Source organism: Caretta caretta, chromosome 3, assembly GCF_965140235.1.
Source record: "Caretta caretta isolate rCarCar2 chromosome 3, rCarCar1.hap1, whole genome shotgun sequence".
Lineage (NCBI taxonomy): Eukaryota > Metazoa > Chordata > Testudines > Cheloniidae > Caretta > Caretta caretta.
Window position 1 is genome coordinate 160,498,151 of NC_134208.1, and position 444,827 is coordinate 160,942,977.

The following is a 444,827-nucleotide window of genomic DNA, read 5'->3' on the forward strand; positions in this document are numbered from 1 at the left end:
CGTGCACTGTCCACTACAGGGCTCCAAAATAGATCTTCAGACAACTCGACAGTCAGAGGCACTTACAAAAGGCCTTTATGAATGAGCAGATGTATTAAACCTGCACTTAAATTTGGATGTGGACCTTCCACTGGTATAGGCCTGAGCAGAGACCTGTTAAGCCAGGCTGTCTTTTCTGTAGAGTGCAAGGTGCTGTGCTACAAGATCAGTTCCATATAAAAATTGAATCTAACAAGATCTAATAACTGTTTGTTCCTTTCATACCACACAATCAAATTGCTACAAAAACTGTCAGTTTTTAAAATATTTTATGTTAAAAATACAGCAAAAATATTTCTTATTCAAAGACGAAAAAATATACTGCATGACGACACCAGTCCAGGTATGTTCGAAAGTGTCTCTGGCTCCACAACTGTTCACTGGAGTGAGTCGGATGGTTCAGAATTTGGCAACTAACCAGTTCCTTTTCAACTTCAGTCATTTATCAAAGCCAAGATCATACTGTGGCAAGACAAAAGAGGAAATCAGTGTATTACTGAAGCATATGCAAATCTCTGAGCACCTCATGGTTGGATGCATCTCATTTGCTTAAGCAGAACAGAGATCACATCTTCACCTTTATTATGAAGGCAAGATTTGCAGAGATTGTAAATCCCAGCATGCAATGATCCATCTTGAAATAAGCAGGTGGCTATGTCACAGAACTCATCGAGTTGTAGCTTGGCCAACCCTATGGTAAGGTTTGCATGAGACATGTCTATTAAAACAAATTTAGTCCCCAAGTAGCTCCCTTACTGGATAGATATTAACTATCACTTTTTTTATTCTCCGTGTTAAATCCACTTAACACCCTGCATGCTGCTTCCAAAAGATTTTACACTAAGATACTTTGCCCAGATTTCCAAGATATGTAAGGGTTAAAAAATATACATTTACATATGTACATGGAACAAAGCTTAAAAAAAAAAAGACATGCCCTGTAGTTACTCACAATCCTTCTCACTGTGCACAGGACAGCATAATTTAAAAAGGATGCTCGAGGAGTTTAGGCCTCAAATTTATGTTTTGAAAAGTTTTATAGAAAATTTGAGATTAAATGAAATGTTTCAATGAGAGGAAAAATAGGCTTCATTATAACCAGATATGAGAGAGAAACTGTTATTAGACAGATATGAAACTACCCAGTGCAGTTGCAGCCAAGATAAAGTGATAAGCCCAGAGTAGACATGCTAGATATGACTAAAATTAAGTCAGATTTTTAAATTTTGTTTAAAAAAAAAAAATCTAAAGTTCTATCAATAACAGGTAAGTGAAACACCGTCCCATTGGCCCCCATTCTGCCATTTACTTTCCTTTAAATTTGAACTACAAATCAAATTAATTTGTACCCTTTGCTGCTCACTTATGATGGATTAAGTCAGCTACAGAGTTTGTGCGCATTTGTTTTCAAAAGAGCTTTCCCACCCCCTACATTAGAAGTAGGGAGTCTTGAATCCCTTCTTCCCTGCATAATCTAGAATGTGACATCACAGTTAGAAGCTGGTGCATGAAGGACCGATTCCCTCAAACTAAATCATCCTAGTTTAGAAGTTAGTCAGGCCCACTCAAATTTCTGAACAAGGAAACAAATCAAACTGATTAAGATAAATATTTTGAGAGTGCATGTTCAACCTGGAACTGACTGCCACAAGGTATTACTTGGGCAAAGAGCTTAAATAGGCTGCAGAAGGAGGATAGATATGCAGTTACAGCGGCAGAATAAAGAGGATATGAAATAGGGGTATGACAATTCCTTTGTTCCTATGCTGCACAAAATTTAAGACTAACCTGTAAAGGTACATGAAGAAACAAAGCAGGTGAAAGCCTAGCTTAATCATGGCTTCCTTCATGTGCGATTTCAATTGTCCCCGATTATGGATCTCTGTGGGGTCAAACACCCCCATGTTCCCACTTGGCACCATAATGAACCTGAAAGGTTTAAAAACAAAATAATTTTAGTCTCAGTATTTAAACAAGTCTTAGTGAAACATCTGAAGAAGGAAAACAAAGACTGCTCCCCATTTTAAGAGTCATTTTCTAATTCGGTACAAAGCAGCTGTTCTCATAAATTTCAGGATATTGGATATCACCTAATCTTTGCATCCACAAATGAGTTGGACAATAGGTGGCCATGGGAAAGCTATAAATATACCTACATTCACATATTAAAGTTTCAGTGGTAATAACTGATTCCATACGAGTTCTCTTACTGCTTGTGTTACCAAGATTTATGGAGAAAGTGCCCAACGAAAGTGAGGAGGTGTGTTAATGTGAAGAGGCTTAAACCTAAACACACTAGTGATTTTGCTAGGATTCTGGGCAGAATTAGCATCTTCCACTGCCAGATACAACTAGTCAGAGGAAATGTGTTCTCCTGGTTAAGGCACTATTAATGGGCTGTACAAAATCTGGGTTCTAGTCCCACATCTGTCACAAACATCCTGTGTGACCATGGGCAATACACAGTCTCTCCATACTTCAGTTCCCCATCTGTAAAATGAGGATGATACATCCCTTCTTCTCAGAGGTGTGTGATGAACATGTTTACTAATATATGGAGGGCTCTGATTCTGTAGTGCCATAGAAATGAAGAAAACACCTTTTGTAACAGACCAAATCAGAGAGCAGGCAGGAATGAGAAGAAGTGCTGTTGACCTCATTTTTATTATGAGATGAGAAATTCTAAGTTTTGTATTCCTTTGTTACATAACCTAAAACTCAGATAATCATAATTTAATCCATTCTCTCTGAGGAAAAGGGTAGCAGTATTCCAGAGGTGAAGCAAGTGAGAACAATGCTGGAGCAAGGACCGTTACACTCCTACTTGATTCTGACAAGGTGCCATTTGATATTTTGGACCAAATTTTCCCCTTGGATGTTTTTCGGTGCAAGTGAGTAATAAGCATTTGAGGCCAGAATTTGGTGCTTTGCTGTATATAATGATAAAGTCCCACCTATGCAAAGTGCAACATGTAATGGATGACATCTGACCAGCTATGCCAGAATGTTCAAAGACAAAGTCACCTATATTTGTCCAAAATGGTTGAAGGGGAATATACTAAACAAAGCACTGATTTTATTTTATATTTCTGCAATTCTCCTGCAGCAGCTGGGTTCATGCTACCACTCAGAACTTGAGACAGAAGTCCTGGCCTCCCACTTCCTAGGCAGGCAGAATCTGAAGCATCTGTGTGTTTGCTGGAGCAGCTATTCCATTTGTTTAAAAGTGATAAAGCCATTAAAAAGGTTATTCAGTGTCTAGTAAAAACTAGAAATTCCCCAAGGTTGATTTAAACAGCTAGGCTGGGGAACAGGAAAGTCAGTTGATAAGAAATAGAGAAATTCAAATATTTTTAGTTTGGGGTCTGAGACAGACATTGGGTGGCCCCAGGATAAAGAACAAACAAAATCAGAGACTCAGCATAGTTACCAAAAAGCAAAAAAATTCAACCCTGAATAAAGCCACTAAAATAAATTTCAGCATCATATGAATATCAAACAAGTATTTTCACCTGACATTACATTTTACTTGACTGTGTTTCCATTACAAGACCAGTCTGAATATGTCCAAGACTGCAGCCCTTACCTCAAATGACCCAGATTAATATCCAGTTTGGATAGCCCCTCAGCCCTACCTTCCTAGAAGTAACAGAAAGACTAGTTGGGCATATCCTTATTAAACTCCTGCTCTGAGCCCTCTTTTCCTGATCTCAGAAGTGTAAATCCAAAACAACCTTTGGTTGCCTCTGCATACAAGAGAAACTTGGCTTCCCTACCATGGTACCGAGAAGCTTTCCCCCTTTACCTTACCAAACATAGGGGAAAAGATATTGCCAGCAAAGAGAGAGACTATTCATAGCACTAATAAGCCATGCAACTCCAGAGTAAATTCAACCAGAATACAGCCAGGACAAAAGAAAGAAATCCACTCCATATTATTTCTCTGATTCACTTCATCTGTGATCAAAGTGCCATAAGGCAGATTAGGACACAGAAAATGCAGGTCTCATTAGAAACAATTGGAAATGAAAGAATTTCATGTTTGAACGCAAGTTTATTCTTGTTTAAATTTTTTAAAAAATAAATGTTGGCTAATTGTTTCTTTATTTTTACAAGTAATCCCTAACATTAAAGTAAGTGAAAAGCTGGAGACGAAAGTTACTTTCCAGTTTACTTTGTGGTGCCTCAATTAAATAAAGCAAAGAACATGAACTTCGTGCTCGTATGAAACATATCCTGGTAGTGCCTCTTCCATGGGGAACATATTGCATCATTTTCTTAAACTGCTTAGCAGATGAATGCCACACTTCTTTACCTGCTTTGCCTTTGAGGTAAACGTGTGAACTGCTGCCCTCACTGGAGGGTTTGGGACACACAAAACAGGAAGAGATGCAATTTTAAATTAAAGCTGGTAGAATTTTGAGTTATTTATTGTTATTTGGAGTCAGTTTCTAAAAAAAAAAATTGCAGTAATTAGGTGACATATTAAGAGCACTAAATAAATAAATAAAATAAATAAATATAGCAAAGAAGTTGCCAATACTATTCCTAGAAATACATGTCAGTGCTTCACAACCTCCAGTCGTGACATGGAGCTGCCATCTTAGGGGCACAGGCTTGTATTAGATTTTCCTACAGGGCATAAAGCCTTGAGGCAAAGGAGGGCTGAGAGACTTCAGATCCTATTAGAATTCACTAGAAATGAAAGCATTTCAGTGCTGCGTTAAAGTAAGTTTCTTAATTCTTGTTTAAGTTTTAAAGGGTTGCCTACTAAAAACAAAAATCACAATTTTTTTAAACCTATTGTTACAACCAACATCTAAGATGCCTATAACAGAATAAGTATTTTCACCATTTTTCAATTGCTTTACTTTACCTCTGAAAGACCTTTGCATATAGACATGCTCCGAGTTTCCTAGCTTGTTTGTGTGGGGTCTTTCACACAGCACCAGAGAAGAAAAACATGCTACTACCACCACGATTGGTAGGGTTACTTGGGCAGCTGTGGCGCTTACTACTACTTATATTTCACTTTTTTTGAAAGTGGTTAGATTTCAAGTTAACTGTGTCCCTTTAAGTTGAAAAACTGGGTACTGAAAGCAGAGTGTTAATACAGAAGCCCAAAATGGTGCGTCATTTGAGACTGCTGTAAAAAGTATCACTGCTATCCTGCAAAAAGTAGAGGAACTGAAAGTTAAGTGACCAGATATCTTACATATCCCAGACCCTGAACAAGGAGATCAGGTAGGATTTCTAAATAGCTGACCACCTGGAATCTTGGGAATCTCCCCCCTTTGTTGCCTCAAGCAACTCTGTTCCTGTAAAGCTGTCTCACATTCAGCCTCATTAAGCAGTATAGGCCTGCATCTGACCCCACTGGGGCACACTGGAATAACCCTATTCATGTCAGATCATCTCTGACTCTATGAAACTTTCACTGAAATTAATGGGACTACTTGTGGAGTGAGATGCTACTCAATATAAATATCAGAATTTGGCTCACTGAACTCCGTGACAAACTTCCATGCTATTTGTGTGGTAATCCTAACATACAGGATTTCAAGGGGAATTAAAAAAACAAAAACACAACATGACCCTAACTTTGTCCACACGAACATTCACCCTGGCGACCAGCCTCTTAACAGAGCACAGTTTTGCTAAGATCATAAGGAAGCTAAGAAGACTTCTTCAGTTGTTTGTTTTGTACTCTACACAGCTCTGGGTGAAACGGATAGTCTGGCACCACTCAAAACTCCTGCAGGTGCAGTAATTTTGTTGTAGGTCAGAACTTGGTTTCTGAAATGTCATTAGCTCAGAAAGAAGATTCTGAGTAATCTTTCTGACGATAGCAGTTTAGAGTTCATGCTCATAAATGGATTATGATTTAATATTTAATCCTAGTTTCACAAATGGAAACTCCCACAACTCTTCCTAAATGTATTCTGACAGACCCATGCATTTTTTGTTGTTCATCTCAATACAATATTTCCTGTACAGACAGATAGTGGTGGGGACCATATCTGGATTCTATCCCTACCCATACCACACACTTTCCGTGTGACATCAGCCAAGTCATTTATTTCTCTGCACCTCCATTTGCTAACCTGTAAAATGGTTCAGTTACATACTGACAGCGTTGTTGGGTATATTTATTAGTGTTTGTAAAGGATGCCAAGATTCTCAGACGGAAGGTGATATTAAAAACGCAGTTTGTAATTCTGACCTGCAGGGGAAGGAGAAGTGCAGAACTGAATTGTTACATTAAATTTGTCATACCAGCAGTAAATTAAAATTGAAAAAAATAAACCTGGATATTTGTGTTCAGAAGGTCTATTACTTCTGGGTGACTGACATCTAATATTTAAACTTAATTGGACTATTCAAAATGGCCTTTGAGAATTGTTTCTTTTATTAAAGATGGGGAGGGCAGGCATTGTGTTGCTCTCTCTAACCTGCACTTGCCAACAAGGAGCAACATTGACAGGCTACTTTAAATTTTCTTCCAGAGGCTGGGACACTACAATACCTTTGAGTTATTCAAAGGGGAATTAAGTAGGAGGGATTTTCAAAACCCCGAGGAACGCCCCTAGAAAGTCTTGCAAGAAAAAGTACAGCCTTGCTGCAGAAAGAGTCTAACCCAAATTAGTCAGTTACCAAGGTAAACAGTCTTTTTGAGCAATATCACTTAGTTTATGGAGCATCTTTCATGCATTTATACCACAAGACACTTCACAGCCAAACGCAGTCTACATAATAGATACAAGGGAGGTACTGTATACAAGTTAGAGACTCATGCTACTCAAATGCTATGGGCTGACTGGCACTTTTCTTTGAGCCAAGGGCAATAACAAATTTGTATGTCTTGTTTAAAAACAACTCAAGCATAATTATTCTGACTTATCTTTCATGACAGTATGGAATTGCTTCTCTGAGTTAAACATTATACAACTAAATGATAAGCATTTGGTCTTCTGGCCACATGCACTTCATCTTACAGGTAGCTTCTGGAGGAAGGTTAATGGTGGTTTGCAAGGATCTTGCTCATGTTCTTCATTAATATGGTGACATTAGCGTACACTTTCTCTGTGCAGCAACCGAACAAGTGAGAGAAACAGGTCCCTGTCCTAAGGAGTTCCCAGTTCAAAAATGCAGCAATACTAGTACACACCACACAAAATGGAGAGAGGGCTTTATGCTATAGGTGTGGGGTGTTTTTTTTTTTTTTTTAAACACACACACATTTAAGACAGGTAGATGGAGCTTGATACACAAAATGGCAGGCTGTTCAAGGCACAATGGACAGCACAGATGGCACAAAATCGAGAGTGGACAATGGAGGTGAAAGAAGCAATGAACAGGAAGTTTGGACAGAGGCAGAGAGAAGGGAAGAGTCATAGCCAAGTGTAGCACCTAGGGCCTCATCTATGCACAATCTTTGAATTGTTATAAACAATATTGGTGCAGAAATTAATAGTTAAAGCAATACAGCCTCCTTGCATGGACACTGATATACCCTAACGGTGCCAATATCAGTGTTGCTTATTCCTGTAAATTTTATACCAGTACAACAACATCCACGACAGAGGTTGTATCACTATACCCACATAGTTGCAGCAGTACAAGAACCGTCTTTACACCATCTCTTGGTGAGATTTTAAAGTGAGGGGTGAAACCTGAAAGAGGGGAATCTAACAAGCACATGGGCATGGGACACAGGACCAGAGCAATGAGAGGAAACATCTTGGCACCAGAGCTTTCAGTATTTCACTCCATTAACATGCTACTATTTTCAAAGGCTCAAGCCATTATATCCTTGAAAACCTGAGGCTGACTCACAGTAGCAAGGTACTTTGTCATTATAAATTTTACAACAAAACAACAGACTGAAGAATCTCAAATTCTCAAACTTTGTTGAATTTTCACCTAAAAGCGCTAGAGAGGCCAATTTTCTAAACTTTTGGGCTAAATGGGAAATTTTAAAAAGGTCAGATTTGTGAACAGTTTCAAAAGCGCCTACAGTGAATTAAACAACTCAAGGATATAAATGAAATATCCAGTCACGATGTACTGGGACAACATAGTTTATCTTCAAACTCGAGTCTGAAAGTAGTGAAATTTCAAGAGAACACGAAAATAAAATCCTGTGCACTTACCTATATATATTCCAGGTTGCTACCGGTAAATTAAGGAGGAAGATGAACCAGTGCAATGAAATAAGCATTAATACAGTGACAATAGTATGGCCAATCAATTCTGGGAGCACCCACTGCAAAAAAGGAAATATGACAGAAGTTTAAACATTTACATAGAGTGCGCCCCCTAAAGGAACCAACCCTTAGTGTAATTATGTCAAAACCTCTATGTGTACACATAGTGGATAAAAACTGATAAAAAAAATTAAAATCGGATTTCATTTTTAGAATTAAAGGGGGTTTTAAAATTAAATTTGCAATGATGACAAACTATGTAAAGGCTTAAATTTACTTTTTTTTTTTATTTAGCATATGGTTTTAATTGATTATATTAGGCAGTCAATGTTTGCTGCCAAAGTTTTAAAGAAAATCAAAGTACTGAACTGGTGGAAGTCCCTGGTTAAGCACCTGGAAGCAAAGTTTGTTGGAAGTGCTACACCAGCTTCTTCTGCAGGTGCAGAGAATGTTTTCTTCATTTCAGTTTACTCAACTAGTGACTACTTCATTCAAAGTTGAGAAACCACTTGGAAGTGAAAAAGCAGGAAAGCTTATTTTCCTCTTCCAATATATGAATAAAAAATAGGTGCAAGATGACATCTACTAGTTCTAAAATCTTGAGGCACATGGTGACCAGAAACAATCACTTCAATTCACTAACTACAGATAACATTTCCTTTGGTAAGTAAATCAGTTAGTTTAAGATGCAAAACGTGTTCTGATAAACTTTTTTCTTATGTTTCCAGCACATGTAAGATAAAGTTATTAGTTTTATTTAACTAAAATGCTGTTTTTGAGCATTTTTAGTTAATTCCAATTTCCATCCATATAAATCACACACACAAAATCTAGTGAATAAGAAATGCATCATTCCCCATTTTCTATTATGAAAAATAAAAATTAAGAATCTGATAATATACATATGTTAAGCTGTATAATTGTTTAAACATATGTATATAGACAATAGTGTAGCCTCCTGGTTAGCAAAAAGAAGTTCCAATTTAGGGTAAAAAGGATATACTTAGTTGGAAATCAACATGTTTGAGTGGTTACTAATCAATGAGAATCAACCTTACTTTAGGAAAGAAAAACTTACAAATGCAAAACATAATTAAAATCTTGATTTTAAATAATTGATTTCCTGCAGGCAGATTTAAATCATGATTAAAATATTTAACTTGAAGTAATTTAAATCAAAATCTACCCTGTTTGTCTAAAGAAAGAGTTCTGGAAACATTTCCCCACTGTATTAGAGATCTATGTATATACCGCCTTTTATCCAGATACCATGGTGATAAGCCAGAGAAAGAACCTACATAGCACTCAACTATATGAATCGCTTCAGCTCCACTGAAATGCATCACATTCTGGGGTGAAACACAATAGCTGTTTGCACACAGCTACACTACACAACAATTTAAGGCAGAAAAAGAAGAATATTAAATTCTAGATCAACTGCAAGGAGCGTGGGATTTAGGTAGGTAGAATGTAATGAAATCTGGACAGGACATGAGTCACAAACCCACTTTTTTGGGAAAAGTGCCACAGAAGGTTGAACAGTCAGGTTCTTCATTTTATCAGTTTCATTAGAAGTATTTACTCAGCAAAATGATTCCCTACACTTGAGGATTTGCTTATTTGTCCATACAAGTCAATTCACCAAAAGTGTAACCTTCACCTATTTAACTCTTGGGGGGGGGGGGGGGGGAGAAAGAGTAACTGAGTAGGAAAAGAGACACATTCAACTGATCTGAAATAGGTTTATCTAAATCGGTAACTGTGTTAGATTTTTTCCCATCATTTGATATTTGAAAAATGTTTTACTATGAAATAACTTTTTAAAGTTCTCAGATTCTCTACTCAGAGTCCAGTAAACAAACAAAAAACAAACCAAAAACCACACACATGAATGCACAAACAGTGACACATATTTAATATCAATCACTAGTTATCACTTTGGATAATGGACATCTGAACAAGTAAAATGTACACAATGTGAACAAAATGTAGCGTGTGTCCACAGAGGTGGGGACCATCTCAAAACCCAGAAAACTGACAAATCAATCCTTTTATTTATTTTTTTCCTTCATGCTGCCCTGGTTACAGTGCAATTAGCCCACTCCTTGGTGTTTGTTCAATTTGATACAGTCTCTGAAAAAATATCTTGATTTGCGGAGAACAACAGTACCCCCAGGGCTCAGAAAATAGGCAGCAAATCTATCAACAATGTAAAACCAACCAAAGCAAGAAAAGTGACCCACCTCAACAAGTGTAGATCAGTGTCTCAGACCTGAGCTACATGGAAAAATGGTACCAATGGCTTAGAACTTGATTTAGTTAAGTTGGAGCAACCCTCTTCAGTGGACACACTTGTGTGTAAAAGGGCCTTATACGGATTTATCTCAAGTTGGGAATCTTCATCAGGAGGATTTAATTTAAATCTTTTGTGATCTGTAAATGTTGATTTCACTTAACATACAGAAATGGGGGGGGGTGGAGGGGGAATCCATTGACAGCAATAAGTACATGCAGCCTTTACCACACCTAGCAACCACAGGGATTTGGTATCCTGGGTTTTGCTATATGACCAGGCAGAGGCCCCCTATAGTCACCAACCAGAAGAGCAGGAGGCCATCTCTAGGCAGGAGCCATTCAGCAGCAGGGTGGCCTCCCGTACAGTCAAGTACTCATCCACCTCACTGTGGTCCCTCCAAGGGGTCTCTGCTCCGTACAGCAAACGCAGCTTCCCCTGCCCTAGAACCCACAGGGATCTGGCATTCTGGGCTGCACACCTGTGCAGGGAGCCCCCTGCAGCTCTGCTGTCATCAGCCCCGTGGCTGTGTAGAGAGTATGCTGGAGCCTCACTGTGAAACTGAAAATTTAAAAATGATAAAAACTAATAAAGGCTAAAAATAATCAATATTATCTGTTGAAATTCAAAAATTCCTGAATTCTGCCAAACCTAATCTTATGCCACTCAAACCAAAATAAGTATGTCCACACAAGAGGAACATACCAATTTAACTACGTCAGTTTCTAAGCAGATTTAGTTAAAATGCTACAATTTCTCAGGTAGACAAGGCCTGAGAACTGCTCTGGTCAAAAAAGGCCAAGAATTATAGCCAGATTTCTGATAAAGTAACTAAAAAGCATTAGAAAGATCACAAAACCATGTCACAATTGGTCTGCCTCATCCCCAGGGATAGAGGCAGAGAATCTAGAGATTCTAAGCAAAGTGCTGCCTAAGCTGCACGTATACGGCCAATTTATTAGTCTGCCTCAAAAGCACCAGGGACAGGGGGAATGCCTCACAGTTCACACTGTTGGACATAGGAGAAAGGTTCATTCTAGGAGTTGAGGTGAGAGAAAGGCGTGGGAAAAGAAAAAGCAACACCCATCACCATTCTGAGATTCACAGCACCCCCTATTGTTTCCAATGGTAGGACACAGGATCTACTGAGTTTTATCAAATTAAATGCAACATAAGATTTCTTACTTTATTTAGTTTTGAACAGCAAGATCTTGCATTAATATAGTCACATTCCAAATCTGATAGTGTTATTATCTGAAGTCCAAGATAAGGAACATCTTTTGTCATACAGTAATTCAAAGCTATATTTTAACTCTCACAGTAATTAGGTACATCGTTACTATAGGACAGAGGAGTTAAGGCCTTAACTGGGACACTCTTTTCTGTTACAGCAAAACTGTCACAGTTACATTTGAGGTAAATTACATTTATTGTCCTATTTTATTCTCTTTACTGTATCACATGTGTGAGGAAAAGATGTGGAACACAGTGGATTCAGCACACAAGTGATCTCACAATGCTTTTTACTAATGACTGTCGGCCAAGTGCTTCAACACACTGAACACAAATTAGGGAACTCCAGAGCTTGCTTATTTCTCAACGCAGTTTCCATTCCTGGGCCTTGTCCTACGACACTTATTTATACAAATGGTCCCTCTGACATCAATTGAATTTAGCCCCTTACTAGCCCCGGCCCCCCCCTGCCCCATTGGACCCCTCCCGAAATCCCTGCCCCGGCCCTGCCTCTTCCCCGAGTGCGCCGCATTCCTCCTCTTCCCCCCTCCCTGCCAGTGCTTGCTGTGCGAAACAGCTGTTTTGCAGCACAAGCGCTGGGAGGGACAGGGGAGAAGCAGGATGCGGCAGCGCACTCAGGGGAAGAGGCGGAGGCGAGCTGGGGTGGGGAGCTACTGGTGGGTGCAGAACACCCACCAATTTTTCTCCGTGGGTGCTCCAGCCCCAAGCACTCACAGAGTTGGCACCTATGCTTATAACTGAAAACAAATACAGTATTTCTTAACTCACTGAGAATACTACCATCAGACAGGGGTATTGAGAGTTATAATTAGTTCACATTTATGAGTGCTTTGAGATCCCCAATGCAAAGTGCTAGAAAAATGCAAACTAATGTTTATTTTATAAATAGTGCCCAGATGCTCTGGTGATGGATACTTTGAAGTGTATAATCATGACATTACTCCACAAGAAAAACAAGAGGTGCTTTTAATATCAGAACTATTATTTAAAGATAATCTGTGAAGGAAGAAAAATGTGCACTTTTTTGTTCTTTTACATACAAAGTCACCTGAAAGGTTTAAAAACATTAGTTCTGCTATTTTTAAAAAAAATTAGCAGCAATGTCAGGTTTCTCTATGTTCGGCTGGAGAACAAGTGAGATGCTATCACAAGAAACTGATTCCAGAAGAGAGAAGGGATTTTTAGTCAGAAAAATTCTCATTGAAAAAAGATTTACCCCCACTTCTCCCCAAATGAGGTATGAAAGTTCATACTCAAGCTCTCCAGCAAAAACAAGACACTTGATATTCCTGATGTTTTTAAAGGCTTTCCGGTTTTGATTTACCTTAGAAACAAAACCCTTCAGGCCATCGTTTGTGTGTCATGATGAAACAAGAAGAGAGATTTTAATGAAGACCCAGTGCCCTTTGCATCCTAACAATGCCATAAAACGATAAACAAGATCGATTAGAGAAACCTTGTGTAAGGAGAATTACAAAGGTAGTTCAACCAGGAACTAGTGGCATACTAACACAAAGAACACATTTCCAACAGAATAAGACATCCACAGAATCCAGAGAACATTGGATTACAAAGGTTTCTCAAACTTTTAGAGGTTTTTGAGATTTAAAAAAACACTTTAGCGCACCTCTCCTCCCCCAAATCCAATTATCAGGATAACAAGAACTATATGGAAGCAGCACAGTGTGCTTTTCCTTATGTGGACTATGAGTGTAAGCAGCATATTGCAATTAATTGAAATTCTGTATTTAGAGGATTGGATACTGCATGCTTTCATTACTGAACCATGTTTTTGCACATTCTTCTGTGTTATAGAAATGTGTAACAGCTTATTCCTCTGCTGCCTTTTTGAGTCCTAGCAACATTCTCCAACTTCCTTTTTACCCGAGCAGTTTCAGAAGAAACTAATGGCTGACAAAAATTCACAAGTATTTTGAATGCTCATGTATCTAGGGAGATAATTCTGTGGAGAGCAGAGTTCAGTTCAACACCCAGGTAGGTGATTTGTACATTTAGTCATAGCAACAATCAGAATCTTCTGCACCTTCATGGATTATTGTTAGATAGCTATGCGAGATGTGCTGTATCATGATGAAATTGGAACAGAACCCAAATCTGTGTATGACAGAGGAACATCCATGTTTATTGTACAAATTATTTTTTAAAATCCTTAACTAATTGTTCTTCATCCTCCAATTAAAGTAGAGAGCCAACAGTGAGAGACAAATGTGCGATTTAAAAGATCCTATGTAAATTACTAGCAAATCATTCCCCAAAACACAGAGAAATTCACAAGGATGACTATCACATTATTCATCCAAACAACAGAATAACTAGATCAGAGAAACAACTTCGGCCCCAAATGAGATTTTGCAAAAACAGGATTTGACAAACCCCAACATCTACAGATGTTGCTTTCCTGACTGTTAAAACAACATTTCAATGAAATCAGGCCTTTAGGCTTAAACATGTCCCCGCAGAATTAGGAGCTACTCACCTTCCAACCCCCATCCCCCGGGTATCATGCCACCCCGGGAGTGTCCCAACCCGGGATACCCCAGCCCTCCTACTCCCCCCACCACCCCGGGGGAGGGGTAGCACCCCTTATCCCTCACCAAGCCCCCCCCTTCCTGGAGTTACCGCCCCGGTGCCGCCCCACGCCGCGAGCAGCCCCGGCTCTGCTCGACACGCCGCCCCCTCCCCGGCCCCTTCGCCCAGAGGATACGAAATACACGGAGAGGAAGATCAGAGCGCAGCAATCAATAAGCGAGAAGACGAATACGACGGACTCCATGCCGCTGCCGCCGCCCTGCCTCCGGGCCACCGTATACTGCCGTTTCCGGCTCCCTTCCTCCTACCCCGCCCACCGTCTCCAGCTATAGTGTCCGCCCCCTCGGGAGCTCACCCCGCGGCATGCTGGGAAGTGTAGTCTTCACTTCCCTCCTTCGGCCTGCAAAGGCTGCCCAGGGCGGTGAGGTGGTGGTCTGCTGGGAAGGGAGGCTTGGAGCCATCCTTTGGGAAGAGGCTGGGAAAATCCCACACCTGACATATACTAAAAACAAGGAGGCGTCCTTGTGGCACCTTAGAGACTAACAAATTTATTTGGGCATAAGCTTTCGTGGGCTATAACCCACTTCATCAGATGCATGGACTGAATCTATACAGTACGCAAGTATAAATATACAGCACATGGAAAGATGGGAGTTGCCTTACCAAGTGGGAGGTCAGTGCTAACGAGACCAATTCAATCAGGGTGGTTGTGGCCCATTCCCAACAGTTGATAAGAAGGGGTGACTATCAACAGAGGGAAAATTACTTTTTGTAGTGACCCAGCCACTGCCAGTCTTTATTCAAGCCTAATTTGATGGTGTCAAGTTTGCAAATTAATTCCAGTTCTGCAGTTTCTCACTGAAGTCTGTTTTTGAAGCTTTTTTTTGTTGAAGAATAGTCACTTTTAAGTCTGTTATTGAGTGTCCCAGGAGATTGAAGTGTTCTCCGACTGGTTTTTGAATGTTACAATTCTTGATGTCTGATTTGTGTCTATTTATTCTTTTGCATAGAGACTGTCCAGTTTGGCTAATGTACATGACAGAGGGGCATTTTTGGCACATGATGGCATATATCACATTGGTAGATGTGCAGGTGAACGAGCGCCTGATAGTGTGGCTGATGTGGTTAGGTCCTGTGATGGCGTCCCTTGAATAGACATGCGGACAGAGTTCACACCAGGATTTGTTGCAGGGTTTCATTCTGTGTTAGTGTTTCTGTTGTGTGGTGTGTAGTTGCTGGTGTGTATTTGCTTCAGGTTGAGGGGCTGTCTGTAAGCGAGGACTGGCCTGTCTCCCAAGGTCTGTGAGAGTGTCACGCACTATAGGGTATTGCTGGAAGGGGCTGGGATACTGTGCTGATGAGGATGGGATAGGAACCTTACACAGAATAGAATCCCAGTAGCACATCTCCCCTAGACTCCCACCCAGGAATCCTGGACCCCAGTCCAAACCCACCCACTTCCTTCTCCCAGGAGAAAGCACAGAATCCTAATAGCTGCCACAGCTGGGCAAATGGGGTGGAGGGAGGTTAGCATAGGATTTAAAATAATAACTTTTACATTTAATGCTCGTGACATTAATAAAACAAAACCCATGAAAGTTAGGGCATTCCTAAAGTTAAGGTTCTTATTGCATTACTAACTGGGCTATGTGTGCACATCTTGTTATTTCAATAACATAATTAACAAGAGAAACAGAAATGTATAATACTACCTGCAGTATGTGCAAGGCGGACAAGACAACATTGTGTTAAAGTTCCAGGAGGAGGGGGGAAAGGATTGGAAACGTCCAACTTGCATCCTAGACTTGTAAAACTTAGTGTTGTGTTGATGCCTAAACTTTGCATTTAATTTACTTGGCTTAATCATAAGGCTCCTAGGCACTGTGATAACACCAATAATAAATAATAACCTGCCACTGACAGACTGATTCTGGCATGGCTTTAACTGAAACGCTGTTCTTTGTTGGGTCCTCAGTGTGAGCACAATACAACCAACTTGTTGTGCCTGACTTTAAAAAGACATAGCTGATGTCCACGGCTGAATGGGATCTACAAAACAAGGCAAGTTTTATGCCTGCAGCTTCAGTAATGGTGAAGTGAGCGGCCAATGGCTGGACAGGGCTTTCCTACGCTGAAGCGAAACGATATAAATGCAAAATGCCTGAAGGAATTTGGCTTGGCTCAGACCACAGGCAGGAATCTTCAGCCCCAAAGGCAGAATGGTGAGAAAGCCCCAGGCAGCCGAGGGTCTTGGGACGGGGGCGCCTGCTATGCAGGAAACGCACCGTAGGGGATCCCTAGCGCAGAACAGGTCTTGTTTGTAATACCAGGAGTGCCAATAAAGTTGCGGTATTTTGACTGGGGCCTTCGGTCGGTGGTTTAGGTGGCTAGACGGGTGCCTGCATAGAATTCGAGAGTGGCTCTCTGGGTTGATCTCGTCCTGGGGGCGCGTCCGCAGGGTTTAGGCGGCGCCCGGCCCGGGCAGCCTCGGTTCGCTTGGCGAGAGCTGTCGGAGGCGCTGGGCCATGCGGGGCCGCGCGGGGAGTTTTGCGGACCCTCGCCTGAAGCAGCGAATCAAGCAGGTGCGGATTCCCTCCCCCCGCTTGGTCCTGCCGGTCCCCAGCCCCGGGAAGCCAAGTCACGCGCCCCCCCCCTCCCCGCGCGGCTCCCTCGCGCGCCCCTCCAGGGCGGTTGAGGGGTTGCCTTGAACGCAAAGCAGGGGCAGCCCGCCGCCGCTCCGCGCGACAGACCCGGCTCTCCGCGGGCCCTAGGTCTGGGGGCGGGGAGCGGCTGTGTCATTTGTCGGGGCCAATCCCAGCGCCACGCGCCGTGTGTGTCTGTAAAACACGCTGGGCGCGGTCCTTGGGCTCCATGCAAGTTGTCACCTTGTTCCTGGGGCTACACCAGCTGGGCACCCCCCCGTCAAAGAGAGCTGCGATCGCACAGTAATGGGTGCCTTTAGAAAACCCGAGACAGCTAGGCAGCTATTGATTTGAGGGAGGGGAAGCAGTGGTTTCACTCAAGTCCTTTGGAGTTGGAGGTGGTGATCCATGTGGGGGTGTGATTATTGTGAAAATAGGTCAGACTAAAAGTCGCGAATAAAAGCTGGTGTAATGCTATAGCATTTGAGTCACATACTTTCTGTGGCACCCCCCCCCCCCCCCCAAGCGCCTTGCAAAGATGAATTTATCTTCACAACACCCCTATTAGGTGTTAAATTATGATCTGCAACTTACAGACTGGGAACTGAGACACACAGAAATGAGGTTGCACAGAAAGTTTAGTAGAGGCAGAAATAGAACCCATGATTTCCATTTCCAAGTTCAGTGCCTTGGCTGCAGGACCATCTTTCCTTTATTGCAGTTGCAGTGATACTCAGACCTAGCTTCAGCAGCCAAATTAGCTATCATTACTGAAAAGAGCCACAGAAGTGTGAATGTATTGTTTCATTTACTATAGTACTAATATTTAAACAATATGAGGGGGGACATATTTAGTTTTTAGTTTCACAGGAAGTAAGTTAATAACTTAGTGCAAGTTTACAACTTAATTGGTTTGTAAGATAGTAAAAGCATCCTGATTGCTTAATGACTTAAACTGTGCTTCCTAATGTGTGTCCTGCAGCTCTTTGCAGCACATATGTGTGATTTAATTATTAACCAATCTGAGTATCACTGTTCTGTTGGTTGAAGTCTATGGAGTTGCCCCAATTAATGACAATAGTTAGTTTGGCCTCCAAATATAATGTACTACTTTTCCCAGTAAATGTGGCCAGTTGGCTGTGTAAATAGTTAATAACAGGTTTCAGAGTAGCAGCCGTGTTAGTCTGTATCTTTAAAAAGAACAGGAGTACTTATTGCACCTTAGAGACTAACAAATTTATTAGAACATAAGCTTTCGTGGGCTACAGCCCACTTCATCGGATGCATAGAATCCACAAAAGCTTATGCTCTAATAAATTTGTTAGTTTCTAAGGTGCCACAAGTACTCCTGTTTTTTTAAAATAGTTAATAGTTTCCTGTCAAATTATTTAGCAATCTGATAACTTTGTGCAAAACAAATTCAAACTGTTTAGATTTTTCAGTATAAATTTTCTCTTTTATGATAACTTGTGAAGGTCAATAACTTCAGCAAAAAGATTTTTTTCATTTCTATAAACTCTGCATTTCAGTACCTAAGCAGTAATAAATGTGGCCGATATGTGGACATTGGAATTTTAGCAGCTGATTTACAGAAAACTTACAGGTGAGCAAAAAACTTAATCCTTGCATTCTGTTTTTTTTTTAAATAAACAATAGAAATAGTAATATGTATTTGCATATCTGTTTGTAAAAATGTAAATGTATTTCTCATGACAGTTCTGAATTACCCTTATTATAAACTGGGATTGAAAGTTGCTTAGTACATCACTGATCAAGGAAGAAGTACAATCAAAATAAATTGTTTTCACTGCAAGATTCTGTTTGGCTGACATATCTAGTAACTTACTTATATTGCAGTAGCACAGAGAATTATAGAAATGTAGGGCACAAGAGACCTTGAGTGGTCCTCTAGTCCATCTTGTACTGAGGCAGGTCCAAGTATACCTAGATCATCCCTGACAGTTGCTTGTCTAACCTGTTCTTAAAATACTCCATTGACAGGATTCCATAACATCCCTTGGTAACCTATTCCAGTACTTAACTATCCTTATAGTTAGAAATATCTTTCTTATATCTACTCTAAATCTCCCTTGCTGCAGATTAAACAGATTGTCTTGTCCTGATACCTTCAGTGGCCATGGAGAACAATTTATCACCATCTTCTTTAAAACAGCCCTTAATATATTTGAAGGATGAGGGAGTACCTGATAAGTTGTCTTTTCTTGAACGTATATGTGCCCATTTTTTTAACCTTTCCTCATAGGTTATGTTTTCTAGACCTATCATCACTTTTATTGCTTTCCTCTGGACTCTCTTCAATCTTTATGAAAGTATGGTGCCCATAACCGAACACAGTATTCAACTTGAGGCCTCACCAGTGCCTAGTAGAGCAGAACAATTACTTCCAGTGGCTTATGTACAACTAGGGTGACCAGACGTCCCGATATTATCAGGACAATCCTGATATTAGGGGCTTTGTCTTATGTGGGACCCTATTATCCCCCACCTCTCCATCCCGATTATTCACACTTGCTATTTTGTACCTGTGTACAACACTCCTGTTAATACACTCCAAAAGGATATTTGCCTTTTTTGCAATTGCACCATATTGTTGGCACGTATCAGCCACAGACTACGAGCCATTGTGCCAGGTGCTGTACGAACACATAACAGATAGTTCTTGCACTAAAAAGCTGACCATTGAAGATTGACAAGAGACAACAAGTCGAGATAGACAGGGAGCACAAGGAAACAATGAGACGGTACTGATATTAATCTATCATTTGCCTAACTTTTCTAAGTTTTTCTTTTTTTTTTATGCATCACAGCAAAAAGAATTTTAAGGCAGAATTTGAAGGAGGGCAAGGAGGATGCTTTGTCCGTGTTTGTAGCCTCTTTATTGGGAGGATGTTTAATTTATGGTCTGTTAGTGGAAGGGAACTCAGCCATTTGATCATGAAGTTGGGAGAGCACATTCATTGCTAATGATGAAAGGGGCTGAATTTTTCATTATCATGCCTAAAAGGAAAAATAATACTATGGCTGAACGACCCATCCTTGTCCAGTCCCTAGCTCTGTATGTGTGATTTAAAACAAACAAGCCTATTATGAATGAAAATCCTCTTGGCTGTCTCTTCTTTTATATTGCCACTCACTGCTCTACATATCCAGCTGATGATGCTGGTCATAATATCCACTAAATGTCCTTCTGAAGGCTACTAGCTAGAGACCACTGTGATTCACTTTGTACCTTTTATACCAGAAATCGAGTTTAGTATGATGCCATTTGAGTTACACCTAATCTTTTTTAAAAGCCTGGAATAGCTCGAACCAAAGTCACTCTTCCACATAACTGGTTCCAGGGTATACTTGTGTAAAAGATGGTGGATTGTGTCACTTTAGAAACTTGTATCTACATTGAGAATGACATTACATGAAAGAAGGCCTCAGTGAGATCCTAACCTATACAATTGTTTTTCAGTGCAGAATATGGACGAAGAAAAAGAAATGCCTTTCGAATTCAGGTTGAGAAAGGTAAGTCTGTTAATATCATGACTGAAATACGAAGAAGCTGTAAGAAGCTCTCTGAATTACTGACTACGCTGTTGTTGAGCACTTGCTGCCATCTACATTGTTCTGGGTTTTTTTCAGTGTTTGGTATAATCAGTAATGAGAGAGAATTTGAAGATTTAACAGCTTTAGAGAATGAACATGTGGCAAAAAGAGCAAGACACAGACGAGAAGAGAATGAGTAAGTGGAAAAACTTGTTGCCTTAAGACTACTGTAACAACGATGTCAGTATTTAACATTTTAACGGTGCTTTGTATCTTTAAAAAACTTTATATTACTATGAAGGCCCTGATCCTGCAAGCAGTTCCACACAGGCGGGCCCTTGTACCCTCCTAAGCCTGGTCTTTGCTGGGAAAAAAAATAAAAAGGGCCAGGGGGAGTTCTTAACTCAAGGTACATTCTAATGAACTGGGCCCATAGACTTGAACTCAACCTGCTAACTCACATAAAAACTAAAACTACCTTTTCACCCGGATTAACTCAAGTTAATTAATTTAAGAACACTTTGTGTGTGTGCGGGGGGGAGGGGGGTGAAGACAAGGCTACAGACCCCCAAATCAAAGGGATCCTCGTGGGTAGAAGGATTCACCTTCCTCCTGGATAGGGCAGTTTATAGGATTGGGGCCTGTCTGTTAAATCCTTACTAGTCCTCTTTGTCACACAGGTGTTATCACTATTTTAGACATTGGAAAACTGAGATGGAGAGTTTCAGTGAATTTTCCAAGGGCACACAACCAGTTAGTGTTAGAGGTGAGATTAGAATTTGGATTTCCTGGCTCCCAATCCTGTGCACAGTCCGTTAGAACATTTTGCCTCCTTAAATGTGGTAGAGACTACTTTGTATTAAGTACTGGAAAATATGCCTCCCTTTTTATTAGTGCTAAAATATTTTCTCTCTCTCAGTTAGAGTGACAGTAATAGCCATTTGTATCAGTGTTTTTAAGACAGGGTATGTTGAATTCAGTACAAAATACCCAGATCTTCTGAATTTCAGTAATCAAACCACTTTTAAAACAAGAGTCTGTTGGCTTTTTATTAAACCTACTAAATATTAACGTTTTCCTGTGCAAGCAGATATCTGTAATGACAGTCCAGAGGACAAGCATTGGCAGGGAGAGATACAATGACTGCTGTTCTGCCATTTTAATTTCTAGGGTTAACAGCACAGGGATAATCTGGGTTCATTCAGGTCTGGACTCATCAAGGGGAGGCAGCCTAGAGTATAGCTTTTGGACAAATTCAATCAAGTGTTTGCGTATGGCTAAAGAAGTCAGAGAAACTTTTTAATTTTATAGTAATTTTTAAATTTATAGTAACCATATAATCTGTATGTGTATTGCTGTTCTTGAATGAATGGATTGACGCTGGCATTAGCTGTTCTGAGTGTGATCATGTACCTTCTAGAGGCTACAGCCTGCTTAAGCCTTATTACTGCCACACAAACATGAATATTTCATGTCTTCTCTCAGTTGCTGTAAATATGTACTGAGGTGTGTTACTGAAGTTTTAAAGTATTTTTTTAATGAAGACAAATTCAGCAGTTAATTTGTTACCTATTAGTCAAAAGAAGGCTAATAATAGAGAATATATTTTTATTTGTTAAAATTACAAAAACCCCTCTCCTCCTTGTCCCCTTGAGGTATTCTGCTCATGATTCCAACCTTTTTATCTTTGGTTTGAATTCTAGCCCCAGAATTTTACAATAAATACAGCTTTAGTTCCTCAAAGACCTCCAGCCACACAAACTGAGTGAGCTGTTCCAGCAGGCTTTGAAGTCTGATTTCAGGACTACCAGAATCGCTGCATCTACTATAGAGAGCCCAGCTGGTGGTGGAAGCACTGAGGGAAGGTTTTCCCCCTTCCACAACCAGACTTAGATGGGGGAGAGGGCCATCAGAAGAGTTTTTCTATCTCTATCCTCTGTCCCACACACAGTAGTATTCTAGTCCTAGCACGGAGAACCTAGCATCTTCCTAGGGGAAAAATATTTCTGCTATTAGTTGTGCAGATGTCTCATTGTGCTGTTATGGTATGTTGAACACATAATTTCTGCCTCCTTACTTTTGTGCTAAAGGGATGTGGAAAGCTACACAGACGACTCGGATGATGATGATTACTCAGAACATCTAGTAAGTCCATATTTCACTCTGTAAGGTATAATGCAATTGAAATGAACACAGCAGTGCACATATGAAATATATCTGTGCTCTTTACTTAAAATATACAAGAGTTTTGAAACAGAGCTGTGTGTATACCATCTGGTAAAGGCCCAAACTTTGGTTTAGAATTCATATAATTCTTTATGGTGAGACTTGTTTTTAAAAAATATAGGTTCCAGTGCTAGTGGTGTTTTTAAAAGTCAGCATCCTAGAAGTTGTACCAGCCACAGTATCTCTGACCAGCTATGCCCCCTCCATTCTGGCTGGCCATGCTGCTTCTTGGTTGCCAAACTGCTAATGGCTTGGCTGATGCCCTCATTCTGACAAATCTCAGGTGGCTTGTCAGAATGAGCACGTCAACCAGCAATCCCCAACTGGAGACCTTGTAGAGTCAAAAAGATTATTTCCTGAGGAAGAATGAGGCAGGACTGTGGCGAGGGGCCGTTTTTGAAAAAGGGGAACATAGCAAAGGCGGGGGGAGAGGGCAGAGTAGAGACTCTAGAATCGCACTACGACTGTTTGCTTCCTAAGGGAGATATCTGCAAGCAATTGTTTTTGTTTTTAATTTTCTTTTAAATACATAAACTTTGCAGTCCACAAATCACTTGAACAGCTCTCTGCTGACCTTATACCGGAAAGGAGATCCTGATTCTCTTCTGGCAACTCCGAAGAATGAGCCAACAGAAACCAGTACCCCTGCACAAGTGACAGTACCCAGAACAAGTGCTCTTCCATCTGGCACCCCACTTGATACTAGGATCTCTGAAAGTGGATGGTTTATTGATAAAACCCCAGGTAGAAAAGAAGACAACTTCTCAATTGACCTGTGTGAGGAAGAAGAGGAAAGGAAACAGATTTCTGAGGTAGTTTCTCTTTTAAATATGATACCACTTAATGAGGCATATACGCTGGGGCTTAGTACATTTCTTACCTTATGCGACAATACTTTGAACTACAGTATGAAGAACAGACTTGTTCTTCCTCATGCCCCCAAGATGCACATTGTATACAAAAACAAGTTTGAGCCTTTAATGGGCAATGCAAACCTGTCTTTTAAAATACACCTACAGTGTTTCAATAGAGAGGTTGCTGCATTGGTGGATGAAGCAGTGTGTGGATTTTAACTTTTGTGAAGTGTTCTGTATATATAAGATGTTACGATGGAAGACTGGCTTAGTTGCTTGGTGCCATCTTTTTTCAATAAGTATTGTAGCTGCCAAAAATGTTCTGGTGCAAACAACACTAGATTATATGTTCTTATGCAAGACAAATTTGTACTGTATCAAACTCTTTTTTTTTTTTTTAAGACGCCTTCTTTATGTTTGAGATACTCAAGATTAAAAGACTGGGGAAAAAAATTAGTCAAAAATAGTTTCAGGAACCACACATGACCAAGTTACCCTGCCCATTTTTGTGGTTTTACAATCACATTTTCTTAATTTTTTTTTTTAATGGCTTCTCCTGTTGCTGTGTGAAAGTCCCACACAAACAGGGGAAACTGACAGACAGGGGAAACAGTGCAAAATGCTGTCCAGAACCATAAGCCACTGGGTGTTTCCCTTGCTGAGGCAGAGAGGTAAGTTTTGCTGGAGCTTACCCTGTGCAACAGCTCCTTGCCACACCCTTCTGTCCACCTCACCAGCAAACTCCTTGAGGTTCTGCCAGGTAGGTAGCATTCAGTGAACCCCAGTTCCTGAGTTCCCCAGAGACATCTCTTTGTAGTATCCAGCCCCTATCACTGGACAGTCACAGAAATTACCAAGTTCGCTGCCTCCAAAGAGACAGGGAACACGCCAGCCTGTTAGTCTAGCTGACTTTAATACACAGCACTGATATGGGTTATAGTAAAACTAAGCATAAGTTTATTGATAAGGAACATAGATTTAAGTGATACTGAGAGAGAGAAAAAGACAGGTCTGGTTACAAATAAAAAACCCCAACCTTCTTTTTAGTGACCAAACTTAACTTTAGCAAACTGCAGTCATTGCTTAAACAGCTTTCTCACTTACATCAAGCTATCAGTGTCTCCAGCCCCTCAGGTAGGTGGATCCACTATTCACAGAATCAGAGGATGCTGATCCTTTTTCCCTATTCTTCCCTTTTATAGTACAGAATACTTTTTAAATGAATCCCTTGAAAAGTAAACCCAGACAAAGCTCCTCTCCCCTGCTGCTAATTCTTTGGGGTACAGGCACTAAGTCCCTTCATCCTCTGATCAATTTGTTTTCTCAGTTGGCTCAATCACTTTGTTTAACTCAGATGCAAATGTACTTTAATTGTCCTTTGTTTGTAATCAACTGTTTTTCTATCAGCCTGTTAGCTTGAACCATGCAGACAGGGAAATCTACATTCCTTTGTTGAAATCCGCATGCCTCCAAAACTTATTTGAAGAGCATATTTCTAGCACATATGCATAACTCTTTATATACAGTCCTTCCATACATCTCTCAATATTCACGACAGCGTTACTAGATATTATATAATACCTGACAAGCCACTGTTTGGCTAAATATTATGACACGTGTGTTGAGTAGGCCCTTTGTCAGTTGCCATAAAGAGGCCCTTAGGTCCACAATGTACAAAGTAAACAAGCTGAAAAGAAATAAATTTCTTTGATGTCTTTCTTTCAGTTATAGTAATTTTAGGTGTTCTTTAACAAAAGTCAGCAAAATGCTTTCAGGCAGAAATGTGATTACATTGACCCTTTAAGGCAATGTGTTCTCAGTATATTTAAAAATATCCTTATGGTGACACTGCGACCCCAGAGCCAGTTTTTAAGAATGGAAAGTGTTCAAAAATAGAACCAGGGGATTTTCTTCTTGGGAATATACAGGAGTTTTGGGATTAAGAGACACCCAGGACCTCTTTGTCAGTGGATAAAAGGCATGTTGTGGAGTTGATGTTTTTCTTCTCTAGTGGACAAGGCATATCGTCCTATTCACTCACCACTGTGCTGGCTGATTTACATAACGCTGATGGTGGATGTGGAAGGTTGTCATTTTAGCCCTAGTAGCAGTGTTTACCCCTACAAGGGGAGATGGCGTAGCAGGGGGATCATTGTGGAATAAAATGTCCACCAAATTGTGTTGAAAACAAAACACATAGTTAACAAGACGCTCAATCTCATCTGTCCATTCTCTCATTTGTATTTTTTTTGCATATACAGCGATATTTGCACAATATTCACTATAATATTGGTGGTGATTAGTATGTGTATTACCACAGCACCTAGAAGCCCTACTTATGAACCAGGATCCCACTGTGCAAAGTGCTGTACAAACATAGTGTGTTACTGGTAATTAACATTGTTTCTAATGGAGGTGGTTTATTTTTATATATATGTATATAAACACCACACACACAGCTATATTAAGAGACAGTGGTTGTTACTTTACAGTAATTATGCAATTCAGGGCTTGTCTGCATGAGAAAACTGTCCAGAATAGCTACTGCAGAATAAACTATACTGGAATATCTATTTCAGAATAGTAACCCACATGGATGCCCTTATTCAAGAAGAAGGGTGTCCACACAGAGAGTTATATTGGAATCACTATTGTGCTTTAAATTTGCAGCCTACCTTATTCCGGAATAAAGTTCCTGTGTAGATGAGTCCTAATTTAAATCAGATTTTTATTCTTAGATCTTTTCCTAGCTTATGTATACACATTTTTTTCTGGAACTTTCGTGCCAAAAAAAGAAAAGACAGATCACTGTAAACAATCCTTAGTAAAAACCAAGTCATAAAATGATTTAGATACGGAAAGGATTGATCATACCTTGTCTCTTACCAGTCTCATAATATCTATGCATAAAACACCATATGTGTCTTCAGATTTTGTTTGTTCTGCTCTTTCAAGTGTCTGTAGAAAAGCTCAGTCACTTATGTACTAAATATTTGAAGACTCAGTCATATTCTGTGTTTTTATGCTCTAGAAATCAAAAGACCTTTCTTTTTTGGAGAGTGAAGGAAAGAAGACAAAGAGCAAGAGACGAAAAAGAAGGAAAGAGGAATCTCAAGATGTAGATGAAGAAATAGAATCTGTTTTGCGTAAGCAGAAAGGTGAAAGCTACTATTTCTGAAGTGACTTTTCGGGTATGTTGGTTGTTGGCAGCTGTAGCATTTGGAATCAGAGATATGCTGCACTTCTGAAATGTTGACTTTTCGGCTGGAGCCTTTCAGGAAGACGTTCATCCTTCATGTTGTGCTAGAAAATAGTCCAGTCGTGTGACTGTTGCATAAGAAATAATTTGTTCTATATAATCTTTTATCCAAGTGTTCAGATCGGTGTCTGTCTTGTTGGGGTTTGCAGCCACTGGCTTCTGCTGTGTCCAAATTCTAATGACTTCATTTATTCCCTTCCTTTTTCTTCCTGCAGTTAAAACTAAAGGACTAGAGCTGCAGTTCCCTTTAGTGAAATTTGACGATGTGGGAGGCAGTGATGAAACTCTGAAGGTTAGTTTTAATTAAACCGTTGCTAGGTTACTTACGGGGTAAAGAACCTAGTGAATAAAACTACATATATACAAAATGAGGGAACCGGAGCCGAAGCAGGACTGATTTGCATAGCAAATCATTGGCAATGATTGATTGAGGGCAGCAAGACTAGCTATAGATCTTAACCCAAACTTACCTCCCTAATATCAGTCACTGAAGTAAGTGAGACAGAAGTTATCCTTCTATGCATTTTAGTGTTTACATTATTTTCTTCTATCTACTCTATTTTTATCTTCTTTCTAACAGGAAGTGTGCAAGATGCTGATACACGTGCGTCACCCTGAAGTATACAATCACTTAGGTGTGGTCCCACCTCGAGGATTTCTTTTACATGGACCACCAGGGTGTGGAAAGACATTACTAGCACAGGCAATTGCTGGGGTGAGACTGCCCTAATATGTGCTTTCCCTTCCTCCTGTCTGCTCTTTTAATCAGACTTAAGATAGAGAGAGGGCAGATGGACTAGAACGTTCTCCTCTTTGCTTTTATCTCTCTTGCCTCTTCCCATCTTGTCTCAAAATAAACATCCATTAGAACTTAAATAACAGAAATGCAATCTGAATCAGGATTATTCCTTGATAGATCCTCATGCAGGGGAAAATATTTTATTAAAAGCTCAGTTTCTTCTTGAAAGCACTCAAAGGAATGGACTTTCAACAAGCCATATATTACATTACAGTTTGATCTGTTTACAGTAGAAAAGTATTCAGCCTGGATATTTTAAAAAAGGAGGTGAAATCTGTTTTGGGATGTGACATGGCTGACTCCATGGGGAGGTAATCCTATGACCTTAAACTTGGAAGTTACCATACAACAACTGTTGGGCCTTTGTCAGATAAGGTGATGGTCTGTCCTCCTCAAACAGCCACCTCTACAAGTGGCATCCTTATAGCTCAGGGATGGGCAAACTTTTTGGTCCATCTGGGTATGGAAATTGTATAGCGGGCCATGAATGCTCGTGAAATTGGGAGTTAGGGTGGGGATGAGGGCTCTGGCTGGGGGTGCGGGCTCTGGGCTGGGTCCAGAAATGAGGAGTTCAGGGTGCGGGAGGGAGCTCTGGGCTGGGGCAGGAGGCTGAGGTACGGGGGGAGGGGGGGACTCCAGCTGGGGGGGGCAGGCTCTGGGCTGGGGATGAGGGGTTTCAGGTGCAGGAGGGTGCTCCGGGCTGAGACCGAGGGGTTCGGAGGGTGGGAGGGAGGATCAGGCCTGGGGCAGGGGGTTGGGGCTTGGGAGGCTGTCAGGTGCAGGCTCCCAGCGGCGCTTACCTCAAGCAGCTCCCGGAAGCAGCGGCATGTCCCCCCTCAGGCACCTGCGCATAGGTGTGGTCAGGCAGCTTGGGGCGTGCTGCCCTGTCTGCAGGCGCTGCCCCTGCAGCTCCCATTGGCCGCAGTTCCCAGCCAATGGGAGTTGCGCTTGGGGCAGGGGCAGTGTGCGGAGCCCCCTGGCTGCCTCTATGGGTAAAGGCCATGCCACTGTTTCTGGGAGCCATGCGGAGCCACAGCATGCACGGAGCAGAGCAAGCTGCCAACCCCACTCCCTCGCGGGAGCTCAAGGGCCAGATTAAAAGATCTGATGGGCTGGACACGGCCCGCGGGCAGTACTTTTCCCACCCCTGTTATAGTTGGTGTCATCAGAGAGGTCAGGGATTGTTACTGCATTTTATTACTGAGGATAAACTACTTTCTACTTGTAGAGGGTACCTGCAATTCAGGGTAGAGACAGCTTATGGCATTATGGAGCAGTTGCACTATCACTGTCTTTGTGCCTGTTCTGGGGGTAAATGGAGGACTTTTATTGCCAGGCTTGTCAATACAGTATCTCTTTTTTGTGTTTTATTGCTGTATTCACTTAAATGGCCGTAGGTTATATAGTTTGGAAATTATACATAAATTATGAGCTATTGGAGCACAGCTTTTTTCAAAATGAAAACTTGCAGGCTTTTATTGTGTAAAGTTGATAGACTCTTTTGGAATTAAATCTTGGGTATTTTTAGCCTACACAAACATGTACTTCACTGCAGGCTGGGGTGTAAATCTACCACATGCTTGTCTGCCGTGCACTAAGTGTTGGTGTGGACCCTGCAGATGCACGCTATCTGTTGTTTGTTTGTGTGCTTTGATGTACTCCCATTTCAAAGCACACTAAGGAACTTTGAATTTAGTGCTCAGCAAGCTAGTGTAGGGTAGATTACTCTCAAGTTTGCCATGAACTAAATGTTCATGTTGACAAGCCCTCTGTTAGTTTGTCACTGAAATTCCTCATAGTCTATACACTGATGTCTGATCTAAGTGTTTTGTAATCAGTGGCAATGCTATTAAGCTGTTAAAGTGGGAGCAGGAGACGTGGATTCTGTTCCCAGCTCTGTTCATTTGGTTAAGTGCCTCCGATCATTTAGATATAGGGGTGTGGCATGGGGTTTCTAAAGCACTTCAAAAACTTCTCTTGAAAGGCTCCTTAAAAGTGTAAGGTATTATGATAACATAAATTGTATAAATACTGGTTTTAGGGGACCTAGTCAAAGAAAATCCTGCTAAGAGGAAATATTTTTGAAGTTTAGAGATTTCATAACCATGTTCTTTACATTTATTTTAGGAACTTGGACTGCCGATGCTCAAAGTAGCCGCTACTGAAATTGTATCAGGAGTCTCTGGGGAGTCTGAACAGAAGCTGAGAGAGTTGTTTGAACAAGCTGTGGTGAGGCCAGGGAGCTGAGCAAATAAATTGCTTGATCCTTTCTCTTCATAAAACCTTTTAATGGTCCTTTTCTGCTGCTGCAATTTGAAATGAAGATTGAATTATTTGTATTACTGTAGAACCTAGGATCCTCAGTCATGGATTGGGACACCATTGTACTAAGTTCTGTACAAACCCAGAACAAAAAGACCGTTCCTGCCCCAAAGAGCCTTCAATGCAAATATAAATTATAATACAATTATTAATGTATAGTCACTGTGTCAGGCAATTCACTACATAAAATACTTGGCTTTTGTATATACTGGAGTAATTACTACTCTGTGTTACTTAAGAAGTTGACCTCTTCATTAGATCTGTGAATTTGGATACATTAGTGATATTAGTATGAAATAGGGAATTGCAGGCAAAGATCTAGGAATCTAAGAAAAATGTTAGGATTAAATCTTCCCATATCTGCACAGTCTTAAATAAACAAGAGCACTGCTGGATTACTGGCTGAAATCCAGCCCAGGTTGGTGATGACCAAACACTGATGTGAGAGTGTCTTGCTCTATGTCTCGTTCTCCATGAGAAGCAAAGAAAAGCAGAAGGGGTTGAGGATACGCTACTTATTAAAAATCACTTTTAAGTAAATCTCTGTATAATTCCCTAGAGAGTCCTCCATATCTGCCTTTTGAGAATACTTGCTTTTCCATTTCCATTCCCCACCATCCCCACTATTTTGAGGCCTCAAAACATATTTACCAATCTTCTTCATGGGATTCAGAGGAAGCAAGGATAGTGGAGTCATGATAGTTTGTCCCAACATGAACCCGAGCTGTTGTTTTGAATTAAAAAAGCCATTATTACAAACAATAAGGAAACAAGAACCAAAATCATGGTATGAAATGGATAATGTGGAGTGGCTTTTTTTTTAATTAAAATATTCTTTGCTTTTAAAATGGTCTGGCCCTTAGCTATCAAAATTAACTTTTTCAGTTGAATTTATTGTATGAAGCATGTTTCAACTTAAAAAAAAAAATTGGTTTGTTTTTTTTAGCTTAGCCATTTACATTTATTATCTTAAATTGCTTTTTCAGTGACTCTTGGGTCTCATGAACAAAATACTTTTTTATTCTAGCATGTGCCATATGCCTGGTACTATAATCCCTGTATAGCAAAATTATGCTCTTTCTGTACCAAAAGTGCTGATAAACTCAGAGAAATAATGCTCGAGCAGCTAGGTGGCGCACATGCTACACTGGCTTGACAGCTTTGGGGTGTGCTTTTAAACTGCCTTTCTAGATGGGAGGTAATGGCAGACCTGAATGGAGAAGCCTCTCTGTGATTGCCTGTAGCATACTTTTTTTAGGATTAGTTACTGTTTAAATACACTGGTGAATCAAAGTACCAAGTAAGTGCTACTTTTTATTAGCTTTGTCCTTTTATGAACATGGAGTTCATTAAATGAAATGGTATGGAAATCTATAATGATTTTATGTGCTCCCTGCTTTCGCTCCTAAAACATGATCCTATTCTTCTAGTAATCTGACTTGGCAAATAGTTTCCATTATTGCCCATGCCTGCCCCTTGTCCGTTGCATGGTATTAGCGCTCCAGGTTCTACAGCATGAGTGACTTCTTGCCAAACAAAAATTTAAATGCCTCAGCTTCTGTCTTGGGCTTGAATATTTTCAAATCAACAAACAATCACGACAATGCGGTGTCTGTAGAAGACATAAAGCAACATAAAATATATTTTTTAAAAATCTCATGCTTTAGTTTCCTGAAGATCTCAGCCCTATGCACAGTTCCATAATGTATTTGGCTTCTCTAAGAGAATAAAGAGAGCAGTGTTTGGGAGCAGGGGTGCTGGGGTTTGAGAAGGGGTAGTTGTTCAGAATACATAACAGCACTTGCAGTAATATCTTTTAAGCTTTGAAATGGGAGAAGCACTTTTCTTAAATTATTACTTCTTATATGCTATGTGTATCGAGAGTGATTACCCTGGTGTTCTTGTTCCTAGTCCAATGCTCCATGCATCCTTTTCATAGACGAGATTGATGCAATCACCCCAAAAAGAGAAGTCGCCTCAAAAGACATGGAGCGGAGAATTGTCGCCCAGCTTCTAACCTGTATGGATGGTCAGTTTCAGCAATGAAATTAACATACTTTATTTTTTAAATTAACCTCCCCCCTCTTTTGAAGTCCAATTTTGATTTTCTTTTAATTTGTTTAAAATTAGAGTTAAATTGAGCTCTGAACAGTTGTGGTAGTTGAAGATCCCAAAGTATTTTTGCAGAAGTGGGGGATATTAAGACCAATTCCCTGGTTAAAATCCTTTCCATATAACTTATTTCTGCCTTATTAGATTTCCCCTCGTGATCCAGTGTGGCACTCTTTGCTTTTTCTGGATATCGTGGTATTAACTTCCTGTCCTGTGTTGCAGTGTCATTATGTGCCATTAACAGTTGCCGCATTTCATCCTAAATGCGGCTTCTTTTGAGTGTGAAGAGAAGATATTCCTGAAGGTTGTTATTTACAGATCCATTTATACAGCACTCTGGAAACCCTTTCAGCGCTGTGTAAACATGTGTTGGAAAAGTGATATATAAATGTTTCAAATGCCTGAGGTTGTATAAAGCACAAACTATGTTGCTAGTGGAAATAAAGATAAATGCCTGCCTAGAAATTTTCATGGTTAAAAGAGAAGCAGCTTCAGGATGTTTAGCATAACAGTAAATGGTTTCCCAACTATGATCAAGAGTAAATATGTTCTTGCAGCATGTGTTTAAGAAGAGTAGCATTAACAGTGATGTTCCAATAGGAAGATATAGCTCTTTTCTGAGTACTTGTTTATTGCCTTCCATCCTCAGACCTGAATAATCTGGCTGCCACTGCTCAGGTCCTAGTCATTGGAGCTACTAACAGACCAGACTCGTTAGACCCAGCATTGAGGCGCGCTGGAAGATTTGATCGAGAAATTTGTCTAGGGATTCCTGATGAAGCAGCTAGAGAGAGGTATATCTTAGTAGGCCAAGGCTTCTGATTAGTAAAACTGTTGCAAATTAGTGGGCAGTTAAGGACAAATATATAGCACGCATAACCACATGCACCCAATCAGCCTGCATGGGTAAGTGGAGAAGGGGTAACAGTGTGTATATCTCTATGCTACCTGTCCAATCCAGGGCTGTTCCGTGTGGATGCATGTATAAATCTCCTCTTAACATTGCATTAACAAGTGTTCTGGGCAACTTTAAGAAGAGAATAGACCCTGGAGTTGGCAATATGTATTTTGCTGTTGAGTATTCTGTCATTGAATCTCCTTATTCACCTGTCATGGCTACAGGGCACAACTGCACCTTAGATTCTTTTTAGTACCTCTAGAGTAGACTCCAGAGGTGACAGGCTTGACTTCTTGCACCAAACTCTGAGTGGAACCACGTGGCTCAACTATACTTAGAGTGGATCTCTAGGCTGCAGTTGCCCTGTTTCCTAATCATGTTACTGCAATAGGCCCAACTGCATTTGGCACCTATAAACCCTTTCTTTCTGGGGACTTGTGACCCGTGGGTTGATTAAAACAGTTCAGAAACAGTGTCTTCAAAACCAAGATTATTTATTAATTCCCCAAGGGTACAAAGTCTGTAAAGAAAAGAGTAAAAACAATGAAAAGCCTGCCCTTGTGTCTTGCTTACAAATGTTGGTAAGGAAAGAGTAAACTGAGCTAATCCTCGTCTCTTGTTAGGAAAAACAAACTGGTCCGCTTGCAGTGTGCTCTTTCTGTGTCCCCTTGCCAGCCTGTCAGCTTTTGCTGACCCTCTGCACAGTCTCTGGCCACTTAACCAACACTTTTCTACATGTGAGGTCCTGTAATAGTTTGTTCGTTTTGATCTCTTTTCTCAGCTGTGGCAAAACAGCTATGTTACCAGGGTTGAGGCAGAGGAGTTGCATCTTCGCTGCTATAAATCTGGCTATTGTGTTTAGGTATTTGGGATGCTCCTCATCTAGGCCATTTATTTTATCTTTCCTTTTACAATCCCTTTTGACTCGATGGTAAATAACCCGTCCTAACTAAACACACAGAGGTATGAACCATGTTCTTTTTTAAAAAAAAAAAAAAAAAAAAAAGGTAGATATTATGTAGTTTGTCTTATCAGCATTTTGATATTTCACAACTTGTGCCATTTCAAGGAGCAGGAATGGTGAATGTGAGTAGAATCTTCAGTAATCTTCCTCCCATGTGAGAGAGATTGTTTAGACAAGAAAATCTTGATCATTGTTTTGAACAGTTGAAGTTGGGAGTCTAACAGCATTCCTCCATATTGTTGTTTTCTGCAGTTCCTGCAGATGTGGGCCCACAGGAACTACCAATCTTGCTGCATTTTTTTAAAGAATGGAAAAAAAATCAATCTTCTTTATAGGAGCATGACAACAGTGTAACAGAATAAAGGAAAAAGTTACAGGCATTGTTAGTGTTTCATTTAACATACAGTGAATCCATAAGATAGAGGGAATGTTTCCGACTGTTACTAAGTGGCTAGTGCTGTTTGTTTAATCTCAGTTATTTGAAGATGTGTACACATCAGTTGTGCATGAAGGTTTTGTTTGCTCATACACATCTTTGTGCAAATATGAACTCGATTTGCATGCACATATTAGGCAGCTTTCATGCCCGCTTCTAATCATACACTTATAAAAAATGTAACCTTTACTGTCAAGGAATATGCTTTTATTATCTTAAATGAAGGAATGATAGTGCTTAGATCACAGGCTGAGCCAGTCACTGTTACCTCTATACCTTGAGTCACTTCCTCCCCTTGAACTGTTGTCAAACGAGCCAAAAAACTGGAAGAAAATAAGTCGATGCCACTAAAAATAAATCAAAACTAAAGATACTTAGTTTTGTCTGTTAGGTGGGTAAAGAAAAACATATTGAACTTTTTAAGGTAATAGTCATTTAATAAATTGTTCCATTCAAAGTTTTAGCACAGTGCTAGCAGCTTGGATCAGTGACGTCCAGTCAAATGGCAGGTTTTTTTTAAATTTAAAAGGACACTTAAGTGGTGGATTTCATTTCTCTGGTTTGTGATGCCTTTTAATATTTCCCTACTGAAATAAAACTTTGCTGTTTGTAAAAACTAGGTTAGCTCCTCTCTCCCAGATTTCTGTATTGCTGGAAGATAATATGCCTCTGTAAGGTTTGCATCTTTATTTGTCTTATCAGCATTCTTTGCAGTCATCAGGTGGAACGATTGTTGGGCCTTGGGGAGGAAATCCTTTAAGCTCTGACATGGAGAATGCTCTAGAAGAGAGGAAAAGTATCCCTGTTCTAATAAAAAATATTTTAATGTAAAGGGAAGAACATAATTGATGACATGATTTAAGTGGAATCATCTTGGATTAGCGAGTAAATTGTATTGCTTGGTAGAATTTACAAGCATCAGCTAGAGCAACATTCTAGAAATTCCTTACTATTGCTCTATGCCTCTATCTGCTGTATCTTTTCTCTTGAACACTTTTATTCTCATTAGCTATATAGAAGTGCTTCAACCTGCTCCATACTTAGATTGTGCCTTTTTAAGGCTGGACCTTAAACTAGATCTGCCTGCTCATGTTCTGCAAACAAAAACGGGGTTCTTGTAAAGAATGCAGCAGGTACAATGTAAACAGATGTTGTCATATGCAGGAATGTGAACCAAGTAAACACTTGAGTGGGTGGTAACCCATTTGAGTTTTGGTGGAACCCAGTTGGGATGTCATGTGACAGTTTAAATTCAATGTTGGTTTGTTACGTTTGTTTTTTTTATTAACTCAAACAAAACCTGTAGCTGATTATAATATATGTTCAGCAAAACTCCTAACCTTTAAATGAGCATCACCTAGCTGATACTGTAGGTTTCTTTTAGTGTGAGTGTCAGGAGAAAACATATAGCTTAATTTTGTGTCTCTCAGCATTAAGCGACTCTCCAGTTAAGTGTGAATTATTTGGCTCTTGCACCATTAGGATCTGCACAAGTGAACTGAGATGACTTAAATCTCTGAGCAGTGATGTTTGCTTTCATATCGGAGGGAAAATAGTTGCAACTTCTATTTTTTTTTCTCTTACACAGAATTCTACAGACTTTGTGTCGAAAACTTAGGCTCCCTGAATCTTTTGATTTTCATTATTTAGCCCATATGACTCCAGGCTATGTAGGTGCTGATTTGATGGCACTTTGTCGTGAAGCAGCTATGTGTACAGTAAACAGGGTCCTGATAAAGTTGGAGGAGCAGAAATGGAAAGGTGTACGGGCTGGAGAAGCAATGACTGAGCAAAGCTTGGAGACTGGAACAGAAGCACTGGTGGAAAAGGATATTAAACATCCAGAGCTTCCTGTTAAGGTATTAATCCATTGTTACACTCATTTCACAATGCCTTAAAGACTAACCAGTTTGTTTGTGAGCTTCCCATTCAGTCTCACTAAACATTTCTGATCACAGCAATATTCAGTTCTAAATTAATGGAATTTTTTATGGTTATGTAGCATTCTTCATCCATCTGGTTTATAATGTACTTTTCCTAAATGACAGTACAAACTGTATGGGTATTATGACACCAAAACGTTTTATAACTTTTTTGCTGCACCTTGGTGCTAAAACTATGGGTCTGGTTCTCCTAAGCTGATATCACTCATTGGTGTTCAATCTCCTCTGCTGTATGGCACCATTGCCTATTTTGGGGAAGCAACATTTTAAAAAGGGTAAAAGTTGGATCTACAATACGGCTTAATGCAGAAAAAGTCATTTGTGCATGTGTAGCAGGACTGGGGCTCTGTTTCAAGCCAGAGTGTTTGCAGGCAGTGTGATATCAGAATATTTGGATGTCTCAAGATGAAACAGTGTGGCCATTGAATGTGAGCAGCACCCATCTGCTGTAAATTTAAGTACTGCCCTTGGAAGCTTCCTGAAAATGTGTTGTGCACATTAGTTGTTCTCTGCCTGCATTCTGCAAGAACTGCTTCTGGTTTAAGAGCTGATATTTCAGGGTACTCTAAACTATACATGCATACTTGGATTCTGCTTATATAAATATTGTCCAGGAAAGTAGTTCTAATTTAAGTAGAGGGAAGATGAAAGACTCTAATAAGCAGCTGCATTAGGGTAATGTAATCATGACTCATGCTCCTCACCTGTTTCCAGAACACTAGGAGTGAGTGATTTTGTTGTTGTTGTTTGTTGCTAAGGCAAATAGCTGCAACTCTCATGTCAGCATGATCAAAGAGGTTCCTGATTATTGGGGAAACACTCAGGGATCTGTATACTAAGGACTGGTAAGATCAATTTTGATGACAGTATCCTAGGACCACATTAGACAGTCAACAGTAACATATGCTTATTATAAAAATAAACACAAAAAAAATCTTTTTCTACAGCAATTCATCCAATCTACAAAAACCAAGCATTCACACCTGTTGAGTTTCACCCCTCAAAGTGATGTAGTTGGGATTTTTTGGGGGGGCGGCAGGTGGGAAAGGGTCTGAAGGAAATGTTGGACACTAGAAAAATGTTAGTCACATGGCCATTTTTGAAACAGTCAAGCAAACCTCACCCGACATTTCCCCCCCACGAACTGCTGTGGGAAAATCAAGCAACCAAAAGACAGAATTTTGTAGACCTTTTGAACCTCTACTGAAATGGAAATCCTGGAGCTACCATCCCACCTTAATATTACCGTACCATGTTAGGACCAGAGGAAGAGTTAATGGTGCAAGGTGGAGTTATTTGGTCAAGGAATTCTCTGATAAAAGCCTCTCAGTAAGGAGCTGATTTCAATAATCAATGCTTTAAACTCCAAATGCTAGGGAGATTGTTCCCGCCGAAGACCTGCATAGTATTCACCCTCTCCCTTCAGAGTCTGTCTGGACCACAGTTTGCCAGATGGGGCAGTGTTAAGCAATGCAAGGTGCTCTCTGTCATTCACTGCCACCGTACCCAGAGCCTGAAGATCAAACACCGATCTGGTCAGCTTCGGGGAACAAGAGAGGGTGACTGGAAATTGCATATAGCAATTGCACAGCATTAACCACAGAACCTAAAAATAGATGCAGTGATGCAGAGAAATGTGCTGAAAGCTTGTTATAAATGAGCATCGACTTTTAAGGGCTACATACAACTGAATGTAAATGCATGGCTGAAATTCCCAGTGCTGCTACGCAGAACCAGTAATTTGTTCTCTGTTATGAGCAATGACCTTTTTAAATAGAATTAATGAATTTTGACAGATTTGTTGGCAGTCCCAACAGAAGAGGTCAAGAACTGCATGTGCAGCGTGGAAAGAACTCTCTCCAGAGCAGTGTGGGAGAAAGTTTGTGTTACCACTGCCCATGTTAGACTTGTGTGTGTATATATACACACACACACACCTCTACCCTGATATAACGCGGTCCTCGGGAGCCAAAAAATCTTACCGCATTATAGGTGAAACCGCATCATATCGAACTTGCTTTGACCTTGAGCATTTCCATTATTAATAGTCAGCAAATCATTTTTGTTAGAACTAACACGGTGTATGCAGTATCCCCCCCGCTCCTTGTCCCCTCCTTGTCTGCTGAGTACACCCTCCAGAGACCTCCCACCCCTAACCACCCCTCCTAAGACCCCACCCCATCTAAGCACCCCCTGCTCCTTGTCCCCTGACCGCCCCCTCCAGAGACGCCCAACCCCCCTCTCCTCTGACCACCCCCCGAGACCCTCTGCCCCTTATCCAACCCCTCGGCCCCCATCCCAGCACCTTTAACACGCCACTCAGAGCAGCGTGTCGGAGCCAGACACGCTGACTCATGGATCCCCAGAGCAAGCAGCCCCACCCCCCAGAGCGCTGCTTTACTGCATTATATCCGAATTCGTGTTTATATCGGGTTGTGTTATATTGGGGTAGAGGTGTGTGTGTGTGTGTGTGTGTGTGTGTATATATATATATATATATGTATATATATACACACACACAAACATACATATAAAATGATTTAAACTCCAGGGTAGTCCGCCTGTTACCTTTCTCCAGTGTTAAATTCACATGCACTGTGTCTTGAATGTTACCACATTGGACTCTTGACAGGCTTTGGCTGTAGGGAAGACCCTGAGAAAAATGGTATTTGTTCTTAAAATCTTGTCCTTTGTTTCTTCTTCCCACCGCCCTCTCCCTCAGGATGAATTGCAGAGGCTGCTAGAGTTGCTAAAGGAGCAAAATCCCCTGCTTGAGGAGCAGCTGCAGAAGCTCTGCATTGAAATGAATGATTTCATTGTTGCACTGTCTTCGGTGCAGCCCTCTGCCAAGAGAGAAGGCTTTGTCACCGTCCCTGATGTGACATGGGCGGATGTTGGAGCCCTGGAGGACATTCGGGAGGAGCTCACTATGGCAATACTGGTAGGCATGAATGCTGTTTAAAGTCCTGTTAGGGAGTGCCAGGTTAAGATATCTAGCCGGAGTCAAACTTACATAATGTTTTCTTTGGGCGTATACACAGGGTCTTATGTGTACCACAGCAAACTGGTCCTAAATTTTATGACAAGGTCCCAGGATTCTGCAGCACGCTGGTGCAGCAAACTGGAAATTGTACTGCACTTTCATTTAAAATTATAGCATTCAGAGAGATGTCTAACTAATATAAAAATGAATCGCAATAACAATCAAACAGGCTCTGTTTTTTTTCTGAGATTTAATTTATTTTACACTGTCCTCACACTTGTTGAGTTTTTGGTGTGTTGTGAATTTTTGAAGTGATGGATAACTGCATGTGAAGTATCATGGAAGTTTTGGCAGCTGTGTTGGGGTAACTGGGGATTTGGTACCTAGAGGAATGAGAGGCCGTTTGGTGTTTTGGGATAAGCATATCAGCTGGATGCTTCTGCTATGAAAGTACCAGCCATGAAATAGTCATCTTAGCATATGTGCAACTTGCCTCAGGAGGCACGTGACCAGGATTCATGACCGAATTTGGTCTGCTGGTTTCTGACAGGGAGTGCGACGTGAACGCTGATCCATGTCCCCCAGTGAAATAGTTGATGATGATAATGATGATATTTAACTATGAAACAAAAAGGTGGCAACACCTGATTGAGGTGAATAAAGGAGATTGCACTTCTCTGAGCTATCATTTTAAAATATCTGTAAACTCAAGAGGATACTTGCATTGATTTACACACACACTTTACATTTTCAAATTTTATCTTCACAAAATGGGCTAGGAAAATATTTTACTTTTAAAGGAAAGCCTACATTCTAGAGCATAGTTCTGTGGCAAGGGATAGATTCTACTGCCAATTCCATAGCCACGGTACATGGTGCCCTCTACATGTACCTAGAATGTATTAGTGCATAATTTTGTCCATGGTTCTGTATGTCTTTATTAAGATCCTGATAGCCAATTTTGTAAGGCTTTGTTTCTAGTGTTGTATCTGATGTTTACTGCTGGTAAAATATTCACAATTTTATGAATGAACATATACAACTAACTTTCTCTGGTTGATCTAATTGGTCTTGGTTAATGATGAAACATTTATGGGGACATTTATTTTATGGTTTTGAACTGTTAGAGTGAATTTAGGTCTAAGACTTTTCTGACAATTTGCTAAACTTTATTTTCTAACTTGTAAAATAATTGTGCATGCATTTCTCACTGCAATTTCCTCTTCCTCAACAGGCCTTTACATAAACTGGGTATTCATGGTGGGCTTAAGTAATAGGTTTTTAATAAAACTGTTTAGAGTCAATGTCTGCACCTAAATTATGCACAACATAGTCATTTGCTTCCACAAGCCAGTACCTACTCACCTATTTTTCAGCTCCAAATATGCCCATATTTTTGCTTGTTCAGTTTCGGTGCAGAGTTATGCACCTTTTTGCTTTGGCTTTAGTTTGCAGTTAGATGAAAATTGAGTAATTTCTGTCACTGATAACTGTTTGGGTTTTTTTTATAGGCACCTGTGCGGAATCCAGAGCAATTCAAAGCTCTTGGCCTGACAACTCCAGCTGGTGTTCTACTTGCAGGGCCTCCTGGGTGTGGCAAAACACTTCTGGCAAAGGTAGGAGTTTAGTAATTCACACCGTGCATATGACTACTGGAAGGTGGGAGAGAACCAAAATTAGACCAGAGTCCTAGAAAAGAAGTAGATCTTTTTGTAAGAATGACCAGTTGGCTTCTAACAGAAAATAACTGGGTCCAGGCCATTGTCAAGGTTCCTTCCCCACTCTGAACTCTAGGGTACAGATGTGGGGACCTGCATGAAAATCCCCTAAGCTTATTTTTTACCAGCTTAGGTTAAAACTTCCCCAAGGTACAAACTGTTTTACCTTTTGCCCATAGACGCTTGGTGGTGGCAGCAATAAAGTCCAACAAACATATAACTGGGAAAGAGCCCGCTTGGAAACGTCTTTCCCCCCCCAAAATCCTCCCCAAACCCTACACCCCCTTTCCTGGGGAAGGCTTGATTAAAAATCCTCACCAATTTGCATAGATGAACACAGACCCAAACCCTTGGATCTTAAGAACAATGAAAAAGCAATCAGGTTCTTAAAAGAAGAATTTTAATTGAAGAAAAAGTAAAAGAATCACCTCTGTAAAATCAGGATGGTAAATACCTTACAGGGTAATCAGATTCAAAACATAGAGAATCCCTCTAGGCAAAACCTAAAGTTACAAAAAGACATAAAAACAGGAATATACATTCCATTCAGCACAACTTATTTTATCAGCCATTTAAACAAAACAGAATCTAACGTGTATATATAGCTAGATTACTTACTAAGTTCTAAGACTCCATTCTTGTTCTGTCCCTGGCAAAAGCATCACACAGACAGAGAGAACCTTTGTTTCTCTCCTCCCCCCCCCCACCTCCCCTCCAGCTTTGAAAGTATCTTGTCTCCTCATTGGTCATTTTGGTCAGGTGCCAGCAAGATTATCCTAGCTTCTTAACCCTTTACAGGTGAAAGGGTTTTTCCTCTGGCCTGGAGGGATTTTAAAGGTGTTTACCCTTCCCTTTATATTTATGACGGCCATATAATAGGAGTTGAGCTTCTGCACTTACCCCATCAGGAGTTGGAGTACAAGATTTTCTTTGGAAGTTATTCAGTTTCTTAGTAAAATAATTACGGTTTAACTTGAATGGGGCAAAAACAAGGCAAAGAATTAAATTATAAAAATAAAATAGTAAATAGAGGAAAGAAAATGGTTCATTTATAAGGTGCTCATCACTGTGGAATTTTCCACTGTGGGGGGTGTGATCAGACCTGGTTGGCTGTGCTCTTTTTTTTCTTTACCTTATTCCTTCTATTGCAAATGCTCTTGCGTTCCTGTTGGAGCATTACATTTCTTATGGCCTTCCTCCCTCTCCAGCACCCAAAATTTTCTGACCAGTTGTTGTCTTTGAACATCGAGCACTGTTTATGGGCTGAAATTTTTGTGTAGCTCTCATCAGTCAATGAGAACTGTGCAGGCAATGTCTTAAAAATAGAGCTGGGCACAATTTTTCTGACAAAGGTTTTTTGCCAAAAAAAACCTACATTGGAGTTGGCTGAAATATTTTGTGAACTTATAATGAATTTCCTAAAGTGTTTCAGCCCCACCAAAAGATCTGAAAAGGTTGAAATAACTTTCTTTTTGAATTTTACTTTAGTTTTATGTTTAAAAAAGGCTAAAAACCTCAGAAACAAAATGTTTTATTTGACCCAAAAATGATTTTTTTTTCTTTTTCATTTCTCCCCCCAAAAAAAAAATAAAAACCCTTTTGTTTTGGATGAACCCAAAACTTCGTGTTTGTTTTTAGGGAGTGGGTAAAGGGATAGTATATCTCCTAATGAGCTTTGTATATTTTGACAAAGTCTTGACAGGTGATCTCCTTTTCCTTGATGGTCTTCGTAGTTCAGTGGACAGGATAAAAAATAATATCCCAGCTCAGTGTCAGCATCTGGAATCTTGCCAAACCAGTCAAGGAGAGAAAATGAATCGCATTTTTATTTTTACTATGATGATTCCCCAGAGACTTCAGAAAGTCTACTGAGGATAAAGAGTGGGAGCTGAATTATATCTGTCTTGATCTTTTTGTTAGGCTGTAGCAAATGAGTCTGGACTGAACTTCATCTCTGTGAAAGGTCCTGAACTGTTAAATATGGTAAGTTTTTTGCTCATGGCACCTTGGCCTCTGCTGTTCATTGAATTATTGGCTAAAGCCTGGGACAAGTGAGAATCCTAACCGTTACATAGATGATAGTTTGCACAACAAAAATTGCATTGTATAACCTTCCTCGTTCTTCTAGCCCTTATGGCAGGCAGGTTGCTCTCTAGAGCAGTGGTCTCCAACTGTTTTACGCACAAGATCGCTTTTTGAATTTAAGTGCAATCCAGGACCTACCCCGCCCTGCTCACTCCATCTCCTCTTCCTCTGTCACTCGCTCTCCCCCACCCTCACTCACTTTCACTGGGAGGGGGTGCGGGCTCCGGGCTGGGGTGAAGGGGTTTGGAGTGTGGGAAGGGGCTTTGGGATGAGCCTGGGGCAGGGGGTTGGGGTGCAGGAGAGGGTGTGAGTTGCAAGCTCTGGGAGGAAATTTGAGTGCAGGAGGGGGCTCCGGACTGGGGCAGTTTGGGTACAGGAGGGGGTATAGAGTGCTGGCTCTGGGAGGGGGCTCAGGGATGGGGCAAGGGCTCGGGGTGCTGGCTCAGGCCTGGGGGTTGGGATGTGGGAGAAGTGCGGGCTCCTTCCGGGCGGCACTTACCTCGGGTGGCTCCCTGTCAGTGATGCAGCGAGACTAAGACATGCTGTCTGCCTGCCCCGGCCCCACACTGCTCCTGGAAGCAGCCAGCCCTCCCCTGGGCGCGGGGGGGAAAAGGGAGGCATATGGCTCCAAGCACTGCCCCTCCCTACGGGCATCATCCCCGCAGTTCCCATTGGCCATAGTTCCCTGTTCCCAGCCAATGGGAGCTGCAGGGGTGGTGCTTGCAGGCAGGAGCAGCATGTGGAGACCCCTGCCCCTCCACCCCAGGAGCCCTGCCTTAACCCCACTGCGCCGCTGGACTTTTAGTGGCTGGAGATCACAATCGACTTGTCAGAGGCTCCAGGATCGATCAGTCGATCGCAATCTACTGGTTGGTGACCACTGCTCTAGAAAGAGGAAAGAAGAATTTTAGGTGGCTTAGATCTGTCCCAGTTCAAACAACCTCTCATGGTAAAGAAAATGAGGCCGTGGGGGGCCTGGTGAAGTAGCCAGTTACTTGCATCTTTGCCAGTATGTAAGAAAGACTAAGGACAAATTTTCATTCTTAATGGGAGCTGTAGGTCCTCAGCATATCTACAAATCAGGCCACCTACCTAAGCAAACTAACTACTAAACTAACTTGAGGCAATCAAGCTTGAAAATGTTATCAAAACTCATTCCCAATCTACTTTTAATAGAGGTTTAAACGTCAGAAAAGATGTCAATGTTCAAGATATGTTGCTTAAATGTCACTGCTTTTTATGATCAACGATTAACACTAGTTTGAAGCTTCAGTCTCTCATATTTCTGAGCACTGGGCTTAAACACTTACAGTAATTAAATTTTAATATGTGCTACAGTTGATTCAAAGTGAGAAGTGTGTTGAGCACAATGGCTTCAGCCTTAGTTTTTCAAAGCAGAGTTGGAGGAGTGTAACACTTAACTGCTTATCGGTAGTGGGTGAAGTAAAACTAGAAACAGTGGATTTGATTGATTGTCCTGGGCTTCCTAAAGTCTGCTGAAAGAGATCCCCTTAGGCAGGGAAAGAGAAATCCACCATAGTGGGGATCCCTGTCTCCTTAAGTGCAAAGAGAAACTGTTTGACTCCTAAACTCTGAGAGTTTTGAAGATAAATGAGTGCCAAGTGTAACAATGGTAAATGAACATGTTTGGAAAAATGAAACATTCCTATTCAGAATTTGAACAAATTTTTTTACAAGTAATGACTGACTGTTTTTGAGTGAACCTCTCACTTCTATTTCAATTGTTCCTTTTTATATTCATACATACAATATGAACTTCAGATGATGCAAATCTGTGGATGACTGTGATAACTAAAATGATGTGACCGGCTGAACATCCATGAAGGTTCTAGTGAAGAATTTAACTATTAATTCTTAGTCAAAACACCACAGATATAATTTTTTTTTAAAAAGGGGGGGATTCTTGCCTGTTTGGCACTGAAGCTGTGTTGCATGTAACATTTTATCAAATGTGAGCATGTGTAACTGAGAGACATCACAAAGATAAACAGTTCAGATGTAAATTTGTCCCCAATTAAAAAAAATGATGTGGCAGACTTAAATGGAGTGAACTGGCAACCCTCAAATTATGGGTTAAATTGGGGTTGTCAGGCAACATGTAGATGTCTCACATAATTTCATTGAGCTTTGTCTTGCTTATTTCAGTATGTTGGCGAAAGTGAGCGTGCTGTACGTCAGGTATTCCAGCGGGCCAGAAATTCAGCCCCTTGCGTTATATTCTTTGATGAAGTTGACGCTTTGTGCCCTCGGAGATCAGACCGTGAGGTGAGTCTGAAAACACCTCCACAAGTAACTTCACTCGGTTTTGGGTTTCAGAGTAGGGAGTGTGTTGTGTAAACTTTCAAATACTGTCTCATTGGCCCCTTCCTCAGAGACCATTCAGTAGAGATGCCACATAAATCTGCTGTCTCCCAGAAACAATAATTCAATTTCAGGGTTGCCCCATAGATTTAAGCCAAAGATAAAAATGCAAGCACCAAATATAGAATTGGGTATGATACCTACTCCTGCTGATCTCTGTGCTCATAGGTATATGCAAATCGCTCTTGGATTATGGAAAATTCCTCCAGTTGAGATATGTTAGTTTGGAAGTCACAATATCTCTTGACAGGTTTCAGAGTAACAGCCGTGTTAGTCTCTATTCGCAAAAAGAAAAGGAGTACTTGTGGCACCTTAGAGACTAACCAATTTATTTGAGCATGAGCTTTCGTGAGCTACAGCTCACTTCATCGGATGCATACCGTGGAAACTGCAGCAGACTTTATATACACACAGAGAATATGAAACAATACCTCCTCCCACCCCACTGTCCTGCTGGTAATAGCTTATCTAAAGTGATCATCAAGTTGGGCCATTTCCAGCACAAATCCAGGTTTTCTCACCCTCCACCCCCCCACACACAAATTCACTCTCCTGTTGGTAATAGCCCATCCAAAGTGACAACTCTCTACACAATGTGCATGATAATCAAGTTGGGCCATTTCCTGCACAAATCCAGGTTCTCTCACCCCCTCACCCCCCTCCAAAAAACACACACACAAACTCACTCTCCTGCTGGTAATAGCTCATCCAAAGTGACCACTCTTGATAATGCGCTGGAGGGGTTTTAGTTGGGGGCTGAAGGTGACGCTTCCTCAGCTCTCGTCCCCTAAAGCCCCTACTCTACTTGCGCTATATTGATGACATCTTCATCATCTGGACCCATGGAAAAGAAGCCCTTGAGGAATTCCACCATGATTTCAACAACTTCCATCCCACCATCAACCTCAGCCTGGTCCAGTCCACACAAGAGATCCACTTCCTGGACACTACAGTGCTAATAAACAATGGTCACATAAACACCACCCTATACCGGAAACCTACTGACCGCTATTCCTACCTACATGCCTCCAGCTTTCACCCTGACCACACCACACGATCCATCGTCTACAGCCAAGCTCTGCGATACAACCGCATTTGCTCCAACCCCTCAGACAGAGACAAACACCTACAAGATCTCTGTCAAGCTTTCTTACAACTACAATACCCACCTGCGGAAGTAAAGAAACAGATTGATAGAGCCAGAAGAGTTCCCAGAAGTCACCTACTACAGGACAGGCCTAACAAAGAAAATAACAGAACGCCACTAGCCGTCACCTTCAGCCCCCAACTAAAACCCCTCCAACGCATTATTAAGGATCTACAACCTATCCTAAAGGATGACCCAACACTCTCACAAGTCTTGGGAGACAGGCCAGTCCTTGCCTACAGACAGCCCCGCAACCTGAAGCAAATACTCACCAACAACCACATACCACACAACAGAACCACTAACCCAGGAACTTATCCTTGCAACAAAGCCCGTTGCCAACTGTGCCCACATATCTATTCAGGGGACACCATCACAGGGCCTAATAACATCAGCCACACTATCAGAGGCTCGTTCACCTGCGCATCCACCAATGTGATATATGCCATCATGTGCCAGCAATGCCCCGCTGCCATTTACATTGGTCAAACCGGACAGTCTCTACGTAAAAGAATAAATGGACACAAATCAGATGTCAAGAATTATAACATTCATAAACCAGTCAGAGAACACTTCAATCTCTCTGGTCACGCAATCACAGACATGAAGGTCGCTATCTTAAAACAAAAAAACTTCAAATCCAGACTCCAGTGAGAAACTGCTGAATTGGAATTCATTTGAAATTGGATACTATTAATTTAGGCTTAAATAGAGACTGGGAGTGGCTAAGTCATTATGCAAGGTAGCCTATTTCCCCTTGTTTTTTCCTACCCCCCCTCCCCCAGACGTTCTGGTTTAACTTGGATTTAAACTTGGAGAGTTTGGATGAGCTATTGCCAGCAGGAGAGTGAGTTTGTGTGTGTGTGTCCCTGGGGGAAAAAAAAAGGGGGAGGGGGTGAGAGAGCCTGAATTTGTGCTGGACATGGCCCACCTTGATTATCATGCACATTGTAGGGAGAGTGGTCACTTTGGATGAGCTATTACCAGCAGGATAGTGAGTTTGTGTGTGTGTTTTTTTTGGAGGGGGGTGAGAGGGTGAGAGAACCTGGATTTGTGCTGGAAATGGCCCAACTTGATGATCACTTTAGATAAGCTATTACCAGCAGGACAGTGGGGTGGGAGGAGGTATTGTTTCATATTCTCTATGTGTATATAAAGTCTGCTGCAGTTTCCACGGTATGCATCTGATGAAGTGAGCTGTAGCTCACGAAAGCTCATGCTCAAATAAATTGGTTAGTCTCTAAGGTGCCACAAGTACTCCTTTTCTTTTTACAATATCTCTTGTCACTGGAAAGCCATAATGGAAAATAGTTTGCAGTTTAGTGTCGTAACTGCAAAATCGGGCCAAATCCTGAACCCTGTTTGCAGTAATGATGGGAACAGAAGCTCCTTTTTGTCATGTATGCTGAGTCTGTGCTGGCCCAACCAATAAAGGAATTGTTTTATGGCAGGAGCAGAGTGGTATATATATGGCCTTCATAGCTGCTTCACCAGAGGAACCCATCTATCTTGATTGCCTTGTGGAAGAGAAACTTGAGCATTGTCCACATGTGGAATTAGCTCCTATTTAAGTCATCAGTGTAGCTGCACCAGCACAAATTCCCATGCATACAAGGAAAGCAGCAATTTGCATTGGTGGAGTTGATGCCTGCTTGAAATCAGAGTTCCACCAGTGCAAATCGCAGCTTTCCTCATATAAGCTAGGGATTTGGGCTACAGCAGCTACACCAATGGCTGAAATTAGGCTAATTTTAAGTGTAGAGCACAACTTTGTTTGGATGAGTACAGACATGTTGCTATGTAGATGTTCAAAGATGGAGCCCATTTGAAGTTTTCTACAGCTACCTGGAGCTTTCATGCCCTCTGTGTAGCCATGGAGTCACTGTGTCTGTGCATTGTCATCGGTGGGTTGGGCAGAGTGCAACTCCTTCCTATGGGTAGGAAGGAGGGAGTTAGAGCAGCTTGCCTCTAAGTACCCTGTTCCTACCCCATCTTCAGAAAGTGCAGAGATTTATATTGTTGCAAAGCACAGCTAGGCTGACGAATCCCTGCCAGGCCTGTGCTGTGAACTCTATTGGACTTGGATTTGGGGCCCAAATCAATATAAACGCTATGGGCCTGGTTCATTTTGTTACTCCAGTTTTTACATTGGTGTAGCTTCAGTGAAATTACATCAGCATAAAACTGGAGTAATGCAGTAGTGAATCAGACCCTAGTTATGTATAGTTCCTCAACATAATTTTAAGAACTCCCTGTCCTACGGTTATCGAGCTCAAGGAAACTGGTGCTGTTTTGCCTACTATGCTCCAGTATCAGAGCTATAATTCTTGTGGTGCATAGTTAGGATTCCTATCATCTTAGGTGTTTCCATTTGCTTTTTATAATAATGTGTGTGTTTCTACCATTGATTGGATTATCTGTCAAATCTGGACAGGTTGATGGTTTTGTATATTTAATTTCTGAATAAAATTATAAATCTTAAAACAACCAACTAGACATCTGCAGAATCACCAAACAACCTCCTCTTGTAATTGAGCCCTTGTTCCCTACCCCCCATACCTCTCCACCTATTCTTCCTTGTCATGTCTACTTACATTTGTGTGCTAATAGAGGCATATTTCTAGCCATTGCTCTTAGCCTAACTTTCATGAAAAGCAAAGTTCAATAGGATTCCACTTTTTTAAGAGAGGCTTATAAGTCTACTTCTGCAAATAGAATCCCTGTCCAAGATCTTGTAATTTTAAAGCATGTGTTGAGTAGTATACAATAGAGTTTAGAACAGTAGTAGCTATAATGGGGATGTTAGTACAGTAGGACCTCAGAGTTATGAACACCTCGGGAATGGAGGTTGTTGATAACTGTGAACAAAACGTTATGGTGATTCTCTCAAAAGTTTACTACTGAACATTGACTTAATACAGCTTTGAAACTTTACTATACAGAAGAAAAATGCTGCTTTCTTATTTTTTTAGTAGTTTGTTTAACACAGTACTGTACTATGTTTGCTGCCTTTTTTGGGAGGGTGTCACTGCTGCTGTCCGATTGTGTATGTGTCATTCCAAATGAGATGTGTGGTTGACTAGTCAGTTTGTAACTCGGGTGTTCCTAACTCTGAGGTTCTACTGTATTTAATTATGAGTTGAGTTGAGCTGGTCAAAATGTATTTGGTTTAGAAGTTTAATTGGGCAGGGCTCTCAAAGCCTATGTATATGTGGTTTTTATTGTCTATACTTAAGCAAGACAAACAGAATGGCGGGTGGTTCAAGCGGCGAGTGCTTCACAGGATAGCATAGTCCTAATTTTTTTTTATTTAATGAGGAAGAGGCGGCTTGTCACCTCTTACATAGGAGATGTGTGCCAGGTGCAAAGGTGGCGTGACACATGAAATTGGGTTGGTGGTGAGCAAAGGAGATGAGGGAAGTGGTCAGGAATGAATCTTGATCAAAGTGCTGCGAGAGAAGCATAATCTTGGAGTGGTATTTTGGAAGACTAATAAGTACTTTTTTCTGTATTTAAATGATTCACTTGCTTGCTTTCTTAATTTTGCTGGAACCACATTATTGTTTTCAGGCAGGTGCCAGTGTCCGTGTGGTAAACCAGTTGCTAACAGAGATGGATGGTCTGGAAAATCGTCAGCAGGTTTTCATTATGGCTGCTACCAACAGGCCAGGTGAGAAACAAAAAACAAACAAACATGCTTGCTTTTTTTGCCACAAAGGGACTCTCGGGTTTAAAAGAATATATTTTAAAAACAAGTCCTTTTTATTTGTGTTTCTAACACCACCTTAACTTACTGCAACTGAAACTACTTTCACTATTTCACTCTTCACCATTTATGTTTACTACTTATGTTTCTCTCTGCTTGAACGATGAAGAGTCATTTTCTGGTTCTCATTTACTAACAAAATGATGCAAGGTTTGGGTTGCAAACACTGCAGGAGATGTGAACTCAAACACTATTTCATAGAGAAGTCAAGAAAACATTTCTACATGAAGGTTGTTTTAAAACCTTAATTTATATAATCTTCTTTAAGGCTTAATTGACTGTGACACTTAAAGCAGGTGTGTTGTCTTGCTTGTATTTTTTGTTTGCATTCTTTAATATTCAGATGAGGTCAGGTGACTTTCAACTAACCTTTTTGTGTACATAAAAGCACAGTGGTTGTTCAGAGTAAGACCCTGGCATAGATAAAGTTTCATGCAGATAGAGGTCTATTCCAAGTTGTCACAAATAACAGGATGTGAAATGAAGTTAACTTGTTCAGATATAAAGCTGTCTCAGTTGGTTCCTGAATCAGAGCTTATTGAGGTCAATGGAAAAATTGCCATTGACTTCAGTGGGCTTTGAATTAGGTCCTTGGAATTTAGAAAATAAGATTAGAAATAGTGCACACAGTGCATGCTCCTTTCTGCTTATATTATTTACAACTCATCATCTGTGTAGTTTAGGTTTATGGCTTTGTATATATTATACCAGATTTTCCATATATCATCTCCTCGCTCCACTCCAGAACCTTCCTTCTCTCCCCTCTTCACCCCTCCCCTCCGCCCGAAAAAAAAAATTATTCTCAAGAACCCTAGCATGCTCTATTTTTTCAGTTGCCTTCCTCTCATCCTGGACATGTTTCTGTTTCTGACCACTCTGTCCCCATTGTTTGTTGACTCCTGAAATCTTGGGGTATGTCTACATGGCAAGCAGAAACCTATGGTAGCAAGTCTCAGAGCTCAGGTCTACAGATTTGGGCTCGTGCTGCAGTGTTTAAAAATAGCTGCGTAGACGTTTGAGTTGAACCCTCAGGCTCTGAAGCCTAGTGCCCTAGGCTCAGCTCAAGCCCAAACATTGACACAGCTATTTTTAGTACCACAGTGCAAGCTCGAATCTGTAGACCCGAGCTCTGAGACTTGCTGCCATGGGTTTCTTCTTGCTGTGTAGATGTACCCTGGGTGATTTTCATATATGCTAGCAACAGCTTCTCCACTTAATACACACAAAACTGTCTTTTTTTTTGTTTCAACATGACACTTCTTAAAACTCACTCATTACATTATTTGTATAATAGAATCGCTTATCGACCAAACTGAGGCCAGGGTCTCATTCTGCTAGGGATTGTACAATCAGAGTAAGAGGCATTCCTTGTCCTGAAGAATTTTCAGTCTCAATGGACAAGGCAAAGAGTGGGTACAAAGAGAGAGAACTTAGAATGAACAATATGAAGGTCTGCAAATGCTGTGTGTGTTCTGCAGTTCTTTCGGTGTTTGTGGTTTTTAATTTGAGTGGGGTTTTGTTACGAAGGAATTAGATAAATAGAGACAAAGGAAGGGAGAGGGAACATTGAAGAGATGGGGATAAGGTACCTGGGGAGAAGGTGACCAGGCAAGGCATAATGAGTAAAGCTGAAGTAAAGAGACAGGGAGGGTGGGAAATGGAGTGAAATCCAGTCAAGGTAGTTCGAAAGAATGTCCAGAATAAAACCTGAAAAAAGCAGTCTGGTCTCATCGGTGCCCTAGGATCCCTTCTGCAACTGCTTGTCTCTGCTCCTTCCAGCTGAGTTTCTGGTATCTCTTCTCTGAACTCATGGCTGGGTGGAGGGATGGGGCAGCACAGGCCCTGGTGTATCCCCAAAGGGAGGCTCTCCCATGCATGATTCTGGGTCTGAGAGTGCTTGAAGGAGGGGTAATTCCAGAGGGGTCTCACAGCCATACAAAAAGGGGTCGGGGCAGCTATCTCTTGAAACTACATGTCTGCTCCAGTTACAGTTGTAATCCCCACTTGGCACTATGTTTTATTATGCTGTTGAAAACTTTTGAGCAAGTACTTCTTATTAGACAATGGGGGCATTCCACCACACCATCACACCTTATATCTATCAATCGAACTTCCTGTAACTGTCAAAGCACACTTTAAATTTTCGGTTTTTTGTCTGGTAAATTGTCAAATGTCCAGACTTAAAGAACAGGCATATCATCTGCCTGTGCCCCTACAATGTTAATCCCGCCAAACAGAGAACCTCTTACTTGGTATAGGTTCAGTTCAGTACCACATACCTTTAGCACTAGATAAATAATATTGGAAATCTGTTGTTTGAAATGAAATATGCAATCTGGATCCAAAAGGGCTTTCTCACTCACTATGAACAGTCTCCCTCCGAATGTGAATTGTGGGGTGAAGGTATTTTGGCAGTGTACATGCTGCTGTTCTGAAGAGCACAAGTTTGCATTTCTTCCTGCTGAAGAGTACAAATACTTCTACAGTTCTGCTTTAATGGCTTCTTTCAGGTCATATTCATGTTCCCCATAGGGTTGGCTGCCTTCACTACTCCTTTGTCTAACTGAAGTGATTTATCAGCTGTTACCTGCATGCAGTGCATCCACTGGGCACCAAGGCAGGTTCCGTACTTGGAATCTGCTCCTGGAAACAATCAGTACTTCCTGAGTATAGCTAATGAACTCCAAGCAAAGGCTATTAGAAAAGTGCACTCTATGACTGGTACATTATTTGCAGTTACAAAAGGGAACTTATGACTTGGGGGCACATAGTAACTTTTTTTCCCTAGCACCATCTCTCTAGGAGACTGTTTAAATTACATAGAGGCTGTTACCTCATTGTGCCCATTGACGACAATGGGAGATCTTGAGCACTGGATCAGGCCTTTAATTCCCTTACAATGCATACATAGAGCACTGAATAAAGAATGCTGCAGGATGTAATTTCACAGTGTAAAACACTCAGTTTATGTATGATCACTTAAAGATAATGACCAGCTAATATTTTGGATGCAGAAAGAAACACATGCATGAAGATGTTAGACTTCTTGGATGTGTTACAGCTGGGAAAAAAATAGGATTAATAGATGAAGACATCTTGGCAGAATTTACAGATCTATTCTTGTATGTACAGAACCTTGAAATGAGCTTTCTGTGCCCAAAGCAAGTATTTAATAATGAGTTTTTAGGAAAATTGAGACCTCTAGCTCATCAGGCTTCATGGATGAATGTATTACATGGCATAAAACCCATTTATTTAAAGTGTATTTGGTGAAAAGATCTGGAATTCATGTGAGAAATGAACCAAACAAAGAAAATGAGCTATCATAGTTACTTAGGATGTGATCCTTAAACTGATGCAGTTCAAAATGTTTAATAGATTATTCTGACTCTTGTGGAATTGAGAGAAGCTCTGTTGGAATTGCTCAGAGAAAAACAGACAACTGTGAATACACAATTTGAAGTTGTTCAAGAATCCAAAAATTCTAGCTTACTATCCTAATGGTAGAAAGATCACACAATTTTTTTTCTGGTCTCTTCAGTTCTATGTATCATGGCAGACTATCACGCCTCCAGTATAGTTATGGACAAATGGTTGCTACTTAGGCCTTGTGCACATACAGTTTGTTCTGCTTTAACTATTCTGGTATAGTTAAAGCAGTGCAACACCTTCTCCCCTCATGTGGATGCAGTTTGCTGGTATAAAGGTTCTTTATCTTGGTATAGTTCCTCCCATATGCAAAAGGGAATAAGCTATGCAGATACAGATTACCTTTATACTCGTATAAATGCAACCACACTAGGGATTGTACCAGTATAACTATTGTTTGGGGGGAAAATGACACCCCTAACTGAAATAGTTATACTGGTACAAAATCTGTGTGTAGAGCAGGCCTTAGTTTAATAGTATCAGTATTGCCCAGACATAAAAGTAAGACTGTAACTTCCTTTAATACTGTAGAGCTGTTGGTAATGGAGACAAATACTGAACTTTTGTAAAAACTTTTAAAATATAAAGCCCTTAGGAACTATCTGATTCCTACTTTACGTAGAGAGAAGGATTTATTCTTCACCAGTCCTGTGAAATCTGTAATGATGATGGCGTCACATGCTAAGGGTTCTGAAACAGGACTTCCAACTTCCCCTTAAATACAGGATGTTTCTGAAGTTCTTGTTGCACATACCAAATGACCTTGATGAACTCTCGTAAATCTTTCTCATTACTGCCATAATAGCAGAGATTCGATACCCTAAACTTAATTGTATCTCTTTCCTTTTGTATGTGGAACCAAATTCAAACTGTCTAGTTAACCTAAAGAGAATTAAGCCTTAGCGCTCCCAGAATTTCAAGAAATTCAGAGAATGCAAAAGAGGCAGAGTGCTATCTCAGGTAAAGGTCTTTAAAGCTCAGATGGGGGTCAAATAATTATACTGTGTTTTCACTCCACTACCTTCCCAGAATCTGGGATCAAAGACGTCGGTCATGTCTGTTCTACAAAGTTTGGTTGACAAAAGGTACAGCCCCTGAAGTTTGTGTATTGCTCTGGCGCATGTATACTTGGCTGCTTGTGTCAGCACGGCACATACTCAGAGTGCTTGCGTTTAATGTAAAGTGTGGCACACCCTGGGTAGGTTCCTCACTGTGCCCCGCACTACCATTCAGTGCAATCTCTTTTGGGACATTTTTGCAATGCTTTGTGGCACAGTAGCAAGTGGCCCAGGGATTTGTGGGTGATAAGGTCAAGTTCCCACCATGCCACTTTCTACATCCCATCATACTTTTCACATCCCCGAATTTTTGCTCCATTTTTAAAAAAAAACTTTCTCATAGTCCACACGGCACTTGTCGGTATCCACCATCTCTCTGACAGAAGCATGGAGCCTGCAGACCTCAGCACAATTCTCTTGTCTGTTGCTAATACAGGATGCACAATTCTCTAGTATTTGTGCAGCTTGAGGGTGTATTGCTGCAGTTGGGGTTGTGGTGAGCATGATGCAGAGGTGTTTGAGCACAACTGGATGCTGATGGACACTAAACAAAATGCTAGGTTGCTGATGGCGTTCACAAAGCAGCTCCACGTGGTAAAGTGCCATTTCTGGACCCAATAAATGAGCACTGATTGGTGGTTTGGATAATAATGCAGGTTTGGAACAGCAAGCAGTGGCTGCAGAACATTCGGATGCAAAAGGCCACATTTCTGGGGCTGGGTGCCAAGTTGCCTCAGCCCTCTGGTGCAGGGACACCAAAATGAGCAGCGTTGAAAGTGGAGAAGCAATTGGCAATCGCGCTCTGGAAATTTGCAACACTAAATTGCTGTCAGTCACTGGGCAATCATTTTGGAGTTGGAAAATCTACATTGTGACCCAAGTGTGTAAGGCCGTAAAATGTCTCCTGCTACACAGGACTGTGATTCTCAGTCATTACTGTTACTCTTCTTGGAGGTACCCAGGGTTGTGAGGCACTTCGCTACCACCTGCCCTTAGCATGAGGAAGCCTTGTGCTTGTCATGCGTCAGCCCCCTGACTCCACCGGCCTCGGGCAACACAAGCATCCTTCTCCTCCACCCCCCCCACCCCCACCAGCCTCCACTGTTCCTCTACATGTTAGCAATTGGATGCTCCAATCTCTGAGCATAGCCCTAGAGTATCCTTCTCCTATTCCACTGGACACTTAAAGATTTGAGAAGTAGCAAGTCAGAATATTGGAAACAAATGGTAACATGTAAAATAAAATCATAACACTCATTCTAAAGCCTAGATCATTACCAAGATACTCTCCTGTCTACTGAAGTTTAGCTCACCCAAAATCTTTGCAGCATTTTCCAGACAAAACATTCTGACAGTTTGTCTCTTCGGTAAAAGATCTCAGGCATCTCTTGGTACCCTTAGATACATCAGGACAGTTCTTTGTTCTTTTTCATAAACAGGACACCCTTGTTTTTGTTTTGTTTTTGTTCTTCCCCATGATCTCCCTCTCTTGTTGACCTTGCAGTCTTTTAATTAGCATCTTGCGCCATATGCAGATAGTCTTATGTTTTGTGACCAGACAGGGAGATAAGTGTGTGCAACTTCCTGCTTGAAAGGAACCTGCTTAATACATCGCTGCTTGGTTACCTGCCTTAAGTTCAAGACTTTGAGAACATAGTTTCCAGAATAGGTACATAACTCCTTACATGTTATTCATATACACATTTTGAAATGATTGACGATCAGTGGGCTACTGGCTTTTGGTAGAGACTTTACATGTCACCCTTTGGTAAACTATTGTACATATGCTTGATCCAGGGGACTCTGTAAAACTCTGTGCATCTCCTGTGCCCTCTTCCATTTGGTCACATGCTGTCTACTAAACTTTGTGGTGTAGCCCAGGCCTTAGTTTACAAGAACGTCAAGAATCATTGCTATAAGTAGGGTTTGAATTGTTCCAAAATTCTTTAGAAACCATTGTGGATTTTGGTCTGCAATAATTAGTAACCCGTCTCATTCTATTGAGTATATTAAATTTATCCACAAACCTTGTTGACTCTTGTCCTAGCTCTTTAGGTAGCTCTGTCACGTAGTTATGTTCTCTGTTGTGTAAGTGCATTTTGTAATTTGCGTGGCGTGAGATACTTATGGAAAAGGGTTGGATGTTATCCAAAATGATTAAACAAATGCTGAGCACCACCTTAGGGGGTGTGTTTGAACATTGAGTAAATTTTTCTTTCCCCATTACAGAAGTGTAATCATTCAGGTTCTCAGGATCATTGAAGGGCCAGTGACTGAAAAAAGGGGTAAGAGGAAGTATAGGCTAGTAGTTAAAGCAAGTGGGTGGGCGTTAGAGCTGAGTGTTTTACTAGACTTTGTCACTAACTTATTGTGTATCCTTGGACAAGTCACTTAACCTCTCTGTGCTTAACCTCCTGTTTTGTAAAATGGGAATCATACACACCATATAGGGGACTTGTGAGGCTTAATTTAATATTTGTAAAGCACTTTGAGATCTTCAGATGGAAAGTAGAATAAAAGTGCATAATGTGGACTGTTTGATACCATTGCACTGAAAGCAATTCTTAGCTATTAGAACGACTTCTTGTCATCTGTTCTTAATGTGACATAACTTTCCCCATAACACACACACGTAGCAGCTGGAAAGTGTATTTGTGCCAGAAGAGGCTAATGTTGTTGACAGCACTGTGCTTAGAAGAATAACGGGAAAAAATGCAGGACTGGGCACCAATCTTGGCTAACCCTTCTCTTGCCTGATGAAGAATCTACAGCACATCACTCTTCAGTCTGTGTCCTTCCACCATTATACCTGCAGTAGCTAACACCACTAGAGGTATGTCTGTGTGCCATGGCTGTGGATGTACTTCCTGTCCTTTTTCCTGACTGTGATAGCCAGCTACAGTAATACCTGACTATGATGTCATCCAATAAATTTCCTTAGTCTGTGATTTTAAAGAAACCAGGGTTCTTCAGCAATAGGGATAAATTGCCTGTGCCGCCTTACCCATCACATCTACATCTAGCAGCAGATTTCTCCAACTCCTCAGTTCACAAGAGGTGAATTTATGGCCATTAACCACTTGGGGACATCTGAATGCACAGTCTGTGTATTAAAATGGATGCATGACTGCTGTATCTTGGAGAAACGCTGGTTTGTTGATGGTATTGCTAGAAGAAAAAGGTGGTCAGCACATCTTTGACCTGTTTATTTCCTTTTATATCACAGTTTTCTCTCAGAGGTGAAGGGTATTTAAGACACCGAATGTAACTGTAACCTTTGCACAAAACAGAGTACAGTTCTAAATCCAGGATTATTAGTAGTAATAGTAAATTATGGTAGCATGCAAATGCCTCAGTCTCCTTTGGGGCTCCACTGTGATAAGCACTGTACAAACACAGAAAAGAGAGTCTGCCCCCTGAAGAGCTTATATCCTGCTGGATTCCCTTCTTTATTGCATCTCTTTAGGCTGGTATGAACCTGTCTTGCACCTTTCATAATTTTTCACACCTCTGAATTTTTGTTAGTGCATATATGAACTATAAGTGTATTAGGATCTTTGTCTGGATTAATTGATCTTTTCCAGGCTTTTTAATATTAGGTTTTCTTAATTGTAACATTAGTATGTAGTTTGTAATAGCTGTGTTTCCTTGCATCCTTTCTCAACCTTCCTACCTGCCTGCAAAGAAATTTATATTTTTAATAAATACCTTTAGACTTTAATAATCTTGTATGCAAAGTGGCCCCCATTACTTGGGTGTTTGAGCACCTAACAGTCTGTATTGTATTTATCCTCAAACACTTCTGTTAGGTATGGCAGTGCTATTATCCTCATTGTACAGCTGGGAAATGAAGGCAAAGAGAGAGGCTAAGTGACTTGGCTGTGGTCACACAGGAAGTGTGTGGTGGAGCTGAGTCTATCCCAAACCTGAGACTAGAGTCCTAACTATTGGACCATCTTTCCACTCTTACTACAATAGGATTTTAGTATTTATGGGCTGCTGCTGTGATTGAAGACTACATATATGCTGGTGGTGCTTAAAAGCTCCCATAGATTCCAGCAGTACTTAAAAACAGTGAATGGGCTCTTGCGAACATTTGACTTCATGAAGGATTCCAGTTTCTCTCATCTCAGTGTTCGTTTCTCTCCCAAGACCAAACAAAATCTGGAGTCCCTTGTCTGCACTGCCTCTCAGGAGACCAAGGTCATGTGCTGCTTTGCAGCTCCATCTCATATTTTGATATGTTCAAAGAACATATCCTCTCCTCTGTTACCTTCCAGAAAAGTAAGATCCTATAGCAATGCAAATGAACAATAAAAAGGAGGATTGTTTATAAGAAAGTGTTTTCACCTGCATAGCTATACTTTGCCAAGATGAACATTGATTTTTAATTTACCTTTTATATTACTTTAAACATTTTTGGCTATAGTTGATTTGGCGAAAATTTTTGCCTTACCCCCAAGAGAACAAGCTGAAAATATTTTTTCCTTTTGTGAATTAATGTGGAACTCCCTTGTTCAGCTATGTCAGCACCCTCCAACCATTCAGTCTCTCTTTCTGTTTTTTTTAACCTGATTGGTATTAGGTACCACTGAAATGGTATCTTAAAGACACAATTCTCGTATTGCATCTAATTTCAGGATTATATTTTGTCTTCCCCTCCGCAGACATAATTGACCCAGCTATCCTACGCCCTGGCAGACTGGATAAAACACTCTATGTGGGTTTGCCACTACCAGTGGATCGACTTGCTATTTTAAAGACCATTACCAAAGTGAGTATTTGGAAAGAGATCTATACTATGAGAGGTCATTCTTTTTCAAGTGACTGGTCGTGTGTATTGCACAGTAGGTGTGCATGCTCGCCACATACATTGGTGCTGGAAGTTTTTCCCCTAGCAGTACCCGAATGGGGAGCACGACTGCGCCCCCTGGAGTGGCGCCTCCATGGCGCAGTATAAGGGGAGCCGCATGCTCCCCCCACTTTCAGTTTCTTCTTGCCGCCAGAGAAGGTGCGTCGGAACTGCTGTGCTCCAGCTTAGCTGTAGCTCGTCCCCAGAACTTTTCCGTTCGCTTAGTGCTAGTACCTCTTGTTAGTAGGTTCTTTCAGTCAGTTCAGTTACCCCATGCCCAGGTACTCTAGCTATGCCCCAGGCCCTGGGCTTCAAGTCGTGTGACACTTGCAGGCGTTCTATGCCAAGAAGTGACCCGCACACGGATTGCCTGTGCTCTTTGGGTGAGACTCACATCAGCGACCGCTGTAAGATTTGTAGATCTTTTAAACCCTGAACAAAAAGGGAAAGAGACATTAGACTCCGGGCCATTCTCATGGAGTCAGCGCTAAGCCCAGCTCCGGCGCGCTGTGCCTATTCGGCTCCGGGCACAGCAACTTCGGTACATGGTGACCCTTCGGTGCCTTCCACTAGCTGGCACCGCTCCCAATCTATGGGAAAGAAGAAGCCGAGGAAAGGCCCATCGTCGCAGTGGCATCGAGACAAAGTAGGGGTAGAGGCTAGACCCATGTCGGGCAGCCCTCGTTCCCCTCCAGCCCCTAGGCCTCCGACTCATGTTGAGTGGAGTAGCCCGGCCGCGTCAGGTCAGGCCTCTCCGGATGTCTGGATGCCTTTGATGCTGGAGGCCTTGCAAGCGGCTCGAGACATCATGATCATGCCGGTTCCGGGAGTGCCACCAGTGTCAGGCCCTCGCTCCAGAGCCAAACCGCTGCTGGGCTCCCTGCAGTTGCCCTAGCTTGGCACAGGTCTCAGTCAGGAGACCGCTCCCAACCCTGCTCGCTGCCCAGCAATCGTTCGGGACACAGTCCTCGTGCATCGCCGTTGACGCCAACTAGACTGTCTGTCTGGGTGCCATCCAAATGGGGCTTCCGGCACAGCTCCACACCATGGAGCCATTACCGACGTGACCGAGAAAGGCGTTGCAGACAGTCACTGAGTTGTCGGGGCTACCGCAGTCAGTCACAGCACGGGTGCCGTCACCACTCCCGGTCAGACTCCTGCTCTCGCTCCCCACCGAGACACTGCCACTGCAGCTAAAGGCGTAAATCGCCAGCACCACGGCCGTCAAAGGTCTGAGCGTCAGAGCAGATCGCGGAGCAGCAGCTCTGAGCGGTACCACGCCTCTGCGTTGGGGTCGCAGTCCCGTGGACGCTGTCACTCCAGGCACTGCCGTTCCTCCTGCGATAGCACCGGGTCACTTGTCAGCCCGACTTCCGCTCGCAGCCGCCCCTCCTTGGGTCAGCCTAGTCAAGCCAGCCAGCTGGTGCCACCAGTGCCGCAGCAAGGCAGTGGCACGGGACTCCGTGGCAAGGGCAGTGGTACCAGTGGGCACCATGACCTTCGATGCAGCCCCAGGTGGGGGCTCGCTCAGTAACTGGAGCTTCAGAGGTGCCATCGGCCTTGCTCTCTAGGGCCCTGGGAGCTAAATCGGTGGGACATATGTCCTCGGCGCCACGCCCGGAGTCCGACCAAGGGGTGGACCCTCCAGTGCCGGCAGACACTCAGAGCTCCATGCCAACCTCCTCCCCAGCTCTGGATGACACAGTTGCAGCCCCTCTGCCCCGCAAGAGGACTTCAGAGCACACCAGGAGCTCCTGAGAAAGGGTAGCATCGAGCCTTAACCTCCAAGCAGAGGAGATGGAGGGGCCCTCAGACTTCCATTTTAATGTCCTGTCCTCCCCGGTGCAGGGCAGGGTGACTCTGCCCCTCCAAGAGGTGGTGGCATACATTTCGAATGCCCTGTGGCAAACGCCAGCTTCCCTGGCTCCCATTTCAAAGAAGGCAGAGTGCAAATATTTTGTACCCGCCAAAGAGCATGAATACCTTTACACCCACCCGGCGCCCAACTCCCTGGTGATCAAATCTGTCAACCACAGAGAGAGACAGAGCCAACCAGCTCCCACGCCCAAAAATAAAGATTCAAAGAGACTGGACTCTTTTGGTAGGAAGCTGTATTCATCTTCAAGCTTCCTGCTGCGGGTGGCTAACCACCAAGCTCTCCTGAGCAGATACGAATTTAACTTGTGGGGCTCACTGCCAAAATTCGAGGTCTCCCTCCCAGAGCGAGACAAGAAAGAATTAAAGGTGCTGCTGGAGGAGGGTGTGGCTGCCGCCAAAGCTGCCCTACAGGCGGCGTCGGATGCGGCGGACATGGCTGCTCAATCCATGGCCTCGGCGGTATCCATGAGGAGGGCATCATGGCTCCTGCTGTCCGGGCTATCCACGGAGTCCCAGTCAATTATGCAGGATCTCCCGTTTGATGGCAAGGCCCTGTTCGCAGAACAAATGGACGCCAGGCTGCATGGCATGAAAGATTCCCGCACGATCTTGCAGACCTGGGCCTTTATGTACTGCTGGCCAAAGCCAAGTTCAAGCCACAGCAGGCCGCTGCCCGGGCTTCTCAGCCTAGATATGAGCCCGCCTATAACAGGTCTAAGGACCGGAAGGGGCACCCTCAACAGTGGTCGCATCCTACCCCACAACCTGGGCGCCGGGGGTACCCAGGCAACTCCCAAGGGGACTCCCCATTCAATAAAGCTTCCCTTCCGCAATCGCTTATGTACTTTCCTCTCCTCTCTGAATGGTCGCAACTAACCTCAGACCAGTGGGTCTTCAACACCATCTCTCGGGGCTACACGCTGCAGCTTGTCTCACCCCCGCCCAACCACCCCCCATTCCTCACTGGTCTGGGGACCCATCACATGTGGACCTGTTAGAGCAGGAGGTGGGCCGACTCCTCAGTCTGGGAGCTGTGGAAATGGTGCCCGGGGAGTTCAAGGGCAAGGGGTTTTACTCCCATTATTTGCTTATCCCCAAGGCAAAAGGGGGTCTCAGGCCTATCCTGGATCTGTGGGACCAGAACCAGTTCATGGTCGAACTCAAGTTCCGCATGGTCTCCCTGGCCTCTATCGTACCCTCCCTGGACCCTGGCGATTGGTACGTGGCCCTGGGCCTGCAGGAGGCATATTTCCATATTCATATATTCGAGGGGCACAGATGCTTCCTCCGGTTCCTAGTGGGGCAGAACCACTATCAGTTCATGGTCCTTCCGTTTGGCCTATCCACTGCCCCCAGGGTGTTCACGAAGTGTATGTTGGTGATGGCGGCCTACCTCAGGCGCTGGGGGGTCCAGATCTTCCCCTACCTGGACGACTGGCTGGTCAAGAGCAGCTCCTGGTCGCAGGTGCGGGACTACGTGGCGCTCCTTCTGTCCACGTTTGCCAACCTGGGTCTGTTGGTAAACAAGGCCAAGTCAACATTCGTTCCAGTCCAGCGCATAGAGTTCATTGGGGCGCTCCTGGACGCCTCTACTGCCACGGCCTCCCTCCTGCCGGGCAGGTTCGAGACCCTGAAAGGGCTAATCGCCTCGGTCTCGAAATTCCCCATGACAGAGGCCAGGGTGTGTGTACAGCTCCTGGGTCACATGTTGGCGTGCGCGTATGTAGTACACCATGCCAGACTCCGAATGAGGCCCCTCCAACTTTGGTTGGCCTCACAGTTCTCCCAGGCCCAGGACAGTATGGACAAAGTGCTCACCATGCCCGACCCGGTGATCACCTCCCTACGGTAGTGGTCCTCCCCGAGCAACAGGCTCCAAGTGGTCCCCTTTCAGAACTTGGCCCCGTCACTGGAGCTAGTGTCCGATGCATCAGACCTGGGTTGCGGGGCCCATATGGAGACAGTTCAAACCCAAGGACTGTGGTCGACCACGGAGTTGTCCATCCACATAAACGTCAGGGAGCTCAGGGTGGTACGCCTGGCATGTGTGGCTTTCCGCTCACACTTACAGGGCAAGATAATCAGGGTCCTCACGGACAACACGGCCTCCGTGTTTTACATCAACAGGCAAGGCGGGACCCAGTCCTTGGCCCTCTGCCAAGAAGCCCTTAGGCTGTGGGACTTCTGTATAGCCCATGACATCTCCTGAGGGCCTTCCACCTGCCGGGAGCCCGCAACATATGGGCCGATCATTTGAGCAGGGATTTCTCCTCCCAGCACGAGTGGTCTCTCCACTCAGAGGTGGCTCACCAGACCTTCCGAGTGTGAGGAATTCCCCAGGTGGACCTGTTCACAACGAGGCAGAACAATCGTTGCACCCGGTTCTGCTCCAGAGGGGGTTTGGGACGGGGTGCTATCTCAGATGCCTTCCTCCTGCCGTGGTCAGGCCAGCTTCTCTATGCCTTCCCTCTGTTTCCCCTCATCAGCAAGGTCCTAGAGAAAGTGAAGTTAGACAAGTCATGGGTCATTTTAATCACCCCGGCTTGGCCCCAGCAGCATTGGTACGGGACCCTCATGAGCCTAGTGGTGGCCCTGCTGCAGCCATTGCCTCTTCGCCCGGATTTGCTCTCCCAGAACCGAGGCCCTCTCTTCCACCCAAACTTAGAGGTTCTGCACCTCACAGCATGCCTGCTCAATGGCTAGGCGGGGAGGAGCGGACGTGTTTGGAAGGGGTCCAACGCGTCCTCCTGGAAAGTCGGTGGCTGTCTACAAGCTAAGCCTACTTGGCAAAGTGGTCCAGGTTCTCCAGGTGGGCTGTTGAGCAGGGTGTTTCCCTGACGGCCGCCCCGATTCAGCTTATCCTGGATTACCTCCTCCACCTTAGGACCCAGGGCCTGGCACCCTGCTTGGTCAGGGCGCACCTGGCGGCCATATTGGACTTCCATCCGCCTGTGCAAGGTCATCCGGTGTTCTCCTATGCTTTGACCAGATGGTTCCTCAAGGGATTGGACCGTCTTTTCCCATATGCTAGGTTCCCTGTCCCACAGTGGGATCTGAACTTGGTGTTGTCCCATCTCATGGGACCCCCCTTCGAGCCTCTGGCCACGTGCTCCTGGTCTCATCTTTCATGGAAAGTGGCCTTCCTGGTTGCCATCACGTCTGTCAGGCGGGTATCAGAGCTCAGGGCTCTGACCTCTGGACCCCCGTACACGGTTTTTCACAAGGATAAGGTCTCCGCCTTTCACATGGGCCAGGGCATCTTCCTGCCTGTCCTCTGTCCCAAGCCTCACGCATCCAATGTGGAACACCTCCTCCACACGCTCGATGTGCGTAGGGCACTGGCTTTCTACCTGGAATGGACTAAGCCGTACAGGAAGTGTTCACAACTGTTTATTGCTTTGGCTGAGCACATGAAGGGGTGGTTGATCTCCACCCAGCGCCTCTCTCACTGGATCACCTCGTGCATCCGCACCTGTTGTGATCTGGCAGGAGTTCCCCCACCACTGATTGTGAAGGCACACTCGACGCAAGCACAGGCCTCATCAGCTGCCTTCATGGCCCACGTCCCAATTCAGGACATCTGTAGGGCCACTGCCTGGTCCTCTGTTCACACGTTCACCTCACACTATGCGATTGTCTCCCAAACCAGGGACGATGCCGGGTTCGGTAGGGCTGGGAATCTGTGAACTCCTACCCATCTCCAACAGATATAGCTTGGAATCGTCTACTGTGGAATACACATGAGCAATCACTCGAAGAAGAGAGAGTTACCTTTTTCCGTAACTGGTGTTCTTCGAGATGTGTTGCTCATGTCTATTCCACATCCCGCCTTCCTTCCCCTCTGTCGGAGTTGTCCAGCAAGAAGGAACCGAGGGTGGGGGGAGCACACAGCTCCCCTTATACCGCGCCATGGAGGTGCCACTCCAGGGGGCGCAGCGGTGCTCCCCCTTCGGGTACTGGTAGGGGAAAAACTTCCGGCACCGGTGCGCGTGGCAAGCACGCACACCTACTGTGGAATAGACATGAGCAACACATCTTGAAGAACACCAGTTACGGAAAAAGGTAACTGTCTTTTTTTTAAGTTGTGTGGAATAATACTATACAAACTACAATCACAGAAGAATTGCAGGGCCCAGTTTGACAAAACATTAAAATAACTGGTAATAAAGAGTAATTAGAAGAAGCACCCAACTTTTTTTTTTAACATAGTGATTAAGGTTGATATGGACCAACAATAATAGGTGATCAAAAATTGCCTTGAGAATTAAACTGAAAATGCTAGTTCCCATGTTATGTTCACAATTAGGACAAATTAATGGGATTCTTTCCTTCATAAGAATGTGCATACAATGCTTTTGTATATCTGTTGGGTCTGCTATCTTTGTCACACCAAGGTGTTTGATGGTGGATTTATAAAACTTTAGACACAAATTCCAGCTATAGACCTTATTCAGCAGTAGTTATTTATGTGTATTTATGTGATTCCCATTGGGATCAATAGGAGACTTGGGTTTGCTAGGGCTGCAGGAAGAGGTAGATGTAAAAAAAAGATTTTTTTTAAATTGTGGATTCCATCTGTGGGTAATGGCTTACTCTGCCCAGCATGAGCTCTGGATTCTGTTCCTGCTGCAGTGTGTTTCTCTCTCTTAGGTAAAGAGTACAGCATAACAATACTGTCTCAGTAATAAGATATGAAGAGTGTTTTGAATTATTCAGAAGCACCTCTTCCTTTTACTAAGGGACTAGTGTGTTGGTGGCTCTGAAAGAGTCCCGTCAAATTTCCTTGAATTGAAAAATTGGCTGAGGCTTGTATCTAAAAAAGGGATGGGACTTTAAAGACTCCACGAATGATGTGGAGGAAACCGTGAAAGAGGATTTAAAAAAAAAAACAAAACACAAAAACTCCCTTGAAATTGTAGGCAGCGTTATGGTTGAATGTATGTGGGCTATTAATAAATCTCATAATGGAAGGCAAAATGTGGAGAGAGATTGGAACATGTCTGCTTCTGTCATGACTCATGCAAGAGTCTGACTCCCACTAGGACTCTGACTTGCTTCAGATATATTTCTCACACGTTGTTCTTGTATAATAGCATTGTGGAAATAAGCCTCTCTCCATTTACTCAGCCTACCTGAAACAACCTAGTTACCTTGTCAGTTATTGGCTCTGAAGCCATAGAGGGGACTGTTCTTTGGGGTGGTTTTTTTTGTTTTTTTAACGAGTCAGTTTTGAGGACACATTATGGGGGATGGGGTTGTAATTTTAACAATTTCTTTTTAAAGGTGACCTGTTAAGTATCTCCTAAAAATTGGGCTTGTGCCATTTTTTGTTGTTGTTTTGTGGTATACAAAGAAGACCCCAAAAGCTTTTTGGAGGAAGAAAATGTTTTATTGTGGTTGGGCTTTACCTCCTCCCTTCTTGCCCTCCCCACCCAATTCAGCTGGAGAATTTATGGGGATCTTGGAGAAGTCTTGAGCTACTCTAATTCTTTAAATGATGGAAGAAAGGAATATTTTTTAAAGATTCAACACTCCCAAGTGTGTGTTAGGCATTGGAATTGAATATGTTTCGGTAGATACAAGTTTTAAACAGTCTGACTAAAAGTTCCTTCCCTGAGAGCCCCAGCCCTGCCGCGTGGCGCTGAATTATAATTTTCAGGAAGTCATGGAGGTGTTGTAAAATCACAGCATCCGTGACTGACTCGTAGCCTAAATCATTGCACTAGTTTTCCAGTCACCATAAAGTCTTTAAAACTAGATAAAGACCTGTATTTCTAACGTAAAGAAACAACAACACACCTCTCCAGGTAAAGCTGATAGTATGTAGGAAGGTTATGGGAGACATACCCTTTCAGGCCTTTTTTTTGCATCTTAAACAAAAAAGGACACAAGCCTTTTGCAGATTATATTTAAAGTACCTGCGTGATCAAACTACTTTTTTATATGCATGTGTTCAAACTTGTTATACCCAAATACAAGACACATTCAGGATAGAGGTATGTGTCTTTGAGTGGGTGGCTCTCACCCATCCCTTTTCTGGGGTGGGGGGTGGGGTTGTGTTTCACTTCTAGAGCTCTAAGAAGCCCCTTGCTGTCTTCTCCCACACACAGTACACACCTTCCATCTAAACACTTTTACCCACCAGCTGAAGAGTTTGCCTGAAGCAATTGGGAGGAGGAGTTCTGAAGTGATGCAAAATGTTCCAGCCCTTCTGCCATTTGGAGGACTGAATGCAACATCTTGTTATCAAGCGCAACTCCTGCCAATCCAGGAAGCGGGATGCTAGGATACAGCTGTGGGGTTCTAATGCAAAGTTGATGCTTATTGGAATTGGAGATTGGAGACTGCTTGGAAATTTCTACTAATTCTCCATACCAAAACCTATTGAAAATGAGAAGATGATTTTGAAAAGCTAATCCTCAAGTTCAACCATAGGTTCAGACCTCACCATGGTCAACTCTGCCCTTCAGTCTTCCAAAGTAACTAACTTGAGGGCCATGCAGTTCACTGTAAAGATCCCATAGTACTTGTCATGTGAATGGAAGCTTGTCCCCAGCGTCTCTGTTCAAAACTTCTCCTTCCCTGTACTATTCTGCATGTAGAATAGGTCAGTAGCTCTCAATCTTTCCAGTCTACTGTACCCCTTTCAGGAGTCTGATTTGTGTTGCGTACCCCCAAGTTTCACCTCACTTAAAAAGTACTTGCTTATAAAATCAGACATAAAAATACAAAAGTGTCACAGCACGCTATTACTGAAACATTGCTTACTTCCTTATTTTTACCATATAATTATAAAATAAATCAATTGGAATACAAATATTGTACTTACATTTCAGTGTATAGTATATAGAGCAGTATAAACAAGTCATTGTCTGTATGAAATTTTAGTTTTTACTGACTTCGCTAGTGCTTTTTAAATAGCCTGTTGTAAAACTAGGCAAATATCTAGATGAGTTGATGTCACCCCCTGGAAGACCTCTGTGCACCCCCAGGGGTACATGTACCCCTGGTTGAGAACCACTGGCATAGGTAGCTGCATTACAGTGGTGATATTGGGTGTAGATGGGATTCTTCAGATGAAAGGTCAAGTATAAATGTAACCACTTCTGAAAATTGAATTGTCCAAAATTTGCCTGCTGAGAAAAACATCATAATATGAAAAAGTAAGGCTGTTCCAATTATGACTCTCCTGTACTGTAAGACCACTGGGGTTTTTCTTCTTTAAATGTTCAGCTGCTGGTTATATTGCATAAAGATGGACCTTCTGAGAGAGAGAGACTTCACAGAAAACAATTGGTTTACAAGCAAATATAAAATATCTATTGAGTAATCTCACTCCTAGGTTGTAGTGTTCCAGGCTGAATTATGTAGCCATGGAGAGTGGAAAATATTACATGTTAAAATAGGGGATAAGATGTTTTTTCAGCACATTGCAAAGAATTCAGCCATACATTCTGGATACATAAACCTGGAAAGTGTGGATACATGGACCCTTGTTTGAGCACTGACATTGTACTCAACACTGAATAAAACATAAGACAGGTGTCATCACTATTGAGTTTACAATCTAGTTTAGATGCACATGGCACAATGGGTAATAGTACAAATTCAAGCTGGTACAGAAATCTTGCCATAAATCCAGTGTCTGTTCAGTCTGTGATTTTTAGCATCTAGCAGAGTTACGAACTTAAGCTCCGAGGCTCATCTTTTGAAAGCGTTATGCAGGTGTTCAGAACAGAGACACTGGACTTATGGCTTGTTACAACAATCTGAAACCCACTAACTGCCTCTTCTTGTCTTAGGACTGCAGAGCTGTTAACAGGCTACTCTACCTTGAATGGTTCCTTAGAATATGTGCTACTTATGCTAAACAATCTGTTCCACCTTTCGTTTAGCTGTGACACTGGAAATACCTTTCCCAGGCCTGAAGAACCTAGGGGTGACAGTGGACGAGTATAAGTCAACAGTGTGCCCTTGTTGCCAAGAAGGCCAATGGCATTTTGGGATGTATAAGTAGGGGCATAGCCAGCAGATCGAGGGACGTGATCGTTCCCCTCTATTCGACATTGGTGAGGCCTCATCTGGAGTACTGTGTCCAGTTTTGGGCCCCACACTACAAGAAGGATGTGGAAAAATTGGAGAGAGTCCAGCGGAGGGCAACAAAAATGATTAGGGGTCTGGAACACATGACTTATGAGGAGAGGCTGAGGGAACTGGGATTGTTTAGTCTGCAGAAGAATGAGGGGGGATTTGATAGCTGCTTTCAGCTACCTGAGAGGTGGTTCCAAAGAGGATGGTTCTAGACTATTCTCAGTGGTAGAAGATGACAGGACAAGGAGTAATGGTCTCAAGTTGCAGTGGGGTAGGTTTAGGTTAGATATTAGGAAAAACTTTTTCACTAGGAGGGTGGTGAAACACTGGAATGCATTGCCTAGGGAGGTGGTGGAATCTCCTTCCTTAGAAGTTTTTAAGGTCAGGCTTGACAAAGCCCTGGCTGGGATGATTTAATTGGGGATTGGTCCTGCTTTGAGCAGGGGGTTGGACTAGATGACCTCCTGAGGTCCCTTCCAACCCTGATATTCTATGATTCTATGATAAGAAGAGCTCTCTGTGGCTCAAAAGCTTGTCTCTCTCACCAACAGAAAATGGTCCAATAAAAGATATTACCTCACCGACCTTGTCTCTCTAATATCCTGGGACCAACATGGCTACAACTATGCTGCATATGTTTCTCCATTATTTGATTTCAGTCTATTTCTTCCCCAGAAAAATTTCTCTTAAATAAAGCTGGAAAACATTTGGCTAACCAACATTGTTGACCTTACACCGTGCTTTAAGAATATCTGTATAAAGGAGGAGAGGAAGTAGAGACATAGTTCTGTAACACTTTATATCTGGGTGGGCAAACTTTTTGGCCTGAGGGCCACATCTGGGTATGGAAATTGTATGGCGGGCCATGCATGCTCACAAAATTGGGGGTTGGAGTGGGGGGGCGGGGTCAGGGTTCTGGCTGGGGGGGCGGGCTCTGGGGTGGGGTTGGGGATGGGGTGTGGGGGGGGCTCTGGGCTGGGGCAGGTGGTTGGGAGGGATGAGGGCTCTGAGAAATGAGTTCAGGGTATGGGAGGGGGCTCCGCTGGGGCAGGGGGTTGGGGCCCATGCTGTGGGGTGGGGCTGGGTATGAGGAGTTTGGGGTGCAGGAGGGTGCTCCAGGCTGGGATTTAGTGGTTCGGAAGATAGGAGGGGGATCAGGGCTGGGGCTGGAGGTCGGGGCGCAGGAGGAGGTCGAGTGCAGGCTCTGGGTGACGCTTACCTCAAATAGCTCCTGGTAGCAGCAGCTTGTCCTCCCTCCAGCTCCTAAGTGGAGGCACGGCCAGGTGGCTCTGCACACTGCCCTGTCTGCAGGCGCTGCCCCTGCAGCTCCCATTGGCTGTGGTTACCAGCCAATGGGAGCTGTGGGGGTGCCGCTTGGGGCAGGGGCAGTGTGTAGAGCCCCCTGGCTGCCCCTACGCATAGGTGCTGGAGGAGACACATGCTGCTGCTGCTTCTGGGAGCTACGCAGAGCCACAGCATGCATGGAGTGGGGCAAGCCCCTGACCCCACTCCCTACTGGGAGCTCAAGGGCTGGATTAAAATGTCTGACTGGCCAGACGCAGCCCGTGGGCTGTAGTTTGCTCACCCCTGCTTTACATTAATCCAAGACCAAAGGGAACAACTGTGATTATCTCTGACTTCCTGCTTAATTTCCTTGAATTCCTGTTTGAAATACAGCACATATGGGGGGGGCAGGGAATCTTTATTTAAGTATTTCCAGTGATGATGAATCCAGTACAACCCTTGGTAAATTGTTTCAGTGATTAATTACCCTTACTATTAAAAATTTGCAGCTTATTTTCAGTCTGAATTTGTCTAGCTTCAACTTTCAGCCTGTGTATCTTGTTATATACTTTTGTTTGCTAGGTTGAAGAGCACTCCAATTATCAAATTTCTGTGGCCCACGTTCTTGTAGACTGTGATCAAGTTACCCCTTAACCTTCTCTGTGATCAGATAAATAGATTGAGCTCCTTGAGTTTTTCCCTATAAATCATGTTTTCCCATCCTGTATTCCTGTAGCTTTTCTCTGAATCCTCTCCAGTTTTTCAACATTCTTCTTGAATTGTGAACAGCATAATTGGACAGTCCTCCTCCTCTCTGTAAGGGTAATGCTGAACTTGACTCATCGAGCATCAGCACTGGAATTCAGCATCGTTTTCTGAATCAATTCAGTGTCAAATGGTTCTGCAGACCTTCATTCTTGTCCATTTCTGAGGTGTACTAATCCCCCGCTAATCAGGAAATTGTACAGCCTGACCACATGATCTTTGTGTGATAGTCACTTTGGAGGTTTCTTATTTCTAAAAAAATACCATTTCTTTTCTTCTCCCATCACTCCCAACTCCTTAGGATGGTACCCGACCCCCTTTGGATGTTGATGTAAACCTTGAAGAAATTGCTTATGATCGGCGTTGTGATTGCTATACGTGAGTGTCTTCTATTTTTAATTCTAATGCATGCAGTGAGAAATGTTTTACTCATGTTAATGTGTTTTACATTATTATTAACAGGAACGTTGGACTTGCTGACTCTCAGGGTTCAAACGCCTTTCCCTCTATTTCTGTCACTTACACTTGAAGTTTTTCCAGGGATTTTCTAAGACGTTGTAGATGGTACAGGTTTCCTCTTCCTACACAATAGTCTGGTGGTAGTGTATTGGTGGCCTAACTGTTGCCAGGGTGTGGTGGTGGTTTTTTGTAGACATCATGGGAAAGGAGAGTTTTAAGGAGAGTGTTGAAGGATAATGAGGTGGCTTTGCAGATATTTATGGGAAGCTCCATCGAAGCATGAGGGGCAACATTGGAGAGCACGCAACGGTGCTTATTTGAAAATTTAACAGTTGGGCAAAGAAAGCTGGCATCACAGTCTCAAGTGAATGAGAGATGATAGGTAGAGCGGGGATAGTTTGTTAAAGGCCTTGAAAGTGAAGACAAGCAGTTTATGTCGGATGCAATAGAGAAGGGGGAGTCAATGGAAGGATGTGTGGAGAGGAGTGATGTGGTCAAAGTGACAAAAGATAGAAAAGTCATCTCTGCAGCAGCATTGTGAATGGATATCCGAGTGGCAAGACTGCATTTGTCAAAGCCAGAGGAAAAGGATATTGCAGTATTCAAGATGTGAGATGAGATCCTGGATGAAAGCTCAGGGCTGAGAAACTTATCAGATCCTTTCTAGCAGTGAAGCTAACTCTATGAGATGGATGTGTATTTATAAATAAAAGATGAGGGTGCTGGGTGCTCCTGTTACAACTTGGCCCAGTCTACCCCTCTGGATGTGCTGCTGTAAATCAATTCCAATCCCCGGCCCATGTACTTCTAAGCCCCCTTGTTCTGGGTCCTGACTGATCACTGTTCTTAGCTCTGGGTCTCTCAGGCACACTCCCTAGTGCAGACTTCGTGTCTGACACCTTTCTTGCACAGTGGAACCCAGCAATCCAGGTGCCTGAGCCTGCAGAACTGGTGCCACAGCCTTCTGAGCCCACGTTGCTTAGACATGTTCTCCACTAGAGCCCACCTGGCTGTGGGAGCTCGGGAATCTAATGAAACCCTTCTGGGACACTATGGCATTAAAGCAAGGAACACAGGCTCAGCAAGGGAGTTGTTTAATTATTTAAGTAAGTCCAGCTGCAGATGAATGGTTTTTGTTTTTAAAGGGAGGTGGTTGTTATGGAAAAATTGATGTACCAATTTCCTACCCAACAAAAGAGTTTCTTTACCACAGATACTTTTACTCTTGAAAGCACTTGAGAGTTACGGATCTTTGGAAAATAACACAGCCCTCCTGCTCTGATCTCGCCCCCCTCCTCCCCCTATTAGTCTGAGGGCTGGTTAGTGGCCCTAGGCCAGGCAGCCCGTCCTAGCTTCCATCTTCTTAGTCTGGTCCACTTGCATGTGGTGGTGTCCCCCACCATAGCATGAGGACACTGTGTCCAGGACAGACTGACCTTGTCAGGATTAGAATGGTTTTCAACCCCATGTGCGTGTCTTAATCCAATCTGGAAGTTGCATTGCCAAGTGAAAGTCACAATGATTATTATGATCACAAAATGGAGGTCACAAAACAACACGTGTTTCCCAGTTAGACCCAGACATAACCCCAGTCTATAATAGCCCCCACAAGCAAGGTTCTTTGACAATACTTTAAATGAGCACAGGCTCCCACTTTTCCCGGTCCCAGCTGTTGGTAAGGAGGTGGGGGCGTGATCAGAAAAAAGTGCTTGGTAATTCCAGTGGGGTTAAAAGATATAACACAAGGCAGCTGGTGGCCTGCCAGGCTCAGCTGGTGGAAAATGAAATAAAGGAGAGGAGGTGAAGCCTGGGGAGAGAGCAAAGTGAAAAGTACAAGCCCATGTCAAGGCTGATTCCCCACTCTGGCACTTCGAGTGCAGAAGGTGGGGGCCCGCAAGGATTTTTAAAATTAATACTGGCTACTCCAGGCTGGTAGTAAACTCCCAAGGTCACAGCTTCTCTCTGACCTTGGATGGGTAGATGCTGCCGCCACCCAAGTGCAAAAAGAAACCCCCCTTTTGAGAACCCAGGAAGGAAAACATGGGAATTTCTTCCTGTAGTGTACCCTCAAGCCCTTAACCCCTCTTCCTGAGAAGAACTGAGGAAAAAAAACAAAGGAAATCAGCTGTTGCCACCAGCCAATTAAATAACGTATGCACAAACCTCTTAGGGACACAAAAATCCAATCCTGTTCTTAAAAAAGGTAAATTTTATTAAACCCCAAAAGAAGGGAAACACATCTGGAACTTAGGCTTTTTGCTAGATCTTAAAAGAAACAATTACAAAAATTAAGCATCAAGATAGCTCTCTTGAGGTTCAGCATAAAGGTTACAAGCAAAACAAAGCAATCTGGGGTTAGCACAGAGGAGTTCACAAGCCTTACAAAATAAAAGAAATAAACCTAATAGCGTCTTCCTAAACATTTCTGATCTACTTACATATCTGGGTTTCCAAAGCAATTTCTAGGTATACTTCTGATGATTTTCATACCTGGCCTTCAGCTTCTCACAGCATAACTGCTGCCCTGTTCCCCTCTTTCCTGGAGAACATCAACAGTTGCATGGGGATAGGGAATGTCCAGGTGCCAATCCATTGTGAGATGCAACTCTGACTTAAAAAAAGCTAGGAACGGCTGCTGTACTTGGTTCTTGTCTACAAAATAAATTCAGAGCCAAAGTTAATGTCTGAAATGCCTACTCTGGATGCATTAGGTGGTTCTCAAGAGTGCACATTTCAGTGAAGAATCAATAAGCCAGCTGTTCCCTCCTCTTGTCTCTGTGTCAGGTTTATTCAGGATCAAATGCACTGTAGTTTATAATCTTCCAAGTGATATAGGATCCTCTGAGTGAATCTAACTCAACTATTGTTTTTTGTGAAGCATATATAACCTTTGTACCAAATTTTCTATTTTCTGCATTCCCAACCCCAAGGTGTGTAAATTACTGAGAGAAGTAGATCTTTAAACTCACCTTGATCACCACTTGATTTCAGATGCTTTTTATAACCAACAATTTTTTTTTAAACAAATACACTTTTTATACTTTCTCTGCATCTTTTGCATTCTCCTGGCTGTATGTATGTCATCACAAATAGAGATGATGGATAGAAATGTATCCTAAAATGATCCATTCTATTTGTATCTGTCTCTAGGGGGGCAGATCTTTCTGCTCTAGTGCGTGAAGCTTCAGTTTGTGCCTTGAGACAGGAAATGGCCCTACAGAATGGGAAGAGCAAGAAAGGTAAGACAAGCATATAAAGTCTAAATGGAACAGTGGGAAGACGATTAAGTGGTGAAAGTAGTTAAACTAGTTAAAAGTCATAAACATAATCTGCTTGAACTCTTGGAGGATACTGGGCCAACCAAACCTGGTGGGAAGGTTTCTGTTGAGAAAAGATATAAACATAACCCTTAGGAGGCATTGCTTTTAAGAGATTGTGGTGAATACAATAGGTGTACGAGTATGGATTTCCAGTAAAGATGCTGAAGTTAAATTTATTAGAAACTGGGCTTTTGCTTAAAAACTTGAGTAGTATTAGAAATTCAAATTTGGGCATGGAGTTGCAGGCCTAATTTTCAAATATTTATTGTAATCAATCTGACTAAGGTACTTTGTGAAATTGTCTGGTCCCTTGCATGAAGGATTATCCATTTTGATAGAGCAGATGTGGTGCTTGCACATGTAAATTGCACACATGTAATTGTGAATACTTGGGCCAGAAATTGTTTGGTCTTGGGAGAAGATGAGTCTCTTTTTTGGGCTTGGGAAAATATTTTTGATTACTATGCTTTTCCCAGGGAATGGATATGTGTTTTAACCTTCCTCTGTGCAAAACCCAATTCTGACATGCTGTGTGCTCTCAAATAAAACTGACATGAGGAGCAGAACACCTTTCATCTCTCATTGGTTCTGGCCAAATAAAAGTTTTTAAATTTTTCAGAATACTAATAGAAGAGCTGTCACTAAAATTAGGGACACCATCAATTGGAATACTGGTCTTTTTCAACAGTGAGTTAAGTTGTTCCAAGTACTGCATCTGCCCATAAGTCCCTCTACCAATTTTTGTAGTTTTAAAATCACATTTTCCTGTTTTTAAAAAAATGTTGTTGTTTTTTTCCTCCCCTCTTGCTGTGCAATCCCCCACAAACAGGGAAAACTAATTGGACTGAACAGGGAAACTGAAATTCATTCTATATAAAGTGCTGTGAAATGCACAACGTAAAAATGGAGGGTTTTTCCTCTAATTTCTTTGTTATAGTTACCTTGGGTATTACTTGTAATAGCAATAGGGTCATAAAAATTCAAGTGGAATTCTGGTGCCTCAGAGCCTTTGGCTTGCTTCCTGCACTATGCAAGTCTAGTTGTTTAGTATATAGTCTGGGATTGTGTGAAATGCATTTTTAAGCCTTTTTAGAAGATCTTAATCCAAAGACCTAAAATAATTTGTAATTTCTGGTGTTCTTAGGGGCAGGTAGAATACATTTTAGAGGATAACTTCACATTTGGAATGAAAAAATCCCTGTGCGGTCACTATCTGACAACCATTCTGTGGTTTCAGTGGCTATGAATTGTGACATTTTTCTAATCTAATTTCTGTCTAGCCCCACTCACCTTCTGTCATACTAAGTTAATAGAACTGCATGTTAGTATTTCTCTTAAAGATTGTGCTCGAAGGGGATTTTATATATGAGAATACTGAGGTTTTACACTGTTAACACATGGTTAATTGTATGTTAACATACTGTATTGTAGGAAGCACTTCTGCATTATGAACTACATGGCGGCTTTTAAAAAATGTATGGCCTGCCAAAGAGTTTTAGGGGATTTTTTGACCCTTTGCTACCTTAAAGTTGCCCATCCCTGCCTCGGTCTTATATAGAACTCTTCATCAGTAGATCTCAAAGTACTTTAAAAAGGGAGGTGTAAAGTACTTCCACACACATCCCCTTTGAGCCCCCTGCACAGGAGCCTAATAGAGATCCAGTCTTTGCACCAGGGAGTATGACTGCTTGAGGCTAGCTCCCGTTGCCCTCTTCAGAAGGAAAGCGGAATAATGGCCCACGTACCTTCTGCACTGGTCAGCAAAGCAGGCCTCCCCTGAGAAGGAGCGCATGCTATGTCCTGTAAAAGGGTGTAGCAGCAGCTGTGGTTCCAGATGTATTGGGGCTGCAAAGGTTGTGCACCCATGCTGGAATGCTGAGCCTTAAAGGCAAATCCAGCCTTTATTTGATTTCATTTCAAGATCTAATTGAAAATGCATTTGTCCTGTCTACCTGTTTTGGGTTGGGGGAAATCGTTTGGTGTGGGGCGCAGGGGGAGAGAGATCTGTCCCCAGGGTGTTCTCTGTCCTTCATCAACCTGTATGCTGTGAAAGAGAATAAGGTAACACTTATTCTTTAGCATTTCTTAAATATTTCTCTTGCTCTGTTAAAATAAATAAATAAATAAATAAAAATAAAATAATCACCTATGTGGCTAGCGATAAGCAATGGAGAAGAAATTTCTCTCCTGCTGGCATATCATCTTGACATTTCTTAATGTATCACTGGAGACAGAAAGTAACTTCAACAATAAAATAAATCTATATACATAATTATTCAGTTTAAATGGGCTTTTGTCTGATTGCATCATGATAATCTCAGTGACAATAAATCAGGTCTCTTTGCTCCCCTGTCTTTCAAAGTGAAATCTTGGCAAGGACAATAATTCTCCAGTGTCTATCAGATCAAGGATGGTATATTTCCCATGGAGTTTGCATGCAAGATTAGATAATTGTTTGAATGTGGGTCAGATACCATAGTGATGAGTAGTATAAAAATGTAGTAGGGTCTATTGGGACCTTCAACTGCTTAATGATGATAGTGGGAAAACAGATACTTTTTTTAAAAGTTAAAAACAAAATTAAACTGTCCTGGTTTACCTTTTTTGTTCTTGAGTTCTAAAGACAATCTCGGATTAGTCATTACTAAACTCCTTAAGCCCCTCCCCAAGTGACTTAAGATAAACCCAAAAAGGGCCTCGTTAGGGGGCTTATTCCTTCACCCACTTACTTCCCTGGTCCTTCTCGCATGAACAGAGAGCAACAATACCCGAAGTCCAAAGGTGCAAACAATTTGATGTTTATTGGGGTGAGCTTCCAGCAAGCATGATTCCAGTTTCCTTCCTTAGTATCCTCCTTCGCAGCTCTGACACAACAGAGCCTTACACCTGTGTCCCTGTTCCCATTCCTACCCTTAGCCAAACATGATTCCAACTTCCTTACTCCCATTCCCTGATCCCATTTCCCCCTTTAGCAAAACATGATTCCAATTTTCTTACCCCCATTCCCTGCTCCCATTTCCCTCACCCTCCCACTTCCTCATTGACTACAGATTATATAGTAAAACTTGAGTTCTGCTTAGCTATACCTTAACCAATCCTAACATATTGTAACATGATTATGTAACCAATTATATCCCATCACCTTAATTAGTTTACACCCAGCAATATTAATTATTCAGCAGATAGGAACAATCACAGAACCAGAGAGATTATACAGACAAACAATAGCAAAGTGGGAACTATAATGACAAGACAATACAGAAGTGAGGATTTCACATCCCAGCTATTGATAAGTGAGTTCTTGCCAGACAGGATGCTATCAAACTAAGTTTCCTTTTACATTTTCTAGGCACTTCCCTTTCTCTGGAGGAGATAGGAATACAATCCTGTCCTGATAGTGCCTAACAGCCCAATAGCACCTTATTTCAATCTGACTAGTTTGGAAATGTGAGGATGTGACTGTTCACTTCCCAGCTTACGGCTGCCTCTGCTGCTTAGCCAAAACCTTAGCCTAAGAACAGGGCCTCAGACTGTCACAGTAAGAGAAGGCCCTTACACCAGCAGACAGTGATTTTGATTCTTTCTTTTATACCTCTATAATTAGCCAAGTGATAAGAATACACCTAAATTCTTAGAGTATAGGCCTTTATAGACAGGCCTGAATATCTATATCCTAACAGGCCTCTTATACTGAAATAAGAATGTCTGCATGGGAGGGCTTGTACCAGTATAACTATATAAGTTTAAATTCATGCCTTTGCATATAGCATGGGTTGGCAACCTGTGGCACGTGTGCCAAAGGCGGCACATGAGCTGATTTTTAGTGGCTCAGCCTGCTGCCAGTCTGGGGTCCCGGCTGCCAGCCCCACTCAGGCCCCGGATGGAACCCCGGCCCGGCAGCTGGCTGAGCGGGCTCGGTGACTGGGACCCCGGCTGGCAGGGGCCAGCGGCCGGAACCCCACACTGGCAGTGGGCTGAGCCCATTACTGGTCTGGGGTTCCGTCTGGGGTTCCAGCCGCCGGCGCCTGTAAATGTAAAATGTATTACTGGCATGCAAAACCTTAAATTACAGTAAATAAATGAAGACTTGGCACACCACTTCTCAAAGGTTGCTGACCCCTGGCTTAGATCATTGTAACTTTCCTTAGATTCTAAAATCATCAGGGTGAAGAAAGTCTTTTACTATGTTTTTGTACAGCACAGTTGGGCCACTGTCCTAACTGGTGTGTCTAGCTAGTATTGTACTCTATTACCATTTTTATGGTAATACCAATAATCAGCCACACTATCAGAGGCTCGTTCACCTGCACATCCACCAATGTGATATATGCCATCATGTGCCAGCAATGCCCCTCTGCCATGTACATCGGTCAAACTGGACAGTCTCTACGTAAAAGAATAAATGGACACAAATCAGATGTCAAGAATTATAACATTCATAAACCAGTCGGAGAACACTTCAATCTCTCTGGTCACGCAATCACAGACATGAAGGTCGCTATCTTAAAACAAAAAAACTTCAAATCCAGACTCCAGCGAGAAACTGCTGAATTGGAATTCATTTGCAAATTGGATACTATTAATTTAGGCTTAAATAGAGACTGGGAGTGGCTAAGTCATTATGCAAGGTAGCCTGTTTCTTCTTGTTTTTTCCTCCCCCCCCCCCCCCCCCCAGATGTTCTGGTTTAACTTGGATTTAAACTTGGAGAGTGGTCAGTTTAGATGAGCTATTACCAGCAGGAGAGTGAGTTTGTGTGTGTATGGGGGTGGGGGGGATGTGAGAAAACCTTGATCTATGCAGGAAATAGCCCGACTTGATTATGCAAAGAGTTGTCACTTTGGATGGGCTAGCACCAGCAGGAGAGTGAATTTGTGTGGGGAGTGGAGGGTGAGAAAACCTGGATTTGTGCTGGAAATGGCCCACCTGTTGATCACTTTAGATAAGCTATTACCAGCAGGACAGTGGGGTGGGAGGAGGTATTGTTTCATATTCTCTGTGTGTATATAAAGTCTGCTGCAGTTTCCACGGTAAACATCTGATGAAGTGAGCTGTAGCTCACGAAAGCTCATGCTCAAATAAATTCGTTAGTCTCTAAGGTGCCACAAGTACTCCTTTTCTTTTTGCAAATACAGACTAACACGGCTGTTCCTCTGAAACCTACCATTTTTATTATTTGCATTAAAGTATTCTCTCTTGTTTTCCCAGGTTTGGATTTAGGCCTCTCTTTATGTCTGACTGTAGACAAGGGCATGTATCAAACAGTGCATCTGCCATCTGTCTGCTAGATGTAGGTAGTCATTTTTGCTGGACCTCAGGTTTACTCAAGTGTTTCTCTGATCCAGGAATTGTACAGGAGGCCAGGCTGTTGTTATAGGTTCAGTGCCTCTTCCAAGCTTTACTAGTTAGAGAAAGCATTCAGATCAAACTTGGAGCTCTGGCAGACTATTGAGCACATACAGATAACTGAGGTGTTATCTAATGTGTGGCCTACCATCTCCAGGTCACAGGTATGACTCCATTCTGGGTCAATTAGGGACCAAAAGTCATTGCTGTCCAAGTGCTATTTTGGTGGCTTTTATTAAATGAATCTGATTTTTATTGCCCTTCTTAGCAGACAAGTGTCCACATTGTGGAGGGACCACCATGATGATTGGCCCCTTTGGGAGTCTCTGCATAAAGACCATGAATTAAATGGGCCATGGAAACAGGAATACTCTCCTCTCCCTCAGATGCTTTGTCTACATTAGGGGATTTTAAAAATCCCACTATTGCTATAATGTGGTGCAGTTAGTAAGTGAAAAATTTTGTTGGTTTTTTTAATTAATGTAGATGAGGCCCTAGAGGTGATTTCTCCAGTTCAAAGTAAAAATACTAGTTTCTAGTGTTGTAAAACCTTAGTTGACCACCTTTTAAGATATTAATCTGATGATCTGTATTTCTAGCATTTTACTTATTTTTTAAAGCTATTATAGGTGCCTATCAAATGCTCCTGCTGCTGTCATTAAGATAGATACTGAAACCCATTGAAAGGGAATTCTGGTCTATTGAACTGTTGAAAACGCTGAAGTAAACATTTGGGTCACAACAGCACAGTAAATTGGAGATGTTTATACTATTGCTTGTTGGACTTGTGGACCTGGCATGGCTTAGAATTAATTTAGCGTGAAATGCTTACAGATCTCTCGATAATTCAGTGTGTTCCCCATGACACACTCTGAGTCAGTCACAGGGAGTTTCCAGATGTTTGTCTGTGTGGTATAAAAGAGGGGATGAGGTGGAGGAATGCTGAGCTAGATTTTACTTTACCTTTCTGGAAGAGAAATCATCGTTACCTGAGCCCCATCTGTGTGGAATCTTGCTCTAGTGGTGGCTATAGTTTTAACCAACATTTTTACTGACTTACATTAAATAAACCCACAGTGGTTAACTATGTTCATGAGAAGTCCTGGATTGACAGGACTAGATGTTCAAGTCCTCTGTTTTACCAAAAAAAACCAAAAACAAACAAAAGTACAGCATGAAAAGTGGTGGTGCAGGATAGTGAAGCTGAAAGTGTCTTAATGAAATACATATAAAGCAATCACCAAAGTTTTTTTAAAAACACACATTCTGCTACATTCAGCACGTCTGATGTGAAGCTTACCTATGTGCATGATAGATAGTTGTACTAAATCTATGTACTGATTTGATCCTGTTGTCTATTAAATCCACATATATTATGTTTCCTAGTGAGAGCTGAACAATGCACACTTCTTTTCCATTCGTTTGGAATGAAATTCAGTTTCCCAATAGACCTGTTATTTCAAAGGCTGTGTTCAAGACTCATTAAGTCTAATTATTTATTCCTGTAATTTCTGGATGGAAGTGCTGGAAAAAGAAACAGCCTGATATGCATACAGATTATGCAAGTTTGGGTGGGTGATGACATAGGTAAGCGGTTGCCTGGGTGCTGGAGAGTGCCAAACAATGTCAATATGGTGCTGGGATGAGCTGAACTGCCTGGGGGTTGTGTAGAATACTTGGAATGTTGTTGAAAGTTTTTTTTTCCTAAATGTAAAAAAAAAAAAAACCCCAATGTGTGTATAATATGTAATCTGATGAGAGCGTAGGACTGAAAATGAGGAGCCCTTACTTCTGAAGCTAGCCCTGTCATAGATTTTTCTCTTTGATCTTTAGCAAGTCGGGGCATGTCCACACTATGGAAGCTATAGTGGCACAGCTAAGGCACTGCAGCGGTGCTTCTATAGCATAGACGCTTGCTACAGCAACGGAAGGGTTTTGTCCCTCAGTGCAGTTAATCCATCCTCTCAAAAGGCTGTAGCTCAGTTGAAGAAAGAATTCTTCCAGCAACGTAGTGGTGTATATACTGGGACTTAGATCAGCTTAACTATGTGTCTCAAGGTATGAAGTTTTCACACCCAGGAGTCAAGTAGCTAGGATGACTTAAGTTTTAGCTTGTTTCAGAGTAACAGCCGTGTTAGTCTGTCTTTGCAAAAAGAAAAGGAGTACTTGTGGCACCTTAGAGACTAACCAATTTATTTGAGCATGAGCTTTCGTGAGCTACAGCTCACTTCATCGGATGTAGACCAGAGCTTGCTTGTTGTTTGTTTTCGGAAGTGTTGAGCACCTTGAATTCTAGCTAAATTTGATGGGAGCTACAGTTACTTTGAAAATCAAGCCCTTAATCTGTAGTTGCGAACAGTGATACCTAAAACAACCCTGTGAGGTAAGTAAGTATTATCTCCATTTTGCTGATGGTGTAACTGATGGAAGGGACTTGCTCAAGATCAGAGTCTGTATTAGACATGATATTGAAATTCAGGAGTTCATAAAGTCTGTGGCTCAGACCTCAGCCAGTTACGCAGAATAGACCAAGCAGTTAGTCAAATGCAAAGACTTGAGATATTGTCACTAATGGCAGTCTGGAAGTTATTTGGAAAGCAGTATGTGGGTGTGTGTTTTATATACTGAATTGGGGGTAAATCATAGTCATTAAGTCCATTGTATGGTGTTCTTTTTAAGGAGAAATCAAGATTAGCCGAAAATACTTTGAAGAAGCATTTAAGAAAGTGAAATCATCTATATCAAGAAAGGTAAGAGAAGCTATAAAATTGTGGGTCAGTGAATATTGTTTAACATCACACAAAGCCAGTTGAGGATAGGAAGTGAAGAATGCTATAGTCACTAGAAACTGGTGAGAAGAACTGAAGTCAGAATATATTTACTGTGTTTTGAATCTGTTCAGGACATCTGGGTTAACACTCTAAAAGATCCCATGGCAGTTTTCATAAATGAACTCAAGCATTTTAAGTTCTCTGTTTTAAGTCTCATCCAGAAAGATTATTGCTCTTCCAGCACCACAGTGATGAGAGAGTTCAGTACTGGCTTAGGGAAGTATACCTCCTTAACATCATTTTCTGCAGCATCCTGGATTTTTCAAGGAAGTTTCCAATCCAAGAACTGACTCTAAAGATACTGTTAAGCTTGTGAGATCTGATGAGATCACAGACCACAGTCTTGTGGTTGCATTATGTTTTGCTTCCACCATGCATGCACCTACTGAATGGAGGGGGGGAAAAAAAAAAAAAAAAGCTCAGTACAGCGTAATATGTAAAGATAACATCTTTGTCTTGAGATAAGACGCTGTAATAAGAAAAAGCAATTGCTTTTTTTCTTCTTCCTGATTATCAGCCTTTTCATGCTTTTATAAGTCAACATCTAATTTGATCATATGTTTAGAAGGTCAAATCATGAACCATTCTCTTTTTGACGCATGGCAGGTAAATTTGTTGAGTATTTACTATCGTTACTTCTCAACATTCATTTCATGCAGTGTGACCAGAGGATAATTATTTGGAATTTAGATAGTGCCTTTATTGCTTTAGGGCCCCTCTCATGGAAAGGTTCCACATGTCTGCTGGCTTGGAAAGATTCCATGTGTTTGCTGGCTTTATGGACTTAAGTCATGAAGCATTGAAATCACTTTCATTACACTATGATTGTGAGCTAAAAATAAATTAGCCCGTTCTTCTACTGTCTTCAAACTCTAAATGTGCTAGGTGTAAAATGATTAGATAAATGTTCTTAATACCCTCATGGTAACTAATATCCCTTTACTGGTGGATATTATCTCAAAGAAAAAATGTCATTATTTTCAGCTATGAATTTCAGTAGTCGGTATATGTATTAACCTGTGAAACTCCTTGATGCAGGATAATATGGAAGTAAATGGCTTGAGTAAGACTTTAAAAGATTGGTACTTGTAAGAATAAGACCAGTAACTGCAGTTACCCTGCCTAGGCTAAAATGACATCTGTTCTGAATCCTCATGCTTTTGAGGCAGGGGAGTTGCATGGCAGGCTTGTGCAGGGTAGATTTACAACCCAGCTTGCTACAAACTAAGTGTTCATGTAAACCACCCTTATTTCATTAGAGCTGGTTAGGAATTTTTTGACTAAACATTTTTTGTGCTGGAAAATACTGAGTCATCAAAACCAAGACATTTCACAAGAATGAATCAGCTTTGATGAAACTTTCATCCTGGACCTAAGAAACCTTCCCATAAAGTTTCTGGTTCCAGAGAGACACCTGCCCCAGAATAGCCAATAGCCTATTGGTTAGGGCACTCACTTGGAATGTGGGAGACCCAGGTTCCAAGTCCCTTCTCAGATTCTCTCTGTCTCTCCTATTGGTGCTGTTTTACTTTGTGTAAATAATTAAATATTCATTAAGCTGGGACTTGGATCTCTCACATCCCACGTAAGTTCCCTAACCAACTGGCTGTTGGCTATTCTGGGGAGAGGGACTGGAATCAATCTGTCGCTCTGTTGCGCACGCTCATTTTTTGTGAAAAAAAATTTGAAAGGGTCCTCGGTTTCGTCCTAATGCAGAATGGGAACATCTCTCTAAACAGTGTTCAGCGAATGGCAGAACTGACGTTGTGCTTAGCCTCTGGATGCACCTGGCATATCTGTACTGATTTAAAGTCATTATTTTAGACTGCAAATAGTACTTTCACTGGAGATTTAACAGATTATTAACCCTTGTACACAGTACTCTTTATCCCAGGGTTTTTAAATGTGGGAGCGAAGTTTACTCTTCTCCATTCCCTCTACTTTTGCATCACTTCCTGCTCCAGCACTCTTTCCTTCCTCAGCTCAGTAAATGAGGCTGCTCTCCTCAGCCCAGCTTCAAGCTGCTCTCTCTCTGCCAGTTCCTGCCCAGCCTGTTTTACTATGTTTCTGGCCAAAGAGGATTCAGGACCAGTCTGGATCTGTGAGCAGAAGGCAGTGGAGGAGATGGGATCAGTTTGGTCTCGCTCACTATACTTGCCCCTCCTTCCAGCAAGGTGGATTAAAAAAAAATCCCTTTTTTAAAAATAAAAAATGGATTTTTTTTGTTGAAATTGATTTTTTTTTAGCTGAATAGATTTTACCTTTTACAAAAACGTATTTAAAATTAAATTTGAAATTATGATAACCTATGTTAAGACCTAACTTTACTATAGTGCATTAAAATCATTTAAATTAAATAAAAAATAATATTCAAGCAATAACTATTTGTTGCTGAATTTTAAAGAAAGTCAGACCACTGTACTGATGGAAGTCACTGGCTAAGTACCGGGAACTAGAGTTTGTTGAAAGGCTAAACCAACTTTTGATAGTGGTAGATTCTTCTACATGTGCAGAAGAGAGTATTTTCTTCATTTCAGTTTATCCCACTAATTCAGTTCAATGACTACCTCATTGAAAGTTAAGAAACTGATTGAGAGTAGAAAAAACAGGGAAAGCTTGTTTTCCACTTTAAATCTATTAGGTGGGAGAGGATGGGGTCTAAAATTGTGAAGACAATGGTGACCAGAAACAATCACTTCAATTCACTAACTACACATAATTATTAGGTTTCAGAGGAACAGCCGTGTTAGTCTGTATTCGCAAAAAGAAAAGGAGTACTTGTGGCACCTTAGAGACTAACCAATTTATTTGAGCATGAGCTTTCGTGAGCTACAGCTCACTTCACGAAAGCTCATGCTCAAATAAATTGGTTAGTCTCTAAGGTGCCACAAGTACTCCTTTTCTTTTTACATAATTATTATTTATTTATATTACCATAACACCTAGGAGGCCTAGTCATTGCTTCCTTTTTATAATAATCAATTCACATTAAATCCAAAACATGTTTTGATAGACGTGCTTTTTGTTTGTATTCAGCGCAGTTAAAGTAGTTCCATTTAACTAATAAAACCACAATTTTACAGTTCTATTTGAATTTTTAATTGAATTCCAATTTTTATCCAAGTAGGATTTGACAAAAATCAGGGTAAAAAAATTAATCAAGTAAATCAGAAATGCATAATTCACCACTTTCTAACAATAAAAATGTGAAAATTAAGAATCTGAATAAATGTGTGTTAAGCTATATAATTGCTCGAATGAATGTATGCAAATATAGTGTATCCTGGTTACCAAAAAATTACCAACTCTAGTATCAAGTCTATTTTTTAGTTTCAAATGAACATATTTTAATGGTTACCAACCAGGGAGAATCAACCTTTTTTAGAAAATAACTCAACTGAGAAGTACAAATTTAAAACCAGATTAAAATTTATTATTTAAATCAAGGTTTCCTGCTTGTTGATTTAAATCTCTTTGATTAAAATCACCGTACCCTGCCTTCCAGTAGAACATTCCCAAGAAAGCCAACTTTTACCCCCCCCAAAATGCATTATGACTTTCTACGTTCCATTTGGAAAGCTTTGCTAGATCTGAGCTGTTTCTCCTGCTCCTAATGGAACAATAGCGACACTAACCACTGCTTAATTATGGTTTAGACTTCCACCTTTAAATCATACTAGTTGAAAATAAAATATTTTCTATATATACTAAGGGGATAAACTTCAAATAGCTGAATTAGGCTGAAGGTCACTTTGTAAATCAGAAAACCCTCTTTAACATGGCACGATGGTAGTAGGAGTCCCATTCTTGCAGCAGAAAACTGGGAAATTTATTGGAAATGGTCATGCTAATTTTAAAAAAAAAGTTCTCTGTTTCTAGCCTGGGTGTGTAGAATTCTTATCTTATAGCTTTGTTCCTTCCTGAAGTTCACTTGGGCTGTTAGCTAATAAATCCTCTGAACAGAGTATCAGTGTGAATGCTCCCTTTCCTTTTAGTGTGCGGGATGGGCCAGCACAAGAGATTCAGGCAAGAAGAAATTCTCTGCTGTGCTTTCTGTTGCCTTTATCTAAACACTTTCTATGCTGCACAAGCTCTGAGAAGTGCTCTCCAAAGGCAAGAATTCAAGTGGTTGGAGAAGTACATATTTGACGAAGCAGCATGTAGGACAATTGCCTATTTGTTACACTGGTAAAGACTGGAATGGGATTGTTTTGGCTAGTTGCTGTGCAACCACAGATAATGTGAAGTGATGCTGTAGTAGAGTTACATAATGCAATAAAACAACTGCTGAATTGTTCACATTTTAGGGCACCTGTTCTCTGGTGGTGAGGGTGTTTTGGAGTGCAAAAGTGCATTTTGAACCTTATTCTTTACCCCATTCCAACTGCTGCTCCCACTCAGCCAGATAAGTTTGATCTGGCAAATAATATAGACATTAGCTGCATCACCCCATCCTGCACCATCTTGTGGAAGAAGATCAGGAATAGGAGCAGTCTATATGAGAGAGTATAACAGTTTAGCTAATTAAACTGTAATTTAAATCAGATTTCGTTAAACCAGGGCAAAACCCTGTCTGTGTGCATGGTCTTTGTCATTTCCGTTTAGGATTGGGAATAGGCATATACTAAACCAAAATAAATTGCTCTTAAACCAGAATAAGACCCTATCTGCACAGGGCTTTGCATGTTTAAATAAATTGGTTCAAAATCACACCTTAAATTTAAATCAGTGCAGTTCTGTGCATAGACAAGGTCTCAGACAAGCATGGCAGTGTCTTATACTTCTTATACAAGAACTCTGCTAACAGAGTCTTCTGTTAATAATTACAGATTGTTGGTGACTTGTCTTAAGTGAATCCCATAAAAGAGATCCTCTTTAGCCTCCAGTTGGATTTTCTTTTGTAAATATTTTAGCCAAATATTAGCCACTAGGCACAGAGATAATTTCTGTTTAGTTTTCCTAGTGGAAAATGTGTGTAAAGTCACCTTTAAACATTGCATGCATTCTTGCTGTGCTGAAGTATCTTTTCTTTTTCCCCACCTAACTTGTCATTGTTAGGATCAAGCAATGTATGAAGAGCTGCGTCAGTCGCTGAGCAAATGATAAAGTTGGCCAACTCCTGAAAGAGACCGTCATTCTGCTTTGTTGAAGAGGCTCATAATGGTAGCATCTGATCTCTTAGAATTGTATCTCCTCAAACACAGCTGGAACAGAAGTTTGACCATGGTTTCATTTGACTTTTTACTAAGTGCTGCATCTGCAGATATCTGCCATGTTTTAATTACCACTCTGACAATGGTTAAGTTGGGATTGTTAAACAGAGTAAAATGTAAGATGGAGACTTTCTAGTTCTGCTTTTCACCAACCCTCTGATTTTAAAACTACACTTTTAGGCATAGAAGAACAATTTCTAAAATTCAGTGCTCTGTTAACCCATGAACTATTTAACAGGCAGAGAAGGTATAATGAACATCCCTTCAAAACGTTAGACTTTTCAAACAATTCATTTTCAGTTGTACATGAAAAGTGCACCTTCTCAGAAGATGAGCTCTGTTATTCAGAGCATTGCATTCTGTGAGGAGAGAACTAGGTAAGTGGGCTGAGAAGATGTTGAGCCATATGCTATTGGATCATTTTTAACCCCCCCCTTCCCAAATTTGGGTCTGATCTGTTTTGATGGGTGTGTGCCATCATAACTGAGAACCCTTGAGAACCTCCCTTTCATCTTATTAAAAGGAACTCCTCGGACTGAAAGATGGTTAATTTTAAAGGTTCATGCAAAGGATTAAGAAATGGAAGTCTGCAGCCCGCTGCTATAGTGTGTGGGAGGAGGGCTCCACCTTAAAAGAGCAATAATTTTACTGTCTCAAATGCTCTAACAAGCTGGGTTCATGTACCTCTTAACAAGGAGAGGAGAAATTGTGACATCAGTAATAGAAGCAAAAAGTGGAAGATACTATGCCTTATCGTTACTATCTCTGTTAATGATTTTGAATCACTCTTAATTTAGCATATTCTGACACATCTTCTGAAGTAGAATTTTCTCATTGTTACAATATGGGCCAAGCAAGATGTCTCGGCTGAAATTATCTGAATAGTTTTCTCAAAAATATGTATCGTTTAAAGAACTTTCCCATATGTGTTTACAGTATGTTTCTAAGAGGATCTTAGCTTATTAAAGCAAATTTTTTAGAAAGCCAACTTATCAAACTGCTCTTTGGTCTTTTCATATTCCTTAGCTTGCACATTACATCAGCATAGTCAGTTTCATTTTTCCTTATAATCAGGTTGGGTTCTTGGTGCTGCAATGTTTGGTTTTTAAACACTCCAGGGAGATAAGAGTTGTGTTTTATAAGCCTTTCTTTTCCAGGCTGAGCTAAACTATTTGCTGTGCTCCTGCAGTGAAGCTGTAATCCAGAAAGCTGACTGCTTTCTGTAGAAACAGTGGCTCATAACTTCCCTTCCTATAGGATCAAGCTGAAACAAGTATAAGAGGGAGCATTAATTTGAGTAGCTAATATGATGGGGCTTGTCTTCACAGAGACGCTCAGGAAAGTTAAGATGAATTAACTAAAAGTGCGAAGCTAATACAGATGTGGGCTTGTCTACACAACATGTTGCTGTGCAGCAAGCCAGGATGTCGAATGCCAGGGCCATACTCCAGGACTTTCACTGCGGTGTAGCAGTGTCCACATGGGCTGTTACAAGTAGTGCAGCAAGTGGTGCACAGTAGAGGTGCAGTCCAGTTTGCTGCACAGTAACTTGCCATGTACGCATGGGCTAAATTAAGGGAGGATTAAGCTACAACCAGCTATGCCCACTTTACTTCTGAAGGAGTGTGTCCACTCAGGTTTAATGCACTTTAATTTCCGCACATTAACATTGTTTGCAGTGTTGTAGCCAAGTTGGTCCCAGGATATTAGAGAGACAAGACGGGTGAGGTAATATCTTTTATGGGACCAACTTCTGTTGGTGAAAGAGACAAACTTTTGAGCTACACAGTGTTCCTCCTCAGGTCTGATTTAAAAAAAATATATATATATTACCTCACCCATTTTGTGTGTCTAATATCCTGGTCTCGCTCATTAACTTCTCAGCTTTAGTTGATTCATCAGAACTTTCCTGGGTGTCCTCTTGTAGACAAGCCCCTACATTCTAAGGGATTACCGAAAACTAAAAGGTTATTGATTTTTACATAACTAAAGGATATAAATTTACACCGTGTAGAGGTTAAGCACAGGAGTTTATTAAGTACAGTGCTGACGGAGTGTTACCTTGCTTATTAGGCTTAGAGACACTGTTAGTTAATTGATTACAATGGAATATATGGATTTTCCATGGGCGGGGGAAAGTGACTGGGTAGGCAGTTCCACAACCCCGGATAGGTCTAGCAGCAAGACATGATAGCACAGTAGCCAATGGTCAAAGGTTACATAGTGTCTCCGCCCATGGTCTTAAGTTAATAAATTAACATTTAATTAGTACTTTAATAAATGTATTAGTATAAAATACATTTGTTGAATTTTGATTTGGGGTTTATAGGAATGAAGTAGCTCCTTTGATTGTTTAAAAATACATATCTAGGGGTAAAAGCAAAGAAACAGTGAAAGAATATGGCAATAAAGATTGTTTTTTAAGTTCATTTGTGTTTTAAGGCAGGTACCGGTCCCTGGGAAAGGGAGGTGGGAGGAGGCCATATTTTAGCAAAAGCAAGGTTCTCTTTGGTTATTTTGATTTCTTTTAGCTATTGCTAGGCTTTTGACCTTTTGACCAAACTCTGGACTTTGGGCCTGTACACAAATCCATATACCAGGTTATTACATCAGCAATGGATTTTAACCCTTCAATAACAAAATTGCTCTCTTCTATTTTCTGAAAAATCCCCTTTTTAAAAGGGAGACATTTTGCTCAGAAGGAGAAATATTTAAAGCAAACATCTTTCCAATTGTTGTCCTTGAGCAATGTCACTCTTTAAAAATGCTCTCCTCCTCCCTTTGCCTGAGCAGTTATCGCTGCTAAATCAGATGCATGGTAAGGGAAATACGTGACTGGCTCACATAGTAAATATAAATGCTTTTCTGATCATTAATTACTTGCCAAAACACTGAAACCTAGAACAGTAAATATTTCCAGACGAGAAGCTGTAAAACTGTTGATTAATAGACCTGTCATAAGCTTTTCCCCTACACAATTGATAGCACATTATGGATGCTCTGTTTCCCCAACCACCTCAGGAAGAGCAGAAGGAGAGGGGGTTAGCTATAAGGAAACAGTGACTCTGAATTTGGCAGATGTGTTCCTTTCTGATTGAAAGTCAGAATGCCCATTAGCTCCAAGTTATCTGTGCAGGAAGCAGTATTCGTTCTGTGTCAGTGTAACCTTGCAGGAAACAGGAGCAAAACAGGCAGCTCTGAAGCATCTGGTTACAGTATTATGAGAAAGAGTTGATTGCTTGAGACCAGCAGTTGCTGAGTATTGCTTGCAAAGAAAGTGCATGCCAGTGTTGGCTGTGAAAGTATTAATGCCACTACCCACTTCACTTTGAGAGAATGCAAAACAACTGTGCCAGTGACTTTACTTTCCTTCATTTCTGCAATAAACAATGAATTTATATAGTATATACTATATATATAGTATACTATATAAATCAATTAAAAGTAACCAAACCATTTTTTTTAAATTGTCCATCTGTCACTCCCAATTTCCTATTTATTGCTGGAGCTAAGGATTAAAGATAAAAATGCAATTGTCACGCTATCACTGAGTTGAATTTATTATTCTAAACGTAGTGTTTATAGTCCTCCTTTCCAGGGCTTACTGTATATGGATATTTTATCCTACACATTGGGAACTAATCTCCAAAATGAAGAACTAACATACATTCAACTAGTAATACCATTTTTGTGGCATAAGTGAACCACCAGATGTTTATATCTACTCTAAATTGTCGCTTCCTAAATGTGAACTAACCCACCAGACTTGGTTTGTTTATAGGTGTGGAATTATAATTTTAGATATTCTGACTTGAAAAGTCATGACTCTACTTGTGCTGAGTTTAATCAATGATAGTTATGTTTCTGGAGCTACATGTTGCTGTATCCCTCTCTTGTGAAATCTACACTGACACACACATTCTACCTAGGCTGTGGCCAACATAAGTGGCAAATCACAACATGCATTGATCTCAGGACTGGGAAAGCCAGTTATATAAGCTAGATCAGTCACTCAACTCCCATGTGCTTGGCAGGGGTAAAATAAATCATGCACACTCCCGCTTGGATCTAGAGTAATTTTAATTTTACTAGGGCTTGAAATGTTTACATGGCACTCGATACCATGGAGTCCAGATCTTCTCGCTAAAGCAAAAATTAGCTAAGCCATCTACCTCATATGTCCTTACCTCTTTTTGCCATTTAAAATACTCAGATGAACAGCTTTGTCTTTTCCACTTGAAATAACTTTTGGAATATTTTCTTCTTGGGCATGGTGCACTGCGAAGGGAAAACCTACTGCCAAATTTGAATCTAACTCATATTAGACTTTAGAGCAGTGGTTACCAACCGGTCCATCACGATCGACTGGTTGATCCTAGAAGATCTCCCGGTCGATCGCAATCTCTGGTGGCACAGTGTGGCTGCTGCTAAGGCACACTCCCTACTCCGGCCCCGCTCCGCTCCCGGAAGCAGCCAGCGTGGCCCTGGGGGTGGGGCGGCAGGGGTCTCCCTCTGTGCACTCCTCCTGCCTGCAAGCACTGCCCCCGCAGCTCCCATGGGCCAGGAGAGCTCTGGGGGTGGTGCTTGAAGAGAGGGGTAGCGCGCGGAGCCACATGCCCACTGCCCCTCCCCCAGGGGCTACAAGGGCGCATTGGCCCCTTCCAGAAGCAGTGTGGGGCCAGGGTAGACAGAGGCCTGCCTTTACCTCGCTGCACCTGCCGCTGACTGGGAGCCAACAAAGGTAAATGCTGCCCAGCAGGAAGCTGCACCCCAAACTCCCTCCTGCACCCCAAGCCCCAGCCCAGACCCCCTCTCAGAGCCAGCACCCCATATCCCCTCCTGCACCCAAACACACGGCCCCAGCCCAGAGCCAGCACCCTGTACCCTCTCCTGCACCCAGTGTCAGGTTTACAATGGCTCCATGCTCAGAAGGGGCCCCAGCCTGCTCCGTCTGCGCTGTGTCCCGAGACCACGCTGGCTCCTCCCCGCCCACCACTTGCTCCGAGGGCTCCTCTCTGCCCCCTGGCCGCACTGGCAGTCTCTACTTCCCACCACCTGTGGGGCCCTGCCTGTCTCCCCGGAGCTGAGCTGCCTGGGGCTGGTGCAGAAACCTGGCCAGTCTCAGCCAGGTGCGGGGGGAAGACAGTGTGGAGGGCTTGGCTGGGCCCCTCCAGGCAAGTACGTCTTGAGGGACCCCGGTCGGGACAGGTCCTGGCTGGCTGATTGTGCCACTCCTGAAGGGCTGGCACGATTGCTGGTCCTGGGAGCAGCCCTGGCTGTGCTGCTGGCTCAGCCCAGCAGACAGTCACCTCCCAGCAGGGCCGGTGAGTGCGGATGGGAGGCAGGGCTTGGGGGAGTGGGTCTGGGGGGAGCCGGGGCGAGGGGGGGGTGTGCTGGGCTATGAAAGGGCGGAGAGGATCTGTGTGTGTTGGGGCACTAGCGAGTGGGGGTTCTGTGGGGGGTGCTGGGCAGTTGTGGTGGGGCTGTGGGCGGGGTGGTGTGCAGGGCGCTGTGCATTTGTGGGTGGGTCTGTGGCGGTGCTAGGAATAGTGGGTCTGGGAGGCCTCTGGCCATAGGGAGTCAGAGGGGTGTTGGGGGGGGGCCTGTGTGGAGTGGCATGGGCCCACCCCCAAAGGGAAGGGGTATGCTGGCAGCACAGGGCCGGGCAGGCCACTGTGCGTCTGGCAACTGCTGGTGTGTAAATAGTGCCCTTGCATCGGATGGAGCAGGGCCACCCCTGCCATGCCATGCCCCATTGCCTCTGGCTGGCCCCTTGATCCGGGGCCTGACCTCCCCGCACCATGCTCCATTGCTTCCACGGAGCCCACAAAAGGTTAATCCGGCCCTGCCTGCACCCCAACACTCTGCCCCAACCCGAGGGAACAGGGGTCTCTCTCTGTATGCTGCTCCTGCCTGCAAGCACCGCCCCTGCAGCTCCCATTGGCCAGAGGGGGCAGTGCGCAGAGCCATGTGCCCCCCCCCAGGGGCCACTGAAGCGCGTTGGCCCCTTCCATGGGCGGTGTGGGGCCGGGGTAGGCAGGGAGCGTGCCTTAGCTTCGCTGCGCCCACCGCTGACTGGGAGCTGCCAGAGGTAAGTGATGTCTGGCGGTAGGCTGCACCCCAGCCCTGAGCCCCCTCCCAGAGCCAGCACCACATACCCCCTCCTGCACACCAACCCCCTTCCCCAGCAGGGGAATCTCACCCCCCTCCTGCACCCCAAGACTCTGCCCCATCCTGGAACGCCCTCCTGCACCCCAAGCCCCACCCTGAGCCCCCTCCCAGAGCCAGCAACCCAACCCCCCTCCTGAACCCCAAGCCCCAGCCCTGAGCCCCCTCCCAGAGCCAGCGCCCTGCCCCCCCCCTGCAACCCAACACTCTGCCCCAGCCCGGCGCCCCCTCCTGGAGCCTGCACCCTGACCCCCCCCTCCTGCACCCCAACACTGCCCCAGCCTGGAGCCCCCTCCCAGAGCCAGCACCCCATACCCTCTTCTGCACCCTAAATTGCCTCCTGCACCCCTGCCCCAGCCCTGACCCCCCTCCTGCACCCCAACACTCTGCCCCAGCCCAGAGCCCCCTCCCACACTGCGAATCCCTTGGCCCCAGCCCAGAGCCTGCACCCCATCCTGAAACCCAACCCCCTACCCCAGTGAAAGTGAGTGCCTTTTTCAGGTCCCCCAGAAATGTAAGCTGAAGCTAAAAGTATCAAGAGTAACAATAATTTGATTAGGTTGATACCAAAAGGCCATACAGCAGTACCATAGACTCCATACCACAGGCAGCTTAAAACTGACTCTTGGGTGGTATTGAAGTACAGTATGGGTATTTTGTTCTCTGGGAGTATCAGAGGACCTACGACAGGCTTTGAGCCACTTTTATTTAAAGTGGAAAGAGGAGATTTGTTCCTTTCTTTTACTGGGGCCCTGGAACGGTGACCCACGTCTTTTGCTCCTTAGAGGAGCAGTGCTGCATCGTACCCCTTTCAGCTGCAGAGGAAGACTCTGCAGCAGGAGCAGTTCTAGCTGTTTTGCTGACTAGCATGGAAAACTTTTTTGGAGCTCCCACTCCAGCAACTGCAAAGCAAAAACAACCAGTATGCATCAGACCACCCTGCTCACCCACCCCTAGAACTGGCCCTGCTTAACAGGAGCAGCCAAGAAATGTTTTGATGAGGATTCATAGAACTAGAAGGGATCTCAAGAGATCATCTAGTCCAGTCCCCTGCACTCAAAGCAGGACTAAGTATTATATAGACCATCCCTGACAGGTGTTTGTCTAACCTGCTCTTAAAAATCTCCAGTGATGGAGATTCCACAACCTCCCTAGGCAATTAATTCCAGTGCTTAACCACTCTGACCGTTAGGAAGTTTTTCCTAATGTCCAACCTAAACCTCCCTTGCTGCAATTTAAGCCAATTGTTTCTTTCCTATCCTCAGAGGTTAAGAAGAATAATCCCCCCCCCTTCTTCTTGTAACAACCTTTTACATACTTGAAAACTATTATCATGTCCCCTCAGTTCTCTCTTCTCCAGACTAAACAAACACAATTTTTTTCAATCTTCCCTCATAGGTTGTGTTTTCTAGACCTTTAATCATTTTTGTTGCTCTTCTCTGGACTTTCTCCGATTTGTCCACATCTTTCCAGAAATGTGGCACTCAGAACTGAAGACAATACTCCAGTTGAGGGCTAATCAGCACAAAGTACAGCGGAAGAATTACTTCTCATGTCTTGCTTACAACACTCCTGCTAAAACATCCCATAATGATGTTTGCTTTTTTTTCAACAGCATTACACTGTTGACTCATATTTAGCTTGTGATCCACTATGACCCCAGATCCCTTTCCGTGGTGCTCCTTCCTACGCAGTCATTTCCCATTCTGTATGCGTGCAATTGATTATTCCTTCCTAAGTGGAGTACTTTGCATTTGTCCTTTCTGAATTTCATCCTATTTACTTCAGATCATTTCTCCAGTTTCTCCAGATCGTTTTGAATTTTACAAAATTCACTTGCAACCCCTCCCAGCTTGGTATCGTCATACTATATTGCTATTCCCAGAAGACTGTGGCGGGCGCCAGACACCCCGCCGCCGAACTGCTGCCACCGAAAAGCAGCAGCAGCAAGAAGTGTCGCTGCCGAAATGCCGCCGAGAAACGGCAACGCTTCTCAGTAGCATTTTGGCAGCGGGGTGTCGTGCGGGCGCACAAAAATGCTCCAGCGGATGCCATGGCGCCCGTGGGCACCGCATTGGGGACCCCTGCTCTATGCCATTATCTAAATCATTGATGAAGTTATTGAACAGAACCAGACCCAGAACCGATACCTCTGGGAACCCACTCGTTATGCCCTTCCAGCATGACTGTGAACCACTGATAACTACTCTCTGGGAACGATTTTCCAACCAGTTATGCATCCACCTTATAGTAGCTCCATCTAGATTGTATTTCCCTAGTTTATGAGGTCATGCGAGAGAGTATCAAAAGCCTTACTAAAGTCAAGATATACCAATCTACCACTTCCCCCCTATCCACAAGGCTTGTTACTCTATCAAAGAAAGCTATCAGGTTGGTTTGACACAATTTGTTCTTGACAAATCCATGCTGGCTGTTGTTTATCACCTTATTATCTTCTAGGTGTTTGCAAATTGATTGCTTAATTATTTGCTCCATTATCTTTCAGGGTACAGAAGTTAAGCTGACTGGTCTGTAATTTCCTGGGTTGTCCTTATTTCCTTTTTATAGATGGGCACTATATTTGCTCTTTTCCAGTCTTCTGGAATGTCTCCCGTCTTCCATGACTTTTCAAAGATAATGGCTAATGGTTCAGATATCTCCTCAGTCAGCTCCTTGAGTATTCTAGGATGCATTTCATCAGGCCCTGGTAATCTGAAGACATCTAACTTGTCTAAGTAATTTTGGACTTGTTCTTTTCCTATTTTAGCCTCTGATCCTACCTCATTTTCACTGGCATTCACTATGTTAGACGTCCTGTTGCAACCAACCTTCTTGGTGAAAATAAAAAAAAAGAAGAAAAGGAGTACTTGTGGCACCTTAGAGACTAACCAATTTATTTGAGCATGAGCTTTCGTGAGCTACAGCTCACTTCATCGGATGCATACCGTGGAAACTGCATAAGGCATTATATACACACAGAGACCATGAAACAATACCTCCTCCCACCCCATTGTCCTGCTGGTAATAGCTTATCTAAAGTGATCATCAAGTTGGGCCATTTCCAGCACAAATCCAGGTTTTCTCACCCTCCGCCCCCTCACACACAAACTCACTCTCCTGCTGGTAATAACCCATCCAAAGTGACCACTCTCTTCACAATGTGTATGATAATCAAGGTGGGCCATTTCCTGCACAAATCCAGGTTCTCTCACCCCCTCAACCCCTCCAAAAACCACACACACAAACTCACTCTCCTGCTGGTAATAGCTTATCCAAAGTGACCACTCTCCCTACAATGTGCATGGTAATCAAGGTGGGCCATTTCCAGCACAAATCCAGGCTTTCTCACCCCCCTCCCCCCCGGGAACACACACACACACAAACTCACTCTCCTGCTGGCAATAGCTCATCCAAACTCACCCTCCAAGTTTAAATCCAAGTTTAACCAGAAAATCTGGGGGGGGGGGGGAAGGGTAGGAAAAAACAAGAGGAAATAGGCTACCTTGCATAATGACTTAGCCACTCCCAGTCTCTATTTAAGCTTAAATTAATAGTATCCAATTTGCAAATGAATTCCAATTCAGCAGTTTCTCGCTGGAGTCTGGATTTGAAGTTTTTTTGTTGTAAGATAGCAACCTTCATGTCTGTGATTGAGTGACCAGAGAGATTGAAGTGTTCTCCGACTGGTTTATGAATGTTATAATTCTTGACATCTGATTTGTGTCCATTTATTCTTTTATGTAGAGACTGTCCAGTTTGACCAATGTAAATGGCAGCGGGGCATTGCTGGCACATGATGGCATATATCACATTGGTGGATGTGCAGGTGAACGAGCCTCTGATAGTGTGGCTGATGTTATTAGGCCCTGTGATGGTGTCCACTGAATAGATATGTGGGCACAGTTGGCAACGGGCTTTGTTGCAAGGACAGGTTCCTGGGTTAGTGGTTCTGTTGTGTGGTATGTGGTTGTTGGTGAGTATTTGCTTCAGGTTGCGGGGCTGTCTGTAGGCAAGGACTGGCCTGTCTCCCAAGATTTGTGAGAGTGTTGGGTCATCCTTCAGGACAGGTTGTAGATCCTTAATAATGCGTTGGAGGGGTTTTAGTTGGGGGCTGAAGGTGACGGCTAGTGGCATTCTATTATTTTCTTTGTTAGGCCTGTCCTGTAGTAGGTGACTTCTGGGAACACTTCTGGCTCTATCAATCTGTTTCTTCACTTCCGCAGGTGGGTATTGTAGTTGTAAGAAAGCTTGACAGAGATCTTGTAGGTGTTTGTCTCTGTCTGAGGGGTTGGAGCAAATGCGGTTGTATTGCAGAGCTTGGCTGTAGACGATGGATCGTGTGGTGTGGTCAGGGTGAAAGCTGGAGGCATGTAGGTAGGAATAGCGGTCAGTAGGTTTCCGGTATAGAGTGGTGTTTATGTGACCATTGTTTATTAGCACTGTAGTGTCCAGGAAGTGGATCTCTTGTGTGGACTGGACCAGGCTGAGGTTGATGGTGGGATGGAAATTGTTGAAATCATCGTGGAATTCCTCAAGGGCTTCTTTTCCATGGGTCCAGATGACGAAGATGTCATCAATATAGCACAAGTAGAGTAGGGGCTTTAGGGGACGAGAGCTGAGGAAGTGTTGTTCTAAATCAGCCATAAAAATGTTGGCATACTGTGGGGCCATGCGGGTACCCATAGCAGTGCCGCTGATCTGAAGGTATACATTGTCCCCAAATGTAAAATAGTTATGGGTAAGGACAAAGTCACAAAGTTCAGCCACCAGGTTAGCCGTGACATTATCGGGGATAGTGTTCTTGACGGCTTGTAGTCCATCTTTGTGTGGAATGTTGGTGTAGAGGGCTTCTACATCCATAGTGGCCAGGATGGTGTTATCAGGAAGATCACCGATGGATTGAAGTTTCCTCAGGAAGTCAGTGGTGTCTCGAAGGTAGCTGGGAGTGCTGGTAGCGTAGGGCCTGAGGAGGGAGTCTACATAGCCAGACAATCCTGCTGTCAGGGTGCCAATGCCTGAGATGATGGGGCGCCCAGGATTTCCAGGTTTATGGATCTTGACTTCAAATCCAGACTCCAGCGAGAAACTGCTGAATTGGAATTCATTTGCAAATTGGATACTATTAATTTAGGATTAAATAGAGACTGGGAGTGGCTAAGTCATTATGCAAGGTAGCCTATTTCTCCTTGTTTTTTCCTACCCCCCCCCCGACGTTCTGGTTAAACTTGGATTTAAACTTGGAGAGTGGTCAGTTTGGATGAGCTATTGCCAGCAGGAGAGTGAGTTTGTGTGTGTATGGGGGTGGGGGGGTGAGAAAACCTGGATTTGTGCTGGAAATGGCCCACCTTGATGATCACTTTAGATAAGCTATTACCAGCAGGACAGTGGGGTGGGAGGAGGTATTGTTTCATGGTCTCTGTGTGTATATAATGTCTTCTGCAGTTTCCACGGTATGCATCCGATGAAGTGAGCTGTAGCTCACGAAAGCTCATGCTCAAATAAATTGGTTAGTCTAAGGTGCCACAAGTACTCCTTTTCTTTTTGCCAATACAGATTAACACGGCTGGTACTGAAACCTGTCAAAAAAAAGAAGTCATTAAGACCTCTGCCATTTCCACATTTTCTGTTATTGTCTTTCCCCCCCTCATTGAGTAATGGGCCTACTCTGTCCTTGGTCTTCCTCTTGCTTCTAATTTATTTGTAGACTGTTTTCTTGTTTCCTTTTATGTTCCTAGCTAGTTTGATCTCATTTTGTGCCTTGGCTTTTCTAATTTTCTCCAGACATACTTGTGTTGTTTGTTTATATTCATCCTTTGTAATTTGACCAAGTTTCCACTTTTTGTAGGACTCTTTTTTGAGTTTTAGATCATTGAAGATCTCCTGGTTTAGCCAGAGTGGTCTCTTGCCATACTTCCTATATTTCCTGTGCAGTGGGATAGTTTGCTCTTGTGCCCTGAAGTTTATCAAAGAACCAGTACTTGCTGGGCCATTTTTAGAGGACTGCTTGAAGCCAGAAAGGTCTTGTTTGCCCAGGTCTGAGTAAGGTCTCACTGATTTATCGTAAAGAAAAAGTTTTAAGAGCTTTCCTCACTAAAGTTTGTTTAGAAAACAAACAATATTGCTCAGTGACATGCCCTTTATCAACACACAACAAACATTTTGAATACCCATTACTGAGGGGGTTAAACTACCTTAATATGATGAACAATTGTTACATTTGGGTGATTTTTGGTCACCCAGAAAGCTCAACACCTGCTAAACAAATAACTGGAAAAGAGTTCACCTGAACTGAAACTAACTAAGAGGATGGAGATCATATATATATATATATATATATATATATATATATATATATATAAAGGACCACAGGTTCTGAACACAGGGTTACTTCTCTTTGTTCCATTTCTTAGCCATGGGTGGGGAAAAATAGAACTGAGTTGGTTGGCCTTGCTCTACCCTTTATGCCCTCAGTAGGAGGTGAACAAGGACACTCAAGGCAAAGGTATGGTCCCACTGGATAGTGCTGGCCAAAAGATTCTGATCTTGAGTGCATGAGGTATATGCACATGCAGAGTGGAAGACATGTAGATAAGCACTTGGAGAAGGAAAAAGTAGTGGATGCAAGGCAGTATTTTGCATTTGCAGAGGGCCCCATCTTGCTAGAGCCTTTTACCTTTATTTTAGCAGTGATATAATTTGTAATTGGGGGCTGGAAGCTGACAGCCAAACATCAGATAGTTTCTACATAAAAGTAGGGCATCTGGGTTGAGAGCAACGGTCAAAGTGCTCTGACATTTTAAAAGTCTATGCAGAGAAATTCAAGTCCTCAATTGTTTTGGCCTTACATGTATATAGGAACCTGCATGAGGCTAGTCAGTGCATGTGGGCTAACTCCCCTCAGTACCTTCTCTACTACAGAGTCATTGACAAGAATTCTGACGTAGTGGGGAGGAGGGGGGTTATGGAGAACCCATAGGGGAGACATCTCGAAGAACAATTGTTACTGCACAAGGTGAGTAACGTCTTCTTCGAGTAGTGTCCTATGGGTGCTCCACTGTAGGTGACTCCTGAGCAGTACCCCCTCTGGAGGGCCGGGACTTCTGGGTCAGGTCAGTTACAGATGACTGTGCCATGGGGCCGAAGATGGCATCGGAGGCGGAGTCTGTAGTGATTGCATAGTGTTTTGTGAAAGCGTGGACTGATGCACAGCACGCCACTCTAGAGCTCTACGATAGGGATATTCTTAAAGAAGGTGACTGGTAAGATTGACCTTGTGGAGTGCGTATGAATAGCATGTGGAGGGGGTCACACTGCGAACTTGGTAGCAATGTTCGATACAGTTCGAGATCCACTTGGACAGTCTTTGGGCTGATATTGTTGAGACCTTGGAGCTTTACGCCATGGAGAGGAAAAGCTTAGGGGACTTCCTAAAGGCCTTTGTCCTGTCCAGGTAGAAGGCCAGGGTTCTCCTGACATCTTAAGTATGTAGTATAGCATCCCTATCGTCTGGATGAGGCTGGGGGTAGAAGTTTGGAAGGTGAATCGACTTGACTAGTGTGAAACAGGGAGCTTATCTAAGGGCACATCTTCACTAGCAACATTAAAGTGCTACACGTGGCTGTGTAGTCATGGCACCAGCGCTGGGAGACAGCTCTCCCAGTGGTATAAAAAAACCCACCAGGTTAGCAAACAGGTAGCCATGGGTTCAAAGGGGTGGGCCTCGTCAGTCCTTTCAGTACAAGGATCAGGTCCCATGTGGGGGTAGGAAGTTGAGATTGATGGAAGAGGTTTACTATACCCTTGAGGAACCTTTTTGTAGTTGGGTGCAACAGCACTGAGTAACCCTCTTCAGGTTGGTGAAAGGCTGTAATAGCCACTAGGTAGATCCTCAGAGAGCTTAGAGGAAGTCTGAACCATTTTGGGTTAGAGCATAGTCTAGGACAGTGGTCCCCAAACTGTGACGTGCACCCCCTCCCCACGGGAGGAATGCCTGGAGGGGCACAGTAGGGCCTGGGCCAGCAACACCCCCCCTCCCAGACCTACTCTGCCCCTAGTCCCACCCTAGCTATGGCCCTGACCCAGCTGCCGGCCCCTTCTCCAGTGGGTGCAGACATATTCCATTACTGGTAAGGGGGTGCATGAGTAAAAGTTTGGGCATGACTGGTCTAGGATGTGTGGAAGAGTCATGGATGCTGGGGAGATTTGTTGGGATGTGCACCAATTCTGAAATCTTAGACCATTTCTGCAGGTATGTATGTTGTGTCAAGGACTTTCTACTGTGTGATAGATCCTCTTGTACCTTTCTTGAACAGGAGCTTTCTAGGTCTTGGAACCAAGCAGGAGCTATGCCTTGAGGCAGAAAATCCCCAGGTGAGATGTAGGGTACGTCCTTCGTTCTGCTGAGCTGTCACTGATGGTACCGACACAGGCTTGCATACCCGGAGCAGCTTTTTAGAGGAGTGCTTACTCCTGTCTGTTAGTGCTGAGTCAGTGCCTGTGCCCATCGGGTCGATGGGCCTGCCAGCAATACCTGTTGCTGGTGGTCTCTGGGAGCCATGGGTGCCAGACTGAGATGGCCTTGGTGTCAGTGATATTGAGCAAGATGGTGATAACTTATGACTATCTCGGTGCTCCCTATGGCAGCTTCCTGCTTAGATCATTTGTGAAAAGGGTTTGTAGTCTGCTTTTTTGACCCAAAGCCCTTAAAATGCAGAAGGTTGTAGGGAGGACTCGCATAGACCAGCCAACTAGGGTCAGAGAGCTGCCTTGATGAAGATAATCTTCTGGCAGAGCTCTGTCTTTGCGGGATCCTGGCCCGAGTTGTTGGCAAAGACCACACTTTTGTTGTATGTGGCTGTCCCCGAGGCAACAAGTGGACTGAGTGTACTTATCTGTGATGAGGATAGCCTCTTTACAGGCATACCGTCTTGGGGAAAAGGTGGGAAGAAAAATGAAGTCATTCCTTTTTTTTAAAGGATAAAATAAAAAAATGGGGGGGAACCCCTAGAACTATAACTAGGAGACTAACTATAGGTATGTAGATTAAAACAATAGTCTTAATGAACTGCTAATGGCTCCATCTTTAGCCAAGGGCAGTTGAGAAGGAACTGAGATGCATTAGCCCACATGTGCGGACTAGCCTCGTGGTGCAGCACGAGGAGAGACAGCATATTTGTGGTCCCAACAGATACTGCTCCTAAAGTCCTCTGATGAGCAGCACAGGGATGCAAGCACACCTACAGTGGAGTGAGTAGGCATAGGGACACTACTCAAAGCAGCAGAGGATAGGTTTTATCAAGTAGTAGGAAGGTTTTAATGAAGATGGTCCATCCCCCATTCAGGCACTGGAGAGCCTTCTCAGCACAGAAGAGTTTAGATAATGTCCCTCACAAACACACCCTGAAAACTTGCTAAAAAAGTAACAGCAACCAGGAAGACATTGAACAATACATTAGCTAATAATTTTACTTAAAAAAATCATTTTAACATTTTATCTGACAATTTCACTGCCCAAACACACAAATGTTAGTCTTCCAGATGCCCATCTGCTTCCAAAAGTTAATTAAAAGCAAGCTGATCCTTTACTTTTCAAGCTGCTTCATATTTCTGCCCTTTATAAAAGTTTTTGGGGAGGTTAAGCTAGATTTAAGGTTTAGATATAAAACATTACATTTGAATCCAACGAAAGTTAGTTTACTAGCAAGGCATCCAGCACAAAAGTCACTTTTCCAGTGTTATCCAAAAGCATTTATTTATAGGTTTACCTTTAAGTACTGAACTTAGCTGACTATACTGCTGTAAAGAAAGCATAGTTAGGAAAAAAAAGTGATTGCAGTTATATGGTACACTAAGCCAGCTATTTTGTCATAGGCCCCCAATAAGTTAATTTGTTGTAAGTACCTAAACTTTTGTAGGGAGGCTGTAAATTTAAGCCACTAATATTTATGAATTAACCAAATTCAGACAGGCCTAAATTTTTAAAAGTGACTCAAGTTGGGCACCCATAATCACAAGGTCACTATTCAAAAAATAAGCATCTACTCCTATAGCAATCAGACCCTTTTAAAGTGGCTTGAGAAGGGCAAAAGAATGGAAACACAGGCCAAAATGGTTTTTCAGCCTCTGTTGTAAAGACCACCACTTAATGGAGGCAATTGATGACAGACATGCAAGTTTGGGACTGCTGTTTTGGGTCAGATTTTTAAAGGTGCAACTAGGCACTTTTGAAAAAGCCCTCTTGGTGCCTTTAGAAATCTGGCCCTATAAACAATCACTCTAAAATGGCAGAAGGGGCATCAGCATAATTTTCTGTTTTTATATCAATTATTCTTCACAGAACATATCTAAGGTATCTGCATTTTTTTTAAAGAGAGATGGCAGTGAAAAGGAGAGAGGCAGGATTAGAAGATGCAGAAATTTACAGAGCCCACTTCCTGTTCTCCAGACATATTTCTAAGTAGATACTAACCTACAATATATGGGAAAGGTTTTTGTATTAATGCAGTTTAGTTTTTAATTCTTTATTTTATCATCATTAAATGTGCACAAATGAGGGATAGCTCAGTGGTTTGTGCATTGACCTGCTAAACCCAGGGTTGTGAGTTCAATCCTTGAGGGGGTCATGTAGGGATCAGGGCAAAAATTGAGGATTGGTCCTGCTTTGAGCAGGGGGTTGGACTAGATGACCTCCTGAGGTCCCTTACAACCTTGATATTCTATGAAAAACTGGTTACAATAGCTATATTTCCCTGTTCAGGAGGCACCTAGTCATCTGTATACCTCAGGTGATATTTTTCCTAATTATCTGAAGTAATTACATTTTCTAGATGGAATAAGTATGTCATAAAATCTGTCAATTATAAGGGCAGCCCTAAGGGTGGGATCTATGAAGAGACTCAGGCATTGCAATGCAGAGCATCAGAGCAGCTAATGTCAGATGCCTGAACAATCTCAGGAACACCAATTGCCAAAGCTGAATTAGGCCTGCAGGCTGCCTACCCAATGAATGGGGAAGAGAGGCATCTTAGAATAGGATCCACAGAAACAAGTACACTAGGCAGGGAGCACCTACACTAACCAATGGGAAATGCTAATGACATAAGGATCCCTCTTTGGAAGGGGTAGGGTTAAGTCCAGGCTACCTGATTTTAGCAATCCACGACTGGGTCCCAGCTAGCTAGAGGCAGCTTGGGAATTTAATTTTTTTTTTTATGGTAAGTGGGGGCAGCACCATCATTGGCAGTGTCTCTACTTGTGAGGTAACTCCCTTTTCTTCATGTGTCAGTATAATGCCTGCATCTGTAATTTTCACTCCACACATTTGATGAAGTGGGTTCTAGCCCACAAAAGCTTCTGCCCAAACAAATCTGTTAGTCTTTAAGATGCCACGGGCCTTCCTGTTGTTTTTGTGGATACAGACTAACCCAGCTACCCCCTGGTACTCAGCCTCCTGAATTAGTTTTCAATACTAGTGGTAGTACAGTTGTCATTACTGATAAAACCTGGATCTGCCACTGCTTTAGTTCAGCAGTGAATGAGCCAACAAGGCAGATTCACTCACTGACTAACTGCGGTTTAGATGGTTATTTTCTCCCCTACTGCCCACCCCCAAGAAGTTGAGACAGAAATAAGTTGAAATCACATTTAATGAAACAAGACTTAAGTTAATGTTAGCTTAGAATTAAGCTTATCAAGTATGAACTTTAATACCATAATTGACTAAGTTATGAGCATGGAATGGGCAGCATAGGACAAGCTAGAAGTGTAAATATTTTGAAGTATCTTTTATAGGTCTAGACAAGCCAGAAACAGGTGTTTGAGTACAAGATTTGTTAGCAGCTGTGAAATACATATTCTAAAACAAACTTATACTATTTTACACATAGATTGAGCATATTAAATCATGTGTTTTGTATATTAGTTACACTAATGACTGTTAGAATGTTTAGGCTAATGTCTAATTAGAATGGTAGTCTAATTAGTCTGAAGAGGTCTGTTTTAGGATACACTAATGCATTCTTGTAGATGTCTGAAATTTAATAATTCAGGATACAAATAAGCTTCTTTAGCAAGAATTCCTTGTACCAGCTACTTGAAAATATCCCAGATCTTGCTTTGCAGAGTCTTTTGGTTGGCAGAAGTTTAATCCTGTTTCACATCACCCTTTAATTTCCTTTTCATGCGTGAGTAAGGGCTGATTGAGTCATCCATCACAAAGTCATAAAGCACTTTTATCCAGGAGTTATATTGTGGAAGATGATCATAGTATTCAGCTGCTATTTTCTTCACCTAAGAGGAAAAAATTAAGGTTTATTCATATTTAAGCTCAAGACTTCTTCCCCTCCAGTGTTTCTGCCAGTATTTCTAGAAGCAGAAGAGAGTCTTCGAACAACTGGGAGTGCTAAGAAATTTACTTTTAGCAGCATTAGCTGATTATAAATTTAGACCTTATAGGTTGTCAGTTTCAAATTTAAAATGAAATGGATTTTTAATAAACCTGTGGGGGTTTTTTTAGTAAATTGTATTCACCCAATGTAGAGCTATCAAAGTTTTAACACGCATTGTTGGGAGAAGGCAAAGCTGTTTTAATGCCCAAGCCAGCTGCTTGCTTAATATCTGATTACAGGCAAAGCCTTTTTAGGTACTCCTAAACTAACAGAGGTGGGATCTACATGGGATATTCAGCCCATCATGGTTCTTTCTTTGTCCAGAGTGTTACTCTTCCCCCTCCCCCCAAAGAAGTGCCACTGGTCTGCTTTTGTTCATCTGAATGAGGCTACGGCTACACTACAGAGCTTACAGTGGCACAGCTGCACCACTGCTAGTACAGACAGTAAGCAGATGGGAGAGAGAGGTCTCCCATCAACTTAATCACTCCAGCTCCCACGAGCAGCAGTAGCATCAGCAGGAGACAGTGCTGTCCACACTGGTGTTAGGTTGGTGTAACTTAAGTCATTCAGGAAGGTGGTAGCGTGTGAACTAGAATTGAGTGGTGTAACACTTGGTATATAAAAAACAAACGTTCACGCAACAGTGGTCCAAGGAGTTTATACACAGAAGGGGCTTAAAAGCAAGGGGACCAAAGTATTGAAGCCGACTGGGTTCTGAATTGGAAACAATCAAGCAGTTGGCACAGAGCTGAAATGGGGATGTGGGTAGGGAAGAGAGGAGAGAAAAAGCCTGAAAATTTGGGTCTGAGATTGAGACAACTGGTCTGGCATGAGCATTTGAAGCCCCTGATTATAATCAGTCAGGGCAGATATAGTGGTGCAGTAACAGCTGATGAACTACTCTGAAATGGAAGACTAATAGTCAGGGCAACCTGTGACACTTATTGACCAAGTACCTTTTCCCGGTACTTATCAATACAGTACAGCAAGCAGCCTAGGAACTTCAGATGCATCTGAGACTATCAGTGCTTTCTGGGCACTGAATTTAGAACGTTGATACACAGATCTTCTAACTAGTCTTCTCAGAGTAGAAATCCATTAAGATGCCATCATTAATGATTCCACAGGGAGAGGCAGAATAAATATTCCCAGTTCAAAACCTGCAGAAAGGTCAGTTGTTCCCCCACAGTGTGGTTTGCATTAAGTATTCCAAAGGGCATTAATGTTATGCAACTTTACTACTTGCTATTTTTTGAACTGCAACAACCTTTAGGAATGTTAAATTCTGAAGAAATTATGTGACATGATTGAAGACAGACTTATGTATAATGGTTACTTGAAGGATTTCTCAGATTCCATTGTAGGACATAGGAATAGGAATTAAAGGAATAGGCATAGGAATTAAGACATAGGAATTAAGTCTTAAAATTGCTAAACAGCTGCATCTCCACATGTGGAGGTAGTAATGTTGACAAAAAACCAATACTGTCTCCATTGCAGCTTCATCAGAGGAAACTATACCAGTTGGGAACTAGTGAAAAAACTCAGTTGAGATGTGGCCAGAGTACTGCATTTGTGGCAGTACAGGTGCAGTTAAATTGGCATGCAGATATAAAAAAAGCTTTACTTAATGTTTGTGGTAGGATGATCCATCAAGAATTTCAGAACTCCCCCAATGTTAGTCTGAGGGTAAACATTTAGTTTTTGCTTGTTAACATGAAGCTGTTAATCAGTTTGCTAAAAATAGTCAAGAGAAGCATCCCTATGTAAGCAGAAGGGATCAGGCTAGCTATGCAAGCTTTTATTTAAGAGAAATGCTCAAACTAAAATGCAGTCTTTTTTTAAAGAATGTAGTTTCACTGTTTCCTCCCATTTTTGTTTTATAGTGAGTGTTTTTCTACTGCTGTGTGGGAAAGAGAAACCAAAAGGTGAGAAACTGAATTATTACAAAAAACCAAGTATGCAAGGTGCTATCAAGTACTACCCAGTAAATAGAAAAACAGATTGCAAGGCTGGATGGGGGGGGGGGGGGGGGAAGGACAATTAGAAGTAACACTTAAGATTGCTATAACAGAATTATTTCACATAATGTAGTTTTAAGTCTCTAGTGGATACTTAAGGTACTGCTACTTTAAGTGTCCTACTTCAACCAAAAATTTAACTAAAACAGGGGCAGGCAAACTACAGCCCAGATCAGGCCTGCTAGCTGTTTTAATCCAGCCCTCAAGCTCCCACTGGGGAGCGGGGTCTCAGGCTTGCCCCCCTCCAGCCAGGGAGCAGGGTCGGTGGCTTTGTGCAGCTCCTGGAAGCAGTGGCATGGCCCCCCCCTCTGGCTCCTATTCATAAGGGTAGCCAGGGGGCTCTGCTCTGCACACTGCCCTACCCCTGCAGCTCCCATTGTCTGGGAACTGTGGCCAATGGGAGCTGCAGGGGCAGTGCCAGCAGACAGGGCAAGGCACAAAGCTCTGAATCCTAGGTGGAGATGTGGCCAGGCAAAAGGGAAATGTGCCCCAACCCCCTGCCCTAATCCCCCCTCCTGCTCTCTGAACCCCTCAGTCCCAGCCCAGAGCCCCTTCCTGTACCCCCTGCTGGAGCCCTCACCCCCCCCTTCCCCAGCCCAGAGCCCCCTCCTGCACCCTGAACTCCTCATTTCTGGCCCAGGCCCAGAGCCAGCAATCCCCGCCCCTCAACCGCAATTTTGTGAGCATTCATGGTCCGCCAGACAATTTCTATACCCAGATGTGGCCCTCGGGCCAAAAAGTTTGCCAACCCCTAAACTAAAACAAGCACTGAAGTAAGCTTCAGTTTACCATTAGCTTTATATATTCTTGAAAGTGTACTTACCAATGGAAGGTTCTTGCCAGGAATATTGGGAAAGTCATGGTGTTCATTGTGGTAGCCAACATTAAAAGTGAGCAAATTAAGTGGCCCATAATAGGAGTAAGTCTCATGTCCCTTTAAGAACATATAATGTTCAGCTATGAAGTGTCCTGAAATTGGGTGCAATCCCAGTCCAAGTATTGATCCTGCAAGCATGTAGAAGGCTGATTTAATTCCCAAGTAGTAGTATATTACAACATCAAAAGAGAGCTGAGCCAACAAGTTGATGATTTCCAATCGAGAAATTGGTTTGGGATTAATGCAGAGAGGTCGAATAGCATAGAAAAAGGGCTGAAGAACAATCCATATGAACTTCCTAAAACGAGTACAGAAAAACCAGCCTTCAAAGTCAGTAGGAATGTCCACATCAATTCCATCACCTCCTAGATAGCGATGATGATCCATGTGGTATCTCTTGAAAGATATAGAGTATGGGAGGCCAAGAGGGAGATTGGCAAATATTCCAAACCACCGATTCCACATAGCTCTGCAGTTGCCAAAGGCACTATTGTGAGAGATCTCATGAATAGCCAGAGTCATTGAGTGACTGATGCAGCTGCCAAAAACGTACGCCCAGAACATAACCCATTTCCAGTCCAAGTCTTTAACTAGATAAAATGCAATCAACTGCCCAAGAACCATCAGTACAACCACCCAGATCAAGTTGTAGTCTGGCTTCATTAAAGCTTTTATTTCTGGATGTTTAGCTGTTATGGGGAGAAGATAAACAGTTACATGCAAAGAAAAATGTCACAAGTACTCTTTAGTAGAGCCAAAGTTCTCTCAGCCACACAAACAGCTTACTAGTACACCTCTCTTCCCCCCCAAAATGGATTCCATTCATTAAGGAATAAGTCCACTCAACTCAAATCTTCCTACATTTTTGGAAATTCAATTACATTAGTAGTTTGCATGTACATGTTGGGAATTGTTTAAATGCTGTAGGCATGTGTATCCCTGAAATATTGAGCAAGATCAAAGAGTGCTGCTGTAGTTTAGTGGTACTTGGTGTTATTTTCATCTAAAAACCCAAAGCCTCTTAATACTTAGCATGCAATTCCACTGTTTGTTACAGAGTTAAAAGTAATCCTACACCTGAGGCACATATTACACCCTTTTTAGGGATGAGAAAATTAAAGATAAGCAACTTCAGACTCAACTTGGGCAGACATGTAAAGATTCCTATTTATGAACTGTCATTTTTACTTCAGTAATTAAGCTTCTGAAAGTACTGTTAGTTGCATTAATATGCCTTTAAGACCAAGAGTGTACAAGCAGCATTTGTTACACAACCCACCAAAGATTTATAGTCCTTGCTAGAGTTGTATACATCACAGCTGCCAGATAATTATATTTCAGGCTCTATACCAGCTTTTACCATAGGTACAGCCAGGGAAGATGGCTTGGGAAGCTGTAGCAAAACAAGGCAGACAACCCAAATTGCAAAAGGCCCTAACCTTAAGTGGTCATGGACAAGGAGACAGCATGGTCGAAAACTTGATACAACTTCCTGAGGCTTAGTATTACCTTCCCAGAACAGACAACCTCAGCTAATAAAACTGCTCTTCCTCCACATCCCACTCTTGGGATGACTTGGTTGTGCAGAGGTGCAAGCTACACTTAAATTTAGGCAAATCTGGACCACTGTCATTATAAAGCTAGTCGCAAACTAGTCAGAGTACTGACTATTTTGTACACTTCAGGGTGTTAATGCTCACTTTAGGGTTTAAAAAGTAACCTCTGCATTTGGTATAGTAGTGTTTCCCAGCCTCAAGAAAATGAAATTAAAGTGAAACCAATCCCCACCCATCAGTTAGAGGCAGAACCACCATAATTTATATGTAGTGTTTCTTTTTAGCAATTTGAGTTCTATGTAGATGGCCAAAAAAATCACACACACTAACAAGTAATGTTTCTGTAATATTCCCTAGTGCACTTTAATGTAGCACTGCTTCAACGACCACTACATTCACACAGGAAGGAACCTTTAATGCACACCAGCAGGGTCCGCATGGACAAACTAATGCACAGCACACTAGTGCACTTTAGAAATCACACCCCAGTTGTCTGCATTACTGCTATGTAGACAAGCACTCGGATACAAGGGCTCATTGCCAGTGTTAACTGAAAAAACACCCCAATTTAAAAAAAAGGGAAGTGTTCATCCGGTCACAACTGATCAGAAGTCCTATTTAAGTCTCCTGTGGACTTCTCCCTAAGTAGTTCTTCATGTCCGCCCCTCTACTTCAGGGGTGGGGCAAGGTCTGCTTTTTGCAAACACCGTAGTGTAGTCACCATTTCCCTTCCCACCACCCTACAAGCACTGTCAGTTTCGTATATAACTGACCACATCCATCACTGTACTACACAGCCCAACAGTACACATCATGAAAATGCGGCCTGCTTCACGATTTCCATCTCAAACAGTTGTTCTGCCAGCAAGATCAAAATACAAAACTCTTCTTAGAGCTTTTCCTCCTCCTCTCCTTCAGGTGTGTATAAGTGTACCATTTCCCAGGCCATCAGTTTTAAGAAATATTCCGGAGACGTTACCGGAAGCCAACCCACCCGTCCTCCCTCCAGCTCGTTACCTAGAAAGAGGCTAACGACCGCACCGAGTGCACTTGAGAGGGGCATGACAATTTGAGGAGTGTCTGACCACAGGACAATCCCCTCCCCCAAATCAGCTGAGCGGAAGACAGCCCAAAGTGACTCCGAGGGCGAGGAGCCTCCCCGTGCGCGTGCAGAGCCGCTGGCCAGGAGGGCGGATCTGCAGGGTTGACTCCGGCCTCTGGACAGTCCAGAAACGCCTCATTCCGGGGCTCTGCTCGCGGGCCGCCGAGCGAGGCGTCTCGCCCCCCCTCTCAGCAGGGCTGGGGGGGAGAGAGAAGTCCTGGCGGTAACCGCGCTGCCCGCCCCCACCCCAGGCCGGCCGGAGGGAGGAGCGGTGTCTAGCGGTCACGGATGGGGTGGGCCCTTCGAGGCGCCTGAAGAGCTCGGCCTCCGAGCCTGGCTCAAGGGGCCGACCCGTTTGTCACCCGCCTGCCCCCCTTCCTCGGCAGCCATTTTACCAGGCTCGCCACCCCCGAAACGGGCCCTCTCGGCGCTGGGGACACCCACGAGGCCTCCACACACGCCACCTGCCCTCGACTGGGCCGCTCCGTCCCGCAGGCAGCACCCCTCCCGTGCGCGCAGGGCGACAAGCGGGTCCGGCTGCCAGCGGATACGGCGAGCCTGGAGGCGACCGGCTCCCTGTGGGGAGGCATCAGGCCCTTCCCCCCCGCCGCCGAAACGGGTAGAGCCCAGGGCACCTCCGGCTCTGACAGCGAGCCGGCTGCGGGGAGACGCGCCGCCAGCAGGACGCCCCGGCGCTGAGGGGAAGCTGCCTGGGCCCCTCGCTCACCTAGGATCGCTTTGCGGCGATCGGCGTGGGGCTGGTCCGTATAAACCCACTCGAAGTCCTCCCGAGCTACCGCGTTCCCCATCGCTGCCGCGCCGCGCCGCGCCCGCCCGGACGCCTCCTTGGCTGACTCGACTGGCACGCGGACGGAGCTTGGCGGCGGCGCCGCTCCCCCTTTATATAGCGAGAAGGTGTCTCGCCGGCTACGCCCCCACTGCTGCTGATTGGCCGGGGGCTGATGGCCTCACCCCCACCCCTAGCTCAACCCGTTTTTACTGACCCCCCCCCCTTTGTGCTCTACGAATATTTACAAAGATTTTAAAGGATTAAATAACGGTGTTTGCAGATAATATTCGGGGCCCCACGGGGCGGGGCAAGAAGTGACGTAGGCGGCGGCGGGAGCCTAGTGAAGGAGGACCGTTAGGTAGTTGGCGGGGGCGGGGGTGGCCGCGCGCGAGCGTTGCCCGCCCCGGGGGAGGCCGGGTCTGTCAGCATGTCACCCTCCTCGGGTAGGGGGCGGGGGGCAGAGGGGAGCCCCCGCATCGCCCCTCCCCCAGACACCGCTCCCTCGTGCCGCCCCCCCAATACTACGTCCTAGCCTCCCCCGGCTGCTGGCTGCTTCCCTATCCACCGCCTTGCCAAGCCCCGCTTCTGCGGGCCCGGCGTGTCCTCCTCGCCGCGTGTCTGGGGTGGGAAATAATGGGGGTCATACAGAGCCGCGGGCGCGGGGGCTGCAGAGAGTCCCTGAAACAGAGGATGGCCATGGGGCAGGGGAGGTTGGAGGGATGCAAGAAGCCCCCCCAGTGTGTGCGAAACGCTTGGCCTGCGTCAGCAGCAAAGCACCCGCCTATCCTGGCCGGTCAGGGGCTGATTTCCCAGCCTCTGAAATGGTGCTAACACGCTTTGCGGGGCTGGGGGATCCATATGTGCACACACGATGCTGTGCAGGCATGACGTGTTGCTGTGATACTCATGTATATCTGTGTGCACGGCCGGTTAGCTTGAGGTGTATGACACCAAGGTTGCCTCTAACCAAACTCTCCCTGCAGGGAAAGCGCTGGCTCCAGGTAAGTGGTGCTTTAAGGGCTTTGGCTTCACAGACCCAAAGGTGATGTTTTTTACAGCCAGATAAGGAAGGCGTGATAGTTATCGCACTGTAAAATCCTAAGTGGTGACAGAGGCCCTTGTATTTTACCCTGAGGAACCTAGGCGAGGTCAACACTAGATCCCAGCCAGGGGTTGACCTCACCTAGTTCACCTGGCAATAAAGTGAGAGTGCCCTGTCTCCTCTGTGTTTTTACAATGGGATAGGTTAAGGCGCATGACCTATCACAAGATAAAAACACGTTTCTGTCAGTCACAGTTGAGGTAGCTGACCTATCAAGTGGCATGGGCTGAAGCTCAAGTAAGACTGATGCTGGAGCTAGAGATGCAGTCCGGACTCCACTACAAATACAAACACCCTGGGCTGCTGGTACAATCACTCTGTGCAGCTTGAGTGGGTTTCTTTTGGTGTGTAGTGGTTTAGTGGTTTTTTTGTTGTTGGTTTTGTTTTTGGTTGGGTTTTTTTTTTGTTTGTTTTTTTCATAATGTCAAGTGTTTTCACTCAAGCTAGGCTAACTCAACAGGAGTTAACTCTGCTGTGGATATTATTAATCTTGTCTTGTCTTTGGAAGGTGTATGTCTCTATTTGAGGCTTGCTTTCACTACTGTGTTAGCTCCGGAGTTGGTTGAGGTAACACACCTGAGTTATATCTCGACTTCACACTGCAGTGAAGACAAGCCTTGAGTCTTGGAGGACTGAGAGTGGTGTACATAGTACAGATACTGTGCAGTAGCAGGGAAAGTGATCTGCTTCTAAAGAATGCAAATCTAGTTCTCTGGCAGAATATTGTCCACAAATGGAGAGGATGGGCAGCAACTAGGAAGCTAAGTCAGGTGATGCAAAGATTCTGAAGTCTGTTGTGAACCTAAGCACATTGTCTTGGAACAATATGTGCCCATTGTGTTTGTACTTTGACTCAAAATGAATGAATATACTTTGTACTCAAAATGAAAATAATCAAAATCATTCTTTTTAAACATACAGAGAACTGATTATCATACGATGAGGTGTAATGCCCTACCTGCAAAGTTCCTATACTATGATGGATCCATCAAAGTTCAGAAGGAGCCAGTCAAGGTAGGTTTTTATTATCATTAATATTTATACTATGGTAGTGACCAAAGGCCTACTTGGGATTGGGGGCACCACTTGGTGCTGTAGAAACAGAAAAGAGACAATCCCTGCTTTGCAAGGTTTTCAGTCTAAAAACATACACAGACAAAGGATAGGACATGTGGAGACAACATAGGAACAAATGAATCTGGTGAAGTACAGGCATAGCTTTGTTAGCTATGTGAATTTTTTTTAAGTGAAGTACTGGTAGTGAGGAAGAGAATAGGACAAGGAAAGTGGGAAAGGAGAACAGTCACAGCTTGTCACCTGCCTCGATATGAAAGCTGGATTTTGTAAACATCATAGCAGAGGCAAGTCTTACAGAAGGATTTAAAGTAGAGCTGTTGATTAGTCACAGTTAACTCACGCGATTAACTCCAAAAAATTAATTGCAATTAATTGCAGTTTTAATCGCATTGTTAAACAATAGAATACCAATTGAAATACATTAACTATTTTGGATGTTTTTCTACATTTTCATATATATTGTATTCTGTGTTGTAATTGAAAATCAAAGTGTATATTATTTTTTATTACAAATATTTGCACTGTAAAATGATAAACAAAAGAAATAGTATTTTTCAATTCACCTCATACAAGTACTGTAGTGCAATTTCTTTACTGTGAAAGTGCAATTTACAAATGTAGGGGTTTTTTTGTTTCATAGCTACGTGCAAAACCAAAACAATGTAAAACTTCAGAGCCTGCAAGTCTACTCAGTCCTACTTCTTGTTCAGCCAGTCGCTAAGACAAACAAGTTTGTTTACATTTACAGGAGATAATGCTGCTCTCTTCTTATTTACAGTGTCACCAGAAAGTGAGAACAGGCATTTGCATGACACTTTTGTAGCTAGTATTACAAGGTATTTACGTGCCAGATATGCTAAACATTTGTATGTCCCTTCATATGTCAGCCACCATTCCAGAGGACATGCTTCCATGCCGATGACACTTGTTAAAAAAATAATGCGTTAATTACATTTGTGACTGAACTCCTTGGGGGGAGAATTGTATGTCCCCTGCTCTGTTTTACCCACATTCTGCCATATAGTTTATGTTATAACAGTTTCGGATGATGACCTGGCATATGTTGTTCATTTTAAGAATACTTTCACTGCAGATTTCACAAAACACAAAGAAGGTACCAATGTGAGATTTCTAAAGATAGCTACAGCACTCGACCCAGGGTTTAAGAATCTGAAGTGCCTTCCAAAATCTGAGAGGGACAAGGTGTGGAGCATGCTTTCAGAAGTCTTAGAAGAGCAACACTCCAATGCAGAAACTACAGATCCTGAAACACCAAAAAAGAAAATCAACCTTCTGCTGGTGGGATCTGACTCAGATAATGAAAATGAACATCCGCTGGTCTGCACTGCTTTGGATTGTTATTGAACAGAACCCATCATCAGCATGGACACATGTCTCCTAGAATGGTGGTTGAAGCATGAAGGGACATATGAATCTTTAGTGCATCTGGCACGTAAATATCTTGCGATGCTGGCTACATCAGTCCCATGCTCTTTTGAAAATGAGGCCCTGCGTGAAGTGCATGCAATCTTGTAAAACAGCAGTTTGAAATAAGGGCAGCAGTGAGGATTTTCTTTTCCCTTTCAAAAATGAATGCTGCAAGAAAAAAAGAAGAAAAGAAAAAGAAAAGTGGACAGTGAGTGTCAGATTTTCAACAAAGAATGGAATGCAAAATATTTTTTTACAAACATGAACTCGAAGGCTGTATGCCTGATTTGTCAGGCGAGCATCGCAGTGTTCAAGGAGCATCGCAGTGTTCAAGTTTGAATTGCCATTTTTCAACAAAACATCCTAATAATGGCAGCAATTTAACAACTGAGCAATGGGCAAGAAAAGCAGAGAAACTTGCCACGAACTTAAAAGCTCAGCTAAATATTTGTGCAACAGGGTACAGTTCAGGAAGCCATCTCAAAGGCAAGTTATGTTCTGGCGTTTGAAATCACTAAACAAAATAAGCCTTTTGCTGAAAGAATGCATGGTTGATGTTGCTGGCATGCTATGACTGGACTACCAAAACAAATTTGAGAACATTAGTTTGTCACAGACAATTGTTACTCGCTGTGTAGAAGTGATTGATGAATATTTGGCTTCTGAGTTGAACAAGAAAGCCCAGGGCTTTACGTTGTTTTCGTTAGCTCTCAATGACAGCACTGACATTAAGGACACAGCACAATTATTGATTTTTTTGTCAGAAGAATTGATGACAAATTTGAAATCACAGAGGAATTTTTATCAATGGAATCAATGAAAGGCACAACTAAGGGATCGGATTTATATGAGAGGGTGTCTGGCTGCCTTGAACATCTGAAGCTCCCCTGGAGTAAACTGACAAACGTAACCACAGATGGATCGCCAAATTTAATTGGGAAAAACGTAGGACTTTTAAAAAGAATTCAGGACAAAGTAAAAGAAGATGACCCTGATAAAGAGGTGATTTTTCTGCATTGTATTATATACATCAGGAGGGCCTCTGCAAAAATGTCCTGGACATCGATCATGTTGTTCACACAATAGTGAAAATAGTGAATTACATAAGAGCGAGGGGACTTAATCATTGGCAATTCATTTCCCTTCTTGAAGACACTGATGCCGAACACCAGGACTTACTTTATCATACAAAGAAAAGGAGTACTTGTGGCACCTTAGAGACTAACCAGTTTATCATACAAATGTCCACTGGCTCAGCCTAGGAAAGGAATTGCAGCAATTTGGGAGTTCAGAGATGAAAGTCGCATTTTTCTGGAGATGCAGGGGAAAGAAAATGATTTCCCTGAATTAAAGAATTCAAACTGGGTGTGCGACCTTGCTTTTGGTGGGGATCTCTTGGCACATTTAAATGAACTTAATGTGAAACGGCAAGGAAAGAATGTGTTTGTACATGAATTGTATTCTAGTGTGACAGTTTTCAAAGTCAAGTTAGTCTTGTTTTCAAAACAAATTAAGGACAAAGTGTTCGCTCACTTTCCAACACTGAAATACTTGGAAGTTTCGCCGGAGCAGACAGAAAAGTACAGCAAAATATTGAGTGACTTGCACGGAGAATTTTCTTGTTGATTCTCTGACTTTGAGAAGATAGAGAAGATGCTGGAGCTGGTATCATGCCCACTGTCATTTGACTACGAGGGACCAACGCAAGAATTACAGGTGGAGCTCATTGATCTCCAATGCAATTTCAACTTGAAGGAAAAGAACAATTGAGAAAAACTGTATGAGTTTTATGTCCCCTTGAGTGAAACAAAGTTCCCAAATATCTGCAAGGTGTCACAGAAAATCCTTGTTTTGTTCGGCTGTGTGTGCAAACAAACATTTTCCCTGCTGAATTACAACAAATCTGCTTTGCATTATATTCAGCAGTAATGCAAGAAACCTACAGGCCTGTATCCTGTAAAAGACATTAGCTTTAGCAAGTTAGCATAAGGCTTGAGGCCTATGAACCTTGAACAAATAAGCTTTGCATAGATAAACGGCCCAACGGAAAACCCAAAGTATTTGGGGAGCTGAAAATAGAGTTTAAGGGGAAGTTCTGACCACAGGTACATGAGTCAACCACAGAAGTGTCCTGGCAAAGAACTGACGTACATAACAGGTACATGAAATACGTCTAAGTCTAGCCTGCTTGCTCGCCTATATATCTTTTCTTATAAGTTTCTTATTTTCTTATGGGTTTGATTATTTGTTTTATTATTATAGCTTTACATTAGAGTATATTTTGGCTGTAACACAAGGGACCTGCAGGCCACATCCTATATGTTGAGCTAAGACAAAGTTAGCATACATAAGTTTAGGACCTTTCACCTACATCAGTGGTTCTCAAACTTTTGTACTGGTGACCCCTTTCACATAGCAAGCCTCTGAGTGTGACCCCCCTTATAAATTAAAAACACTTTTAAATATATTTAACACCATTATAAATGCTGTAGGCAAAACGGGGTTTGGGGGAGGGAGGCTGACAGCTTGCGACCCCCCATGTAATAACCTCGTGACACCCTGAGGGGTCCTGACCCCCAGTTTGAGAGCCCCTGACCTAGATAGATGGTGATAAGCTAAAGCATAAGGTCCATGTATGGCTGTGACCTTTAACATAGAGGATGCATTAAAGCAGGTTGGCATAAGGGCTTTCCTAAGGTCATACCCTTTTAAACTAAACAGGTACATCACAATTTGGAACTTGGAAAGAACCAAAATAGCCAGTTAGGACAGAAATAACAAATGTGATACCTAATCACAAAAGGGCCATGGTATCAAATTGATGCATGTGATAATAAGTTGAGATCACTGATATACTAAGCTATAGAAAAAAGACACTCCAACGTTAGTAAGGTGAGGAAATACAAATAAGGAAGGGGAAAATCCCTTACAACAATGCATCAAACATAGCGGCATCAACGTAACATATTATAAAAGTGGCATCCCAGCCTAGGGGCAGAAGAGAGAGAAAGATGTAGTCCTTGGGAGGTGCCAGAATGATGGCCCCTGGTGATGATGGGGAAGGTGATGTGATACTTATAAGAAGCACACAGGATCTTTTATAAGAGAGAAGGCAAATATGCCGTATTCATTGAGAATACAAAAGTTAGCATATGCTTTTCAGTCACACACACGTACACATCATGCAAACAGTCCTGCCAGTTGATGTTTTTATAGTTACCAGTCTGTTGTAGCTCGAGTCAATCTAATGGCCAGTTAGATTGAACACGAGTGAGGAGCTGGGCTCTGTCAATCGCGATCCGATGCTCCGAGGTTTTGGCAGGACTGAACCCAGAGTTTCATGGCAAAACACTCCAGCTTTATACTTGTAAATTCCCATTTGAGTCCATCAATTTTGCAATGTCATCCTGTAATCATTAGTCCTTAAGTGGTAGTAATCTTGGGGTTTTCCACTGTTATCATTTGATGAAAAGAAGAGGAATACTTGTGGCACTTTAGAGACTAACAAATTTATTTGAGCATCCAATGAAGTGAGCTGTAGCGAAAGCTTATGCTCAAATAAACTTGTTAGTCCCTAAGGTGCCACAATTACTCCTTTTCTTTTTGCGAATACAGACTAACACAGCTGCTACTCTGAAACCTATCATTTGATGGTTATTGTCAGACTTCCCATCATTATCTCCTATTTGTTGCCTTGCCTTCCGGGGCGGTTGCTTCACCTCTGAGGCCATCAATGCTGCTAACATGTTTAGCATCGGATACAATGGATGTTTTCTGATTGTCTCCTGGTGTTTCCAAGTCTCTCACTTTTCTTGACGATCTGGACATTTGTGATGGGTTTCACACCTTATCTTTTCCTGATGCATGCATTCCTCATTCACACAAACAATCTCTCACAGAGAAGACAGCAGTATTTTATACAGTAGAATACATTGTAAATTAAACTTCACTTAAATCTTGTGGTCAAAACAGTTTACATTTTTCAGAGTAGCAGCCGTGTTAGTCTGTATCGGCAAAAAGAAAAGGAGTACTTGTGGCACCTTAGAGACTTTAGAGAATTTATTTGAGCATAAACTTTCGTGAGCTACAGCTCACTTCATCGGATGCATGCAGTGGAAAATACAGTAGGGAGATTTTATATACACAGAGAACATGAAACAATGGGTGTTACCATACACACTGTAAGGAGAGTGATCAGGTAAGGTGAGCTATTACTAGCTATTATCAGGAGAGAAAAAAAAACCTTTTGTAGTGATAATCAAGGTGGGCCATTTCCAGCAGTTTACATTGTGGCTCAGGCCTTTAACATTCGTTTAATCTAATTAACACAGACACAATACAAGATCCTGTCTTTTACTCAAAAAGAAAAGGAGTACTTGTGGCACCTTAGAGACTAACCAATTTATTTGAGCATAAGCTTTCGTGAGCTACAGCTCACTTCATCGGATGCATACTGTGGAAAGTGTAGAAGATCTTTTATACACACAAAGCATGAAAAAATACCTCCCCCCACCCCACTCTCCTGCTGGCAATAGCTTATCTAAAGTGATCACTCTCCTTACAATGTGTATGATAATCAAGTTGGGCTAACACGGCTGTTACTCTGAAACCTGTCTTTTACTCACTAAACCTTAAACCAAAGAAATGACTAGAGGGAAGTTTATAATGCATATAGGAAACAAGATCCCAGTCTCATTCCTTTCTGTTATTCAGAAAGGGTGGCTGGCAGAATTAATTCAAAGTTTACATCAATTTTTATAGTACAGTTATAAAATCCTGTCCCTACAGTGATGATGATGAGAAAGATGATGGCTAACATTTCAGGTTGTTCTACAGGAGATGGTATGAGTATATGGATGTGCAGATGTACATTCTGTAGTATCTCTATCTATTTTACTAAGTTGGGGTGTTTGTGACTGTGTTAAATGTATTAAACTATATTTGTAAATATAAAAGAGTTCCTATAGTGTGAGTCTTGTAACTGTACACATCAGGGTTCCCAACTATATAATAATTTGAATAATACTGGCCTTGATCTTGGGGCAAGAACCTGGCAACCCTAAAAGTGATAACTGGGGATTCTTAAGTAATCAATATAATTAATACATAAGCTAAAGGTCAGGCAAAAAGATGCACATCTCTCTCCCTCCTAACCAGGGTTTTTCCAGGCTGCGCGTTTCCCTGCCTATGCTGTGATATCAACAGCAAGCTAGACTGCCTCTCTCTAAAAATCCCCAGGAAAACCCGTCAGTACGGTTTGTCCCATCAATACTGTCTGTCCCAAAAGTCCATTGTTGTCTCCCCCAGTCTGAAGTTCATAACATTTCCTACAGTTTACAATAATACATAAACTTTGTAGTCAATACAGAGGATTCCAAAGTTACTTAAACTTAATTCAATAAAGTTTGTAAAGATATTGGCAGAAAATTGTCATATCTGTCACAATTCAGATCCCCTCTTTGTAGCACACACACAGTGTGAAAACCCCTAGTTGTGATCTTTCACTTCTTTACAAGACCTTGTTAGGGATCTTAAATAGCACAAAGAACCTTGATAGGGCATTCTCCATAGGTGGACTTCACTCTTCCTGTAGACAGAAAGCAACATTACTCTCTCCTTGTATCCGATGAAGTGGGCTGTAGCCCACAAAAGCTTATGCTCAAATAAATTTGTTAGTCTGTAAGGTGCCACAAGTACTCCTGTTCTCTCTCCTTTCTGGGGTTTAAAAAATAAAAATCTGATCATTTGTCCAGGCCTCATGCATAGAAAAGTTTACTGATCCTGCAAGCGTTTGTATTGTTCTTTCCCAAGAATTTTTTTGTCCAGGCACCTCAATATCTGTGCTACTGTTAACTACGTAAAAACTCCTTAATTTCACAAATGTAATGTTAATATTTGAGCCTGTCATAAATATAAAGGGAAGGGTAACCACCTTTCTGATTACCATGCTATAAAATCCCTCCTGGCCAGAGGCAAAATCCTTTTACCTGTAAAGGGTTAAGAAGCTCAGGTAACCTGGCACCTGACCCAAAATGACCAATGAGGGGACAAGATACTTTCAAATCTGGAGGGGGGGAAAAGGCTTTTGTCTGTCTGTGCGATACCTTTGCCGGGAACAGATCAAGGATGCAAGCCCTCCAACTCCTGTAAAGTTAGTAAGTAATCTAGCTAGAAAATGCATTAGGTTTTCTTTGTTTTGGCTTGTAAAATTTGCTGTGCTGGAGGAAATGTTTATTTGTTTTTGTCCTGTTTTTGTGTCTTTTTGTACCTTAAGGTTTTGCCTAGAGGGATTCTCTATGTTTTGAATCCGACTGTCTGTAAGATTAACTTCCATTCTGATCTTACAGAGTTGTTCTCTTATCTTTTTTTTGTTCTTCTAATAAAGTTCTGTTTTTTAAGAATCTGATTGGGTTTTTTTGGGTCTTAAAAATCCAAGGCTGGTCTGTGCTCATCTTGTTTATTCTCAAGCCTCCCCAGGAAAGGGAGTGTAAGGGCTTGGGGGGATATTTTGGGGAAATAGGAACTCCAAGTGGTCCTTTCCCTGATTGTTTGTTAAATCACTTGGTGGTGGCAGCATTTACCTAATCCGAGGGCAAAGACTTTGTGCCTTGGGGAATTTTTAATCTAAGCTGGTAGAAATAAGTTTAGGGGGTCTTTCATGCGGGTCCCCACATCTGTACCCTAGAGTTCAGAGTGGGGAAGGAACCCTGACATGGCCTAATCTGTAATTCCTTCTCCCAACATCTGAAAGACTGTTAGAGGTCCAGGCTGCCAGCACAAGCCTTTTCTGATTTCACATTCAAGAGAAGCGCCTACGACCTAATGAAGTTAAGTGGAGAAGCTCTTAGACTTCATTATTTTTAAATATGATATTCTTCCTTCCCTAACTCCAGAGGGCTGATGTAGTTCTTCCTGAATGTGGAAAAAGGAAATGATTGTGTTTTTTGGTGGAATGAGTTTTGTATGGCTAACTTTTAATAACATTTTAACTAAAAAGTTAGATGACACCCATATTTTAAAATAATTTTTTTCTGATTATTGTTCTGTTTCCCTCCACCCACACTTCCATTACTGTATTATTTGCTAGCCATCCTACTGTACACATGAAATCCTAGAGCTATAGATTAATGTTTTATACTTCTTAAAAACTGGGAGTTACACACATTCAAGTGTTATGCAATATTGGTTCTACCTGTAATGTTTCTCAACATAGTGGCCACTCCAGTCAAGTCAGAATTGAAATTGGGAAATGATTATTTTATCCTCAGGTATATGTCTTTATTCTTGTTATATTCTTCCCATTAATTTCCATTTAAGAATTAATGTAGTCAGTTACTGCTGCAAAACCTTTTTCTCATGTTTCCTGTTTCAGTCTAAGGAAATGACTAATTAAAAACACAGTTATAACTTGATGTGTGCATAACTTGTCTTGATGAGAGCACAGTCTCTGGTACTATGACATTAGAACTGATGCAGAAATTATATTCAGGAGAACAGTGTAATAGTAGTGGCATAAAGACAGCTATAATATTTTTGAGGAACTATAAACTGGGTAATATGTAACCCTATCTTTAAGTCCATAAGAAATAGGGGTGGAAATTCTCTGCTGCAGTGTAGAGCTTACAGCACAAGAGTGGGAGTTGCATGATATACGTTAAATTGGAGGTTCTGCCACTGACTTTCTGGGGGACTTGGCAAGTCACTCCTTGCAGTGTTTCAGTTTCCCTGTAATGTAAAACTTCACATAGATGTTGTAATAGCTTAAGTAATATGCATATCGAAATTTGATATGTTCAGATGGAAGGCAGTATAAAAATGTGAACTATTACTCTATTTGCGTCATTGTAATGTAATACAATACATATTCAGGTACGGATTTTTAACACAAATCTGGACACTGTACAAACTTCCACAAAATTAATCCAGAATGGCCAAGAAATTATTACTCCAAACCAACAAACAAAATAAGTAAAAGATAAACCAAAACATGAGAGATGTTAGGGGAGAGGGAGAGAAAAGAAGGAAAATTTGTCAAAAATTATCTGACTCAAATGGAAAGAACCTGCGTCTAGTCTTGCAGCCAATCATCAGGAGTCTAGCAGACATATCTAAGGAGAGATTTCCACAAATGAGATTCCCAGATGAAAAAAGGCACTACCCCTGCTCTGATCCAGTTGAATGTGGGGATAAAGAGCATGAACAACTGTACAAATTGCTACTATCTTGGAACTACATAGGGGAAAAGATGATCACTGAAGTATGGTCATAGAGCATTGTTTGCAAGTACAAAAATTAGAAAACATATCGCCAAATGTTTTCCTAGTCCAAGACGTTTGGTCTGCTCCTCTTTTCCTACGAATATCAAAAGCAGCTCAGATTGTCCTTGGCGTTCAGCCATGCACCTTTCATCCTCACTCCAGAGGAGCTGCTTTCAAAGTTGCATTGAAGCACTAAATTATTAATAGTTTAAACATAAATGTAAAAATAATTCATTATTCAATCATAGTGACAGGGACCCTGGACCCTGAAGAGACCCTAAAAGGCATCTCAGGTGGAGCAAACTGCATGGGAGGCCATTCATAAAGCTTTAACACATTTTCCATTTTGTTTTCTGACTTCTCCTCCAGTCTGAGACTTTTGGAACATAATGAACAATAAGGAGAAAGATATAGGGAAGAAGAGATAAATAGGATAGAAGGACACGATTTCCCCAAATAACATAGCTAAACTATTTAGGAATCACCACTTGGGACATTTTCCTGCCAAAAGGTGGCTTCTGCAGAAGAATGAAAACCAGCCTATAGTGTTTTTCATAATGGGATAGATGGATGATCTTGGTGGCAGCTTTACAGATTTTCTGTGGTGGTTTGCTGCATTGTTGTCTCACGATATCATTGTGGAGAATGTTGAATAGATTCTGATCCCTTCTGGGACCAGCTTATCCTCAGCTGTGTACTTTTCAGTAATGCTGAGCCTAAGCCACCTGCCACTTGTAGAAGATTTAGAAGTTTTCAGGCTCAGACTTTTTGTTTTAATTTAGCACAGTAATCAGCTGAGAACTGGGCCCCATCGTGCTAGGACTGTCCAAATATAGAATAAGAGACAGATCCTGCCCCAAAGCATCAGAGGGGAAGTGGGTTTTTTTTTACCCATGAAAGCTTATGCCTAAATAAATCTGTTAGTCTTTAAGGTGCCACTGGACTCCTCGATGTTCCTGCCCCAAAGACAAAAAGCAGAAAAAAAGATATATAACACACAAGCAGTGAACAATATAGTGACTATAAATGTCATGGTAGGTCCACATTTATTTTCTTTTGTTATTTAAATCCTTTCTATGGGATTATATTAGCAGGGGCTTAGTTAGCAGAAAAGATGAAGGAAGAGAGTGGGCAGGAGAGGTTGACAAAATCAGCCAGTAAGCACAGGTGATGCAATGTTCAGAGTTAAAACTGGAGAAAACAGGCCAATGACATGATCAGTGGTCATCAGTCCTGTCTGAATGGGTTTTATGTACAGTAACTCCTCACTTAACGTTGTCCCGGTTAACGATGTTTGGTCCCTGACATATTAGAGAATATACTCCTTTAGAGTCCTGCAATGTTCCCTTATAATGTTGTTTGGCTCCCCCCGTTCTGCCTGCCCAGCACTCCTGCCAGGGAGTGGGGTGGGGGAGCGGGGGCTTGCCCTGTTCCACCTGCCTGGCATTCCATCTGGGGAGCAGGCAAGCCCCCGCTTCCCCATCCCACTCCCTGGCTGGAACGCACAGTGGGCAGAGCAGGGGCAAGCCCCTGCACCCCAACCCTGCTCAACCAACCCTGTCTCAACCAACCTTCACAATCATCATTGGTGAGTACAGTATTAAATTGTTTAAAATTATTTAAAACTTGTACTGTACATGTATACAATGTCTTTTGTCTGGCAAATAGAATTTCCCTGGAACCTAACCCCGGCCCATTTACATTAATTCTTATGGTGAAATTGGATTTGCTTAACATCATTTTTCTTAAAGTTGCATTTTTCAAGAACATAACTAGGATGTTAAGTGAGGAGTTACTGTAGTTGTTTTCCTGGGTTCAGTTTGTGGCTGGTTCTTCCCTGTAGTTTCTTTCCCAAAAGTCATATGGCTGGAGAAAAAGAGGACACCATATGGGTCCTAGTGCCCTGGGAAGGGCTGGTGTCCCCTGAACAGTGCTGAGTTTAGGGAGTGCTAGGGTGCAGGGTGAAATTGAACTGAAAGAAGATGTTTTCCTGAGCTGGCTGGTATATTTTAATTGCAGGTCTCACACGGTAAACCCTGTTATGAACAGAAGCCTTAGAGAGGAAAGAGTACTCACCTCCCTTGATTGGTGAAAAGGGAAAAGCGCTGTCATAGAGATCTTCATTTGCATAAGATAGCTACCCACAACTCCTTTCGTGACACTTGGGGAGTCACCATAACTATATACAAACTTGGATTTTGGGGAACAGGGGTAGTGGTCTCCCAGACTGAAGAGGTCCTTTACAAGTACTTAAGGTTTTGTTCATAAATCTGGAGTATTTTGACTTCCTTTCTATGGGAAGAGATGGTGGTGATTGAGGATTTAGTAGTGAGAGAAGACAGCAATAGAGCTGAGTAGTTTTCAGTGAAGTTCTATCTGCCCAGCCCCCTAAAGATGAACCACTCAGCTAGGTTAGGTGATGGTTCCTCCATGCAAGCATCTCTCTTGGGGCTAGAGACAAATCTGCATAAAGACACTTGGACTGGTGCTGCTCACTGATCCAAAGTATGAGTGGGGTTTTATGGGTGGGTGAGGTGGTGCATTCTTAGCACTATTACCTGTGGGATGTTTTCATCAATGGGGGGGAAGGGAGGGCTATTTTATTTTTTATTTGCATATATATTTTGCTGCTGTGTTTTTCCCAAATGTGATTGTGTACCCTTTCTCCAGTGGTTTTCAAACTATTTAGGCTACATACCCCTTTCCAAATTATGTAGTCTACTGTATACTCCTGTTGTCAAAAGTTTGAAGGCTTTATAGTTTTGAAAATGCAGTAAAACTTTCTAGTTACAAGACATGGTATCAAAGAGCTCATATCTATCATTGAGCTTATAATTAGATTTTACAAATCCTAATAGTAGAAACATTTTCCTGACATTAAATTTTAAAAACTATTTTTTAAAATATTCCTATGTAGTGTTGATTGTGAACCCAAATACAAACATTCTTTGTCTCTTTGCAAACTGAAGGTATGTTCCTTATCCTGGGGCTTTATCTGAGAGGCAGTTTGGAAAATACTATTTCCCAAGGTATTGTATTCATGATTAACACAATCAGATAGCTTGAGCATAGAAGATATTTGCATCCCTTGATCCCTGATGCACATAGTGCTATTAAACATTTCAATGTTGTAGTAAAAAGAAAAGGAGTACTTGTGGCACCTTAGAGACTAACCAATGTATTAATTTATAAGGTGCCACAAGTCCTCCTTTTCTTTTTGCAAATACAGACTAACACGGCTGTTACTCTGAATGTTGTAGTAGTCACGTTGGTCCCAGGATGCGAGAGAGGTGAGGTAATATCTTTTATTGGACCAGCTTCCCTTGGTGGAAGGGACAAGTTTTTGAGCACCTCAGAGGTCTTCCTCAGCTCTAGAGAAGGTAACCATCTGTAGCTCGAAAGCTTGTCAATATTATCTCCCCTACCTTCTCTCTCTCTCGTATCCTGGGACCAACATGGCTATAAAAACATTGTTATTAAAAGCTTTCATGTTTCAAGGTCACAAGGCAAATAAATGGAAAAACAGTCAGTATCATCTTTATAAAGCAAGCACTAAGGCAGAGTTGCTTGAAAAATTCTAGCAGCCCCACTGACTTATGTGTATGAATCAGCAAAGGTAGTGTGGCTGTTGTCCTAGCTGGCTTTCTTCTTCTGAGTAAATTCTTTATTAGCTGAAGTTGTTACATTCTCCCCTCTCCAAAGGATCATTTTCCAGCATAGACACTTAATCCCAGTATGCTTCCTAGAGCAAATCTACTTTCACTATACGCTTTACAAAAGTGATTCTTTAGAGGTCTTCAAATGCAAATGAAGCTCTGAAGCAATGAACACAAAAGCCTGGTAAGGGCTTATTTAAAACCACGACTGCATATTATCAGTAAGGTAAAATGGTGGTTCCCTTCTCACTTGAAAATTTATCCTATCAACTTTGGCATCCTAGCTCAAATGTTGATTTTGGAAAAAGCTGGTGAGCCTATTTCAGCAGAAAGAGGAGAAATTTGCCTCTCAATAGTTATTGGAGAGGTGATGAGTTCTCTCTGCTTTAAGTCAGAATGTCACCTATTTCAGAATTTTCCAGTCAATCCTCTCATAGTGGTAGAGAATATTGTCTTCAGAATTTATATATTAAGAACCACAATTTCTCCAAACTGGAAGTGCCAGATGGATGTATTTTAAGGTCAGGCTTATTAACAAGTCCAGATCTAGTGAAGAAATACACATCACAAAATGAAAAGGAGTACTTGTGGCACCTTAGAGACTAACCAATTTATTTGAGCATGAGCTTTTGTGAGCTACAGCTCACTTCATCGGATGCATACCGTGGAAAGTATAGAAGATCTTTCTATACACACAAAGCATGAAAAAATGGGTGTTTACCACTACAAAAGGTTTTCTCTCCCCCCACCCCACTCTCCTGCTGGTAATAGCTTATCTAATGTGCTCACTCGCCTTACAATGTGTATGATAATCAAGGTGGGCCATTTCCAGCACAAATCCAGGTTTTCTCTCCCCCCCCACACAAACCCACTCTCCTGTTGGTAATAGCTTATCTAATGTGATCACTCTCCTTACAATGTGTATGATAATCAAGGTGGGCTATTTCCAGCACAAATCCAGGGTTTAACAAGAACGTCTGGGGGGGGGGGGGTGTAGGAAAAAACAAGGAGAAATAGGTTACCTTGCATAATGACTTAGCCACTCCCAGTCTCTATTCAAGCCTAAGTTAATTGTATCCAATTTGCAAATGAATTCCAATTCAACAGTCTCTCGCTGGAGTCTGGTTTTGAAGTTTTTTTTGTTGTAATATCGCAACTTTCATGTCTGTAATCGCGTGACCAGAGACATTGAAGTGTTCTCCGACTGGTTTATGAATGTTATAATTCTTGACATCTGATTTGTGTCCATTTATTCTTTTACGTAGACTGTCCAGTTTGACCAATGTACATGGCAGAGGGGCATTGCTGGCACATGATGGCATATATCACATTGGTGGATGTGCAGGTGAACGAGCCTCTGATAGTGTGGCTGATGTTATTAGGCCCTGTGATGGTGTCCCCTGAATAGATATGTGGGCACAGTTGGCAACGGGCTTTGTTGCAAGGATAAGTTCCTGGGTTAGTGGTTCTGTTGTGTGGTATGTGGTTGCTGGTGAGTATTTGCTTCAGGTTGCGGGGCTGTCTGTAGGCAAGGACTGGCCTGTCTCCCAAGATTTGTGAGAGTGTTGGGTCATCCTTTAGGATAGGTTGTAGATCCTTAATAATGCGTTGGAGGGGTTTTAGTTGGGGGCTGAAGGTGATGGCTAGTGGCATTCTGTTATTTTCTTTGTTAGGCCTGTCCTGTAGTAGGTGACTTCTGGGAACTCTTCTGGCTCTATCAATCTGTTTCTTCACTTCCGCAGGTGGGCATTGTAGTTGTAAGAATGCTTGATAGAGATCTTGTAGGTGTTTGTCTCTGTCTGATGGGTTGGAGCAAATGCGGTTGTATCGCAGAGCTTGGCTGTAGACAGTGGATCGTGTGGTGTGGTCAGGGTGAAAGCTGGAGGCATGTAGATAGGAATAGCAGTCAGTAGGTTTCCGGTATAGGGTGGTGTTTATGTGACCATCGCAAATGGAATTCATTTGCAAATTGGATACAATTAACTTAGGCTTGAATAGAGACTGGGAGTGGCTAAGTCATTATGCAAGGTAACCTATTTCCCCTTGTTTTTTCCTACCTCCCCCACCCCCAGCCGTTCTTGTTAAACCCTGGATTTGTGCTGGAAATAGCCCACCTTGATTATCATACACATTGTAAGGAGAGTGATCACTTTAGATAAGCTATTACCAACAGGAGAGTGGGTTTGTGGGGGGGGGGGGGGGGGGGGGGAGGGGAGAAAACCTGGATTTGTGCCAGAATTGGCCCAACTTGATTATCATACACATTGTAAGGAGAGTGATCACTTTAGATAAGCTATTACCAGCAGGAGAGTGGGGTGGGGGGAGAGAAAACCTTTTGTAGAGGTAAACACCCATTTTTTCATGCTTTGTGTGTATAAAAAGATCTTCTATACTTTCCACAGTATGCATCCGATGAAGTGAGCTGTAGCTCACGAAAGCTTATGCTCAAATAAATTGGTTTGTCTCTAAGGTGCCACAACTACTCCTTTTGTTTTTGCGAATACAGACTAACATGGCTGTTACTCTGAAACACATCACAAAATGTATACCTTATTAGTATGAGACGCAAGGGAATATTGGTATATAGAGAGATCTCATAAAGAGATTATACTAGTTTAACTAGGAATAAAACCAGTCAGCACCAAATTAAGCCACATTGACATTAGTTGTAAATACATTTAAGTGTCCACACAGGCATTTGCACCAGTTTAAATTATTTTAACTGATTTTTTACTTAAATCAGTCCAAATTATATGTGTGTGTGTAGAGACCAGCCCATATTGACTCATGCTGAAGAGACATTCCTTTGAATTAAATAATACTTATCTATTCAATGTGTGTGCTTATCCAGATGGTTAAGATTGCTGTTTTATCAGAGCAAACTCCACTGCACTGATACTTTAGTCCTGGTGACAACATTCCTTTCATTTGAACCTACCTATCTACCCAACTACAAGTGTGTTCAGTTGATCCCGTACTTATCCAAATATATTGTTGCTCAAGCACTATGGATAATTAGGATTCTGCAGCAGCTAGATAATGCAAAAGTTTGAAAAGATGGTGTTAATGTCTTTAAATTTATTTTACATGGTATCTAACGTGATGATTTGTTTGAGAATTACATGTAAATTTAAGACTAATGTTTCAGTGGAGTACAACCATCACTCAAACAATATTGATGTTTTACAGTATTTTTATATCTTTAAAAATACGAATCTTACAGAATCTGGATATGAACTGCTAAGGAATGCAGCTTGTTCCTCACTGCTATGTAATCCTTCGCCACTCGTCCACATTTAACTTTGATACCTAAAACTTGCAGAATTGAAAAAATGAAGAAATTACATTTAAAATAAAAAGTTAAAGTGAAGGAATGAACAGGGCTATTCTAGTGTTAGGTGATAAAGAAGAATTCCAGATAGATTAAGAAATAATATCCATAAAAAGGTCAAAACATTACTAGAGATTATAAAATGTCATTTCTTATTCAAGGAATTCATGTGTAACAACCTAGTAATATTTTGACCTTTGCGTATGCTTTTGCAAAGTTAAATTTGGGTATGCTGTGTGAGGCTAGGTCTACACTTGGAGCAGTTTGCTAGTGACAGCTGTACCAGTATACTAAAGCAATACAAGAGTGAATAGATCTTATACCAGCAAAATCGTGCTTTTGCTAGTATAGCTTACTCCAGTTCCGCCTGAGCGGAATAAGCAATACAGGTAAAAGTGTAGTAGTTGGTATAAATTGCATCTACACTAGGAGCTTTTGCCACCACAACTATGTCAGTCAGTGATCATACCTAATCAGGCCCCTGATCTACATACCTATTGCAACAAAATTTTTAATATATACCTAGCATGGGTTAGGTGGGGTGATGTTAGCCGACGGCCAAGGATGTTTGGTGAGGTGCCAGCTATGCCCGTTTATACCATCCGTGACTTTAACCGCTAGGACGCACGGTCCCTTCGCGGCGGGCAGCCCAGGCTAGGCTGACGGATGCCCCAAGGTCCTAACCACCCGTGACGTTAACTGCTAGAGCTCAGAGCTCCTTCGCAGCGGGCAGTCAATACTGACTGACAGGTGCCCCAATGGCAGCACTAAGAGCCTCTCCACACCCGTGACTTTAACTGCTAGAGCTCAGAGCTCCTTCGCAGCGGGCAGCCAGGATTGACTGACAGGTGCCCCAAGAGTTTGCCCCGTGGAGGCGGCACAACTCAACGCTAGGCTCTTAGTACTCTCACCTAATGGCCAGGCTTTAGAGCCAAAACGGCTGAGGTTCTTTAATTGTGTTGGCTGCTTTACAGTAAACCAGAGAAAACAAGTCAGGCTTATGTACAAATGGTTACCAAAATTTATTAAGCTAGATTCTAATCATGTGGTTACAAAATTGCTAGTGCCTACTTATTTAAATGTAGAGATGTTACACACACAAACAAGTTACAAAACTGAAGCCACAATCCCAAAGAAAGAAAACAAAGGGTATGTCTACACTACGGAATAAGGTCGAATTTATAGAAGTCGTTTTTTTAGAAATCGGTTTCATATATTCGAGTGTGTGTGTCCCCACAGAAAATGCTCTAAGTGCATTAAGTGCATTAACTCGGCGGAGCGCTTCCACAGTACCGAGGCTAGAGTCGACTTCCGGAGCGTTGCACTGTGGGTAGCTATCCCACAGTTCCCGCAGTCTCCGCTGCCCATTGGAATTCTGGGTTGAGATCCCAATGCCTGATGGGGCTAAAACATTGTCGCGGGTGGTTCTGGGTACATATCGTCAGGCCCCCGTTCCCTCCCTCCCTCCGTGAAAGCAAGGGCAGACAATCATTTCGCGCCTTTTTTCCTGAGTTACCTGTGCAGACGCCATACCACTGCAAGCATGGAGCCCGCTCAGGTAACCGTCACCCTATGTCTCCTGGATGCTGGCAGACGCGGTACGGCATTGCTACACAGTAGCAGCAACCCCTTGCCTTGTGGCAGCAGACGGTACAGTACGACTGGTAGCCGTCATCGTCATGTCCGAGGTGCTCCTGGCCACGTCGGCTGGGGGCGCCTGGGCAGACATGGGTGCAGGGACTAAATTTGGAGTGACTTGACCAGGTCATTCTCTTTAGTCCTGCAGTCAGTCCTATTGAACTGTCTTATGGTGAGCGGGCAGGCGATACGGACTGCTAGCAGTCGTACTGTACCATCTTCTGCCAGGCAGGCAAGAGATGAGGATTGCTAGCAGTCGTATTGTACCATCTTCTGCCAGGCAGGCAAGAGATGAAGATGGCTAGCAGTCGTACTGTACCATCTTCTGCCAAGCAGCCATGAGATGTGGATGGCATGCAGTCCTTCTGCACCGTCGGCTGCCAGCCAAAGATGTAAAAGATAGATGGAGTGGGTCAGAACAAGAAATAGACCAGATTTGTTTTGTACTCATTTGCCTCCTCCCCTGTCTAGGGGACTCATTCCTCTAGATCACACTGCAGTCACTCACAGAGAAGGTGCAGCGAGGTAAATCTAGCCATGTATCAATCAGAGGCCAGGCTAACCTCCTTGTTCCAATAAGAACGATAACTTAGGTGCACCATTTCTTATTGGAACTCTCCGTGCAGTCCTGCCTGAAATACTCCTTGATGTACAGGCACCCCCTTTGTTGATTTTAGCTCCCTGAAGCCAACCCTGTAAGCCGTGTCATCAGTCGCCCCTCCCTCCGTCAGAGCAACGGCAGACAATCGTTCCGCGCCTTTTTTCTGTGCGGACGCCATACCAAGGCAAGCATGGAGGCCGCTCAGCTCACTTTGGCAATTAGGAGCACATTAAACACCACACGCATTATCCAGCAGTATATGCAGCACCAGAACCTGGCAAAGCGATACCGGGCGAGGAGGCGACGTCAGCGCGGTCACGTGAGTGATCAGGACATGGACACAGATTTCTCTGAAAACATGGGCCCTGCCAATGCATGCATCATGGTGCTAATGGGGCAGGTTCATGCTGTGGAACGCCGATTCTGGGCTCAGGAAACAAGCACAGACTGGTGGGACCGCATAGTGTTGCAGGTCTGGGACGATTCCCAGTGGCTGCGAAACTTTCGCATGCGTAAGGGCACTTTCATGGAACTTTGTGACTTGCTTTCCCCTGCCCTGAAGCGCATGAATACCAAGATGAGAGCAGCCCTCACAGTTGAGAAGCGAGTGGCGATAGCCTTGTGGAAGCTTGCAACGCCAGACAGCTACCGGTCAGTTGGGAATCAATTTGGAGTGGGCAAATCTACTGTGGGGGCTGCTGTGATGCAAGTAGCCCACGCAATCAAAGATCTGCTGATATCAAGGGTAGTGACCCTGGGAAATGTGCAGGTCATAGTGGATGGCTTTGCTGCAATGGGATTCCCTAACTGTGGAGGGGCTATAGACGGAACCCATATCCCTAGCTTGGCACCGGAGCACCAAGCCGCCGAGTACATAAACCGCAAGGGGTACTTTTTGATAGTGCTGCAAGCTCTGGTGGATCACAAGGGACGTTTCACCAACATCAACGTGGGATGGCCGGGAAAGGTGCATGATGCTCGCATCTTCAGGAACTCTGGTCTGTTTCAAAAGCTGCAGGAAGGGACTTTATTTCCAGACCAGAAAATAACTGTTGGGGATGTTGAAATGCTTATATGTATCCTTGGGGACCCAGCCTACCCCTTAATGCCATGGCTCATGAAGCCGTACACAGGCAGCCTGGACAGTAGTCAGGAGCTGTTCAACTACAGGCTGAGCAAGTGCAGAATGGTGGTAGAATGTGCATTTGGACGTTTAAAGGCGCGCTGGCGCAGTTTACTGACTCGCTTAGACCTCCACGAAACCAATATTCCCACTGTTATTACTGCTTGCTGTGTGCTCCACAATATCTGTGAGAGTAAGGGGGAGACGTTTATGGCGGGGTGGGAGGTTGAGGCAAATCGCCTGGCTGCTGGTTACGCGCAGCCAGACACCAGGGCGGTTAGAAGAACACAGGAGGGCGCGGTACGCATCAGAGAAGCTTTGAAAACCAGTTTCATGACTGGCCAGGCTACGGTGTGAAAGTTCTGTTTGTTTCTCCTTGATGAAACCCCCCGCCCCTTGGTTCACTCTACTTCCCTGTAAGCTAACCACCCGCCCCTCCTCCCTTCAATCACCGCTTGCAGAGGCAATAAAGTCATTGTTGCTTCACATTCATGCATTCTTTATTCATTCATCACACAAATAGGGGGATGACTACCAAGGTAGCCCAGGAGGGGTGGTGGAGGAGGGAAGGAAAATGCCACACAGCACTTTAAGCACAGCACTTTAAAAGTTTACAACTTTAAAATTTATTGAATGACAGCCTTCTTTTTTTTGGGCAATCCTCTGTGATGGAGTGGCTGGTTGGCCGGAGGCCCCCCCACCGCGTTCTTGGGCATCTGGGTGTGGAGGCTATGGAACTTGGGGAGGAGGGCGGTTGGTTACAGAGGGGCAGCAGTGGCAGTCTGTGCTCCAGCTGCCTTTGCTGCAGCTCAACCATACACTGGAGCATACTGGAGCATCCTGCAGCAGCCTCAGCATTGAATCCTGCCTCCTCTCATCACGCTGCCGCCACATTTGAGCTTCAGCCCTGTCTTCAGCCCGCCACTTACTCTCTTCAGCCCGCCACCTCTCCTCCCCGGTCATTTTGTGCTTTCCTGCACTCTGACATTATTTGCCTCCACGCATTCGTCTGTGCTCTGTCAGTGTGGGAGGACAGCATGAGCTCGGAGAACATTTCATCGCGAGTGCGTTTTTTTTTCTTTCTAAGCTTCACTAGCCTCTGGGAAGGAGAAGATCCTGTGATCATTGAAACACATGCAGCTGGTGGAGAAAAAAAAAGGGACAGCGGTATTTAAAAAGACACATTTTATAAAACAGTGGCTACACTCTTTCAGGGTAAACCTTGCTGTTAACATTACATACATAGCACATGTGCTTTCGTTACAAGGTCGCATTTTGCCTCCTCCCACCGCGTGACTACCCCCTCAACCTTCCCCCCTCCCTGTGGCTAACAGCGGGGAACATTTCTGTTTAGCCACAGGCAAACAGCCCAGCAGGAATGGGGTCCTCTGAGTGTCCCCTGAAGAAAAGCACTCTATTTCAACCAGGTGACCATGAATGATATCTCACTCTCCTGAGGATAACACAGAGAGATAAAGAACGGATGTTGTTTGAATGCCAGCAAACATACACTGCAATGCTTTGTTCTACAATGATTCCCGAGTACGTGTTACTGGCCTGGAGTGGTAAAGTGTCCTACCATGAAGGACGCAATAAGGCTGCCCTCCCCAGAAACCTTTTGCAAAGGCTTTAGGACTACATCTAGGAGAACCGCAAATGCCAGGGCAAAGTAATCCTTTCACATGCTTGCTTTTAAACCATGTATAGTATTTTAAAAGGTACACTCACCGGAGGTCCCTTCTCCGCCTGCTGGGTCCAGGAGGCAGCCTTGGGTGGGTTCGGGGGGTACTGGCTCCAGGTCTAGGGTGAGAAACAGTTCCTGGCTGTCGGGAAAACCGGTTTCTCCGCTTGCTTGCTGTGAGCTATCTACAACCTCCTCCTCCTCCTCCTCATCTTCGTCCCCAAAACCTGCTTCCGTATTGCCTCCATCTCCATTGAAGGAGTCAAACAACACGGCTGGGGTAGTGGTGGCTGAACCCCCTAAAATGGCATGCAGCTCATCATAGAAGCGGCATGTTTGGGGCTCTGACCCAGAGCGGCCGTTCGCCTCTCTGGTTTTCTGGTAGGCTTGCCGTAGCTCCTTAAGTTTCACACGGCACTGCTTCGGGTCCCTGTTATGGCCTCTGTCCTTCATGCCCTGGGAGATTTTCAGAAAGGTTTTGGCATTTCGAAAACTGGAACGGAGTTCTGATAGCACGGATTCCTCTCCCCAAACAGCGATCAGATCCCGTACCTCCCGTTCGGTCCATGCTGGAGCTCTTTTGCAATTCTGGGACTCCATCATGGTCACCTGCAGCTTGCCACGCTGGCCAAACAGGAAATGAGATTCAAAAGTTCGTGGTTCTTTTCCTGTCTACCTGGCCAGTGCATCTGAGTTGAGAGTGCTGTCCAGAGCGGTCATAATGGAGCACTCTGGGATAGCTCCCGGAGGCCAATACCATCGAATTGTGTCCACAGTACCCCAAATTCGAGCTGGCAACGTCGATTTAAGCGCTAATCCACTTGTCAGGGGTGGAGTAAGGAAATCGATTTTAAGAGCCCTTTAAGTCGAAATAAAGGGCTTCATTGTGTGGACGGGTGCAGGTTTACATCGATTTAACGCTGCTAAATTCGACCTAAAGTCCTAGTGTAGACCAGGGCAAAGTATAGAGCTCTATTTCAAAATATGTGTACACTGAAGATAGGAGATCAGGTGTGGGTGCTTCTTACCCTCCTTGCATCTCTCGATTCCAGCAGTGCCAAGCCAGGATCGGTCACTCAATTCCGCGGAAAGACAAATAAGGGACAAGGCTTAGGGACCCTCTTAGCTGCAAAAGCCTTGGGAGGCTGTCACTTATCTGACCAGCAGATAGATAGTGAAAAGCACTCAAAAATCATGGTGCTGTAGGTCCCCTACTTATACCTCTGTACTCCTTTATTCTCTTTCTCCTTTCTTATGCCAAATTGAGGCTGGTCTGTCTGGGTGACGCCAGCTTTCGCAAGAGTAGTTTACACTTGCAAGGGAGAGAAACAATAAGTGTCGACTACTGGACATTTCTTTTATCAGGGTAAATATTTTCCCACCTAGGATGTTGGTGTGTGTGCATCACGCTATTTAGTAGGGGCTAAGAGCCATGTCTGTCACAGGGCCTCTGCCTGCTGTGAGCTTAATCTTTGTATCTGTTCCCAGAGGCACATTGTAGCAGCACACCTGTGCTTTTCACAGCTTCAAAGGCTGTGCTGGAATATATGTTAAGTGCCCTGTGCTTCCAGCAATGCTGGTCTGAGGGTGGAGGGGGGGGGGGGGGGGGCTGGCTGGCTGGCTACAGGTGAACTAGTGGTTTGGTATTAGGTGGCAGTGGAGAATAGGCTGCATCCTTTAGTAGTTATTTCATGTCAGTTTAACGTTTCTTTTAAAAAAAAAAAAAGGTGTAAGATCTGTATATAAAAAACCCCCCCAACAACAGCTGTTTCATGGCATCAGCTAGACTCCATTAAAACATTAGCTCTTGAGTTTGAAAATTTTATTTTTTTTAAAATGCATATCAGATTAAATGAGGTTGGTAGATCAGGTTTGTAGGACAGGAACTTCATTATCAGGTCTTTTATGATGTATCTTAATAGCAAGGCTTCCCACCTGAAGACTTGAGCAAGTCTGTAGATGTTGGGTGGCAGCTTTTACCCACATTGAAACAGAGTGCTTGATTTCATAGATAGAAAATTGTATGGGTGTAAAATTTTAATATTGATCAGGCTCTCTACATTTCCTTGTCTTTCTCCCAATTTTCTAGTCCACTCTTCCATGCCCCCTGCACCACTCATCTCTTCACGCAACATGCCCTGCTGTTACCTGTTCCTCCATCTTTCCTCCCTCCCTCAGGTAACACAAGTGAGTCAGTAACAGATCAATTTATATTTATAACCTTGTTCTGTTCATGCACTCTGCATGAATTTCTGGCTCCAGTTCTAGCCATAACTAACAGGAAAAAAAACCCCAATATGATCCATCTTTTCCCTTTAAAGTTCATTCTGCTGTGCACTGCCATTCTTCACCTCGGCTGACAAACAGGGACTCTCTTCATGACGGCCCTGAAAACCCAGTAAGAAATGGTTAAATTTCCATCAGGAGGAAAATACAAATAGCTCATCACTTTTGTCTTTTTTTGTTTTTAAACAGTAACGTTTGTTTCCTGGCTCCTACTAGCTTCCAGAAGGCCAGGCAAGTGTTTGCTAGGTCTTTGCTCTTCAGGGCTTCCTTGATCAGCATGCCACTGCTCATTACAACTCTGCTTTAGTTAACCACTTTCTCAGTACATGGAGTTCCAACGTGTTTGGTTGTATCTCTTTGGAAAACTACGATGAACTCTTTCCCCACCTCCCTATAAAAAGTAATAAAAGGCACTATTCCACAGACCTAATCATAACAAATATGGAGTGTGTACACCATACCATTTTGAAGAGACAAGTCAAAACAAACTACTTTCAAAAGTGAATTTCAGGCACATTTGACACAATGTAACTTTAGAACTCCTCTGATTTTTATGAAACTTCCCCAGACACACACTAGTCTGCAATAAGGTGCATCATGCAGTTTCTGGAAGAGTGGTGTCTTTTGGGGAAAGTTATGGTGTGTGTTAAACTGAGTAATTACAAAATTTGTAATTTTCAAATAGGAAACTTGCTTCAACTTTAAAAAGCACCTACCTTCTCTTCATAAAGTCACTATATCTATAGTTCTAAAAAAGCTACTCCATGAAAATCTGAGGACTACACTGCCTTCAGTTTCCTTCTACTCTGAACAGGTGATTGTAACCCTATTAGAATTCTTTGAGAGTGTCAACAAGCATGTGGCGGAGAAGGGTGATCCACTTGATATAGTGTACTTGGATTTTCCAGAAAGCATTTGACAAGGTCTCTCACCAAAGGCTCTTAAGGAAACAGTCATAGGATCAGAGGGAAGGTGCTTTCATGGATCAGTAACTGGTTTAAAGATAGGAAACAAAGGGTAGGAATAAATGGTCCGTTTTCACAATGGAGTGAGGTGAACAGCAGGGTCCCTCAAGCATCCCTACTGGGACATGTGCTGGTCACTCTTTTTCCAGTTATTATTGAATATGTTGAAAAGTGAAGTGGCAAACTTTACAGATAACTACCCTGAATAATTTTGTTAAGTCCAAAGCTGACTGCAAAGAGATCCAGGGGATGTCACAAAACTGGTGACTGGGCAACAAAATAAAGTTCGGCATTGACAAGTGATTAGTAATTCACACTGGAAAAAATGATCTCAACTACACGTATATAATGATGGGTTTTAAATTAGCTATTACCATTCAAAAAGGCTCTTGAAGTCACCATGAATAGTTCTCTGAAAACTTCAGTTCAATATGCAGCAGCAGTTAAAGATGCTAACAGAATGGTATAAACTATTAAGAAAGGGATAGAAAATGAGAGAAAATATCATAATGCCACTATATAAATCCTGGTATGTCCCCCACCTTGAATACTGTGTCTAGTTCTAGTCACCCCATCTCAAAAAGGATATAGAGGAACCCGAAAAGGTTCAGAGAACGGCAACAAAGCTAGAGACTACAAAAATGCAGCTGGTTAGCTTAGAAAAGAGGTGAGGAAGGGGGAATATGACAGAGGTCTAATGAATCGTGAATGATGTGGAAAAAGTGAATAGAGAAGTGGTATTTACCCTTTCCCACAATACCAAAACCAGGGGTTACCTGATGAAATTAATAGGCAGCAGGCTTCATACAAACAAGAGGAATACTTTTTCACACAACCACAGTTAACCTGAGGAACTCATTGCCCTGGGATGTTGTGATAGCCAAAAGTATAACTCTATTAAAAATAGAACAAGATAAATTCATGGAGGATAGGTCCATCAAAGGCTATTCGCCAGGATGGTCAAGGATGCAACCCCATGCTCAGAGCTACCCTAAACCTCTGCCTACCAGAAACCAGGAGGGGAAGAAAGAGGTGAATCACACTATCTGCTCTATTCTTTGCATTCCTCCTAAAGTTCTGGTCGTGGCCACTGTCAGAGACAGAATAATGGACTAGATGGACAGGTCTGACCCACTATGGCTGTTCTTATGTTCTTGGATACCTAATGACTAAGAAACCTGAAAGAAATTGAGAATTAGAGTAATATATGCAAATATTTAGCTATTGTATAACACTCACCTCATGAGAGTCTGTATTAACCTGGCCACTGCTCACCTGTGTTGCAGGTTCCTCCTTAAGCAGTGCTGAGTTAAATAAGTTGGAATGAAGCTAAGAAGCTTGATAATATCTGAGAATTACACAATTCTTGTTTTCAGGATAAGTCTTTCAGGGGAATATTTCATAGCATGATTTGACTTGGGAGAGGAAGTACATTAGCTTGCTGGTATTGTTTTTACCTGAAGAGAAAATTTGCTAAAGAGAACTATTATGCAATATATTTGGTTTTCAGTAATATCCAAATGCATGCTACTGCAGACTTGAATAGCAGAAAAATATAACTGCACTTCATAAAAATGCAATTTTTAGTTACAAAGCTTTTGGCCTTTTCTAGACTTGAGAAGAATGATGCAAAACTAATGCCAGTTCCACCTTTAAAAGTTTTGGTGGCATAGTTATGTTGGTTAAGGGTGGGATTTTTTGTGCTTTGTTTTAATAATTTATCTATGCTGGCAAAAGCCCCCCTGTAGATGTAGTCATACTGGCAAGAGTGCTTCTGCTGGTATGACTGCATCTATACCAGGAGGGTTTTGTCAGTATAGCTATACTGGGAAAACTCATATAAACTTGTTTACACTAAGAATACCTCCTCTATACTTCGTTTAATTCAGCATCAGCAACAAGGTATTAGTGAAAGCAGTTATTTTACAAGAACAATTATTTACCATTTATACCAAGTGATTAAATGTTTATAGTAAGCTTCCTGATCAGGTAAGACTTAAATTTATTCCATCTACACAAAATTTACCTCAACATTATTTTCCTTCATTATTATTCATTAATGTACATAAACGTGATGCAAAACTATCTGTTAAACAGGGATCCATGGGTAACAACGACCTACTGCATAGGCATATCGTCAATGGATTCAACTCGGCACTGCTCCTGATTTTAGTTAGCATAATGTTAATAGCTAATCAGCTTGAAACTCCTATTAGTTTCAGAAAAAGCTGTGCAATTTATGACAGGAAAGGCCAGAAGAAACTAAAACTAGTGAAACCCTAAACTAATGCATATGAACAAGCCTATTCAAGGAATGCAATTACTGTATAGGCTCTTTATTTGTGGTTAAATCTTTCTAAACAAGAACCTGTTAAAGGAATAAGCCCATTAAACAAATTAAAGCATGTGTACCAAGTCATAATGCATAGAGTAGAGTAATTAAACCTGTTAAATGATGATCATGCTAATTTTTGTTATAACAAAAAACATTTTAGAAATGAAAGAACATTCAAGTGTTTTGCTGACAACTGTTTCTCCAACAGGCCTTTCTCCTATAACAGTGTTATAGTTCAAAAACCAAGTTCTACAGACTAAGAACAGCTAAAAGAAAGGCATCTGCTATTAAAATTTGTTCCAGATTGATATGTGAATGTTTACCCATTGCTAATACGTTTTATTTATGGAAACAACCCACTGTAAAATCTCTTTGAACTAGCAAAAGAAGTTTATTTAAAAATTAAACACTCTGCCAAAAACTAGACATTAAGTTGTAACGGTATGTTTCACGGGAAGCACTTGATATGAGCTAAATGTGTTTAAGAAGTAAAACCTAGGATTAATAAAATTTAAAGAAAAAGTGAACTATCACAAAAGAGTTGACAGAACAAAATCTGATTTCTGTTTGGTTAATTTGAATACAAGAACCACATTGTGTGGACAGGCATAGAAGATATAATAGTGTTGAACTTGCACTTTAACCCATGGTACTTCCCAAAACCTTAAACTACCACCAGTAAGTGGCATTTTTCAGTGCGATGCCCAAATTTAATTCCACCTAAACCGAAGGCAACAGTTGATTAAAAGAAAACATAAGTCGAATGATAAAGCTACATAGTTTAGTACATTAAAATAAAACAAGGACAGTGATATTTGTATAAGGTTCCAAAAATATACAACTGGAAAAAAATAATCACTGTACACAACAACTCTGAGGTTGTTAAAGTGACCAATCAAAAGACTGAACAGTGCAAGACATGCTTTTCCAGTTACAAGCTCAAAACAGAAGTGCAAAAGAAATTAAAGCTTTTTTGTCTGAAGTGATTTACCTTTTAGGATAAGGAAAGCTAGAATATAGTTAAGTATTACAGAGCGCTCTTTTCCACAACATGAAATAGTTCAATTTTTTTTCATAATACAATGTTTCACTCAAACTGTGTCCCACTAGCCTGTTTTGTTAAAGGAACAGATAACTTTTGTCCAATAGTTGTTTAATTTTGGCCTATGAACCAGAGGACCCATAGTCAAAAACAGCTGAATTCTCAAGCTTTGGCTTCGCTAGAGTACCTGCAATCTACAGGTAGTGGAAGCAGCAAGTAGGCTTGCTTAAATACACTTTCCTTTCCTGCAACTGGTTGACAAGTGGTCTCAAGACCTCCTCACTGTCAGAAAGCAGCTGTGCTGAAAGCAGATGCTAAGTTATGGCTGAGGACTAAGAAATTGCTCTACAACTCTGGGAAAGTAGAGGTTTAAGAGCAACTCCAGGCAAGTGCTTTTAGCGAGCTGCCTAAGCAATGCATGCAGCTATTCATGCAACTGTAGAATATGGCTCCAGAGACTTAGAACTAGGGTGTGTGTATGTGGAAACTGGATAGAAGTCCCTTGCTCATAAGTTTACAAAAATATATAGCCAATACTGTAGCATAAGAAGTCACTTTTACTCATTACATAGATTCCAAAAAGTATTAACTACTTTTCAGACATTCCAGACAAGGTCACTTGTAACAAAAAAGTCAACTTTTTTAAACAAGATTTAAAAAGTAGGTCTTTTCTTCAAGTGAACAGGACATCTGTTTGTACGCTTAACTTTCTAATCAGTCAAGACTGGATTTATTTAAGATCTCTTATGTGAATATATGCATAACACAAATAAGTTTACTTTAACACGTATCATCTGCACAGAAAAAAGGTTAACTCTTCAAAACATGATAGAGCAGGTCTGGTTAGTACAAATCTATTGCAAATTATAAAGATCCTGTGCATTAGGCCCACCCAGACAGAAGCAGAGGGAAAAAAGTCTCAACAATGAGAGAAAGTTACTGTTCAAGTCTATGTGGTGTTTTGAAGAGCCAGCAGCCTAAATGACACCATGCTGCTAATCACAGTATCCAGACAAGCAAATTTGCTTGGGCTACTAAAGCAGTGTAATCTTCTGGAGGTGTCATTTACTCCAAAGTTATTTTCTGTTTCGAAGGCGTTTGGATTTCCTAGGAGAGTCTATGGATTCAACTGCCTTTCTCCGTTTCCTAAGGGACTCCTCATTTGAACCAGAACCTGAAGAACTTCCTACTGCACTTTCCATTACTTCTCTCAGTTTGCGTTCAAGCTCAGCCAATCGGGCATTCTGTTCACCTATGATTTGGGTTTGCTCTAGCAGTTTCTGGTCTTGGTCTTGGAGCTGTTTCTGTTGTTCTTGCACTTTGGTGCGAAGCTCTGAAATTTCCCGCCTTAGAACAGTCACACCTGCACCATTCGTTTTGACTTGCTGCTGGAGTTTGGTGACTTCCTGCCTTGAAGGGTTTTGCTTGGAGAATAGTTGCATTGTTGTTAGGGCTGCAGAAGGACCTGGAACTTCAGAAAAAGTGATTTAAGATTATTTTTTCTGCATTGTGTTTAAACAAAATGTATCAAACTGTGCCCCAATTTACACCCTCTGTTCAATTCTGTTGACCAATCCAGAATCTGAGTAATTAGTGGTTTGTAAAATTGTGAACATATAAATAGTATTTACAGATACTCAATATATAGTAAATGAATAAGACTTTATAATGGTTTATAATGATTTTACAATGGCTTGCACATGATACGAGTCAGGGCACAATTAAGTCCAATGTTTCAGGTTTTAAGAGGTCAAAGCATAAGCGATTTTCAACTTCCTGAATAAGGAAAAACTATTTTTTGCCTAAAATACGAATATTAGATTATATTCTAAACCATCAAAGGTGTGACATGCACAAAGCCAAAAAACTAGACATCACTTTGACTAGACTTACTGCAGGACATGCAGTAGACCAGTGGTTCTCAAAGCCAGTCCGCCGCTTCTTCAGGGAAAGCCCCCACCGGGCCGGTTTGTTTACCTGCAGCGTCTGCAGGTTCGGCCGATCGCGGCTCCCACTGGCCAATGGGGGCTGCGGGAAGGGCGGCAGGTAAACAAACCGGTCCGGCCCGGCAGGGTCTTTCCCTGAACAAGTGGTGGACCGGCTTTGAGAACCACTGCAGTAGATCACTCATTGGATATCTGTGCAATACCAAGGAATTAATAGCATGATCCAAAGATAACTCAACTTAATTCTGAATTTTTTTGTGTTTGTCAGCTTGATGCAATGTTTGAGTTTCTTTAAAAAAGTGACAGTTAAGAGGAAAATCATGAAAATTCAGTAGTCACCACTGAGTGTGCACAATCTATTCTTTCAAGTCCTCCAGGACTCAAGAAACTTGAACGGTTTCAGAGTAACAGCCGTGTTAGTCTGTATTTGCAAAAAGAAAAGGAGTACTTGTGGCACCTTAGAGACTAACCAATTTATTTGAGCATGCGCTTTCGTGAGCTACAGCTCACTTCATCGGATGCATACCGTGGAAACTGCAGAAGACATTATATACACACAGAGACCATGAAACAATACCCCCTCCCACCCCACTGTCCTGCTGGTAATAGCTTATCTAAAGTGATCATCAAGTTGGGCCATTTCCAGCACAAATCCAGGTTTTCTCACCCCCCACCCCCATACACACACAAACTCACTCTCCTGCTGGTAATAGCTTATCTAAAGTGATCATCAAGTTGGGCCATTTCCAGCACAAATCCAGGTTTTCTCACCCTCCCCACAAACTCACTCTCCTGCTGGTAATAGCCCATCCAAAGTGACCACTCTCTTCACAATGTGTATGATAATCAAGGTGGGCCATTTCCTGCATACATCCAGGTTCTCTCACTCCCTCACCCCCCTCCAAAAACCACACACACAAACACAAACTTGTGCTGGAAATGGCTCAACTTGATGATCACTTTAGATAAGCTATTACCAGCAGGACAGTGGGGTGGGAGGAGGTATTGTTTCATGGTCTCTGTGTGTATATAATGTCTTCTGCGGTTTCCACGGTATGAATCCAATGAAGTGAGCTGTAGCTCACGAAAGCTCATGCTCAAATAAATTGGCTAGTCTCTAAGGTGCCACAAGTACTCCTTTTCTTTTTGAGAAACGAAGTAATTTTTTTCAAAAACAACTACTGTAAATTCACGTGATAGAGCTATTACAATCATGTAAGTTTTGTTTAAACATTTTAAAGCAGTATTTCACCCTTTTGGAAAGGATACGCAAGCCTAGAACAACTCAAATGCATCAATCTATATGAATGACTTTACCTATGTTACTATAGAGATAAGGCAAATCTTGAAAAAGGCAGCATAGCCTGAACAAAGGAGTTTCAATTTCATTGTGGGGAGAGAACTGAATCCTTAAGCACCAAGTGTTGTTACAAGATCACAGCATTGTGGAGGTATGGGGAGATAGTAGGCTACATCAATGTGTCCTATGTTTTTTGAGCCATGGGGACTTGTGCTATGTTCCAATCTGCTGCTCATGCCATTAGTGGGTGCTGTTCATTCCACTTCCCCCAAACACTTGCTAGCAGAGACTCTCAGTTAAGTTAAGGCCAGAAGGGACCGTTGTAATCTGTTCTGACCTCCTGCACTACATGAACTATAGAATTTAAATTAGATTCCTCTGTCAACCAAAACCTTCTGTTTGAACTACAGCATAGATGTTAGAAGGACATCTAAACTTGATTTAAAAAACTCCAAGTAATGGATACTTTACTACATCTGTTAGTAACCTAAGGTGTTGGGACTGAGCCTGTACAGATATCCTACACAGGATAGTGGACATACATCTTTTCTGCTACTTTTGGCCATTATATGCTCAGATCAGCAGCCTGCCTCAACATTTGGCCCATACAAAGTAAGTTGTATGAAAAATGTAACTGGTCGTACAAACAAAAAACAAAACCAGTTTGAGTGTTAACTTATCCAGTTTAATATTTTACAGGGCCAAGAGGCCTTTTCCATGTTACAGACTAAACTCCTATGAATATTTCATTTGAAAACAAAACATTTGGGTTCTTGTTACATAAAGAATCTAAGGGTGCCTTAGCTTTCTCTTTGTACTACAATAACTTAAGCTATCTCATTTGTTTATCCTATTAATAAAACTACAAACATCTTGAATTGTGGCTTTGTTTGCTAAATTTCAACCAAGTGTGATTATAAAGTCTCATTCATTAGTGGCACAAAAGTATTTGTTTAATGAATACACACTATGCACAATTATAAAATATATTCAAGTCTAGCAGAACAAAGCCTCCTTAAATTTTCAAACAATTACATTCCATACTCAGGTTTCAGAGTAGCAGCTGTGTTAGTCTGTATCTGCAAACAGAACAGGAGTACTTGTGGCACCTTTGAGATGAACAAATTTATTAGAGCATAAGTTTTCGTGGGCTACAGCCCACTTATTGGATGCACAGAATGGAACATACAGTAAGAAGATATACATATATACATACACACACATACAGAGAAGGTGGAAGTTGCCATACAAACTGTGAGAGGCTAATTAGTTAAGATGAGCTATTATCAGCAGGAGAAAAAACCTTTTGTAGTGATAATCAAGATGGCCCATTTAGACAGTTGACAAGAGGTGTGAGGATACTTAACATAGGGAAATAGATTCAATATGTGGAATGACCCAGCCACTCCCAGTATTACACATATCAAATCTATCTCCCTATGTTAAGTATCCTCACACCTTCTTGTCAACTGTCTAAATGGGCCATCTTGATTATCACCACAAAAGGTTTTTTCTCCTGCTGATAATAGCTCATCTTAATTAATTAGCCTCTTAGTTTGTAATGGCAACTTCCACCTTCTCTGTATGTGTATATCTTCTTACTATATGTTCCATTCTATGCATCCGATGAAGTGGGCTGTAGCCCACGAAAGCTTATGCTCTAATAAATTTGTTAGTCTCTAAGGTGCCACAAGTACTCCTTTTTTTTATTCCATACTCAATGTCCTTAGGATGCAAAATTAATTTTCATCAGGAGACTGGATTATAATGGGGTATTCCACTGTTGAGGGAAACAAACAAGGGAGTGAATCCTTTCTAGAAAGTGGAATGTTGTGAATTCTCCGACAACATGATAGACAAAAACAGCTAGATAAAAAGTTAAAAATACTAGAGGTTGAAAGTAATACCTGGGGCAGCTCCTATGAGACGACCTGATACATCTGATCCAGGCAACTTTCTTTTTAGAATTGGAACAATCTTCTCATCAAAGTATTCCATAGCCATGGATGAGATGTCTCTTAATTCCTGAAGGACTTCATGGGCTCTCTGAGGGGCTCTTGTAGAGTTTACGTACCTTAGCACACGATAAATTTCATCAATCACCTAAAATATTTAAGAACCATTAGATGTTCTGTTAAGTTCAAGGGAAAAAATTAAGATAGTTATTGGTATAGTCTGAAATTATAGCACTGATCTATTGATGGGCAGGTATTTCATACCCATTACACTCGTCTGTTGCTGTGTTCTTCCTAATTTTAAACTAATCACCTGAAATGAAATGCTGTATTTTACAGTGGAGGTAGAGTCTGAGTTGTCATTGTATCTTTAGAAACTTTTACTCAGTAAATTTACTATAATAGTTATTTTTGAACTTATGAACTAATCTGCATAACCACTGCATGAAATGTAATGTAATGGAGCATCCCACAGTAACCTGGACAGCAATTAGCAACTTTTCTTTTCTTATTACATCTACTATTAGTACATGCCTTAAAATCTCTCCCATAAAGTTTATACTCAGTACAGTATGCTTAGTTCTCCAAGGAGACTCATAAGCAAATTCTTAGCAAATACACTGAACACCTTAGCAAAGCAGTCAATTCTGGCAAAAGCACTCTGTTGGCATAGCTGCATTCAGTCCAGGAATTTTGCTGGCAAAAACTAAATTGGCTGAAGGGTATGATTTTTTTTCTACACTCCTAGCTGACAGTTTTTGCCAGCAAAATTTTCTAATGTAGACTAAGATATAGTGCTTTAATGCTTGCGAGGCACTCAGATACTATGGTGATGGGGAAATAGACACCTGAAGGTGTTTGCCAATGACAGATGTGATTATGAACACCATGCTAGTGTCTGTATAACTAGCTTAATCTATTGTGTCACATACACATAGGGGGAGGGATAGCTCAGTGGTTTGAGCATTGGCCTGCTAAATCCAGAGTTGTGAGTTCAATCCTTGAGGGGGCCATTTAGGGATCTGGGGCAAAAACTGGGGATTGGTCCTGCTTTGAGCTCCTGAGGTCCCTTCCAACCCTGATATTCTATGAAACACTGCAGTGGAAATAAACAGCAAATTTACATGACAGCTGAACATATATGCTTAGATTTTGACATACCATCTTGTTTTGTTTAGGTCTAACATATATGCTAGGTGCTGCACCACCACAGATAATATATTCTAAAATAGCTATACAAGGTATGCCAATGGTATTTCTATTTTTAGGGAAAAACAAGTGTTCCTCTCATCTACTGAAAAAACTCAAGTTCAATTTGTCTTTGGCCTAAAATGCTTAATATCAACTGATACTCAAGAGATGGTGTTAGGAACACATTAAATATATGTATATTTTTTACAGAAGTGTACCAAAAATATTGCACAGGATAATCTGGGTGACAAGAGTTTGTGGTGGAATGGCCTCCAGTTTGGTGTTTACAGTTTGTAAGTCTGGCCTACTCAAACTCTACATACAGCATCTACATACTTTTAAGGAATAAACTGTAAGTAGAGTTCTATCTGTTCAAAGGTCTCAGTAGCACACATATGAACAGTAAAAGTGAACCTGCAAAGAACAGTGACCAATTCAAGCATTTTTAAGGATTTCTTTAAATGAACACATTTATTATTAGAAATATGATCCACGAGTGGCATACGGAGTTCATTTAAAACAAATAAACACCCATTTTCTATGTTGAAACATTAATATAAAGCCAAAAAACAACTCATTCAGACAAGCACATCTATTCATAGGGTAGCCATTACAGTACATAGGCTCCCTATAATATGTCTAAGTACATCCAGAATGATGCACTATACTATGTTTTTAGGCAGCTACAGCTGTTAATAATTTAAAATTGCAGGAATATGATTTTTTTAGCAACAGCACACATTCATACAAGCAAGCAATTTTATATTTTACCTTTCCAGGTATGAAGCAACAGAGATTGGAATCCACATATTTCATGAAAGTCATATTTAACAGAGAGAGCCTTGTTTCTACAGCAGCAAGGATGTCTGCATGGCGAGCTAATGAATGGTTTCTTCTTTCTGACTCTCGCCTAGAAGAAAGCACACAGAAACCATTAAATGACACCACAGACTTAGCAATTTTAAGCCACCAAAAACTGAAGTATTGCAACAGTAGTTCTTTTAAATCCTTCTGTTCTTAAGAGCCCAGATGAAAATCAAGATCCAACAGGCAGCATCAGGTGTATTAGTCAGAGTTTCTGAATCTTGTATCACATGGCCATTTACCTGCTGAGACTCAGAAAGAAATACAACTACTTCCAGTAATTTTGTCCTTCTCAAGAGATTGCTGCAGCTGTCAAGAAAGAACCAGCTAGCAAACGACTCTGCATGTTTGCTAAACACTGGAATAATTTTTAGATCTATTTGTCAAATTTGGTTCTCCTTGAATCATTACTGTGAAAAAAAAATTATCCAAATTATATGCATAAGTAAAGGCATCTTAGTTTTTAAAAAAATTCCAAGATTAAAAATATTAAAGGACTAGAAGGAGTAGTCTTAAAGCAATGCAGCGGGGCAGAGTGCTTCAATGTGATTTTGTCATCACTACTCATTTGTGTTCTGGTAACTGACCTAAACACCACCACCACTAACAAACAGCAATTCAGCCTCCATGCTTGCTCAGTCCCAAGCTTCATCTGAGCTGAGGGAACTGATGACTGTTCAAGCTTTTTTGATGCTGGGTAACAATCATGAAATAAAATGAAACCATTTAAATCATGACAATAAATTAGGCTGAATTATCAGGTTTTAGAAGTGAGAGGCAGCTTCTCTCATTCACTTAGAGACAAACATTGTCTTCTAATGCCCATGATCCAGCTCCAAATTATGTTAGTGGATACTGTGTCCATGCACTTGCTGATTGGCCCTTAGCTGAAAAATACATGAAAAGAAAACATGCAAAATTAGATCATGACTTTCTAATCCCAGGTAACATGAAAAACGTATTTCACGTCTACCCAATTGCACAGGTAGGTAAAAATCCTTTTAGCCAAGGTAAGTTAGTTGGCACTCCTTTTGGAGCAAGTTATCAGAGCTCCTAGATTTGCCAGAGGAGTTGATTTTGAGTAATATTGGACACTTCCTCTCTCTTCTGAAAGCACTTCAGTTCCTGACAGGCTGGGAAGCAAAACAGGATACAAAACAAAATAGGATAACATTTATCTATACAAACAGACTTTAGGGTTGGGCTAAGTGTTTTTGCAAGAAAAATAACCCATAGAATTTTACCACCTAAACCAGATAATTCCAATTACAGCCAAAATATTGTCAATGTTTTTCTAGAATATATTAATTTAACTAGATAACTGAAGTAAACTTTTACAGACTTAGCTTTACACTTAAGAAATAATGTTACTGTGTTCTTACTTACGTGTTTTAAGATATAGTATTTGGAACGCATAGCTGTAATTGGCACATACCTTGGAAGTTGTGCTTTAACCTGTTTCTGACACAAGTTGTGATATCTTTCCACTTTCAGAAATCCCTGATTTAACATTCGCTGGCAGACCAAGTCCATTCGCTTACAAACCTATTTTTAAAATACAGAACAAAGGAAACTTCAAATGTCTCAAACCAAACTACAGGTTGTTTTCATGATTAGTCAGTCTGTGCTTGTTCAATGGTGGAAGATTAGTTTTTATTCTTTCTGATTTGCAAACTAATCCTAAATTGGATAAAATGTCAACTACAATACAAAATAAAATTGTTTGCCCTTTACTGATCCTGTTATAAAAAAGGCAACTTCAACACTCATTCAAATCTGTATCACTTCTTCCTTCATGTTAATAGAAGTTAGCAGCAGTTCAGTTTAAAGGCTCATGTTTAAAGACTCGTTATTTATGTCCACTAATGGTCCCAGTCATATCCTCCAAAGAGAGGTAGGACCAGATATTTCAAAAGTTGTTTAATATATCAAAGATGACAAAACCCCACTTTGCAGTTAATTTCACATCTAGAAGCTTTTCGCCAGAGCATTTTCTCTCAGAGAAGTCTGAAGGAGTGCAGAGGGACAAAGACTGATCTTGGACTTTTTTGGGAATTGTCCCACTGCGTAGCAGGGGTTTTCATAGGCAAGAATTTTCAACCTTATGGAAATGTTTTATAACGTAACAATATATATTGTTTGGTTATCATAAGCAAACCATGAAAAATCTAAAAAAAAATACAGGTTTGAGCTAAATTAACATGGTATTGGTGTTGACCATCAGACTCACTTGGCATGCCATAGGCAGGGTAGGATCCTCGTGGGTAACCACCTGTCTCCCATCACTAGGTTTCCATGGAAATTGTAACTGTGTAAGGATGCATGTGTGGTGATATGGGACAACAGTCTCATTGCCCTCTGATATCATCCTCACGGGGTATTACTGAGTAGTCATTAGGGTTTAAAATCTCACAAAAATGGGATTCCTTTATACACATATTACAGGGGTTTTGTAAGTTGAATTGTGTAGTAATGTAGAGGTACCTGAAGTTGAAATTACAGTTGCATTGGGGCCCAGTGATCCACACTTTGAGGTGGCAGGAGACTTGATTTATGTTTTAATTGCCGCCAGGAAAGCCACAGCAGTTCAGAACCTGCACAGGTTCGTGCTACCTTATCTCAGTCCCTTCAGCTCTCCCGCCTGTGTCCTGATCCGTGTACCGCAAGCTTGCCCTGGGCTGCTCGGTGGGTCCTGACAGGGTAAATATTAGCTAAAAGCATGTTAGCCATCGAGTGGAGAGAGAGAGAGAGAGAAGAACCCTTATCCCCTGTGTTTTTCTTGGGACTTGTTCAAGTGATTGTTGAAACCTGTTATTAAGGGGTTAATTATTTAAGGAGGGACGCCTTCACATATGTATAGTGTTAAGTGTTTATTGTGCACTGTTAGAAATTAGATATTAGGCTAACCAATACAGTTTAGGGTTAAAGTGAGCAAAACAGATTCAGACGAGACTTCTGTTATTAACCAAAATACAGCATAAAAATATACTAAATATCCTGGAGGTTTTTTATGAATGAAACATAGCCAGGCTATTTTTAATCACCCTAACTTGTGGGGTTTGATCATATGTTCAATGTAATGTTTAATATGTGATATGTTCAATGTAGTAGTGGGGGAAAGTACAGGAAGCTATGTTACAATGCCTTAATGCCTATCAGGGGATAATTACTCAAATGGAAAATGAGAACGGTAAGTATAAGGCCAACTTCCACCAAAGCAAGGTGTTAATAATCCAGGAAACTAAATTAAATAGTAATATAAAGGAATGGCTGAATAAAAAGTATCAAAGAAACAAGGGAAAAACCCTCTGCTTACCAGAAAATACCAAAAGCTTTGTTTCCCCGCAGATCTTAGAGACCGTAATAATGCATTTTGTAGCTCATATCCTATAACCTGCCAGGCTAACAGTCTCTGTGCCTTTAATTTGTAATTTCTAAATAATCCTCAGCAACAAAGCCACCAACAGCTAACATGTTGCTGTAAAAGCTGAAGAGGATGTGTGTCTGGGGAAAAAAAGGCGAAGCAGGCAAAGCAAATTGCTTCTAACCTGAATCTGGCAAAATAATATTAAAATTAGGGACCCATAAAACATCTAATTACAAGGTTCAGCATCCTTTTAGACAAGGCTATATCTAATGTATGTGTACAAGGTAAAGCAAACCCTGCTTACTACCCTTCTAACCTGCAAGTGGTGGGGGAGGCAGTAGGAAAAGGAGAGAGGGTGAAATTCAATGTTATTTATATTGTTTTGTTACTTGCATGTTTTTATTAGCCAAATTGTGGCTCAAGTTGTTAATGAACATATTCCTAATTTAACTAATCGACTGTGCATTATTATTCCAAAAATAGGTAGCAAGTTAGTTGCAGTTCTGGACTTACCCAACAAGGGAACGAAAGCCAGGAAGTATAATCTTTTTCTGCTTTACACAGAAATTATTCTTTTAAGGAAGCACTGAAGCTTCTAACAATCAAAATGTAGCAAACTTTGCTACCCACAATATAAACCGTGGTTGTTATTATAGCTCCTAATTCATCAAAGTAAATTGTTCAACTTATCTAATTGCAATTTTCCCTTTATATTTCCTAAATAATAAAGCACATATTAATATTTTTTTTTCTTTTTAACCCACTTGTGTTTTAATCTAGGATTTAAAGACTCAAGGAAATCACCTTTGGCTCCTGACTAAATTGTTAAACTTATTTTATAGGCTAACCAAGGTGTAAACCCAGAACAATTAATGATTTCAAACTTCAGGTTTCCTGGACTTGCTCTAAGCCAGTGGTTCTCAACCTTTCCAGACTATTGTACCCCTTTCAGAAGTCTGATGTGTCTTGCGTACCCCCAAGTTTCACCTCACTTAAAAACTACTTACTTACAAAATCATATGGAAAAATACAGAAGTGTCACAGCACACTATTACTGAAAAATTGCTTACTTTTCATTTTTGCCATATAATTATAAAATAAATCAATTGGAATATAAATATTATACTTACATTTCAGTGTATATAGAGCAGTATAATAAAAGTCATTGTCTGTATGAAATTTTAGTCTGTACTGACTTAGCTAGTTTGTTTTTTTTTACATAACCTGTTGTAAAACTAGTCAAATATCTAGATGAGTTGATGTACCTCCTAGAAGACCTCTGTGTACCCCTAGTAGTACGCATATCCCTGGTTAAAAGAAAAGGAGTACTTGTGGCACCTTAGAGACTAACCAATTTATTTGAGCATGAGCTTTCGAGCTCACGAAAGCTCATGCTCAAATAAATTGGTTAGTCTCTAAGGTGCCACAAGTACTCCTTTTCTTTCTGCAAAGACAGACTAACACGGCTGTTACTCTGATACCCCTGGTTGAGAACCACTGCTCTAAGCAAAAATGTTTATTCCCTTGGTGGTTTGGTGGTATGTTGGGATTACTTGTTTGTTTGATGGTTATATGTTTTATGTCATGTGACTAGATTGATAAATTGTTGCAACAATATTTTTGTGCGCTAAGGTGTGAATAAAAAAGTTAATAGGAAAATAATTTGATGGTACCACACAGTTTCAATATTAGAATTAGAGTTTAACCACCATGTGCATGTTCCTATAAGACAGCAATGGTAGTTCCATTTTTGCAAATGTCAGTCAAATATAAGTATATTTGTCTCAATGAAAAAATTAATTGTAACTAATATATATATAAATATAAATAAAATTTTGATTTGGAGTTTGTCAGGACCCAGATTAAAATTCAGAAGTTCACTGAGCAAACTACCATAATAGTAATGTAAGATTAATAACTATATTAGAGCTATTAGAACAGTTTTATAATGTTACAATATATATTTGGTTATCATAATCAAACTCAAAGAAAAAAATTAAAAAAACAGGTTCTAGCTAAAGTAACATGGTGTTGGGGTTATCAAGATAATCACCCCAACAAGTAACTGTGTGTGTGTATTTCTGTTCTGCACAATATACTGGGAAGAAATCTTGCTGACTTATTTGTTTTGGGTTTTGCCCTTGTAGAATGTGTGTCATTCTTGTATTTTGTTTTTGAGGGTTCACTGCTCAGATTGTTTAACCCTCACATATGGAGGAGCACTTGGTTGTTTTATATCACTCTCTTGCTTTAGCAAACCGCTTTCATGTTTGCAAGGCAATAGATCAATGTAAATGTATAATGAATCCTTTAAGCTAAGTTATTTGCCACAAAAGGAGCATGATGGAAACAGGATCCCTTAGACACCTCAGATTTTCAGGGATAGTAAAAGGAATTAAATTATCAAATCAAAAGCTGGTAAATGCCCATAACATCAAGTCCCACAACATTGTACCAGGAAAGGGACATGTCTTTACAGATATTCAGAAAACGATCCTCAGAGGCGACGAGACCCAAGCCAAAACCGGCTCAGAGGACCATGTACCTGACAGCATTATTCCTCCTCTGCAGCAGCCCTGATGTCCTGATAGTTGGTTTGGTGAGATGCCTGGCCAACTAAATGCAGACTTGTGAGCTCCAGTATTTGACTACCATATGAAGGAAGCTGAGAAAAAGGACTTTTCTGTAAAACTCCAGATGGTGAACTCTAACTCTGTAGTAACTGTGGTCTGGAGCCAACAGCAGCAGCCCGTTGTAAGGATACCGTTTGGTGCACTGGTGTCATCTTCAGAGCAATATGATCTCATCCCCAGATGGCAGTATACTGAATTTGGGGAAGACTAATAATCAAAACATGGGACAGTATTGAGGTTATTGCCTGAGCTAATGGTGTCAATGTACAAATATACATTAGAAAAAAAAAGTATCTAAAAGGGGTCGCCATGGTCAAATCGGTTCCCCATTCCAGTAGTGGAATCAAGGAAGCCAACCCCTAGTAGGTCCTATCAAATTGTAAAGAGTATACTAGGTGAAAGACAATGAGGAGTACTTGTGGGACATTAGAGACTAACAAATTTATTTGGGCATAAGCTTTTGTGGGCTAAAACCCACCTCATCAGATGCATGGAGTGAAAAATACTGTAGGAAGATATATAAATACACAGAGTACATGAAAAGATGGGGGTTGCCTTACCAATTCAAAAGAGACAATTCAATTAAAGTGGGCTATTATCAGCAGGAGGAAAAATCACTTTTGTAGTGGTAATCAGGGTGGCCCACTTCAAACAGCTGACAAGAAGGTGAAATTCCACTGATGGCGTATTGCTCTGAAAAGGGGTATCAGTACATTGGCAGATACGATATGGCTGAGGTGAACACATCACCATGGGCTAGAAGGAAGATACCAACAGAATCCATTGTCATCGTCGTTGGTAGCCTAGCAGGCTAACCAAGCATGATGCTCTTATGAGAAGGGTGACATATAGTGGAGATGGTCAGTATTGTGTAAAACCAAATATCAAAGATCTTTTTATGGTCAATTTGAGTGCAAGGTCAGAGGGTCAAAATTTGTTACACCCCAAGGGTGGCAATTCCCCTTTATCTCATCTATTGTGTTATGTAAAAAGCACAGGTTTAAGCAAAGGATAAAGCCCTAAATTTATGAAATAGGGTGATTGTTAACGAGCCCTGTCAAGTGGAGGACTTAATTATATTCACTGCCTTGCCTTCATCATATTCTGTCTTTATTATATTCAGCAGTAATGCAAGGAACCTATAGGCCTATATCCTGTTTATTAATCTTTATTAGCTTCAGCAGTTGGCATAAGGCTTGAGGCCCATTAACTTTGGCATAGATAAATGGCCCAATAGTAACCCCTAAGTTTTGGGGAACTGGAAATAGATTGTAAGGGGACCAACCATAGAAACATGAGCTAACACCAGCTTTTGAAAAGTTTTTGAAAGAACATCCAAACACAAGAGTGCCAAGGCAACGAACTGACATATATGATAATAAGTTGAGATCATTAATATACGAAACCTATAGAAGAAGGGCACCCCAACTTTATTAGCGTTCAGAAAGAAGAGAGGAGAAATCCTTACTGAATATGCATTAGACATGGTGGCATCAGCATATTATAAAAAGCTGTATCCCAGCCTGTGCACAATAGGGGAGAGAGAGATGTAGCCTTTGGGAGGTGTCAGAATGATGGCCTCTGGTGACAAAGAGGAAGGCAATGGTGAGGAAGAAGATAATGGCCAACATCTCAGACTGGTCTGCAAGGGATGGTGTATGGATGTTCAGATGTACTTTCTGTATTCTCCCCATCTACCTTACTGAGTTAGTGTTTGTGACTTTGCTTAATATATTAATAAATTATTGTAAATACAGAAGAGGCCTACAGTGTGAGTGTTGCAGCTGTGCACATCTGGGTTCGCAACTATATAGTAATTTTAATAATACTGGGCCTGATCTTGGGACAAGAACTTGTCAATCATCAAACTGGGAATTCTTAAGTAATCAATATAATTAATATATAATTTATAGATCGGGCTACAATCCTGGGAAAGGGATGCCCGAGAAAGCACAGGGATGGCTACTCCCATTATATGGCTGTTCCTTAATGAGCTATGCTGCCACTAGCTATCATCTTGTGGCTTTATACAAAAAATATCACTGGGCCAAATTCTGTCCTGGTGTAAGCAAAAACAATTCCTATTGACTTCAATGGGAGCTGCACCTACATGTACCTGGGCTGAACTTTATGTACAGAGGTTCCGATGGGTCATAAATACTTTAATCTCTCAAAAATGCCAAAGACCTATGAGCCAGAAGTTGAAATTTTAAAAAGCATATACATGGAAAATTTTATTAAGACAAAAACCATGAGATGCAGAATTAAAGCATCTCAGATACATTTCTGTTCACTTTAAACTGACCAGTGTCAATAATGCTTCCTTAAAAGCGTAAATAAAATTATTTTAATCAAAAAATATTTCTCCATTTCTAATGGAGTCTTTAATTACAAAGATCACACAGTACTGAGTCTAGGTCTTAGCACAAAACAGATATTTTACAAAACAGAAAGCCAACATGTTGAAGATTTTTAAATATATTTTATAAGGTATTTGTAAACTGAATAGCCAGTATATAAATTACAACTGGTATATTTTAACGTGTCATGTTTTCAGCTTATCAGTAATTGATATTGCCTCTTCAAAGGTTGACTACAAAAGGGAAGTGGAGATTCTTTTAAGGCTACATGTATGTGCTGAATGCCCCCACATTTCTCTGCTGGATGGAGAGCATTCAGCAGAGAAATATATTTTTAAAGAAAGAATTTAAAAACTAGCTGCTCCTCTCTGAAAGTTCTTAGCAGCTCAATTTGCTAGATGTCTGAAAATTAATTGTCAGCAATAGGAGCTCAATCTCTAGTAGGCACAAAACAGCACAATATTTCCATGGGGGGGAGAGGGGGGAGTATTTGTGTGCGTGTGTGTTGTTTTTTTAAAGAGAAGTTAAAATGTATGTGCCAAAAGCCCCCATAGTGGTTAGTGAGGGCATTCAGCACAGAAGTCTAGGATTGACTCAACTGCGTTTCCCATTACATTTAACTTCTAAGGTTGAAACATCAACATCTACTTTGAATTTACTGGTTTGTCAGTCTCAACACTACATTTATTTGGTATTTTCACTGAAAAGAACTCTATTTAACAAGCTTTGAGCACCTGTTGTATGAATCTGCAGTCTAAGCCAAAAGATTTGTGTTCCATTTTGTTCATTTTGGACACTACAAGAATGGTGCATAAACACCTCTTAAATATAAGGTCGCATTTGTCTTCAGGGACACATGCCCACATTTGGGCTCAAGATTTTCAAGTCAGTATTTACCATATATTCTGAACAGTTTCACATTTTCCTATTAACAAGTACACTGGCCACGGGACAGCTGCAGAAAGATTTACAGAGAGCAAAATTTGTTCTCCGTATTTAACAGAATGGAAAAAGCTAGGTGGAAGTCACTATTATTTTGTCTCTGAAAAGAACTGAGATAAAATCTGGGGCACTATTAGAGAATCAAAAAGTGCATAATCATTGACAGTCTAACGCTTTAAGAGCTAGTATACTGTGCTGCCCTCTCAGGCTCTGTGTGCTTTAGTACTTGCTGAAGACTAGGAAGATCCATGGGAAAAAAAGGATTCCTGAAAGGTAACATGAAGAACCATTGATCTTTAATTCTAGTGCAGTTCTCCCCCACACTCATCGATGGAGTCAGCTAAGTAGTCAGTTTAAAGTGTTGGTGTTTGAAAAGAAAAAAAAATATCAATTTGAAGGAAACTTTATGGCAGCTAAATTAAACCATATTTGTTCCAAGACAACCTCTCAGAAGTATTACTCTGGTCCAGAAGCAGGGAGTCACCTACATAGTGCTGTATGAATACCTAAAATACCACCTAAAGAATTCTGGTTTCAAATATAAGAAGCTTGAATTCTAGTGTTACTATACATGGCAAAAGCTAGTATATAAAAGATAGGTTTCAGAGTAGCAGCCATGTTAGTCTGTATCTGCAAAAAGAAAAGGAGTACTTGTGGCTCAAATAAATTTCTTAGTCTCTAAGGTGCCACAAGTACTCCTTTTCTTTTTATATAGAAGATAGAGATTTTTCTGGCAAATACATTGTGAAGTTTGTCACTGTTTAATTAAAATAGTACAATAGACAAAGAAATAATCTTAATACAATTTTTGTGGACAGATTCATTGCAAGATATGTGAGAATATTCATCATCAAGTTTATACTGACATGTAGGGTATATATATAAAAAAATATTTTCTAGTGTGTTCAGCTATCCCCCAGGCAGTAGCCCTCAAAAAGTAATCCGAGCTGCACTCAGGATAAATTGAGATATTTAAGTATGGGGTTTATTAACCTTACATAGGTAAAAATAAGAACAAGCATCTCTCTTTTGCAGACAGAAAAAAATCAGCTGTGGTAAACTTAATTCCTGTATATTACTTAGCTTCAGTTGTGCTAATTATCACAAGTTTGAATCTGAATGCAAACTGATCAGGAGTGCCAACAGCAATTGAGAAAAGAATGTCTGAATCTATATACTATACCTGATAAAGCCCATCCTCCTTCATTAAAACATAAGGCGACTATTTAGTCATGAGTATTTTTAATAGAAGTCATGGACAGGTCACGGGCGATAAACAAAAATTCACATGGCTGGCTGCAGGGCCGTCCAAGCGGCTGGCGGTGGTGTGGCTGTCCCTGGGGCCAGCTGCTTGGGGTCAGCCATTCTGGGGCCCTGGGGTCAGCCATTCTGGCTGCTGCAGAAGACACAGAGTTTGTGGAAAGTCACGGAATCCGTGACAGACAGAGCCCTATTTAAATCGCAATTTCTATATTATATTGCACAACAGAAAATTTACATTTCCACTTGGAAGTTTTAGCCTCCATTTTAAAAGTATTAGTAAATATGAAACCAAATGAATTAGTAAAAAATATCCTTTACTTTGCCAGTTGCTACTTTGTTAGATGTGGCCAGGAATTATTTTCAAGGACCAGTTTTGAAAATCAGCATAGGAAGATTAGTCTCAAACAGAAGGGTTTTCCTCTAGCCAGCAGTAGCAAGCAAAATAGCATTACTATGTTGGAAATGGTCTATACTATTTCCTCAAGAAAGTTTCTGAATGCAAGTGATTTGAATGGACAAAACAACCATTACTTTTAAAATGTAAATTTAATCTGTTCATAATGATCATGTTTACCAAGCCTCACTAGAGGATTTTCCTACTATCATAAGTCTGCGGCAGACCTCAAACCTGTCAAGTATATTCCATGCACCAAACTGAGCACTTTAAAGTTCTTCCAGAAAAATCTCAATGAAACTGAAGAATTGGAACTAGAAAGAATAATGTAAGTCACCACATGCAGAGCAACCATGTGAAAGCTTTACAGAAATTAAAAATATATGTTCATTAATTTTTCTGTAGACAACTGAAGTGGTTGACACAATCTCACAGATTTAGCAGCTTTTCCTTTGTAGCACAGATCACGTCTGCCTATCCTCACTAGAGAGATTTGACAAGCAGTGAGATCATATGAGAGAGAAAGTATGCAAAATATTTAGATACACTGCACCACATCCTGGAGCTCCCTTATACTTTATAAAGCTTCTGTTTCAGATTATTTGAGCCATCTTGTTATAGAAATTATCAAGGCCTTATTTTAAATTCTACAATGAAGTAAAATGAACAGCCATAGATTTCCTGAAGTTCTTAGTTCTGGAATAGTAAAGCTCTAGTGTACAGCTTGCACCATTTTTTCTTTATGTTTTGGATGTAGACAGAAAAGGGAAGTATGCCATACAACCTGCTAAATATGAAGTTGGTTATAAGTGCCAGAGTTCATGACAACATTGTCTTCAGTGAGTACATGTGGAGATTAAACCTGGATTATTCACTCCAACCACCCTTGTTGTGGCAGTAACTTGAACTCGAGCTCATTTCCAGGATATCACAGCTGTATAGGAAACTGAAGATGTACACATTTATTGTCCCACTGTTTAAAAAAAAGTGTCCATTATTCAAGCCTCTAGATCCATTTATGTTTAAATACATTTTAAAAAACCACAATCTAACATATTGTCTACAACTGGCAGCAACAAATCCATCCCAAAACTAGTTCAAAAAATAACTTACAGCCAGTCCTTCAGACAAGAATGTCCATCACACGCAAACCCACCACAGACAAGAACCTAAGTAAGGAGATGGGCCATCACTGTGGCTTGAAGGTCAGCAAACCTAGACCCCTGAAGACCAACAAAAGTAGCAAGTTCAAATAGAGGACCCCTCACCAAAAATGCCATTCCTCCAAGTACCTTAGAGACTAACAAATGTATTTGAGCATAAGCTTTCGTGTATCTCACGAAAGATATCTCCTGTATGTGTATCTCCTGTAGCTCACGAAAGCTTATGCTCAAATACATTTGTTAGTCTCTAAGGTGCCACAAGTACTCCTTTTCTTTTTGCGAATACAGACTAACACGGCTGCTACTCTGATTCCTCCAAGTGTCAATTCCCAAATCTCAGGCCTAGAATATCTCTTCTGAGCTCAGCTGTCAGAACAGAAATACCAGGCTCTTATATAGCACTTAACACTAGCTATCTACATGCTTTAACAATGGGAATCATGATATTTACTTCATATGAACAGAGGGTGAAACTGAGGCAGAGGTGCAGCAACTTGCTTAAGGTAACCCAGCAGGTCAATGGCAGAGCTGGGAATAGAATTGAAGTTCAGCATTTTAACCACTATACAATGCTGCCTCACATTCAAAGCGTTCATAGAAAGAAAAGCGGTATCTGTCAGTGTTTTATTTTTACTTAAACCCAGAATATTAGTGGAATGCTTTCTGAATGCCATCAGGATATTGATTACCTTCTCAGAATATCCCTTCCTCTTCATCCTGTCTTTTTCAATAGCCAGGTAATCGGACAGAGTTGTTGCAGAGTCATTGAAACCTGAGAACAGAAGTCTTTGCAAGATGGAAGATGTGCAAGTTTCCTAACCAACAGGATTACCAGATCTTTTCAAAAAGCTTGACCAGCAGGGTGCAACTTCAATCAAAACCTCAAGAGTTCCTTATGATTAGATATGGGCAGAAAGGAAATGCATAAAGCAGACCCCCTGAAGGGACCTTCATCTGAAGGACAGATGGTCAGCTACTGTTTTCCCCTGGATTCATCTGTCTGGAGTAAAACTTGGGTACTTTAAAGTTACGGCTTAGTGCAAATAGAGCAGACATGAGACTCCTTAGTTGTTGAATTGTATTTCCAAATACCTATTTGTTTAGACATCATACTTATAGATCTATTTCCCTTCTTAACCAGTCAGCTGCATTTTATATACAGCGCTTTAAATGACAGCAGATGACACTCTGCCCTATGAAGCATAGTGAATGTTTTTCTTGTGGAGTGAGATGATCTCAGTCTTGCCTGATGAGATGACAAACATCACAAACAGGTGATGCGCCTTTACTTCCGCCTTTAATGACAGAACTACAAGCTTTATGGCTTTTAACACAAATTATGCTCCTTTTGGATTCCTAGAGCCAACCTCTCCATTGTACTAAAGAGATTTCCTAGTGTTGTGCCCTCCCTGCCCTTCTTCCACTCAACCTACATCTTCTTTTCAGTTTATCTGGCTCCAATATATCTCACCTGAGAAAAATCTGATTGCATCAGTCCCCTGGGGCGATACAGAGATATCAAAAGAATAACTGAAATTAGAACATTTGTATCCTCCAGAGTGCTGATCCAGGGACAATAGAAAGGACTGAAGTGATCTATGTAAGCAAGTCCAACTCACTAGGTCAGTTCACAGATTCCAAGGCTAGAGGGGACCACTTTGATCATCTAATCCAGTGGTTTTCAAACTTTTTTTCTAGGGACCCAGTTGAAGAACATTGTTGATGCCCAGGACCCAACAGAGCTGCAGATGAGGGGTTTGGGACGCAGGAGGGGGTTCCGGCCTGGGGGAGGGGGGGCTCAGGGTTGGGGTGCAGGAGGGGGTCAGGGCTCTGGGCTGGAGTTGCAGGCTCTGGAGTGGGGCTGGGGAATAGGAGTTTGGGGTGCAGGAAGAGGTTCCAGGTTGTGGGGGGGGGAAATCAGATCTGGGGCAGGAGATTGGAGCACAGGGTTGGGGTGCGGACTCACCTCCGGTAGCTCCCGGTCAGCAGCGCAGCTTGGGTGCAGAGGCAGGCTTCCTGCCTGTCCTGGCACCACAGACCACACTGAGCCCCGGAACCATCCAGCAGCAGGTCTGGCTCCTAGACAGAGGCGCGCAAGCGGCTTCACACGACTCTCGCCTGCAGGTACCGCGCCCCCCTCCCCACAGTTCCCATTGGCTGGTTGAGAGTTCCCATTGGTTCCCGGCCAATGGGAGTGCGGAGCCAGTGCTCGGAGCAGGGGCAGCACGTGGAGCCCCGTAACCGCCTTGCCTAGAAGCCGGACCCGCTGCTGCCTGCTTCCGGTGTGCAGCATAGTGTCGAAACAGGTAAGCACTAGCCTGCCTTAGCTGGGCAGCACCACCAACGGTTGGCGGTGCTGACCAGACCAACCCAGTGCCTGATATGCTGCGACCCGACCCAAACTTTGAAAAAACGCTGATGTAGTCTCACTTCTAGTATAACACAGGCCATAGAAATTTCCCAAAATAATTCCTAGAGCATATCTTTTAGAAGAAACATCCAATCTCGATTTAAAAATTGTCAACAATGGAGAATCCACCATGACCCTGGGTAAACTGTTCCAATGGTTAACTACATTCACTGTTAAATGTACAACTGATTTCAAATTTGTCTAGCTTCAACTTCCAGTCATTGGATCATGTTATACCTTTCTCTGCAAGACTGAAGAGCCCATTATTAAATATTTGTTCTTCATGTAAGAACTTATAGACTGTGATCATGTCACCCCTTAACCATCTTTGTTAAACTAAATAGATTGAGTTTTTTTCAGTCTATCAATACAAGCAGGCTTGGAAGGGCTACATTTTTTATTTGAAATTCCAGTAGACATACAAACCAATGAAAAAATATTTCCATCAATAAATGGAATTTCCAGACAGGCAAAATGGGGGGAAAAAAAAAAAAAGCTGCTTGAGAACTTAAGAGTTTTATTTAAGTATATTAGGGTGGTCGATTAATCGCTGTTAACTCCCGTGATTAACTCAAAAAAAATTAATTGCAATTAATCACACTGTTAAACATAGAATACCACTTGAAATTTATTAAATATTTTTGGATGTTTTTCTACATTTTCAAATATATCTATTTCAATTACAGCCAGAATACAAAATATACAGTGCTCACTTTATATTTTTTTATTACAAATATTTGCACTGTAAAATGATAAAAGAAATAGTATTTTTCAATTTACCTCATACAAGTACTGTAGTGCAATCTCTTTATCATGAAAGTGCATGTTACAAATGTAGGATTTTTTGTTACATAACTACACTCAAAAACATAACAATGTAAAACTTTAGAGCCTAAAAGTCCACTCAGTCCTACATCTTGTTCAACCAATCGCTAACAGAAACAAGTTTGTTTACATTTACGGGAGATAATGCTGCCCACTTCTTAATTACAATGTCACCTGAAAGTGAGAACAGGCGTTCTCATGGCACTGTTGTAGCCAGCGTCGCAAGATATTTACATGCCTGATGCACTAAAGATTCATGTGTCCTTGATGCTTCAACCACCATTCCACAGGAGATGCGTCCATGCTGATTATGGGTTCTGCTTGATAACAATCCAAAACATTGCAGACCGACGCATGTTCATTTCCATCGTCTGAGTCAGATGCCACCAGCAGAAGACTGATTTTCTTTTTTGGTGGTTTGGGTTCTGCAGTTTCCACATCAGAATGTTGCTCTTTTAAGACTTCTGAAAGAATGCTCTACACCTCATCCCTCTCAGATTTTGGAAGGCACTTCAGATTCTTAAACCTTGGGTCGAGTGCTGTAGCTATCTTTAGAAATTTCACATTGGTATCTTCTTTGCATTTTGTCAAATTTGCAGTGAAAGTGTTCTTAAAACGAACAACACGTGCTGGGTCATCATCAGAGGCTGCTATAATATGAAATATATGGCAGAATGCAGGTAAAACAGCAGGAGACATACAATTCTCGCCCAAGGAGTTCAGTCACAAATTTAACGAACACATTTTTTTAACGCGCGTCATCAACATGGAAGCATGTCCTCTGGAACGACGGCTGAAGAATGAAGAGGCATATGAATCTTTAGTGCATCTAGTACGTAAATATCTTGTGACGCCAGCTACAACAGTGCCATGCAAATGCCTGTTCTCACTTTCAGGTGACATTGTAAACAAGAAGGAGGCAACATTAGCTCCTGCAAATTATAACCAAACTTGTTTGTCTGAGTGATTGGCTGAACAAGAAGTAGGACTGAGTGGACTTGTAGGCTCAAGAAAGTTTTACTTTCTTGTTTTATTTTTGAATGCAGATTTTTTTTGTACATAATTCTACATTTTTATGTTCAACTTTTATGATAAAGAGATTGTACAACAGTACTTTTATTAGGTGAATTGAAAAAAAAGTATTTATTTTGTTTTTAACAGTACAAATATTTGTAATCAAAAATAAATATGAAGTGAGCACTGTACACTTTGTATTCTATGTTGTAATTGAAATCAATATATTTGAAAATGTAGAAAACATTCAAAAATATTTAAATAAATGGTATTCTATTATTGTTTAACAGCACCATTAATAGCAATTAATTTTTTTAATCGCTTGAAAGCCCTAAAGTATATTTGTTTTGTATGGCATGTGACGCTGTCAATGTGTTTTTACAGATATAAAGCTTTAATTTTTTGAATTTGTGTCTGGTGTCATTAAAATAATTGTCTGACCCCCCTGCAATTTCCTGCAACTGTAATAATTTAAATAGATAAAAATTAAAAAAAAACTTAAAACCCATAATTGTGAGGAACTGTGAACATTTACATTGATAAAAATAAAAAACTTAAATATTGATATCTGTCAAAATAATAAAAACAAATTCTAACAAGCCTAACTACAAGTCATGTTTTCTAATCTTTTAATCAATCTCCTGGCTCTTCTTTGAACCCTCTCCAATTTATTAATATCCTTCTTAAATTCTGGACACCAGAACTGGACACAGTATTCTACCAGTGGTTGCAGCAGCGCAAAATACAGAGGTAAAATAGCCTTTCTACTCCTATTTGAGATTCCTGTTTATACATCCAAGGATCGCATTAACCCTTTTGGCCTCTGGGAGCTCATGTTCAGCTGATTATTCACCATGACCCCCAAATCCTTTTCAGAGTCACAGATTCCCAGGATAGAGTCCCCCATCCTTTAAGTATGGCCGACATTCTTTGTTTCTAAATATATACACATTTACCTGTATTAAAACACAAATTGTTTGCTTGCATCCAGTTTACCAAGCAATCTTGTATTAACGACCTGTCTTCTTCATTATGTACCACTCCCCCAAATTTTGGGGTCATCTGCAAACTTTATTCGTGATTATTTTGTTTTCTTCCAGGTAATTGATAAAAATGTTATAGTATAGGGCCAAGAACAGATCCCTACGGGACCTCATCAGAAAAATAACCACTCAATGATGATTCCTTATTTACAATGTTTGAGTCCTGTCCATTAAGCCACTTTTTAAAAATCCATTTAATGCACGTCATGTTAATTTTATTTTGTTCTAGTTATTTAATCAAAGTGTCGTACAGTACCAAGTCAAACCCCTTACAGAAGTGTAAGTATACATCAATACTATTACTTTATACTTGAGCATTTGTTGAAGAGTTTAAAGCAGATTACTACCTGAACTCCACAAGATTTCTGGGGAACTATGAAAAAGATTTAACATAAACATTGGAATCTCATTGTCTAGAACAGGTTCTACGGCCCCCATACAGCACTAAAAACTTGCATAATTCCTCTTTACTGGATTCAATATGGTTGCTGATTGAACATATTAATGAACTGTTTTAGTTTTTGAGTGATCCCTTTAAATAGCCTCAGACAGATAAAGTGAAGATTATTATATATTTACATTCCTGGAGGAATAGAAGCCAGAAGTATTTACACTGAGATTCTTGATGTCAGCGGATGGTCGGAAAAGAGGTGTGTACTTTCTTTCTCTTGGAATAATTATCTTCTGCATCTATCTTTAGAGAAATGTCTTCTGAGGAACTTGGTGAAAGGATTTGTTTTTCGCTTTCATTGAATCAAAAATTAAAGATGGAATAGACCCACTGAATTATTTTGTTCATCCTTCATTCAGTGCAGTACTGTTCCCTACAGTATATTTGTTAATAGTTTATCCAGACTAACTCTAAATATTCCAACAATAGGGCTTCCACCGGCACTTCTATTGATAGTAGCTGTCTTCCATAATAACCAATTTCTTTGCAAACCAAGCATTTTTGAGTTCAGAAAAGGGAAAAAAAATTTATTTTCCCCTCAATAAAAGCAGTCCATTACCACAAAATAGACCCCCTAGGTAAATATAACACTTTGCTTTCATCCAAGAATCTCAGCATGTTTACAAACATTCATTTAGCTTCACAAACCGGTGAGGTACATATTATCCCTATTTTACAGACAGGGAAACTGAGGCAGAGAGGGGTCACATTGCTCAGGCAATGTCACACACAAAGACTGTGGCAGAACTGAAAGCAAAATCCCACAATTCCTCGTACTATACTTTAACCATCAGTCTTTAATAATGAGCCATACTAATGACGTTTGCCAAAGTAGTATATACAAAGATGCTATTAAGGTTTCTTCATAGCTGGGCAGGTCTGAAATATAGCCTACTTTCAAAATAACACATACATACACCTTAGTGAGGATTGGTGGACTTAATACATCCTGGAGGAAAATACTTACTGATATCAGCATGTGAGGTGCTGCATAACCAGAAACGGAGCCCTGTCTCCAGGAGTTTCAATTTAATATTAGAATCAGACAAACACATTTTAGAACACTGGCAGATTCTGTAAAATATTTCTCCCAGAAATGTAGTCCAAATTACTGTAGAAATATGTTTGTCATATTAGAGTTCTAATATTTGTTTTGTTACACAGAAAGTCTAATTACATGTTCTTAAAATAGAAACAGTATGGCACACAAATTTAGCGAGGGTTACATAAGCTTCCTAATCCTTCTACTTCACTATCCACAACAAGTAATTTATTGGCTTGGTCCAGAGTTTATACTCCCTTGCTATTCAGACACTACCAGCATGATGTACACTGATCTCAGTTACATTTTTGCACCTTAACTCTTGACCTATGTCTGTCTGAGTGAGACAGTAGGGGTGTGATCCACAAAGGTACTCAGAAACCTAAGTCCTGTTTTTAAGTGCCACTGCAATCCACAAAACTCCCATTCAGCTGCCACCTAACCTGTAAATGCCTAAACTCACTCAGCACCTAAGTTTTTTCCTCTGAGCATGTGTACTGCAGCCTCACCCTAGGCACCCTGGTGCCTATCGCCTGCCTGAGCACTATTGCCTCATGATAAAGGTTCAGATTCCTATCTCCTGCCTAAGCCCCAGAATGATTCACAAGCTGGGAAAGAGAAGGTGTTCAGCTGCTTAAGTCACATCCAGAGACCTGATCTGGTAGGCAACCTCTGGGCACGGTTACCATATTGTGCCCCTCAGGCAATCCGGGCGGGGGGCATAGCAGGAGGGAGGAAGAACGTTCCTTAAAACCTTTAACCTGGTGGATAAGGTACTCGCCAGGATGTTGGAGAACCCCAGTTCAAGTGCCCTCTCCTCCTGAGGGGGAAAAAGGGATTTGAACTGGGATCTGCCAACTCTCAAATGAATGCCCTAATTACTAAGCTATGGAATATTTTGATATGGATCTTCCTCAGTCTCACCTATTTAAGTTGTTACACTTTAATAAAACAATTGAATAATTAAATATTAACTGGGCCATTGAAAGAGTTAAAATGACTTTATAGGAGTGGTGGGCAACCTGCGGCCCGCACGCAGCCCATCAGGGTAATCCATTGGCGGGCAGCAAGACAGTTTGTTTACATTGACCGTCTGCAGCTCCCGGGGTCAGTGGTTCACCATCCCTGGTCAATGGGAGCTGTGGGAAGCGGTGGCAGGCACATCCCTGTGGCCCGCACCGCTTCCTGCGGCTCCCATTGGCTGGGAACAGCGAACCGTGGACGTGCCTGAGGACGGTCAATGTAAACAAACTGTCTCACGGCCTGCCACCAGATTACCCTGATGGGCCACAGGTTGCCCACCACCACTCTATAAACTAGTGATTAGACCGCTCACCTGAGAGGTGGCAGATCCCTGTTCAAATCCTTTCTCCCCCAGCAGGAGCAGAGGGGACTTGCACTGGGAGTCTCACAGACCCTGTGTGCGTGCCCTAACCATTCGGGAAGTCCCCATCTCCAAGCCATTTAGTTTCAGGCCCCACACGCAATTCAGGCAGCAGGACAACCTCTTCTCCAGGTTGCTAGCAGAGCTACGCACTTCCCTGCAGCATCTCCCAGCATCTCCCATTGGCTATCTTAGACATCTCCCGGTCTAGCATTCTGGTTTTGTGGATCTCATTCTAAGGTGCCTATCTCTCCCCATTCATTCTACAGGGAGCCTAGGAACCTAACCCAGGCTTTGTGTTCCTGTGATTTTCTAAACATTAGATGCAGCAGTGCTGAACAGTGTGGTGCCTAAGTCCCTTAATGGATCTGGGCCTAAGCTCTTTGCAGCAAAGTTCTTATCTTCCTATACATTTTCTATAATATCATATACACTTACTGTACTACAAATAATAAGTAGACATGTGGACTCTAATCTAAACCCACAAGGAAGCATTTCACAGGAGGAACAGTCTTGGAACATAATGCTACCATTTCTAAAAAACATGAAGGAGATAGATGTACCAGTTAAGTAAGGAAACCAATGCGTAGACAAATAGCATGCCTCCCGAGGCAAATACACCAAAACGTTTAACACACAGGCTCTTGTTTGGGTTTTCGGGGGGTGTGTGTGTGGGAAAGAAAAAGGGACAAATGCATCCCCCAACTAAGAAGGTACTGAACAGGAGACAGTGTGGGGGGAATTGCCTGGCTTTTCCACAACTCCAGCACAGTACTGAGGTAAGATCGGGCCAGCGGGCAACATCAGACTGCAAGAGATGGTGACAGTGGGCCCCTCTCCCCTTCCGCCCACCTCGTTTCCCTCCTGACAGACCTGAGTAATTGCATTAAACAAAACCTGGGGGGGGGGGGGGGATTTCACCCTAAGCCTCCCAGCAGCAGGGGCAGACGTGACGGACTCGGGGGCGGGCAGCAGCAGGGCCCTGGGCTCAGTCGGGCCCTGACTTGATATTCCCCCCTTCCCCTTCCCGGCCCCCCTCGCCCCCCACCAGGCGGAGCTGATGACCCAGCCCCCTTCGCCTGACGGAGCCCCCCCCTCGCCGGCCGGCCCCTCACCAGGCGGAGCTGGCTGGTCTCGTCGTAGGAGAGGAACCCGAGGATGCTCTCGATGGCCACGATAGGCAGCCCCACCAGCGTGTTGCTCTGAGGGAGCTGCTCCAAGAGCGCCTGGCCCCCCTGGAGCTGGGGGGCCGGAGGCGGGGAGAGGCGCGCCGAGCCCATGGCGCCTCCTTCCCCCTCCGACAGGAGCCGCTCCTCCGCCACCGCCGCCATCTTGGGCCCTGTCCCCCTCCAGTCCTCGGCTGCGGGAGGGGGGACTTCCTGTGACAGCACTTCCGCCCCCCGCCCGCCCTGGGCGCCGCTAAGGGGGCGCGGGGGGGTGTCCTGGGGTGCCCCCACAGGGGCGTTTTGGGCCCGTCCCCTCCCCAGTTGTGACCCCCCCGGGCCCTTGGGCGCCAGTGGCCTGATTCCCCTGCAGGCCCCGTGCTGCCGCTGGAGCGGCCTGGGGCCGCCGCTCTGAGCACCCCAGTGTGCCCCGCTCTGTGACTAGCCCCTGCCCCCAGCGGGGAGGTGCCGTGGGGGTGGCAATAGGTGAGTGAGAGCGGCTGGAAGCGGGGTGTCATCTACGCTGAGCTGAGCCTCTGGGGCCAGCAAATCCAGCCCGGCGCCTCAGCCCGCGGGAGCTGCTGCCTCTACGGGGTGTCGCTGGCGAGGAAGGAGGGGGCCTGTCCCCAAAGAGCTCACATTGCGAGGCCCACAGGCAGCGAGCTAGGGGGCAAGGAAGGAGAACAAAAGGGATGGCTTTGTGGACAGACCCCTCAGCCAGCAGACCCTGCTTTTGTGGGCTGAAATACCCCTGGCTGCCCTCCACCATGCCCTTGTTGAAGGCGGTGGGGTGGGGGGCATTTGAGACAGCTCCAGGATTGCTCCAGGATTGCCCCACACAGGTTCTGAAGAAAGTGCCCATCTTCCCTCTGTAGGGCTCTTCCTCTAAGAGGCTCTGTTGGACCACCCTACCTCTCAGAACTGCCAGCTGTCCAGGCACCTTGTCTTTGGCCCCAAGGCCTCCTGCAAAAAATTGGAGAGACTGAACATCCATGGGGTCCCCCAGCCTCCTGCTGCTCCATCACAGATAGGAGATGGGGTTGTGTGTGCATGTAAAACAAATGGGTGACCACTTCTGATTGTCACTACTTGTATCACAATAATACATAGTGCAGTTGTAGCTGTGTTGGTTCCAGGATATTAGACATACCAGGTGGCTGAGGTAATATCTTTTATTGGACCAACTTCTTTTAGTGAGAGAGACAAACTTTTGAGGTACACAGAGCTCTCTTTTCAGGTCATACATGGAACAAATCCTATTTCCAAAAGGTCAGTGAACCACAGTCAATATTATGGGGGAGTTCTCTGCCATTATCCATTCTTTGTGCTCTTTAGGCAGCACATAGGGAGTGGAGGCTACTCACAAGTCCCCAGCTGGCAACATGTTCCCATATGTTGTATGAGCACCTTTCTGAGCCTAACACCATCTTGCCCCAACCTGTCAGTACCAATGGCTAATTGGGGAGGGGCAGGAGCAAGAGGAGCCACCACCATGGTCAGAGTTCTTTCCCCGTTTCTGCGGAGTGGAAGCAGCAAGAACCAAAGGGTGTGGTTCAGAAGGAACAGGTCTAGGAGCTGTTTTAGCAGCCACAAAGGAGCTCCTGGTGCCTGCCTGCAGTAATTGAGGAGTACCACAGTACCTCCTGAATTCCATAGGAATAGTAGCAACAGCACAGGACAAGGAGACCACCACAAGTGAGGGAACCGAGGTGTCAGTGTACCTCAGCAAGGAACCCAAGGAACTTCGTTTTTCATTTGGTTTAGGTGTTACCCTTTCCGCAGCCCGTGGGGCAGAGGTGGGTTGGGTGAGGACAGGGAATGGTTAGAGTATATGGTAGATTGGGGACCTTAGCCAGCTGTCCCAAATTAGAGCAGTTCTCAGACTGCTCCTATGGATCCAGAGAATATAGCGGGTAAAGTATAGCCAGAACAAACCAAATTCTGGTCACAAGTAACACCTCTGAAGTTAATGAAATTTCATGGAAATAACAGCAAAATCTGCCACCAAAGGGATGGGTTAGGATAAAAGCACCTAGAATATAGTTTTCTTTGGGCCTAGAAAATGTCATGATGGTTCTTGTTGTAACTAATGACTTTCTAGCTGCCTAAAATCCCTGTGGATTTCCCCTGCTACGATTAAAAAGTAACTAGTTATTTGTTGGTTACTAAGGTAAATGATTAGGGGACGGGGATTAACCTATGATTTTCAAAGACAATCCTGGGAACCTGCCTTTCTCAATGGAAGAACTATTCAGCTAAGGAAGGAGTAATTTGGGAGCAGCAGAGAAACAATGGGAAAGCCTTTATATATATCATAATGGCATTCCAAAAATGTGTCCTGAAATGAATATTTCCTATTTGGGAGCAGAACATTATATGCCATGTACATATTTGGAAGCATTTTGCATTGTTTTTCCCCCACTAATGTCTAAAACTACAAGCCAATATTAGAACAAGGCCTCCCTTTTTCCTCTATAATTTCAGGATCTGACAGCCTTTCCAAGACAAACCTTTAGTGGTTTCAGTCCAGTTATGAGGATTCACGATAGGTTTGTGACTTTGCACATATAGTTCAGGCAGACAGCTCATTAATATTTTCAAAATTAGGAAGAAAAAGCCGTTTACATTAGTTATAAATGTGTTTAATTGTTTTGAATGCTTAACTTGAAAAGTTTGTTTTTAAGATATAGTTTTGCAAATAATTAGTAATTAGTCTGCTGAGTTAAAGCTCAGACTCTGCTGAATCTTAAGTTTTGATTCACATTGTGATGTTTTCTTTTTTCTGTATCATATTTTAGAATGGTCAATTTGTAAATGATCCAGTGCTTAATCTTGAAAAAAATACATCATCCTTATCTGTAGATGATCCACAATATAGCCTTAATAGTGACTTACCATTTGAGCCCATAGTAAGAGACTCTGGAGCCCATCACCCCAGCAGTAACTCCTAGAAGTATCATGTAAGGTAATAAAGGTTTTAGTGCATCCCAAATCATAGACCGGCAGTTTTTGCAGTCAGTGTTTACAATTGATGCAGGATATATTTCCTGTATCCTGCTACAGCTGTCACCGGTCTAGATTTTTACAGAGCTTGCAGGACATTAAAACTGTCTTGCAATAGCCTTAGGGCTAATGCAACATCATAATATGATGATGGTTGTCTATGTCACACTGAATTTTTTGGGTAACGTTCAGCAAAAATGGTTCAGTCATTTCCAGGAAGGAAGGTAGGGAAAAATAGGCTGTTTTCTTAAAAAAAAAAAAAATTTACAGTTGTTCTTTGAGAAACTACAGTGCCTCCATACTTGGGAGTAGGGACATGAAATTTGACAGGGGAGCTGCCCTCGTGTCAGAGATGTGGCTTTTGCTGTCCCTTTGAAAATCTGCCAAATTCGGCCAAGTTATAAACCTCTGAAAAAATCTCAGTTCATCCATACTTAGCCTTGTTAGAATTTGACAGAGGAATTCTGAGAATTTCATCTGCCCTGAACATGCACCATCCCTCCATGCCAGCCGAACTGCCCATGTGCCAGCCCCTCAGAGCAACTGAACATGCTCCAACCAAGGGCTGCAGGGGCTGAACAAACTTTTCCTATAATTGCTCCTCCTGGCTGCCTAATTTTTGAATGCTTGACTTTGCAACCCTAGCATGCTGTTAACATTGTTTTTTGTATGCAGTATAGAGTAGATACAGAGTAGAATTAGTGTGGAGAGAAATATAATATAGTACAGTCCATTTCATTTTAAACTCCTCAGGGTGACACCTCCTGCCAAGACGTTTAATGTGAAAAAGTATGCAGATAAGATGCTTATTTGGAAGCAAAAGTTTATCTAGACTGAGAATTGCACCAGCTTAATTAAACTGGTGCAACCCTCTACGCATAGTGTTTGGTTTGTTTTTTTTAAACTTTTAGTGGCTTATGTTGGTTCACATTAGTTTAATTGGGAACAGGTTTAAATTGAACCAAAATGAACCACTCTTATACCAAAATACATATTCACATAGGGGTTTTCACTGGTTTAAGTAAACCAGTTTCAGTTAAACTGGTGCAAATTTGGGTGTGTACAAGTCCTAAGATGTAAAATACATATTAAAAAATTTGGAATCTAAACTGTTTATTCAAAGGAGTGAATACAATAGTGAATGACTCTGGCCATGGCATGAGACACAGGCAGTAATACCCTCGCTCTGCAGAACACCAAGGTATACCTGCCTAGCCATTAACATGCCTACAGAACAATGCCAGCTGACTAGGCACATGGCAAACTGAGAATACTGCCCCTCATCTGTTTGTTACACCTACGATCCAAACACAAGTAGTGTATGCAAAAACATCATGTTACTGTTTCCTTGTCCTTACTCACACACTCCCTGCTTTGTTTGTTTCATCCAGCTGTTGTAGCTTGTCTTTAAAATTGTATGTTCTTTGGGGCAGGGACTTCTTTTACTAGATAGCCGTATCCGTATAGCACACAGTACGAGAGGTTCCCAACCTGGTAGAGGCCTTTAGGCAATGCTATATTACAGATAAATTAATCAATACAGATGTCATTTGGGTTTGGTGTTGCATATGATAATAGATCAGAAACATCAAAGAAATCTGAAAAGGAAAGCAAAATTGCAAAACAGGTGGGAGATGTATCATGCCCACCCAGAGACCGGAGGGCTGGGTCTCAGACTGGAACAGAACAGGTAGAAAAAGACTAGCCAGGGAAGGAGAAAATGCATTCTCTATAAATGTAAGATTGTGATTCTTAATTAAAACAACATGGATTGGACTGATCTTAATTAGCTTCTGCAGCTTCAGGCTGGACATGTCATGCAAACACTTTCTTTTGCTCAGTCTGATTTTCTCTCTCTTTTTCAACAAATTTTGTTTTTCTACAATTCAGGTGGTTTAAGATTGGTATTTGAGAAATTGATGCAAACTACGCTGGGCAGGGCTAGAAACCTTCAACCTCCAAGATGAGGTAAGGAAGAAAAGGTTGTTGGAGCCCACCTTTCTCTGGATTTGTGGTCAAAAGGGTCCTTTCCTCTAAGGAGTGTTAATATTAAAACTGCAGGCCTCCAGACACCTAGGAAATGCCTAATGACCACAGATAAGAACTGAGTTTAAGGGGCATAGGTCACAATTACCCAACTGAGAATTTACCCAGATACTGTTTTTATGTCTCATCGGAAAGGTCAAGACAGTGATCCAAAACCAACTGGCCATTGGTTTGATACTGATTCAATGGAGGAGTGTCATCTATAGAATCACCAACACCACTTCCCACATCACCCTGGATGTTCTTTGCAAATCCAACTTACTGCCATCAAGTACTGAACAGTCCAACCCTAGTTACATATTAACTGGAGTGGATTTGTGGGGACACCTTATGGTCAGTTTGGGAAACTACATGCCTTTATTCACAAAGGTGTGAAATCCAGTTCTGTGTAGAGGGCCACTCCAAGGCCTTTGAACCATTCAAGTTCATTTCCAGATAGGCCCAATGCTGAGGAACAGGTCTGGTGTGTGGAAGGAGATGGGTTCAGTGTATATTGTGCAACAGAGGAAGTTATCACTTGTTTAATAGTAGTAAATATGGTAATACCCAAGGGTGCAATTGGGATTGAGGCCCTATTGTGCTGGGCTCTGTGTGATCACAAAAAAATAAACAATCCCTGCCCTGAAAGGTTTACGATCTAAAGATTTAGTGCTTACAGTATGCTGGGAAAAGTACAATTAACTAAAGAGGCATTGACTCAGAAAAACAGTGAAGCAGTATCTACAGAAATAGGAAGGAGAAATATGAGGAGGTATTAACTTACATGGCTTTTGCTCGCTCTCCACCTCTTTTCTTAGAGCGTTCACAAAAACAGGAAAAGATTGTCTGATTTCCTAATTAAGGGCCCAATAATTCTGTCAGCTACACTGGTGTAAATCCTGAGTAATTCCTTTGGCTTCAGCATGTTACTTTAAATTTACATTAATGTATTTGAGAAAAGAATTTGGCCCTAAAAAGGACAGACAGGAAATGCCTTTGATGGTCATCAGCTGAATCAGGCTTTATTGGCATGACAAGCTGTTTGAGTGTTGCCAAAGTGTAAGAAAAAGACAGGCCATCAATCATCTGTCAGAGGCAGGTATGAGCCATCCAGAATAGAGTTACACACTGGGTTTGGGATTATTACAGTCCATTCCTGATCTTGTAGCAGGTTGCTGTAACATGAAGCCAAAACAGAATATCATTTGGTGATGAGCACTGGGAGGATATGTCAATATGAAAATATATGAAGAGAATATGTAAATTGACGAGAATATATTAACCTAAGGATCCAAACCTGCAGACCTTTAAAGGCCGTGTCTATACTACAGTGGCACAGTACAGCACTGCAGCTGTGCTGCTGTAGCACCCTAATGTAGATGCTTCCTACATCAACTGAAGGTTTTTTTCTGTCAGTGTAGTTAATCCATCTCTCTGAGAAGCAGTAGGTAGGTCAACAGAAGAATTCTTCCATTAACCAAGCTGCATCCACACTGAGGGTTAGGCTGACCTAACTGGTGCTCGATGCAACATTTTTCACAGCATTGAGTGACGATTATCTCATTTTTAAGTGTGGTACAGGCCTAAGAAAACTATTTTGGGCCTGATCCTGCATTCCTTTTGCATACAAAACTCATTGATTTTGTGGTATTCTGAAAATTGTGTTAAAATTATGATGTAGCACTTTACATTCCCAGGGGTTTTGCTAGGGCTCTGTAGGGAAGCATGTGATCAGATTCACTCTGTGCGTAGCGAGCCAGCCTAGAGTGACAAACAAGGTCAGAGTGAGCTGTGCCTCTGCATTTTAGGGAGCAGCCTGCTTTCTCTCTCTCTGATTTTGGATTCTTATTTGTTATTGTTCTGAATTCTAAGAATAAAGTAGTGTTTGTTGCAAGCTTCCAGCAAGAGTATTTTATGTTTTTATCTAACTTCTGTGTGTGTATGCTGTGAAACAACAGATTTCACTGTCTCCTTCTTCTCTTGACTTCATTGGAATGCTCATGTGAGTTAAGGGAGGTAACTGGTGCTTGGAATGGGAGAGAGGAAGTAGGTAGGGGGGTAGGAATAAAGTTTCAGTATTAAGTTGCTCGCCACATCTCATGAATACTCAGCTCGGGTGTACACTGAGCACCAGTTTGTGTCCAATCAGTACCTTGTGGTTTTTGCTGGGGGTTGTGCAGTTTCAGTCACAGGCTAAATAAGGGATATGCTCATTCAGCACATTCCTCAGCTGGCCTAACCACTCCTCCTCACTGGCCAAGTGTCAACTCTACTTCTGGGGCTAGATGGTGCCTCCAGGCAGAAAGGACTTTGTGCTCCCTTGGACTGCTTCAATTGCTCCAAACAGACTTTCTGTTGCACAGGGCCTTCTGCCAGGGTCTGTGCTGAGAAAAGTTGGCATAGACCCCAGAATTAATCTGGTCCAGTGAATACAATTCAGTACTGAGAAGCAAGCAACAGAGAGAGGGAGGAAAAATACACTATATATGCTACATACAGGGCACCCATTTGTGTCAAACCAACTTCGGGGGGGGGGGGGGGGGAAGAAGGGCTGGTGTAGGGGAAATTTATTTCTTCTGTCCTTAATACACAGCATAAGCATTCTTTAGTTCGGAAAATGTTTGATTTGTATATTGAATTACTTGTGAAAAAAAGCCATGGCTTTAAATTACAGAGAGTAGAGTTACGGGTAGAAAACTAGGATTTTAATCTAACAAATACTTTGAGAGTGTTTGCAGAAACTTTGGTTCATGGAAGCTCACTCATCTCTTTTTAGGTTGGAAGAAGTGAAAAACTATATACATTATGAATGCTGTGTGTGTGTAGTGGTACTGACAATTCATCCTCTGCATTTATGAAATCTCCATTTAAAATCTTCACAGAAATCTCAAACCAAGAGCAGAATGTATTACAGCCTAGCTCTATACAATTTCTACAGTAGTTTCTGGGTGCTGCTGGCTCTTCACTTGTAAATAGCTATTAGCTTAGTCACTGTTGTTATTATGATTTGACATTTGTGTATTGCACCATGGAAACACATGGCACTTTACAGAGATAATCTTCTAGGTTATGAGATAAATGGTTTCTAAAGTTCTCCAGTCTAATGTACTGCTACTTACTTTTCCGATTAAAGATCCAAAGAATCAAATGCTGCTTTGTTGTGTAGCCATTCACATAAGTGCTAAGTGGGTCTATTGTGATACCAGATCAGATTGGTAGCATTTTATACCCACTTTGTACAGGTGCAAATGACAATACAAAATACAAGACAAGCCTTTGCTCTTTCAGGTGTGATAACATTGTGTGATCTGGCCATTCCTATTGCTGAGAAAAACAGTTTTTGTTTGGTTTGGGCTGAGAATGTCACATAGAGTTCTATTTTCTGTCTGGATTTTCGTTCAGCATAATCTTCAGCACAGCTATTCCTGTTTTTATCTCAAGTGGGTATTTATGACACACCACACAGGAGTGCTTCAAATGGTCATCCAATAAATCCTTCAACAAAACCAAACCATCCAACCAAAAGCACAATAACTGATAGATTCTTCATGAGGTATTTACTGATGCGTTGAGCAATAGAAAGTGCACTACAGCTGAGGAGAGTAGGTTCAGTTGTCCCACAGAGTGGATCTTCCCCTTTCAATCAGCACAGGTATGGAATTAAACAGTTACCTCTATAATACTCCTTAGACCCAATAGAGAGTACTTCACACTGCCTGGGATCCCCATATGTAGAGGGCAGGAGGTAGGAATTGGATATGCTAGATTCATCCTATTGACAATGGGGTCCATTTAATACAGTTCAAGGCATGCCACTTGAGGAAGGGTTCTAGGGGTGGTGGAGGCCAGAGGAATCTGGCTCCAAAAAGTAACCAGATGGGTAGCATGGGGCTCCAGAGCTGGTGCAGAGACAGTGCTTTGTGGCTGACCCTGGCCCCTAGCCCATCTCCTGGGATCTAAATGGATCTCAGAAAGGTGAAGATTCTGGAGATTCTCCTTCCTCTTAACTTCTGAGGGGCAAACTCTGCCGCCACAATCAAAAAAACAGAATCTCCCTGCATCTTGTCCCTCCCACAACTTCTATGGGAGGAGGATGATCTGGCCAAGTATCACTATTTATTTTCTAAAATAATCTGGATACCAAAAATTGAGCATATAAATAATAAATTAAAAATACCTGTAAGAAGCACTAGAGATCAGCTGGTGGCTTAGTGAAGCTGGGTGAGAGCAGTGTGGATTATACAGGTTTTCTTTTTCCAGTGGTTCAGTGAAATCTCTTAATTCACCTGTTTGCAAAGAAAGTGAAAATGGCACCTACAGACATGGCAAACAGAGAAAAAGGAGACAAAAGGGATACATGCGTGTTTGGACTTTTCCACCCTTGGAATGCTGTGCCTCAAGCCTCTTGAGTTTAACTGAGCCCTCCTCCCACCATTCTCCTTCCAGCAACCCTTTCCCCCTACCCTCCATCCCTCTCCTGGATCTCTGTACCCTCAGCCACCAGGAAAAATTGAAGCGAGTTCACCATATTAGACTTGACACAGACTTAACAACAGGTGGCGCTGGATAGTAAATGTAAAACACCAGGCCTGAATCTGCTCCTGTACTAATTTTACATGATATTATTCCATTCATTTGAACAGACTAACTCCTTATTTACTCTCTTCTAAGAGACATAAGAATCAGACTCAGCATATTGCCATTAAAGAGGTTATCTCCCAGTATAACCAGCTGGCAAGCCTAGCAGTGATTTTTCAACACATTATGGACAAGATACAGCAAAGGATTAGAAGAGCTGTGGAGAGAAGCTGCAGAGATGCACTTGAGCAACTTGGACTCAGTATTTGACAGGTTGCAGGATGAGAAGATGTAGAATTTACAGATCTGAAGATGAGACTTTACTGATCTGATGCTGAAGGAATGCATTCAATAACAGAAACTATAGAGTTGTCACAGGTGTGGCAAAGGTGTGAAAGGCAGGAGTGTTGGTAAGAAACTGATTTTTATTTCTTGGACCCGTATTGTATGGGTCAGGGCAACAAAAGATTAGGCCCCTATCATATAGCACTCCATTGACTCCGGCGGCTACTGTTACAACTGATGCCCACTAGCAGCCCAGATCACCCTTCTGCTTATGTAAGTGAATAGGGTTGATATCAAGTGGATTCCTCCTAAAAGCATAAAGAGAATAGGGATGGCGTTTCTGCATTGTCACCCCTCCTTTGGATTCTATACAAGCTATTCCAGAAGCATTAACTTCTACAGGATCCCTTCCCTTACTGCTTCTGAGTAGCTGCATAGGGACACAGACAATTGAACCATGGCTCTTTCTAGAGCTATGCTGCCAGAAGTGAGGCCAGAGAAGCATCACAAAGAGGCAGTTGAATAGGCAGGATGGCTCCAACTTCCATGGATCTAACCTTCTCTTCTTCATGGAACCCCTAGATATGCAGGATGAGGAGGCTTTGCCACCCTGTCGATTCTGCAGCCCACAGACTCCTTCCCACTGGGGGACAATTTCTTGAAAACTCTGTGAGATGAACCTTGCAGAGTTTTCAGCCCCCTTCCACTGGGCTCTCTGAAGGAGGGAGTGATCTTCTCCATAGCTATCAAAGGTTTCAGAGTAACAGCCGTGTTAGTCTGTAGGAGAGTGGGGTGGGAGGAGGTATTGTTTCATGGTCTCTGTGTATATAATGTCTTCTGCAGTTTCCACAGTATGCATCCGATGAAGTGAGCTGTAGCTCACGAAAGCTTATGCTCAAATAAATTGGTTAGTCTCTAAGGTGCCACAAGTACTCCTTTTCTTATAGCTATCAAACTGATCTTTCCTGGAATTAATATATTGTTGTGGACAATTCATTTCATGCGTGTCTAGTCTGTTGCCTGCAAAGTTGGTTAATAATGCCCTCTTCTGTTGTAGTGGGGACCCTGATCTAAAAGGAATTGCTAGGTGGCATATGAGTCACACAGCTTGGACTAAACCTGAAACAAATGATGCTTGATGAGGACTCCAACTCCTTAGCAGAGGGACTTTAGTTGTGTGTAGAAAAGATAAAAATCAGGTCGGGGCTACACTAGAGTTAGGTTGACACAAGGCAGGTTACGTTGACCTAACTATGGAAGTGTTCTACATTTAAATTTTGTAACTGCCCAGCTACACTGACTTAATAACTCCACTTCCATGAGCGGCATAGCGTCAAGGTTGATGTAGTTAGGTGGTTGCAGTGTCAGTGCAGACACTTGTGTTGTTTATGCTGACTGTTAGTGGCTTTCAGGAGCCTTCCCACAATGCTCCACACTGACAGTACAAGATAGTGGAGAATATCCTGCAGCTCAAGTGGTAGAGAGTTTATTCTTTTGGAGCAAGATGATCTGTTGTCATGAAGTTTTGAGTGGTGATGTGTACAGCTATGAAGTCCTAGGAAGCCACAGTTTTCTAAATTGAGATATGCTGAATCTTCCCCATAATCACAGAAAAATATATGCATTGTTACTGAACCAAAAAAAAATCAAAGGATTGTTCAGGCTTGTTGATAATAGGGCTAATCTATCAATCAGAACTCAATGAACTAGGAAGCCTCTACATAGACTGGTTTCAGAGGAACAGCCGTGTTAGTCTGTATTCGCAAAAAGAAAAGGAGTACTTGTGGCACCTTAGAGACTAACCAATTTATTTGAGCATGAGCTTTCGTGAGCCACAGCTCACTTCATCAGATGTTTACCGTGGAAACTGCAGCAGACTTTATATACACACATATATATATATATATAAAGTCTGCTGCAGTTTCCACGGTAAACATCTGATGAAGTGAGCTGTGGCTCACGAAAGCTCATGCTCAAATAAATTGGTTAGTCTCTAAGGTGCCACAAGTACTCCTTTTCTTTCTACATAGACTGAATCTGTAGCAAGAACGTTTTATTTTATTATTTATTGTATTATTTTAAAAATAGGCTAGAATTGATCAGACAACTGGGAGGAGTGTGGTAACTAACACCCATGAAAAGGTTAATGCCAGCTTTCAGCAGCTCCAAGAAGTTGCTAAGAAACAGTGTCATGTCCTCCTGGTATGTCCAGTGAGAGTCTGAGTAGATGATGTAATGCTCAAAATTTGTGTTTCATTGGTTGGATCTGTTGCCACTCAATGCCCTACTAGAGGGTTAATAGGCTGGAGTTCTCTGGAAGCCTCAACTTTTCTCCACCTTCCTCATACACACACTTTAGCTAAGCTCTAATTAAATAAAGTTGGCAATTTATTTTCTAACTCGCCTCTGAACTTTTACTTACTATTGCTACAAACAGAGCACTAGCCCTGTCTGAAAGGATGATTTCAGATGGGTGATAAAGCCTGTACACCTCTCCTATGTCTTCCACAGAGGCAGTCTTTAGTGCCATGAAAAATGCATTGGAGTAGTACAGTCATCTATAATAACAAACACATGGTAAGGGAATATTTGACTATTAAGGGATTGTGGAAAGATGTGTGTCCCAGAGTCACCTTCACCCTTCAGATGACTGTTCATTTAGGAAACATTTTTATATGAGCTTTTTCACCACCTTTGAAATCTACTGACTCTTAAGGACAAATATTTGTGCGTCTCTCTGTTTGCCAAGATGATCCTGCAGATGTGTAATGCCTGCGTGTCACTGTGTGTAAAGTGCTTGACGCAGCAGCAAGCTGGCTGCCCTAGAGAAGATGACAGAATCAGCAGAATGGAGCAGCTTTCCATATGTTCAATTAATTTCCTGCTATATGCCAGGACGCTTCCTCCTCCTGTGCAGATGTAAAAAAAATCAGGACCAAGTTTCTTAGTTTCTACATTTTTGTCTTTTCTCTTCCCTTCAGCACCCTGTGAACTGTCCTGCCTTCTTCTGTGTTATGTTCCCTTTTCCGTCCTATGTGGTTTTTTTCTACAGAGACAGCATATTTTAATGGACTGAGCACAGAGCTGGGACTAGAGTCAAGAGTTCCTGAAAACTAAGTCCAGCTCTGCCATGACTTGTTATGTGGATATGATTTCCAGGACATAATTTATATTACATACATATGTTTAAAGGGTGCTTTTAGAAAACTGTAATTTTAAAAAATGAATTAAAAAATAAAATGTAAACTTTATGTCAGTTTCTTTATCTGTAATACAGGAATAAAAACGCTTCATTACCTCACAGGCAGGTTATGAGGATTAATGCTCTAATAATATGGTTAAATTTTCTACACCACTTTGAACGTGAAACTGGTATATATATGCTGAGTATTATTGTTATTCTCCTTGCATTTGGGGATTCCTGTCTAAAATTATTAAAAATGTTTAATTTCTAGAAATAATGGGTATGAAGACCAGCATTTTCTGCAGAGTCCTAAAGGGTGACTGACTTACCACACCTTCAATTTCCAGCCTTTTTCTTGATCTTTAAAGTTACACTACCAAATGATTTAGGCCAGTAATTTATGCCCCATCCTTCAAGCTTCTCTGTGTAGGTGGACTCTTGTACTCATAGGGCCTTGCAAGGTAGGGCCTTTGATTTTGTAAAGAAAATAAATGATAAAAAAAACATGGAAAGATATGGTTTCTTTTTGTTTGTTTTTATATTTAAACATTGCCCTGCAAGGTTTTGAACTTAGACATAACAGAATAGAATTGGAAAGTAAAAGTAACTAGGTAACAAAGGTAAAATTAACCATTTTAATATCACTAGCCAAAGTGAGTAATATGAAAAAAGTAAAAGGAGAGCATAGATAGGAGGCAGCATGGTCTAGGAGGTAAGACACTGCAAAATAAAGTCAGGAGATAAGGGATCCAGTTCTGGCTCGATGACGTGAGCTGTAGTTCACGAAAGCTTATGCTCAAATAAATTGGTTAGTCTCTAAGGTGCCACAAGTACTCCTTTTCTTTTTGCGAATACAGACTAACACGGCTGGTACTCTGAAACCTGAGTTCTGGCTCTGCTGCTGAAGTGCTCTGTGACTTTGGGCTGGTCACTTCACCTCTGTTTTCCCTTTCACCTATATGTCTTGTCTGTTTAGATTATAAGATTTTTAGGGGAGGGACTGTCCGCTGTTGTGGGTTTGTACAGTGCCTATAACAACTTGGCCCTGTCTCAGTTGGGACTTACAGGTGTTACTGACAGGTTTCAGAGTAACAGCCGTATTAGTCTGTATTTGCAAAAAGAAAAGGAGTACTTGTGGCACCTTAGAGACTAACCAATTTATTTGAGCATGAGCTTTCGTGAGCTACAGCTCACTTCATCACGAAAGCTCATGCTCAAATAAATTGGTTAGTCTCTAAGGTGCTACAAGTACTCCTTTTCTTTTTACAGGTGTTACTGTAATTTAATAACCTACGGCATTGCTGTTAACAGTATGAGGATTTTAATTTTATCATCTTGCCATATCCCTTTAATAAAGATGTTTTTAAGCCTTGGCCTCTGCAAAAGTGGAGACCCCTGGAAGTCAGTGGGGCTGTGGGAATCCCTGCACTCGAGATAATCTTGCACTTTGCCCTCCAACGATCCTTAAAATCAGGGGAACATCTAGCTAGATGCATTTACAGGTATCTTTTAGTTCATTGAAGCAGGGGTTCTGAAAGTGATCATGGCTGAATAGAGTGAATAGATTGTGCGATCACAGAGATAAGGGGGTGAATAGTAAGTACCGACTTTCCAGTTCTTGCCCCCAGGGCAGGGTTTGAATTCAATTAATAAATAGATACCTTAGGGGTGGGGAATCCATTGTCATGTATATACATAGGAATGGGCACACTCAAAATACGAGAAGTGAGAAAGTGATTATGCCAAAGGTAAAACTTATCCTCTCTGCAGGTGCCCTCAAGAGCCACAGGAGTACGTCAGCAAGGCAGGGCTGGTTCAGCAACTGCGTGTGAAATCCAAATCTGCCTGAGCGATTTCTGATTTTAACGAGGGACGGAGTGAATTATAATGAAAATGTCCATCTGGTCATGGCGAAGGACCGTCAGGGAGGGTGGCGCAGAGATGTCCAGAGACTGAGCGAGCTTCAGCAAAGAGGGGGGGTGGAATGGGGCCCAGAGAGTTGGAGGAGGGGCCGGGATGAGCCAGCAGGGAGGGACGCCCCATCAGAGGGGGGATGAGCCCTCAAGGGGGGGCTCTCTGTGAGGGAGGGGGATGAGCCGCATAAAAGGCGGTCTCGGGCAGCTTCCCTCCTGTCCCACACAAGGCAAAGCCCGCTGCTGTCTAGCGTGCTGGGGGAGGGGGAGGGCTTAGGCGGGAGCTGGCCCTCCCTGTGCCGGCCCCTCCTGGGGGTAGGATCCGGGCGGGGTTGGGGCTGTCGGCTGCTCCTCGCCAATCGCTGGGCTTTGGGGTTAGTTTCGGAGAGTGGAGCCGGGGGCGGCGGCGGCGGCGGGGAGAGCGGGTCGCCGAGGAGACAAAGCGGCGGCGCTGGGGCTGAGCGGGGGCGGACGCCAGGCCCCGGCGGGGATCCGGCAGAGTGCGGCGCAGGCCGGGCTCCTCTTCGCAACAGGTTCCCAGCTCTGCCCGGCCCCCTGTGCGCTGCGGCGGGCACCGCAGGCCGCTCCGCCTCCCCAGGCCCCGGCCAGTGGTCTCCTCGGTCTCGGGCGGGGCGACCCGGCACCATCCGCCTCCATGCGGTTCGGCTCCAAGATGATGCCGGTGAGTCCGGGGTCCCGGCGGGAAAGAGCGCGCGGGGGGGAGGCGGACTCGGGGGGTGCGTGGGCGGGCAGTGCCGGGGGGGGGGAGGTAAGGGGGACACGTGGGGCTGGGGCTGGACCTGGACTCTGCTCCCATCCCGTATTGTTCAGTCTCGGGGGCGCCGCGATCAGCGAATGTGACTCGTTGGCCCCAACATGGGCTGGGGCCAAGCGTGGGCAGAGCCAGGCCAGAGGGAGTTTCGTGGAGAAAGTTGGAAGGGGGGGAAGCTCGGACTGGAAGTTGCCTTTTGCTTCTGACTCCAGGATCTCTCGGTACCTCCATGGTAACTTGGCGGTTTTCGGGAGGGGGGATCAGCCGCGTGTACCTCGCCCCCCGGTTCAGTATGTACGATGGGGCGGTGCTGCTTGGAGACGGGTCATTAAATGGAGCTGACTCCTTATCTAGGGAAGGATCTGATAGCGCCAGTAAACATCGGAAGAGAAAATGGATCCTGCCATTGTGGAGGCAGAGACGGAGGAGCTGGGGGAGACCATCAGATTAGCCCTATGCTTGGTCCGAATCTGGGCTGGTTTGTGTTGGGGGATTTTCCTCCCGCCTCTAATCTCAGTGTTTACAGCTATTCTGCTTGCTCCGGTTTCACGCTGAGATCAGTGTAACGAGCCCTCCGGGGGAGAAGAGCGAACCTTGTAGGGAAAAGTGCCCCAGGTTAGGATCAAGTGTCAGTAGTTTCTTGGCCTATCAAAGGCCATGATCAACTGTCTTGATGTTTTTGGTCTTTTGGCCTCGAGATGAAAACCTTGTCTGTGTCTCTTGGACTGGGAAGTAAAAATATTATCTAAGTTATAAGAGCGGCGAGCCCTGATAGGCGCTAGGCTTGCGGGGCAGGGCTTGTTGGGGGCTGTCCAGTGCACTGGGGCATGAACTGCTGGGGAACAGGTAGGTTATTGGTGAAACATTCCACACATTTAAAGGGACAGTGGCGTTTGGCCTTTGGAGGGAAGGGTTTGCCATACACTTCCCTTACTCCTCCCACCCCCCATTTCTTCTTGCATTAGATAGTTCTCCTGACTTTTTATTAAGGATTTAACCAGCCGCCAGTCTGAATTATCTTCAGATGCACAACAGTCCCTGAACATTGAGTTTGTTTCACTCTGAGAATTATAGATGTTATGGGTGGAACTGGCCTGTTTGGCAGGAGGAGGGACTGAATAAGCTAAATTGTTTTGTTCTCTCTAACTTATTCAGTGTGAGTTTGCAACTTCTATGTAACAAATTCATTAACAATTCTTAGCAAATTAGAGTTCCTAAATTTTGTCTAGACACAGACCCCTGCTGCGGCCCTAAGATTTTCCACATCCATTTTCTTTTTTAAAACGCCCAAGCTCCAAGAGGATGAGTGCCCATGTTCACAAAATAAACTGGTTTTGCTTGCTTTCAGGATATTCTCCCATTGACACTGAAGTAGGAATTACCAAGAGACATTTGTAGTTTATTAAAGGTGTGTCCACACTAGGTAAAAAAGGTGTGTTTTTAATACTTTAAAATTGACCCCTACCAGCTAACTTGTGTTAAAATATAAAGTGCTATGTCTAACCTATGGTTCTAACATGGGTTTAAAAACTCATCTTCCTTCCTAGTGAAGGCAAGGCCTAAACTGAATACAGCTGAAGCTGAATGAAGGGATGGAAAGGTTTTGCTTTTGGCACAGAACCTCTGACTGTGGGAAGAGGGAGTTCCTTAATCCCCATGTTCCAGTTGGGCCAAGTGAGAAGTAATAGTATCTCTGAATATTTGGTATTAACCAACAATGGTTCATTTGGGGCTCTATTGGTTATTTCTTAAAATGGCAGACTACAAGTAAATAAAATGTGTTGGGAATTCTTGTGCTTAAAACAGTCTCCATTCATGCTTTCCTATAAGTATCTTAGATTGCAGTGTGTATGTGTGTTCCATGCATATATGGCCTTGCTCTTTAAGTGCTTGCAAAATCAGGGCCAACACTATGTGTTATGAGTAACTTTACACCGCTGCATAGACCCACTGAACTCAGTGGGATTATTCATGTATATAATGTTATTCACAAGTGTATTTGCAGAATTGGGGAATTGTATTCTTATGATGCAGCATATTGTCAATTTAAAAACACCCTTCCTATCACAAACCCTGGAAGCTGACTGAAACAAATAGGAATCCATAAACAGGAAGAGAATCTCCATTTATAAGGAGATTACACTTGAGTATCTCAGGCTGAGGTGGTTTGCTTGTTCCAGGGAAGCTAATGTCTCTTCTCCCATTCCTGTCACTCTTTCCTCCCCATTGAGGAGGCAATGATGAGGGTTGATTTAGTCCAGCAGACAAATCAAGGCAGGAGTAAGTGACTTTAATTGGTGTAATTAAAGAGACCACAATCAGTATTGGTGTAGTTAAAGTAGTCAAACTTTCTGGAGAATTATATTGTCATCAGCCCCTGGAAATCTGAGGAAAAATAAGCAATGTATATAGTAGCAAGGTCTTAATTCAAAGATAATCATAATTCAGTAAACATTCTGTCACCAGATAGTAAATCTGTACAAGAGACTACCCTTATCAGCTAACTGCCTGTCTTTGAAGATCATCCCAAAGTATCCCCAAACAGTTCTGTTCCTTCTTTATTTGAATGCCACCTCCATTTAAAATCTAGTTCTGTCTGTCCTTTCAGTGGTTGGTTGAGACAGGTGCCAGTGCATGAATTGCTGTAGGTGCTCAGACTTCCATTGCATGATGACGCAAATGTTGGTCATTCTGCTTTAAATTAATAAAATAAAGGATCCCTGCAACCTTTACCATACCGTGTTTACTACATAAAGTAATGGATCAGTTTAAATTAGAACGGGTTAAGTGACTTAATTCTAGAGTGCAAATATAGTGGATTTAGAACTCAGCATTTTTAAAGGTTATAACATATTTTGTTGCCCTACAGGCTCTCGTTTCTAATAATGACATTAATCCGGGGGGATGTAGGAGGAGATTTTAAAAGACACAGAGCAGTTAGTGGCCCACTGTGAATTGGTGCCTAAACAGCCCCTTGAAAATCTCCTCTGTAGTGTAAACACTCTGAATGGATAGGAACAGAAACGAACTGGAGCCCAAATAGTGCTAAAAACACTTGGGAGCATAAATAATAGCAAACCTTAAAACAATCTCTTGCACTTTTTTGCAGCTTCTTTTGTCCGATCGCCCTTTTGATGACTAACACTGTTTTGTACCAGCAAAAATCATATTTAAATGATGAGATTTTGGAGTCTGTTTAAAAGAGTATTTTTTAACATCTGTCTAAATGTATAGCAACCAAGAATGACATTGAACCAAAATGTACCAAGCGTGACACTTTAGGAGAGCGGTCGTCTCCTTGGTGTGATGGTGGGACTCTTATGGGCATAAATATCTTCATCCATGCTGCTGAGTGAGAAATAGGAAGGTGATCCTTAAGCATCTTCCAGCCCCTTCTTCCCCATCCCCCTTTTTTAATTCCTTTTGTGGTAACTTTTATATTTTCCTCTGCTTCTTCCCTATCTTATCTCTTCCTTCCACAATAAAACAATCTGACCGAACCCCTTGGCACCAGTCTCATACTCTCTTCTGCTCCAGCCAGTGCAATGCATACATAGCAAGAGTATAATGAATTACCTCTACGTACAGGTAAACTGATGGCACCTTAGAAATGAATGCAGAAGTAGTGACAGGGTTAAAGTCAGAGAATTAAATGATCCATATAAAACTGTCTCACCTTCCATCTGTTGAAGGCCTGTGGGAGTGCAATTTGTACTGTTGTGTTGCGATGAAGAGCTAGCACATTTTCTAAAATAGCATATCTTTCTGCAACATAATTGGTCCCCTTTGCGTGTTTTGCATTCTTACCATAAAGATGAGTAGATGTTGGGAAATAACGTGCGTCATTATGTATGCTGGATAAATAGCTTTGCTGAAGGGGTGGGCGGTTTCACAGATGGAGCTAATGCAGAGACTGTTATAGGCAGAGGCTTCAATTCAGTCTGAAATTCTTGTTGGTCATAATAGCTCTAAGGTCTGGATCTGTGTTGCGATGCAGAGCATTGCAGTGACCAACATTTAGGCGCCCAGACAATCTCAGGAACAACGCTGATCCACAAATCCCGAGTTAGGCGCTAGGCTCCCTATATGATAAATGGAGGAGAGAGGTGCCTCGGAATGTGGTCTACAGAAGCCTACACACTAGATGGGGAGTTGGCTAAGATAGCCAGTGGGAGATGCCAGTGAGAAGAGTGTGTCCAAATGCCTACCCTTCTCATGGAGATAGGCGCCTTTGCTGCAACCCAGACTTGGGCACGTATGATCTACAACTGCAAATCCTTCTCCTGGAGTGAAGTTGCTTAGCAGCCAAAGTTGTTTTTGTGAGAATGAGCCAAGTGCCTGCCTCACTCAGTGCAAAATAGAGGAAGAGGTGGTGCACAGAGAAGGCAATGCCCCTGCCTGCCTTGTAAGTTTTAGCCCAGTGGTTAGAGCACTTACCTGGGATGTGGGAGACCGTTCTCCCCTCTGTGTGAGGGGAACAAGGGATTGAACAGTGTCTCCCACACTTCTCAGAGTGCTCTAACCACTGGGCTATGGGATATCTTGATGTAGATTGCCCTCAGTCTCTCCTGTTGAAGCTGTTCTAGACTTTAAATAATTAAAGTCTTTGGAGAAAGAGGACGAGACCCTGCATCGCCTACCTCCTAGTGGTTAGGGCTTCCACCTAGGTTACAGAGTCATTCTCACTCTCGACAAATAACTCTTTATTTATCCACAGTGGAACACCTTCAGCAGAATAGGCTGAGCGCCCTCGCCACAGAGTATGTAATAGCCCAGTGGTTAGAGCACTCTAAAGAAATAAACATTCAAGGGCCCGTTGGATGTTCCATTGAATAGTAACATAGGAATTACCACACTGAATCAGATCAGTGATCCATCTAGTGCAGTTTTCTTTGACTAAAATACTTCCCTCAATTGTATTATGAGAAAATCTGGTTTTAACTACTTGGGATTTACAGACCCATGCATCTTCAGTAAGTATTCACTACTTTAATGTTAGATAAGGGGAAAAAATGTCTGTCTACAGTATGATGCAGATAAACAGTTGTTTTTGTTCACCCTGAACCACCTTTCTTCATCTGTGTGTTGCTTATTTAGGTGCCAGTCCTGCAACGGGATCCACGCAGCCAGACCTCTGTGTCTGTGACACTTAGTTGACTTCAGCATGAATTTGATTGTCAGATTGGGGTTTATATTGTAAGCACCCCAGGGCAGGGGCTTTGCCTCCTAATTTGTTTAAGGGCTTGGTATACATTGGATAACTATTAAATATAATTCTGGACATTTTAGCCAAAGCAAGTCACTTAGTAATGTTACCAAAATATTATTTCATAAAATCATTTAATACATGGTATTCAGGGTCTTAACTTCAGGGATATTTTGCATAGAATGCGAATAATTCTGAGAACATGTTTTGCTGGTCTTTTCTCTACAGTGCCTTGGGTGTGCATAACATTTTACAGACCATGAGCTGTTGTGAATCATGACAGTAAATAATGTCTCACTAGGTTTCCTGTACCCCTATAGTTCAGCAGGATTTTTTTGTCTATTGATCAATAACTTCCTATTCAATTTGTGAAACAATTTTAAAATAAAACTTATTTCTGTGTTGTCCCTCTTTACAAACAACCCCATTCTCCCAGAAAAAAATCACCTGAAATCTGTATTTTGTAGTACATGACAATTTGTTCAGTATGTCAGTTTCTTTAAGTGCTTTCATCACAAATGATCTGTATTCCCCCTCCCCCCGACACTAGATCAGTCTGTGGAAGTCCTGGGAAATCACTTATTATGGTTTTGCTCCTGATCCGTCCATTCATCAGTAATTCAGACTGTGAATGCCTTGTGGGTTTCCTGTTACTGTTGCATGGGTCAATCCACAGGAGGATCAGATGGGGAGAGATGGGGATGGACACTTCATATAAAACATTTCCTTTCCCCTGTGGCTGTTACCAGATGGGGTCTCTGCTTTATTAATGAAGGGCCTGTCTGAAGAGCTGTATGCTAGATTAATTTGCATGGAGGTCAACGGAGTTTTAACAGAGGCAGGTACAATCGAGATAACATATTTGTTGGTTTATCCTCATTCTGGTGTCTTAAAGTGGCACTGTGCTCAGTGTTCATTTCAAATTGATGATAATAAGTTGGCTTTAAAATGCTTTCCAGGTTTACCAGCTCTCCTTGTTAGCAATCTGCCTGGGGGGTCTCCTTGCCCCCACAAGGCATGCCACTGGGCTTGCTGAGTTTGTTCAATAGGGACAGGGTCTTGTCTCTTTCAAAGGGAAGCCCTGTGAATAAGGAGGTGGGACGCACTGCAGAAATGACTTGGTTAGAGTGGCTTTTTTGGCTTGGCTGTTATAGCATCAGGAGGAAGGGGAGTAACTTTATTTCCTCACATCTGTGACCTCCCTGGGGAAGAGGTTGGAGGGTTCCCTTGTTATCCTGGGAATGTACACAAATGTCAGTTCTAGTATCAAAGAGAGGGTTATTTAATACTCTGGAAGGTGCTCACATTCTTGAGGTCACGAGCAAATTAAGCCATCCTGCTCTTCGCTCTTTCACAGCATTACTGTCTTAAAGCCCTGTTTTAACTCTCCTTACTCACTTTTTGCTCAGGTAAACCTCTTTCCAAACTTAGTTGTGCCTGAGTAAGAGATGATTAAGGAGCTTGAGGCAGGGCCTTTTGTTTGACATCAAGATGGTATAGTGTATAAAGGTCAACAGAGTTCTTTGGTGTCATGTGAAATAGTCCTATTTTTATATGATGCTCAACTGTTTGAGAAAATGCCAAACTTTTGGAATGTGGGAGAATTGCAGATGGTGTGGAATAGCTAGTTCTGTCACTTGGATGAGAATTTTAGGCGAATGATGCTCTTGCTCTAATCCATGAGGATTCCTTGTTACCAGAAATATTCAAAGGTAGAAACCAATTCCCATCGTGCTGTTAATCACTGATATTTTTGTTGTTGTTAGTCCTGTAATCAGGTTAAAATTAGTAACACCAATGACATCACCAGTTGTTGCATAGTTACTAATAGTGCTACAGTTACGTTTAGTGCAAAGCCAGTTTTGCACATGTGTTTAGAAATCTCCGGTTTCTGTTTTAGTGATGTTAGTATCAAGAATGTTTTCTTTATGTGGCAACTGGATATAACTCATCATTCCTCACTCCCTCTTCTATTTTTATCGGTCTGAGGTAGGTATGCTAGGTATTTGAGTAGATACTTCTGTATCCATTTGTTCTACATTACAGAACCACCCACGGTATAGGTTCTAACGCTGATTAGCAGGAAGAGGTCCTTTTGATAGAGGGTTGTGTGTGTAGGTGGCTCAACTAGGCTGAGGTAAGTGTGTTGTGGGAGCCGTTTAAGAAAACAAAAATCAAGGAAAATTTTCTCTGGTGGTGGTTGTCGTCTCCGTTTTAATACTTACAACATCAATTTTATGAGAATAAAACATACGTGAATGGATTTAGCCTGCTCTTCCCCCAGTGTTTTAGAACAGTTACTAGGCACTTTTTAAAAACGTTTTTTGATAACGTGAAACTGATGTGGAAAAGTTTCTGTGGGAGAGATCCAGTTAGATTATACTGTATAGTGTCTGAAATTGAATAAATAATAGGGATGCTCTCCCACCCAAAGCCTTGAAAAGCTTCTGATATGTTAATGTTCTGAGTTGTTCGGTGCAGTTGTTTGAGTTGTTAGTTTATTTAGCACTCTTTGCTGTGGATCAAGGAGTTGTAGAAAGGGAAATTTAAGATAGAAGAGCTAAGTGACTTGCCCAAGATCATGCAGCAAGTCAGTGGAAGAGCTGGGAATAGATCTCTCAGCTGCTGACTCCTGCTCCTGGGAGTCCTACTAACTGGGACACTCGTGATGTCAGTTTCCTTTTTTTTGGCCACACACAAGTATCACTAAATGTCATTGTCTGACATAATCGTATCATCTCCATGCACACTACAGCAGGGTTTTGTGGTTGTTGATATACGGATGCTAGGGGAACCTTGAACTGGTTGTGTTCTGGACTGCCTCTGAGCAGATTTGGACTGTGACTGACTGGGTGGGGCTGAAAAGAGGTTTAAAATCAGCTTTCTACTGCATGCTCCCCTTACGCTCCTCCTTTAATACATTCAACTGTGTAGCTAGTTCTCATACTTTTGAGATCCATTTAAAATGGCACATCTTTGTTTTATCAAGTTTAAGAATTTTTCTTCAGCCTTGATTCTTCAATTCTGTGAGGTGAACTACTAAGCACATAATTTATATTTAAATTTAGACTCTCACTCTGTTTTGTTGTAGTAGTGCAAAACTAAATTTAACAGTTCTCTTGAGCTGAGTTTTAAGGGAGAGTTTCTGGAATTATCTGTCAGTTTCTTGGGGCCAGGGTACCTACTGTGTTTAAGCAATGAGGTTGTGTTTCTTTACAGATATATCATCAAATGAGCTTTTTGTTTTTAATACATTGCTTTGTCATTCCATTCCCTCTGTTTTTACCTTGGGTGGAGATTCTCAATATTACTCTCTGAAACAATCCTTGTGTGAAAAATTTTTCACTAGCTGCACTTCATTACTGTGCCACTCTTGACAAACCTATTTTGGTGAACAGAGGATATGAAAGTAATAATTAGCTCTAAGCAGGTCTTAATCTGAAGATCTCAAAGCACAGCTCTCAAAGTTGGGGTGGGGTGTGGGGGGAGTAAGTGCTATTATCACTTTACAGGTGGTGCAGCTGAGGTAGAGACCACAGAGGGCGCTGTCAATTTGAAAATTCCACTTCCATATAAAAACTTCGTGCCTATTGCTACAAATAGTGTCTAAAATCATTATAACTGAAAGATTAGAGAGAAATCTTTTAGTTTGTTTACATTGTGTATTTGCCAGCTCCTTGTCTGTCAGTTTCACTAGTTTGTTGATCATTCTCACCCCTTCCCAGGCCGGAGAAGGAGGTGTTCACCTGTACCAGCAGAAGCAGATCTGAAACTGAAAGAGAACAGGCAATAAGCAGGCTTTGCTCAGAGAAAGGAAAGGGAGAAGTGTTGCTCTCAGGTCCAAAAGACACATCAAAAGAACAACAAATACTCCTGGGGGAATTCTGCACCACTGCGCATGCGCAGAATTTGTCCCTTCAGATTTCTTTGCTCCCCTGCAGAAAAATGACTTTCTGACAGGATAGCCACAAGAGCGGTCATTTGACCCTCCCCAGCAGTATGTTTCAGGCAGCCAGGTAAATCACTATGGGGCAGGAGGCGTGACTGGGGAAAGACCCGGCTGGTGGCTCCTACCCTTGCGGTAGGCTCAGCTGCTAGTCCTGGCTGGGCTGGGAAGGATGCTGCACGGCATCCGGGGCTGGGTCAGACCCTCCCACAGCTGCAGGAAGCTCTGCAAACTCCTTCCCCTCCTCCCACCGCTTTCTGTACCCATTGCTCCTCAGCTGCAGGGGGAGGGATTACTGTACAGGAAGCTGCTCCCCCATCTGCCCAACCCCCACACACTCAGAACCCCCTCCCGATGAGCCCCATTGCCCCTGGACCACCCCAATGAACCATCCGCACGTGGATTCCCACCCTGCCGAGCCCCAACCAGCTGCACCTGGATCTCCGCCCCACTCCCCCAGCATCTGGACCCTTCCCCCAAGCCCCCCACACGCAGACCCCCTGGCGAGCTCCATCCTATTCCCACAGCTACACTCCCCCACTGAGCCTCAACCACCTTCACCTGGACCCCTCTGCAGAGTCCCATTACTGTTGCACCCAGAACCCCGCAACGAGTCCCTGTGTATCCAGAGCGCTGCCCGCACGCAGATTGCCCCACACAGAACCATCTCTACCCACACCTGGATCCCCCTACACTAAGCCCCTCCACTCATGGATCCTGCCTTGCTGAGCCTACCTGGTGCATCTGGCACAGAAGGGCAGGGCCCTCAGATGTTTCTGGGGCAGGCTCTGTCCTTGGGCTGTGTCAGGGTTGGGTGCAGCCTCAATGCCAAGTTCATGTCCTGGAGAGGAGCTACATACTGTGCAGCCAGTAGCCTGTGCTCCCCAATGCCATGCTGGAGCCTCCACATTTATTTGACAAAATTTGCAGAATTGTAATTTTTTTGGCGCAGAATGGCCTCAGGAGTAAAGAGAGCAGCAGGAATTTGTCCTGACATTCAATAAAGAACTTTTTTTTTTCTTTTTTTTTACAATCTATTTAGAGGGTGCTCCAATGGAAAATTAATTGATTTAAAAATAGATTAATACACTTACAAAAATTCAAATTGTGTCCCTTTTTAAGTGGCTTTCCCATTGTCACAAAACATGTCATTGGCAGAGCTTGGAAAGAGAACTGTGGTCTCCTGATTTCCTGTCCAGTGTTCTGGTAAATGGTCTGATTTCCTTTGTCTTCGAAATCATTTTAAATTTTTTTTTTTTTTTAAATATAGCTGAAATGTGGGTGTTGGAAGGGGTTGTGTTTCACTGTAGCTCATGGAGGAGAGACTAACAGACTTTCAGACCTTGCTACTGCTTGTGTAGTGAGTAGCATGTTTTAAACATTAAAAGTAGGATTTTCTAAAGCACTCCGCATTGGCCTTATTCTGCTCTAATTGCTGTCGTTTTTTAAAATGTTTAAGAAGCTTCATTTAAAATGAAATTAAAATGCAGAGCCCCCCGCACCGATGGCCAGGACCGGGCAGCGTGAGTGCCACTGAAAATGAGCTCGTGTGCCGCCTTTGGTACACGTGCCATAGGTTGCCTACCCCTGGCTAGAGGATGCCAACACTGGGTGCTTTTGAGTTGCACCCTGAATCTTTGTTTTTGTAAACGAGAATTTATTTGCTACACATTCTACTTTTATAATAAGCCCAATAGTGGCTCCCATATAACTCTCTCTTGCTGCAGTTGTTGTTTAGGTTTAAGTGAAAGGACTAGACCTAAAACACCCCCCCAAAATTTAACAGTAAGCTTTTGCTACTTGCATTAGAAACAGGTGATAAATTCACCTGTTCTGGGGAATTTTTTTTCCCCATAGTCACCTGACCTTACTATGATTTATGGGCTAGAGTTGCATGTGATTTTGGGTTATGGGTATTCCTGTTGCTTGAGGCAGAAGTATCAGTCATCTTTTCTTATCAGTGTGATTTCTAAGTGCGAGATGGAAAAGAGAAGAGTAAATATTTTAAACCCTCTGTAGTATTGCGGACATCAGTTAGCCAGCAACAGGACCGGCTCTAGGACCCAGCAAAGCAAGCATGTGCTTGGGGTGGCACAATTCTAAGAGTGGCATTCTGGCCACCCTTTTTTCCTTGTGCAGTTGTGCTCTCGGAGCTTGGGGTGGCAATTTTTTTGCTTGGGGCGGCAAAAAACCTAGAGCTGGCCCTCGCCAGCAAGTAGCAAAGTGTGTCTGGTGCAGTTACCACCTCTCCATGATAGTCTGGTCTCCTCAGAGGAAGCATGGGTTAAATGTGCTGCCATCTCACCACTGGGCCTCCTGAAATAAAGTTTATGTACAGATCACAGCTGGTATGGAACCATATTCATTTGCTATGGACACTGAGAAACATTTAGCTCCTTTTTTCATTGCGGGAACGTGTGCCTTGATAGGCCAGTGAGAACAATTGAGTTTTTTACAATAGCATCCCACAGGAACTCCTTTGAAAGCCTTTCTGCTGGCCAATTGCCATCTAGGAAGGCTGTTGACATAACAGCACCACTGCTTTCAGTGGGAGTGGCATGGCAGTTGAGCTTCAGGAACAGTTTTTAAAAAAAATAAATACAAAGGCTCCTTATGAGTTTGATGTCAGCTGAGAAAAGCAAGACAGTTCAGGCATATGGTTGTTGCTTTCATAACTCCATTCGTTATCCTTAGATGTCATCTGTTCCATGCAGAGTATGTTGCAGTTCTTAACAGAGGGAGGAGAGAGGCATCTGCAAACTATTTTGCTTGTATTGAGTAAGTTAGATCCTTCTATTTTAGAGTGCAGTATCTGTTTTTAGAAATGGGGGGGGGGGTATTGAGTTTGTATGGCTGAAAAGTGTTAATTGCTCTTTGAACCCTGACTGCTTGATAGGATTGAACACAGACTGGGTTGAGCAATGTAGTGTCTGCCAGAAGGGGCGTATGATCCAGAGGACTGGTCTGTCTGTCTTTCACTGACTTCAGTAGGAGGATTGAGCTCTTATTTAGACAGACTGTACAGTTCAAACAGTGGCTGAAGATCAAACCTTCATGCCATCCGTTTTAGTTAGGCTTTTGTTAAGTGTTAATGATACAAAATGGCTGACTAGCTCTCACTGAGAGGACATGCAGAACTGGTTATTGGACACTTGGGGAACATGTGCAGGAAGGGAGTTCCAAGTATAGATGTCATTGTGAAAAGAGTTGTATATTGTATGTTCTATCATACAATCTCAGGAACGTATTAGGGTTTGTTTACACCCAGTTTTTTTTGCACTGATTTAACTAAATCAGTAGAAAAACTAATTTAATCAAATTGGTTCAGCCCCCTAGTGTGGATTCAGTTATGTTGATACACAGTTTCATTGAAACAAGCTATAGCAATATAAGACCCCCTATGCCAATATATCTGCATCCATACTAGGGGATAACATTAATTTAACTGGTTTCAGAGGAACAGCCGTGTTAGTCTGTATTCGCAAAAAGAAAAGGAGTACTTGTGGCACCTTAGAGACTAACCAATTTATTTGAGCATGAGCTCACGAAAGCTCATGCTCAAATAAATTGGTTAGTCTCTAAGGTGCCACAAGTACTCCTTTTCTTTTTATTAATTTAACTAAATCACTCTTTCTACCAATTTATTTAAAACCATTACAAAACTGCATATAGATAAACCCTTATTCTCTGTATCATATAGCCAGTGTAACTCTTAAAATCTGAAAATAAAACATTTATAGAAAGTGCTTTGAAACCGTTACAAACCCCGGTTCACGTTAAACATCTGGCTTTCCATACTGATATTACGGACGTGGGTGGTCTGAAAATATAATCACCCTTAAAAGATACCCTTGATCCAAGGCATGCTTGGTTGTAAATTCAGATACAAAACTGAAGTACCACAGTTATGTAGGTATAACTTTTGGCTAAATACTTTCACTGAGTACCAAGGCAAAGTGCTCATGTTTGAAGTTTTATTTGAACTGCTCTTTTCCTAATGTCCTGCTTATGGATAGTCTGGCCTGCATGTTCTGTTGTACATAAACTAATAGAATACATTTTTAATAACCGAGGGCTTCTGAGCTCAAGATTCTTTGTAAACTGCTCAGTTCGAGAGCTGACAATAAAAGGAAGAATGCCTTTTTCTGTTGGTCACATGCATCCCAGTGCTCATATTTGATCCAAGTAGGGTAGTTCAAAGTTTTGACTACAGCTTTGGTAAATGGCCCTTTAATGGATTCCTCCCTCTTGTCCTTCCTGGTAGTAGCATAAGTAAAGAACATCAGACTAGGAAACTAATGTGTTTAACAGATTTAAACACAATTCTAGATTGACAAACTTCAGAAAATTAATATGGCCAAATTAGATGATGCAGAAAAAGAGACCTTGTGATGAAGGTAGTATCTAAGCTATAATTATGGATCACTTCTGTTTAGATGTACAGACGCACTTGAGATTTCAAACGAGATCTGCTGGAATACAGAAATTGTCATCTGTGAAGTAGGAGGGGCGCGTTGTGTTCCAATTATAACTGTATTTTTCTAGGGAAATTAAGTCCATGGGTTTTGGTCGCACAGTCTCCAGCTACTTCTCAGTGTTGCTGATGTGGGGGAAGAAAAAACTTAAAATAGCAAAAATCAGTGTGTTCATCGTGTACTTTCTGTGTTGTGGTGTTCCAAAATCAGACCGTTTTCACTGTTCTCGACCCTTAAAAAAGCTTCCTCTTAACTGTTTCCCTATAGTTATAGAAAACAAGTTGTTTTATCTCCTCTGAAAATGGAACATATATCTCTTCAATGAGAATTTAACCTAATTTAGAGAGTAGAGACTACTGTGTCTTTGGGATTAAAGGTAGAGTTCTATTCTCCTGCAGTACAATTAAAAGGAAGAAGGGCTGTCCTTTATTTAGAACAAGAATAATCTTAACAATTACAGTATTTCCTACTGTACCACTCCTACTTTGCATCATAACTTCCTTTCTCATAGTTATGGCTAAGTGCCACTGCAATATAAACTGAGCTGTGTGCGCAGTGGCTGAGAAGGAAGGATCATACTTCGTGTATCGGGTGTGGCTGTAGGTAAATATTAAACTTATCTGTACACTTTGAGTCTTACCTTATTAAAGTGAACTGCTGAATATGAAAGGAGCCAGGATCATGTGTTTTTCTTCTAGGAAGGCTATTATGTACCCTCTTGTTTACCTTAATCTCTAAATACAGAGTCTGAACTGGCTGGCTAGTGAAGACCAGATAGACGTTCTGAAGAACTTGATATGAAAGGAATCCTTTTGTTACTGATACAAACTTGGTGTATCAACTTTAGTTGCTGCCTCTCTCCTGTTAAATTGAGAGCTAGAACTACATACCAATGTGGAAATCTGTTGATCAGAATATAAAAAACTTGCCATTGTACAAGCTGCTTTTTGCTTAGAAAGTTGCAGTCAAGTCAGCAGAAATGTGAGACATTTTAATAGCTGATTTCTTCATGGCTGGCTTGTGAAGATGAAGCATCAGTGTTTGTGTTTTCCAGGGCTAGGTAAGATCCAGGACTTGTTTATAAAGGAGTTTTTACTTACCTGTAAAAACTCACTCCGGGCTGAAACTTTGGATGCAAGGTCTCTGCCTGGAAGTAGTTACATCTGTATATTTCTCTCATACAAATTGCTTTTTCAATTTAATAGCTAAGTGTTCTTATTCACCCTAAAACATTAGCTATTACTGTTTTTGTTTTTTGTACTCTAACTGAAAATAACTCTGTTACCATTTATTTAATTCCAGATATGAATCTGGCTCTTGTAATTCTTCCACCTCCCACACTGTTTTTAAAAGCAGCTACTGCACCTCTGAAATGATGGCTTTCTAGTATACAGCTAAAATGTTCTTCTACATTCTCACTGTACATGGAATCCACTGGGGGAAGAGGAGGTCCCTGCCTTGAAGAGCTTGCTGTCTAATTTAGATACGATGCAAACAGTGCTGAGTATGTGATTCTATTACACATCGCTATTAATCTGAAGAATTTCATTTATCAATCTCATTTTGATGGGACATTAAACTGTATACCATGAAATGTCTCTCCAACACCATTTCCTAGTGCTGCTATAAATATCTAGGGAATTAAAACTAGCTTTTTGTGGTTTAAGAATATTAAAGTTATGTTTGTCTTAAACTCACAGAGAGAGAAACCTCAGAGTTGAATGCTGAAATGACATCACTTGCTTAGACTTATTCACAATATTAAAATAGTTCATGCTTTTTTATAGAGGGGTAGTGTTCTCATGGGTCTACTGGGTTCTTGTATCTCTGCCAATTAGTTGTGTGCCTCAGTTTTCCTGTCTGTAAAATGAGCAGACTACTTGCTTGCCTGTTTGTGTTGAGGCTTATTGTTTGTAAAGTGCTTGGATGATAGGTGCTATGTAAGTGGAGAGCGTTATTGCCTCTTATACCATTTGTGATGCATTATACCTGGGCAGAACAGGGCTAGGTTAAATGTTAACCCTGAATTTCATTATTTTTGTAGAGAGACCAGGTGGGTGAGATGATATCTTTTCTTGAATTGACTTGTGTTGGTGAAAGAGACAAGCTCAAAAGCTACTAGGTGTTGAGCATGGTTGTTCCTGTCCCCACCAGGGACCAAAACACGTTTCCCCCACTCTTGAATGGATATCTGCGGGAGGAGACTGTCTTTAGGTGTCCAAACACAAGAAATTGAACTGAAAGACACATCCAGAAGTAACCTATTTCTATGTCAAAAACTGGTCTCTTTCACCAACAGGAGTGGGTCCAACAACAGATATTCCCTTACTCACCTTTTCTCTTTCATATTCTGGAACTATCACATCTACAACAATGCTACAAACATTATTTATGCAGGGAATTTAAGGCCCTTAATGAACTCCATATTTGAATATAGTGTTTTATGTGAGATATACAGATTTTGTGTGTGTGTATATAGTTTTGTCTTGAAGTATTGCTGCTAATTAAAGGCTGACAAAGTTTCTACATAAGAGCTTTGACTAGAACCTATCTGAAAGTACAGACTGTCCTTTTTACTTAGGTTAATTTCAGGAATTACCTAATCCATGCTGTCAGAGAAACTGCATAATTGAGTTTTCCAGTCAGCACATGCACTTAGGGATTTAAAATATTTGATATAACTGAAGACTTAATTTAAAATATTATGTTGATCCAAAATTATGTAATGGAACTACTTTACAAATTTGAAGATTTTTGCCACCATCTTTTTTAGAGCGTAGAAAAAGGAAAACCCAGGCCCTTAAAAAGGGACCCTGCCAAAGTTAAGAACTTCAGAACGGCCATACTGGCTCAGACCAATGGTCCATCTCTAGCCAAGTTAAGAAGACAAGTGTATTTCTTTTTCCCTTAGTTTCTCCAGTACACTTTAATCACTATAGTAATATCAGAAAACACAGCTGGTTCTCCGCATACCACCATATCTGCTCAGTTGAATGGCCAATAAACTGCATAATGCAAATATCTTCTTAGCTACTTGAACTTTGGCTTAATACCAGTTAGGAAAACTGATTCTGTTTTTTAAAGTGACAGAGCTGTAGTTTCAGAGTGGTAGCCAAGTTAGTCTGTATCAGCAAAAAGAACGAGGAGTACTTGTGGCACCTTAGACTAACAAATGTATTTGGGCCTAAGCTTTCTTGGGTTTTAGGCCACGAAAGCTTGTGCCCAAATACATTTGTTAGTGTCTCAGGTGCCACAAGTACTCCTCGATCTTAGAGCTGCAGTTAAAACCCTTTGTGGGCATATAGATCTGCATTTAAGCAGAGCTCAGCAACTTTTTTTAAGAAATAGTTATCCACAAATGTTAGAGCTGGGAAACAGTATATATGCTGTATTAAACTACACATAAAAGCTTGTCTGAAATGATAGTCACTGAATTAAAAAAAAAAAAAATTGGAGGTGAATCTCAGGAAGTTTATGTGGGTGTAACTTGCATGCTGATGAAACAGAAGAGGGTGAAATTTTAAAGTAGGGTGTAGCCTGCTTTAATGTACACCTTCTGACATCCTCTTTCTAATTGCTTGTCCTGCCACACCACCTCCCTTTTTGGCCTCTTCGATAGGTGTTATGATTCAAATGTAGTGGGTTATATACAGAGAAGATGATGTGTCAATTACATGGATTGGAATCAAATGCTCTAACTCATGATGAGGGGACTAGAAGGTGCAACTTACACCAATTTGGATTCCCTTAGATTTGCCTCTGAATCTGGTCTGTTCTTTTATAGAGATGTGAAAAGTTCTTCTTTATAAATATGTGCTTTGCTTTGCCATCTCAACACTTGCGGGTTGTGCATTTCACTTGCATTTCTAAAGATTCATATGCCTGCTCAAAAAATGGTCTCTGGCTGAAGTGAACGTGCACATGTTAGTCATCCCTTCAGTGTCCTTGATGCATCAGATGAAAGTCTCTCCTTTGCTGGAGGAGCCATAATTGCAAAGTTTATTTTCTAGGCTGGACAATACTGCCAGCTGAAATGTACGGTAAACCATGCAGGAACCTGCATTGCTAGATCTACCATCCATCTGGCATCTGGTGAATATGCCACGAGCTACACTGCTGGGATCCAGTGCTTTTACACTTAAAACCCCTTCATAAATCACAAAAAACAAAACAAAATATTCAGTCATGATTGTCCAAGGAGTAGAACAAAATAAATGGCAAATAACACTCTTTGTACACTCAAGTCCACGTAGGTCCTGTCTATGCTAGAAAATAAGATGATTTTTTGGCACCTGACCTGTCATAATTCTACACATTTTAGACACTGGTGTAGACAAGGCAAAGTGTCCACGATCAGTCCTTTTTAATACTGCCACCACGTGTTGAGCATGGTTGATCCTGTCCCCACTAGTGACCAGAATGCATTCCCCCATATTTAAATGGATATATATGTGGGAGGAGACGGTCTTTAGGTGTCCAAACTAGAAATTGAACTGCAAGACACATCCAGAAGTAACCTATCTCTATCCCAATGGAGGATATTAGCAAAACAGAGAATTTCAGAGCCTGATGTTCAGTGAGGCCCAGCACCTGGAGCTCCCGTTGACTTCAGTTGGAGTTTTGGTAGGTTAACACTTCTGTAAAACGAGATTAAACTTGGCACAGAGCTACTTTCAATTGTCAGAGCTTTCAGCCTCATTGGGTATTGTCTGTAATAGATCCTCAAATGCTGACTCTTCTCCTCCACTTCTTCAGACTGAATGGTTTGGTTTACCTGTTACAAGTCACTTTTCTTTTGTCGTAGTAACTCATGCCCATTTGGAGAGGTGGTGTCCAATTTCTTGAGTTTTGGGGCCAAACATATTTCAAGAAGGTCAAGGGCTCCAGCCAGTACTTTGGGTCAGTCTCTCTGGGCTCTTATGGTCCATTTATGCCAATTATGTTCTGCAGAGCACCCAAACATCCTTTGCTGGCGATTCCCCAGTGGTATGGTGCCAATTTACTCCACTCCCATGCCTCTCTCCCCACAGCCTCTGCCTAGGGGCCATGCTGGGATGTGGAGCAGCATGTCAACAGTTGGGTTGGGAGAGTGACTGGTGCACGCTACGTGTCAGCTATCCCCTGCTGGTGTGTGGTCTCTTGGGGAGCCTTGCCAGCTTGTGTAAGTTAGAGCAGCCACCAGGCTACTATAACCCACCCATGCCAAAGCAGTCAATCAAGGAGGTATAAAAGATTTCTGGTTCTTAGCTTCTCCCTTCTGTGTTGTCATAGGTTGCAGTGATAGGGAAGGCAGCCATCTTTGCTAGATACTCCCTTTAGGCTCAGGCAGAGCCAGGCAAGCTCTTACTTGGCTCTTCCTGGAGTTTATACAGCCTACCAGGCAATGGAGCAGCCAGTGCTGCTTTCTCTTCCCTCCTCAGTAATGCAGTAGATGGCCTGTGTGGGAGCTGCTGAATAGCAGGGAAGGGGTGGCTCACATCAGAGCAGCAGGTAGTTGGGTAGGCCATGCCCCCTACTACATCCTGGGGGCTGATCCAAACACTTCAGTTAATTACTTGATGTCGCTCTGGAAATACACTTTCAATTTGTCAATGAATACAAATATTCTGACATAGTCATCGCTAAGGGAGGTTGAACACCCTGGTAAAGTAGTTTATCTGGGATTTTCAGGGTATAAATGGGCAACTTGTGACCCTTTCCGAACAGTTGCCTCTGTGTATGTAAACCTCAAGATTAGCAGTGGGACTTATTTATCCTCATTTGAGGAGTGAATAATCTTGTATTAGGTTGGCTGTCTGAGGTTCCATATAATACCCATGATTATGCTCATTTTAATTAAAAACATTCCCAGCTGAAAGTGAATCACTGAAAACAAATGTCCCTAGATGCAGCACATTTTGCAGATACACAGGACCTGGGAGATAGTTTTGTGTGCAGTCATTTTAAGTGTGAAGTGGTTGGGGCAGTCATTGCTAATGCTACAAAAGGTGGTCTATTGTACATTCCTGTAAAACTCCAGGTTTTCACTGCAGCTGCACAGCTGGCTGAGCTTAAGGAAAACAAAACTGTTTTTCTGGTTTCTGGTTCTGTCTCTGTGATTACATGGTAGCTCTGCCTGGTGGAATGTCACTTCCCCACCTTCAAACTCTCTCCTTAAAATAGTGTGTATAAAATGTGTGTTTTCGAGTTTTGTCGTGGAGCATTGTTGTAAATTTAAAGTTGAACTTCAAAGCTTCAATTTGAAAGCTTTAAATAGAACCAAACTACCATTGACACATCATTGGCAGTTTCCCATAAACTGCACAAAGTCATGATGGCCTTTTCCACATTAGATACATATGGAACGCTAACCACTGTAGCATGCCTGTAACACACCTCTAGTCTACATGGAAACGTGCCCCCAATAGTGCTCAGTGTTTAAACGAAGAGTCCTAGGCTGTGTGGCTGCATACACTGCTGGCATATAGCACGAACTTACTATCTGCTTCCGGCCAAGGGTGGGAGAGGGAAGGAGAAGGGCCTTCATGGCTTACAACTTCCTTCTCTCTTTCTGTGTGTGGGAAATAAATGACTTCCTGAATTTCATCTTAAAACTGAAGAGTGGAATCTCTTGCCCCCATTTTCCTTCCTTTCCCCCCCCCCCCCCCCATTCCTTCAGTACCACACATTCGTTATTACCACCTGTGCATTTCACACACTCTCCCCACTCCCTTTTATCTTTCTTGTCTCTTCACTCCCATTCTGTTCCTCATCCCATTTATCTTTTCCCTTGCTGTCACTGTGATGCAGTGACTAAGAAATGGTGCCAGGGGATTTATGGGAGTTCCCTTAGGAATTCTGGGAGTTGTGAGCTCTTTTTCCTCAGTTCCTTTTAACTCTCTTACTGCTTGCGGAAGGCCTTTTGAAATTTCTCAGATGCCACTGCTTCAGGGAGCAGTACCAGGAACTGTAGACCTACTGGGCTGTCAATACTTGGGTGCAGTCCCATCAGTTTAGTTACCAGTGGTTTAGTACTCCAGTGCAGATACAGCCTAGGAGCTGGCAATTCAACATACCCACTCCAGGTGACTGTGTAACAAGAAATGTTGTATACTGTAGTTTTGAAATCCCTTAAAGTAGTAGAATATCTTAAATTTGACAGTTTTACATGTAAGTAAGATGGCTGCTGCAACTTGTTTTGAGGGGAAGGAACCCAGGCATTTAAAAGATCCTTGACAAAGTAAACAAGATTTTTCTCAGACAAATGCACACCTTAAACTATGTTCATCCTTTCCTCAAAAGATTAAGTCCTCAATATGGTGAGCCAAATTTGTCTCTAGTGAGTACAGTGACGCCAGGCATGAGTTTGACCTTCTGTATCTACAGAAAACAACTGAATAAGTACATGCTGTAATGGCTCCCTTTTTAAAGTTAGAGGGAAACGAACATTTCCATTGTACCTTGCTTGAGTCATCGTTCAGGCCCAGCATATTTTGAATCCTTAAACTATGGTTCATAAAGAATCTTCACCTGTCCACTTTTACCCCATATGACTTTAACATAGCTTTGGGGGTAGGGAGTGAGAATAAACATGGCTGGCTTCCAAGATCCAGTCTTTTTGTTGACTTGGAACATATTTTGCTAGGAGACGTACAGTTAAAATGTTCAATCGGTTTAGCAGAGTAATTGCTGTTGTGAAGACATTTTGACAGATTTATGATTTTGGAAGTTGTCTTTCAGCTAGTGCTGAAATCAAAATTCAGAGGAACTCCAGGAATGAAATAAACCTATTTAATTTTTGAGTCAGCTTCTACTATTTTAGAATTATAAATTTAAGTATCCAACAAACTGATTGCCTTGTTTTCAAAGATGCTGATCATCCACAGCTCCCACTGAAGTCATCTTTGCTGAAAATTAGGCTATAGTTTTTTTTTTTTTAATTTTTTTTAAAAAAAGATCTGAGCTTCCTATTGCAGAGGGTAGAGAAATAACAGCAAAGAAGAGCAGGTAGCTGTTTAACTTTTCTTGTGTTGAATAATCCTAATCAAAGAACAGTGAGTTGCTAAGAGAGGAAGCCAGATGAGATTTGAAGCACATTTCATTTGACTGCATTTGCAGGGAACCTTGTATTCATACAGGGCATGTTTAAGGGCATAATAAGTTGAGTTGTGCTATCTGTAGGAGATCCTCAAGTGACAAGTGCTAGCTACATAAATTCAAAATATTAGCTTCTACTGGATAAGAAATGACAGTGGTTCTTTCTCCAGACTTTAACTACCTTTGTTCTCCTTCATGAGAAGTTGTTTCTGGTTAAGAACACTTCTGAACTGTAGAGGACTGTTTCTGCTTCTACATCAAATCATTGTGCAGTGTGTAGGTACCTTAGAGTGATGCAGAGAGAATTTTGACACTTCACATCTGCTCTTTCAACTCTTGGCCTGAAAGAACAGGCATCTCCATATTTTTTTTTTTTTTTCAGAACTCCAATATCTCAGAAAGGGATGCAGATGCAATATATAGTACAGATTGTTTGAGACATGTAGCCAGTTAAACTGTTTACATAAACTGGAAGTGACTTCCCTAGCATCTCATTTTGCTCAGTTCTTTTCTGTGAATTTTTGTGATCTTGATTAGGACTGTGTATGTTCAGTGATCACTAATGAATGGTGCCAAGTGCTTTAGGCTGAGAGTGATGAGCTTAATAATAAGGACATGGGTGTGGCATGCAACCTACCTTGTGTATTCTACTGTGTGCCATTATCTTTCTCTTCCAGATGTTTCTTACTGTGTACCTCAGTAACAATGAACAACACTTCACAGAGGTGCCAATTACACCTGAAACCACTTGCAGAGATGTCGTGGAGCTGTGTAAAGAGCCTGGTGAGAGTGACTGCCACCTGGCTGAAGTGTGGTTTGGCTCAGGTATGAAAGATGCAGCTTTTGTGATCATTCGATATCCTTTGTTTGTTTGCTTTTCCTTTTTTTTTATTACCATAGCACCTAGAGGCCAAGGCCGCATTGTGGTAAACATAGTCCCTGCCCTGAAGTGTTTACCATTTGCCTTTCTTTCCATTAATCTCTTCACTGGAAATATAAGCTATATATACAAGGCTGTCTGGTGACTGGAGAATGTGACATCCTGCGGGTCTGGAGACTGAAGGCTGAGCAACTGAGAGGAGAAGGGATTTTAAATAGACAGTTTAATGCGTTTTGGGGGTTTATGTAATTCCAATGCCTCTTGAACATTTTGGAGACATGATGACTGTTAAATGAAAAGGTGGGAGTTGAATTTTTAAGTCCTGAGAATTAACAATACTTATGCTCCAAGAGCCTGAAGAGGTTCTCCAGCAAAATCAGGGAAGATCAGACTTGGTATTCCTCATATTTCTAACCTTTAAAACACATTCTTTTATTATTATGGTTTTAAAACAAACAAACAAAAACAACCACATGCACCCAAAAAAGCTTCCAGGCCTTCATACATCATAAATAGGCCAAAAAAAAAAAGAAAAGAAAACACAAATTCAATTTTAAAAGTGACCTTCTAAGAAAGTATTTTTTATTGTATAATTCACTGATTGTACAACTTCATTTTAATCATCACGAAGTACAGAAAGAAAGACAAATGAAATCAAGTTCTTGGTTTGCTTTGTTACTTTGAATTCTTACATTTATTTTCCAAGTGGTGTTGTACAGCTCACTGGAAGAGAACTATGTATACGTGCTCTTAGCTAAGAAAGAGAGAACCTTGGAGTCTGCATGTCCGTTAGGATCTTGATATAGGCTCTCATCCTGAAAACACTTATGCACGTTTAATTGTCCGTTTGAGCTCAATGGGACTTTTCCCCTGTGTTTTGCAGACTCAGGGCCATAAAACATACGGAGTTTTATTTGTAAAATCCAGTCATTAGCTGTATTGGTTGTACTCTGGAGAGAGACCCTTTAAAGACTAGGTAACAGACCAGTGCACTTTCCCAGAAGAGAGATGCAGAAACAAGAAATAAAGCAATTACCTGTGTGTGGTTTTATGTGTTACCCTATCCTTGTGATGTCTAAATGCTGTTTGTACAATTGTGTTTTTATAAGCCATATAAAAATAAACCTGGTATCTATGGAGTATTCCCTTTTGTAAGGAGAAACAAGCGAAATTTGGTTTTGGGGGAAAAATTGATCTAATATCCGATATTCTTCTGGGAACATTTGTGTTTACTAATGGAATTTTGTATTCATTTTTCAACACAAGCATTTGCTTACCTTTGTACAAAACCAGTATTTACTGGTCGTAAATATAAAAGCTATCTGCATGTTTCAAATTGCATTGCCTAACAAATAATTTAAACAAGGTGTAAATTTTTAACCAATTAGTTATGGTGGATTCTCCATCACTGACCGTTTTAAAATCAAGAAATTCCACCCACCCCCGCCCCAAAAGATCTGTTCTAGGAATTTGAGACATTCCATGGCCTGTGTTATGGCCTAAGTTCACACAGGATGATCACAATGGCCCCTTGTGGCCTTGGAATCTATTAATCTGACTGAAAATGGTGTAAGGCAGAAAAAGATGCTTTGGTGCAGTATGAATTAGAAACACATTTAGAAAGGGATATATTTGATCCAAAACCGCTACTGTGCCACCAGTAGTGGCCAATTGCAGTTATTTCAAATGAATCACATTTTATCCTGTGAGAAAATTGCTGTTCAACTCTTCTCACCTTTAAGATGAGGCTGTGCAAAATGAGTCCACTTTATTTTGCAGAGATTTAGGAGCTAGACCAGGGGTGGGCAAACTTTTTGGCCCAAGGGCCAGATCTGGGTGGGGAAATGGCTTGCAGGGCAGGGGGTTGGGGTGGGAGGGGGGTACAGTGTGCAGGAAGGGGCTCAGGGCAAGGTGTTGGGGCAGAGGAGGGGTGTGGGGTGTATGAGAGGGATCAGGGAAGGGGGTTAGAATGCAGGAGGGGTGTGCAGTGCAGGAGGGGACTCAGGTTGGGGGGTGCAGGAGGGGGCTCAGGGCAGGGAGTTGGGGTGTGGGATGCGGCTGGAGGCTCAGGGCAGGAAGTTGGGTGCAGGAGGGGTTCAGGCTCTGGCCCGGCGCCGCTAATCTGGAGCGTTACCATTCCTGGCCAGTGGGAGCTTTGGGGGAGGTACCCACAGGCAAGAGCAGCGTGTGGCGCTCTCTGCCCCCCCATCCCTAGGGGCTGCAGGGACGTGGTGTGGCCGCTTCCCAGAGTGGTGCAGCGCCACAGGGTTGGCAATCCTGCAGGCCGGGTCCAAAGCCCCAAGGGGCCAGATCTGGCCTGCGGGCTGTAGTTTGTCCACCCCTGAGCTAGACAGTTTAGAAAAATTGCTTTCAGTGGCAGGCAGCTATATAAATATACAGTTATTAAAACTGTTAAGTGACTTAAACACGGAGACGGGCTCTTCCACTGCTGACGAAGAAACAAAAGTTATGAGGCGCATCTTGAAAAATGAGGGCTCTCCAAATTAAATTACTGGGGTACTCTTTGGGTATCACTACCTCCTCCTCCTCTTTTTTTGTCTGGCCACAAGTTACAATAAACTTTTTCTCTGGTTCAGGGGGTTTTGGCTCCTGTTCTTGGAGCCTATTAAATTTGCTGTGAATGTTGGCGAGTAGATTTGCTGGAAACTGACATAAGGGGCTCTTTCTGCAGGAGCTATACATGCTATCTCCACAGTGCTCCCATCCTCTTTTTGGTTTGAGAAATAGGAGGCCAAGCTTTTAATAAATTGTTATCCCCTGTATGGCATCATATACCCTGTTACTTGATCACTGGTTTTGGCCAGGAAAACTGTTTCTACTTCCTTAATTACCAAGAAAAGTAATTAAAAGGAAGGAGTATGTATGTTATGTGGCTTTTTGATACAAGGAAAGAAGAAGTGAAAACAGAAGACTTCTGAATGATCCTCTTTGTCCTGTCCTTGGGTAGTTTGTGTTTTGATTTCTATTAGAACTCGAAAAATCTGTTTTGACCTTCCTTGAATTCACCAGTTAAGTGTTGACAGTATCCTCTTGTAAAGGGCATCTTCTTACTTTTGATTACTCAGTTCTGATTGAAGTATTGCCCAGTTTGCTAGGAATATGCCTCATCAGTCTTTTAAATATTCCTTGTTTAAGATGATGTGAATCTGACAGAGGTAACTTTTTTACATTGGGGTTTAGCAGATGAAGAGCTTTTCTAGCTGTCTAGACAAGTAACCGCTGGGAGACTGCTTTTTCTGTAACAGTGACCTAGTTGCTTATACTGTAAATCTAATCTCTTCCGACAATGACTCCAGTAATTTTCCCTCCTAGATGGCTTCAACATAGCTGAGGAATTTTTCATTTAAAGAAACCCTTTTTATATTGTGGAAGAAGAAGAAACAATAGTATCTGAATACTTCTATCTGTGTCCCCTTTCAGTTTTATAAGGGGGCATTCATGCTTAACAGCATAAATTCCTTTAGTCTAAAATTAACATTTACCTCTTAAAGAAAAACTCTCTATTCAAGATGAAATACTTCCTGACTTAAATCATTTTCCTCTCAGCCTTATCTTTGCCTTGAATTTAAAAAACGCAGATTGTAAATCCAATAGCAACAAAAAATTGCCTCCATCATTATGACATTTACTTGTATGTTATATCACATCATTCACCCTCTATTTGCTCTTGCCTTCTGAATGTAAGCTGTTCAGGTCAGGGACTGTCTTTTTCCTATGGTTTGTACAGCACCCAGGGCAAGGAGGCCTTGATCCTGATTGGGGCCCTTTAGGTGCTGCCATAATATATACATTTATAAATAATAATGGAAGTTCCACATATGTGGAATTTACTGTTATATCGCAGACATTGTCTATGCTCAGGAAAAAAAACTGTTTACATAATGAGTTATTAATATATTATTGTTGTAAAAAGCCTAGTATAGACAAGGCAAGTTGTAGCCTTACCTTGACCAGCTCTATCAAGATGAATCCGAAACTCAAGTTCGCCTCAGCTGGGTACATTGAGGTAAAACTACAGCTTGTTGTGTCTATGCTAGGATTTTACATTGCTAACTCATTGTAAACACAAGACGATTTTACCTAGTGTGGATGAGGCTTCAGACAATGCTGCTATTCTTATTTATTCTTTAAATAATAAAACCCACATAAATGGGTAAGTATCTAGGAGAATTAAAAATAAATAAATCCTGGCTCATGTGCAAAGACAGAAGGCCCCTAAGTCAATCTAAGTACTTTCCACCTCTAAACCCCAAGACATGAAAGAGTGGTCAAATTGCAAGAGAAAAATATGCTGGGGAGGGAGAGAATCGGTAGATGGAAGTAGTATACACAAAGGTAATCCATTGGGCAAAGATTGGTCACTCTAAAAATCCTGTAGGAGTCAAACGGCCAAAGAATGATGGATTTGAAGCTTTTTTTTTTTTTTTAATTAAAAAGGCCTGATTTCTGGTTGTGGAAGCTGGGAGCAGGAATGGAAAAAAATAATTTATGCATAACTTTATTTTAGCTTAAATAGGTAGATTAAAAATGTAGAAGAATTAGCAACCTCTTGGATACTTGCCCCATGAACTCTGACTTCCCATTGCCGCCGTCTCCTCCTCCTTTGTTTTCTCTCTGAGGCACGAATCCGAGATGTTAAGTGTTTGGCCTTTTCAGAATCATCAAAAATTAAGCCTGGCGTCATTCAAAATGCATATGATCTAACAGGAAATAAAATTGGCAACAAATTCTGCTTTCAGAGGTATTGTGCCAGATCAGTGGCTGATGTAAATCAGCATAACTACACTGAAGTCAATGGAGCTTGGCTAACGTACGCTGTCTGAAGATTAGGCCCAACAGCTCTTACCTGTGAGCATGAGTAGCTTGGGGCACATCAGGAAAAGATGGATGAACTGGCCACCACAGTAAAGCCTTTGTCTCTTGTCGCTTTACTGCTTTTGTTGTAGGATCCTCTCCACCCAGACAGGGCATAGAAGAGACCTCATTAGAGTCCAATAATATATATATATTTTGAGTTGTGTGCGCCTTTAAAATTCAAAGGTTATTAGGAAGATTGTAATATATTAAAGGGTTTCAAAAACTTTCTCTTATTGATATAAGCTCTTAAGGGTTGAATGATGTTTTAGCTATGGATTTAGGCAGATAGTTTAAAGCATACAAGCTTGCAAATTTTGACCTGGGTTGTTTTTATCCTGAAAAACACTACTTGAATATTTAACCCAAAAGTCTTTGCCTGAGCTTGAGTGCCTAAAGTTGCAGTCAAGCAGTGAGTCACCATCTATTGGTATAATTAAGGGAAGAAGAATCCTTTCTTTGGCCACCCTTTCTTTTTTTGGCCACTAACCCTAATTCACAGCGGTATTGGTAGCAAAAGCATCTCCATATGATTGGCCTCCTGCCAGTCCTTTGGTTGCCATTTTAAAGGAATGGAGAAATAGTATCATCTGAGGTACCATGGAATTGGAGGAAAAGCAACTTAAAATTGGTTCCTTGAAATGTTAAAAAGCTCAAATGATTTCAAAATATAGCACTAGCCTGCTATAGACCAAAGCTATAGACCATCTGTTGGCAACCACTTGAGTTGCAGCATTGCCTGGGAGGCCAATTTGCACACTCCTCTTTCATAGCACCAGATTTTTGTGGGTTACTTCCTTTGTTTTTAGAGGTGTGTATGCATTTTCAGGAACGCACTCTGTACAACTCCTATGTTTACATGTTATTGTCAGTTAATAAAGTTTTGGGGATTTTTCTCCCACCCACTCCAGTGTTTATGGTGAGTGTTTGTGAGGCATGAAAAGCATTGGTGGGATATGAAAGAGGTCTTACTGTATTGGCGTTCTGCTTTTTCAGAGCGTCCTGTAGCTGATAATGAGCGGATGTTGGATATTCTGCAGCACTTTGATGTCCAGAGAAACGAGGTTCGTTTCTTCCTTCGCCATGAACGTCCCCCTAGTCGGGAAACAGGTATGTGGTGATCTGAATTGCTCAAATCTGACTTAAAAGAAAAAATTAATTTCAGGCATTCTTAAGGTTAGGTTAACTGTTGCATGTCTGACTACAGTCTCTCTAACAGAGAGCCAGGATCCTCGGGGGCAGTGTTTGGTCTGACCTTCGTTTTGCCTGCAAGAAAATGCTACTGCCAAAAAACTTAGACTCACTACGTACACGAAATATGACTTCTATTAAGTTTCAGGCAGAACTGGGCTGGTTTAATTTGTTTCCTCCTCTTTTCCCCGCCCCCGCCCCCAGGCCCCCAATTCTTGTATGATCTAGAGAAACCCATATTTGCCAAACTACTTTCTATCTCCGTGGATTTTGTACAGTTATCCATCACCATGATATGTGAGAGCGTTCAGTGTTAAATAGATTGGCAGTAGCTAAGTCCCTACAGGACTTCAGTATTCCCCCAAGTAATATCTGCACCCTAACCCTATATTATAGTTACTGTGACTGTTTTCCATTTCCTCCTCCATTTGTTTATGATCTGTATTCTATGGGTTTTACCTGGAGAATATTTTACTGCTGTGTTGCCGAATTAGTAAACATTATTTGGCAAATTTAAAAGATGTAATATTTTACCCTTTCCAGCTGTTTATAAGCCTGTACATGTTTTGGTGGTCAAATGCAATGCACTTGTCTGTCACATTCTTAGAATGTGATAATTAATATTGCTTTGTGATTCTAATTGATAAAGCATATAAAAACACACATCATTCGGTTTACATAATAATGTTCATAATCATCCGAATTCTCTCCTGTAGAGTCTTTAAGATGTTTACTTTTAAATGAATGTGAAGTGATGGTTTGGGGGTGGTTTTTTTGCCATTTGGTCTTCAGATTTTTTGTAGTACCATCTCTCAGTTGCTAAAAGTGTTTTATGTACATTAAAGTCCATATGATCTAAACTAGGTAAGCAAATCTTGAAGCTCAAGAAATTTCATATTGATGATAGAATGAGGAGAATGAAAAGCTTATTCTAGACCACATTTATCTAGTAAGACCCTTCCTCCACAATTTAGGTGGCTGGGCATAGTTGTTAATCCAAACGAATCAGGATTCAGAGCAGAGGAGGGTGGTGTGTCTGTCTGACTTAAGTTGGCCTTAACTTGGCCAGATGCTGTATCCATATAGAAGCAAGCACATAGGCAAGAACGCTGCCACATTTAATAAGTCGTCCAGTACCAAGCTCTCAGAGTGGACATAATGTTAGTTTGTAAAATGCTGCATCAAGATGGCTTCTTCCTTCAGCATACTGGGGGCATAGGGTGAGGCATGATATTGGCACTTGGTCTCTGTGTCTTTAGTATGTAAACATTTTCGTAGAATTGAACAAGCTTATAGTTTTTAGGTAAAGACGCGTCCTGATAATTCTTATGGCAGTAAATGTGTTGGATTGAGCTAAACCTGGAGACAGATCCAGTGTAAAATAAGTATTTTTTCCCTACAAGTGTAAGTATCTAGCCAAAGATTCAAATGGTAAATATTAATATTTTAGGCAATTCCCAGTGACACTAATTTAAAAGCAACGTCCGAATATCATTCCAAAATGTTTTGGTTCACTGCGTTTTGGTCTAGATCATACCCTATACAGGCATTACCTGTGTATGGGCCAGGCTACTTCAGGTTTCATCTCCTGGAGTTTGTCATATTCATTCAGGTTAGCAGAATAGTATATGGTATGTGAGCCCTTGACTTTTAAGTATATAGGGACAATTGCCTAAGATGTTTGCTGACTGAGGGAGAAAATATTGAACCTACTTATTTGGGTCTTCTGAGGGTTTGAGTGCTTTTGTGGTATACAACCATTTAAAACCATCTTACCTTTCAAAAATAATTGTTGACATTAGGTCACCATAATTAAAAAAAAAAATCTTTGTGATTAGAGATGAAAATAACCCATATCAGTAAAATGTTTTAGTCACTGTATGAAAATAACCACCCCCCTGTATCATATCCCTCCGCCCTCACCCCCCAAAGTCATGGGGTGAAATTCTTGTCACAATGAAGTGATGGGGGGGCAGGCGCGGGGTGGCAGGTGTTGGCCGTAGACTTAAATGGGGACAGGATTTCATCACATTTATCACCCTGGTAAGTGTGCTACAAAGTGAGACTTCTACCTGAATTCTTGTTTAAAAAATAAATGCCTCTCTGGTCAGAAGAGTGACTTGGGTTATCAAATGATCTTAAATAACTTCTTTTTATTTTATTTTTTAACAGCATGTAGATGATTTGGCATTCACAATAATGTGACCTTTTGACTTTTTTCAATTTTTGCCAAGACAAACCACCAGGTATACATATCATCCCTGCACCAGAGTAGAGAATAAACTCCCTCTGTTATTGTTTTGGCTGACTGGGCTGCATTTTTGAATTCTCATCTGTCTGCCCATGTGAAGTACAGATGTCCAGTAGTGAGAATGAAGTGTCCTCTTTTACTGTTGAAACAGTCAACCCCTTTGCTTATGAGATAAGGCGAGTGAGTTCATGCAGTAGATTTTCCTGGCCGAGTGCTAGATTTAATTTTCATTTAGGATTTGACTCTTTTAATTTCCATGAAAAGAGAAGTAAGACCTGTGTTGTAGTGCTCTCCATATCACCAATGGTGGGAATAACCTTGTAACAGCCCATTTAGTAAAACATCCATGGTCTGCAGTTAAGTTTATTTTAGTGTTGATAAAGGCTCTCAAAATCTAGACTGAAAGAAAATGCACTCCCTCTCCTTTGCAAAGAACGTTTGTGTGTAAAGGGAGCAGTACAAATATTTCAAGTGTTACATTCTCCTTGACTGGTGTGTGTGTTAATCTAGGGAGTGGACAGAGACCACAGGATCTGAGCTTAAAGAGAAATGGTGTAAAAGTGGCTGCTGATCGACGATTAGAGAATGGGGTAAGCATTCAGTTAAAGTCTCTCTAATGCAGTTAAGCAGAGCCTTTCATTCTGAGTCACTGGTGCAAATCCAAACCCGGCAGACAAAGGCAGATATTTTGCTGGATCTTTGGTGGCCGCTCTGGAAAATATGCGGTCAGTCCACTCCACAAAAACACTATCACAATTGACACCCTTGTTGGCAGTCTCTGTAGAGATGTTAAGAACTAGAAAGGAATAGACTGAACTACCCAGTTCCTATATATCATCCCCACTAGGTTAAAACACAGTGGCAAAGGCAGTCTGAGGAAGCTTGCACTAGTGTGTACCTGTTCTGTGGCCAAGCAGAGCACTTCAGTCTCAGTACTGTCAATCAGATTCCTGCATCAGCATTAGATCTGCAGAATGATAGTTCTCTTAACAAACACCCAATAAGCAGAAGGAAAGGATAAATTTCCTTTATCCTTTGTTAGTTTATTGCTTATTTTTCCCAAATATTGCCAAAAGGTTGTTCATCTTGGTTCTGTGCTTCTAGTTGAGCTCAACTAGATCAGTTTCTTAGGAGTTGAAACCACTGCCATCTTAACTGCAAGTTCCCAAATCCAGGTTTAGCGTGTGCCAGTTACATAATGTGGTGATTGGGCCAACTTCAAATTGAGACTTAAACTCTGATTCCAGAAAACAAATTGGTCTTAGACTGCTTTGTAGGATGACTTCTCTGTGCTCAGGGATCCATCCTGCAAGGTGCTGTGAATCCATCAAAGCACTTAGTTCATGCTGATCTTAATCCAGATGGGTTCTTATAAAATATTTTGAATACATATACATTGTGCTATTTTGATTTCAATGGGCTATTCACCCAGTGCTTTGCTGGGTTGGGGCTAGAGTGCTCAGTACCTTACAAGCTTGTACAGTGCCATTATACCAGTGGTTCTCAACTTCTTTACCATTACGGGCCACATATGCAGCTCTTTGTATTTTTGTGTGGATGAGGCCCACATAAAAACACAATATACGTACTACCTGTATGACCTTGAGGATGTCACATGGGCTGCAGCTGTGTGCTGATTGATCTGCAAGCAGCCCACGGGCCACTGGTTGAGAACTGCTGCTTTATATGCTCTCTTGAAAGATGACCAAACAGGCCAGGTATTTCATAATAGATCCACAGTGGCATCAGTCTTTTTATTTAAAAAAAACAAACCAACCAACAAAAAAACTTTTTTAAAAGGGATCCTCTGGGATGAATTGTAAATGCATGACACTGGTAGATAAATTTGACTCAATATATTCTTTTTAAAAGCCTTTATTCTTTAATAACTGAACAGAACACACATTTTCAAAGTCTGAAAACATTAGATTTGACATATTTTGGATTTTCATCTGCAGATCAGTGTTCCCAGAATGGATATGACTCTGGCTGAACTGCAGGAAATGGCATCACGCCAACAGCAACAAATTGAGGCTCAACAACAGATGTTGGCTAACAAGGTACACTTGAAATATGTTTGTTTACAGTCCAGGAACAAAAGATCAGCAGAGTCCTTTTTCCTCCCCTTCCACACACCCACCCCCGCCCCTTTTTCTGAGTACTCTCAGTACGCCGGCTCCCTTTTGTACATTTGGACAATAATCTCAATAAGTGTTCCGTTCCTACCAGTATTTTCTGGTCAGGGGTTTATCTCCAACATTGTAAATAGCCAACAGTTTTAAAATAAAATGCTGATTAAATCAATCGCCCAGCTTGCTCAGATGATAGAGCATAACACCAATGTTGTAATTCATTGTAGTGGCTCTGCCAACCCCATTTTGCTCTGTATAGTCACCAGCTATTCACTGGATTTCATCAGTGAACCATGCTTTTGTCTCTTGGTGTAATACTCTCCGGTAACTATCTTGCTTTTTCGTTATAGAGTTCAACATGTCTGGCTTCCTAGGGCAGCCATCTGGAAAAGATGGGCTGGCTGTAGTGATAAAAAGGAACTAGAAACGTCTTTACAGACTAAGTCCTCAGTTCCTGTTCAACAAAACTAGTGATGGAACAACGGGAACTAGTGAATCAACAAAAATCATTCTGAACACTCGTGTGCAAAATCAGGGTGCAAACATCGTATTTGATTCAGGGATCATTCAGACATACTGCTCTTGAGAATGTCCCCATCAGTTGATGAGCCGTTGTCTGTGAACCCATCACATGCTGGCCTATCCTGACGTGTTTCCTGTTATCAGGTTTCTCCAGTTTCCTGTGCTTTGGAGAGTGCTGTACTGGAGAAGAAGGGCTGTATTGGCACTCCTGAGCCGATTGTCTCATCCCAACATTCTTTCTCTGCTAGTAACCCTGCCTCCCTTTGCTGTCACGCCACCACTGGCCTGTCTTTGTCTGCCATAGCTGTGATTGGAGTAGGACCAGCATGGACCAGAGAGCAGCTTTGTGCCTATAGGGCTAGACTGGGAGGTTAGGAGGGTGGAGAGTGGGATGCTTCTGGGAGAGGGAATAAAGAGTGGACTATGACAATAGGCAGGGAATGTGGGAGGGCAGAGTTTCCTTGGCTTACATCCCTCATTTTATTATCTGAATCAGCAGACTGGTCTGTAGAATTCTACAGGTTAATGCATGAAAAGTTTAAATATGGGTACTGAAACTCTTGATTCTCCATACCATTTGTAAGGTTACTAGAATTTCAGTAAGTCTTACTCAGTTGGGTGCTGGAAGCCAGTTTCATAACTCAGCTAGAGCAAATCCGAAGTGGTATAATAGCTTTTGATACCAAATCTTGCACATTTAAAAAATATCCACTGAGACTTGGTCTGAATTTGTTTGCATTTGGCAGTACAAGGTGGTGTGGAATATCACATGTAAGCACACATCAGGGATATAGTGACTGGAAGCACTGTCATATTAACATATGTCATGGTCAGCTCCAAACTGAATCTAACTCTAACAAGTGACTGGGATTTTACTCTTGAAGTTAACACTGCCAACAAACACCTACTTTGCTTGGGTAAATTAGTCAGGGGCAAAGCTTTGTGTCCCTAATCCCGCCAGATTAGCGATAAGAATGTCATGTGTTATCAAGAATGAATCGCTGTTAGGCTAAACTCACCTGGTTATATAAACACTTAACAACTATGAATAACCAGCCAAAAAATAAAGGGGAATAGCCGATAGTGTTAGAAATAGCAATAAATCTAAGTCAGGATGACATCTGCAAGAACAAAAATAGTAAATTCTTATTGCAAAGGAAATCAAACAGGAAAAACTGGATGTACACAGTTTCTCAATCTGCCCTGTGGTTGTCTTCCAGCATCTGCATAAATAATCTGGATGACCATCCATCAGGCAGGTTTTCTATGTGGCCTGCACCTTGCAAATAAGTTGTCTATTGGATGTCCTACAGAAGAATTTGTTTCAACTGGGATGCCTCTTTCTTTCCTGGAGGATTATTAGGAAGTCCAAGTTGTTCACACACCCAGTCTTTTCACCATTCCTGCTGAGTTACTCCTTTCATTTGTTCTCAAGGCCACCTTCCAGCTGAATCCTATCAGATCATCTCTGAAGAAAATAAACCAATTTATGCTTTTCTAGAGCAGTGATTTTCAACATGGGGTCCACAGACTGCCTGAGACTTCCAAAGGGGTCCATACTGCCATTTGCCCCTTTTTAAGGGGTCCACAAATGAAAAAAGGTTGAAAACCACTGTTCTAGAGTGAGGCTGTGATGTTTACTAGTTGGTATTCCCGAGCACGTGGGGGAAAACACCAAACTGATGCAACATAGGATACTGCAGGTGCTACTTGGGTTAACTATGAAAGTGACCCACGTGGCCCTTTTTTCTTCAAGATCATTAAAGACCAATATTTTCAAACATGACTAGTGATTTTGGGTGCCTCAAATTCTGCCCAATTTGAGATGCCTTAAAGGGGCCTGGGTGTGTGTGTGTGAGGTTTGTTTGTTTCCAAAAAGTGCTGAGCACCCACCCCAAAACACTGGTCATCTTTGAAAATCTGGGCCATGATATTTTGATGGGGTGCTTGAATAACCCCTGGTAACTATATATTCTCCATTAACTGCTGGAACAAACTACCAAGGGAAGCAGTGGCATCTCCGTGTCCTGAAGTCTTTAAATCAAGACTGCGTGCCTTTCTGGATGGACTTAGTCAAACACAAGCTATTGGGCTCAATATAGGGTAACTGGGTAAAATCTCTTAGCCTGTCAGATACAGGAGATCAGACTAGATGATATAATGGTCCCTCTGCCTTTAATCCAATTGTTCATAGAGTCATACATTTTAAGATATGGAGATGCTTTTCTAGTGCAGCATCAATGGTACTCTGGTTTAGAACTCTTGGAGAGACAAATGCACCTTTCCTGCCAAGGCTGTCATTGGAGAATTGATGTGGCCAGTTCAGCACATGGATTCTATGCTGTGTGCTTCTCTCTTGGAAAGACTTCACAACCCACTTCTGTAAGCAAAGCCAGTCACCTTTGTTGTAGTAGCTGTGATCATTACTTTCCTGATCTGAGACGTCTGACATCTGATTATGGGATAGAACCTTAATATGCAATACGTGACATGCTACTTTGTCTCTTAAGACTACTACATCTGAGATTATATCCATCAGTACATTACCTTGATCAAGCATATAACCTATTCAAAAATTAATTGCTAAATTGCTTCCTGTCTCTACCTGCAGGAGCAGCGTTTGAAATTCCTGAAACAGCAGGATCAGCGACAGCAACAGCAAGCTGCTGAAAAGGAAAAACTTAAGCGACTAAAGGAAATTGCTGAGAATCAGGAAGCCAAGTTGAAGAAAGTGAGAGCACTCAAAGGCCATGTGGAGCAGAAAAGACTCAGCAATGGAAAACTCGGTGAGCCGCTCTAGAGAGGACATATTGGGGGTGGGGGGAGAGAGTTGTTGTCTGAAATAGCTCATAAAACATTCTTGGACAGTGGAACTTCCATTTTAAAATTTAAAGCTTTTCAGTTAAAATGTTCCTGTGCAGAGTCAATCAACTGAATGTTTTTAAAAATCTGAAAAATATTATTAAAATATCTGTTAGGTGATCCCTTTGATCTCCCTGCAAATGGTGGGTTGATGCTTAAAGTACATTTTTCTATCTTTTTGTCCAATTTCATTTTAAATGTCCAAACAATGTTTCTACCACATCCCTAGGGAAACTCTATTCTTCAGCCTAGTATAGTGTTTTTAACTTCATCCTAGTTAAACTTCCTTTGAATCACATTTAAATATTTTTTTTTCCATCCTTGATATTAGCAACCTTTAAATATTTAGACTGTTACATCCTCCTCCTTTAATCATCCCTGACAAAAGCACTGCATGGCATACTATCCCTACTGCCTTTTGAACAGGAGCTGGCTTCTTAGACTCTAGTTTATTTTTTTGCAATACTACTTTTGTGATTATCTTGCCACCAAATAGTTTTTTGGGGTGTCGCATCTTGGCCAGTTGATCATAGTGTCACATGCTTGCTTCAAATTTCATGAGTTCAAATATTTTCTTTCCCCTTCTATATAATAGTATTGTGCAAAGAGGCTTTTTTACAGCAAAGTTGAAAGAAAAATAGTCTTATTCATGTCAAAAACACACATGGTGCTTTACAGATATAAATTAAAGCAAGGCCCCAGGCTTGAGCAGCTTACAGTATAACTCAAAGATAATGCAATGAGCAGACATCAGATAATGAGTGGAAGGTAGTAATGGGTCAACAAAATAAGCAAAGTTGGGAAACTGTTGGGAAAATATGTTATAGGTGACAGTATGTTTATGCCTGCTTCTGTAATTTTCACTCCATGGATCTGAAGAACTGAGGTGTGTTTTTTTTTTTTTTTTTACCCACAAAAGCTTATGCCCAAATAAATCTTAGTCTTTCAGATGCCACCAGACTACTCGTTGTTTTTGTGGATACAGACTAACACTGCTACCCCTCTGATACTTGGCAGTCCTTTTAGTTGTCCTGTCTCATTAACTACTTATAAGACATACAATATTAATTAAAGTTTAACACAATAATGGGTTCAGACAGTAGAAATTCCTGATTTGGAGTGTCTCGATAGGATGCTATTTGTGATAAGCTTGTAAGTCCATTCAGAGATCCCAAGAGATTTGATGACATATTGAATAACTTGGGTATATACTCAGTCATTCATACTATCTAACGATAAGACTCTGCATATTGTAAAAGCACCTACCTGAGTGTTACGGGGTTAATTTCCTTGAGCAGTTCTTGCATGATGCTGGAGTTAGCTTCCTCCTGGTAACTCAGCCTGATAAGTTTGCATTCAAATGATCAAAGCAATATTTATTTTGGTTGTTTCTCACCAATGCATTTGATGCACAGAATTAATGTTAAATTTGGGATTTACTGGAACTAACTTTCCTTACTATATATTTTGCAAAGACCCAGAAAACAAATTAACTTTAGTCTAAGAAGCACCTATAAAGGATATTTGTGTCCAATTGATTTGTAACTGCCTGTTGTAGACCTGGCTCCAGCACTGTGCTGAAGAACTGCAGGGTGTTCTCTGTTCCCTTAACTGCTGCCTTGGATGCAACCCACATTTGGTTCTTTCTCAGCTGCAGCTATTGTGCTTTCTTCCTTTCTAGTGGAGGAAATTGAACAGATGAACAGTTTGTTCCAGCAAAAGCAGCGAGAGCTGGTACTGGCTGTGTCAAAGGTAGAGGAACTTACCAGACAACTGGAGATGCTGAAGAATGGCCGGATTGATGGTTACCATGACAACCAGTCTGCTGTAGCTGAGCTTGACCGACTGTACAAGGAGCTGCAGGTGATGGCAAATCTGCTTTGTAAATGAGAACTTTCAATAATGGCTAAAAGTTGGTAGGTCCGCTACTTGTCTTAAAAATACAGCACATTTCTATTCCTCCAAAGCCATAGAGCTGCATGAGATGTACATAGTCTTCAGTATTGTGAGAGCAGCATATCTATCCTATTCAAGATAACAGGTGGAATATACTGTATTGAACAGGTTGTATATATTGTTAAAGCAAAATTGACTAATCAACAGATTGTTATGGGGGGGGAAAAAAGAAAAAAGTAACCTCAATTTGTGTGTATGACTTTACCTTTTAGAATTCCGTTTATTTCCTCAAGTGCCTCCTGGTCTTCATCCTGAATGCTGATCTGTTTTTTGTTCTTGGTTTGTTCCCCCCTTTTGAATATATTTAGTTGAGGAACAAACTGAACCAGGAGCAGAATGCCAAGCTGCAGCAACAGAGGGAGTGTTTAAATAAGCGCAACTCAGAGGTGGCAGTTATGGATAAGCGTGTTAATGAGCTGAGAGATCGACTGTGGAAGAAGAAGGCAGCACTGCAACAGAAGGAGAATGTACCGGTAAGGGCTGGATAGTTGATGATAATCCTGTTTAGTTTGCTGCCCAAACAATATTAAGTCAAGACCCTGCTTGTGGGGAAGGCTGTTCTTCTCTCACCCTTGGTGGTGATAGTCTTGTGTTATTAAAGTGCTTTTCATGCTGCGTTGGTGTTAACCTACTTAGTGTTCATAGGCAAGAGCTTTTTTTATGCTGCTGTTAGATAGCCCTGGTATATTTACTTGGACTGTAAAGAAACCTTACTTTTAATAAGAGAGTGCTACTGCTTTTTTATGCCTCTTTCCTGACTCCTGTGGTGTGTACTGCCATATTCAATTATTTTTACTTGCATTCTTTATTTAGATTTCTTCAGATGGGAATCTACCCCAGCAAGTGGTATCTGCCCCAAGTCGCGTGGCAGCGGTAGGTCCTTATATCCAATCCTCCACCATGCCACGTGTTGCATCCAGGCCTGAACTTCTAGTGAAACCTGCATTTCCAGAGGGGATCCCAACTTTGCAGGCACCTGATGGTCCACTGAAAACACAAACTCTGCCGAATATGAGAGCTGCAGGTGTTTCTCAAGCTAAAGCTTCTGCTGGTAATTTATCTAATTCTCAGTTTCTATTAAATTCCTTCCACAAAAGCTGCTTTTTTTTTTTTTAAACTTTCATCTTCTTCTACTCTCTCTGTCTTTACATTAGCACCCCAAACAGTATTACAACTAGATTAAAATGACTGTGTTGGTTAGCGATTTTCCTGCCATTACAGAGAAGGAGACCAATTCAGCATCTGTGTACCCTAGCAGATTGGTGGGAATCCTGAAGATGTTATACTCAGTAATGAAGCAATCCAAGATCCTTTATCACGCATTTGGGGAATAAAAACTGTAACACTGGCTTTACTATAAATGTTCAGTCATTGGTGGGGTGGAGGGGAAACGGGCTGACCTTTGGTGGCAAATTGCTGATCATAGGATGACTATGAGCCACCAATGTGATATGGCTGTGAGAAAAAAGCTAATGCGGTCTTGGGATGCATCAGGCGAGGTATTTCCAATAGAGATAAGGAGGTTTTAGTACCGTTATACAAGGCACTGGTGAGACCTCACCTGGAATACTGTATGCAGTTCTGGTCTCCCATGTTTAAGAATGAATTCAAATTGGAACAGGTACAGAGAAGGGCTACTAGGATGATCCAAGGAATGGAAAACTTGTCTTTTGAAAGGAGACTCAAGGAGCTTGGCTTGTTTAGCCTAACTAAAAGAAGGTTGAGGAGAGATATGATTGCTCTCTCTAAATATATCAGAGGGATAAATACCGGAGAGGGAGAGGAATTATTTAAGCTCAGTACCAATGTGGACACAAGAACAAATGGATATAAACTGGTCATTGGGAAGTTTAGACTTGAAATTAGACGAAGCTTTCTAACCATCAGAGGAGTGAAGTTTTGGAATAGCCTTCCCAGGGAAGCAGTGAGGGCAAAAGATCTATCTGGCTTTAAGATTAAACTCGATAAGTTTATGGAGGAGATGGTATGATGGGATAACATGATTTTGGCAATTAATTGATCTTTAAATATTCATGGTAAATAAGCCCAATGGCCTGTGATGGGATGTTAGATGGGGTGGGATCTGAGTTACTACAGAGAATTGTTTCCTGGGTATCTAGCTGATGAATCTTGCCCATATGCTCAGGGTTTAGCTGATAGCCATATTTGGGGTCAGGAAGGGATTGGAAGAGGCCCTGGAGGTTTTTCGCCTTCCTCTGTAGCATGGGGCACGGGTCACTTTCTGGAGGATTCTCTGCTCCTTGAAGTCTTTAAACCACGATTTGAGGACTTCAATCGCGCAGACATAGGTGAGAAGTTTTTCGCAGGAGTGGGTGGGTGAAATTCTGTGGCCTGCGTTGTGCAGGAGGTCAGACTAGATGATCATAATGGTCCCTTCTGACCTAAATAGCTATGAATCTATGTAGGGAGCAACAGTTTGGTCTTGGTTACTGGTCTTGGTTACTCCTGCTGGTGTAAAAGGAGTGCTTGTGGGCTTGGCATGTTTTTTCCATGCAATTCTTGCCATGAGATGACATTTGCTTTACCTCTAATCAGTCAATGTGGAAAAATTGAGAGATGTAAAAACATCCTTTGTGCTTTCACAGGGACACAAGACCCCTGAGAGAGAAATGCATAAGAGAAACCCAACATATCGCAAAAGGGGGAAAGAGGCTGAATTGTGCAGTACTCATTGCTCCTCTTCTTCATTCCTTCCCCATCACTAATATTTAAGAAGTAGTCATTGCACAGAAATGGTGCAAATGTCCTTCACTGCTCAGCAAATATTTTGGAAGTAAAGACTAAAATTGCTGGAGTGGAACTCAAGCCTTGGTGTAATAGGGACTCTCACCTCTTGAGTGCCTCTTGCTGCTTTCAGGGGTAACAAGTCCAACAATGCTATTTATCTACCCTCATCAGGGTCTTCAGCCCTAGCTCTGGGCCCTTTAAATTCAGCTCTTTACTTGGACTTCCAAACAACCCTTGTCTCTTTCTGAGGGTTTACACCACTTCACCAGTGGGGGAACCTGGGCCTGCCCACTACTCTGGGCTCCAACCCCTGAACCCTATAACCACAGCCACATACTGCTCATTTCAATTTGTTGCTGCTACTTCCCTGGGCCTCCTCCCACCTGGCCCCTTTATCTTCACCCCCATCTTAGGGGTTAAAGTTCTCAGGACCTCTAGTTCCCAGCTTCAGCAAATGCAGACACTACCAAATTCTAGTAGTCCCTCAAGCTCCTGTGGCCAGAGAAGAACACCCTGCCGTTTCTCTCTGGTCCCAGCAAGGAACTGACTCACTAAGGCAAGGCCCCGCAACTCCCATTTATCTGAGCCTGCTGGGCTCGGATTGGCTGCTTCTGTACAGCCTCTCTAGGCAACCCTGGAGGACCCACCTTGGTTGCCCCATTCCTGGGGTTATGTGTAGTAGGACCATGGGGCCTCCAGTAGGAGGCCACGAAGGATCTGGTACATAGCATCACACTTGGCCATAGTGAAACCTAAATTTTAATCACCAGAGCTCTCTGTCCTATATCCACCTTTGATTCCCTTCTCTTGAACCTATGACCTCGCTCCTGCCCCTGTTTTCTCATTTGTTGACCCCGGGAATCAGCTGATCCCTGGTTCCATGGCTTTTTGATTGAAGGGGAGTGGGCTTTTAATTTTAGACAGCAAATAGAAAGCAAGGTTAGCAGCCTATAGTGAAACCTTGCTATGTGTAGTGCTGTGCTGCTTCTGCATGAGATTGACTCACTCTAGTTATATCTTATCTCTAGCATGGTCATAGTCACTGGTTACCAAGAGGTACTATTTCTGATCTTTTAGTTCAGAACAGAAATTGTCTTAAAAGTTTGTCCTCTGTTGTTAAAGTAGAAATCCAGTTCAAATATTATTAGAAGGGTGTTATCTTGCAAATACATAGTGAAACTGTTTACTTCTACAATATTGAAACTAAGAACAAGATCTGTGCATCAGCTTAATTGTTTTTGAAGTAGACTTTATATCTGCTCTAGTGAATTTAAAGAGCATCCCTCTCTAATTCAGTGTCTGTGTGCACACTGAATATACAGATTATTTTTCTGCTGTTTTGGATGTCACTAGCTGGATTTACTACTACTTTAATGCATCATATTTTTCTGTAGTTTGCATTAAATCCCTCTTCCTTCCCCCCTCCCCCGCAACCCCAGTTTCTTGTTTTACAGACTATATTTTATTAGCTAAGGAAAGTTGCATACCAACCAGGAGCATGCCAGTGAAAACACCAGTCTAGGGGATTTTGCCTAAAAAAGTTACAATCCCAAAATGCAGACAAATACCGACATTAGTGAGCTTCACTGCTGTGGGAAATATAAAAGTTGGGTTAATTTTTTTATGTTGTAATTAAAGGCAAAATGTGTCCAAGCCTTGCAATGGATTCTTAAAAAGCCTGAGAAATCTAGAGTGATATTTATCTTAAATTATATGCTGGAGGAATCTCATTTAATGAAGAGGCTAATGAACAATGGTCAATAAATGAAAATGGTTTTAGTTAAAACTGTTTTTCTTTCCTCCGTTTATACACTAGGCCCTACAATCCCAGGTTTAAAACCTCCACCATCTGTCCCTGAATGGTGTAATTCAAATGCAGACAATTTCATTAGCCAAGGACCAGTCTCTTCTTCAGCAAAAGGAAATGTGACTAATGAAGGGCAAGGTAAGTTCTTATTTGTCTTGTACAAAATTTACGTTTTATTCATATTTGCTAATCTATACACTGGTGAGAAACCAGTTAACATTTATGAGTTGATATTCACTTTAGTAATAGAATTGAAGACAGTAGGTTTGCTACAGTAACCTGCAAAAACCACTAACAATCTACTGGTGGTTGGTTTTTTGTTTTTTAAAGCCCCTAATTTTGTATGGTGGTGTTACAGTAGAGAATATTGCCCACAGACCTGGTCTGGTTTGGTTTGCATCTTATGTACAACTTTTCTTGGGGTCTTTAGGGTATGGCTTGGGGGTGTGGGGTAGGATTATATAAAAGCTTCCCTATACAAGTCCATACAGTGACAGAAGAGTAAAATGGGCCTCTTATTGATGCAAATGGATTCCAGATATTTGCCTTAATTCTGCCTTTCCTCTCCTTCAGCTGGTGATGGAGAGACTCTCCTGCGAGAGAAGAAGGAGAAAGTGCGTCCTTTCTCAATGTTTGATTCTGTGGATCAGTCCACTGGAGGGCCAGCATTGGGCTCGCTGAGAAAAAACCAGAGCAGTGAAGATCTCCTGCGAGATGCTCAGGTATGCAGAAAATGCATAGTCCTCTTCTAGTTTTGCACTTATCTCATTTTCCTGCATTCCAGGAAACCCTTCCATTAATGATTGCCGCACAGCTTCACAAACACTGCCATAAAAAAATTGTGAAAGGGCCCCCGTTCTTTTCAGGGAATACTAGAGGGGAATTGTAGGCTTCTAATGTGAGTAGGTAGCTCTCAAAATCAACACCCTCTACTTACTCTGAGTATTTATCATGAGCAAGTAGTTGTGCTATTCACATTTGCTTGCATGCGATCAATATTTCCTTGCTAAGATGCTATACAGAACCTATGCTTTAAAACAAACTGTTTAGGTTTGAGTATCTGTTTACACAATTTGGTAGCATCCCTTAAATAAATCACAACAGGATTCAGTAATCTGTGACTAAAAATTCAGGTGCTACATGTGAAAATAGAGAGGATACAGAAGTTAGAATAAGCGTATGTATGTATCATTGTAGTAAATATCCTGCTAGCCTTACAGAACTACTGTGATTCCTCCATAATTTGATCACTTTAACAGACCCTTTCAACTGCCAGATATTTAGACTTTCTGTGGCCAATTCAGGGATTGTGTACAACAGCTGTGATTATAATTCAAATCTTGGTATTTCGTGCATTCTTATGAATAACAATAGAGACCATAAATAGCACTGCAGAAATAATCACATCTGTAGCTATTGTGCTGTCTACACAGTGTCTTTCCCACCAGATCTGTTAGAACACCCTTTTTAAAACAGTGCCAGATTAGACTTTCATTAATTCAGCTATATTTTTTTGTCTTGCAGATTGCCAACAAAAATATGACAAAAGTACCACCGCCTGTTCCCACTAAACCAAAACAGATAAACTTGCCTTATTTTGGTCAAGCCAGTCAGCTACCTTCTGATACTAAGCCTGATGGAAATCCACAGAAGCTGCCTTTGGCTATTGTAACAGTGGGGAACAAACAGAAGTCAGCAGCCCAGCAGCCACCCCATAATTCCCAGCAAATCCAACAACGAATCTCTGTGCCTCCCAGTGGTCCTGCCACTAGCCAGGACCAAATTCTTTCCTCATCCAAACAAGAGAGCCCACCTGCAGCAGCTGTGAGACCTTTCACCCCTCAGCCATCCAAAGAAACCCCACTTCCATCATTTCGAAAGCCACAGACCGTGGCTGCTAGTTCAATATACAGCATGTACACGCAGCAGCAGACCCCTGGGAAGAATTTTCAGCAGGCAGTGCAGAGCGCCTTGACAAGGGCACAGACCAGAGGCCCCCACTTCCCAAGCAGTAAGGATGTGGATATCTTTCACTTTCCTTTGTAAAATTCCATGGGAACTGTAATGTGTATATCTTTCTTGGGGAATCAAGAGTGATATGGAAGCTATAAATTGTTAGCTACTAAAGGTCAGTGTTTGTAGTGGAGAGAACAGTAGTGAAGTGTACATTGTCAACTCCTCCCCCCCCCCCCCCCGCAAGATGCTTGTGTAAAATATGGTTACCTGTATCTGTCCTCTGACCCTGGTCTCTAAAACAATACCTTTCTTCCAACTTTGGGGAGGTGTTATTTTAATATCTGGAGGATAAGGCTGGTTTCTAGCAGATTCAAAAGGATACGATTATTCTACCTTCTCACTATAGTAGATAGTTCTTTTTGTTGGTCAAATACTTAATTTTCTCTTTCTGAATTGCTCATCAGTGTACGGCAAGCCTGTGATTGCTGGAACCGGTGCACAAAATCCGTCACAGCAGACGGAGAACGTCTACTCAAATAGCCAAGGCAGTCCGGAGCCCGAAATGGAGACAATAGCTTCTGCCCATGAGAATCCTGAAACTGAACGAATTCCTCGCCCACTCAGCCCAACCAAACTGTTGCCTTTCTTATCCAACCCTTACCGAAATCAGAGTGATGCCGATTTGGAGGCCCTAAGGAAGAAGCTGTCTAATGCACCAAGGCCACTGAAGAAGCGTAGCTCTATTACTGAGCCAGAAGGTCCGAATGGGCCTAATATTCAGAAGCTTTTGTATCAGAGAACCACTCTGGCTGCCATGGAGACTATCTCAACCCCATCATATCCATCTAAACAAACCTCCACGTCTGCCAGTCCTGAAAGCCCAACAGAAATCCAGAACCCTTATCTAAGCACAGAATCTGAGAAAGAAGTGGTTCCTTCCACACCTGAACCAGCCATCACCGAGGAAGCAGAAAACACAAGCACAGATCAGAATGAAGTGCCTCTGCCTTCAGCAGGCCTAGATAGCGTGCCTGAGGTAACATCAGACAGTGATGCACTCGTGCAATCTGAAATGGAGGAACCAAGTCTAGAGTCATCAGAACCACTGGAAGTTTACATGGAGGAATATCCTCCATACCCACCACCTCCTTACCCATCAGGAGAACCAGAGGGATTGGGAGAGGACTCCTTCAGTATGCGACCCCCTGAAGTCACTGGACAGTTTTCCTTACCTCCTGTAAGTACCAGCCCCTCTAGTTAACCTAAGATTTGATTACTTCATGGGTCGTTTTAGGCTTCACCAATAGAAGCTGTGCATTGCACTGTGTAGTAGGCTGTAGAGATTTCCTACCAGCATGTGGGAGAATAGTCACCTTAGCAGGCTATAAGTCCCTCTCTGTCAGTGTCCAGTCTAGCTGTATTGATATCCTGTTTTTCTCTAAAAGTATTTACTCTGGTTAAAAATTTCAAATACTACTCAACACAGAACAATCCTAGAGTTCCTTTTTGGGTTTGTGAAAACGGCGTTCTCAGCATAAATCTCCATTTCACGCAAAGCTAATTCCATTTTAGAGGTAATAAAATTGTGGTTTTGAGATGGTAAATGCTTCTTGAAATCTATATTCACATTATTATTGATACTTGGTGGAGCCTAATATGCTTAGTACAGGATCATGTTGTATATTGGAAGTGTACTATCTAAACAACTTGTTGGTGCTAAAGGCTATAGTTAACTTTCATTCTAAAATTGGCACAAGATACTTGCATCCATTTTACTGAAGTTTAGTTGTTTTTATGATTCTCTACAATTCCAACTAATTAGCATCCATCAGTGTAGTCCATATGGGTTAATGGTGCCACTTACGAGCTACTAAAATAAACAGTAAGAAAACCCGTTTTGAGACAACAAAACATGCCTCACAACCACTGGTTTAGAACAGAAATGTTAAATGTTTTCGGTTCCACACGCAATAGGTTGGTGTACAAAAGTGGGATTCCACAAAGTCAACTGGAAAGCAGAGGAGCTAATAGCTTTCAATCCAGTTCACTTTGTCTTCTGATGTTGCATGGAGTACCAGTTACCTTCCCCCTCCCTCCGCCACCCCCCAAAAAAAGCCCTTAGCAGAAAACTTGCAGATGTAAAGAACTTGAACAATCGGGATTTCCCATATCCCAAGAACTCAATTCAGTTGATCACCTTTGAGGCCATTTTGAATGTATTTTGGAAACTTTTCTCTTTGCAATACTGATTCTAGACTGATGTGAAGAAATGAGTCAAGAAGTTGAGCCCATTTCTTGACAGGCTGGTTTGGTTTGGTTTGTGGTTTTTTTTTTTTTTTGGTTTTTTTTTGTTGTTCTTGTTGTTGTTGAAAAATCCTGGCTTTTTGTAATTTATTTTTCTGGAAATCTCAAAGTAGTGTCAATCCACTTACAGATCATAGATTGGTCTCTTCATCTGCAGAATGTTTTTTGTTTTGTTTTTGTTCCTGTTTATTTAAATGAGCAGAAGCCAATATGACTCACTTCTGTTGACATCTTTTTTCCTGACATATGTTAGCAGGAATTTGCATAGCCCTATGAATAATGTTTGCTGCTGCTGCACGGGCAGCTGGGGATATCGCTGTTTTTAACAAATACTCATTCTCAACAATAGTGTGTTGGGCTTTAAAATAAGTGTTTGTAAAGTCAAAATTGTTTCCAACACAGCTGTAAAAGTGTTAACTTAGATCTAAATATGGTTCTACAGGATCCCTTTAAAATTTTCTTTAATGTAGCCAGATGACTTGCTTCTGTAATCCCTGTTCCTACTAACGAGTTTTTAATAATTTGTTGAAATCCAGAAGGACTGTAATTTACACCAGCGTGTTAAAAATGTCTTATGGAATCCTAATTTTTCATCCTTCTAGTTACTGTGTAGCTTTTGACAGATTGATGATAAAATGCTGTGAATACAAAAATGCACTCATTCAATAATATTTTATCTTGTTAGTATTTTTAGTTGGCTTCTGGTTTAATGATTTTGCCGTGTTAGGACCATGGGAATTGCTGTATTAGACTGGACCATCAGTCTCATCTCCAGCAGTGGCCCTTATCTGAGCCCTCAGAGGCTGGCAAAAATCTCCCATTATGTATCTAGCTATCTCTGCAGTGCTATGCAGGAAGAGTAGTGGTTTAGAACATCATAAGTCTAGATTTCATAATAAGTTTCTACCATTGTTCTCAGTGTATCAGTTTTGTATTCTTGTTCCACCTAGGCAAGAATTCCTAAAACCTGTATTTTTCCCCCCGCCCCCCAGGGGAAGAGGACGAATTTACGTAAAACTGGCTCCGACAGGATTGCCCATGGAATGAGAGTGAAATTCAACCCCCTTGCATTGCTTTTAGATTCATCTTTGGAGGGAGAATTTGACCTTGTGCAGAGAATCATTTATGAGGTAAAAATATTATAAGAGATGTGATTAAAATTGAAGTTTATCTGTACATGTCTCCGTTTGTAATTTAGAGAAACTTTGACATTAAATGTTGAGAAGATGGCATCAGGTCTATAAGAGATGGTCCCACTTATGGGTCAGTTCAGTTGGCAGCATATCCATAGTGTATGTTCTGGATATTCAATGTTAAGTCTTTTTAGGGAATAATTTTGCCATGTTGTCCGTAGTATGTCTTGACCTCTTCTGACACTATGTAATCTATAATATATCAAATGACTTGATAACACACAAATACAAATCACTAACTTACCTTGCTTACGTTTCAATGTGAAATACTCAAGAATCCTGACTCCCAATTCCAAAAAGTTGCCATGCCATCCCTCTAACATTTAGCTCTGATCAATTCTGTAATTATCTGGACACTGCAAGTATTCCCTGTAAACCATTTTCAGTGTTTGACTGTTACAGTGAATTTGAGTTAAGTGTACATGTGAGACTTCATGGGGGTTTGTATTCATTTAGTTCAGGGGTTCTCAAACTGGGTGTCATGACCCCTCAGGGGGTCACAAGGTTACTACTTGGGGGGTTGCTAGCTGTCAACCTCCACCCCAAACCCTGCTTCGCCTCCAGCATTTATAATAGTGTTAAATATAAAAAGTGTTTTTAATTTATAACAGCTGTCGCACTCATAGGCTTGCTGTGTGAAAGGGGTCACCAATACAAAAGTTTGAGAACCACTGATTTAGTTGCTGCTTGTTGCCCATATCCATCACAGAAACTTCGCTCTTAAGTAATCTTTCAAAACAAGATGAGTCTGTCCATTTTTATATATGGTTCCATCTGGACAATAGTGTTGTAGACAAAAGCATTTGAATGTGAATGGCTTCTTTTTCTGTGCCCTGTAGGTTGAAGATCCCAGCCTGCCCAATGATGAAGGAATTACAGCACTTCACAATGCCGTGTGTGCTGGTCACACCGAGATTGTAAAGTTTCTGGTACAGTTTGGTGTGAATGTTAATGCTGCAGATAGTGATGGATGGTAAGGACAGTCTTCAGTTTCCTTTAAGTGGTATTAGTGTGAAAACTCATTGCCAAAGAACAGCTCCTTTTGGGCTGCCCTGAATTAATCTTATGGGAGTGTGACTCTCGAACTTGGCACCCTACTTTTTGTACAGCAAACTGGAGCTGGAAGCATTCCCTCCATGAAGCTCTGAGTTCTGGACAGGTGGGATTTCAACTGTTGCAGCACAAGGTGGTCTTATTGAAAGAGAATGGAGCATGAGAATTATTCACTCCAGTGTAAACAAAGTGCTGGAATATTACAGAGCTAATTAGTGATGCTTTTCCTGCTGGAGAACCTGGTTGGTGAGGTGTCAAGTAAGGATATAGACAGGGTGAAAATATGGCCTGTTGATGAAGCCCTGCAGCGTAAGCTTCTGAACTCTGCTAGATCAGTTTTCCTCACTCAGTTTGGCCACCACCTTGAGTGGGACAGAGGAGGAAGAAGGGCGTAACCCACAATGGAGAAGTTTGGAGGACAGAAAATCCTGAGGTTGAAGAGGACGTGGCTCAAAAAGACCCTGACTATAATGCTTCTGGCTTATAGTCAGTAGCTATAGTAATGCTATACTTGGTGTAGAAAACTTGTTCTTGTTTGTTTGGGTTTTTTTTTTTTTTGTTTGAAAATTAATATTTGAATCCTGCTGGGGTGGAAACAACTCTCAAGGAGAATCTGTGTTTTTCAAGTGAACATTGCAAGCTATCTTGACTTTACTAAAGTTTTCGATACTGTCTTGCATGACCTTCTCATAAACAAACTAGGGAAATGCAACCTAGATGGAGCTACTATAAGGTGGCTGCAAAACTGGTTCGAAAACTGTTCCCAGAGAGTAGTTATCAGTGGTTCACAGTCATGCTAGGAAGGCATAACGAGGGGTGTCCTGCAGGGATCAGTTCTGGGTCCAGTTCTGTTCAATATCTTCATCAATGATTTAGATAATGGTATAGAGAGTACGCTTATAAAGTTTGTGGACTATACCAAGCTGGGAGGATAGGATTAAATTCAAAATGATCTGGACAAACTTGAGAAATGGTCTGTAGTAAATAGGATGAAATTCAATAAGGACAAATGCAAAGTCCTCCATTTAGAAAGGAACAATCAGTTGCACACATACAAAATGGGAAATGACTGCGTAGGAAGGAGTACTGTAGAAAGGGATCTGGGAGTCGGTGGATCACAAGCTAAATATGAGTCAACCATATAACGCTGTTGCAAAAAAAGTGATTCTGGATGTATTAGCAGGAGCGTTATAAGCAAAAAACGAGAAGTAATCCTTCCGCTCTACTCTGTCCTGATTAGGCCTCAACTGGAGTATTGTATCCAGTTCTGGGTGCCACATTTCAGGAAAGATGTGGACAAATTGGAGAGTCCAGAGAAGAGCAACAAAAATGATTAAAGGTCTAGAAAACATGACCTATTGGGTTTGTTTAGTCTGGAAAAGAGAAGACTGAGAGGGGACATGATAGTTTAAGTATGTAAAAGTTGTTACAAGGAGGAAGAAAAATTGTTTTTCTTAACGTCTGAGGATAGGACAAGAAGCAATGGGCTTAAATTGCAGCAAGGGAGGTTTAGATTGGACGTTAGGAAAAAATTCCTAACTGTCAGAGTGGTTAAGCACTGGAATAAATTGCCTCAGGAGGTTGTGGAATCTCCATCACTGGAGATTTTTAAGAGCAAGTTAGACAAACTCTGGTCAGGAATGGTCTGCCATGAGTGCAAGGGACTGGACTAGATGACCTCTCAAGGTCCCTTCCAGTCCTATGATTCTATAATTCTTTAAATCTTTTAGCTGAGGCAGCTAATTGTATGAGGAGGAGCTTGTTTGCCCATATTCCAAATGTCCCCTAAAAAAGTGAAAACCTACATTTTGCTCACCCTGGGCATAGGACAGTGAGTGTATTAGCCTTGCAAACTTGTCAGTCCTCTACTCGAGTGACTGGTTGGGGGAGGGGGGATTTTTCTTGTATCAGACACTGAAGACTTTTTTTTTAGGGGAGAAGAATTTCTTGCTAATAAAGGCCCATGTGACGGCTGCTGGCTTTACCATTGTTTGTTGTACTTGTAATTATATCAAAAGTGCCTAGAACCCAGGATAATAAATCCAAACACACACAATAAAATAATTAGGACCAATGGAAGGCAGGATTTTGTAGTTGTCTGTGTCCTTGAGACATGAATTCAGTAGGATTCTTGAGGTGGCTTTACCTGTCTTAATGAACATTCTTGTAATTTGACAGAGCAGAAAACTAGCATGATTACACTTTCCTGTTGGTAGCCAGATACTGGTAGTTGTGCTGCATCCACTTGGAGGCAACTTGATGTAATCTGGGAAATACAGCTACTGTTGGCTCTAGAAATTCATTGTTTCACATGTGGGGTCTTTACCGATGCAACATCTATTGCTATATCATGCATAAAAGCAGTCTGCCCCAAGAAATCAATGGATATATCTACACCGCATCTGGGAGCGAGCCTCCTAACCCAAGTACACGAACTCTAGTGCACTATAAGCCGCTGTGAAGACATTGCTTCGACACTGTGACTCGGGCTCCGAAGCTCCTTTCCCCGCAGGCTTCCGAGCCCAGGTTCCAGCCTGAACCGCTGCATCTCTACAGCTACTTTTAGTACCCTAGTGTGAGCCCTGCTAGCACAAGTCTGTCTGCCCGGGTGCGTGGCTCGCTTCCAGATGCAGTGTAGACATACCCAATAAGACACTGAAAAGATGTCTTGAACCTAACAATCACTCTTCCTCTCCCCAATTTGTAGGACCCCTTTACACTGCGCAGCATCTTGCAACAACGTCCAGGTGTGCAAATTCCTAGTGGAATCAGGTGCTGCTGTGTTTGCTATGACCTACAGTGACATGCAGACGGCTGCAGACAAATGTGAAGAAATGGAAGAAGGCTACACCCAGTGCTCTCAGTTTCTGTATGGTATGTGTTCCGAGTTCAGTTCTGAAGAATACCAGCTGCTCCCTGGGGCCTTTCAGTATGTTTTTTGGGTCCGATTACTGAAGTGTGGCTAGCGTGAAATGAACAAGGCCTGCTGAGCAGAGGATACTTTGGTTTAATTGGAGAATCTGAGTGAGATAACCCAATGGGAAAACCCTCCAAAGACCACGGGGAAAAGTCAGCCTGAATTCACCTATATGTGCTAACTGAAGTGGGTACAGAGTTCTCCTACTTGGATTGTTAATGTTTGCTGAAAGGCTACTGTGTGTTGGCTTTCACGTGCTAGATTTATTAGAAATGAATATCGGAAGCAAGAAAGTTTTTGTCAAGTTTCTGAGCAGAGGTTTTGTGCTCTAAACTTGATTCCATACTGTTTCCTGTATTCTGTTACCCCATAATTACAATGCAGGATGTTTTTTAAGTCCTGTTCAAATAGTAAGGCTAGAAGGAGTAGCTGTTCAAAAGTACGGCCATCTTTGTCCTTTCTGAACTCTGCACAATATGGGAAATATATTGATCATTGAGGATCCCAAGCTTTTTTAACACATTCGTGTTGAAAGTTCAAATGTATTTTTCTCTTCTGTCTACTGATCAGTTAAGGAGTTGACTGTCTTTTTAGAAGTAAGTGTGTGAGAGAGAGAGAGACTGGAGGACAGTAGTAAAAACACAGCTTTTTAGTTATACGTAGAACATAGGCAGTAGTTTGTACAAACTTCTGCAAGCTGCTTAAGCCAGTTGTCTCAAAGTTCCATGTCTATTCAGCTGTCCTCATTGGATTGCGATTGCTAACCAAAGAGTCACTTGGTTCCAAATAGAAAGGTGTTCTTTTGAAAGTAGGGAACCCAACTAAGTAGGATTTAAACTGATGTCCTTTCAGATAGGCCTCAGGGTGACCTGTAGTGGCAAAATTTTAGGTCACTGTCCGTTTTTACAGAATAAAACTAGCGTCTTTAAGCAAGCAGTAGGACACTGGTTATGTATTTGATGTCTGGTTATTTTTGGACTTCAGAACCTATTAATATGATGTTTCTGGTAATCTACAACAATGATAGTAAGTTCATAAACTGGGAAAATCTGATTCCTGGTGCCAAGGAGTGAGTTCAGAATATTCCTTCCATTTGCCTTTTCACATGTTGCTTTTTAAAGAATGGATGTTGAATTGAAATCTGACCCTCTGGATTCCACAGTAGACAGAGCACAGAAGCCGCATATAAACTGGATGGGTGTATTTGGTGTACTGGACAGCAGTGAAGCAGTTAATATATAGTCCTGAAGAATATTCACCTGATCCATTTTAGCGGCAAAGAAATTACAATACTCGTAAAGCTGCTTCAGCACATCTAGCCAATCTGGGCTGAAAGACTAGAGGCTTAAAGTAGAACTATGATATTACTTATGCTTGTAATCTTATCCCCATTGAGATTTGCTGGCTTTACCATCTTCATTTTAAGAGTAATTTCTACACATGGATAAACTGGAGTCGGGGGGGAAGCAATTAAACAAACCCATGTCCATTACCTGTAAGTTTGTCTCACCGCTAGTGTTCTCATGTTTTGACTTGCAATTCTTTCCTCTCACAACCTAGCTTCTCTTTCTGCCAAATCCTTTGAGATCCTAATCCTGTGTTCGCTATCCCTGCATGTTGCTACAGACCATAACTAAGGTCCACATGCAACAGGGTCACTTCACTGCAAGGTCAAGTAGATGGTGAAAACGAGGGCCTTAGTCTGAACACAAACCTTTCTTTAGCAGACATTGTTAAGGAATCTTGTGAAAGGTGAAATGGGTTTGGTAGAGTTATATTTGAAAGTTCTGACAAGGAATGGTGAGTCAGTAATACACACACACACGATACTGAGATGTATTAATGTTCTTGCCTGAAGCATGCGCCTATAGCTGTGTAAGGTCAGCCGTGCCCAGAGTGCCCTCCATTGGCAGACCACAGCATGACAGGTGTACCTGCCTCAGTTTCCCTCAGCTTTTCAGACATAGTCCAAAGCATCTTCCCAAGCATAAATATAGCCTTTGGGGTGGAGAGAGGGAGTCACTTATTACAAAAGTCCCATGCACATAAATCCATAACAAAAGTCCCACCCCCATATAATGTAAAATTCCCCTAGCATAGTCCAAACAGTACATGCAACATACAGTCCCAGTGTCCCTCACCACATCCTAGCTCTCTCCAGTGCAGTCCTCTCTTGTCCTTGTACCAGGATAGCTGCCCCAGCCCTTCAAACTGGAGTGCATCCCTGCTCTTCCCATCAGGAACCCCCTCAGCTCTCTGCTGGGAGCCTCCTTGCCAGAGCAGCATCACTCACTCCTCATGACCCTCTCTCTGTTCCTCTGGGACCAGCTGTCTGGCCCTGGAGCTGTCACCAGGTAAACTCCTCCCCTGCCATCAGCCTTTGGTTCCAGCTCTCCAGCTTCGAGCCAGCAAGCAACTGCCTCTGCTCCTCCTCGTGCCATTGGCCCTGGCTCTCTGGTTTGGGGAAGTCAGCCAGCAAAACCTGCTTGGTGCTCTCCCTGCCTTCAGCCTTCCCCCAGAAATCACCTCCGGCTTCCTTCTGGGACCGTCCATGGTCTTCTGGTAGCGGTCACCTGCCTGTCCTGACTAAAGTAGTCTGCTGTGATTCACTGGTACTCTTTCCTAGCTTCCCTTCTGGACTTCCTTTCACTGGGTCCCTCCTGGATCCCAGAGTCTCCCAGTGCTGCCCCACCCTCTTAACTGGGAAATGGGGGCACCTGCTCTGGCACAGGGGAGCCGGGCCTACGTAATTTACTGGGGTTAACCTCCTGCTGACAGGCTCCTTTTGTGTAACTTGAGAGGCTTGTGCCATGGTTAACTTCCTGCCCTGCTGCGGTACACCACTATGCCTCAGCCCCCCCAGCTGTGCCCCAGAGGTACTTGTGTACTACACAAATGTTGTTCCAAATTAAAATCTCCCTCTGGGGTCTGGTTTATTACGTTTTTAAAAAGGAATTCAACCCTTCACCCTTGTATTCAAGCTCCCCACATCTTTTTGTCAGGGCTTCTGTGTAATCATGCTCCTGAGGTCCTGTCCCAGCTGCCTCTATGCCAGGAGCTCTGCTGGCCCTTCTCTGACATCCTGGCTCTACCCCAGTCAAACTGCCCCGCAGATTGCTGCAGAGAGACCCACACCAGCTCTTTCCTAGTCCCTGCTCTCTGAAATGTGCCTGGAGCTCATATTGTCACTGGAGTAGTCACCTGATTCCCATGTCACCTGTCCCTTCCCAGGTCATGTGATCTTTCATCATCTGCTTCACCATTCCTATCTGGGGGAACTTTGCTACCAGAATTCCATCTTTTCAAGGGCCAACAGGCACACTGGTTGTTCCTGTTCAAACACTGTAGGAAGCAATGGCTCTTTACATAAGCACTATTTTTTTAAGGAATACCTATCTCTGGACACTAGAGGTGTGTTGACTGAAACTACATAACCTGGATTATTGTTGTTGTTTGGTTTTTTTTGTTTAATGTTAAAATTAGTCTCCCCCCCCCCCTTTTGTTTTTTGACTTGCCCATTTCTTGGACTTGTCTATTCTATCTAGCTAATGCTTCTTGAGCATAATGTAAGTAGGCAATTACATATGTTTGAAATTGCCTGAAGTTTTCTAATGCGTCTTACTCCTTTAATAGTTTTCCAGGAACATGTTATTTGGTTGCTGATAACTAGGTAGCTAACTTGATAGGAGTCATGACTTTCTTGTGCACATCCCTTGTTTGGCTGTCAGATATGGTACAACAGTTATTCCCAAGTGACCATGACATTGAGATCCAATTTAGGTTGAGCTGCTTTGTTCTGTCTTTCATGTTCCAGGAGTGCAGGAGAAAATGGGGATAATGAACAAAGGGGTGATCTACGCACTCTGGGATTATGACGCACAGAATGATGATGAGTTGCCCATGAAAGAAGGAGACTGCATGACAATACTACGCCGGGAAGATGAAGATGAAATTGAGTGGTGGTGGGCACGGCTAAATGACAAGGAAGGATACATACCACGCAACCTGCTTGGGGTGAGTTGCTCTTGATACTTAGTTAGTCCTGTGATCACTGAAGTACAAACTACATGTATGGAAAAGCAGTCATGTAACCGATATGTCAGTGTTGATTCTACATGCACATACAATCTTTTTTTACCAACTCAAAAAAGATAATTACTAATTTGCAACTGAACAGGTGACTTACACTTGAAGCTCCATTTTGACCAAAGGTTTTTCGGTTGCTATGGGGAAAGCAGGAGTTAGTGTTTTCTTTTCCAGAGTGATACTCTCTGGAAAAGGGCATCTCAAATACAGCTATTTTATTAAGCATAGTCAACTGCAAATCTGACACTTGGTTTAAGGGTGTGGTCTATTTCTGCTCCCAGGAAGATCACTTATGGTGAGCCACCAGCCCTCCTGCCTATACTCTAAATGCGCATCTTGCATCTTCCCCTTTAATTATCCCTGGAGCGATCTCATAGGAAGGGGCATGCCACAATATTCTACAGTTAAAATAGTTCCAGTCTGGAAGAGAGAGATCATGCTGTCAAAAAAGCAAGACCTGTAAAGATTCTTATTGTCCTCCTTGTATTATTCAGTTAGTGTCAGCTGTCATGAAATCTCTTCTTCTAGAAGCAGAAGAAAACAAATGACAATTCTCTAAGCACTGAAACTTCAGTAAATTATCTTTTAATCCGTACATTATGACAATTTAAGCCTTGCAGCATGCAATTTGAGAAGTATTGTTCTAATAAGAAATTGTCAGGTTGATGAGAATGAGATGTCGGTCCTGGGATGTGATTCACACATTTGCCTCCTGTAGATCAGAGGTGCCTCCATTCTTATCAGTCTCTGCCTTCTAGGTTAACTCGTTTCCCCAAATGTATTCTATGTTTTGAGGCTGGAAAAATACTACTTATAATTCTCTGCTGGTGCAGCAATTGTTGTATAAATGGAAGCATATCACAGAAATCCATGTTAAAGTGAGTGGTGCTGGTGATTTCATCCCACTCTGTTCTATTCTTTACAACATTTGTTAATGGGGAAATGGGGCAGATCTCTTTGAAACACATTTTCGTCTCTCTCCCTTCTCCCCCAGAAATCTGTAGCAGATGGACACTTCTGTCTCTTCATTTAAAACTTCTCCCCATTAAGCTTTTCATCCATGTCCAGTATCCCTGCTACAGGAGATAATCCTTCAGTGCTGGCAGAACCTCTTAACTGCTCTGAATTTCAGCTGATTGATGCTTCAAAGAGGCTGTACCTCATACAGATAATCCATGCACACAAGCTGGCTAGGATTTCCAGAGGGAGTTTCACAAATGGATGGAAATGAAGACTGGATTCCTATGTCTTTCAGGACAGGCCTACTCATAATGTTTTAAAGTCTTCCTGACGTACCTCTTCTGCTTGGTCTAGTATTTTTTAGGAATATCTCTTCATGCTTCCAGTCTTTTCTCAAACAGCATTAATGCCTTGGAATCTGAAGGCTGCATTTGTGGCAAACAGCCATAAAGGAAAAAGTCTGGTTATTACTGAATTTCCTGTTAGGCATCTCTTCCCCACCCCCCAAGTGTGTGTGTGTGTGTTTACATTAAGATTTACATCAAAATAGCTCTCAATGGATAAAAGGCTTTTTACCTCAGTGTAGCTAATCCAACCTGATGTTTGCTTTGACTGACTACATTGAAGTTAAACACACAGTTCCCTGTCTCCACTAAGATCTTACAGAGAGATAGCTATCTCGAAGTAAAAATGCACTTTTACCTTTGAAGACATAGCCTCCGAAAGGTAGAGTTCTGGAGTACAGGGTAACTAACGTTGCTGATCAAGCTTCGCTTTGCTCTTATACCAGTAGGAGTGGCCCTTCATGTTATACGGTCACCTGGCAAAACACACTTTTGCCAAACAGTGTTTCAACAAAACAGTTGAGGATTTAATTTCTTGGCTGTGGTGTTCCTTTCCTACCATCCCATTCAGTGTTTGTTTAAAATGGGCTAAAGGAGAGAGGGATTTTATTTCAGCTACTGGTGAATGGAAGGGGAAGGAAGGAGACTAGTTTTTTCTTCATCCGTTCTAAAATCATTTTACTCTTCTAGTGTGTTTTTCAAGGGGTAGAAGGGAGTGGGTGTGAGATTGGGTTTTGTAGGGGTTAGGGGAGATCCTTCCCTAAGAGCAGGCTAAAGAGAGTTGGTCTGGTGTTCCTAATTTTGTCTTCAGGAGATGAGTGGAGGAAGGCATGGCATCCTTCCTTTCCTCAGGATCTGTGTACTCAGCAGGAGAAGCAGAGTGAAACTGAATAGGCTTGTCTCACTTTCACTGTACCACCCCTGTGTATTAGCAACAGTTCAGGAACAGTCCTGGGTCTGGAAAAGGAAAGAGAGAAGGCAGCAGAGATGCAACATGCAAGGTCTGTGTATGTAGAGGGTTGTACAGGGCAGTAATACTCAGCATGGCTACACTGGAAACTTCAAAGTGCTGTTGCGGGAATGCTCCCGCAACAGCGCTTTGACAGCACAGCTCCCAGCGCTCGGAGCCTGTTCACACTAGTGCTTAAAGGGCTCTGACTTGCTGCACTCGGGGGGTGATTTTTCACACCCCTGAGTCAGCAAGTTTTCATAGATTCATAGATATTAAGGTCAGAAGGGACCACTGTGATCATCTAGTCCGAACTCCTGCACAACGCAGGCCACAGAATCTCACCCACCCACTCCTGCGAAAAACCTCTCACCTATGTCTGTGCTATTGAAGTCCTCAAATTGTGATTTTAAAGACTTCAAGGAGCAGAGAATCCTCCAGCAAGTGACCCGTGCCCCATGCTACAGAGGAAGGCGAAAAACCTCCAGGGCCTCTTCCAATCTGCCCTGGAGGAAAATTCCTTCCCGACCCCAAATATGGTGATCAGCTAAACCCTGAGCATATGGGCAAGATTCATCAGCCAGATACCCAGGAAACAATTCTCTGTAGTAACTCAGATCCCACCCCATCTAACATCCCATCACAGGCCATTGGGCCCATTTACCATGAATATTTAAAGATCAATTAATTGCCAAAATCATGTTATCCCATCATACCATCTCCTCCATAAACTTATCGAGTTTAATCTTAAAGCCAGATAGATCTTTTGCCCTCACTGCTTCCCTGGGAAGGCTATTCCAAAACTTCACTCCTCTGATGGTTAGAAAGCTTCGCAATGACCAGTTTATATCCATTTGTTCTTGTGTCCACATTGGTACTGAGCTTAAATAATTCCTCTCCCTCTCCGGTATTTATCCCTCTGATATATTTATAGAGAGCAATCATATCTCCCCTCAACTTTCTTTTAGTTAGGCTAAACAAGCCAAGCTCCTTGAATCTCCTTTCATAAGACAAGTTTTCCATTCCTCGGATCATCCTAGTAGCCCTTCTCTGTACCTGTTCCAATTTGAATTCATCCTTAAACATGGGAGACCAGAACTGCATACAGTATTCCAGGTGAGGTCTCACCAGTGCCTTATATAACGGTACTAAAACCTCCTTATCTCTACTGGAAATACCTCGGCTGATGCATCCCAAGACCGCATTAGCTTTTCTCATGGCCATATCACATTGGCGTCTCATAGTCATCCTATGATTAACCAATACTCTAAGGTCCTTCTCCTCCTCTGTTACTTCTAATTGATGCGTCCCCAGCTTATAACTAAAATTCTTGTTAATCCCTAAATGCATGACCTTACACTTCTCACTATTAAATTTCATCCTATTTACTATTACTCCAGTGTACAAAGTCATCCAAATCTTCCTGTATGATATCCCAGTCTCTCTCTAAATTGGCAATACCTCCCAGCTTTGTATCCTCCGCAAACTTTATTAGCACACTCCCACTTTTGGTGCCGAGGTCAGTAATAAAAAGATTGGTCCCAAAACTGATCCCTGAGGAACTCCACTGGTAACCTCCCTCCAGCCTGACAGTTCACCTTTCAGTAGGACCCACTGTAGTCTCCCTGTTAACCATTTCCTTATCCACCCACCGTTCAATTTTCGTATTGATCCCCACCTTTCCCATTTAACTAATTCCCCATGTGGCACGGTATCAAATGCCTTACTGAAATCTAGGTAAATTAGAGCCACTGCGTTTCCTTTGTCTAAAAAATCTGTTACTTTCTCAAAGAAGATCAGGTTGGTTTGGCACGATCTACCTTTTGTAAAACCATGTTGTATTTTGTCCTATTTACCATTGATCTCAATGTCCTTAACTACTTTCTCCTTCAAAAATTTTTCCAAGACCTTGCATACTACAGATGTCAAACTAACAAGCCTGTAGTTACCCAGATCACTTTTTTTTCCTTTCCTAAAAATAGGAACTATGTTGGCAATTCTCCAGTCATACGGTACGACCCCTGAGTTTACAGATTAATTAAAAATTCTTGCTAATGGGCTTGCAATTTCATGGGTCAATTCCTTTAATATTCTTGGATGAAGATTATCTGGGCCCCCCAATTTAGTCCCATTAAGCTGTTTGAGTTTTGCATCTACCTCCATATCCTCATTCCCATTTGTCATGCTACCATTATCCTGAAGATCCTCTTTAGCCTTATTAAAGACTGAGGCAAAGTATTCGTTTAGATATTGGGCCATGCCTAGATTATCCTTGACCTACACTCCAACCTCAGTGTTTAGCGGTCCCATTTCTTCTTTCTTTGTTTTCTTCTTATTTATATGGCTATAGAACCTTTTACTATTGGTTTTAATTCCCTTTGCAAGGTCCAACTCTACTTGACTTTTAGCCTGTCTCACTTTATCCCTACATGTTCTGACCTCAATCAGATAGCTTTCCTTGCTGATCCCTCCCATCTTCCACTCCCTCTATGCTTTCTGCTTTTTCTTAATCACCTCTCTGAGATGCTTGCTCATCCAGCTTGGTCTACAACTCCTGCCTATGAATTTTTTCCCCTTTCTTGGGATGCAGGCTTCAGATAGCTTCTGCAGCTTTGACTTGAAGTTATCCCAGGCCTCCTGCCTTTCAATCCATAAATTCTTCAGTCCAATCCACTTGCCTAACTAATTTCCTTAATTTTTGAAAGTCAGCCCTTTTGAAGTCAAAAATCCTAGTCGCAGATTTATTTTTGTTTATCCTTCCGTTCAATTTGAACTGAATTAGCTCATGATCACTTGAACCAAGGTTGTCCCCTACAACCATTTCTTCTGTGAGGTCCTCACTACTCACCAAAACCAAATCTAAAATGGCATCCCGTCTAGTCAGTTCAGCAACTACTTGATGAAGGAATCCATCAGCTATCGCATCTAGGAAAATCTGAGCCCTATTATTATTACTAGCACTCGTCCTCCAGTCTCTATCTGGGAAGTTAAAGTCTCCCATGATCACATTAGTATTTACTTCATTAAAAACATTAAAGAGGGCTCTATCCATATCCAAATTAGATTCCGGCGGTCTATAGCACACCCCAAGCACTATCCCAGGGGAGGCTCTAGTAGTTTTCTTCCCCAGTGTGATTTTTGCCCAGACGGACTCTGTCTTATCCATTCCATCGCTTCTTATTTCTTTACATTCTACCTCATCATTGATATACAGTGCTACTCCACCACCTTTACCTTTATTTCCGTCTTTCCTAAACAGCACGTACCCGTCAAGACTACTATTCCACCATGTTTCTGTTGTCCCTATAATATCTGGTTTCACTTCCTGCACCAGTAGGTCTAGTTCCTCCATTTTGTTACCTAGGCTCCTCGCATTGGTGTACAAACACCTTAATTTTTGCTGTTTGGCCTCGCTCACATTCTGTACCCAATTAGGCACAGTCATTCTACAGCCAGTATAACCTATTAGACTGGTATCCACACTGCCCTTCCTCCTTATATCTATTCTCCTACCCACAGCTGTATCCTTTCTTCATTTTCTTCCCTCTCAATGCTAAAATCCAGCGTGGAGATTACCTGGACATCTCCCCCAGATTCCTAGTTTAAAGCTCTCTTAATCAGTTGTGCCAACCTCCATCCTAGAAGTCTATTTCCTTCCCTACTTGGATGAAGTCCATCCCGAGAGAACTGTTCTCTGTCCATGAATGCCTCCCAGTGGCCATACATCCCAAAGCCCTCTTTATAGCACCACTGCCTAAGCCATCTGTTGATAGTCATAATCTTGTCACACCTTTGTTGCCCTTCTGTAGGAACAGGCAGAATCCCACTAAAGATCACCTGAGCCTCGATTTCCTTAAGCATCTTCCCCAGCCTGGCATAGTCTCCTGTAATACTTTCCAGTGAGAATCTAGCCATATCATTTGTTCCCACATGAGGGCTAATTAGGGGATTCTTTCCTGCTCCTGTTAGGATCTTTTTCAACCTCAGGTCTACATTCCGTATCTTAGCACCTGGAAGACAGCACACCCTTCTATTCTCTGGATCAGCTCTGGTTACAGGCTTGTCTCTTCTTCTCAGTAAAGAGTCCCCAATCACGTAGACCTGCCTTTTCCTGGTGACTGTGCTGTTCTCCAGTCTATCCCCTGTTCCCTCTGGCTGCAAGTTCTTTCCATTCCTATTCTCCCTTGTAATCCTCTTCAACCCACCCTGTATCGCCCCAGGAGGATATTGGTGTAGTCTCCATTGACTCTTCCCCTTTTCCTATAGGACTAGCTGCTCTTCTCTTCTTCCTTGCCCTTCCACCTTCAGTGACTACCTGCTGAGCCTCTTCTTCATTTTCCAACTCTACAAACCTATTCTTGAGCCCTATTTCTCCTTCACTAGCCTGTCTTTTCCTCTGCCTAGTTCTTTTAGTCACATGCTTCCAATGACCACTTTCCTCACCCAGCAGTCTCCCCTCAGAATTCCTCAGTCCTGCTTCCATCTGCAAGTCTGAGCTTTTTCCCTTCAGATACCTTCAAAGGTCTTTGCTCAATAATCTGCTCGAACCCCTTTCTAAACTCAACCAGACTTTCCACCTGCATCTCCAAACCTCGGATCTTTTCCTCCATCAGCTCTATCAGACGGCATTTCATGCAGACAAAACTCTTACCAAGTACCCCCTCCAGTATCATGTACATATACCGCAGCTTCCACATCCACTCATCTTCATCGTGTTTTCCACTACATGGGTCACGCCCACTGCTGCCTCTGTATCTGTCATGGCCTCCCACCTAAATCCTGTTAATCTGGGAAACACAAACCACACCAAAACACCACCACCCACAGCAAAAACAAATCTCAAACAAACACCACAAGACAAACTCCCACTGAAACTCCCCTGTTTACAGCTCTGTTTGCTGGCTCCAGTGTCACGACAGCTGTCTGTTAGAGAGCTATAAAATGTAAGTGTAGCCAAGCCCTCAGACTGAGGCTCAGGAGTCGCAAGTGGCTCTTTGCAGCACATGATGATATTACTGTAATGATTTAATTATTGACCAGTCAGAGTGCTGTTACTATGTTATTAACCAATTGGAAAATACTTGGTCGGCCATTTTTGCTGTGATTAAAATGATATATAATACATAAAAATAGTAAAGGAAACCATGAATTCACAGTACTGTGGCTCCTTTGGGTAATGTTGATTGCTAATTTGGCTCTGGGAACCACTGAGGTCTGAGTATCACTGGTCTAGGGGCATCAGGATTGAGAGACATCCCTGATCAGTTTTGGATGGGCATGCTGTTCATGCCAAGCTGTGGGGACAGAGAGGGAGCACTCCATGAAGTAGCAGCTCTGCAAAAGACTCCACTGCTTCTGGGGGCATTTGGAGAAGAGGTCAGGAACAGAAACTAAATGTCTCTCCTCCTCCAGTGGAAGGACTGTGCCTGTGGCGATACTGCAGGGATTGTTTCCCCTCCAAGGCTGAGCAAGAGCACAAGTGTGAGAACACGAGAAACCTCTGTTCTCCTGTGACAGTTTAAAACCTGTAAAGCAATAAACCTTTGGAAGCTTCTTAGCTATTTTGAGCCTCACCACAGTGGAATTCCTGTCCTCTTCTCTGGAAGGACTAGAAGACCCAGAATTAAACATGCTAGCCATTAAAGTTTTGGAGCTGCCTATTCAGTCTTCAGTCGATTAAGTATTCATAGGGCTTGTCTACACTACTGAGCGGGGTCGATCTAAGATGCACAACTTAAGCTACGTGAATAGCGTAGCTGAAGTCGACGTGCTTAGATCTACTTACCGCGGTGTCTTCACGGCGGTAAGTTGACAGCTGACGCTCTCCTGTCGAGTCCGCTTGCGCTTCTTGATCTGGTGGAGTACCGGAGTCGACAGAGTGCTCAGCAGTCGATTATTGCATCTATACTAGATGCAATAAATCGATCCCCGCTGGATCGATTGCTGCCCACCGATCCAGTGGGTAGTGTAGACAAGCCCATAACTAAATGATCCTTCGTTAGCCTCTGAGAAAAGTGCTTGGACACTGCAAACATCCGTGGCATTGCCTGAAACTCAGGTCTAGGTGTTTAGCCCGGAGAGATTGATTCAGTAGTTTGACACATTCTTTCTCATTTGTATGATATCACAGCTGCTTTCCCCTTTGAGGTTAAGTACATTCGGTGAGTCTAGGATTAATGATCATCTGCTTCAATACTTTCTGTCTGGAAGATTATTCTTGCCAGCCATGTTAGTGAAACTTACCAGGCTATGTGAGAACTCTGCTGAATCCTATGTGAATGGCAAGATAGTGGCTACAAGTCTTCAAACCCTAATTATAATACAGATGTTGACTCTGTCTGTGCAAAACGGAAACACTTTGGGCAATGTCAGATTTTTAATGGACTTGATCTGTTGGTAGCTTTTAATATCTGATTTTATATCTCTGCTGATGGTGAAAAATGACCAAATGGATTTGAGTTCTGGTGGCTGTCTACAGTTCTTCTCTTCAGAAGCAATTTACTGACTGTGATAGGAACTTGCTGTATTCAAACACTGAGACACTGTTTGATACATATGGATATGTGATTGGTTTGGATTGTGGAAGATCTTAAACCTGTTTTGGGGCCTGACATTTAAAGGGGTGTTGACCAATATTCAGTGATCAAAGCAGGGAAAATGTCATACTGACTGTCCTCACAGAACCAGACAATTGGTAGCGATTATCTATAACATATGGGTAGATTTTTGTTTTCTTCTTTTTTCAGATTACCTGTTGCTAGTCAAAAGCTGTTCGATATGCACCGAGATGAATGAAATCAAATAGACTGTAGACCCTGATCTCTCCTTTTGTTTATCAAATATAATAGAAATACCTTCTAAAGCTCACTGCGCAGTAGAGATCACTTATTGCACGACAGCCTATCTGAATAGGACTGAATGTTCCTAAGGGCTTAGATAATTTAGAATTGCTTGCTTTTCAATGTATTGCTTTTGACATTCCTATTACTCTGCTACGGAGTTGTCACAATTGATACATCCCTGTGATATTTTTATGCTTGCCTGGAGAAAGTTTTAAAAAAAAAATCTTTGCAATTGCTACTTTTTTTTTTTTTTAAAGTTGCCTCTGTGGGAATTTTATGTAAGTACTCCTTTGTCACCGAAGATGATGTGTATATAATTAGACACCAGTGGCTCGTGGTATTCATGATAGAAATTCTTGTCTACATTTACTTTTCTTAAATTTAAGAATTGCTGCCCCATTATACTCTTTTTTTAACATTTTTTAAATCCTTTTTTTTCCTTTTTCTCCCCCACAGCTGTACCCAAGAATTAAACCAAGGCAAAGAAGCTTGGCATGAAATTGCACAGACTCCTGAGTCATGAAGTTCTGATCATGGGTGATTTATCACTTCTATAAAAGAAATCATTCATTTTGTGTTAGTTCCAATTTCATGAGACTTATGTTAATAACAATGTAACTTGAAAGCAATGAAGAATGTGCTTGAAAACAAATGAAGGATCAATGGATTCACAAATGGAGGAGGGCATTCCATAAGCTGAAATGCTGCTTACAAGCAAATGACGCTGTGCTACATCTGGCCTAAGCAAGCCTAATGTTCAACTAGTGCCCACTCTGCTTTTCCAAATGACACATACATACAGGAACAGAATTCACTTTTTTTTTTTTTTTTTTTTTAAATTTCGAGCATCATATGCAATCAACTTTTCAATTACTCAGTGAGGGAGTTCATGTTCCACACAACTGGCTTTCTCCAAATCTGTTTTTGGCTTTGTTCCTAGTGGAGGAAATTAGTCATCTGAGCTACCCACAAAGTACCCAAAAGCACATTTCTGTAAGCAGAGTATTTGTTAAAGTGGCTGAGTTAAAGTTTTGAAGATAAAACAGTGCATCTAACAGTGAAGAACTTTTTGACCAGTCCATTGAGCAATAACTATAAAATGCTGTAGCATCTTAGGAATTCCATGTATTCAAAATACTTTGTGCTATATCAGAGGTAATGTAGTTTTAGAATCTGTTTGTACAAAAAAAAAAATCCTGTATTTATTGTCTCTTTTTGTAACTGAAAATTAAGCGTAGAAACTTTCTGTAGCCTTTAAAACTTACAAACTTTGTTATAATATGTGTTTATTTTTTGTTAATTGTGATATGATTAAAATGGTGTCTCCTCTGAAGATTTAATTCTTTGGCATTTCATGTCCAACTCTATCCATGACATCTGCATTAGCATGTCACTGAGAAATCTCAACCTGCTATGCAGATACATAAACACAATACATTATAACATCCTGGAATATGCCAGTAATCAACTATTACAGTATAAGTGTGGAAAACATTCTTTGACTTATAACTTTCATCTAACCTGCTATGCAGCCATATCTGTTGTTAGTTCTAGGAATAACATGAAGGTTATAAGTGACTGCTAGATCTTCTTAAGTAAATTTAATTACTCTATACAGATATATTTTTTTAAATGGAAAGTTTTATAGCAGAAGAATTACTTCTAACTAGCCTTTTCCTCTAGGATAATCTTATAGGTGATATTACTGTACTATTCATAGCTTTGTTAAAGACATGTCAATAAAACTTGAAGTTCAATAACCTTTCCTTGTAGGAAAGGAGTCTGAGTCCATGAATTTCCTGGACAATCACTACAATCTACAAATACAAACTGAAAAAGTTCTCTGACCCACACTCTGCAGTGTGATCTTTCTACTCCAGCTCAGGATTTGGGAATTGTACTGTATATGGCTTTGTGAATGTGTGATCTCTCATTAGATCTGGTGAAAAGGGTTGTCAGACTGACATGAACATGTGGAACTGGATAGCTCAGGGGATTGGCAGTGGGCAAAAGTGCTTGTAACCTCTAGGACCAACGTAGTTTAGCAATGATGTATAGTAACCATTTACCTAGTTTGAGCAATGAGCTTAATTGTTCAAACCAGTGAGCTGATGCATGGCTGCATGCTGAACAAAAGATGCAAGTAACAGAGGCCCTGCTGGAATCCTTGGTAGGCAAGAAGATCAAACCTGCTGCCCATCTGGGCCTGGGTTGCTGCTGTCAGACCCTTGCTGGATAAATAGGAGTGCCATTGCCCAGCTGAAAAGACCTACCAACACATGGGGCCTTGCAGTAGGAAGGCCATGCTCAGCAGTGGAGCAAAGACTTTTACCGTGCACAAGCAAAAGCTCTACCACCACACAATTCCTCAGAAGTTTAGATGATAGTAAATGCAACTTGGTCATGAAATTGAAGTCTGTTAATGTTCATAATCTCATGCTTATGCTTTTAATAGGGGGCCATGTACATGTATTGGATACTTGGTAATTTCATGCCTTCGGTATGCAGTGTAGTACTTTATAGATGCCTTTCCTGTATCTCAATTATCAGCATTGCTTTCTACAGCAGACTTAAAAGAACATGTAACCTGTGATTATGCAACAAATACACAGCATATAGAAACGTGTTGCAGTGAACCTAAGATTGTGTCCCCTGCTGTCCCCCCAAAAAATTATTCTGTTGACAATCAGGGCTTTATGCACCCAACTGATCCCCATTATAAAGAAACACCTTCCAGCTGGACCAGGCCTGAATTGTCTTTATTTCTATTGTTGCCTTCACTTCTCCCAGCTACTTATTCAAATAATGTTACATTCATTACATTACATTCGTTTTGTAAGGTTTAAGGGGTTTTATTATTTTTATAATTCATAACCAGTGATGTTCCCTACCATACATGGCAGCATTTGTTCCCCCTTGAAGTCTTTGGTTGATGACACAGATCTTACTGGTAGCAATCCTCTTGCATGGGGATCAAATATCAGACTAATAAGATCTTGTCCTCTCTTACGTGTATGGTTTCCTGCTGGTCAAACTGCCATAAACTACTTAATCCAATCCTTCAAAATACGGTTAACCCAAAGAATGCTATGGTTTTCATGTATGAAACAGGATTACCAATGCATTTAAGGGGTAGCAAGATTGCAATAGGAAGTTTATTCAGTGTGTTGCTTATTTAAAAGGCAACATTGGCCATATTTAAAAGGGAATATTGCTCTAATTTTAAAAGGAATAGTTCTTCTAATAGGTAAAAAACTGAAGGGCAATGGGCCCCTACTGCTTTCTCTATTCAGACCTCCCACTTACCTCTTTTTTTTTTTTTTTTTAAATAGCCACTATTCATTCCCAGGCGGCTTAAAAATGCCAACAAACTACAAACTTCACTTCCTTCTAATTTACAGTGAAAACTGCTGTTCCTCAGAAGTCACATTTAACTGCACTTTAAATATCTTCCTGATTAAATGTAAAACAGATCAATTAAGCAAAATTGTCAAAAATAGAACTGAAGAATTATATACAAAAGTAGAGCTTTCACCCTGAACTTATAAAGGTAGTTAAAAATATCCAGTCTGTGTGTATATATAATGAGACTGCAAGCTTTTGTATTGTTGGAGTTTTGGTTTTTCAGGTACTTCAAAATATTCTACCCATCCCCTCCTACACACTAGTTTAAACATCTCCATTTAAAAATGTAAGGAACAGGTTGATGTTGGGATACAGTAGGGTCAGGTTATTGCAAGTTGTATGAACGTTTTTGCATTATCTTGATTCCATGAGATGTCTTCAGCTGAGGTCAGTTATTGCTTCAAATGCTAGTAAAACACAACCACTAGTGGAGAGAAGGAAAAACATGAATTAAGGGCTGTCCTCATCTACCGTAAAACATAAAGCACAATGCAAGTTTAGCAAGATGTATATCAACAAGTTCTTGAGATGATGCAGTCTGGACAAGAACATATTTAGTGCAAAGAAGGAAAATCTATTCCTGTAGAATGGTGGTTCTCGAAGTCGGTACACTGCTTGTTCAGGGAAAGCCCCTGGCAGGCCGGGCCTGTTTATTTACCTGCCGTGTCCACAGGTTAGGCCAATCGCGGCTCCCACTGACCGCGGTTTGCCGCTCCAGGACAACAGGGGCTGCAAAAAGCTGCCCAGGCCAAGGGACGTGCTGGCCGCCCTTCTCATAGCTCTCATTGGCCTGGAGCGGCGCACCACGGTTAGTGGGAGCTGCAATTGGCCGAACCTGCAGACACGGTAGGTAAACAAACTGGCCCGGCCTGCCAGGGGCTTTCCCTGAACAAGCAGCGGACCGGCTTTGAGAACCACTGCTATGGAAGACATTGTGGGATATTTCCTGAACGCCTTACATTTGTAGACTTTTTGTTTAGGTTACAAATGCATATGAAATATAGAACAAATGTTATCAGTTGCATCCTTGTGCAGTGAACTGCCTGAAATGTTCCTGTCACATTTTAAGGTCTGAATTGTAAACACCTTTTAAAATTAACCAACTTCAGCTATTCTCTTATAGTAATGTAACCTGATTTTGTCACCAGAAGATAACAACCTTACTCCAAGTAGCATTCAAATTACTTGGAGCAACACGAGCTTATCTCATACACTGAGGACTTGTCTCTGCAGGGACATTAAGATGAATTAACTAAAGCTGTGAAGTACATTAAACCCATGTGTGCACTCTCATTCAGAAGTAAAGTGGCCTTAGTTTACATTAGCTGAATCCCCTTTGAAGGAGAAAAGAAGTGGTAGAGGATACAATTATAGGGGTGGAGGCATGAGAGGACTTTGGGAAGATGGAATGCACAATGACCTACTATTGATGGGAAAACTAGGAAATAGGAGAACTAGTACTCCTGGGGAATTCTGCACTACTGCACACATGCATAATTAATTATCTGTGCATATTTTTAATTTTTTGTGCAGAAAAAAGTTTTTGCTGAAATGTTGCTGCAGTTCTGCCTTTTGCCCACCAGAAGGTGTTGTGGCGCTAGAACAAAGCAGCAGCTCCCAGCCATCTAGGGAAGAGAAAAAGCCTGCCTTCTTTGCAGCACCGGCCAGGCCAGGAGACTGGGGCTATGGGGAAACAGACAGCGTGGGGCTGATGGGGGCAGGGGGTTGTCAGATGGGCTCATAAGGGCTAGTAGTGGGAGGACACACTGGGGCAGAGGCTGAATGGGAGTGGAGGCGCAGGGCCACATGGTGATTGGGAGGGGGTGCAGAGCTACATAGAGACAGAGGGAGGGGGTACAGGAGTACAGAGCCACATGGGCATGGGGGGAATGGGTATCTGAGTGGGATGGAAGGACACTAAGGACAGGGGGTGCAGGAACACATGGGGATGGGAAGATGTGCCTGACTGGGAGAGGCTAGGAGGTCAGCCAGAGTCTGCATGGGGGAAGCTCCATAACAATCCCCCCCCTCCCCCCGCAAAAAAAAAAAAGAAAAAAAAAACCTGTTCCATACTTTTCCCACCCATACCCAACAACCCTCCAAGTTCATAGCCAGGTTCCTTCCCAGCAATTTACTTCCCTCTCCCTCAGCTCCTCTGTTACCCCTGACTCCCCCAAGCCTTTGCACTGCTTCTGAGGGCTGAGGGAAATAAGGTTCTGTATTGTAGTTCAAATGCATTAGTATTCAGAGTTCTGTATTAATATACCTAGTAAGGAATCTATTTGTCAAAAAACATATTCTTAATCTTTTTTGTTGTCTGTATTGTTACAGACATACTTGCCCACAGGTATTTTGAAATAAATGACCAAAAATAATTGAAACTGGTGTGACTATATTGTTATTTTGACAAATAAAATATGCAGAATTTTGCAGATTTGTAAAATATTGTGCACATAATTTTTAATTGTTTGTTGAATATTTTTGGCACAGAGTTGCCCCAGGAGTAAACTAGGCAGGCTGCAATTGAAATTCATCCCAGTGAAATAGAAGGTTATTAACTAAGTATAGGTGCTGGAACTGGGGGTGTTGCCTCATGCCCTGGCTTGAAGTGGTTTCCACTATATACAGGGTTTACAGTTTGGTTCAATGGCTCTCTGCACCCCCACTCTACAAATTGTTCCAGCACCCCTGACTGGAAGAGGCCAACGTGAGCAAGTAGAGAGTGATATAAATGGATTAGAGAGAGATTTACCTTCTTTAATCACATGCACAAAGAACTCTCGACACAGAAGATACCAAAATCTTTCTTGTGCTTAGATTCCCAACTCGGTGTGAAACTGGCACACTAGAGAGTGCATCAACCATCCGATGAAGTGAGCTGTAGCTCACGAAAGCTCACGCTCAAATAAATTGGTTAGTCTCTAAGGTGCCACAAGTACTCCTGTTCTTTTTGCGAATACAGACTAACACGGCTGTTACTCTGAAACCTGTCATCCCAAATGTATAGATCCTGTACTACCAGGGGAAACAGCTTTTAGAACCGAACGAGCATTTTTCTCCTAAACCATCTCAGCAAGCCACAGATCTGTGCTGTTGATCCCAAGCAGGGTTATTAACTTACAGTGATAAGGTTCATCTCCACTGTTCCACTTTTCTCAACATCCAGTTTCTTAAATATTTCTGTCAGAGAAGAGAGAAATAAGATGTGTGTATGAAGAAAGCCGTGGGAACCGGAAGCTGAATCTCGACTATGTCTCGACTATGAATGTTTAAATCTGAGACAAAGGGACAAATTTAGGGTTTGAAAACAACCTTTTAGAAAACCAAACCGAGAGAAATCTCATGAAAGCTGCTTCCTTTTTTTTTTTTAAATAGTCCACTATTTACAGCAAAAACAGTGCAGCTTTGTCCTAGTGCATGAAAACTAGCGGCTGCTCAGTTCAAGCTGAGTGAAATGAAAAAAATAAACAAGCAACATAAAGACTGTAATGTTAAATTGTTTGAAAAATTATTTTAATGGTCCATCATACGGTTAGAACACTGGTAAGGAGAGTTGTCTGTGAAAATACGTATTCTTTTAAAGCTGTTGCAAACTGAAGTGCTTTCTATTTTTGTCACGTTAGCACTGGAGGTGCCATTCACAAGGGGGATGTAGGTGCCCAGCTGCCACTTTAGGCCACATAACGCCAACGTTTAACCACCACTGGCATTCAGAAAACCAGAACTCAGCTGCCGCTTAACCCTGGAGGCTCCTAAAGTCCCATGCTGTCTAAGTGGTAAGTTCCTATGGCGCCTAAATTGCTGCTGGTGAGCCTGTGCAAAACCAGGTAAATCCTGACACCACTGAGCAGCTGGATGCCTCACTCAGGCTTAAGTCCCACAAGAATTCACAAGCTAGGTATTCTCACGCCTGTCTCGCCTGCAGGGCCTGATTCAGTAGGCATCCTCCCACTGGCACCTAAGAGCACTCCTACTGGATTGAGTCCCGCACAAAACACAGTGGAGGTGGTGCCTCCCCGCATCCAAAAGCTCAGTGGTTAAAGCATTCATCCAAGAGGTGGAGACCAGGGATAAAATTTTTCACTCTGGCTGGTTCATGGCTGGTATTCAAACCCTGGTCTTCCCCCTACCAGCTGCAACCACTGACTAAAGAGTCATTCTCATGCTCTCTGGCCGAATGACTAAAAGTATTTCAAACAAGTGGAACAATTTCAACAGGTGAGACTGACAGATCCCACTCAGCATGCTGGCTTCTGTAAATCCCGTTTTTAGGCACCTAATTCTCCCCCTGCATTGTATGGGAAGCCTGGACAACTCACTTAGGGTTGTGAATTCCACTAGGCAGCAGGACAGCTAGATGTTAAACAGTTTAATGCCTAAATCCCCCTTATGAATCTAGTTTTTGGCCGTGGGGTGTAACTAAAGCATGTAACAAAATGTTTTAAGCCCAATCCTGCAGTCTGATCTATGCAGACAGATCCTTGCACCCCTGGGGAAAGTACAACTGTCTTTCTGCGCAGATCAGAATGTAGGATTGGAATCTCGGCTTTTCTCAAATTTATTCTGGTGCAAAGCCAGGAGCCTTGAGTTAGAATAAGCCTGGACCTTATACAATGCAGCAAGGCGAGGGGCTGCTCACAATGTGAAGATTTATTAAGAACATACTTACTGAACAAAGTTTCCAGCCGAATCAAGCACCTGACAAAATTATCAAAGTCAATGATAAGCTGCTCATCTGCGAAACGAGCCACAATGACTTGGTGCAGCTGGCAAGTCAGCTTGAACCCTACAGGGCAAAATAAAAGGTGAAAACATTTGGCCACCTAATAATGCAATCAGGTGTTGGTGAAATAGCAGGAGCAATGTGTATGTTTTTGTTTAAAAAAAAAAAAGTTGTTTTAAGATCACAAAGTCTTTGCAAACTGGGAGCAATGTTGGAAAATTTTCATATCTATATTGGCTACTTGGTGACATCTGTGTGTCTAGTTTTCAAATTGCTTTTTTAACTATTGAGCTGGTTGGTTATGATGGGTTCCTTTGTTTTTCTGTGGGCATTTCTAAGTTGTTTGGTATTAGTGCTGATTGGCTGAGCCGACTCCATGTACTCAGGAGGACTAGCAGAACTTAATTTGATTCACTGTCTTAGAGGGAGCGGCTGTCTTCTGTGGACCAGTCAGAGAAAAATGATTGATGGTAAGGAGCAGCTCTGTACTGTAGTAAGTGTGGGCTGTGTCTTACCCAAAGACCATTCAGAATTTGAGGGGCACAGAACTGCTGCCTACTGGTTCCAAGACCCCCAAAGGGAAAGCAGTCTTTCCACCAAGGAAGCCAAACAGTGATATCTGATCTTACCCACACAAACAGAACAGCAGGTGGGGATGATTAGGGGTTGTTCTAGGAGGGTTCAGGTGGGATTGTTGGTAGAACCCATGGCTTTGCAACCTTGTGAACCTCTCCAGCAGTTTAGATAAGCATTCAAACTCTGACTCTTGAGACTAGCCCATCCATAGCTGAATATGTACTTTCACTCTATTGAAGCTGGTTTACAGTGTAATTGTGCTGTGCTGATGCTGGTTTCCAGCACCCAGCTGTGGTATGAAGATCTTCAGTGGATGTTATGCTTTTATGAGGAGCTTTGTCTGGGTGCCAGTTCATTCTGGGCTTGTGTATTTTATTCCCCTTGTAGGCATTGTGCAATGGACATAAGAATCCAGTGTACAGCGCACTGGACTGGGTCTCAGGAGACCTGTCCTCTATTCCCAGCTCTGCCACTGACCTGCCGGGTGACCTTGGGCAAGTCACTTTCCCTTTCTATGCCTCTGTTTCCCCCTCTGTAAAATGGGGATAATGATATTGACATCTGTACTAAAGCATTTTGAGATCTACTGATGAAAAGTGCTATAGAAGAGCTTAGTATTATTATTTAATGGTGATTCATCAGAGGAGGTGCTTGCATTGATTGCCTCCTCTTCATGGGCAACCTGGCCAACTCTATCACTGAAGGAAGTCAGCCTGTGGATCCTGGTTGTTAAGGGCCTTCTCATCATCCTACTGTGCCAGGTCCTAAGTGAGAGTAGCCCCAAACAGGAAGCCACTCATCTGGGCCACTTTTAATGTGCCTCAATTGCTGAGTATAGCCAGATATCATGGCCAACCACCAGAGAGAAAGATGAGTGTACACAATAAGCCAGTGTCACTGGTAAAGATCACTGAAATGGTTACACTGTATTTACACCAGCACCTATTGACTTTGATTATTGGTCTAGATAAGGGACTTGAAGTGGCATAACCCTATACTGCATACAGGCAGATAAATGTTGGGTAATACAGCTATAGAGGAATGGAAGTACCTGCTTCTTCTAATGCTCTCCGCATCTCATAGGAGTTCATGGTACCAGAGCGATCGACATCTATTTCCCTATAGATTTTCTGTAGAACACAAAATCCAGTGTTGGAGATCATCAATAATTAAGAGCTGGTTATTTTGACTTCAGCCAGAAGTCAGATAAATGCCTGTGGAAAGCAGAGTCTCTGCTTTCCTGAGAAATGGAACCTAACATGGATTTTGGATTGATTTAATTAGTGTCAGTCATACAACTGCTCCTAGGGCTTGTCTTCACATACAGAGCTACACCAACTGCACTGGGGAAGGTGCTTTAGTGAAGACGCTGCTACGGGAGAGCTTCTCCCATCGGCGCAGATACTCCATCTCCCCAGGAGGCAGTAGCTATGTCATCAGGAGAAGCTCTCCCATCGACATAGCACTGTCTACGTGGGGGGCTAAGGTCAGTATAACTACATCACTCAGGGTGTGGATTTTTCATACCCCTGAGTGACATAGTCATACCGCTATAGGGCTGTCGTGTAGACCTGGCCAAGATGGAGCCATAGCTAATCCTTTCAGTGCAGCATACAGTAGGGAGGAGACTCAAGGAAGTCACCTGAAAGTGCGGTGATCGCAGGGTAAGTACAATGTGGGACTGCAGAACCACTGACAAAGCAGGCACTGTCTAGCACTTGGTCCTGTGTCAAAGTTATCAGACCTGTAAGTGAAAAGGCTAAGGATGTGGGAGGGATGTGGAGCTAACGTGAGGAGCAGTCACAGGAGCTGAGGTGGCTCCACCTTCTGCTCTTCACCCTAGAATTCTAAAGAGCAGCTGACTTGTCTCTAGGGCTTTAAAACTTAAAATCCCAGGGGGCAGATCCTTAGCTTGTGTAAATTGTCTTAAACCAGCTGAGGCTCCGCCCCCCTGTTTTAAACTGGTCACAGAGAGTGAACCAGCCAGAGGGTCCCAGCTCCCTGTGTTTGGGGTTGCCGTCAGTGTGGTCCCCAGCTGTAAAATGTGGAGTTATCTGATAACAGAAGTCTAATACTTTGTTTCTTTTATCTACTGTTGCTTTCCGTGGCCATTCTGGAGGCCTATTATTTTTATAAAAATAACTTTTTAAAATTTGAGTGGCTGGTGAAGCTGATGTGCAAGTAAGGGCAGGAATTCCCAGTGAGGAAAGGATAGGACTGAAACCGTCCTGCCTTTACGTTCTGCATTTGTGGTCTGTGTGTGCCATGGCCTTGTGATGCTCAAGGCCACGCTAGTCCCACTGAGCCCCATCCTGCAAGATGCTGTGTCCCTCTTGACAGGCACTGAGTGTCCCCAGCTCCCACTCACTTAGTGGGAGTGGAGGAAGTTCAGTGCCTCACAGAACTGGGCCGGGGAGCAGGTTTTTACTGAAGAACTCAATCTTTCCGTTTAACAATATGTGCTCAGAATTGCCCATATAGATAGATATACTGTACCCACAATATACATATAGATTTACACCCACAGTGCTCCAACAGCCATTGAACAGACCAGACTACATTGACACAAGTAGTATACTGTATGTTCCCTTCTACAGAAATCATATCTTACTTGATATTTCTGTATCTTTGTCCAGAGTATGTAGAACTCCTTCAGTCCCAGTTTACCGCTTCCATCCGACTGCAGGAAGAGTTAAGGCAACCTCTTTGGATGGCAGGAAAGAAATGTTTTCCCTCCTCTACATTAGGTTTGCTTTAATATAATCTCAACACTGTTTTTCTGATGTCAAACTTAGAGAAGGATGCAAATCATCTTGTGATGCATGGCTTACTCTGGCTCATCCTGCAGGATCTAGGGACTCTTCCTCTGTTTCTTCAGTTGTGTTTTAAGTTTCTAAATCATCTGTTTGGATGAATTAAATCTGAATCTCTGAATATTTCCCCAAGCCTTTTCAGTGCCTTCCACAGGTAATCTTTAACTATTCAGTATGTGTACCGAGAGGATGCCATTCTGTTCCCCAGTGGTGGTTCACCTATTGATGGGAATCTGAGTCATACCATGTCTGGATTTGAAACAGAGACATAACCAAAATCAAGAGCTGCTGTTGACAGAATTTGTAGGTCTTCAGAAAACCCCGAACAAAAGAATCCCAACATCACTGTCTGTCTCTTACTGTAACTACAACAGTGGAATCCTGGGCTCTGCCACATTTTACAACAAATTGCAGGAGAGCTTCATTTTGTTCGGTAATTTTCTTTTTCTAACCACATTATTCTCAAACCTGCGATGGTTTAAAAGATCAAACAAACCCCTTCCCCTCTCCTGCCAGTGAAACTGAGCATGGCTATCATGGTAAATTTCTTCCTAGAGCATTGGGCTCAGAAAAACTATGTGTCGTCTGGAAAGAAGTTCTGGGACTGTGCTTCTAGCTGGTTTCCCTTATTTTTAACCGTGAAATCTTTGTGATTTTACTATGTTCTGGCCAAATCTGACATGGATTGAATGTACTGATATCACTTCTAATATACAGATTTCGGTCCTCTAAATGAGCCCATGATACCGATTCCATGTTGGGACCAATCTTTTCCTAGGCTGTTGCCAGCCAGACCACACATGTAGCATCAAGGCTGGAATTCAGACAGGACCTTTTGCTCTAAAAATACAGGCTCCCACTGCTAGACATACTGTAGATTCAGCATTAACTGGCAGTACTATTAACATGTATAGTCTCTGTGCAAGAGAGTCTTTAAAGAGTGGCTGTCACAAGCAGATCTGGCCTTCCCTCCTGTAGGGGTTATGGGTAGGAAGGGATGGATTGATAGGGACATCCCCACTCCCCCACTGGATCCATTTCAGCATTGATAGAGGAACACAGTCTAGCTAATACAATCAAAGGATACATCTAACAGATCAACCATGATTTTACACGTCTCAATACTGAAGCCATCTGATTTAATATCTTGGCCTGAAAGGAAAGAGGACAAAAGGCAGGTTAGTTATATGTGGAAGTGTATGGGAATTGGATAGTAACCCTTTAAATAGTTTGGGAAACCTCCTAGTGGGCCTCCCTGTCTTCAACTGCAGAAGCCATCAGCCCCTAACAAGTACAGCTGTGCAGATATGGAGCTAGACTTTGTAGGTTTGTCTACAGAGATAGTGAAGAGTGCTTCAGAACCCAACTGTGTCTGGGTGTTTTTAATGCTGTGTAGACCAACAACTCACGCCTAGAAAGCTCAGGGCTATAGTGCCTTTTCTACTACTTCCGCTGTTCAATAGCCAGTAATTCAGTGTCTGTACCTGAACCTTTCCTTTGGGCTTGGATGGGGCAATGAGCCGTCTCTAGTTTGATTCCAGGCTAGCGTCGTTCTATGCTTTTTGCTAGGTCCATTGGAGGGAGGTAACGTTACTACCACCTGCATGCACACGTATGCACGCAGCCATTAACAGAACCCTGGGCCTTCAGCTCCAAAAATACAAGGCTCTCCTGATCAGACGAAAGTGAAATTCCTTTAGCTCCTGTTAGCAAGACCCTTATTTTTTCCGTGGAGCAGCGCCTAGAGGGAAAAATCATACATACGCTCACAACCACTCCCTATAGTAAGATGCAGGTGGTGCTACCCACTAGTCTAGGAACTGCTTCCAGCTCCTAACAAATGTAATTTTAATCCTTAGGAAACTGGATAGTTCTCAGCTGGACATTGCCAGGGGACTGGTTAATTTTTATGTGACTGGTGTGAAACGTGTAGGGAGAGTCTGAGGGTGCTGGGAGGAGAGCCTGGGGCAGGACTCCTGCCTCCAGAGAATCCTATCATCTCCTACCTGCTTGATGGAAACCTCGTCTCCCCTTGCAGGCCCTCTTAGTGAAACCTGCTTTCTCGGCTGCTGGATCCTGCTCTCCCTCAACAAAGGACACAGCATGTGCCTACAGTAGATGCTGGGATGTAGGGGGACAAGCCTTACTGGCATGGAATACAGAGTGGCTTCATGCTAAACAGCAGGCTGTCTACAAGCAGGACAGGGTCTGTGAGGGTCTGTCTACCGGGATGAGGACCCTCTGCAAAGGGTTGCAGGAAAGTTCTCATTTTGCACAGTGGCAGGTCACATGACTGGAATGAAGGGGATGGGCAAAGTGCCCATGATCAGCATCCTCAGCACTTTGCTGCAATTGACCATGAGTCCTAAGCGTAAAAGCTGCTGGGAAATTTTCGAAGCAGAACCTCCACGCATAAATGGTTTGTATGTGAGCTGCAGAGATCAAGTGTCTCTGGTCCTGTCAGTAAACATAAGTGCTCCTGTGGGGACTGAAGGAAAGGGGAAGGAGACTGAGCTCAGTTATACAGGAAAGACAATCTATACCACGCTGGTGCATCTAGGGGGATAAAGCACAGCATGGACCTCCCTGTCTATTTGGCTGATGTCTGTAAAAATCAGTGGGGCTTTTATCTCCGTGAACTTATCAGTGTCCAAGGGGAGACTAAACCAGTAACAAGTCCTGAGTCCCTTTGTTCAAGAAAAACAAGATTAGAAACACCCCTCCATTATCACTGAGAGAAGCCCTAGCCAGTTGGCTGTGCCGTCACTAACCTTGAAGGCTTAAAATAGGCAGCTGTCTGTGTAAGTTACCCCCCCTTCTAAACCAGAAAGAGGAGCTGTACGCGTCCTAACATTCCCATTCATTCAGTGTTTCACATTAGTCCCCTACTCTTACCCTTCCCCAAACAAAGTTCTCTCAGATGCTGGTTCATCTTGAAAGCAACAGATTCACTTTTCTTTAAGTAAATCTTATGGCCAACAACTTCTCATTTGAACCAGTGCCCTTTAAGGACAGCAACATGGTCTTCACCTCTGTTGTAATCACCGGAATCCAGTTGGCACCACGTGCCAGTTTGTGACTGATTCAGGTACAGGGAAAGGTGGATTTTTTTTTCAATTGTGCAGGCCGTGACCATAATTATTTCACAAGGAACTTGCAAGAGCAGTTTATGCCTTTGACACCTGACACCAACCCTGATCATTGCAATTCACTCACAGTAAGGCTTCTGCAGTGCTTCTTGGTGTTGCTTGCATCTTATTCAGAATCCAGCAGCATGTCTGCTCATTGGTTTGAGCAATGTGATCACATAATCTGATTATTTCACATCAATATCAATCTAGGTTGGATTCAAACCACTAGAGGATAGTGACACTCTTGTCCATTACCAATCCCTTGAGCTAACCAGCTTCTATCTGACTAGCCAGACCCAGTAACACCTATACACACACAAGGAGTGTTCCTCATTCATGCCGGTGTGGTGTTGAGCAGTCCTGAGCTCAGACTGCCAAGAGTTTCTCCTGCAGCTCTGGAGTGCAGGAATTAGGGGCACAGCTAGTTTGAGATCTCTGTGAAGCACAGGACTGGGATCGATGTCTGCACATTTGACTTCTCTGGAAGTTGTGGGTGCTCTGTTTCTAACCTACTACTGGCCATCACAGACAATGTATTCTCAGAGGAGAGGAAAACACTTACGTTTAGCCATGATTTTTCTCAGGATATTACATAATTCAAAAGCAGAGATCTCTGCATCCTGTGGAAATGTAACAAAACAGTTGTAACAAAATAGTCATAGTAAGCCAAGCCAGATGTGGAATCTATGTAACAGGGAAGGGCGTGAGAGGGTTAGCTAGAAGATCTATTGCATTTACCCAGACTGAATAAAATTTGCACAAATGAAATCAAAAGCTCTGCAATGCTTAGAAAATGCAGACAGTTTAAATCTGGCTATCACCTCATATGCTAACAGCAGTTACCGGGCATGCTCAGGACTCCTTCTGATGAGTTTGCCAGGTCTAGCTTTTACCCCTGAAATTTCCCATCACCTCTCGTGCTCCAAGCACACTCTGTCTTGGAGTGGGTTTTATGGAAGGATTTGAAGTCCTTCTGTGAAACCTTCCTGTGCTGATCTCACTGGCCAGGTCTGGATTCCATTGCTTCTCTAAGGCAGTGGCTCTCAACCTTTTCAGAGCACTGTACCTCTTTCAGGAGTCTGATTCGTCTTGTGGACCCCTATGTTTCACCTCACTTAAAAACTCCTTGATTACAAAATCAGTCATCAAAAATACAAAAGTGTCACAGCACACTAGTACTGAAAAATGGCTTACTTTCTCATTTTGACCATACAATTATAAAATAAATCAATTGGAATATAAATGTACTTACATTTTAGTGTATAGTATATAGAGCAATATAAGCAAGCCATTGTCCATATGAAATTTTGGTCTGTACTGACTTCGCTAGTGCTTTTTATATAGCCTGTTGCAAAACTAGGCAAATCTCTAGATAAGTTGATGTACCGCCTGGAAGACCTCTGTGCACCCTCAGGGGTATGCGTACCCCAGGTGGAGAACCACTGAGCTAGGGGCCTGACTCAGCAGAAACAACCACAGGTGCAATCAGCAGAGGGCTTAACCAGAGTAAGTCTAAAACAAGATAATGTCACATAAAAAGAGTAATAGTAACTCTCCCTGCCTGGGGTTTGCTCCACTCATAGGAGCCCTGGGTGTATAGCCAGGAAACTCTTTCCTCTGAGCACCCATGCAAGGGGAACGCTCAGCTAAGCCTTTTTCTCTGGGGACCAGATATTGCCCCTGTACCTTGTCATACTTGGTTACTCCATAAGCCAGATTTTCAGAAGGGCATGTGCTCAGCAGGGTGCATAAAAGTGCATGTGCATGTTTTGCATGCTTAATTGCTGTGATTGCTGGATGAGCTGAACCAGGAACTTCCAGAGCTAAAGGCATGAATCTAAAGAGCTTGACCCAAAGAGGTAAGTTCTTTAGCTGGGGGCTATATGAGACTGTGATGGGACATCCACCCCACACTGGCCTGTAAGGGGTTAATGGAGCCCTAGGGAGGCTGTGCAGAAAGCAGCCAATCAGGGCCGGGCAGGCCTATATAAGAGGAGCTGCAGAGCAGTGGCAGTATCTTCCTGGAGCTTGATGAGGGAAGCTCAGACTCTTGGCAGGAGGAAGGGGTGCCAGCACCCTGGACAGAGCAGTGCTACCAGCAGGGACCCGGGAAGCTAGAGAGAGCTGGCTAGCTGCTAAGACTGGCAGGCTGAAGTGCTGAGGTAAGGGGAAGAAGGTGCTGGAGGCTGTAGGATAGTGGCCCAGGGAAATGAACTGAGGAGATGCAGCAAGTGGCAGCCATCCACAGGGTCCCTGGGCTGGGACCCAGAGTAGTGAGTGGGCCTGAGTCCCCCCCACCCCCACTTGCCACTGAGGAAGTGGCTGGATTCAGGGACTGTGATATTGTCCCCCAGAAGGGGGAAACACAGAGGGTGGCACAGCCAGAGGGCAGTGTTTATGAAGAGGACGCCTCAGTCCTGGGAGTGGTGTGGGTCTGGGAACAAAAGTGATGGCAGTGAGGAACCACCAGAGGAGGGTGCACTGGCTACCAGAGCTAATTTCTGTTTCAGCCACAAGGAGGCACCGGAGTGGTGAGTAAACCCCGTTACACAGACCAATTGCCTGTGGCAATTAGGCACACAACTGTGGACATTTTGGCATGCACAATTGTGTATGTATGTTTTGCAAATCTGGCCAGCACATCTGAGTTAAACTGCTCCTTGGGGTAGAAGACACAGAAGATTTGTGGAGAACCATGTACACTGATAATAATGGATAAGAATATGTAAGAGAAATACCCACCGCTCCAGCCAACTGCGCAAAAAGTTTTTTGAAACTGGGTTCAATGTCATCTTCACTGATGTCATTCTAGAAAAGGGTTCAAATGGTAAAAATCAACCTGTTATAAGAAGGGACATTGTGTCGGAGATGCTGTTTCATTAGCAATCACATTTAAACGAATGCATTTCCTTAGCTATGGTACAAGCAACACTGCAGATTATTGCAAAGGAAAGAATTTTTTTAATCTAACTTTTACCATTGAGTCTGTCTCTCTTTTTTTTTTTTTTTTTTTTAAACAAAACCAGATATTGGACTAAACTGAACCCCAGAGTGTCTGTTTAAAAAAACATATGTAAAACATTCAGATCCCACTCCTGCAAAGATTTACATACATGCTAATTAAGTAATCTGCTGCTTTAACTACTAGGACATGCTCTTGCTTACAAAACTATACATATTATCCTGCATCCCTTACACAAGCCATCTCATAATGTCAGTGGGACTATTCACATGACTATGTATTGCTGGATTGGGTCCCTCTACTCAAATGTGGATTTAATGTCTACATTTGAAAACTGAAGCCTGTTTGCCTAGGCTTGAATCATTTCAATGAACAATGTCTGATCTGGTATCTGAACAGGCTGAGTTTTGTTGCTGCAGGTAAGGGCTGAAATCTGTTTTCAAAGCTGCTTCAGATGTTTTCATTGACTTCACTGGGAGCTATGTGTGTACATCCAAGAATCTGGGTTCAGGATGAAATAGAAGTTCTTGACGGATTATGGACTAATAGAAAAAGACTACAATACTGTGAATGTTTTGTGCTGCTCGAGAAAGAGGGGAGTCAGATAAATGGAAAAAAGGCATGATCTATCAATAAGGCTAAGATTCTGTCAAAGGCATTTTTAGTAAAAGTCAGGGACGAATTGCAGGCAATAAACAAAATTTCGCAGAAGCCCACAACCTGTCCCTGACTTTTACTAAAAATACCCAGCCGGGGGAGGGTGGCAGAGGACAAACAGTGCTGCCAGGGGCTTGCAGGGGCTAATCCAACCCTGGCTGCTGCTCTGGTGGGCCTGGGGGCTGCTGCTCCTGCCCCAGCAGCACCAGGGCTGATGGCTGGCAGCTTCTCTCGCCCAGCTGCTGCTCCTGCCCCAAGGGCGCTGACCTAACCCCAGGCACTGCTGCTCCATCCCTGCCCCAGAAGAAGTCCTGGAGGTCCCGGCAAGTCACGGAATCCATGTCCTCCGTGACCGAATCGTATCCTTAACTATCACCTTTCTGTCTGTGATAGGATCGCTTCAATTAGCAATATTAAGGGGGAGGGAGGGGAGAAGATTTACCTCTTCAATATTGGCCTCAATTTTATCATCTACAATCCTAGAAAGATAAAAGGATTGATGTTAAAACAAACTAATAAAAAATAAAGCAGCTTAAGCAGAAGTTTTACTTCAATACTAGTTCTTTTAACTCCTATAATATAGCTTTAGAAAATTCTAGAAAAATCCATTTAAATATTAATTGAAAATCAAGTTAATAATAATCAATGTTTGAGGCAGAGGCCCAAATATTGATTTTTGTGGATGACTGCCCACAGAAACTGACTTTCAAGCAAACCAGTGCCATTAACATTATTCCAGTTATGACAGCATAATTTTTAGTTCATTTCACCCTCAAAGCACTTTACTTTTACAAACCATGCAACGCTCCTATAAGGCAGTATTACAGATTCACAGAAGATTCATTTTAAGGCCAGAATGAACCAGTATGCTCATCTAGTCTGAGCTCCTACATAGATTTTTTTTTTCACCCACTAATGCCTGCATCAAACCCATATCTATTAACTTCTCTATTTCAGAGAGAAGGAAATAGGCACAGAGAGTTTCAGTAATTTATCCAAGGCTTCAGAAGTAATCTGAGTCAGAGCTGGAATTAGAACCCAGGAGTCCCTGGCTCCTACTCCTCCATTGAGATTAGACCATCCCATTCTGTTAGTACACAAGATGCAGCAAACCAAAGGAGGAGCTATTCAGCTCATCTGCCGCTACTTGTGTGGATCTATCACCTGGGGAAGGAGTGTTGGTGAGTTATGGTTGAGGGCAGAACTAAAACTGAATAGCTACTTGAAGGCTGAAAATAAACAATGTGGCAGGAGACCCAGCTTTCACAGGGGGCCGTGTAACGTGCAGGCCTAGAGTAAGTGGCCTTTTGTGTTTGTATACAGGGTTTGAAAAGCCTAGAGATGAAAAGCTTCCTAACACGTTTCCAGTCCCCTGAGTCATCCCTTCCTCACATGGTGACAGTTTTGAAATTCTTCTCTTCTCTTTAGAGTCATGATTATTCCACGTACTTCCCAAATGGTGCCGTTTCAAATCAGTCGTGTTTGAAGTTTCATATTTTTAATCAAGGAAGACGTTCAGCTGGGCTAGTTCCCTGGGCCTTTTCCCAGCAAGATTTCAAAGGTGTGAGCTCACCTCTTATGTCTAATTGTGTCTGTTTGTGGGCACTAGTCTTGCAATTGGGCTTTAGAGGCAATAGGAAATGTACATCCTCATTGTGAGATTTAACATTTCCGTGAGTCAGAGAGCCCAGCCTGCTATTCTTGAGTGCTTTCTTTAACACTTAAGACTCAATTGGTTCCTGCTCAATAATCAGCACCTACGCTGCCAGGATTGATATGAAATCTGCCCCTCACCTTCTGCAGCGTTTAATTAGAACTCTCCTCACTGGTGCTCAGAAGCAATGAAGAAGTTGATGATGGGTTGGATTCAATCCCATATTAAAGAGGAAATTGGAATTCAGGCTGATGCTCTGTGGTCCTAGATCAGGGGTGGGCAAAATTTTTGGCCTGAGGACCACATCTGGGTATGGAAATCGTATGGCGGGCCATGAATGCTCACAAAATTTGGGAGAGGGGGAGGGCTCCGGCTGGGGGTATGGTACTGGGGATGAGGGGTTCGGAGTGCAGGCGGGTACTCTGGGCTGGGACCAAGGGGTTCAGAGGGTGGGAGGGGAATCAGGGCTGGGGCAGGGGGTTGGGGTGCGAGAGGGAGTCAGGGGTGCAGGCTCCGGGCAGTGCTTACCTCAAGGAGCTCCCAGAAGCAGTGGCATGTTCCCCTCTCTGGCTCCTACGCGGTGAGGTGTGGACAGGCAGCTCTGCATGCCACCCCTGCAGCTCCCATTGGTCATGTTTCCTGGCCAATGGGAGCTGCGGGGGCAGCGCTTAGGGTGGGGGCAGCATGCAGAGCCCCCTGGCTGCTCCCTACACCTAGGAGCCGGAGTGGGGACATGCCGCTGCTTCCAGGAGCCATGCGGAACAGGGCAAGCCCCGGACCCCACTCCCCGATGGGAGCTCGAGGGCCGCATTAGAACATCTGGAGGGCCAGATGCGGCCCCCGGGCCATAGTTTGCCCACCTCTGGCCTAGATGCTCACCCTGGATTATTAAGTACGCAGTATGAGTGAAAGACAGAGCTTGTCTTGCATTAGCTGGGCCCTGTTGGTTTCAGTAAGACAATGTTTGATTCTGAGTGAGTTTAAAGATGCTGCACTGACAGCCCTGGAAACTGAAGTCCTTCATCCAGTATAAGAGGGGGAATCAATGCAAACTTCACCTCAGCGTCACTCTACATCTGCCCCTTGCACCTTTGACGCATCTCCCTTCCTCTTCTCACCAGCTCTGTCCCCCTCACCACACTCCCTTTCTCTGTCTTTCCCCTCCTAACTAACCTGCCTTTGCAAGCTGTGAAACTAACATGACATTGGCCGCAGTCACATTGATCACTCTGCTGGTTTGCTACATCCCTTTCCTCTACACATTGTCTCATTTGTCTATTTGGGGGGGCAAAGCTGTCTACTACTTTGTGGTTTTTATACTGCCTAGCATAGTGGGACTGATCTTGGTTGGACCCTGGACACTACTGCAATAAATGTGATTAACAATAACAGGAAACTTCCCTGCATATAGGACAAACAGTCCTTAACCAGAAGAGACCACCACTAGAGATCAGAGGGTAGTTCAGACACCATGGTGCCTTTGATCACTGGCCTCTCAGATGAGGCTCTCAACAAGGATGCCAATGGTTGTGGGGTTTTCCTTTAATGCAGATACCTGTCCACGGGGAAATGGAACAAAACCACGAACTCCTTTTACATGGGCCATAGTAGCAATTTTTGATCATTCTACATTTAAACCAATGAGCTAAGGGGATCCCATTAGCAATTCTCAGGGCCATCCAGTCCCTCAGAGACATCAGATTTATCAGGATAATATTTCTGGATTACCATAAGGAGGAGAGAGAGGGTGCATTAGCTACGTACTGTGAATCTGCATTCTTTTCAGAGAAGACTCGGAGGCAGAAATCCCCATTCTTGTTGGGTTCAAAAGTGGATGGCACAATGACATATTCTCCTGGAGGCAATTTGAATCGGTTTAGTACCTCTCGGAGGTTGATGAAGGTGTTTGATTTTTCTCTGGCTCTGTTCGTCAGGAAGAAGTTTTTGCTCAGATGAACGTTTGTCTGGCCAGAAAACTTATTCAAACAAATAACGAGTTATTTCAGTTCAGAGAGAAGGTGAAAACAGAACAGTAACATGTTATCCTCCTTGGGTAAAGATCAATGCAACAGAATTATGAGAGAGAATAAATATTGGCTTGGTATATAGGTTTCATTGGCATGAGTTTGCGATGGTCACCTTACTTGAGAGTTTGAGGGATAGTGCATGTTACGCAGGTCATTCCGAATGAGGGTCAATAAAACCTTTACCCTGGGCTGTCAAATTCTAGATATGTTACACAGTTTGGGAGGAATTTGGCAAAATATTTAGGATTTTAAAGACGTGTGCTGGGTGCTATTTTCACATTCCCCCCCACCCTGGAAAGCCAGGGATGTCTAAGGGTCTCTCTCTCTCTGCTAATGCAGTGTGTGTATGTTAATATTATACTTGATACAAGTCAGTGTCTACTGGTTTAGGACAACAGAGCATAATTTTAGGAGCTGTTAGTGTCCAGGGAATCAATCTTATTGCAATTGCCCTCAAACACCGTCATAGTATACAAAAGCCCAGGCTTGTATTAACTAGATGCAATTGACAATAGGGACCAAAAGGGACAACAGAAAATCGTTATTTGGAATATTCATTTTGTGCCAAATTTGGACCCTGTGCCAGCCTGAGAAAATAGGCTACCCAAGGGGGGTTTGCTGGGTTTGTGCAGCAAAGAATCCTACCCATGTGCAGAGCAGCAATACAACAAAAACAAATAGCTTCCGGCCTGGAAGATCTACTTATCGACTTAGCAAGGTCAATATTGTCTGTCCAGTGGAGTGCTCTCTCTTTATCCATGCCATTAAGCCCCGTCTATGAACATTAACCCGAGAATGGAGGAAAGAGAAAATGCACATTACATACCTGCGAGGGCAGCTGCAGAAAAAGCAGAAAGGGACACAAGTTATTCATTTGTTCATTGAAAGGAAACTAGCAGAAAGGTTAGATAATTATTACTATTATCCAAGGTCATGACATTTTTCTGCTGATACTTCACTCTGCACCTCTCTGACACATATCTAGTGAAATACACTGTGATAGATATGACTATACTCAATACTGGTAGCTGAGGTATAGTCTCTGTCTTGTATTAAAACAGGGCACCCAAGCTTTATCCAATTAAAGGCCATGTGGCAACTTGTCAGAACCCTGAGGGCTACACCTAATCTGTATAAAATGGAGCCATTAGTAGCCATCTCCTTCTTCAAAACAGCAATATGGCCTTTGGAGACTACAGATCCCATCATGCAATGCTCTGTCATGATCTGAGTGGAAAACCTCTTACATCATGGTGGGCACTGTAGTCTCTGCAAACTGACCCACTAAATCAAAGATGAGAAACTGTGGTTTCTGTTGAAGCTCTCCATTGGACACGTTTAGTTTGCACATCAAACCTAGGTCATTCCATCCCTTTGTCCACTCTCGTACTGAAAGGAATCTGGAATACTGCTGGTTTCTGGCTCACTTGCCTTGGCATGAAACTGCCAAGGATTTAACAATTCCAAACAGCAGGAGGTTTCAAGCAGCACCCAGTTCAGGGTTTTTCCTTTGGGATTTGCATGCAAATCTTCTGTAGAATGGGCTGCTTGTTGTCCCACAAAAAAATTCACAAGAGGGACCAGGCTGTTCATTTACTGGCATTACCATAACTAATTAATCTTGCACTTGTCTAGCAACTTTCTTCAGAGAACCTGAACTTGCTTTAAGTCTCTCAATGCCCAGGTGGAGCAGGTGGTGTGACATCTATTTTCCAGCCTTGGAAATTGCGGCAGAATACCGTTAAGTAACTTGCCCAAGCTCATACAGCAAGTCTGTGGTACAACTGGGACTAGAACTTGGGGAATTAGGCCCTAGATGGCACTAAGTTTAAAGGAAGTACCAGTGAGCCTGGGTGTGTTTATTAGGAAATAGAGGTGGAGCTGGTTTAGATGCACACACCAATGCCAGCCCCTTTCTGTAGTCCTTTATCCCAGCTAGTCTTACACATTCTTTCACTGGCTCTGCTCCTGGGCCGATCTTTTTCACACTAGCTCTGATCCCCAACTAGTGTCCCATCCCCTGCCAGAATCACTCCCATTCTGTCGCCACTCCCCATGATTTGATCAACTGAAAAAGGCTGAGGTGAGTGGAACCCAGAATGCATTTCTGACTTTTCATTGTTTAACCCCCTACCCTGCCCCTGTACACCAGAGGTGTTCAGCAGCTGGCACTCAGAGGGGCTAGACGTACCAGGTGCTGGACGGGCATTGCTGCATCTGACTTTGTGTCTTGTTCCTGAAGCGTTAGACGGCAGGGAAGCAGAGGAACCATTCACTGATGACCCCTCCCCATTTTTGAAGTTCTGGGAACTTTTTCTAGTTTCTTCCCCTCAAGGAATTTGCATGTGTATGTGCATTGCGCTACTTGCCTCGTAGATCCCAAAGCCAATGGTGTGCATATCCTCCCCCATCTTCCGCTGCCTCCTGCGGTGCTTCTGAATCAGGCCAACTAAGAAGGTGCAGCCTTTCTCAGGATCATCGGGATCCTCATCTTCTTCCTCTAGCTTAATCAAATACTGCGGATTCATCCAGAAAGTATCTGAGAAAACAGAGTTTGACACAAACCCCTCAGAGCCTTCTCTGAAACCAGCCCATACTGACATTTCTCAGCAGCCACGGTAGCTTGGACATGTCCTTAAAGATACAGAACTAAACTTTCAAACTGGGGTGCATAAAGAACAGCAGCACTGTCCAGATTTATGCCCCTATGCAAGTGGTCTGATTTTCAGAGACGACGAGCCCCTGTGGCTCTCATTGAAACTATTTTCCCGTGAAGTCAATGGGAGTTGCGGGGACTCAGTACCCCTGAAAATCAGGTTCTAGGTGTCTCAAGATGAGCACCCGATCACCCGATAGTTGGTAGATACCAGAAAACGCTGGCCTAAGGGACTTGCCCAAGGCCGCAAAAGAAGTCAACGTGAGAACCAGGATTAGACTCCCCCAAGTTCCCAGGGGCCAGTCCCATGGTTAGATCACTAGTTCATAGCTCTCTGTCTAGACACATCCCTGGAGAAAGATGAATCCAGCTGGTGTTTGGCAGGGGCTGTTTGAGTGTTTTAAACAAGTAGTGGATTAAGCCAAGGGCAACGATCTAGATTTTTAAAAAATTGCCAGGGAAAGAAGAAATGGGAGTTTCGTAGAGGCTACACTGAAGGATGAGCCCCGACTGAGGGGATTTTATAGAACTCCCCACGCCCTAAGGAAATCCTAGCTAGAATAAGTCCATGTGTGTTTTCTGTGAATGCAGAAGTAGCACGTGGGAGGTCTTACTTGGGTAATTCCTGCAACCCCCAGCAGTGGAGCCACACCTCCAGTTCCCATCAAGCTTGGTCAGGCTCCACTTCTTGTATTTTTCATTTGCCAGCGTGTCTGGAGTCAGGTTGCAGATCTCAAGGCGGGAGTAATGTCTCAGAAAATCACTGAATGACATCCTGTGAAGAGCAATACCACACACTAATTCTGCTTAGAATGGGAGACTTTCCCACATGCCGCTTTTCCTAATCCTCCCTCTAATAACTCTAACTATGACCTGACACTACAGTTGTTGGCCAGGCTGATGAGGTGCTTTATCCAGCCATTGTGGGGACCTTTGGTATTATGTGATTGAAATCACTCCTACGTTGATTATATGGCCACTACACCGATCCATCACATTTCTGGTGATCCGGATCCTGGACCCCACATCCAGTGGGATAGGCTACAACGTCTCTGCTCAGGTTCGCAGATAGCTGTGCACTTCCATATTATCCCCAGGCCTATTTATCTGAGTCACTGTTTGTTGGCCCACGGCACTTTATGTTAAAAAATGAAGGAAAACAACCAATCTCCCCTGCTGTTCAAAAACCCAGAGCTTCTCACCAAAATTCTCCATCTTCATGTCTCTTGGTCAATCGCTCTCTCACATCAGGAGCGACGCTGTTCCAGTTTGAGCAGCTACAACATAAAGATGGGAGTTTGCTTAATTGTCAAATGACAGCTCAAAGTCCATCCCTAATGCAGTGACTTTGATGGGGTCACTTCGCTCTCCTGTGGCTCCATGTGATTGCAATATACTACTGTGCCCAGCTCAGCAGAACTTCCAAACTCAGTGGAGTATGGTAGCAATTTAGATCATGTACAGTTAAGACATGTACAAATTTTCACAAGCGCTTAGTGATTTTGGGTGCCTCACTATATGAGGGCCCAGCTTGAGATGCTTTAAACGTGCCTGAATTCCAGTAAGTGTGGAGCACCTGCCTGTCTGCTGCAAATCAAGATCCTGCCTGGTGTCTCAGGTTGGACACTCAAAAATGGAGGCACCCAGACTCATTGGACACTTTTGAAAAGTTAGGCATTGTGCCTTTAAGAAATGACTGCTTTAATGAACTGTCCATCAGTAGGATAACTTCTTCTGGAAAAGGAGGAACTGGGACCAATGATCTCCTACCACTGAAGACAGCAGATCTATGTTTTCAGTGTAACAGCAAATATTAAGTTCTTTGTCAAGAATTGTATAACTTTACAAAGACGTCTTTTCTGAAGAAGACCTTACTGGGATCCAAGTCTTTAGTCATGCAAGGTGGAAATGACTCAAGGGTTTATAGTAACCCTATACTGTAGCCAAAATACTGTAACTTACATGAGAGTGTGTTACAATAGGGTTTATAAAGAGAGCAGAGCATACTGTAAAGTCTCTGTGGGGAAAGCTATGGTCCTTTTAAACAGCACAAAGCAACACCACACAACAGTTTAGGATAAAAAGTACAGAATACTGGGTCCAACGGTAACTTCAGGGGGAATTTCAGGTAGGGAGAATGCAATTCCCAGTGGAAATTTAGCCATGCCACTGGGATGAACACCCTCTTACAATGTATAAGTCCCCTAGACCTTTAACTCACTTATCATTCCATTTTCCAGTCCATTCCACTTCCCCCCAGGGATTTCGGATTCTGATCAGCTTTTGCATGCTTCCTCGGCAATTCACCTGATAGGATTAGAAGTGCAGAAGGGACTTAGTTACACAGGGAACCTGTGTAGTAATAAACACAGAAGAAAGTACAGTGGTTGAAATACAATACCTGCACCCTATTCCTTAGCTATTTATGTAATTTTGCACCTGGTTATTTAGTTGAAGAGGCATAAAGCCACATTGGCTTTGGATAAACTTTGATTACCTAATGCATGCAGACAGGAAATTTAGATTGTGTGCAAATCAAATATTTGTGTGCTTGGGGGCAAACAAAATCATTCTTGTGTTGGAAGAATGACACGTCTAAGAGGGTTTAATAATAAAGAGCGGAGCTGCGGAGGGAATGTGAGGTTATTCACAGCACAACGGCAATTCTTACAGTGTGGCTTTACTCTAAAAAGCGCCTGAGTAAAAACGGTACCTTCCTACTCAACCGCTCTGTCCCCCACATGTATTCAGAGTCATACCTGCAACTGACTACATACAGGACACTGGGGTGACTGCTCCTGTTCTTGTAAAAACTGCCACAGGCTGTTTTCTCACCACAAACACTCTGGACATCAGGGTTAGGACCCCTCGGAACTTTAAAAATCCCAACCAGAAATCAGTGTTATTTGGGGGGAGGCACCGGATTCACTGAAGTAGGGAATTGCACAGTGGATGTGAGCTTGAAGCCAAGAAAATGGATACGCTTTCTCATGAGGACCGGTGCACTATGGTGCACGCAGTAGCTGAAACAGCACAGAGAAGCCTGTGGGGGTTACTGGTGGGCCTGAGGTCTGAGAAGGTTAACGGGGTTCCGAAGTGAAACAGCCACTAGGAAGAGCCTGCAGAGATTTCCAAAGATTAAAGCTGGCCCAGCCTTCTTAATGTCTGAGTCAGGAACAGAAGAACTCCCCACTGACTTCTGTCACTGGGAGGGGGAGAGCCAACAAGCAAGGCTAGCTGCAATCCTGCATGCTGCCAATTCCCATTTAGCTTCATCAGCCTGGATGCAGCATGCCAGGGACTGACACCACTTTCATTTGAGAGGCAGGGGCATTTCAGGAGTAATGAATAGGGCCATGATCCAAAGACCATTGAAAATCAGTGGCAAGGCCCCCTATGTTTCCATAATCCGTCTGCTTCCCTTCTATCCTCTCCCATCTTTCCTTTACAGAGCAAGGCAATTCACCTTCTTTTACACAGATAAACGTCTTTCACACAGTGAGATCATCAGTCCTTCCAGTGGAGCTGCTGGGCAGCTATACCAGGAGATGAATATGTCGTTCCCCTGGGTATGCATTCCTCTTTCTCTCATATGTGCATCCTGCTGTTCTCTGAACTGCCTCATTACTCAGAGTAGAGTAATAATCACTCACAGAACAGTGTGCTGGGCTTGGATTTCCCATTGGGAGCTCTGTGCGTGGACAATTTACAGTATCACGCTCCAAGATTATAAAGTGGTAACAGAACAGTCTAGGACGATGCTATTTTCCAAACATAATACTCCAAAGGCTGAGGCCCACTCAGTCTAAAACACAGGGATAGTGTGTGAGGGAATATTCTCCTGGGTGACTAGGGGAAAGTGCCTCCTTCCCCCAAGCCTGTTGACCTTGATTGGAAAATGACCCAGCTGTTTGTAGACGCACGGAGAGTCACATTAACCCAGCACATACCGAGACTCTGGGTATTGCCTCGGCAATGCCCAGTCCTCTGGGGAACAATGCAGAATGGCTAACCGTTCCAAACGCAGAGAGAACTCAGAACTTTGCTCTATCCACCCAATTTTATGCACATTGTTTTAGGGGGTTTTTTTTAAATAAAAAAGAGCATTCAATAAGTAATAAGTGATGTTAAAAATTCTGCGTACTGTAAATGTTTGTGAGGTAATTTAACCACAAGATGGCAGTTGGACTCAACAGTTTTCGGTATATAGGCTCTCACTGCAAGGGTAGAAATGGTCAGAAAATGGGAGGGAGGGGATGTAAAATGTTTCTTGCCAAACCCAAAAAGTTTTGTTTTCAGCTGAAAAGTTTTTGATTTTTTTTTCAGTGAAAAGCTGAAAGTTGCGATGGGGAGGAGACATGTTTGTGAAAATTGTCACAAATCAAAACCTAATTTTCTGTCAAAAACTAGTTTGACAGAAAATTTTCAACCTACCCAACAGGTTAAAACAACAACAGTGAAATGTGACTGTGATGCAAGCAAGCAGGACACCAGGCAAATACAATCCATGGACAACGCGAGAGAGGTTACCTCTTCGGCTCCTGTAACGGAGTATGCGTGGCCTTTGACCAGCTTCTGAGAAGTGACTGCCTCGGTCTCAGCAGCACTTGTGATCTGGAAACACAGAGCAATTCAGTGGTGCTTATTAGCTGCTTGCAAGTCTGAGGATACAACAAACTACAGCTTTTATAAAGCTCCCTTAGAGCAAGAGTTTAGCTGCTGCACAGGGGTACTGGAAGGATCAATTGGGTGTTTGAACAGAGCTTTGAAACCAGCCAGTGTCCATGTGTCCCAGGGTGCTCTGGTAGTGGATGCAATCTAAACTCAGCTCTGTGCCATACAGCTGGCATCTAACGGACATTCTCCTTGAGCTCTGGAAGAGCTTCTGCTTTGGTAGCAGGATAGGAGTTTACTTCCTGATGTGCCCATGAAGTTCCCAGTGGCCACAGGTGCTCATAGGACACACATAAAGGCCTAAGTGGCCACCGACTTGCTACAGTATCACAATTCATGGTAAATAGCATGAATATCACAGATACACATTTTAGTGCAATGCTGTGTGAGTAGCTCAGGTTTTTAAGAGTAGCATTCGGACCCCTGCTTATTGAGATGGCAGAGCTAGAAGAACCAAGGAGACAAGAGCTTGCCCTTTGTGCATCTTGCTGCACATTGAACATTCATCCTCACTCAACAGCTGTCTAAATCTGTATACAAGCTGTAAAGTCTTAAAAGGAACAGGCTGCAAATCCGCCATTTTTTATTTTTAAGGTACATTATCTAGTGTGCACCAAAGGAGCTGTGAACTCAGGACTCCTGGGTTCTTATCCATGCTCTGCCACCAATTTGCTGGTAATCTTGGGCATGTTGTTTAGCATCAGTTTTCCCCTCTGTAAAATGGGTAGAAAACTTCCCTACCTTGCAGGGGTGTTCTGAGGTTGAACTAATTAAAATATTTATAAAATCATTTTGTGCTTCTCTAACACCTTTCAACAAAGGAGCTCAGTATTTTTAGTCTCTCTCTTCCCAGCTAGGAGATTTGAAAACCTGGATCATTCTGGGGTAGAAAACCAGATGTTAGATGCTTATCAAATTGCATGCTAGAAAAACAGGACCTAGAAAATGCAGGGAAATCCTGAGTAGGGAAGTGCACTGTGCTTAGCAAACTATTTTTCCCATTGTGAAGTTCCTCTCTCTTGTAGCTCTTCGATTTAACTCAAATTTGGAGGAAATATTTCAGTTTATGTTGTGAATGGAGGTTTTTAAACTACTTACCCTCCCACTAAAAAGAAATAAGATCCATGATCCCTAGGAGAGTTGACTATCCCGTACTGACAATACTTAGCAAGCATACAGTGCTTAATATCATCTGAACTTCAATCTATGGTACTAACGATACATTTTTGGCTTAAAGTGCCTGTCTTTAGGCCTTTTTCTTTTCCTGGTCTATTTCCTTTAGACATTCTTTGCTTTGTGTTAATTAGGGGGTATGTTCAAATGTTTTTGAAGTACTAAAGCTCTTTTTTTTGTTTATATACAGATAAAGTACACACCATGATGACTGAGATTTTGGCAGTGGGCCTATTCTGTTAGGGCCATTTAAAAGACTGCCAATGTATCTAGCTTCCCTGTTTCAGCCTGGATTTCATGCAACCCTTGGGAACAATTTCTGCAGCAATAAGGTAAAGAGATTACTGCAATGCTAGTGGCCTGCAGTCCCAACTCTGCAGAAATCGCTGTGAGCAGCAATATGCTGGGATCCCTGCCTAAGTATTCTGAGATTCCTTCTTTCCCAAAATCCAGAGCCAGGAATAACTTCCTGCCAAACCAGTGGGATTTATTTAACCCATCCAGGTCTCTGATGCACAGTGGAAAGCAAGGATGTGGTACACAATGCCATTAAATCCAACTCCCACGTAATCTGGGCATATCAGAAGTGTTAATAAATTATCTTTCTAGCTCCAGAGAAAAAAAGATCTCTGGCTCTTATATGCCACTAAATCGCTGATCAGTAATGGCTGAATTTTTCATATTCTGTGATCTGACCCCACAGAGGATTATGTTGCCCCTAATACTCCTGTGTCAAATTCTCTAGCCATGAAATAGAGGACAGCTGGCCTCCCTGAGCTAGCAGCATGAGTAGAAAATCCCAAGGGTTGTGTGGTAACTGAGCACAGCAATATGCTGATTGCTTCCTATCTACTCCTGCTGCAAGGGATATCAACAGTCTGGTAGAGAGCTGGACTGACTTACATCAATAGAGCATCCGAGGAGGGAGCCTTTTAGAAGAGCTTTCTGGATGATTTTGAACAGGTTGGGTGGTGCCTTTTGCAGCTCATACCACTCTGCAATTCCACCGGTGAAATCTTCAAAGCCTTCAGTGGTGGATCCTCCAGAGAGAGCCTCGTATGACCCATTCACCCTGCACAAAGGACATGTACTGTTTCAACCTTCTCTCTGAGGCAGCTCTTCACCTAGTATAAATATCATAACTAAGAAGTCAATGGAGCTCCACTGATTTCAATTTAGCTATGACAATTTATACCAGCTGAGGATCTATCCTCTCCATCTATGTCTTTCCTACCTCTTCAGGGCAGAAAAGCCACACGTAGAAACTAACATGCTGTACGTCAGGAATATGGGTTGATATGCCCAAACATGCAATGACAAATGCTCAAGACTGTATGTAATCAAGCACATGCGCCCTCTGCCCCCAGGTTCAATACAGAAATTAGACCTCAGACTCCTTTATACCTCAGCTGGTATAAGTCAGCATAGTTCCATTGAAGTCAAGTATCTGGCCCTGTACATTCAGAATAAGATTCCCACTATTAGATGCAAGAGGTCCTTCCTGAGACTGGAACATCAGACTTGGGTGTCCTTACCATGAATTAGAGGTTTGCACACACTGAACTGGAATACCATGAGCTCCCCAGAGGTCAGCTGGGTAATAAGGCAGTGCGACTGGTATTCAGTCATGACCTTCTTGGGACACGTGTAATGTTTCTTCCACAACCTGGACTACCAGAGATTAAGTACAGAGAAAACGTTTGGCCCCAGAAGAAACCACAAACATTAGCCTTTTCAGCTACAGCCTGTAGCATCTGTCTCAAACCCACATTATACAATCAGCTGAAGCAGTCAGTGATATGTACCCTAGAAGACTAATTAGACTGACACTACCTCCACATAGTTCCAGATAAAGGACAGATACTCCACCAGATATTAGCTTAGGCATGAGGAGGTCAAAAGGTGAAGCAGAAAGGAAGAAGTTTCCTTTGATTTTAAAAATTGACCCTTTACTTACTTGGCATAGGCCTTCTCCAGCAAAGCACTCCAAAACTCACTCCCCTCTGCTGAGTGAACGAAGAGCAGCTCCCCGTTTTTGGTGGGCAGCCTGTCGTCAACAACAACATCCACCCACTCCCCATACTGCCAGAACTGAAAGAGAGAATGAAAAGGACCTAGTTGCTGCTGATTGCCAAGTGCGTGGGTTACATAGCCATGCTCTGGACAGAACCTTCACAGCTGATTTTCGTTTCCGTGCATGTCCTCTCTTGCATTCTCTTCTATTCTCCTTGGTTTTGTCTCCCTGTTCGCTGCCTGGCTGCTCATTAAACATTTTTCTTGAGCTTTTAGTTCATTGTAAGTCTTGCATGGATTTTTGTGTGCTTTGAACATGTAAAGTATATATTGTTATGTGGCTCACTATATGGCACAATACCAGCTGTACTGTGGGCTTTAGGGTTATTTGATTAGTTCTGCTTGCTTAGTTTGCTGCAGAGATGGATAGACTGGTCTGGATGCATTTCAGAGTCAAGCAGATCCTTCATTCGAGCCTCAACCTGAACCAGGATGGGACTTTTCTGAAGTTCAAAAAGCTCTGGATAACTCACGCAACTGGGCTCTCTCGGGGGAAACAAATGTCAGTGCCAAACCAGGGTACAAGAAACGGCTCTCCTCATGTTTCTGGATCCATGGATAGGAGGAAGTTCTGGAAAGTTTGTTCTTATCAGATTAGCGCCCCACATTGCAAACTGAAGGGCCCCTAACTCCAGTTTTACACCCGTGAGATTCCATTGACTTCCCTGGAGTTACTTCAGATTTACATCAGTGTAGGAGAGAAAAGAATAAGCCCCCAGGAAAGGTCAGGGGTCGGGTAAGCATGACCTTTCAGGTGTCTTGTGAAAAACTGACTTGCTTTAATCTTTTGAAATTTGTTTGCCACAAGTTTGTGCTTCTCTGCCATAGACATCAAGTGATACCTTGGTTACCCCAGACAGTGTTAACTCAGGTTGTATTACTGCTTGGGTTATGATAAGCAGTGAAAGGGCTGTTGGCTGAATATTTAGAACCACCTGCTTAGAAACATGGTACTGACTCAGCCAGCATTCCACCCCCTATCACAATGTTGCTTGGGAAACTTCCCATAAGAAGCTGGGTCTGCTAAGGCCTTTACCCCTAGCGTGAGGAAATCGAAATTCCTCTGAAACTCTCTAGCTGGTCACCTAATGCTAATGATCTTGGCTGGAAGTACCTCCTTCAGTTTAACTTCCCCAGACAGATAATGGTTTCCGTATCCAGGATCAGTCTGGCAGGGATCCTTGGAAGAATCCTGCCTTATTCTGAGATGCTTCACTTCTCTGTTCTGGAGTGAGAGTGGAGGGAATGGTCCTTTGTGGGGACTACACAGTGGATCTGGACAACAAACACTACAGGACTGGAATGAAACCCACACTCCAGTCTGACAGACCACCACTAATCTTTGAGAGACACAGTAACCAAAATATGCCTTTTCAGTTCTTTGGCTGGTGTAAATTGGTGCAGCTCCATTAACTTCAATGGAACTATACCAATTTACACAAGGTGATCCGACCCACCATGTTCCTCACGTTCTGTCAGTATTTGACTCTTTAGCAAAAGGCAGAAGTCAGGTACCTGGAAGTGGAAGATTCCTGCATATTTGTCTTGGAAGCTCTGATCTTTGGGAACAACTCTGGCCAGAATCTCTTCATTCAGGGTGAGAGACGCAATGGCGGCCAGCAGCCAGCAGTCACCTGTGAACACACCAGAAAGTATTAGCCCTTAGTTCTCGTACTGTGAAGGAATTTCTATATGTCTGAGGATAGGGACAGGGAAGGATTTCACCTCTGCTTCATGTTATGCTTCTACTATTCTCGGAGCTCAGGGACTTGACATAACTGATCAGACCTTCAAGGCTATAACCAGGTGGTCAAGTCCTGGATCTGACAGAAAATCTTGTTTTGTTTCTTAATGAATGGAAGTGTTGCTATAGTGATGACGGGGGTGATAAATAACCAACATGCATGGCCCCTCTCAATGAGCTTGACAAACTTTACACATAATTGCAAGCTTTCTGCACTAACATCACTTGACCCATCACTGAAATGCAGCCGTGACGCTGGCAAACCAGGTGCTAGCTCTTGCCAAGGCTTTAGGCCTCAGCCAAGCACTGACAAATTTACTGCTGGAAGCCAGTCTTTCACATCTGTGTGCTGGTATGGTTCAGACGGGTACTGAACTTCTAACAACGTGCTTAGACTTCTACCAAAAACTAGTGTTTAGACTTCAGTGCATGCAGCAATTTACAAGCATTTCGTAATTTCACTTGTAATGTCTTTATCACACGCTATAAGGTAATATTTAAGTTTTTGCTTTATAACTGTAAAAAATGTTTGCTCTGAAAGGGTCAGCCTGTCACTCCTGCCTGATGGACAAGAGCTGATCCCTTCTACCAAAACTAAATGGGCCATTGTGAGACATCGTAATACGAAACTTTGTTAACTGCCCCTATGCAGCCATGAAGATGCTACGTGCAAAAGGGCTCATCCCATCAGCTTGAATTCTGGAAGAAGGAAATCGAGATAGCGAACAAGAAATTTTTTAATCTTCTGCTGTTGGACTCTCATAGGGCTGCAGGTAGGAAACAAGCAGAGATCTCCAGGGTCAACCTGGGTTAGCCCTAAGAGACATTCAGTGCTGACAGATTACTATAACTCTGTCACCTTTCAGAACCATAGACTGTAACTCATTTGTGCATATGTTTGCCTGCTTTAATCTGTAAATAACTCTCCATTTCTTTTTCCTAGTTAATAAATCCTTAATTAGTTTATTATAGGATTGGCTACAAGCGTTATCTTTGGTGTGAGATTGGGGGTACCAGTTGACCTGAGGTAAGTGACTGGTCTCTTGGAACCGGAAGCAACTTGAATCTTCTGTGATCTTTGATGGATAGCAACCAACTATCTCTAAGTCCAGCTTGCCTGGGTGACAAGATACACTGGAATGCCCAGGGGAACTCTCCGTGATTCCATAGTCACACTGTTAGAGTGCTTCAGGAGATCACATTTGTTACTGGGTTGGTGAAGTATAATTAGAGAACATTCAATCAGTTTGGGGTGTCTGCCCTGCTTTTTGACAGTCTTCCCCAAGGTTGGCACCCACAGTTACAAACCACTCCAGACAGCGTGACAGTAATCACCACTGCGGTAGAAGACAGCAGCCTTTACAAAACATGAAGTGACTTTGATTCTGATGAAAGGTTCTGGATTGCCAGCCCTGGTGCGTGAAGTCCTCTGTCAAACCACAGCACAGGTAGCATCACTGCAAATTTCTGCATCCTCTGCCCTGCCAATGTGCCTCAATCCTGAGCTGGGCACACACCTTCGAGGGGTGGGGGTGGCGGGTAATTTACAGCCAATGGCCCATTCAATTCTACGCCTGTCTGCTGAGATTGTCAGTTGTGGGCCGCCTTTAAACAGCACCCAGATGTACATTACACCACAAATTTGGTGTGGCTTGGCCCATCCTTGATAAAACAAACATTAGCGATGAATGAAACCAGCTTTAATATGTGCATTTAAAAAGAAGATTCAGTTAAGACTGGGATCACTACCGCCCTGTGTCCTTCCACTGCAAAGATAATGCTAGTTAACCTTGCTGAGTCAGCAGGACGATTCCTTGGCTTCTCCAGGCCTGCAGGGCTCTCTCTCCTTTCAGTACATTAGATGCCTGACCCATTCAGGAATGAAGAGCCTCCTTCCCTGTTCAATCTAAGCCACCACTTTTGCCTCTAGGCATAACTGAGAAATAAGCATAATTGTAGGCTATTTCCATGCAAATGCTGCATTGTATCCAAGAAGAGGTGGAAATGGGCTGTTTGTGATGTTTCATGTTCTCTATGTATATAAATCTCCCCACTGTATTTTCCACTGAATGCATCCGATGAAGTGAGCTGTAGCTCACGAAAGCTTATGCTCAAATATATTGGTTAGTCTCTAAGGTGCCACAAGTCCTCCTTTTCTTTTTGCGAATACAGACTAACATGGCTGCTACTCTGAAACTTAACACTGTTGTCTACAATGGACCATGGATGCCTTTTCAGCTGTTCCTGGAAGAAATGCAGAACCCCAGTGTGGGCTCAATTAGTTTGAAAGTAGTTGGCTCTGTATCCCTTTGAATAGTTTGTTCTGAACCCCGTAGTGGGGCTCACTGCCTCCTGTGTTTGTGGGTACTTACTAAATACTGTTTTTAGGGACTCAGTTTGTGCCCAGATTTCTTCTTTGTTTGTTTGTTCTGTAAAAGGCAAAAGATACCACAAGCTCCACCACATGAATGCATTTAATGTATTTTACAGAAAATGAGCCGTTCTGCGCTTATTTACAAATTAGGGAACGGAGTGGCACGGGGAGGAAGAAAGCATGGTGCCTCTAGGCACGTGCAGCAGCTCCAAGGATGTTCCTCATTCGTAGGGCAAGTACTTGCCTAGGCAAGCAGAGGACGTGTTTCCCTGTCCACTCCTCTCCAGTTCATGAGCGACTGCAGATTTGCTCTTGCAGAGACATACTCTAGGGACTGACGTTCTCACAAATTCCCATATACAGCATCCTCCTAAATGATATTTATAAACCAAGGTCCTTCAATCTCCCAACCTTTCTTATTTGTCTCTGTGGAAATTCACTGAAGCCCTCCTGATCCAGCCCAAAGTTCCAGCCTCCGAGACTTGCCACCCACAAGTCAGAAAAGGTCTGAAGGCCAGCCCTGTTTCTTAGTGCGGTAAGCCCTTCTGCCCTCTCTGGGACGAAGCCAACGTACACTCTGGCTGCAGGCTGGAGCCTCACATTCAGTACCGGCAATGTACTTTTCCGACAGACAGAAAAACATGCCTTCGCGGAGGGGAGGGAGAGGAGACTGACTCCATACACACAGCAAATTATCTATTTTTGTAGTTACTCTAGGAAATAATAAACATGAGTTCAGTAGTGAAAGATCACCTTTATGTGCAATCTCAGACCCTTTGAGCAGCATGTTAATGAGGTGACTAGTGCTTTTAAAGAGCCTCAGGATCTCAAAGAGCTGAGTTCCAGGGTATGCTCCTTTGACTGCACTTTTCCAACTGATTTTTTACTCCTGTAGCCTACAAGGGAAGGCTCTGCTGATTAGAGCAGGAAGCTAAGAGTTAGGACTCCTGGGTTCCATTCCCATTTCTGCCATTGCCTTGCTTTATGACCTTGGGTAAGACACTTAATCTCTACGCCTCAGTTTCCCCCATCTCTAAAATAAGTCATGCTCCTCCTCTCCCTGTGCACCCCAAATATAGAAGAGAGCCTTGAGATGAGGCGTTGGAGAGCAAAAGGGCTGTTGGGGATTGTGGGGTCCAAGACTCATGGCAAGAGGGGGCTGGATGGAGCAGCAGTTAACCAATGGCTGTCAGACGGCCAGCTGTCACCACTGGAAGGAAGATCAAAGCCTTGTGAAGGGGATGAAGAGAAGGGTTCAGCTGGGTGCCTGGGAGGAAGTCTGGGGTGGGGTCATTTAGCCTTAATCCACCATTGAGTGCTGCCACAAGTTTAATGCCTGCAGCACAAACACCATCCTTTTGAGAAGTACGGGGACCTTGTAACTCCCTCGCACCCCCTCTGTTCTGTAGTTTTTCTCTGTCAACAGATAACAGTGACTGGATTTATCTCTCAGTACATCTCAAAGAAGAGCTGGAAGCGGTGGATTTTTACAATAATTTGCAGGCTTGAGTCCCTCTTCCTTTTCCCATTTCCTATACCAAATGGCATGAAACGTAAATAAACCTTAAAACCCACCCCTTAGCCGAGCTCCAATGGCCAGCTCTGTTGCTGTAAAGGAGTCCCTGCTAGCTGGGATGTTATTTTTCCAGACAAAGACCAAGCACACACTTCCAGTTGGAATGACTCTAGCTGTAGATTAAAGTACAATGACAGAGAGCAGAAGTCAATTTCCCATGAGAGAGCATAGTGCACGTCTCCTCTGTAAGATGCTTCATCAGTTCTGCCTCACAAAATGCCAACTGCCCTTGCAGACTCCTTAAAAATGTAAAGATGAAGTACAGGGGAAGTCATAATAGGAACAGAGCTCCGTTCACTCATTTTGGAATGCCACAGTGCTCAGGAAATGGGCAGAGGATATGGACACAAGGCATTTGGGGTGTGAAATACATTCTTAACAGGCTATTTACATGCCTTATAGTGATAGACTCAAAGAGCTCAATCCGTTTAGCTTAACAAAGAGAAGGCTAAGGGGTGACTTGATTACCCTCTATAACACGGGTGGGAAAAGTAAGGCCCACAAGCTGCACCACACGCTTGGTCCCGCTCTGGTGCTCCGGCTGGGGTGCTGGGTCAGGGGCTGGACCAGCAGCTCAGCCCCGCTCCGGCCAGGGTGCTGGGTTGGGGCTGCATGACGCGGCTCCCGGAAGCTGTGGCATGGCCCCGCTCTGGCTCCTACATGCTCCAATGGGAGCTGCAGGGGCGGTGCTTGCGAACGGGGCACCGTGCAGAGCCTCCTGGCCGCACCTCCATGTAGTAGCCGGAGAAGGGACATACCACTGCTTCCGGGAGCCTCATGAGGTAAGCGCCGCTCAGAGTCCACAACCCCTGAGCCTCCCCCCATGCCCCAATCCCCTTCCCCAGCCCTGGTCCCTCTCCTGCTTTCCGAACTCCTCGATCCCAGCCTGGAGCACCCTCCTGTACCCCAACCCTCTCATCCCTAGCACCACCACAGAGCCCGCACCCCCAGCTGGAACCTGCACCCCTTCCCCAGCTCTGACCCCCCTCTCGCCCTCCGAACCCCTCGGTTCCAGCCCAGAGCACCCTCCTACACCCCAAACTCCTCATCCCCAGCCCCACCCCAGAGCCCACACCCCAATCCCAATTTTGTGAGCATTCATGGCCCACCATACAATTTCTATTCCCTGATGTGGCCCTCTGGCCAAAAAGTTTGCCCACCCCTGGTCTGTAAGTACTTATATAGGGAACAAATATTTAATAATGAGTCTTCAATCTAGGAGAGAAAGGTATAACAAGATCCAATGGCTGGAAGCTGAAGCTAGACAAATTTAGACTGGAAATAAGGTGTAATCTTTTAATGGTGAAAATAATTAAGCATTGGAACAACTTTACAAGGGTCATGGGGGATTCTCTATCATTGACCATTTTTAAATCAAGCTTGGATGCTTTTCTAAAAGCTCTGCTCTAGGAATTATTTTGAGGATGTTCTCTAGCCTGTGCTAAACAGGAGGTCAGACTAGATCAGGGGTGGGCAAACTTTTTGGCCTGAGGGCCACACCGGGGTTCCGAAACTGTATGGAGGGCCAGGTAGGTAAGGCTGTGCCTCCCCAAACAGCCTGACCCCCTCCCCCTATCGGCCCCCTCCCACTTCCCACCCCCGACTGCCCCCCTCAGAACCTCTGACCCATCCAACCCCTCCTGCTCCTTGTCCCCTGACTGCCCCCTCCTGGGACCCCCCTGCCCCTAACCACCCCACTGGGACCCCACCCCCTATCCAATCCCCCCTCTTTCCTGTCCCCTGACTGCCCCGACCCCTATCCACACCCCCGGTCCCCTGACAGGCCCCCTGCGACTCCCACACCTATCCAAGCACCCCTGACCATGCCCCCCCCCAGAACCTCCGCCCCATCAAACCGCCCCTGCTCCCTGTCCCCTGACTGCCCCCTGGAATCCCCTGCCCCTTATCCAACCCCCCCACTCCCTGCCCCCTTACCATGCTGTTCAGAGCATCAGGTCTGGAAGCCATAAGTAGCACATTCCTGTGGGAAGCAATTTAATACACTACACCTGTCGGCTCTCACAGCTGTGCTGTCCGGCAGGAGCTCGCAGCCCCGCCGCCCAGAGTGCTGGTGGCACAGTGAGCTGAGGCTGCAGGGGAGGGGCCGGGGGCTAGCCTCCCCAGCCGGGAGCTCAAGGGCTAGGCAGGACAGTCCCACAGGCCAGATGTTGTTATGGTGGATCATATTAAAGAAGTTCTGTATTAAAATCACAAATTAGTTTGATTCCCCATAGTTTAAATTCGAGGGTATTACTAATTAAGAGGTCTCTTGGTTTTTGGTCTCTTATTTTTACTGTTTGTCTCCCCTTCTGTGTGAAACTTGCAAGCTGCTAATTGTGTTAGTACATCCTAAAACAGAGTCTGTTCTCAAAGCAATACTCTGTAACAACAACTACACACACACACAGAGACTCAAAGCAATACTTTGTAACAACAGAAACAGCACACAGAGACTCCCCGCCCTTTTGTTGTATTCATTTTGCTTTGTTAACAATTGTGATTAAAATAGAGATAGAGGATGTATGTGGATGGATGCTTGGTGTGGATAATAAATGAATGATCAGGGAGGTGCCAGCCTAAGAATCCAGTGTCCATCGTCTGAAGAAGGCGTCAAGTGGAAAGAACCAGAGGACCCCCAGAGGGCAGACTGGAATCCACCCAACAGCTTCAAGGATGGGAGAATCAAAGAACAAGATAACATCTGGGAGCAGGGAGCCATCAGGAATGTGCCATCTGCTGATTGATTCAGCAACAGCATGATGAACCAATTCCCATAGGCTGGCATAGGAATAAATTCCTATAAAAATGGACTCTAGAAACTGAGAATTTTGGGGTCTGATTCTGCAAACCAACTTCCAGGAGCATCAGATGGGCATCTGACAAGGTCCTGCTCCCTCCTCATGTCCAGGCCACCTGGCCAGTGGCTTGGCACAAGCAACTCTAAGGCTGGTAATTATGATGACAACCTTGCAGAACTTTGTGCATGTGTGTATGAATGAATGTGTGAATAAATATGAAATGGAATGGAATGTTATAGCTATAACTAACTGCTTACTATGATTCTTTCTGTATTCACAATAAATGTGGCATTTTGCCTTATTCCCTTTAATAAGATCCTGCTGATTTTATTTTATTGGTATAACAATGTGGCTCGCGGGCCGTAGTTTGCCCACTTCTGGACTAGATGATCACAATGGTCCTTTCTGGCCTTGGATGAGTTTGCAATTAGTTACAAACACCTCTGTCCCCCGCTGCCTGGGTTATTCAGAACCTCAAAATGATCCTATTTGTGGAGGGAAAGGTTGCAGGGCCCCTTGCAACCAGCCCTCTAGGCTAATGAATGCAGAGGCCTCATGCTCTCCCATACACAGCCTGTCTGTACAGAAGTGCCATTGTTCTTCTGTTTTTCTACCAAGGAATCCCCAAACAAACAGTCACGCGCTCCGCTTGGGTTCAGATGCACGTGGAAAGGAATCCCCAGAAATTCTTTCCACACTGAGGATCTTGTTTTTACACAAGTTCTTCTTTCTTAATCCTTGAACTGAGAGGGTTTTGGTCACTGGCTCATTCTGTCTCCACCAAGGACAATTAAAGAAGTTATTGGCCCAGAGGAAAGGGAAAGGAGGTTTAAGGAAGATCAGAGCTCTTCCTAAAATCCTGGAGCCACTGACAGGTATAGTTTGTCTGGTATTTTGGTTAAGATGCTCCACCGCATATCATTATCATATACAATAAAGAGTGATAAATGGTTTCCTACTAGCCATAAAAATAGTAACAAAGGCTGCGAGCACAAGTATGCTGGTAGGATATGGTGGTGATGGGCAGGGCCGCCGACCAAAGGGGGCAATTGCCCAGGGGCCTGGGTGATTTAAAAGGGCCTGGGGGCCCCCAGGAGTCCCTGACCACCGCTGCCGGCAGTGCAGTGGAGCTAAGGCAGGCTTCCTGCCCACCCTCGTTCTGCACCACTCCCAGAAGCGGCTGACAAGCCCTGCAACCCCTGGGGAGGGGGTCTCCGCGCACTGCTCCCTCCCTGAGTGCCAACTCCACAGTTCCCATTGGCCAGGAACTGCAGCCAATGGGAGCTGTTGGGACAGTGTCTGCAGGCAACGGCACGCAGAGACCTCCTGGCCCCCCTGCCTAGGAGCCGCTGCCAGAGGGGCGTGCTGGTCGCTTTTGGGAGCTGCCTGAGGTAAGCACTGCACCCCAACCCCCTGCCACAGCCTAGAGCCCACACCCTTTACCCAAGTCCCTCCCAGAGCCCAACCCAACATCCCCTCCCACACCCAAACTCCCTCCCAGAGCCCGCACCCTGCACCCCAACCCCCTGACCCAGCCTAGAGACCACACCCCAGACCCAAACTCCCTCCCAGAGTCTGCACCCCTCCTGCACCCAAACTTCTTCCCAGAGCCTGCACCCCTCACCCCCTCCCGCACCCAAGCTCCCTCTCAGAGCCCTCATCCATCATCCCCTCCTGCACCCAAACTTCCTCTAATCAGGAAAGAGATCTTGGAGTCATTGTGGATAGTTCTCTGAAGACATCCATGCAGTGTGCAGCAGCAGTCAAAAAAGCAAACAGGATGTTAGGAATCATTAAAAAAGGGATAGAGAATAAGATGGAGTATATCTTATTGCCCTTATATAAATCCATGGTATATCCACATCTTGAATACTGCATACAGATGTGGTCTCCTCATCTCAAATAAGATATACTGGCATTAGAAAAGGTTCAGAGAAGGGCAACTAAAATGATTAGGGGTTTGGAACGGGTCCCATAAGAGGAGAGATTAAAGAGGCTAGGAGTTTTCAGCATGGAAAAGAGGAGACTAAGGGGAGATATGATAGAGGTATATAAAATCATGACAGGTTTCAGAGTAACAGCCGTGTTAGTCTGTATTCGCAAAAAGAAAAGGAGTACTTGTGGCACCTTAGAGACTAACCAATTTATTTGAGCATGAGCTTTCGTGAGCTACAGCTCACTTCATCAGATGTATACCGTGGAGACTGCAGCAGACTTTATATACACACAGAGATCATGAAACAATACCTCCTCCCACCCCACTGTCCTGCTGGTAATAGCTTATCTAAAGTATAATGACAGGTTTCAGAGGAACAGCCGTGTTAGTCTGTATTCGCAAAAAGAAAAGGAGTACCTGTGGCACCCCAGAGACTAACCAACCCATTTGAGCTCACGAAAGCTCATGCTCAAATAAATTGGTCAGTCTCCAAGGTGCCACAAGTACTCCCCCTCTTATCTAAAGTGATCATCAGGTGGGCCATTTCCAGCACAAATCCAGGTTTTCTCACCCTCCACCCCCCCACACAAATTCACTCTCCTGCTGGTGCTAGCCCATCCAAAGTGACAACTCTTTACATAATCAAGTCGGGCTATTTCCTGCATAAATCCAGGTTTTCTCACATCCCCCCACCCCCATACACACACAAACTCACTCTCCTGCTGGTAATAGCTCATCTAAACTGACCACTCTCCAAGTTTAAATCCAAGTTAAACCAGAACATCTGGGAGAGGGGGGGGGGGAGGAAAAAACAAGAGGAAACAGGCTACCTTGCATAATGACTTAGCCACTCCCAGTCTCTATTTAAGCCTAAATTAATAGTATCCAATTTGCAAATGAATTCCAATTCAGCAGTTTCTCGCTGGAGTCTGGATTTGAAGTTTTTTTGTTTTAAGATAGCGACCTTCATGTCTGTGATTGCGTGACCAGAGAGATTGAAGTGTTCTCCGACTGGTTTATGAATGTTATAATTCTTGACATCTGATTTGTGTCCATTTATTCTTTTACGTAGAGACTGTCCAGTTTGACCAATGTACATGGCAGAGGGGCATTGCTGGCACATGATGGCATATATCGCATTGGTGGATGTGCAGGTGAACGAGCCTCTGATAGTGTGGCTGATGTTATTAGGCCCTGTGATGGTGTCCCCTGAATAGATATGTGGGCACAATTGGCAACGGGCTTTGTTGCAAGGATAAGTTCCTGGGTTAGTGGTTCTGTTGTGTGGTATGTGGTTGTTGGTGAGTATTTGCTTCAGGTTGCGGGGCTGTCTGTAGGCAAGGACTGGCCTGTCTCCCAAGACATGTGAGAGTGTTGGGTCATCCTTTAGGATAGGTTGTAGATCCTTAATAATGCGTTGGAGGGGTTTTAGTTGGGGGCTGAAGGTGACTGCTAGTGGCGTTCTGTTATTTTCTTTGTTAGGCCTGTCCTGTAGTAGGTAACTTCTGGGAACTCTTCTGGCTCTATCAGTCTGTTTCTTTACTTCCGCAGGTGGGTATTGTAGTTGTAAGAAAGCTTGACAGAGATCTTGTAGGTGTTTGTCTCTGTCTGAGGGGTTGGAGCAAATGCGGTTATATCGCAGAGCTTGGCTGTAGACGATGGATTGTGTGGTGTGGTCAGGGTGAAAGCTGGAGGCATGCAGGTAGGAATAGCGGTCAGTAGGTTTCCGGTATAGGGTGGTGTTTATGTGGCCATTGTTTATTAGCACTGTAGTGTCCAGGAAGTGGATCTCTTGTGTGGACTGGACCAGGCTGAGGTTGGTGGTGGGATGGAAATTGTTGAAATCATGGTGGAATTCCTCAAGGGCTTCTTTTCCATGGGTCCAGATGATGAAGATGTCATCAATATAGCGCAAGTAGAGTAGGGGCTTTAGGGGACGAGAGCTGAGGAAGCGTTGTTCTAAATCAGCCATAAAAATGTTGGCATACTGTGGGGCCATGCAGGTACCCATAGCAGTGCCGCTGATCTGAAGGTATACATTGTCCCCAAATGTAAAATAGTTATGGGTAAGGACAAAGTCACAAAGTTCAGCCACCAGGTTAGCCGTGACATTATCGGGGATAGTGTTCTTGACGGCTTGTAGTCCATCTTTGTGTGGAATGTTGGTGTAGAGGGCTTCTACATCCATAGTGGCCAGGATGGTGTTATCAGGAAGATCACTGATGGATTGAAGTTTCCTCAGGAAGTCAGTGGTGTCTCGAAGGTAGCTGGGAGTGCTGGTAGCGTAGGGCCTGAGGAGGGAGTCTACATAGCCAGACAATCCTGCTGTCAGGGTGCCAATGCCTGAGATGATGGGGCGCCCAGGATTTCCAGGTTTATGGATCTTGGGTAGTAGATAGAATATCCCAGGTCGGGGTTCCAGGGGTGTGTCTGTGCGGATTTGATCTTGTGCTTTTTCAGGAAGTTTCTTGAGCAAATGCTGTAGTTGCTTTTGGTAACTCTCAGTGGGATCATAGGGTAATGGCTTGTAGAAACTCATGTTGGAGAGCTGCCGAGCAGCCTCTTGTTCATATTCCGACCTATTCATGATGACAACAGCACCTCCTTTGTCAGCCTTTTTGATTATGATGTCAGAGTTGTTTCTGAGGCTGTGGATGGCATTGCGTTCCGCATGGCTGAGGTTATGGGGCAAGTGATGCTGCTTTTCCACAATTTCAGCCCGTGCACGTCGGCGGAAGCACTCTATGTAGAAGTCCAGTCTGCTGTTTCGACCTTCAGGAGGAGTCCATCTAGAATCCCTCTTTCTGTAGTGTTGGTAGGGAGACCTCTGTGGATTAGTATGTTGTTCAGAGGTATTTTGGAAATATTCCTTGAGTCGGAGACGTCGAAAATAGGATTCTAGGTCGCCACAGAACTGTATCATGTTCGTGGGGGTGGAGGGGCAGAAGGAGAGGCCCCGAGATAGAACAGCTGCTTCTGCTGGGCTGAGAGTATAGTTGGATAGGTTAACAATATTGCTAGGTGGGTTGAGGGAACCATTGCTGTGGCCCCTTGTAGCATGTAGTAGTTTAGAAAGTTTAGTGTCCTTTTTCTTTTGTAGAGAAGCAAAGTGTGCGTTGTAAATGGCTTGTCTAGTTTTAGTAAAATCCAGCCACGAGGAAGTTTGTGTGGAAGGTTGGTTTTTTATGAGAGTATCCATTTTTGAGAGCTCATTCTTAATCTTTCCCTGTTTGCTGTAGAGGATCTTGATCAGGTGATTCCGCAGTTTCTTTGAGAGCGTGTGGCACAAGCTGTCAGCATAGTCTGTGTGGTATGTAGATTGTAATGGATTTTTTACCTTCAGTCCTTTTGGTACGATGTCCATCTGTTTGCATTTGGAAAGGAAGATGATGTCTGTCTGTATCTGTACAAGTTTTTTCATGCAGTTGATAGATTTCCACTCCATACGGCTAAATGCAGTGCCTTGCATAATGACAGGTTTCAGAGTAACTCACGAAAGCTCATGCTCAAATAAATTGGTTAGTCTCTAGGGTGCTACAAGTACTCCTTTTCTTTTTGCGAATACAGACTAACACGGCTGTTACTCTGAAACCTGTCATTATGCAAGGCACTGCATTTAGCTGTATGGAGTGGAAATGGCCCACCTGATGATCACTTTAGATAAGAGGGGGAGTACTTGTGGCACCTTGGAGACTGACCAATTTATTTGAGCATGAGCTTTCGTGAGCTCAAATGGGTTGGTTAGTCTCTGGGGTGCCACAGGTACTCCTTTTCTTTTTGCGAATACAGACTAACACGGCTGTTCCTCTGAAACCTGTCATTATACTTTAGATAAGCTATTACCAGCAGGACAGTGGGGTGGGAGGAGGTATTGTTTCATGATCTCTGTGTGTATATAAAGTCTGCTGCAGTCTCCATGGTATACATCTGATGAAGTGAGCTGTAGCTCACGAAAGCTCATGCTCAAATAAATTGGTTAGTCTCTAAGGTGCTACAAGTACTCCTTTTCTTTTTATAAAATCATGAGTGGTGTGAAGAAAGTGAATAAGGAAAAGTTATTTACTTGGCCCCTAGTTCTTATATCATGGGAACACCAAATGCAATTAATGGGCAGCAGGTTTAAAACAAATAAAAGGAAGTTCTTCTTCACATAGCACCCAGTCAACCTGTGGAACTCCTTGCCTGAGGAGGTTGTGAAGGCTAGGACTATAACAGGGTTTAAAAGAGAACTAGATAAATTCATGGAGGTTAAGTCCATTAATGGTTATTAGCCAGGATGGGTAAGGAATGGTGTCCCTAGCCTCTGTTTGTCAGAGGGTGGAGATGGATGGCAGGAGAGAGATCACTTGATCATTATCCGTTAGGTTCACTCCCTCTGGAGCACCTGGCATTGGCCACTGTCGGCAGACAAGATACTGGGCTGGATGGACCTTTGGTCTGACCCAGTAGGGCCATTCTTATCTTCTTATGTTCCTCCCAGAGCCTGCACTCCAACCCCCTGCCCCAGCCTGGTGAAAGTGAGTGAAGGTGGGGGAGAGCAAGCAACAGCGGGATGGGGGATGGAGTGAGCAGGGGGTAGGGCCTCAGAGAAGGGACAGGACAGGGGCATGGTCTCAGGAAAGGGGCGGGGCAGGGGGTAGGACAAGGGTCTTTGGGTTTGCACGATTAGGCAGTTGGCAACCCTACCAGGCGGGCATATGAAAGCCCTGGCTGTGCCGGAAGAGCACGCCCAGCATCACAGCCAGCAGCTTGCTGGGCACCAGCCAGCACAGGCGCAGAATCTCCCAAATGTCAGGTGGACCAAGTCCGCGTGGGCGTGGCTTGTGCATGCATGGGGGCCCATTGACTATTCTGCCCTGGTGATCAGGGGGCGGATGAGATCATGTCTCTCTTGATGGACAGAGCCCAGCAAAATTAAGAGCCTGATGCATATGCCCAGCTAACAGCTTTACTCCTTTAGGGTCTTTTGCTTTCGGCACTGAAGGAACGTCCTGGGTTCCATCCCTGCTAATGGCTATGTCTGTATGGGACAAGAGTTTATTACAGCTGAGCTGTACTGCAGAGATTTCTGAGCACATTTTGAATCAATAAAGAGCTCTCTGGTCTGGCCACCCCACCTCCTCCTCCTCTCCCCTCCTGTGCATTTGGAGACACAGGAAGGAATAGCTCCAGCTGAAACTCCCCTTCTGAATGTAGAAACATTAAAAAAAAAAAAAAAAAGCACAGTAGCCAAAGTCATGTGTTTTAATTCCCTTCCTTCCTTTTGGGATTTGGCTCCGTTGTTCCCTCACGCTGGGATGGGTCATCTTCACTGCAGTATGCCGGGGCTTTCCCCCCTTGTTTGTAGTGCAAAGCACTGAAAGCAACACTTAGACAAAGCAAACATCCCAGCCTTGTGGAATTCAGAGCTTTCACCTCCCCGTGCCCAGTGCAACTCTGTCCTGTTTTGGCAGTGACTGAAGGGCAATGCCTGGCTAACAACCAGCGTGAACTGCGCTGACTGTTTAGTTCCTGTGGACTGATCTGCAAATCGCACACACCCACCATTACATTAATTGGGCCCAGCCATCTCCATAGAGAGTCCAGACACTGAATGGGTCCTGGAGACTCAACCGCCTCATGCTCAGGGTTAAGGCATATGTGTGGGAGCTGCATGCAGAGAAGATTTCAGCCTCCAGGGTTCTTAGTCGGCCAGACACCTTTTACCAGACTTAGTTCACAGCTAATGGCCATGTGCCAAGAGTGAGATCAGCCTGAATAAGAAGAAGAGTTCAGGGGCTGCCAGGAGTGTGTGTAGTGCCTGGTTGGGGAGGTAGATAAAGCTGTCGGTCTCTGAGAGTGGAGTACAACAAGACACCGGGCAGAGCTACAGCTGGTCCCCTTGCCTGTGCTCTGTGGGCTGGGTGGGACAGCTGGAGGCAGGTTCTACACTCCTAGCTTGTGGAGGTTCAGGTCAGGAGGCATTTTTTCCTCATGATTGCTCAACCCACAATGCAAATACAAGAGCCTGGGGGTGAGCTCACTCTAACCATAACAATACTGTAAACTTCTCTGAGTCTGTCTGTTGTAATGTATGCTGCCTTCTTTCCTGGGCTTGCGGGGGTTGGATCTGACATAACTTGGAGCCTGTACCCATGGATCCTCTCTATGGGGGCTTCTCAGGCTCCAGAGGTGTAAACCAGACACACAACATTCTCCCTTTTCCCACCCCAAAATCCAGGAAGTGAAGGGTAGCAGGAGCCTTTGACGGTTTCCATGTGTGGAAGGGATGTGAGCACTGGGACCACCTTGAGTAGAAGATTGTTACTGTTCAGGTCCCACTACTCCAGCGGTTACTGGAAATTTAGCCCACTAAGTCATAGTAAATTGAAGGCTGTACAAGTAAAGAGCCTGGTGATGGAATACGGAGTTTTAGCCATGTGTGAGGAAACACTGCTCCATCACCCTGGGACTCCAGGGACTGGCATCTTTTACAAGCTTAGCTATCTGACAGGTTTGGATAGAGATTGTCCTTGGGCAGAGACAGGAGTGCCAAGCCCAAGGCGTGACAGAGACTTTGTGTGAGAAGAACAGACTGTCTAATAAACCTCTAGGAAAGGAGTGGCAGGTTACAGAAATCCCACTGTGATTCCACCAGAATTAACCCCACATCTGTCTAGGCATGCTATGCATAGAGCGTCCTCTGCGATAAGTACGAGGAATCCATTATTTTTGTCACTGTATTTCCTGTATAAATGGCTCAGTGTTCCTCATCCTATCTTTACCTATCTCTTGGTGCATTAACTTAGATTATAGTCATAAGTGTTAGAAATATTAATATACCTCACTTGTGACTGATTATTCATTAATAATTATAAGAGTTTAGCTACTCTTCCATAAAATATAGAGAGATGAGGGGGTCAGCACTCCCCCAGGAGTCATTTGCAGAGGTTCAGTGGAAGTATGTATTTAAACTACCCTCTAAGGTAGGGGAGGGCAAACTAGAGCCCGCGGGCCAGATCCGGCCCATCAGGGCTTTCAATCTGGGCCACAAGATTGCCAGCTCCTGGTGCAGTGGGCCTAAAGCGGCCCCTGGGGGACGAAGTGGGGGGGCAGAGGGCTCCGTGTGCTGCCCTCGCCTGCAGGCACCGCCCCCCACAGCTCCTATTGGACAGGAACAGGGAACCATGGCCAATGGGAGCTTTGGGGATGGTACCAGCCAGCGAGGGCAGTGCGCAATGGAGACACCTGCCCCACCAGAAGCCACTGTCAGACATGCTGGCCGCTTCCGGGAGTGGCATGGGGCCAGGGCAGGGAACCTGCCTTAGCCCTGCTGTGTGCCGCTGCCCCCTCGGAGCCGCTCAAGGTAAGCCGCACTGGGCTGGAGCCCACACCCCGAAACCCTTCTGTACCCCAACCCCCTGCCGCACTCCACACCCTCTCCTGTACCTCAACCCTCTGCCCTGAGCCCTCAACCCCCTGCCACACCCCTCCTGCACCCCAACCCCCTGCCCTGAGCCCCCTGCTGCACACTGCACCCCAATCCCTTGCCCTGAGTCCCTTCCTGAAACCCTCACCCCTTCCTGCACACTGCACCCCCTCCCACATCCCCTCACGCATCCCAACCCCTTGCCCCAGCCCTACATTCATGGCCCTGCATACAATTTCCCCATCCAGATGTGGCCCTCAGGCCAAAAAGTTTACCCACCCCTGTTCTAAAGAAATGCAAATATGTCGTCACACCTGGTATTGGCTAGAAGGAAGCAGCTGTGATAATCCAGTGGTAATTATCTGCCATGGGATCTCAAGAAGCCTGGACTGGGAGCATTTATTGGGTAAACAAAGATGCAGACAGAGGGGTATTGGGTGGGGCAGTGCTGGTACCTGGCAATGGTAGTCAGGAAGCCCCACTGTTGCAGTAGCATGTGACTTCTGACTGACTTGATCCTATCATCCTAAATGTCTTCACTCTGTACACCAGGGATAAGAGTGAGGGCCCGCTACCCACCAGCCTGGCACATGCCTCTGTAATGCTAATGGCTCAGTGTGAACGTGAAGGCTGCTAGTGCCTTTGTGATTTTGAGCCCAAGGTTGTAAGAAATTGCATCTGTGTGCAAGAGACTCAGACCAAGAAGACACACAAGGTAGGATTACTGTTAGCAGAGAATGAAGTTACTGTGACAGAGAGGCCCTTTGCAAAGAAAAGGGGACCCTCTGTCAAACAACTCATCTGAGGTCTGACAAACTCACTACACCAAATACATGTCTTGTAGCGTATTTATCCATAAGGGGTAACATGTAAGGTATCTACAGAGAGCTCACAATGTAGCGAGACTCATTGTGAGACGTATGTATGAATAATATTTAAGGAATAACGTAACTATATTGAAAGTATGCTTTATGATCTTGGAGTAAAAATGAGACCATGGGATAATTCCAGCAGGAGGGAGTTGCCACCCCTTCCTTGTTAGCCAATGATATAATACAAGGATTAATTGTCTAGCATTGCTGCATCCCAAAACTAACCATGGAAAACCATCAGAGAGAACTGCAAACAACGGAAACCACTTGGAGGTAAAAAAGGAACATTACAACAACAGGTTTCAGAGTAGCAGCCGTGTTAGTCTGTATTCGCAAAAAGAAAAGGAGGACTTGTGGCACCTTAGAGACTAACCAATTTATCTGAGCATAAGCTTTCGTGAGCTACAGCTCACTTCATCAGATGATTCGATGAAGTGAGCTGTAGCTCACGAAAGCTTATGCTCAAATAAATCTGTTAGTTTCTAAGGTGCCACAAGTACTCCTTTTCTTATTACAACAGACAGGGGATCGCCCTGTCTATGAATAGAGACAAAACATTTTTCAGGATAACAGAAGTCCGGGAGAAGTGCAACTTGTGGAATGGGCATGTTTTTTGTGAAAATCTGGATTCTGGTTTCTGTGAAGCTCTGCAACAGACTGAACTTTGCAGGGGAAACCTACTTTATTAGAGAGGAAAGGTAACTATTAATAAGTGTAGGCCCTAGTTTGCATTTTCTGATTTTTGTTTTGTAGTGTAACCATTTGTTTTTGCCACTCTCTGCTGTTTTTAGTTGAATCTCTATTCTTTCTTGCAGTAAAAGAAGAGGAGGGTTATTTAAGTGCTGTACATTTTACAGGGACAGAGCTTTAAGGTAAAACTGGTAAACTGGGCACACTGATCCTTTGGGGGCAGAGGATCTGGGATTTCTGTGAGTACTGGTGTCAGGGGCTGAACATCACAGGGGAATGCTTCAAGGGTCTCAGGGACTGGAGTGCACCCACTGTTAACCTGCAAGGCATGGACAGGGCTGGCATAGTCCAGAAAAGAGTGCCTGAAAGGCTGGTAGTGTTAGGCAGCTGACACCCAGCTACCACCAGAAAGACTCCCTCACGTTGCAGGCAAGAGGTAACAAGGTGACTCTCAGTCCTGGGAGTCTGCGATGTATTCGTTTCATGGTCATTCTTTCAGCCTATAGATTGGAACAGTGGCTGTTGCTCCTTGTGTACTCTACATGCACCCTATTGGCCACCGCACCCCTCCATAACCCCAGCCCCACAGAGCATTTAATTAAGGTGCCTGGTGTGAACCCTCTGTACTTGGTTCAAACAAGGCACCTTAATTAGTCACTGAGAATGACTGTTGCTGCAAATACTGCTCCCTTGTGAATTCATTAAGCCCTTTTAAAATATTGGCCGATGGGTCCATACACAAGTTTGAGCATTCTGACTCCTGGTGTATGTAACCTTTTGATTTACCCCCAATACTCACTGCACCTAGCACGTATGCTCCTGAACATACTGGCATGCGGCAGACCAGGAGTTGCAGGGTGGGATGCACTGTAGCAAATGGGATAATTCCAAGGACTTTCCATCCCATGCTAGGGTCAAAAACCAATCAATCAACCAAGCCCAGGATGCAGCTGATCAAGTGAAGATAGTCCACTCACTTGTAGCCTCCATGTGACACACTTTATAGTCACAGTGGTGAACTGCATTATGATATCTAATGTTTTACTCTTCTTCCCCCAGGGGGGCTTTCCATCAGAAGCATCTAGCAGACATGCTTATTACTTAGAGTACAGTGACTAATTTTTTTGATAAGGCATTACATTTTCCAGGTTTTAATTTGTCTGAGTGAGTGAGAGGAATGGATGAGTTACTCACAACACAGTAACCCCATCATAGGAAAACACGCATCTAATTTTGTGACTTCGCCCTATCTGATTTTTGTTACATTTTTCAAACTTTTTTTCTAGGGAGGCGCCATTTATGTCTATACACAGATGAGAGATACCGTGCTGTGTATGCTCCAGTGTTGTGATACCATGGTGACTTCCTTTTGAAAAAAATTGTAAAGAATGAATAAGCATCCTCTATGCAATGGCCATTGTTTCCTTTCTTCTGCCACAATGAGTCACTACATCCCATTTGATGGGTTTTTTTAGCCAAATACCATAGCTGAGTAATGTTCGATCTGATGTTGCTGAACTAAATACAATTGTCGCCAGAACTGTAAGAATTGTGGAATAATAATAATAATAATTAATAATAAAAGCACCATTCCTGAAAAATTAAACCCTAAAGGGGAGATATTTGGTGCTTTTGAGAACCTAATGAATTATATATTTTACATTGTAATGAACGGCTACAGTGTGTGTGTGTGTGTGTGTGTGTGTATCACAGTCCTGTACTGGATAAAATTAGAACGATTCAACAATACACTCCATACTGTGAGCAAATAAGAAAGATGCTCCTTAAGTTTAAGAGGTAGGATCTTGTGGTTTTGGTGTTCTCTATCCCTGCTGTAACCGTGACTTTCTAGATGGTCATGACGTGCAGCGTCATCATAACTGTGACGCCATAGGTGGCCAGAGGTTTGTCACAATGTAAGTAGGGTTTCTGATTTTCAGGACTCTTACAGAAATTGTGCCTTACTTATTATTAGTAGGAAGTCACTCTGATTGCCACCACGTATCACAGCTTCCTTTCTTAAATGAACCAAAACCCAGTTTCCTCATTAGTGCAAAAATTGTAACCATAACTTGAAAACAGCAGCAGTAGGATCTGAAATGAACAATGTAGGGTGTCTTGCCTCCACATCGTTCTGATGAAAAGCAACCTTTAATGCTTTTGGCCTTTAATTGCTTGCCAATTCCAACTGAAAAAACAATAGTGAAAACACAACTGCAAATATTGGGAACGTTCGTCCCTTTGTTTGTATTTTGTACTAAACAATTATTCTTGGAGTTTTCCCTTCAGTTAGTTGCATTTATCACTTTAAACTGAAATAAAAAAAAAGTGTTCTCTATAGATAAGTGTATTACAGCTGAGTAAAGCAGTGGGGTGGGAACCAGTGGGAAAGATGTTCCTGCACTTTTGACCTCACATACACTGGACTTGTGCGGTCACGCCAGATGGAGGGCGGCTTTTATACAGAAACATGCTGGGGGCTGGGAGGGGAAGGAATCACACCTGTCAGGGCAGAGTTCCTGCACACACACACAAAAAAATATCAAGACTACATTACACCCCATAGCCGCATCATCTACTCCCTCATTAATCAGTTTCTTTCTCCTGCAGCATTGCCTGTATCCACATTCTTCCCCCGCTGCCAGCACCTGCCTGACACTACAAGCCAGTGCAGTACTGCAGTCTGGCCTAGAGGCTCTCCTCTGGTGAGTTCACTCCTAGCAGTGCTAACTGCCTGGGGTGGGAGCACAAAGGGGCTGGAGTAGATTACTGAGATTTTTCACTGCAGGATTTAGATCCCTCCCTGGAATAGCCACTCCCTACACTTTCACCTTGCTCCGTGGTTCACTTTGAACTTTTTACTCCTGGAACCGGTTGGACCTGTAGTTGCATAAGCTCAGTGGCAGGCAGCTCAGGAATGAGCCAGTAATAGACATATCTATCAGGAGGGATGGATATACATTCCCTTCTGTTAGTTTTAGCTTAATACCAGCTTGTTCAGAGATATGGTATATGTGCTCGTGGCTTTGTTTTCTCTGTACTGCACCTTTTAAATTTCTCAGGAGCCTACCTGTGTGCAGGGCCAGCTGCCATTCTGAGATTTGACTTTTGTTCTTTCTTGTTTTGTTGTTCTCCTTTAACTTAAAATTAGTCAGTCATTCAGACTGAAGAAAATCTGACAATTCCAAACAAGTGACCAAAGGAAAGAGAGGCCAAGATCTTTAAAAAGAGATACTGTCCAGCTATAGATGGTCTAACCACAGGCAGACCGTGGATCAGGCTGCTTTAAATCAATCTGTATTTCCTCTGAAGCACAAAGGACATGCCAGTCATGGCAGACTGCACAGTGTGCTTGAGGGATGAGACCACAACATTTAGTGATTTGATTGACTGAAGCAGAGGCAGCAAGGGATGATGTAACAGGAGACAAGAGTGGAGAAGGAGGAGCAGAGTTGTTAAGGGCCTAGAAGGTGAGGACAAGAAGCTTGAACTTTATGCAGTTCAACAGGGAGCCAGAGGAGGGTCTCAGATGTAGTGTGTGAGAGTGACGTGATCATCACAACAGACAAGAAAGGTGATCCTGGCAGCATGGAGGTGATGCAGGTGTTAGGGCAGCCAAACAGAAGGAATTAAAGCTTTCCAGCGCAAGGATCATCTTTTTGTTCTGTGTTTCTACAGTGCTGAGCACAATGGGATCCTAGTCAATAACTGGGGCTCCTAGGTGCTAAGGCAATACACATAATAAATAACACAGCAGTCGTGACTGGAGTTGCGATGCTGGATGAGAGTGTTGACTGGACAGAAAGAAAAGGATGGATTTTAGACATATTGTGGAGGAAGAAATGTCAAGATGAGACCATACTAGGCCACCACACCCCTGAGCCCCAAACTGATAGTGTTTTAAAAATCAAAATGGGTCAATACACCAGAAGGTCCATCATGAGGTGGTTCCCAAGGGAATGCTCAGAAATGCTCCTTTACCCAATGAAACTGCATATAACATTTCCTTCCTCACTGATTTTTTTTTTTTAAACTGCAGGACTAGTGCACTCTGCACAGTTGTTTGTTAATTTAAAAAAAAACCAAAACACCCCACTGCACATTGCAGAGAGGATGAGAGAACAAACCACACACGACAGCTATTAGTCACATCACTTAAGGCACTACTGAAAGATGCTCAGCCACTACAGTGATGAGGGTGGTATTAGAACCTATACAGAATAGAAAATTAACCGTAGTATGTGATACAGCAGGGCCAGATGGCAGCAGGATAGTCATGGATGCGAAGTATAAGGGCCCCAGGATGATCAGAGCCTGTGGACTGAGGAGAGGTTACTACAGGTTAATTAGAGCACCTAGAGCCAATTAAGGGCCTGCCAGAGACCTAATAAAAACCCCTGCTTCAGTGAGAACGGAGGAGAAGAGCTGATTGTAGTTTAGAGGAGCACTGTTATGACCAGAGGAGGGAAACATTGCTGGAGCAGAGGGACTGCCCAGAGGGAGAGAGGGTGAGAAGCTGAAGGGGCAGAATGGGAGGTAGCCTAGGGGAAAGAACTATAGCTCCAAGTGCTCAGCTGCTCTCCATAGGGCCCCTGGGTTGGGACCTGGAGTAGAGGGCAGGCCTGGGTCCCTTCCCCACTCCCCTTCCCTCCCCCACCAGGGCACTAGCAGAGCTGTCAACAATAGAGGCAGCACCCTGACCCATCACATGAAGGAGAAACACAGGACCCCACCAGAATAGCATTTGCCACTTGTCACAAATATTATTATTAATTCAGACAGTGATGCTGCATACAATGGACAAAGAAAACAGAATCCAATCTGGAGGAGCTTTCAGCGAAGGTCAGATAAAACATGGTCATCAACAATACAAGGGGAGATGGCAAAGGGCTGGAAACTGGAGAGAGAACTAAACAGTTATTTAAGAGTCTAACATGAAACACTAACGGTGTGGAACTTGGACAGTATGTTAAGATACCACAACTGAAAATCAAACAGGTGATCTCTGTCTTACCCAAGGCTCCTTGGCAGATATCTGTGCGGGTGGCACCTCCAACAATAAACTGGGGATTAGAACACAGCTCCTGGAATGAAATACATAAAGTACTTAAAAAATAGACAGACATGGGATAGGCAGTGTACTTAAGATGCCGGAGATCCCAAGTCTGTTCCTTACTGACCATCTTAGTTTCTGTACATTTGCAGCCATGGTGTGTTATGATTAAGGCTGTGTGTTGGTCACAGAAGTCACTTTCTGTGACTTCTGCAGTGGCCAGCAGCAGTTTGGGGGTGTGGGTGGGGGTTCAGAGCTGGGGCAGGGGTTTGGGGTGCATGGTGGTGCTTTCCTTGGGGGGGGGGCAGGTGGGAGGCTCCTACCATCATGTCCCTGCAGCTCCTAGGCGAAGTGGCCAGGAGGGCTCCCTGCAGGCACCACCCCCACGGTTAACAGCCAATGGGAGCTGCAGAAATGGCACTGTGACAGGACCAGAGCACGGAGCTCCCCTGGCCGCCCCTCCCCCTAGGAGCTGCAGAAACATGCCAGTCAGAGCTGTGTAGGGAGGCTACCAGTCCTGCCAACACCCCCCGCCCCAGCACTGGTCCCGGGCCGTGCACCGCCTCCCACCCAGCACCCACGGCCTGCCCCTACAGAGTGCCCGCAGTCCCTGGCCCAAGTTTTAGTTAGGGGTATTTTTAGTAAAAGTCATGGACAGGTCACAGGCCATGAATTTTCATTTACTGCTCATAACCTATCCATGACTTTTATTAAAAATACCTGTGACTAAAACGTAGCCCTAGTTATGATTGCCCCCTCCATTGCAAAGCATATCAAAACCATTACATAAAGAGGATACCGTTGTGTCAAGAATGGAGAAGGGCAGGGGGCGGCTGGTGTACTAACACAGCCAGGGCTGGCTCTAGGATTTTTGCTGCCCCAAACAAAAAAATTGTGGGCTGCCCCCCATCCCAGCCCTGGGTTCCCCCCCACCAGTGCCCTCCCTGCACTGCACCCCCCTGCCGCCCCAGACTTGGGCTCTCACCCCCCACACCCGCAGCCCCCTGCTGCCCCAGTCCTGGGCTCTCACCCCTCCACTTCACCCGCAGCCCCCTACTGCCCCAGCCCTGGGCTCTCACCCCCCCACCCGCACCCCCTGCCACCCCAACCCTGGGTCACTGGTAACTCACTCCCAGGGCGGGTGGTCAGCATCCCGTTCATGACATTGGCAGGGGCAGAGGCTGCATCCACTCGACTCCTTCCTGGCACCCAGGGGACCCTGACTCCGCCCACTCACCTCTCGCCTCCAGCCCGTCCGGGTCAGGGTCAGGATAAGCAACGGGGCTCCCGGGCTATGCCTCAGCCCAGGTCCCTCCAGCCGGGGCTTCTGCCTCCAGGGCCGGCCAGGAATCGGGAGGGCAGAGCCAGGTGGATCGCCCTGGCAGGGCACTGAGGAGCCGGGGCAGGGCAGCCCCAGAAGGAGCAGCCAGCGGGGAGCAGAGCCCCAGAGAGCGGGCCGCAGGCCCCGCATGGCAGCGCCTTGGGCACCGGTCCCCTCTATGGCCCCACTGCTGCTCCTGGCCGCCCTGCTGCGGCCCCTGCGCGGCTCAGGCCACTTCGCCCAGCCCCGGCTGCGGCACTGGGGGACGGCCGCCCTGCGTCACTTCATAGATATTTAGGTCAAAAGGGACCATTATGATCATCTAGTCTGACCTCCTGCACAACACAGGCCACAGAATTTCACCCTCCACTCCTGTGAAAAACCTCTTACCCCAGCCCAAGTGTCCCACCCTCCACATGTCGGAGCCCGCCGGCGGCGCAAACCATAGCAGTCCCAGGGCAACCCCCACGCCGCTGCTGCTGGACCCCAGTCCCGGGGCCAGCTTTGGCCACTCGCTGTGGCTCTTCCACCTGGTCTTCCGCAGCAGCTTGGGGGCTGGGACAGCATCTACCTGGGTGAGCGCTGGCAGGGCCGGCCCCGAAGTGGGGGGGGGGAAAAAAAAAAGGATGGCCTGAATTTGCCGCCCCTACAAATGTGTCGCCCCAAGCACCTGCTTGCTTTGCTGGTGCCTAGAGCCGGCCCTGCTAACACAGCACAACAATGGGGAAGGGAAATCATGGCCAAGGAAAACCAGGGCAAATATCTGTTTTTACAACAGGCACAATTTCAGGCCTATACATACAAGATTTTAATGCCTAATCTTTGAAGGACCCTGAGACAATTAATTGCGAGGAACCCATATCTGCTTTGGAAGGATTAACAGCTGAGAGGACTCTGCTGGGATCTGAATGGGTGCTTGGAAATTGCATAGTAAGCACGAGCTCCTTTAAGTTGCCGGGGATGAAGGCTGAGTGGCACATTGTATAGAACAGCCTCTATGTCTCAGACAACTCATCCCTGTGCTAAGAAAAGCAGTTTTCTGCAGTGACCGATCGCAATGGTACCCAAAGCTAACATGCTTGTCTGCAGAGGGTGGTGTAGGCTCTAAGGCAAAACATAAGCAGAGAAAACTTTGTACAGTGTTGGCCACCCCACAGTGGGTTCCCTGAGTAAACAGAGGCTTGGAGACCAGCCCCTTCATAAAATAGCATATTGATTGGGCTCTAGTTGTTTGGCTCTTACCCCTTAGGGATTTTTCCATTTGTTCTTGGACCTGTTTAAATGCTCCTTGGGAGCACTTTGAGCCAAATTCTTCCCTAATGAGTTCCTAATACACCAAGGATGAATGTGGCCCTGTGCAAAGAAGCTTTATTCAGCTGTACCTCTACAAAAGATAGGCACTAAACAAAGTGGTAAGGGATGCTAGACAACTGGCAGGAAAATATAACCTCCCTGTAACAGTCAGAGTAGAGGAAAGGGTATACGGAGAGGGCAGGGGGAAGGGGTGTGTAAATAGGGACATTAAAGTGGGAAAGACTATCACAGAGATTTGGAAAATGAAGAATGAAGCAGGCAACATTAGTAGGATGAAGAGAAGGAAAAGAAATAGGTAGTGATGGGGACAGAATCCATTGTAACAACTCCAAAACTTGACAGGTATAGTTCACAAAAGACCTGTGTAGCTGCAGGGTGTGGATCTCAGGGTGGGGATGGTGTGAGAGTTGGGACATGGATTAAATCAGCAGGGTTTGTTCATATCAAACAGGTGTAAACAGGCATGAGTTATATAGATTGGAAATGCCAACAAATGAGTCAACTAACAGCTAAGAACAGCCCACTGGCTATTACATGTTAAAAAAAGCCCTCTTCAACTGAAAGCATAGTGGGAGGGCAATGGAATGTGAATGCGGATTCTTGTGTGTCTTGCCCTTCATGGAGTTTGGCACTGAAAACCAGCCATGGCTCTGGCTGGCTTCAAATACTGGCTCCTGTCTTAAAAGTAAAAAGATTTCCTGTATTGAACTCAAGATAAACAAGGTATCTGGCATAATTATAAAATTGATGTGAGAGGAAGATCTGGGCCCAAGTTTGTATCAATATAGCTCCCCTGACTCCCATGGAGTTACTCCGACCTTACACCAGGTGACTCTGGCCCTTGAACTGGACTGAATCTCTTTGAAGTTCAAACAGAGTTTCACTTAACCTTCCTGTTCATTTTTGTGCCTCAGCATTTCAAGCCCAGATATTTCCACAGTTCCCACAAACCTTCCAGCTAGTTTTATAGACCAAAGAGTTTTGAATAAATCCAAACCGAACTGCTGGAACTTTTTAGGTTTGCCTGGTATACATCACTGAGCCATTAACTGCCTGCATCTGCACCCTCATATCTTGGCTGTGTGACAGCACCAGGCAGCTTGGAGGTACATCCCTTGCCCATTAGCAGGAACCAGTAATGCGCATTCTTCTCTATGGGATGGGGAAAAGGTTTTCGATCAATAGACAGGCTTTCACTGCTGTGTGTGCTGAGCTTGGAAAGAGTGCATTCATCCTCCCTGGCTAAACAGCTGTCAGGTAGCGCTGCTTTGCCAGGGACCTTCAATCGATGTGTCTTCCCCCTCTCCCTTTAAGGAGAGACAGTTTCTATAACCTAGTCAGGTGTAATTTAATCTCTCTTCCTGCTAGAGATGGGCTCAAGCCAATAGATCCTGATCCGAATCCCCAACCACTTTGGGGTAGTAACATCCCAGGGACTGGGTTTGCCTCATTAGTAAAGAGAAGGACCTAATGCAAAATTCAGAGCAGACCCCTCCCCCACCTTGCCCCTAAAAATTCAGAGGTTGGAGGTTAAGATCAGGGGGTTGAGCTCATCTGCAGTTCTCATGCTGTCATGATGCACTGAAAAGTCCAGCTCAGTTTTTTATAGACAGTATCTTTTGACTCTTTCATTTAGAAATATCTTCCTCCCCCGAGAACTTCCCCTGCATGGGGGTGGAAGGGGGAACCCCCCCCCCCCTCCAGGGGAAGCTCACCCTGATCACTGCACTCCCCGCACCAGCCAAGCCAGCACAGCTATTCCTGACAACGGCATGGCTTTGCCCTGCCCTTTACGTTGACCCCCTTCTCTCGCCCTCCTCCCTGCTGCCCAGGGGGCCCATCACGCAGGTATCCTACCGTTGGTCTCCTCCACGTGATGCCCTGAGTTTTGTGTGAGTTTGGTCCCAGTTCTTTGTACCCCAGAGAGGATGCAATCGCAGGGAAGGATGGATCCTGGAAGAGTTTCCCAGCCTGAAGGCACTCGTTCCTCAGCCTCTCAAAGTCCTGACTGAGGTACTTAAACGCCTTTGCGTTGGAGCCTAAGCCCCTGGCTGTTTCTCTCTCCTTAGCTAATTTAGCTGCAATCCCAGACATGTTTGCCTTCTCCCGCTGCTGCTGGTGTTTTGCTGCCGTCTGCTCTCCTGTGGGTAACATAAAAATGCAAACCTTCCAGCTGAGCAGAGACGTAGGAAACCTGAAGTAAACAGCAGCAGCGGTATTGGGAGCCAGAACCGCTGGTGAATCATCGGGGGTGGGGGGGAATCTGCAGCAAAAGCTAGGTGTGGCTCATGCTTAAAGCTTTTAGCTTCCCCCTAGTGTCACTCTGAGGGTATTTACTAGAGGGCAGTGATGCACGGTGCCGGGGTGTTACCATCTGTCAGCTAGTGTTACTGACAGTTACATCTTGCCTGTTTGGTAAGGTGCAATCCTCCTTACTGGGATGTGCCTTTCCAGTGCCTGTTATCCCCCTTAAGCAGATGTCCTTTTCTTTGTTTTTTTGAACAGCTTCCTCCCTCCATCAGAAGTCTTCAAAAACTGGCCCTCAACATGGGAACAGGATCTGGGACCTTTTTGTTCCAAAGCACAGAACTCTGCCAGTTGAACTAAAGGAGTGACCTCTTAGCTGGTAGGAATCAGCTCTTAACCGCTGCATGGATCAGCCATTTGAAGGGGACATGATCCACCTAGCCACTGTGTTATACACTCTGACTGTCAGGGTAGCTTATTCTGAGTATCTGAGGTCCGCAGGAGTAAAAATCCCATACCCATCACTTTCTCGTGATCTCTGGCCTGGGTTGTCAGCAGGAATAAAACTCAAACCTTTGGGCACCAAAGCCCAGGCCTCTAGCCTATAAACTAAATGGGATAACTGTACAGCCTGTACTGAATGTAAAACTTCTCTTTACTGCATTTCCTCTTTAGTTCCTCCACTCCAAAACTGGCAGTATTTGACAGTAATGGGTGATGCAATGCTTATATTTTGTAACATGCTTTGGGATCCTCTGGAATTTAAGGCTCTGGAAGATTAGTATCACCTTTCCCTTTGACGAGCTACATTTTGAGGGGATCCTTAAATCCTGAAACATTTTCTATTGATGCTGTACAAAATACCTAGGAAAAGGAGAAAACTGAACATTAGCTGTACACATGGCTGGCATGGTCCTTTCCCCCACTTGCATTGTTCTGTTGTCTTTCCTAGAGTTCCAGGTAGCAAGAAATATCTACAATTACCTCTGTTATTGTTAATTATTTATATTACAGTGTCACCTCGAGATTCCAGCGGGTGCCCCATTGAGCGAGGCACTGTACAAGTGCAGAATAAGAGACCAGTGCTTGCCCTACAGGCTAAACCAGGGGTTCTCACAGCACATTTTTGGATGGCCTCAGAGTGCAACCAGCTCTTGCTGGTGGCCGCTCTGACAATTTTTCCTAAAATACTCAATTAACTTGAGGAAAAACAAATGAATATGCACATATCCATGTCCAAATCATTGTAATTTATTTATGTAGGTTGTTTTTTTTTTGCAGACTCAATAATAAAAATAATGTACAGTTGTCGCTATTCCTACTGGACCTAAACAGAATAGAAACACTAATAAGGTGCTTCGCATGTTCTTGACTTCTTTCTTCTTCTTTTTCTGGTTGCTTTTTTTTTTTAGACTTGCTAGTTACTAAGTCTGCTGTGAAAAGTGATATTAACAAACACACAAATATCACTTTCCGCAGCAGACTTACACAACCCTGGGAATCCTGGGGGCAAATTGAGCCCTGGATGGGGAGGTGGGTACAGAGGCAGCGGGAGCCAGGGGCAGTGGGGGCTAGAGGTGATGTGCTCGGGGAATGGAGCCCAAAGCCCTGGAACCTGCCAGGGATGAAGCCTGACCCCACCATCCCTGGGAAGGTGGGGAACTCACTGGCTACTCCAGCTTTTGTGTCTCCAGAGCGGGGCCACTGCTTTGCCCCCCATAACCACCCAGAAGGCTGTGGCCGCAAGAAAAGCCGCTGGTGGCTGCATTTGAGAAACACTGGTCTAAACAGAGAAAGGAAGTATTATTACGCCCACTTTATAGATGGAGGCACAGGGAAAGTAAGTAATTTACCCAAGATTACACACGAAGTCTGTGGCAGAGCCAGGAATTGAACCCAGCTCACCTGAATCACAGTACAGTGTTTTAACCCCAGTCCATCCTTCCACCCACTATTAGTCCCCTATATAGTGTGGCTATAAGTGAAGGGCTTCAGCTACTCTGACTCTCAAGACAGTGGCTGCTAGTGGTGCCACCTGACATGGGACATTAGCTGAAAATCCACCCCCCTGAGTAAGGTAGTTATACCAAGCGAACCCCCAGGAATGAAGCTACCACCTCTCAGGGAGAAGCTCTCCCCCCAGCATAGCTAGCGTCTTCACTAAGTGCTACAGCTGTGAGTGTAGACAAGCCCTGAGTCAGAAGCTGGCACAGCATGCTTTATGGAACAGTATAAAACCAGCACAAAGAAGATGCTCTGCACAGTGGGTACTGTCCTTTTCTGAACAGCAGAATGGACAAGCGACTGAACTCATCCCACACCACCCCTGAATGGGTTAAAATGGATTACAAGAGGCTATTTGACAGGAGGGGCTGCACCTGGGTGAGGTGTAGGCTGGCTATACTGAACCTGCCCCAGCTAGGCTCCAATAAAGCCAGAGAGAGAGGCTGCTGCAGGGGGAGAGAGTCAGCAGTTACTCTCAGGGTTGCAAGAAAGGAGTAGGAAGAAGCCCAGGGGTCACAAAATCAGCAGCTGAGGTCTACGCAGTCTCATGCTTGTGCCTATTTTCCCCTAGGCTTCTTCCTACTCATTTCTCTCCACCCTGAATAACTGCTGCTGACTCTCTCTCCCTGTAGCAGCCTTCTTGGGCTCTCCTCTCTCTGGCTTTATAAGAGCCCCGCCTCCTCCTGCCCAGCTGTGTCAGGTTCAGTTAAGGCTGTATAGCCAGTTTACACCTTACCCAGTGCAGCCAATCCTGTCAAATAGTCTCTTGTGAGCCATGGTGACCCTTTTGGGGTGGTGGGGGGTGAACACCCCATCACAGCACCCCTTACCAGTTCTTTAGGCCAACTTGCTGATGATATGCACCCTATGCAGTCCCAGTGACAGCTGAGGTTGCATGTGCCATAAATCCACACAGAATTCAGCCTCTTGTCTCACTACTGAAGAGTGATGAAAGACACCAAGCCACACCTGTCTCTAAGCAGATCCACCTTGCTAGGACTGCTTTGTTTACTCCTGCAACCTGAACCACAAGTATAATCCCAGTTTGGGTGGAGGAATCATGAGGTTCTATTTAGACAAAGAGCTACTTTGATGTGTTCACATTCAGGGCACTAAAATAAAACCGTGACTTTTTTTTTTCTTCTTTCAAATGCTTGTTTCTCTTCCAGGAATAGGAAAAGCAAAATCCTAAATGCTTTATCCAGCCTTTCCCCATTTAGAAATCTCCCAGTTCCAGCTCTCTGAACTGCCTTCACCCACTCTCTCACTGCCAAACCTAAACCCTCACAGACACCAGCCTGCACGTTGGGTCTAGTCCTGGCTCAGGCCAAACTCTTGTTGGGATGAAAGAAAGTTTTGCGTAAGTAAGATTACGGCATTGTCCTACACTGTCTGCAGTTACAATACAGACAGCCCACAGAGGGGGAGTAAAACACTCAAAGTAATACAAGCCTTTTAGGATGAGCTGGATTCTTTATTTGAATGATTCAAGCCATTTGGAGAGTGGCAGAGTTAATGAACTTTAACTGCTTTGAAATCCCATATTAGTCCCTGCTCTCAAGTCAGCATTAATCCGGTTTGTCATTTGTATGCTTGCAAAATCCATTCACTGCTTTGCAAAGGAGCTAACAATAACCAGCCCTGCAGCTGGTGAGGTGGAGCCCAAAGCTTTGTGACCATGGCTGCTGGTGATGGGAGCTGTGCTGACACGACATGGAAGGGAAGGGAGGGGTGACTGAATTCCAGAGTTGTTTTCCTTACTCATGAGGTTGCATGGCTTCACTTTTTCCATGTGATTGCACCACTGCTGGCCATTTGAACTGTCAACTTTCCCCAAACAGAGAGGGAACTTGCTGCTTGCTGAAGGAAACTGTTGTTAGTCTGTAATCAGGGCATGAGAAGCCAGTGCTACAGTGGATTTTTATTTGTAGAGTGAGAGATAAAGCGATGGAGTGAGATTGCAGGAAGTCTGGACTTCTACAGGGATGGTGCTAGACATTTTGCTTTGTAGGTACCCCCCTACACAGGTCTTCCCCGGGCTGGAGCCACCCCGGTACTGTTTAGGGTAACCAATTTTCTAATTTGTGAAAACTGCACGTTGAGGGCCAGAACCTCCCCTACTCCCTGCCCTGCCTCACCTGTTCCCACTGAGGCCCCACCTCGGCTCTGCCTCTTCCTTCAAGGTCCCGCCCCTGCTCTGTCTTTTCCCTCGAGGCCCCGCCCCCTGTTCCTCTTCTTCCTCTCTCCTCCCCCTCCCCATAGCTCATTGCTCTCCTCATCTCCTCTCTCTGAAAGCTGAGCAGGGCTCTAGAGGTGGAGGGGTGACTGGGGCAGGATGGGGGAGGGAGAGCCATGTTCTGGGGGTGGAGGGGTGACTGGGGCAAGGCAGGAGAGCCCCACTCTGGGGTTGACTGGGACAGGACAGGGGGCAGCACGCCGGGGGCAGGGCAAGGGCAAAGGGGCCTGGATAGTGAGGGTCACCGGCCCTACTCCTCAAATGCCCCACCCTTCAGTATCCCTTCCCCCAGGAGCCGGCCGCTGGTACCGCTCTCTGCCGGAGCCAGGAAGTTCCCGAATGCTCCGCTAGCTCCGGTAGCAGCTGCTCTTCCCGCCCTCCCAGCAGCGGAACGGAAGCCAATTGTGGACAGTCAGGTCACCAGACTTTTGGTGACCGGTCAGTAGTACGGCTCAGACGCTGTCAGGTCCCCTTTTCGACCAGACTTTCCAGTCTAAAACCAGACACCTGGCGACCCTAGTACTGTTCCCGGGGATGAGGATGGGCTGCTGGGCCAGAGCTGCACTACTCGTGCCGACTCCCCGCTGCTATTTCTGGTGTGTGTGTGAGGTGGAGGAGACTACGCCGTTAAAGGGGCAGGCTCCTTCCCCACAAAAGTTGTGCTGCGCAAGGGGCAGTTGGACCAGAGCCACACCAGTGCTGCTGTTCAGGCTCAGTCTGCTGGTGTGTGCCTGTCGGGGAGGGGTAGCGCCCTCTTATGTGCTGGGTCTGTACTGCAGCGTACTAACCGCCTCATCTTCCGGTAGAGGGTCTGTTGTGTCTCCTGGAGTCTGGTTTCCCACTTCTGTTGCTGCTGAGCTCAGTGGAAGCTCAGAGAGAGAGAGAATAGCTTACAATTTCTGTTGTATAATGATGAATCACAAAGCCCCCATATAAGCTCAGTTAAGTGAATTTCTCCTTCCAGAGGGACTTTGTGTAGAGTAAGCTCTTAAGAATCTCTGTCTTGAGGGGCATGGTTTCTAGGAGGCAGGTCTTGGCCTCTCTCCTGTGCCCTGTAGATGAGGGGGAAGCTCTAGCTTAGAGAATAACTGCTGCTGATAATTGCCTTTGAAACTCTGCCTGTGAGAAGCTCTTTCCTCAGGACTGGCTCTAGGCACCAACAAAGCAAGCACGTGCTCGGGGCGGCACATTTCCAGGGGTGGCATTCTGGCTGTCCTTTTTCTCCCCCTGGCCCTGCTCAGTCAACCAATGAGCCCCTGCATGGGGCAGGACGGCGGGCTCAGCGTGGGGGTCCCGGCCCAGGGGTGGTCCCTGCCCTGGCCCTCTGCCGCCAGGGGAGTGGAGTGATGCAGCTCCTCCCCCCCGCCCCGGCCGCATGTGTCACAAGCGTCGGAGGAGCCGGAGCCAAGCGGAGCAGGGGCAGGACCAGTGGCTGGTAAGGGACCCACTACCCTGGTCCGCCCCCCTCCCCATGGCTAACCTGCCCCCTAGCCACTCTGTCAGTTACTGTCCCCTCTGCGGGGGTGGGGCCGGGTCTGAGATCGGGCTGGGGGCCCACGGGCGGGATGTACAGCCCTGAGCACCCCACTCCAAACACTGCTATAGCATTACGCATTCTTTTAACATTACCAGTATCAGTGGCTTCTGGTGAGCGCAGTTTCTCAAAACTGAAATTACTAAAAATTATTTGAGGTCCACCATGTCTCAAAATCATTTGTCAGGACTCGCATTAATTTCAATTGAAAGTACCATCGCAAAAAATTTAGATTTCACTGAATTATTAAGACTACGCAAGTATAAAAACCAGAAAAATTTAGTTCATATAAATCTTTTAATTTAGGAGAAACTGGGCACACTGGAAGACACTAACATTTTTCATTACAGTATATAGTTGAACCAAATTGTTTGTAATTGTGACTTTGTTAAAATTAAATGAGTACACTAGTAGGAAATTGTTTTATTTCACTAACTACAAATTCTGTTTTCATATTTTTTTTAATTTTTAAACAGTCAAAAAAACCCCAAACCAAAACAAAAAACGTTGTAAAGTGCAAACGTGTAAAAGCCAAAAAAAAAAAAAAAAAGGGGGCGAGGGCAAAAATGTCTTTGCTTGGGGCGGCAAAAAACCTAGAGCCGCCTGTGCCTTTCCTCTCAATGTATTTAAATCCAAAGCCTATGGGTGGTTCTTCAAGTGTGTTCGGCTGAACTGATGAGTCACACGGGGACAAGTAAGAGTCTTGCTTACCAGAAGAGGAAGTGAGCACTTCTACTTTCCATGCAGAAGGAAGGACAACCTTTAGGCAAAAGGAGTCACAGCTGATAACTGCCATTAACCCTAAGGACAAAAGATACACAATTAAACCAAAGGAAAGGTAAATAACAGTTCATTAAAGGTAAATAAAAGTATACTGGTCAGACTGGAATAGGAGATCTTGCTCAACATAATGGAGGGGCATACTCATGTTGTAACTAATCCTTGGATGGACTTCCCGGTTGTCACTACACTGCACGCCACAGCCACTGAGATATTCAGCAGCAGCAGGAAGGCAACTCAGATCCACCTGTGCCAAAGTTACAGGCTTCTACCGCTTCCTCTCTAGAGAATTCGCTTTAGCTGGCAGCATTATAGGGCCTTTGGCCTTGCCTGCACTTGCAATGGTGTGTAGGGTATGTATAACTACATGCCGCAGTGCAAAGCAGGCTCCAGCCACACTGCGGTGTGCAGCTACATGTGGCAGTGAAATGCTGTGTTAGGGTGGAGGCAATGGGGAAAGGCTCCAGCAGCGGGACGTTGCAGTGTTAAAATAACAGTGTAGATGGAGAGACGCTGCTTGGACATATAGAGAATCGTGTAGGGTACATACCCGAAGGTGGTTGTGTGTCTGTATGCTACTCACCTAAGCAATGCCTCACTATCTGTACTGCTATTTATGCCTGTGCTAGCTGAGTATGTGGTGTCAGTTTTCTATATGTGGCTGTAAGCATAGATATACCTATGACTGGGGCTCCATGTTTGTCACGGAGGTTGTGGAAGTCACGGATTCCGTGACTTTCTGTGACCTCCATGACTTCTGCAGAGGCCAGTGTGATTGACTCCAGAGCCACCCAAGCAGGTGGCCCTGGGGCCAGCTGTTCAGGCAGCCCTGGGGACAGCCACACCAACTGCTGCTGGAGCAGCTCTGAAGCCAGCCACTCCGGGGGCCCAGCAGCCAGCCTCACCAGCCACGACTGGACTGGTCCCGGCTCCTTGGCCAGCTGCACTGGCCGCTGCTCTGGCGTCTCCAGGCAGCTGGCCCCCGGGACCACCAGGGCAGTGGCTGATGCAGCTGGCCCCGGGGACTGCCTGAGCAAGGATCCCAGGGCAGCTGGAGCAGCCCCTGTCCCCCCAGGGCTCCCCTCCCCGGCCACTGGTGCCATGGGCACCCCAGGCTTCCCCCAGCATGGCTCCCCTGCTAAGATTCAATCAAGGGTATTTATGCTATAAGTCACGGACAGGTCACCGGCCATGATTTTTTGTTTCTTGCCCATGACCTGTCCATGACTTTTACTAAAAATGCCCATGATTAAATTGTAGCCTTACCTATGACATACAATTGAGCAATTCTGATTCCATCCAGCAGAGAGCAGCAATACACAGTAGCCAGTTCACTACTCTGTATAGCAGTGGTTTTCAAACTTTTTTCTGGAGACCCAGTTGAAGAAAATTGTTGATGCCCTCGACCCAACGGAGCTGGGGATGAGGGGTTTGGGGTGTGGGAGGGGCTCAGGACTGGGTCAGAGGTTTAGGGTGTGGGGGTGAGAGCTGTGGGGTGGGGCCGGGAATGAGGGGTTCACGGTGTGTGAGGGGGCTCTGGGCTGGAGCAGGAGATTGGGGTGCGGGAGGGGCTCAGGGCTCTCGACTTGGGGGGCAAGCTCTGGGCTGGTGCAGGAAAGGGTTCCAGGTTTGGGGGGTCTCAGGGCTGGGGCAGGGGATTGGAGTGTAGGGTTGGGGCGTGGACTTACCTCCGGCAGCTTCTGGTCAGCGGCGCAGCTGGGGTGCAGAGGCAGGCTTCCTGCATGTCCTGGCGCTGCAGACCACGCTGTGCCCCAGAAGCAGGTCTGGCTTCTAGGTAGAGGCGCGCAAGCAGCTTCGCATGACTCTCGCCCACAGACACCGCCCCCTACCCCCGGCCAATGGGAGTGTGGGTTCTTGGGCCCCCCTGCCTAGAAGCCGGACCTGCTGTTGGCCACTTCCAGGGCTCAGCGCGGTGTCGAAACAGGTAGGCACTAGCCTGCCTTAGCTGGGCAGCACCGCCAATGGGACTTTTAATGACCCAGTCAGCGGTGCTGACCAGAGTGACCCAGTGCCTGACATGCCGCGACCCAATACTGGGTCGCGACCTGAAGTTTGAAAAATGCTCCTATATAATGTCTCCTTCTGAAAGTGAAATAATAAGCAATTCAAACCTAGAATAAATACATAGATGAGAGTCCAAATCTGCGCTCAGTCACCTTATACCCTCTGCAATTTCCTGCTGTCCCTGCTCACCCTTTTCCTCCTCTTTGACCTTTTCTAGTATGGCTGCAGCCATAAATTACTCTCAGGGCTGGAGTTGCTCATGGTGGCTGAAGAAGATCTACCACTGCGATTGTTTTGATTAATCTATCCATTCTCCTTTGTGCTTCTAACCTGCATGCTGCTAATTCCCTGCCAAACACACTTTGACTGTACCTTGCACTAGCAAGAGAAGATGGGTGAAGTAATATCTTTTATTGGACCAACTTCTGCTGGCAGGGGCAGCTCTACCAATTGTGCCGCCCCAAGCAGTCGCCACCGAATTGCCGCCAGACCCGGAAGAGCAGCGGAGCTGCCGCCAAATTGCCGCCCCATTCTCCATGCCGCCCCTAGCACCTGCTCGGAAAGCTGGTGCCTGGAGCCGTCCCTGTCTGCTGGTGACAAAGACAAGCTTTCGAGCTACACAGGGCTCTTCTTCAGGTCTGGGAAACTTACTCAGAGTGTCACAGCTAAATACAAGATGGAACAGATTGTTTATCTTAAGTAGTTGACACATATTTAGGCAGTTTCTTCATTTGAGCTGCATGCTAACATGCCAGTTGCTGCCAATGTAATATTGTTTTGTCCTGAGGGGAATTTAAAACCGTTTGTTACATATTTTTCTGTCTGAGTCAGGGATTATTTGAAGCCAATCATAGTTCACTTTCCAGTGAAGAGTATTAATATTCTGTGCACTGACTGAACGCACTTTAACATGCTGCGTTGCATCCATGTTCTGTGCTCAGTGACCATCTGGCTTATATTTTAAGAGATGGACTTTCTTTAAAACTTAGCATCCCAAGACATGTATCTACTAAGGACCTACTCACAACTATCTGATCAGATAAAAATATTTTCAAACAGTAATAATGCAAAGGATCATAAAATACCTCAGTTGTATTACAGGGTGGTTTTCTTGAAAAATAAGAAAAAAGTTTATTTTTAATATTGTGGCCCTAGGGCATCACTCTGTGCGTCTGGTGCTGCCTTTGTATCTTCTAGAATTCAAATGTCTCTACTATACTAAGAGGTACTACACATGATCTTAGCTCCATATACATTTATCCTTCACTTAAGACAATGTAAGCTGCAACTACTACCAAATGCGAAAATGTGGCATACATTATGCATTCATTAAACACTTTATATCAGAGGAAGCCTTCAGAACCTTTGTTATAAGTCAGACACCAAGAATGTGGCTGGCTTGCCTTTGACTCAAAGTATGTGTGTGTATTCAGTCAAACATGAGGACAGTGGCTGAGCTCACTGCTGGGTTCTCCAGTGGCTTTTGCTGTTGCTGTGTGGCAACTGGCAAGCACAGTTAAATGCTGTAGAAAAATTGACCCAATGAAGGAACAAACCTTCTTTGCATCTGAACATATTTTATCAAACAGCAAATTCAAATTCCTTGAAGTCACATGCCACTGCAGCAGAAGCAACTGTAGGCCTTTGACCTACGTGGCCACATGTAAGACCTCTTCTCTCAAAGGTCCCTGAGCTGCACGCTTAAATGATAGTATTCCATTTCATGTTGACAGCTGCATAAGACCACACCAGGTCCAGTGAGACACCACAGGTACATGGCACAGTAGTAGAGACAAGTTTAGGTCCACAAACCTGTTCACTGGACAGCACTGAACATTTGAACAACTACCTTGTGAAAGACTAGGCCTATTTAAAGAAGCAGTCACTGGTGCAATAAGTTCATCTGCTTAATGGGGACAATAAGATGAGATGACCTCCTGCGAGCCTAGAATTTAACTATGCTGTATCATGGCTCATCTGCAATGTAGGATGTAATTGTTATGACTGCTTTTCAAAATGTGTGTGGCTCCACTTAGTGGTAAAGATGTGTATAGCTGCCACAAATCGGCACTGTGTGATTTTTCAGCAAAAAGGCAATGAAATGGAACTGAGTTTTGTGTAGACCTCTCTGATTTCGTCCGGCAGCTGTGGCACATATAATTCTGCATACAGCCTGTTCAACCATCTTCTACAGCCCCCTGAAGCCCTTTAGCCAGCAGTGTTGGGGAACGTGGCAGCCATTTTGTACTCAGTTTACAAATGCCTCTCGATGTTAGGGGATCAGTTTTATTGGGAGAGAAAGTGTTTTGATCACTACAAGGCAGTCAGCCCCTCAGTCTCTCAAACACGTATGCATAGATGCAGATATTGGCCAAAACTTCACGAGCTGTATGTATGTCATCTTTAAAAGTGCAGCCCTTCTTTGCACTTCACTACTGCATTGTAATGCCACTGTACTGTCAGTTTGGGGTATGAGCCAAGATGTGGTGGCAACTTCAGCCTGTCACATAATTGCAACCAGAACATGAGTGCTACTGGTGCAAGTGAGCCATCTTCTTCCCCTGCCCGGTCTAAGAAATGGACACCATTTTTTGGATTTGCGTGGAATAAAACCTCACTGGTTTAATGGCATCTTACACTCCCTCATACCTCGGTATGGAAAATCTCTTGGATCATCATAGATTGCAATGGAAAAAAACTTTCAGAGCCATACCTGGAACCATTTAGGAACGTCATGGTTCTTCCTGTGCTGCTTAGTATGGGCCATACAGAACTCTGCAGTAATAGTGAGATAGATCTCATGTTTTCCTGCCCCCCTACTGGTCAAAATAAAAGAATTTCTCTTCGCTACAGGGCCAACACCACTGCTAAGCTGCTCTGATTCCCTCCAGTAGAGAGCAGTGTTACACTAGTAATTTTGCTACAATTAAATCTCCCCTGTAAAGGATGTATCTAGAACTGGTTGAAAAATGGCAATTAATTTATACCAAAAATGTAAAAGAAAATTGAACAATTTTAGTTTCATTCGAAAATGGCTCATAGAGTTTTTGAAACTATTATTTTTGTTTCCTGGTATAGTTCATTCCCTCCTTTCCCTCCCCTTTTTCCCCCTGAAAAAGAGAATGGGGCAAAAAAGATAATCCTTACAAAACTGATCCAAAGCAATTATTTTACTTTGATGAAAAACTGGATGATTTTGAATGATATAAAATAATTACACAAAAATCATTTCATTTTTCCCACATTCTGAAAAGCCATTTTTTTAGTGAAAATGTTTTGACCAGCTCTAGATATATCCATTAAATAAAATAAACAGGGGAAACAGTTTTACTTTGTGTAATGACATCCACTCCCAGTCTTTATTAAAGCCTAAGTTAATGGTGTCCAGTTTGCAAATTAATTCCAATTCAGCCGTCTCTCATTGGAGTCTGCAAAAAGAAAAGGAGTACTTGTGGCACCTTAGAGACTAACCAATTATTTGAGCATAAGCTTTCATGAAGTGAGCTGTAGCTCACAAAAGCTTATGCTCAAATAAATTGGTTAGTCTCTAAGGTGCCACAAGTACTCCTTTTCTTTTTGCAAATACAGACTAACACGGCTGTTACTCTGAAACCTATCATTGGAGTCTGTTTTTGAAGTTTTTTTTGTTGAAGAATTGCCACTTTTAGGTCTGTAATCGAGTGACCAGAGACTATTTCCCCATGTTTATTCTCTCCCCCACTTCCCCCCACTGTTCCTCACATGTTCTTGTCAACTGCTAGAAATGGCCCACCTTGATTATCACTACAAAAGGTTTTTTTCTTTCCTGCTGTTAATAGCTCACCTTACCTGATCACTCTCATTACAGTGTGTATGGTACCATCCATTGTTTCATGTTCTGTGTATATAAAATCCCCCTACTGTATTTTCCACTGCATGCATCTGATGAAGTGAGCTGTAGCTCACGAAAGCTTATGCTCAAATAAATTTGTTAGTCTCTAAGGTGCCACAAGTACTCCTGTTCTTTTTGCGGATACAGACTAACACGGCTGCTACTCTGAAACCTGACTTGATTTGTTCATCGCTGAATGGGAATAAGTGATCATCTCCTTTCAATCCTCTTTGTTGTCTCTAGGTGGTGCTTGTGTATCATTTTCCATGTTACTCTGGCAATAGACAGTGCTGACACAAAGGGAGAAGTGCAAAAGGGAGAAGTGCAAAATTTAGGATTTATCACTAGAATCAGAAGCTTGAGGTGGAAACGAAACAATCAGGTCGCCCAGTCCATCTCCCTGTCCATGAAGGATTGTTCCGTATGATAGACAGTGGTGGGGCTTTTACCACTTCCCTGGGAAACTATATTCCTATCTTCTAGATTTCCCCTGTGGGAAGTTTTCCTGAAATACAGGTCAGTTAACTATTGCTTATTTTTATCCTGTAAAACCATAACCAATTCCTCTTCTCCACATAGCCCACATCAGCTGACCCATCTTTACTGAATCGGAAGGTGCCCAATGGCAGAAGTGCTCAGACCTTAAGCACAATAGTTAAAGACGTGTCCTGGTTCGGGAAGCCCCTGATTCCCACCGACCAAATCCCCATTAGATCACCAGGGCCTGCAGGGGGATCTACAATGGGAGTTAAAGGGGAAACAGGAAATGGAAATTAATCTTTGTCCTGACCCTGACATGAAGGCGAAGAGAGTAGGCAACAGACGAATCCTGATCCTGTAATCCTCAGAGGATGGCAAGTGGACCCTACAAATGTGTTTCCATTTGGCTTGTTGAGACAGGCACATTTAACCAGTCCCTGACCAGTGTGACAAAGTGGGACTGTTCTTAATGTTTCCTCTGAATAGTGTGAGGTTGCCTCAGTTTTCCCTATGCAGTTCTTAAGTATCTAGGTGGTGGGGTAAGGGTGTATGATCATTGCAGAGCCCTAGAGGGCAGGTGTGTGCAGGGGTCTGGACACAGAGAATGGCCGACACCCTGTTTCCTGGCAACTGATGGCCTGGGCCCTTCCCCCCTGCAAGGTGAGAGCTAAAGGGTTGGAGAACAAAGGAATTAGGTGACCTCCTGGCCCAGGAAAGGGACAAAGCCCAGAGGAGGAGGGGCTGGAGGGAGTTTTCAGCTTGGGGCTGGCTGGGACATGGAGTGAAGTGCAGACGTGGTTGTCTGGCTCACGGCCCCCCAAAATGGACCCAGCTGAGGGGTTCTGTTCTCTGCACCTGCAAGCTCTGTTTTAGACCATGTTCCTGTTGTCTAATAAACCTTCTGTTTTACTGGCTGGCTGAGAGTCATGTCTGACTGTGAAGTTGGGGTGCAGGACCCTCTGGCTTCCCCAGGACCCCGCCTGGGCGGACTCGCTGTGGGAAGTGCACGGAGGGGCAGAGGAGGCTGAATGCTCTGAGGTCAGACCCAGGAAGGTGGAAGCCATGTGAGCTGTGTGTCCTGAAGACAGGCTGCTCACAGAAAGGCGACTGCTCCAGAGTCCTGACTGGCTTCATGGGGAGCAGTTCCAGAGCATCGCCCAGGGACTCCGTGACAACTGGTGGGAGTGGTGGGATGTACTGCACCCCGTGGACGGCGCTTCCTGCAGTAAGTGATTGGGGAGCAGTAAAACAAAGGGGGATTGACAGGAAACAGGGTCTCGGCCATTCTCTGTGTCCAGACCCCTGCACACACCTGCCCTCTAGGGCTCTGCAATGATCATACACCCGTACCCCACCACCTCGATACTTAAGAACTGCATAGGGGAAACTGAGGCACCCTCACACTATTCAGAGGAAACATTAAGAACAGTCCCACTTCTTCACAACCAGTTTCCCTGCTAATCAGCTATTGTGGAAAGTGCAGGAGGTTTGTGTCTGGGACAAAGTAATTGATCATTCCAAGCAATATAGGGACACCAAAGGGATACCAACCAGAAAATGTATGGTTAATAACTCGCCCTGCTTAGCTTCCTTTTCTTGCTGCAGTGGCATGAGGCAAAGTGTAACATCAGTCTCAACTTTACATTTCCTATCTTCTGTCCATTAAAGCTAGACTGGCAATGAGAATTCAGTATGGTGGTTTGTATTTCACATACAGTTAATGTGTCACAATGAGGAATTTTTTCAGCCAGCGTAAGATCATCAATTACATCATTTGCTGCAAAGGTGAAGAAATCTAAGGATTCATGCACAAAGCATCTCTTAGCATGCTCATGGTATGGTCAGAATTGGATAAAGCACTGCACTAGGTATAGGAAACAGTGTTTCTGTGGTCAGGTTGCTCTTTCTCCTGTTAAAAGTTTCAATGGTTTATACTGTAGATAATTTTTGGAATTATAATTTTAAATCTACATGTATAGTCTGGTATTGCTTTAGGATATTTAACATAATGAACTGGCTAGAGTGCATGTGCATCACTTTCCTCCACTGAACAGAATCAAAACTGCTCAACTGTATCATAGACCCTCTACTGATGATTGATTGTGGAGATTCTCCTTTTGTTGAAGCGGTAGGGGGAGGGCTTTTGGTTGTAGGACAATCTGCGTTCTATCCCTGCTGCCTCCATGAAGTTCTAAGGGGTCATGGTGTGCAGTATGGTCACACAACTAGGAAATCCCATGGGTTTGTTACAATACTTTTAAAAAACAAAATATTGGAAAATGTACCTGCCCTGCTGCCCCTGAGTTCAGGATTCTGTGTTTCCCTTTAAGAGCTGATAACATCACAACAAGCATTTCTATCAGAGGAGGGAGCAGAGGAAAATGCTCTGCTTTCTGAGCTTGCACCATGCAGCTGATCATCTTTAAGGTCCTGTCTACCTGGTAAAAACAACGTGGTGGACCCAATAGAACATGGTACTGCACTGAGATGGGGAAAAGACAGTTCAGTCATGCGGTACATGACGGGAACAAACTATGTTTTAACCGTGCCGTGGCTTTACAACTAAGTCCCCCACTTTGGTAGGAGTTACAGTGTAGACAGGATGTAATATAAGTGACATAAGCTAATATATTTGCAGCGTGGAGCTGCCTGCTCGCCAAAGAACATAGAGGAAGTGACAGTCTCTCAACCTAAATGATGATTCACACATCCCAGAGAACACTGCATTTCAATAAACAGTGCAATTGAGATTTGTAGCCTGGAGCTGCCAATACCCCCCAAAACTGAATGTAAGAATAGAGAATCTATATAGCCTGTAGACAAGGGGTATGAGGAAGTTCCCAGCCTGGGAACCATAGGCTGTGTCCACACAGCCCGCAGCAGCGAGTCTCGGACCCCGGGTCAACAGACTCAGGCTTGCCCTACAGCACTAAAAACAGCTGTGTAGTTGTTGCCAGCTTGGGCTCTGCAGCCTTCCCCCACCCTAATCTTCAGAGCCTGACCTGGAACATCTACACAGTTGTTTTTAGCACCACAGCAAGAGTCCTGTGCAGCATACCAGGGAAAGGGGAAGGAAAGACATGTACTGTGATCAGAGCTGGGACTCAGACACTTCAAAACGTGAAGGTGTTTAGAGCCAGGGTTTTGATGTGATCCGTTACACAGAGAGAGGCCACCTGCAAGCTGAGAATCAGGCCCCAGCTCCTCCTTCCCCCAGAGTTTAAGGGCGTGGGACGCTGGTATTTAATTTGCACCCATCTCTAATTACGATAACAGTGTCTTGGCTTTTAGTGGGGTTGCTCTAATGAGATGCAGTGATTTTTTTTTTTTTTTTTTTTAGAAATGCATTTGTGAATTAATTTAGTGCCAGTAGAAGGTGTGCCCTGACAGTGCTGGAGACTAGCGTCCTTTGACATTCTGTCCAGTACAGGGCAGTGATATACCCAGCCCAGCAGACCTCCCAGCAGCCCCAGGTTTTATGGAACTGTCCCACTTAGACCCTTGAAAGCCTCCTGTCTTCGTTGAAGTGCAGTTTGCCCCAGACCCCCCTATTTGAGAGGGGCCCCAAACCGAGTGGCATTATGACCTGGTACACAGGGTTGCAACGACACTTCAGGTTTGGCCCCTCTACTTCTCCAGACAGAGAGGGATGGCAGGCCAAACCTGAGTGGTGCTGCATCCTGCTTTAGCCATTGGCAATATTGGGAAGTATGGCCCAATAAAATAGGCTTACCTACATGTTGCAAACAGCAAGCTACATGAAAGTCTTGGGAGGCAGCGTCTTGTGCTTATCAGTCAAATCTAAGATGGACCAGTAATGAGTACTCCAGGGTTCTGTCTCTGCTCTGCCACAGATTCACTGTGTGACCTGGGGAAAATCACTTAAGTGCTATGTGCCTCAGTTTCCCCACCTGTAAACCAGGGATAACAGCATTTACTTATCTCGCAAGGTTGTTGTGAAGTGTAATCAACCAACATTTGTATGATGCTTTGAGATCCTTGGAAAAAAGATGCTTTATACATGCAAAATATTATTGCCTTTATGAACAAATATCCCTGGTGTGGCAGTGTCTCTTTAAATCAGATATTGGAGCTTGAAAGTAGCAGCTCTGGTTCCGCCAATACAATTGGAGCTGACCTATGCACAACTTCCTCTCTGTACAATGTCTGCAACTTTCTGGAGGCTAGTCCCCACTGCACATAACTTCACCCTCCTGCCTTCTCTTAGAATGATCACGCTTTCCCAAGCAGAGTTTGCTTTGGAACCAGTGCAGGCCTGTGTAAATAATGGCTTTGTTTACAGAAGATATGAGTAAGTTTAGGCAGCAGGGTTGAAAAGAGAAAGAATTTTTCTTAGGGGAGGAAACCTCTTCTGAGATAAGGGAACCTGTTAAAGCTAGTCAGGTTGTTTGTCTACAAGTATTTGGTGGGTGTAAACACAAAGGCAGGAGCAGAATGATATGGAATGGCACAATTAAGAGAAATGGGTTGAAAGCAACAAAGAAAATCTTATGCTGATTATCAAGAAGAGTATTTAACAATGACCTCTATTAGAGTTAGAGCTGAGTGAAAATCAGAACTTCAGATATTTCAGCATCTGTTTTTGCCCCGATTCAGGATGAAAAAAGAAATATTGACATTAGTCACAGAATGGAAAGTTCCAAAATATGTTGAAGTTTCATTCAAAGCAAAATGTTTCAACATTTCTGAACTGAAATATTTCATTTCAATTTGTTGAGCCAAATCAAAGCAATTCACTTGGAATCATTTTGACATTAAACTGTACCTGCACCCGGTGCTGTGGTGCCTCAGTGGAGCTGTAGTTTGGATGCCTCTTGCCCTCATTCTGTCCTACAGCCTGGACTTTCCAGCCAGACTGCATTTCCCATGATGCACCTGCAGTCATGGATTCCCATGATGCATCAGATGGCTTGGTCAGAGAGCTGACTACAGTGCATCATGGCAGATGTAGTTTCGCTAAGGAACCCACCCCAGAGCAGAGAATCAGGCCACGGAGCACTGCAGTATCGAGGTGGATGCAGATGAACTGACTCTAAATAAAATCTTTTGGTTCAGTTCAACAAGCCACAATGTTTCAACTTGGTTCAAACTGACCTGCAATGTCACGTAAGGCAGGTTTCTCTGAATGTAAAACACTGTAAAACTCAGTGAGACCCTGGGTCTGAGCACCCCTATCCTTTGGTGATGGTGGAAATCCAGACCTGGATTTTGTGATTAGCCCCCATCTCTCTGATAATGTTCCCCCAAGTTGAACATCCCTGAACTTTGAGGAGGACCAAGGTATCAGAATCCTAACTGTGATCCTGATCTGTCCTCTATAACAGGCTGAACAAAACCCCTGGATCCAAGCACCTATGAAGGCTCAGAACTGATCTTAATTATGTGGCTTGGAGCCATCTTTAGTGTTAAAACACTTTCCCCCTTATTCCCTGCCCTCTGCTAAACATATATAGAGAGGGAACTCCCACGCTGTTATACAAATAGAGAAGATAATGAGAGCCAGAATCTACAATGAGTCATCGGCCCAGGATCTTTGTCTCCTCCCAGCTTCTCTTTCCTCTTGTCTTGAGTACATATGTGCATTTGCATTGTGCCTCCTCCCTCCAAAGGTGCTGGACTGTGTAATGTGTTCACTCGCTCCACCCCACCTGGCCACTCACTTATATTCATTCCCTCTTGTTCATGAGATAGGAGCTGTCCTGTCCACACACACACCACCACGCTGGAGGCAAATGGTGATGGCAGGAGTCGCAGCTAAGTTGTCCAAAGAGAGAGCTGTATTAGAAGGGCTTGGCTCCAATGGGAAGGCAGTGAAGTATTTAAATCAGGATTATGAGGCTCTGAGGCAGCAGTGCTTGCAGTCTGGCGCTCTGTTTAAGGATGAAGAATTCCCAGCCAGTCCTTCTGCCCTGGGCTATAGGGACTTGGGGCCATATTCCCCTAAAACGCAGGGTATTGTCTGGAAGCGACCCACGGTAAGAGAGCTTCATCATTACATGTTTTACTAGATTCAGATCAAATCAGATTCAACCTGAACTTTCACTCCAAAATCCAAACTGAATCTGAGCTGGAACTTTCTTGAAGTCTGGAAAAGGCACAGATTAGCCTTCCCTTTCATTCTTTGCCACCTTTCATCATCTCCCTTCCCCCGCCCCTTCTAACCAGAAGTGAAAGTAATGGAGTATCATAAAAAAAGCTGCTGTCCAACTTCAAGCCCTTTGGGATGGGAGAAGCCCCAGAAATGCAGAGGGAGAGCCTGCTCTCGTAAGATTTCCAGCACCACGCTGCCGATTTGAGAGGTTTCAGTACAATTGAGAAAAGCATCTGAACTTTTGATGCTTATCCAAATGGAACCTTCAAACCTCCTGGGAATTGTTGGTCGCCAGTTAAAGCTTATTACTGGTGTCATGTGTTTTCCGGTATTACTCCAGGAAAATTAGGCTTGTACTAAAATAAAAATTTAAAAATTCCAACCTCCAAAATACCATAATTTGAAGAGCTGGTTGAAACGTTTTAAATGAAATTTATTTTTAATTTTAAAAAACGGGCTTTTTCATAGAAAAAAAATTAGTGTTGTTGATGAAAATGAAAAATGTAGGGGTTTGTGGCTTTTTTTTGTTTTGTTTATTGGGTTTCCTTTTTTCCCTTGTTTCTCTCCCTTTTTCCTTCAGTGACAAAAGGAAAAACTGGTAAAAAGGAAAAAAGAATGTGTGTGCACAGGGGAAGAGCGGGGGGGGGGGAGTGAAACTGTAACACTGAACACAAACCTCCTCCAAGATGAAAAAATTCAAAAAAGAAATTTTCAAATTAAAAAATGTTGCAAAAATTTTCAAATGAATGAAAAATTAAAACTTGCTGCACTAAAATGTTTTTTATTACAAGTCTCCACCCTAACCCCCTTATTTTTTGACAACCTCCTAATTTGGCACTTGAATACTTCATGCGTGAGTGCTAGGGAAACATATCTTGTATATGTCCACACTTGGCATTGGATGAGAAAACATTTTAACTCACACATTTGAATTAACATGTTGTTAAACAACACTCAGTGCCTAGCGTAGACAAAGAGTCACGATGACCAACGTGTTAGCTGGTCATGGACAACCTTAGGGTTAACACCAAAGATTAATAGAAGGGCTAAATCCTCCAGCTCTGAATGGTGCAAAGCCAGCCTGGGCAGGGGCAGGAACTTTTTATCCCCTGCACGTTGCAGCAAAGTGGTGGAAAGGAACCTGGGGGAGGGACAGAATCATAGACAATCTACAACTACAAAGCTCTGCTGGACTATGCCCTGTGCATAGAGGCTGTGTAGAACACTACTGCAGCCTCAAGGATGCTGTAGCAACCACAAAGGATGCGGTAGCAACCACAAAGGATGCGGTAGCAACTACAAGGGCAGCTCCTAACCCTCCATTTATTAGTTCACCTGAGAAGGGACCAGGCTCTGACTCTGACTTTTGAAAGGAATGGAAATCTTCAGTGACAAGTAACATGCTTAAAGGTCTTGCTCATTTCCCCCCCTGGATTCTCTGTTCTGCAGGGGGTTTTCTTGCTGTAAGCTCTGCCCTGGATTCTGGGGGAATGAAATTACCCTTCACCTGATTTTGTCTGAACTGGACAGAGTCTGTAAATTCCTGCTGGGAAAATGTCCAGTCATGAAACAAACACTCAGTGCTAAATGCACCCCCGCACCTGGTGCTTAGTGCATCTCCGTTTTATGGACAGATATCCTTCCATCACAGGCCTCTTTTCTGTGCTTTGTCACTAGGTTTGTATAAAATTGATTGGAGGAAAGTAGACAATGCCTAGGAAGACATTTACTGTCTAGTCACTTGGCATAGATTCAGAAATGACAGGTATCGAAGGGTACATCTACACTGCAATTAAAAACCCATGGAGGTTGGTGCCAGCTGACTTGGGGTCGCAGGGCTCAGGCTAAGGGGTTGTTCAATTGTGGTGTAGATGGGACCTGCCCCCCTCGCAGAGCCCAGACTCCAGCCCAAGCTTGAACATCTGCACCACAATTAAACAACCCCTTAGCTGAGCCCTGCAAGCCCAAGTCAGCTGGCACCGGCTTCTGCGGGTTTTTAATTGTTGTGTAGACGTACCCTAACTGAAAATGAGTCACGCTGGACTTTTTTGCCATGAGGTGCTGCTGCAGCAGAGATCTGCAGTATGTGGGCAGTTGGGAGGGGGCTGCTCAGTGCCCCAGCCCCCTTCCTACACCCTACCCACCCAGAGAACAGGATACTGTGGGTGGGGCGGTGGGGGTGGGGTTGCTCGACAACGGGCCAAAAGCAGGCATAAGCAAAGCAAGCAGCACCTCAGAGAGCTTTATCTCATGCAAGCTGAGACTCAAAAGCTGACCCACCTTTCTCTCCTGCAGCATGACTAAAGGGAGAACCAGCTAATGGACTAGTTCTCCTCTCAGGCATTGTAGGAACCTCTCTTGCTGGGGCAGCATAAATCATAAGACCCACCCTGGCTCCCCCACCGTCCAAAGATGCGTATTCTGAAGCAAGCTCTCTGTCAACAGGGCCCAGCTCCCACTGGGAAAGAATCTCAGCTTCTCTCTTAACACCTACACCCCAAAAACTCTTCTGCATGCTGCTTATCACCTTCATTTAGAAATTCAGGTGAAGTGCTCAGAGCAAGTGAAGACTTTTGTCCTTGGAGAGAGTAGGGAGACTTTAAACTATGTCCTAGGTTTAAAATAATTGGAGGATTTTATTCAGACTTTCCAAACATTGCACCTTTGAGCAAGTACAGTAGTGAGTATGGACAATTTCATCTCTAATTGTAACTGGGCTATTCAGACTTGCAGTGGAGAGAGAAGACATTCTAACTTAAAATCCCTGACTGGCCCCAAAATAAGATTCTAAAAAAGTGGGAGAATTACAAAAACTAATAGCAATAGAAATGTTTGCATGTGTATCCTTTCAGTGCATTGAAAATAGGTGTGGGAAGTTCAAACACAATCCCAAATAACAGCCGGATGCTGGTGCCTGAGTACCAGGAAGTGAAACTGACCAACCTTGTTGAATTGACTGAGCCCAATGAATTGCAGAGTAAAGAAAAAGGGCCAAACCCTGAAGTTCCTTCTCAGTTTTTACTCACTCCCTATTCAGGCAAAATTCTTATTGATGTCAGCGGCAGAAATGACTGAGTAAGGGCATCAGGATTTGGCTCAAAGGGTGTAAAGTACATTAGAATTTAAAGTTCAGCTGAGTTTTCATAACCTGAGATAAAAGAAAAGGAGGCTTGTGGCACCTTAGAGACTAACAAATTTATTTGAGCATAAGCTTCACTGAGCTGTAGCTCACGAAAGCTTATGCTCACGTAGCTCACGAAAGCTTATGCTCAAATAAATTTGTTAGTCTCTAAGGTGCCACAAGTCCTCCTTTTCTTTTTGAGGATACAGACTAACACGGCTGCTACTCTGAAATCTATAACCTGAGAAGTTGCTAATAACACAGTTAAAGAATATTTTTCCAAAGCGTTTTTTAAATCTTGATCTTTTAAATATATTGGAAATGTTTACATTTCGTCTTTTTCTGGATTTTGAATTGAAATAGGTCAGAAACAAACTGCAGCTTTTGTCAGACTGCCAAGATTAACATGAATTTAACAAAATTATTTTCAGGAGTTATGTACCAATCCTCAGTTTATAGTTGGAGGAGCCACTCGGACAGACATTTGCCAAGGGATCCTGGGTGAGTAGAGTAATTGAGCAGAATTTTGCTTGTTTGAGAGACAGGAAAATACCTTTTGTTATTTGAAAAGCCATGTAACACACTAGCTAAGTGTATTCCATTCTGCGCTACATAGAAGCAAAAGGGCAGGACCTACTACTTCTATCAGCTAATGAAATTACTCTTTTAGATCAAATAATTGAAATCTGTGCTGAAGGTCTCAAGTTCAAACCCTGCTGATGATCAACAGGAGGGGTTTTTATATCATTTTCCCCCAAACTCAGCAGCACACATAATGCTCATTCATTCCTCTTTACATAGCAAGTTTGAAGTTCAGCTATTTTTAAGTTATCACTTAAAAAAAGTAAGAATTTTTTTATATTAGGGAAAAATATGTGTTTGTGGGATTTTTTAACCCTGTCATAACTTTACAATAAAAATGTGTTTGTTTGTTTGTTTGTTTGTTTGTTTTAAAAAAACATTGTCATGTATTTAAAATAATTGGGGGATTTTATTCAGGCTTTCCAAACAATTTCACCTTAGAGCAGGTAGTGAGCATGGACAGTTTCATCCCAGAAGCTCAATATTTCCGAAAGGTCTGAGTGTGTGAGAACAAGGGGTTAAAATGGAAATTGTTTTACAACCTGAATAACAGTGGTCAGTGCTATATCTGCCAGATCAACATACTGGCAAGACAATCCATCTGGTCATGGCCATGAGTTAGGAATGCTGACCACGTTGTTCAGAAATTAACGGAGCACATCAGCTAAGCAGGGTCACCCTTAACAAGTAATTTGTTCCAATTTCATGTTGAACATTCTATTTCTACAGCATTTGGTGCAGAACAGTAGCAAATACTGGAGAAAGAAAGGGGAGACCGTACACCAGGCACACAGTTTAAGTATAGCAGGGCAAGGTGGCATCAAACATTTCTCCTTGAATGGCAGAGCAACATTGATGAACGTTTGGAAGACATTTTATCACTCATCACAGCAAAGCTGACTCTTCCTTACCCGCTTTTCCAATGCTGCTTTACATAGAACTTTAATAGGGTCTTTAACTATTTTTTAAATTCCTTTTTAAGGCCTTATTCTAACCCAACACATGCTTTCTTTGTTTGCTGCCCAACTGATAAGATCCATCTTTGGAAAACAGCAGCAGCAGCACTCATTACAGGCTTTCTTGCCAACACACACAGCCTAAAATTCTGAAAGCCCTGTAATAAGAACGTGATAGATTAGTTAGATTGCATCTGAGCTCCCTCCCCTCCAAGGTGCTTACTGCAGTAGTTCTAACCTTACCTCAGTCTCATCAATTCTGCAAATAAGATTCATGCCATTTCTGCAAGTCATTGACAGTAAATGACACAAGTGCTACCCCAGTGAACACAGCTCCATTAAAGCAATTGCTAGAAAATCCCTCAGTGTGGTGTGTTCCAATTGCTAAAAATAAGAGGCACAATCCTATACTTGCTCCAGAATATTTACTCACTTATGGATCTGGGCATAGGAGATCACTTACTGCATTTTCAGGGGGTTGTTCAGTAAGAATAGTAAAGGCTTCATTTCTTGTCAGCATCACAGTTTATGAAGTTTCTGTAATGGATGTGGATTTTTTACATGCCCAGAACACAAACCCCTTTTCCATGGCAGTTTACAAGCTAAGGGACTGGAGCATACTTCCAGCCTTGTCTAGTCTGACATACAGACATAACAAACATCGTTTTGGTTAACACCTTAAATAGAATGCAGGCTCCCTCAGGGCCAGTTGTTCCAGCTCCTTCTTTACCTTCTTCATTTCAGCCCCCGCGTGGAAGTCTGACGGCCTTGCGGCATTTTGTAAACAGAGACTTTCACCATGGACTAATGCCAAAGTAAATCACATAGCAGGAATAATAAAGATGGGCCAAAACTAATCCCCCTCCTCTGAACTAGAGGGTGGGGCATGTTTCTGAGATTTCCTAACAGAGTCCTGTAGGGAGAACCCCAAAGCCTGGGAGCTGATCACCCCATAACTTTTGGGGAGGTTCTTGAAATCGGAATCAAAATTGTCTGGCTTGAGCCCATCTCTCAAAACAATCCTCTTTGGCTTGTGGGAAGGGTAGAAAATCAGGCTGATAATATAATGCAGGGCGGCTTGCATCTCTGAATAGAATCACTTCTATCAGCTCCACAGTACTCTATCTCTTTATAAAAATACATACATACATACATACATAAAATTGACTTGAGTTTGGAGCATAACCAGGGAGCAGATTTTTTAATGTTCAGGTGGTAGTTGCTTAACACTGCTGAGGCCACAGTGGGCCTTTTTGTTATTTAATCTAATAGCTTGAATATCAAAGTGCTGATTATTAAGCCCTGTATGTAAAACACTTTTAGTGAAACAAACCTTGGTTACATATTTACCTAAGTCAACTGTGTGACTCACTGACTAGTCCCTTAGGGGAATAAACTCCATTTTTTATATTTCTTTGTGACATGTTTTGCTTTTAAAAAGAACACTACAGGTCTGAGCTCATAGGAACAAAAGCAGGAAATCCAGAGTTACAGTCTCACTCCATTAAACTTTATTTAGTTGACAACAGCGTAAGTTAGATGAATATCAGCATGGTGAGTTTGATGGGAACTTGAAAGACTGGAAATATTTTAAATGCACTCTTTGAACCATTTCTTTTTGATGGCCTCGTTACAACTTAAAATGCAGAGTCACACACACTCTATTATTTAAAGGTGACCTCTGAAGTTTCCTTATAGCTATCCAAATAAGTTAACCCCAACATTATTTGCTGAAGGCCTCAAATAGCAAGTGGCAGAGATTTATTTTTGAAAAATAAATAGTATTTTACATCCACTGGGATGAAAAAATACACTTAAAATAGCTTTCCAGATCCATGCCATTTGCATGTGTAAAGTGCCGTTCATCCTGAAGGCTCCTGAAGCACTGTACACACGTCAGAAACAGAGGGCCAGATCCTCTGCCCGTGTACATGGGTGTAGCTTCATTGAAGCCAATAGAGCTATGCCTGTTTACACCAGCTGAAGATCTGTCCCATGCACACTTTCTCTCTATATGTAACGATTATATATGCATAGATAAAGTGCTCATTCAGGCAAAAACCTAGCTGGGAGAGATGTCTTCTAATAACGGTGGATCTGAACTGTACTCCGTATATTTGGGGATTCTTTTTGGCCTCTTAACACAGGAGTTTGCTTAATACTAGTGGTTTCTGTGACAGGTTTCACTGTATAATATGTTTATAACCCTCATAAAGCCTATCTCCATAGGCTGTGTGGTTTCTGATAGCTGCTATATCACAGACTGATGCATTCTGGGGATCAGGGGATCTGAGGCCAACTAGATAGTCTTTGAGGAACCTAAAAGCCTATTTCTTTGTTGAATGTACCTTTGCACCTCTTCTATTTGCAGCATTTAACGCACAATTGTAGAGTTTAACTCATTTTAGTATAAAACTTTAACAGGCCTCCTTTAAAAGTAATAAACTTGTTGATCTAATGTATTGTAATCCACTGCACTGCGGAAGTCGGGTAGTCTAGTCTGTGTGCTGTGAGCTCCATGGCAAGTGCTGGCAGTGAAGGGTAGAACTGAGAGTCAAGTCTGGGTAGAGGGCAGATGTTGAAGGAAAGGATCACAGGCTGGGAACGAAGAGAGTGAGAGCATTTTGCCTGGGATCTATTCTGAGCTTAAGGGCTTGCTGAAATAGCAGGAAATGTTTAATACAGAGATGCCTCTGAGCTGCAAAATTCAGATCTGGGTTTCAAAAATTCTAAATTTGGGGAGTTTCTTTCTCTCTCTCTCCAATCTGGGCTTTCAGTTTGGGTCCATCTCTACTTGACTAGATCATTGACTAAAGAATTAAATTCTTACCAGTTTAGACACTTTTAGCATTAACGAAAGAAGCCTCTGTGTGACTCTAAGTAAATATTTCTTGTGGATTTTATTTTATAGTCACCATGAGTGCAGCACAGGTGAGCAAATATCATATAATTATACAGGAATCTGAGTCAGAGTTCCAAGATTACCACAGGTTTCAGAGTGGTAGCTGTGTTAGTCTGTATCAGCAAAAACAAGTCTTTATTCAGGCCTAATTTGATGGTGTCCAGTCTGGGAGTGGATGGGTCACTACAAAAACTAATTCCCCACTGCTGATACTCACACCTTCTTGTTAACTGTTTGAAATGGGTCACCTTCATTACATTGGCCTCATTAGCACTACAAAAGTGATTTCCACCTCTTCTTGTCAACTGTTGAGAATAGCCCACTTCCACCTTAATTGAATTAGCTCATTAGCACTGACCCCCTCCACTTGGTAAGGCAACTCCCATCTTTTCATATACTGTGTATTTATACCTCTACTGTATTTTCCACTCCATGCATCTGATGAAGTGGGTTTTAGCCCACAAAAGCTTATGCCCAAATAAAGTTGTTAGTCTCTAAGGTGCCACAAAGATTACCACAGTTTTAGCATTCACTGAGATTATTTTATCAAACCAGGAAGCTGACAGCATTACTCAAAGAGAACATCAGTTAGCACGGTACAGTTGTGAAGAAGGAACAATTTGTTTTAAATGAAGGGTGTAGTCAATAAAGTAATTCTAAAAATGACATTGTGGGATTTCATGTTTATTTCTTCTTACAATTTGAGATATCAATTTGCTCACTTCACAAGTAAAAAAAATTGCATATTGCCTGCATCACAAACTCCTGTAACAAACCCCTAACTTATGTCTGAGCTGTTGAAGTCCTCAAATTGTGGTTTAAAGACTTCAAGGTGCAGAGAATCCTCCAGCAAGTGACCCGTGCCCCACGCTGAACAGGAAGGCGAAAAACCCCCAGGGCCTCTGCCAATCTGCCCTGGAGGAAAATTCCTTCCTGACCCCAAATATGGCAATCAGCTAAACCCTGAGCATATGGGCAAGACTCACCAGCCAGACACCCTGAAAAGAATTCTCTGTAGTAACTCAGATCCCACCCCATCGAACATCCCATCACAGGCCATTGGGCAAATCTATCACTAATAGTCGAAGATCAATTAATTGCCAAAATTAGGCTATCCCATCATATCATCCCCTCCATAAACTTATCAAGCTTAGTCTTGAAGCCAGATATGTCTTTTGCTCCCACTGCTTCCCTTGGAAGGCTGTTCCAGAACTTCACTCCACTGATGGTTAGAAACCTTTGTCTAATTTCAAGTCTAAACTTCCTGATGGCCAGTTGATATCCATTTGTTCTTGTGTCCAAATTGGTACTGAGCTTAAATAATTCTTCTCCCTCCCTGGTATATTTATAGAGAGCAATCATATCTCCTCTCAGCCTTCTTTTGGTAAGGCTAAACAAGCCAAGCTCTTTGAGTCTCCTTTCATAAGACAGGTTTTCCATTCCTCAGATCATCCCAGTAGCCCTTCTCTGTACCTGTTCCAGTTTGAATTCATCCTTCTTAAACATGGGAGACCAGAACTGCACACAATATACCAGATGAGGTCTCACCCAATGTTCCCTCTAATTTTTGACAGGCCGTGTGGGACGCAAATAATTTCTTCTGTGCGAATTGTGCTTCTGTGCAAATTTTTGTGCGTGCGGCATTTCGCCGTGTGCACGGGGTTTAGGATCTGTGTGCGTGCGCACACACACACAGTTTAGAGGGAACAATGGTCTCACCAGTGCCGTGTATAACAGTACTAACACCTCCTTATCTCTACTGGAAATACCTCGCCTGATGCATCCCAAGACTGCATTAGCTTTTTTCATGGCCACATCACATTGACGGCTCAAAGTCATCCTGTGATCAACCAATACTCCGAGGTCCTTCTCCCCCTCTGTTACTTCCAAGTGATGCATCCCCAGTTTATAACAGAAATTCTTGTTATTAATCCCTAAATGCATGACCTTGCACTTTTCACTATCATCCTATTACTATTACTCCAGTTTACAAGGTCATCCAGATCCTCCTGTATGATATCCCGGTCCTTCTCTGTATTGGCAATACCTCCCAGCTTTGTGTCATCTGCAAACTTTATTAGCACATTCCCGCTTTTTGTGCCAAGGTCAGTAATAAAAAGATTGGTCCTCATACCGATCCCTGAGAAACTCCACTAGTAACTTCCTTCCAGTCTGACAGTTCACCTTTCAGTGTGACCCGCTGTAGTCTCCCCTTTAACCAGTTCCTTATCCACCTTTCAATTTTCATATTGATCCCCATCTTTTCCAATTTAGCTAATAATTCTCCATGTGGAACCATATCAGATGCCTTACTGAAATCAAGGTAAATTAGATCCACTGTGTTTCCTTTGTCTAAAAAATCTGTTACCTTCTCAAAGAAGGAGATCAGGTTGGTTTGACATGATCTACCTTTTGTAAAACCATGTTGTATTTTGTCCCAATTACCATTGATCTCAATGTCTTTAACTACTTTCTCCTTCAAAATTTTTTCCAAGACCTTGCATACTACAGATGTCAAACTAACAGGCCTGTAGTTACCCGGCTCATGTTTTTTCCCTTTCTTAAAAATAGGAACTATGTTAGCAATTCTCCAGTTGTACGGTACAACCCCTGAGTTTACGGATTCATTAAAAATTCTTGCTATTGGGCTTGCAATTTCATGGGCCAATTCCTTTAATATTCTTGGATGAAGATTATCTGGGCCCCCTGATTTAGTCCATTAAGCTGTTCAACCATCAACCTCAGCCTGGACCAGTCCACACAAGAGATCCACCTCCTGGACACTACAGGGCTAATAAGCGATGGTCACATAAACACCGCCCTATACCGGAAACCTACTGACCGCTATACTTACCGCTATACTTATGCCTCCAACTTTCATCCAGACCACACCACACAGTCCATTGTCTACAGCCAAGCTCTACGATACAACTGCATTTGTGCCAATCCCTCAGACAGAGACAAACACCGACAAGATCTCTATCAAGTGTTCTTACAACTACAATACCCACCTGCTGAAGTGTAGAAACAGACTGACAGAGCCAGAAGAGTACCCAGAAGTTACCTACTACAGGACAGGCCCAACAAAGAAAATAACAGAATGCCACTAGCCATCACCTTCAGCCCCCAACTAAAACCTCTCCATTGAATCATCAAGGATCTACAACCTATCCTGAAGGACAACCCACCACTCTCACAGCTCTTGGGAGACAGACCAGTCCTTGATTACAGACAGCCCCCCAACCTGAAGCAAATACTCACCAGCAACCACACACCACACAACAGAACCACTAACCCAGGAACCTACCCTTGCAACAAAGCCCGTTGCCAACTGTGTCCACATATCTATTCAGGGGACACCATCATAGGGCCTAATCACATCAGCCACACAATCAGAGGCTCGTTCACCTGCACATCTACCAATGTGATATATGCCATCATGTGCCAGCAATGCCCCTCTGCCATGTACACTGGTCAAACTGGACAGTCTCTACGTAAAAGAATAAATGGACACAAATCAGACGTCAAGAATTATAACATTCAAAAACCAGTCGGAGAACACTTTAATCTGTCTGGTCACTTGATCACAGACCTAAAAGTCGCAATTCTTCAACAAAAAAACTTCAAAAACAGACTCCAATGAGAGACTGCTGAATTGGAATTAATTTGCAAACTGCACACCATTACATTAGGCTTGAATAAAGACTGGGAGTGGATGTGTCATTACACAAAGTAAAACTATTTCCCCATGTTTATTCCTCCCCCCCCCCACTGTTCCTCAGATGTTCTTGTCAACTGCTGGAAATGGCTCACCTTGATTATCACTACAAAAGGGATGTGAGTGTGTGTGTGTGTGTGTTTTCTCTCCTGCTGGTAATAGCTCACCTTACCTGATCACTCTCGTTACAGTGTGTATGTTAACACCCATTGTTTCATGTTCTCTGTGTATATAAAATCTCCCCACTGTATTTTCCACTGCATGCATCCGATGAAGTGAGCTGTAGCTCACGAAAGCTTATGCTCAAATAAATTTGTTAGTCTCTAAGGTGCCACAAGTCCTCCTTTTCTTTAACCGTGTATTATTATTGTTATTGCAGTGGTGCATAACAGCCCCAGTCAAGACCAGGACCCTATTGTAGGCACTGTACAAACAGAGATGGTCCCTGCCCCCAAAGCTTACATTCTAAGTAAGCCTAGCTCTTTAATCTAATTAGGCCCAATCCTGAAAATGCCTTGACATCGCTAATTCCAGCACCCTCATTGAGCCACATTCAAGTCTGTAGGACCCTGCATGGTGAGAAGGGTCTGACGTGCAGCATTAAGGTCAGTGTTGAACCATGATTCCTTATTTAAGAATACCTGACTGAGGGCTGATCTATCCACAGACTTGTACCAAAATAACTAAATGGGGTTTGATTCACATTTTTTGTTATTTCAGTGCCAGGCTGTGCGTGGATATCACACAGTTTCATTTTAAATAGGAGTGTTCTATTCTGAAATAAGAATATCCACAAATAGACTTGTGCCAAAATAACAAATGGTGCCACTTAAAAGCACTGTAGTTCTTTTGGTGTGAGTTGTGGGTGGATAGACCAGCCCTTAATGTCTATCTAAAATATAGTTATAGTTTGGATTAAAGCTCATGACGCATGCTGGTGGGTGTAACTACTGCCCTTCATTTAAGATAGTAGAAACAGTTAAGTTTCCAATCTCTGGATTGGAAGGGACCTCAGGAGGTCATCTAGTCCAACCCCCTGCTCAAAGCAGGATCACTCCCCAATTTTTGCCCCAGATCCCTAAATGTCCCCCTCAGGGATAGATTTATATCCCTGGGTTTTGCAGGCCAATGCTCAAACCACTGAGCTATCCCTCCCCCCTGGGTCTGGTGCTGGCTAAAAGAGGTTTAGTGCTGTGAGCAAGGAAACTATTGTTTGGTTCTTCCTCTGTTCAGAGAAATAGGACTTCGTACACTCCTTGTAAATAAACAAGATGCATCAAAAGTCCCTGACTCCATCATCAAATTTTCCTCCTAACTGGAACAACGTGCAAGACCCCATATTTTTGTGATCTAGCCTCCTTTGAAGGAAGTAGAAATGACTGAGTGATGGAATTGCTGGCATTCGCCTAAATGCTAGGACAGAGGGAGATTTCCCCTGGGGAATTCTTGTGAAGGACTTCACTCTGTGGGCACGCGCGCTGTCCTAGGGGAACAGGACCTTACATTACTATAGTAAGACTCAGAATGAGCACAGGGAAGGCTTCTCATTTAATTGAAGAGTCTATATAGTTTTGTGCTGACTAAACATTCCCAAGGTTGCCATCCTTGAGGTCAAGCAATTCCCAGCTGCTGACACACAGTAGTTAATGGGGCAGGCTCTATTTCAATAGTTGCAACAGCCTGGCCTGTAACACAGAGAAGGCATTTCCAGACATCACATATGGGGAGAACTCTAACTCGTCCTTACCAATGGGCTGTGTCTGTTCTCCTCTGGATGCTGGATGCAGGAATACCAGGAGAGCTGCTCCACCATTTCCTCAAAACTAGCACTGTGTGCTTCAGAGCAGGCCAGCAGCAGCAGCCGAGGAACTCGGAGGCAGGGGAGCCAGTAGCTGGGATACATAGAAAGATGAGGATTTAAATTCCCACTTCAAAAGCTGTTGTTTTCCTCTCCACATCATGAGCCCCTCCTCTACCACACCCCCCTGCTACCACAAGGACCATGATTAATTCTGCTTCTTCAACCGTGCTCATGTGGGGCAAAACATGTGTGATACTACAGTTCAGTGCTAGCAACGTGTATGGACCCTGCATGTATGCAAAGCGGTACTGAAATACTCTCATGCTACGTGCTGGTATCCTGGAAACATGGTGACACCACTATGGCATTTCCTTACCCCTCGGACCAGCATTGTGTGTGTGTGTGTGGGGAGAGATCTTTCTCATCTCCGCTCATATCAGCTAACTTTTTTTTTTTTTTTAAGAGCCAGGCCTTAAAACACGAACTACAATGCTAGGAGAGCTATGCATGTTTTAGTTTGAGAGTTACATTTCGCTAAATGATGGGCACGTCTATGGGAATTGGTACAAACATGTCTCAGAACTTCCTGGGCAGCAGTTTAACCATCAGCAGTTTCCTAATTAGGCTTCTGATGCTGGGAGGTGCTGGGCACCTTCATTCCAATTCAAGGTTAATCTCAAGCTAGTGACAGTCAAGGGCATGCGGCTCCCAGCCTCTTGCCGAACTGGGTTGGACGTTCTGCTACGGTGAATACACTTATCTAATTTTTAAGAAGTTAACTGCTGCCCTCTGATGTTAAAGCACACACCAGTTTAGACTATTTGGGCCAGATCCTCAGCTGCTGATTTACACCAACTGATGATATTGCTATGTGTGTCCACATGAAGAAACTAAGGCTGGGTTCAACCCAAATATCTCAGAAGTAGTATTTGTTTTCCTGATCTTTTTCTAATGCCTCAGGGAGCCATTTGGGGCCATGAAAGAACATGAAGTCTGTTTTTTTCCCCCCCATGGTATTTCCATCATCCAGAAATTAAAATTCTGTGGGAAGCCCAGACCTTGGATTGCTTCAGCCACATAAATTGCTCCCTGAAGGCATTAAAAAGCATGTAAAAACATGGTCTAAACACCAATAAAATTTGGAAGTGGCTCTGTACCAGGGCCGTCACCCCACTTCAGCCCTGAAAGGGTTAAAAGCCAGCCCTTGGAGAGGGCTGGGGGTGAGAGAAAAGCTTAGGCTGATTGGGGAAACAGCCACAGCTGGGGCCATGCCCCAATCAGGCCACAGCTGGCCCTATAAAAGGGCTGTGAGCCAGGTGCTCAGAGAGTCTCTCTCTAGCAATGGAGAGAGAAGGATCTGACTGCTTGGGAGAGATGGGTACCTGGTGTGGAGCAGGGCTAGGGAAAGGCTAGAGGAGCAGGGGGGCTCCAGCCTGCAGGCTTTACTAAAGGCTGGGAAAGATATTGGGGTTGCAGAGGTGCAGCTCATGGTTAGGCAAAGGCAGCAGGCCCAAACCCTCCTTGCCAATGATGACTGGATTACACACTGCAGTCTGCCCCAGTGAGCGCAGGCTAGATGGTGACTGGCAGTAGCCACTGAGGCAAGGTGGGGATAGAGGGTGGGTGTTCCCTTGGGAGGGGAGACCCAGAGACTATGGGGGTACTGCAGGGGGCAGCACCCCAAGGTAAAGGGACACCAGGGTCTGGGAGGCACATGGGGGCCAGTGCAGGTGAGACACTGGCCTGCAGAAGGTGCTCTGGAGAGCTAATTCCCAGGAGGTCCAGCAGGAGGTGCTGTGCTGGTGGGTTGTCGCATTGCTACAGGCTCCAGACTGGAACACCAAATCCACCAGTATCATCAGCTCTGGAAACTTTGGCAGAATTTAAATCAAGATTTGGGCCTAACAGTATTAAAAACACAAAAGCTAGAATCTGCCCACCCCTCCTGGAAAAATAAGCAAAATAGATATATTTAAAAACAAACAAACAAAACAATCCAGCAACTAGACTTCCAATAGGATCTCAGAGGGCACTCTATGTTGGCATTTTATTCAAAGAGTATTTCAATTAGTGGTGTAGGACAAAATGAAGGAACTGCAAGGCCATATTTTATTGATACACATTTCTATCTTGAAACTTGCATGTTCCCAGGTGACTGCTGGCTCCTAGCAGCCATTGCATCTCTTACCTTGGATCAAGAAATCCTGTATCGAATTGTTCCCAAAGATCAGAGCTTCCAGAATAACTACGCTGGGATCTTTCATTTCCAGGTAACTCTTGCTAATCCATCAAACAGGATCAAGATGTGAGGAACAAAAGAAAGATCCAATATTTAGGTAAATGTAGCTTGTCTCATTGCTGATGACAAGTTAGATATTCAGCAATTAAGGTGTGCAAGTGAGATAGACAGGGAGGGGGAGAATAGAGGAGACTATAACAAAATGGAATTATACATACTCTGTTGGCTAGAATTCTGCTCTCTTACACCTGTGTAAACCCGGTGCTGCATCAGTGGTGGCAAGAAAGTTACTCCAGATTAATACCACTGTGATCTAGAGCAGAATGTTCTAGGTCAGGTGCCAACTTTTTCACAGTATAGGCCACATTTCATCTCCACAGGGAGATTGTCCTGTGGATTTGCCTGCCTCCCAAACTTTGTCTGATTGTCTATCTGCCCCCTCATTTGTGATCACATAACATCCTGGTGGCAACTCCAGCAGCTACTTACACAGAGAATAAATATTAGCTAAGTACACAGGCTTACATTTCCAAAAGTGACCAGTGTTTTTGGGTGCCCCAACTTGAAGTACTTTTTAAGGGGGCCTTATTTTTTCTGTGGGTGGGTGCACAGCACTTTCTGAAAATGAAGCCTCTTCAGGGTGCCTCAAGTTAGGCACCCTAATGTACTTTTCAAAATTTAGGCCTTAATACATCCCAGCTGCTAGCCAGGTCTTTGTGAACACGAAAAGTACTCCATGGACCACACTATGAGAATGTTCTAGATGTTCCTTCCAAGGCAGCAATAACATTACCTATTAATAAACCTTCACATAGTACTTGTAAATGTACCAAAGCCTTACAGAACCTAGTAAAGCAGAGCATAGAAAACACATTGGTCTCTGTTCCAAATGATGTGCAGCGTAATATCGATGGGACAAAATGCAGATATGTTTTCAAATACGGGAGACTGAGGAGAAATCAATGGGGAGGAGCCCAGTGTCGGAAGGATTCCTCAAAGTGGGTTTTCATGAGGGATGTGGAGATGGAGAGGAGAAGATGAATGGCCAGCAAGAAGTGGGACACTGTTCCATAGCACAGGGGACAGTGAGAAGCAGAGAATGGCAGGAGGATTTTTAGCAGGAAGGTAACTGTAGCACACCACTCTAACCACCCTTTCTTTCTTTCCTTAGTTCTGGCAGTTTGGGGAGTGGGTGGATGTTATTGTTGACGACAGGCTGCCCACCAAAAATGGGCAGCTGCTCTTCCTTCACTCAGAGGAAGGCAATGAGTTCTGGAGTGCCCTGCTGGAGAAAGCCTATGCTAAGTAAGTGGGGCTAATTCTGAGAGAGGCCATAATAAGTGCAAGGAATGTGACTGTCTCAACCCATGCTGGTGCCAGGCCCAACACATTCTGCCCTAGTGTCAGTCTCTTATTCCTCCTCCTTCCTGTCTCCACACCATTTCTTGTTTCCCACAAACACTTCAGGGAGAACTGCCAATCTTCTGCCCCAAGATGTTTTATCTACTAGTTTCACAAGTAACACTTTTATGTGTACAGTAACAGATTGGGTTCTACACCATTATTTCTGTAATGCAAATGTGTGTGTGTGTGTGTGTGGAAACTGGCCGGATGCTCCTTGTTGCATCTCTGTTATCTTATTTTCTTCCCCATAGATTGAATGGATCATATGAGGCTCTCACAGGAGGCTCCAGTATAGAAGGGTTTGAGGATTTCACGGGAGGCATCGCTGAGTCTTACGATCTGAGGAAGGCCCCACCAAACCTATATCAGATCATCCAGAAGGCCCTTCAAACTGGGTCATTGGTTGGCTGCTCCATTGATGTGAGATACCATCAGTATTTTATTCTTTCACCATCAGAACTCTGATCTGTGTAGCAGGAAAAGCTCAGGTCAGCAGCAGGCATTGTTACTATGGAAGGGCCTTTTTCAATGCCCACTGAAGTCAGTGGAGACTTTCAACTGATTTCAGTGGGCTTTGGTTCAGGTCTTGAATGGGCAACCACCCATCGTGTCTCCCTGCTCAGGAAAGAGCCTAATAATTAGAGCTGGGAACTAGGAATCATATTTCTGGGTTCTATTTCTGACTTTCCTCTCATTACCATTTCATTTTACTCATCTGTAAAATAGGTTAGCACTGCCATGCCTATCTCACAGGAATTGTGAGAGGTTTTATTAATTTGGGGCTATTGAGATCCTTGGATTAAAAGAGCTAGAGATGTATAAAGTGCTATTATCAGCACAAACTTCTTAAATGTTAGGTTAATGTGACTCCCTGACTATCTCTTCAGCCCTGATGTCTGACACGGCCTCACACAGAATCATAGAATATCAGGGTTGGAAGGGACCTCAGGAGGTCATCTAGTCCAACCCCCTGCTCAAAGCAGGACCAATGCCCAACTAATCATCCCAGCCAGGGCTTTGTCAAGCCTGACCTTAAACACTTCTAAGGAAGGAGATTCCACCACCTCCCTAGGTAACGCATTCCAGTGTTTCACCACCCTCCTAGTGAAAAAGTTTTTCCTAATATCCAACCTAAACCTCCCCCACTGCAACTTGAGACCATTACTCCTTGTTCTGTCATCAGCTACCACTGAGAACAGTCTAGATCCATCCTCTTTGGAACCCCCTTTCAGGTAGTTGACAGCAGCTATCAAATCCCCCCTCATTCTTCTCTTCTGCAGACTAAACAATCCCAGTTCCCTCAGCCTCTCCTCATAAGTCATGTGTTCCAGTCCCCTAATCATTTTTGTTGCCCTCCGCTGGACTCTTTCCAATTTTTCCACATCCTTCTTGTAGTGTGGGGCCCAAAACTGGACACAGTACTCCAGATGAGGCCTCACCAATGTCGAATAGAGGGGAACGATCACGTCCCTCGATCTGCTGGCAATGCCCCTACCAAAATGCCATTGGCCTTCTTGGCAACAAGGGCACACTGTTGACTCATATCCAGCTTCTCGTCCACTGTAACCCTTAGGTCCTTTTCTGCAGAATTGCTGCCGAGCCATTCGGTCCCTAGTCTGTAGCGGTGCATGGGATTCGTCTGTCCTAAGTGCAGGACTCTGCACTTGTCCTTGTTGAACCTCATCAGATTTCTTTTGGCCCAATCCTCCAATTTGTCCAGGGCCCTCTGTATCCTATCCCTACCCTCCAGCGTATCTACCTCTCCTCCCAGTTTAGTGTCATCTGCAAACTTGCTGAGGGTGCACTCCACACCATCCTCCAGATCACTTATGGAGATATTGAACAAAACTGGCCCAAGGACCGACCCTTGGGGCACTCCACTTGATACCGGCTGCCAACTAGACATGGAGCCATTGATCACTACCCGTTGAGCCCGACAATCTAGCCAATTTTCTATCCACCTTATAGTCCATTCATCTAGCCCATACTTCTTTAACTTGCTGGCAAGAATACTGTGGGAGACAATGTCAAAAGCTTTGCTAAAGTCAAGGAACAACATGTCCACTGCTTTCCCCTCATCCACAGAGCCAGTTATCTTGTCCTAGAAGGCAATTAGATTAGTCAGGCATGACTTGCCCTTGGTGAATCCATGCTGACTGTTACTGATCACTTTCCTCTCCTCTAAGTGCTTCAGAATTGATTCCTTGAGGACCTGCTCCATGATTTTTCCTGGGACTGAGGTGAGGCTGACTGGCCTGTAGTTCCCAGGATCCTCCTTCTTCCCTTTTTTAAAGATGGGCACTACATTAGCCTTTTTCCAGTCATCCGGGACTTCCCCGGACTGCCATGAGTTTTCAAAGATAATGGCCAATGGCTCTGCAATCACATCCTCCAACTCCTTTAGCACTCTTGGATGCAGCGCATCCAGCCCCAGGGACTTGTGCTTGTCCAGCTTTTCTAAATAGTCCCGAACCACTTCTTTCTCCACAGAGAGCTGGTCACCTCCTCCCCATGCTGTGCTGCCCAGTGCAGCAGTCTGGGAGCTGACCTTGTTCATGAAGACAGAGGCAAAAAAAGCATTGAGTACATTAGCTTTTTCCACATCCTTTGTCACTAGATTGCCTCCATCATTCAGTAAGGGGCCCACACTTTCCTTGACTTTCTTCTTGTTGCTAACATACCTGAAGAAACCCTTCTTGTTACTCTTAACATCTCTTGCTAGCTGCAACTCCAGGTGTGATTTGGCCTTCCTGATTTCACTCCTGCATCCCCGAGCAATATTTTTATACTCTTCCCTGGTCATTTGTCCAATCTTCCACTTCTTGTAAGCTTTTTTGTGTTCAAGATCAGCAAGGATTTCACTGTTAAGCCAAGTTGGTCGCCTGCCATATTTACTGTTCTTTCTACACATCGGGATGGTTTGTCCCTGTAACCTCAATAAGGATTCTTTAAAATACAGCCAGCTCTCCTGGACTCCTTTCCCCCTCATGTTGTTCTCCCAGGGGATCCTGCCCATCAGTTCCCGGAGGGAGTCAAAGTCTGCTTTTCTGAAGTTCAGGGTCCGTATTCTGCTGCTCTCCTTTCTTCCCTGTGTCAGGATCCTGAACTCGACCATCTCACGGTCACTGCCTCCCAGGTTCCCATCCACTTTAGCTTCCCCTACTAATTCTTCCCAGTTTGTGAGCAGCAGGTCAAGAAGAGCTCTGCCCCTAGTTGGTTCCTCCAGCACTTGCACCAGGAAATTGTCCCCTACCCTTTCCAAAAAGTTCCGGGGTTGTCTGTGCACCGCTGTATTGCTCTCCCAGCAGATATCAGGGTGATTGAAGTCTCCCATGAGAACCAGGGCCTGCAATCTAGTAACTTCCGTGAGTTGCCGGAAGAAAGCCTCGTCCACCTCATCCCCCTGGTCCGGTGGTCTATAGCAGACTCCCACCATGACATCACCCTTGTTGCTCAACTTCTAAACTTAATTCAGAGACACTCAGGTTTTTCTGCAGTTTCATGCTTGAGCTCTGAGCAGTCATACTGCTCCCTTACATACAGTGCAACTCCCCCACCTTTTCTGTCCTGCCTGTCCTTCCTGAACAGTTTATATCCGTCCATGACAGTACTCCAGTCATGTGAGTTATCCCACCAAGTCTCTGTTATTCCAATCACATGTACCGGTGATGGCATGAGTCCCTCATAGAGTTGTGGCAATCTGCCCCAAGTCTGATTTACTTAGTGACAGCATGTCAGCTCAGACTCCTTCACGATATTTCCTCTCTGACCACATTCCTTTGACACTGGAAAAGAAACGACTAATTTGCCTGGTTCATCCAGCTTCTAAAATGCAATTCTAACTACTGTTCGGATTCAAATGCTGCCTGCCTACAGCCCCAGACACCCAAATGGGGAGAAGGTGACAGACTCAAACTCTTTGAGAATATCTTACATTCGCTCTATGGTGCCTTTCAAGTATGCTTTATTATGAGGTACTCTAGGTCAGTCATTTGAGACCCACACTCACCCTTTTCCTCACACACAACCTGGAGTTGGCTCCATTTCTCAATCCTATAAATCACTGACATCTGTAATAGGCAGTCTCAGCAGTTATAGAAAACATTAGATAGGTTAAAAGAAGCCCACATCTTTCAAATTGGTTTCTTCCTCTTGTCCCTCAACGTTTTTTTTTTAAAGTTGCACAGTAAAAAGGTCAGTGTTGTATATCTGAATCTTGGCATACTGAGCCCTTTATATTCACCAGAGGCTGAGTTTATTATTGACTTACTGGATTCTGACCAACCGAGCTGAGCTCTGGATCTGAGTTCAAATAAAAGTTTGTAACTGAAACTTCTCTCTATAATGGACTGGACCTGAATCTTTGAAATTGAGAAAATTTGGATTCATATTTCAGCTCCCCCTCATCCCAAGTCACAGATGTGTTTGGAACTGGGGTTCTGGAGATACAAAGCAGAGCTCCAGGGTTAGGGTCCATTTCTGTTTAACATGGTTTGTATTGTTGAATTTTTTTAGAATACCATTTAGATATCTGCAACTGCATTAATTTGGTCTTTAAAACTGTGTGTGCGCGCAATATATAACAGTATTTTTATTGCCCTAGATCACCAGTGCAGCTGAAACTGAAGCTATCACAAGTAAGAAATTGGTAAAGGGACATGCTTACTCTCTCACTGGAGCAGAAGAGGTAAGCTCATACATAATGGCTAAACCTATTAGGTTTCCTATGCGTAAACCTGACCTATACAGTGTTGATGAAACTTGCCATCACACAGAATGATTTACCAGTCTAACAAACAACATAATTTTGGGTTTGTGATACTACACGGCCTTTGACAACTTGCTGATGGCTCTCTACATTTGACCCCATATGAAAATGTTGCTAATATCTTCACAGCCACAGAGACAGAGATTGACTGTAATAATTCTTTAGCTTGAAATCTCTCCCCTTGGTGATAACCTCTCAGATACCTTATTCAAACCAGTTTTCCTCAGCAAATTAGCATAGCCTGCGACCTGCATTGTACTAACTGACTATATTATAAACTCATTTGAACCTTATGTTTCACAAGCTTTCCCTACATATCACAAGCTACCGTGATTATAGAGGAGATTCTGCTAAATAACTTAGTGCAGCAGCATAATTGGTACAATCTTCTGAAATGTCACATGCTGTGGAGAATGCAGATCTTGTGCTGTGCTGTAGCTGATGCTCATCCTTGCATGTTACCCATATATTGTATGACTCACCATTAGGCCTGTAAGTAATGCTATTTTTGTAGTGCTGGGTTGGTGGTGAAGGGGAGAGTAAAATGATGATGGGGGTGGGAGACGTTTGGTGGGTTTTTTCTCTTGACATCCCACTAGAGTGCAAATTGTGTTTTTTTTCTCTCTAGCTGTAAAAGCGCATACTACAGGATAATGAGTAAATTAACATAATGCTCAGACTCTGCTTGCTGTGGATCCTACAGGTAAACTACCGTGGGCGCCCAGAGAAGCTAGTCAGGATTAGAAATCCCTGGGGTGAAGTGGAGTGGACCGGAGCCTGGAGTGATAAGTAGGTTATTATATTCTGTGCCATCCCTCTCCTCACTGTGTTCCAATATCTTTTAAAAATTAAATTGGTAATATCTGCAGTTAATAAGCCACATAGCACATTTGGAAAAGGTGTTAAATCAATTGATCTTTGTCAGAAGTAAAGCATTATTCATAAATTAGCAGTGCTGGCTATTGATCTGTTCTCATCATGGGATTTACCTCCTCCCCCCAGACAGGACTAGGGTGACCAGATGTCCCAATTTTATAGGGACAGTTCCGATTTTTGGGTCTTTTTCTTATATAGGCTCCTGTTACCCCCACCCCCTGTCCCGATTTTTCACATTTGCTGTCTGGTCACCCTAGGCAGGGCTCTCTATTTGTGGAGAGTAGTCTGTAGTTCTTGCTGTGAACAGGACCAAGGAAGTCAGACCCATGTCATTTCGCAAGGTGACTTTCCTCATGCCTGTATCCTACTGATGCTGGTGAAATACCAGTGTAGTATTCAGTCAATTTCCATGGCTAGAAAACACAATAGGGCCAAATTGCTGTGCAACTCTATCGATGGGACTGCAAGGCCTAAGAAAGGGCAATGTTTCACTGCGGCTGGAGAAGCTCAAAAGGCTCTGTGTTCAGCTAAGCACCCAAACATTTGAATACCCATCTGAACTGCTCTGAGCTGGAAGGTGGGCTTGGTATCTCATGACAAGTATGGTCACAACGTTTCTAAGATTTTTCTTGGGTTTGGTCAGGTTGAAAATAGCATGAACATTTCTCACGCAGGATTTTGATATATCTGCTTCTCATCCCGGCTGGCTGAACTTATAGCATTGAGTTTGTGTGCAACTTGAGCAAAGCTTTAGGGTGAATCTTACTTGTATTGGACCTGGTTTGCTCACCCTAAAAGTAGTCTGCTTCATATAAACTAACAGGGCCATATTCTGATCTCAGTCACACCTGTTTTACTGTGGATCATCTCCACTGAAATCAATGGAGTTACTCCAGATTTTCATGGGATCAGATGAGAACCTGGCCTACTCTACAATAGTATGATAGAGATGGAATAGAAGCATTGGATACCTAGTCCTTCCCTATGACCAGTGCAGGATTGCTCCCTGTAGTATATTTTTCTAGTGCTCTTTCTCCATTCTTGTTTTAAAATGTCCCAAATAATGGAGGTTTCACCACTCTGCTTGGGAGACTTAGGGTATGTCTACACTACGAAATTAGGTCGAATTTATAGAAGTCGGTTTTTTAGAAATCGGTTTTATATATTCGAGTGTGTGTGTCCCCACAGAAAATGCTCTAAGTGCATTAAGTGCATTAACTCGGCGGAGCGCTTCCACAGTACCGAGGCAAGCGTCGACTTCCGGAGCGTTGCACTGTGGGTAGCTATCCCACAGTTCCCGCAGTCTCCGCTGCCCATTGGAATTCTGGGTTGAGATCCCAATGCCTGATGGGGCTAAAACATTGTCGCGGGTGGTTCTGGGTACATATCGTCAGCCCCCCGTTCCCTCCCTCCCCCCGTGAAAGCAAGGGCAGACAATCATTTCGCGCCTTTTTTCCTGAGTTACCTGTGCAGACGCCATACCACAGCAAGCATGGAGCCCGCTCAGGTAACCGTCACCCTATGTCTCCTGGGTGCTGGCAGACGCAGTACGGCATTGCTACACAGTAGCAGCAACCCCTTGCCTTGTGGCAGCAGACGGTACAGTACGACTGGTAGCCGTCATCGTCATGTCTGAGGTGCTCCTGGTCGCCTCTGTGAGGTCGATCAGGAGCGCCTGGGCAGACATGGGCTCAGGGACTAAATTTGGAGTGACTTGATCAGGTCATTCTCTTTAGTCCTGCAGTCAGTCCTATTGAACCGTCTTATGGTGAGCGGGCAGGCGATACGGACTGCTAGCAGTCATACTGTACCATCTTCTGCCGAGCAGCCATGAGATGTGGATGGCATGCAGTCCTTCTGCACCATCTGCTGCCAGCCAAAGATGTAAAAGATAGATGGAGTGGGTCAGAACAAGAAATAGACCAGATTTGTTTTGTACTCATTTGCAAACTCCCCTGTCTAGATCACACTGCAGTCACTCACAGAGAAGGTGCAGCGAGGTAAATCTAGCCATGTATCAATCAGAGGCCAGGCTAACCTCCTTGTTCCAATAACAACGATAACTTAGGTGCACCATTTCTTATTGGAACCCTCCGTGCAGTCCTGCCTGAAATACTCCTTGATGTACAGGCACACCCTTTGTTGATTTTAGCTCCCTGAAGCCAACCCTGTAAGCCGTGTCGTCAGTCGCCCCTCCCTCCGTCAGAGCAACGGCAGACAATCGTTCCGCGCCTTTTTTCTGTGCGGACGCCATACCAAGGCAAGCATGGAGGCCGCTCAGCTCACTTTGGCAATTAGGAGCACATTAACCACCACACGCATTATCCAGCAGTATATGCAGCACCAGAACATGGCAAAGTGATACCGGGCGAGGAGGCGACGTCAGCGCGGTCACGTGAGTGATCAGGACATGGAAACAGATTTCTCTGAAAGCATGGGCCCTGACAATGCATGCATCATGGTGCTAATGGGGCAGGTTCATGCTGTGGAACGCCGATTCTGGGCTCGGGAAACAAGCACAGACTGGTGGGACCGCATAGTGTTGCAGGTCTGGGACGATTCCCAGTGGCTGCGAAACTTTCGCATGCGTAGGGGCACTTTCATGGAACTTTGTGACCTGCTTTCCCCTGCCCTGAAGCGCATGAATACCAAGATGAGAGCAGCCCTCACAGTTGAGAAGCGAGTGGCGATAGCCCTGTGGAAGCTTGCAACGCCAGACAGCTACCGGTCAGTTGGGAATCAATTTGGAGTGGGCAAATCTACTGTGGGGGCTGCTGTGATGCAAGTAGCCCACGCAATCAAAGATCTGCTGATATCAAGGGTAGTGACCCTGGGAAATGTGCAGGTCATAGTGGATGGCTTTGCTGCAATGGGATTCCCTAACTGTGGAGGGGCTATAGACGGAACCCATATCCCTATCTTGGCACCGGAGCACCAAGCCGCCGAGTACATAAACCGCAAGGGGTACTTTTCGATAGTGCTGCAAGCTCTGGTGGATCACAAGGGACGTTTCACCAACATCAACGTGGGATGGCCGGGAAAGGTACATGATGCTCGCATCTTCAGGAACTCTGGTCTGTTTCAAAAGCTGCAGGAAGGGACTTTATTCCCAGACCAGAAAATAACTGTTGGGGATGTTGAAATGCCTATATGTATCCTTGGGGACCCAGCCTACCCCTTAATGCCATGGCTCATGAAGCCGTACACAGGCAGCCTGGACAGTAGTCAGGAGCTGTTCAACTACAGGCTGAGCAAGTGCAGAATGGTGGTAGAATGTGCATTTGGACGTTTAAAGGCGCGCTGGCGCAGTTTACTGACTCGCTTAGACCTCCGCGAAACCAATATTCCCACTGTTATTACTGCTTGCTGTGTGCTCCACAATATCTGTGAGAGTAAGGGGGAGACGTTTATGGCGGGGTGGGAGGTTGAGGCAAATCGCCTGGCTGCTGGTTACGCGCAGCCAGACACCAGGGCGGTTAGAAGAGCACAGGAGGGCGCGGTACGCATCAGAGAAGCTTTGAAAACCAGTTTCATGACTGGCCAGGCTACGGTGTGAAAGTTCTGTTTGTTTCTCCTTGATGAAACCCCCCGCCCCTTGGTTCACTCTACTTCCCTGTAAGCTAACCACCCTCCCCTCCTCCCTTCAATCACCGCTTGCAGAGGCAATAAAGTCATTGCTGCTTCACAGTCATGCATTTGTTATTCATTCATCACACAAACTGGGAGATGACTACCAAGGTATCCCAGGAGGAGTGGTGGAGGAGGGAAGGAAAATGCCACACAGCACTTTAAGCACAGCACTTTAAAAGTTTACAACTTTAAAATTTATTGAATGACAGCCTTCTTTTTTTTGGGCAATCCTCTGTGGTGGAGTGGCTGGTTGGCCGGAGGCCCCCCCACCGCGTTCTTGGGCGTCTGGGTGTGGAGACTATGGAACTTGGGGAGGAGGGCGGTTGGTTAAAGAGGGGCAGCAGTGGCAGTCTGTGCTCCAGCTGCCTTTGCTGCAGCTCAACCATACACTGGAGCATACTGGTTTGGTCCTGCAGCAGCCTCAGCATTGAATCCTGCCTCCTCTCATCACGCTGCCGCCACATTTGAGCTTCAGCCCTGTCTTCAGCCCGCCACTTACTCTCTTCAGCCCTCCACCTCTCCTCCCGGTCATTTTGTGCTTTCCTGCACTCTGACATTATTTGCCTCCACGCATTCGTCTGTGCTCTGTCAGTGTGGGAGGACAGCATGAGCTCGGAGAACATTTCATCGCGAGTGCGTTTTTTTTCTTTCTAAGCTTCACTAGCCTCTGGGAAGGAGAAGATCCTGTGATCATTGAAACACATGCAGCTGGTGGAGAAAAAAAAAGGGACAGCGGTATTTAAAAAGACACATTTTATAAAACAGTCGCTACACTCTTTCAGGGTAAACCTTGCTGTTAACATTACATACATAGCACATGTGCTTTCGTTACAAGGTCGCATTTTGCCTCCTCCCACCGCGTGACTACCCCCTCAACCTTCTCCCCTCCCTGTGGCTAACAGCAGGGAACATTTCTGTTTAGCCACAGGCAAACAGTCCAGCAGGAATGGGCTCCTCTGAGTGTCCCCTGAAGAAAAGCACTCTATTTCAACCAGGTGACCATGAATTATATCTCACTCTCCTGAGGATAACACAGAGAGATAAAGAACGGATTTTGGTTGAATGCCAGCAAACATACACTGCAATGCTTTGTTCTACAGTGATTCCCGAGTACGTGTTACTGGCCTGGAGTGGTAAAGTGTCCTACCATGAAGGACGAAATAAGGCTGCCCTCCCCAGAAACCTTTTGCAAAGGCTTTAGGAGTACATCTAGGAGAACCGCAAATGCCAGGGCAAAGTAATCCTTTCACATGCTTGCTTTTAAACCATGTATAGCATTTTAAAAGGTACACTCACCAGAGGTCCCTTCTCCGCCTGCTGGGTCTAGGAGGCAGCCTTGGGTGGGTTCGGGGGGTACTGGCTCCAGGTCTAGGGTGAGAAACAGTTCCTGGCTGTCGGGAAAACCGGTTTCTCCGCTTGCTTGCTGTGAGCTATCTACAACCTCCTCCTCATCATCATCTTCTTCGTCCCCAAAACCTACTTCCGTATTGCCTCCATCTCCATTGAAGGAGTCAAACAACACGGCTGGGGTAGTGGTGGCTGAACCCCCTAAAATGGCATGCAGCTCATCATAGAAGCGGCATGTTTGGAGCTCTGACCCAGAGCGGCTGTTCGCCTCTCTGGTTTTCTGGTAGGCTTGCCTCAGCTCCTTCAGTTTCACGCGGCACTGCTTCGGGTCCCTGTTATGGCCTCTGTCCTTCATGCCCTGGGAGATTTTCAGAAAGGTTTTGGCATTTCGAAAACTGGAACGGAGTTCTGATAGCACGGATTCCTCTCCCCAAACAGCGATCAGATCCCGTACCTCCCGTTCGGTCCATGCTGGAGCTCTTTTGCGATTCTGGGACTCCATCATGGTCACCTGTGCTGATGAGCTCTGCATGGTCACCTGCAGCTTGCCACGCTGGCCAAACAGGAAATGAGATTCAAAAGTTCGCGGTTCTTTTCCTGTCTACCTGGCCAGTGCATCTGAGTTGAGAGTGCTGTCCAGAGCGGTCAGAATGGAGCACTCTGGGATAGCTCCCGGAGGCCAATACCATCGAATTCTGTCCACAGTACCCCAAATTCGAGCCGGCAACGTAGATTTAAGCGCTAATCCACTTGTCAGGGGTGGAGTAAGGAAATCGATTTTAAGAGCCCTTTAAGTTGAAATAAAGGGCTTCATTGTGTGGACGGGTGCAGGTTTAAATCGATTTAACGCTGCTAAATTCGACCTAAAGTCCTAGTGTAGACCAGGGCTTAGACATTAGAATAGATCTCACACTGAGAGAACATTTCCTGATAGTCCTAGTGATATCTGTGCATACTTGCATCTTGTAGTTATGATTAAATGTGGGGTTCATTTGCCACAAATACAGTTAAATGTAAAGCCTGATTCTTTGACCAGCTTGTCTAAATTTCCAACTGTATATAGAGTTAATTTGCATTTTGCACAGCCCTTGGAATGAGTAAAGAATACAGTCATTGAAGGAAATACGTACTTTTATCTTCTGTAAGTATAGAAAGATTCCAACTTCCTGACATTTTTATAAAGTAAAATGTAACTACTATACTTATTGCCTCTTGTGTTTTGCCTGCAGTGCTCCAGAATGGAATTATATTGATCCCAAACAAAAACAGGCTCTGGATAAGCAAGCAGATGATGGAGAGTTTTGGTAAGAATCATTTAGTGGGATTAATCCTTAGGAAACTGTACATGGAGATGTACAGCATTGCTTTGGATGGTGGTTGAGGAAAATACCACTATCCAAAGGGTTAATAACACAGCCAGGATGTGTGAGAGAGCCTGTTGGTTATCTCCCTTCCCATTCAAATATGACCTGTATATTAGGGTTTCTATAGCATGATGAGGTGGCAAGGATGTAGCTCAGATGCTCAATATTTTGTGGCTTGGATTTGGCTAAATAGTAGTGAGGAAGTTCAGCTTTATAGCTTGGTAGCATCTATTTACCGGGAGTGAGTGGAAAATCCAGCCCAGTATTTGGTTACATGGATTAATATTGAATTGATCTTTGTAGAACTCTACCCTCAATTAGAATGGCAGTTGTCCTCTTTGTGCAAATGTAAATAGCTACACAAGGTGCAAGACAGTGGAGAATCAGGGACGGATCTGATTCAGATTTTCTTTGCTGTGGATTTATTCAGTGTTAATTCCACTGACAGTGATGGAGTTATGCCTGATTTATGCCAGTGGAAGTGAAATCAGAATCATTCTGAGTGCAAGGAATGGTGTCAGTCCCCATGAGTGCTTGAATATCTGTTGGCAGTGTGTCCTGCTTTCCTGGGTAGCTGGCAACATGACCTGATTATCTTCTAATGTAATAATAAGGTGAATGTTACCCAGGCTGAGCTATCAGAGGGGGGTAAGAAACATCAACAATGGAAGGATAACCAATTTATTTTTTTTTTAAATCTCTGGGACTATCTGGATGTATGGCTCATTCCCCACATAGCTGCACTGATTTCAGTGAAATTATTTGGGTACTAAAGTATGATTCAGCATGAGCAAAGGTGGCACAGTTGAGCCCTTAATGAATATTAGCCATTGAGAACTGTTGCCTTAAAGGGGTGGTTGGGGTTCCTAGAAGCCAATTTTAGTTCCAAAGTTCAATTAGACTGAATTTCAGGGAATTCTCCTGTGGTTCTGCTATTTTCTGCCCCTTTAGAAAAGGGATCAATTCACAGTGGGTCTGGCCATGTTCCAAGTTCATGAATTCACCATGGTCTCTTTGTGTTCTTTGTCAGGATGGCATTCTCAGATTTTCAAAGACAGTTTACACGGCTTGAAATCTGCAACTTGACTCCTGACACCCTGACGAATGACAAGGTTCATAAATGGGGCCTGACCTTATTCAATGGTCAGTGGAGACGGGGTTCTACCGCTGGTGGCTGCCAGAACTATCCAGGTAAAGACCCAGGTGAAACTTGTTTGTGTGGTGAAGAAATAGATACAATTTCTTCCAACACAGGTTCCATGTTGTATCACTGTTGAAGCAGCAGTGTGGGTTGTTTCATGGAGGTGTGTGTTCTGGTGTTTTTATAGTTGGATCAAAGAGGTGAAGCAAAGATCTGGACTGGTTTAGTCCGGGGTCTAGGCTCAAGGCTGAATCAGGACTGTCTGTTTGGGTTTGAAGTTGAAAACTTGCAAGTGCTCTCATGAGATTTCAGCCAAAAGTGGCAGAAATTTCATGAGATCAGCTGGTATTTGGAGATTTCCATTATCAGGACTGGCTGGGAATCTGAGGTCAGTCATTTTCATGAGATTTCTGCCATCTTGGGCTGCATCAGTGCCTGATTCAGAAAATAGGTCAAGTCTCCTTTTCTCTAATTTGGAACCAGAAGCTTAGAAAGGAGTTAAGAGCCAGAAGGGTTTGGATCTGAAGTTCCTTCTCTAGGGTTTTTTACCTATTTTCTACACATGTTGATATTAACCCAAACCTATTTGGTCTAAATCAAAACCTGATTCAGACCCATTTTCTCATCAGGGTTTCTTTCCTCACTTGAGCAGTTAATTTACTGCACAGTATCTTTTCTTTATGCACTTTCCCTGCCTGTATTACTCAGGCTTCTGACTGGACTAATCACCAGTGGATTGTGGAAGCCACAGTACAGTCACAATTCAACACTAAAAGACACAGAGTATCGTAATTTGGCCTTGCATTTTCAGGTCAAACTTGAAGAGAGGCCCTCTGGGATTTGGCCATATAACAACAACAGTCTCAGCAGAGGACATTTCCTGGGACTAAATGACTACTTGGTGTTTATGGCATTGGCTCCTCCCAGCTAGTCATTACTCCCCAGGAGAAGTCTTTGTAATTTGTTATTGCTTAAATAAATATACAGCACAGCTGGAAAAACATGGAACCATATAATGTAATGGAAAGGTTTGATTGAACCCCAAAGAAGGTCTTTCCAAAGTGCTGTGTCTGTACGTCTCATGAGAATGACCTCAGTGGCAGTGAAAGCAAATGCTTTTTCCTTTCATTTTCCCTTGGGATTTTTTTAGTGACATACTGGACCAATCCTCAGTTTAAAATCAAGCTGGATGAGCCCGATGATGATGATGATGAAGGAAGCACTGTGCTGGTGGGCCTTATGCAGAAGAACCGCAGGAGACAGAAGAAGATGGGGGAAGGTCTACTCAGTATTGGCTATTCTCTCTATCAGGTATAGTAAGTCCCTTTTAAGGGGTTACTCAATGTTGTGCTCTCCTCGAGATCGGCAACGCTCAGGGAGGCTTTTGACTTTTCAGCATCACCTCAGTCAGGTTTTGGTTTTGCGAGATGGTTCAAATCCTTCTCTCATTCGATCTGACCCCCGTCGCATGGGAGTGTTCAGATAAATGGTTCAGGGTTTGTACCATTCAGTTTCTAACAGAGCGCTTCAAAAGTGGAGGTGGCTAATTTATCAACAGTCTCATTCAGGTCTTTTCTCTTGCAAAGCCTAAACAGTGCTGGTTCATAATGGAAGGAGATTCCAGATAAATGGTTCAGTTTTAGGCCCATCACTAGTTCCTGCTGTTCGCTTGAATTATTTTTCTTTGAATATGCAGATTGTGTTAGTTTCACTACCTACCATAGTATTGTTCTGTTGGTTTCTGGTTTTATATAACACTTGCGTCACCACTGTCTGTGTAAACAGTTGGATAATATACTGTAGGGAACAATTCTGCAGAGGCCGGAGATGGGAGTAGGACTTTTCTATCTCTAACTTCTGTGATGCCATGGAAACAAAACAAAAAATCTGAAATTCCAACTGATATCATAATTCATTGCTTTTCTGCAGATATGAGATCATGAAGTGTAGCATAGACTCCCATAGGCAAAGGTCTTTAATGGGAATGACTAACTTTTGCTAAAGTAGCTTGTGCATTTTGGTTCCCTTATCTCCTGCACATGTGGGATAGCTTTTCTTCAGGGCTGAAAATGTGGCACTGGTACAAAATTGGCAAGGGTTTTCCCTGGTGCTAACGTGTCTGTGCACACAGCTAGCTCTGTGTTTCCCATGCCATCTGTTTAACACCAGGCAACCCAATCCATTTGCATTCTAGAATTTGCACATTAAAGAATGGCTCTCTCTACTTATCTATCACCATAAACAGACCAAAACACAATCTTTCTGCCTTAGTGTATTTCTGTCTTGGGAGATCTCACTCACCTGCCCACTTAATAATCTTTTACTTGTTAGGGTAGATCTAGTAACTCTTAACAAATGAACTCTACCTTGAAAGGAAGGGCTGCTAAATCCTCTAACCTGGACGCTCATCCATGATACAAGCTACCACTGGTGCTTTCGCCTATGGATGGATATAATTTCAGCTGAGACTATGGCCAAGGAAGACCTACTCTAGTCAGGAAAATGCTGAGCAGATGTGTATAACAAGAAAAGAGAATGGGCATACTGAAGCTTACCTGCCTGGTAGAATCTTATATAAGTCATGTCACTGAAGCTAACTGAAAGACAATTACAGTAGTAATAACTCTTACAACTGAGTGCACAGGCTTATACTCTTATATGGTATGAGCCTCCAACCAATGCACTCCTATCTAAACTAGACATAAAAGACGTTCTATAAGGGTATGTCTACACTACGAAATTAGGTCGAATTTATAGAGGTCGGTTTTTTAGAAATCGGTTTTATATATTCGAGTGTCTGTCTCCCCACAGAAAATGCTCTAAGTGCATTAACTCCGCGGAGTGCTTCCACAGTACTGAGGCAAGCGTTGACTTCCGGAGTGTTGCACTGTGGGTGGCTATCCCACAGTTCCTGCAGTCTCCGCTGCCCATTGGAATTCTGGGTTGAGATCCCAATGCCTGATGGGGCTAAAACATTGTCACGGGTGGTTCTGGGTACATGTCGTCAGGCCCTCCCTCCCTCCGTGAAAGCAAGGGCAGACAATTGTTTCACACCTTTTTTCCTGAGTTACCTGTGCAGACGCCATACCACGGCAAGCATGGAGCCCGCTCAGCTCACTGTCACTGTGTGTCTCCTGGGTGCTGGCAGACGCGGTACTGCATTGCTACACAGCAGCAGCAACCCATTGCCTTGTGGCAGCAGATGGTGCAATAGGACTGGTAGCAGTCATTGTCATGTCCGAGGTGCTCCTGGTCGCCTCTGTGAGGTTGATCAGGAGCGCCTGGGCAGACATGGGCACAGGGACTAAATTTGGAGTGACTTGATCAGGTCATTCTCTTTAGTCCTGCAGTCAGTCCTATTGAACCATCTTATGGTGAGCAGGCAGGTGATACGGAGTGCTAGCAGTCCTATTGCATCATCTTCTGCCGAGCAGCCATGAGATGTGGATGGCATGCAGTCCTTCTGCACCGTTTGCTGCCAGCCAAAGATGGAAAAGATAGATGGAGTGTATCAAAACAAGAAATAGACCAGATTTGTTTCGTACTCATTTGCAAACCCCCCTCCCCCCCCATCTAGGGGACTCATTCCTCTAGGTCACACTGCAGTCACTCACAGAGAAGGTGCAGCGAGGTAAATCTAGCCATGTATCAATCAGAGGCCAGACTAACCTCCTTGTTCCAATAAGAACAATAACTTAGGTGCACCATTTCTTATTGGAACCCTCCGTGAAGTCCTGCCTGAAATACTCCTTGATGTAAAGCCACCCCCTTTGTTGATTTTAACTCCCTGTAAGCCAACCCTGTAAGCCATGTTGTCAGTCGCCCCTCCCTCCATCAGAGCAATGGCAAACAATCGTGCATCTGAGTTGAGAGTGCTGTCCAGAGCAGTCACAATGGAGCACTCTGGGATAGCTCCCGGAGGCCAATACCATCGAATTGTGTCCACAGTACCCCAAATTCGACCCGGCAAGGCCAATTTAAGCGCTAATCCACTTGTCAGGGGTGGATTAAGGAAATTGATTTTAAGAGCCCTTTAAGTCGAAATAAAGGGCTTCATCGTGTGGACGGGTGCAGGTTTACATCGATTTAACACTGCTAAATTCGACCTAAAGTCCTAGTGTAGACCAGGGCTAAGAGGCTATGGGTGAATTTTTCAAAAGCACTTATGTGACTTGAGAGCACAAGTCCCATTGAAATTTGTGCTCTCAAATCACTTGGGTGCTTTTGAAAATCATGTCCTATATTCATAAGTGCAAATTGCAGCAGTGCTTTTTAGCTATTTTATTAACTTATCAAGGGCTAAATTACACAGATTAAAATTGCTTTGCAAAACTATTTGCCTTCTGGCAAATATTTTAATCACAAGTCAAAACAGATATCATCATTACATTTTTCATCAGTATTATGGTAATGGCAGGCAAATAGATTTTATGCCTGTTCTCATAAATTTTCAAAACAATTTTGAACTAAGCTCTCATTGCCTCTGAGTAAAAACAGAACATTTGGCCAAATCTTGAAATTAATTTTCCTTTGGAACAGTGCTAGCACAAGTAGAAACTTTGTGCATGGACTAGAATTGCATTAAATGGTTGTAAATAGGAATGAAAGACAAACTACCTGAGTCTATAAAATGTGGCATTAGTTAACATTTCACCCAACTGACTGCAGAAGATACTAAGCAGCCTCTTTTCATTATTAACTTCTCTTTTGCAGGTCCCTGAAGAGGTATGTACATTCCACTGGAGACTTCCATCCTCCAGATGGCCACCACCTGTTTAATACAACTGCTGCTTAAAGCATGGTGCCTTTTAAACTGACTACAAACCTTTGGGAGAACTTTGACTGGGGTGTTTTTTTTTAAATCACTAAATTGATATTTGAAGACCAACACTGCACTTCTGAATTGCCATTTTAAAGGAACTGTAGGATGAGGTTTCATCCCAGTCAGATTTTGATCTCATTTACACTAGTCTAAATATGGAGTGACTCCATTGACTGCCATTGATCTTAATATAACTAAGATCAGAATGGGATCTGTGTGTCTAGTAAAGATTATGGCAGAACAAGGTCCATACTGTATTTTCCTTTCCTGCTTAGAGGAAACCCAGTTTACATTATTTAAAGAAATATCAAACTCTGTGGCTCCCTCTATCTTTGCTGGGCAGTGGCACAATGTCATCAATTTACCCAACTCTTATCTCCTCAATCAAGTGTCAATGTTAAGATAAAGAGGCTTTCCATTTCTAAAATTAGGACCACAAAGGGGTGTTTAGAGCTAGATGGAGTCATGTTCATTACTATAGTGTAGCATTCTGTGCTGCCAATTTTGCTGTGTTTTTTTCATCCCCTTTGTTCTTGCCCAATAACGTAATGTGCAGCTATGTACCAATTATCTGCTCTCTGTTTACAGCTTCAGACACAAAGGGAAATGGAACTTATACATTGAAAAAATGCTGGATCTGATTTCTGAATTTTTCATTGCGTGTAGTTTCGCTTCAGAATGGGTGGGGAGAAATAGTTTGAATAGTTGATTATACCAAAACCCAATCCTTACTTTAAAAAAAGAGAAAAGGCACCACATTATTCTATAGCTTACAACAGAGATGCTGTAGTGTTTAGGGCTATTATTGTTAAATATACTACTTTTATATAAGAAGTTACATCTGATCACCCTTACAAATGAGTTCAGCTCATTTACCCTGTGACCTGGCTTTATAGTCAAGCCAGAAACACAATCAGTGTAGCAGTCGGCACACCCTCTGTCAAACATGCTCCACCTTTCTTGTATCATTGCCTTGATGAGTCACACATTTTGAAGGAAAAGTTTATGGAGTAAAGGTAAGTTGAATGAGATTTCTAAAGGTGTATTTCGCACTGGGATCTTGTTTTTAATTGTGTTCCGCTATGAGTGGCTGATTTGCTTAAACTCTGTAGAGTGTAACCAGATTATCAGTTCATGGAACTGTTGAGTTGGATTTTCAAAACAGATAAGGGATTAGCCACACATTTCCCACTGAAATGAAGGGGAGTTGTGTGGCTAAATCCCCTTGTTGGCTTTGAAAACCTCAAGCCATGTTATCCTTATGCCTACTGTTAGAGGTAGAAGGTGCTTGAAGTTTCCATTGAAGCAGCATAGCCAATAAAAAGAATATTCTGTTTGTAGTGTTGCTGAAGGACAACCTGCATCCATTCACAGTTTTGGATTATGGATACTGTCAGAAGCAAGGAATAGATGATAGGGCTGTGAGGCTGGTGAAACAGGTGACTGAAGAAATCTGAGAGTTAGCCATGGTACATGGGTGCTAGAGCTGCAATGCTAACAAACATCTGCGTGAATTCTGAATGGCCATTTGGCTTGTTCATATGTGTGTCCCTTATTGCTATACATGAACACTCTCATGACTAGGGTTTTGTCCTCTTGAATATTTTGTGCTCACGAATGCCACAGTGATATGAGAACAAGCGTGTTAGCTATTCACTCTTTTCCTGTTTAAAAATATTTAGTCCTCCAATCGCAGAGCAGAAACAGCACGTGACTTTCGGGTTGCCAGTTTTCATTGGATGTATTCCTGGAGATTTCATCTCATGACATAATCTTTAAAGATTAATCTTTAACTCCTGGAGACTTTAAATCCTGGAGGGCTGGCAGCACTATGTGGCTTAGGTGACCAATCACATGCCATGAATAGTCAAAGCGAACAGTTTGCAAACACCCCATAGGCTGAATAAAATTTGTAAAAAATCAGTCTTTTCATGTACAATTCATGAAAAGAAAGTGCTAAATTAACAGAACAACTTATTCACAACAAATTTGTCAAGCTGTGAGTGCACATTAACATGGTTCTATTTGCTATTGTCTCACAGACATTAGAGACACATAAGTTTGATCCTGATAGAGTTAAGCACCATCCCCTTTCTGTTGTTCAGCCTGTTCTGGGTTTGTTTTTTATGTTGATATGGCAGAACATTCGTGCTTGTCTCCCTTGCCTGCACTCAGAGGTTATATTGCTTCCAAGTAGCATAAAGTTCTGGGGATGGCTTTTAAACAATGAAATAGAACTAGGGAAATTAGGCTTTCTGGTGACTTTATCCAGTTGATTTTTTTTTAATAGAATATTATTTTTGCCAGCTGAAAAATCACACAGATGTCCATCTGAGCCGAGATTTCTTCACAACCCACCGACCAGTAGCCCGGTCTGACACCTATGTTAACCTGCGCGAAGTCTCCAGCCGTCTCAAACTGCCCCCAGGAGAGTACCTCATTGTGCCATCCACATTCGAGCCTTTCAAAGATGGAGAGTTCTGCCTTAGAGTTTTCTCTGAGAAACAGGCTAAAACTCAGTATGTATCTTCTTCATAATTCTGTCTGCTCAAGGTGAGGTATGCAAGGAGCAAGGTGGAATGATCCACACTACATGAGAGACTTGCGAGTTGAACCTTTAAGGCCCCCAACTCATGGGCTACTTGTATCAGTCAATACATCCACACACAGGTGCCAACTTTCTCATTTCTCTGGGGATGCTCGAGCTCCACCCGCCCTCTTCCTGCCTCCACCCCACCTCTTCCCACCCTGTTGCATGCCCTGTCTCTGCTCTGTCCCCTCCCCCAGGGCCTCCTGCCTGCCACTGAACAGCTGATCCACAGTGGGTTGGAGGTGAGGGTGGGGGGAGGAGCAGATTGGCAGGGCCCACTGGTGGGTGCTCAGCACCCACTATTGTTTTTTCTGTGGGTGCTCCAGCCCACATTATAGAGCAATGGCTTGCCCACTATGTTCTAGCACCCACTACTGTAGTATCTGAATACCACCTGGGGTCTACAGAGTAAAAGTTTTGTCAAAAAGTGCCATGGGAAACATAAAAACGGCTATATTGTGGCAGATCAAAGGTCCACCTAGCCCAGTATCCTGTCTTCCGACAGTGGCCAATACCAGGTGCCCCAGAGGGAATGAACAGAGCAGGCAATCACCAAGTGATCCAGCCCCTGTTGTCCACTCCCAGCTTCTGGTAATCAGAGGTTAGGGACACTCAGAGCATGGAGTTGCATCCCTGACCATCTTGGCTAATAGCCATTGATGAACCTATCCTCCATGAACTTTTTCTTTTTTAAACCCCATTATAGTCTTGGCCTTCACAATATCCCATGGCAAGGAGCTCCACAAGTTGACTGTGTGTGTGAAGAAGTACTTACTTTTGTTTTGTGTTTTGTTGTTTTTTAAACCAGCTGCCTATTAATTTCATTGGGTGACACTGGTTCTTGTGTTATGTGAAGGCGTAAATAACACTTCATGAGTGGTGTGGAGAAAGTAAATAACGATTTTATAGACCTCTATCATATCCCTGATTAGTCTTCTCTTTTCCAAGCTGAAAAGTTCCAGTCTTTTTAGTCTCTCTTTATACAGAAGCTGTTCCATACCCCTAACTTTTTTTGTTGCCCTTCTCCACCTTTTCCAATTCCAATATCTTTTTTGAGATGGGCTGATAAGAACTGCACACAGTATTCAAGGTGAGGGTGTACCATGGATTTATATAGTGGCATTGAAATTTTCTGTTTTATTATCTGTCCCTTTCTTAATGGTTCATAGTATTTAGCTGCTTTGACTGCTACTGCACATTGAGCAGATGTTTTCAGAGGAAGGATCAGAAGTGTGGGGGAAGAGACAGTCGTCAAGCATATATATCCTACAAAGTGGCCAGTAGAAGGAAAAGGCTGGAGAGGCTGAATACACGGCAAAAGAAAATCTCACCTGGTGTGCATGATTTTTAAAATGTAGTGGTGTGTGCTGAGGTAGGATTATTGCAAACTGAAAAGCTCAAGTTACCGTGTTAGAGACCGCAGTCCTATACAAGGATCCATTGCTTTGTAAATACTAGATTGGTCATTTCTTTTATTTTTATGTTTCCTCAGGGAAATTGGTGATGTAGTGGCTGCAAAACCATATGAGGTAAATGCCAGTTAGGTCTAAATGAACAGCTTCTTGGGCAAGCAGACATTTGATTTGGGATTTTGTTGCGGTTGGCTTGAGCTGAAATCAGAGTATCCATACTTGTGTAAAGAAGCCCTGTAATTGAAAACCTCCTTTCCCTATCTATCTGGCTTACAGGTTCCATGTGCATTTTTGGGGCAAAATTTTGCCCATGCAATTCTGTAACTGAGCTGTAGTACATCAGTTCAGAATACATATACACAAGGAGAATATAATACCGTGGTACAGTGTGATCCTTTCCATAAAGAAGAATTTCAAAAGCAGACCTCCAAGGAACTGTGTAATTGCTATAGACAGGCTCAATATAATTTTTCTCCACATCTATTTTGTGATCATAATGTGATAACACAAGAGTCCTTTCCAATCAGGGTCTGACTGCCCAGTAGTTAAACATCCGCAGCTGACTTGGGACAGGCTGCGGGGCTATAAAATTGCTGCGTAGACATTCAGGCTTGGGCTTGAGCCAGAGCTCTCTGACCCCGCTCATCTTCCAAATGGAATTAAGCCATTTATTTAGGAAATTTTGTTTGGCAATTTCAATCACCTCCACCCATTTCCTGGCACCTGTGTCTGGAATAATAAACCACATTATTGGTTCTCTCTTCCCTTTAGCCTCATGTTGATGACAAGGGCATAGATAAGGAGTTCAAGAGCCTGTTTCAGAAGCTTTCTGGAGAGGTGAGTGGTTTAAAGAGAGAAAAAGAGAGTGACATCTTAATAGAGAGGTAGAAAACTATTTTGAGTACCAATTCTCTTGTTTATCTAGTCTTCTGAAGAATCGAATGGATTTCCCCTTTTATTAACTCTCGGCTACCATTTTGGTCCAATTTAATGTACCTTACAGTAGAACAGTTGTACTACGTTATTCCTCATATCGGTGCTGAATGTGATTCTCTCAAGGTGTAGCCTCCCTTTAAGAATGGTGGAAGTGAGTGATGTTACTATGTGGTGATATAAATTACCTGGGGAGTCAGCTACCTGGTGCTGGTGCATAATTTGGAGTGTTGTACTAATAGATATTAGGACTATATTCCTTGTTGGTTAGAAGTTGCTGGACCCAGGAATCCTTTAGCTAGAGGGTAGTATTGCACTCTCTACTGCATAGGAGACCTTGGCATCTGCAGGATCCTGCTGCACAAACTAGCTTGTAGCTGTCGCATTGGGTTTGCTCTTAAGGAGCAAATACCTGGGGCCAATTTTAAGTGTGAGAGCATCATTTTTAGCCAGAGAAGCCTGTTTGAGTTGTGATTGGTGAATTTCAGCTGCTTCCCTTTCAGTTTCCATAAGTCTGGATGTGTTTCTGAATCTCCTTAGTTGAGGAACTGAGCCAGTGGTTGCTGGTAGACACGTCACATTTAGTGGGTTGCCACACTGTGGTACCTGAGATACCACTCACTTCACGTTCTAAGTATAAGGAAATATCTGTGGTGTGTCCTCGGGCTTTGTCTACAGTAGCACTTTTGTCGGCAAAACTTTTGTCGGTATAGAGCGGCTACACGGGAGACCTTAGCGTTAGAGTCCCAAGCCTTAAGATAAGGATAAGAAGTGGAGTTGTCTGTAGGAGTATTGCAGTGAATGAAGGCTCAATTGATTTGTTCCAAACATTTATGTTATCACCTGAAATGTGGTTTTTTTTTTCTTGTTTCCAGGACTGTGAAATGACAGCAAATGAACTTCAAACTCTTCTGAATAGGGTATTAGCAAAGAGTAAGTGACACTAGATGTTTCACACTGAGCAAGGCTGGTAGGCAGATGCTGCAAGTAAGACATACAGGATATCTCTTTGATTCACAATGAATTTCTGTACCATGGTCCTTTCTGATAGCACATAAACAAGTAATAATGTTTAAAGAGAACTGCTGGGATCCGTTCAGGGTAATGAATCTTTCTGTAAGATAACTGTCACCCCAAATAATGGGACTGGAATGTGGAGTCTGAATAGAGAGGTCAGGGCTTGTCCTGGGAGAAGTGACTGGGTCTCACTCCCTGTGTGTTTCTACATTTGGATCTGGCCTAACAAACTGTACAGGTACTTGTCTGAAATCCATGCCTAAGGAGGACTCCAGAGGTGCTGCTGTGTGGCACACCATGGCCCCTATATTGACAACACAGATGTAATCTGGTTTTCCTGCTCCAAAAGCACAATCCTCTGCCACATGGGCTAAGGGGAAATCTCTATTAGCAGTACAGGATTTATGATAGAATGTGCAACTCTGATTCTACCAGTAGAGGGCACCTGCACATACACGCTACCCGGTTCATTATAGTGTATTCTGTGTAACCTACATTGATTACAAAAGGATCAATTTTGTTCAGTGCAAACACAGAAGCTCTTTCTTTACAATGGATGCAACACAGATCCTTGCCAGGGCAGTTTGGGAAAAGCATGTACTGCAATTGCCCATGCTGTATATGTTCTGTGAATAAACAGACCTTTCCTCTCTGGTATTTTTTGAATCCAAACCCTTTCGCTTGTACTAAATATTCACTTTCTTTTTTTAATAAGTTGGGAGAGGAGGTGCATAGAAGAAATGTTGGTAGTAATGAAAGTGTATTTGCCCTAGTAGCAGATGCTGACTGTGGGTGGACTGTATTTCTGTGGGCTGCAGAAAATATTTGTCTAAAGTATTTCTGACTTTGTTTTTATTCAGGGGCAGACATTAAAAGTGATGGATTCACCATAAACACCTGTAGAGAGATGATCAGTCTCTTAGATGTATCCTTTAAATGTCACTTCACTGTTCTCTGAAGTTCCTAGATCTCCCTGGCAAAGACCTTGGACTAGATAAGGCTAGATTTACACTTCCGATTTTCCCAGTGCATCTGCCTTCACTTGCTGTAGGCATAAAATTCAGAAAAGTGGCTCTGTCAGCACAGTGTGGCAGAGACGTTAACCCTCAAGTGGCCAGATCTTCACCACCCCTGCTTTGTGGCTTTCATATGTTAATGTTTTCTTTAGACATAGCTGGTCTACTCTGCAGCACAGCAGGGGCATTCTGCCAGAATTCACCTAGTGCAGCAATGGGAGCTCAGGGTAGACATACCCAGTGTGCTTGGGAAGCTGTGCAGTGGTTGTTATACACACTGTGAACTTCCTTCTGCAGGGCCGTATGGTCTTCTCTCTTTACACAGTATAGCCCTAAAGGTGCAGAGAAAGATCAGAGGAACTATGTGATAGGGAAAGGCTTTGCATGCCCCGTCCCATTGCATGCCTCCTGTGGGAGATGAGCTTCACACGGCCAGAGGACGAGGGTTAGGACAGTGGTGGCAACCTGCAGCCGGTCAGGGTAATCCGCTGGCAGGCCGTGAGACAGTTTGTTTAACTTGACCATCTGCAGGCACGGCCGCCCGCAGCTCTCAGTGGTCACGGTTCACCATTCCTGGCCAATGGGAGCTGTGAGATTTAAAAATTTGATTGAAAAATGGTCAATGATGGAGAATCTACCACAACACTTGGTAAATTGTTCCAATGGTTAATTACTGTCACTGTTAAAAATGTACGCCTTATTTCCAGTCTGAATTTGTCTGGCTTCAACTTCCAGCCATTGGCGTGTGTTGTACCTTTCTCTGCTAGACTGAAGAGCCAACTAGACTAATCAAGTTACCCCTTAACCTTCACGTTAAGAAGAACCGATTGAGCAACTTGAGTCTATTGCTAGGAGGCATGTTTTCTAATCCTTTAATCGTTCTCATGGCTCTTCTCTGAATCCTCTCCAATTTACCAACATCCTTCTTGAATTGTGGGGGTCAGAACTGGACAAAGTGTTCCAGCAGTGGTCATACCAGTGCCAGATAAAGAAGTAAAATAACCTCTTTACTCCAACTGGAAAGTCCCCTGTTTATGCATCCCACAACCTCATTAGCTCTTTTGGACACAGCATCACACTGGGTGTTCATGTTAGCTGAACCCACCACAACCCCAAAACAGTTTTCACACTCCCTGCTTCCCAGGATGGAGTCTCCCATCCTGTAAATAAGGCTACCATTCTTTGTTCCTAGATGTATACTTTTTACATTTAGCGGTATTAAAACACACATTGTTTGCTTATGCCCAGTTTACCAAGTGATCCAGATTGCTCTGAATCAGTGACCTGGCCTCTTCATGATTTACCACTGCCCCAATTTTTGTGTCACCTGCAAACTTTAATTTAATTCAGAATCTCTTATTAGTTGGAACCTTTGTTCTTTTTAGCAGTCAGAGGTTCTTGGCTCAGCACAGATGTAATCAGCATAGATCAGGGCAGCTTCTGATCCTGATAGCTAATGAGTGTCCAATGTAAGGTCAATCACAATGTAAGGTCATCCACCAGGATGTCCAAATTGCCAGGGCCCATACTTTGAGAGAAGTCTGTGTCCATGTCCTCATCACTCTTATCACCGTGCTGCTGTCGCCTCCTTGCCTGCTTTTGCAGGTTCTGGTTCTGCACATACTGCAGGATAATGCGCGAGGTGTTTACAATGCTCATAACTGCCACGGTGATCTGAGTGGGCTCCATCTTGCCGTGGTATGGCGTCTGCAGGAGAGCAGAGTGGCAGCAGAAGCAGTGGCTGATGACACATGCCACGAGAATAGATATTTATAGTGAATGATGAGAGGACCTGTGAGGTGGATTCAGGAGAGCAGCATGGCAGCGGAAGTGGTGGAGGACTACGGTTAGCACCGCACACATTTCCCAAGGAAGAACACACGTACCCAGGAGCCTGTGACAGACAACATGGAGAAATTCGCTATTGAGACAATAGCAGCAGAGCAGCGGTGGATGACGACAGTTAGCAGTCCTACTGCACCATCTGCTGAAAGCAGAATGGTGTTCGCACGGGGTGGGGAAAGGCACGAAACGATTGTCTGCCATTGCTTTCAAAGAGGGAGGGGTGACTAATGTACCCAAAACCACCCCCAACAATATTTTTGCCCCATCAGGCATTGGGAGCTTAACCCAGAATTCCAATGGGCAATGGAGATTGTGGGAACTGTGGGATAGCTACCCCTAGTGCATTGCTCTGTAAGCCTCTGCTAGTCATGGTAGTGAGGACGCACTCCGCCGACTTAATGCACTTAGTGTGGACGTACGCAATCGACTGTATAAAATTGATTTCTAAAAATTGACTTCTATAATATCAAACTAATTTCGTAGCGTAGACATACCCGTAGTCTATTAAAAAAGAACTTTCAGTAGTGGGTTACTCCTCTCTGTATGAAATGGGAGTGTAATCTAATAGGTGTAGTACCTTTTTAACAATCCACTACAGTACTGCAGATAGCCCAGGAATTCTTAGCACACCCTTAGCTAAGCAAATTTAAAACTGCAAGTCTCTCTCTAATGGGTGGATTACAAATGAAAACTACTGTGAATAGTACACTACATTGCAATGGGTCATTTATTTGTATCAGTGCCGGTTACTCTTCCTCTTTGATATGGGTAGAAACTGATCCATTCTGAATTTGAACCAGGCCTTAACATACCCAGACCAATGGGACTGGCACCTTGGATGTTGTAGAATTCAAGATACTTTGGCTGAAGATTCAAAAATATTTGGTAACTAACTTATTTCATTGTTTCCCTGCCCCTATCTAGCTCTGTGAAATACAGATTTAAACAGAGATGGGTCCAAGCCACCAAGGTCAGAAACAGGTCCCAATTTCCCATTATGTTTGGAGTTTTGCTCAGAGCTCTAGTTCAGATACATTTCTGATTTAAAGAGACATAGTCAATTCCTCTTCCACCCTGGCCCCTCCCACTCTATTTTGGAACACTTTTTTAGAAGGTTGAACAACTCCTTTGGCTTGGTGATTTCATTCCTACCTGCTAGGCAAACACGGATTCATCCCCACCTCTTACATTTTAATACAGCTGAAATGAACATGGCTCTGTTGTTGTGCTGTGCAACATAATTACTTGTGCACCAAACTTTCTAATACCTGCTCTGGAATAGAGTTTTATAGTTAACTGCTATAGCAGAATACAAGGCAATTCTATTTTTGCAGGGCTGACTAAAATAGATATTGTTTAGGTTTTTTTTTTTAAATGTCTCTGTGACGGGTTCCCCCTGGGTGCCACCTGGAACTGGGGTAACACTGGGCCCTTTGACCCACCAGCCTGGGCTCCTGCTCACACTGTGTTTCTGTGACAAGCTGCAGACATGCTCCTGGTCTTGCACTTCCACCAGCATACGCACAGATATGGAAGCACCTAGCTGCAGTTACATGCAGTCGCTTTGACCAGCCACTGCATGAACCAACAATAGAGAGGCTACAGTCAAAATAACCACTAGCTTCCCAGCCTAGGACCCCAGAGCTTTACTATCCTGCCCTGGTCCAAACCACAACCACTATGAATTTATTTTCCTGTTCACCTCCCACTCAGTGCGGAGGGGAAATGCAACAGCCCCTCTGAGCCAAGATTCCCAGGCACTTCACTCCAAACCCACTGGTTTAGATTAAAACATAAAATAAATTTATTAACTATAAAAGTTGGATTTTAGGTGATTATAAGGGATAGCAAACAAATAAAAACACAAAGTTTAATCCACTAGTTAGATTGACTATGAATTAGCAGTTTCTCACCCTGACTGATGATACCAGCAGTCTGGCAGATTCTCAAAGCACAAGCTGCATTTAATTTGCAGCTTGGGTTTCTCAGGTTTCCATACAGAGGCTAGAAATCCCTTTAGCCTGGATCCAGAACTTTCCCCAGTTCAGTCTTTGTTCCTTAGGTGTTTCCAGGAGTCCTCTTGTGGGGGGAGTGAAGAACAACCAATGATGTTACTCCCTGCCTTATATAGCTTTAGCATATGGCAGGAACCCTTTGTTTCAAAGCTTGGTTCCCAGACCACGTTGTGGAAAAATACTGACATCCCAAGCTGGAGTCCAGAGTCACATGGCCTGGTCACAGGACCTTGCATACCTTGCTGAGTCATAACAGCCATTACTTACAGGCCCTCGAGCATTCTCAGGGAGGCTCACCAGGTAATGGATAAGCTTCTCCTAAGGCTTATTGTTTTTTCCTAATGGCCCATTACCTGAATAGGCCCTTCTCCACCCACTATCTAGACTGAAAGCATCTTGCCTATTCGGTATCAACTTGGTATAACTACATTCATAATAGATACATAATATTAATAACATCAGATACAAAAATGATACATGCATGCATATAGGATAATCATATTCAGCAAATCATAACTTTTCCAATCACACCTCACATGACTTATCTTGTACAAAATGCATCATAATTATGCCATAATTATATAATATTACTGTGACAAATATGGGGTGCAGTGCCCCAGTCTCCACGAAAGTGCTTCCTCCCCCCATAGAAAGTTTAATATCCAGAAGATTTTCTGCAGAATCAGTTTAAAGAAGGCCAAAGTTTGGACTTAACCTACTTGATAATGCCCCTTTAAGATAAGCTTTTGGGATGGTACGCATTACAGGCCTGCTCCTGTGAAGTGCAGAGCTCCCTCCTTTCCCATTGAAGCCAAGGAGGAGGTGCTTAGCTCCTCACAGGTTGGACACATTCTGATCACCAGCATGCAATGAGTAGATGGCCTGCGTAAATGAAAACATGCCCCAAGTGCAGTTTCCCCTCTGAGCTGCAGGCCAGAATAGTTTCTAATTACTCAGCTAGAGCTGGCTAGCAGATCAATTGGCTGTGAGAACTGCCTGTTGTTTCTTTTGAAGTGCTAACCAAAATGGAAGTTGTATATTACAGTGTTCGCTGAGTGAGGGGGATATTCCTCAAGGGCCTATTTGCCACAGCACAACATGCCGATGGGCAAGCTGCCAGACCACTGGGAATAGTTTCCCAGGGCACAGTTTGCCATTAGCTAATTGAAAATTTTCCTTCAGTCATTTACACTTTCAGAGAAAAGATGCATTGGCTGGCAGTAGCGATGCATTGGCTGGCAGTAGCAATGCATCTCCCAGTCAGTCAGATAGGGCTCCTAACAGTCTAAAGGCAGACTCAATACTTCCTCTTTCTTCTGCTGCAGGAGATCTACAAGAAAGTGGATACGGACTATTCTGGTACCATAGATGCTCATGAGATGCGAAATGCCCTCAAGGAAGCAGGTAAATATCACGTGTAGAAAGGATGCCCTAATGTGGTATTCCGTATTTTAAAAAAATGAAAATATTGAGGCATTCTGACTACTCTACTATCCCTCCTGCCTCGTAGCCTCATAATTGTGGTGACATCATTGACTTGCCTCTCTCTCTTCCTGATCCCCATGTATATCCCCTGGCCACGCCTCTTCCTTGGCCGTACTGTCCACTTCTGGGGTGGTGCTGGCCAGCTCTGGACCCCCTGCAGGATCAGTTTTTCTGTGGATGATTTGTATCTCTGCAAGCTCTTTCCTGGGGGACTTTCTGTGGGTGGGTCCCTGCACTCTGGATTAGGCCAGAAGACGTCTCATTAACATGATCCTAAATCAAGCCCTAAAACTCAACACCAGCGTGTTATGTAGGTAATGGACTCTGCTGCAATTGCTGCTGTTTGGCTCAGGCCCCAGGAGTGCAGTAAGTCATATTAATTAGGTGCTTATCTCAGGATATAGGGCTAAGGAACTCTGCAGAACAAGTGGAACATATACAGTTTGTCAAGGTTTTGGGAAGAGAATTATGCCTGTCTCCACCATAGCACAATGGGCTATAGAAAGGAGAATACACAGTAGAGATAATGGAGACCAACAACTCTTCTAGGAGGAATAGTCCATAATTCTTCAGCCACGTCTTTCTGCAGCTGCAAAAATTCCATGTGCAACCTGCATTAAAAAGTGTATGTAACTGCTGCTTGAGTGATTTCTGTGCTTTCAGGTTTCACTCTCAACAATAAGGTGCAAAACATCATTGCTATCCGCTACGCCGACAGCAAGATGACCATTGACTTTGACGGCTTTGTTGCCTGTATGATCCACCTAGAGACCCTCTTCAGTAAGTTCCTTCTTTTGAAGCCGCTGAGCAGAACTGCTGAACATTGCGGGGGGGGGGGGAAGGGGGGTGTTTGTTCAGTGCTTGGTATTTTTGTTTAAATTGGAGTGCTGAGTGCAGAGTACTGTGTGGAAGTGTAAGGGAGCCAGCAAAACTGGCTCTGCTGCGCAAACCAATAGAGAAGGCCCCAGACAAAAACTGGAGGAATTCAGTCCAGATCCAAACCTTAATCATCTTTCTTCTAGACAATAGTCATGGACTAGATTGTGGAGCACTTACTCAGCCTGGAAGAATCTCCTACTCATGCAAGTAGGCCACTGGCTTCAATGAGACTATTTGTGTTAGTAAATGTTCAACCAAATGAGTAAGGCTTGTGCAATCTAGCCGTAAATTTGCACTTACAGACACATTTTTAAAGGTTCTAGGTCCCTAAAGATGTAGATGAGTGCCTAGTGGGGTTTTCAATGGGAGTTAGGTGCCTAGGTTGTCTTGAAAATCTCACTAGGTACCTATCTGCATCTTTAGGCACTTTATATCTTTAAAAATCTGTCCCTCTGAGCTTTGCAAGCCATACCTCTTTAATCTTCACAGCACCCCCATTAGCTCCATTTCAGAAGTGAAGAAAGGAAGGCATGGAGAGGTTAAGAGACTTGCCTCAAGCCAACCAGGAAGCCCCTGGGCAGAACTGGGAACAGGAGTTAGGCATCCCTAGCTCAGCCAACCAAATGTATCCATGCTGGAGGCTTGCCACCATGGCCTGCCCTTTCCTCGGTTCTCTAGTCCACACTGAATTTAGCAACTCCAATGGGTTCTGAGAATGGCAAAGTTTCAAAATGGGGAAGGTGAAAGCTGTTCTGATAAAAATAAGAACTGGCCCAAATCTTCACCTGAAAGTCAAACCGAAACCAAACCAACTTCTCTAACTTGTTCAAATGATTTCTGGGTGCCATTTATCTCAAATGAACCTCTGAACCCTTTTTAAGGTTTGCCCAGCACCAGTTCAAAGCCCTTTGTCTGTAAAAGGGTCAAGGATGCAGATTATTCTCTTGTATTGAGGCTTGGTTAATTAAAAATAAACTCAATGTTCACAATGAGAAGACAGTGGAAATATAGAATATGCTTTTGTTTCGGGGCAGTGAAGGAGTTTCATGGGTTTGTATGGCTATAAAAATCAGATTTTGTATCTAATCAGCCACTTAAGAAGCTGTTGTACTCTAGGATTATGGGAGGGAGGAAAAGGAGTAGCCATCTAACCTCCTGTTGTAAATTCTGAAGAAACACCCAGTATAATAATAGATCAAGGACAGTCTGATTCTTTTAGGGATTGTTGATAGAGATGGGCTGACAAAAGAGGAGAACTCACTTACTCTTTTGAATGAATGCAGTCTAATGTTAACTGTTCCATTTGACTGACCATTGGGGATTCTTCCAAGATGGTGAAACGCTTTTCTTAATCCTCCTATGACTTATAATCACATGCACTATGTTTCCAGTGCTCTGCCCCCACATTAGTCATCTCCCACTAGTGATATAAAGAAAAGGAGTACTTGTGGCACCTTAGAGACTAATTTCAGGTTTCAGAGTAACAGCCGTGTTAGTCTGTATTCGCAAAAAGAAAAGGAGTACTTGTGGCACCTTGGAGACTAACCAATTTATTTGAGCATGAGCTTTCGTGAGCTACAGCCACAAGTACTCCTTTTCTTAGAGACTAACAAATTTATTTGAGCATAAGCTTTCGTGAGCTACAGATCACTTTAGTGATATAGTTTACCTTATCTGTGCCTGGGTCAGATCTCAGATTCATGGGTGCATCCCTACATATCATGTGAAATGGCCAGTGCTTTGTGGCTGTCCTGTTCTGAACACACAATGTGTCATAGTGGGTCCCGCCTGATATGCTATCCCATGCTTATAAGTGGCTTATGAATGATACTTAAGAGGAAGGGAGGGAAATAATCTGTAATGCTCCTATCCAATTGTGACTCAAAATTTGCACCTGAATCCAGATTTGAATAGGCCACGGAGGGAGGCCTCCATATTTTGTCAGACACCGTGTTACTTATATTTTATTTCTTCCCTTCTTTTGTTCTTCAGAAATGTTCCAGCTCCTAGACAAAGACAAGAATGGAGTCATCCAGCTCTCTTTGGCTGAGGTAAGGCTAGTTACATCAAACTACCCTATGGTTAAACTGTTGTGATGACTGGTCACAATTAAAACATATTTCCCCAGGATGTCCATTATCAGCTTTATAAACAAATGAAATAGCGATTCAAACAGGAGACCTACTGAAGATTCAGCAGCGAAAGAGAGATTTTTCAGACAAAAAGCTCTTACTAAAATCCTTCCTAAGCCAGTAGTTGTTCTTCCAGAGAATGAACACTTATCACACATACAGTGAGAGAGAATTTATTCAAAATGCCTCCATTTGTCTAGGAGATGATATCCTTATGGGTATTTTCATTCTCTTCTTTTAAAGTGGAGCAAACCACTAGAAAATGCACAGCAGGGAACAATTCTTGCAGAGGCAGAGGGTGAACTAAATGACCTAACAGCACCTGAAAAAGACCTTTTAAGATGTCATGTCTTTCCCCCCACCCCCTCCTTTTTAAATGAGGGTTTTCATTATTCAAACCAAAGTTGTTCAAAAGTAATGAGGCCCAGTCCTTCCTCTGCAGGGAAAATCCAAGTGGAAAAATGAATGGCAGTCCCCCACTATGATTCCAGTGGCAGTTCGTTGTATCCTGTTAAGATGTGGGAGGAATCTGGCTCCACGATTTTTTTTTTTAAAGATCATGCATCTCTTTTTGTTGCATTCTCTCATCCCAAGAGAGTGGCCTATTTGCAAAGTTTGAAGCAGCTCCCAGTTCTGAACTTCCCCAAAGTTCAAGAGCAATTGGATCTGTGGGTTTTTGTTTACCCCATAAAAGAAATTTAGATGCTGATCTAATCTTCCCCAAAGTCCCGTGGTGTTTGGATCCATAGTTTCAGAGCCCATATGTAGTTCCACTAAAGACATGTAATGGACCTTCTAGACAAACTCCTTTTTTCTCTTCCTCCCACAGTGGCTGTGCTGCACAGTGGTTTGAGCCGTTGCATCTGAATTGAGCAGAGATCCCCATGACTCTTGCAAACGTGTTGTGATTTTCATATGCCTGGAAGCTTGGAAGATATTTATTTCCTGTGTATCTGAGTGACTCTCAATCTGCTGCTCCCCTCTTACGGGGAGAAAAAATTCTCTCTCAATCACCAGCAACTTATTTTAAGCCAAAATGAAAATAAAATGACCCCTTGCCATTTGGAAAACAAACACTGCAATGATACTTTAAAAACACACAAACAAAAAACCTTTTCTTTTTTCTGCCTGAGGAGTATTTTTGTGTCATGCTGAAATGTCATGAATTACAATTACTACAGATAGGCCCAAAGGGCATAACTTAGATTCAAATTCCAGCTCCCCACCAATATTCAGCAGTGTTCAGATCCAAACAGCTGGTCTGGATAGAAAGGGTCAGCTACAAAATTTGTATCAGATTCTGAAGCATCCACCCATATCCTGCATTTGAATCTAGGAGCTTGGTTTGGGCCCATCTCTAAGACTTCGTTTAGTGACCTGGTTTAGTCTATTCCATTTAGATCCTTATAACACCTGAGTGCCTTCCAGATTGAGAATAAACAAGGAGGATCGCATCTGTCATTTTTTAGTGAGCAGGAGAAGGAGGAGGGAATCTGAAGGCCCTTTTTACAAACATGTTTCATTTATGGCTCTTTTGTATGTTTTCAAGGAGGAGAAGGAGAGGGCAAGGTGGTAAGGAAAGAATGTGATTTGTGCTTTCAGTAGGGACATTGGTTGATAACAAACCTTGTCAGTGATCCACATGCAGGTCCAAAAACAAATATTTACATTTAATAGGTAAAAAAGGGGAGTGTGCAGCCTGGGAAGGAGTCCTATTAGCTCATCTCACTAGAAACCTGAAAGAGCCTACAGGATGGTTTGCAACTTCAGCTGGAGGGTAAAGTTTCCAAACATGGAATCACTGGAAGTTGCAGTTTTTGAAACTGAGGCCAGCAATCAGGGCCGTCCTTACCCATACGCAAAGTACACAGCTGTGTAGGGCACCAGGAAATTTGGGGCACCACATTTCCTGGTGCCCTACGCAGCTGCATGCTGCTCCAGCCCCTGCTCCACCCCAGCCCCGCCTCTTCTCGCCCCTGCTCTGCCCCATCCCCGCCCCCATCCCCTAAGGACTGCAGCAGGGCCGGGCCTGCACTCACCAGCCACGGGAAGTACAGACCTGGCCCTAGCCGCGCCGCTGGTGAGGGCTGGGAGGTGGTTCCCTCCTGTCCCCCAAGCCAGCCCCCCCACATGGAGGCCTGGGGCCCCACACACCACGCACCCCAGAATAGCCAGGGATGGCCCTACCTGCAACCCACACAGAAGCAAATGCACAACAGTGACAGAGGATGCAGCTTCTTTAGAATCAGTGGAGTTGCTCCTGCTTAGAACTGTGTGATTGGGCTCTTGGTCATTAATTAAAGATCCTCTGAAAGCTCCAGCGTCCTGGCTGGCCAACTTCTAATTTGAGGAATTACATTCTGCCTGACTAACTATATTCTGCAGCTTCATTTGGAGAAGTTATTTTCCATTCCCCTTCTTAATTGTCATCACACTAATAAATCTGATCTACAGTGTTGCTAGCACAGAATAGCTGCCATGATCCGTCCCAGAGGTGGCTGTGTTCAGGTGACGTGAATGGCCTCTATACAACTCTATACAGGTATAGGGCAAAATTCTTCTCTCTCACTGACGTGGGGATCTCTGCTGCCTGCAATGTTCAGGATTTGTTTGACACAGGAACATCATTCTTGCAATAAGGGCAAAATTAGCATTTAGTGGGTTGTTTGGCATATAAGAACAGAACATTTTACCCTTGGTTTATAACAGGGGCGGGCAAACTTTTTGGCCTGAGGGCTGCATCGGGTTTCGGAAATTGTATGGAGGGCCGGTTAGGGGAGGCTGTGCCTCCCCAAACAGCCAGGCTTGGCCCGCCCCCAGCCCGTGGACTCCTACCCCATCCAATCCCTGCCCTCTGACTGCCCCCGCCACTCCGTCCAACCCCCCCCTCCTTCCTGATTCCCCCCCTACCCCCCGGGACCCTTACCAAATCCAACCACCCCTTCTCCCTGTCCCCTGACTGCCCCCTGCCAACCCATCCAACCCCTCCTCTCCTTCCTGACTGCCCCCCCAGGACCCCTACCCCAATTCAACCCCTCTGTTCCCCACCCTCTGACCGCCCCAACCCCTGTCCATGTCACCCCCCCCCCCAAACTCCCCTGCCCTCTATCCAACCCTTGCACTGCCTGGAGAACCGGTGGCTGGAGCCCAGCTGGAGTCAGCCATGCCATTGTGCAGCACAGAGCACCGGGTCAGGCCGGGCTCTGCAGCTGCGTGGCCCCAGGAGCTCGCAGCCCCCCCTGCCCAGAGCATTGCACCGGGATCACAGTTAGCTGAGGCTACAGGGGAGGGGGAACAGCGTGGGAGGGGCTGGGGGCAAGCCTCCCGGGCCAGGAGTTCAGGGACCGGGCAGGAGGGTCCCACAGGCCGTAGTTTGCCCACCTCTGGTTTATAAAATGCTCTGGGATCCTTGCGGATGAAAAGTACCATGTACAGTGAAACCTGTGCTAATGATCAGCTGGGTAGGGTGGGCACCTTCCCTAAGGTCCAGTAAAATCTCTGGCCTCGAGAGAGTTCCTCTCTATTAATTGCAGTGTGTTATACACTGTAGCTACCCAGCAGTCCCTTTGGCAATTAAGGGGTCTCACTATAACTACAGGGACTGTAATGACCTGGCTAGTGTGTGTGTATGCGACAAGCTCCCACCTTGCTGCAGAGGGAATGAAAGAGGAGCTCCTGCCCACCCACTATTGGGAGGTCCAGCCTTGGACCTTGAAAAAGAAGCGGATGACTGATATAAGGCTCAAACCCTCTCAGCTTCTTTGCCCCAAGGCCACTTCCTTCACCTCTTCCCAAAGTACTTCCCTCATGACCCAGAAGGATTTACACGGTCTGTTGTGTAACAGCGTCTCGCTCTCCAGCCAACCTTCCCCTTGTTGGGAGTGCTGTCTTCAGGCTTTCTTAGACGTCCAGGAGCAAAAGTCCAAATAAATAACAAAATCCAGACTAAACAAGCTTCCCCTTCCTGGGGTTTCTTCTTCAGCCTTCTGGGCTTGCATGGCCATTTAACAGACCCTCTTATCAGTTTTCCCTCTTAAGTGGGAAGGGATCTGGTGGTATCTTCTGGCCCCTTCATAGAATTCTTTGCCTCTAATGCTCAGCTGTCCCTCCAGACTTCAATTCCCAGCAGAATGGGTGTGACCAAAACCAGGGTGGTGCTGGATCCAGCTGCCCCACTACCCCCTAGTGGATGCATATGAACTGCTCACTGAGGTATCATAGACCCTATACCAGTAACAGAAAAAAATTCTCCTCTAGTTCAAGTAGCAGGGTCTGAGTTTTTGGAGCAAGGGGGTCTTAGGTCTTTCTCTTCCATCCCTGGAGATCTGATTGGCTATGCTGTACAGCATAGTGACAACTGTCTGACGTGGCCAGGGATTTCTGACAGTGCTACTATCCCTCACAAAACAGCGTAATAATCTGCATGCACCTGTGTGTCTAAACAGAGAGAAGTCAGGGATGGGATGGAGCTCCCAGAGGCCCTAGCTCTCTCCAGCAAGTGCTCTCTGCCAGTTGAGCCAAACGAACACCTCCCCCCAGCACAGAATCCTGAGTATGTCCCACAATTCCTTACCAGCCACGCAGCACAGCAAGATAACAGCATGCAGCTCTGGATTAGCTTTCTGCTCACATCCGCTAGTCATCAATTTAGTCCAATTACGCATGATCACAGAGGTGTCTCGCAACAGGACGGGGTAAATCAAATAGAGAAATCCACTGGATGATCCTCCTGCCCCTCTCCTCTTCTCAGGCAAAATGCCCCCATTTCAATACACCTCCTACCTATCTCTGTGTCTCTCGCTCACCTTTCCAGGCTGGGCAGAGTGCTGCACTCCATCCTCCTTTATCTGTAGGAGGCAGGCCGTTCTAGTGGAGCTACTTCCTCTTTTATTTGTTCTTTGAGCACAGCACTTGGTATCTGGTCTCCAGACAACTGCTCAAAAGTAAGCCTTGTCATTGAATACACTTCTCCTTGCCACTTGGCTGCATCTGCAAAAAGATGATTGAGGTCATCTTGTTTCTCTTCCTCATACGACAAGCCAAACAAGTGTCTGTGCACGTCAGTCCCTCTTCTACCCTTGGCCCTAATTGCTTGTTGACTAAAATGCCTGCAGCTGCTATTAGGGGCGATGCAGGACAGTGTGAGGGGTGGACTGAGCCTGGGGCTTGGAGTCAGGAACTCCTGAGTTCTGATCCCTTGTTGTGTGGCCATGGCTTCAAAGTTGCCAAGCGCCTATAGCTGCCACGTGACTTGAGTGACTTCATCGCTTCATGTCAGTTCTTCTCGCCGTATAATGGGGATCATATGGCAGGGGTGTTGCAAGGGCTCACTAATTCAGGTCTGTAATGTGCGCAGTATTAGTAGGAAAACCTGACTGTGCCTGGCTGGGATTCCTAGCGCTTCGCATGTAGGATGGCAAAGAAGAATTTACCCATGGGAACAATGCAGTGGCTAGTCTATCCGCTCTCTTCCCGCCCTCCCATACTTTGAAGGAATGTTTCCATTGACTGTGCTGAAGCCCATGCATCATGGTGCCCTGCAAAGCCAAAATCTCTCTCTGTGTTGCTGAGGTAGAGTGTAGTAAATATTGGCCAAGGTCCAGATGGCCATACTCACTTGTGGCCAGTTTGTCTTACATCTGTGTAGTCACATTAGTTCAAATGGCTGTAATTCCTACCAAAGAAGCATTTTACACCAACTTTGCACAGGACTAAATGACAGTGTGAGATACAAGGCTGTGGAGAATGAGGCCCTGAATAAAGCTGGTTTGTCAGCAGGAGAATCAGGCCCAGCAAGTGCAAATAGCTGCCTCAGCTTCTGCCTTAGCTGTCAAAGGAGATCCCACAGTGTAAAGTGATTGCTCGCATAGTGCGGGAGAGTTTTTTCATGGGGAATTACTGGGGTTCTCCTTCATCTTCCCTGTCATCTCAGGCTACAGACCTTGGTTTATGCCTCAGAAAAGGAGTGGTCCAGAAACCTCTTCCCCCAGGATTTACTCAAAGGGATGCTGCTGAACCTAACTCCAATTAATTTTTGGTGGGTCTGCATTTCCACATAGTTTCAGGCTGCCTGCCAGGCCTGGAAGTGCTGCAAGAACATGAACACTTCCTTCCTTGCACTATTTCCAACCCGGACAGGCAGTTTCTGAAACCTCAGCCTGGCATCAGAATCCCAGTGCAACTTTACAGCCTTGGGAGATTCAGATAAATTTCATAAAATCAATGCAGTGTTTAGGTGCAAGAGGAACCCAACCGCCCTCACTTTTGAAGCTTCCCCACTACTAATGATGTTTACTCACCCTCTTTACCGCTCTCATATCTTGGGACTGACATGGCTACACATACACTGTATACCTACTTTTAAAAAGCATCGGGATTGGACTGCAGTGGTTCCAAACAATCTGGAAACTGTAGGGGACAATTTCCTGGTGCAAGTGCTGGAGGAACCAACTAGGGGCAGAGCTCTTCTTGACCTGCTGCTCACAAACCAGGAAGAATTAGTAGGGGAAGCTAAAGTGGATGGGAACCTGGGAGGCAGTGACCGTGAGATGGTCGAGTTCAGGATCCTGACACAGGGAAGAAAGGAAAGCAGCAGAATACGGACCCTGGACTTCAGAAAAGCAGACTGACTCCCTCCGGGAACTGATGGGCAGGATCCCCTGGGAGAATAACATGAGGGGGAAAGGAGTCCAGGAGAGCTGGCTGTATTTTAAAGAATCCTTATTGTGGTTACAGGGACAAACCATCCCGATGTGTCGAAAGACTAGTAAATATGGCAGGCGACCAGCTTGGCTTAACAGTGAAATCCTTGCTGATCTTAAACACAAAAAAGAGGCTTACAAGAAGTGGAAGATTGGACAAATGACCAGGGATGAGTATATAAATATTGCTCGGGCATGTAGGAATGAAATCAGGAAGGCTAAATCACACCTGGAGTTGCAGCTAGCGAGGGATGTTAAGAGTAACAAGAAGGGTTTCTTCAGGTATGTTCGCAACAAGAAGAAAGCCAAGGCAAGTGTGGGCCCCTTACTGAATGAGGGAGGCAACCTAGTGACAGAGGATGTGGAAAAAGCTAATGTACTCAATGCTTTTTTGCCTCTGTCTTCACGAACAAGGTCAGCTCCCAGACTGCTGCACTGGGCAGCACAGCATGGGGAGGAGGTGGCCAGCCCTCTGTGAAGGAAGAAATGGTTCGAGACTATTTAGAAAAACTGGACGTGCACAAGTCCCTGGGGCCGGATGCGTTGCATCCAAGAGTGCTAAAGGAGTTGGCGGATGTGATTGCAGAGCCATTGGCCATTATCTTTGAAAACTCATGGTGATTGGGGGAAGTCCCGGATGACTGGAAAAAGGCTAATGTAGTGCCCATCTTTTAAAAAGGGAAGGAGGAGGATCCTAGGAACTACAGGCCAGTCAGCCTCACCTCAGTCCCTGGAAAAATCATGGAGCATGTCCTCAAGGAATTAATTCTGAAGCACTTAGAGGAGAGGAAAGTGATCAGGAACAGTCAGCGTGGATTCACCAAGGGAAAGTCATGCTTGACTAACCTAATTGCCTTCTATGATGAGATAACTAGTTCTGTGGATGAAGGGAAAGCAGTGGACGTGTTATTCCTCAACTTTAGAAAAGCTTTTGACACGGTCTCCCACAGTATTCTTGTCAGCAAGTTAAAGAAGTATGGGCTGGATGGATGCACTACAAGGTGGGTAGAAAGTTGGCTAGATTGTCGGGCTCAACGGGTAGTGATCAATGGCTCCATGTCTAGTTGGCAGCTGGTATCTAGCGGAGTGCCCCAAGGGTCAGTCCTGGGGCCGGTTTTGTTCAATATCTTCATTAATGATCTGGAGGATGGTGTGGATTGCACCCTCAGCAAGTTTGTGGATGACACTAAACTGGGAGGAGTGGTAGATACGCTGGAGGGTAGGGATAGGATACAGAGGGACCTAGAAAAATTGGAGGATTGGGCCAAAAGAAATCTGATGAGGTTCAACAAGGACAAGTGCAGAGTCCTGCACTTATGACGGAAGAATCCAATGCACCGCTACAAACTAGGGACCGAATGGCTAGGCAGCAGTTCTGCAGAGAAGGACCTAGGGGTGACAGTGGACGAGAAGCTGGATATGAGTCAACAGTGTGCCCTTGTTGCCAAGAGGGCCAATGGCATTTTGCGATGTATAAGTAGGGGCATTGCCAGCAGATCGAGGGACGTGATCATTCCCCTCTATTCGACATTGGTGAGGCCTCATCTGGAGTACTGTGTCCAGTTTTGGGCTCCACACTACAAGAAGGATGTGGAGAAATTGGAGAGAGTCCAGCGAAGGGCAACAAAAATGATTAGGGGTCTGGAACACATGACTTATGAGAAGAGGCTGAGGGAACTGGGATTGTTTAGTCTGCGGAAGAGAAGAATGAGGGGGGATTTGATAGCTGCTTTTAACTACCTGAAAGGTGGATCCAAAGAGGATGGATCTAGACTATTCTCAGTGATAGCAGATGACAGGACAAGGAGTAATGGTCTCAAGTTGCAGTGGGGGAAATTTAGGTTGGATATTGGGAAAAACTTTTTCACTAGGAGGGTGGTGAAACACTGGAATGCATTACCTAAGGAGGTGGTGGAATCCCCTTCCTTAGAAGTTTTTAAGGTCAGGCTTGACAAAGCCCTGGCTGGGATGATTTAGTTGGGGATTGGTCCTGCTCTGGGCAGGGGGTTGGACTAGATGACCTCCAGAGGTCCCTTCCAACTCTGATATTCTATGATTCTATGAATCTAATGTCCAAGTGACACTGCAGTGTTCTGGGATATTACCCTTTTCTACAGTAGTGCATCTCTGTGAGACAGTCTGGTCCAAATCCAGTCCTGGCAGAAATGGATACAATTCCTGTTCATCTCGGTAGGAGATGCACCTACTTGCTCCCGATCTCAGCGGGATCTCATGTGTTTACCCAAGCTAGGCTAGTCTTGCTCCTTTTAGCTTCTTCAGCAGGTATGGTTGTGAAACTGTTTCCCCCTTGTCCAAAAGGACTCTCTCATCGTCTCCCTTGTTCACACTGTAGAATCTCCTTCTAACATTATAGCTGCTTTAACCTCATGACCTGTGGTGTGAGGTCAGCCAGGCATTAATCAGTTCACGGCCACTCTCAGTCTTCCAGAGCACTGTGAACAAAGGATGGTGGAAGCACCACTCACAGGTAGTCACAAGCCTGTCAAGCCACAGATGTAGCCATGTGATCAGCTAGTTGGCTTGTCCCCCAGGCTGGACTTTCAGCAGTGGCTCAGAGACCTGAGTTCTGGATCACCAGTGAAGCCACTAGGAGGTACCACACAGAAAGCAGCATAAGTGTCTTTCAGCTTCACTTGGAAGGTTTGCATTAACACACTTCCCTCTAATCTGGTAGGGCAACAGCATCACAGATAGACACACAGGTCTAGTAGGCAGCCCAACACAATGCTGTGATCTCCAAGTCAGAGATAAGTTAATATGCTTTGGAGCCTACTGAGCGTCTACAGTGAGACACCTGCACTGAGTTTTCACGAGGGATCCACAGGTCCCATTGCGGTCAGCACCTCTGAAAAACCAGGCCACTTATTTTTGTGCGCCCAGGTTTTAAAATGTTGGCTGAAGCCTTTAAAGAAAGAAAAGCGCAGAAATGGGAGAGGGAAGCACAATGCTGAGCTGGTTATAAAATCATAAAGGTTCACATTTATTTATTTATTTTGATAAAGAACTAAACCTCTTTTGGAATAGTTCAGCTGCAGATGGCAGCAGAATTGAGGCTTTCAGGGGTCTTTCACTTCTGCAGGCAAAAATCCTTCACCTGTAGGAGAAGGGGATTGCCCACTTTAGTTCCCCAATGGGGCAGTGTCCTAGGACCACCACTCCCCCACACACCTGAACGTTAGAGACATCCACCTCAATTTTGGTTTGAAATCCCTATGCTGGCAGCAGTCAGAGAGAGGGTGACCCTTCCTCTTTACTTTGGTTGCTTTACCTGATCATCTTTCAAGAAGTCATTCCAAGTTGGAGGTGTCTGAGATATTAGAGGTGCATCAGCAATGAAGTGTGTCCCAAGCCAGTGTGATCATTAGAGGTTTAAGAGCCACAATGGCCAGCTGGGTCCAGTATAGCTTACAGCATATTCCCATTTGTTACTATTTAATTGCACATAATACTTGTTCATTAATTTTCAGTGGAGCTAGCTAGGAATCAGAAAGCATGATTAGCACTGAACCAGGGATTACTCACATGTGAGGATTATTCTTTAATTTTATTACCCTATTGCACCTCAGGCCAAGAGCAGTTTGCTGTATGTCCACACGTTTTGGCTAGAGGGCAGTAGAAACTGTTACTTCAGCCAGGACCTGCTGGTCCTGCTTTAATATTGTTGTTTTTAGGCTGTCAGTGAAGGCCCGGAAGAACATTACACTGTTCATTAGGTAACACCTTTCTGCTGTGAAAATCTTGCTCAGTAAGAAGTGAAGTAGCAGTGGAAATGGAGATTAGAAAAATATATGTGATTTCAGAGGGAATTAGCATGGAGTGAATTAAACAGGGGAAAGGAGAGTAAGAGAAGAGGAAAACAAGAGAAAATGATAAAGAAGCAATTGTGTCTAATTTGTAAACACCATTAGTCAAAATCCTTTGAGATGGGCCCCCAGAGGTGATGACCGTAATAATAGTGAAGGTGTAGTCAATCCCAATAGTAATAAAGTGTCCCCACCAATGTTCCCTCTAATTTTTGACAGGCCGTGTGCGCAAAAAATGTCTTCTGTGCAAATTTTTGACAGGCTGTGTGCGCAAAAAAATTCTGTGCAAATTGTGCTTCTGTGCAAATTTTTGTGTGCATAGTGTTTCGCCGTGTGAGCGGGGTTTAGGGTCTGTGTGCACACGTGCACAGCTTAGAGGGAACATTGGTCCCTACCTTCTTCAATCTTAATTTCAGTTCAACAGGTTTTTCACTATTGATTGCTTTTGTACATCCCCCTCCAAACCATCTGTACCCCAAACATTGCAATGGTTGGTGAGTGCATGAGAACCTGAAAGAAGAGCTGACTAGACAAGTTCCGCTGTTCAAGCTGGGAGAAGTACAAAAGGTAAGTAAATGAACTGTATAACGGTGGAAGAGAATAGGAAATTCACAATTCATTGTCAGTATTCTGTGGTATTATTGCTAACTTGGATAATAAGAGACTTTGATCATTTTTAATTATATGAGCCAAATTGGAGGTCTTTGAGTAAAAAAAGGAAGGGGTCTCTTGTGTCTTAGGCAATGGACTGGGGTCAGAAGATTGTGGTTCAATTCCGAGCTCTATCACTGACTTTCTGTGTGCCCTTAGGCAAGTCACTTACTCTCTGTGTGTCTCTGGTTCCCCATCTGATTAAAAAAGGGATAATATCCTTCATTCAATCTTTTGGTGCTCCAGGTCCCCATCTATAAAGTGGAGTTAATAATATCTCCTTTCTCCTACCTTTTATCTGTTTTTTTCTATTGAGAGTTTCGGCTTCTTGAGGCCTTTTATTATGTGTATGCGTGATGGGGTGGAGTAGGCCCGGAGGCCCCTTGCTGAAGGCCTCAATGTCCTGCCACACTCATCCCAGGAAATCAGCAGTGGAGCTAAATCCTCCAAGCAGCCTATAGAGACTGCACAGGAAGCAGCCAATCAGGGAGAGGCAGCAAGGGGCTAGCCAATCAGAGTGTTGCAGGCTAGTATAAAAGGAGCTTTAGTGCAAACCCCAGTCAGTTCTTTGCTGGAGCCAGAGGAGTATTGCTGGTACTCCTGGTTGGCAAAAGGGAACTGCAGCACTATGGACAGCTCAGTACTGGCAGGGAGTGAGAAAGAGCTCCTCGCTGGTTGGCTGGGCCTGAACATAGAGAAGCCTTGAGGTAAGAGTGAAGCTTTGGTGATGGCTGGGGCTGTGGGGAAGTGGCCTAGGGGACTGAAAGCAGTTTTGTTAAAGGGATATGGGAGGGTGAGTGGCTGCTATTCTTAGGGTCCTTAGGCTGGGACCCAGAGCAGTGGGTGGGCCTGGAATCCCCCCCCCCCCCCCCGCGCCCAACCAATAGTCCACTGGAGAAGTGTCCTATAATTATTAGAGCATAAGCTTTCGTAGCCCACAAAAGCTTATGCTCTAATAAATTTGTTAGTCTCTAAGGTGCCACAAGTACTCCTGGTCTTTTTGCGGATATAGACTAACACGGCTGCAACTCTGAAACCTGTCCTATAATTGGACCGCAATAAGCCCCCAGCAGGGGATCTGAATTACTTAGTGGCCCAGCTGGGTCTAGGGCAAAACCATTGCCTCCAGGGAGGAAGCCCTGGGTTACAGCCTGATACCAAGGCAGGGACTGTTTAAAGACTGCAGCCACACCTGACCAGAAGGGGTGCTTGGGAGATGTGTGTGCCATGCTGTTACATTATGTACAGTGGCTAGCACTATGGGGCCACAATCTTGGTTGTGATCTGAAGGTGCTACTGTACTATTATAGTAAGTGTAACTCAGTGAGGACTTTTGAAATTGTACTTTTTGTTTTTAACTTGACACCATCCCTTTTATGTCCAAGATAGCGAATGTGTGAGATGCTGGAGGACTGAGCATGGTCCATGCTTTCAGGTAGAAGGAGGCTAAAAGGCTGCTAGGGAGTGGGAAGGAGGGTATCTATATGCCACTGGCCATGATTTGTTTCTGTTGGGCCTCCTGGCTTCCTGGGAAGTAGTGGGGATATGATGGGGTCCTGTCCATAAGCACTATTGGCATGACATTGATTTGAAAGGTCTTTCTTCTTTAGTGTCTGATACCCAATAAGGACTTATTTAGAAGCGTTTGATCAGGTAACAAGTATGTTTTCAAGCCATAATCCCATGACATTTATTAGGCACGTGACTATAGCTTGAAAACATATTTTTATCTGCACTCCCTGAGTGAAAGATCACACTTTGTCATACAACTGTCTGATTTAGCACTGTGAATAACATGCTGTCAATTGGATCCCTTGAAACATTTGCTTGTCAAGTACTTTTCATTCGGTTGTCTGATTTCCTTCAAATCTCACTGATTACCCAGCCTGAGCCCATTTTATGGGGCCTAAAAGAAGAGGTTCCATACCCAAATTTAGAATCTGTGAGCGAGGTATATGGATGGACATAGAAGACTAGAACAAAACAGGTGCCCCCTTTAGAATCATTTGGTTAGCTAGGGTCCTAATGAACCTTGAGCAGAGCCCTTTGGAGCCTCTGTATTAGGCTGAGAATGTGTTGCATATTTTGCTGCAGCTTTTGATAAGCCAAAGTGATCAAGTGTGTGTTGTGAATTAAGATCTCTGCAACTGGAGTGCTTCCTGGAGAAGGCTGGGGATAAAGGTCATCCAGAGACACACTGAAACCACCAGTAGACCTTTAAATAATACAGATATCAGACAAAATTGTGCTGTAGCTTGCCTTTAACCTATGCTCCCTAAACGTTTACTTCTAATTTAATTTTCTTAACTGCATTACAGTGTACTTCGTAATTACAGCAGGGAAACACTTGAGTTGTTATATATATATATATATATATATATATATATATATATATATAATAAAATATATATATTTATATATATTTATATAAAATATATATATTTTAATCTTAAATTATTCTGGTAGGCTCTGTACCAGCTAACTCTCCTGGCCTAATTTTATACTAGCTTTATGTAAGTGAGTACAAGCTGTTTGGCAAATCCTTTAACAAATCCTTCAACTGATGGAAAACTAAAACTGCAAGGGTGAGATTAGGAGACCCTTAATCACATTGAGGATCACTTTACCCCTTGAGTAGTACCATTGAAATCAATGGGACAACTTGCAGATGCCACTCAGTATGAGTAAGGGTGTTAAGAGCCGATGTAAAGAGGAAGCCATTTATAGTGCACAAGTTTTATTGGTCCTACAAAACTCAGCAACTATGCCACATTGTTAGTTTCATAGGCATGGGAAGTAGAGGTGCGGGGGTTGCTACAGCACCCCCAGGTTTTGCACCCAGTGCCCCAGCTGCTGGCCCCTGCCCCCACCCAGCTGCCTGCTCTGCACGTGGGGTCCTGCCTGGCCGCTGGCCCCAGGCCTGGGGTTTCCACTGCCAGCCCTGGGGGTCCTGCCCAGCTGCTAGTCCTGCATGCAGGGTTCCGGCCGCTGACCCCACACCTGGGGCTCCACACCCACCCCCAGCTGTGGCCCCAGGTGGGCTGGGCACTGGCTACTGCAAATCCACTTTATATCTGTGGATAGCTGCATCTGCGGACATAAATTTTGTATCCGCGCAGGGCTCTGCTTGTTGGGCAGAGTGGATGCAGCATGTTACAGGAGAGAGACATACCATGCTCTCTCATGGAGACTTACTTGTCTTCCTCCTTCCTTTTGCTGCTTTTCCTTCATTTAAAATAAAAGCCATTCAGAGTGGAAAGGACATAAGTTTGCTCTTTGTTTCTGGATGTGCATAGCAGTGGAGATTGTTAAAGGAATTCACAAAGCACAGTTCAGGGCAATTACTGCACTGGCTAAAAGATGCCTGATCAGTAGCAACCACTGCACAACAGGAAAAACATCTACAATTTACAATGTGTGGGGCCACGGACACTAAGATATATTAACAAGTGCTTCACGTAACCCCAGCCTCTTCCAATTGTGACAAAACTCAATGAGTTTCTGACTTCTTCCTCAGATATGCCCTCAAAGAGCTCGGCACACAAAGAATCCCTTTATGTAAGCTCCAGGTCCCCTGATGACTATAGTTCCCAGATCATTCTAACAATCCCTTCCCTAGAGTGCACCTGTCTTTAGATAGCGATGCGCCTACTTATAAAAGACTTTAGCTAAGAACATTAATGTGGAATGAACAAAAGCCCTTTGGAATTTTAAATACAGATCCCAATAGAGCTCAGTCCAGAATGGGAGAGTGGCTGGGCACCCAAAGGAACAAAGCCCTTTTGCTTTAACCATGTATTTATTCAAGATGGTGGTTGTTCAGGTTTTGGTCCTGGGCTTACCTTTCATTCTGCCCCTTAATGATGGTCTTGTCACCGCAAGGCCTGGCTTCAGTGTGAATGTTTATTTGCATCATCTATTTTAGTGACTCGTATTTGTTAGATGTGTTTGCTTTCAAATTGAATGTGATGTGCCCCAGGTGCTACAGCCAGGGGTACTGCACAAGCAATAAAAGCTTGGAATTGCCTTCTGTACAGGATGATAATAACGTGTGTGAAATGGTAGCAGGCTCCATCTGAGCCCCCAAAACCACTTATTATTGTTTGCCCTGTATGTCTCCTTCTATATGGTGCTGATGAGAATGCATTAGGTCCTAGTATACCATTCTAACAGCATGGATGGGAAACAGGAAGGATTGTTGTATAGTTGGGCATTGGACTTGGATTTGTAGAGCTCTGGGTTCAATTCCCAGCTGTGTCACAAACTCCTGGTGCGTGTCCTTTGGCATGTCATCTCTCTATGCCTGATAGACTTTAAGGCCAGAAGGGACCATCATGATCATCTGGTCTGACTTCCTGCACATCACAGGCCACAGAACCTCACACCCACTCCTGTGATAGGCCCATAATGTCTGGCTGTGTTACTGAAGTCTGCAAATCTTGTTTTAAAGACTTAATGTTACAGAGACTCTACCATTTACTCTAGTTCAGGGGTTCTCAAATTGGTTGAATCCCCTCGGAGTCATGAGGTTATTACATGGGGGGGGGGGGTCATGAGCTATCAGTCTCCACTCCAAACCCTGCTTTGCCTCCAGCATTTATAATGGTGTTAAATATGTGTTTTTGATTTACAAGGGGGGTTGTATTCAGAGGCTTGCTATGTGAAAGGGGTCACCAGTACAAAACTTTGAGAACCACTGCTCTAGTTCAAACCAGCAAATGACCCATGCCCCAGGCAGTTGAAGGCGCAACCTCCCCAGGGTCTCTTTGCCAATCTGCCCTGGGGATAAATTCCTTCCTGACCCCAAATATGGCAATCAGTTAGACCCTGCAAATGTGGGCAAGACCTACCAGCCAGACGCCTGGGAAAGAATTCTCTGTAGTAACTCAGAGCCTCCCCATCCAGTGTCCCATCTGCAGCTATTGGAAATATTTGGTAACAGCAGTCACAGATTGCCTAGTGTGGCACATGGACCATCTCATCATACCACCCGCTCCATAAACTTATCAAGGTTTAGTCTTGAAACTAGTTAGGTTTCTTGTCCCCACACTGCTCCCTCTGTAAGGCTGTTCCAGAACTTCACTCCATTCCCTATATGTGAGATGGAGATAATACTTCCTTTCTTCCCAGTGTGTCTTGTCTATTTAAACTGTAGGCAGGGATGGTCTCTTATGATGTATTTCTACAGTGTCTAACCCAATGGGGCCCTGAGTTTGGGAGGAGCCTCTAGGTGCTACTATAATACAAATGAAAAGCAAAGAATGATTTTCACGCCCTCAGATGGAAAGAACGAGCCTCCCAAACATTGATGGAAAAAATGAAGTTCTGCTCTTAAAGTGAATCTGTAACAACAGCATGGTGGGGTCTCACATTTGTTGCTTCTCATGATATCCATATGAAATGTGCTCAGTTTGCAAGTAAAAGGATGTATTAACTTTATCGCTACCAGCGCTGCAAACACATCCTGGTATCTGAGAGCAAGGCTGGGTTTTTCTCCATCACCATTAATAAAGGATCCACCAGGTAAATTAGGCCATGAGTTACACCTGTGCAATCCCATTGTCTTCACATTATACCCTGAGATGGGGTAGTGTGCCATTGATAGCAATAGTACCTAGTGGTCAGCCCACCCTACCATCTGGCTTGGACTCTTCTGAACCCTTAAAGGGCCAGTAGAAATATATAGAAACCTAAGGGTCCGTGGAATGAATGGGAATTGGGGAAGGAATCTGGAGACTACCTTTTAAGGCCTGAAACCTTACAGAGGAGGCAGGGCAAGGCTCCCCCCTTGCCCAACCCGTTGGGCGAAGCTGTGCAGCATAAGGCTGCCTTCCTCCTCCCTCATGGCAGGCAGACGCTGCCAGAAGGCTGGCCTGCTGAACTCTCCAGATTGGAAAGCTAATTGGGAATGGGGGACAGTTGAAGGAAGCTGGTGAAGCCTTGCAGGTGACTCCTCTAAGACAAGAGGCCAGAGATCTGAACCCCAGCTCCAGAGAGAGGGCTGAAGGGGAACTCCTGTTGGGAGGAGGAGGGTAATATTGGCTACCCTAAGGCAGAGTGACTGTCAGGTGTAACCAGTCCCAGAGAGAGGGTTCAGAGGGAGCTTCTGCTCAAAGGAGAGAGAGAAGGACTGATCTAAGGGAAGGGGCAGAGAAAATGGTAGCAGTACAATCCCACTGCTGCAGGGAAGAGCCAAGGTCAGCTTTTAGGAAACCTCTGTAGCTGGCCCCAGGAAATGCTGTGGGGAACCACCAAAGTCAAGGTGGGTGAGGAATCGGACCCTGCAGATCTTATGACGATATTAGTGAGTGAGGTAAAGGTAAGAGTGTGTGATGTTGCACCCCATAAGGCTTTATGGAAATATGCTTATGAATGTAAATATGACATAACTGGAATATGTTTTATGCTACATATGCCATGTGACATCTACGTAAAGGGTTATGATCTACTGAATCTATTCATCCTATTAGTATGCATTTATCGTTTTTGTATTTGAAATTATGAATATTGGCTGTGTACTTGTTTGGTGTGTGTGGTGTTTTTTTGTTTAAAGTAGCCTTAGTAAGGCATTTGGTCAGCTTCTTTAGAGAGGAATGTACAAGTTAAGTGTTTCTTGATTGGGCACTTAAGCTGACAGTAGACCTTGATAGATGCCAATCCACATCTGAGCTTTCCTGGCTATGTGGCTTGGCCTGTAAAGTTCTGAGTCATGCATGGACATGTGACTTGCCCATGTGACTCCAATACTCCATTTTGTTGCTGTAATTCTGCAGAGGTAGAGGGAAGGGTTTAGACCCACAAGGAGAAACTATATAAAGCCTTGGGAGACCCCTCCATTTTTGTCTTCAGCTGCCTTAAGAGACCCTCTCCACCCCGCAAAGGATACCTGAAAGAAACTGGAACAAATGACAGTAAGCTCGGGGGTGATTGCTGGACCTGGATTAGAAGGAGACTAGTCTGTAAAAGAAGGTTACTGGAACATCTGAGGGTGAGGCTTCATCTGTAATCACTTTTTTTAACCTATTAATTAACCCAGAGTATATATTAATACCTGGGGGGCAAACAGCTGTGCATACCTCTCTATTCATGTTATAGAGGGCAGACAATTTGAGTTTACTCTGTGTAAGCTTTAAAATGGCTTTATTTGGGGTTTGGCCCCCATTGGGAGCTGGGCATCTGAGTGTTAGACAAGAACACTTCTTGAGCTGTTTTTTTTTTTCAGTTAAGCCTGCAGCTGTTGGGGGACGTGGTTCAGACTTGGGTCTGGGTTTGCAGCAGATAAGCGTGTCTGGCTCAAGCAAGGCAGGGCACTAAGTCCTAAGCTGCCAGGGAAACAGGCTCAGGGGTAGTCTCAGCACATCAGGTGGCAGTCCCCAAGGGGGTTTCTGTGATCCAGCCTGTCACAGAGCAGCCCAGGGAAAATGCTGAGGCATTGACAGAACAGGTCTTAGCCACCTAAACAGGGTCTCTGGGTTGGAAGCCAGAGGAGAAGGTGGGTCTTCCCCAGAGGTGAAAGTGGACTAGTACGGCATACCGGCAAGAGCCGGTACACAGTCGACCATACTGGCAGGGGGCAGCTTCCCCAGGCCCACGGTTTAAAGGGCCCAGGGCTCCCGTCAGTGGCTGGAGCCCCAGGCCTTTTAAATCACCGCTGGAGCCCTCCACTACCACAGTGGAGCCCCAGGCCCTTTAAATCGCCGCCTACCCCATGGCTCCAGCAGCAGGGCTCTGGTGGTGATTTAAAGGGCCCAGGGCTCTGGCCACCGCTACCGCAGTGGAGCCCCAAACCCTTTAAATATCAATTTAAAGGGCCTGGGAATTTAAAGGCCCTGCCTCTTTCAGTTGAGGCCCCGCCCCTTGCTCAGGACTCCAGCGTACCAGTAAGTCCTTTAAGTTACTTTCACCCCTGGTCTTCCCCTGCCTCTCCCGAGACCAGGAGGGGAAGCATGAATGTCAAGAATAAAAAGCCAAGAATGACAAATGTCAGAGACTGAGAGCCAGGCCTGGAAGTTGTTAGATTTTGAGTTTATTTTCTGGACCTCTCTGTTAATCTCCAGCAGGGGGCATGGACTGAGTGGTGACTTGGCGTGAGGGCTAGGCCATGTACAACACTTGACACCAGAATGACCACAGGCGGTGCTTGACCAGAAAAAGCCTGGCAACACCAAACCCAGGCACAGGAGGTACTCTGGAGGTGAGAGGCATGGTGACTTCCCCTCAGGGACACCTTCAATGCAAATGATTTGGAGCTTATTAAATGATTCTGCTGCTAGAAGGGATAGATGGTGACTCACTGATGCTTAGCTGGGCTGGCCCTGCAGGGCTCACAGGAGTAAAAAGCAGCAAAAGTGGACTTTTGTCACTAGAGTCAGCTATAGGGCTTGAATACAAGCAGCTGATCTGCTAGGTTAGATGGTGCCATTTTCCCACTTCAGAATAGAAGCACACTTTTAGGCCTTCTTAGCAAGGTTGTTGTGGGGCTAGATGAGAGAGAGAAGCATTTTGCTTGGATGTAAAAGTGGATAACTAGAGCGATTACAGTACATGGATAATTCAGTGCACAGCCTGGCTCAGAATGGCGATTGGGCTAAAGGGCAATGAGCCATGATACTGATGGGGCTTCTGGGGAAATAATTGCCTCATTCAGCTGAATGAGGCAATAACCCCAGACTGCTGTTGAGAATGGCGCCTAAAATCAGGATTGTTCAGAATGGGCTTCTCCGCAGAAGGCGTAATTCAGTTTGAGAGATTGTACTCGAGTCAGGCCACCATTAGAAGTCAATAGGAGTAACGCCCCAGGGTGAACTGGTGACCGCTCTCCTTGTCAATGAGGTGGAGGGTTGTAGAACCCCACATGAGAGGTCCCAGAGGATGTATGCCACAGGGGGAAGCACTCCGCACCACACCCTGAGGAAGAAAATGGATTCAGCACACAACCCCAGCAGACTTCAGGGAGCAGGAGTCCAGCCCTTTGTCTCCTTTGCTGTGGCACCATCTCCCAGCTCCTTGGCAGTTCCCGTCCACTGTAGCTGTCCTGCCGGGAGCTTCCTAGCCAATGCCTACCCAGTGGAACTTCCTGGAAAACTGCAGGGTGGAGCAGCTCAGCAGAAAGCTAATACAGAGTACAGAGAGCCACTGTTGCAGAAACAGCTTTCCTCCCTTTCCTTTGCAGGGGGAGGGGAAGATCCATGTGAGGAAGGTGCTCATGGCATATCCAGGCCCTAAGTAAAAGCTCTGGATCTGTCCCTATGCACATCTGAATGTGATGATGGCAAAATGTTTATCCTGGAAAATAAACAGAAGTATCCTAATCAGTGACTTGAGCCCTACAAGTCCAGCATTTCATACACTCACAACTTCTTAGGAAGTCGCTTACTCGCTTGCTTGCTTGTTTATTACACACTGAGTGGACTCTGACCCAGACCTCAAAAGACTGGGTTTGGTATAATTTTAATGGCATTCCGAGCAGTTGCAAATGTCTTTTACTGTGTTTCAGCAGCTGAAACTGATTAATACTGTTCACAGCTGGTAATAATTTACTGGTGATCAAAGGTCAGCTCAGTCATTTTTTCTGTAGGGGGCAGAAGCCAAGTGAGCAAATAACAAAGGAGTAGGGAGAGAGGTAGACACTATTAATATGTCACATTTGGCTTACACATACCTGCTATTTAACTACAGTCCTCTTCTGTCTCGCACCCTGAGGCAGCAGAAAACTAATAGGCCTGTCATCTGGGGAGATAACACAACATTGATCATTACAACTTCACTAAATAAGTAATTTGAAATTAATTATATTGCACCCTAGTAAGATTAGCTCTGGTTGACTCTTTACTCCTTGTAGATGATCATGTCAGGGTTGAATACAGTAGTTCTAACCTTGTGCCAGCTTGCAGACGTGCAGCATATAACTAGGGTAGGAAATGGATGAACACTGAGTCCGTGCATATCATACCACCGTGTCACGCTGCAAAGTGCAGTATCTACTGCCCAGAGTGGAGAGAATTTAAAACCCTGGCACCTCTGCAAACTGGCTGAAATCTAGGCAATGATGCCAGTTTATCTAGAGGTCTGAAGGATGATTTAGAGGCACCATAATCCAAATACAACTCCAGAGTTTGCTACATCCCTATTCTATGGGTAGGTGGACTCAGCCCCTGTGAGAAGTCCGGGGTCTCTTTAATCATGTCTGAGCAGCCCATGCATGCTGGGGGGAAGAATGGCTCCAGAGGGAGGAGGCCACAGTGCTGAGGCTGGAAGTGGTCTAAAGGGGTGGAAACGAAGTAGCAAAAGCAGATCTTGGAAGGCGCCATGCCATCCCCCACCAGTGTGCTGCAAATGGCAAGTTAACTCTAAATCCACCATTTCTACTTCAGAGCTATAGAGTCACATGTGACTGTCCAAGACCCTAAATGTGGCTATCATAGCATCCATAGGTCTGATCAGAACTCTTCTCACTCTGCCCAGAAGAAGACCAGGACACCAGTCACTGCAGAGCTCCCTTAAATATGTGAGAATGCGGAGCAAATTGGACGGCCTCTGGCTAAGGCTTCCATCCAAGAAGAGGGGTGGAGGGGAGCAATGCCTTACCATATGCATCCTTGAAGGGAACAAGAGGCAGAGAAGAAATGTACTGACTGGAGTTTCAGAGGGTCCCAAACAACCTCAGCTTGGTATTCCAGTTCTGCTGGGTGATGGCTTCGTTACTGTTGCATCAGTAGATTATAACATTGAGTCAAGGTGATGCAGAGTCAGAACACCTTACTGCAACGACTCTGTGTCTCTCTGCAAGCACGTTCAGCAATGATATGGCCCAGCAGCTGTTCAAGGCTGGGCACCTCTGCTCTAAACAATAGTGAGAAACTGCTGAGCACAGGCATGTTCTAAAGGATGCTTTCAGATTTGTTCTTTTACCCTGCGGCTATATGGTGCAAGCACTGCTCTGGCTGCAAGCAATGCTTCCGCTTTTCTCGCTGGGAGCTGCTGTAGAACTTGCAATATTGCTGAGATAAACGCCTGACCTGATGTGCTTGAACTGTCTCCTCTCCACTTCAGCTGTTACAGAGGGCAACATTTCCCTTTTGGATATTCTCCTGGGGAGTCTGTCCTGCCTAACTGAGCCCTACTTTCTTGTCCTCCCTCTCTGTCCTTTTGGGAGGTGGGAAGGTGTTAAACACTGAGCCAGCAGGGGAGGGGAGGGGGAAAAAAGACCTTGTCCACAAAGATGCAGCTTGAACTCCAGCTACTTTAATAAACTTTAGCAAAGCCTTTGATACTGTCTCACATGACCTTCCCATAAACAAACTAGGGAAATGCAACCTAGATAGAGCTACTATAAGGTGGGTGCAAAACTGGTGGGAAAACTGTTCCCAGAGAGTAGTTATCAGTGTTATCACAGTCATGCTGAAAGGGCATATAGAGTGGGGTCCTGCAGGGATCAGTTCTGGGTCCAGTTCTATTCATCAATGGTTTAGATAATGGCATAGAGAGTACATGAAAGTTTGCGGACGATACCAAGCTGGGAGGGGTTGCAAGTCCTTTGGAGGATAGGATTAAAATTCAGAATGTCTGGAGAAATGGTCTGAAGTATATAGGATGAAATTCAATAAGGACAAATGGAAAGTGTTCGTTCCTAAGTAGACTAATCAGTTGCACACCCAAAAAATGGGGAAATGACTGCCTAGGAAGGAGTACTGCGGAAAGAGGTCTGGGGGTCATAATGGACCACAAGCTAAATATGAGTCAACAGTGTAATGCTGTTGCAAAAAAAAAAAGTGAACATCCTTCTGGGCTGTTCTAGTAGGAGTGTTGTAAGCAAGACATGAGAAGTAATTCTTCCTCTCTCCTCTGCGCTGATTAGGCCTCAACTGGAGTATTGTGTCCAGTTCTGGGCACCACATTTCAGGAAGGATGTGGACAGATTGGAGAGAGTCCAGAGAAGAGCGGCATCGTTAAAGGTCTAGAAAACATGACCTATGAGGGAAGATTGAAAAAATTGGTTTTGTTTAGTCTGGAAAAGAGAAGATTGAGAGGGGACATGATACGTTTTCAAGTTTGTAAAAGGTTAGAATGAGGAAGAAAAATTGTTTTTCTTAACTTCTGAGGATAGGACAGGAAGCAATGGGCTTAAATTGCAGCAAGGGAAGTCTAGGTTGGACATTAGGAAAAAAAATCCCAACTGTCAGGGTAGTTAAGCACTGGAATAAATTGCCTTGGGAGGTTGTAGAATCTCCATCATTGGACATTTTTAAGAACAGGAATGGAATTCCACCTGTCAGGAATGGTCTAGATAATGCTTAGTCCTGCCACAAGAGCAGAGGACTGGACTAGATGATCTCTCGAGGTCCCTTCCAGTTCTATGATTTCTATAAAACCATTTATAGATGGGCTTTTCCAAGCAGCCCATGGGATTTATCAGAGGTGGGAGGAAATGAGGTGGGGGAAGCAGACTTGACACATTGCAACTAGATCTGGGCCCAAGACTCTGGATACAAACACCCTAGATTCAAGGGCCTGGACCCAAACTTTATGCTTGGTTCTTGTCTCTAATTAGGCAAATCAAAATGCCAAATCTGAAGAGCTGAGACTCCCAGCATAGAAAAAATTCCAGGCTGGATCCAGTCTTCGCAGCTTGGGTCCTCAAACTTGTTCTTGGTTTCTCCTCAAACATCCATATTGACAGCCCTCTGTTAAGCTGGAAGTAGAGTTGTTACTAGAATGGGGTTCTAGAATGGACACTGAAATGATGACTCCATGCTGCAGCAAGCGTTACTGAAGCAGCTGATACTGTCCCTGCTACAGCAGAGAGCCTCTGATATTTGAGTGGGGCTATAGGTTCACATGTGGCTACTGAGCTGATTGGGGGAGAGGGAATGCTGCTAAAGAGCAAAACGTTTTGGGTGTTGTGCTTATTGGAGGGTTTAGTGGGAGATTATTAGTGCCATATGATAGGAACTGTGCCTAACGAGATCCCTCTCTCAAGAGCTCACAAGTCTAAAGGCCTGAGTGAGAACACTAGTGCTCAATGCACTATATAGACCAGCATATGGTCATGAAGAGAAAGATGGCCTTGGAGTTAAGGCACTAGACTAGGTGTCGAGATGTAGCAGTGAGGAGGTTTAGGTTCAGTTCTCCTCTTTGCACAGGCTTCGTATGTGAGTCTGGCCAGGTCACTTAGGCCCAGATTTTTAAAGCTATTTAGGTGTCCCTGCTCTCAGAGTTTCTACACTTAACTGATTCAGGAGCCTCAGTCTCTCTTTCAAAAGGGATTTAGTCACTTAAGAGACAATCCCATTGACAGTCAAATCTGGGCCTTAATCTGTGGGCCCCCTCAGTAAAATGGCAATAATAATATTCCCTTTCACCCGCTCTTCCCTTTCTTGTCTTTTTTTAGTTTGTAAGCTCTGCAGAACAGGGACTGTCTCTTCCTACATGCATGGCCCGTACTATATCCAAAGTGGCCTCTAGGCATGGCTCTAATACAGATAATAGCTGGAATTCATGCACGTGTTCAGTTTTCAAGAGTACATAAAACAGAGCAAGGAAGAGGGAGGAGAGCTTAGGACACATTAATTGGGAGGCTGTTCCAGGTGTATAGGGCAACCTGAAAAAGGCCTGGAGTGGGTGAAGAAGATAATGGTACTACTGTTTAGCTGTTTTATAGCACTTAACATTTAAATATCTCCACATGCTTTACAAACTGGGCAATTCTCATTGCTCCCATTTTACATACATGGAAATTGAAATGAAGAGGTGAAGTAACTTTCTCAAGGTTGCACAGCAAGTCTGTGTCTGGGTCAGGACTAGAGCCATGGGAATCTCTGCTTTGGTCCCCTGTACACCTGGTAAAGGAGTCGGAGTGACATAAAGGGGCTCTAAAAGCCCCAGATCTGACCCAGGTTGAAGTTCTCTGGTGCTAGAACTTCCTGTGGCTGGCTTCTGAAAACCCCTCATAAGTCCCAGGAGCAGGGGCATCTTGGGGATGAGGCTGGGGATGGAAGGGGTGTGCCGGGGGGGGGGGCGGGGGAGGGAAATGTGATGTAGAGATTCTGGGCAGCACTGCTGCCCCAGGACAGCCAAGAACAGATTGCCATAACAGGTCGCATAACATATCAGTTATGCTTGTGGCAGGGAAGTCTGCTTAGGCCCTGGAGCAATGCAGAATTGGGAGAGCACAACAATGGTTTAAAGCCACCGTAGCCCTCCTCCCCCTGCACTACTCCCCCATCCCTTGAAGTAGTACAGCTTAGAATCTCGCCCCAGGCCTCCTGAATCTTTTATTGATGGGTTCCAGCTACTAGTCCTACAGCCTCTCTGATTCTAGTGGTGAGAGCAACTGCGCCTCCTCACTCTGCTGGCTGAAAGTTTTGAAAATATCCTGGTGGTTCTTGTTTCTCACTAAGTTGTGAGGTTAAATGACTTAATGTTTGTAAAGTGTGCTGTGATGTGTACCTGGTAGTGTACCTGGCTAGCTCAGTTGGTAGAACATCAGACTTTTAATTTGAGGGTCCGGGATTCAAGTCCCTGGTCAGGTATGGGGGGATTGTATTCCCCCAAGAGCTTCAAAAGGCAGTTCTTCTGTACCCTCCTTGACATCTGACAGAATGAGGAGCAATGGTCTCAAGTTGCAGTGGGGGAGGTTTAGGTTGGATATTAGGAAAAACTTTTTCACTAGGAGGGTGGTGAAGCACTGGAATGTGTTACCTAGAGAGGTGGTTGAATCTCCTTCCTTTGAGGTTTTTAAGGTCCAAGCCCTGGCAGGGATGATTCAGTTAGGAATTGGCCCTGCTTTGAGCAGGGGGTTGGACTAGATGACCTCCTGAGGTCCCTTCCAACCCTGATCTTCTATGATCCTTGGGAGGTGCCATGGAAGTGCAGAGAGTTATGATGTTTGGAAACACTTTATAAATGCAAATTATGAAGAGGCAGAATGTTGGCGCAATAGTTGAACAGAAATAGGGGGGAAACCCAGAATGGTTACGAAGGGTCATAGCAAAGTGTTCGGCCTCTTTTACAGATTCAAGAATTCTTTGATTAGGCATGCTTCTTCCCAAAAGGACCTTTTCTTTGCAAATGAAATTGGTGCTCTGTCAGCATGTTACTTGCAAAACAAACACACTGCTGGGCTGATGAGATGCAAAAGGAATTGGGTTTCTGCAGAGTTGTAAAGAGTAGGTGTGGTTTCTCTGTATGAGAAACAAAAGCATGGCTATACAGATGGGAAGCAGGGAGAGTGGATTTGAGAGGTGTGCAGGGGGAGGAGAAACATAACTTCATTAGTTTGTAAAGTGGACTGCAAAGGGAGAGAAGCCAAGTATAGGATATGGAGGTAAAAGAATAAGATATTTAGTTACCCTGCTCTGCACTAATACTCTGCCTGAGTGGCTTACAAAGGAATAGAATGCTATCAGGGAGAATACCAATAGGCCCAATCCTCATTCCACATAAACTAATGGCCAAGACTTCAGTGGGCACAGGATCAGGATCATATGTTGTAGGACAGGAGAGCAACTATGAGAGAGGAAAAGTGACATGTGAGAGTGGACTCTAGAGAGTGATAAAAGGAAGGGAACTGAGGAAGGAGTTTGGGGTTGATGGTGAGTGGTTTCTTTTTTCTTTTTTTTTTTTTTGGAAATTTCACCCGATATTCCCTGGAACCGTGTTGAAGATGGTTTTCTCCCTTCACATGGTTAACACCACTCCCTTGAGGTGGCCCAAGAAAACCTGGTGCTGACACTCGTTGTCCTTTTCCTAGCGTAGACAGGCCCTCCTAAGATAAGCAGGGGAGCAATGGAGCTTGTGATACACATTGGCTCTGGAGGAGATACACATGGTGGGATTCTTGAGGTGGGGGTAGGGGAACCATTTGTGTCCTTCCATAGGTAACATTTTCATGCTTAGGAACATAAGCTTATTGCCCACCTAGCAATAGTTTTACCACTGTTGGCTTAGGAGGGGTCTATTTGAAATAATGCTGACCTAATGATTTTTTTTATTGACTTCAATAAGATTTGCTTCTATTTAAAGCAATCTAGACTGACTACTGCATTGGGTAATCACCCAGTGCTCAGAGATTTAAACTGACTTCAAGGTAAGTGGAAGGAAGCAGGAGTGAGTTATGGACTTGGGGTGCAATCCCTCCCCACAGGAAAACTGTTTGTGGTCAGTGTGGGCATGGAGACAGCTAAAAGAGTTGAAAGGTGCAAGGGCTAGTTACAATATGTAAAGGTAGTCGCATGTTCCACTTGAATTAAATTACTCTACCTTTATTGCCCAGACCAAGTACAGAAACTTGTGTGCCTTACACAGACACACATAATTGAGAGATGCATGATGCCGTCTATGGCAATAGGAAGTATAGATACTGGACCTTTATGGTATGACTGGCCTTCTCCAGGCAAGGCACCTCTTAGACTTCCCATTAACTGTCACATTTCACGTCTCTGTGTTATTTTAGTTGCGAGGCACAGACAGGGAGGCGTTCCAGGGCTGGCTAAACCCACGTGCTGTAATAAAGACTCTTATAGTGGTAGTGCTGTGAAATAAGGTTGGAGGAGGATTTCCAAGGTGCTGTACATCGCAGCCCTCAAGTTATGTGGCACCGTGGCTAGGCTAGGAGAACTCTACAGCAGGCCAGGGTGAATTCGCAGGTACTTAAGCCTATGTCACAAATGTCACCCAGATTCTGGGGCGGCTCAGACCAGTTCAGTCCCTGGCAGAAGATAGAGAAGTCCTCAGAGCTGCCTTAATTTGTGCCCCCACTGACAAGGTCCCATGGGCTTTATGCATCTGCATAATAGTTGAGATGTAGAGATGCCAGGGTCACAGATCTCACTACTCCCCTCCAATTCCCAACACGTTCCTGGAATGCCTCCTGCACAAAAGGTTTCCTTTGCACGAGGAATTCAGCAGAGGGCTGATGCTTTGTGGCTGGTGGAAAGGGGCTTCAGGGCAGCCATGAATGAGACCCACAGATTTTAAGCTTGATCTCGGGCAGTTATTCACTCCACAGAAGGGCGGGCGGGGGGGAAGCGGGCAGGAAACCTTGTCATTGCTCATCTCCTCCCTAAACTGAATGGTACAAATGTTCTTACTCTCTCTGCAGATGGAATTCTTCCCATGCCTTTGATAATCCGCCTAGGATGTAATGGATGCACAGTGGTGATTAGAGACGTGTGAGTCATGTAGCTTGGATCTGGATGCAGGTCTCAATGGTCTTGTGAAGAATTTGAAAAGTATAGTGCTATGCAATAGCTTCCTCTCGATTGGAGGCCTATAATGGGAAGCAAGTAATCTAATAATACTTTGCAGATGTATAGTGCTCTGAATCAGAAGAACTCAAAGTTCTTTAGAAATGTCCCATATCTTTGGGGTTTTTTCCCCTGTAAAGCTACACTGTGTACAAGTGCCAGGGGTTGGACTACTGTGTAGAAATAGCTCTAGCTAGCCACATTCATTCCTAAAGGGATTGATATTCTGGAAAGGTCTGTGATAGGTCCCAATGCCTCATGTACCAGACAGATTATGACAACCTAGTTGCAAACAAAACAATACACAGTAGGAAGAACTGGTTATTTAAATGGCTTTGTACAAAGGGCTGTATTCACCCTCTGAGACCTCATGAGCTTGTCTAAAAAGAGTGACTGGACTTGTATCTTGTAATATGGAGAGGTAATTGTGGTGAGATTAGTGCAGACTTGTGCTCCTAAACCCCAGAGGACCATAGCATGAGAGCATTATTCCTGGGAGATGTTTTTGTAGTGCAGAGAAGGGGAGTGTAATGAATAAATGGCAGTGGAAAAAACTGAAGAGAGAGGGGAAAGTGTAAGGAATAACAATCAGGAATTGAATTCCTTAAAGGAATAGCTACTTCAGTGTCCTAAAGTACAGCACCCTGTTTAAGGTCACAGTAATTATTCTTTTTTCAAGCAATGTCTTTGCCAATAAAAAGAGGCAGCCAAAGTATTCTTGACATAATGAGCCCATTTCAGACCTGGCATAAGCAGTTTCAATTCCACTGATGTCAGAGACCCACCTGCATATATTAGGTCAGAATTTGTCCCATTATTTCTATGTGGCCCTCCTCTGCCACAGAATTCTGGTGTGATCTTGAACAAGTCACGTAATTTCTCTCTGCCTCCATTTCCCCCATCTGTAAAATGGGCACTTCATCCCCTTCAGCCAGACTCAATCCATCTTGTTTTGGTTGGGCTAGCAGTTTTATTCCTTCCCCCAGCAAAAGGAACAAAATGTTAACCCGGGAAGGGAAAGGGGGGAGAAGTCTACTCTCTTTCTCATCAAGGCATGAGAATTTCATGATATTGGCCCAGTTTAACTGCAAAGAAACAATGACCCAGAATTATTAGGTCTTGGACCAGAATCTTTCAGAGACCTAGTCATAGTGATCATCATTTCAGTCTTCTAAAATATTTAATGAAATTAATTCTTAGCCAATATAGGGAAGAATGTTGCCCAACTCAATAAATTAGGCTTCTGTTAGAGCTGTCCTTTCCAAGAGCCATGGTGCAATGCCTAGTTTCCAGCAAACACAGAGGTGACATCCACAATGACTGCAAATGGTTCTTCTGTCCTTCCTTGGAACATTGGGAATTGCATACCGGAACCATGCATAATACTTAGTTACAATCAAGAAACCTTGTCAGGATACAAGCCTAAAAATGATCATCCAGAGCAAGAGATGGGCCAAAACCAAAACCTTAATGCTTTGAAGAAATTGGACCTGGTTCCAGTTCTAAATTTTTTTTTTGTCTTTGCCTGTGTCTTTATCCCTCTGTATCCCTCTGTTTCTATCTCGCATATTAGATCTAGGATCTTAGACACCTGTTGTCATAGTAGCTAAGAGCAGACTTACAGTATTCATCCACATATTTACTGGTTCTTATGGGCTTAGGAAAAGATTTTTTCAAAAGTAACTAGTGATTTTTGGGTGACCAGCTGGAGACATCTGAAAGGAATCTGATTTTCAGATATTGCATAGTATTTAAATAGGTCTGATTTCAAGAGGGTGAATACTGAGCAATGTCTGAAAATCAGGCCCCTTTAAGATGTCTCCAGCTGGTCACCCAAAATCACTAATTACTTTTCAAAATCTTGGCATTAGGACTGCACCTCTCAGCTTACTCCTTTATCTTTACTTTGCTGCAGAAGAGGAGAGAGGCAACACTGATAAGAAAAAGATTCTCTTGGAATCAAGGTCCAAGTCTTCTACTTCTTACCCTGGAAGATGTTGGGACAAGGCAATAGAAATGGATTTTTCACAGCATCTCACAAGCTTTATGAAGTATAGAGATGGAGCCATATCCTAGAACTTGATGCCCCCAAACTCTGAGTGGGGCTGGGGTTCAAAATCTGAAGCCAGATTGGATCCAAATTTTGTAAATGACCCCTATTGTTTTATAATGGGCTAAACAAAAATCCCAAGCCCAAGCACCTCCAGATTTTGGGGTGTTCAAAAGTTAGACTCAGATCAGATATTTCATGAGAAATCCAAATTGAAAAGTCCAGGGGGACTCATTACTGCAATACGCCTGAACTCTCTCACATGCTGTGCACTTAATTTGTGCTTGGTTGAAGGGATCCTTTAGCTGGCAACCAGCCCTACATTCTTAAGTTCATGTTAATCAGCAGCCACTCCGCATGTAGCTGCTGCTTCTCCCATATTCAGACTAATGAGGGCAGAGTTTGCATGGCTTGTTAAATGCTTGTTGTCATGTTCACATTCATGTTCTTGGAGAATTTAAAAAAAGAGGCCAAGCAGAGAAGCATTCCGTTAAAAGCTTATGAGCTGGACAGGTGCTTTGGACCTGTATTTGACCTGGAAAGGTTAATCTGTGGCTAAGTAGCTGCTGGGAACACTAGTCCCAGAAAGAAAGAGGTCACATTCTCTTCTACTATAGTGGTGCAACCCCCTCCTGAGTTCAATGGGGCTGCAAGCAGCAGCAGGAGGATTTGGTTCATGGTGTGCACAGAATGCTCCAACTGTGGAAATCTCATTTAAAAAAAGAACCAAAAAAAATCCCCCTCAGAGCAAGACTGGGTGCAGCATGTCTGTTTTAACTGTTCGCATGCTGGGGATGAGAAATGAAAATCCTTTGATTGATCTAGTGCTGTGTCACATGGTCTCTCTGCCCCCAGGATCTTACAATCAAATCTATACAAGACAGGACAACAGCTGTGAGGACGCTGAGGGGCTTGATTCTCCATTACTCCGCACCTCATGCAGTCACTTACATCATTGCACAGAAAGTGTAAAAAGCCAGCATTCTGACTGGTTAATATTTCACACCCAAATTGCATTGATGCAAATGACACCCCTAGGTTTAGCGTGGTGGAGAGCTGGGCCCCAAGAGTGAGGTGACTGAGACAGGAAGGATTTCTGGCTGGGAAGCAGCTTGACAGAAAAGGAAGATTCGGAGGTGCTTGACAGAAAAGTGGGAGATGGTCCCAGGCATAGGGGGAAGCAAACGTATGAATGAAGGCGTCATTGCTGAGAATGGATGGAAGACTAATGCAAAGAGCAAGCGGTAAGGAGGGAGAACTGGGTGCAATGTAGCAAGAGAGTTGGAGGGAATAAGAGGAGAAATGTGACAGTGGGAGGGAATAAGAGGAAAAACGTGGCAGTGACAAAGTCTATGTAGGGCCTCTGAAAGTAAGCATGAGGCTCTTGAATTTCTTCAAGTAAGAAATGAGGACGCCAATGAAGGGGCTCAAAGTGACGTGGGTGGAGCAGTGGGAGAGGCAGAGAACTTTAGCAGCAGCCCTTTGGTGAGGAGGGAGGACGCAGAGGAGAAGGGGGAGGATGGAGTGGAGAAGGTAATTTGCTCTCTCAGTCATTCTCGCCATCAAATTCAGGTACTTCTATCTTCACTTCAGAGGGTGCAATAAGGCTGCACTGTCCAAACCTGCAAGGATTTTCAGTGAAAATACCACATGCCAAACACCTTTTGTGAAGGGAGGCCAAAGAACAGTCTCCAATGTCCAGACTTGCTACAATATGTAGCAATAACCCTGACCTTGTAGGATAGTTCTTGAGGTAGCCAGGACTGCGTGTAACCTTCTCTCCTGTCCCCAGCATGAGGGAGTCTTGCTTGTGTTAGTTTGGTGTTTGCTCCCTGACGCCACCGGCTTGTTAGGCACTCTCCTCTGGGCAATGCCAGTCCTGTCTTTGCCCAGCAGGTTAACAAGAAGTGCCTCCCAGTCCTAGTGTTCCCCTGAAGCATTCCACTCTGTTGTCCAGCCCCTGACACTGCTACTCACTGAAATCCCAGATACTCTGCCCCCAAAGGAGCAGTGTGCCCCAGTTTTACCTTCATTCACTGTTCCTGTATAGTGTATAGTACTCTGAGCACTTATAATAAAAGAATCTATTTAAGAAAGACTAGAGATTCAATTAGAAACAGGAGAAAGTGATGGAAGCAAATGGTTACAATATAGAACAAAATAATAAAATGAACTACAGCCTACACTTTATCAATCGTTACCCTTTCCTCTCTAATAAAGTAGGTTTTCCCCCAAAGTTTGCTCTGTTGCAGAGCTGGCTGGCTTCACGGGAACCAGGATCCAATCTTTAGGGAAACTCCCCTGCTCAACAAGCTGGCTTCTCAGCAAATGGATGCAGAGTGTCTTTTGTGATGGACTGAATCAGTCATTTGTCTTTATTCACAAACAGGGCAAATCTCTCATCTGTTATAATGTTCCTTTTTATTTCCAAGTGGTTTTGATTGTTTGCAGTTGTCTTTGGTGATTTTTTCCATTGGCTGTTCTGAACCTTGCATTTCATCACTAGCTAACCAGGAAGGGATGACCACTCCCTCTACTCACCAAGACATATGAGTCAGGTGACCCTTTTACTCCAAGACCATAAGGCATAGTTTCCAATATAGTCACAATATTCCTTAAATATTACCTATTCACACATCTCACAATGACTAAGTATTGATAAGTTACAAGCTTTCAGTAGAGACCTCACATGCTACCCTTCATGGATAAAAACCATGAAAGTGGTAGTAGGTATAGTGAGTTTGTCCGGTCTAAGACAGGAGTTCTTTGTTAAGAACATAAGAATGGCCATACTGGGTCAGACCAAAGGTCCATCTAGCGCAGTATCCTGTCTTCCGACAGTGGCCAATGCCAGGTGCCCCAGAGGGAATGAATGGAACAGGTAATCATCAAGTGATCCATCCCCTGTTGCCCATTCCCAGCTTCTGGCAAACAGAGGCTAGGGACACCACCCCTGACCATCCTGCCTAATAGCCATTGATAGATCTATCCTCCATGAACTTACTTAGTTCTTGGTGAGCACTTTGCTGGCCAGTACCAATGACCTCTGTGTCACATTTGGGAGTAGGAGTAACCAGACAAGATACAAAGAAAGTCTGAGTCTCAGTAGCCCAGTGTCTAATTATATTGGAGGTGGGCTCAAGCTGCAACTTGCATCCATAGTTTGAACACTCCAAAGTGCTAGTTGTTTGGATCTGGGGTTCTGGGCAGGCCCATTATAAAGCAGGGGCTATTTGCAAACTGTGGCTCCATTCCTATCACCCGTAAAGTATGGGATGCTCTCTCTAAATACACTGGATTTAAACAGTTTCAATATAAAATATGAATGCAATTCACCCTTATGTTATTCTTCAAGTGATCTGAAAAAAGTAGGATCGATCATAATCTGAGAGCAGCAGTTTTGGTAAGACCGTGCTTAAATCGTGCCCCTCAGCAACCCTGCTTTTTGTTTTTTGCTGGGTCTGTAATCCCTTTGCAAATTCTGCCCCCCCCCCCCACTTTAAGCAGTATCTTTATCCAAAAGATCAGCTCAAGGCCTATACAACTAGGGTTTAACTAGGTCCGGATGTAAGTGGTGCACATACCTCATGCTGGCATCTTCACAGGGAAGCAGTTCTTCCTCTATAAATTACTTAACAGTGTCACTTTGCATGAATGTTCTTGGCTCAGATTTAATGTGTTAAACAATGGTCTCTGTGTGATGCAGCAATCATCTCTGGCACTTTAAAGCAATATTTCAAGGCCTTCAAAGCTTCATATTTTATTTCACACTGTAACACCTGAAACTATAAACTGTGGGGCTTACTTTCTTATTTCTAAATCGAAAAGCTTTTCTCCTGTTATGTCCATCTGCTCCACTCTTGTGAACCATCAGCACTGTATGATGGAATGGGAATATCAGGATTCAAACCATAGGATTCCTGTAAATTTTTGTAGACTGTCTGATTGAAAGAAAGGAATGGACAGGCTCAGCGGGGCATTACTGCATGCAGCAGTTGAGAGGAGAGAGAGAGATAAGGTGGGTGAGATAATATCTTTTATTGAACCAACTTCTGTTGGTGAGAGAAACAAGCTTTCATTACTGAGAGCTCTTCTTTAGGGCTTGAGTAGTCCTAAACTTTATGCAAATGATATGTAAATTATTCAGTGTGTTCTGTTTGAGTTACATGAAACCCATTTCTTAATGTTTAATATATGGACTAAATTCTGCTCTTTTACACTCATGTAAAACCACTGACTCCAATGGTGTAGCTAAGAGCAGGATTTGGCCTTATAAAACCAATGTTTGCTAATGGAAATGGTTGTATAGCTGCATATTTACTCCGAGTCCCGCTCATCTGCCATTTACACTTGCTAATCAGGACACAATGCAACAGTCCTTACTCAGGCAAGCTTCCCTCTGAACTCTAGGGAACTCTGTATGAGTAAGGGTGGATACATTTGCCCCTAAATTTTGCAACCTGCAGAAAACACTCCTACCTCACCTAGACTATAAAACAACACTCACAGAAATCCCTGAAAATAACCAAAGTGGCTGCAGTACAATGACTAATTCCCCTTCACATTGATCACATACAGTAGTAATTTTAATTTGAAGTCACTCTGAAAATCACAGGCAACTCTAGTAAAATGCAGATGCTGAAATAAGATCCACCTCTTACAGCACACTGAAGTCGGAGCTGAACAGGGAATTTGCTCTAGACATCTCTTCCTACACAAAGAACAACTATATACTTTCAGTCTGAATGGCGAGATATTTGTTTCGTTGGTGGTTTTAGATTTAGGAAACCAATAACTAGTAAAATCGTTATGAGAGCTGTGTGTGCACGCACGCCTCTTCTGTACCAGGCTGCAGTGCCTCCGAGAACAAAAGGGCAGGCAGAGTTCTTAAAACTTTTAAAATTCAATATAAAACAGAGACATTAGTTTTCCAGTTATATATGCTACAGCATCTTTGCTGCCAGAGAGAAGAAGGGGAAAGGAAAAGGCCAGTGTTAGTTCTGACTTGATCTAGCTTTCATGATGGTTGGGCTGTGGAGAGGGGCAGCTGGACTCTGTAGGGAAGGCAATTCCAGGGTGAATGGGCTACTAGCCTCTTCCTTACTGAGAATCTTTGGTGCAGCATAGCCTGCTGGCACATGCCTCCTCATGAATAGCTGATTATCACTACAAGTCCTGGTCAGAAATTGCTGCTTGTTGTTGTTACAATTCAGTGTGTTTTTGTGACAACAGCCCATGTGCTGGAGTGTTATAGGGACTGTTTTTCTTAGCTTTGTAATGCCCTATAGTTGTGCTCTAGAAACAACTGGCTATCAGCAGTCTGAGTAATTAGACCCCTGCTAGGTTTACTCTGAACTAACTAACTCTCTTCTCCTGAAATTACTCCCTGCCCATCTGATCACCTAAAGACCTACAAATTTTGTTTAGATACTATAGTTCGTTCTTGGTGAGATGATATATGGAATATTCTCATCCTGAGATCTCTTACCAGACAGAACTAGTGCTGGGATGTTGTACAAAACAGTGAAAGACCTGGATTTTTCTGCATTCAGCCTAAATTCTCCCCTCTCCTGCCAGTACACAGATACCCGTCCGGCTAGACGCACTGTGGTTCTGCTGCATGGGGTGAGGTGTCATGTCAGGAACATGGCAGAGCTGTTGCCTCTTTGTAGAGGTGAAGGGGGCTCACACTGATCCACCCCTATTCATATCTACTAGCCATTGACCTGTGTCTGTGTGAAGAGTTGGAGTGCTCCAGAGGCTATTTTAGTCCTGAGGTATGGACTAAAATAGCGTCTGGAGCACTACCACTCTACAACTAATCCACACGGCAGCTCTACTCAGTCTTACAAATGAGGGATCTGAGGCTCAGAGGTTCAGAAACTGGCTTGTGGTCACAGAGGAAGTTCTAACACTGGCTCAGATTCCAGTGCAGGAGGAAGAGTGGCTCTAGCCATTTTGCTGGCCAGGGAGAAATTAGCTGGAGAAATTTAGTGGTTGTCAAGAGGGCCAGGGACATCACCACATGGAGTGACTCAGCTTCTCATCTCAGACAACCCACCCCAGGGGATCCTCTGTTCTCCCTCAAAAAGAACAGGAGGACTTGTGGCACCTTAGAGACTAACCAATTTATTTGAGCATGAGCTTTCGTGAGCTACTGCTCACTTCATCGGCTGCATACTGTGGAAAATACAGAAGATGTTTTTATACACACAAACCATGAAAAAATGGGTGTTCATCACTACAAAAGGTTTTCTCTCCCCCCACCCCACTCTCCTGCTGGTAATAGCTTATCTAAAGTGATCACTCTCCTTACAATGTGTATAATAATCAAAGTGGGCCATTTCCAGCACAAATCCAGGGTTTAACAAGAACGTCTGAGGAACAGTGGGGGGGGGGGGGGGGGGAAAGGAATAAACAAGGGGAAATAGGTTACTTTTTATAATGAATCAACCATTCCCAGTCCCTATTCAAGCCTAAGTTAATTGTATCCAATTTGCAAATTAATTCCAATTCAGCCCCCAACTAAAACCACTCCAACGCATTATCAAGGATGTACAACCTATCCTGAAGGACTCTCACAAATTTTGGGAGACAGGCCAGTCCTTGCCTACAGACAGCCCCCCAGCCTGAAGCGAATACTCGCCAACAACCACATACCACACAACAGAACCACTAACCCAGGAACCTATCCTTGCAACAAAGCCCATTGCCAACTGTGCCCACATATCTATTCAGGGGACACCATCACAGGGCCTAATAACATCAGCCACACTATCAGAGGCTCGTTCACCTGCACATCTACCAATGTGATATATGCCATCATGTGCCAGCATTGTGCCTCTGCCATGTACATTGGTCAAACTGGACAGTCTCTACGTAAAAGAATAAATGGACAGAAATCAGATGTCAAGAATTATAACATTCATAAACCAGTCGGAGAACACTTCAATCTCTCTGGTCACTCGATTTCTGATCTCAAAGTGACTATCCTTCAACAAAAAAAACTTCGAAAACAGACTCCAACGAGAGACTGCTGAATTGGAATTAATTTGCAAATTGGATACAATTAACTTAGGTTTGAATAGAGACTGGGAATGGTTGATTCATTATAAAAAGTAACCTATTTCCCCTTGTTTATTCCTTTCCCCCCCTCCACTGTTCCTCAGACGTTCTTATTAAACCCTGGATTTGTGCTGGAAATGGCCCACCTTGATTATCATACACATTTTAAGGAGAGTGATCACTTTAGATAAGCTATTACCAGCAGGAGAGTGGGGTGGGAGGAGAGAGAACCTTTTGTAGTGATAAACACCCATTTTTTCATGGTCTGTGTGTATAAAAACATCTTCTGTATTTTCCACAGTATGCATCCGATGAAGGGAGCTGTAGCTCACGAAAGCTTATGCTCAAATAAATTGGCTAGTCTCTCAGGTGCCACAAGTACTCCTTTTCTTTTTGCGAATACAGACTAACACGGCTGTTACTCTGAAACCTGTTCTCCCTCAGTTATCCTTGGTCATTACTCATGTGGCAATCACTTTTAGTAGCAGAGTCAGTTTCCACAGGCCCCCAACACCCAATCACAGGTCAGAGTCTGGACCTACATCTGAATTTCACTAAGGGTCCCTTTCTCTGTAATGGGCTGGGCCAAACCAAACCACCAATCCAAACACACCCCCCATCTCCAGACTTTAGAGTGTTTGGAATCCTGAATGTCGCAGCTAGGGCCTGTCTACCCTGAAAATATCTACTGCTTCTTGTTCCTCTGGGAGGCAAGGCTTGGGAGACAAGGAGTGACAGATGGATGTGCAGTGAAATTTAACAAATGGTCACTGACCTTTAGGAGCCAGGATGCTGTGAAAGGTCTAGCAACCTTGGTGAAATGATAGGCATCCTACATCTCCTGGGTAATCCTATACAGCGGCCTGTGTGCCAGCTGTTGCCTTTGTCTGGAGCTGAGTGTTTTTTCATTAGATTTTTATCTGAATATTCCAGCCTTGATGTCTTGTTTGTCTGCTTCTTCCTCAACCATTATCTCACTTCTTTCCACACCATATTTTACACTTGGAATGCCCTCTCCATAAAATCCTTCAGATACCTTCACCAGACCCACTTCCCCCAGGATGCTCCTATGAAATTAACCAACTAATAAAAGCTGCTGACCACACGGGAGCTTGGTGTAGGAGGAAGAGGGAAATCCCTTTCATTATATGTTTCTCCACTCCTCCCCCCCCCCCATCCTTGTGTTATTGTCTTCTTAGGCTCCAATCCTTCAAGTTACTCTGTGCAGGTAAACCCCTGCATCTACTGAGAGCCCCACTGAAGTGAGTGGGGTCTTGTTGTTATGGCCACCTATCCTTTCCATTTCTAAAGCACTCATAACCATGGGATCTTGGCGGCATGGAGGAACTGGGGCCAGAACAAGAAGTTCATCTAACAAAGGGAGCCCAAGCTACTGTAACTGGGTAATGATTTTCAACTCGGATCCTACTGATCTTTGCACTGGTGACCTTCAGGCAAGTTTTTGTATCCCTTGATCTCCTCTGGCATCTGATTTGTGAATTCCCATATGCTCAGGAGCCTTCCAAAGCAGCACACTAGAGTATTTCCATGGGCGTGCATGGTATGCAATTAGTAGGTTGTCCCAGGGTTCTTGTTTGGGGATGAGAGGGAACTGACACTTTAGCTGAGGTTGATATGGCTGTCGTAGATGGGCTGGAGAGGAGGAGCAGACTAGGTTGACCCCATGTTGTCCTGCCTCATCCCACATAATTATCTCTGGATACAGATGTGTTTCTGTAGCACAACTGCTGCCCTTCTTTGTACTTTCACACAGTATGTACAGTTACTTCTCAGTTTTTCAGGCCCCACTGGATCGGAGCAGTCTGGCAGCTGCAGCATACACTGAAGTGAATGTGTTTTTTAGGGATTGTTGCAATTACTCTGACATGCCCAAGTTAGTGGGTGGTCCACAAAGAGGCAAAACAGTGTCGGAGGCCTAGATCCCTGGTTCCAGCATGGCTGCTTTGTGCTGCTAGCAGCACAAAGCATCCTCAAAGCCAATTTAGCTGCAGGTGGAGCAGTTCCCATGCACAGGGGAAACCCCAGGTGGTACAGACTAACTGTAATAGCCCCTACACCACTCCCTTCCGGGCCATCAGTAGAGGTGGTGGGTCCCAAGGAAACAGGAGTATGTCCAGGTCATTTCTGTGCCACAGTGATCCCCAGCTGCAAACAGCTCTGTGGGGTCATGGGCAGCTGGTGTAATAAAGAGCAGTTCTGAGGCTTCTCTACTTTACACAAAGCCAGGGAGGGGCAGAGTGGCCAGACGGCCCCTAGATCAGGAAGCATAACGTTGACTTAAAGCTGCCTTTGTCCACATTTTCAAGATGCACCAACGACAGGATTTTGGGTTTGAGAATTTTAACACTTTCCTAGGTTAATGCCTCTGTTCCAAATTACCTGGCAGAGGGAATTGGAAACAAATAGCTGGAGCCAATCCTGCCCATGAGGTTTTAGTTCCATGTCAGCCCCCAGACTGGAAGGGGCCTCTCTCCTGAACAGGGAGCAATGTCAGGAAGGGGCAAGAGTGAATATCAGCAGTGGACTGCTGCTAGAAGGCACTCAGCTCCTCGAAGGATCAGCTCCCACTGAACAGCTGTGGTAACTCGACTTACCTTGGGCATTGGTTAGATGACCTTAGAATGCACTGTTATACAGATGTGATATTTTTAAATACATCCTTCCAGGTAGTTACAAGTTTCTGGACTAAAGTAGACAAGCTGTGTGGTGCTGCAATATATAATGGCCACTTATTAGGATCACCTCTGTTTCCTATGAAATCACCGGAGACTGTGTAAAATATGCAGCTCGGGTCCATTATTTGCTCCCCTGGGCAGCAACTGACTAGAGGTATCGGAATAGCAAAGATTTCTGTATTCATTTAGTCATGCTCATCAACCTTTACCCAGAGAGACTTGATCTGTGGTGAGGGCCAGGGGATAATTAGATTTCTGCCTGTTCAGGTTTAGGATCTTTATGATTCAGCAGAGTCTGTTCAATTGAGTTGTGTTTGCCTGCTGTTTAGGGACTTCACTAAAGAAAACGCAAGTTTATTATATGAGTGCAAAGTAAAGTATATTACTGAGTGATAGGCTGGGCTTTTCTGCAGTGAAAAGGAATGAAATACCATTGCTCATCACTCAACTATCCCTGTGTTTAGATGTCTGCAATAATCTTGTTTTAAAAGCAACGTTCACTCAACTAGAAAAGGAGGACTTGTGGCACCTTAGAGACTAACAAATTTATTTGAGCATAAGCTTTCGTGAGCTACAGCTCACTTCATCGGATGCATTCACTTAACTGGATCCCAGTGGCTCTGGCTATTCTATTTATCAAGTGATGTGTGCCCTGGGCCATGAGATTTAGTTGTACGTATTTTGACAGAAAATAAATTGGGAGGCAAACCAATGCAGTGGAGGGCGGGAATATTACACTGGAAGAATTTGATGACCTTGAGGACAGGAGTAACAGAAACGGAACAAAATTCAATAATACAAAGTACAAGATTATGCCCTTAGGGGTGAATAAAAAGAATTTCAGCTACAAGGTGGGGGAGTTATCAGTTGGAAACAACACAAGATCCTAAAGATCTGGATGTATTAGTCAATTAGAAGATGATGATGAGCTGCCAACGTGATGTGGAAGCGAAAAAAGGCAAATGTGATCCTAGGATTGCATCAGATGAGGTATTTCCAGTAGAGATAGGAAAGTATTAATGCATTGTACAAGGCACTGGTAAGAACTCATTCGGAATACTGTGTACATCTTTTTTAAACATGGGTGACCAGAACTGAATTCAAACTAGACCAGGCATGGAGAACATCTACTAGGATGATCAGAGGAATGGAGACCCTATCTTATCAGAGGAGGATAAAGAGCGTGGCTTGTTTAACCTAGCAAAACTAAGGCCATGGGGACTATTATGTGTCTCAATAAATAGATTGTGAAGTTTGTAAAACTATTTCACAATCAAACATACCCTTCAATATAGCTTGTCCATTTTCTCCAGGGGTCAAAACACTTCCAGATCCATCTGAAGCTTCATATGTTAGTAGAAAAGCCTGGAAAAAGAGATGTTGAAAGGTGTGATGCCACTGTTGGCATCTTTATGGAGATCTTCTGTGGCGTTTTCTTCAGAAACAAGTGGGTCACTTCAATGATACATAGGCACATAATCCTTCCCCACTGCATCTTTCCTTCTCATCACAGCCAAACTTTTTGCAAAGAGTGCCCCTTATACAAGGCTCAGCCATGCACACCTTGGTCTGGTTCCACTTTGAATAATTTCCTTACAGTTTTTAATATAAATCCAGTCTCCTTTTTCAATGCTTACTGGACAGTGGTAAAATAGTTGTTCTGAGGAACATGGAGCCTTAAATTCTTGCTGTGAGTATAGTATTTAATTTCCAAGCTTATGATTTTAGGAAATTTAAAGACATCATGCAGTAATCTTTCTTCCTTGGCTTTCATGTGCACTTCCCAGGAAATATCAGTTCACAGATTCTCTGAGCAGCTTTCTTGGTATTGTCTCTGGGGCAATGCTTGCTTTTTTTTTTTTCCCCCTTTCTTTCTCTCCTCCTTGCAGATGGAACTCTTCCCTCAGGTCCTTAAATAGGCTAATCCTTCCTTACAGGAAAGTAATGAGAAATTAATTACTGTAGTCTTTGATAAACCAGGCTAGCAGCAAACTTTAGACTGGCGGTGGATACGGCTACACTAGAAAGTAGCAGAAGTCAGACTTCCTGTGTACAGTATTAGAGCAGCTTCTCCTCTTACAGTGGCGAAGATCATCCCTTTTTCCTATAACTAATGATCCATGTCACACTTAAAATTCAAACCACAAGGTTTGACCACTGCTAGGTTGGTTTTCAAAATGACTGTTTATTGCAAACAGCTTTGAGGAGGAAGGTAAATTTTGGGTAGGAGGGTGGTGACCTACTCTAGTATTCTCCTCTCCCATGCCAAGGGATTTACATGTAAAGTATCAGTTTTAGCCCATGTTTAAAGCCTTGACCAGGGCAGTGAGAATCCATTTTTTTACCCAGAGTAGATTGTTAGCTGGAAAGCAGGGAGAAATGACTACTTTTCCTGCTGATGGCATATAGTTTTCAGAGCCTCCGAAGCTTCCTCCTGGCCTGGACCTCTGCAGAGGTTCTCATTGCTGCTCCTGCCTTATGTAAAGGGCTGGACTGTGAGATCTTTACTCACTGTGATTAGCATCGGATGCCGCAAGTAGTTCCATTGACTTCAGTAGGACTGCTGATCTCTTGTGTAAGATGCAACACAATGTAATGGTATCAGTTTGGCTCAAAGTAAGTTAACTCAGGGTTTTGGGGGAAGTGGGAAGGGGAATGTCAAAATAGCTAATGGGCAGATCTGCACTTCCATTGGTGGCAAGTATTGCTCTAGGTGCATGACTGGAGGACAGAATTGTTGGCCTGATTCCACTCCCACTTACAGTGGTGCAAATCAGGAATAGCTCCACTGAAGCCAATGGAGTTTCATCTGTGTACCAGGAGAGCAAGATTAGCATTAAGCCTGGAATTTGCATGTATATTTTGGAACAGGAACAGTGAGGATAGAAGCATGGACAAGTTTGGGTTGGGGTTAATTGTTCAACCCTAGGGACTGTGGGGAAAGGAGCTGAGATGAAATCAATGGGACTACTCACTAATGTAAGTACTTCCCAGTCTGGCCCTAAGTGAACATTACCGAGTCCTATCTTGGGCATGATTAGAGTAACCCTGGCTATTGTAAATCCAGCCATGGACAGTAATGGACCATCTCTTCACACACTTTCCCCACTGGTAAAGTGAAATTAAAGTCCCCATCTTACTAACACTGCAGGGGTGGGAGTATTACAGACTATATCTGGCACCCAGCCAGTATCCGATACCAACAAACTGACACTCTTAACATTCCCATGAAATAGTAACACTAGTAAGACTCAGTTCTCCTCTCACTTAGACCAGTATGAATCAGGGGTAACTCTAATGGAGTCAGTGGAGTTACACCTTTGTAGTGCTTGCACAAGCAAGAGGAAAATCAATCCTTCAGAGAACAAACAAAGAAAAAAGCAAAGATGGAAAGCCTGTTAAGAGGAAAATACTAAGTCACTGCCTCTTCACGCCTCTGGAAAACAGTTCTTGTAGCTATGATTCACTGTGGAGAGCTAGAATAGCTCAAGTTCCCCTTGAGTTAATTCACAACTGTCTACTGAAAAACCTGTTATGTCAACCATACAACAGTGCATCTTTCAGGCTTCTGTGGCATTTGGCCTGGTCTTCTGTCTGCGGCATGTTGGCTGGGAGGAATTAAAAATCAAAAACACCTCAGGCTCTGGGCATTCTCCAAAGCAGCATCACAACTGGCAGTCTCCCAGTAACACCTGCCAAATGAGGTTCTGAATGTCCGTTAAAGAAACCAGAGCAAAACGTAATGGGCCTCATTCTGATTTTAGGCTCACCAGTGTGAATCTGTAGCAACTTTCCTGAAGTAGAAGTATGACCAATGCAGACCCAGTTGAGAGCAGCATCAGTCTTTATAGCTATTTTTTCATGAAGCGGAATTTTTCCTCTGATATTCACAAGTTTTATTTCAACCATCTTCAAACTAAGTGTCCATATTATATTTTTCTAATATCACAGGTTTATAGACATTAGAGATAGAAAAGACCTGGTAAGTTACCCATTCTTTCTTCCTCCCAGTGTACGATTATTACTAGCATTTTAATCAGCCTGTCTTTTAAAAGTCCCATGCTATGGAGCTTCCATCATTGCCCCTGAAAGATTATTCCTCAGCCTAATAGATTTTACTGTCAAGAACGTTTTCTGATATTCATCTTATATTTTTCACTTCATTCCACTGCTCCTAATTATGTCCTCTGGACCACCATAAATTGTTCTCTTTACTGTCTTATAGGCATTACCATGTCCTGCCCTGGGCCAATACCCTGCAACAGCTCAGTATAGATGAACCCCCAGTGGGGACAGGGTTTTCCTGTATAGATCCAATTTACCCTTCCCTCAGGTCCTGCTGCCCTGTTGTAATTTACAGTAGAACTTTAAATTGTGGAAATCCTGCCAGGTTGGTTGGATTATTCCCTTGCAATTCTTTTCAGCTGATGATGCCAGAGAACAGGCACTGCATGGATCTGAGAAGGGAGAGCGGATCTGAGTAATACCTCACCCTGATTCTTTCTGACTTATGCCTTGGAAATGGATCTTGCCTGAATCTGTTGTGGGTTTTTGTTTTTTTTTTGGAAGTTTTTTCCAAACTTTCCAGCTACACAATTACTGGCTTATACTTATTTTCTGCGGTGGATGACTTCTACCTCTAATGCTTTGTATTTATGTAGCACTGTTCAGCCTATAACACCTATACATATATAATATGACAGAGCCAGAAAAGTAGCCAGAAGTCACCTACTACAGGACAGGCCCAACAAAGAAAGTAACAGAACGCCACTAGCCGTCACCTTCAGTCCTCAACTAAAACCTCTCCAGCGCATCATCAAGGATCTACAACCTATCCTGAAGGACGATCCCTCACTCTCACAGATCTTGGGAGACAGGCCAGGCCTTGCTTACAGACAGCCCTCCAGTCTGAAGCAAATACTCACCAGCAACCACACCAGAAAAACACTAACCCAGGAACCTATCCTTGCAACAAAGCCCGTTGCCAAATCTGTCCACATATCTATTCAAAGGACACCATCATAGGACCTAATCACATCAGCCACACTATCAGAGGCTCATTCACCTGCTCATCTACCAATGTGATATGTCATCATGTGCCAGCAATGCCCCTCTGCCACGTACATTGGCCAAACCGGACAGTCTCTATGCAAAAGAATAAATGGACACAAATCAGACGTCAAGAATTATAATATTCAAAAATCAGTCAGAGAATACTTCAACCTCCCTGGACACTCAGTTACAGACCTAAAAGTTGCAATTCTTTAACAAAAAAAATTCAAAAACAGACTCCAATGAGAAACTGCAGAACTGGAATTCATTTGCAAACTGGACACCATTAAATTAGGCTTGAATAAAGACTGGGAGTGGATGAGTCATTACACAAACAAAAAACTATTTCCCCTTGCTAATTTTCCCCCTACTGTTACTCTCACCACCTTGTCAACTGTCTGAAATGGGCCATCCTGATTATCACTACAAACGTTTTTTTTCTCCTGCTGATAATAGCCCACCTTAATTGATTACTCTTGTTAGAGTTGGTATAGCAACCGCCATTTTTTCATGTTCTCTGTGTGTATGTAATATATATAATCTTCCTACTGTATTTTCTACTACATGCATCTGATGAAGTGGGCTTTAGCCCATGAAAGCTTATGCTCAAATAAAATTGTTAGTCTCTAAGGTGCCACAAGTACTCCTGTTCTTTTTGCTGATACAGACTAACACGGCTACTGCTCTGAAACCTATAATCTCAGAGTGTTTCACAACCAATTAAGGGTCCCTTCTGAGGTATATATTACAAGCCCAGTTTTACTGAGATTGTTACTTACCCAAGTGAGATAAATAATAACCAATATTGTCTTGTTATTTCCTTGCACTCCCCTATTGGTCTATATCTATCTGTTGTCTCTTTAGGGCAGGGACCATCTTTTTTTTCTGTTTTGTACAGCACCTAGCACACTGAGATCCTGGTCCATGACTCAAGACTTTAGGCACTATGGTAATACAAATTAATATGTCCCTCAAAACTGGGACTAAAACCTAGAACTTGTGACTAACAGTCCTATGCTCTAACTAGTAGACAATTTTTTCTCTAACTCTGGAATACTAGACATTAGAATATCCTGCCTGGTTTTCCCCCTTACAATACAAACACAACAGAAACTTGACAGACCACTTCCTCTTTTTAACTCTCCAATTTTATGCAGCTTTAAATTTCCCCTTGCACCTGATTCTGCCCGCTTGAATTTTTATCTTTGCACACTTCCCCCCTAGCAACTATTATTGTACATTAGTCTAACCCCCTCCAGAGCAAAGATTGATGCTTTATGTGAATCAAAGCATCTTTTTCATATGGCCAACCTCCACCCTTGTGGATTGTCCAAAGACCATGACATCAATGGCTCAACTCTGCTCTCACACTGTTTAACTCCAATAACGTTACTGCTGATTTGCTCCAGTGCCGTGGTCCCCTAGTGTCCAGCAGAAGACTGTCAATGACAATGAAAAATAGTCTTCCATTGCCTCCTAAGTTGAGATTGACCTGGGAACGTATTGCTAAATTCTATACTTGCAGCACACTTTTAAACAATATCTACTGTCAATGTTCAACCATGACACTGATGAGACAAGAGGCAGATGCTGGTTACAATCGGTGGGCTAAATCTGGTCCAATTTACACTGGTGTAAATTCACTTACACTGGTGGAGTTCTCCAAATTGCCATCGGTGTCATTGAGAACAGAATCTAGTCTCTTTTATTTCTTTGTTACATCTTGCAGTCTGGTGGGCACATCAAAGCATGGACTAAGTGGACATGGAAATTGGATGCTCTCAGCAGGGACTTTTCTGTTTGTAACCCCAATGCAGGCTCTTATCTATGTTCACTTGCAAAAGTCACAAGCACCAGTATCTGTCATGTGACTACAGAAATAAGTGATAGAAAAGTCTAAAGAGTTTAAGACTGATTCTGTTCCTGCTGAAGTCAATGGCAAAACACCCACCAACTTCAATGGGGGCAGGATCACAGCCCCTGACTGGTAGGCAGAGCAGACAAAGGCAGAATGAAAAGACCTTTGAAAGTGGCTGAAAAGGGAAGCATCTCTCCACCAGGGTAATTAACCAAATGTTTTTCTTTGTATGTGTCCGGTTTTTTTTTACATCAGGATTAGCTGTGATGTTGATATTTTAAACTAATTAATTTCCCAGTTCTGGACAGAGCTCTGAGCAGCCAATAAACTGGTTTATATAATTTATGATTTATTATATATGAAATTGCCCCTGTCACCACAGCAATCTGTTAGAATTAAATCAGTTTATGTAATCTACAAAGTAAAATCTGTAAATTGTGTGAAAGGTTTGCTTTTCTGACTAGAAATTTAACTCTCCTGAAAAAAGCAGAGATGATAAAATTTTCTGCCAGAGAAAGAGACAGTGTAATGAAAAATGCGCCATGCATCTTTCTAGCTGAACTTTCTATTTTTAAATACTTTTGACAGAGGGTTTTTTTTTTTCCTCATTTTTTACTGTTAGGCCTGGGTCCTGCAATTAGATCTGTGTGGCCAGACCCCTATTCCCTCCCAGAACCCCAACAATACCCACATCCCCCTGCTCAGCTCCAAATACAGAATTGGAGGTTTTAAATGTCTTCACTAGCAGGAAACTAAAACCTCAGATCTATTTTAGTGTAATGATTTCTGAATCTTAGCTTCAGAAGATTTAGAAATAAATCATATTTTGTAATAAACATACTTTATCATATTCATTTCTGAAGGTCCCATCACGTACTAATTGACATGCCTGGGATTCTTATTAACCTTTGAGTAACAATTTTAAAAAAATGTTCCTTGCCTATAAATGTCCTTTGGGTTCTCACCCCTTCCAAAAATCATGCCCTAAGAGTCTGATCCAAAACCCAGTGAAGTCCATCAGAATCTCTGACTTCAAGATCAGGCCCTAAGTGAGTGGCTCAAGGCCAAGTCAATGGGACTGATTCTTCATTGCCCTGCACCTTTTGGGTCCCGACTTCCATACCATGTCTTTGGCTTGCTTTCCCTAACCTGAAATCTTTCCTCAAATACCCTAAACGCTACCTAAGAATGTACACGTCTCAAACTTCTGGAGTGCAGTAAATATGACTGAAGAATCAGATCTATGCAAAAAGCAATGCCAATTCCCTCCAAACTGAACTTTGGGAGAAAAAGGCCATGCACTCCAACATGTTTACATTCGAAGTACAATGAATTAGTGTAATATTCTTCCCACTTCTGAATTGATATAAGTAAAGGTTTTAATTACCGAAATTATGCAGTTGTAAAAAAATGATTTAATGAAATTATTCCTCTCATTTACATTCATGGGCTCCCTGCATTCAGACAGTATGACACATGGTAAATTACACTGAAGTGTGGTAGAATAATTACCAATGTTGTAATTCTGCCTGAGGACCCTGCACTTAAATCATTTCAATTCCAAATGAAATCAAACTGCAGGAAAATAGATCCAACATCTTCTAAGGAGGATTAAATGTGACACCTGGCTTTTGAAATTCCTACCCCCTTACTTTTATTGAACTAGGACCTAGACTCAGATATAATAATGTCAATGGGATGTTCTTGTAGAACTGAATTCTGCTTCTATTGAATTCAATGGCAAAATGTCTATTGAGTTCCATGATGCAGGATCGGGCCCTAAGCAATCAATATTTCTGGCTAATACATTAATTAAGGTGCCTAATTTGTGTTCTGAAGTGATAGCTGATTTTGCAGCAAAGCCACTTATTTCATTGCTCTTTTTAGTGTTCATCCTCTAGTCTTTTGTGCCTGGATGAGACTGTAAGCTGCTTGGAAGGACTGTGTTTTAGCACAGCACCAAGATCGCTTTCAGTGCTCACTAAGCCATGCATCTGAAGAAGTGGGATTTTACCCACAAAAGCTTATGCCCAAATAAATCTGTTAGCCTTTAAGGTGCCACCAGACTCCTTGTTGTTTCAGTGCTCACTAAATAAGCTTCAGGGCTGGTGAAATTAATGAAAATACTGTATCAGAGGAACCATGAACTTTGGATCGGGATCAAACTTCACTGTTCATCTCCTGTTACTAATCATGAGCAGAACTAAACGCACTCAACCAAGTACTCCCAACCCTGGAGAAAGTTTAGCTCTGAATAGAGCTATGATAGGTTGGACCAAAATTCAGGATTCAAATGTCCCATACTAAAACTTCAAGTGTTCTGTCATTCCTTAAACAATGTGAGAGGAACTTCAATTTGGGAGACACATGCTGGAATTCTCATTCATCCAGTAGTAACACATCATTAGATTTTCTAAAAGTTAAACTGTGACCAGATAACAGGGAAATGAATGCAAGCCAATATAAGGAAACCAACGCTTAAAGAATATTCAGATAAGTTAGATGTATTCAATACAGGAGGGCCTGATGAAATTCATCCTAGGGTACTTAAGGAACTAGTTGAAGCAATCTCAGAATCATTAGCTATTCTCTTTGAAAATTCATGGAGAATGGGTGAGGTTCCAGAGGCCTCCCGCAGCCCTGATCCCCCTCCTGCCCTCCAAACCTCTTGGTCCCAGCCCGGAGCACCTTCCTACACCTCAAACCCCTCATCCCCATCCCAGAGCCCCCTCCCACACTCCAAACCCCTCAGCCTGGAGCCCCCTACTGCACTCCAAATCCCTCATCCTCGGCCCCACATTGGAGCCCTCACCCCCCACCCCCAAACTCCAGCCCAGAGCCCCCACCCATACCCTGAACCTTGCATTTCAGGCCCAACCCCAGAACCTGCACCCCCAGCCCAGAGCCCGTAACTCCTCCCAACCCCTTGCCTCAGCCCAGAGCCTCCTCCCATACTCTGAACTCTTCAGCTCCACCCCTCAGCCCAGAGCCCCCTCCCACACTCTGAACTCCTCATTTCTGGCCCCACCCTGGAGCCTACACCCCCTCCCACACCCAGGCACTCTGAGCCAGCTTGGTGAAAATGAGCGAGTGAGTGAGGGTGGGGAGAGCAAGCAACAGAGGGAAGGGGGATGGAGTGAGTGGGGACAGGGACTTGGAGAAGGAGTTGGGGCCCAGAAGGGGGTCGGGGCGCTTACCTCAAGCAGCTCCCAGAAGCAGCGGCATGTCCCCCCTCTGGCTCCTACGCGAAGGCGCAGCCAGGCAGCTCTGCATGCTGCCGCTGTCCCATCTGTAGGTGCCACCCCCGCAGCTCCCATTGGTCAGGAACCAATTGGGATGGGGGCATTGTGCCCCCTGGCTGCTCCTATGTGTAGGAGCTGGAGGAGGGACATGCCGCTGCTTCCCAGGAGCCGCGCAGCACAGAGGCTAGCCGGGAGCCTGCCAGCCCCGCTGCGTGGTGCTGCCAACAGGACAGTCAATGACCTGGTCAGCGGTGCTGACCGGAGCCACCACGATCCCTTTTCAACTGGCTATTTTGGTCAAAAATCAGACACCTAGTCACCCTAAGTAAAGACTGAAGAAAAATAGATATTAAACTCCTCAGCTTTCTTGATGCTGTCCTTTATTAGTTCTCCTTCCCTACTAAGTAGAGGCCCTACACTTTACTTTCTTACACCTAATGTATTTAAAGAACCTCTTATTGCTTTTTATGTGACTCATTTTATGCTGTAGTCTTTCTGATTTTTGTCCCTACATGCTTGTGCTATTGTACTCATCTTTAGCAATTTGTCCATGTTTCCACTTTTTGTAGGATTTTGTTATGATTTTCAGGTCATTAAAGAGCTCCTGATGGAACCATATTGGCCTCTTCTAGTTTTACTTCGCATCAGGATTGTTTGCTGTTTTGTCTTTAATATTATCTCCAAGAAACTGCTAGCTCTCCTGAACTCATTTTTCCCTTAGATTTTCTTCCCATGGGACTTTATCTACTAATTCTGAGTTTTAGTCTGCTTTCTTGAAGTCCATTGTCCTTATTCTCCTGCTCTCACTCCTTCCTTTCTTTATCATTTCATGATCACTTCATCCAAATTGCATTCAACCTTCAAATTTGCAACCAATTCCTCCCTGTTGTCAGAATTATGTCTAAAATGGCTGCCATCCTAGTGTTACACTGATAAAAATGATACCAACAGGATCTTGTAAGAGGGACAAGGCAAATTGCCATGTTTATTGTAAATACAACAAAATATTCCTATATACAATTTCTATATAGATCCATTCACACACACAGACATTCACACACAGGTTCTACATAAAGGTTGTTATATTTACCAGCCTAGATGTTGCTCGTTCCAAGTCACTGGCCAGGTGGCCTGGATACGAGAGTGGAGGCGAGTCGTTGTCAGATGCTCATCCGATGCTCCTGGAGGGTGGCCGTAGAACCAGACTCAAAGAACACAGTCCCTGGACCCAATTTTTATATGTCTCTGGTTCAATACAAGTCTATGGAAGTTGCTTCATCATGCTGAATTTACAATTGAGATGACCATCAATCAGCTCAATCAGCAGGTGGTACATCCATGACTGCTCCATGATGGCTAGGTGTTATCTTCTTGTTCTTCCTTGATGCGTTTTGGGTGGATTCCAGTTCGCCCTCCGGGGGTCATCCGGTTATCTCCACTTTGCATATTCTTCGGCCCATCGATATCAAGGTTGAAATTCTTAGGATTAGGCTGGCAAGAAATACCTCATCTATCTCCTCTTCCTGATTTGGTGGTCTATCATAGATCCCACCCTGCTATGACATCACCACTGTTTTCCACCCCTTTTATATTCACCCAGAGTCTTTCAATGGGTTTCTCTCTCACATCCTTCTGGATCTCAAAACAAGTGCATACATTTTTGTGATCCCAATTAAGTCATAAGATAAATTATGTACTAATACTACCAGTTCTTCCTGTTTAATCCCCATAATCCTTGCATTTGTATATAGATTTCTAAGATGTTGAGCAGATTCCCTCACTGATTTTCCTCTTGTTGCTCCTATGACCCTATTGTAATTTTTCATCTCCCTCCCAACATTTAGCACTCTAAGGTCACCTTTTTTTATACCTACATGTGGGCTTTTGTCACCTGTCTCTTCTGATTCTAGTTTAAAACCCTCCTCCCTAGGTTGATGAGTCCATGTGTGAACATGCTCTTCCCCTTCTTGATCAGGTGAACCCCATCTCTTCCCAGAAGTCTTCCTTCCTGGAACAGCATCTTCTGGTCAAGGAAGCCAATGCCCTGTTGACCCCATCTGTGCAGCCATGTATTCATCTCCACAATGCGTGTGTTCCTGCCTGGGCCCTTATCCTCATCTGGACAGCACCTGTGCCCTCAACTCCTTCAACCTCGCTCCCAGAGTTCTGTAGTCACACTAATCTGCTCAGCGCAATACCTGGTGTCTACATGGATGAGCAGCATGGGGTAGTGTCGGAGGGACAGATGAGTCTTGGCAACCTTTCTGTAACATTTCTGATGTGGGCTCCAGACAGGCAGTGTACTACCTGGGACATCATGTCGGACAGCAGAGAGATGCCTCCATCCCCCTCAGGAGGGAGTCCCTGACCACCACCACCACCACCCTACAAGGGAGGGTGTGTGCACATGCATACTGTGCAGTAACTCTTATTAAACCTGATTTCGTTCTTTGAGATTACGGATTTGGTTGATAAAGGCCACTGCATAGATGTAATATTCTTAGACTTCTGTAAGCCATTTGACATACAATGTGCTGATTAAAAGAATAGAACTATGCAATATCAATTGAACACACATTAAAAGGATTAAGAACTGGCTAACCAGATCTCACATGGGGAGTCACCCTTGAAAGGGGGTATTTGTACTGGGGCTCTGCAGAGATCTGTACTAGGGCTGACACTAGTCAATATTTTCATCAATGATTTGGCAGTAACTATAAAATTACTGCTGCTAAAATTTGCAGATGACACACAGATTGGCAGAGTGCTAAATAATGATGAGCTCAGGGCAGTAGTACAGAGCAATCTGGATCCCTTGGTAACCTGGGCCTGTTCAAACAAAATATGTTTTAATATAGCCAAATGCAAAGTTATACATTTAGGAACAAGGAATACAGGCCATAATGATACAATGGGGGGAGGGGGTGGGTATCTCTTGAAAAACAGAGACTCTGAAAAGAATTTAGGGATCATAGGGGACAAACTGAACATGAACTCCCCAGGCGATGCTGTGGTAAAAGGGCTAATGCGATCCTTAGGTGTATAAACAGGAAAGCAGTGAGTGGGAGGTGACTTTACCTCTGTATACGGCATTAGTCAGACTGTTACTGGAATACTGCTAGTTCTAGTATCCACGTTTTAAAAAGGATGAGAAAAATTGGAAAGGATGTAGAAAAGAACCACAGAAATCATTCGTGGGCTGGAAAAAATATCTTAGAGGGAGACACTTAAAGAGATTGCTTCGTTTAGCTTATCAAAAAGATTGAGGATATGTCTACACTGCAATTAAAAATCCCTGGCTGGCCTATGCCAGCTGACTGGGGCTTGCAGGTCTGGGCCTAAGGGGTTGTTTAACTGTGGTATAGAGGTTCTGACTTGGGCAGCAGCCTGAGCTGTGGGACTCCCACATCTTGCAGGGCCCTATATCCTGGGCATCCACACTGCAATTAAACAGCCTGTGACAGGGTGCTATCAGCTGCATCATGATCACTGACAGAGCTGTAGCCTGGAGAAGGCTGCAGGCCCAGCTAAGGGAAATTATATGCTTTCTGGTGGGGGATTGTGAACACCTGCATGGCAATCACTGGGTTAACAAGGTAATTGGGGAGAATATAAGGAGAGGAAACAGGCTATAAACGTAGCTGAGGGGGGAGGAAGCCTGGGTTGAGCAGAGAAGGCTGTAGGGGAGCCTGTCCTTTTTATGAGCCTGTGTTATGGGGATGTAAGAGGGAAATAAAAGCACACCTTGGTGAAGAATAAACAGGCAAGCCTGTGTTTGTGACTACGGCATAGGGGCCGACGCTGTGGGTGCCCTCCGGGGCTAGAGCACCCATGGGGAAAAAATAGTGGGTGTTCAGCACCAACCAGCCACAGCTGATCAGCTGCGGGGAGCCTGGTGTGGGGCAGTCCTGGGGAAAACTAGAAGTCCGTGCTTAGGGACTCTGGAACCATCTGAATTGGCCAGATGGTGAGGTTAACCGGGTAGTGATGGAGGCACCCCGTGACACAGCCTCTTATCATGAGACCTGCAAGCCTGAGTCAGTTGGCATAGGCCAGTTACAGGGTTTTAACTGCAGTGCAAACGTATGCAGAGTGGGGACCTGATTACAGTATATATAAATACCTTAACAGGAAGAAAATACTGACTACTAAAGGGCTATTTAGTCTAGCAGAGAAATGCATAATAACAAATGCCTGGAAGCTGAAGCCAGACTAATTCAAACTAGTCTTATTGGGATCCAGGAAGTGCTAAAGGATCCCCCCCCCCAGCCTAAGAGGGGGGTCCACAGGACCTGGAAAACCAAATAATTACGGGGGACAACTAATGAACAACAGGGACAGGAGTGCGGTCAAAGAGTCAAACGAAGGGAACCGGACGGGGACATCGAGCAGAGAACCCCAGACAGCGCCCACTGCTCCTCAAAGTAGTAACAGGCACAAATTCTTAACAGTGAGGATTAGCCACTGTCACAAACTCCCCAGGTAAGGGTAGGGATTGCCATCTCTTGGTGTCTTCAAATCAAGCCTGGGTGCCCTTCTGGAAGATATGCTTTACATATCTACAAATGTTACGTTTCAGTCATATGTAAGTTATTGAGCTCAATTCAGGTTTAACGGTGAAATTTAATGGCTTTTGATATACAGGAAGTCAGACTAGATTTAATGGTCCTTTCTGGCACTAAACTCTCAATCTATTATCTTAAAAATTTTTCTTGGTCCTATCTCTATAAATCATCATCATTCCTATATATGCCAAAAATGTGTTTTGTTTGAATATTCTGGGTATATTTATTTCAGTTTCACTTTGTTCTATAGCTGCATCTGAAAAATGTAAAAAAGTAAAACTCCCGTGTAATATAAACAATATTATAATCCTGGCACCTAATTACAAAAAAATGAAGCACTAAAAATAGCATTCAGTATAATAAAAGGGGAATAAATCAATACTGCAGCAGGAACCTGACAGCTAACTTGTTAGTGAAACTTTAACAGGAAGGATTGGTTTTTCATTAGCAAGCGTAGGCAATGAGGAGGGCAGCTTCTGTGGGAACCTGAATATCTGAAAATTGGGTTATTCAGGAAAAGCCACAACTGGCTCCTTTGGGCAGCTCATGCAACAGTCATATGGATTCCACTGAAGTCTCACGGGATCCACATTCATTGGAGGGTATAATGGGTCCCCTGTAGAGTGAACAGGGAAGCAACAAGCAGGCAAAGGCAGCAGAGCTCCAGCTGCTTTACAACCTCCATGCAGTAGTGAGTGCTGCTGGCCTTGACTCTTCAAGCTACCCTGAAGTGCTGCTGTCAGATGGCTGCCTTTCTCTCCTTCCCTCTAGCCTAGGGAATGCTGGTTCCTTTCTTACCCTGACTCTCTTTCCTCTGTTAGTGAATGGACTTTCATATTGTAACTGGCTAGGTTATATGCTGCCCTCTACTGCATGGAATCAGAAATACACAACTGTGTACTGTTGCCATTGGCCCTGTATGATTATCTGCTAATGGCGATTCCCTTTTCGTTCAAGCTGTGTTTCTGGAGCAGCAGGCTCAACATGCAAGCCCTGCTATTGCTCAGAAGTTCAAAGTGGCCATGGTGTAGTATAGCCATGACAGGTAGGTTCCTAGGTGGCTATGGATTTGTTACAATATCACCTTTATGATAGCTTAATTCTTTCAGGGAAGGCATAAAGGTCGCAGGTGGGAAAACCTAAACTTATACATACCTCCAGTGAAATGAACAGCTGATGTAATTGGCATAACTCCATTGTAACTAGGCTGTGGATTAACTTAATTCCTTTTATGCCTAGAAGAAAGAAAATGGCTACAGCTGGAGGATAAATAATTTACTGGAAACTAGAAATGGACAAAGATCTGATACTTAATTTCTCCAAAGGTTTGGGGATGTGTGGATCTGGCCGTAATGTTTGCTGTATGCTATTTTTCTTGATGTTTGTTAGAACAACTACTGAAGGAAGTTGCAATGACGCTAGTGTAACACTGATGAAATCACACTTTCATAGTGCTTTGACTGCTCTGCTATAAAATGAAGTCAAATATAAACCAATGTATATGACTCTAGAAATGTACAAATAGATAATTCTGGCATAAGTGAGAGATACTCCATTGCCTGTAATGCAATTACATCTATTTGCAACAGGTTTGAATTTGACCCATGTGTTTAGAAGTCTGGAGTCTTGGTGCTCAATAGGGTAAATTTGACACAGTCCATGCTTTGTTTCATTTCAAAAATGTATCTCTGCTTCTATTTTTATTGTGTAGAAATGAAGTTTTCCCACCAATTCAAATTGTGGAAATAGACTATAACCAAAATGCTGATTTAAAATTATGTTGATAGAATCAAATCCAAAATCTTAATTATTTGGAATATAATTAGGTGGTGCTATAAAATTATGATACCTTGTGTTATCTAGGTATTACATCTTTAAATTTCTAAGAACCCTTGCTATATGCAGACTTAAACAGCCATTTTGTTCTCATAATTGTTGCGACCTGTTGCAGAGAAGGCACATGCTCACTTTGTTCCTTCATGGAGACTTTATCTTAGATCTTCCTTACTGTTTTCCCTTGATCTACAAGTCATTTAGGATGGAATGTACGTGGTTGCTGTTTATGAATGTAAGCTCCTTTGGGCAGGGATTTTTTTTTTTAGTCTGTGTTTTTACGGAGTCTAGGAGCTCCTAGGCACTACTGTAATACAAATAATAATGAATGTAAAAATGTAGCATATTGAGCATGGATTTTGTGTTCTCTCTCTCTCTCTAGATATAGATAGATAATTAAAAGCTTTGGAACACACACAGAAACTCCCTAACCACTGATGATTTGGTGAAGTGTACCAGATTAGACAGCTCTGGAAATGGAGCTCTTCTAGTTATCCATATCGTGGGTATAGAATGGGCACTGACAGGGCAAGCTTTCACATTCTGCTCTACCAATACATAGACTCGTTTATTATTAATGAGAACTTGGAGCATTTCTCACCCAGGGAACTCAAAGTACTTTCCAACAGAGCTTAAGCATTATTACCTCCGTAATCGATGAGGGAAAGTAAGGCACAGACTCAGTCACATGCTGAGTCAGTAGCAGAGCCAGAAATTAAATTCAGAGGTGACATCCTGGCCCTATTAAAGTTAATAGCAAAACTCTCATTAACTTCTCTGGCAGTCAAGATTTCCCCTGCAGTCTACTGGCTCCCAGTCTAGTTTCCTATCCAATGGCTTGTGCTGCCTGATTTCAAGGGACCATCTCTAGGGATAAATGTCTGATTTGGATTATATCCCATTCCATGCTTAGCCATCTGTCCTGAGATGGCAAACAAGGTTGCTGGTTGTGACGCAGCCACTTGTCTCCATCCATTTCCTAGTAGACACTCTCATTTTTCCACAAGCCAGCCCTCAGTTAGTAATGAGATTCAATAAGTAATGAACTGGAAACCATGACTTGGAAGTGAAAGGTACTCTATCCTACTAAATATATCCTGAGGTATCCTACACCCCATGACTTTCACTTAAAAGTTTACTGTGAATCCTAGAAACCTTCATTGTGGGTTCCTACATAATGTTGATAGTTTTCTTATTTAGAGTGGTGTTGCAAATCCAATACTGTATATTAAAAAGCATACATACTGAACTGTCTTGTGGGAGTATGAGAGAGGCAGGTATTAATAACCTCTTAAAATGCTTTAATACTGGAATTGGTTTTAAAATGGTGTTTGTTTGTGTGACTGATGAATACTTCAACTGGAAATAACCAAGTAAGGGCTTGCTGTCTCTTCTCACAAAAGTAACTACATCAGTGGGATAACTCCTGCGAGTAGGATTTAATTCTCATCAATAAAGTACAAAATGTAATGTTTTGCTTCTCCAGCTAAAGGAACAGACCTCCTGTTTTAAGTGGTTCAGTTTGCAGTCTGTGCAGGATTCATTTTTGTTTAATTTCTTCTGGGTTTTGTTGAATGAAATAAGAGAATAAAGAATGCTTTCGTGTTTACTGAACCTCTCTGTGGCATCAAGATGCTCTCTGTTAGGCTTTTATTTAATTATTTAAAAAAACACCAAAGCAAAAGCAGGTACGTAAGTCATTAGTTTAAAAAAAAAAAAAAGTAGCTCAATCTCAGGTCTTCCCTGTGCCCCAAGTCTTTATAATAAAGCTTATTTAGCACTAACTGATAAACACTATCCTGATGCCTAGTTACTCATGCTTGTGGATTGGTCCTAGACCGGGCTGCTTATCTGTAAGTGCTGATGATTCACTGATGAAAAGAGAACCATCCTTTCGAGACTCCTGTGATTACCTTCAAGGACTGAGTATACTCATGGTCCAACCACTATGAATTATATTAAGAAAGGGGAGGCCTCTACTAAAGCCCTTTCCTTGTAGGAAAACTGAACACCCTGAACTCCCATTTAAAATTGGTGGGAGCTGAGGTTACTTAGCACCTCTGCAGGATCAGACTCAGCAACTGCAAAACTGCTATTCTTTAACCTTGGTGTTAGTGATTCAAAATTTGTTATAAGTAATAATTGTTGCACTAATTACATACTTATGCTTGAAACCAGGCTTATTAGGCAAGCATCTGTTCCAAGTGACCACCTTAAATGTGCCTGCTTGGAACGATTGCTTTCCATGCAATCACGGTGATTACGGCGACAGCAATCCTCTAAGGAAGAATAAAACAAGAGGACAGGTCTTGCAGGACAGTGGTGAAATCAAGATGGGCAATGAGGAGGAAAAGCCTTTAGATGACTGCTGTTTTTTAAATTGTACATATGGCACCAAGATATATTATAATTGCATTATAAATGAAATTGATAAGATAAATAGGATGGAAAGGAGATCTCAGAGGGTATGATAAACTTTGAAACCCCTGAATTTCTCAGAGTTTACCCTAATCTTCTTAGGGTTACCTATTACTAATTAGGCTAGCTGGGTTGTTTGAAGGATAGGATAGATGCTGTTTTTTTAATATTTATATAATACCTAAAACTGCTCTAGGCACTTCCGACATTTAAGAATAGAAGGCCTTTTCCTGAAAAGCTTCCATGTATTATTATATGGATTTATAAGGTGCTCATCAGCATGGTATTTGGACACAATTTGCATCATTGAGATTTGGGACCATTAACATTTCCAAGTAAGAGCCGAA

General features: G+C 43.4%; 8 protein-coding genes, 2 long non-coding RNA genes and 1 other non-coding gene across 21 annotated transcripts; 6 read left to right on the top strand and 5 right to left on the bottom strand.

Annotated features, from left to right (window-relative positions):
* Positions 1–291: 291 nt before the first annotated feature.
* CNIH4 (cornichon family member 4) lies at positions 292–14,651 on the bottom strand. Its single transcript, XM_048843306.2, has 5 exons — positions 14,519–14,651; positions 11,725–11,793; positions 8,193–8,305; positions 1,828–1,968; positions 292–501 (listed from the first exon to the last, which is right to left on the bottom strand). The coding sequence occupies exons 1-5, from the start codon at positions 14,585–14,587 to the stop codon at positions 474–476; spliced, it is 420 nt and encodes a 139-aa protein (XP_048699263.2). The 5' UTR covers positions 14,588–14,651; the 3' UTR covers positions 292–473.
* Positions 14,652–16,724: 2,073 nt separating this feature from the next.
* On the top strand, positions 16,725–89,946 carry NVL (nuclear VCP like). Of its 3 annotated transcripts, none has more exons than XM_048843301.2 (23): positions 16,726–16,925; positions 18,515–18,588; positions 20,467–20,519; positions 20,637–20,736; positions 22,631–22,685; positions 23,309–23,578; positions 26,652–26,778; positions 27,095–27,171; positions 27,460–27,594; positions 29,806–29,907; positions 31,912–32,029; positions 32,762–32,906; positions 35,999–36,269; positions 39,076–39,294; positions 40,848–40,952; positions 42,975–43,037; positions 45,306–45,425; positions 50,239–50,338; positions 59,589–59,695; positions 72,093–72,169; positions 75,401–75,489; positions 83,594–83,664; positions 88,804–89,946. In XM_048843301.2, exons 1-23 carry the CDS (start codon positions 16,869–16,871, stop codon positions 88,846–88,848), a joined length of 2,580 nt encoding a protein of 859 aa, XP_048699258.2. In that variant the 5' UTR covers positions 16,726–16,868; the 3' UTR covers positions 88,849–89,946. The 3 variants fall into 3 exon arrangements, with proteins under 3 accessions (XP_048699262.2, XP_048699258.2, XP_048699260.2); XM_048843303.2 differs by having other exon boundaries at positions 26,652–26,766; XM_048843305.2 differs by lacking the exons at positions 59,589–59,695; positions 83,594–83,664; positions 88,804–89,946 and having other exon boundaries at positions 16,725–16,925; positions 75,401–75,491.
* Positions 89,947–104,573: 14,627 nt separating this feature from the next.
* DEGS1 (delta 4-desaturase, sphingolipid 1) lies at positions 104,574–113,956 on the bottom strand. Its single transcript, XM_048843298.2, has 3 exons — positions 113,799–113,956; positions 110,360–111,102; positions 104,574–107,414 (listed from the first exon to the last, which is right to left on the bottom strand). Exons 1-3 carry the CDS (start codon positions 113,878–113,880, stop codon positions 107,268–107,270), a joined length of 972 nt encoding a protein of 323 aa, XP_048699255.1. The 5' UTR covers positions 113,881–113,956; the 3' UTR covers positions 104,574–107,267.
* Positions 113,957–114,033: 77 nt separating this feature from the next.
* LOC125633676 (uncharacterized) lies at positions 114,034–165,531 on the top strand. 7 transcript variants are annotated; one of them, XR_007355685.2, is made up of 4 exons: positions 114,034–114,219; positions 115,885–115,977; positions 116,819–116,876; positions 117,134–123,869. XR_007355685.2 is itself a non-coding variant. In XM_075127060.1 (3 exons), the coding sequence occupies exons 1-3, from the start codon at positions 114,581–114,583 to the stop codon at positions 117,403–117,405; spliced, it is 663 nt and encodes a 220-aa protein (XP_074983161.1). In that variant the 5' UTR covers positions 114,230–114,580; the 3' UTR covers positions 117,406–123,869. The 7 variants fall into 7 exon arrangements, 1 of the variants encoding a protein (XP_074983161.1); XR_012667752.1 differs by lacking the exons at positions 114,034–114,219; positions 116,819–116,876 and adding exons at positions 114,230–114,862; positions 164,496–165,531 and having other exon boundaries at positions 117,118–119,626; XR_007355684.2 differs by lacking the exon at positions 114,034–114,219 and adding an exon at positions 114,230–114,862.
* FBXO28 (F-box protein 28) lies at positions 143,714–173,348 on the bottom strand. Its single transcript, XM_048843297.2, has 5 exons — positions 173,047–173,348; positions 153,076–153,185; positions 151,548–151,686; positions 149,538–149,733; positions 143,714–145,855 (listed from the first exon to the last, which is right to left on the bottom strand). The coding sequence occupies exons 1-5, from the start codon at positions 173,260–173,262 to the stop codon at positions 145,461–145,463; spliced, it is 1,056 nt and encodes a 351-aa protein (XP_048699254.1). The 5' UTR covers positions 173,263–173,348; the 3' UTR covers positions 143,714–145,460.
* A 148-nt stretch (positions 173,349–173,496) lies between these two features.
* LOC125633678 (uncharacterized) lies at positions 173,497–180,021 on the top strand. The gene is made up of 2 exons (XR_007355688.2): positions 173,497–173,580; positions 177,988–180,021. It is a non-coding gene; the product is annotated as an uncharacterized LOC125633678 (long non-coding RNA).
* An 8,456-nt stretch (positions 180,022–188,477) lies between these two features.
* Positions 188,478–257,127, top strand: TP53BP2 (tumor protein p53 binding protein 2). 3 transcript variants are annotated; one of them, XM_048843286.2, is made up of 18 exons: positions 188,478–188,764; positions 211,235–211,382; positions 217,309–217,422; positions 220,265–220,344; positions 221,713–221,814; positions 225,020–225,194; positions 226,952–227,133; positions 227,535–227,699; positions 228,040–228,277; positions 231,791–231,919; positions 232,355–232,503; positions 233,306–233,792; positions 234,202–234,974; positions 237,034–237,171; positions 238,074–238,207; positions 240,995–241,161; positions 245,019–245,218; positions 254,842–257,127. In XM_048843286.2, exons 1-18 carry the CDS (start codon positions 188,738–188,740, stop codon positions 254,881–254,883), a joined length of 3,450 nt encoding a protein of 1,149 aa, XP_048699243.2. In that variant the 5' UTR covers positions 188,478–188,737; the 3' UTR covers positions 254,884–257,127. The 3 variants fall into 3 exon arrangements, with proteins under 3 accessions (XP_048699243.2, XP_048699244.2, XP_074983163.1); XM_048843287.2 differs by lacking the exon at positions 188,478–188,764 and adding an exon at positions 188,926–189,075; XM_075127062.1 differs by lacking the exon at positions 188,478–188,764 and adding an exon at positions 189,063–189,086.
* CAPN2 (calpain 2) lies at positions 257,128–316,261 on the bottom strand. Its single transcript, XM_048843296.2, has 21 exons — positions 315,853–316,261; positions 311,322–311,391; positions 288,425–288,543; positions 286,794–286,927; positions 285,740–285,908; positions 283,520–283,603; positions 281,211–281,296; positions 280,192–280,266; positions 279,604–279,764; positions 278,703–278,872; positions 277,160–277,171; positions 276,071–276,282; positions 273,095–273,131; positions 271,776–271,841; positions 269,596–269,653; positions 266,990–267,054; positions 265,701–265,769; positions 264,141–264,219; positions 262,460–262,576; positions 260,912–260,970; positions 257,128–258,214 (listed from the first exon to the last, which is right to left on the bottom strand). Exons 1-21 carry the CDS (start codon positions 316,147–316,149, stop codon positions 258,191–258,193), a joined length of 2,163 nt encoding a protein of 720 aa, XP_048699253.2. The 5' UTR covers positions 316,150–316,261; the 3' UTR covers positions 257,128–258,190.
* Positions 316,262–334,877: 18,616 nt separating this feature from the next.
* Positions 334,878–386,353, top strand: LOC125633669 (calpain-8). Its single transcript, XM_048843289.2, has 21 exons — positions 334,878–335,168; positions 338,837–338,906; positions 350,516–350,634; positions 351,775–351,908; positions 352,259–352,427; positions 356,611–356,694; positions 357,479–357,564; positions 363,858–363,932; positions 365,023–365,183; positions 366,284–366,444; positions 369,847–369,858; positions 372,263–372,474; positions 374,038–374,074; positions 374,729–374,794; positions 375,766–375,823; positions 376,768–376,832; positions 379,585–379,653; positions 382,109–382,187; positions 382,932–383,048; positions 385,140–385,198; positions 386,109–386,353. Exons 1-21 carry the CDS (start codon positions 334,926–334,928, stop codon positions 386,130–386,132), a joined length of 2,100 nt encoding a protein of 699 aa, XP_048699246.2. The 5' UTR covers positions 334,878–334,925; the 3' UTR covers positions 386,133–386,353.
* On the bottom strand, positions 376,743–380,937 carry LOC142071626 (uncharacterized). Its single transcript, XR_012667753.1, has 2 exons — positions 380,682–380,937; positions 376,743–378,817 (listed from the first exon to the last, which is right to left on the bottom strand). It is a non-coding gene; the product is annotated as an uncharacterized LOC142071626 (long non-coding RNA).
* Positions 386,354–410,913: 24,560 nt separating the features above from the next.
* Positions 410,914–410,986, top strand: TRNAK-UUU (transfer RNA lysine (anticodon UUU)). The gene has a single exon. It is a non-coding gene; the product is annotated as a tRNA-Lys (tRNA).
* The last annotated feature ends 33,841 nt before the right edge of the window (positions 410,987–444,827 follow it).

Coding starts and splice junctions, on each gene's coding strand:
- CNIH4 (XM_048843306.2), bottom strand. CDS start 14,587: ATGGAGTCCGTCGTATTCGTCTTCTCGCTTATTGATTGCTGCGCTCTG. Junction 11,794..14,518: donor TCTTCCTCTCCGTGTATTTC/GTATCCTCTGGG, acceptor CTTGGACTTCAG/ATAATAACACTATCAGATTT. Junction 1,969..8,192: donor GCAACCTGGAATATATATAG/GTAAGTGCACAG, acceptor TAAACCTTTCAG/GTTCATTATGGTGCCAAGTG.
- NVL (XM_048843301.2), top strand. CDS start 16,869: ATGCGGGGCCGCGCGGGGAGTTTTGCGGACCCTCGCCTGAAGCAGCGA. Junction 22,686..23,308: donor ATGATTACTCAGAACATCTA/GTAAGTCCATAT, acceptor TAAACTTTGCAG/TCCACAAATCACTTGAACAG. Junction 59,696..72,092: donor TTTTAAAGACCATTACCAAA/GTGAGTATTTGG, acceptor CCAACTCCTTAG/GATGGTACCCGACCCCCTTT.
- DEGS1 (XM_048843298.2), bottom strand. CDS start 113,880: ATGGGGAACGCGGTAGCTCGGGAGGACTTCGAGTGGGTTTATACGGAC. Junction 111,103..113,798: donor TCGCCGCAAAGCGATCCTAG/GTGAGCGAGGGG, acceptor TCCCCATAACAG/CTAAACATCCAGAAATAAAA. Junction 107,415..110,359: donor CTGGCAAGAACCTTCCATTG/GTAAGTACACTT, acceptor TTTTCCTCTTAG/GTGAAGAAAATAGCAGCTGA.
- LOC125633676 (XM_075127060.1), top strand. CDS start 114,581: ATGCAAGAAGCCCCCCCAGTGTGTGCGAAACGCTTGGCCTGCGTCAGC. Junction 114,863..115,884: donor AGGGAAAGCGCTGGCTCCAG/GTAAGTGGTGCT, acceptor TTAAACATACAG/AGAACTGATTATCATACGAT. Junction 115,978..117,117: donor TTCAGAAGGAGCCAGTCAAG/GTAGGTTTTTAT, acceptor GTTCATTTTAAG/AATACTTTCACTGCAGATTT.
- FBXO28 (XM_048843297.2), bottom strand. CDS start 173,262: ATGGCGGCGGTGGCGGAGGAGCGGCTCCTGTCGGAGGGGGAAGGAGGC. Junction 153,186..173,046: donor AGACCAGCCAGCTCCGCCTG/GTGAGGGGCCGG, acceptor TTTTAAAAATAG/GTTTGTAAGCGAATGGACTT. Junction 151,687..153,075: donor GTTAAAGCACAACTTCCAAG/GTATGTGCCAAT, acceptor GCTTTCTTCTAG/GCGAGAGTCAGAAAGAAGAA.
- TP53BP2 (XM_048843286.2), top strand. CDS start 188,738: ATGCGGTTCGGCTCCAAGATGATGCCG. Junction 211,383..217,308: donor TGAAGTGTGGTTTGGCTCAG/GTATGAAAGATG, acceptor CTGCTTTTTCAG/AGCGTCCTGTAGCTGATAAT. Junction 237,172..238,073: donor TGCAGAGAATCATTTATGAG/GTAAAAATATTA, acceptor TGTGCCCTGTAG/GTTGAAGATCCCAGCCTGCC.
- CAPN2 (XM_048843296.2), bottom strand. CDS start 316,149: ATGTTACCCACAGGAGAGCAGACGGCAGCAAAACACCAGCAGCAGCGG. Junction 264,220..265,700: donor CAAAGATACAGAAATATCAA/GTAAGATATGAT, acceptor TGTGTTCTACAG/AAAATCTATAGGGAAATAGA. Junction 258,215..260,911: donor TGGAGATGAACCTTATCACT/GTAAGTTAATAA, acceptor TCTCTCCACTAG/TGGTTGTGTTTTACTAGCAT.
- LOC125633669 (XM_048843289.2), top strand. CDS start 334,926: ATGGTGATGGCAGGAGTCGCAGCTAAGTTGTCCAAAGAGAGAGCTGTA. Junction 363,933..365,022: donor GCAGATGATGGAGAGTTTTG/GTAAGAATCATT, acceptor GTTCTTTGTCAG/GATGGCATTCTCAGATTTTC. Junction 379,654..382,108: donor TGAAGATTCAAAAATATTTG/GTAACTAACTTA, acceptor CTTCTGCTGCAG/GAGATCTACAAGAAAGTGGA.